The sequence below is a fragment of the Balaenoptera physalus genome (assembly GCF_965194825.1).
Source record: "Balaenoptera physalus genome assembly, chromosome: 6".
Lineage (NCBI taxonomy): Eukaryota > Metazoa > Chordata > Mammalia > Artiodactyla > Balaenopteridae > Balaenoptera > Balaenoptera physalus.
Window position 1 is genome coordinate 59,323,115 of NC_138885.1, and position 487,587 is coordinate 59,810,701.

Consider the following 487,587-nt stretch of genomic DNA (forward strand, 5'->3'; position numbering starts at 1 on the left):
TTGTTTTCAGATGAGAGCTCATTCCTAAGCTACCAATCTTTAATCTGTCACCAGAGTGATCTTTCTAAAACATGCATTTTACCCTTATTAAAATTTGTCAGTGGTTCTCAGTGACTTATCATCACTTCAGCAAGGTGTGCTGGTGCCTTTATGATCTGGCCTCTGCCTCTCCTCTCTTACCTTTCACTTGGTAACAACACAGACCTGGCTCTGCCACTTGCTGGCTGTTTGACATTGAACGTGTTACCTAACCAATCCAGTTTTTAGTTTCCCATCTGTTAATGGAGATTATAATACACGGTGAAAGAGGGTTGTTGTTAGAATTAAATGATCTCACACACACATGCGTGTGCACACACACGCATGCATGTAAAGTCACTTGTACAATAGCTGGTATAAAGTAGATTTTCCTTAAAAGCTGGAGGTTTTAGTAGTAATAGAAGTAGCAATAATAGTAATAATAGTATTATAGCTATTATTACATTAATAATACCCATCAGACAGATCCGTGCATCAGAGCTTGAACCATTAAATTGTTAAATAAATTTATAGTCCTTAAATAAATGTTAGTTCCCTCTACTTTACAGCCACAGCTTAATAAATGCTACTTCTCTCCTTCACAGCACATAAATAACTGGGTTTTAAATACCTTGATCTCCAGCCTGACGTATAATGAGTGTGACATTAAATAACCAAAATATCAATTTATATATTCCAAAGTATTTGCAGTCTTTTCTCTGAGGACAAGGAGTGGGGTGAGGTAGGGAGGGCTGAATATCAAAGAGGAACTAAGAAATTAAGGAGGAACAGAAGAGTGGAGTTTGAGAAAGCATGCCAGCTTGAGTTCTCTTTCTTTAACCTTCCCTTATGAAAATCACTGATTCACGGGTCAGAGAAAATATATCTCGTGGCCTGGGCTCCAAATGCGAGAGATTTTTTCAGTCTCAAGTACACATGGGAAATAGTGATTTCTGCATATGGCCTCATGCTCCAATTTAGGCCTCATAACTGTAAGTTGTGTTATGTCCTAATAAGATCTCTATCTCACTCACCTTTCAAAGTAGACCATGGCTTGTAGATTAATCGTAAGATAAAATTGGACTACGAGTTAAGAGGAGAATGAGGACTCTAAATCAGTTCTGAACTTCAGTGAGCATAAGAATCATTTGGACTACTTGTTAAAGTTGCAGATTTCTGGGTTCAACCTCTGGAGATCCTGGAAAAGTTGGTATAGGGCAAGGCGCAGGGAACTACATTTTAATCTAGCTCCTTAAATGAATTTGGTGGAGATGGCACATGGATTACAAGTAAAGACGTTTGCCCTGAAGGAAAAGAGTAGAGATTACTAGGAATATGAGATGGTCACTTTATACAATCAAGGCTGGCATGTAGCTCTGTTGTTCCCAGTAGGTAAGAAAAAGTGGAAGCACACTGGATCACGTGTATTTGATTTTATTTTGGGAAACAAAACCAAAAACAATTCTTAAAAGCTATGTATAAAAAGACATACTTTCTCTGAGAACTAAACTGAGGGAAGTTTTGTTATCATAAGGGACACTAGGTAACATGCTTAGCAGATGTCTTAAATTTAATTTCACAGAAGACCCATACAAGGTTTAATCAAATAAGGCTTCTACTGATGGCTAAAATTAGTTAAACTCAGTGAATTCCATTAAGATGGTGATGAGATAAGATGATTCAGAAACTATACTTTCAGATTATTTAATACAAGTATTGGACCTGGAGATCCCCCCAAAATGGATAGCCTACCTTTGAAATTACCTTAATAGAATTTTAGCAGTTTGGAAATTAAGGGGAAGTTCTTTATACCACAAATGAGGACGTGCTTGTTCAAAGAGTGTAATAGAAGCTTTACTCTGAAAAGGGTAGGTGTCACCAGCTGAGGAACTTTGGACAAAGTTGCTTTAATTTTATTTTTGTTAACTCATTTCTATTTTTACTATTAATAATTGTAATACTAATGCCAACAAATGTATTTTATAGAGATAAGTTTATTTATATTTCCTTTTGTGTTAGTTTATCCTAACAATTGATTTATCATTTAATATCTTTAAAGTCCAGTGTTCATTTAATTTTTGTCTTACTCCAGCTCCATTGTTTTTAACCATTATTTTGCCTCTTTAGTTTCTCCTTTAGCTATTTTTGGCCACTTATGCCATTTTCTTTCCTTTCAATCCATTTTATCCTCCTTTATGCTGACGTGATGTACCTGCTTCAGAATTTTCCAGATCAAAACCATTTCTGGCAGGCATTAGGCTGGAAAATTCTGGGACTCAGCTCTTTGTGCAAGGGCTGAAGCAAATCCAAAGCTGCTCACTGAGTAGCTCACAGATTTTGCCAGCAGGTCCCTGGCAGCGTTTCCCCATGGGGAAAGGGCAGCCTTCCATCTGGATGGGATCGCTGGTTGGCTCTCCAATGTCTGTAATAGCCCTATCCTACCAGCTGCTCATTTTGTTTTAAGTCTTGAGACTCTTATCAAGGAAATAACTTCACATGGTCAAATCACCAAGATGTTGTTAAGTGAAAAACTGGAAATTTGTCTAGGAAGCAAAACCATGCATCTACTTCTCTGTGTACTCCAGAGATTCTCCTGGAGCAAATTTGACCATTAGAAGACTAAATGGGGGTCTAGGTTAGGTTAACTTAATACCTGGGATTTCCTTCTTTGAGTTGTATTAAATTCATTTCTGCCTTACTCTAAAAAAGCCCAGGAGGCTCAGAGCTAAATGTACATTCTAAACCAGTAACTTCATTAATGCACAGTCTTTAACAGGTTTATCATCTACACTTTCTCCATTTTCCTTGTCTTCAACTGCCTAGTGCATGTGGATTTTGAAAAAATAATATACCACTTTACCTCACTTTTTAATAAAGAGATGGAATATAATAAATGAAAGTTAAATTTCTCTAAATACATGATTTAAAAGATTTATTTGTTCTTAATCATGAGTCTATGCTTCTTATAAACAAATCATTTTTCTCAAGGACTATACTTAATTTTACCATGAAAATAAATGTTAAACACTGAGCTTGGAAGTTCAGTATCCCAAAATTGAAAAGGATCTTTCAGGCCATCTCGTTTTCACCATTAGAGTTTACAGCAGTGGTCCTCAAAATTTAGCATCAGAATCACCTGTAGGGCTTTTATTAAAACACAGCTTGCCAGGCCCCACCCCAGAGGTGCTGATTCTGTAGATATGGGTGAAGCCCCAAATTCAGCGTTTCTAGTAAGTGCGCAGAGGATGCTGATGATGCTGGCCCAGGAATCACATTTTGACAACGACTGGCTTGTAGACTCCAGAAGTGCTTTTTTGTTTGTTTGTTTGTTTGTTTTGAAGTTAGAAACATATGTACCAGTCATACTGCTCTCATTTTTATGATTTCGCAACGATGACAGTCATAGCTTCTTCAGTCTCATTTGTTCATTTGTTTAATGTCCTGTGGTGTAATTCTTCTGAACCTGGAACCTTGAAATGATTTATGGCAGTATTTCACAGAAGCCTGCAATAGCTTCCTAACCATCTCCCTGCTTCCAGTCTGATTCCCACATAGCCTATTTTCACCCAGCAGTCAGAGTGATTTGGGAAAAGCAGAAAGCAAATAAGTTATTCCTCTGTGCAGGAGCCTATAGGAGCCACCCAGAGAAAAGGCCAAACTCCTTACAGTTGCCTCTCAGACCTTATGATATGGCGTTCCAGTTACCTAGCTGAACTCATCTTGTGCTCTCCTCCTTTCTCACTCCTCCCTAGCCATATTGGTTTCTGGCTGTCCTCTGCACCTACCAAACACACATATACTGTTCCTTCTCCCCCATGAGTGTTCTTTCCTCTAGTTGGCCTAACTTCCTCATTTCTTCAAGTCTTGGTCAAAAGTTTACCTTTTCAGAGAGACCTACTGTGCTTCCCCTCCAGCTGCTTATCCCACTTTATTGTTTCCAAAGCACTTATCACCTTATTATGTACTATGTAATTTACTTACTTATAATGTTTATTGTTCATTTTCTATGTCTCCTGGGTAGAACATAAGACTTACAGGGCCTGGAATATTTGCCTTTTTTGGTCCATTTTGTTCACCAATGAATCCCAAGTGCTTAGAACAGTGCATAGCCCATACTGGGTGCTCAACAGACATTTTCTGAATAAATGAATTATTTAATTTTAGTTTCTCAAAAAGATTTAAACTTTTTACTTAGACTTACTATTTAGAAGTTCAGCCTACAAGTACTCTTTAGAAAGTCTTGTATTCTATTTAAGGCAGCATATTTTATAACAGCAAAGTCTGGGAAAAAACGGAAATATCTACTAATAGGGGATTGGTTAGGTAAATAAAGTAACTCAGTTTTGTATCATACAGCCATGAAGATGATAACACATAAAAGAACAACAAAAGCTAAATTCTCTATAGGCACAATGTTTCTGAATTATGTAGTCCTATTTAATCTAGACCAAAATACATACATTCAGGTCCTGTTTACCTCAAAGATAATTGACTAAGTAAGTTAAGTTTACCAGATTCTCTTTAAAACAAAGCAAATTGAGGACTGAATGTTTTACTCAAAGAATTTCCCATTTCAAAATATCTTAGAGAAGTAATAGTGGTGATAATAGAGAACACTGACTAAGCACTTGCTCTGTGCCAGGCATTGATTAGCTCATTTTATCTTCACAATAACCCTATGAGATAATGGTGATTATTGTCCTCATTTTGTAGGTAAGGAAATAATAGGGTTCAGAGAGGATAAGTAACATGTCCAAGGTCACATGGCTAGTAAATCATGCCACCAAATCCAGTGTCTTTTTTTCTTTAGAAAAAGTAATAATCAGAGACTCTCTCTAAAAAATATTTTACTAACCTGCTTCTCCAGCTTCATCTTACATGTATGCTCCTCCGTAGTCAAACGGATCTAGTTGCCATTCCCTGAAAGCCCCCAGTCTCTGGCCTCTGGCTTTTAAAAACATCCCCTCTGCCTGAAATATCATTCACCTCCAAAGAAGACATACAGATGGCCAACAAACACATGAAAAGATGCTCAACATCACCAATTATTAGAGAAATGAAGATCAAAACTACAATGAGGTATCACCTCACACCAGTTAGAATGGCCATCATGAAAAAATCTACAAACAATAAATGCTGGAGAGGGTGTGGAGAAAAGGGAACCCTCTTGCACTGTTGGTGGGAATGTAAGTTGATACAACCACTATGGAGAACAGTATGGAGGTTCCTTAAACAACTAAAAATAGAACTACCATATGACCCATCAATCCCACTACTGGGCACATACCCTGAGAAAACCATAATTCAAAAAGACACATGCACTCCAATGTTCATTGCAACACTATTTATGGGTTGGCCAAAACATTCATTTGGGTTTTTCCATAAGGTGTTAAGGAAAAACCCGAATGAACTTTTTGGCCAACCCAATGCAATAGTCAGGATATGGAAGCAACCTAAATGTCCATCAACAGATGAATGGATAAAGAAGATGTGTTACATATATACAGTGGAATATTACTCAGCTGTAAAAAGGAACGAAATTGTATCATTGACAGAGACGTGGATGGACGTAGAGACTGTCATACAGAGTGAAATAAGTCAGAGAAAAACAAATATATATTAATGCATATATGTGGAATCTAGGAAAATGGTAAAGATGATCTTATTTGCAAAGCAGAAATAGAGACACAGACGTAGACAACAAATGTATGGATACCAAGGGGGAAGGGGGTGGGTGGGATGAATTGGGAGACTGGGATTGACATATATACACTACCATGTATAAAGTAGATAGCTATGGAGAACCTACTATATAGCACAGGGAACTCTACTCAGTGCTCTATGGTGACTTAAACGGGAAGGAAATCCAAAACAGAGGGAATATATGTATATGTATGGCTGATTCACTTTGCTGTACAGCAGAAACTGACACAGCAGTGTAAAGCAACTATACTCCAATTTAAAAAAAAAAAATCCTATCTATACTCCAAGGCTCATCATACCCAAATTCTGAGTCAGAAGTGATTTTGCCTTCCTCTGAACTCCAACAACATGCACATATTGCTTTAAAAATTCATATAATAATTATAATATTCTGGCTTCTGCTTTTATTAAGGATGTGTCTTATTACTTCTACATTTTAAATTCCTTGAGGATAAGGATTTTATTGCTTACCTACCATAGTGAGCAGGACATTATTAGATATCTGTTGAATATAATTACCTAAAACAAATTCTGCAAATACCCTGTCCAAGCCCTGGTCACATGTAAGAATTGAGCACTAAAAATGTCGCTAGTGCCAAATCAGAAATAATATTTTGGGTATATTGGCTTAAAAAAAAGCATTAGTGGGCTTCCCCAGTGGCGCAATGGTTAAGAATCCGCCTGCCAATGCAGGGGTCACGGGTTCGAGCCCTGATCTGGGAAGATCCCACATGCCGCGGAGCAACTAAGCCCGTGCGCCACAAGTACTGAGCCTGCACTCTAGAGCCCGCGAGCCACAACTACTGAAGCCCGCGCGCCTAGAGCCCGTGCTCCGCAACAAGAGAAGCCACTGCAATGAGAAGCCCACGCACTGCAATGAAGAGTAGCCCCCGCTCGCCGCAACAAAAAGAAAGCCTGTGCGCAGCAATGAAGACCCAACACAGCCAAAAATAAATAAATAAATAAATGTATTTGAAAAAAAAGCATTAGGAACATTAATTTCACTTGTTTCTTTGTCTTTTTTTATGTTAGCATCTAGAAATTTTCAAAGTACGTATGTGTCTCATTATATTTATATTGGCTAGTGCTTGTCTAGTGTATGCCTTTCCCCTATTCCTTCACCCTCCACCAAGTGATCAAACCCATAAACAAATGCGTGAATTAAGAAAGGGGGCAATCCCTTGTTGTGAGATGCTCTAAAAGGGAGGGGCAGGCTCTCTCTGGATTGATAATTTTCCTGTTTTACTTGGTCAGATTGTTGTTTTTGTTCTTAATTCCTAGGATTTTGGGCTGAGAAACAAAAGTGAGCATTGTGTGTGTGTGTGTGTTTGTGTGTGTGTGTGTAAAATGCATGCACGTGTTTCTGGAGCAGAAACCACATTTAAATCAGAATATAACCAGAATTATAGGAAGCTTTCTATTTTGAAGTAAATTGGCATCATGGAAAATAGAAAGCAAAGTTCTCAGCCCAATAAACAATCCTTGATCCATATTCCTATCGTAACATCAGTTTTGCTTCAGCCATAATAGAGAGCCCTCTGAGCTGCCCTCAGCCACGTCTCTCCTACTGCTTGCTGGTGACTTGTGCTTTAGCCAGTTTCTTTCCAAGCAACCACAGACTGTTTATTTACTGTAATCAAAATGACAGTGCACTGTTTTCACAACAGAGCGTTAAGAGTTGATTGCCTTTTTCACTTGGCAACCTGAGGGAACTTGAGGTACAACTTGCATTACTTCAAAATGGTGGTGCTTACTTCACATGTTACCTGCACTCCTTTGAGGCTTAAAGTACAGGGAATTGAGCTTTATCTAGCCTGGAGCAGGGAAGCTGTAAAATCTGCTCTCAGATTAGTGCTAGTGGTAAACTCCACTGGAGCACAGACTGATTTAGGTGGGGCTGCAGTTCGGCTGTCACGTGATTCTTCACCAGCCAGAATCCAGCCACCTGAGTGGCTTCTCTGTTAAGCATTTCCCCTAGCTAGATGGTTATAATGCTGTGGAGTCTGATTACCCTGAGGTGGTGCTGCAGAAGACAGTGTAACATAATGGAAAAGCATGCCCTGCCCCATCCTTTTAGAAACAGGGTTTAATGAAAAGATAAGGAAGAGAGGGAGGAAAACAGAAAGAGGGGAATGTACCTGCGATTCAGGTAACCTGTTTTCTAGGCTTATCTTTGACATCACTTGCTGTGACATATTGAACACTCAGTGTCTTTGTTGTTGAGTGTCCACATCCGTTATAGAGAGGGAGTGGGGGAAAGTGACTAGTTGATTTGTAGTGCCTCTTTTATCTCAGAAGCGCAGGGACTCTGCACTCCGTGTATTCCAACATTCATCCCTTCTGAGAGACAATGATCTAAGGGTATAGCAGTCGCCTTATACTCTGAACAAAAAGGGTCATTGAATATTGGACTAGTGATGTAACTGGAGTTGGCTGTGTTATACCTATTAAAGACTGCCTTCATATTCAGAATACTTCAGTGAACTGTGTGCTTGCTCAAATTTAAACTATGTTTTTTGATGAGTCAACAGTATGAATGGCTTGAGAAGAGCATAGCCAGAGAGTTGGTTTCTGAAAAGAACTATCCCTTGAATCCTTTCTAGCTTTAGATATTCAATTCTGTATACATTATTTCTTCATGAAATTGGTAATATCAAAAATCTTCTCATCTGAGAAATTCTATACAAATAATAATTTTTAAAAAAATGACAAAACTTGAAGTCTAGTTTTCAGTGAAATATGACCAGTCACTAAAGAAACTGAAAATATCGTCCCTAGGATCTGAATTCAGGACTCAGAGAGTCTATGTTTTTCCTTTAGCCATTTAGCACATCACTGGCACCAAAATAGAGCAGGGGCCTGTGTGTACTGCCCTGATTTAGGTGTAGATGTTGCCACTTATTGCACCGGGAACACACAGTGAAGGGTCTCTGCATGGAAAGGCAGGAGGGATGTTGTTCAGTGCTCAATTCTTTTGAGGCTAAAGGAAAGCCAGGATGCCACAGGTAAGAGAAAATTACATTTGATGCAAAACTTTATTTCTGACAGATTGCAGCAACCAATATGCTAATTAGAGAAAAGACAGGCATAGCCTATCTGGCCCTTCCCAGGATGGAGGATCTAGCAAGTAAGACCACGACTAGAGAGGGCAGCAATCATGAGGAGAAAAGTAAGAGCTGAATAGAGAAGATGCTAGGAAGGACAGAACTGGAATTTGTGGTATTTCTACAATGTTCCATGTGTGCAACCTGAACTAACTCCTCAAGGACATGGATAATTTAGGATTCTGATCAAATTGCCTGTGCAAAGTTGAGCACTGAATTCAGTTATTCTTCAAGTGTCTTTCCCCTTTTAAAAAAATTTAATAGACTTTATTTTTGTAGGGCATTTCTAGGTTTACCAAAAACTTGATTAGAAAGTTCACAGACATAGAAAGCAAACTTATAGTTACCAAAGGGGAAAGGGGAGGGAGGGATAAATTTAGGAGTTTGCAAACACAAAAAATAGATAAACTAACAAAGTCCTACTGTATAGCACAGGGAACTATATTCAATATCTTGTAATAATCTATAATGGAAAAGAATATGAAAAAAATATATGTATATATTCATACATATATATATATAAATGAGTTACTTTGCTCTACACCAGAAACTAACACAACACTGTAAATCAACTATACTTTAATTTTAAAAAATCATAGAAAGAATAAAATATCTATCAAATGTTGGAGAAAAAAAAGTTCAAAGAGTTTCCAAATCAAGTGTGCCTTTTTATGTCTTAGATATTTAGTTTTCAAATTTTTGTTCAGGAAGAAATTAAGAGAATAAATAGGAAATATTTTGTCATGCATAAAATTCCCCAAATTTAGCTTTCCTGAGGGATATGGATTGTTGGAAAAAATGAGTATTATTTTATGGTTAAATTGGTCTCACAGAGTGTTATTTGAAAAGTAGCACCATTATAGTACACTTAATGGATATTTAAAAGAAATGTGTCTTACAAAGACTCAGGATAATTTTGGGACAGAGTAAACAAATCTAACAAATGTATGAGAGAGCTCGCTATTGTGGTTTCCGTGGTGTATTTTAACTCTTGTGCTAATTTGCATAGATATCTGCATCATGATTTGGATGTGCTCCGCCACTTTTCATTTACGCCTAAGCATTACCTTTTCCCTTTGCAAAATATACTTAATGCTTTTGAATAACAAGTTGGAATTCTTTTCCCCAAAGAATCAAGTTAGTTCTCACAGTTTTCACTGTGTTGGTGGAGGGAATGCTTTAATCAACAGTAAATTTTTTGCTCTCTACACTGACTAAATTAAGGTGATCCTTCATCAAAAAACATTCTTTTTGGTTCAGGCTTTCATTCTTATTAGTATTTTACTGGTTTGTTACTTATATTTTCATTGTAGACTACCAAAGTACTTTGTGTATAAAGCTAGGATGTAATTTTTTTGAAAGTCAGTGATCCAATCCCAGTTTGAGAACCCAAACACCATTTCATAGACATCCATCATAAACTTAGCCTCAAACATAATATAGTATTCCTTCTGTTCACCGTGCAATCACCAGCCTCCTGATTCAAAATATGTATATTCTCATCCTGAGATTTAACAGATCTTTCATACATAGTGATAATTGTGGTGACCTGGTTGACAGAATGGTAGAGGTCATGAAGAAATCATAGTTCGGTAGTAATATTAAAGGACGTTTCTCCAGAGGAAAGACTTTAGGATATAATCTGCTCTGAAGGATGTAGAGGATTGTTTTAGTAGGGGCTACCACAGTCTCTCCCTAGTCGCAGAAAGGACTATGGGAAATCAACATGGAAAAGCAACTGTGGTGTTAACCCAGCAAATGTCTCCTTAAAGAGTTGAAAAGGCAGACTCATCTTAGTAATGGAATTCCTTTTTGGAAACTCAATTCATTATTAATTCCACTTAGCTATTAGGTTAATTCATTTCTCCCTCAGAAATGCCACTTTCTGAAAATACATTTTTAAGTGAATTTTGGCTTTAAAAAATTTGTTGGTTTACATATCTGCTTTTCCTCTAAGTCTGCCACAATTGAAGTTTCAATAATTACAAATCAATGTTTTGTTTCCAGCTGAATGACCTGGACATTCAAAGAGTATCTTTCAATGGACACTCTTATTTGATTTTAAGACAATTTTCAAAGGAGCAATTTATAAGGTACAAAATAAAAAGAGGGCAAATCTCTGGTTGTATAAATTGAAGTTAATGGATGCTTATTTCTGAGTGTGCACAATTGTTTATATTGTTAGTTTGCAAAATATACCATAACCAGCAGCTGGGTCAACTTTCAAGTAGAGGTAAGGGTAGGAAATTAACAATTTGAAATATAAAACTGCTTAAACATATAGAATAAATACCACCCTTTTCAACCAAGGGAGAAATGGACACGAATGTATTTTTTGCAATTTTAAGTATTTGCATAGTCTTTTTACTTAACACACGCCCACTTGTTAGAATTTTGAAATTATTCTGAAAGTCATTTCTCAGTTGTCTTTCACTTCTCTGGCCAAGCTTTCATTAGCTTCTCTTATTTTTCTCTGTCTTCCTTTAGTCAATTGCTTTTCAAACTTGGCTGCATTATTTGAACTATGCTTGCAGAGCTTTTAAACAAACATGGATACCCAGGCTTAGCCCCAGAGCATCTAATTGAATTGGCCTAAGGTGGAGCCAGCTTTGCTCTTTTTTTAAGCTTCCCAGGTGATTCCAATGTGCAGCCAGAGCTGTGGGCCACTCTGAATAAGCTCATCATGTTTTACCTCTTTCCGTTTTCTCTCAGATGTTTGCATATCTATTCCCCTTCAACTGTTTTTTTTTTCTCCTGTCATTTTTATTAGGAAGTTTAAAAAATCTGATTTCTTTCATTTTTTCATTTTGCTTTTTCTTTCTGATTTTCCATAACGGCCAAGAAGTTCTCATTCTAGGCACATGTATTTGATTTTTATTCTTATCTAATACTACCAAGTTTCATATCAATGAAAGAGAATGCAATATATTTGTGAATAATACTTTTGTCTGTTCTTCCAATGCTAATATAATAATATACTTTAATTTTTGCTATAGGTATATAAAGATTGATAATAGAGCCCAATAAAATTGTTGAAAAATAATATTAAGAATGGATTTACTTGAACTGTAATCAGTATTGGCTATGATTAAAGAAAGTTTAATAAGATATTTTAAAACTTTGAGACCATGTGGACTCAAGGACATATAACTATCCTATTAATAATATTTTTATCTTTTCATAGCTAAAGGACATATTTGCCCTACAAATTTCAATCATTTCAGAACAGTGCAGAAATGGGAATATCACATACCTCATCAAATAGCATATCAGTAACAAGATATCCACAGCAAGGGGAGCATTAATAGCAACAAAAAAGGGGAGAAAAAAGATCTATGAAGACAAAGTTCAGTGATGTAATTAGCAGCAGTTTAAACAGAAATATGGGAGGGAATATGTAGAACATTCAAGGATTTGAAATGAAAGAGATAGAAAAATGGTGGGCAGTTGGTTGAGCCTGGAGGAGCAGACAAGAAATCTGAGCGCCAGTGTAGCAGTTCCTCCAAATACAGTCAAGCCATTTCCTCTCCACGAAGTTTATTTTCCTTCATTGGTAAAACTTCTGGTTGGATTGGCAAAAGGAAAAAATACTTGGCCATATCCTGCCTGTAGGTATGCTTTGTTGAATCTATCCAGTATTGTAAATAATTTGAAATAGATGACAACATTTAACAAGAGGGAGGTTTCTCATAAAAATCTAGATTTTAAGCTTCATTGGAAAAATCATTTGATTCAACAGTCTCCTAGCCCCTCTTTAGAAAGCACATGGGCTATGGAGTTCCTTAGTCCCAGCCTGACTAGCTTTACTCATTTTTCTTACCTGCTTTGCGCATGTAGGAATTTGGGCTTATTTCTTGGAGAATTTATTCTTAAGGTTATGTCCAACCATGATATAAGTTCCATGAAAAGAAATTGCTTAGAATACTTTGTTTAGTCTACAGCCATACCACCCTGAATGCTCCTGATCTCATCAGAATACTTTGTTTGGGTACAGCAAAAGTAACCTATAAAGAGAAAAATAAATGTCACAAGCAAAAACATCAAGGACGAAGAGAAGCTAACAAACAGATCATCAGTTCTCAAATAGAGGCTTGAGCCCATAAAACGTGTCCTATTAATAAGCTCTGTGCAAGAATATTTGGGGTTCTGGTTCAGAAGCACAATGTCACTTAACAGCAAGAACTGGGATTTAATGAATTATTCCAGTTCAAGCTCTTGGAAAAAGAAAAGGACAAAATGTTCTGTACAACCCAAGTAAGAATAAAGTATCTTCTGAATATTAGGAGATTAAAATTCCCCAAAGTTAGCTTCTTGGCAGAAAATGGCCAAAGTTATTTAAAGAGTGACTTCCCATCTTTGAAATCACCCATTGAATAAAACAATATTAAACCACTGTTTAAAAATTTAAGGACCATCATTTCTTTCACTTTCCTCCACCTCAGAGCTTAATCACATGCAGGGCTCCCTATATGCAGTCTCCAAAAGGATGAAAACCTAATTCAGTTATTACAGAAATAACTCCAGACTTTTAAAAGGTTTCTCTGAACTAAAACAACCCCTGAGAATTCCCTAATACAACCACCTAGCATATGTTATATGCACTGTATTTGTGTTTAATATGTATATTTAATTTGTAAGCATGCTTATAAGTTAGTTTGCAGCTGTTCTCTATTCATATATCTTGGGCAGAAATTTCTTTAATATTCTCTCTATAAGGTCCTTTATCATTTCAAACCCTGGAAAAAAGAGGTGTAGTATTATTAAGAATCACTCAGTAAATACGTATTAAAACTTCTGTTATCCAGTTGAGTAGGTATGCATATAAATTTTAAAGAACTCTTCTATTGTGGCTAATCATATGTCTGAATGTAGATTCAAATTTCAGATATCCAAAGAGCTGATGCGCATCAGGCATTTCACAGAGCAAAGCAAATCTTTGCTTAGCAAGAGAGCAAGATTTTCTTCATTAACTTCTTTTCAAGTAAAATTAACAGAAAATTAACATTATTCTGCTCTTAAATCTATGCTTGTTATATCCCATTAAAATGCATCCAAAGAATGTGTTAACTTCACCCCAGTGTGAAAAATATTATCAGGTAAAGCTGAACTGAAAAGGCAGCTTCCTAATCAAAGATAAATATGTGAGCTTGCAACCCAAGGGACAATAAAATTGGCTTTTATCCTTCCCAAATTTTATAACTACCTCAAAGAACAATCTACCTCAAGAACTAGTCGTTTGGATACTAGGTTCTACGCTGAATTGCCATTAAAAGTGTTTATGGGTAAAATTTAAGTGGAAGTAAAGAGAATTTAGGATTGAAGTTAATAAAAATTTAAAAACAGATCCCCAGTACAGAAGTGTACTGTTAATATCTTAAATTATATTTCAGGAGTAGGTGGGTAAATTCATCCTCATAGTTTTGGAAAACTGGTAAGATAACCATTAATATTAAGGTGGAATGAATATTTTTAGATGACAAATTAAACATTAATTCCCAGCCTTCAGTGAGTTCACGGTGTTCCTATACATGAATGATGATGAGAAAAAAGTAATCTGCACAGCCACCCATGCAAAGAAATTTCACTATCTAGTCACATGTTCATTCCTTGGTGAAAAAAAGTATTTGTTTTTATATGCTTACGCTCATGGGTGCTTTCATTTAACCCCTAAAAATAAGGAATCAGAAGAGCTGGGAGTGAGCCAGAGTCAGGGAGATGGACTAGTTACAAATTCCAAGCAGAGCATTGTCTAATTGAGAAAACTTCCGCTCATGTCTTTAAGACTCTCAAACTCAAGGCCGTCTCAGATCTGTCTAATCATGAGCCCATTAAGTCATCTTGGCTGCCATGAAGATGAAACTGACAGCACAGTTATTTGAGTCAGTTTAAAGAGGCCCAGGGTGGTTGAAGGGAAGGCTTAGGAGGCCTGGGGTGCTGAAAGGACATCCCAGCTCTAGCTTCCCAAGATCCCAGTAGCACACAGCTGTCAAGAGCACGAAGCTGTATGTAGAGAAACCCTTTGGAGGGAAGCAGGGATTTTGCCGTATGTCAACAATTTCATCAGGCACAATTTGACTTTCCACCTTTCATTGGACCATCAATATGACTTAAACAGTAGACAGTTTGTGAGTTGATCGCATAGCCAACACATACAATCATTTCTGGGATTCAGGTTCTGTAATTTGATGGTCATAGTAGAAATTATTTGGCATATAAATGTGGTTCTTGGTGAAATCTAGATTTTCTCTGTGAATCTTCACAAAGCCTTTTGTCTAATAGGTGTATCTATTAAGGTACAAGTGAAATAAAGTCTTTTGCCCCTATTTTTGTTAAAAAGAAGCAAGCCTTTGAAGTGGGGTCCATGATAATATATCATTGGGCAAAAGAGTAGTCTTCTAGAAGGTATTATGAGAGTTCTATAAACAATCCAGGAAATGGCCAGATGTTAACACTAATTGATATTATTATAGGGAACACATTTTTTGTTGTTGTTGTTTCAGCAAGGGCATGCTTCCAGGATGAGAATTATTCCCTTTTCAACTACAGAATTTCTTGGCAGTTTCACTCTATTCTTCCTGTTGTGGTGGAAGATATATTACCATCACCAGTATTAAAATGATATCTGTTCCTTTTGTCAGGGGTTGGGGAACAGGGGAAGAGGGGAGGGTGGGCATTTAATCATGTCCCAGGATATATAATAAACACTGGACAGACAATATTTATTTACACAATCCTGCAACATAGGCATCATCATTCCTATTTTATAGGTGATATAATAGAGGCTCAGAAAGTTTCAATCTTTGTCAGATAATAGTGGAGCTAGGATTTATTCTGCCAGCCCTTTCTCTTAACCACTTCTCCATGTTGCTTTCTGGTTGTTTCCACCACAGAGAAGCTGGCCAAGGACCTTTAGAACCTCTCTATTTCTCTATCATGTTTAGCACACCATTAATGGTAACAAACAACTCAGTAAAAGTCAAAGACGCATCAGATTACAATTAAGCGGAGAAATAAATTGGTGAAAATCCAGATAAATTAGAATCATATAATTTTAAGAATGAAAAGTGTCCTTATATATACTTGATTCCAATTCCCATCTTTTACAGGTATCTCTTCTGAGGTGACAAAGCTTATTAGTAGCAGAACTTGCATCAGAAATCAAGACTTCCAGCTCAGTGTCCAACCTATTTTTCTCTATCACACAAATAAACTATAGTTATTATTCTTGACCTTACAAATGAAGTCACTATTAGTTCTTTAAAAGAATAAGATACCAAACTTATTTGATATGTCATTTAATCAAAACAGGTTTGATTTCTAGAAATTTTCAAAGAGCACATTTAGTGAAGAACTCTGTATACATTTGTTCTTCACATTGTGACTACATATACAGACAAAAATTAAGAGGTTCTTGCAACTATACCGATACAAATATTGCTAATAATCAGGGCCAAAATATAAGCATCCATTCATAAATGTAACCAGTTCAGAAAGACCAGCTCTGGTGTTTACACAGAACAAAGTTATATTCAGTCACCTGCAAAGAAACATGGAGTGTACAATATGCTCATGCCAATTAGCATCCATTTCTGGGAACCCTTTTCAAAGAAACAGTTTTCTCTATATCCTATGGTAGGAGATCTCCTGAAATACATAAAACCTAGGACTTTTCTCTGAGGCAACTGCTATTTTGTAACATTTTTAGGGGGAGTATTATTGCTACCCATGGTAAAATCTTAGGTGAGAAATCAATATTTTTCCATATCGTTAGAGATTACAGTTGCTTTTAAAGCTGAGGCCTCAAGTTCTGTTTTTAGGCTGATTTGACCAGTACTGACTAGAAACCCAGGTTGAAATCAGAGGTCTTTATTCCACACAGGGCACTCACTACTTGGACTGATTGTGATGAAATGTTTTCATGCAAATTCCTATAAGCACGTATGCCTTTATCTTTGTCCCCATATGCTACATTACACCACCTGTTGTATTTTTTAAAAAGCTTGATGATTTTTAAAACTCTTCTCTAAATTAATACCTATAGATTTTCTGCCAATAATTTCCTGTTCTAACTATGTGATTGCTAATTGAATAAAACATTTATGATTATTCTATAAAATATTTTAAAGAAAACTACAGAAAATACAGATTATAGATAAAGTAAATAATTGTTTTTTGTCCAAGTGGCTCTCCCTGATAATTAGTGATAATAATAATAACCAGGTATTAAATACACACAGAAAAAAATACAGAAATATGTGAAGCTTATGAGACAACTCATAGAAGGTACAATACCCTTTACATCAATAAATAGAATGGTAAATATTTAATATAAAATGTATATATTAAAATAAAGAAACAACACATACTGGAGCATATAGGGATCATTTTATTACTAGAAGGTTAAATCTCATTTTAATGATTGGTATTGGTGAGAATAGGTTATTTTAGAGACAAATGATAATGTTTTTCAAACAGCTATATACCTCTATATTGTTATCACTTCCTATATGCATGGCCTCTCTAAAGCTGTTTAAAAAAAAAGACCAAAGCACGAGAATGACAGTTCCAATTTCACTATACATTTATGTTTAAAAAATACTTGGCATACTGGACATTTAAATAGATAAGGTACAACCACAATATCAAGTAGGCTAGCTCTGTGTAATAAAAAAATATTTTCTCTGACTACAATGAATCATAAGCATCTACATGTTTCAAAAATACAAGCTCAGTAGTGCCTAGTCTGTACAATAAGTCACCATTTCTAGACAGAGGCTCTATTTCCTTTGAGATAAAGGAGTAGTAAGCAGTCTACACATCAGATGATGCCTTTGGTTCCTGTAATTTACATTAAAACAACATTAGGTTAAAAATAGAAGCATGAAGATAATTTTAAAATAAGAAAAATGATCTGGTGGCTAGATTCTATGGTTCAGATAATTAAATGTTTTGCCAGCTTACCTGATAAAACAGAGCCTTATGGATCACAGCATAACAAAGCCCGCATCCAAGATGGTTAGAGTATAATGAGCCTCCTGCAGTTGTTCAGATTTTTGGCCACAGAGGTTTACATATTAACTACAATTTTTTTTTCTTTGCTTTCTCTGTGGACAAGAAAACAAAGAGACCTTTCCAGAATCCTCTCTGCTTATGCCTCCGCTTCCTGTTCTGAGATTCACTCTGTGGTACCCAACATATATCAGAAAACAGCTTTGAGGAGAAAAAAAAAAAAAAAAAAAAAAAAGCCGACAGCGCTCAACATGGTACCGCCATCTACTGGCAGACACATAAAATTGAACGAAAGGAAAAACATCCCCATTATTCTTTATCATAAGGTAAAATGTAACCTATCCCCAGCATATGAGTATGTACAAAAATATCCTTTTGCATACTAAATTACTTGAGTATGCACATTTTCTAATATTGTATATTTTTCTAAATTTTATAAGTTTACAAAGTTGATTCAACCATAAATGACTACAATTAAAAACTCTCCAAATTTCTGTTTGAAAATTAGGTTTTTAGATTACCTTACACCTTACATGTAGAGTTTTGTAAAATCTCTCTTGTGGCCTGCTCTAGCCTTCTGAAAACTTTATCTTTGCACAGGATGAATTCTTTTTCTGAGTGAGTAATCTGACTCCTTAAAGAACAGTGTAAAACTGATAGTCATTTTGTATTGCTTTTTGGTAAAACATTTACGAGAAATAATATCTGGGAAAGTATTTTAAACTTAAGTGAGGCCTATGTAATTTAGATTTATGGATTATTTGGTCTGTATATGACACAAGGAACAGGTGAAATTCATCTTACATAAGATAATTCAATCAAAGGTTATATACTATTATATCTATGTAGTTAAAATACTTAAGAAAACATGGCTTATAAGGATATTGAAGCACACAATACATAAGCAAAATGAAAATGATTTTATCAGTTTATTAAAAGAGATTTCTTAACTATAAGTGCTATTCATTTCATTTAACTATTCAATTTACTTTAGAGAAAACAACTATAATTTTATTAGTTTATTATTAATTAATTAAATATGTTCATATTGATGGAGCACCTTAGTATATGTCAGGCACTATATTAGCTTTGAAAAGACAAAGATAAAAACACACAGTGCCTGTCATCAAGGAACTGATGTATAATGAAGAGAGAATATAGCGGATACCGTATTTTTATGCCATGTGCTCAAGGAGTGTTATTTACTTAGCTTTTAAATTCTAGCCCCCATTTTGCCTAATGGCAGAAAAATAAATGCTGTCAATTCCAGGCGGACTGAGTCACTTGAGGCTTTCTGCAGTGATTTCAGGTTTACACTCTTCTCACGGGGACTGATCTCAGTCCAGGAATACATATGGAGAAAAGCAGAGTTTGATCCCCAGCCTCCCACTTTTCTATGTGGGCATCCAGGGAGGTGTGGAATCCTGTCTGATCCCTGGGAATCATCACCCCTCCACACAGACATCTACCAATGTGCCTTCGTTCCTGTTTGGCCCCAGAAACACCATCAATTCAGTTTTGCATGGCAACATCCCCTCTTCATGACCATTAGTTACCTCAGGTTTTGTCAGCTCTTTCTCTCAGGTAACTTTTGTTCCTGTGCTTAGGGGAAGAGGGAAAACAAGCAAGTAGCGACTTCCCAGAGTCACTCTGGGCTGTAACTGGCTGACAAAAGTCCCATGTCCCAGGCACCCCACACGGCCATCTCTGTTCCACTGTTTCCATCCCATGGAGCGTAATGTGTTCTGTGGGCTTCAGACAAATGAGGCACAATCCCTGCTACATTAGAATATTTCAACTTCTTATCTTTCTGCCTTTTTAGCTACTACTGAGCAGGCAAGCTATGTAGGGGCTCCTTATTAGAGACCCCAGTTGGGTTGGGTTCCATTGCTTCTTCACAAGCTTCCGTTCCAGCGCCCAAAGAGCTTAGCTTGGCTCTCTTCCTTTTGTGCCAGTAGTAAACTGGATCCACAAGTTTTCCTCTGAAATCTTTCCTGTCTTATACATAATGTGTTAGTTTGCTTGGGCTGCTGTAAGTATCACACTGGGTAGCTCAGACCAACAGAAATTTATTGTCTCACAGTTCTGGAGGTTAGAACTCCTAAACTGAGGTGTCAGCAGGGTCATGCTCCTTCTGAAAACTGTAGGGATCCTCCCTTGTGTCTTTCAAGCTTCTGGTAGCCCAGACATTCCTTGTGACAGTATAACTCCAATCTCTGTCTCAGGTCTTTCCGTAGTGTTCTCCCTGCGTCTCATCACATTGTCTTCCCTCTGTGCACACCTGTCTCTGTGTCCAAATTTCTCCTTTTTATAATGACACAAGTCATTTTGGATTAGGGTTGACCCTAATGACTTCATTTTAACTTGCTCACCTATATAAAGACCTTATTTCCAAATAAGGGCATATTTTGAGTCACTGGAGATTAGGATTTCAACATATTTCTTTTCAGAATGTGTGTGGAAACAATTGAACTCATAACACTTAGATTAAGACCTTTTATTTTTTTTTTATTTATTTTTTTAAACATCTTTATTGGAGTATAATTGCTTTACAATGGTGTGTTAGTTTCTGCTTTATAACAAACTGAATCAGTTATACATATACATATGTCCCCATATCTCTTCCCGCTTGCGTCTCCCTCCCTCCCACCCCTCTAGGTGGTCACAAAGCACTGAGCTGATCTCCCTGTGCTATGCGGCTGCTTCCCGCTAGCTAGCTATTTTACATTTGGTAGTGTATATATGTCCGTGCCACTCTCTCACTTTGTCCCAGCTTACCCTTCCCCCTCCCTGTATCCTCAGTCCATTCTCTAGTAGGTCGGCCTCTTTATTCACGTCTTGCCCCTAGGTTCTTCATGACCATTTTTTTTTGTTTTTTAGATTCCATATATATGTGTTAGCATACGGTATTTGTTTTTCTCTTTCTGACTTACTTCACTCTGTATGACAGTCTCTAGATCCATCCACCTCACTACAAATAACTCAATTTCATTTCTTTTTATGGTTGAGTAATATTCCATTGTATATATGTGCCACATCTTCTTTATCCATTCATCTGTCGATGGACACTTAGGTTGCTTCCATGTCCTGGCTATTGTAAATAGAGCTTCAGTGAACATTGTGGTACATGACTCTGTTTGAATTATGGTTCTCTCAGGGTATATGCCCAGTAGTGGGATTGCTGGGTCATACGGTAGTTCTAGTTTTAGTTTTTTAAGGGACCTCCATACGGTTCTCCATAGTGGCTCTATAAATTTACATTCACACCAACAGTGCAAGAGGGTTCCCCTTTCTCCACCCTCTCTCCAGCATTTGTTGTTTGTAGATTTTTTGATGATGGCCATTCTGACCGGTGTGAGATGATATCTCGTAGTTTTGATTTGCATTTCTCTAATGATTAATGATGTTGAGCATTCTTTCATGTGTTTGTTGGCAATCTGTATATCTTCATTGGAGAAATGTCTATTTAGGTAATCTGCCCATTTTTGGATTGGGTTTTTTGTTTTTTTGATATTGAGCTGCATGAGCTGCTTGTAAATTTTGGAGATTAATCCTTTGTCAGTTGCTTCATTTGCAAATATTTTCTCCCATTCTGAGGGTTGTCTTTTCATCTTGTTTATGGTTTCCTTTGCTGTGCAAAAGCTTTGAAGTTTCATTAGGTCCCATTTGTTTATTCTTGTTTTTATTTCCCTTTTTGTAGGAGGTGGGTCAAAAAGGATCTTGCTGTGATTTATATCATAGAGTGTTCTGCCTATGTTTTCCTCTCAGAGTTTTATAGTGTCTGGTCTTACATTTAGGTCTTTAATTCATTTTGAGTTTATTTTTGTGCATGGTGTTAGGGAGTGTTCTAATTTCATTCTTTGACATGTAGCTGTCCAGTTTTCCCAGCACCACTTATTGAAGAGGCTGTCTTTTCTCCACTGTATATCCTTGCCTCCTTTATCAAAGATAAGGTGACCATATGTGCATGGGTTTATCTCTGGGCTTTCTGTTCTGTTCCATTGATCTATATTTCTGTTTTTCTGCCAGTACCATACTGTCTTGATTACTGTAGCTTTGTAGTATAGTCCAAAGTCAGGGAGCCTGATTCCTCCAGCTCCGTTTCCCTTCCTCAAGATTGCTTTGGCTATTTGGGGTCTTTTTTGTTGCCATACAAATTGTGCAATTTTTTTGTTCTAGTTCTGGGAAAAATGCCAGTGGTAGTTTGATAGGGACGGCATTGAATCTGTATATTGCTTTGGGTAGTATAGTCATTTTCACAATGTTGATTCTTCCAATCCAAGAACATGGTATATCTCTCCATCTGTTTGTATCATCTTTAATTTCCTTCATCAGTGTCTTATAGTTTTCTGCATGCAGGTCTTTTGTCTCCTTAGGTAGGTTTATTCCTAGGTATTTTATTCTTTTTGTTGCATGGTGAAGGGGAGTGTTTCCTTAATTTCTCTTTCAGGTTTTTCATCATTAGTGTATAGGAATGCAAGAGATTTCTGTGCATTAATTTTGTATCCTGCTACTCTACCACATTCATTGATTAGCTCTAGTAGTTTTCTGGTAGCATCTTTAGGATTCTCTATGTATAGTATCATGTCATCTGCAAACAGTGACAGCTTTACTTCTTCTTTTCCGATTTGGATTACTTTTATTTGTTTTTCTTCTCTGATTGCTGTGGCTAAAACTTCCAAAACTATGTTGCATAATGGTGAGAGTGGGCAACCTTGTCTTGTTCCTGATCTTAGTGGAAATGGTTTCAGCTTTTAACCATTGAGGCCAATGTTGGATGTGGGTTTGTCATATATGACCTTTATTATGTTGAGGTAAGTTCCCTCTATGCCTACTTTCTGGAGGGTTTTTATCATAAATGGGTGTTGAATTTTGTCGAAAGCTTTCTCTGCATCTATTGAGATGATCATATGGTTTTTCGCCTTCAGTTTGTTAACATGGTGTATCACCTTAATTGATTTGTGTATATTGAAGAATCCTTTCATTCCTGGGGTAAACCCCACTTGATCATGGTGTATGATCCTTTTAATGTGCTGTTGGATTCTGTTTGCTAGTATTTTGTTGAGGATTTTTGCATCTATGTTCATCAGTGATATTGGCGTGTAGTTTTCTTTCTTTGTGACATCTTTGTCTGGTTTTGGTATCAGGGTGATGGTGGCCTCGTAGAATGAGTTTGGGAGTGTTCCTTCCTCTGCTATATTTTGGAAGAGTTTGAGAAGGATAGGTGTGAGCTCTTCTCTAAATGTTTGATAGAATTCGCCTGTGAAGCCATCTGGTCCTGGGCTTTTGTTGGAAGATTTTTAATCACAGTTTCAATTTCAGTGCTTGTGATTGGTCTGTTCATATTTTCTATTTCTTCCTGGTTCAGTCTCAGAAGGTTGTGCATTTCTCAGAATTTTTCCATTTCTTCCAGGTTGTCCATTTTATTGGCATATAGTTGCTTGTAGTAATCTCTCATGATCCATTGTATTTCTGCAGTGTCAGTTGTTACTTCTCCTTTTTCATTTCTAATTCTATTGATTTGAGTCTTCTCCCTTTTTTTCTTGATGAGTCTGGCTAATGGTTTATCAATTTTGTTTATCTTCTCAAAGAACCAGCTTTTAGTTTTATTGATCTTTGCTATTGTTTCCTTCATTTCTTTTTCATTTATTTCTGATCTGATCTTTATGATTTCTTTCCTTCTGCTAACTTTGGGGTTTTTTTGTTCTTCTTTCTGTAATTGCTTTAGGTGTAAGGTTAGGTTGTTTATTTGCGATGTTTCTTCTTAAGGTAGGATTGTATTGCTATAAACTTCCCTCTTAGAAGTGCTTTTGCTGCATCCCATAGGTTTTGGGTCATCGTGTTTTCATTGTCATTTGTTTCTAGGTCTTTTTTGATTTCCTCTTTGATTTCTTCAGTGATCTCTTCGTTATTAAATAGTGTATTGTTTAGCCTCCATGTGTTTGTATTTTTTACAGATTTTTTCCTGTAATTGATATCTAGTCTCATAGCGTTGCGGTAGGAAAAGATACTTGATACGATTTCAAATTTCTGAAATTTACCAAGGCTTGATTTGTGACCCAAGATATGCTCTATCCTGGAGAATGTTCCGTGAGCACTTGAGGAGAAAGTGTATTCTATTGTTTTTGTATGGAATGTCCTATAAATATCAATTAAGTCCATCTTGTTTGTTTTTTTTTTTTAAAGCACAAACTTAGTGTTTTTTTTTTTTAAAGTATTTGTTTATTTATTTATTTATGGCTGTGTTGGGTCTTCATTTCTGTGCGAGGGCTTTCTCTAGTTGTGGCAAGTGGGGGCCATTCTTCATCACGGTGCGCGGGCCTCTCAATATCACGGCCTCTCTTGTTGCGGAGCACAGGCTCCAGACGTGCAGACTCAGTAATTGTGGCTCACGAGCCCAGCTGCTCCGCGGCACGTGGGATCTTCCCAGACCAGGGCTCGAACCCGTGTCCCCTGCATTGGCAGGCAGATTCTCAACCACTGCGCCACCAGGGAAGCCCAAGTCCATCTTGTTTAATGTATCATTTAAAGCTTTTGTTTCCTTATTTATTTTCATTTTGGATGATCTGTCCATTGTTGAAAGTGGGGTGTTAAAATCCCCTACTATGATTGTGTTACTGTTGATTTCCCCTTTTATGGCTGTTAGTAGTTGCCTTAGGTACTGAGGTGCTCCTTTGTTGGGTGTATAAATATTTACAATTGTTATATCTTCTTCTTGGATTGATCCCTTAATCATTATGTAGTGTCCTTCTTTGTCTCTTGTAATAGTCTTTGTTTTAAAGTCTATTCTGTCTGATATGAGAATTGCTACTCCAGCTTTCTTTTGAGTTCCATTTGCATGGAATATCTTTTTCCATCCCTTCACTTTCAGTCTGTATGTGTCCCTAGGTCTGAAGTGGGTCTCTTGTAGACAGCATAAACATGGGTGATTAAGACCTTTTAAATTTGAAACACAAGAATCTGATGATTCTTTTTTCTGTTTCCCATGACAATTCCACTTAGGGAATAATAGCCTTGATATCTGGCCAGAATTTTGGGGGAGGGCTGCAGGAAGAGCCTCTGGTAATAGTGAAGAAATTTAATAACAACAATAAAAAAAAAATTTATTTAGTACTATGTGCCAGATGTTGTTTTATGCATTTTGCATATATTCATTTAACCCTCACCCATAGAGGGTATTATTACTTGTATTTTACAGGTGAAACAATGAAATATCGAAGGAAGTAAAAGCACGTCAGTTAGTATTTCACATATCTTAACCACACAGGCAATTATAATCTAGTAAGATAACTGCTGTGATACAAATATGCACCAAGTGCTTGAGGAGCATAAAGGAAATGAACTTCTACTAATTTAGACCACTGCTACTCACAAATTCAGTGAAAATTCAAGACGATTTACCGTTTTGCTGTGTAAGTTTTCTGTCATAAGATATTTCTATTTTCTAGGAACTTTTACCTTTTTCTCTTGTCCCAGCCAAATTATCCCTTCACTAAATGCTCATTAACTCTGCCAGTCCTTAGCGCTCCATACTAATTTCTCCACTAGTAATGATACTTAGAAGTATATTCATTCTGATGCCCACTTTTGGGTATCCATATGCTCAAGAGAGTTCCTGGTAGTGTTTTCTGAGGAACTGATTTTTTTAGGTGATTCTAGGCTGTGTGTGTGTGTGTGCCTTAAAGTATAAACTATTCTTAGGACAGTGAGGGAAAATTATCATGGAATGAAATTGGGGGAAGAAAAAGAAAAGCAGTTAAGTTCTATAACAAATAAACAAATGGAATTATAACAAATTTAACAGAATTATGTAATTATAATAAGTATGAATTATACTAAATTTAACAGATAGAATTCATACATTATCATGGAAATATTTGTCTTATCTGATTCACATAGCCATTGCTAATATTTTTAATTGCTCCACTAGATCTGTCAATGAGTAACAATTATTATTCCAAATATCCAAACCTGATTTAGCAATTTTCTTTTAAAGTTTCCTAGATATCTCCCTCTCATTACCTTCCTCCCCTACCTTACTATTTGGAATGGTGGTTCCCTGGGCCTAGACCAAACATAAAAACTAGTAAATTTGAAAAGTCAAGACAATGCATGGAGCTAAGATAAATATGTGAATACTATATTTAATATCCTAGATGCATCTATGAAGTGAGAGTAGGATACTTTGGGGGAATAATAAAATATATAAAGAGCTCTCATAAATTATATATATCATAGATAAAGCAGGGGAAAATCATTCAACAGTTTGGAAGAAAATAAAGACATCTTTTAGAAAGTTGAACAAAACACAAAGATATAAAAATGTGATAGAAAAAAAAAAGTTAGAGTATCAGTCCCTAAAGTAAAATACCAAGTAGATATAGTACAAGACAAATTTCCAGAAATGAAAAGGCTCACCAAATGTTCACTTGAAAAAGAACACACATTGAGATGCATTATAAAATTTCAAAACATCAAAGATAAAAAGAACAAACAAGAATCAGATCACCATCAGACTTATTAACAATAACTGTTGGTAAGAAGCAAGGAAGAGAGGCCATCAAAACATGTAGGGATATAGTTTTATTCCCAGCCAAGCTGAAAAATCAAATAAATCTTGTATGAGAAGCAAAAAAAAGGTATTTCTGATTATGTAAACTCTGAAATTTTAACCCCTCTATATCCTTTTTTAATAAGTTATTTAAACATACACTCCAGCCAAGAAAGAAAAAAAAAGAGGGAGGGAAGAGAGGAAGGAAGGAAGGAAGGTCAAGGAAGAGGAAGACATGACATCCAGAAAACATCCATGAATCTGCCTAGTTGGGTAAGAATATCCTATCCCAGGATAACATTTTTGTGGAGGCTGAAAATGCTATTAGTCCACGTTGTAAGATGGAAACAAAGGAACATCCACAAAAGAAACCTAATTTAAGTATCCAACATAAATGGGATGATTAATTCCTTTTTGTTAGCCTGTTGATGTGATGGATTGCATTAACCGTTTTTTTTTAAATGCTTTTTTATTGTGGTAAAAGTCACATAATATAAAACATACTATTTTAACCATATTTAACCATACAGTTCAGCGGCACTAAGTGCATTCGCATTGTTGTGCAACTCTCACCATCATCCATCTCCCGAATTTTTCACTTTCCTAAACTGAAACTCTGTCCCCTTTAAACATTAACTCTCCATTCGCCCTCCCCCCCACCCCCCACCCCCCGGCCCCTGGCATCTACCGATGTACTTTGTGACTCCATGAATTTGACTATTCTGGGTACCCCATATAAGTGGAATCAAACAGTATTTGTCTGCACCTAATATATATTGGAATACATTTTGCATTAATTGATTTTTGAATGTTGAACCAATCTGGACCACATTTTAATGACTGGTTTGAACAAAGTGAGGAAAAGAAAGGATAATTATTGTGGCAATATACTTCATAGCAAAGAGAAAATAAATGAATATCCACGAAGAAACCTTTACCTTTTGTTTCTAAAGAAATTCTTTTATGTGGGCAGGGTTTATCATTTTAAATACAAAAAAGAAAAAGGAAAAGTGACCAGAAGGGTGATATCATTTTCTATAATTCTAAGCTTCATTGTGGTTTTTGGGCTTTCCTTCTGCAGATGGAATGACAGATGACCTTCAGGTCTTCAGGAAGTGGATCTTGAGGTTTAGGTGAAATAGATACTAGCTACAAATATAGGGCTTCTGGAACCTCAATGGTATCTGGCCATGCTTTGTAAACATATTATCTGTGCATATTAACTGTACATAAATCACAAAAATTCAGAGTAGAATAGAGCTGTAACCTCCAGTTAGGACCTTTGAGTTGGTCTCTGTTCCTTCAGCCTCTAGTTCCTCGAGATCTTTGGAAACACTGTGGGTGGAACTATAACTTTACTTGGCTCTAATTTGATATCATAAGCATCATAGCCAAATAATGCTTTTTCATAATATCTATAAACTTCATGAAAAAATTCACAGACACAAGCCTCATTTTCCTGTTTCCTAGACCATTATTTTCAAAACAGTGTTTAGAGGAACACTCTTGTCCTGCTGGTACTACTCTATACCCACCAGAATGGCTAAAATTTTAAGAGGCTGCTAATACTAGTGTATTATAGCAGTATATGATCCACAGTATATGAGTGTAAACTCTCATATACTGCTGATCAGAATGTAAATTATTGTAGATTTTTGGCTTGTGTTTCCCATGAGGTTTTGAGATAGCAGTCTATATATGTACAAGATTGTTTTAAGTTCCTGGTCTCTTAATTTCTAATGCATTTCCAATATCCTACATTTGTACTCTCCTCATGAATTCTGGTTTTGATATCATATTTATGTGTGGATGATTTCCTACCTTTACTTTATGTTTGCCTTTACTGATGAGCTTTCCCATTCATAATTTTCGTGATTCTAGTTGTGGCCTTTCTTTTCCACCTAGAGAAATTCCTTTAGGATTTGTTGTAAAGCTGGTTTGGTGGTGCTGAAGTCTGTTAGCTTTTTCTTGTCTGTAAAGCTTTTGATTTTCTCCTTCAAATCTGAATGCGAGCCTTGTTGGGTAGAGTATTCTCGGTTGTAGGTTTTTCCCTTTCATCACTTGAAATATATCATGCCACTCCCTTCTGGCCTGCAGAGTTTCTGCTGAAAAATCAGCTGATAACCTTATGGGCATTACCTTGTATGTTATTTGTTGCTTTTCCCTTGCTGCTTTTATTTATTTTTTATTTTTTTTAACATCTTTATTGGAGTATAATTGCTTTACAATGGTGTGTTCGTTTCTGCTTTATAACAAAGTGAATCAGTTATACATATACATATGTCCCCATATCTCTTCCCTCTTGCTCCCTTGCTGCTTTTAATATGTTTTCTTTGTCTTTAATTTTTGTCAGTTTGATTAATATGTGTATTGACATGTTCCTCCTTGGGTTTGTCTTGTATGGGACTCTATGCTTCCTGGACTTGAGTGTTTCTTTTCTCAGGTTAAGGAAGTTTTCGGCTATAATTTTGTAAAAATACGGAACACTTCACAAATTTGCATGTCATCCTTGCACAGGGGCCATGCTAATCTTCTCTGTATTGTTCCATTTTTAGTATATGTGCTGCCAAAGCAAGCACCAAAATGTAAATTAGTATAACCACTTTGAAAACCTATTTGGCATCATCAGCTAAAGCTGAGCATAAGCATACCCTGCGCACTAATGAGTTCTGCTCTTAGGTACATACTTGATAGACATGTGTGCAGGTATACAAGAATGTCTGTAGCAACATGAGCGAAAACAGTTCCAACAAGAAAGAATCCAAAGAGCCATCAATAGGAGAATGGATAAAAGAATTACGGTATGTTCTTGATCTATAATACTGTACAGAGATGAAAATGAAAGAACCACAGCAACTCTCTGAAACCTAATGAATTTCACAAATATAACATTGAGCAGAAAGACGGTAGACACACATAAACAAAACATTTTGATTCTTATTATTACATTTAAAAACAGGTAAAATGAACACTAATATTAGAAGTAAGAATAGTGAATCCTCTTGAGATAACGTAATCTTTGGCAAGGATGAGTTGAGACTGGGGCCATTCTGGAGGCTGGTAGATCCTGTTTTTTGACCTTGGTGGCAGTAACACAAGAATTCACTTCATAATAATTCATTGAGCCAGACATTTATGTGTGATATACTGAAATTAAAAAAAAAAGATACATCAAGTGTTTGACAGCTGTCATGTCTCAGGGGAAGAAGGGAATGAAGGGTAAATGTATGAATATTTCAGGATTTGCTCTGTATATTTCTGTTCTGTTTGAACTTTGTACAATTATATATGTGTGCATTAGTAGTGCAATTTAAAAATACATTTAAAATATTAAAAATACACTAAATGTGTACCTTCATACTGTTTATATTTATTTATTCCTCAGTTGTTCCCTTTTAAAGTTGAGTTTAGAATAGATCTTTCTGCTATTCAAAGAGATCCTGGAATATGTCTTTTTCCAAAAGGCCTTATTCATGCTGATACTCAGCTTCCATGCTTCTGTCTTTAGTCACCCTAATAGTAAAGTTACCTACCACTGTGCTTGCATTTATTTTTATTAATTATTATTATTTTATCAAAACGTAAATTAATTTACATTTTGTTTTCTGTCCCTTTACACCTCTGTAGTCCATTTTAGATCAGAATCTCCTGCTGATACATACTGACACAAACTCACTTTTGCCCAGTGCTTGATATATAAGGTGTTGTAAATTATACAAAGGAATAATTTCTTTGTTCTGAAAGAAAATAATGAAATACTTTCATCTGGTCCATCTTTTTTTCTTTATAATGTCTCTAAAAGTTGAGAAGTGTAGATACTTTTCACATCTTTTAGCTGAGAAAAATTGGTACAGAAAGACAAAAATTACATGGTGGTAAAAATTGGTCTAAAAAACAGGATTATTGTCAGTTTCAAGTCTACTCAGTAGACAATGTGATTTTATATCAAGGACTCAAATATTCCAGATATAACAGCTGTCAAAATATTACTTAGGTGTGCTTCAGTTCAGGAATATTAAAATATTTTTTATCTTTATTATAAAAGAATAATGCAGTAAAAAATTCTCCATTTCCAGGTGGTTTCCAAATATAGATTACCCTCCATGTTGTCGCTATACAGCTATGTAATTACAATTTTCTAAAAGTATCTTGGGCCACTATGCCATTTTAATTGCTATTCCCTCAGCTTGAAATTACTTTACATTATTGCTTTTTTCATACCCATTTTCCTTCCAACACCTGCCCAGTTGCTATTATTCTTGAAGACTCAGTTAGGATAATGAACTTGATATCCTGCTCTGCTCTCCCCATAAATGACTTATATACCCTCCTCTGCATTCCCCAGATTATATTATATGGTTGTACTATATTATGTCATATTATATGGTAGTATTTTTCATACTACACTATAAATTTTGGCTTATTTGTTTCCAATCATCCTCTTCAACACTCTCCTAAACAGACTATGAGTTCCTTGAGAGCAAGTACTCTACTTTTTTATATCCTTTTCTTTGTTACTTAACACAATGCCTGGCAGGGAGTAGGTATTCAATAAGTATCTGTTATGCATAGGATGGTATTGTGTCACTATGTATAAACTGGCATATCATTTACCTCTTTCATTTAGAAAGCCAGTAATGAGAAAAGCTTTGCCATCTAATAACAGAGTTAGAACAAGAACCTACTCTATTTTTAGAGGGTAAGCAAATTTACTTCACCTCACCAATAGTAATAACTTGTGGGAACCTATACTGAAGTGCAAAGTATTAACTATAACCTTTCAATATTACCTTTCATACTGTTATTCACATTGTCAGAAGTGAGAATGTGTCATCCATTCAGATGACTAAATATTCTTAAACGCTTGTAAATGCCCATTATTTACCAGGGGATTTCACTGGGAAAGGACAGATGTGAAGCAGATAAGGTCAGGTATTGGAGATACGCTCTGCTTCTCTCAGGAAAGATCACTGGATAATCTGTTTAACCATATGCACACATGCTTTCTGCTCTAGGGCTTTGTGACTAAGCAACAGACCTTTTTTTTCCTACACAAACTTTGTTAGTGTGACACTGTCAGACTATGGGATCCCCTAAGCTAAAGGGAAAAATACTTTGTTGTTTTTTCCATGAGACCTTAGCGTCTGTTGCTAATTATAAGCAAGTAGTTAGACAATTCTCTTATACAATTTCTAATTCTATCTTCTAAAATTTGGTACATGCGAGTAACTATGCCCCAATCTATGCAGGATTAGGTTAAGATAAGAAGAATTACATTTTTGATTTAATATACTATTTTTTTATTTTTTGAAAATATTTACTTGAACTTACATTAAATTTTTGCTGTTTAGCATTATTTAATGCTAACACAATAAGATAGGAAACATGCATAGACTATATGTCTAAGTCTAGAGGGTGTAATCCTTTATAAGCTTGTATTGTAAGATATATTTTTATTTAGTTTATCGATTTTAAGAGGTGAATTTAACTGAAAAAAAAACTCCTCACAGTTTGAAAGTTCACTTTATTAGTGGAGAAAAGAAACTAGAATTATTTTTTAGTCAAACTAATCACAGTTGAAATTATTGTGTTTACATTTCAGAAAATAACTAAGTTTACAAAGATAAATAGGTTAATGAAACTTTTCAATGTGCTGTGGGCAGAAAGAAGGGTCATTGAAAACAATGTGAAGGTCAGGGGGTGTGGGAGGAATTGGGAGATGCTGATGAAGGAGAAACTGCAAAGGAAGCAAGGGGCTGCATTCTTAAGGTACTCCATCTACTAGAAAGAAGCCAAGAGGAAAGGCAGGGAGAAAAAGGGCGTGTTATTGTTGTAAATCTGGGAGAAAGATGATGATATGCATAAGTCAATGGAAGTAGAGATAGATAAAAGTATACAGATTTGAAATATAGTATAAAACTTACATTGTATGTATGAATTTTAGTCTATATGCAGGTGTATGAAAACTTAGATTGATAGTAATTTCAACTTCAGTAATTACTAGGGCACCTCCACTCATCATATCAAAGTTCCAGACTCTTGTATAGGATCAAGGCAGAAGGTAGAGGTGAAGAGTTCAAGGATTCATTTATTCAACAATATTACTGAGCATCTACTGTTTGCCAGGAAATGTTCTTGGTGCTTGAAACATATCAATCAGTAAACAAAACGAAGATCTCCACTTTCATGAAGCTTATGTTTTTAGCGATGGAGAAAATACAGGCAATAAACAATGATCATAACAAATTAGTAAATTATAATATGTTAGAAGATGATTAGTGCTAAGTAAAGTAGTTAAAATTAAAACACAGCAGAAGGGATTAAAATGTTGATAGGGTGGTTGCTTGTAGTTTTGAGTTGGGTGTTTTCTCAGAGTCCCTTGTACATCCTCTTCTTTCTCTAGCCTGATGTTTACCTGGGTCAGGTTTCCCTCCTTTGGACTTAGAAGCAAACACCACAATATTCAAGGTGTGGGAATCTACTTTCCTGAGTGGCTGCTGAGTGGCTAGATGATGCAACCCAGAAATGCAGGGAGTTAGCTCTCCATGGCATCAACCTTGACTATATGAGTAAGTCTAATTGAGAGTCCACAACCTAGGCATTCAGGAAATACCACATTTCCTTACATTCTACAAACCTATTTAGATTTTGATGCCCCATCCCACTGAAGTGGCAGGAAATTCAAACTGTTATTTTCAGGACTTATTTCCTCCTTCCCCCATCACCAGAAGTGAAGTTTCCAAGGTCTTACCCAACATTATTAGTCTTCTATCCAAACAGTTTACTTCTCAGTTTTTCATTGGTTTGTCTATCTGTCCTTTCACCTCTCTGATATTTTTGCATACAAATATATAACCATAAAAATGTAATGGCTTATATTTAGTGGGCACAGTAATTGTTACTGTATTAAGTGCTTCACATGGATTTTTTTTCATTTGGTTCTCACAACTTCATGAGTTAAGCGTTGGTGTTGTCCTCATTTTAAAGATGTAGAAATTGAGGTTTCAAGAGGTCCAGTAACTTGACCAAGATCATATATCTGGTGAATTTAGGGTGGGAATGTCAGTGGTTACTGAGCTTTTATTCTTACAGTAGAGGATTTAGTGGAAGAGCTGATTTGCTCTCTTTTTAGCATTTGTTATGTGTAGACATGTAGCATGATTGTTAAATATCTTAGATCACCTAGTAGATTGTAAGTTTCATGAAAGCTTAAATATTTTGCTTATCCTTGTAATCTCTAAATTTTCTGATGTGGTCTCTTGTACACAATAGTTTATGTTTGAAATAACTATGAAAAAAATTGGACAAAACCATATAATAAATTACAGTAAAATATCTCAGAGAAATGTTTATCCCTTTGATAACAAAAGAGTCAATGCATTTTGTAATGCTGCAGCATTTCTAATCTGAGACCTAATTAAGCAACTTGAAAAAAAGTGCTAAAATTAAGAGCCACGGACAGCAGGAGTGCTCATATCAGAAATTTTTAATTGCTAAGTGTGGAGACAAATAATAAACAAAATGGTGGATACACACTTATGATTCTCAAAATTGACCCAAATGAAAAAGGGAGCAATGGTACAATTGTTGAGAGTACAAATCCCATAGGGAAATGCTGATTGTGATATAGTGTTTAAGTCTAGAGAATGGAAAAACAGAGAGGTAACTTTAAACATACAAAGTTTGGTTCTGTGTAAGAAAACTATAATTTACCATAGATCTACTCAGTTGTATGGATGTATCTAAACAATTTTTATCTTGCCCTTGATAAGTATCACTAAGCATCCTTTTAAAAAATTTTTTTATTGAGGTATAGTTGATACACAATATTATATGTTTCAAGTGTACAACATAGTGATTCACAATTTTTAAAGGTTATATTCCATTTATAGTTATTATAAAATTTTGGCTATATTCCCTGTATTGTACAATATATCCTTGTAGCTTATTTTTTTAAATTTCTTTATTTTATTTTTGGCTGCATTGGATCTTCGTTGCTGCACACGGGCTTTCTCTAGTTGTGGCGAGCGGGGGCTGCTCTTCGTTGCTGTGAGTGGACTTATTGCGGTGGCTTCTCTTGTTGCAGAGCACGGGCTCTAGGTGCATGGGATTCAGTAGTTGTGGCACGCGGCCTCAGTAGTTGTGGCCCACGGCCTCTAGAGCACAGGCTCAGTAGTTGTGGCACACGGGCTTAGTTGCTCCGCGGCATGTGGGATCTTCCCGGATCAGGGCTTAAACCTGTGTGTTCCCTGCATTGGCAGGCAGATTCTTAACCACTGTACCACCAGGGAAGCCCTGTAGCTTATTTTATACACAGTAGTTTGTACCTCTTAACCCCTCACCCCTATCTTGCCTCTCCCCCCTCCCTCTCCCCACTGGTAACCACAGGTTTCTCTCTATGTCTGTGAGTCTGTTTCTTTTTTGTAACATTCACCAGTTTGTTTTATTTATTTTAGATTCCACATATAAGTGATATCTTCCTCTGTTTGACTTATTTCACTTAGCATAATATCCTTCAAGTCCATCCACATTGTTGCAAATGGCAAAATTTCATTCATTTTTATGGCTGAATATTATCCCATTGTATATATATATGCCACATCTTCTTTATCCATTCATCTGTTGATAGACACTTAGGTTGCTTCCCTATCTTGGCAAGTGTAAATAATGCTGTTTTATTTTTAGTTTTTTGGGAACCTCTGTACTGTTTTCCACATTGGCTGCACCACTTTACATTCCCACCAACAGTGTTCCTTTTTCTCCACATCCTAGTCAAAAATTTGTTATTTGTGGTCTTTTTGATGTTAGCCATTCTGACAGGTGTGAAGTGATATCTCGTGATTTTGATTTGCGTTTCTCTGTTGATTAACAATGTTGAGCATCATTTCATGTGCTGTTGGCCTTCTGTATGTCTTCTTTGGAAAAATCTCTATTCAGGTCTTCTGACCATTTTTTATTCAGTTTGTTTGTTATTTTGCTGTTGAGTTGTAGGAGCTGTTTATATATTTTGGATATTAACCCCTTATCGGTCATATCATTTGCAAATATTTTCTCCCACATTAGTAGGTTGTCTTTGCATTTTGTTGGTGGTTTCCTTTGCTTTGCAAAAGCATTTAAGTTTAATTAGATGCCATTTATTTATTGTTGCTTTTATTTTCTTTGCTTTAGGAGACAGGTCCAAAAAATATTGCTACAATTTATATCGAAGAGTGTTCTACCTATGTTTTCTTCTAGGAGTTTTATAGTTTCTGGTCTTACGTTTAGGTCTTTAATCCATTTTGAGTTTATTTTTGTATATGGTGGTTAACTAACACTAAGTATCTTTTAAAGTCTTTTGGAGGGCAACTGCATTCTTATTTTTCTTGCAATAGGTTATCTCTAGCAACACAAGTTGTTGTTGTTGTTATCTCTATCTGGGAAAGAATAGTACCTTTACTTCCCTTGCAAAATGTTCCTCTAGCTAGAGATGTTAATTTGCCCCAAACTGGCAATGTGTAGTCTTGTAGCAAAATCTTTCCCTCTGCTACCCAGCAAAACAGGTGGCCTTGGCTTTGGTCCCTGTTGCTATGGGTCACTGCACACCTGGACCCATTTGTTCAGCTTCAAGTGGAGCAGGTGTGATGAGGGTGGGCTATCCTGTGGGACATACGTGGACTCCGCACAGTGCTTTGCTCCTGTGCCAGGCAGCCTTGCTGAGTGAGTGGGCTGGAACGGGCTATGGTAGGCTCAGGAGGGAGCCAAATAGAAGGGCTGATAATGCAAACACAGACTTCAGAATCTAAAATAATTCGTAGCAGTAAGTAGAGCCTGGCAGCCGTTCACACAGAAGTTAAATGCTGGTTAACACCATGGCAGGTGCTCTGCATGGGCTGGACAGTTGTAAGCACTTGGATAAATATTGGCTGTTGATTTATTCTCGCTGTTTCTAGAGTGTCAGTTTCCCAGCCTTCAGGTAGATACTACTAATTTACTTCATCTAGCCCCTTTATTTATTTATTTAATTTATATTTAAGAACACAACAGAGGAAGTCACAGTCATATTAATGCAAGGCTGCAAGTCCCTTGATCTGGGTAGGTTTGTAAACATAAATAAATAAAAGTGTACAGCCTGATTAGCTCTATCTCTTAGAGGTAGAAGCTTCAAGGTAAGAATTATGTCATTCATCTTGGTAACTGATTATTATGATGGATCAGAGACATGCTCAGTGTGTTTTATGTGAAAATCATGTAATATCACTGTTAAAGGAATATTGAGATGGGGAAACTCACCTTCAAAGTTCAAGGAATTATTTGTGACAGTAATTTAGATGTTTTAAAATACTGAAGTTTGAGTTATTCATTTGCTTAACAAGTGTTCATTGGAAAGTGGTTGGTGGGACACGAATAAGAATAAAACACAGTCCCCGGCCTCAAGGAGTTTATAGACTAGGGAGGGAAACTGACAACACAGCAGTTTCAACACGCTGCACATCTGCAGATGGATGTACACACGGGCTGTAGAACACCTGACTGAAACTGCTCGTCAGAGGAAAATTATTCCTCCATTTTTATGTGAAATAGAAAAAAACAGCTTCAAAAATGGGATAGCTGGGTTTACAATGTGTAAATATTTTGAAGTCACTCACCTCACACAGAATGGTCTCTGTGAAGTATATTAACGAGTGTTTCTAGAAAACTATTTCAGAAGAAATCATATGGCTATATTGACACCATGTGCATTTTAGAGCTCTCTGGATTTGTAAGTGGCAGAATCCCGATTCAAAAATACTCAAGACAAAAGGAGCAATAACAGGCTCACAGGTTAAAACTTGTGGGAGCTAGAGGTGCTTTGGACACATCTGGGTTCATGTCCTGAAATAATGGCATCTGGAAGCTTTCCCTCCATCTTTAGTTTTCTTCTGTGTGGCCTTCCTTCTTAGGCAGGCTGTCTGCACATGGTGTACTCCTGCAGGACTGGCTTCCATCCAACCAGGTTCAAGAATAGTGAGAATGAGAACATTTCATTACCAAGTGCATCAGCAAAAATCCCAGGATCAGCTCTGATGACCTTTGATTGGGTCAGGTGCCCAACCCTGAACAATCACAGAGACCAAGAGGATAAGTTGCTCCAAAAGGTCAAACTTGGGCCACGTGCCACCTTTAGAGAAGGGGATAGAGGCAGCTCACCCAAATCAGGTGGGCTGAGAGCAGGTGAGAGGTAGTTACCTGTGGAAAATTGGGGAGTTCTTATTAGAGGTGAGACTGGTTGTTAGGCAAATCAGCCACCAAAACCCATGGATTTCTGTTTAATTAAACTTTTTATTTTGAGATAATTGTAGACCCACATGTTTTTAAGTGTTAAACATTTAAAGATTAAAAAAAAATAATGTCTATTTGCTCAAACTTCCTAAGCTACTCTTTCAAAACCCTTTGTTTTAATAAGTTATTAAAGAAAATTTCCAATTTGCATTTGTAATCAACATCTCTATTTTAGAACAGGGGAAGAGCCCTAGGTTCCAGTCCTAGCTTTGCTAATAAAAATCTGTGTGGTATTAGGCAAAACACCTGAACTTTTTCAGGCTCCGTGTTCTCAACTGTAAATGTAGTAATTTTTGTGGCCTCACTTCCCTCACGGGATTGTTGGCAAGATAAAGAAAATGACAATATGGTTTTTAAACTGTAAAATATTACTACATTTCTTCATAAAATTTATTTTTGAAACACATATTTTTACTTGATTTTGTATAAAGATTTCTTTCCACTGTATTATTTCTATCTCCTATATACACATGAAAACTTTAGAAAAATTAATGTCTAACATGATAATTTAGCTTCCTATATTTTCCAGAAAATTAAGACTTGGATTTTTTCATACTTCTCTAGATTCTTCCAGTGGCTTTTTATTGCTTGTTTGTTAGTCATCTATAAGTTAGCCATATGTATTTGATTGTTTGGAAGCCTTTGAAATAAGGTAATCATTCTGTTTGTAGCTAAGTGGCTACTAAAATGCCTGAACAAATTAGATGCAACAGCTCTCATTCAGGGGCTTCAGAAATAAGTATCCTCATAGGCATTGTGACCATGTAAATACTGGGCCATCAATTTGTGTACAGACTATTCACAGTCAAATAATACATTGAACAGGCCTGGGCTCACAGAGTATGATATCAAAGGCAACTCTATATTTATCTTCACTGTTTTCAAAAAGGAATACAGTGGAAGAATTTCTTCCCCTGCTCATGGTTAAAATCTTGGACATGCTCAGTATTTTTTCCTGTCACTCTTAAGTAATACACAGTCTTATAGTCTCATTTTGTCACAAACTTAATCTCAATTTACTAGCTGTATAAATAACCCATTTAGAAAATAAAAATTTGAACTTGATTTAAACTTAAAATTTTCTCTTTCTGGTGGAAATCAAAATGCAGTCCTCTCTCTCCCCTCCTTAAGACTCTACCTCTCCTCCCCCAGCATGCCACTCTTGGGTCCTGACCCTTGCAGGATTAAAGATGGTAGGAGATGGAAAGTGGAAGAAGGAAAGTTCTTACTTGGCTGGTAAGGCTGTAAGACAGCTTCATCATCTTGACGTCTTAGGAACTGCCAAATGTTTAGAGGCAATTCTTCTTTCAAGAGTGATTCTTAGAGGGAGTATTTGACTACTCTTCCTTTCAAAGGACAATGCATTTTTATTCCCCTTGGAAAACGCTCCTCCCTTGACTCATGGTTTTCTGGAGACCCACTTCATCCAGGTTATTTGTCCACATCTTACTGCCTTTTCAGATGGACAACTGAAAAGGTTTAAAACTGGTTCCAGATTGACTCTGTCTTCCATGTGGAAACTCTTGCATTTTTCTGCCTAAAATTTACCAAAATTTCTGGAGATGGACTCCAATCCCAGTGCAGAAACCACCTCTCTTTTGTTTTGCAAAAGCAGCATGTTAGATTTTGTGTCCTATGCCTGATTAAATGCTGGGGACTTTTATTGAGCTCCATGGTTGATGCCTTTGAAAATCCTATTACTATACTTGAGGTGAAGATGGGGCTACCTCCACTCTTCTCTCTTGGTGGAAGGTGTTTTGGGGACTAATTAGTAGAAGTTTCAAAACAATTCCTCTTCAAAAATCCCCTCTAATTTCCACAGACCAGGTTTTGTCCCCTTGAGGTGGGTGCAGGGTTGTGAGAATCATGAAACTTCATTCAGGTATGCATGTCTGGAACCTTCTTTGGAATACAGCATTGCATTTATTAATTCTTGGTTCTGTGGTTGAAATTTCCAATTTAAATATTGTGATTCACCTACTATTTAATCCACACTCACACTCATTTCACCTCTCCAAATCCTTTGTAGTATGCTGTTGCATCTGTATAAGGCCCCACTGATTCATTTACTTTTCAACAACTCTGTAATCTACTGAATTTTCTACCAACAGAAATGATCAGGCACTACAATGATTTTGTCCTTGCTGGGTTCTTCTGTTTGAAGAGTATCCTTGTAGGTTAATTGAACTAGCATTGTTAATATCATCATTGACAAGCAACACGATGATAACTGTCAAAAATACAATTCAGGTTTTTTTCCTTTAAAATTGAGTGGCATGAACAATTCTTCTTCACTATTTAGAAATCTGTTCTGCAAATTCCAGCACTTTTGATAGTGACTTTAAGAACAACTGAAGATTAAGGAAGTAGTTTTACTTCTTAAATTAGTTGCTAATTATCAGTAACTGCGTGGTAAGAACCTTGAACAGCAAATAGGTAACTTGGCAAGCAAGAAACAGCCATAATAATAAACCAGAGTTCTCATCTCCTGAAGTATCACGCCCAGAATCTAGAGTCGGACATAACTAAAACCACATAATCAATTAAACTTTTGATCACCCCTAATGATCTAGACAGAAATGATCTGCCAGAAAAAAATATATCTTCTAATTATGATGGGTTGGTGATGTGGAGAAAGATGAATGATTCAAGGTATAAACAATCTCTGATTGAATACACATACACAATTTTAACTAGAGAGGAATACTTAAATAATCTCTAGAAACTTCAGTCCCACAGTTCTATACATCACTACACATAGCAAGCTAGCTGCTGAAGAAAAAAACATGAAAGACTCCATTGTATAGATCATAAATTCGGAGGAAATAAATGAGGTGACAAAGCAAGGTTGCCTGCCATGTCTCTTTTACAAGTTGGAAGCATTGCATTTAGGGAACATGTTATGTCTGTTGGACAACCTTCATGCCGTTTTTAATATGGAGGTCAATTGCAGGAAGCATTGACGGTATTTTCCTGAGGGTTTAATTCACAGGGTGTGTCCTAAGCATTAGCAAAAGCAAAGCCCAGGGTGTGGTAAGAGCAAATAAAATGAGATTGCCATTTAATAAAACAGACTTGTAATTGAGTACAAGAATTTCAAGTGCTAGAACTAAAACTGCTTTCTGAGAGCTATCATATACCTGATAATGTTTTCCCTGAGCACTGCAAATAAAAAGGTTTCTTTAATATAGTGCTATTCCATTTATGTTTTACGCAGACTTAGATCAATCACATTAATAATCAAAATCATTTGGAAAGAAAAGATGTTTGCTAAGCGAGCCTTAATTTATTGATTTATTCTTATGTAGGGGCCTTAGCTGCCTATGAAAAAGACTGCCCAGTTTTGTTTTGCCTGCCACGAAGCAGGCATTTTAGAAGCAGCGATGTAAAAATTAGTTGGGATTATTTGGCTTCAAGTGACAGAATATTCAACCATAATTGGCTTAAGCGGAAAGAGAGTTTATTGGCTTATAGGATTGGGAAGTCCAGCATATGCTATAGCTTCGGGCAAGCCTGCACCTGGAGATCAAATGAAATCATCTGGACCTGATCTCTCTTCCAGCTGTTGCCTTTTCTTTTCTCACTATTGGCTTTATTCATAGATATTCTCTCCTCTCTTATGCCAAGATGGCCTCTAGGAATTACATGTTTATATGCTCACAATTCTAGTCCAGTTCCAAAGCTTTGATATTTTGATCCGTTGGTTCTGATTGAGACTAATGTCCAATCTTGAACCAGGCTTGGTGGCCAGAGAAATACAGAAGCCAGTGGCAGTGACAGAGTTACCTGGACTACAGGTACCAACAGTTTGGTCAAGAAGGATCTCTAAAGAGAAATTGGGGTGTGAGTGTAAGCAGATGAGGAGAGTGTGCAGAGTTGCAAGTGCAGCAAGTATCCGCTATAGATTTTTCCCGCTGGTCACTTCTAGAAGAGGATAGTGAAGCAAAAGGAGAGTGTCTCGTGGTGACATCTAAAAGCCACTAAAATTGCTTTCCCCAGAAATGGTTCCTTTAAAGATTCTGTCTTGTAAGGAATATGTCTGTGGCAACTGAACACCCAAATAAGTGGACAACCCTTCTTTCTAGCCCAAATTCAGATAAATGTTTAGCTAACACTCACTCAAAGACAATCTCACTGTTGGGCAGTGTCTTCTTAAGTCTTGCTCTACCTCTGATTAAAAACAATAAAACTTAACTTGCAATTTTTAAGGTGTTTTCCTATTTATCATGTCATTTGAAATATCCCCCAAGAGTTTTATATTTCATTAGCTAAACTAAATTTCCTTTGCATAAAAGTGATACACAGAGAGTCAAAGAGAATGATCTCTACAGCGTTTTAGTTTAAAATTTATTCTGTCTAAGCAGCCAGAACTCTACATTTTTATTTTTCAGATACAGTTTTATTAAACCTGATTCACCTCATCCTAGACTTATATTTTTTATATCCAAGCCAGAGCTTTATATTTATCTCTATTAACCATTCTATTTTTGTAATATTTAACTTATTTTTCCAACATATTGAGATAGTTTGTGGTCTAATTTCTCATGTAATAAACTCATTATAGTCTCTACATTCTCCTCTCCTTATTTCTTTGCCCATCCCATCTTCCATGGCTTGGGGTTAAAGAGGAGCTTCAATGATTTCTTCATACTATGCCATAGTCCTCTCTACTCTGTTGGTTTCCCCAATGCCAGACTTGAGTGGCATGTACCCCAGCAATTTTGGAGCCAAGATTTATGATCCAGTTCTAAGTTGAAGATGGTGAGTGCAAACTGGGAAAGAACATAGGAAAAAGGCCTGTAAATATTTAACATCTGGGTACAGTGTGACAGAGGAAGGGAAACAAAGATATTAAGTTTGGATAAGAAGGGAAGAAGATTAAGGGTCATCTATATGTTGTGCTTGGCCTGTGTATTCTCTTAGTCTACTACCAGAGATAGTAAAAAAAAGAAAAAAAAAGTGATAAATTCCATGTTTAATCCTTGACTATTGCAATTTGAGGCTACTGCTACTATTCCTCAGAAATCAATTTCCCTGGGGTTACCAGTGTCCTAAAATTACCAAATACAAGGACTGTTCTTCCATTACTTGATGTCTCTGTATTGTTTTGTACTCCTGACTTCTCTTGCCACATAACTCTACTCACTGTTGTCTTTGGTGAGATCATTCATCTTAATGACGCTTCTTCTACTTTGGTAGTCTTTGGTTTCAGTCTTTAGTCATCCAAGCCAGAAACTGATAGACTAAACTTAGACCTCATGTATATTCATTTCCCAAAGCATTTAATTTAACTTTTAAACAACTTTATTGAGAAATAATTTGCATGTTATACAATTCACCCATTTAAAGTATACAATGCTATGGGTTTTAGTATATTAACAGAACTGTGCAAGTATCATCACTATCAGTTTTAGAACATTTAATCATCCCAACAAGAAATCCCATATTCATCAATAGTCACTTTCCATTTCCCCTAGCTCTTTACCCCTGCATCCCCAGCCCTAGGTAACCACTAATCTACTCTCTGTCTCTATTGATCTGCCTATTCTGGATGTTTCATATAATGCAGTCATACAGTATGTGGTCTTTTGTGACTGACTTCTTTCACTTGGCATAATGATTTCAAGATTCATCCATCCTGTAGCGTGTGTCAGTATTTCATTCATTTTAGTTGTCAAATACTATTTCCTTGTAGAGATAAACCACATTTTATTTATTTGTTTAACAGCTGATAGACTGGTTTGTTTCCACTTTTTGGCTATTCTGAATAATCTTGCTATGAGCATTCATGTACAATGTTTTGGGTGAATGTATTGCTTTTTTCTTCTCTTTAGCATATATCTAGGAGTAAAATTGCTGTGTCATATGGTAACTCTCTGTTTAACTTTTTGCGGAACTGCCAAATTGTTTTCCAAGATGGCTGAACCATTTTACATTCCCATCAACATGCAAAAGGTTACAATTTCTCCATATCCTCACCAACACTTGTCTTTTTTACCTGTTGCTATTGTTGTTATTATTATCACTGCCTTCCTAGTGAATGTGAAGTGATATCTCATTGTGGTTTTGATTTGCATATCCCTAATGATTAATGATGTTAAGCATCTTTTCCTGTACTTATTGTCCATTTGTATATTTTCTTTGAAGAAATGTCTATTGAAATCCTTTGCTGGTTTTTAAATTAGGTTATTTATTTTTTAGTTATTTACTTGTGAAAATTCTTTTCCTTTTTTTAACATCTTTATTGGAGTGTAATTGCTTTACAATGCTGTATTAGTTTCTGCTGTATAACAAAGTGAATCAGCTATATGTATACATATATCCCCATATCCCTTCCCTCTTACATCTCCCTCCCTCACTCCCTCTCCCACACCTCTAGGTGGTCACAAAGCCCTGAGCTGATCTCCCTGTGCAATGCAGCTGCTTCCCACTAGCTATCTGTTTTACATTTGGTAGTGTATATATGTCAATGCCACTCTCTCACTTCGTCCCAGCTTACCCTTCCCACTCCCCGTGTCCTCAAGTCCATTCTCTAGATCTGCGTCTTTATTCCTGTCCTGCCCCTAGGTTCTTCAGAAACATTTTCTTTTTTAGATTCCATATATATATGTTAGCATATGGTATTTTTCTCTTTATGACTTACTTCACTCTGTATGACAGACTCTAGGTCCATCCACCTCACTACAAATAACTCAATTTCATTTCTTTTTACAGCTGAGTAATATTCCATTGTATATATGTGCCACATCTTCTTTATCCATCAATCTCTCAATGGACACTTAGGTTGCTTCCATGTCCTGGCTATTGTAAATAGAGCTGCAATGAACATTGTGGTACATGACTACTTTTGAATTATGGTTCTCTCAGGGTATATGCCCAGTAGTGGGATTGCTGGGTCATATGGTAGTTCTATTTTTAGTTTTTTAAGGAACCTCTATACAGTTCTCCATAGGGGCTGTATCAATTTACATTCCCACCAACAGTGCAAGAGGGTTCCCTTTTCTCCACACCCTCTCCAGCATTTATAGTTTGTAGATTTTTTGATGATGGCCATTCTGACTGGTGTGAGGTGATACCTCATTGTAGTTTTGCTTTGCATTTCTCTAATGATTAGTGGTGAGCATCCTTTCATGTGTTTGTTGGCAATCTGTATATCTTCTTTGGAGAAATGTCTATTTAGGTAATCTGCCCATTTTTGGATTGGGTTGTTTGTTTTTTTGATATTGAGCTGCATGAGCTCCTTGTATATTTTGGAGATTATCCTTTGTCAGTTGCTTTGCTTGCAAATATTTTCTCCCATTCTGAGAGTTGTCTTTTCATCTTGTTTATGGTTCCCTTTGCTGTGCAAAAGCTTTTAAGTTTCATTAGGTCCCATTTGTTTGTTTTTATTTCCATTCCTCTAGGAGGTGGGTCAGAAAGGATCTTGCTGTGATTTATGTCATAGAGTGTTCTGCCTATGTTTTCCTCTAAGAGTTTTACAGTGTCTGGACTTACATTTAGGTCTTTAATCCATTTTGAGTTTATTTTTGTGTACGGTGTTTGGGAGTGTTCTAATTTCATTATTTAGCATGTTGCTGTCCAGTTTTCCCAGCACCATTTATTGAAGAGGCTGTCTTTTCTCCACTGTATATTCTTGCCTCCTTTATCAAAGATAAGGTGACCATATGTGCGTGGGTTTATCTCTGGGCTTTCTATCCTGTTCCATTGATCTATATTTCTGTTTTTCTGCCAGTACCATACTGTCTTGATTACTGTAGCTTTGTAGTACAGTTTGAAGTCGGGGAACCTGATTCCTCCAGCTCCGTTTTTCTTTCTCAAGATTGCTTTGGCTATTCGGGGTCTCTTGTGTTTCCATACAAATTGTGAAATTTTTTGTTTCTAGTTCTGTGAAAAATGCCATTGGTAGTTTAATAGGCATTACATTGAATCTGTAGATTGCTTTGGGTAGTATAGTCATTTTCACAATGTTGATTCTTCCAATCCAAGAACATGGTTTATCTCTCCATTTGTTTGTATCATCTTTAATTTCTTTCATCAGTGTCTTATAGTTTTCTGCATACAGGTCTTTTGTCTCCTTAGGTAAGTTTATTCCTAGGTATTTTACTCTTTTTGTTGCAATGATAAATGGGAGTGTTTCCTTAATTTCTCTTTCAGGTTTTTCATCATTAGTGTATAGAAATGCAGGGGATTTCTGTGCATTAATTTTGTACCCTGCTAGTTTACCAAATTCATTGATTAGCTCTAGTAGTTTTCTGATAGCATCTTTAGGATTCTCTATATATAGGATCATGTCATCTTCGAACAGTGACACTTTTACTTCTTCTTTTCTGCTTTGGATTCCTTTTCTTTCTTTTTCTTCTCTGATTTCTGTGGCTAAAACTTTCAAAACTATGTTGAATAATAGTGGTGAGAGTGGGCAACCTTGTCTTGTACCTGATCTTAGTGGAAATGGTTTCAGTTTTTCACCATTGAGAACGATGTTGGCTGTGGGTTTGTGATATATGGCCTTTATTATGTTGAGGTAAGTTCCCTCTATGCCTACTTTCTTGGAGAGTTTTTATCATAAATTGGTGTTGAATTTTGTCAAAAGCTTTTTCTGCATCTATTGAGATGATCATATGGTTTTTCTCCTTCAATTTGTTAATATGGTGTATCACATTAATTGATTTGTGTATATTGAAGAATCCTTGCATTTCTGGGATAAACCCCACTTGATCATGGTGTATGATTCTTTTAATGTGCTGTTGGATTCTGTTTGCTAGTATTTTGTTGAGGATTTTTGCATCTATGTTCATCAGTGATATTGGCCTGTAGTTTTCTTTTTCTGTGACATCTTTGTCTGGTTTTGGTATCAAGGTGATGGTGGCCTCGTGGAATGAGTTTGGGAGTGTTCCTCCCTCTGCTATTTTTTGGAAGAGTTTGAGAAGGATAGGTGTTAGCTCTTCTCTAGATCTTTGATAGAATGCACGTGTGAAGCCGTGTGGTACTGAGCTTTTGTTTGTTGGAAGATTTTTAATCACAGTTTCAATTTCAGTGCTTGTGATTGGTCTGTTTTTATTTTCTATTTCTTCCTGGTTCAGTCTCGGAAGGTTGTGCTTTTCTAAGAATTTGTCCATTTCTTCCAGGTTGTCCATTTTATTGGCATATAGTTGCTTGTGGTAATCTCTCATGATCCTTTGTATTTCTGCAGTGTCAGTCTTTACTTCTCCTTTTTCATTTCAAATTTGTTGATTTGAGTCTTTTCCCTCTTTTTCTTGATGAGTCTGGTTAATGGTTTATCAATTTTGTTTATCTTCTCTAACAACCATCTTTTCGTTTTATTGATCTTTTCTATTGTGTCCTTCATTTCTTTTTCATTTATTTCTGATCTGATTTTTATGATTTCTGCTAACTTTGGGGATTTTTTTGTTCTTCTTTCTCTAATTGCTTTAGATGTAAGGTTAGGTTGTTTATTTGAGATTTTTCTTGTTTGTTGAGGTTGGAATTTATTGCTATAAACTTTCCTCTTAGAACTGCTTTTGCTGCATCCCATAGGTTTTGGGTCTTTGTGTTTTCATTGTCATTTGTTTCTAGGTATTTTCTGATTTCCTCTGATTTCTTCAGTGAACTCTTGGTTATTTAGTTGCATATTGTTTAGCCTCCATGTGTTTGTATTTTTTACAGTTTTTTTCCTTTAATTGATATCTAGTCTCATAGCATTGTGGTCAGAAAAGATACTTGATACGATTTCAATTTTCTTAAATTTACCAATGCTTGATTTGTGACCACGATATATCTATCCTGGAGAATGTTCCATGAGCACTTGAGAAGAACGTGTATTCTGTTGTTTTTGTATGGAATGTCCTATTAATATCAATTAAGTCCACCTTGTTTAATGTATCATTTAAAGCTTGTGTTTCCTTATTTATTTTCATTTTGGATGATCTGTCCATTGTTGAAAGTGCGGTGTTAAAGTCCCCTACTATGATTGTGTTACTGTTGATTTCCCCTTTTATGGCTGTTAACCTTTGCCTTAGGTACTGAGGTGCTCCTATGTTGGGTGCATAAATATTTACAATTGTTATATCTTCTTCTTGGATTGATCCCTTGATCATTATATAGTGTCCTTCCTTGTCTCTTGTGATAGTCTTTATTTTAAAGTCTATTTTGTCTGATACGAGAATAGCTACTCCAGCTTTCTTTTGATTTCCATTTGCATAGAATATCTTTTTCCATCCCCTCACTTTCAGTCCCTATGTGTCCCTAGGTCTGAAGTGGGTCTCTTGTACACAGCATATATACGGGTCTTGTTTTTGTATCCATTCAGCTGGTCTATGTCTTTTGGTTGGAGCATTTTATCAATTTACATTTAAGGTAATTATCGATATGTATGTTCCTATTACCATTTTCTTAGTTGTTTTGGGTTTGTTTTTGTAGGTCTTTTCCTTCTCTTGTGTTTTCTGCCTAGAGAAGTTCCTTTAGCATTTGTTGTAAAGCTGGTTTTGTGGTGCTGAATTCTCTTAACTTTTTCTTGTCTGTAAAGGTTTTAATTTCTCTGTCGAATCTGAATGAGATCCTTGCTGGGTAGAGTAGTCTTGGTTGTAGGTTTTTCCCTTTCATCACTTTAAATATGTCCTGCCACTCCCTTGTGGCTTGTAGAGTTTCTGCTGAAATATCAGCTGTTAACCTTATGGGGGTTCCCTTGTATGTTATTTGTTGCTTTTCCCTTGCTGCTTTTAATATCTTTTCTTTGAACTTAATTTTTGTTAGTTTGATTTATATGTGTCTTGGTGTGTTTTTCCTAAGGGTTATCCTGTATGAGACGCTCTGTGCTTCCTGGGGTTGGGTGACTTTTTCCTTTCCCATATTAGGGAAGTTTTCAACTATAATCTCTTCAAATATTTTCTCAGTCCCTTTCTTTTTCTCTTCTTCTTCTGGGACCTGTATAATTTGAGTATTGGTTCATTTAATGTTGTCCCAGAGGTCTCTGAGACTCTCCTCAATTCTTTTTATTCTTTTTTCTTTATTCTGCTCTGCAGTAGTTATTTCCACTGTTTTATCTTCCAGGTCTCTTATCCGGTCTTCTGCCTCAGTTATTCTGCTATTGATTGCTTCTAGAGAATTTTAAATTTCATTTATTGTGTTGTTCATCATTGTTTGTTTCCTCATTAGTTCTTGTAGGTCCTTATTAAATGTTTCTTGTATTTTCTCCATTCCATTTCCAAGATTTTGCATCATCTTTACTATCATTACTCTGAATTCTTTTTCAGGTAGACTGCTTATTTCCTCTTCATTTTTTTGGTCTGGTGGGTTTTTATTTTGCTCCTTCATGTGCTGCGTATTCCTCTGTCTTCTCATTTTGCTTAACTTACTGTGTTTGTGGTCTCCTTTTCGCAGACTGCAGCTTCATAGTTCCCGTTGTTTTTGGTGTCTGCTCACAGTGGGTAAGGTTGGTTCAGTGGGTTGTGTAGGCTTCCTGGTGGAGGGTCTGGTGCCTGTGTTCTGGTGGATGAGGCTGGATCTTGTCTTTCTGGTGGGCAGGACCACGTCCAGTGGTGTGTTTTGGGGTGTCTGTGAACTTATTATGATTTTAGGCAGCCTCTCTGCTAATGGATGGGGTTGTATTCCTGTCTTGCTAGTTGCTTGGCATGGGTTGTCCAGCACTGGAGCTTGCTGGTCGTTGTGTGGAGCTGGGTCTTAGTGCTGAGATGGAGATCTCTGGGAGAGCTCTCGCCGATTGATATTATGTGGGACCAGGAGGTCTCTGGTGGTCCAGTGTCCTGAACTCAGCTCTCCCACCTCAGAAGCTAAGGCCTGACACCCGGCTGGAGCACCAAGTCCCTGTCAGCCACACGGCTCAGAAGAAAAGGGAGAAAAAAAGAAAGAAAAATAAAATAAAATAAATAAAGTTAATAAAATAAAAAATAAAAAAAAATTATTAAAATTTACAAAAGTAATAAAAAAAAAAAGAAGAGAGCAACCAAAGCAATAAATAAATCCACCAATGATAACAAGCTCTAAAAACTATACTAAAGTAAACATAAATATCAGAAACTAGTCTGTTGCAGACAGCAAATCCCAAGTCTATAAGTTGCTCCCAAAGCCCACTGCCTCAATTTTAGGATGATTCGTTGTCTATTCAGGTATTCCACAGATGCAGGGTACATTAAGTTGATTGTGGAGATTTAATCTGCTGCTCCTGATGCTGCACGGAGAAGTTTCCCTTTCTCTTCTTTGTTCACACAGCTCCTGGGGTTCAGCTTTGCATTTGGCCCCGCCTTTGCGTGTAGGTCGCTCTCTGACATCTGTTCTTCGGCCAGACAGGAGGGGGTTAAAGTAGCAGCTGATTAGAGGGCTCTGGCTCACTCAGGCCTGGAGGAAGGAAGGGTATGGAATGTGGGGCGAGCCTGCAGTGGCAGAAGCTAGCGTGATGTTGCAACAGCCTGAGGCATGCCATGTGTTCTCCTGGGGAAGTTGTCGCTGGATCACGGGACCCTGGCAGTGGTGCGCTGCACAGGCTCCCGGGAGGGGGTGTGGATAGTTACCTGTGCTTGCACACAGGATTCTTGGTGGCTGCAGCAGCGGCCTTAGCATTTCATGCCCATCTCTGGTGTCTGCGCTGATAGCCACAGCTCGCGCCCATCTCTGCAGCTTGTTCAGGTGGCGTTCTGAATCTCCTCTCCTGGCACACCCGGAAACAATGGTCTCTTGCCTCTTAGGCAGGTCCAGAGTTTTTCCCGAACTCCCTCCCGGCTAGCTGTGGTGCACTATCCCCCTTCAGGCTGTCTTCACGCAGCCAACCCCAGTCCCCTTCCTGGGATCTGACCTCAGAAACACGAGCCTCAGCTCCCAGCCCCTACCCGCCCTGGCGGGTGAGCAGAGAAACCTCTCAGGCTAGTGAGTGCTGGTTGGCACCTATCCTCTGTGTGGGAATCTCTCCGCTTTGCCCTCTGCGCCCCTGTTGCTTTGCTCTCCTCCATGGCTCCGAAGCTTCCCCCCTGCCCACCCACCGTTTCCACCAATGAAGGGGCTTCCTGGTGTGTGGAAACTTTTCTTCCTTCACAGCTCCCTCCCAGAGGTGCAGGTCCCATCCCTATTCTTTTGTCTGTTTTTTCTTTTTTCTTTTGCCCTACCCAGGTACGTGGAGAGTTTCTTGCCTTTTGGGAAGTCTGATGTCTTCTGCCAACGTTCAGTAGGTGTTCTGTAGGAGTTGTTCCACATGTAGATGTATTTTTGATGTATTTGTGGGGTGGAAGGTGATCTCCACATCTTTCTCCTCTGCCATCTTGAAGATCCTCCGTAAAAATTCTTTACTTATGCTAGATACAAATTCCTTATTAGATCTATGACTTTCAAATATTTTCCCCTGTTCTGTGGGTTATGTTTTCATTTTCTTGATGGTAGTCTTTGAAGGACAAAGGTTTTTAACTTTGATAAATTTGAATTTATTTGTATTCCTTTGTCATGTGTTTTTTTGTGTCATATCTAAGAAATTATTGCCTAACTCAAGGTAATGAAGGTTTACTTCTATGAGTTTTTCTAAGAGTTTTATAATTTTAGTTCTTAAATTTAGGTTTATAATGCATTTTGACTTAATTCTTCTATGTGGTGTATGGAAGGGGTCCAGCCTCATTCTTCTGTATGTGGATATCCAATAGACCCAGCATCATTTGTTGAAAAGACCAGTGAATTTTCTTGGCACCCTTATCTTGTTTTTAAATATTGTAAATTATAAACTTTTAATGTCTCTTTTCTATTTTTGTTTCCATTCTGTTGCCTCTGCCTTAGTTAAGACCTTATTAGTTCTCATTGGGATTACAGAATATATATAGTTTATTTGTGATTGTATGTATGTGTATGTAACTTCATCCATATATATCACCACGTTTTGTGTGTGGTTCCTAAATTTTTTATTCATGAAACAGACAACTTTATTCCATAAAGATTTATCTGTTAAAAAAGAAGACAATCTGAAGAACAATTATTCAGTTGTTCACAAACTGTGAGACTGAATTCTTAGAAACCATCTTCTATATTTGTTCTTTAGGAAACAAGTAAATGATTAGGAGAGGACTGAATATCTGAAATGAGGAAAGTGATCTTATTAAAGGGAAAGAGAGAATCTGGGATATGGAAATGAATTTGTATGAAGCAATGAAGTGTGAGGATGTGGCAAACTTTGATTTTCCTGTATGTATTTTGTTTTCGTTTTAAAGCATTAGATAGTCTTTTAAGTAATAGACAAGTACAGTTGACCCTTGAATAGCATGGGGTGGGGTGGGGGGCAGTAGGGGTGCCAATCCTCCCTGCAGTCAAAGCTTCCCACATAACTTTACAGTCGGTCCTCCTGCCTTCTGTATTCCCAATTCCACATTTGTGGATTCGACCAACCAGGGACTGTGTGGTACTGCAGTACATATTTGTTGAAAAATTCTGTTTCTAAGTGGACCCATGCAGTTCAAACCCGTGTTGTTCAAGGGTCAAGTGTAAATGAATCTGTTAATATTTCAGAAGGGTCTATTTGGGAATATTTAGGATATAGTCTTGCTGGAGGACTCAGCAATGAATAGATTTTGATCCCAGTTTTGCTAAAAATGTATTTCTTTCTCTAGCCAAAAATATAGTTAATGCGAATAGACTTTCTTTATCATAGTCTATGTATCATTTGTATAAATACCATAATAACATTTATAGAATGTCTACACTGTGCTAGGCGTACTACTTTTTTAATTTAGCTTAATAGTCACAATCTTACCAGGTAGTTACAGGTGGATATCACAGAGGAGCTAAATGATAGTAGAAAGGTTAAGTAAATATTTGAACTGAGATTTCACCCAAGGCTTGTCTTGCACCAAAGCCCACACTTTTCCTAGCCTAGGCATACATCAAAATATTGACCATATACTTGTTCTACCATTAAGTGTCAGAATCAATGCAAAAAATGCACTGTTTATAAAAAAGAGGCGATGTGGGCTGCGGTAGTCAGGACAGGTTCAGAAAAAGGTAACTGTGGAGTCGACCCTTAGGAGGAGGATGGAAGAGAAAAGATGAAAAGAAAGGATGAAAGAGAGATGGTGAAGGTGTTCTACCATAAAGAATAGCATGGCATAAGAAAATAGTCTCTTAAAACATTTGGTCTGAGCTTTATAAAAAATTTCTTTTTTGATTCATCTCTTTGGGACAAATGTTCTTGCCTGATTTAATAAAAATGGTATTTTCTCTGCAGATACCTTTGAGCCATACTCTGAGATGCAGAGATATTTCTTGTTGGAACCAGCTCTGCCAGCATGCTTGAATAAGCAGAATTATTCCTCTAAGCTATCTGAAATGGAGCTGAGACACCAATAAGCAAATCACAACACACAAGAATGGAAAAGACAAACACTTATTCCATCCAACTAGTGCTTACATTAATCTAATTAATTAAAGAATGAATTAGAACTATTTACTTGTGCTTGTTATAAAAGAGGAGCATTAAATCAGCTCTTTACCCTTGGAGACACACTGTGATTGTTGGCATTCATTCTGTTTTTAACCTCATTGCTTTCTTCTTTAAAAGCAATGGCTTACTATGTTTTCTCATGTTTCCTACTAGTTGAAGCAAGGCTAGTGCATAGCCAAAGAGGTTTTGTTCATTTCACTGATGACCAAACTCAAACAAAAGCAGGGTTTTAATATTGAAATTAATCATGAAATTTGCCATCAGACAACCTTATATGCATGCACGTAAGACAGCTATTCAAATGACAACAGCAACATGAGGGTCATCCTATACTTTTCTGAGGACTTTTTTCCGGGGATTTTGGTTTCCATTTGGATTTTACCTAATCAACTTTCCCCTTAAAAATTTCATAAACATGAGGTTTATTTCCAATTTTGTATCTATTTATTATGGGTTTCAGTGGAGATAAATCATTTTTATCGAATCAGTTCTAAAGAAGGATGCTTCAGGATTCCTTGAAATACATAAGAAGCTTAAGAATCTAGTCAAAATTGCTCATAAAATAGACTTTTGTTCAAGGTGTGATTCTGGCTTAGTTCTGGCTTTGACCTTGCAATGTCTGTCTGGAACGGACTTACTGAATTTATGAGTGGGACTTAACATGATCCTCTGTGTTCATAAGTGAGTCTCCAGCCTGTTCAAAGGACTAGAAAGCGTTAATAGTTTTATAAATGCGGAAATGAAAGAAATAGAGTATAGAAGTAACTTAAAATTGAAATCAGCTTAAAATGAAATTTAACTTATAAAAAATTGATTATGACATTGAGTGCTATAAAATTGAAAATGTTTGACTAGAAAAGAAATTCTTAGTAAGAAAACAAATATGCAGAGTAGTAGTTTAAATATAACATCAGGTTATGCTTAAATAAACATCAAGTTTATCTAAAATTCAGACTGGATGGAAGGCAAGAGAGAAAAGTGCTTTAACTGGTAATTTAAAATGTAGGTTATAGACATTTTTCCAAATTTATAAGCTATTTGACCAAGTGATAAATTCATACAGCATATGCTCTAACGGGCTGGGCAAAAAAAACAAAATAGGTTTTGGTGGAAAGCTGTATAAGTACACTGGTAAATATATTTTGTTCACCTGAGAAATCTTTCTTGATCTCCTTCTTGCTTCCAACCTGGGAAGATTTATTAGCTATATCATCTGTTATGCTTGCCTGTATTATGAAATGTATCCCACTCTGTGCTAATTTTGGTTTCAGTTTTCTCTCATCTATTAGAAGGTGAGCTACTTGAGGCAGAGATTTTGCCTTGTTCATCTTTGTGTCCCTAGCACCTAACATGGGGCCTGCTAATAAATGTTTGTCCAATTGAATGGGTCTACACAATGGTCTGGATATGCTCAGACATTTGGTATTACCTTTATTTAAAGAGACAGGGTAGGTCTGAATTTTTTGTCCTATCTTTTTAAGTCCACATGAATAACATACCTAGAGGTGCAAACGATGTGGAGGAGAGCCCAGGGAGCTATTTCTAGAAAGAAAGCGTTTCTCTGATCCTTTGCTTCTGCCCACAGTGTTAATAACACTTTGTTCAGCACCCACACTGTCAATTTCATTCCAGCTGGGACTCTTCTGATTAGCAGTCTGCCTTTGTGTTCCCAGAGACAGACTAAGAGGAGGGACCGAAATGACAAAATTAAATAAATATGATATTACTGTGTGACAGCACCTTACGTCAGTGCCAAGGGAGAAAAACAAAGAAGGTCAAAGGTTCTCTTGGGATTGTTATCCAGCACTGCCTACTGATAATTTCAAAGTAATTTTGTAGCAGTTTGTTGTTTCAGAACTAATTTCCCAACTTCATTTGATTGGTCTTTATATATAACAACCATGTGAATTTGGGTGATAGAGCTATAATACTGTATCTAAGACAAGGGAGAAGGGAGTGATGAATCTACTTTAGATGGTTGGCCAGGTCTGCACAGAACCTGAGCTTTACAAGATTAGTAGATTACCAGGCAGATGATGGAAAACAAAGAAAGTTCTCGGTGGAGGTAACAATGTGCAGGAGGGAACAGAGACATGAAAATGTATATTGTTATTGGGAATATCCAGTAATATAGAAGCTAATGGTACATGGCAGAGAAGAGGAGGAGGTAAGGCTGCAGAGGTAAGGCAGGCATAAATCACATCATAAAAAATCTTGCTTGCCATCCTTAGGGGCTGGAACTTCATCCCTGGACAGTAGTGAGCCACTGAACATTTTCTAGCAAGGGACAGTCATGATTAGTTCTGTGCTTAGTAAAAATTATTGAGAAACACAATTGCTTATGATTAGAACAGAGGCATGCAGTATTTTTCTGCTTCAAAATAATGCTGTTCACACTTGAGATCCAATCCCATAATTCTATTAGCAGCATGCTAACTGTAAATCTAACTTTCTTCCCTCTTAAGAAAGGCTATCTGAATGAAAGTTAATGGGACTCATACTATTATGGGGACAATCTCAGATTCACATTAAATTATATAAAAAAGTAACCATTTGCAACTTTTAGCCCATTATCATTATTAACAAATTAACCATAATACTCTTTACAATTAAAACACTGTGTCTGATCAGACAGTAGGAGGAAAGCAAAAGAGCAATCAGAGTGCTAGATGGAGAACCAGGAGAGAGACCTGGAATTATTGGCACATGGCAGAAAACCTGAGCTTTGTTGGTGTAACCACAACTGCCATTAAATTTGTCCCGACAGCAAATCTCCCACTCTTATATTTTAAGCCTTCTCTGCTGGTACTGTGTTCTAAACTCATAAGGCTGGATGACTCCTAGCTAACAAGTGTTAAAAATACAGACTGTAGTCTGTGGATAATTTTTTAATGTGTGGGTAAAGCATTTTTCTCCTTCAAAAAATTCAATTGAAGAAAGCCTTTTATGCTATTTCCAAGCACATACACAAATTTGAGAGATGTGAGATAAATTATCTGCAGTTATTCTGATTTGTGTTTTTCTTTCTTTTGGAATCTATGGATAAAAACTATTATGTTAGGTTCCACATCATTAGTTATTCCAATAGAACTTTAGAAGTGAGGATGGAGGATTAGAGTAGTAGTCTCCTCCAGAGATCTTTTTATCCCTTCAGGACAAGTGAGCTAGATTGGTCCCTGCTTTTGTAGCTGGAGGAGCTTGATAGGACAATGTTTCTGATTGTATGTTCTATAGAATACTATCCCCAGAGATGGTCCAAGGAAAAATGGGTTTTGTAGTCCAATGTTATGGCAAATTCTTATTAAAATCTCTGTTAAAGAATCATAATGCACATTACTGCTTTAAGTATCTTGAGAAATACTTTAGTAAAGAAATAATTTGTTTAATATTTTTAATCCAGTGTGATAGACTGCTAGTTTCCCCTCCCCCCCAAATATGTTCTTGCCTTTTGCCATAATAATAGAGTTTAACCTGGAAATGTGGCCACCCAACATCTTCCATTGAAATTAGACATGGCGATGCAATTGAGTTCTTGCCAGTGGATTGTAACTGAGGGGTATATGTACAACTTCTGCATTTGCTCATTCTCCACTTCCTCACTTCTTCCCATGGGCCAGAATGTGGACATGAGTGTCAACCAACCTCAACATGAGGATGAGGACAATACCCTAGGAGAGAACAGAACAGCAGAATGGGTCCCTGATGACCTTACAAAGTAAAGCCTGCTTTCATACTCTAGATTCTTATGGGAGAGACAATTTTCTGTCCTGTTTGAACCAGGGTATAACTTTGTTATACTATCTCAGCTTATACCTTATTATACTCAACATTAGTTAAACTATTTTTGACCCTAGAAACTACCTTCCCTTTTGTGGGGGAAATCTATTAACATCTTGAAAAACTAAAATTCTAGGAAACACACTTCAGGCAACACTGGACCATGCCAACGGATTCTTTGATTCTGATTTCTTAGTCAATACCACATGCTTTGAGGCATGTCTTGCTCTATGATTTTCCTCACCATTCTCTATTTCCCGATTGGCACTACTCTAATTGATGACCCAAGACCAAATTCCATCTATCTAATGGCTCTTCAGATCCTCCACTGGATCCTCTGGACCTGGCCAGGATACAAGGAATAAAAGAGTTTGTCAAGGATCACATGACAAGATTGAGGGGCCAGGCCTGCAAGCGATGAACATCACTCTTGCTTACTTTGTTTTGGTTTTAATCACATTGTGCTACAAACTGCCAGGGAACTGGGAATTGTAGCTTAGTTGTGTGTTAAAGAAGAAAATGAAACGGTTTGGTGAACACAGAGAATTGTCTCTGCTACCCTGGAGTTTGAAAAATGTCAGAGACTCACTGCCTAAATTCAACTCTTCGTAGTTGCATTCTCTTTTGGAAATACATAGAATGCTTCCACATGGAGCAGAGAAAAGAAATGAGACCACTTTTGCTATAATTCTCATGAGGAACTGCACATCCTTTCCATGGTGAAGGACTGTTTGGTTTAGTGGAAAGGAAACTGGTTGGGGGATGAGGTAGGTGAGAGGGATTCTAGTTCTCTCTTGAAGTGATGTCTTTGTTTAGTCATCTATCATTTCTGAAATGTAAATCTGAGTTATAAATTGGTTTCCTGATCTCTACAACAAGAGAGGTGTTTAGATATTTACCCTGGTAACAACGTCTTGTTATTTAAGAGCCAAAGTGGGTTATAGAAACCAGCTATTCCTACATCAGTATTAAAATCCATTTGACAACATTTCTGGCAGATGTTCAAATTCTGTGGAACTCAGAGAAATTCCTGTCTCCAAGAAGCTCTTTCCATTGTCACATAGCTATTATTAAGTTCTCTATTATACTGACCAAAAGCATAATGGTAAAAGCAGGTAGAACTTAGAGATTTGAGTCCTTCCTCTTCACCCGAGTTACTTGTGAATCTATTGACAATTCCTCTGCATTATTCACCTTTCCATATCACCTGCCTTCTTCATAATTGTTTAAATACTATATATCATCACTAGACTCTCTCATCTGCAAGTGTTTATTCCTCTTTTTGTCCACTCCTCTAATAACCCTGCCCACCATTCCTGGGGAACATAAAGAATCTGAGCATTTGATATCCTCTGACAACTTTATCTTCCTCATGTATAGGTTCACTTTGTATCTCCACATTCATATCTTTTACTTTTGGTTCACCATCCTCATCTGCTCCCTTTGTTCATGATAATGTGAATTCAATCTTTGCTATAAAAATGGTTTAATATGCTATATCTGACAATTTTGCCCCTTCATGTTCACAGCCATGTATGGAAACTTCTCCTCCTTGTTCAGTCCCTATTCTCCTTTAATCTAAGAAGGAGAAGGGTTAAATGTCTCCAAATATGCAGACATTTTTCTCCCAGGTCTTCTACAGACCTCAATGGGTGAAAAGGTAATGCTCAAGATGAGAATTTCACGCCACTTCTGGCAGTACAATGGGACCCTCTTGTGTACATGACCACAAAACATGGAGAGGGCTAGATGAAGTATTTGCTCTGAAAGATCCTGGTTAAATCAATATATCCTGGTCATTTCTAGGGTTTTCTAGTTACTGATGATGGGTTAACTGCTAATTTTCCCACTGTTTGTCACAATTACTGATCTCAAGAAGTCAGAGTTTCCTATAGCCTTGACTAGAACCAAAACCTTCCTTACCTAAAGATCCTCATGACTTCTGCTCTACAAGCTGGTTTGGAAGTACTGATGACTCCAATAGGCTAAGAGGATTTTACTCCCCCAGGAAAAACTCTTTCCATTCATGTTTTTCCAGGTAACTGGTCCTGCTTAAGTAGTAAGATCAACTAACTGATGAAATCTCCTTTGAAGCCTGAGAACTTTCCTTTGAGATCATTTTCTTGAACACAGCCTGTGTCACTAACTGACCCTAGCTGGTTTGAAGAACAGTTATGACATTACACCCACGCAGTTGCTGAGCATACCTGACTGGCCTATTCAAGGGCCTCTATACCCCTTCCTCCAACACTGACCTTACACTGTTTATCTTGGATTTTGGTGGTGCTGCTTGACTCCTTCAAAGGACATATTTAAACTACTACTCTGATTTTAATACTCCTTTCTACTTTAGCATCTCAGTGACTGACTACATGTCTAAAACAATGTTTGTCTTCCCAGAGAACTCTGTTTCCAGTTAACTTTTAGAACAAAGAGATACGCACTGCGGACAAATACAAGGAAAGAACATGCTGGCTGTCTACTGGGTTTATGTGCATTATCCAATGATGCAGGATGCTGGAGGAACACTATGTGTTGCTTAGGTGGCAAAGTTGTTAATTCTGTGGCGTTTAATTTCTAGGTGTTATTTCTATTCCTGACATCTCTTATCTTCTATGAGTCAGTGATTTGCCTGACTCAAGAAAGCACCTTCCCAGTGAACTACAATGTGATAGAGGTAACTTTAGAAGTAATTGATACATTACACTGTGATGAGCATGGGTCAAGGGAAAAGATGTGCAGTACATCTCTCATCTCCAGAAACTTACCAGAGAGTACTTATCCCCACTGTAAGGTGAACCTGGAAACACTCAGAAATTTCTCCAGACTTCACCATCTTCTGCCCACTCCATCCATAAAACAATTAGCATCTTTTAGGCCCCATCACTCTGAGTTCACTTTTCTTACTTGCCGTGCTGGAATTTTCTTATTTGACTCTGGTCCCTGTAACTTGTTGCAGTGTAGTAAATTCAGTAAGGGAGAGGGCCCTTTCTAGTAATTAAAGCTTCTCTTGCCTACCCTTCCCTAGTTCAGCCTTCATGCTTTATACAGATGAGTAGCAGGGCTGTCTGCCCAACAAAGCCCGCAGAATTCTAATCATCTCTGATCTCTCCACTCTGTCCCATCATCCATCCAAGTGAGTTCTTTCTAAACTTTGTTATTGGACTTAATTAATTGTAGTTCTCTACCTTGTGTTATTTGCCCCACTGAGAGGTGAATTTGTCAGAAAATAAAACTAAGAATTTATCAAATGCAGTTTTTAATAAAAAATTTACCCTGATAATTACCATTAGTAGTAGTAATAATAATGATAAGTTTGGGGGAAAAAAGCACTGTGAAATGGCTACTATAAGAACCACAAAGAAGGATTTGGAGCTTATGGTCAGTCTTCTGCCTATCAGGGGATTTTTGTAGGCACCAAGTAACTATGCTTTGGCTTAGGGTTTGGAGAGTGTCATCATGTCTAAATGGTTCTTCATCGTGTTGGCTGAGTTTTTGCTTCAGGACAAAAGCACACCTTCTGATTAGGGATGTCAGGACAACCTGATTATACTTTCCTACTGTCAGCAGGGAGCCACCCACCAGAATTTATGTATTTCTAGTATCAGTAACAGGATCATGTGAGGCTTTTAGCACATATGAAAACTTCTCGTTGTTCAGTGGATCATGGAAAGCTGCACTCTTTCAGAGAACTATCTTCTAGGAAGAGATGAGTCTTTTGCAGAATTCCAGGGGTCCTGTACTTCTCTTCTTTTACCACTCTGCCCTCTTCTCCTGCTCATTAATCACTTGATGATTTATTTTCTTTAATCATTCTTGCTTCTGTTTCTTTTCCTGTCTTTCTGTGTTAGTCCTTCCATCTATTATAAACCCATTACCGGCTCTAAAATACAATAGTAAGGAGAAACACAGCTGGAGATTATCCTTCTTTCCCACTTCCATCTTGCTTTTTTGGCTTGCGTAACTGATGAGACCTGGAGCTGAGAACAAAAAGCACATAAATTCTAAAGGTTGCTGGAATAATTTCCTCAGGGTTTCTATCTCCTGATTCTCAAGAAGGATTCAAATAGAACCCAAACATTGAAAATTGAGGTCTGACTTGGAGTTCAAGAAACATCTTTTGCCAGCTGAGAGATTTTTAGCTTTATTTCCTTCATCTTTATTAGGGAAAAAAAGAAAACCTAGTTCACAGGCCTGCTGTGGTAATTTAATGAGATAACCTATGCAAAGTGCTTGGCACACTGCTTGGCACATAAAAGTACTCAATAAACTTTAGCTATTGCTAAAATTATTTGTAATACCCCCTTTTTCAAAAGTTTATGGCAAATATTCTATCAGATTTTGTTTGTGGAAATTATATGCTTTTGCCAGCCTAATTTTTATCTCCCCTTTATTTCTTATCTATCATTTGATAACATACTAGTAAATGTCAATTCACACTAATTGGGATTAGTGTGATAAGCTACCCTTTTCATCAGTATTAGAAGTCTTTGAACATGGTGTGAAAAAATTTCTGCCTTTTCTAGCTTGAAGGTCTGTGATGCCCTAATGATAATGCTACAGGAGAAACATTAGATATGGAGCTCAACTTTTTAAAACTGTCCTGATTAAAACTATATAAAGTAAATTGTTTTTTTCAATAGTCTGCTTGGTTGCATTTCTTCAAAGTGGATATTTTACATGGGAAAAAGTGATGCAAGAAAAATATAAACAAATATTCTGTACAAACTAGACTCTTAGTCTTCCTTTACTTCCTGAATTGGACAGATGTTTAAAAAAATTGAGTGAGTGAGAAGTGGTAAAGAGTGACAAAATTAAATCTTAATCGATGTCTGCAACTTAACGGAGGTGAAATAAGACCTACCTACTGTATTAGGGTTTTTCCGAGATACAGAACATGTATGTGTATATATATAATATTATAACATATTATTAAAACAATATTATATATAGGAGCTACATAATATATCATACATAATACATATAATTATATAGTATAAGTATAATATATAAATATTTTATATACAATGTACTATTTATTTATTTATTTATTTATTTATTTTTATAACTTTTTTCTTTTTAATTTTATTTATGGCTGTGTTGGGTCTTCGTTTCTGTGCGAGGGCTTTCTCTAGTTGTGGCAAGCGGGGGCCACCCTTCATTGCGGTGCGCGGGCCTCTCACTATCGCGGTCTCTCTTGTTGCGGAGCACAGGCTCCAGACGCGCAGGCTCAGTAGTTGTGGCTCATGGGCCCAGTTGCTCCGCGGCATGTGGGATCTTCCCAGACCAGGGTTCAAACCCGTGTCCCCTGCATTGGCAGGCAGATTCTCAACCACTGCGCCACCAGGGAAGCCCTGTACTATATATTTAAATATAAAATATATAATATATAAATGTAAAAAATATTATACACACATGTAAAGCTAGAGACCCAGAAAAGCCAGTGAAGTACTTCAGTCTGAGTCCTAAGGCCTAAGAACCAAAGGAGCCAAAAGTGAAAATTTCAGTTGAGAGCAGAAAAAGATGAGAAAAGCTGTTTTAGCTCAAGCAGGGAGGCATTTTAAAAAAAGGGAGGAATTCCTTCTTCCTTCACCTTTTGTTCTATTTAGACTCTCAACAGATTGAATGTTGCCCACCCACTCTGAGGAGGACAATCTGCTCTACTGAGTCCACCAATTCAAATGCTAATTTCATCCAGAACCCTAACAGATACACCCATAAATAATGTTCAATCTGGGCTCCTTGTGGCCAGTTAAACTGACACATAAAATTAACCTTCACATTTGTTTTATCTTGTAAAATTTAAAGTAATTTTGAAAATCAAGCTACCAAAATAAAACTGTAGATTTTATGATTAAAGCAGTGCCAGAGAGATATATCATTAAGAAATTATGTGTTATTTCTTTGTTGTTGTTAGCCAAATGAACGTCAACTCAAGTTGATTTAAGAATATATATGTGTATGTATTCTCTCAGATAGATACAGATACACACACACACACACACACACACCCCAACACACACACATACACACCATGGGAAACATTGCTTATATTTTTACAACTTATTTTTAAGTAGCTAAAACTATTCTAGATGAGAATAAACATTTTTTAATAAAAAATAAAGTTATAATAGTCTTTTCAAAGTCAATTCAAGGTCTCCTTCAAAGTCTGGGAAAGCATGCTAACATGAAATGAGTTGTTCAATGATATTTTAGCAAGATTTTTTTTCAGAACTCATTGAAAATAATTCAAAAGCTTAGTGGTCTAATTTCAACATTTATGTAATTAACTCGATGTATTTATTGAATACCCACTATATTTCCCACTTTCTATTTAGATCCTGGATGATAGTTTAATCAAAGAACATGCTATTTACCTCATTGATTTCACACTCTGTGACAGACATATTCATAAGAACATAGAAATTCACACATAAATATAAATAACATTTCCATGATGTATTAATAAAAATGCATATTCTATGTCTAAGATATTCATTCATTATTTGGGCAGCTTTTATGTTCCAAGTACTGTTTTATCAACCAGGTTTATAGCAGTGAATGAAACAAACATCTCTGCCTTCATGGAGTTTACATTTTCCGTAGAAAAGGCAACAGTAAACAAAATGTATAGTATGTCAGCTGCAGGGAAAAATAAAAACAGAAGAGGGGTTAGGGTGTACTATTAGGAGTCAGGGCTAGCCTCACTGAGGAAGTGGCTCTGAGCCATGACCCAGAATGAGAGGGAGTGAGCTATGAGGAGCCCATGTAAGAGTATTCCAGGCAAGGAGATCAAAAGGTGGGAATTTCCTGAAGAAGGAGAATTGCTGCCATGTTTAACTGCAACGAAACCAGAAAGGTTGGAGTAGAGTGAGTGAAGGCAAGGGTAACTAGAAAATAAATCAGAGTAGTAAAGAGACCCATTAGACTGTCCTTGGCTTTATTCTGAGGGAGAATGGTCACCACTGGAAAATTTTGAGAAGAATGCATTGTACGACTTACAGTTTAGTAGGATTACTCTAGTTTCTGTGTTAAGAATAGATTGTAGCAAAGGCAAAAGAAGAGGTAGAGAAAGAAATAAGAAGAAATGCATAAATACAAAGTAGAAATGATGCTAGCTTACGTCAAGATAAACTAGTGAAGTAATGAGTTAGATTCTGGATACATTTTGAAGTTAACAGTACTCACAAACTGATAACATGTGGAGTATGAAAGTAAGAGTCAAAGGTGACATAAAGTTTTGGTCTAAGTAATTGAAAAGATGGAATTGCTATTAACTGGAGATGGAGAAGCTCATTTTTGACAAGTTAATAGGGCATGAAAATGATGAATGGCATTTGAATATACTAAGTCTGGAGTTCAGGAGCCAAGCTAGAACAATAATTTGGGAGCTGTCAAAGATTGTTTTCTGGAGCCTGTCAATGTCCAGAGCTAGGAAAGTGGAGGGAAAATCAGCAAAGGACAATGAAAAGAAGCAGCCATGTATAGGTGAACTACATTATAGGATGCTGCCAAGCAAAAGCAAGGGGAGAAAGTATTTCAAGAAGTAAGTAAGCAAATGTTTCAAATGCTTTTTAATACTATGATTGCAAATGCACCATTGGCTCGAACATGAAGAAATTGGATCTAATGCAAACAAACATTTAGTTAGTTCATGGTTTTTTTGCTTTGGCTGATCCTGGCTAGACTCAGCTGATCTTAGGCTGGATTTGCTAATTCACTTGCATCAGCTGCCAGGTCAGTTTGGGACTAGCTGTTTTTAGAAATTCACAACTGGGAAACTGTCTCTGCTCCATGTGGTCTCATGTCCTCTGCTAGGCAGGTGCAGACTTGTTCATATGGTGGTCAGAGAGGGCACCAAGAGAGGAAGCAGAAGTATGAAAGAAATTTTGAGGACTACACTAGAACAATGTCACTTTCATTACATTTTATTGCCAAATCATGAGGCCAGCTCAGATAAAAGATGAAAAAATTTTGGAGATTAATCCTTTGTCAGTTGCTTCATTTGCAATTATTTTCTCCCATTCTGAGGGTTGTCTTTTCGTCTTGTTTATGGTTTTCTTTGCTGTGCAAAAGCTTTTAAGTTTCATTAGGTCCCATTTGTTTATTTTTGTTTTTATTTCCATTTCTCTAGGAGGTGGGTCAAAAAGGATCTTGCTGTGATTTATGTAATAGAGTGTTCTGCCTATGTTTTCCTCTAAGAGTTTGATGGTCTGGCCTTACATTTAGGTCTTTAATCCATTTTGAGTTTATTTTTGTGTATGGTGTTAGGGAGTGTTCTAATTTCATTCTTTTACATGTAGCTGTCCAGTTTTCCCAGCACCACTTATTGAAGAAGCTGTCTTTTCTCCACTGTATATTCTTGCCTCCTTTATCAAAGATAAGGTGACCATATGTGCATGGGTTTATCTCTGGGCTTTCTCTCCTGTTCCATTGATCTATATTTCTGTTTTTCTGCCAGTACCATACTGTCTTGATTACCGTAGCTTTGTAGTATAGTATGAAGTCAGGGAGTCTGATTCCTCCAGCTCCGTTTTTCTTTCTCAAGATTGCTTTGGCTATTCGGGGTCTTTTGTGTTTCCATATAAATTGTGAAATTTTTTGTTCTAGTTCTGGGAAAAATGTCAGTGGTAGTTTGATAGGGATTGCATTGAATCTGTAGATTGCTTTGGGTAGTATAGTCATTTTCACAATGTTGATTCTTCCAATCCAAGAACATGGTATATCTCTCCATCTATTTGTACCATCTTTAATTTCTTTCATCAGTGTCTTACAATTTTCTGCATACAGGTCTTTTGTCTCCTTAGATAGGTTTATTCCTAGATATTTTATTCTTTTTGTTGCAATGGTAAATGGGACTGTTTCCTTAATTTCACTTTCAGATTTTTCATCATTAGTGTATAGGAATCCAAAAATGGGCAGAAGACCTAAATAGACATTTCTCCAAGGAAGATATCCAGATTGCCAACAAACATATGAAAGGATGCTCAACATCATTAATCATTAGAGAAATGCAAATCAAAACTACAATGAGATATCATCTCACACCGGTCAGAATGGCCATCATCAAAAAATCTACAAACAATAAATGCTGGAGAGGGTGTGGAGAAAAGGGAACCCTCTTGCACTGTTGGTGAGAATGTAAATTGATACAGCCATTATGGAGACCAGTATGGAGCTTACTTAAAAAACTAAAAATAGAACTACCATACGACCCAGCAATCCCACTACTGGGCATATACCCTGAGAAAACCATCATTTAAAAAGAGTCATGTACCAAAATGTTCACTGAAGCTCTATTTACAATAGCCAGGACATGGAAGCAACCTAAGTGTCCATCAACAGATGAATGGATAAAGAAGATGTGGCACATATATACAATGCAATATTACTCAGCCATAAAAAGAAATGAAATTGAGTTATTTGTAGTGAGGTGGATGGACCTAGAGTCTGTCATACAGAGTGAAGTAAGTCAGAAAGAGAAAAACAAATACCGTATGCTAACACATATATATGGAATCTAAAAAACAAACAAAAAAATGGTCATGAAGAACCTAGGGGCAAGACGGGAATAAAGAGGCCGACCTACTAGAGAATGGACTGAGGATACGGGGAGGAGGAAGGGTAAGCTGGGACAAAGTGAGAGAGTGGCATGGACATATATACACTACCAAATGTAAAATAGATAGCTAGTGGGAAGCAGCCGCATAGCACAGGGAGATCAGCTCGGTGCTTTGTGACCACCTAGAGGGGTTGGATAGGGAGCGTGGAAGGGAGGGAGACACAAGAGGGAAGAGATATGGGGATATATGTATATGTATAACTGATTCAGTTTGTTATAAAGCAGAAACTAACACACCATTGTAAAGCAATTATACTCCAATAAAGATGTTAAAAAAAAAAAGATGAAAAAATAGTCTCCATCTCTTAATGGTACTCACATTGCAAAAGACATGAACATGAGGAGGAGAAAAGGATTGTGACAATATTTACAATTGCCACAGTGACTTTTACAGAGCACACTAAAAGTGAAGAATGCAAATATATTTTATAATTTTTTAAAGGTATCACTTATTAATATTGAACTCCTAGTTTTGTGTTAGTCAAAACTGAAATTTTATGCTGGAAAGGAATACATGAAAAAAACTTTTAAGTAATTACCTATTTGCTGAGATAAATTGACTTTATGTCACATAATCTCATAGTCCTCACACTGGGGATATTGTGTCCCCAGGATCATGTGGTGGCATGCCTGGAGGTCCATAAAATCCCAAGATAAGTTAGATACATCTTCCTAAAGGGTAAAATTTACATTCAAAGTAATGGGAAAATAATTAATGTTTTAAGAAAAGTGTTTAAATGTTGCATAAATTATTATAAAGTTTCCATGATTTTAAAGATAAAGTGAAGCTTCAGTGATATTTCATGTTTGTGGCATCTCAGATTCTAATCTTATGAGTTCAATCCTTTTTGACCATTAGGGGTGCTTTGCTGAAAAATTTAAGAGAAATTATCATAACTTATGTGCCCTGAGGGTTTATAACAGCATCCTGTTTTTGCAGGAGACTTATGGGAGGAAATAGTTTGAGTGTACATATTTAAATAATTCGATCTGCCAAGTCACTTTAATTTTTTATTTGTACAATGTTATGTATTTTTAAAATAATACAAATATATCTTAATGATATTATAGAAATAGAAGTAAGGTAAAATTTAGAGAACCAGGTTTGTTCTTCTGACTTGCTTATTAATTAACTCTGAACAAATTACTGAAGAGTAGACTTAAGTAACTTCATCTATTCAATGTGAGAGCTTATGCTGGAACAATCTGCATAATATAACCTCATCAAGAATAAAATGAAATATTATGTGGAGGATACAAAGAAAGTGTGACTTATAATCATATTTTTATTGAATAGATTCATCTGCATTATGGCTTCTGGTCAATATGTATACTATATATTCTGTGGATAAAATATTACTTAGACATTTGTATCTTAGATACTGTCACTTATTCTGGATTATATAGGACTTTTAAAAATAAAATTTATATGAAATATTACAAAGACAACATTTCAGACCAGTTTAAGACCTAGAACCTTTGAGTGGAAATTAGTTTTCAGCACCTCGGACAGCGTCACAGTGTTTCTGCAGTAGCAGCGAATGAAAGGCTTTGGAATATCAAAGACTAGTAGGGAGAACTTTAGTTCATACATATGTCTTCAAATTTAAATGGTATTGTGAAAATGTTGAAGAAGGACGATCTATATGTTTATTTCAAAATTTAACAATTAACCAGGACTTCACAATTAACCATAGAAAAAATAAACAAATACATATTGAGCACATAATATGCTCAGTATAACTGATGTTATTTACTAAACGCATCCTTACAATAATTTAATTTTTCTCTTATCCTTCTAATAAGATATAACCACACACTATAGGATACTACAATTATCAAATTTCATATAGCATGTAATTTGATATTTGTATATTTTGAAATATCTTAAAAAGCTTGAGTCAACTAAAGATCTTCTAGTTTGTCTTTTATTAATTTCATTGTCCTGCGTTAACTTTAATCATTTAACACCCCCAAATAACATTAATAACAACAACATAATGCCGAATTTCTCTAGTAGCAAAAACTTATACATCTCCACAAAGTGGTGTTCAAGAAGTATAAATTTGACATCCAGAATTATTTTGTAGGAGATATATATTATTTTTGCAGATGGCAAATAAAGTTAAATAAATTTTTAGGTAAGCAGTAAATTTTTAATAATGCTATGACAAGGTTGCATTTAATTTAAGTACAATGTAAGTAAATTGAAGTAAATCCCAAAGTAGGACTACAAATTTTAAAAAAATCATACGCTAATCCTTCTGAAATGTTTACTTTACAATTAATTAAAGTAGTTGATTTCAAATACAGTGGAATTATGGGCTATAACCACATCAAACTTACTAGATGTGGCATTGCCAAGGGATCGTTAATGAAAATGATTCCACTTCTGGCCAGGAGATGGAGCTGTCATGTAAGATGCTGCCTTATATTTATTTATTTATTTTTTAAATTTAGCATGCTGCTTTCTAACAGACAGTGGGTACCACTGAGTATGTGTCAGAACAGAAAGCTAAGGCAGAAACAGAGAGGATGCTGCGGTCGTCCTTTCTTGTTTTTTCTCCTTCAGTGAGGATGGAACACGTGAGATTTTACTTTCTGCTCTAGTGGGAATTCTGAATAACTGCGTTGGAGAATATTATATTTAACACATATGTGGATTCTGATCTATGATTTACAATTCCCTTTATTTCAGGTAAGCCAACATGATTCTATCTTTGACCTTTCAATGAATTGTTATTTATGTTAATGCTAACATTTAAAATGTGTGCTTTGTGAGCTTGGATTTGGATCTAAGAGATTCAAAAGCTGTAATTCTGGCTGTTCTGCATCTTTAAATCTTCCTCGACTGAAATGAGCTCTGACTCTGACATGCTGTATTTTAATATTTCTTTGGCTTTCTGGCCTTTAGTGTCTATCTGTGGCTATATTTGTATACCTTTTGAAGGTAAAGCTTTCAAAGTGAAGGATAGATCTTCCTTTCACAAGGCAAATACTGCTCCTTAATGGGGTGAACAAATTGTAGAAATGTAATGAAGCAGATTAACATGGCAGTGGCTTTGCCAAAGCCCAGGGCTGAGCCTTCTGATAGCAGCCTCCGAGGCACGCCAACAACCTGAGCCCAAAGGCCTTCTGAACAATTCCTGCCAGTAATGATGGTACAGATTATTTATGCTTTTTTCCCTTTTAGGAAAAATATGTAAGTCATTTCTCCCACACGAGTGGAAGATTTATGTAATGTGCTTAGTAGACTTGGAATGATGGTACAGACCCTGCCCCCTCCCTCCAGTATGGATGTGAGGAGTAAACTGAAAACAAATTAATTGCTGAGAAAATGAATTTTTCTTAGATTGTGGTGGATTTGTGATGATAGGACTGTGGCCATTTAAAATAGTTGATGTTGTATAAGATGCTCACATTTAAAATTATTTTTCATCATGTGACATTAGCTGTGCTAAAGAGTGGAATGACTCAGGAGCTGGAAATTGCATGCAACAGCCTTGCTTTTCCGCAGCTTCTCATGCTTTCCCCTAAATTCTCTTTTTATTATTATAAAATTTACAGAAGAAAGCAATATAGAAATCCTGTATTTAAAAGTCCCAACTGTCATTTAGATGAATTTATAATGAAATTTAAAAATTATTTTGGTAAGATTCTTTTTAAATATCTCATTCCTTCCTCTTTCGAAAGAGCAGTGTGTCTGTATGGATGTGTGTGGTGCTGGTGGTGGAGGTGGCAGGTGGAGGGTGCAGAAGGATGTTTCTCTTACTCATCATTTTTTCTGTAAACTGGTAGTTGTGCTGTGTCAGAGGTTGTGAAAGCTATGGAGAATGATTTTACAGAATGGTTCAAACCACCGAGAAAAAAGAATTCATTCTTTGACATTTGGGATCTATAAAGAGATTTAAGTTCCATACGATTCTATATACATGAAAAAATTTTAGGAACACAGATTATTAACATTTATCTATCTCATTATTTAACTAAAAACACTTCTGGCTGAGAGATTAAGTGAAATTCCCAGAGCCACATAACTAGAATCAGAGGCAAGACTAGAATGCTGATTGACCGACAGTGTTCAATCTTTCATAGCAGTAACACAATTTACCTCTAGTGTGAACATATCCAAATGGCATATACCAGGTGTGCTGCTATTGACTGTGTGTATGTGTGTGTGTGTGTGTGTGTGTCTGGGCAAATTTTGTGCTCAATGGTATATTATATACAGTGTTCAATTTTCTCAGGGCTCTTGACAAGGCATCCAAGAAAACTAAAACAACTATGGAGATTCTCTGTTTCTTAGTATTCTTCTTTCCCCATTCGATGAGGTATGTTATTCTACTCTATGCCCATGAATGATGTGGATGGTCACATACTAGCTCCCAACTCTGTTCCTCCTACCTAATAGAACAGACTATAAATATGGTCGGCCGACCCCTACAAGAACATCCTCTCATGCCCTCGCCTTCCTTTGTTTTTAACCTCCTGTGCACAGGCTGCACCCTACTTCTTCAGTATCTTGAGGGGAAAAAAGAGATTAAAATGTGTCACTTTCACATACAACATTTACAGGGTACCACAGACCTACCAAGAACTGTCCATGGTATGGATTGAGATATAAACAAAGGTACATAGTTTATCTCATGGAGTTTAACATGGAAATGTGCATGTACAGATAGTACTATAGCTCAAAATATTATAAACATCAGAATGAAGAATGAAGAAGGGTGGGAAAGTGAATGGGACAGGTATATGAGCACCTATCTGGTGCCAGGCACTGTGTACATCCTGAGATTCAGAATAAGCCAACAGTCACAATTTCTGTCCATGAGGAACTTAGAGCCCAGAGAAAATGATGTTAAGGGGATATGATAGTTAAATTATATCTTCAAGAGTGAGTTGGGTATAATTAAATAAAAATATAAAGTTGTTCTTTCCAGGCACAAAGGTGAGGCAGGCAAATACAAAGAAATAGTGAACTATTAGACATTATATAGGGAAATTATAAAGAATGGTAAATAGTCCAATCTGTTGAAGCATGAGGGTGTTGTATTTTTTTCCCCTGGGGCAGCAAAAGTAAGAATAATGAATCTGGCTTTTGATGTTATGCTTTTACTTACTAACACATACTCTCACATACAGATGTTCTGGAAGAAGGTGAAAATTTTACATTCAAGTATCAGATTAGAAGGTAAAGATGGATATATGGATGTATGAAGCTGTGGCAAGAATTAGGTCACACATAAATGAACATCAATAGGGAATAAAAGTGGAGTGAAGATGACTGGGATATAGCTTTAAGAGTAGGTGGAGTAAAACAAGTTTAGAGAGGATATTAATTGATTGTAAAAAATAATGGGATAAATTAGAGTAATAACAGTGTCATAGGAGACAAAGCAGTTAAACTGACTACCAATAGCAAACCCATAAAGTGATTAATAAGAGAATAGGGTAGGAGCTGATGGACTTTGTTATTATTAGGTCATGGATGGATTTTAAAAGAAGAGATTTAGTAGATTCGCATAGACATGGGCTTGGACTGAGGACTAAATGGGAAACGAGAAAGCTGAAGAGTGATTTTAGATTTTAAGACATTCATCAGTGAAAGGAAATAAAGATAACATTTTTTAATCTTGAGGGGTAAGGTTCGATTTTAGTTAGGGTTAGAGAAACCTCAGCCCCTTCACAGAGTAAGGATATAAAGTCAGTAGAGAGAAAGTGAAGAAAGAAGAAACAAAAAAAATAAATAAAATTCCTACAGGAGACAAGACAGGGAAGGTTCAAGAATGTTTTTTTCTTTGAGACCAGAAGAAAGGGTAGGAGATGATATAAAGGAAAGCTAATATAGCTCACTTTAGGTGCCCTGTTCTTGGAAATTAAATCCTTGTCTGTAAGATAAAATATCTCTTCTATTTAAACCAGTTGGTTCCTCAGAAAAGGCTATTTGTGGCATATGGACTTTCTGGAAGAAATAAGTAATCCTCAGTATCAAAACACTTTCCATCAGAGAATATTTTAGTCACATTAATTCTTGATTTGGCAACTAATAACATTGTTTCACAGTAAGCTTATTGTACCTGCTTCAGTTATCTGTTTCTTAGTCGGAATGACCTGTTTAAAAACAGGTTCTATTTTGAACATGCATAAGATTAGACCAACACATATCTATTATACGTATCTAGTTAGTTTGATTAGTAAGGGCTGGTTTGCCAGCATCTGCATTAAATATTCAAGCTCTTGCCTTTTCCTTCCTCCATTTCATAAGCACTTTCACAAGGGTGTGTGTAAAGAGAAAAGAAAGTCAATTTAATTACGTTTCCTTCCCTTAGGGCGAACTAACCTCCTTTATAAAGAAGTTCTTTCTTTCTCCCTTTCTAATGACAGTTCCAAAATCCTCTCACATCTTTCCTAGAGCCCATCTCTTCTAGGCATTCCATTCTAATCACATGCCATGGGACAGGAATGTGAAGCCTTGAAGAAGGCACAGACATGATGAAGAATCCCATCCTTCACACTGAAGCCTCTGAAAGAGCTGCTTTCTCGGGTCAGATTAATCCAGTTCAGTTTAGAATTGCTTGGGTAGAATATTACTTCCTTGTTTTAAGACCTGACTCTATTGAATTATACGATGAGCCTGACAGGCCATAGTGAGAACAGAAGCAGACATTTAGGTGGCAGTACAGACACAGATGACTTACCTTCCCTCAGGGCTGACCTTGGGCAACACTGTAAAGCAGATTTCACCCCTGCCCCTCCGTGTTCTTTTCTTCCCTCCTGTCTTCTTCTTTCAGGGGTCACCTTTAGATATGTTCCTAACTACCCCATTCAGCTTCTAAGCTTTATAAATGAGAGTATCATAGTCTAGCCTCAAATTTGCAATTATTAAAATATTAAGACAGAATTAAATTTTATTTGTGTTTGCTTTTATTCTTTTGTTATTAAAAAAAATTGGGGTTATTATTGCCAGCTCTGGAACTCTTAACCCTTATCCATTTCAGAACTTGATGTTTATTTGTCTCCATATTTTCTTGACCAGCAGCATGGGCAGTTTGGGGGGCACAGATGGGATAATTGATGATTTGAAATGGGAACACTAATTCAAGTTCAATTCCATTAACACCCATTGTCATGGACAATGCTTGGCAGTAGAGGTTCTGAGGAAAGTGCTAACTATGCAGCAGCAAACCTAGTGTTACCAAACTCAGGTTGGGCTGCTTGTCGCTGAAGAATCCAATACTGAGAGACAAGTATTGGGTAAAATGAAAGGTAACTATTGAGGAAACCATCAATCCTGGGGAGAAGGTGGACTCTTGTCTCAAAAACCAATTCCCCAAATCCCCAGGTTTTGCTCAGAGATTATATAGGGAAAAGAGGAAAGGGTTACCTCCTGGGAAGGGGGTAATCTCTTATTTTTAGAGATGATTGTCTTGATCATGTGGTTCCAAGTAGCCATCATGTCTTGCTAGTGATCTGAGCCACAGATTTCTGGTCAGCTAGTCCTTCTGGTTCCAACCGGTCTGGGGTCTATGGGGTTGTGGTCAGCAAACAGTCAACTTCCACCTGGTGGGGTTTTCAGTATCTGCAAAACAGCTCATAGGACATGGCTCAGAATATTATCTCTAGCTCTTGAGGAAAAACTAAAGGTCCTTCCTTGACTTTGTTTAATGGCTAAACTGATATTATTTTGTCTTGCTTGACAGTTTTCCTTTCTTTCTGCATTTTCTTACTTCTCTGATTAAATTTATTCTTTGGCTGAAGTTTTTCTACAGGCAAGAGGCAGGTGTAAGACATCATAAGCGGGGGTGGTGGTCTGTCCCGGGAAGGCCCCATAGGGTCCTGCACAGTTACACTAGGTCATCACTTCTCAACTCAGTGTACTTTCAAGGGATTGAATTCTATCTTTGGTCTGTTGTTAATTCCTTTGAAAAATACTTATTTTATAATGTTGTAATTTTATAATAAGTCATAGGAAACACAAGGCAGGTCTTAGAATAATATTTTTCAGATTTCTGTTCTAAGCAAACATGCTAAAAGGTACACATCAAGATCTTCTAAAATTTCTATTGAAAAAAACTTTTCTAACAAAGTTCACAAATACTTTTTTTTTTTTTTTTTTTTTTTTTTATTTTTGGCTGTGTTGGGTCTTCGTTTCTGTGCGAGGGCCCTCTCTAGTTGCGGCGAGCGGGGGCCACTCTTCATCGCGGTGCGCGGGCCTCTCACTATCGCAGCCTCTCTTGCTGCGGAGCACAGGCTCCAGAACGCGCAGGCTCAGTAATTGTGGCTCACGGGCTTAGTTGCTCCGTGGCATGTGGGATCTTCCCAGACCAGGGCTCGAACCCGTGTCCCCTGCATTGGCAGGCAGACTCTCAACCACTGCGCCACCAGGGAAGCCCCACAAATACTTTTAATATCAACTTCATATCACTTTCAGATGCTTCCAATAGAAAAAAAAAAAAAAAGAAAAACCCACTACTTTTCCTATTTATATCACCTTTTGCTCTATAAATTATTAATGCAATTTGCTCAGTGTGCTTTAAATACTGATGATGGTTACAAACAAGTTTATTTCAAAGGGAAACCAATTTGGAAAATAATTCAAGTGATTTTAATATAAATTTTGTATTTTAAGATACTGTGGATTTGGATTTTGCCGGTACCTACTTCACATGTCTTATGTCTAGAATACAAGTTTAACATGATTTTCTCTAATGTTTAAATATAACAATGTAAGATTTATGAAAAAAATTATTTGCTATGTTGGGAAAAGTTCTTGCTTTAGGATTCAAAAAAGAAGAAAGGTCATCATTCCAATGAAGGCAACTAAGCTTTTAATCATCAAAATGTAATTTCATATTATACTGATTTTAAGAGCATTAGAATTTTATATACATTTCAATGATAATGATGAATACCATTAGCTATATAGTAGTGCCTACCGAAATATTATTTCTATGTAGGAAAAGATGGCCTGCATCAAGAACATGAAGTGAAATCATATTAAAACTCAAAAGTAAAAGCTGTTCGCTTATCTCCCTATAATATTTACACATTAGTGTGTTCTCTGCCTTATTGCATTTGGGTTTAGAGAAATTCGAGTGGGTGGAAGCAGAGGTGGAGGTGACTTTGCAAATCAAAAGTATAAATTTTTCCTGGTGATATTACATTAAACTATAAACTAGGAATGTATCACAAATGATTAACAATTCCATAACAATGGATATTTAGGGTTATTACCACTTTTTTTTTTTTTTTACTATTATAAAGAATGCTGCCCTGAACATCTGGATATATTTGTCTTTATCTACACATGAGTTTGTGTAGGTAGGTCAAACATCCTGTTTGACATTTCCGCCCCTTTGATCATATTGGGTTGGCCAAAAAGTTCATTTGGTTAGTGAATACATTGTTCAGTAAAGTTCTTGGTGAAAACAAAAAATGTGTCTTTTATTTTTTCTTAAAACCGCATGAATTTTTTGGCCAACCCAATAGTCCAAATAGTCAGCAGTCCACATTTCCACCACAAACATTGTAATAGCTGTAATCTACTTTCTTTTACAGAAGGTAGACCCACTATAAAATTTTGAAGAAAAGTAAATGGAAAAGTTCTAGCACTACAAGATGTTTCAGGCTCATCTTGTATATTCCCTGCCCTAGTCTTATAATCAGCCATATCTGTAAGGAGCACTGGTGCTTTTTATTGGAGGGTGGTATTGGAAACCAAGATCTGGGCACTGGGTGGATTCAACCTTTTTTACACAATTAGAGTAAACCGAAAATTGGAAAAACACCAAATGTTTTATAATAGAATTGTGGAAGTGGCTTCAAATTTGCTGGGAAGTTTGGTAATTCTTTTCATCTCTCTTTGATAAAGGCAAGTTCCTATAATTTATATGTCTCCAGTGAATCACCTGCTCTTTTCCAGGCAAAGATCTAGAGACTTGAGATACAATGGAGAACTACACAATACTTCTGTCATCAAATTCCAGTTGATAAAGAAAATAAATTATTTTAAAAAGTAAATGAACAAAGTAATTTCTGAGTAATAAATGCAATGAACAACAGTAAATAGAACAATATGAAAAAAGGACATGGTTGCAAGAGGGGAGGACAATTAGCTTTGGCTGGTTAAGGAAGGCATCACTGAGGAGGTGGCATTTGAGTTGAAATAAATTTTCAGCCAGGAGAAGATCCAGGGCTGTGTGTTTCAAAGAGAAGGAATTGTGAGTGCAAATACCCTAAGGAAAGAGAGGCCAAACCTTATAGGAATTTGTAAATTATTTTAAAGGTTTAATTATTATTTGAAGTGCAGCTAGAAGCCATCAGTAGGATTTAAGTAGAAACTGACATAATCTGATTTGTGTTTTTAAATGATCATTCTGGCTCTTTGTGGAGAATGGATTATAGGGAAACAGGAATGAAATTAGAGAAATCCTTCATGAGATAGTTTTCTCTCCAGGTGAGAGGCAATGCTGGGTTTAGACTAGCTGGTAGCAGTGGTGATGGAGATGTATGAGCAGAGTTCACGGAATCTTGTGAATATACATAGTGAACCTGACTCTGGGTGGTGGAGCTAGAGATGAAAGAGCCAGGGTTAAATTTTTCTGTGGGATTTCAGTGAGAGTGGAAGAAGCCTTCAGGGGAAATCCCCATTTCATGAGCAGTCCCAAGTCGACAAAAGACTCAAGGACTCAAACTTTTAGTTTCTTAAAACTATCGATGCAGCACTAATTGCACAGTTTCCGTTTTTGAGTGTGGTTTCAGTGAAACTTCTACTGGACCACAGTGTCCATTTCTTCCTCCCATTAAATTTAAACTAATTTGACTTTTCCTTTACCAGAAAGCGAATATATGCTCATTACAGTCCATTTAGAAAACACACATGAAAAAACTAACGGACATAAAATTTATTCCTACATTTTATACCATAAATATTTTTATTAGTTACTTGGTTAGTTCTTTTATAAACATGTGCTCATGCTGTACTCCCTTTTTAAAAAACTGCTTTTTGTTTTCTTTGTTCTTGTATGCAGTCATTTTTATGCCTGCATATTATTCTATCATAGGACAACACCAAATTTTTAGCAAAAATCCTGTTGTTGAGCACTTGGATTTTTTCAATATTCCATTGTGACAAATATTTCAACAAGCAGTATGTAAGCTAAAATTTTATATACATTTTTATTGTGTTCTTATGATAAATTTCTAGATCTTGAATTGCTTGATTAAATGATATGCACATTTTCAAGGTTCTATATGTGTAATTGCCACATAGAAAATTTGTGTGATTTACATTTTCCATAAGCGTTGCATACAAATGCCAATTTCTTTGTAAGCATGCTAATACTGCGTTGAAGCATTAATTTTTTTTCAAATTTGGTAGTTGAAAATATAATCCCTTTGCTAAATTGAGAGTGAAGTTAAAAATTTTGCCTGATTTTTTAAAAAATGAGACTTTGTGTCTTTCTTTTATGAATTGTTTTCTCATATCTGTCACCCAGTTCGTCTTTCTTTTTTTTTTTGGCCATACCGCATGGCTTGTGGGATTTTAGTTACCCAGCCAGGGATTGAACCCGGACCCTTGGCAGTGAGAGTGCGAAGTCCTAACCACTGGACTGTCAGGGAATTCCTGTCCAGTTTGTCTTATTGTGATGATATTTACTGATTTATATGAGGATTTTTAATGTGTTTTAACTACACCATTTAAAAACAAATTCTCTGTCATAGCAATAGTTTTCCAATTCATAGTGCCTTTTATTTATTTATTTTTATTGGGGTATAGTTGCTTTACAATGTTGTGTTTCTGCTGTACAATGAAGTGAATCGGCTGTATACATATATCTCCCTTCTCTTGGACCTCCCTCCCACCGCCACCCCACCCCCATCCCACCCTTCTAGGTCATCACAGAGCACCAAGCTGAGGTCCCTGAGCTATACAGCAGGTTCCCACTAGCTATCTGTTTTACACATGGTGGTGTATATATGTCAGTCCCAATCTTCCAGTTCATTCCCCTTTCCCCCTGTGTCCACATGTCCATTCTCTACATCTGAATCTCTATTCATGCCCTGCCAATAGCTTCATCTGTACCATTTTTTCTAGATTCCACATATATGCGTTAATATACAATATTTGTTTTTCTCTTTCTGGCTTACTTCACTCTGTATGACAGACTCTAGATCCATCCACATCTCTATAAATGACCCAATTTCATTCCTTTTTATGGCTGAGTAATATTCCATTGTATTTATGTACCACATCTTTATCCATTCATCTGTCGATGTACATTTAGGTTGCTTCCATGCCCTGGCTCTTGTAAATAGTGCTGCAATGAACATTGTGGTACATGTATCATTTTGAATTATGGTTTTTCTCAGGGTATATGCCCAGTAGTGGGATTCCTGGGTCGTATGGTAGTTCTATTTTTAGTGTTTTAAAGGGCATCCATACTGTTGTGCATAGTGGCTGTATCAATTTACAGTCCAACTAACAGTGCAAGAGGGTTCCCTTTTCTCCACACCGTCTCCAGCACTTACTGTTTGTAGATTTTTTTGATGGCCATTCTGACGGTGTGAGGTGATACCTCATTGTAGTTTTGATTTGCATTTCTCTAATAATTAGTGATGTTGAGCATCTTTTCATGTACCTCTTGGCCATCTGTATGTCTTCTTTGGACAAATGTCTATTTAGGTCTTCTGCCCATTTTTTAATTGGGTCCTTGTTTGTTTGCTCGTTTGTTTCTGATATTGAGCTGCATGAGCTCCTTGTATATTTTGGAGATTAATCCTTTGTCAGTTGCTTCATTTGCAAATATTTTCTCCCATTCTGAGGGTTGTCTTTTTGTCTTCTTTATGGTTTTCTTTGCTGTGCAGAAGCTTTTAAGTTCAATTAGGTCCCATTTGTTTATGGTTGTTTTTATTTTCATTACGCTATGAGGTGGATCAAAAAAGAGCTTACTGTGATTTATGTCAAAGAGTGTTCTTCCTATGTTTTCCTCTAAGAGTTTTTTAGTGTCCGGTCTTGCATTTAGGTCTTTAATCCATTTGGAGCTTACGTTTGTGTATGGTGTTAGGGAGTGTTCTAATTTCATTCTCTGACATGTAGCTGTCCAGTTTTCCCAGCACCACTTACTGAAGAGACTGTCTTTTCTCCATTGTATATTCTTGCCTCCTTTGTCACAGATTAGGTGACCATAGATGCGTGGGTTTATCTCTGGGCTTTCTATCCTGTACTATTGATCTATATTTCTGTTTTTGTGCCAGTACCATACTGTCTTGACTACTGCAGCTTTGTACTATAGTCTGAAGTCAGGGAGCCTGATTCCTCCAGCTCCATTTTTCTTTCTCAAGATTGCATTGGCTATTTGGGGTCTTTTGTGTTTCCATACAAACTGTGAAATTTTTTGTTCTAGTTCTGGGAAAAATGCCATTGGTAGTTTGATAGGGATTGCATTGAATCTGTAGATTGCTTTGGGTAGTATAGTCATTTTCACAATGTTGATTCTTCTGATCAAAGAACATGGTGTATCTCTCCATCTGCTTGTATCATCTTTGATTTCTTTCATCAGTCTCTTATAGTTTTCTGCATACAGGTCTTTTGTCTCCTTAGGTAGGTTTATTCCTAGGTGCTTTATTCTTTTTGTTGCAGTGGTAAATGGGATTGTTTCCTTAATTTCTCTTTCTGATCTTTCATTGTTAGTGTATAGGAATGCAAGATATTTCTGTGCATTAATTTTGTATCCTGCAACTTTACCAAATTCATTGATTAGCTCTAGTAGTTTTCTGGTAGCATCTTTAGGATCCTCTATGTACAGTATCATGTCATCTGCAAACAGTGACAGTTTTACTTCTTTTCCAATTTGAATTCCTTTTATTTCTTTTTATCTCTGATTGCTATGGCTAGGACTTCCAAAACCATGTTGAATAATAGTAGTGAAGGTGGGCATCCTTGTTTTATTCCTGATCTTAGAGAAAATGCTTTCAGTTTTTCACCATTGAGAATGTTTGCTGTGGGTTTGTTGTATATGACCTTTATTACGTTGAGGTAGGTTCCCTCTGTGCCTACTTTCTGGAGAGTTTTTATGATAAATGGCTGTTGAATTTTGTCAAAAGCTTTTTCTGCATCTATTGAGATGATCATATGGTTTTTATTCTGTAATTTGTTAATATGGTATATTACATTGATTGATTTGTGTATATTGAAGAATCCTTGCATCCCTGAGATAAAGGCCACTTGATCATGGTATATGATCCTTTTAATGTGTTGGATTCTGTTTGCTAGTATTTTGTTGAGGATTTTTGTGTCTGATGGGTCTGTAATTTTCTTTTTTTGTGATTTCTTTGTCTGGTTTTGGTATCAGGGTGATGGTGGCCTCATAGAATGAGCCTTGGAAGTGTTCCTTCCTCTGCAATTTTTGGAAGAGTTTGAGAAGGATAGGTGTTAGTTCTTCTCTAAATATTTGATAGAATTCACCTGTGAAGCCATCTGGTCCTGCACTTTTGTTTGTTGGAAGATTTTTCATCACAGTTTCAATTGCATTACTTGATAGGTCTGGTTATATTTTCTATTTCTTCCTGGTTCAGTCTTGGAAGGTTGTACCTTTTAAAGAATGTGTCCATTTCTTCCAGGTTGTCCTTTTTATTGGCATATGGCTACTTGTAGTAGTCTCTTATGATCCTTTGTATTTCTGCAGTGCCAGTTGTAATTTCTCCTTTTTCATTTGTAATTTTATTGATTTGAATCCTTTCCCTTTTTTTCTTGATGAGTCTGGCTAAAGGTTTATCAGTTTTGTTTATCTTCTCAAAGAACCAGCTTTTAGTTTCATTGATTTTTGCTATTGTATTTTTCATTTCTATTTCATTTATTTCTGCTCTGATTTTTATGATTTGTTTCCTTCTAAATTTGGATTTTGTTTGTTCTTCTTTCTCTAGTTGCTTAAGGTGTAAGTTTAGGTTATTTATTTGAGATTTTTCTTTTTTCTTGAGGTACGATTGACTTGCTATAAAATTCCCTCTTTGCACTAATTTTGCTGCATCCCATAGGTTTTGGGTCATCGTGTTTTCATTGTCATTTATTTCTATGTATTTTTTGATTTCCTCTTTGATTTTTTCAGTAATATTTTGGTTATTTAGTAGCGTATTGTTTAGCCTCCGTGTGTTCTTTAGTTCTTCTAGATCCTTGTTAAACATTTCTTGTATTTTGTCTGTCCATGCCTCCATTCTATTGCTGAGATTTTGGATCATCTTTACTATCATTACTCTGCATTCTTTTTCAGGTAGGTTGCCTATTTCCTCTTCATATATTTAGTCTTGTAGGTTTTTACCTTGCTCCTTTGCCTGTAACATATTTTTTTGTCATCTAATTTTTTTGATGGGTGGGGCTGTGTTCCTGTCTTGCTGGTTGTTTGACCTGAGGCATCCAGCACTGGAGTTTGCAGGGAGTTGGGTGAAGCCAGGTCATGGTGCTGAGATGAGGACCTCGTCTCACGGGGATTCCTCCCTTCCCCTGAGGTGTCCGAGGTCCTCCACCAGCACCTAGTAGGTGCCCTAGTTGTGAGGAGATGCGAACTCCATGTCCTCCTACTCTGCCATCTTGACTCCGCCCCCTGTAGTGTCTTTTAATATTTTATATATGCAGTAGTTATACATATGCTTTATTTATATATGTTATATATATATATATATACTTACTTATATTACACATTATTTATATATGCATAAAATTCTGATGCTCTCCCATAGTTGAGTAACAGAAAGACTACTCATCTGAAGGTTATATAAATAGTCAGCATTTTAAGTGTTTTATTTTTTTTAAGTTTTAGCTTATCTAGTTTCTTATGACAATAAATAGTGTGAGCTAGGGATCCAACTTTTTGTTCTTTCATAATCTTTATTTTTTTCTTTCAGTTTTATTGAGATATAATTGACATACAGCAAGTATAAGTTTAAGGTGTACAGCATAATGATTTGACTTACATACATCATTCATTGACTACCACAGTAAGTTTAAAGAACCTCTATCATCTCATATAGATACAAAATTAAAGAGTAGAAATAAAGTCTTTTCCTTGGGATTAAAATTCTTAGAATTTACTTTCTTAATAACTTTAATATATAAGGTACATCTGTGTTAATTATACTTATCAGGTTGTACATCACACTTCTAGTACTTATTTGTCTTATAACTGGAAGTTCGTACCTTTTGACTACCTTTATCCAATTTCCCTTCCCTCCACCCCCTGCCTCTGGTAACCACAAATCTGATCTCTTTTTCTCTGAGTTTTTTTGTTTGTTGTTTTGGTTGGTTTTGAAGTATAATTGACCTAGAACACTATTTTTGTTCCTGGTACACAACATAGTGATTTGTTTTTTGTGTATATTTCAGAATGATCACCATGATAAGTCTAGTTACCATCTGTCACCATACAAAGATATTACATAATTATTGACTATATTCCCCATGCTGTATGTTTCATACCTGTGACTCATTTATTTTGTAATTGAAAGTTTATACCTCTTAATCTCCCTTGCCTATTTCTCTCTTCCCCCCAGCCCCTCTGGCAACCACCTGTTTGTTTTCTGTATCTATGACTCTGTTTCTATTTAATTATGTTTGTTCAGTTGTTTTGTTTTTAAGATTTCACATATAAATGAAATCATACAGTATTTGTCTTTCTCTGACTTATTTCACTAAACATAAAACCCTCTAGGTCCATCCATGTTGTTGCAAACGGCAAGATTTCATTCTTTATATGGCTTAGTAATATATATATATATACACATATATATATATATATATATATATATATATATATATATATATATATATATATATATATATATATATATATAGCACATATTCTTTTTCCATTCATCTATTGACTGAAACCTAGGTTGCTTCCATGTTTTGGCTATTGTGAATAATGCTGTAGTGAACATAGGGGTGCACATATCTTTTCAAGTTAGTGTTTTTGTTTTCTTTGGATAGATTCCCAGGAATGAAATTGCTGGATCATATGGTAATTTTATTTTTAGTTATTTGAGGAACCTCCATACTGTTTGCTATAGTGGCTATACCAATTTAGATTCTCACCAGTGGTGCACAAGTGTTCCCTTTTCTTCACATCCTCACCAACACTTGTCATTTGTTGTCTTTTTGATAATAGCCCATCTAATAGGTATGAGATGACATCTTGTTTTGGCTTTGATTTGTATTTTCCTGTTGATTAGTGATGTTGAGCATCTTTTCATGTGCCTGTTGGCCATCTGTATGTCTTCTTTGGAAAAATGTCTATTCAGGTCCTCTGTCCACTTTTTAATTGGGTAGTTTGGGTTTTTTTGATTTTTAGTTGTATGAGTTCTTTGTATATTTTGATATTAACCTCCTACTGAATGTGTCATTTGCAAATATCTTCTTTCATTCAGCAAGTAGCCTTTTCATTTTGTTGATAGTTTTCTTCACTGTGGAACAGCTTTTTAGTCTTATGTTATGTCTCATTTGTTTATTTTTGCTTTTGTTTCCCTTGCCAGAGGAGACATACCCCTCCCCCAAATATTGCCAAGACTGATGTCAAAGAACATACTGACTATGTTTTCTTGTAAAAGTTTTATGGTTTCAAGTCCTACATTTAAGTCTTTAATCCATTTTGAGTTTGTTTTCATATATGGTGTGTGAAAGTAGTTCAGTTTTATTCCTTTTCAGGTAGCTGTCCAGTTTTCACAACACCAGTTTTTGAAGAGATTGTCTTTTCCCCCATTGTATATTCTTGTCTTCTTTATCATAGACTAATTTCTCATATAAGTGTAGGTTCATTCCTGGACTCTGTATTCTGTTCCATTGATCTATGTGTCTGTTTTTCTGCCAGTACCATACTGTTTTGATGATCGTAGCTTTGTAGTATAGTTTGAAAACAGGGCACATGATAATTCCAGCTTTGTTTTTCTTTCTCAGGAATGTTTTGACTATTTGGGGTCTTTTGTGTTTCCTACAAATTTTAGAATTATTTGTTCTAGTTCTGTTAAAAATAATATTGGTATTTTGATAAGGATTGCATTGAATCAATAGATCACCTTTGGGTAGTATGGTCATTTTAACAATATTAATTTTTTCAGTCCATGAGCATGGTGTATATTTCCAACTGTTTGTGCTGTCTTCAGTTTCTTTCATCAGTACTGAATGGTTTTCTGAGTACAGGTCTTTTACCTCCTTAGTTTTATTTCTAGGTGTTTTATTCTTTTTGATGTGATCATAAATGGGATTGTTTTCTTAATTTCTTTTTCTGATACTTTGTTGTTAGTGTATAGAAACACAACAGATTTCTGTGTATTAATTTTGTATCCTGCAGCTTTACTAAATTTATTAATAAGTTCCAGTAGTTTTTTGGTGACATCTTTAGGATTTTCTATGTATAGTATAATGTCATCTGCAAGCAGTGATAGTTTTACCTTTTCCTTTCCAATTTAGAGTCCATTTATTTTTTTCCTGTCCAATTGCTGTGGCTAGTGGTGAGAGTAGGCATCCTTGTCTTTTTCCTGATCTCAGAGGGAAATGCTTTCAACTTTTCATCCTTGAGTATGATGTTAGTTGTGCGCTAGTCATATATGGTCCTTATTATGTTGAGATATTTTCCCTCTATACCTACTTTGTTGAGAGATTTTATCATGGATGTTGAATTTTGTGAAAAGCTTTTTCTGCATCTATTGAGATGATCATATTATCTTTAGTCTCATTTGTTACTTTGGTGTATGACAATGATTGATTTGTGGATATTGGACCATCTCTGCATCCCTGGGATAAATCCCACTTGATATGGTGTATGGGGATCCTACTTTTTAAATTAATGATTAGTCAGTAGTTCCATGACAATCTTTTCCAGTAAGATAACTTTTATCTTTATTTTAAAAAGCCATTGTTATTATATGTTAGTTTTTAATATCTAGTCTTGAGCCTTGTGATGGGCATTTGATTCCATATCAATGACTAATTTATTTAATTTTACTTAAATATGAAACTTTACAATATATTTTAATATATAATGAGAATGGGTCCCCTGTTATACTTTTTTTTCTCAAATAGTCTTTGTAAGAAATCATCTTTTATATTACTATATTAATAAAGATTATAAAGTTTACTAGTACCCAGTGTTAGTAAGAGTGCAGAGAAATGAGCACTTTTTGGAAGAAAACTTGACAGTATTTACCAACATTTAAAAGATGCTTATCTTTTGATCCAACATTTCTACTTCTAAGAATTGGTTTTATAGATATTCTCACACATGGTATTCATTACAGCATTGTTTATAAAAAGCAAAACCTGGGGATGACCTAAATATCCATTAAGAGGAACACAGTTAATCAGTTGTAGTGCATCTATATAATAAGTATTCCATAGATATTAAAAATAATTTTAGACTTTCATATACTGATATGGAAAAATGGTCGACTGTAAAGTGAATGATCAATATTGTGCAGTGAAAAAAGCAGGTTCCATAACAGTATGTATGGCATTATCTCATCTGTGGAAAAAAAAGAAAGGGAAAGAAAAGGGTTGTAATTTCATATATATAGGTATATATTTACATATGTTTAGAACTATTTTGGATGACTATATAAGGTATTTTTTACAGTGGTTATTTTGAGGGAATACTTGTATGGGAAGATTGGTATGTAGGATATTTATTTTTACTTTATTTTCCTTTATTCAGTTTGCATTTTTAATAGTAATCATACATTTCTTTTGTAGGTTAAAAATACAAATAAAATATTCTTCACTATTTGCATCTGACAAGAAGATAATATTTCACCTTTGATGTATAAATGTTACAATTTATACAAAAGTATTTTTCATTGTGCCTCCGTACTGATTGGATATAGATTAATAATCTTTATCCTAAGTGAGGTTCTTCAGAGGTTTTTATGTTGTGTATGCTTTATTTTCTCTCTCTTTTTAGCATCATAAATCTATTCAAAACTAAAAGCCAAAACAGGATAAAATATTGACTCAAAATATTTCTACATGTGGATATACATCTTCTTAGGAGTTTGCACAAGTATAGAATCCTTTGAAAATAGGAAATTAGCTCCATCCTCACTGGCACTCTCTCCAGCATGACCTCTGCCTAAAATCTTGGTAATTTCAGTTTGCCTACAGATAGCCTTTCAACACATTATCTAGATGCAAACCTAATTACCAACTTAGGTCTGTAAGCTTCTTAAATTCCTTTCCTCCAATGGTTGTGTTCTTTACCCTTCCTCAGGGCCTCACCACTGTGGTTTTATCTTAGATCTCTTCTTTGCCAGTATCTATGACCTGCCTATAATCTCTACTGCATGCATCCTGTACCATTTATCTTTCTGGCTTGTTTCATCTTTAACCCCAGCTTGAACAATCCTTTAACCCAACCGGGACCCCAACTCATTGATCTTATTACACTTTCACTGTTCACTTATTTAATGTCCTCTTTCCTTTTATTAAGTAGATTAAATTCCATGGTCATTCATAATAATCTCTCCTTACATACACACGTAACAAACTCCCCCTCCCTCTTTTTATAATTGTCTGGCAAAATCCCCATCCTATTTATATCCAACTCTCCCCTTACTCCATGCTACACCCATGTAGCTGGACACAAGCACCCACTTCAAGGGGGCCCTTGATGCTGCCTAGCAATCATACCACAATTCCCTGGACCACTCACTGTCCCAGTTTCCTGGACTTGGATTTCATACCCTCTCTTCTCTCCTCAAACCACCAATGCTTCCTACTTCATCTTCACTCTCAGTTGACAACTTTTTTTCCCTACATTACTAAGAAATTTGAAACAATCAGAAGATATTTTTTCCTTCAAGACTTTCATCACTAAATGCACCTCCCTACCAAGTTCTGCACCCACATACTCTGACTTCCCACCTGTTCCCTTAAATCTGCTATTCCTGCTTCTACCTAAGATAATCCCTGCATCTGTGCACTAGATCCTATTCCTTCTTACACTACGCAAGGGCATCCCTTCAGCAATTTTTTTCTCTCTTCCCTACACCAGTAATTTTAGCTCCTTACTATATCATCATGCAAGCATTTCATTATTGCTCCTATACTAAAAAATTTTTCTTCATCAACTACTCTATTTCTGTCTTCCCCTTTGCAAAAATACTTATCAAAAGTGTTTCTGTATTCTGTGTCCATTTTTCTCCTCCCATTCCCTTCTAAATCCACTTTAGTCAAGTTTTCACTCTCACCATTTTACCCAACAATTCTTGATAGGAATCCAATAACCATCACATTGTCCAATAGTCCATTCTCAGTCTTTGTCTTAGTTGGTCACATCGCAGTATTGGACACAGTGCATCACTGCATTCCCCTTGATACACTTCTTTCCCTTGGATTCCAGGACAGCACACGATCTTGGTTCTTCCCGTCTCATTGTTGACTCCTCCACATCACTTTGCTTTTTACTCTGCCTTTCCAAAGTTCATTATTTGCGAGTATCCCTGATTCAGTCACTGATTCTCTCTTTTTCTCTATCTTCATCACTTTCTTGTGATTCATTGAGTCCCACAGCTTTAAACGCTCTGTGGATAATCATAACTTCCAAATGTTTACCTCCAGTTTTCTGCTGAACTAAAAACTTATGTGTCCCACTGCATATTTGACATATAGATTTGGATATTTCCTGGATATCTCAAAGTTAACATGCCCTAAACTACGTTTCTGAACTTCCCTCTCCTTGACCAACCTGCTCTACCACCAGCCTTCGCTATCTTACTTCTTAGGGAGGTAACGCCAGTCTTACTTATCCTCAGGTTAAAAACTTTACCCTAAAGTTTTTTAGGGTAAGTTACCTTTGAGTATTGAGTACTTACCTTTGAGTACTTATCTTTGAGTATTCTCTTTCTCTCATATCTCATATCCAGTCCCTAAGGAATTCCTGTTGATTTCATCTCCAGAATATATCCAGAGACTGACTACATCCTGGTATCTCCACTGCTACTACCCTGGTCCAAGCCATCACCATATCTCTCCTGGATTTCTGTCTTACTTTCTTCAAACTGGACTTTTTTTTTTTTTAAGATTTTTATTTTTATTTCTTATTTTATTTAATTTTTTTTTTACATCTTTATTGGAGTATAACTGCTTTACAATGTTGTGTTAGTTTCTGCTGTATAGCAAAGTGAGTCAGCTCTATGTATACATATATCCCCATATCCCCTCCCTCTTGCATCTCCCTCCCACCTTCCCTATCCCACCCCTCTAGGTGGTCACAAAGCACCGAGCTGATCTCCCTGTTCTATGCGACTGCTTCCCACTAGCTGTCCATTTTACATTTCGTAGTGTATATATGTCAATGCCACTCTCTCACTTTGTCCCGGCTTACCCTTCCCTCTCCCCGTGTCCTCAAGTCCATTCTCTACGTCTGCGTCTTTATTCCTGTCCTGCCCTTAGGTTCTTCAGAACCATTTTTTTTTCAAACTGGACTTTATTCTTCTACTCCTTCTCCTTCTATTCTCAACACAGCAGACAGGAGTAAGCTTATGCCACATCTCTGCTCAAAATCCTCTAAGTAATGCCAATTGCTCTCAGAGTAAAAACTACCTTATAATTTCTGATTGAATCTGATCTCCATTCCATTATTTTTCTGACCTCATCTCTAATTTCTCTTCCCCTTATTCACGTTTACTCTTTCTTGAATATTGCAGGAACACTCACATCTTTATGGAAGTTTATCTTGCTGGAAGGCTTTTGCCTCAGATATTTGCATGACTAACTCCCTCACCTGCTTCACATCTGTGCTCAAGTGGCATCTCTAAATGATGCCTATTCTGACTATACAATTTAATATCTCTTCTCCCTTCCCCTACTCCATTCTTCTGATCCTCCATACTCTGCTGCACTTTCTTTTTTTTTCACTTTTTGCTTTACTCTTTTTCCTTCATTTCCTTTCCTTGCTTCCTTTCCCTTCTTAAAACTTACAATTTCTAGCACACTGTATAATTTCTATCTCCTTTGTCAATAATGTAAGCTCCAAATGGGCAAAGATTATTATCTGTTTGGTGCACTAATTTATCACAAGTGCTCAGAATGGTTGCTGACATATAGAAGTAACAAAAATAGTAACTGTTGAGTAAATGAATGAACCTTAGAAACTTAAATTGTATTCCTTTAAGCATGCTAACAGGGTAGTGTGTTTCCTCTTTTACTTTTATTGAGCTGATTCACACAAATGCCCAGAACAATCTGCCTGATTTTTCATTCAGTATTTATGTCAATAAGAGTGAAATGTATATTAATGTTATAAAATCAGGCCTTCCAGGAGAGTAAACATACCATAAATACTGGCTGATGGACTTTTCCTGATTTATGTAACATTTAATATGTTTCTCATGGGGCTTTATTCTCTGCTTATTTGCCATTGTTCTAGATTGTGAGCTTCTCAAAGTCAGGAACTTAATCTTCATTTCCATCTCCCAAGCACCTAGTCCAGTGCCTAGCACATAAGACATTTTAAAAACATACTAGATTAATCATAGACCGAAAATACTCAAAATTTAATAATGATCCAGTGTATGCTATGTGTCCTGAACTTTCTTCACGTGGATTCCTTTAATTCTTGCAACAATCCTGAAGAGGGAAGTTTAAGTTTCATTTTTACAGATGAGGTAAAACTGTTGTTTGGCCCAGGACTCCATTCTTTCTCAACTATTGCAGTACCCTCACTGTGTAATCTTTAGTGACCATATCATAGAAAGTTAAATATATTCCCTTGTTTAGAGATGACTAGAAGTAATGGTTGCAATGTCAAATGTATTGGGAATGTTTTGTTTTTGTTTTCAGTGGAAACAAATCTTTAGCTTTGGATAACATATAGTTAATTTTATTTTGCTCGTTTAATAAGTTAGGAAAATTGACTTTATATTTTGTCCTTTTAATTCTGTAACTGTTACAAAATTATTTACTATCTTAATTTATATAAACCACCAGGATTTTTTCCCCATCTTATTGTGATATAATTGATATATAACATTGTGTAACTTTAAGTTATACAACATGTCGATTTGATACACACATATATTGCAAAATATTACTAATGTAGTGTTAGCTAACACCTCCATCATGCCACATAATTACCATTACTATTTTGTGGTGAGAACATTTAAGATGTACTCCCTTAACAATTTTTGACTATATAATACATTATTATTAACTGTAATTACAATGCAGTAATTAGATCCCCAGAACTTGTTCATCTTCTAAATGGAAGTTTATACTCTTTGACCAACATCTCTCCATTTTCTTCACCCTCCAGGCCCTGGTAACCACCATTCTACTCTCTGTTTCTAAGAATTTGGCTTTTTTAGATTCCACATATAAGTGATATCATACAGTATTTGTCTTTCTCTGTCTGACTTACTTCACTTAACAGAATGCCCCAAGCCATTCATGTTGTCACAGATGGCTGGGTTTCCTTCTTTCTCATGGCTGAATAATATTCAATTATATATATGATATATGCAACATCTCCTTTATCCATTCATTCACTAATGGACACTTAGGTTGTTTCTGTGTCTTGGCTATTGTGAACAATGCTGCAATAAACAAGAGAATGTGCATATCTCTACAATATTCTGTTTTCATGTCCTTGGATATATACCCAGAAGTGGGATTGCTAGATTATATGATAGTTCTATTTTTAGTTGTTTGAGGAACCTCCATACTGTTTTCTATTGTGGCTGCACCAATTTACATTCCCATGGATGGTGCATGAGGGTTCCTTTTCTCCACATCCTCACCTATACTTATCTCTTGTCTTTTTGATGATAACTATTCTAACAGGTGTGAGTGTTATCCCATTGTGGTTTTGATTTACATTTCCCTGATGATCAGTGATGTCAAGCACCTTTTCATGTACCTGTTGGCCATTTGGATGTCTTCCTTGGAAAAATTCCTATTCATGTCCTTTGACATTTTAAAGTCAGATTGTTTGATTTTTCGCTATTGAATTGTATGTGTTCTTTATATTATTTTGGATATTAACCCTTTATCCAATATATGGTTTGCAAATACTTTCTCTCATTCTGAAGGTTGCTGTTTCATTTTGTTGATTGTTTCTCATGCTATGCAGAAGATTTTTAGTTTGATGTAGTCCCACTTATTAATGTTTGCTTTTGTTACTTGTGCTTTTAGTGTCATACTGCCTAAAAATTGTTGCCAAGATGAATGTCAGAAGGATTTTTCCTATTTTTTCTAGGAATTTTACAGTTTCAGATCTTTTAAAAAATTTATTTATTTTATTTATTTATTTTTGGCTGCATTGGGTCTGTGGTGCTGCGCATGGGCTTTCTCTAGTTGCAGCAAGCAGGGGCTCCTCTTCATTGCGGTGTGCGGGCTTCTCATTACGGTGGCTTCTCTTGTTGCAGAACACGGGCTCTAGGCACACTGGCTTCAGTAGTTGTGGCTCGCAGGCTCTAGAGAGCAGGCTCGGTAGTTGTGGCTCACGGGCTTAGTTGCTCTGCGGCATGTGGAATATCCCCGGACCAGGGCTTGAACCTGTGTCCCGTGCATTGGAAGGCAGATTCTTAACCACTGCGCCACCAGGGAAGCCCACAGTTTCAGATCTTATGTTTAACTTTTCAGTCCATTTCAAGTTAATTTTTGTGTGTGGTGTAAGATAGGGGTTCAATATCTTCTGCATGTGACCATCCAGTTTTCCCAGCACCATTTATTGAAGAGACTATCCTTTTCTCATTGAGTGTTCTTGGCTTCTTTGTCAAATATTAGTTGGCCTTACATGTGAGAGTTTATTTCTGGGCTCTCAATTCTGTTACAGTGGTCTAGTGTGTATGTTTATGCCAGTGTCATACTGTTTTGACCATTGTAGCTTTGTAGTATAGTTTGAAATCAGGAGATGTAATTTTTCCAGCTTTATTCTTCTTTCTCAGGGTTGTTTTAGCTATTCTGGGTCTTTGGCATATGGTGCTTCCACAGAGGTACTTTTGTTTGTGGATATATGCCAAATTATTGCTGTTGTGGGAGAAGGGAAATACAAGGGACATCTTATGCTGACGTGATGCTGATGGGATTTCATTAAACCAGTAGGATTTAATTGAAATTACCCAGTTTAGCTCTCCTAAAGTGTCTTCATGCATGTATTCTAAATCTCAGCTTAGGTATTTGTTTTTGTTAAATGCCTAGTATATGTCTTTATTACTTTATTTATAGAAAATTCTAACATAAATATGCCAACTTGCTATTAGAAAATGTATGTTTTTCTACTTAATCATACTGAAAAATATTTCTACTGAATATATTTCTGTCCTCAATAACTTCCGGGTTTCCAGTGAAAAAAAAATTATAATATTCCATGCCTCAGAAGATATATGTGAACTTTTGTCTTAATTAGATCTAACTCAAATGTCACTTCCTTTATAATGCTCTCTCTGATGTTTTCACATACAGCGTCACATTTTCTTCTGTACTTCCATTGCATCCTTCAGCTATCTTTACACTTGTCATAATGTGGACTAGCCAGACATATGTGCACCTGGGTCATCTCTCATGTAAAATTGTTTACTGTTTAAGGACAGACATGTGTATTATTGATCTTCCTCACATCATGAGGGGTGCCTGCTATCAGCATGACTTGTTACTGATGATGGAAACCTTGATCACTTGGCTAAAGTTCAGCCAATAAATTTAATCTCTGGTTCCATGTAGTTCATCATTTTTCCATGAGCTTCTGCTTTCTCAGATTCCTGACCTTGGTTAAGTCTTCAGAAAAATTCTGGTCATTATTAAAGACCGGAAAGAGTTATAAATGAAACAAAATATGATTTAATAAATCAATATAATACATTTTACAACTCAAAACATTTTAAGAAGATTTGAGTTGATTTAGGCTATATTTCAGTAAATACCATCTTAGTTTTTGTGACAGTGTTTTTAGCAAATCAAGTGTTCTTTACAACAAGTAACAGAAAAAGACTAACAAAAATGTTAGCAAGGGGAAAAAAGGGAATGTATTGGCTAGGTATAGGGTTGTTCACAAACATAGCATAAGAAAGGACACATACTGGGATGTTCCAATATATAGATGGTAAGAATCAGTGGAACATTAGTAATTCTGGAAGGGGGTAACAGAAAACAAAATAGAACAAGCTATAACAATAATAAGAATAAAAGAAAAAAGCCAATGGGATGTGTATTTTTACATTTAGATTTTCAAAGAAAGCATGACATTTTGTCTCAGGAATTTTATGCAAAGTGCTGCATGTGTTGAAATATTTGGTGTCTTCCACCCCAGTGATTCTCTTACCTTGCATTGCATAAATTAATCCATGACCTCATAGCTTAGCAAATGAAAATTGATCTAGATTGAATAGAGAGATTAACTTCTCTAATGCATTTTTTGAGTTATAATATAAATTAATATGTTATTTTTACACTTAGTGGTTCCTGGAGAAAAGGGGGCAGATTAAAAGGAGAGAGAGAGAGACAACTTGAAAAGTCCATGGCTTCTAGCATGTGATTTTCAGTTCGTAAGCTAAGAACTTTCATAGCCTTTTATGGTACACTGTATAATGACTCCAAAGATATCCGTGTCCTAATCTCAGGATTCTATAAATGTTACCTTATATGGCAAAATGGATTGCAGATGTGATTAAATTAAGGATCCTGAGATGGGAAGATTATCCTGAATTTTCTGGATGGGCCCTAAATATAATCACAAGAGTTCTTATAAGACGGAGGCAAAGGGAGATTTGCATACAGAAGAAGTAGGAGATGTGGGAATAAGGTAGAGTTCATAGAACCAGGAATGTAGGTGGCCTCCAGGATCTAGAAAAACCTCTGGAGAAAGTGTGGCCCTCCCAACACCTTGGTGTCAGCCAGGTAAAACTCATATCTGACTTCTGACCTTTAGAGCAGTAAAGGTGTAAATTTATGTTGTTTCAAGCCACCAAGTTTGTGGTAATTTGTTACAGCAGCCATAGAAAACTAATACACTTTGTTATTAAGTATGAAATGACTAGGGCATTCAGTAAATTAGAATCCTTAATGCCAATAACCTGTATTTTTTTTCTATGTGAGTCAATTTTTGATGATTTAAAGGAGGGGAATACATCAAATATTACCAGTGAGCATCTGCTATTTATTCTTTAAGGGCTAATTTGAGAAGCATGTTGTCAACTTTATAGACAAAGGAAGACTAATTTTCAACTTTATCAATGGCTATCAGGTGAACTGAAGGCATAGGTTGGGTTATTCATATTCAACTTTCTTATTGTCAAGAAGTAAATTTGGGGCATTTGTGGTTTGCAGTGGCAAATAGACATGGTAATGATAAGTCATAGTCACACTTCTAAACAAAAAAGATGCCTTGAAAAATGATGATGGGATAGTTGCTGTGTTGGATACATATCATTTTTTCCTCTACTCTTCTAAACCATGCTTTGAGACCTGGGAGGTTCTTTGTTGTCACTGTTTCAAGAGGCACACTTGGCCTGTGGCTTCTGGCGGGGATGGCCGAAGATGGGCACCAGCAGGGATTGGAGAGTTGGAAGAAAATGAAGTTAGCGTGTTTATTTCTCACATATCTCCCTGTCAGATTGCCATGGTAGAATATGAAGGCCATAGCTCTTGCCAGGAGGCCCCTACTCTCTCTTGATTGCAGGAATCACTTCCTTCTCTTGCTTCCTACTGCCACTAGCCCTGGGGTGGTGACCATTGCTTTGTTGGTTTTCCTTAACCCTAACATGCCTTTGTGAATAGTCATTTTTTGTTTTAATCTCTTCAATTAAATTCTCTTATGCCATCTATTATTCTGTCAAGAACACAGGCATACCTCAGAGATATTGTGACTTCGGTTCCAGACCACCACAATAAAGTGAACATTGCCGTAAGGAAGTCACATGAATTTTTTGGTTTCCCAGTGCACTTAAAAGTTATGTTTACACTACATTGCATTCTACTAAGTGTACAATAGCATTATGTCTAAAAAATGTACATAACTTAATTAAAAGCTACTTTATTGCTGAAGAATGCTAACCATCATCTGAGCCTTCAGTGAGTCAAAATGTTTTTGCTGGTTTAGGTTTTGCCTCAGTATTAATGGCTGCTGACTGATCAGGGTGGTTGTTGCTGAAGGCTGGGGTGCCTGTGGCAATTTTTAAAAATAGAGATAAGTTTGCCACACTGATTGACTCTTCCTTTCACAGCTGACTTCTTTGTAGTAGGCAATGCTGTGTGATAGCTTTTTACTCACAGTAGAACTTCTTTCAAAATGGGAGTCAGTCCTTTCAAACCTTGTTGCTGCTTTATCAGTTAAGTTTATGTGATACTCTAAATCCTTTGTTGTCATTGCAACAGTCTTCATAACATCTTTACCAGGAGTAAATTCCATCTCAAGCAACCACTTTCTTTGCTCATCCGTAAGAAGCAACTCCTCGTCCACTAAAGTTTTATCATGAGACTGAAGCAATGCAGTCACATCTTCAAGCTCCACTTTTATTTCTAGTTCTCTGGCTATTTTCACCACGTCAGCAGTTACTTTCTCCACTGAAGTGTTGAATCCCTCCAAGTCATCATGTGGCGTGAAATCAACTTCTTCCAAACTCTTGGTTATGTTGATATTTTGGTCTCTTCCCATGAATCAGGAATGTTCTTAATGGCATCTAGAATAGTGAATCCTTTCCAGGTTTTCAATTTACTTTGCTCAGATCCATCAAAGGAATCACTGTCTATGGAAGCTGTAGCCTTACAAAATGTATTTCTTAAATAATATGACTTGAAAGTCTAAATTACTCCTTGAGCCATAGGCTGCAGAATGGATTTTGTGTTAGCAGGCATGAAAACAACATTAATCTCATTGTATATCTCCATCAGAGCTCCTGGGTCACCAGATACATTGTCAAAGAGCAGTAATATTTTGAAAATAATCTTTTTTGCTGAGCAGTAATTCTCAAAAGTGGACTTAAAATATTCAGTAAACCATGTTGTAAGCAGATACGCTGTCATCCAGGCTTTGTTGTTCCATTTCTGGAGCACAGACAGTAAATTTAGCATAATTTTTAAGGACCCTAGAATTTTTTAAATGGTGAATGAGCATTGGCTTAAAGTCATCAGCTGCATTAGCCCGTAACAAGAGAGTCAGCCTGTCCTTTGAAGCTTTGAAACCAGGCATTGACTTCTCTTCTCTAACTATGAAAGTCTTAGATGTCCTCTTCTTCCAATAGAAGGCTGTTTTGTCCACTTTGAAAATCTGTTGTTTAGTGTAGCCACCTTCATTAATATTCTTAGCTAGATCTTTGGGATAACTTTCTGCTTCACCTTGTAATTTGATGTTGTGATTATAGCTTCTTTCCTTAAACCTCATGAACCAACCTTTGCTAGCTTCAGACTTTTCTTTGGCAGCTTTCTCACCTCTCTCAGCCTTCATAGAATTGAAGAGAGTTAGGACCTTGCTCTGGATTAGGCTTTGGTTTAAGGGACTATTGTGACTGGTTTGATCTATTCAGACCACTAAAACTTTCATCGTATCAGAAATAAGGCTGTTTTACTTTCTTGTCATTTGTATATTCACTGAAAAAAAACTTTTTAATTTCCTTCAAGAACTTTTCTTCTGCATTTGCGACTTGGCTGGTTGGCACAAGAGGCCTAGCTTTTGGCCTGTCCTGGCTATCAACATGCCTTCCTCACTAAGCTTACTTATTTTTAGCTTTTGTTTAAAGTGAGAAACGTGATTCTTCCTTTCACTTGAACACTTAGAAGCCATTGTAGAGTTATTAACTGGCTTCATTTCAATATTGTTGTGTCTCAGGGAATCAGGAAGCCTGAGGAGAGGGAGAGAGACAGGGAACCGTTGATTGGTGGAGCAGTCAGAATACACACAACATTTATCGATTTAATTCATCATCCTATATGGGCGTGGTTCTTGGTGCCCCTAAAAAATTACAATAATAACATCAAAGATCTCTCATCACAGATCACCTTAACAAATATAATAATAAGGAGACAATTTGAAATATTGCAAGAATTACCAAAATGTGACACAGTGGCACAAAGTGCTGTTGGAAAAATGGTGTCAATAGACTTGTTCAACACAGGGTTGCCACAAACATTCAATTTTTGTAAAAAATGCAATATCTGTGAAGCTCAACACAGCAAAGCATAATAAAATGAGGTATGCTGTATTTACTATAATATAGGCACTAATGAAACAATTCACATAAATCAGATTATTTTATCCTCACAATGATCCTGTGAGTTAGGCACTATTATGACCACATTTAAAATATGAGGATTCTGAAACACATAGAGTTTAAATAACTTGATGGTCACATAGGTAAGAAATGTGTAAACCAAAATTGAATCTAGGAAATTTGACTCCATAGTTGAATTTAGATGTGGTAGTAAATTAATTAATATGCTTTAAAAGATAATCTCATATATTTGGTATCTATATAAATCCCATAAACAAGACTAAGTACAGAAAAAAATAGAATAAGTAGAAACAAGACAGGAGAATTTAGTTCATAGGTAATAAAACTAAACACATAAGATACAGAGATATGGATTTAGAAATAGTCTGAACATGCTCTGCATATCTGAATGCTTCAGGATGTTATTCAGTATCTTAATTTTGTTTAAGAATGGAACTGAGAAGGACAGCCTTTTTTACAGTGCACAAAGAAAACCTTTTATTAATATAAGTGTATCATGCAAATTAATTGAAATAATGTATTTGCTGTCTGATTATTTTTTCAGTGATCAAAAACAGATGAATTAAAGGTGAAAAAACTACTTAAGTCCCTAAATATTTGTAAATGTAAAATCAGTAAATGCATTTAACTTATTATCTCCCCAAATTCACACTCCCTGTCTATATATACATATACATTTATTTATTTTATTTTATTTTTATTTTTTTTGGCCATGGCATGTGACTTGCGCGATCTTAGTTCCCCAAGCGGGGATTGAACCTGTGCCCCCTGCAGTGGAAGCGCAGAGTCGTAACCACCAGACTGCCAAGAAATTCTCACTGTCTTTTTTAATTGACATTTTAATTTTTAAAGAAGCATCATGACTTTAAAACAAAAAGATGAAAACTTTATTTACTGGGAAATTCTTGCTGATCTTCGCATAGGGGTGTGTCAGAATTTATCGTTATTCCATCTACAGAAACTGGAAGAGAAGATGACAACTATTTTTTTTAAACCTTTCAGTGTCTCCTATCTACCTTTCCTAACCCTTATATTCAAAATTTTCTTCCCACTGATATCTAGTAGTAAAAACCTTTCTCCCATGAAGTTTCTGAAATTCTTCACGACGTGACATAGGCTCTGACAGTGCTGTCTGGTCCGCATAATACTTATCTGAGTGATTTGTGGTAATATCACTGATAGTCCACTTATAACCTATATCAAGGGTCAGCAAACTATGGCCTTTTATAGCCTCTTTTGTTTAAAACAGTTGGGAAATAAAGAAGAATATTTTGTGATATGTAAAAATGATATGAAATTTGAAGTTTAGTGTCCATTAATAAAATTTTATTGGAATGTCCATGCTTATTTCTTTATATATTTTCCATGGCTGTTTTTCATGCTACAAAGACAGAGTTGCATAGTTGCAGCAGAGACCACATGACCCACAAAGCCTGAAGCATTTACTAAATGGCCCTTGTAGGATCTGAGTTGCAGACCTCTTGGCCTATATACTCACATTGCCGTCCAATTGCAAAGTGTAGGTGTTTGATAGTATTTAAACTTCTGGATGAATGATCTTATACAGTGAAATGTGTTGGTACATCTGTATTACAGATATAACCTACTAATTTTACCATTTTTACAGTTGCTTCTTTTAGCCTAAGTATATAATTTTGTCTGTAAATAATTATGATAATTATATCTACTCTTTTCCAATACTTCTAATCAATGGTTGCTCTATTTAATTCTAAATATTGTTTTCTTCTAATTACTATTGGCAGATTATCCTGGCAAAAATTAATAGTGAAAATTTCTAGCTTCTTCCTTACTTTGAAATAGATATTTATAATATTTCATCACTAAAATATATTGACATTAGTATCCATAGTGATGTAATTTTATTGATGCAATTTTGATTTGAGACAGATAGACATTATCATGTAAGGATGTTTATTTCTCTGACAAAAAGAATTTATAATAATTTACAAGTAAATGTGAGACATTAAATGCCATTTTAGCATCTGGATATAGTTCATATTCTTTATTGATCCACTGACATAATATATTTCATGAATATATTCTCTTATATTATTTTTTAATTGCTATTTTTGATGTTGCTTTTTGGTGTGTTATTAAGTAGCTGATGAATTTTATTTAAGATTTTTATATCTGTATTCATTAGTGGTGTTGGTTGTAGATTGCATTTTTGGTAAAGTTTTACTATCAAGGTTATATTTGTTTCTTAAATCTTTTGAGTAATTTACTGTTTTTCTATGCTTTGAGTCAATTTAAAAATGTGGAAATAAAGTGTTTCTAGATAATGTCAATATTTATTTTCTAGAGGTTATCAGTAACTCTTCTGTAAAACAACACCTTAATTGTTATTTTAAAGTAGTTTTACATAGTTTTTCAATTAATTCCTTTACAATTTGCCTGGTCAAGTTTTCTACTTCTTATACTATTTTGACAATTTCATTTTCATACATGATAAACATTTCATAGAGGATTTTAACTATTTATAAATTTTAAAATAAGTTTTATAAGTTTAATGTACTGTAGTCAAGGAATGTGGGTTAGGTCCACAAATTCTACCTTCTAGAGTTCGATAAGGTCAGATATTTCGGCTTGTATAGTTGCTTGTTTGTTTTTTGTTGCTTTGTTGCTGTGCAACTGATCAGTTTAGGAAATTATAAAAAATTTTTCTCTGTACAGTACAAGGTTTGGTACCTAGTTATTAAAATAACAGTAATAATTATTTTATTTAAATCTTCAATGCCTTTATCTTGCTTTTATACTTGATCTCTCAAAAACTGAGAAATGAATTGATGTCTTCTACCATTGTGTTGAATTATGTTGAATTTCTAACAGTTCTGCAAAATAACGTACTACTATTAACTTTACAAATTTATGACTAGTATAACTTTATTGGAAGATTTACCTTTATAAATATAAAATTACCTTATTTATCCATTTAAGTTATTTTTGCCTTGAAATATATTTTGTCTCAAATAACATTGTAAAACCTACATTTTTGTTTGTATTTACCTGATATATTTTTGCCTATTTTTTAGTTTTAGTTTTGGCAATTTCTTCTATGCTTCTTTTAAATAAACAGCATCTGTCCAACTTTTGCTTTGTGATCTAATTTGGTACTTTTTGTTATTTAATATGAATAAACCAATTCACAATTTATTATCATAAGTTTTAGGTATATTTGGTCTTTCTTCTGATAACCTGTTTTGTGGTTTCTACTATTCTTCTTTATTATTTTTCCTGATTTGTCTATTGGACTGTATCAGCTATCATTTTTACTTTTTTCTTTTTTTCTCCCTCTTGTTTTTTTTCTAGTTGTTTGGAATGCATACATGGCCTTGTTTTCATTCCATTATTTTAAAAGAAATTGCCAGCGTCATGAATGAAACAGTATCTATTAGTTACTTCCCTGTATGATAAAAATATTAATTTTTCCTTCCCTGTACAACTATTTCCTAGTTTTTTTAAAAGGTAATCTGGTATTTTATACAAATTTACAGAAATGTTCTTAATAAGTGTATTGTTTTAGTTGACATGGATATACATATAATGATTTACATATAGCCCTATGGTTTAACTCTATGTCCTAACTGAGAGTTCTTTTATACACAATTTTGCCATTTTTTTTCACATCATCTTCTGTAGAGCTGAACTATATCTTAAAATCATCTTTTCATGAAGGATACATTGATGATATATTTCTTACCTCTCGATGTATGAGACTGTTTCTCATATAGGCATGACAATTTCAGTTGGTATACAAATATTTTCCTCTATAATAACTTGTTCTTTTATTTTCTGACATCTAATGTGGGGAAGATAAGATACAGCCAGAATTTTGCTAGTGTTTTTCCTCTTCTTGCAAATTAACCATTTTTTCCTACCAGAAATTTGAAAAATTTGTATCTGTATCTTTTAACCTTCTCTAGCCTAACAGAATATGTCTAAATTTGGGTTTATTTTCATTAATGTATGTGTTATTTGCTGGTCCCTTTTGATGTACAGACTCTTTTTGATATAAAATTTTCATTCTTTCTTGAGATTAGAAATTGTTGCAACTACCATGTTTGCTTTAGTTTCTCCTTCTGAATTGCTAGCTTTAATTATATCATCTTCTGGGCTTTTGTCTTATACATTTTTTATATTTTTAATAATCATTTCTATCTCGTTTTCTCCTCGCTCTTAAATCTGTGGAAATTTTTTGAGTTTGTCTTTTATTTAGTGGATTTAATTTTCAGCATTTTCTAACCTCTTGTTAATTGTTCATATTGTACTTATAAATTTAGCTATTTTTGTAAGTATCCTTGCAGTCTCCAATTGGACTCTCTTGTTGTTGGCTTTACTTTCATATTTAAATTGTCCTCTTAATTATGGCTAATATTCCATTGTATATATGTACCACATCTTCTTTATCCATTCATCTATTATTGGATATTTAGGTTGTTTCCATGTCCTGGCTATTGTAAATAGTGCTGCAATGAACATTGGGGTACATGTGTCCTTTTGAATTATGGTTTTCTCAGGGTATATGCCCAGTAGTGGGATTGCTGAGTCATATGGTAGTTCTATTTTTAGTTTTTTAAGGAAGCTCCATACTGTTCTCCATAGCGGCTGTATCAATTTACATTCCCACTAACAGCGCAAGAGGGTTCCCTTTTCTCCACACCCTCTCCAGCATTTATTGTTTGTAGATTTTTTGGTGATGGCCATTCTGACCGGTGTGAGGTGATACCTCATTGTAGTTTTTGATTTGCATTTCTCTAATGATTAGTGATGTTGAGCATCCTTTCATGTGTTTGTTGGCAATCTGTATATCTTCTTTGGAGAAATGTCTATTCATATCTTCTGCCCATTTTTAGATTGGGTTTTTTTTTTTTGATATTGAGCTGCATGAGCTGCTTGTATATTTTGGAGATTAATCCTTTGTCAGTTGCTTCATTTGCAAATATTTTCTCCCATTCTGAGGGTTGTCTTTTCGTCTTGTTTATGGTTTCCTTTGCTGTGCAAAAGCTTTTAAGTTTCATTAGGTCCCATTTGTTTATTTTTGTTTTTATCCCCTTTCTCTAGGAGGTGGGTCAAAAAGGATCTTGCTGTGATTTATGTCACAGAGTGTTTTTCCTAAGTTTTCCTCTAAGAGTTTTATAGTGCCCGGTCTTACATTTAGGTCTTTAATCCATTTTGAGTTTATTTTTGTGTATGGTGTTAAGAAGTGTTCTAATTTCATTCTTTGACATGTAGCTGTCCAGTTTTCCCAGCACCACTTATTGAAGAGGCTGTCTTTTCTCCATTGTACATTCTTGCCTCCTTTATCAAAGATAAGGTAACCATATGTGTGTGGGTTTATCTCTGGGCTTTCTATTCTGTTCCATTGATCTATATTTCTGTTTTTGTGCCTGTACCATACTGTCTTGATTACTGTAGCTTTGTAGTATAGTCTGAAGTCAGGGAACCTGATTCCTCCAGCTCCGTTTTTCTTTCTCAAGATTGCATTGGCTATTCAGGGTCTTCTGTGTTTCCATACAAATTGTGAAATTTTTTGTTCTAGTTCTGTGAAAAATGCCAGTGGTAGTTTGATAGGGATTGCATTGAATCTGTAGATTGCTTTGGGTAGTAGAGTCATTTTCACAATGTTGATTCTTCCAATCCAAGAACATGGTATATCTCTCCATCTATTTGTATCATCTTTAATTTCTTTCATCAGTGTCTTATAGTTTTCTGCATACAGTTCTTTTTTCTTCTTAGGTAGGTTTATTCCTAAGTATTTTATTCTTTTTGTTGCAATGGTAAATGGGAGTGTTTCCTTAATTTCACTTTCAGATTTTTCATCATTAGTGTGTAGGAATGCAAGAGATTTCTGTGCATTAATTTTGCATCCTGCTACTTTACCAAATTCATTGATTAGCTCTAGTAGTTTTCTGGTAGCATCTTTAGGATTCTCTATGTACAGTATCATGTCATCTGCAAACAGTGACAGTTTTACTTCTTTTCCAATTTCGATTCCTTTTATTTCTTTGTCTTCTCTGATTGTCATGGCTAAGACTTCCAAAACTGTGTTGAATAAGAGTGGCAAGAATGGGCATCCTTGTCTTGTTCCTGATCTTATTGGAATATTACTCAGCCATAAAAAGGAACGAACTTGGGTCATTTATAGAGATGTGGATGGACCTAGAGTCTGTCATACAGAGTGAAGTAAGCCAGAAAGAGAAAAATAAATATCGTATATTAACGCATATATGTGGAATCTTGAAAAATGATACAGATGAACCTATTTGCAGGGCAGGAATAGAGACGTAGACGTAGAGAATGGACATGTGGACACAGCAGGGGAAGGAGAACGTGGGGCGAATTGGGAGATTAGGTTTGACATAAATACACTACAATGTGTAAAATAGATAGCTAGTGGGAACCTACTGTATAGCACAGGGAGCTCAGCTCGATGCTCTGTGATGACCTATATGGGTGGGAGGGATGTCCAAGAGGGAGGGGATATAGGTTTACATATAGCTGATTTACTTCATCGTACAGCAGAAACTAACACAACATTGTAAAGCAATTTTACTCCAATAAAAAAAAAATTGTCCTCTTAATCTTAGAGTATATTTCAACATTAGCATATCGTCTTTTGTAGTAATTTTGTTTCATAAGGAGGTATCTGCACCGATTATTACAAACATACACCTTACTTTAAACAATCATATGTCTGGTGATTTTTCTCTGTTCATTCATCCTTACAGAGAAAATTCTATGCTGTATAATATTGGAATTTGTGATGGTTCTATCAAGTATTGTTGGTTTCCTCTAATTATCTAGAGATCCTTTAGGCCGAAGAGAAAGCTTTAAATTCCCAGTTGTTATAACTTTGCCATTTGAACGGCCCAGTGGCCCAAGGAAAACAAGAGCTAATCACAGCAGGGACTGTGTAGGCTTGGCAGCCAGGATCGAATCTTGGGAAATAAAGCATTATTTCCTGAATTCAGTTGTCTTCATGGGGAGCAGAATTCCTGTTATTTGTCTGGCGTGGCTGCCTGCATCTGTTGTAAACTGTGCAGAGATTTTGCCATCTAGTGAACATCCCAGAAATATTGGTGAAATCTGCAGTGTCCTATGATTGCTACAAAACCTACTCTTCCTCCAACCTTTGCCACAGGCTCCAGCAGTGATGATGCTGTTCTATGGGCACATTTTTCATTTATTTCTGAGTGAAAACTAATCTATCTTATGCCCGCAGTTCTGCATATGTTTGGCTTTCCTTCAGTCTGCTGCTGGTGGTCTATATCTAGAAAGACACTTATGGCATGTGCAGATCTGTCTTCCTAGTTTCCAGAAATGATACACATTTTCCCTCCTCAACTCGTCTCAGAGTATGCAACGCTCTTTTCACTTGCATCTGACATTTGAGAGGGTGGTGCATTGAAAGGAGAGGAATTCTGTGTCTGTGATTGAGAGACTGTTTCACCCAAAGTAAATGCCTTCAAAGCCTAAGATTAGTCATGAATAAAGGAAAGAGATATAATAGAAGTATTCACTGACTCTAATAAATATGTATAGTTTTATTTACTTAATAGAAAACAATTCCCATTTTTATCATTCAGTTCAAATAACTTTTGTTCCTTTTCTTTTTAAAAATCTCATAGCTTGTTTCTCTTCTTTAGAGATAACAAATCATTACCAGTGAAAAGAGGACTGGACTGGCCCAGATCTGATACTAACTACCTATACTCAAATTCTATAAACTTCAATTTTACCACCATTAAAGTGAAAAAAAAAATGGACTACATTCTCTCTGAAGTGCTCCATAGTTCTTCTAGTTCATATTAATAGAACCATTGATGATGACATATTTTAAAAACTATAGAGTTATAAGTGGACAAGGTTATTTCCTTGTTTAGAAGACAAGAGGTTCCTCTCACTCCACGTCTAGAATACTAGTAAAACAGAAGTTATGCAGTAGGTAAACAGAGTGCTGTAAATGATTTATACTTGGCTTTCCCCTACTAACTTTCTCGGTCCTATTGATTTTGTATCATTTGCAAAGATAAAGTATGCTTAATTACCTGAAGTAGGGGTACATCTATGAGGTGAGAGTGATTTGGGGGATACCTTATATGGACCTTTTTTTTTTGCTGCAAATTATCCTTAATAGAGAATATTGCTACGGTTCCTTCTTCACGTGCTTGAGCATCCCATCACTTTATCACTCTGCATCACTGCGTATGATGTTGAATGTGTTTTAGCTGTTTGAAAAAGAGAAAAGGTATGATCTTTCCATCTTACTAAAGTGTTGATTTGTAATAAATAGTAATTTACTATCACTAATACTGTTTCTTTGGGTATTGCTTAATCTGTACAATGAAAAGTGGCTTTTGAGTACTATAGTTATCTCTCAAATGGAATGGCTTCTATTTTTTTAAATTGATAATGAAAAATATTGCAAGTGAAAAAAAAAGTTGCAGTTCAAAGCCTTAAAGCCAACTAGTGTTTTATCCAGATGGCTATCCTGTTTGGAAATGGTAAAAATGTACAGACTATGGTTCACAAAATACTGAGGTCTGGATGTTTTGCTTTTCTGTGTGTATGTCTTTTATGTTCATCTCTAATAATGATTGGTACTCTTCTGGCATGCTCTTCCACCTTATCCCTTAGTGATGAAACTGCATTTTGTTGAATTTTTAAGTATTGGTGGCTTTTTTTTGTTTCATTATTGGCCTCTTTGGTGAAGCTTTAACTCAACTTTCCTTTAAATGAAAATTCCATTATTCACTTTTTATATTGATTCACGTTTAAAATATCAGAATATTCTTTCTTAATACTATTTTCATGTTCAGCCAGGCTAACAAAATTCAAATAAAGGAAAAGGTTATTTTTTTACTTTTTTGTTACATTTCTTTTTATTATAATAATTTTTTAAATATTTTATATTAGTAAAAGATAAACCTAATTTTTCAACTTCTTTTTCTGGAAGACTATTATTTTTTTCCTTATTATAGAAAAAACAGTCTATGATAATCTAATGAACTGTGGAAATATTCACTTACTCTTAAAAAACGTATGTATCTTATATTAATCATTCAAACTTCACTCCGTTTTTTTTCTCTTATGAAATAATCAGAAATATTCATTCTTCACAGTTCAATATCCAGCTGACTTGGATTTCTTCCTGCAAAAGATTCCTCACTAGTATCCTTGATTTTAATCTTCCTCTTTCTCCAGTATCTCAAAGCTGAATAATTTTTCTTTAATAAAACTTTCATTCTTTTTCCTCTATAAATTTGGGATGGCTTCACATGCAATTAGACTTTAAAGACGAAGATTAGTGAGGGCTGGGAAAACCAGAGAAGTTGTCTACCTCCTGTGCATCAAGTCCCCTGGACAAGAAACCTGGAGTCATTTTCAGCTTCTGCAGCTCTTCTCCACCAATGTGAAAACTTCAAGCTTTACTGAAGCAACCTCAGAAATGCTCAGATCATCTCCTCCTGATCCCATTGCTTCTGCCTCATTTTGACATTCATTGTCTTTCATCTGGCTCTTACAATAGGCTTTTTTTTTTAAATTTTTTTTTATTATTTATTTATTATGTTTATTTTTGGCTGTGTTGGGTCTTCGTTTCTGTGTGAGGGCTTTCTCCAGTTGCGGCGAGTGGGGGCCACTCTTCATCGCGGTGCGCGGGTCTCTCACTATCGCGGCCTCTCTTGTTGCGGAGCAGAGGCTCCAGACGCTCAGGCTCAGTAGTTGTGGCTCACGGGCCCAGTTGCTCCGCGGCATGTGGGATCTTCCCAGACCAGGGCTCGAACCCGTGTCCCCTGCATTGGCAGGCAGATTCTCAACCACTGCGCCACCAGGGAAGCCCTTACAATAGGCTTTTGTCTTACCTTGCGCCCTAAAAGGCTTCACACTCCAGACCTCTTCCACACTATCAGAATAATATCTAAGAAATAAACCTGGTTGGGTTGCTTTTCTGAATAATGTTCCCCAAGGATTCCTGTGCCCTTAGTATAAAGTCCAGATTGCTTAACTTGCACGTGAACTCCACCCCATGGACTTTATACTTCAGTCCATATACATCCAGTTCTACTGGATATAAAGCCTGGGGAGATGGCAGTGGTCACAGTCTGACCTGGTATAGTAGACCTAAAGTAAAATTTTGAAATCTTAACACTGTAGCAGGAAATAGAGCCATGGCTAACATTTTACAGTTTACATAGATGATTTTAGTCAGCGTGCATGGTTAAGAACTTGGACTCAGACATTAGGTTGCCCCAGTCCAAATTCTGGCTTTTCTAGTTACTCATCTGTTCTTGGGCAAGAAATAAACCTCTTTGGACTTCCTTGTGTGAAATAATTGTTCCTACCCTATAGGTTATTGTGAAGATTGAATTAAATAATACAGTGTACATGTAAAACATTTAGAACAGTACTTGTCCTTAGTAAGATTTCAACAAGTATTAGCTTTTTTTGACTAATTTTTTTAAATGTTAGTTATTATGATGTTCCATTGTGTTACGTTTCTGGAGAAGTCAGATAGTAAAGTTTTCCTAATTTTAAGCTTAAATTCATCTCACACAAGGACATCATATCCTCTTTTATTCAAATGGGGAAAAATGCTAATATAATAATGATACTATATATGTATGAATTATTACTTAAATTTATGTTTTTTTAAAAGTCTCCTCCATTTCTATATTTTTATTATTATATCTTATTTCTTTTGTGAACAACCAAAAAATCTGCTTCTTATCAGTGATAATTTAAATGACCTTAGTATTCTTTCCTGTATTTTCCAATCCAAATCTTTTCTTCTTTTTTTAAAATCAGTATCTGCACAAGACTTTACTCAAAAGATTGAGGTGATCAGATGAATTTGATCTTCTCTGTTGTCAATCTTAAGTTAACTGTATTTTCATCCATTTACTTGGACTTTTCCCCATACTTAATGTTATTCTTCTTGATTTCAAAGCTTAATGATTTATTCTTTGTTCTTGACCCTGTCCTATCCTCATATTCCAAGAGAAAGTCCCCTTAAGCAAGTACCCTCTCCATATCTTTAATTTCCTATTCTTCATTAACTCCTTTTGTTCTGCCTTCGAGCAAGCATAGCTCTCTCTTACATTGAAAAATGATGTGCTCTTTGGTTCTATTTTGTCCCTGTTTTTCTTCCCTTGAAAGTGAATTTCTTAAACAAGTTTTGTGTACCAATTTCCTTTATTTCTTTATAACCTACTTGTTGCTTATCTACTCTCACTACTGTACTAAAATTGTAATCTTACATGTGTATTAGTTTAGTATTTTCATATTAATATTTTATAATATTTAAGATATTTTATAATATACATTTTTCTTCTTAATATTTCATTTTCCTTCTTAAAAACTTCAGCAAATTGCACTGACCTTTGGCATTCTATTTGACACCTTCCCCGCTCTTGCCTCTAATATCCTTCCCTGATTAGATCTGCAATTTGATGTAGGCAAGAACTTCCACTTCAGTTCAATTGATCTTTTCATTTGCTATTGCCCTGACCTGTCTTGTTTTCTCTTGTAGGTCAGAGCCAAGCCCTGCTTAGGGCTGAGCCTTTGATTATGATTTCCCTTCCCATAGGAATGTCCTCTTCTTCTGGTACAGCTTTTAAAGCTTAGCCTAAGTTCCACCTCACCTATGAAGCTTTTGTTTATCACTTCAGCCCTCAATGCCTTTAACCTTTTATAAACAGTGAAGGATATAAAATGAAATCTTTTGGGGGGAGAGTCAAAATATGTAAGTTGCACTCTTGCATCTGTTGTGTATTTGCTGTGGCCAGTGATATAACTGACTAAAAACTTTAGCTTCTTCATCTATTAGATGAAGTTATTCATACCTCCCTGATCTACCTCCTAGGGTTGTTGTAAGTGATAAATATAACATATATACAAACATTTTGTTAAATTAAAAAAAATCTGTCACAAACAAATCAACTTGTTAGCTGTATTGTTTTTGTACATTTTTCTCTTATGCTGTTACTGGACTCAGTACTGTCATTTAAATTTCCATGTATTTATTTGGACTAAATTAGGTTTCAAATTCTTTGGGTGGGGCTGGGGGGGCAAGGAAGATTGACAGTGATATGATCAAAGACCAAAAAGAGCCAACTCCCAATTATCTTAGAGCTAATTATCTTAGATGCATAATTGGCTTGTACTTCCCTTTAAAGTGTGAATCCATGTCAGAGGAGCTTATATTCTTATCTCGACCACATGGAGAGAGTAAATTGAAGATACCTGATAGAAACACTCTATCAACTGAAAGAGGGTCAGCAAGAGAGTGAACAAAGATGGTTAGCTTGCCTCAGCTCACCCAGGTCTGGCTTGGTGTAGTCACACAGACTTACTGGAAAACAGGAGGTAGAAGAAAGGCAGTAGAGCTTGGGCTCATCCCATTTTCTTTAGTTGAAGTATAATTTGCATAAAATATGAATTAGCTTGAGTCTTGACAAATGTATTCCTTGTGTAACCACCATCTTGATCAAGATGTAGAACATCTCTATGCCCAGAACATCCCCAATGCCCTTTCCCGGTCAATTCCTTCTGCCTCCAGAGACAAACACTGTTCTGATTTCTATCACCATATCTTAGTTTTGCCTGCTCAAAAACTTTACATAAATGAAACTGTAAAGTATGTGGTGTTTTTTTCTTGGCTTCTTTCACGCAACACAATGTTTTTTTTAGATTCAGACATTTTGTTGCATATATAAGTAGTTCATAACATTTTGTCAAGTAGTACTCCATTGGATAAATACATCTTTATTTATTTTTCATTAACCTATTGATGGACATTTGAGTTGTTTCTGAGTTTTAGCTATTATGAAAAAGGTGCTATGAACATTCCTGTATAGGTTTTTTTTGCTTCTCTTGAGATTCTCAGCAGACTGGATAAAAAACAAGATCCAATGATATGCTGTTTTTAAGAGAGACACATTTTAAGTATAAAAATACAGACGGGTTGAAAGTAAAAGAATGGCAAAAGATATAGCATGTAAACACTAAGCAAAAGAAAGTTGAAATGTCTATATTAATATCAAATAAAGTAGACTTCAAGACAAGGAATATTAATACAGATAAAAATGGTCATTTCATTGAGATAAAAGGTCAGATTTGTAACGAGACATAGCATTCTTAAATGTGTATGACAAAATCATAACATTCTAAAACAGAAGAAAAAATTGACAGAACTAAAGTGAGAAATAGACAAATGCACAATTATTTTTAGAGATTTTAACAGTCTTCTTTCAGTAGTTGATAAAACAAGTAGAAAAAAACCTGTAAGGACATAGGAGACAAATAGTATTATCAATTATCAAACATGAGGCTCAAATTGACAGTTATAGAATATTACAATCAACTACAGAATATACATTCTTTTCAAGTGCACATGGAACTTTCACCAAAGATCATATGCTGGGCCATAAAATAAGTCTCAATCTATTTGATTATTTGGCTACAATGGAATTAAGTTAGAAACCAATAACAATAAGGCATCTAGAAAAAGTCCTTTTTTTTTTGAAAAATTAAGCAACTCACTTTTAAGTCAATCCATGAATCAAAGAAATCATAAGGAAAATTAGAAAGTGTTCTATACTGAATGACAGACTATAACATGTTAAAAGTCTGTGTGTTTATGTCTTTTAACTATAATGTTGTCTCAGGACCTGATTAATCAAATTTACATTTTCTTCAGAAGAATTGGGGAAGAGAATGGGCAGAAAAGCAGACTAAAGGCTTAGAATTATAGGGATCAACCCACCATCAGCCAGTGTTTTTATTTTACTACTGTTGTTATTGAGTCACTGTACCTTGGTTGAACTAATAGGTAATATCCTTTCAATGTCAATAAGAAGAATGCTAAATAAATGTTTTGGCAATTTCACCCTGATAAATCCCGTACTGGGATGTGTATGGTGCTTCCATTTCCATCCAATGAAACACTAGCAGAAATAGTCTGGATAACGTTAATATTAACAGATTATAACTAAAGAGTAAGTTAGATGGTGATTAAAGAGTTGAATAGACAACCAAGGAAAATTGAGAAATCTCTGTTCTGAGATCTGAGACAAAGCCATCTGTCTCTGATTTTAGTTCAATCCTTAATGAATATAAGTAGTCTGACTAAATGATCTCTTGGGAGGCCCCCTTCCAAACACAAAACCTATGATTTTAATTAGCATTGGTTATGGTGCCAATACAAGGAAAAGAATTTGCTCAGTGCCATAAAGAAAGTAGGGGTTTAATTCTAAATATAAATCATATCTTCTAATTTGCAAATTCTTTTATTTGGAAGAACATTTTCTCTATAGAACTCAAACCATTCTCTCTCTCTCTGTATCTTTTATGAGAAACCAAAAGAAAATTCAGTTTGCAATTTGTGATCATGATTCGAACTTTTTAAAAAATGTGTGTCATTTCTTGCCCTTTGATAATTTTCAAGTGATGAGGCTGCTTTTACAGACTGGTCCTTGCTTTTAATGATTTCAGTAGATTTTGGTTGGGAGTGAGAAAAATAAATGGGAAATGTCATTCATGAGTATGAGCCTGGAAATGAATATGTAGAAGGCAAATGATCACTTTACTGGGGAGAGGCGGTATGTTTTCCTGAGGCTTTTGCCCTTTTCCCCTTTTAAGCTTGCTATTTTTCCTGTTTTAGTTTGCAGATGAAACTGGTACAGCAATATGGTGGGAGGGAACTCATGTGACCTGACATATGTGGGCTTCTGCATCTATGTGCATGGATAGAGAGCTGTTCAAAATCTAACCATCTTATGAGTTCTAACCATACTTTTATAATTCACATACATGGAGTTATGTAGGGAAACTTTTAAACATAGAACGTAAGTGGTCATTTCTTTTTGTTTAAAATACCCTTTCTCCATTCATTTCTACAGGCAAATTTAATGTTTTAATAATATGAAGAAAAATAATAACATGAATAAACAATGTTATAGGGCTCTACAGTTCAAAAAGTGGTTTACTTTAAATAATCTGATTTCATCCCAACAACAACATTATGGATTTGATCAGGAAAGGAATTATCCTTGTTCTAAAGAGAGGGGGAAAAGAAAGAAGAAATAGAAATAAAGAAAGAGAGAGAGAGAGAAGGGAGGGAGGGAGAGAGGCAGGAAGGAGCCCTTAAGGCTTGAGGGAAGAGTGGCTAATTCTCTTTTTGTTCTCTCTAAAATGTATTAGGAGTGATTAGAAGCCAGGGAATATTCTAGTGAAGATAGCTGCCACCATGTTGAATAGACAAATGCATTAGCAGCACACTTTTCATACACAAAAACAAACAAAAAGTTTTGTAAGCAATACCTGTTTCACAGCTGTGATTTTAATTGGTGCTATATCTTTTAATTGGTCTATTTTAAAACTGCGTCACAGTCCCAAAAGAATATCCCTTTTCTAATCTTTTAAAATTTCAACAAATATTTCTAGGCATCAAGGATAGGCAACATTTTGCTTTGCCTGCTTCTCTGATGTTGAGCTGCTTCTAGCTGCTAAATTTGGCTCCTGTATACTCTGTATCTATCCATAAGGCGGTTCTTGGGTCCACTCTGCGGACGGCCATCCAGTTTAGAATTTTCTGAGCCACCGGGCATGGCTATCCTGCTTTTAACATCCCCCTTTTGTGCTCAGGCTGAGGACATTGAGTGGCAGTGAGCTTTCCTTCATTTCTGGTATGATTGTTGCTTCTCAGGTTCTGGCTTGGGCTCTGATCTTGACATTTATGTCACAGGTGTCCCCGGTGAAACTGCTGGGAAAGCAGATGGCGGGCCTAACTGAGGCTGGCAGCATCTGCTGCTGTACTCACTGTCCCTGCTACCTGCTCCACTTTCTCCTTCCTGTTGATACGTGTTGCTTTGCATGGTCATTTCATTCTTTCAATGTTATTTACCTTTCTTTAGACCTTTCCAAACCTGAATACCTTTCTGCAACTCTTTCGATGCGTTTGCTTTGCTTGCAACCCTGTCATCCAGGAAGGCTCATGACGTGGCTGGCTTCTGTGAGTCCTTCAGGGATTTTGCTTGAATGTTACTTCCTCAGCAAGACTTTCCTTGACCACTCTATTTCAAATTACAACACACCCTTCTTCTCCCTCACTCTCTACCCTGTCTTTTTTTTCTCTCTCTCTCTTTCCTACATTATCTTTTTCCATAGCAATTACCACCACCTGCTATATTCTGTAATTAATTTTCTTGTACATAATCTGTAGTTCTAGGATACATAAAATATAAGCTTCATGAGGGCAGAGATTTGTCTGTAAGCATCTGGAAGAATGCTGGTTTTTAGTGAGCGCTTAAAAATTTTTTTGTTAAATGATAAACTGGATTGTAAATTGCAAAAGATCAGACTTCTAGCTTTATATTTAGTCTTATTTATTCTGCTTCATACGGTGTTATTTGTAAGAACTTGAAGGGGTCCTAGAGTCTGTCATACAGAGTGAAGTAAGTCAGAAAGAGAAAAACAAATACCGTACGCTAACACATATGGAATCTAAAAAAAAAAAAGGTTCTGAAGAACCTAGGGGCAGGACAGGAATAAAGACGCAGACGTAGAGAATGGACTTGAGGACACGGGGAGGGGGAAGGGTAAGCTGGGACGAAGTGAGAGAGTGGCATGGACATATATACACTACAAAATGTAAAAGAGTTAGCTAGTGGGAAGCAGCCGCATAGCACAGGGAGATCAGCTTGGTGCTTTGTGACCACCTAGAGGGGTGGGATAGGGAGGGTGGGAGGGAGACGCAAGAGGGAGGGGATATGGGGATATATGTATACATATAGCTGATTCACTTTGTTATACAGCAGAAACTAATACAACATTGTAAAGCAATTACACGCCAATAAAGATGTTTAAAAAAAAAAAGAACTTGACGGGTATAGGAAAAAAATGGAATAAGTAGCATCTTCTGTGTGTGCTGGGTAATTTACTTATCTTCTTCAATCCTCACTATAATCCAAGTACTTTGTTCAAAGAACCACAGCTAGAAAGTAGGAGAGTAAGGATGCAAACTAGTTCTGTCTGGCTCCAAAGTTACTGCCTTTTCTTCAGAAGCCTGGTGTACACCAAATAATAGTAAGTCAGTTAGAGCTCCTCAAAATGAGTGATGTTGCATAAATCAAGTGTAACTAGAAGATGAGTGCCAAAAAAGTTTGGTGAGAAAAAAAAGAACCTTAAATTAGCTCCCTAGAGAATAAGCAACAACCCCAAAAGAAGGAAATCCCAAACTATCTAGAGCCATAACCCTCTTGGCTTAAGTGCCTGGACCTCCAAGGTAACTAATTTTTAAAAGGAAGACATGTATCTGGACACATATTTTCACATATTTGCTGAAAATATATTTTTTACAATGTGAACTCAACAAAGGCAAATAGATTCATTCTTTATCCTAAAAAGAGGCAAGAAAAACTTCTACCATTGCTTTTCAGTGTTTTCTTATTGCATTCCAAGAAGCAGTAATTGATTGTATTTTTAAAACAAGCCAGATTTTGTTAAGATTCTTTTTTACTGTGTCTTCTTTCTGACCTCTTTTGGTCTAGTTATGCAAATGCAAATTAAGTCTCATTTTTAATTCAGTTCCACATATTTATGGAGAAACCACATGATACAATAAGCACTGGAGAAGAAGGTGTGCTTAGCAGGTCCAGACAAGCTCCCTGCCCTCATGCTGCTCATTACCAAGCAGCGGCAACCACTGATCGGGGAGACAAAATATTTTATTACAATCTTCTGGATGTTGAGTTATCTCTAATCCAGAATTTATGTAAAAGACCATAATAATTAATTTAATTTTGTCTTCATTTTTTTACTTTAGTAAAAGATAATTTGGTGCTCTGCTTTTTAGGCAATCATACAATCTGGAGGTTGGAAATATTTTTGGAATTATATATTCCAATTATTTGCCCAGACAAGCATCCTTTCTACAGTATCAGCTTGAATATCTCTGGTAACTGAGAGTTACTTCTTATTAAAGAGTAGCTGTTTTGCTTTATGCAGGTCTAAGAATTTGAACATTATTACTTATATCGAAACAGTTTTTTTCCTATGACATTCACATGCATCTTAGATCTGTTCTCTTGAGTCACAAGAGCCTGTTGTACATCCAGGCCACCTTCAACATCACAGCTTGTTCAATACTGTCTCTCTGAGATCTTTTGTTATTCAGTTCTTTTATTGGGTATCTACTTTGTGCAAGGTATTGCTTTATGAACTTCAAGAGTTACAAAGAGGAGGACATCATACACTTACCTCAAGGCAGTTACATAAATACAACAAATAGTGTGTAAAAAACAAGTGTTATTTAGCTCGAAAAAGTGAAGGACATAACAGGATGGAAGGATGTGGAAGTATTTATGGAAAATGCAATATTTGAGATTTAAAACTGCTATTGGTCTGATCAGGGTGGATTGGTAATATAGTGAACGTCAGGTCGTGAAAACAGCATAAACAATTGCTTGGAAGTGAAGATACAGAGATCACAGTGCAAGTTTAGGAAAACTTGAACAAATTATTTTGTCTTTACAACAGGTAGGGGTAGGTGTAGGGGTTGACAGGATGTCAGACTGGAAAGAAAATTTGGAGCATCCTTTAAATGTCAGGCAGGGGAATTTGTACTTTGTGTGGATGGTAATGGAGAATCCTTGACGATACTTGGATGAGGATGACAAATGTAAGGCTCTAGTTTCATTAAAACTGACCTAGAAGTAGTAATTTAGGGACAAATTAAAGCAAAGGAAAATGTATGTAGAGGTATGCCTTAAGAGGTAAATACTGCACTGTTTTTCTACCATAAATATAGCAGAAATTCAGAAAATGAAGAAGAAATTTCTTAACGTTTTCCACAACAATGGCTCGTGAAGAATTAATAAGATTGTGAAAAGCAAATACATGAATGTTGAACTTTCTGGGCTGGTGAAATAAGCTAGAGAAACAGAAACAAACATATCTGTGTATATGTGCACATGTGTGTGGTGTGTGCATGTGTGATGGAGAGGAGAGGCAGTGACGAGAGTAGTCTGACTTTAGGTTAAGGGCACGTATTAGGAAAGGTGAGGTCAGCTCAAACTACAGAGGTGCCATAAATGTACACAGTCAAGTATAAAGTTCTATATAACTGAAACAACGACCACAAAATCAGAAATCTAGAATTAGTTGGTGTCATGACACATAAATTATCCCAAAAAGGAAAGAAAGTGTACTCAGTAAAAAGACCAAGAAAGCTCCTGAATAAATATAGGGTTACGACTGTTAATTCCTCAATGATTTACTGAACGGTTTATCTCAGGTGAGTACTATGCTGGACACTTGAAACCACAAACAAAAAGGGATAAGATAAGGAAGATGGGGTAATGGAGAGAGAAGCTTTACAGAAATAACTTTAATAAAAAGTTCAAATGACAAACAACAGCACTAAGGTATCTCTGAAAAAAGGAAAAGAAGCCAGCATTTACTAAGCATCTACTATGTTCCAGTCATAGTGCTTAGTTTGTTCTTATAAATTTATTTCATAAAACTCAAAATGAGCCGTCATGTCTACTGATTAAAACACTGAGGTTCAGAGAGTTTAAAGCTTATTCCAGCGCAAGTCAAGCAACCCCACAATAGCAAGATTATGAAGGGGAAACTGAGTTACCCTAGTGGGTCACCAGTTTGCTTAATAGCAGTGGGCTTAGTATACCCTACAAACATCTTAGCTATAGATGGGGATCCAGTGACTTAAAAAATCAGACTTATTTTACATTATCCTTTTCAACTTGTGTATCAGTGGTACATTTCTCACTCCTGAGGCAAAATGGGACAATGAAGTATATTTGAATTTGAAATCAGACACATGTGAGTTTAAATGCTGGCTCTGTGTGACCATGTCAGGTTACACAGCCTATGTAAGCCTGGATCACCATCACATTAGAAAAGTGACCACAATACTACTTCCTTCACAAAATATTAGAAGAATTAAATGTGGCAACTAATAGCAAGAACCAGGTAGAGTGCCAGAATTTAGGTCATGCTAACATGATGTGAAGAAACAAATCCATGGTCTCTTACGCGCTCATTCTCATTTCTAGTTCTCTGTCTCTCTGAGGCACACACATGCGTGCACACACACACACACACACACACAGGCATGCACAAATTTTGTATCTAGGACACTTTGGAATGTAGCTATCTTTTGAGTATTGTTTTTCATTTCAAAGACCTGCTCCCGGCCCTGCCTGATTGTTCTCTCCTGGGGAAGATGCCCAGACATTCAGATTTACTATCACACTTATAAGGTTAGAGGCCACTTTTTTCTCCCCTATAAAAAAGGATGAGGGCTGAGGGGGACAGTTTTAGGTAACAATCCTCAGTTAAACAGAAGGAAGGAAGAAAACAGCTGGAAATATTCAAGCCTTTGGAGAACATGGAAATGTCTCACTCTCATGGGGAGGACCACACCTTAGGAAATTTCCTTCCTTAGTTGACTCTTAAGATCCAGAAGTAGAATTCAACGATTCTAGTATGATCGATCCATCAAACACAAACTAGTATGTAATCAGATTAGAGGTGAACTTCCAGTTGATAAGTCATTTTGGCAGGGTTGAAGTATTTCACGGATGTGAACATGCATTTAATATATCTGAAGATAAAGAAAGGATGTAGAAACAAGTTGCCACCCTACCTGCAATAAAATGAAAATGCTTGTATAAAAATGGAGGCATATTTCATATATAATTTATTTTTTCCCAGGAAATTTGATGAAAGTGATTATTGTTACCTTGAATGATATTTCCCAGGGATCATGATAGCATTGGGGTACATCTCTGCTAAAAAAAAAAAAAATGTGTTTAAAAACATAGCAGTCATTTAAAGGAATATCTATACTTTTATAAAGAATATTGCTCAACAAATATCATATGATTATAAAATATTGAAAATAAGGTTTTTAAAAAGTGTTGTAACTAAAACTAGCATTTAAAGAAAAATGACATTTTGTCTGAACAGTACGTACTGAGCATATGTCTTTTATTTTCTGTTATGCTCTTTTTCTAATCTGTAGTGAGAAAACATGTAAGTCTGGTAGTTCAGAACTTTCTCACTCTTACGGAAATTGTTAGTTATGGAAATGAGCTAGTGGATCAAGGTTAAAGAAAAAAGGATATACAAAAACACAGTAAGTGACAATCAAAAAGTTCATGAGAAAATAGAGTCAAACCTATAGATTAAGGAAACTAGAAAATACAGAAAATAAATCTCCAGGTAATACTTAGCAAATCTTTCCTTAGCTTATGTTTCCAGTATTACTTTAATGTGCTGAAGAAAATTAAAAATTACAATTGTAAAATAGGATTAAAAGATCACTTTCAGAAAAAGATATTCCTTAGTCTTTCTCAGCTTTCTTAACTCTTAGGTACAAAATCCTCTAAGTTTTTTGAGCACTTATCCACAATCATCAACTATAATATAAACTATTTTATAGTTATTTCCTTATCCATAAAATGTAATAAGCCAATAATTTTCTTAGTATAAATTTAATTTTAGAGTACTTATTAATATAAATGTGACTCTTTGTGGAAAGGAATTGAGTCATATACTATTTATTATTTCTTTGTTTTGTTATTGCTCTTTCATATCACTGTAATACAACTTTTTGTAGATATCAGCATGTGTAATAATATCGTTAATTTTTCTTTTATATTTTAATTTAGAAAATTAATGTTCCTCTTTTACAAGTGAGACAAATTTTAAAAAAAGAAGACATCGAAAGGGAAACAGAAATGTCATTGGAATTTAGAAATCCAATTCTTAATATTCTTTCCAACCACTTAAAATAATATTGCTTGCCTTTCCCATTATTTATGGGTCTTCCAAATATAGGGTCTGGTCTTAAAAGTTGTAATACAAAATCTTCTGTCTGAAAAGTAGTACAACTGAATGAAATTTAAAAACCATGTAACATATGTCATTTAGCATTCTCATAAAATGTCAGCATGATGTTAACAAGGGTCAGGGCAAATGCAAGAAAAACTAATATGCGTGACTTCTGAAAACATCATCCTGGGAAATCAGAAACAAGAGACTATGATTCTTATCTATATTTTACAAAAGACATTTTGAGACGGAAAAAATAGTCAGGTGTTGTTCATCGTATGTCTTGGATGTTTTGGTAAAATATTTTGTGTTCACCATTTTAAATATCCTAAGACACATTCACTGGGTAGGATCAATGGGAGAGAAAGGGGTGACCCTTCAATTAATGTAAATGCACATATCTTGGTGTGTTCCTGATACTGAGTGATTCCGGAAAAAGACTTAAGAAGCATTGCATGATGGTTAGAACATGGATTCTGTAGCCAGAGAGCATGGGTTCAAATCCTGACTATACTTCCAGCTGTGAGAACTTATGCATCTTGCAAATTATTTAACTTCTTGGTACCCCAGTTTCCTTATGTTTTAAGTAAGGATGATCACAATATCTACTTCATCAGGTTGTTATAAGAATTAAATGGTTTTATAGTTCTTAAAATAGTGCCTGGCAAAAAATAAGCACTGTGTATGTTAATCTCGCCCCCTCCCCACAAAATGTTTGGCAAAACACTTTGTAAATTTTTACTCCTTAGTTTATTTTTTGAATTAGAATCTTTTGTATAACAAGTTAGCCTACTGTTGAGCACATCTGTAAAGTAAGACCAGAATATGTAGATACAGGCATACCTTGTTTTTTTTTAATTGCACTTTGATTTATTGTGCTTTTTACAAATTGAAAGTTTGCAGCCACCCTGTGTTGAGCAAGTCTATTATCACCATTTTTCCAACAGCCTTTAGTCACTTCCTGTCTCTGTGTCACACTTTGGTAATTCTCAAAATATTTCAAACATTTTAATTATTATTATATTTGTTATGGTGATCTATGATCAGTGGTCTTTGATGTTACTATTGCAAAAAGATTATGACTCACTGAAGGCTCAGATGCTTCGAATTTTTAGCATTTTTTGGCAATAAAGTAACTTTAAGGTCTGTACATTTTTTAGATATAATACTATTGCACACTTACACTGAAGTATAGTGTAAACACAACTTTTATATGCACTGGGAAACCAAAAAATTCCTGTAACTTACTTTATTGCAGTGGTCTGGAACCAAACCTGAAATATCTTTGAATTATGCTTGTGTTCATTTGATAAATGAAGTTAAAGCTCATCATAGAGATTTGTAAAGTATTTTATTACAGTAGGACAACTTACTTTGAGGAAGTAATCTTCTAAATATCGTGCCTGGTTTCTAAGTCTTTATGATGGTATACATGGAAGACAATGAAAATTTTCCTAATGAAAATGATAACACTAGAAAATATGCTATATATGTGTATATATATATATATATATATACTCTCTGCACTCTCCATATTTATACATATAAAGAGAGAGAGAGAGGAAGAGAGTTACTCTCTTGAGTATTGAGGCACTGCAAATATGACCACTGTGTGACTAGACTGCATGCTGGCTTGCTTGCTTGTTTTAGTTGACCAGCATCAATCCCCTTTTATTCCAGTAATAGCACCCAAGCTCTGCATTTGAGGAATGTTTCTGTGCCACCACCACAACCCTGACTGTTCATAGGTTTCAAGTAGGATTTCCTCCCTAGTCCAGGATGAGACATTGGCTTAGGAGAAGCCAATCAAAGCACAAAGCATGGCATCACCCTGGACAGACTGATTATTTCAGAATGAGCATGTGACCCAACTGAAGCCAGTGAGATGCGGTGAGAGTTTTTCTGGGTCTTTGTTCTGATTGGATTTAAATCTGGGAGATTGGGAGGCCAGAGATGCTATAGCATCTTACTACAATGAGGAACGAAAAGCTATCACCATAGAAGTCAGAGCCTAAGGATGCAGTATGACTAGGTGCTGGTAACATCAATTGGGCATGCCTATAGCTAGCCCTAAACAATAGACCTTGACAATGAATTCCCATGTTGCTTTCCTTTCTTTCTTTTTTTTTTCTCCCTTCCTCCCTTCCTCCTTTTCTTTTTCTTTCTTTCTTTCTTTCTTTCTTTCTTTCTTTCTTTCTTTCTTTCTTTCTTTCTTTCTTTCTTTCTTTCTTTCCTTTCTTTCTTCCTTCCTTCCTTCCTTCCTTCCTTCCTTCCTTCCTTCCTTCCTTTCTTTCTTTCTTTCTTTCTTTCTTTCTTTCTTTCTTTCTTTCTTTCTTTTTCTCTCTCTCTTTCTTTCTCTCTCTCTCTTTCCTTCTTTCTTTGTTTCTTTCTTTTCTTTCTTTCTTTCTTTCTTTCTTTCTTTCTTTCTTTCTTTCTTTCTTTTTTTCTTTCCTATCTTCCTCTTTCTTCCTTCCTCTTTCTTTCTTTCTCTTACCTAAGCCACTTTGGGTCATTCTTTTGCTTCTATAACCAAAACAGACATGCTAGAATGAATTTAAAAATTCTTTTTGGCTATATCTTATTCTTGCTTGTTTCAATCAAATACCTTTTCTAATGAAAATGGTGAAGCTAGAAAATATGTAAAAAATATATTGACTTAATAATTATGACTGTTTCTGATTATAATTGATGCCACTTACTGATTTTTATTTAATCTTTACTTTAGGATTTAGTTACATGAGCAGGTGTTTTTATTTTTTGTTTTTGTTTTGTTTATGGCTGAATAAAGCTCACAGATTTTGAGTTTGAATCCTGCCTGTGTGATCTTAGGTAACTTTTCCTAACCTCAGTGTAATTCCTTTCTTCAGTTTTCAAATAAGGATCATGAAAGCCTTTATCTGATGGGGTTACGGGGAGGATGAAATGATACAGTGCATGCAGACTCAGCCCGGTCAGTGACTGGCACATAGTTAGCCTGCAAATCTTAACTATGTTATTAATCTAAGTATTGGCATTTAGTATCTCACTGGCTTTCATTTTTTTTCTGGTTGCTTTTCAGCCACTTAAATTAGAGATAAAATAATATTGGTGTCCCATTAGTTTAGTTTTATTTCTAGGGAAAGTTAATTTAGATAGCGCAAAGGCCACCTCTTTGTTGAACTATCAAATCCCTTTATTGGAGTTCAGATACTCTGGGGCTGAGGCTAATGTTAAAGCTCATGTATGTAAGGCTTTCATTAATATAATTGCTGTTTTATGAGTTTTTATTTTTAACCCTTCTTTATTTACTTTCTTTTTACTTTGAATTATTTGTGTCGATTCAATTTGGCTTAGCAAATAAAAAGCATGAATGGAAGCATTATCAATTAACAAAATTAGTAATTCAAACCAGCTAAGTCTTAATATTCTGTTCTAAGAAAAGCTTGTAGAAGATTAGAGCTCCATTACTGAGAGCTTTGGGCTGCTTCAAACATGCTTGTGTGTGTACACTGAGGGTTTTCTCTTCACAGTTCCCCCGCCCTCTAGTGGTAGTTATAATAATGCCATTTTGTAGTCCCCGCACAGGAAATGCCTGTTCTTACTTCAGTTACCAGAATCCTTTCACAGGAAGTTAGGTGTGGTCTTTGAAGGAGAATTAAAAAAAAAATGAAAAAAAGAAAAAAAGCATGATGGAATTTTAGCTGCAGTCTTCTTGGTGCCAGCTTATCAATCCTAAACTCTGGGTGTAAAAGATTCTGCAGGGGTAATGTTTTAATATTCTTATTATGCTTATTCTCTGTGATGCTTCTTTACCTTTACAGTAGAATCCTTGGGGGAATCTGCAGAGGACCACTTTCATTTTGAAGCTGCTGTCTGCATGTTTTAGCATGTCTCTTCTATTAGAGCATCCAGGCATGGCAGGTTCCTCCCTTAAGTGTGCAGGGACCTTCTTCATGCCTATGCCTGTCACTAGGCATAAGGGTCTCTGGGGATGGGAGAGGAAAATGAGGGATGTATTGGAGGCACTGTGATACTGAGAGGGCAGTCTTCTAGCTGCTGGCTGAAAGGTCCTGGTCTACTTCAAAAAAAAAAATGTGGAAATGGTACAGTAACTTATGTTATTTTAGATTTCCCTGTTTGATCTAGCATATCTGCAGAAATGATCTGGATGTGAATGAATTTTACTTTTAGAAAATGCAACTCATATAATTAAATGGTAATTCTCATTCCTGCAGGGTAAGGGTTAAAATGGATTGATATTTTAAAAAGAAGGAAAAATAGATAAGCGATTGTATATGGATGGCATTCAGGAGTCAAGATTTTGGTTGTATTATTTCAAAAAACATAGAAACTCTTGCCACTGATTCAGAGAGAACGTTTGAAATGATTGGTGTGCTCTCTTGAGCTATATATGTTAGTCCAGTAAAATATGATTAGAATATAGTAAAACTCCATTTATGTTATCACAAAGACCAGCATAATAGGAGTTCATGTAAAAGATAAACTATCTTAAACTTATTATTTTTTTCAAGTCCAAATCTGCTTCGTGGATTCTTAAGAAATGGGCACTGTTTGAGAAAATGAGCTATCTCTACAGTATTTCCTAAGGTACTGCAAATTTATTAATTTAAGAAGCAATTACACTAGCTAGCAGCAGGTTGCTAAACCAGGGGGTCCAAGCTCCAGACTTCTTGACGTGGGTGACTTCCTGCCTGGTTTGGCAGGAGCTGGGTCCCTTCCTGTGCAGCTTCCGAGCAGTTCCAAATGCAATCCGGCATTCCCTGCTCCTTCCCGCTCCCTTGCTTTCAAGCAGTATCTACCTATGTTTCCACAGCCTGGCATTTCAGGATTTCCAGAGCTCTTTACCAGGTGCGTTGATTTTGAATAAGCTCTTTGAGGTGGAAAAGTAGGCCAAAGGGAACATGGAAAAAAATGGAGAGATACATGCAAGATCTTCGCACAGCCCAGGTTCTACAATTTTTGATCATTATTCATCTCTTGTTATGGATCTCGGGTATTTTTTTCAGAAGGGATGCTGAAAAAGATGGCTGCCAAAATATTCACACAAGTGAAACAGCAAGCACAAACCAGTATTCTCCATTTCTGAGCTCTGAGTTGGATATTTTCACTTAAAACATTTTGGGAGTGGGAGATTAGATTACCTCATAGACACCTACTGAATGTGAAAGATAGATCTCCATGCAAGCAGATGAATGCATGCAGGAGAATCCCCCGAATGCCAAGTGCAGCTTCCTTAGTAAAATATTACAGATAGCTTGGTTTATATATTTTATCTCAGTATCATGTAATTGGCCACAGTCACATTTTATCCTAATGACAGTTGCTTTTTTTTTTTCTCTCTCTCTCTCTCTCTCTCTCTCTCTCTCTCTCGTTTCCATAGCACTTTCTTATGCAAGGAGCTAAACAGTGATTAAAGGAGCAGGATGAAAAGATGGCACAATCAGTGCTGGTACCGCCAGGACCTGACAGCTTCCGCTTCTTTACCAGGGAATCCCTTGCTGCTATTGAACAACGCATTGCAGAAGAGAAAGCTAAGAGACCCAAACAAGAACGCAAGGATGAAGATGATGAAAATGGCCCAAAGCCAAATAGTGACTTGGAAGCAGGAAAATCCCTTCCATTTATTTATGGAGACATTCCTCCAGGGATGGTGTCAGAGCCCCTGGAGGACCTGGACCCCTACTATATCAATAAGAAAGTGAGTTCTTAGTCAAGTTGCCTTTATTTCCCCTACTTGCTAATTGCTTCCAGGCTAGTGCCAGGGATGTCAGGTGAAGAATGTCACGCCTCCTCCCCTCTGTCTGAAGTATCATTAGGGTACTAGGTGGGCCTGACCATGTAATGGCCCCATTACCCTAGAAGCCTTTTGGAAGCACTCATTTGAACCCATGTCCAGGACAGGCAGAGAACTGAAGGGGCATCCTGCAGTGGGGAAATGAGGAAGGGCAAAAGTCTGTTCACCTTACAGTGTGGTGAAACAGAAAGTTAAGACAAGGAGTATATTTTTTTATGCATTAAAAATAATATTTCCAGGAGTAGTATCCAAATTCCTCTTTACAATATCTAGCTCTACATAAGGTACTTTGATTTTCAGCAGGTTTATTCCTTCACACCATAAACTTTGCCCATTCCATGGCTCCCCCCAGAAGAAATAAAAGCAGGTGGCTTTTAAATGACCAAAAAAGAGTGTGATCAAACAACACCTCTGGAATACCCTGAAGTTCCTCTGAGAAAATTTTTATCTAACTGAAAAAGTAATCAAAGCCTCATTTTTGAGCTCTTTGTGAATTATAATTACAGTTTTAAAATACTGATATTAAAACTTGATAAGGATGCTAAGTATTCCTATGGCAGTGACTACAGATTTTCATTATGTTCTTTAAATCCTCATATCACTTACCAAATTTAGGAGAGTTTATAGGGCTCAGAAAGAGAAAGTTTGTAGCATCATGTCATATGTTGGTAATTAGTATATTATTATATTATTTTATAAGACAATATTTCTAAAAAATTTTCTCACTTTTTTCTTAAAATGGTCTTAATTTTAATACTAAGATTCTAAATTCTGTTTTATGTGTTTGTTTTCTTTTTCAGACGTTTATAGTATTGAATAAAGGGAAAGCAATCTCTCGATTCAGTGCCACCCCTGCCCTGTACATTTTAACTCCCTTCAACCCTATTAGAAAATTAGCTATTAAGATTTTGGTACATTCATATCCTTTTTTCAAATAGTCATTTAATATGATTTTGCTCTTTGACTTACTGAGTTGGGAATTTTTCAGAAATATGCGTGGTTGGCAATGTTATGTGCTCTTTCTTTTTTTTTCCCTCTTACTCAACAGTTAGCATTATTGCAAAATGGGATCATAGGTAAGTGAAACACTTTGCCCCATCTTCCAAGTATTTCTTCTTTCCCTGACTTACTACTTCCTTCTTTCTTCTTTCCTCCTCTGCTCCCTTCTGAATTGCCTACTACATCCAAGACTTCTTCATTAATTTTGACAGTATTACCAGGCTCTCCTTTTATAAGTCTTCAAATTTTACAAGGTTATTTATATAATGGGTAAATTCTGTGAGCTAATTTTCTTCACTGCTTTACATTTGGAAAATATATGCATAATCTGAATTATACAATTTTATATCTTTTTGATCTGAATTTTACTACTTTCTGCTTTTCATTTTAGCATTTGAAAGCTTTGAGTTAGTAAATGTTTATAATTGTGATGGAATACACATTAGTCTTTCAAATGTCACTTTTTTGGGTCACTTGTTCCTATGTTTTATTCAAGTCTCAGGTCCTGCTACAATGATCTCTTTCCCAAGGCTTAATTTCTATTTATCCATATACATCCTTATTTCATGCTTCATTCTCCTCATGAAGTATCTACTTCCTAGAGATGGGATTGATGACACCTTGGTGGGAGATGGTGATTTGATTTACTCCTGAAGGTTAAATAGAGTAGTTGTGAATGAGAAGTTTTATTCCAGGCCAGGGACAGTGATCTGGCTGACAGCCAGCCCTGGAAAAACCAGGGAAGCAAAGGTTTGCAAGACTGGCTGTGCTAGGCAGAGGCATTTACAGGAAGCGCACAGAAGCCTTGGGATGAGGAACTGATATATATCAGGAACCAGAGGTAAGGAAGGAGAAACTGAAAGTTAAGCAAAGTCTCAGGTAGGACAACTTTAAATTTTGTTTCCTAATTAGAAAGAGTCATTGCCTGCAATTTACAACATGGTCAGCCCAGGGCTTGGCTTTAAGGCTTACAAAGTAAAAACTTACTTCCTCTAGCAGGCCCAGAAAATACTTGAATTAGATACGGTAGGGAATTAGAAAAGATAAGGAATTCAAGAGATGGGATAAGCTTGGTACAGGGAAGTCATCTAATTTCTGGGTGGAGGGGCTGTAAAGCATGTCCCCAGACTTGCCTGGCATTGTGGCAAATGATGTCTTTAGAAGCGTGGCATTCTGGAATTCAGTTTCCTTTTAACCTCTAGGTCATTCCTTTTCCACCCCCCCCACAGTTTTGCATAGACATCAACATATTTTAATTTTATACTTTAATTTCATGTTTTAACATTTAATAATTTCTTCTCAGTTTTTTTTTAGCAATAATGATTCCTTACCTCTGTTTTTCAAGTAAGAGAACCCAGTTGTACAGGGAGAAAAAATGCTTTGAGTTAGCTTTAGGAATGAATAATAAATTTGAGATTTAGATTTGAGTCTCTTGAACTATAAATTATGGTCCATTATTATGTTTGAGTATTTATAATCTGGGCACTGAATAAATCTTTCCATAAACTATTTATTATATTTAAAAATAATTGTACATCCCTATGTAATCACAATTTATACATGAAATTATGTGGAAAATTCAGACTTAGCCCAATGCTCTGTTCATAGTAAATACTGAGAGAGTACATATTGAATAAATAAGTGACAAATGAGTCAAGAGGTTAAATAATTAGATGCAAAACAAGTGACAAAATGGAAGGTTTGAAGAGGTCAGAAAAATCTATTTTTCTTGAAACTGAACGATGAAATAAAATTAAGAAAGCCCAATGTTAAAGGAAAAGGCAGGATTTTTTGTTGTTTTTGTTGTTGTTTTAAAACTTTTGTGGGGAGATAGTATATTTTTTTGAAAATCTATAATCTCCACTCCAAAAAATTCTATATTAGGAGACCCAGGAACCCTAACTTAACGCCCTCTGGGAAAAGAGACTTCCAGTGGTAGAGGATGAGAGCAGTTTTAGAAGTTCTGATCAGAGACTCTGGGCATTGAGGACCGAGTTTATGGTGGGGGCTATTCAGGAATCAAGATACAATTTGAATTTGAAGGTTTGCACTTGCTTCCCAGAAAAAAAGAAAACCTCCAAGGGGCAAAGTTGTTAGGAGGCCTGCAGTGGTGCAAGTTGAAATGTGAAGGCAGTCAGGTAAATCTAAGATTTGCCAAACTGAACGGTTGACTCTCCCAGAACCTTACAAATGGCATATAGTTACAAATTTCTTCCAACGTAGAAAAAGTAGATTCTTAAAAATCTCTGATTGCCTGAATTAAAATATTATATTTCAGATATCTCACCTTGGAGTAGAGACATGAGAAAAGGCAGGTAGACTGATAGACACATTCTTCAGTCTTGTGGTGATAAGGCACATTTGCCTGGAGATCCTAGTAAACTTTGATGTAAATAATACTGTACAGTTTGCAGGTGATTTTCCCAGTGATTTTGTCTTATTCCTCACAACGCAAATCCTAAACTCATATCCTGGTTTTCTGACTTCAAGTGTCTTTTGCTATAAGATAAAAATGCTTGGGGTTGGTAATGGTGGGTTTTGGGCACAGTTAAGGGGTTGTTGTGTATTTATTATCATTAGTTTATAATCCAGAAAATGGCCATTCACAATCAAGAAATTTGTATTTTAAACCTAGATTGGTATCTCTATTTCCAACGAAAATCCTGACTTATTTCTTAAAGAGTTGTTATCTTCATTAGGAGCTGTTGCATATCAAATTAGCTTTGTTTCTTGATTTTGGCAGAAAAATCTTATGCTTACTATATTTTTGTCAGGGTATATTTTGAAAACTGAAAATACTGTTGATGTGCCCATTACCTTGTTTCAATAGTTAAATAAAATATGGTTATATTTTCTAGATAGTAAACAAGTAAAAAATAATCCATATTCCTAAAATTCCCTATCAGAATTTTCAATGTGTTGCATGTCAGTTTTTATTATTTTACTTTAATATGCACACTCTCCTTTACTTTGCATTTGTTACTCATTCATTTGTTCATTTGCAAATATTTATTAAGTATCTACTGTGTGGCAGGTGTTCTTCTAGACACTGGGATGCAACATAGAACCAAACCTAGTCCCTGCTCGCATGTGGTTACATTCATGTGTATGTGTGTGTTTGGGAGGAGAGAGGTAATAAAAATAAATCAGCTAGTGTCAGCTAGTGATAAGCGCTATTAAGAAAAATAAAGCAATGTAAAAAGAGAAGAGTGGCAAGGTCCTGTTTTAAATCATATGATCAGGGAAGTCCTCTCTGAAAAAATAGCATTTGAGTAGAGAACCAAAGGAAGTGAGGGAGTGAGACATGGAAATCTGAGGGGAAAAGGGAATAGCAAATATGAAGGCAAAGGATAAAAGTGGAAGTGTACCTGGTGTGCTCTAGAATCAGCCACGAGCCCAGAGTGCCTGGAGGAGAGTGGGAAAGGCAGAGAGTAGGAGAGGATGAGGTCAGTGAGAGTGAAGGTCGGGGCTGAAGTTGTAGGCCGTGGTGAAGACACCAAATTTATGCCGTATGAGATGGGGAGAGATGACTGGAGGGTTTTCAGCAGAAGAGTGTCATCACCTGACTCAAATTTGAGAAAGATCACTCTGGCTACTGCGTGGAGAATAGACTGCCTGGGGCGAAAGAATGAAAGCAAGAAGATAGATTGGGGGCTTACTGCCATTATGAAGGCAGGGGACGCCGGTGTCTTGGCCTTTGGTGGAAACAATGAGGGTAGCAAATGTCATCAAATTCAGATGTGTTTTTCAGAAGAGCTGACGGGATATGCTGAACAATTGGACGTGGGGTGTGAGGGAATGAGCAGAGCTAAGGAAGACTCCAAGTGTTTAGTCTGGTCAAGAAAGAAAAATGTAGTTACTTGAGCTTGGGACAACATTAGGTGGAGGGATATGCTGGGTAAAATCAGAAGCGTGGATTTGATTTTTTTTTGAGGGGTCTATTAGACATTCAGTGGAGGAGTTGAGAAGTTAAATGGAAATACAAGTCTGGAGTTCAGAAAAGGGTTGGGCTGGAGGTATAACTGAGAGATGTCAGTGTATGGATGGTATTTAAAGTGATGGCAAAAACCTGAAACACTCCAAATCACACAATAATGCAGAACTACCTATCATTCATAAGGGATAGGAAAATAAACAGCTTTTGGTTTCAGAAAACCTGGATTCAAACCCCACCTCTGAGTTTTATTTATTGGCTCCATGACCTTGGGCCAAGTTACTCCAACTGGTTTGAATCTCAGTTTCTCCATCTATAAAAATGCAATCGTTATTTATACATCAGTAATAATAACTACATAAGTACCTGACACCATGACTAGCACTTGGTAGGAACGTGATAACCGGTAGCTAGGACAGCTATTGTTGGTAGTAGTAGCTACAATTCTAGGAGCAGCTGCTGCAAGATTAGCAAAGGAACACTCTTATATTGTTTAAGGAATTCCACAAAGAATTCTGTACAAATCTCTACTGTCTTGAGGCTTGATTTTGCAAACAAAATGTTTATACAGCACCAGAGTTAGGAGCTGTTAGTCGACCAAAAAACATAATGTGGTCAGTTCCAGCCTTCTCATTTTGCAGATGAGTTCATTGAAGCCCACACATGTTTAGTCTTTTTCTAAGACTACATTTTATATAAGTGGCAGAGCTAAAACTTCAGGTTAGGCCTTTTGCAATTTCCATCTAACAGAAGAAAACTGATTTCTGAACCCTCAGGTATAAATAATGTACTGGGGGCATTGCCAGTATCTCTGTCTCTGTGTATTTCAAAGGTTATTTTCAGTGGCTCCAACTTACTATTTCATTAAATAGGAAGCAAGCTTTTTAGCTCATCCCAAAATTATATGGTATCTATGTAGAAATTAAAAAATCACGGTTTTCATCTATGTAGAAATCAAAACCCAAAAATTATATAGGTCTAAGGGAAAGGAGGGTGAACAGCTTATGATTTCTATTTTTCCTGCTTTCAATGCTCAAAAGTTATCACATAGTTAGGAATTTGTTAATAACAAAATTAAACAACTCAAGAGTTAACATTATGTGTGTGTCACATATATATGTGAACATTTAGTCAATATTTCTGCTATCTCACAAATATGCACCAATATGTAGAAAGAGGCCTGTCTTACTTTGCTTTGAAGTCTCCATTTTTATGTTAGAAAACCTCTTACATAAAACTATCTTCTACCTCTAGTTCATATATATTTTAAGTTGAAAATTCCTCTGCAACTTCTCTGGATATTATGTATTATTACAAAGCCCCTGGACAGAACAAACGATGTCTTCTCCTTAAGAATAACAAAGAAACGCCCTACATTTTTATGTTTAATGAACAAATAATTAATAGTAATAAAAATGATTGTATCCTCTAAGAAAAGTATTAGTACTCTTATCTGCATTTACACAAGAAAACTGAGCCTTAAAGAATTAACTTGCTGAAGCCCATGTGTTTGGTAAAGGATGCATCTGATCCCACAGTTCATCACTTTAAAACTCATGCTGCTTCATCCTACCTACATGGATATAGGGGTAGACATCTAGTTTCCATGTCAAAAGTTACATAAACCATTTTCAGTATAAACTTGGAAGTCTTTCCTCATAATACACACATAGGAAATATTTTAGACTTGCCAACTGACAAGTTAGTATCAGTCAAAAGGTTAACACATTTTCATTAATACCTGGTATAGAGAAATTAATAGATTTAAAAATCCTTTTTTTCCTGATATTATGTGAGGTTAATCTACCTCTATTTTATTTTATATACAAAGTCTCTTAAGGAAATACTATTCTAGGATTCATTGTTCTTTCGAAAAATGTACTTTAGTTGATGTCATGGAATATATATTTAGAAAATAAATATATGCATTTTGTTACTAGTTCTAACTCCTTGAAATCTGCCTTGACATGGAGTTTCTATACTTTTTCAATGTATGGTATCACCAATACCATGTCTACATTTTTTTTCATATTTGTATATTTGTTATCATTATCTGAAACCCTACTATTTCAGTCACTCACCAAACTCCAAGAATCTTAAAGATATGTGACTGATAAAATAAATTTATAGTCATTTTAAAAAGTAATGGATTTTGAAACTCTCTATTTAGAGATTATCTATTAAACTAAAAGCATAAAAACCTAACTCTAGTTATCTCTTATTTGGTTTAAAAGCAAAATAGTTTTATTTGCTTCCCTTTCTGAGCATCTGTCAGGATCTTTAACTTAAGCATATTTTTTATTATTAAAATGATAGTCATACAATGTGAAAAACACAAGTTTGAATGTAATGATTTATTAATTTTGACTTACTGGGTAATATTCACTCTTTCTATTATTTATTAATATTTGAATATATATTTTACATTATTATATATACTTAATTTTTATCATTATAAGGAGTAAATATTTTTAAGGGTCATAAAACCATGGCTCAGTCTGTTGTGTGACATAAATCTCATGAGGCTATTAATTTCCACTTTATATTTATCCAGTGTTCTCTCTTTCAAAAAAAGTGTAGAAACTTGTGAACTTGATATATGTGAAAACAAATTTCATGCTGTATTTCTGATCCATATTAATAAATATATCATTAAAAAGGGAAAATTTACTTCACTAAGTAATAAACAATCTTCCGAACTGACATCATTCAATAGCCAATGGACACTGCAAAATGGCAAGGGTATGGTGGTGAACAATATAGACATGGCCCTCATGAAGTTGACTGCCTAGTAGAAAAAAAAATCAGTGTTAAAATTAGTCATTGGAGGAATGGTATCAGGTGCTACAAGTATATATTACTGATAGACCTAATCAGGAAATGTGCTATTGTGCACAGCATTTTACTGAAAATAACTTTTAATCTGAGTGCTGGAAGTTGGAATTGGCTAGGTGAAGTAGAGAGCATGTCCAGGGAAAAGAGGTGATATTTGCTAAGATCCTGACTTGAACAAGAGCTTATTTAATTCCATGACCTAGAACAATTGTAATAATATTGGACTGGGGAGAGTGGAATGAAGAGTAAAGAAGTTGAAATTGGAGAAGTAGAGAGGAGTTAGACCTCCTATTGTAAGATATTTGATCGCCGTCCTAAGGTAGTGGAAAGCTATTGAAATTACATTTACAAAGGTCATTTGGTACAGTATGCAGAAAGGATTGAAAGGAGTCAAACATGGATTCAGAAAGACCAGTTTAGATGAAATTGCGGTAATCTAGATTAGATTTGATGGACACCTGGGCTGTGTAGTGATATGAGGATTGGGGAAAAAGTTCACTGAATCCAGGCATAGCAGGTAGAATTGACAATATATGGTGTTAAGTTGAATGTGGAGGTTTAGGGAAGAGAAAAATGCAAGATCGCTCCTAGGTTCCTGGATGGATCGTGAACCATTTTCTGTGAAACAGAGATGTCAAAGGGGCAGTATTTGAGAGGAGCAGAGGGATAGGATGAAAAGATTTTTAGTTTAGTTTTAGAACTGAAAAAATTGGAAGTGTCAATGAGATGAGTAAACATAAGTGCAGATGTAATATGTACAATTGGGTACCATGGACAGTTGAGTTCAGAAGAGAGGGCTAGTCTGGAGAGAAATACTTGAGATCAGTGGGCATGTAAATGTACTTGGAGCTATGTATGTTGATGAGCCTTACTAGGATAAATATAGCAGGAGAGGGAAAAATGGCTTGGATATCTGATGTCCTTTTCAAAAAGGGAAATATAACATTTCAAAGGATACAAAAAAATTGTCCGTGAGACATGAAAAATCAAGGGATTGGGACTTCATGAAAGCAAAAATAAGAGAACATAATGAAAGGGGGAAGAATCATGCTTGTCAAATGCTGCTGAGAGAGCAAGTCAAATAAGAACTCAAAATTATCCTTTTGTTTTCAGGGCAGAACATGAAGATGTTTGTCATATTTAGAAAGAAAACTGGTAGGCTAGGGATGTGATAGATAAATGAGGGAAAGTAAAGATAAACATCTCTTCCAAGAAGTTTGGCTGTGAAATGGAAAAGAGAAGTAGCTAGTAGTAAGTAGTTAGAGGATTGTGGGTTATAGGAAAGTATTTTCTTTTTTTCCTCCAAGATAAGAGAGACTTCAGCAAGTTAGTGCTGATAGGAAGAGGTGGATAGAGTGGGAAGTGTTAAAGATAAGAGAAGGAAGAGATTAGAGATTTCTGAAGTGTTCTGGAAAGGTGGAAGGTGTCCAGAGTATGAGTAGAGGGATTGAAAACTCCCCCCATTGAAACAAGAAGGAGGAAAGGATCTTAATACAGAGAGGTTTGTCAATTTGGGGGTGGGAAGTAAAGATATGGCATTCTGATCCTATCTCTTCTCTCAGTGAAGTAGGAAATAAGGTCATGGGTTTGAAATGGGGAGGGAAGGAAGAAGATTGGAGAACAGAGAAGAGTGGAGAATATTTGGAATTGTCTTTGCAGAGTAGGAGGTGCAGTGAAGTGGAGAAATATTTAGACTGTGTTGAGTGTGGGTGAGGCTGGGAACCATGTATTTTGAATGGCACCAACCGACCAAGGGGAGTCATTTTCTCCAGTAGAGCCTAGCAGCCTAACAGACACAGAGGATCCTCTAGTTTTATATACTAATAGCAAGTCATCTTTAATTTTGTCTTACTTTTTGTTTCTTTTTAGTAATAAAGGAAAAATGTTTCTTCTTTGAAATGGTGTTTTTCTGTGTTCTCTAGGTTGTAGTGCCCTCATGTGGCTGGTCCACATCATTCACTTATGACTGTTTTCATGTGGATGCATTTTAACAAGCTGAGAATTAAGCATGTGCCTTGCATCACTGCCAGTCAAAATGAAAAATCAATGATTGCTTTGACTAAAGTCAGTTGCGGGTGCAAAGAAGCTTCCTTTATAGATTAACACATAATGCATAACACAACATATAGATAACACAACACTATTCTATTTTACTACACTTAAAGTCGTGCTGATATTTTGCTATGTGTAAGTAATGTGAAGATTTATAATAAAAATAAAGAGTGAGAAGTGATATTAATAGCATTTATTCACTGGAATTTTTATAAAGTTTCTAAATCTATATTGATAAAGCTCTTGTTTTGCATAAGTACAGCTGAATCCTTCTTGTGCTTTTTATTAACTATGAAAGAAAGTTATTTCAAGTATTACTACTGAATGTTTTCTTAAGGAGCTTTTGTTGCTGTTTTTCAGTATAAAGGAGAGTGAACTGCATTGGCTATGTCTACACAGGCAAAGTGGGGTAGAGTGAAACAAACCACATTTTTGTTATAAGTAGTGTTCTCTATGATTTAGGAAATTAAGAAAGTAATTTATTGAGTATCTACCATGTACAAGGCACATTAAGTTGTAGGAGGTTTAATATATTTTAACTAATTTGATCCTGACAGCAATCCTGTGAAATGGTTATTCTTTCTCCCTTTTATAGCAAAGTGAACCAAGGCTTAGGGAAATTATTAAGTAATTTGGCCACAGTTACAAACCCAAGAAATGTCAGTACTAACACCAGCCATCTTCTCTTACTATTCAGAATTTAATGAGCAATCACTGTATATTATATACTCCACTTACGAAGAATTTTATTGAAGATATTCCACTCAGGTGACCCTTAGGATGGAGTTATAATGCATTCAGTTACAGTCGGCCCTCCCCATCCACGGGTTTCATATCCATGGGTTCTACATTCGCAGATTCAACCAACAGTAGGTGGTGTACAGTGTTCAGGATCCATGGTTCCTTGAATCTGAGGATGCAGAAACCACGGATACAGAGGGCCCACTATGGGACTTGAGCATCTGTGGATTCTGGTATCTGCTGCAGGTCCTGGAACCAATCCCCCATGCATACTGTGGGACGACTGTAATTACTGGAATTCTCTTGTTGAATTTTTGTCAGAGTCTTCATACATGCTGAGCTTGCACTTCAGTCATTGAGTCTGTCATTAAAGAAAGAAAAAAACTTAAATTGGTAAATTATTTACCAATGAGCTAATTTCTTTTCATTTAATCTTTTTCATTACTAAAATCACATAAGTAGCCTCCAAATAATTGATGGCTTGGTCTGACATGACTTGGTTATGGAGTTGTTAAAATTACAGAAATGGAAAAAGCAAACTCAATAATAAAATAATAAGGGCATAAAAGTTCTAAACTTCATGGTGGTGAAAGACATAATGGTGTATGAAAGTGAAATTTTCCACTGAATTTTGTCTTCCTTGACGGTGTTCTTCTACTTTATTCAATGTGCTCATTATGTGCACTATTCTTACCAACTGTGTATTTATGACCATGAGTAATCCTCCAGACTGGACAAAGAATGTGGAGTAAGTAGAAGATTTTTTAAAAAATCTTGCAATATTGTTGTCCCTTTATGTGCATTTAACATCTTGAGACCTCATCAGTTTCTTTAGCAAGTCTTACTAGCTACTACAAACCAGTTAGACAGTGATTCAAGTTCATTTCAACCACTGATTTTCTGTAGGACAAAGCTTGCACTGGCTCATTAAGTTGCTCCAATTACTGCACTGATTTGACTGCCAATATTTGTAGCTCTTTATCTTCCTTATGAGTCTCACACTCTTTCAAAGGTCATCAGTGATTACTAATATCTGATGATAAAAATTATACCCAGTTTGTATGTTCTTTTCCTCATGGCTATCACCTTTCTATGTTTTATTAGTATATATTTCATGGCTGTTAATGATGCACATTTTATTAAACAAAAAATCTTCATTTATTTTTGTTAATAACTATTTCCTTAAATTAGACCAAAACTAGTGTATTTCGGGTAATATCTTCATATAGAACCATATTATTTGGGCCTTCAAATGAATTAATGTAGCAAGTACAATACTCATTTATAGTCAATGAGAATGTCTTTCAGAATGTAATGTTTCTTCCTTAAGTACTACCTAAGGTCTACATTATAGGGAGACCAATATAGAACTATATGGAAGCCTCTAATTTGTATTTGTGGTTTTTCTCCTTTAAGACATGTACATGTAAATTACCTACTAGATCTTTAATGTGGGCTTGGCTATTTTCTCTCAGGTACACCTTTACAGGAATTTACACTTTTGAATCACTTATAAAAATACTTGCAAGGGGCTTTTGTTTAGAAGATTTCACATTTCTACGGGATCCATGGAATTGGTTGGATTTCACAGTCATTACTTTTGCGTAAGTATCTTAATACATTTTCTATCCGGGAAGAGTAAATCATTAGTGGGAGCCTACACTGTATTTCTCCTTGGTGGTTTCCCTTAACAGATCAAGCATTTTTCTTGGTTATTATGTGAATTTAGGATATTTTTCTTCCAATCAGATTGTGCACTTTGGAGAAATTAGGGACTATCATAGTAAATTACATGGCTTTGATTTCAATTAGTGCTGTAAAGCAATAAAATAAGTTACCCAAGTAACAGAGATTATGATTGATGACAATGCCATTTTTCTCTTAATTGGGAAATCTGATGACAACACTCACTGAAGTTGAAAGATCTTGATGAAAGACCAACTTAGACTTAGATTTCCCTAAATTCTGAATAACTCTGATTTAATTCTACAGGTATGTAACAGAATTTGTAAACCTAGGCAATGTTTCAGCTCTTCGAACTTTCAGAGTCTTGAGAGCTTTGAAAACTATTTCTGTAATTCCAGGTAAGAAGAAACTGGTATAAGGTGGTAGGCCCCTTATATCTCCAACTGTTTCTTGTGTTCTGTTATTGTGTTTGTGTGTGAACTCCCTATTACAGATATGTGACAGAGTTTGTGGACCTGGGCAATGTCTCAGCGTTGAGAACATTCAGAGTTCTCCGAGCACTGAAAACAATTTCAGTCATTCCAGGTGAGAGCTAGGTTAAACACCGAGGCTGACTTTAGCAGCATTGGTGCTACAATCACAGCTTTTGTGCGTAAGCCTTGTTGCTTCTCACCTATTGCAAATAAATTTGTAAAAAAGCAAGAATCAGTACATCATATTTTGGGTGGATTTGATTCTTTGCTTTTACTAGTTGCTTTCTTTAAAATGATCTGTTCTAAATCAGCCTTTGAGTTTAACAAGTTTTTGCATGAGGCATTTGCAGTAACAGGCTACGTGGTTTGCGTCCTCTAACATCAAGCTTTCTGCATAGAAGCTAAACTGTAAGGCATTCAAACTGCTGCAGATTTGACCAGTTAGGTCTAAAATTGGTAATTTTCTTAACTTCAGATAAATGAAAGAGCAAGGGATAGCATGAGTGCTGCATGGGGCTCATTTTTCAGATGTCTTCCTTTTTTAACCCATACTCAAGCTTGCAGAATTCACAAGTATATAACCTCGTAATTCAGTGGCTTCAAGATTTCTTACTACTTTATTCATATAGATTTTTATAAAATCAGTAAGAGGTTAGGGAGTAAGACATCTGCAAATAAAGGCAAAAATTTTATACAAGGTTGATGTTTAAGCATGAATAACAAAACCATTTCTTCTGCTCTAAGGAGTATTTGGAAATACACTTTTGGTTTATTTCCATTCACGGTTTTCTAATGAACATACAAATTCTGCTTTCATTCATTTTCACCAGCTAGCAGGCTTTTCATGAAAATGTTATTCAGTCACAAACATTAAACTAATATTGTTGGCATTCTGCATGACATCTTTATTTTCCAGGACAAGCTCATGATGCTTTGTCTGTGAAGTAGCTGTCGAATAGTATATTTAAATTCCTCCCTTTGATTTTATGTGTAGGCCTGAAGACCATCGTGGGCGCCCTAATCCAGTCGGTGAAGAAGCTCTCAGATGTAATGATCCTGACTGTGTTCTGTCTGAGCGTGTTTGCACTAATAGGATTACAGCTGTTTATGGGCAACCTGCGAAACAAATGTTTGCAATGGCCCCCAGATAATTCTTCCTTTGAAATAAACATCACTTCCTTCTTTAATAACTCATTGGATGGGAATGGTACCATTTTCAATAGGACAGTGAGCATGTTTAACTGGGATGAATATATTGAAGATAAAAGTAAGATATACTCTTTTAACCATTAAGCTGTTTAGTCCTTTAAATATTAAAATATATATATAGTGAAAATTGTCTCAATTTTGATGTGAACCAAATTACTTAGACCAATTTAAGATAGTATATATGATACAGAAATCAAATGGTATCTTACTCCTTTTTCCTTATCTTTCAATCAACGTGATAAAAGTTACCATTTGAAGATGTGTTCTTTTCCTAAACCAGTCTTGACAGCAATACAATATAATGCTTTATAAACAATAATATTTATTTGTTAGGGGTTGATCAGGAGTTTTCAGTCATCTTAATAAATAAATAAGTAGTTTGGACTATTCAATGTATTTTACTGAAATGGATTATTAAGAAGACTGAGGAAAAATAATCTGCCCCTATTTGGTTTGACTCAATATATGTATTGAGTGCATATGATGTATCTGGAAATGGAGAAACTAAGATGAAATCTGAATTTGTGTACTCATCAGAAAGTTAAGCAACCTCAGTCCAGCAAGTTACTTATTGATGAGAAAGTGTAAACTCAAAACCTACCTTTATAATATTCTTATTCCAGTTTATCTCTTTGGTATCAATCATTGTGTTAGAGTTGTTTATCAATACAGTTTGATTTTATTTTAGAGATGGACATCAGAGTATACTTATGATATGCTTTAGTATAATTTCTTATCATTGAAGCCAGCCCCTCTGTCATTGGAATGTCCAAGTCCCTCCCTCTCCTTATGCAATTAGCTAGCCAATTTCCATTGATCTCTTGATTATCCATACTCCATTGGGATACTTAGTCCGAGGTATCCTTCATGGTTTTTAGAACCATGTGAAATTTTATCACTTCTCACATTATATTAATGTTTTAAGAATTAGTATTCTCATGAAGATTTTTACTGAAGAGATTAAGGTTCTTTGGACAAGTGAATAAATAAAACAAATGATTTCATTATTTATGAAATTTCCCATTTATTAATGTTATAATAACAGCACAGTGACAATCTTTGCACATAAATCTTTTCTCTATTTCTGATTGTTTCCTTCAGATAGATTTCTATTAGTAGAATTTTGGGGGGTTAAAGGGTATGATGAGATTAAGGCTAGGGAGACATAGTGTCATATTGCTCTCCAAAGAGGTCAGACCACTATATACCTCCTACAGCAGTGGCCATCTTACTGAATTCTCATTAATATTGATTATTACCATATTTTAACATCTTCTGATGGAAGGAAAAGTGTATCCTCTTTTTAATTATTAATGTGGTAGAATCTATAATTGTTTATTAGTATCATTAGCAAGTTATATATTTAATGTAATGTGAATTATCTGTTGACATTTTTACCTGTTATTCTATCAGGTGATAGTATATTTTGGGAATTCATAAGATCTCTATAATTTATCAAGTATGTTAACATTTTGTCTTTTTTTGGCGAATATATTCTCCAGCTTGTTTTTTCTTCTTATTGTTTGTTTTTGGTCCCTAAGTGATTCTGATTTTTAGGCCATCAAGTCATCAAATTTGTTTTCTTTTTTTCTATATTTAAGATTATAAAATGCTTCTGGATTCAGAAATAATAAAAATTTTCACCTAGATATTCTGCATATAAAACAAACACCTGTATATTCTGCATATAAAACAGCCACCTGTATATTCTGCATATAAAACAGCCACCTGTATATTCTAGATTGAAAAGAAAACCTACATATTTTTATATTATATTAATGGACTTGTCTTTAAATCTTTAATCTCTAAACATCTAGAATGATTTTTTGATATATGTTATGAGGTAAGGATCTAAAATTTTTTGTGAAATTATGACCCAGATTGACCTACATAATATATTAGGGTATTCCTTGAATATAGGCTTTTAAGTATTCCTGAAAACTATAGTAAAATTTTTTTGTGGGGGTTATGTGTATGTTTTTTTAATGTATATGTGTCTGTGTGTTTTTGTATGTGAATATGTAAATATGTATGTTTATATATGTGTATGTTTCCTGAGATCATCTTTGCAACTTATTAAATTTATATATAAGGTATTCCTTAAGCATAAAAAATAGGTATACTTAGAAAATACATATCTCCAAAGAAGGAAGTTTATCTTGAAAGACAGTATTCAAGCCAAGACTCAAAGCAAACCACTTACTTACAGTATCATGGAAAGAGCAAACAGCTCAGTCCACTTTTCACAAGAAATTAAGTTAAAATTGGTAGGGAAAACAAAGGTCTGAATCTAGTTTGGGTCCAGGCAAAATGTAGTTGTAAAATAAAATGTTATTTCATGGCAGCATTTAGAAGCAACAAGGCTTTCCTATCGCTCACTTTTTGTGCCAAACAGCCTTAATTTGACAGCTATTTTTTGAATTATCCCAAGCAATTTGAGTTTATATTTGCAGTAAATGCTGATAGAGAATGCTATAATAGTTATTCCTTACCAAAAAATTTCTTTTTAAATCAATTTTCTAAATATTTGTTTAATCAAAAATGTTTTTTGATATTTGTTTAATATTCAATTATTATTAAAATATTTTCATTTAGCCTTATACATATTTATTATTTTATCAATTTCATTATGGTTTAAAAAAAGGTAAGCTTTGTTACCTAGGCACAATGGCTGAAGTGTTTTAAGGGTTTTTTTTTTAATGATTCTTTCTATTCTTCGCTCTTTTAAATAGGTCACTTCTATTTTTTGGAAGGGCAAAATGATGCTCTGCTTTGTGGCAACAGCTCAGATGCAGGGTAAGTGATGTTTTGTGTTGAGTCTCAGTCCACACTGCTCCGTCGGCCTTAATAACCTGCTACCTTCCACCCATCCAGCCCCTGCTTGCTCCTCATTCAAAGCCCTCCATAAATTCCACTTCACGCTGACTCTCAAAATAGCTGGGATAAGTGTGGATTCTCACCTCCTTCACACACTCACTCATACGCAACAATTATTTTTCCATACTAGGTCACAGCTAATCTTGCAAATTAGTTCAACGGAAAATATAGGGAAAAGCAGTACATATACATAAGAAGCTTAAGTTAATAGAATTCATAAGCATGTTCTTTTATAAGTGTGATATTCTATATAAGCTAATGTGGTCTCCATGGCATAAAATGTAAGATATCTGAAGATAATGTCAATATCTGAGGTGTGGTGAGTACATGTTTAGCATATTTTAGCAAAGCGGTTAACAGCATAGACTGGAGAGTTTACATGAATTCAAACCCAGACTTCACCATATAACGTCACCTCTCCTTGCCTTGATTTCCCCATGTGATAAATAGGAATAATTATAGGGTGGCTGTGAGAATTAAATGGATTAATGAATGTTTAGCTATTACAGCATTCAATAAGTACTTTTAATTATTATGATTGGCATCATGTGAATGCTTGTTATTAAGAAGTATTGTACCTGGAGCTAAAGCAAGGAGGAAAATTCAGAGAAATAGTTACCTTTCTCTAGTTGACAAGATTTTAGAATCATAGACAGAAATCTAATGTTCCTTCTGTGGAAGATGATATTGTGGACATTAGTAGCTAATACCTGTAGCAAAATTCCCAATGGTATCAGCATCAGGCTTTGCATTTGGCTCATGTGATAAAGATTGTGCTGCCTTTATCTCCAGATCTTAGTGATAAGTAAAACAGACTGATTTTAACTCTTTGTCTGTACTATACTAAATGTTTTACATATGATATCATATTCAATGATTGTAAGTTTGGGAGGCAGGTTCTGTTATTAGCCCTTTCTTACATATGAGGTTCTCCAAGACTAGCAAGTGTGGGAAACTTGCCCAAGGTCTCGCAGCCCAGAAGTGTCAGGCACAGTATTGAGGCCAGGTCAGCTTGATCATTAAGGTCATACTATGAAACCTTCACTCTGCAGACTCATTCATTCCTCTCAATGTGCCCCCACCATCTTTTCTTTAGCCCTCATGCCTACCTCCACATTCAACACACTTCTGCCTCTAGATGTCTTCAGTGAAAATCAAATTTTTCCCTGTAGACTTATTTTTCTGTTCATGTTCACAAATCCCAGAAGATAGTAATCATGATATGATTGCTTTTATGTGGAGACATGATAAATATAATAATGACAATCATGAATCACAGAGGAATCCACAAATAGACTTAGCAGATTCTGTTGTTACGTAAATCAGTCCACTTAAGTGCTGGGTTGAGCACTGACTAAAGTGAGAGAAATCTGCTTTCCCTGGTGTCTCATAAAATGGATATTGGCGTCTATAAAAACAGGAAAGCCAGCCATCCAACTTATAGTTACTGACTTCCTCTCTTTCCTTTAACCTAATAACAGCCAGTGTCCAGAAGGATACATCTGTGTGAAGGCTGGTAGAAACCCCAACTATGGCTACACAAGCTTCGACACCTTTAGCTGGGCTTTCTTGTCCTTATTCCGTCTTATGACTCAAGACTTCTGGGAAAACCTTTATCAACTGGTGAGAACAGATAAAATGATTCTTCTGGGAAGCATGAAATACTGAGATCAAGAGAATTGCTATAGTATACTTTATTACTTAGAGTGTGAGCTCATAACATCCTGTATAAAATTTAATAAAATATCTCTTCCATTTTTGCAGACATTACGTGCTGCTGGGAAAACATACATGATATTTTTTGTGCTAGTCATTTTCTTGGGCTCATTCTACCTTATAAATTTAATCCTGGCTGTGGTGGCCATGGCCTATGAGGAACAGAATCAGGCAACGCTGGAAGAGGCTGAACAGAAAGAAGCTGAATTTCAGCAGATGCTTGAACAATTAAAAAAGCAACAAGAAGAAGCTCAGGTATAGTAGCAAGCATCGAGCCTTTTTGTGTTTGTTTATCTCAGCTCTCTGACCACACTGTCGAGATCAGTCATTTAACGCACAAAATCAGCAGTGGTAATTGATATTCGAAACAAGTCATATGTATTTGGTAAGTGTTAGGAGCCTGTTTGGTTATTAGGAGATTATTATTTTATTTTGATGATTACTTACTGTCAATAGTAATGGCATCCAAACATGACGAATTATAATGACTTTGTTGACATTTTTTTCTCCCTTGTGACCCTTTATTCACTCAAGCTCACAAAGTAGTTATACCTAAATGCCTTCAGTCGAAGTATTTTCTTAATCTTCTGAGGAAGCAGAATTCAGTTATAATTGCTTCTTCGTTAGCGTTGCTAGAGGTGGGAAAGGTCAGAAAACCAGGATCAAACTGAGAAGATTATTTCATAGAGTCTGGAAGAAAGACAAAGACCTATTTAATATTTATTTTCTATTTCAAGTGTTTAAATGCAAGTTTGTGGATCGCATAAGGAAAACACTGGTACATAAACATACTAAATCATTATATTCTTTGCCTACTACTCTGTAAATCCTGTAATTTGGCCTGATGAGGCTTCAAAATAAGGCAAGAATTTCTCTAGTTATATTTGTTTGACTTAATGTCATTAATCCAATTGCCTATATTCGTCTTTTCTTGGATGTAGAGTACAGTTCCCTTTTAACACGGAAAATCCTAAATATCAATATGTAATAAAGATCAGATAAATAAAATATACTGGGCTAGCAGCAACAATACTGAGCACTTTATCTTTCCAATAACTGTACTGTTGAAATTTACAAATTCATTCAGATGCCATGATCTGGGATTTTCTTATATACAATCTATACTCTGCTTTTGTTGTGCATTTCTTAGTGAAATAATCATTTTAAGTCAAAGAGAAAAAAAGGTTTATTGAAACAAAATACTTAACTGGATTAAATTTAATAATTTAGACTGGCACTAAAAGTCATTGTCAAGTGGAAGCGTGATGGATCAGGCTAAAATAGGAAACCTTTAGTTCTTAAATTCTTTCCTTCTTATGATATTGTTTAAATCACAGAAGAAAATCATTATGATATTTGAGTATCTTATTCATCTTATTAGATAATTAGAAAGTGTAGTGTGAGGCTACAGGTTGAAGATCTTCATTGAAGTCACATGTATCATCTTCCCCTTTTCTGTTCATTTTAATTCTTTAATCGGTCTAACGACAATGCATTGTTTCCCAGATACATACTAGAATGGAGAATCATTTTTCAAAATCACATATTCATGATACCAAAGATAAAGTAAGCAGTAACATAGAGTTTTTCAAAGTGTATATGCAACTACCATCTCCCTTGAACCCTTCTAGGCAGCAGCTGCAGCAGCATCTGCTGAATCAAGAGACTTCAGTGGTGCTGGTGGGATAGGGGTTTTCTCAGAAAGTTCTTCAGTAGCATCAAAGTTGAGCTCCAAGAGTGAAAAAGAGCTGAAAAACAGACGGAAGAAAAAGAAACAGAAAGAACAGTCTGGAGAAGAAGAGAAGGAAGATGGGGTCCGCAAATCTGAATCTGAAGACAGCATAAGAAGAAAAGGTTTCCGTTTTTCCTTAGAAGGAAGCAGGCTGACATATGAAAAGAGGTTTTCCTCTCCACACCAGGTAAAAATATTAGATTATATAAATTGCGTTGTCATAACAAACACAATTTTTTTAAGATATGCCAGAATTTGGTTAGATAAAACTGCCTTCTTCCTGGATGGCACAATGCGTTCAGAATGGTGACGATCATTGAGTGTTTTGGTTATCACCTCAAGGAATTTGTGAGTTTTACAACTTTTTGGAATTCAGAAGAACATTTTTAGAGCATAGATCCCACTGGGCTTGGGAAAGCTTGTGATTCTGAGACTCCTCAGGGCAATTTTCTACATGAGGAATCATCAGCAGATTGTTACTGTCCCTTCTTAGCTGTGGTGCCTGGACCCAGTGAATTGTAGGTTTTCTGAGTGACAGGTTCCTGGAAGTGAAGAGTGGATTCTCTCAGACCATCTGTGCAGTTGTTCCCATGCACGTGCGAACTTCTTATGAGGAGTGTATTCTTCGTGTCCTTGTTTCAAGGGAAACCGAAGCAAAATTTTTCTAAAAATGTAATCAAAAATTTTAGGTAGACGTGCACTGAAGAAGATTTATGACGCTAAATAAGCAGTTGTGCTTAATTGCTCTTGATTATCTGTGTCTCATGTTTAAGGAGACTTGCATGAAAAGAATACCTTGACTCATATAGTGCAGAAAATGATATCTAGATGCTTCTGGCTTATGTACCAACACAAGCTGCTGAAACTTTGAAATTTAGGATCCTTAATTGTCTTTGAAATTACCAAGAGAATTACCAGAAATACAGCTTTTCAGTAGTGAAAGCTTAATATCCATACAGTTAACAGTCACCATTTGAACAACACCGATAGCAGTGATAATAGCTAACACCTACGTGGTGCATTGCTACTTGAAGCCACTCACTACAGCCCTAGGGTGGTACTATAATCTTCATCCCCAGTCTGCAGATGTGAAGACGGGGGAAGGCTGGTATTCTTCGGTGAGTGCCTGTTTTGTGCTTGGCATTCTTCTTATTCTACCATAATTAATGTTAACAGCCCTGCATAGTACTACTTTCACTATTCTTTAGGCTCAGTGAAGTTAAATAATTGCCCAATGTCATCTGGTTATTAAAGGTTGAAGCGGCATTCAGATTTGGCCTGACACTGATACCCTTGAACTTTCCACTGTATCAGGCTGACTAGAAAGAATATCTTAAAAAAAAAAATCTTTTTTTTCCCCTGGCGGTCCAGTGGTTAAGACTTCACCTTCCAATGCAGCGGGGTGCAGGTCCAATCCCTGGTCAGGGAACTAAGACACCGCATGCCATGTGGCATGGCCAAAAAATTTTTTAAAAATAATAATAATAATAAAAGAAATAAAAATATTTTTAAAAATCTTAAACTGTTGAGGAAATTTACTATTTGATTTCATTTAAAAGATACATATATTTAGGATTATACATGCTCTTTGTACATTTTTTAGTATACACAGTCTCACATAGCCTTATGTTTAATACATATAAATTTTTATGTCAGCCTGATTCACTCCAAGTCCAGGTAACATTATAAGATAGGATAAATTAAAGGCTTAGTGAGGTTGAATTCAAATTTGAAGTAGAATTTGTTTTTAAATAAATTTCAACATTTACTCACCCCTATTCATGTTGTTGTCACAATCATTATGATTACATTAGTGGAGATACTAATCTTAATAAATGTGAATTTTTAAAACATCTAATCCCCTTTTTAGAGCATTGTTTATTTTGAAGGAAAGGAAAAGGAAAAGGAGGGAGGGAGGAAAGAAGGAAAGTAAGTTACCTGAGGAAAAACTACCTAAATCTGAACTGCAAACCAACAGATACCACAGAGTTATTCCAATTTGCTTCATTTCAAGTCCGATAGAACTAATTCTAGGCAAAATAGTAAAGTCTGAAAATGTTAGGCTCTATCCCATCTGTTTCTGTAAATTTTGTCCAGAGACATAACATTTTCCCCATACTGTCTTCTTAAAACCTCTGCTTCCTAGTTGGGCATTATAGGTGATCACTCACACAACATGTAATATCTGGCTCAAATTGATATTCGTTTCTGAAGTGGTATGTGTATAAAAATAGAACTAAAGATTTTTATCTGATAAAGAAGTAGACAAACAAGTAACTAAGAAGATGGAGAGGGCAATGGAGAGGCACAGAGAGAGAGAGAGAGATAAAGGAAGAGAAAGAAGGGGAGGGATGCTGAAATCATATTAATCCCACTTTGCAAGACGCTGTAAGTAGTACTGAAAAATAGTGAACCAGGTTCTTAACCTGGGTACAGTGATGAAGGGTCCATAGCTTTTGTTAGATTTTTCAAGGGCCTAAGGCCCAAAAGTATTAAAAACTATTGTTTTGTAGTGACACGATAGGCAACTGTGTTGGTAACCATTTTTACTTTCATATTGAAAAAAATATAATGTATACTTTTACCATAGGATTATAATTTTCGCAGTAGAGTAGGTGGATTGTATGAAATATTTTTTAGACTTCAATATGACTTGTTAGTGTGGGAGAAGGGAAAGAAGAAAGTCAAGAGTGCAATCTCTAATGACGTCTCAAGACAACCTGAATATTTTATTTTGAAGCCTTTATAAGATACTGTTGACTTTCTGAAATTATTATTTCCCTCCATATTTGTGATAAACCAGGAGTTTTTAGAGATCCATTTGGTATGGCAGATTTTTTCTTACTGTCCATCCTCTATTTGTGGCATAGCATTTGATTGCTATGGATTTATGTAATCAATGTAAACAGTGGAAGTTGATGCTAACAGATGGGAAACAGTCATTTTTCATATAGCTGCCATATGTAAACTATGCTCTTGTGTGGCATAATTCACCTTTGAACTTTGAGAAACACTGTGTGCAATTTAATAACTTATTTCTCTCCAGCCCTTCTATTGGCTCTAATTGAGGGGAGTACTGGTAGTTAAAATAAAAACTCTTACTAAGAGTGGTACGTATACATAATTTCTACTTTATTTCTTATTGCCACGCATTTCTTGTCTGGCTTCTTTTTGAGGTAATGATAACCAGTAGGTCAGAAATTCTGTAACTGTTATGTCCTTATAGCTAATTCAAAGTCCCTTGTGAAAGGAGAGAAAGGAGACATGAAAGAAATTGGATAGTGTAGGAGAAGTTTAAAAAATACTTGTATTGGGGACTTCCCTGGTGGTCCAGTGGTTAAGACTCCACACTCCCAATGCACAGGGCCCGGGTTTGATCCCTGGTCAGGGATACTGTGTGCTGCAACTAAGACCTGGCACAGCCAAATAAATAAATAAATATTAAAAAAAATAATAATAATACTCATATGGAAACAATAAAAGAAAAGAATAATGAAGTTGATAACAGGATGAAAAAACATGGGTATAGGAAAAGAAGAAATAAGTTCTGCTGTGGGAGCAGATCAGTACTCTTAGATGTGTTTCTGTAAATAATGAATAAGATCATATAACATAAGATAGTGTTTAAAGATTATAGACATTTTATAGATGTTTATAGATATTATTGAGAAGATCATTCTTTAGCTGAAAATAAAATTAAATGTATACTTATTAGTCAGGGAATGTAAAAAATATATGGGTACAAAATAATAATTTTAGTTAGCTTTAAATCCTTTGGAGATAAAAAGATGAAACTAGTAATGGTTAAATGATAAAGTTGGTATTCTATTAATAATCATAGAAATCCAGCTTAAGCCAGCTTAAGCAAAAAAGAGGATTAAATTATATAAATGATATCAATGAGTAGCTTTAGGCACAGCTAGATCCAAAGGCTCAAAACATGTTATCAGGGCCAAGTATTACTCCACATCTCCAGGTTCCTCCAATATGCTGATAAGATGCCCACCATGGCTCCAAACTTACATTCAATATTTTTTAGCAACCTCAATCGAAAATGCACCTCTTTCCCAACAATTGTACAAGAGATTGGTGACTGTCAATGGACCATGCAGGGTCTCCTACCCATTTTCAAACCAGTCTCTATGGCCAGAGGCATGGAATACACTCATTGGCTAGACCTGGGCCATGGTCTTGCCTGGGGAGCAGTTCTTGGAGATAATTGGGGTACTGTCAACAGAAAAAGGACAAATGGGTATTGGACAAACAGAAACAAGTGCTCACTAGAGTGAGGTTGTAAAAATAGACTAGTAATAAACAGGAAATGATTCGTTGTGCTCAGTGGTACTATGTTTGAGAATCAAAGTAAACTGAATGATGGCAATGACATTGTAGCCATCTAGAAAATTGTCAAATGGTTGTGACCAGATACTTAGTGAAGACCAGGTTTTTGTAAATATGGTGCTCTTTAGATTTCTTGAGACAGAAGAGTGAAAATCAGGGAATGAATCATACAGTTCTTTCAGCTTGATTTGTTTAAATTATTCATGAGGACCGTTACGAAATATGCAAAGGGAAGGAGAGAAGTTGCTCCTTGTTCTATAATTAAACAGACCTACTAGCAAGATTGGTTTTATTTTCCTTGGTGGTGAGATCTGCATCCGGGTGTGGGCACTAGTGAACTCTTACTGGTGTAGTTTTGGCTTCAAAGGATCAAAACGTAGTTGTGTACTTAATTGCTTTCCACTGGATTGTTAAATAAGAATAGTTTCTAGAGAAGGGTCTGGCAAAGATTTCAGTTCTAGGTGCCAGAAATGAGACAAAACAGTCTTCAGGGGGGTACTTCTGACTATCTGAAGTCATGGGTAAAGTAGAAGAAAATGGTAGAAAATGAGAGCTCAGAAGATGAAAATGAAGGAAGGGAGGAAAAGGGAGAGCAAAACAAAAGACCTGAACCTAGTAGAAAGTGCCAGAACCCCACCAGCAGTTGCCACAGGAGCCCTTGATTCCACCTGTCCAATGCCTTACCTTTGGTGAGTCAACAGCTATGAAATGAAGAGTCCAGGCTCATATTGTTCAGGACACCAGCACTTAATTCTGTTCATCTGTTTTTTGTTTGTTTGTTTGTTTCCTTTCTTGTTATCGATAGTCTTTATTGAGCATCCGTGGCTCCCTTTTCTCTCCAAGACGCAACAGTAGGGCGAGCCTTTTCAGCTTCAGAGGTCGAGCCAAGGATATTGGCTCTGAGAATGACTTTGCCGATGACGAGCACAGCACCTTTGAAGACAACGACAGCAGAAGAGACTCTCTGTTTGTGCCGCACAGACACGGGGAGCGGCGCCCCAGCAACGTCAGCCAGGCCAGCCGCGCCTCCAGGGTGCTCCCCGTTCTGCCCATGAACGGGAAGATGCACAGTGCTGTGGATTGCAACGGCGTGGTCTCCCTGGTCGGGGGCCCTTCTGCCCTCACATCTCCTGCTGGACAGCTCCTGCCAGAGGTGAGGCCGGTGAAACCTGCAGCTGTTGGGGAGGGAGCTGTGGCTGGTTGCAGGCAGGAATGGGTTTCGATTTCCACACGTGTGTATTTTACTGAGTCTAACGTCCAAAGGCCAGGGGTCAGTTCAATCAAGTTATGAACTTGTTTTGCCAAATTGTTCAATTCAGACTTTTCTCAAATGAATTAAAAACGTAGGTTGGGTCTCATAGACTATAATTAGAAGTATTCCTTCATCATTATTACTACAGAATGAAACTTGCCAAAAAGTATAGCAACAATTTATCATGCATTATGATTAGTTAATATAAGCAAAGTAAATGCAAGAAATAATATAAATACTTATCTGAAGGATCTTGTTATCTCTGTTCCTTTAAAAGAAGAACTTAATACTTCCACTTGAAGTAGATAGTATTACTAAGTACATCTAAATCTTGCAATGCAACATTCTTCCTCTTGGCAGGTCAGAGTGCTGTAACATTTTTAGCACCCAGTCAAATGACCATTGTACATCTGTGTGGTAAAGAAGCCACTCGAAGTACCTGGTAAAGTCATGTGTTGTAATTGTTAGGGCAGATTTCAATTTTTATATTACCGTCATGAATTCTTTAATAAACATAGTGGCCCTAAATCATGCATATGAAAAAGGGTTTCAACTAAATACCAGATACTTACAGGGATATGTTATTGACATTTCCTTTGTAAAACATAGGTGCTTTTTAAGTTCGGTATTAAATAAGATTTCATTTGCCAATATAAAAATATTCTAGCAATGTCATTGGTTATACTTTATAGCTTACAGAATCATATTAAAATCTTCTCTGTATGATTCTTTTTTTACACAATTCTACTCATTATAGTTGGACGAGCTCTTTAAGCTATATTAAAATCATATGGAGTCAGCTTGCAGTCACCTAATAGAGGAGATTCTTACCTTGGATTATAGACATAGCCACTGATCTTCTTCACTTTTTTTTTTTTTTTTTTAACAAAGCAATCCCTCCAGGACATTCTTTTTTTTTAATTAATTAATTAATTTTTATTTTTGGCTGTGTTGGGTCTTCGTTTCTGTGCGAGGGCTTTCTCTAGTTGCGGCAAGTGGGGGCCACTCTTCATCACGGTGCGCGGGCCTCTCACTATCGCGGCCTCTCTTGTTGCGGAGCACGGGCTCCAGACGCACAGGCTCAGCAACTGTGGCTCATGGGCCCAGTTGTTCTATGGCATGTGGGATCTTCCCAGACCAGGGCTCGAACCCGCGTCCCCTGCATTGGCAGGCAGATTCTCAACCACTGCGCCACCAGGGAAGCCCCTCTTCTTCACTTTTTTCACATAGCCTCTCCCCACCACTTTCTCCCAGAGAAATGTCCAGGTATCCTGGAGTCAGATCAAATCATGAAAAAAGTAGAACTCTGTTGTGAAAGAAACTGGAAGAATGCAAAGGGAATGTCAACTTCTCTTAAAAAATAATCATGGCTAACTATGTACCAGACACTGTCCAGAACACTTTACATGCATTAATTCATTTAGTCCTCACAACAGCCCTTTATTGTAGTTACTAATATTATCCTCATTTTATAAGGAGGAAACAGGCCTGTGCATGGTGGAGCTAGGGTTTGACTCCAGGTATGCTGACTACTGAACCTACATTCTATCCGTATTGCAATATTACCTCCCATTAATTTTCTTAAATGGAAAAGAAGACATGGCCAAGGAAACAAAAACTTTCATTTTAACCCAGTGTATCTCAAAATATATTTCATCCTCAGACTACTTACATCAGAATTCCCTGGGATACTTTTCAAAGTGGAAATTCCTCATTTCCCCCTCCCTCCACCCCTGGGAACCGCCATTCTACTCTCTGCTTCTCTGAGTTTGATGACCACAGGGTCCAAAATTTCATCTATGCAAGATAAATAAATTCTGGATATGTTACTATATAGTATAGGACCTAGAGCTAACAATACTGAATTGTAAATTTAAAATTTGCTAAGAAGGTAGATCTTATGTTAAGTGTTCTTACCCCAAATAGCAACAACAACAATAATAAAAGGAGTGGAAGGAAATTTAGAAGGTGATGGAAATGTTTATGACCTGACGGTGGTGATGCTTCATGGGTGTATACTTATCCCCAAACTCATCAAGTTGCGTACCTGAAATATATACATCTTTTTACATGTCGATAATACCTCAATAAAGTGGTTTAAAGAAAGAAATGGAGATTTCTGGGCCCAGACTTACTCAGACCAAAAGGCCGAGGAGAGCAAGATCAGGGATTTCTTCTGCCTTGACAAGTATCTCACATGGTTCTTACACATAATAAAGTGTGAGTATCACTGATCTTGATAAAGGTTAATTGAACAAACAAAAATAAATCCACAACTTCTTTGCATAAATATAAAGAAAATGTCAGTCTGTCAGAAGATATTTAGCATTTATCAATAATTACCACAAAACTCCTGTCATATCAGAGAGGGTGGGATAAATCTCTGAAGGCAAATTGGGGCAGTTTGAAAGAAAGCCTAGTGTGATCTCTATTTCCTGCTGCCTTGTGTCCGTCCTTCAGTGCTGCAGTCAGGTGTGAGGCAGGGCACTGCAACATGAGCTGCAACATATGGTGCCACATGAGCTGAAGGTGCAGGCCAAAGAAGGGGCTTTGCAAGACTGCAGAGAGGAAAAGAGAACAGAAAATAAAGAGCTGCAGACAAATGCCACCCTCCAAAGCATACAATATCCTGCACTTTACACATAAATTCAACTGAAGCAATTTAACTTAAGAAAGAATTTCCTTGGTAATATCATTAGAGATTTTGGAATCTAGCACTAAAAATTAGACAGATATAGGATTACACATATAATTTTAAATAGAGCAGAAGCGACTAGATGACCTTTAAGTGACCCTATTTTTTCTTTTTCTTTCTTTCTTTCTTTCTTTCTTTCTTTCTTTCTTTCTTTCTTTCTTTCTTTCTTTCTTTCTTTCTTTCTTTCTTTCTTTCTTTCTTTCTTTCTTTTTAACATCTTTATTGGAGTATAATTGCTTTACAATGGTGTGTTAGTTTCTGCTTTATAACAAAGTGAATCAGTTATACATATACATATATCCCCTTATCTCTTCCCTCTTGCATCTGCCTCCCTCCCACCCTCCCTATCCCACCCCTCTAGGTGGTCACAAAGCACTGAGCTGATCTCCCTGTGCTATGCAACTGCTTCCCGCTAGCTATCTATTTTACATTTGGTAGTGTATATATGTCCATGCCACTCTCTCACTTTGTCGCAGCTTACCCTTCCCCCTCCCCATATCCTTAAGTCCATTCTCTAGTAGGTCTGTGTCTTTATTCCCGTCTTGCCCCTAGGTTCTTCATGACCATTATTTTTTTGGATTCCATATATATGTGTTAGCATACGGTATTTGTTTTTCTCTTTCTGATTTACTTCACTCTGTATGACAGACTCTAGGTCCATCCACCTCACTACAAATAACTCAATTTCGTTTCTTTTTATGGCTGAGTAATATTCCATTGTATATATGGGCCACATCTTCTTTATCCATTCATCTGTCAGAGGACACTTAGGTTGCTTCCATGTCCTGGCTATTGTAAATAGAGCTGCAATGAACATTGTGGTACATAACTCTTTTTTTTTGCTTATTTATTTATTTATGGCTGTGTTGGGTCTTCGTTTCTGTGCGAGGGCTTTCTCTAGTTGTGGCAAGCGGGGGCCACTCTTCATTGTGGTGCACGGGCCTCTCACTATCATGGCCTCTCTTATTGCGGAGCCCAGGCTCCAGACGCGCAGGCTCAGTAGTTGTGGCTCACGGGCTTAGTTGCTCCACGGCATGTGGGATCTTCCCAGACCAGGGCTCAAACCCGTGTCCCCTGCATTGGCAGGCAGATTCTCAACCACTGCGCCACCAGGGAAGCCCCACATGACTCTTTTTGAATTATGGTTTTTTCAGGGTATATGCCCAGTAGTGGGATTGCTGGGTTGTATGGTAGTTCTATTTTTAGTTGTTTAAGGAACCTCCATATGGTTCTCCATAGTGGCTCTGTCAATTTATATTCCCACCAACAGTGCAAGAGGGTTCCCCTTTCTCCACACCCTCTCCAGCATTTATTGTTTGTAGAGTTTTTGATGATGGCCACTCTGACCGGTGTGAGATGATATCTCATTGTAGTTTTGATTTGCATTTCTCTAATGATTAATGATGTTGAGCATTCTTTCATGTGTTTGTTGGCAATCTGTATATCTTCTTTGGAGAAATGTCTATTTAGGTCTTCTGCCCATGTTTGGATTGGGTTGTTTGTTTTTTTTGATATTGAGCTGCATGAGCTGCTTGTAAATTTTGGAGATTAATCCTTTGTCAGTTGCTTCGTTTGCAAATACTTTCTCCCATTCTGATGGTTGTCTTTTCGTCTTGTTTATGGTTTCCTTTGCTGTGCAAAAGCTTTTAAGTTTCATTAAGTCCCATTTGTTTATTTTTGTTCTTATTTCCATTTCTCTAGGAGGTGGGTCAAAAAGGATCTTGCTGTGATTTATGTCATAGAGTGTTCTGCCTATGTTTTCCTCTAAGAGTTTGATAGTGTCTGGCCTTACATTCAGGTCTTTAATCCATTACGAGTTTATTTTTGTGTATGGTGTTAAGGAGTGTTCTAATTTTGTACTTTTACATGTAGCTGTCCAGTTTTCCCAGCACCACTTATTGAAGAGGCTGTCTTTTCTCCACCGTATATCCTTGCCTCCTTTATCAAAGATAAGGTGACCATATGTGCGTGGGTTTATCTCTGAGCTTTCTATCCTGTTCCATTGATCTATATTTCTGTTTTTGTGCCAGTGCCATACTCTCTTGATTACTGTAGCTTTGTAGTATAGTCTGATTCCTATAAGTCAGGGAACCTGATTCCTCCAGCTCCGTTTTTCTTTCTCAAGGTTGCTTTGGTTATTCGGGGTCTTTTGTGTTTCCATACAAATTGTGCAATTTTTTGTTCTAGTTCTGTGAAAAATGCCAGTAGTAGTTTGATAGGGATTCCATTGAATCTGTAGATTGCTTTGGGTAGTATAGTCATTTTTACAATGTTGAGTCTTCCAGTCCAAGAACATGGTATATCTCTCCATCTATTTGTATCATCTTTAATTTCTTTCATCAGTGTCTTATAATTTTCTGCATACAGGTCTTTTGTCTCCTAAGGTAGGTTTATTCCTAGATATTTTATTCTTTTTGTTGCAATGGTAAATGGGAGTGTTTTCTTAATTTTGCTTTCAGATTTTTCATCATTAGTATACAGGAATGAGAGATTTCTGTGCATTAATTTTGTATCCTGCTACTTTACCAAATTCATAAGTGACCCTATTTTTTCCTTCCAACTTTGTCTTTCTCTGACAAGGCAAAATATTTTAAATTCTGAGAGACAACTTTTTAATTTAAAGAGCTTTAGTTTCAGAGAGGGGTTATTTCTTTTCTCATTAATTTTACTTTTCTTTCACAGTAAAATTAATTTTAGAGTGACCTAAATGAATGTTTATTCCCATTAATGACAATCCTATCAATTGAGTAGAAAGTCTGCTTTTGAATATGTATGCATTAGAGGCATGGAGTTTAATAAAATAATGTTAATTATTCATAGCACAATAAAGTAGATGAACAGGACTCATATTACTATTTTAGAAATAAGGAAAATCCTCAGAGAACTAAAAGTGACTTCTTATTTATTATTAGCACTCAGACCCACATTAGGAATGCTTGAGTTTTGCCCTTTTTTCCTGTGACCATTAACTTCATTGTTTGAGCTCCTGACATAGGAATAAATTTCTGCCCATATTGAAATTCTGGTGAGTTTATTTTGGAATAGAAACATATCAAGTCATTACAACATTGCTAAAAATCAAAGACCCCCCCCAATTTGATGTTTTGCCTTAAATTAGAGTTTCAATGCCAAGGATGGGTTGTGTTGTAAGTGTAAGACAAAGTTATAGATAGTTCTAAAAATTACTTTTATTATTAAGGATGTTGGGAAATGTTACCTGTCTATAATGAACGGAAGCATTTTAAAGTGGAATTCTCATTTTAGGAGAACATATTAGGGAAGCCTTTAAAGTTCTTTTCATGCATTAAACCACATGAATATATATAAATAAAGATCTAATAGCTCAACCTGTGAGTAAATCAAAGAGTGATATGCTTCAGTTTGAAGTCCTAGATAGGACTGGCTGAAATGCTAAAAGGTTATCTATCCTGTAACAGGCATGATCCCTCCAGCCCAAAGCTCCAAGTTGGAGGAATTAGAAAAGTCCATCTTGATCACAAACCCAGACATCCCTGAAAGCTGAGAATATGATGGGCTTTTAAACACTTCCCAAGAATGATGATTCCAGCAATGTCTTAATGAGCTGTTTACATCTGAGAAAGCATGGTGAATACTTAGTTAAGTAACACCTATTACAGGAACACTTTGGATTTTGCTACCCTTAAAAATAATAGTTATTTCATATAAATTTTATTTTTAGGGCACGACTACTGAAACGGAAATAAGAAAGAGACGGTCCAGTTCTTATCATGTTTCCATGGATCTGTTGGAAGATCCTACAGCAAAGCAAAGAGCAATGAGTATGGCTAGTATTTTGACCAACACCATGGAAGGTATGTCAAAAGTCTTACAGCACAATTACTTGGCAGTGCTCTGGTAATGATGAAAAAAACTCTCATAAATTCCTAGAAAATTCTTCCTGACTCGACACCAAATCATCATTATGTCTTTTACTAAATAAAAGTAAAATCCATGTCCAACACATGGATTCTGTTGTCTCATACAGAGTTTTACTTTTAGCCTCCAGGAATCTACTGCAAATTCGAGGTATACTTGGAATACCACTTTGGTAGATTAAGTTCTAAGTTGTTGAAGCTTGTTATGTGCATGACATAAAAAGGAATGTAATGATAGATGTTTATTTTTATGGTGATGCTAACCCATTTAAATTGTATTAACTGCTTGAGACTCAAGCTATAAACTCTTTTGATTTAACCAGTTGTATAAATGAAAAAATGAAAATTAGAGTTTGATATTAACCTCTTTGAAGCAAAGTTTTCAAAATTTTGTAAAACTACTTTTGCCTCTCTCTGATCAGATATTACAATATCTTAGCTTTCTCTTTAGTTGCAGATTATACGTGAGTAGTGAATAAATTGTTTAGAGGCCTGGATCTTATAATTCCAAAATAAAGACTTTGAGGACAGCTTGATTTGCGATCAATCATTGGCTCTGTGTGTTAGCTTGGGACTCTACACTTGTTTCTTCATCAGTAAAGTGTGGATAATGACGTTTAGATTAAGGTTGTTGTAAAGATTAAATAAGGCCTCATATATAAAGCACCTATGTATGTAGAAGCACCTGGCATGTAGAAGACAGTCAATAAATATTATTATTGGTTGTTTTATTGTTTTGTTAATTCACATGTTTGTGCCTTTCCATACTGTAAGTGAATTCAGACATTAACTATCAACTTCAGCTGCTTGGAAAATACTTTCATGTAAAATATATTCTGTCCTCCTCCCATGCTGTCCTTTCCCCTTTTCTCCTTTTCTCTTTTATAACCCCTCCCTTTTCTTCCCCTCCGAAGTGTGTGTGTGTGTGTGTGTGTGTGTGTGTGTGTGTGTGTGTGTGTAGATGTGTCACAGGAAAAAGAAAGATGGAGAATGAAGGAGAGAGCGCGAACACGTGCTCATGCCTTTCTTCCTGTTAGTTATAGTTTCTCTTGATACTGGATAGATTCTTGCAATAATTATTTTCCAGTCTGAATGCAAAGATCCCGTGATACTAATATCAGTACCAAAAGCCTAAAAGTCACAGCCAGGAAAATCTCACAGTGTAGATGGTCTTACATATCACAGCCATGTCAGTTACTGCAGGACCCAATTTTCATAATGTCCTAATGCAATATCAGAAATCTTTTCACTGATTTCTATGGAATATTAAACTCAGTACGTTCTTCCCCAACCTCGCCTGCGTTAGCTTGCACTCCCTCTTCCCCCCCAGCTGCCAGTAGCTTGCTCCTCCCTGTCCCTCCAGGTAAATCTTTTGAAGATTCTCTGGTCTTCTGCTCCTTGCCATAGCAAAACCACTGAGAGGAAGCTGCCAGTGGTTCTGCTACCGATGTCAGCAGCATGTCTGCTCCCTAAAGCAAGAAGTAGAGAAGGAGACAGGGTAAGTCTAAATTAACAGTCCTACTTTGAACTTCTGATAGCATTAAGTTTGGGCTAACTTAAGAAATTACTTAAAAAACATCAACCCACCACCACAAGATTGGACTTGTCCACTAATTAAGATATGGAGTTAAAAATGAGTGCACCCACATCGCCCTCCATGTAAATGTGTCTCATGGACTTGCTTAGAATGAAAAGGATGTCCTAGAGATAAGTGTAACTTAGGAAGCAGGAGACTGAGTGTTTGGTTTTAATATCTGCAGAGCTTTTAACTTTATATTTATGTGAGGAAAAATGGCTGAGTTTTCATTCTGTTTTTCATTGGTTGTATAGAATGCAAAGCCTACTTTTCTTTATTCGATTATATCTAAACATTTTGAATCTGGCATTAATCAAGGCTTGTTTTTAGCAGTACATAGCGTATACATGCAACTAGAGCTGTCTTTAATATAGTCCTTTTTTGTTCCTAATAACAAACAGTGGAAAGGTGTCTTAGGTTGACATAATCTGTTTATTTGGAGATCCTTCCTTCTAAGTCTAATCATGGTTTAGTTCACCTTTCCTTTTTGGAACCAGGCTTGTTGATCCAGGCTGGCAACTTCTGTTTTCCTTCTTTTGAACTACAGCTAAGTCTTCATTGTCCAGGCAATGAATGAATGGCCTCCTACTTAATGACACTGTAGGAGATAAGGAAAAATGAATTGTTTGCTTTTCAAGTTTTTTAAATGCAAAAGCCATATGGAAATGTTTCCAGGTCAAATTCTTGGGAAGGTGGTGGGAGGGTGAGGTACAAGCACTGAGGAATTGAGGGGAGCCAGCAAAAGATCTAAACTGGGCTGTAAATGATTTTCAGTGTGGATAACCCACCCAGGAATAATGGAGACGTGGCTGTAGTTCTCCCTGAGTGCTTTGTTTTGTTTCAAAGTGTGATATTCTTTTTTTTTTTTATTTTTTAGCATGAATAATTGAATGATTTTATTTTAGAATTTAACAACTCTGCTCCACTTTTTCGTGGTGTCAAGACGAGCAACACTGGCTGCATTTTGCCTTTTGAACTTTTCTCTGATTTACTTTTTTCCACACAGTTTCTATTTGCTTCTCTTTATCTGCTAAATTACAAGTAACATTTTAAGAAATACTTATTCTGACTGTACACAGGCAAAGAGCTTTTTTCAATTCTCTTTTGTTATTTACTGTAAGTAGTAAAGCCTTTTTACCTTCAGTATAAATATGTGTTTATTTGGGAGTCTTAAAAGCTTCTACAAAACAGTGCATAATAACTATATTTATATTTTTCTTCTGATTTACAATTCAACTATTGTTTACTGTTTAAAAAATTACATTTAAGAGAAAAGGAAATAAACTGGATACTTGAAGAATTTCAGTATATAAAGAGACAATTGAAGAATCTACCTCTCATGGAATTCTGTTAAAAATAATAAGGAAATTAATTTACTTTAGGGAAGTAGTAAACTTTATAATATTAGTAGTGAATGTTTATCAGCAAAGCAAAAATCACTACCTATGGTCATGTTTGTCCATTGCATAAACTCTCTTGAAAAGTTTAATTCTTATTAAACTGTACCAGGTTTGGAGGGATATTCCAGTTGCCACAGTAGTAATACTAAAGTGACCAACCAGAGTCATGCTATGGATGAACAAAGAATCTTTTCCTCTATTTTAGTGCTAATCGGTGATGGTCTCACATTTGGCAGGGCAGGTAACAGAGTGTGCAGCAATGATATTGGCAGAAAACAACAACTTCTGAATTCTTTTCTCACTCAGGAGTTGATTAAGAGAGAAATATACCAAAGGAAAAGAGCAGATAATTTCCCACTTCCTCATTCTCCCAAATTCTTTGCCAATATTTACTAAGTTTCAGTATTTTGAGTGTCACCTTATAGATCTGTGCATTTCTGTCTTTTCTCTCCTATTATTTAGTTGAAATTCTTTTTGAAATCATTGTATTTTTTTTAAATAAATGTATTTTTATATGAAATCTTATAAGTTTGGTGTGATAGTTATACATTTTAATATATTAAAATAAATGCATACCATTAAAATTTATGAATTCTACGTATGTTCTACCTAAGCTCCTCTTGTATTTTACCAGTAGTACATAAGTCCCATTTTGTGAAACAGTGAAGTTCTCAGTTTCTTAGGTTTGATATTTCCTCTTCTTTTGTGCCATCTAGTTAAATTAAGAAATACTGCTGAGTTTAATATACAGGCCTGTATCTAATTAGGCTTAACTAGAAACTTTTTAACTAAGACTGGTGACACTGACAAAACTATCTCATTAAAATACACAAAGAACATATCTAATCCAAGAAACTGAGATTCAGCATGACTGATAAAGGTTTTAAAGACATCTCCTGAGAGGTGTTCTTTGATAATATATGTCTTGCTCTATCTGGAACAGAGATGAGCTTTAAGTATACTTAACACAAGTCCTACCCATTAATTTCTGATAGCCTTAAAGATAATTATCAGACTGTTTAATATTGTAGATAGAATCTTGGAAACCATGTTTAACCAAGATAAATTTGGAAATTTACTAGCCTTTCTGTGCCCACACTTTTTATGACAGCTAATCCATTGTAAGTGCTTTCCTGCTCAACCATCAGATTAACCTATAATGCCTTTTAACAACTTTAGATTTTTTAAAAATCACTTTCAGTTTAAACCAAAGGCTGCTTAATAGGAAGGAAGCAGTTTTCATAAGTATTCTAACCTTTTTCTTCCAGAACTTGAAGAATCCAGACAGAAATGCCCACCCTGCTGGTATAAATTTGCTAACATGTGTTTGATTTGGGACTGCTGTAAGCCATGGTTAAAGGTGAAACATGTCGTCAACTTGGTTGTGATGGACCCTTTTGTTGACCTGGCCATCACCATCTGCATTGTCTTAAATACCCTCTTCATGGCCATGGAGCACTATCCCATGACGGAGCAGTTTAGCAGTGTGCTGTCAGTCGGGAACCTGGTAAGGCTCACTGAGGGTTACTCTACCCATTGAAAGAGTTCATGATTGCCTTAATGAATTTCACATATCACTCTCAAATTAAATATGAATTAATTGGTCGTATATACCTGGACAGCAAAAGTTCAGCATCACTTTTTTATAACAAAAATATATTGCTACAGTTTAGCAGTGGAAAAGATTCAAAGATTTTATGTATAGTTTGATTTAGAATTAAATATAAATTGCCCATTCATTACAAAGATTATTATGAATTATGGAGGATATTGATTTATGGTAAAATCCTGATGTGTTTCTCAGGTATTTAGAATAGATTCTTTCAGACATGTCTACATTTGCCAAACAAATTATAAAATATGCCAAGTCAGATAATTTTGAAATGTCATCTGTTCATAACTGAAGATGGATTTTTAAGAGAGGAAATATCATAGAGGTTATTATTTCTGTTTGAATTTGTCCTATAAATTTAAGAATTTATAAATGATTAATTTCTGCATACATTTTTACTTAAAATTTTGTATTAACATTCATGGATACATGGTAGAATGATAGAAATGAAAGTAAAGTGGTCTTTTACAGAGAAACAAAATGAATAAATTCAGGCAACAAAAATATATTAATATCAATATGAGGCTTATTAAGTTCTCATGAACCTCCCAACTTGATAAATGAACATATAAACAGGTTCTATATGATAGTAAATGATATATTCTGAAGTATAATACACAATATTTTTAGGCTCTGAAGTAACCACTATTTTTTTATTATAATCCAGATAGGTCTTAACTGATAAAGTTAACATATATATGCTGACCACTTATTTTGTACCAGGCATTGTATTAAATGGTTTATGTAAAATTCCTCTCTCTAGGTTCCCACAAAGTCAGTCCTTAGGTAGATACTATGAATGTCTGCATTTTACAGTGGGAGAAACTATACCAATGAGAAATTCACAGAGCAATGGAAGCTCTGAATACTATATCAGAGACTGTAAAAGATATTTCGGAGACTATTTTAAGCTGTGACCAAAAATCACAAAACTTTAGGAAAGAACAATAACATTACCTAGTCCAAATTTTTTCACATATATAGGAATCAATTCAACATTATCTATAAAAAGTGAGCAAGGGATCAAAGAAGCTTTATGGAGGTGGATATTAGGAAACAACTCAAATGGGCTTAAGCAAAAATAAAGATAATTCATTACTTCAAGTAACTAAAGTCCATTTGGGCATAGATCCACATTTTAATCTGGCTAGATTCAGGTTCTAAGTCAATGTCATTGGGAGTTAGCTTCTTGCCAACTTTTTCCCAGTATGTTTTTTCATCTCTGGCTGGGTATTCTATTGATGTCAATGGTCTACCAACTTTTATCCTGACACAGCTCTTTAAGCAGAAGGATTGTGCCTCCTAACTAGTGGTTCTAACAAAAGCCCAAGAATTGAATATCATTGGCCTGGTTGGAGTTACATGACCATTTCTAAATCAGTCAGTTAATATGATTCTAGGGTTAGAATGCCCTATTTGGCCAAACCAGAACCATGTCTTATCACTGGAGACAGAGTAAATGAATACAATTATGAAGAAGAAAATTAGGTCTACCATTATCAGAAGAAGAGAGAGTGGATGCTGGAAAGACATAAACAACAAATGGACAGTTCAAAATAGGACTTGTCTTATGTGTTAAGGAAGATAATGAAATAGTAGAAAATATATAGACAGGATTCACATTCTTCTCAAGTACATATGGAATATTCCCCAGCATAAGCAATAGGTAGGTCATAAAACAAGCCTCATTAAACTTAAAAAGATTGAAATCAAAGTACTTTTTCTCACAAAAATAGAATGAAATTAGAAATCAATAAACAGGAATTTGGAAAATTTATAAATATATGGAAATTAAAAGCATACTTGTAAATAACCGATAGGTTAAAAAAGAAATCACAAGAAAAATTAGAAAATACTTTGAGATGAATGAAAACGAAAACACACCAAACTGAAATAGTGCCTAGAGGGAAATTTATGCTGTAAATGCCTATAGTAAAAAAATAATACCTCAAATCCATAATCTATATTTTCATCTTAAGAAACTAGAAAAAAGAAGAGCAAACTAAATCTTAAGCTAGCAGAAGAAAGGAAATAATAAAGAATAGAGTGGAAATGAATGAAATAGAGAATAGGAAAACATCAGAAAAAAATCAACAAACCCAAAAGTTGATTTTTTGAAAAGAGCAAAAGAAATGACAAATTTTTAGCTATACTTACCAAGAAAAAAGAGAGAAGATTCAAATTACTAAAAGCAGGAATGAAGAGGGGACATCACTATTGATCTTACAGAAATAGAAAGGAGTATACAGAGTACTTTAAATAATTGTATGCCAACAAATTAGATAACCTAGAGGAAATGGACAAATTCCTAGAAAGTAACAAACCACTGAAACTGACTCAAGAAGAAATAGAAAATACAAAAAAACTTATAACAAGTAAAAATTGAATTAGTAATCAAAAAATGTTCCCACAAAGGAAAGCCTAGGCCCAGATAATTTCTTTGGTGAATTCTACCAAATATTTAAAGAATTAACACCAATCCTTCACAAATTATTCCAAAAAAAAAAAAAAAAAAAAAGAATAGAAGGAAATACTTCCCAAGAGTTTGGAATTTAAAGCTGACCAAGATGGAGAAATTGAACAAAGACTTTGGGCTTTCCTTTAAAACGCCAAAGGGGTTACACTTAAGGAGTAAAGGCTATGTCAGAGAACCAGAAGATTCAACTAGGACAAAGAGCAAACCAAAATAGCTGTGCCCTACTTAAGTATTAAACCAAACTACCGTAAGTTCAAAGTGGCCAACCTATAATTTAACTTCCTGCTAGGACAAAAATCAGTACTTTTTAGAGGAAAATAATTGAATCAAAACTCTCTACAACACATTATTCACATCACATAAAAAATTACATGATATGTGAAGAAATAAGAAACTGTAACTTTAGTTGAGAGAAAAAAATACTCAATAGAAATAGATCCAGAGATGGCTGAATTACTAAAATTAGCATTAAAGGACTTTAAGAGGACCTATTATAAATACATTTAACAAATTGAAGGAAAAAAATGGTCATCAAGAATAAACAGATGGAGAATATGAGCAGAAAAAATGGAAACTATATAAAAGAATTATCTAGACATTTTAGAACTGAAAAGTACAAATTCTAAAATGAAAAATTCACTGGATGAGTTTAAAAGAAAATTGCAGATGTCAGAAGAAAGTGTCAAACTTGAAGCAAACCAATAGAAATTATCCAATTTGAACAGCAGAGAAAAAACTTACAGGAAACATGAACTAAGTCACACTAATCTGCAGAATAACATCAAGTGGTCTAATATTTACATAAGGGAGACTCAGGACAAAAGAGAGAATGGAACAAAACAAATATTTGGAGAAATAATGGCCAAAATGTTCTCAAATTTGATGAAAGATATTAACTTGGACACCTTAATATTAAATTGTAAAATTTCAGTGAACATCAACAAGGATAAATATAAAATTAACTACATTAGGCACATCTTAGCCAAGCTGTGAAAACAAAAGAAACTTTTAGAAGCAACCAGAAGAAAAATACATATTATATACAAGGGATTAACATCTCGTCAGAAACAGTTCAGGCCATAAGAAAGTGGCCTGCTGAAAAAAAGAAAAAAAGAAGTTAAAACATTATTCTATGGTGAAACTATCTATCAAAAACTGGTGTGAAATAAAGAATTTTAATATAAACAAAACCTTAAAAAAGTTGTTACACCGGAATTATGCTGCAAGAAATACTAAAGGAAGTTCTTCAGGCTGAACGGGAAGAACGTATTAGATGGAAATTTGAGAATGATGGTCACTAGAAATGAATAAATGTGGGTAAATAGAAAATACTGGTTTTTTTCCCTTATCTTAATTTCTTGAAAAGACAGCTGATTATTTAAAGCAAGCGTTTATAGCACATGTAAGTATAAAATATATGAAAATATTAGCACATGTGATTGAGGCGGCCAAGATTTCTTGGAAAAGAGACAAAAAGTGCTATACATTATTTAAATATTTATAGACTATTCAAACAATAGAATTCTACTCAACAATAAAAGGAGGAAAAACTGGTAATACATGCATGGGTGAATTTCAACTTGAAGTATTCAAGAGATATTTGGAAAAGTTAGCAAGACTCTCATGTTACTGAGCTGGCCACCGAGGTAGAGAGTCATTCCATTTACTGAGTTAGCAAATATCAGAAGAGAAGCAAGGTTGTGCAGAGAAAGTGATGAAATGAATTTTGGACCTGTTGAATTTGAGGTACCTGTGAGACAGTTATCCAGTGGAGGTGTTGAATAAGGAAATAAGGATGTAGTTCTGGAATTCAGGAGATATGCCTGAATGGGAAAATAGATCTCAAAATGTAAATTTATTGTAAAAGGAAAATTAGATTAAGAAGGTTGAGGACAGAAAGACCTCTGAAGAAATCCAGTGTTGAATGATTTGTTGGAGGAAGAAAAGCAACTGAGAAGTATCCAGGGAGATGTGGATCACTGAAGCCAGGACAGAAACTATTTTAAGGAACAAGGAACAGACAACGTTGTGAAAAACTCCTAAAGAGGCAAGCAAGATAACTACTAAAAGTTCAATTGAATTGATCAATGGCAGTTTCGGTTATGTTAGTGAAATTGGTTAAAGCAGTTTGTGCTGACTGGCAGGTCAGGGGGTAAGTTAAAGAAATGGAACTAGTGAGTACAGACAAGTACACAAACTCTTAAAGAAGTTGGGCTATGAAGAGGACAGATGGTGGTAGCTAATGGGGGAAGTAGAATGCAAGGAGAGTTTCTTTTATGATGCTGGTGGTAGTTTTAAGGTGGAGAGGGACTGAGTATCTGTTGATACTTGTAAAATCCCAATAGGAAGCAGTCAGTAGCAGGAAGAGGTTGAAACTACAGGTTAATTGAGAAAGTGAATTCTTCAAGAAGTCCAAAGAAGATACATAATTGCAGCTGCAGAAATTAGAGCAAAGCAGGGACATGTCTTTAACTTTTAACAGGAAAAAAAAAGCAAAGTATGGTGTGAATGTAAGTAGTTTGGTAGATATAAAGAAACTGAGTGAGTTCAGGTTGACTGACTTCCATTACCTCTGAGATGCAGAAGTACTGAGAGTGGAGAATAAAGAAAAATGGTTGAAGACACGTGGAAAATTTAAAACAGTTGTAGAGAAAGAAAATGGAGAATAGAGAATGCTGCTTCTCTTTGGCCAGAAAAATAAATTTTTTTTTAAAAGCATCCTTAACATCTATAGGACTAGTGGTGACCTTGTTTATTACAGCCAGTATAAAGCCTTGTTAGCACCAGCCTTGCCTGCAGGGCCAAGGGAGGGAACCAAACTCTTAGGTAATTATTTGGTGAGTTTTTGGAGGGCTAGGGAGATCAGAGGCAGAGCCAGGTAGTTGACCACAAAGAGTTAGCTGAACCTTTCACTTAAGAATATAGAAATAAGAATATTAATTTTATTGTCTTAATTCTTATATTCTTTATCACTTGATGAACCTTAGATATAGTAAACAATTAAATATTGATTTGAATACAAACCATTTGAGGATACTAATTTCCTGGACCCAAGCCAATTTTTAAAACTCAGAATTGAATTGTGATTTGTTGGGACTAAATTAAATTGCTCAATAGTTATTTATGTTTTCAAGAGTCTTCACTTGTGTAATACACATTTCTCACTTAGGTCTTCACTGGGATCTTCACAGCAGAAATGTTTCTAAAGATAATTGCCATGGATCCATATTATTACTTTCAAGAAGGCTGGAATATTTTTGATGGTTTAATTGTGAGCCTTAGTTTAATGGAACTTGGTTTGGCAAACGTGGAAGGATTGTCAGTTCTCCGATCATTTCGACTGGTAAATTAACTGAGAGTAACCATAATGTTTTTATAAATAATTTAATTAGTAGTCACTCTTTTCTAGGAAAAAATTACAAGATTTCCCATAGCTTTAATATTATTTGACTATACTTCTAACAAAGCAGATGGTAATTTCTTCTTCCTCATAGTTTTAATGCGTAGATTAAGTTTATTCAAACGAACAGCCAATAGTTCTGTCCTTAGTAATTGAATGGCAAGGCTAATGGGGAGAGAGAAAATGGAGGTCATAGATAAACGCATATCAAATTAAACAACACAATATGTACCTCTCAGCTATATGGGGTTTACTTACCCATGATAAGGCTTGGTTGGGGCTTTGGGTGGGCTCATCTTTCTACCAGAGGCTAAGGGATTATGGAGTTGCCCACTTTGCCCCCGTAGAAGCCAAGACCCAGGACTGGGTAGAGTGTACAGGGAAAGAAGACAGAGCTCCTATACATCTGCGCCTTCAGCCAGGTCAGGAAGTCACCAAATCCACTCTCTGAGAAGAGTTGCCTGTGTTATACTTTAATTTTAAAGAAAGGGTCTTTCATTTGATCTTTATATTTCAAAGTTTATGGATCTTTTACAGATGAGACAAAATATCACTTGACACATTTCCATTTGAAGTTTGGTATGTTTATGTGTATTTGAGTTGGCTCTAACTTTTTGTGATTTATTTTGAAACAACAGAGGTTGTATATAGTTAGTAAAGACAGGTTCTTATAGGCAACTTATCTTAACAGTGATTAGTTTCAAGACTTTGTTGTGAAGTCTGTTTAGAAACTCCCTTACCACTTTCAAATTTGTGTTAAGATCCTTAGAGCTGTGATTTCCTTTCCTAGTCTTCATGGATAGCTGTAGATCTAATTTGAAGCTAGTAGGATGCAAAAAAAAAAACAAAACAAAAATTAGCAATGATTATATAACAAGTGTGGGCAACTACTTTTAAGAAGCTTAGTAAATCTTTGTGATAATGTGATGCAGTTTGGGGAGATAGAAGGCGCAATATCATCAGTGTCTTGCTTAGTATATCAGGCCCTTTTGCATTAATTATTCTCTGGGAATAAATTAAAATTTTTGGTTCTTATATCTGCTCCTTTGGGTCACTTAATTGCCATTAAATAATGCACTACTCTTGACCTGACATTTACTGAAGCATCGGAAATAAAATGCTGCTGCTATTTAATGGTAAATGGTACTCTAGAGGCTTCTAATACAACCAGTGTGTCAGGCACAGTAGTGGAGAGCCATTTCCACACTATAATGAGTTGATTAATTAAATCACTGAAGACATAAAGGTTGACAAAATACAGCTTTTTACTCAAGTCCAAGTATTTCTTCCTTGAATATAATAAATCTCCTTTAAAATACAGCCTAATATTACAGCAAGCTAAAGATATAGCAGTCCAGAGATTTAACGAAATTAGTTGGTTTTTCTCCTGTACCTTATATAAGTGTTAATGTTGTTTGCACTTGTGCATTTCAGCATTATATTTCAAGTACACTGAAAAATATATCCACTTCGGGCTTTTAAATAATGAGAGCCTCTACTTCTCTGAAAGAGTCTTTTCTAATTAATCACCACTAATCTTAGATATCTCAGTTCCTTACAGAAAAACAAAAAGAATAGTATAAATGCTTATGTAAGATTCAGGAATATTTGGTGAATCTTTTTCTTTGAATGCTGATGAAAAACTGTATAATTATTTTATTTACAATGTAAACTATTTCAAAATGAAAAATATCCCATGGTAACAAACTAATACATTTGCTAGATAAGACTTTGGCACATGAATAATCCATCATCTAAAATTGAGACACTGTAGATTTTTCCTATAAACAAATATGCAGATTCTTCAGAATGCAGAGCAGTAATGGCCTTCTTGCTTTTGTTTCCAGCTCAGAGTTTTCAAATTGGCAAAATCTTGGCCGACTCTGAACATGCTGATAAAGATCATTGGCAATTCTGTGGGAGCTCTGGGTAACCTCACCTTGGTGTTGGCCATCATCGTCTTCATTTTTGCCGTGGTCGGCATGCAGCTCTTTGGTAAGAGCTACAAAGAATGTGTCTGCAAGATTTCCAATGATTGTGAACTCCCGCGCTGGCACATGCATGACTTCTTCCACTCCTTCCTGATTGTGTTCCGAGTGCTGTGTGGAGAGTGGATAGAGACCATGTGGGACTGCATGGAGGTCGCCGGTCAAACCATGTGCCTTACTGTCTTCATGATGGTCATGGTCATTGGAAACCTGGTGGTATGTGGTAAAACATTTTTCTCATTTTCAGTAAAAGACAATGTAACCATGAAAAAGTATGTTCATCTGAGGAATGTTGTGAATTTTTTTAAATCAATTCTCAACTTTCATGATGGCAGGAGTCAGATATAGCTCAGACTATTGAAATCCACATGAACTCTTTTTAAATATTTCCTTATGCATTATTTTTATTTTTTCCAGTTTTATTGAGCTATAATTGACATGCAACGTAAACTCTTAAAATGTCTTTTGAACCAAAGCTGTTCTTCATCTCTGTACCTCTTATTGTTCAGGGAGAGGGCCATTTTTGGCTTTTATGTTTCAGTTCTCGTACTAAAGCATGGAAGTGCCATGAAGAACAGTCATTCATTTTATTTATAAGTACTAATAATAGTATCACTTGAAAATGTTTCAAATTTGGGTTCTCTACAAGTTGGAGTTAAAAAAAAAAAATAGTGTTAATCTCAGTCCGTTAAAAGCACATAAGGTAATTGTTGCCTAGAAACTACAGTATGAACAAGTAACACTGACTCAAGAATCACTTGTTTATCATATCTGTGTAAAATGAACCATGTCCAACACATCTCTGCTGAGTCCTGGAGGCATGGGAAAGATGATAGGGAGATATATATGGCATTGTGATATGACATTTACCTAAACAGGAGTAAAAATATGAGCTAGTAAGTGAAAAAACGTGAAAGTGAAGTATTATATGTCAAGTTCACAAGATGGAAACTTTGCTTTACAGTGGCAAGGATGATCAGGCAAGGCTTTGTCAAGGAGTTCAGACCTGAAATATCTTTACTGAGATGTAAGATTTAGCTTGGTAAGAAGAAAGGTAGACTGTCCCAAGCCAGGGAGCAGTGGACCCAGTGGTTGGGGAAGAAAGGACAGTAGATTCTCTAAGAAGGATCAGGCTCTTATACTTTAAATATAAAGTTATTATACTAAGGTGCTTGATTAGGCCCCAGTCCAGTGGAATAGTCGTAACCAATATTTTAAAGTATGCAATTTATAGACTTCATTTCCTTTCACATCAAAGTAACTTCCAATTCCCCAGAGGAAAAGAAAAGGGAGGGGGGGAAAAAAAGCAAAAGACTATCATTTATCTCTATTTATCCCAAGATTTCAGCCTCCTCAGTATTAGCTTAGATAATTCTGACCTCTTCTTAAAATAACAACAAACATGAACAGTGTACAATCCAGAAATATGAACAGTGGCCTAAAACAATAAACATTTATTAATTATTTCATAGTTTCTGTGGGTCTGAAATTTGGGGGCACCTTATCTGGGTGCTTCTGGCTCTGGGTCTGTCATAAGGTTGCTGTCAAGATGTTGGCAGGGAACTCAGTTATCTTGACTAAGACTGGAGGATCAACTTCTAAGAAGGCTCACTCTCATGGCTATTGGCAGGAGGTCCCAATTCCTCTTTGTTGACTGTTGGTAGAAGGCGTCAGTTTTTCTCCACATGTATCTCACCATAGGATTGTTGATTATTTCATGACATGGCAACTGGCTTCTCCCAGAGCAGGTGACACAAAACAAAGGGCAAGGAGAAAGCCCTCTTTATGTTCTAATCTTGAAGTCGCATACTGTCACTTCTGCCATATTGTATTCATTAGAAGCTAGTCACTAAAAAGAACTCACACTTAAGAAAAAGGGATTAGGCTTTCACTTTTGAAGGGAAGAGTATCAAATAATTTATATACATAAATATATATATATATATATATATATATATAGTGTGTGTGTGTGTGTGTGTGTGTGTGTGGCCATGCTGCGTGGCATGCAGGATCTTAGTTCCCCAACCAGGGATCAAACCCGTGCCCTCTGCAATGGAAGTGTGGAGTCCTAACCACTGGACTGCCAGGGAATTCCCCTGTAGATTTACTTTAAAGCCACCACAATTCCAAATACAACTTGCTTGCTTTCAGAAAAGTGCAATATTGCATAGAACAGAAAGAAATGGTCATAGGGTTAATAGAAAAGAAACAAAGAAAAGGTCATAGGTTTGATTTTAGATTTGATTTGATTTCATTTATATATTTGGCATACACTGGAAGAAAAGAATAAAAGGCAGAGAACAGAACCCTTTATGACAACAATGAGTGAGCAGATCAGACACAAGCAACAGGGAATTCATAGTGGGAGTAGTAGAAAGTAAGTTTGGGGCCAAACTGTGTAGAGTTTAATTTATGAAAAGGCTGACTTTGCATAACAAAATTGGAGTTCTTCTGTAGGCAATTCAGAGCTACAGATGGCTTTTTATCAGGAAAATGACAATGAGCAAGTGGGATTTTGGTAGAATTCATGTAGCCAGAAAACACAGAGTGAATTTAAAGAGAAGGAAACTCAACATATCACATGTCATCTATTAGTTTACTGAAATAAGACACATCTCTCTAACAGTACAGAGGATTCAAGTTGAAAAGAGAATTTCAGGAAGTATCCATACCTATGGATGACATTTAATATTAATTTGGATGGCTGTATATGCATAAAAAGATATAGCCTATAAAATAATAATTTCCATCTATTGGCATAAATTTAAATTCTGTACATTAAAAAAATTTTTTTTTATTTTTGGGTGCATTGGGTCTTTGTTGCTGTGCGCGGGCTTTCTCTAGCTGCGGCGAGCCGGGGCTACTCTTCGCTGCAGTGCGCGGGCTTCTCATTGCGGTGGCTTCTCTTGTTGCGGAGCATGGGCTCTAGGCACGCGGGCTTCAGTAATTGTGGCACGTGGGCTCAGTAGTTGTGGCTTGCAAGCTCTAGAGCGCAGGCTTAGTAGTTGTGGCGCACGGGCTTAGTTGCTCTGCGGCATGTGGGATCTTCCCAGACCAGGGCTCAAACCCGTGTTCCCTGCATTGGCAGGTGGATTCTCAACCCCTATGCCACCAGGGAAGCCCTAAATTCTGTACATTTTTTAAAAAATTAAAGAATCTCCCTTTTTTTTTTTTTTTGTTTTACTATAAGTTAAAACATATTCCTCCTTTTGTGATATCTTGGATATTTTTTCTGGAGTAACTAAGGTAGTAATAGTATCTGTCATGTTTACCACTATTAAGGAAATGTGTTCATATCACATTTGCTTAAATAAGACTGACTGAAACTGATGCAGTGCCTCCTACAATCCTTCCTTCTCATCCTCACCAGAAAGGGTCATGTCCCCCAGAGACAAGCTGACATAACCTCCTGTTAACACATGTAAACTTCTGTATGGTGCTCCACCACGAGAAGTGTGAGTAACCACTGCCTAGTCCACAGACAAGACAGAGGTTTGGCCACAGACTGCTTTTCCCCAGGCTGTTATTCTTGGTTTGCTAACACTATGGCCAGAAATCCTTTTATAGGTTCAAGGCAAGTGCTGCAGAAGGAAAATACGATTTTTTGAAGATTACCACTTCTAGAAGTAGCCACTGCAGTCTCGTCTATGTCTAAGAGAAGGTGGAGCATTAGCACACAAGAGGGATGTGAAAGTTTTGGGTTCTTCTCACCAGTTAAGAATCAGGATGGAGGGACTTCCCTGGCGGTCCAGTGGTTAGGACTCCACATTTCTACTGCAGGGAGCACGATCCCTGTTCGGGAACTAAGATCCTGCGTTCCCGCGGCACGGCCAAAAAAAAAGAATCAGGATGGAGACAGTATTGATATGTGCAATACATTCCAATCCTGAACCCCAAATGGAAATTATTATTCCAAGAGACTGGGGGACGTGTGAGTCATTTTCACTCAATGAGCTATCAGGTCTGCCCATGACCACGTGTGAGACAGGTTTCCAGGTTTCAGTCCCTGAGTAAGCTAGTTGAACTGTATTCCCTTAAATTGCCTTTGATCACAACCAACACCTTGGCCAGTTGTTATGCAGATCAATCCCCTGTGGTAACAAAGGAGCCCTAGAAAAAGAGATCAGCTTGGCTCACACAAACATTTCCAAGAAAAAAAGATAAATTGAAAGATAGTATAACAGAGGGTAGGTGGTATCATAGTATTAATAACAGTGATAATAACAGCTAAACTTTCTCAAGGGTTTACCATGTGCCAGTAGCTTTGTGAGAGCCACATGGAGTTTCTAATTGAATCCTTACAACAATCTTGTAAGCTTAGCACTGGGAAAATTGACAGAAACTGGATTCTTACCCAACATTATAATTCTAATGAGAAAAGGGAGCAGGCCATATAGATATAACAGTAAATGACACAAATAGGTACCTGTTCCAATGCTTTGAAGAGGAACTATAAGTTGGATCTCACTCTGGGAAGGCTGATTGATATTTGTCAAGAAAAAGTTCCTAATAGAAAAGTTCATTAATAAACCTTAGGAAATCAAATCTAGAAAAAAATTATGGTACCAAAATTCAGTTTTATAATGGATAAAACCCAAATGTAGCATTTAATTTTTTTCTCTTGCATCTGTTTTTTCATCCAAAAAGTAAGTTCAAGGCAAATCACAATAAAATATAACTTTATTGGTAAATTTCTGATATGAAGGAGCAGGTCTTAGTATGAATACTAGCAGACATGGTATAGCAATTGAAAGATGTCAATATAGACTCACAGAATTATGTGCAGTCCTTGTTGGGTCTTATAGGTTTTTACCTTTCTTACCACAATTGGTTAGACTAACTCGTACTGGTTAGACAAAGGAACTCTGAGCCTCATTAGCTTATTGGAAAGATAGGAATATAGCAAGAATGCAGCATCCTTTTCATTGGAGTTTTACTTAAAATTTTTCCTAGGATTCCTCTTCTGTACTATTTACTTTTAGTCTTTGGATCCCTTCAGGGCCATATCCTTCTTTTTTGTTCTGTATGCTTGAATAGTCAGGGACTCATGAACATTATCAATCAAATTCTGAAAATAATTATATTACTTGGTCTTGTGCCCATGAGAGTACTCTGTCCCTTAGTAAATTACCTCTTTTTGAGTGTACACGGTGGGGTTATGGTCACTAATCTTTTCACTCACTCATATCAGTGGGTCCTATTTTTGGAGGCCCAAGTTATAGACTAATTAGTGGTCTCTAACCATTTCTTTATAGTATTTCCAACCACTGTATAAATCTAGTGGCCATTATTTTCTGAACCAAAAACTGGGAACTTTGATCTAGCAGTAGGTATATATATTTTTTTAAATCGACAAGTTATCTAAAGTGCAAAAATTGGTACAAACACATAAAAATATAATTGTATTTAAATATATTGGAATCATCTTTGGCTTCAGGAATAAAACTATAATAAATTATCAGTGTCCTGGAAAACCCAAGTTACATGGGGAAAATACTTAACATCCCAATAAAAGGTTTTTTTCTTTTTCACTGTATAGTTATCTAGATAGCTAAAATTTTTAATTTGGAATTGAACTTAATATAGAAGTTTTATGCAACAGTGGTTTCAGTAATTTTGCAATGACTAAAAAGGAATTAGTGTTAATAGTATTATTTTGTGTTGGCCAGGTATTTATTTCATTTACCTTTTTTTTTTCTCAGGATAGTTTACCATAAACTAGAAAGAATACCTATCAGCAAAAAGTGAGGTGTAAGAACAGTTTTGGAAAATTTGTAGTTCGGAGCAATAGAAACAACGGAATGTTTTGATCACCAATTTTCCTATTGTGTTTTAGGTTCTGAACCTCTTCCTGGCCTTACTCTTGAGTTCATTCAGTTCTGACAATCTTGCCGCCACTGATGATGATAATGAAATGAATAATCTCCAGATTGCTGTGGGAAGGATGCAGAAAGGAATTGATTATGTTAAAAGAAAAATACGTGAATTTATTCAGAAAGCCTTTGTTAGAAAGCAGAAAGCTTTAGATGAAATTAAACCTCTTGAAGATCTAAATAACAAAAAAGACAGCTGTATTTCCAACCATACCACCATAGAAATAGGCAAAGACCTCAATTATCTCAAAGATGGAAATGGAACTACCAGTGGCATAGGCAGCAGTGTAGAAAAATATGTTGTGGATGAAAGTGATTACATGTCCTTTATAAACAACCCCAGCCTCACTGTGACTGTACCAATTGCTGTCGGAGAATCTGACTTTGAAAATTTAAATACTGAAGAATTCAGCAGCGAGTCAGATATGGAGGAAAGCAAAGAGGTAGGAATTTCTACGTCAGAAGTTATTTTGGTGTTATGTATGCTTTAAACTATCAGACTTTTAAAAATTATATTTTCTTTCTGTAAGAAAATAGGAAATATCTGTTGACACAATTTCTATGGCAAAATTGGCGATAGATAAATTGACAGTACCTTAATATATAACTAGACAAATGATATGTTCTCATTTTTTCAAATATTCACCATTTTGAATTATTGATAATATGAATATTCAGATTAATATGAATTTTTGAGGATTTTAAATAATTTTTGATTTGTGAACAGTGCCTCAGTTTATACACTTTCTTCCTTATAATTCTCCCACAATGGTGTTTTTTTGGTATGTACTAGAACAATACTTGGTGAGAGGGCAGTTCCAATTCTCATTTTGCTACATTCTTGGCTCTTATGGAATAATTTATAAACTGTGACCTTATTTAGTTTTCACAGGCATATTTATTAATGGAAGTATGATTGGGATATTGGCTTGATATTTACATATAGTTTCATGTTTCCTGAAGTAAATAATTTTTTAAAGGAAGTGAAGGTAGTGATGAAGAATCAGGTTGAAAATGTTTTTAACCCTACTGAACCCAGTACATGCTCTCTAAACAAACAAAAAGCCTTGATACGTTATAGAATGTAAAGTTCTAAATTTACCAACTACAGTTAAGAGTCTTGGTAGTTTAAAGAATTCTTTGATTTACTAGAAGAGTATAAATACCAGGATATGTTCTTGGTTTGTTTATAGGTTAATAAGCACAGAGTTGGGAATAAAGAGAAGAAGGAATTAAAACCTTAATGTTTAACTACACAAAAATGAAGACAGAATTCCCAACAATAAAGCTTGCATAAACAAATAAAAATAACAACGAAAAACAAAGATTCATTCTTTTTTGTCATTTGAAGTGATTGGCAGGGAACAAAAAGACCTCTATTATTATTCTCATCCTAAGAAAGATGATTTGGGGGAGTTTGAGATGCTAAAGGGTACAATTTAAGTAGTGCAACAAAGTCACAAAAATTAAGGATCAGTTAATAAAATTATGAGCAAAAATATATTTCTAAGAAAGCAACCTTAGATATTTCAATCAGTATTAGTATATTTATTCTATAAGATTACTGAAGAAGACGCTATTTCCGTTTTTCTTGTTTGTAAGATAGGTAGTATTGCTAATTCAGTGATTACATAGAAGTAGATGTTAAACGTGAAATTCAGAGAAAGTTTAAATATAGGTACTAAAGTTAGCATATAGGTAACAAGGCCATAGCTACTAGTTTCACAAAATAACAGATGAGATTAAAGGGGAAAATTTTACAACCTTATAGCCTGGGACAAATAATTGCTGTAATTAGTTGAACTCAATTGTTCACTAATAAGATCATTATTTTAAAACTGACTAATATCTTAAGATCTAGTTAATAAAATGTTGCATAAGCGTATTTGATTGGGCTATGCAGAAAGGGTGGGGACTAACTTCTGGCATTGTATATTACTAGAAACTAAAGTCAGCATTTGGAAGATAGAATTCGGTCATTAAATTTTAATATATATTCCCCTCTCATTATTTTGACATTATACCTAATAGCAAATATCTCCCTTACAGTACAGAAGTCAATTTTTATTTTTATCTAGTAAAAAATATATTAACTAAGAATGAATTATGGAGAATAAAATGTTGAAGCCATCAGTCAATTTAAACTTCCGGCTGAGTATCTTTTGAGGTATGGTTAACTCATCATCCAGTCTTCTTAATTTTCAGAAATTTTAAAGCCTCAGACTTCTCCAAAGGAGCATGTATTTTGCCTCATCTCAAACCATTGTGTTTGACATTAGAGAATTATCTAGTTAAGGTGGGGCTTATAGAAGGAAAAATCCAAACTCTCTTCCCAGTTTCTCTTGTTACCATTAAGCTTTTTCATCTGTTTTCTGTTTTAGTTAGGTACTCCAAAGTAATATATGTGAAGTCAATACTTTGGAATTGGAGGCAGAGAACTGATCTGCCAGTTGAAAGTAGACAGAATTATTTTATTGCTTTAGCTGTAGAGTCCTTTCAATACTTTCCCATCATAGTGATTGTTACTTGTGTGCTAAAATTTATTATTTGGTGAAATTTTTAATTATGGCTTTATATCAAACTTCCTAAATATAAGCTCATAAACAAATAAAGGACTAGAGCAATAGTCTAGGAAGGGACTATGTGCACATTTTAACTTTTTGGTATTTTACCTTGTAACTGTACACTAGAAAACAAAAGAGAACTGACATAATTATTCAAGAATTGCAAATATTCCCACCTCAGATATCTTTTTAGTGTTCTGCCTTCAAGTTTTGTCTGGTCATTTCCTTAACTGGTAGGTTTGAATTGTGCTGTTAAATATCACATGTGGAGTATTAATAAATGGAATAAGGCTAATTGACATTCTTTTCTAAATGATTTGAAAAATTAAAGGAAAAAAATGGAGCACCTTTTAATTTTTGGAATGCCTAATGAATTCCTTTTTATAGGGCAGACTAACCAAGTGGACCCAGAGGTTGTTTAGGTGTTTGAACTAAATCCTCTTCTATTTCATCTTTGCCAAATTTGTGTGATTCTTTGACAGCTTTCTGTAGATTCTCTAGAGTATATTATTTTAAATTCATATCTTAATTATATGTTTTAACTCGTTATTTTGACTATATATAATGTAATTCCTTTCATACTTTGTGATTTTGAATGATTGATTTTTCTTATAGAGTTTTAATAATGTTGAAGCCGCAATGATTATTTTTCAAAGTGAAATTTACTAGTGCAATATGGTGACCTTCACTGCTTACCGTTCTTACTTCTCACAGGGGTAAAATCAAGCTGGAGCCATCAAGAATGCAGCTCTGGTGTTTTTTAACCAGCCAGAGGCTCGTGCCACCACTTTTACCCAGGTTACCCAAGCAAGTTGTACATATATAAATATAATTAGTTTCTAAATGAATTTTGACTGGCCTGCATGTTACTCAGCTACATTCCTTGCCCGTCCATTGGCAGTAAAATAAAAACATGCACAGCTGCTTTTATGCTGAGTCATAAAGCATGGTCAGGCAAGTGTGGCAACCCTAACTTTTTTTTAAAAATGAGTTAGCTGCTAATTTTCTTACATAGATTTTTATAGAAATTACATTCAGTGAAAAGTAAAAGTGCATGCCTTTATGGATTATTTAATTACCATTTAACATTACAGAGTTTTGACCGTGCTAAGGGTCTAAAAGGAGAAATATAAGATACTCTTTGAAAAACTCTTGCAGAAAGCTTTCTCTCCCCTGCCCTTTTCTTAAATAAATAAAGCCCCAATGAGTGTACTTTGTTGGTATTTTTTTGTTCAGTGTCATATTAAATTTTTCTGAAGGGTAATCTGCAAATTAAAGCAATCCCTTATTCATGTACAAACTTCCTAAAGGATGTTTTAATGTGATTAGAATGTAAATGAATTGGAATGTTATGTTTTGGCTGCTACCAGCATGGGTACAATTTTTATCTGCTTCATTTCAGAGAAAATGTCATCTCTCTATTTAGCACTTTACCAAAAGTACTTTGTATTTAGAATACAATTCCCTTGGAGAATCTGTTGATATTTACCCCTAAAACTCTTGAGAATGAAAGAAAAGGAAATACATTTTCTACACCAAAAGAAAGGAAGGAAGGAAGGAAGGAGGGAAGGAAGGAAAGAAGGAAAGCAGTGTTATAGGTGGTATATTCATTCTGAAAAGAGATCTGGAATCCACTTTCTTCATCGTGTTGCTCCTCTGTACTTGGTGTTTTTGTCTCTCCTTTATTTCATCCAGACCTGCTGGGAAACTTTCTCTTGAAGAATATTATTTAAATATATCATGCACTGCAAATTCATATAGGGAGAGAATCAGTGTGAGCTTTTGCTCCTTTCGTGTTTATTAAATGAAGGGACCTCCTAGTCATGCAACTAAGGCAGTGAATGTAACACCTTTCTATGGGCTCCATTTGGAGGACCTTTCATTTCCTGATGTTGAAATCACAGTTTTGTGCTAAAATATGTTAACCAAATTGCTCGACCCAATTTAATTATTTTCAAGAAATGTTAATTAAATGCTATGTCACTTAGATACAGTTTCCTCTCCTTCTACCATTAAAATTGTAAAACAACCCTAACATAAGCATATTTGCCTCTTTGGAAGGAGCGATAATCATGCCATTTTGGGAACATTCTTTTGTATCTTGGAACAAAATATTCAGTCACTGGCACTCTACATTCATGAAAGATAATTCCTTATATATTGGAGGAATGAAACCCATATCATTGGTCATATAAAGTGAGACCCAAGGTAAAAAATGCTCACAACTAAACACAGATACATACTAAAAACATATACACAGGGACTAGAGAGAATTATTTTTTCCTATTATATATTACTTCTTCAGAAAAGTGTGAGATTTGACTCCTTAGGATAATGGCTTGTTTTTCCCAGTTTCTTAGAAAGAGGTAAGTTAGTTTTCTTATTCTCTGAGTGTCATTTTCCAAGTTCCTGTGTAGAGAGGTATATGAGGGAAAGTGACAATCAGGAATATCGTCTACCAGTATGTAAGAGATTTAGCTGGAGTAAGTGTGGTGGAACACAAACTAAGTAGAACTGATGCAAATGACTTCATTTATTCTCACCCTCACACTATTACACTTTCCAATTTCCTTGAATATGTCTCTGGCCAGAAAACATTGTCTGCTCCCTAAAAGAGTAGTATACTGAATTCCAACACAAGGGGTAGGAAGGGAGAGAAGGACGTGTAGAGGTGGTTTGGGTAAGCAGTGGTAGAGTGGTTTCAATAGAAACCCATCTATAATTTTATACTGGAGAATGTGTAGTCTTCAAGGGAAAGTTTTCCAGTGGGATAGTGATTAAAGGATAAAAAAAGCTCTAAATATCCTTAATGTAAGAACAAAATTGGCCAAACATGTGTCTTTGGGGTACTGGTAATATGCTGAGGGGTAGGTCAGCATGACATAAGGATTACTTTTGCCATCCCAAGAAATATTTAAGACCCTGCTATTTATGGATTATAGAATTTTATAATGTATCTATTATAAAGACAAAAATGATTATCTGATAATTTAGTACGATGATAATGATAGTTTTGATTTTGCCTTCTTCCTTATTAAGAAGAGCAGTTCCTTTCTAGTATTAATGTATCACTTTGGCCTTAGGCCTATCCCAAAGTAAGCATAACCATCACTTTCATTGTTTTGATGTTAAGATTTTTCATGTAAAATGACCTAGAGTTCTTTAAGTACAGATTAGGATCCATGTGGAACAAACGATTGCCATTTGTGGTGACCAAAATAGTTAGATATGGAATATTTGATTTAATCTATATTTGAATTATCTCTTTTTAAAAAAAATTCCAATTTCTTTTATTGACTAAGTTTAGAATATACATTTTCCCCAAAATATATACAATATTTACTAATTACATTTTCTCAAAAATATATCTTAACTTCATAATGAGAAAAAAAAAGTGTGCCTTTGAAAAACTTAACAAGAAGTGATGTTTTCCCTCCCTTTTTCTGTTGTGATTAATTATTTTCAAAAATACTTTTACTTTCTGAAAGAAGGACTATGAGTTTGGCATGTAAATGTTTAACAATAGTTTGGAAAGTAAAAGTTAGAAGTATAATGTTTAAAAATGCGAAGTGAAATACTGTGTGTCTTGAAATTTATTTATTACATCATTAAGCAAAATATGATTCCGTGCTGTTTAACTCCTATGATTATAATTCCCCAGCACTTAGAGGAATCCAGCAGATTTTCAATAGTAAGAGCCCTGTAACATGAAGTTTTCACTAAAAAAAAAGTTCAGCTAATATTTTCATCTGAAAATAAATGATTGTCAATGCCAGGCATAGCAAATAACAGTTTGTTATTCCTGTTTGATCTCTTGACTGTCCTGACATTGAGGGAACATCCATATTTTCTTAAAGGCTGAGTAAGGAAGGGCTGTTCTAACAACATCATTCAGTCCACTTGTCTTCCAGCAAATAAGCACAAATAATAAAAAAGGAACCTAAACATCTAAATTTTACCAAAGGGAAGAATGGAACTTGAAAATAAAAAAACCGGTTCTATTTCTAAGTAGTTAAGATATTGGTCTCTTACTCATGTGGCATTTTACAGTGAATGGTGCCTAGATTGGAGAATTTACAAATAATCTTTATTTGAAAATTCTTCTTTTAAGTATATGAGTACTAATAATTCCATAAAATGATGTGTATTTGATAATTCTAATTGGTGAATTTGCACTGTAGTTAGAATTAATCATAATTATGACCTTATCTGAAGCTGAAGAGTTTTATATTCTTAATTTGATTCCTTTGGTTTTTATTGGCTCTTTATACATTTTAACTGTTTTTGTCAACATATTTTATGATATTATGATATTTGCCTCTTATGTGATTTTAAGAAAGTCATTGAATTGATGTTATCAAGAAAGATTTTATAAATCAGAATTTCTTGCCTATATCTCAGGCTTATTGTTTAAAGTAAACTTTTGTTTATAAAATATCCCAACATATATTTAGCTTCACTCTACATTAATACATATAAAGATATGAATATAAGAAAGTAATACTAAGTTCATGGTCATGAAACATGGGAATCAACAGTATCCCAACACTATCTTGAACCTACGATGTTTAATTACATATCACATCTACTAAATGTTTTAAATTGATAAAGATTGGCTTAACTTATGGATCATTAAAGAAATTCTCTAGAGAATCCTAGCAAAGTGGGGTACAGAAGACCTAGAGTCCAGCTACTGACTCAGTATGACTTTTGACAAGATGATTAAAGCCACATTTCCTTCTCTAACTAGACACTGGATTGGCTGGTGTTGAGGATTAATGTGTACCCTAGATTTTTTATTTGTAAACCAAATAAAGTTATTCAAGTAATAAATGTGACAGGTAGATCCTGTGCTGTTCCACATCAGGGAGAAGATGGAGAAGGATGAGATATTGCCTTTCCTTAGAGAGGTTCCATTCTTTGCTGGGATTGTAGATCCATGTGCATAGAGTAGAAACAGGAAAAACATTGTCAAAATGAGTCAGTCTTAGTTTTCCTGACTCCAGAGTTAAAGTACAGTTTATTTCATAGTTTCACCATAGGTCTGGTTAATTGGAAGCCTGATGTTGAGACAGCACTTCAAATTCTAAGGGTTGTTGGTCATTACCTACACAATTTAGAATCTTGAAGGATTTGTGTTTCTCTGTACTTACATGAGAATATTATATGTATTCCCTTGAAAGTAAAAGTAAGTATTAGATAGGAGGTGTTAGAAGTAGTTAGTGGTAAAATAAAATAGTGCATGCATTGGTCATTCATTCATTTACCCAATGAACATCTATTAAACACAAACATTGTGATGGGTCCTAGGGATGCAGAGATGGCAAAAGCATGATCTTTGCTTCGAAAGATTGTCTGCTGAGATACATCTTCTAGAAAAGCAGAATACTTTTATGTTGTACTTTTGAAAAAGTAATGATTTGACCTTTAAATATATAAATGTTTGGCTTCAATTAAAAAGATATCTATTAATTCTATGTCAGTACTAAGGCACTGCACTAAATGAAAGGCATTGTAGTTGATGTTACAGAGATCCTCTAGAAACTTTTGAACCAAGATTCCCTGGAATATGTTGTCTGGTGACTTCTCCCAATCACTGTAAAGGACTAGCCTTCATTCTGTTATGAAGAAGTTCATTCATTCATTCATTTTTTAAAAAAAATTTGTTGAGTACCTGACGTGTAATATAGCCAGCACTGATGCAGGCTCTGATGCAGTCATTTGCCAATGTGAAGCGCCCTGAATATGGATTCTCATTTACCCCCAGGTCATCCCCCAATCTGTAATTGCAGTGTTATCCTTTTTCCTAAAAGGAATGTTTTCCATTTGTTATTGTGGGCTGTTTGTAGTTAGATTATATATGACCAAGCTTCACTTATTCTGATTACCTATGTCATGTTTCAATATCCAGTAAATGATAAGATCAGTATTTTCAGGTCCCTAATATGTAACAGCTTTATGTGAATCAGATGGATGGGATTGATAGGATAATTTAGCCATTTCTTAGTCAATTACATGTTTATAAACACAGCTACACTTATCAAAGAAAGAGTCTAATCAAAAGATGAAGGACAGGAAATTAGAAAAAGTCATATAATATTTCATTTTAAAACAAAATATATTCAAATTTTAACAGTAAAAATATTATAATTGAGTATCTGTCTAGTATTGTGATATACTTGGTGAGTAGAAAAAGAAATCAACAAACGTCAGGCACCTTATAATATATAATCCTTGATTTAAGTAGTTTGGTTAGATTTAAAAATAATCCTGAACAGGTTCTAATTGAGGAGACATATATAATATTTATGCTTCTATCATTGGTATTGTTAAATTACACACACAAAAACATTTTCAATCTTATCTATAGCTTATATAAATATTTTTACTTTATCAGCACCACTATGCCAAGGAAATATTTTATATAAAGAAAATTATTTTCAGGAAATAAAGGAACCAGCTTCCTCCGGAAATCCATAGAATCCTTAGCCCAAATATAATGTTTCCAGTACTGACTACACCATCTATTTTAGAGTGGGTTCAACATATTTCAATGTGCATTTTATCATATGCTTACCTCATCCCCTTTATAAAGTAGCTCCTATCAGCTCAGCCATTTCCTAATGTTATGCACTAATGGTAATAACATTGTAACAGGTCCGAGAATGCTGTGGCCCAAACTACTCTGATTCCATGTGGCACTCATACCTGGCCCTGTGTCATTCCTGCAGCATTTTAAGACCAGGTTAAAGACTGGATGCCTTCATTTATACTGATCCCATGAACGACCTGACCTGGCTAAAGTTTGTTGTATTTCAAGATTTAAAACAACTTCTTTCTATTATATTTTTCTTTTGGTGGTATTTGATTTAGCCTAAAGGAAAACAAAACAACAACCAAAGATTCATTTCTGCCTTTATTAACTGGAGAGGTAGGAGTGCCAGAGTAACAAGTAGTTTCCAAATGCACAATGAAACACAGGAGTGCATTGGCCAAAGAGAATGCAAAATATCAGCTCTTGCTATAAAGCTAACAATGTGCTGCTCTTTTCAGAATTAGAAAACTATAGAATATATTTAATAGCAACAAGTGGTATATGTTTTCATGTCAATGAAAAGTGGGTAAATTTAGATTGTTGCTGTTTATGTGCATTTGATCAACTCTTTTCTGCATTTGACATGAAAATACACTCATACAGCTTTTGTTGGTTGGGTCACAATTTTAGAATAAAACAAACTAGACCATTTGCAAACTAATTTACAAAAGCAAGATCACAGACCACAATACTACTCTGGCAGCTTACGTAAGCTCTCTGCATGATTTTATTTCAGAATCTCTCTCTATACAGGAGCTTAATCAAAAATTATTTAAGTTGTTAGCACCATATTTTTAAAGGAAAAAATTTTGTGGTGCTGTATCTAATCTTGTGACTCCCACCTCTACTAAAGCGGACTGGCATTATGTTTAAGATATTCTTAAATTACAGATCAAGGAAATGAATACAGAAGACTTAAGGGCACGCCTTTGAAATTTTTATATTGTAGATTAAAGAAAATTTTTTAAAAGCTTTTCTGTGGAATTGATTTTCAGAAGCTAAATGCAACTAGTTCATCTGAAGGCAGCACTGTTGACATAGGAGCTCCCGCTGAGGGAGAACAACCTGAGGTTGAACCGGAAGAATCTCTGGAACCTGAAGCCTGTTTTACGGAAGGTGAGGAAACAATGTGTGTACACTCATTAGACTTCTCTGATCTAGCCATCTATTCTCTCTCTCCCGGGCTCGCTCTAATCGTCCATATCTATCCAACAACTGTTCCTTTACTTGTCTGTTCATTGCTTTTTCTATATCAAAACAAAGATGATTTTTGAAAAGGTAAGATTTATGTAATCAGATATTCTATTTTTGTGAATCCTGTTCAACTTTAAGAAATGCTGTTAACCATCTGGGTTTTTTGCTGGCCTTCTAGAATCTTTGATAGGAGAGAAAGCCAAATCATACATCTCTCTCTTTAGCTTTTAAAAAAAAAGAAAAAAATTTTAAATCAAAGAAGTAATTTATTGTTTACTGTTTTGTTAGGTCATAATGGGTATGAATTGATTAATGTACATTTCAAACTGTCCATGAATAACAATTACCTGTATCTGTCAAGGTCAAATATTTTTTATTAGCTCTGAATGATACTAGATTGTAGATAATGAAATGCCAAAATATACTGAGTTATATAATACAGGGATCCATGCCATTGGAATAATACTAAGAGGATTTTGTGAAGAAAACTAAAATTATGTTATTTGAGGTATGCATCAGTTATCTCTTGAACAATAATGTTGTGTATCAAACCACCCAAAACTTCTTATCATATAACAAAAAAACGTATATTTTTGCTCACAAGCCCATGGCTGGCTAGGTGGTTTTGCTGATCTTGGTTAGGATTAGTCATACAGCTGAGGTCTTAGATGAGACTGCTGCCTGACTCAGCTCCATCCACACACTGGCCCAGGCTTGTTCTCATAGCGAAAGCAAAGGAGCAGGAGAGGAAGCCTAAATGCCAAGCACTTAATCCTCCACTTACATCAGGTTTGCTTCTGTCCTGTTCACCAAAGCAGAGTCGCCAATCCAGATTCAATGTGGGAATGCGCTACATACAAAGAGGCGTAAAAAATTAGTGCAATATTACAGAGTATGAAATTCCTTATATTTCTTATATAAATCACTATTGTAGGTACAGAACTTTTTCTCTAAAGTCCTAGGAATCACTTCATTCTTAACTCATTTTTTTAGTTAACAGCTATTTAACAATTCATACTATGTCTTAGACCCAAATTCAATAGTAATTGCTTAAACAAAAGTTTATTTTAATAATAATGACTGTAGTAATGTTATTTAATTACAACTAATTCTAAAAGTGTTTCATTCATTTTCATTTCATTTAAGAATGTTAAAGCTGTTTTAATTTAGACTTAAGCTAACTTTAAAAATATGTGATTATACAAATGTTAGAAATCAAAATTGATATCAATAGATTCAAGGCTTTTGCAGATGATTATGTTACATACACCTATTGCTTTTGGACTTAAATGCATTGGAGAAAACAAATATTTATATATTAATTGTCAATTTTTAAATTATTTCAGAGGAAGAGCTATTTGTTCAGCATAAGTTATGAGGGAAGCCACTTTTCTTCACTGTTTCCTCCAAAATTCTGCACACGTTTCAGTGACGTTGATTATGAAAAAAATTATGACTTTACGAAACATTTAAGTGGTATATCACAAAAATAATTTCTGTAGTATTAGTTATTACTCCTTCCCAGACAATTAGCTTATTTTCAGGGTCACAATATATGCATAATAATATTTATGGTAATATCAACATTTGTCTTTTGTGAAGTTAAAAAAAAGCATTTAAGTATGAAATGTCACCAACATAACATTATAGAAAACAGAAATAATACATAGACACCCACCAACCAACTTTAACAATTTGAATATTTTTGTCATGTTTGCTTCAGACTCTTTATTTTAGAATAAAACAGATACAGATTTGGCCCCTTTTGTACCCTTTCAGTATCCCATTCCCTTGCTTTCCTCTCAGAAGTGAATCAGTATCCCAAATTTGGCATTTATCCTTCCCACTAATGTTGGTCTTTTTATGTTAAACAGTGTTTTTTCATCCCATATCCTCTTTAGGGGAAAAAAAAACCCTTAAATCCAGTTCCATTTAATTCATTACAACAAATATTTTCAGGGCATGTAATTCTTCTTAATCCTTTGGGAGTCAAGAAATGTGAAAAAGATCTTGCCTCAAAGAAACAAGAAATACAATGCTATTTCTTTCTTTCTTGAGAAACAAATAACATTTAAGAGGACTTCATTAAATATTCATGAAACAAAGGATATGATGTGGCTGACATTATAAAGTAGCATCTGTTAAATATTTATGCATTAAAATATTAAGCTCCTTCAAAATGAGGTTTCCATTTTTCTATTCACTGAACAAGAGCTCTCTGTCATGGTTAAAACTCTATGTCATGACTCCTGTCTCACACCCCAGCGCCCCCATATACTGTGTGCTGCCAGGTCCTGTCAACTCAGCAGTATCTTTTGATTCCTGACCACTATCACTAGCATTACCCTTGCTTTCACTTTCTTTAATGTTAAGTTGATTGAATCTCATAGACTCTGGACTCCTTTTCCATCTTCTCTCTTCTAGTCATCCAATGCCTTGTGCAGGTAAAGATCATTCTAAATCAGTATTCTTATCAGGTAAATCTCCATAACTCCCAAATAAATCCTTCAATGTTTTCCCCATTAGATAGCACATAAAATCTAAGTTCTCTAACTGAATCATTCGGGTCCTTTTGAGATTGGCTTTAGAGTGTCTTTTCTAGTCTTGACTCCCAATTCTCAGCTTCATACAATTTCTAGACTTTTCCATCACCAAGGTTTATTAATATCACTTTTTCTGCATTCCTTTACCGCTCCATATACTAGACCTGATTCTTACACATCCTTCAAAGTCTAGCCCCAAATCCACTTTTTCTGTAAAGCTCAGTATTAGAAAAAAATTTTTTAACATCTTTATTGGAGTATAACTGTTTTACAATGGTGTGTTAACTTCTGCTGTATAACAAAGTGAATCAGCTATACGTATACATATATCCCCATATCTCCTCCCTCTTGCGTCTCCCTCCCACCCTCCCTATCCCACCCCTCTAGGTGGTCACAAAACACTGAGCTGATCTCCCTGCGCTATGCATCTGCTCCCCACTAGCTGTCTGTTTTACATTTGGTAGTGTATATATGTGCATGCCACTCTCTTACTTCATCCCAGCTTACCCTTTCCCCTCCCCGTGTCCTCAAGTCCGTTCTCTACATATGCGTCTTTATTCCTGTCCTGCCTCTAAGTTCTTCAGTACCTTTTTTTTTTTTTTAGATTCTATATATATGTGTTACAGTACAGTATTTGTTTTTCTCTTTCTGAGTTACTTCACTGGGTATGACAGATTCTAGGTCCATCCACCTCACTACAAATAACTCCATTTCATTTCTTTTTATGGCTGAGTAATATTCCATTGTATATATGTGCCACATCTTCTTTACCCATTCATCTGTCGATGGACACTTAGGTTGCTTCCATATCCTGGCTATTGTAAATAGAGCTGCAATGAACATTGTGCTACATGACTCTTTTTGAATTATGGTTTTCTCAGGGTATATGCCCAGTAGTGGGATTGCTGGGTCGTATGGTAGTTCTATTTTTAGTTCTTTAAGGACCCTCCATACTGTTCTCCATAGTGGCTGTATCAAATAACATTCCTACCAACAGTGCAGGAGGGTTCCCTTTTCTCCATACCCTCTCCAGAATTTATTGTTTGTAGATTTTTTGATGATGGTCATTCTGACCAGTGTGAGGTGATACCTTATTGAAGTTTTGATTTGCATTTCTCTAATGATTAGTGATGTTGAACATCCTTTCATGTGTCTGTTGACAATCTGTAAATCTTCTTTGGAGAAATGTCTATTTAGGTCTTCTTCCCATTTTTGGATTGGATTATTTGTTTTTTTGATATTGAGCTGCATGAGGTGCTTGTAAATTTTGGAGATTAATCCTTTGTCAGTTGCTTCATTTGCAAATATTTTCTCCCATTCTGAGGGTTGTCTTTTTGTCTTGTTTATGGTTTCCTTTGCTGTGCAAAAAAAGCTTTTAAGTTTCATTAAGTCCCAGTTGTTTATTTTTGTTTTTATTTCCATTTCTCTAGGAGGTAGGTCAAGAAGTATCTTGCTGTGATTTATGTCATAGAGTGTTCTGCCTATGTTTTCCTCTAAGAGTTTTACAGTGTCTGGCCTTACATTTAGGCCTTTAATCTATTTTGAGTTTATTTTTGCACATGGTGTTAGGGAGTGTTCTAATTTCATTCTTTGACATGTAGCTGTCCACTTTTCTCAGCACCACTTATTGAAGAGGCTGTCTTTTCTCCATTGTATATTCTTGCCTCCTTTATCAAAGGTAAGGTGGCCATATGTGCATGGGTTAATTTCTGGGCTTTCTATCCTGTTCCATTTATCTATATTTCTGTTTTTGTGCCAGTACCATACTGTCTTGATTATTGTAGCTTTGTAGTATAGTTTGAAGTCGGGGAGCCTGATTTCTCCAGCTCTGTTTTTCTTTCATAAGATTGCTTTTGCTATTTGGGGTCTTTTGTTTTTCCATACAAATTGTGAAACTATTTGTTCTAGTTCTGTGAAAAATGCCAGTGGTAGTTTGATAGGGATTGCGTTGAATCTGTAGATTGCTTTGGGTAGTATAGTCATTTTCACAATGTTGATTATTCCAATCCAAGAACATGGTATATCTCTCCATCTGTTTGTATCATCTTTAATTTCTTTCATCAGTGTCTTATAGTTTCCTGCATACAGGTCTTTTGTCTCCTTAGGTAGGTTTATTCCTAGGTATTTTATTCTTTTTGTTGCATGGTAAATGGGAGTGTTTCCATAATATCTCTTTCAGATTTTTCGTCATTAGTGTAAAGGAATGCAAGAGATTTCTGTGCATTAATTTTGTATCCTGCTACTTTAGCAAATTCATTGATTAGCTCTAGTAGTTTTCTGGTAGCATGTTTAGGATTCTCTATGTATAGGATCATGTCATCTGCAAACAGTGACAGTTGTACTTCTTCTTTTCCGCTTTGGATTCCTTTTATTTCTTTTTCATCTCTGATTGCTGTTTGAAAACTTCCAAAACTATGTTGAATAACAGTGGTGAGAGTGGGCAACCTTGTCTTGCTCCTGATCTTAGTGGAAATGCTTTCAGTTTTTCACCATTGAGAACGATGTTGGCTGTGGGTTTGTCATATATGGCCTTTATTATGTTGTGGTGAGTTCCCTCTATGCCTACTTTCTGGAGGGTTTTTATCATAAATGGGTGTTGAATTTTGTCAAAAGCTTTTTCTGCATCTATTGAGATGATCATATGGTTTTTCTCCTTCAATTCGTTAATATGGTTTATCACATTGATTGATTTGTGTATTTTGAAGAATCCTTGCATTCCTCGGATAAACTCCACTTGATCATGGTGTATGATCCTTTTAATGTGCTGTTGGTGTCTGTTGGCTAGTATTTTGTTGAGGATTTTTGCATCTATATTCACCAGTGATATTGGCCTGTAGTTTTCTTTTTCTGTGACGTCTTTGTCTGGTTTCGGTATCAGGGTGATGGTGGCCTTGTAGAATGTGTTTGAGAGTGTTCCTCCCTCTGCTATATTTTGGAAGAGTTTGAGAAGGATAGGTGTTAGCTCTTCTCTTAATGTTTGATAGAATTCGCCTGTGAATCCATCTGGTCCTGGGTTTTTGTTTGCTGGAAGTTTTTAAATCACAGTTTCAATTTCAGTGCTTGTGATTGGTCTGTTTATATTTTCTGCTTCTTCCTGGTTCAGTCTCGGAATGTTGTGCTTTTCTAAGAATTTGTCCATTTCTTCCAGGTTGTCCATTTTATTGGCATATAGTTGCTTGTAGTAATCTCTCATGATCCTTTGTATTTCTGCAGTGTCAGTTGTTACTTCTTCTTTTTCATTTCTAATTCTATTGAGTCTTCTCCCTTTTATTCTTGATGATTCTGGCTAATGGTTTATCGATTTTGTTTATCTTCTCAAAGAACCATCCTTGAGTTTTATTGATCTTTGCTATCGTTTCCTTCATTTCTTTTTCATTTATTTCTGATCTGATCTTTATGATTTCTTTCCTTCGCTAACTTTGGGGTTTTTTTTTTCTTCTTTCTCTAATTGCTTTAGGTGTAAGGTTAGGTTGTTTATTTGAGAGTTTTCTTGTTTCTTGAGGTAAGATCGTATTGCTATAAACTTTCCTCTTAGAACTTCTTTTGCTGCATCCCATAGGTTTTGGGTCATCGTGTTTTCATTGTGATTTGTTTCTAGGTATTTTTTAATTTCCTCCTTGATTTCTTCAGTGATCTCTTGGTTATTTAGTAGCATATTGTTTAGCCTCCATGTGTTTGTATTTTTTACAGATTTTTTCTGGTGACTGATATCTAGTCTCAAAGTGTTGTGGTCGGAAAAGGTACTCGATAAGATTTCAATTTTCTTAAATTTACCAAGGCTTGATTTGTGACCCAAGATATGATCTATCCTGGAGAATGTTCCATGAGCACTTGAGAAGAAAGTGTAGTCTGTTGATTTTTGATGGAATGTCCTACAAATATCAATTAAGTCCATCTTGTTTAATATATCATTTAAAGCTTGTGTTTCCGTATTTATTTTCTTTTTTCATGATCTGTCCATTGGTGAAAGAGGGGTGTTAAAGTCCCTTACTATTATTGTGTTACTGTCGATCTCCCCTTTTATGGCTGTTAGCATTTGCCTTATGTATTGAGGTTGTCCTATGTTGGGTGCATAAATATTTACAATTTTTGTATCTTCTTCTTGGATTGATCCCTTGATCATTATGTAGTGTCCTTTTTTGTCTCTTGTAATTGTCTTTATTTTAAAGTCTATTTTGTCTTATATGAGAATTGCTACTCCAGCTTTCTTTTGATTTCCATTTGCATCAAATATCTTTTTCCATCCCCTCACTTTCAGTCTGTATGTGTCCCTAGGTCTGAAGTGGGTCTCTTGTAGACAGCAGATATACAGGTTTTGTTTTTGTATCCATTCAGCCAGTCTTTGTCTTTTGGTTGGAGCATTTAATCCATTTACGTTTAAGGTAGTTATCGATATGTATGTTCCTATTACCATTTTCTTAATTGTTTTGGGTTTGTTATTGTAGGTCTTTTCCTTCTCTTGTGTTTCCTGCCTAGAGAAGTTTCTTTAGCATTTGTTGTAAAGCTGGTTTGGTGGTGCTGAATTCTGTTAGCTTTTGCTTGTCTCTAACGGTTTTAATTTCTCTGTCGAATCTGAATGATATCCTTGCTGGGTAGAGTAATCTTGGTTGTAGGTTTTTCCCTTTCTTCACTTTCAATATTTCCTGCCACTCCCTTCTGGCTTGCAGAGTTTCTGCTGAAAGATCAGCTGTTAACCTTATGGGGATTCCCTTGTAAAAAATATGGAATGCTTCATGAATTTGCCGGTCATCCTTGTGCAGGGGCCATGCTAATCTTCTCTGTATCATTCCAGTGTTTTATATGTGCTGCCAAAGTGAGCGCAGTATTAGAAATTAATCTGCTGGTAAACTCTCACAGTACCTCTTTTGCTTTCTACAACTGTAATATCTGTGGGCAAATCTCCCCTACTCAAAATACACACTCTTTTTAGAGCAAGGCTGTGTTTTACACATTCTAGTTTTATAATTTGTCCAATATAATTCCTTGAATAAACAGTTATTCAATAAATATTTGTTGACAAGCCTTTGATATAGTAGACTGCAGAGGTGTCTATTACATTATTGCTGATAATAGCTAGAGTTAAAGAAACATAAATATTCAATAATAGGTGGTGTGATGAATTGGGAGACTGGGATTGACATATATACACTAATATGTACAAAATGGATAACTAATAACAACCTGCTGTATAAAAAAATAAATTAAATAAAATACAAAAAAGATATTCAATAATAGTGGAATCTTTATATAAATTTTGGTTATGTCTGGTAATCTTATTTAGAGAAGCATGTGAAACCTTTCAAAATTCTATTTACTTGTAACAAAAAGGGAAATGTTTATATTATACCATTAAGTTAACTAGTTAGAAATCAAATATATATAAAGTCTGTATATGAGTGGAATCATACTCATAGGGTAAGGATAGGATGGAAATATCAACTTTTGGTGATTTTACTTCTTTCTGTTGTTCTATAATATGTTTTTATAATGCAATATAATTCATTATAATAGTCCCATAAACACTAAAAAATAGTTGTTGAATGAACGAGTAAAAAAAGTATAGATGATTTCTATTTCTACAAGTGAAAGCCATATTAAAAAATAAAGTTATTTACAATATATCAGGTAATAATGTAGATGAATCTCACACCAACACAAATATACATAATCAAAGAGTAATTTTTTTCTTCATTTACTTTGACATATTTTAGACTGTGTGCGGAAGTTTAAGTGTTGTCAGATAAGCATAGAAGAAGGCAAAGGGAAACTCTGGTGGAACTTGAGAAAAACTTGCTATAAGATAGTGGAGCATAACTGGTTCGAAACCTTCATTGTCTTCATGATTCTACTCAGCAGTGGGGCACTGGTAGGTGAAATATGATTTGCTCTTTTACTTTTACCTGAAATCCTTCACCTTTCCCCTTAATGAACCTCCTCTTACATGTTTTTACAAAAAGGTGTTTGTGAATATGAGAGACATTGTATGATATTTTTAGCACACTACTTAAATAGCAATTTTCATTGTTCTGGAATAGGCCTCAGATTGAATCAAATTTAGATCAGTATGATTTTTTGTGAATATTTAAGGAAGGATCTTTCTTTTACTCATCAGAACTAGTTCCTGTTAAGAATGAGTATGTAGACATGATATGGGATTATCAGCTAAATATCAAACTGTTTAACATAAGCTCCATTGCTGCATAAAACCCACCTGTCTTGTTCATGCTGATTCACTAGTGCCAATCACACTGAATGGCAAATAGTAAACTAACTTAATTACCAATGAGTAGCAAAGTGAAAGCATTACAAACTTATTTTATATCTGATTTCATTCCACAGAATGGTCAATTTGGTCAAAATATTGATTAACATAATGAAAGCAGTGTGTCCCGTTTTCCATTTGGTAATGTAAATGTGGTTACATTTCTTTTATTTGTTTATTTTTCTATTAGTTGCTAGTGTTTGGTGAGTTGATTTCAGTAGGAGGATCATGGCATTATATCTGGAGGCCTCAAAGCCCACCTCTGATTTGATTAAGGATCCTGCAGCCTGTCATGTACTTGGAGCAAAGAGGGTCAGCTCTGTGTTTTAATGCCAAGTAGAGAGGGAACTGTGACATCTTGTCAGTGACTAGTGCCCTTGCCGTAGCAGCTCACGGTTATCAATTACACCCAGTCAGAGCTCACCAAAGTGCACCAACATGCACAAAGGCTGGCTTCTGAGGGGCTTCTAGCTTCAGCTACAGATAGAGCTGAAAAGCATTTAGGCCCTTGTATTGAGCCCCACTTACAAGCCCAGATCCCCCTTTTCTCAAAAAAAAAAAAAAAAATTCTCCTTTCTCCTTGATCCAAACCACCAGGTTACCCTGATAGTTTTTCTTATAAGAGGACTGAATTAGATAAATGCTCTTTTCGTTCCAGAAGGCCTAGGGACTCCTGCAAATGAATTCCCCCTCCCTTTCCAAAGAGCTCTGCAAAATAGTGGCAAAGGGAGGTTCTAGATATACACCACACATATGCCCAGATTGAGCAAGAGAGATAGAGGAGAAAGCTAGAGATCATAATCCATTCCCCTTTCCCAGGCTAAGGGGGCTCCTTGCCTTACATTTGCTTTACTGAAGGGCTACAGTCCACAACTCTGCACTGAACAAAGCAGATCTGCTTGCAGATGATTTTCTGCCTCCTGCTATAGAGAGAAGCAGCTGGCAGTCTCAAAAATTTTAAGCTCTTTTGGGGTACCCTGATACCAAAATTTAAAAATTATTTGAATTAATTGGTTGATAAATGCTCAGTCAACAGTCATTTGCATATAGATAACTATAAAGCAAAGTGCAGCTCTGGGAAGCACAAAGTGTTCCACCCTTAAGCACTTGAGAAGAGGCTTGCAGCATGTTTTTCTCTAATAAAATACCAATTAGAGACAGTTTATGAAAATGAAATTCAGTGAAGCTTTTTCACTTACAGGCCTTTGAAGATATATATATTGAACAGCGAAAAACCATTAAGACCATGTTAGAATATGCTGACAAAGTTTTCACTTATATATTCATCCTGGAAATGCTTCTCAAGTGGGTTGCATACGGCTTTCAAATGTATTTTACCAATGCCTGGTGCTGGCTAGATTTCCTGATTGTCGATGTGAGTATTCTGCACATTCTTGTTTCATTCTGTTGGCATGTGAATGCTATGTGCTAGCAATGGTGCCTGGCACATAAAAGGCACTCAGTAAGTACTGCATGGCCCCAAATATAAATGATGGTTCCCATCTTCCCAATAAGAAAATGCCCCAAAACAATTTTTTTTGCTGGTTTAAATGTATATACTTTCAGAGATGAAACAGTCAAATGGAACTTATTGTATGTATTGATTTAGTTTAAATTAATATTTAAGATTCCAAGTTATACAAAATAATATATTAACATAGAAGTTTTGCTTTTAGCACTCTCACATTTCATACAATAACTGTATTTGAATTCTTCAAGGGCATCTTTGATGTTACTATATTCATCATCACCAGAGCCTGTTGCAAAGTGTTTGTCCCACAGGTGGATTACTAATTACAAAAAAATTTGAAAGTCCAAATAGCAAGAGACACTTCTTGATTTGTATGATGGTAGAAACAGATTGGCTATGGACCAATTATTTAAAAGTTTTGGGAAACCACGATGGTGTTGAAAATAAAGATGCAGTATCAGAATATGAAGCTTTAAAAATATGAATATGAGGTTATTCCCTGATTTTTGAGGGAAAAATTTGAGGAAGATCTCACCTTTTTTAATGCATATAGTATCTTAACTAAAAAAAAAATTTTAAATCACTTTCATTTAGTTTTGGAGATTTACTTCTTAAACCCCTTTTAAATTAATAGTCCATTTTGAAAGACTAGAAAGGAACTTAAAGGCCTTTTGTCTAGAAAAGACTAGGCGAGCCAGTGAGAATAGGGGACAGGAAACCTGTGGGGAGGGGACGGGGTGGTGCTCAGAGCTAACGGAGGAGGAGGACTCTGGAATTTTCAGGAAAGCACAATGTGTTAAGTAGTGTACTTTAAAGATAATATTCTGTTGATTATAATAATTCCTTGGCAATTAAAGATGTATTTTGAACTATAAAATTTACGTATGATGCTAGCAAAGGAAAAAATGGACGCTTTCATGGAGAAAATTATTTTTTACAACTTCAGGTGAAAAATATATCAACTTTTAATTTAGTAGGAGTTTTCTAATCACCAAACAGAGGAAAAAATTTGTAAGAGACAAAGAGAATTCTTTGAATTTAAGAGACAAAAATATCTTTTTTCCCTTGAATCTGCCTAAAGCAAATCTATTCTTAAATAACATATAGAACTACATGCAGAATTATATCAAAAGTTTACTGGCAATGAAATAAGACAATAACTAATACTTAAAACCACATATGTGTGGACATTACAAACAAAGGAAAAATATACCAAGACAATACCAGTTATTTTATTTGTATAATGAGATTATGGATGATACTTTTCTTTATTTTCTGTATGTGGCTATGATTTTTAATAAAAATATCTGGCATTTAATATATCTATGTGATAATAAAGGCATTAAGTCAACACTACCTAAATATAAAGAAATTCTTAAGAGAAATCTATTTAAAGTCTATAAGCTGCTACTCATATTACCCAGCATATCCTGATATTTACCTTCTTAGATTTAAGAAAACTATTATGATAATGTATTAAACTAATCGATACTTTGCTTTATGTCAAATATATTTATTGAGCATCTATTTTGTTATGGAAGAGACAAATATGAATGCCATTTTTCTGGGCCTATGGGAGCTTACAGACAACTAGTGAGGACAGATAGTATACAACGAGAAGATGACATCTATATTAAAAGTGCCGTCTGCTTCACTGAGGAAGGAGCAAAGGCTTCATGAGGGCAGTGCAGTGTGAGCTGGCTTTTGAGGGATGACATGTCAGCAGGTACAGATGAGGGGAAGGACACCAAAGCCTTAAAAACACTGATGCATGCCAAGCAGGGCTTGTTCACAAAACAAGTGAGGGAAAGCGTTCTGTAATTGGATGATAAGGTAAGAAAGGTAAGTTGGAGAAGAGGTTGAAGGACCTGAGATGCCATACAAAGAGATTTAGATATATGATTTAGTAGTGAAGCCACTAAAGAATTGTCTGTGGAAAGTGACAAGAAAAGCTCACTGTTTCAGGGAGAGAAATTTGGTGGAGGTGTCAGTGATGGAATAGAAGGAGATTACTATTTACAGGCCAAAGACCAATAAAGATCAAAAAGAGAAGAGGGTCTACAGGTATCTCCTTTTCATATTCAGCTACACAAGACATATTAAGTTGAATATTTTACTACTTCTTTAGCCAATAAATACTGCCCCGGTTCAGAATTTTTTTTCTTATGTCTAACTTTTATCTTTCCTCCTTTAATTTATGCCTATCTCTTTTTCATTTTGCCTTTAGAGAAGATAAAGTACTATAGGTCCTCTTGTTTTATATGTAGAAGATCTTCACAACAAGTGATAATTCAGTAACTATTTTTCAGTTATATGTGAAGAGGAGACTTACAAAGCCTAAAAGTTTAGATTTTAGGAAAAAGATAAAAACCACTTCAGAAATTTTTATAGATTAATTTTTTCTAAATTTAAAGGTTTTTCTATCTCAGATGACATGTGCAGAATTAGTTCAAATAAGTCAAGTTTTGTTTTAAAAATTTTCTCTGTGCTTCACTTATTTTTCTTAAAAAATGTATTTTTTAAATATACGCTAACACCATATTCTTAAAACCTATATTACACATCTGTTTTCATTTTTCTACTTTTGAAATTCAGGTGCACTTTAGGAGAAAATATCTTTTTTTAGTTTATATAGCTTTAATGATTTTTCTATGTATTTTCAAAGGAAATCAGACATTTCTGTGCCACCTATGACAGTGTTCTTTTCCTTTTTAGCTGAGATTTTAGAACTTCTATTAACTGCATTAGTCATCTGTGTAAATGACTAAAGAAAACATTGTTCTGACAATTTCTAATTAGTTATACTAAAATCTCAACTTTTTTTTTACTTAATTATTTTAATTTTCCCTAATTAATGATCTTATACCCTCACACTGACATTTACAGGAAGACTAAGCCACTGTTTAGAAACCTAGATCTTTCTGAATGTGTTTATATTCAGAGTCAATAGTGGTTTGCGTAGTTTACTTGCATACTTGTATTAAGTTTTAATTTCTCTTTCAGGTCTGCTCAGTAATATGAGGAATGATAAAGTTTTACAGATCTATAGATGAAAATTTCATTTCGGTGTCATTCTTTTTCTTGCTTTACATTTAATTTTTAAAAATTTTCTTGTCAAGAATCTTGAAAAAAAAACACATATAGCTTCTTCTTTTTCATAAGTTTATAGCAGTGGTTTTCAGAGTGTGGGCTCACAGGCCAGTATCATTAGCCTCACCTGGGAACTCGAAGAAATGCAAACTCTCAGGCCCCACCTCAAACCTTGGCCAGCGATTTGTGTTTACAGCAAGCTCTCCAGGTGATTCTGATACTCACTAAAGTTTGAGAACTACTGGTTTATTACATAGAGCAAGGTTGAATTGTGTAAACATTTTTGTTTGTAAATGAGAAAACTGTGTTGCTTTTTCTGTATAGGTCTCATTGGTTAGCTTAACTGCAAATGCTTTGGGTTACTCAGAACTTGGTGCCATCAAATCCCTCAGAACACTAAGAGCTCTGAGGCCATTGAGAGCCTTATCCCGGTTTGAAGGAATGAGGGTAAGACCAAATGCTTTAGAATTTGTTGGAATTAGAATTGAGAACAAACTGCTGCTTTGAACCTTAGACATGACAAATCCATGCTGAATTTGTGTCTTCTACATTCAGACTCACATAACCAATCAATCAGTAATATTTGTCAGACATCCATAAACTTGACATTGTTGGAGGCACTCACATTATGTGAACATAATGCCTGAATGGTTGCTTCTAATTAGAAACAATTAGATTGCTTCTAACTAGATTTTTTCACTCTGTGGGAAATTTCTAGCATGTTGTGTAGGCTTCTGATGTGAGTCAAGATTAGTTATGTTCCTTCCATTTATGAACGTGCACGAAATCCCACTCACTGTAATTTGAAACCACCACATCGTTCCCCATCATTTTTCTTGCCTGCTCCTTATGATGTATTTTGAGTCTTTTAAATTTCAAATCTGGCCTTTTAGCTTTCAAACGAAGGCTGAGATGGCTAAAAAGTAGGTCAGCTGTGGAAATCTAACACTCATTTAGAAAGGTGGTACAAAAGAACTCAGAGGAATTTGTGCTGCCATTTGTCATCCCCTGGGGCACAAAACCTGAGACCACATACCCTCAGCACTGAGGAAATGGTGATGCCCTGTCTCGGTACATTTAGCTATTCAAAAAAGAACTTTTAGATGCTTTTTTTGTGATATTTTAAAATAGCTACTTAGGACTTTCTCTGAATGTTGCAAAAACAACCAGAAACAGATGATGTGTGTAGGTGTGTGTTCTCCTATGTTTGTATGCACATGATTGCATAGAAAGGAATGGCTAGCTCTTAAATTCTTTTCACTTTACCAATTTAAAATCTACTGTTTTTGCAGTAGCTGTTTTAATTTTTAAAAAGAGAATCAAATTTTCAGTACTAGAATGATTTTCATATTTTCTATATCAAGTTTGCATATATAATGACCTAAATTCCTAGTCCTTCCATAGATCTGACTCTCTTTTCACTTCTTTTTCCATCTCATTTCTGTGCCAGGTTGTTGTCAATGCTCTTTTAGGAGCCATTCCATCCATAATGAATGTACTTCTGGTTTGTCTGATATTTTGGTTAATATTCAGTATCATGGGAGTGAATCTCTTTGCTGGCAAGTTTTATCACTGTATTAACTACACCACTGGAGAAATGTTTGATGTCAGCGTGGTCAACAACTACAGTGAGTGTAAGGCCCTCATAGAGAGCAACCAAACTGCCCGGTGGAAGAACGTGAAAGTCAATTTTGATAATGTGGGACTTGGGTATCTTTCTCTACTTCAAGTAGTAAGTAACCACCTTATTATTCACTGTGATGTATTATGAAAAGGAGCCCAAAATTCTTCTTTCTCAGTGTTTGCAAATACATACTTCCTCAAGACCATCTGCCTAGATTCTTCCTCAGTCATGGACGAACTGTCTTTTCTGCGCCATGTTGAAAACTGGACAGCTCTACAAAGTTTATAGTCTCTCAGACTAAGCCTTAGGTTCCCAGCACAGGTCTTTGTTACTGAGATTTCTGTGTAGGTTCCTACTGTTTTCCCCCATCCCTAATCTGAGCAAAGTAGAGGCAGTGGCCTGAGGGTGGGGTTGGAAAGGTGGTGGGGAGAGGGGTGGTAGATTTCTGTCCTCCTTCTCAGGTACCAGACAGTCTCTAAACCCTCGCCAAGTCTCCACCCACCCAACCTTCACCAACACCGTAACCAAATGTACCCTCACACGAACTCCTACCTTGATTCCCCTCTTCCTCCCTGCTGCTTGAATGCTTTCAGATAGGGAGATTGCTCTCTTGCAAATGAAAACCTTCCTATCAAGTCTATTATGTCTGCTATAATTTCATAAAAATCCATTCAACTTCTCAACTGACCACTCTAAGTCATGTCCACATGCTCCCTGAGATGATCCACCTGCACAATACCCAACACTAGATAAATATTGCAGGGTCCTGTGGCACTAAGGAACTGAAAAAAAATGTACAAGACTTGTCTTCAGGATGACTATGCCCACACATACACAAACACGCAAAACCAAAATATTTAAAAAAGTAAATTGCAATTAAATATAATGTTTGCTTCAGGTTATAATGCTACTTCTTATAGAATAACTGCCTCAAAATAGTATATTTAGCAATACTGAGGAGAGTTTCAAGAACACACCATCATGACTGATGGTTGGTGATAATACCACTTAGAAAGGGATAAGCAGAAAAGAAAGCATTAAGATCAAACAACACAGCATATTTTTTCGTTTGTCTGAAGGTAGTACTATATTTGTGAAATTATTTCATGTTATATTCTTTAGATACAGCAGAGTCAAAAGTTATTGATAGTTGCTTTTATGATAGCATATTGTTATAATCCATCATGATTTCATTATAGATGTTAAGGTTTCATAAAAAGATGTTATAGAAGAATACAAAGGAAGAGTTTTCAATGCATATGTTATAAAACTTTGCCCGAAGAGTTTAAATATTAATTCAAAGCTATTTTATATACCTGTTTTGAATGAATCTTTTATATACCTGTTTTGAATCAATCAATCTGATATTTAATCTCTTGTCTAGAATTATAATTTGTGAGGGAAAAAATTAAATGATGTGACTTTTTTTACAGGCCACATTTAAGGGATGGATGGATATCATGTATGCAGCTGTTGATTCACGAAATGTAAGTCTGTTTAGAGAGAAAATTGTTTAACTTAATCCAGTGAATATTTCTGCAGTGTTGTTATTTAATGATATTGTCAATAAAATGAAATCATAGGTTAATTTATAGATTACACCTATATTAGAAAAATAAAATATTCAACCTTACATTACACTTTCCAAACTTTGATTTAAATGTATTTCTCTACTCACTGTGAATTTTTTAACATATCTTTCCTAGTATCTAGCATGGTACCTGGCACTTAAAAATTTGTTGACTCTATTTGTAAAATGAGACATCTTATTTTTGGTTCTGATAGTTCTGGCCATGAATTAAAAGCCCTCACAGGCACTTTCTTCATCTGTCACAGATTTCTTCCAGCTTTTGATCTTTCCTCTGATAGGAAGGATCTGACTATTGGTAAAAAAAAGCAAACAGAAGACAAAATAAACATATAAAAAAACCTAATGGTGTTTCTCTCTGGGAAGTGAGATTTCTGTGGTAGAAAAAGGGGCTTTTATAATCTACCTTATACACATCAGCACTTTTGAAATTTTTTGTATAATCTCCATTAATTTCTCACTAACAATAAGGGAGAAAATCACATTTTGAAACAGAGATTGGCTTCTGATATATTGCCAGAGTATAGTAATTAAGCTCAAAATATTATATCCCTGACACCAAAAACCAGGTGGTAACTTAGAAAGAATTCCTGATTTTTTTTTCACCTTATTAAAAAAAAAAAAAAAGAATGAGAGAGCTTAACACCCTGCATTGTATCTATTACTATCAGGAATCCCAGTTATGGGGTTTTTTGAATAATAATTATAATTTATTATTTATTACCACTCCCTGTGCTGGCTTTCTTACATTATCTCATTTTCTGCAGTGGTTTCCTACCTATTTGATTAATTCATTTAAAATTCTCTCCGCCTTTCTTATCAATAACCTACATGACACACAACTTGCTTTCAGTTTCTTCCTTAATAACCTAGCATACACTATCTGCTATGTAACCCCTCAGCTTTCAATCACTTTACAAAAGATGGAGTCCAACTGGCCACTATAATTATGACAAGTTATTCGCTCTTACTCTCATTAATTAATAGAGAAATGCAAATTTAAACCAAAATTAGATACTACCTACAAACCTTCCTGATTGGCAATAATAAAAAGTTTGACAATACCAAGTGCTGCTAAGAATAAACAGCAGCAAGAACTCTAGTGTGCTGGTTGGGGGGAAATGGATAAATATTCCTTTAAAAAAGTTGAGCATTACCAACATTATTCATTAAAGTTCAAGATATTCTTTAACCCCACAATTCCATTTTTAGCAATATATTCTATAGAAACTTGTGTACATATATAAGAGAATCTCTGTATAAGAATGAGCATAACTTTTTTTGCATTAGTGAAAAACTGGAAACAACTCAAAAGTAGTAGAAATAGGCAAATAATTGAATATTAAACAGTATTGAAAATGATATATGAATCCAGTATACATAATAATGCAGATGAATCTTAAAATGTAACTGTTATAACAAATGTGTCTACTAGATAAAACGTAGACACAACTAACCTTGTTGTTCAAGAATGCATACTTAGGTTCTAACTCTAAAGAAAAAGCAAGGAAATAATTACCGTAAAAGTCAGGATAATGATTACCTCTAGCAGAGATGGTAGAATTTATGTTTGGGAAGGATACACCAAGGGTTTCTGACATCTTGGGTTGTAAAGTTCACTTTAAAAGAGTTTATTACATCTAACACTTATGTACTGTGCACCTTTGTGTTTGTATTGTATTTAATTTTAAGACATTTTAAAATATTTTATATCACTGTCCACTACACACATGCATAAATAAAATAGAAGTCTTATCAAAGAATAAGCAGTTTTACAATATTTCCAATATTTTCTATTTTACCCTATTTCATTAGAAAAAAAAATTTCATGTTGGCCATTACCCTCTAAATTGATTTCATGACACAATGGGTCATTACCTGCATTCATTGTCACCTGTGACTAGTTAACTGAGTTGGTTAGAACAATGTCCTGTGAGACCTGAACTACAGATTACAGCCAAAGCTTAAACCAACCATCATACATTTTTCATCAGAACTGTGCTGGATGAGAGAGGGTATCATTGTTACAAAAACAATGCCTAAGGCCTGCTGGATAGGATGAATCAATAGACTCATTTTCAGAATGGAAAGATCCTACTGATGTACCTATGTCCACACGTACAGTAATAATTCTAGTCTATCAACAGAAATATGTAATAGAAATCAAACCTTTACTCTTAGCTCTTACTATTGGCCAGGTGCTGTTCTAACACCTCTCATATACAATAGTAACATTTAACCTTCCCAACTACCATATGAGGAGTAGGTTCTATATTTTTCCATTTTACAGATGAAGAAGCTGAGTCAGAGAGGGTAAAATTTGAAAGTTTTTAACATAGAATAGTGTGACTACAACACCTCTTCTGTAGGAAGAGGAAATCCTCACTTTGCATGCCCCATTGGGGTCTTGAAACTGCATTGAAAGTGCATTCATAATCTAGGCATTTACTGGGTGAAATTAATTTTAATTATTCAGACTTTTCTATGAGTTGTTTCATTTTCTCAACTCAGTGAACTGTATTAGAGACTCTTCAATAGGTGTGTTAGATTTGATGTTTCATAAAATCTGTTTAATTTTTTTTTAATTTCCAGTGATAGAGACATGCTTTGAGAATCGAAAATTCACTGATGTCTTTTTTATGAAACATGGATTAGGTCTAATAGTTATCATTTTTCATATTTTGTAGGTAGAATTACAACCCAAGTATGAAGACAATCTGTACATGTATCTTTATTTTGTCATCTTTATTATTTTTGGTTCATTCTTTACTCTGAATCTTTTCATTGGTGTCATCATAGATAACTTCAACCAACAGAAAAAGAAGATAAGTATACTAAAACTTCATCCTTGCTCTAAAATGTGAACTAAACATATCACACTGTTTCCTTTTGGCTCCAAATGCAGTCAACAAAAAGAAAGAATATAAAATTCAGAAATTGTTTTGAGAGACTTAATCATCTATGAGTTTTTAAGTGATTGATAATTCAGATAGCACGTACTGATATTTCCAGTATAGAAATCTGACTAATATGGCATAATTTATGCATTGGATATATGCATCTCTAAAATACATATATTAATTAGTAGCATTAGAATAGAATGTGGAGCCATTTTTCACACAATTACTAAGATGAATTTTGTAGCTAGCAAAGAACGTGATTTTTACAAGTTTTTCTTTCATTTCTTTACTTTGGAGGTCAAGACATTTTTATGACAGAAGAACAGAAGAAATACTACAATGCAATGAAAAAACTGGGTTCAAAGAAACCACAAAAACCCATACCTCGACCTGCTGTAAGAACAACATACTTTCATCATTAATAAAATCTATGCTATCTATCACTTTTACAGCCCAAATTGCTAGATACTAATTTTTGTGCATTTGCAAAACAAAGTTTTTGCCTTAACAATGTGACTAGCTAGCCTAAATAGCCTAAGTATTTGTAATTTATATATACATACTATGTAGAAATTATGTAATATATTTTATATACAGACATAAAATACATATTAATAATAATGTTTAGACTTCTATGCCAATATTATTCCATAGGATTGATGTCATTGAGGAGCTTCTAATAACGCAGAGAAGAAAACATATTCATATATACATAGTGTGGGAATATTGAATGTTCTCAGAGTGCAGTGGGGACCAATTGGGATAATTGGTACCTCTTGGATATGCCCCATATTCTGTCCAATTCTGCAGATTGAATGGAATCATTAATGCAAAAAGTCACAGGTCTTGTTGTTTTTTCCTGGTTTTTAAGAAAAATCTATTTCCTCCTAGTATCTTGCCCCTAAATCAGATGACATCATTCTTTAAGACTTTTTATGGCTATTCCAATTGTATATTTGCCAATGGCTACTGGTTCTGTTTGGTTGCTGCAAGGAATTGTTGTCAGGAGAGTTCCTGAGTTTTTCTATGTTTCAGAAGTCCTCCCCCAAGGTATACATGGTACAAGGCAATCCAGTGTTCCCCAGGAATCATGACTCTATGACTCCATTAGTGGCGATGTAAAACTGGCCAAGCTAAAACTGGCCATGCCCATGTTTTGTTTGTAAGTTAGCCAAAAGCTCAAAGAAAGTGGATAGTTATATTGGACAAAACATTAGGAATGGACAATTTGAGCCTACTCTTTGAGAAATAATACAACTTGAATGGATGGGGAGTAAAGCAGAGTAATGCCCTATATAAGAAAATATATACTCCAAAGCCATGGAAATAAATATTGCAGTGGAGAATAGTGATATATTTGAAATAGTGAGTAGTAAACACAAGGTTTTCTGGGTTAAATGAGTCAAGGTTACCACTATGAGTCTGAAGAAATCGATCTTAATTAAGCCAAATGAAAATATAATATAGTTAAGTGAACAGCATAGTAATGTGAAGAAAAAGAATTTTAGAGACTGGCATGAGAAGATGTTAGAGACAAAATAATGCTGGGCCTCAGACAAGAAGATGAACCCTTATATACAAGAAGATGAGTCCACAATATGGGGTCATGCCAGTAGGACTGGAACATAGGAAATAAAGGAGCCAACAAGAAGACTCAGTGGGATGAGGCAGCTATAAAATATAGGAAAAAAGGAAGGACATGTAGATAATGAAGAATGTAAAACAGTTAATGTTTTGTAAAATTACTGATTGCACTAACAAAGTCTTATAAAGGCATTTGGAAAAATTAGGTCTTATGAATATGAGACAAAGATTTTAGAGTTGTCATTGTCAGACATAATTCAGTTGAGCTCTGAAGCTTAGATTCATTTTTGAAAGATAATTAGAATATATCAAAAAAAAAAAAAAAGACCCAAAAAGTGCTGAGCATGAAGCCTTGGGCACTTCACCATTATAGGAAGAGGTAAATCAGTGAAGGAGTGAGATTTATCAGTAGGCAACATATATATGTAGATAAACGATTGAGAAAGAAAGTTTTAAATGGCTGTTTAATTACATCAAATGACGTAGATTTACCTGGCAGGGACAGGGATGCACAGGAGACGACCAGTGCACTTAACTAGACTATTATTGGCAACAATTTGGCAAATTAAGAAATGATTTGGTAAAATCCATCCATTCAGTCGTTCATTAACAATGTACTATGCTAAACATTCAGATTTAAATATCGAACAATAAAGAGTCTATTTGGTAATCAAATAGTCACCCCAACAAATATAGAAATATCCAAGAAGGAAAGATCCATTTGGCTATGAGAGCTGATATGAAAGAGGGGACTGATGAATCAGGGAAGTTGGGGAAGGCTTCACTGAAGCATGAGCTGAGGCATGGAGAAGAATGAGGAAGTGTCAGTAGGCAATGTGGGAAGAGAAGAGGAATGTATATGTGAAGGCCCTGAGGTAGGAAGGCCAGTGAGCTGGAGTGCAGAGGGTGGGGCTTCATTTGGGACATGGGGAGAATGAAGAGGTTAGGATGGTCCACACTTTTCTGGGCTTCATAGGCCATGTTCAAGAGTAGTCTTTGTCCTTAAAGCAATGGGAAGCCATTGAAGGGGACCTGGGCCGTTTGGGTTTTGTGAATATCACTCAACCAGCACTGACAGAGGCAGTATGTGCATTGCAGACTCGTTTTGGAACTATTTCAGAGATGATAGGTAGAGTGGTGTAGAGATGAATAAAATGGATGGATTTGTAAGCTATCAAAGGACTGAAATTAAAAGGTTTATTAATTGAATATGAGAGGTGAAGAAGGAAGCAACAAAGATGACTTATGAGTTTCTGCCTTACACAACTGGATGAATAGTGGTGTCATGCAGAATATGAAGTAGGGACATGAATGGAGAAAAAATTGGGGATGCTAGTTTACAGAATTTTACAATCAAAAAGGGAGTCTGAAAGAGAATGAATGTTTAGAAGAAGTAGTAAAATAAAGTTTCTAAAGATTGAGAGATTAGGTTCATAGCAAAGCAGGAGTTCTGAAGAAGAAGAGATTGAAGAGAAAGGGAATAAATATAGAATAAAGTTGTGCAGGATGTGGCTCAAGAACAGTGTAGTCTAGGTTAGAGAGCAAAAGGGACTGAGTCCTCCAATGAATTTGGAGTAATATATAAAAAGTAGGTGTGGGAGACAAGATAATATGAAATGAAAAAGGAAGTAGAAGAGTTTCTTTACACCCGTTGACTTTGGTGTTCTCAAAAAAGAAGAATAGAGGGCAAGAGAATGGGAAATTTCTGAGAAGTTTGAAATTATCCTGGGACCAAGTGAGGGACAAAGGATTGCTAATCATTGTCAAGGGCCAAGGTAAAGTGAGAGAACATAAATCTTTGGTGAACAAGGCCTCCAAGGTTATATAGCTTCCTCCAGCATATTCTGGGATTTAAATTGGAGACAGTGATCTATAACTGGGAATTGGAGTTGTACGTTGAGGTAATCCACTGGAAAACTAAATGGACAGGGAATCTAAGGAGCTTTATATTGATCATGCTGATATGAAAATAAACACCAAGTTTCTGATTTTATGCAATTTTTATGCAATTTTGAATCTACTACACTGTAGATTCTACAGTGTGGATTCTATAGCATTCTGTAGGTGCTATATCTGTGGAAGAGAAAAAGGTTTTAATTAAATAAGAGCAATTGATGTCATAAAATGTCATCACTTTTATGACAAATGTAAGCACAAAGTTTTCTGAGATCACAGAGTGCTTAAAACTTAAAACTGAGTTAGAATTCACCAGACTGAGAAGGGCTGTCTGATAATACCCCTTGACAGAGGTGTTAGGACAGAGGAGACAGATAAACAAGATAAAATGATACGGTACAAGAGTGGTAGGAAATATCAGAAGGGTAGAAATAAGGGGACCATAACTAGCCTTGGAAAAGTAAACTTCAGTACACAAGAGCTAAGAACGAAGTGTTTAGAACTGGAATTAGATGCATTTATTAGGTTGAAGAAGGCCCTAGAAGGACAGACCCAGCTGAAACAATGTAAGTCCAACCCAGCAGCCTAAATATGTATTCAGAGAAAATAGCAAAATATAACAAACAGGTGGTGTTTGATGTCCCAGAATTTCAATAGGGAGTAATGGATGCTTCTACTAGGGAGAGGACAAAACACTAACATAGAGAATCCAGACCAATAAATGTGTCGATCTGGGAAAGCAGACTATGAGCGTAGAGGTAGCAGAACGTCTGTAGTTCTAGTTGAGAAGGTAGAGGACAACCTAGGAGAGGTAAGCCAAGGCCCAAGCTCTAGAGTGCCTCAATACCAAGCAGATAGGGGCAAAAAGGAAGAAAATAGGGTCCAGTCGGCTTAATTGGTTTACAAGATGAGGACTTAATTTCATAAACAAGACGTAAGGCCAGCTAGTGCTTGGAATAAGGTCCAAATTGAATAGGGCAGAGTTTGAACATTTGAATTGTGAACTGTAATTTTTTAAAGATAATTTTATTCTTATAAAAGAGTTACCTCACAAAATCCTCACCCTACTTTCCTTTATTTTAACCTCTTACATAACCATAGATTGGTTAGCAAAACTAAGAAATTAATCTTGGTGTAATACCATAAAATAAAATGTAGAATTTAACTGGATTTCACCAACTATTCCACTAATGTCCTTTTTCTTTCTTTCTTTCTTTCTTTATTTTTGGCTGTGTTGGGTCTTCGTTTCTGTGCGAGGGCTCTCTGTAGTTGCGGCAAGCGGGGGCCACTCTTCATCGCGGTGCACGGGCCTCTCACTGTCGTGGCCTCTCTTGTTGTGGAGCACAGGCTCCAGACGCGCAGGCTCAGTAGTTGTGGCTCACGGGCCCAGTTGCTCCACGGCATGTGGGATCTTCCCAGACCAGGGCTCGAACCCGTGTTCCCTGCATTGGCAGGCAGATTCTCAACCGCTGCGCCACCAGGGAGGCCCCATAATGTCCTTTTTCTTGAACTATAATTCTAAAAACATCTTCTCAACTGAACCTTGAGGTAGAATTAAGGTAGAATTTAAGACGCTTTGGCTTTGCTGTGGGTTGGGGGGCATATAAAGGGAGAAACTAGGGGGGAAAAGGACAGAAAAAGCAAGAGAAGTATTTATTTATTAGTTCTTCAAAGTTAATTTTGATGCTCACCCCCAACACAGGCAATAACAAAGATTCATTATAGTGGCAAATATTTACTAACTGTCCATTGTACACATGGTGATGTTCTGGGCACTGAGAACCTAGCAGGCGGTTCTTAACATAAAATCAGTTTATAAAATCTGGTATCATAAACAGTGTAAATAAAACAAATACATTTGGAAAGAGTTGGATATTCCAATATACAAATTTTCTTCCAAGTGTAAAACAAATATAGAGTGTTTTTTAATAAAAGCTACATTTTCATATTGCTATATTAAAATCAGATAACTTGAACTTGATTTTTTTTGTTTTCAGTTTCTAAGTGAACTTTACATACTCTTTGTTTCAGAACAAATTTCAAGGGATGGTCTTTGATTTTGTAACCAAACAAGTCTTTGATATCAGCATCATGATCCTCATCTGCCTCAACATGGTCACCATGATGGTGGAAACTGATGACCAGAGTCAAGAAATGACAAACATTCTGTACTGGATTAATCTGGTGTTTATTGTTCTGTTCACTGGAGAATGTGTGCTGAAACTAATCTCTCTTCGTTATTACTATTTCACCATCGGATGGAATATTTTTGATTTTGTGGTGGTCATTCTCTCCATCGTAGGTAAGAAGAGCTGCTTTTACTCAGTTAAGGAATTTAGTAGTGAAAATTTGTGTTTTAAAGCTTTAAAGTTTTTTTCACTAATCTTACTCATTCACCCCGAAGTTTCAAATAAAAGTCTAATTATTAGTCCATTCTCAGCTTGTCATTTCTCTAATTGCATGCTGTGTATGAAATGAGTGTAAAAAAAAGAATTTATATTTTGCAGGTTTCATTTATCATCTTGTCTCATTTCAGAAGAAAATAACTGCAACTTTGGCCTAATACTCCTGTACTCAGTCATACTCCTGTAGTATAGACAAGTATTGCTTTGAATAAACAATTCACACACACGTACACATATAAATCATTACAAGTAGTCAAATAGTCCATAAATAATTGTCCTTGATAATTGGAATATCATGTTGTGTGTTTATATATATTCACATTCATACAAGCTTCATGTTATCTTTGGGTTCAGATAGTTTTCTATGGTGTGTAATATTCTTTTTCACAAGCACACATTTTGTTCAAAAATTCAAAGCAAATTCATTTCATCAATACATATTAAGTGTGTGTGTAGGACATTAAATCAGGTGCTAGAAGTAAGGTTCTGCTTGTTTGAGGAAAGAGAACATATACATAGAGAGAAAAATAGTATTCCACTATTTATACACTTTCGCTGGTTAAATAGAAAGACAAGGTAGCATTCCATTTGATCCTGACGACTGTGATACGCAGGATAATACAGTGATTAAGGGATGAGACTCCTGGGTCATACAGACCTGACTGAGCGCTTCCCTATTTTCACTACTTACCAGCTCTGTGACCTATGGCAAGTTACCTCACCTTTCCAATCCTTAGTTTTCCAAGGAATATTTTTGTGAAGTGGTGTTGTGAAGATTAAATGAGATTATGAAAGTAAATGCACTTAGCACTGTGCCTAGCACAAAGAAAAGACTTAGTAAATGTTAAGCCTAACAACGACAACAAAAGTAGCTATTATCACCATTTAGCAATGCATAAAATCATTGCCAGGATTCAGTCCCAAGTATGTCTGTCTTGAAAGCCTGGATTGTCTCCAGTACGTTGTTCTGCCACCTCCCAAATAAAATGGATCAAAATCATCTCAGAAGAATAAGAACTCTCATATTCCTGATCCAAAAATCATATGCTTTATCCATTAAATCTTATACAAACACTAGAACTAGTATTTAAGAAACATAAATTTCTTAAATTTCTGTGCTTGGCTGCCATATACATTGTGTCCTTTATAGATGCTTTTCTTGAACCAGGAAAAATGACCATTAATACTTTCAGTTAGTATAAAGATGTTAATGTTATAACACTAAACATACCAGTTTCATTTTGCTAAACAAATATTGCAGATTGTGTGTATGTAAATGTGTGTGTGTGTGTGTGTGTGTGTGTGTGTGTGTACCCCTAATTCTCATGTCCACATTTTGTAAAACTAGTTAGTGCTTATCTTAGAAATGTAAATTTTCATCTGCTGCCATTAAGTATAACCTTATTTTTGTTTTATCTTGGCTTTCCATAGGTATGTTTCTGGCTGAGCTGATAGAGAAATATTTTGTGTCCCCGACCCTGTTCCGAGTGATCCGTCTTGCCAGGATTGGCCGAATCCTGCGTCTGATCAAAGGGGCCAAGGGGATCCGCACGCTGCTCTTTGCTTTGATGATGTCCCTTCCTGCGTTGTTTAACATCGGCCTCCTGCTCTTCCTGGTCATGTTCATCTACGCCATCTTTGGAATGTCCAACTTCGCCTATGTTAAGAGGGAGGTTGGAATTGATGACATGTTCAACTTCGAGACCTTTGGCAACAGCATGATCTGCCTGTTCCAGATTACCACCTCTGCTGGCTGGGATGGATTGCTAGCACCTATTCTTAATAGTGGACCTCCAGACTGTGACCCTGAAAAAGATCACCCTGGCAGCTCAGTTAAGGGAGATTGTGGGAACCCATCTGTGGGGATCTTCTTTTTTGTCAGTTACATCATCATATCATTCCTGGTCGTGGTGAACATGTATATCGCTGTCATCCTGGAGAACTTCAGTGTTGCTACTGAAGAAAGCGCAGAGCCCCTGAGTGAGGATGACTTTGAGATGTTCTATGAGGTCTGGGAGAAGTTTGATCCCGATGCCACCCAGTTCATAGAGTTCTCCAAGCTCTCTGATTTTGCGGCCGCCCTGGATCCTCCTCTTCTCATAGCAAAACCAAACAAAGTCCAGCTCATTGCTATGGATCTGCCCATGGTCAGTGGGGACAGGATCCACTGCCTCGACATTTTATTTGCCTTTACAAAGCGTGTTTTGGGTGAGAGTGGAGAGATGGATGCCCTTCGAATACAGATGGAAGAGAGATTCATGGCATCGAACCCCTCCAAAGTCTCCTATGAGCCCATTACAACCACTTTGAAACGCAAACAAGAGGAGGTGTCTGCTATTGTTATCCAGAGGGCTTATAGACGCTACCTCTTGAAGCAAAAAGTTAAGAAAGTTTCATGTATATATAAGAAGGACAAAGGTAAAGAAGGTGATGGAACACCCATCAAAGAAGATATCCTCATTGATAAACTAAATGAGAATTCAACTCCAGAGAAAACCGATGTGACACCTTCTACCACGTCTCCACCTTCCTATGACAGTGTGACCAAACCGGAAAAAGAAAAATTTGAAAAAGACAAATCAGAAAAGGAAGACAAAGGGAAAGATATCAGGGAAAGTAAAAAGTAAAAAGAAACAAAGAATATTCCATTTTGTGATCAATTGTTTACAGCCCGTGATGGTGATGTGTTTGTGTCAACAGGACTCCCACAGGAGGTCAATGCCAAACTGACTGTTTTTACAACTGTATACTTAAGGTCAGTGCCTATAACAAGACAGGGGCCTCTGGTCAGCAAACTGAGACTCAACAAACCAGAGAAACAACATCGACAGGAGGTTTCTGTGTTCACAACCAGCTGACACTGCTGAAGAGCAGAGAGTAATGGCTACTCAGACTCTAGGAACCAATTTAAAGGGGGGAGGGAAGTTACATTTTTATGTAAATTCAGCATGTGACACTTGATAACAGTAATTGTCACCACTGTTTATGTTCTAACTGCCACACCTGCCACATTTTTATGAAATGTATGCTGTGAATTTATCACTTTCTTTTTAATCCACAGGTTGTTTACTATTATATGTGACTATTTTTGTAAATGGGTTTATGTTTGGGGAGAGGGAGTAAAGGTAAGAAATTCTCTGTTTCTCTACTGTATAACTGGATATATTTTAAATGAAGGCATGCTGCACTTCTCATTCTCACATGAAAAGAAATCACATCACAAAAGGAAAGAGTTTACTTCTTGTGTCAGGATGTTTTTAGATTTTTGAGGTGCTTAAATAGCTATTCATGTTTTTAAGGTGTCTCATCCAGAAAAATTTTACTGTGCCTGTAAATGTTTCATAGAATTCACAAGCATTAAAAAGTTGTTTTATTTTTTCATAATCCATTACATGTACCTGTATATATGTATATATGTATATGTGCGTGTATATACATATATATGTATACACACACCACACACACACACACACACACACACACACACACACACACACACCATTACATAGTCATTCAGAGTCCTGGCAGCATGACTATAACATTTTTGATAAGTGTCCTTTGGCATAAAATAAAAATATCCTATCAGTCCTTTCTAAAACCTGAATTGACCAAAAAGCATCCCCCCCCGTCACTTTATAAAGTTGATTCTGCTTTTTCCTGCAGTATTGTTTAGCCATCTTCTGCTCTTGGTAAGGTTGACATAGTACATGTCAATTTAAAAAATAAAAGTCTGCTTTGTAAATAGTAATTTTACCCAGTGGTGCATGTTTGAGCAAACAAAAATGATGACTTAAGCACAGTATTTATTGCATCAAATACGTACCACAGTAAGTATAGTTTGCAAGCTTTCAACAGGTAATATGATGTAATTGGTTCCATTATAGTTTGAAGCTGTCACTGCTGCATGTTTATCTTGCCTCTGCTGCTGCATCTTATTCCTTCCACTGTCCAGAAGTCTAATATGGGAAGCCATATATGTCAGTGGTAAAGTGAAGCAAATTGCTCTATCAAGACCTCATTCTTCATGTCATTAAGCAATAGGTTGCAGCAAACAATAAAGAGCTTCTTGGTTTTTATCCTTCCAATCTTAATTGAATACTCTACGGTAAAAAGCCCGATGTACAAACATGTTGCAAGCTGCTTAATTCTGTTGAAAATATATGGTTAGAGTTTTCTAAGAAAATATAAATACTGTACAAAGTTCATTTTATTTTATTTTTCAGCTTTTTGTACATAAAATGAGAAATTAAAAGTATCTTCAGGTTGATGTCACAGTCACTACTGTTAGTTTCTGTTCCTAGCACTTTTAAATTAAAGCACTTCACAAAATAAGAAACAAAGACTAACATGCAATGTAGGTTCCTGCTTTTTTTTATTAGTACAGTAAACTTTGCACACATTTCAATGTGAAACAAATCTCAGACTGAGTCCAGCATTTATTTGCTTTCAAATAGTGATGCCTTATCATCAAAAGAGGCTTAAGTAACGATCAGTTGATATTCTTGGCATCGCTTGAATCAGATGTTTCCACCTAGTCCTTTTATTCAGTAAATCATCAGTCTTTTCCAGTGTTTGTTCACACAGGTAGATCTTATTCTTACTGACCCATATGGCATTAGAACTTTATCAGATATGATATGAGGTCCAAGCTTTTCTTTACAACAAAAATTATATAAGTGAAATTATATTACCAGTTACAGCAAAACATTTTGTGTTTCTTTCACAAGCAACATTAAATGTAGATTCTTTACACTAAAGCTATTGACTTGTAGTATGTTGGTGAAATGCATGCAGGAAAATGCTATTACCATAAAGAACGGTAAACCACATTACAATCAAGCCAAAAGAATAAAGTTTTTGTTTTTGTTTTTGTACTTAATTGTTCTGTCTTTGTTTCTATCTTTGAAATGCCATTTAAAGGTAAATTTCTATCATGTAAAATGATCTGTCAGAAAAAATGTAAAAATACACATTGAATATAATAATTCATCTTTAAATTTTTTCATTTAATGGAAATTAATTAAGAAGAGTGTACTGGATATCTAGTTTTAATATTGGCCCAAAACCTAGATATGGTATTGGATAGAGCAGTGGAAAATTACAAAAATTAATAAAAAATTGACTAGCATTTTAAGTTGTGCATCCTTTCTCCTTCCCGTCTACCTACTGCTTTGTTTTGTTTTGTTATTCTCTTTTCCATTTTGGTTCCTTCCCTATGTATTCTTGATGTACTTTCCATATACTTTTCCATCACTTCCTTGGGCTCTCAGTATTTTTGATTAAGGATATTCTCATTTTTTCTTTTCTGTTCACCAAATCTCTTGTTTATTATAGTCTGTAGACAACAGATCTGTACACTTAGGCCCCTAATAATCTGCTGCACTAGAAAAAGTTCATATAATATCTTCATATTCATTTCTATAATTTTGGAAGCAAAAATTCCAAGTGAGCTTAGATCTCACTCTTTATAATATATAAACAAAATTCCCCAAATGACACAGATTTGGTTTTTCCATTTAATAATGAGAAGTTTGAAATGTTTTTCAGTTCTGATTACCTATTAGAAAAACCTGAGAAGCTTTAATAAATGCCAATGTTTGAACCAAAAGCAGACCAATTGAATTCATATCTCTGGGGATGAAACTTAAGCATCCAATTTTTTTTTTTTAACATCTTTATTGGAGTAAAATTGCTTTACAATGGTGTGTTAGTTTCTGCTTTATAACAAAGTGAATCAGTTATACATATACATAAGTTCCAATATCTCTTCCCTCTTGCATCTCCCTCCCTCCCACCCTCCCTATCCCACCCCTCTAGGTGGTCACAAAGCCCAGAGCTGATCTCCCTGTGCTATGCGGTTGCTTCCCACTAGCTATCTGTTTTACGTTTGGTAGTGTATATATGTCCATGCCACTCTCTCACTTTGTCACATCTTACCCTTCCCCCTCCCCATATCCTCAAGTCCATTCTCTAGTAGGTCTGTGTCTTTATTCCCATCTTGCCACTAGGTTCTTCATGACCTTTTTTTTTCCCTTAGATTCCATATATATGTGTTAGCATACGGGATTTGTTCTTCTCTTTCTGACTTACTTCACCCTGTATGACAGACTCTAACTCCATCCACTTCACTACAAATAACTCCATTTCGTTTCTTTTTATGGCTGAGTAATATTCCATTGTATATATGTGCCACATCTTCTTTATCCATTCATCCGATGATGGACATTTAGGTTGCTTCCATGTCCTGGCTATTGTAAATAGAGCTGCAATGAACATTGTGGTACATGACTCTTTTTGAATTATGGTTTTCTCAGGGTATATGCCCAGTAGTGGGATTGCTGGGTCATATGGTAGTTCTACTTTTAGTTCTTTGAGGACCCTCCATACTGTTCTCCATAGTGGCTGTATCAATTTACATTCCCACCAACAGTGCAAGAGTGTTCCCTTTTCTCCACACCCTCTCCAGCATTTATTGTTTCTAGATTTTTTGGTGATGGCCATTCTGACCGGTGTGAGATGATATCTCATTGTAGTTTTGATTTGCATTTCTCTAATGATTAATGATGTTGAGCATTCTTTCATGTGTTTGTTAGCAATCTGTATATCTTCTTTGGAGAAATGTTTATTTAGGTCTTCTGCCCATTTTTGGATTGGGTTGTTTGTTTTTTTGTTATTGAGCTGCATGAGCTGCTTGTAAATCTTGGAGATTAATCCTGTGTCAGTTGCTTCATTTGCAAATATTTTTCTCCCATTCTGAGGGTTGTCTTTTGGTCTTGTTTATGGTTTCCTTTGCTGTGCAAAAGCTTTTAAGTTTCATTAAGTCCCATTTGTTTATTTTTGTTTTTATTTCCATTTCTCTAGGAGCTGGGTCAAAAATGATCTTGCTGTGATTTATGTCATAGAGTGTTCTGCCTATGTTTTCCTCTAAGAGTTTGATAGTGTCTGGCCTTACAATTAGGCCTTTAATCCATTTTGAGTTTATTTTTGTGTATGGTGTTAGGGAGTGTTCTAATTTCATACTGTTACATGTACCTGTCCAGTTTTCCTGGCACCACTTATTGAGGAGACTGTCTTTTCTCCACTATATATGCTTGCCTCCTTTATCAAAGATAAGGTGACCATATGTGCGTGGGTTTATCTCTGGGCTTTCTATCCTGTTCCATTGATCTATGTTTCTGTTTTTGTGCCAGTACCATACTGTCTTGATTACTGTAGCTTTGTAGTATAGTCTGAAGTCAGGGAGCCTGATTCCTCCAGCTCCATTTTTCGTTCTCAAGATTGCTTTGGCTATTCGGGGTCTTTTGTGTTTCCATACAAATTGTGAAATTTTTTGTTCTAGTTCTGTGAAAAATGCCAGTGGTAGTTTGATAGGGATTGCATTGAATCTGTAGATTTCTTTGGGTAGTAGAGTCATTTTCACAATGTTGATTCTTCCAATCCAGGAACATGGTATATCTCTCCATCGATTTGTATCATCTTTAATTTCTTTCATCAGTGTCTTATAATTTTCTGCATACAGGTCTTTTGTCTCCTTAGGTAGGTTTATTCCTAGATATTTTATTCTTTTTGTTGCAATGGTAAACGGGAGTGTTTTCTTAATTTCACTTTCAGATTTTTCATCATTAGTGTATAGAAATGCAAGAGATTTCTGTGCATTAATTTTGTATGTTGTCCCAGAGGTCTCTGAGACTGTCCTCAGTTCTTTTCATTCTTTTTTCTTTATCCTGCTCTGCAGTAGTTATTTCCACCATTTTATCTTCCAGGTCACTTATCCGTTCTTCTGCCTCAGTTATTCTGCTATTGATCCCTTCTAGAGTATTTTTAATTTCATTTATTGTGTTTTTCATCATTGCTTGCTTCCTCTTTAGTTCTTCTAGGTCCTTGTTAAATGTTTCTTGCATTTTGTCTATTCTACTTCCACGATTTTGGATCATCTTTACTATCATTATTCTGAATTCTTTTTCACGTGGACTGCCTATTTCCTCTTCATTGGTTAGGTCTAGTGTGTTTTTACCTTGCTCCTTCATCTGCTGTGTGTTTTTCTGTCTTCCCATTTTGCTTATCTTACTGTGTTTGGGGTCTCCTTTTCGCAGGCTGCAGGTTCGTAGTTCCTGTTGTTTTTGGTATCTGTCCCCAGTGGCTAAGGTTGGTCCAGTGGGTTGTGTAGGCTTCCTGGTGGAGGGGACTAGTGCCTGTGTTCTGGTGGATGAGGCTGGATCTTGTCTTTCTGGTGGGTAGGTCCATGTCTGGTGGTGTGTTTTGGGGTGTCTGTGGCCTTATTATGATTTTAGGCAGCCTCTCTGCTAATAGATGGGGCTGTGTTCCTGTCTTGCTAGTTGTTTGGCATAGCACTATAGCTTGCTGGTCATTGAGTGAAGCTGGGTCTTGGTGTTGAGATGGAGATCTCTGGGAGATTTTTGCCGTTTGGTATTACGTGGAGCTGGGAGGTCTCTTGTGAACCAGTGTCCTGAAGTTGGCTCTCCCACCTCAGAGGCACAGCCCTGATGCCTGGCTGGAGCACCAAGAGCCTTTCATCCACATGGCTCAGAATAAAAGGGAGAAAAAATAGAAAGAAAAAAAAGAAATAGGATAAAATAAAAGAAAGTAAGATAAAATAAAGTTATTAAAATAAAAAATAATTATTCAGAAAAAAAGAAAAAAAAATTTAAGTAAGAAAAAAAACAAAAAACGGACGGACCGAACCCTAGGACAAATGGTGAAAGCAAAGATATTCAGACAAAATCTCACACAGAAGCATACACATACACACTCACAAAAAGAGGAAAAGGGGAAAAAATAATATATCTTGCTCCCAAAGTCCACCTCCTCAGTTTGGGATGATTCATTGTCTATTCAGGTATTCCACAGATGCAGGTACATCAAGTTGTTTGTGGAGCTTTAATCCGCTGCTTCTGAGGCTGCTGGGAGAAATTTCCCTTTCTCTTCTTTGTTCGCACAGCTCTCGGGTTTCAGCTTTGGATTTGGACCCGCCTCTGCGTGTAGGTCGCCTGAGGGCGTCTATTCCCTGCCCAGACCGAACGGGGTTAAAGGAGCAGCTGCTTCGCGGGCTCTGGCTCACCCAGGCCGCGGGGAGGGAGGGGTACGGATGCGGAGCGAGCCTGCAGGCGGCAGAGGCCGGCGTGACGTTGCGCCTGCGTGACGTTGCCCCAGCGTGAGCTGCGCCGTGCGTTCTCCCGGGGAAGTTGTCGCTGGATCACGGGAGCCTGGCAGTGGCGGGCTGCACAGTCTCCTGGGAGGGGCGGTGTGGAGAGTGACCTGTGCTTGCACACAGGCTTCTTGGTGGCGGCAGCAGCAGCCTTAGCGTCTCATGCCTGTCTCTGGGGTCCGCACTGATAGCCGCGGCTCGCACCTGTCTCTGGAGCTCGTTTAGGCGGCGCTCTGAATCTTCTCTCCTCGCGCACCAGGAAACAAAGAGGCAAGAAAAAGTCTCTTGCCTCTTCAGCAGCTCCAGACCTTTTCCCGGACTCCCTCCCGGCTAGCTGTGGTGCACTAGCCCCTTCAGGCTGTGTTCACACTGCCAACCCCACTGCTCTCCCTGGGATCCGACCTCCAAAGCCCGAGCCTCAGCTCCCAGCCCCCGCCCGCCCCGGCGGGTAAGCAGACAAGCCTCTCGGGCTGGTGAGTGCTGCTCGGCGCCGAGCCTCTGTGCGGGAATCTCTTCGCTTTGCCCTCCGCACCCCTGTGGCTGTGCTCTCCTCCATGGCTCCGAAGCTTCCCCCCTCCACTACCCGCAGTCTCCGCCTGCGAAGGGGCTTCCTAGTGTGTGGAAACCTTTCCTCCTTCACAGCTCCCTCCCACTGGTGCAGGCCCCGTCCCTATTCTTTTGTCTCTGTTGTTTCTTTTTTCTTTTGCCCTACCCAATTACGTGGGGAGTTTCTTGCCTTTTGGGAGGTCTGACGTTTTCTGCCAGCGTTCAGTGGGTGTTCAGTAGGAGCAGTTCCACGTGTAGATGTATTTCTGATGTATCTGTGGGGAGGAAGGTGATCTCCGTGTCTTACTCTTCCGCCATCTTCTCCTCTCTCCAAGCATCTAATTTTTTTAAGGCTCCCCATTGATGCCGATTTATACTTAGGGTCGAGGACCAATGAGTTAGGATATCCTTGCTCAATATGAAAAAATGTTCTACAGAAAATGCACCTGTTCCCTTCAGGGCTTCATTGTATAAGTCATCATATACAAGTTCCCAATATGATGGCTTTGGGGGTGTTTATCTTGTAGTGAGAGAGGTGTTTATCTTTTTTAAAAATTTTATTGAAGTATAGTTGATTTACAATGTTGTGTTTAATTTTTACCATACAGCAAAGTGACTCAGTTATACATATATATTCTTTTTCATATTCTTTTTCATCATGGTTTATCACAGGATATTGAATATTGTTCCCTGTGCTATACAGTAAGAGAGAGGTGTTTACCTTTTTTTTTAAAGCTTTTTTTAAAAATTTTTTATTTATTTATTTATTTGGTTGTGCCGGGTCTTAGATGTAGCAGGCGGGCTCTTTAGTTGCGGCTCCAGGGCTCCTTAGTTGCAGCTCATGGGTTCCTTAGTTGTGGCATGCAAACTCTTAGTTGTGGCATGCATGTGGGATCTAGTTCCCTGATCAGGGATCAAACCCAGGCCCCCTGCATTGGGAGTGTGGAGTCTTACCCACTGCGCCACCAAGGAAGTCCCAAGAGGTGTTTATCTTGAAGTGTGACATTGACCCATTTGTATCAGGGGTTCTTTTCTAGGACTGTAGTTGGTGGAAAGGGAATTCTATCAGAATAGTTTAGAGATCTTCAAATTATACATACACACACATACAAAATGGCACCCCAACTATCCCTAGTGCATACGGGGTGGGGGTTTAGGAAACAGTATGGATTCATAGAAATAGTCCTCCAGATGCCCTGTTGGGTAAGAACCATTAAATCTGGACAATGGGAGGCAGCTTATATAAAACGTTCATTCGATTAGTCATTGTCAAGTCACATCTAAACAGGAAAGACTTCCATTCTTATCTTGGGCACCCCTCATCATCACTTGTTTTCCTAAGCTCTGGTATAATACAGATCAATGTACAAAGAGAAGGGAGGAGTGAAAAAAAGAAGGGAGAGGATGAAAAGGGAGAGGAGAAGGAAGAAGTGGGAAGAAAAATGGGAAAGTCGACGAAAGGAAGGGAGTATAAGAAATAGGAAGGGATGCTTCATAAATAATCCTCTGAAAAAAAGTCTTTTGTTGTTAATATGTACAGCAGTAGTGGGGGAAGAGGGAAGGAAGAGGTGTGGGTGAAAGAAATTTTGCTTAGTTGTCAATATGTCAGATCCACAATATAAATGTGCTTCTCTCTTTTTTTAAAAGAAAAAACACCTACGAAAAAGTTGAAGAGGACATTATGCAAGTAAATGTTATGATTGCATGAATCGTGAGTTTTATTTATTATTTATTTATTTATGTATTTATTTATTTATTTATTTATTTATGGCTGCGTTGGGTCTTCATTGCTGCACGTGGGCTTTCTTTAGTTGCGGTGAGCGGGGGCTACTCTTTGTTGCGGTTCACGGGCTTCTCATTGTGGTGGCTTCTCTTGTTGTGGAGCACGGGCTCTAGGCACACGGGCTTCAGTAGTTGTGGCGCATGGGATTTGTGCTCCGCGGCACGCTGGATCTTCCCGGACCAGGGCTGGAGCCCGTGTCCCCTGCATTGGCAGGCGGATTCTTAACCACTGCACCACCAGGGAAGTCCTTCATGAGTTTTTTTCTTTCATGTGAACTAAATAAATATTTGAGTGTCTACTACATATCAGCTTTATGATAGGAGCTGAGAGATCAAACATGAACTTAACTGTCCAAAGGAGGGTTGTAGCCAAAGGTGAAGAAACTTGAAAGTTTTGCTAAAGAGTCTGGAATTTATTCTGTTGGCAACGAGGAGTGATTGATTGCTCTAAGCAGTAGAATGAGCAGTGAAATCAAATACATCTGTACCTATTTAAGCTGTTAGTAATAAGGGTACCTTGCCTGTTTTTTGCTAATATTTTACAGAGATCTCATTTTCCCATCTCTTTTTTTTTTTAAAGGTGTCTGTGTTTTTATCTTTTTAGTACATATTTTTAAAAGAATATACCTAGTTTTTATTTTATAAAACCCAATTTGACATTTTCTATTAATAGCCTTTCTTAATCTACTCACATTTATTTTCGGTACAGATGTATTTTATTTTATTTTTATCACTATTTTATGCTTTCTATTTTTCAAGGTTTTTTCTTTGTTTCTTCCTTCTTTTCTTTGTCCTCTTTTGCATTAATTTTGTTATCATCATTTCCCCCCCATCTCTACTGTTGTGAAGATGCACATTATCTCCCTTCCTTCCTTCCTTCCTTCCTTCTTCCTTATTTCTTTTTATAAGTGATTACTTTTAAATTTTAACATGTATACTTAATTAGTGAAATATAATCAATAGTTGTACCCTTATCTGGAGCAATGAAGTTCCAAGACTGATTTCATATCATTGCTCACTTCTTGTGTTATTTTTGTCTACTATTTTAATTCTACCTTGTCTGGCACCCAATGAATTAAACAGTACTATTATTGTGGATTTATGTAGGCAGTGCTTATTTAGACTTATTTAGATGTTAATTCATTTCTTTCTTTAAATTTGCTTCTTTTGCTTACTTCATTTTGTGTTCTATTTCCTTCTTGAAATAGATGAGGAATTCTGTTAGCAAAGTTTGTAGATAGCAAACTCACTCAGGTTTTCTTTTCCTGAAAATGACTAGTCAGCCACATTTTAAATACATTAGCTTATATTATAATTATTTTTGATGTTTTTAAATTTTTTGCATCATTATAAAATTACTTTTATTAATCTGACTTAGAATTTATGCTAATGTAATTTGAAGATATTTATTAGTATCTTTAATTAAGACAATTTCAGGAAAACTCTTAGCTTTTAGCATTAGAAATATTTTCTCATCCCATACTTTTCTATTCTCTCCATCTGGAACTTTTGAGGATTACATGTTGAAATTTCTAAATCTTTCTCCCATGTCTCTTAATGTCTCTCTCTTAGTTTTAGTGCTTTTTCTGGATAATTTGTCAGATTTTTTGTATCAGGATAATGCTGTCGTCATAAAACAAGTTAGGAAGTGTTCATTCATTCCTGAAAGAATTTCTGTAAGAGTGGAATTATTTCTCACTTAAATATTGATAGAATTCACTAGTAAATCCATCTGTAACTTGAGTCTTCCTTGTGCAAACTTTTAAATTAAAGATATTAGTTTCTTTAACAGATATGGGGCTACTGAGATTTTTTTCCTTTTTTTTTTTTTACTTTTGATAAGTTGCGTTTTTCTAAGAATTTCCTCATCTAAGTTATTGCATTTATTGCATAAATTATTCAAATCACTCCCTTTTTCTGCTTCTAATGTCTGTGGCCTCTCTAGTCATATCCCTTTTTTCATTTCTGGTATTGAAAATTTGTATTTATCTCTTTTTCTTGATTAGCTTATCTAGGGATTTCCTCAATTTTATTAATGTATTCAAAAATACTAACTTTTGGCTTACTGATTTTCTCTACAGTTTTATAGTTTTCTGTTCCATTTATTTCTGCTCTTTTCAATTCCTCTACCATCATTTTCATTTTCTTTCCTTACCGGACTGACTAGACATTCATTATAACATTTAAGAGGTATGATGATAATGGTTAGCTTGTTTACTTTTGATCTGAGTATGGGGAAGATTTTAATAATTCACTATTAAGTATGCTGTTTGGTGTAGGTTTTTAAAATAGATATCCTTTATCATCTTAAAGAGGATCCTTTCAGTTCCTAATTTTCTAAGAATTTTTAAAACCATTTATAATACTGAATTTTATTAAATTTTTATTGCATTATATTTAGGTATTTATATTATTTTTCTCCTTTATTTTTATATTGCAGTAAATAACATTCATTGATTTTAGAATGTTAGATCTAATTATTTTCCTGGAATTGAATTCAATTTGGTCACTTGCATTATCAATTTCATATATTGCTGTGTTTCATTTTTTTCATATTTTGTTTCATATTCTTACATCTATTTTTGTGGAAGAGTTTGGCTTATAATTTTTCTTTCTTTTAATGTGCTGGTTAGATTTTGATTGTAAAGTTATGCTAACCTCTTAAAACAAGATGAAAAAGGTTTTCACTTTTTTGTTCTCTGGTAGAGATTAAGATTGGTATTAATTTTCCCTTAACTGTTTGGATAATTTACTAGTGAAGTCTTCTGGGCCTGAGTTGGTTTTGTGTACAAGTTTTTAGTTTTTTTCTTTAATAGAGAACCATTCAGATTTGCTGTTTCTTGTTTCAGTTTCTGTAGCAAATTTTTCAAGGAATTTGCCCATTTCAAATGAAATTTCAAATTTATTCACATAAAGTTGTTTATACCTTTGTTATCTTTTACAAATCTGTAGAATCTGTATTAATGACCCTTTTTTGATTCCTGATATTGGTATTTTGTGACTTTTTTCTTTTTGTTATTCAGTTTTTCAAAGAACCAACTTTTGGCTTTTGACATCTTTTCTACTGTATATCCTTTTCTATTTCATTGGGGTATTTTTTTTTTTGCATTTATATTTATAACTTACTTTCTTCTATTTCTATGATTTTTATTTTCCATTATTTTCTAAATTATTGAAATTGATTTGTAGCCTTTATTTTTTTTTTTTGGTAAATGCATTTAGGCTATATATTTCTCTCTAAGCATGACTTTAATAACATCTACAAATTTTGTTATATTTTATTTTGTTACCATTCAGTTAAAAATATTTTCTAAGTTGTATTGTGATTTTGTCTTATCTTATTGGAAGTTCAGAAGAGTACTGCTAAATTTCCACATACTTCAGGAATATCTAGATATATTTGTTTTGACTTCCAATTTAATTTCTGTTTATTCAGATAATATACGCTGAATAATTTTAACCATTTAACATTTGAGAGGAATTGCTTTTTAGCTCAGCATCTATCAAATGTAACATAAGTTTCATGTGTAGTTGAAAATGAAATGCATTATTCATTTATTAGATGCAGTGTTTTATATGTTTAAAAGATCAAGTTTATTGGCCTTCTCATTCAGAATACATCTTTACTGATTTCTTCTGTCTGTTTTTTCAATCATTTACCAAAAGGTAATGTAAAAAAAGGATATGTAAAGATCTCCGAATGTATTTATGAATTTGTTTGTTTCACTGTTAAGTCCTGTTAACTTCTGCTATATATTTTTTGATTTTTATTTGGTTATTTGATATTTATTAGCACCTAAAATTTATAATTGCTACATTTTTGTAGTAGATAGACCCTTTTATCATTATGAAATAGGCTACTTAACTTCTAGTAATAATAGTCATAATAATTGCTAGTAATAATCTCTAGTAATTGCCCTAAATTCACTTTGTCTGATATTACTATATCTACAGTGGCTTTCACTTAGATGGTGGTTGCATGGTATATGTTTTTTCATTGTTTTACCTTTAATGTTTCTGTAACTTCATATTTAGTATTGAATATGGATGTTTTATTTTGCATCCAGTCTGACAATCCTTATCTAACAATCTTTCACACACACACACACACACACACACACACACACACACACACACACAATACATTTGGATTTAAATTGATGACTTCTTTTGGATTCATTATTGGCATTTTTTTATATTTTATACATTTTGTTACTATATTGTTTTTAGCTACCCCACCAACTGCCACATGCTTCTGTGACTTATTAAATTCTAAAATAAATTAGGGGGGGACCTTCAAGATGGCAGAAGAGTAAGACATGGAGATCACCTTCCTCCCCACAAGAACATCAAAAATACATCTACATGTGGAACAACTCCTACAGAACACCTACTGAACGCTGGCAGAAGACCTCAGACCTCCCAAAAGGCAAGAAACTCCCCCACGTACCTGGGTAGGGAAAAAGAAAAAATAGAGACAAAAGAATAGGGACTGGACCTGCACCTCTGGGAAGGAGCTGTGGAGGAGGAAAAGTTTCCACACACTAGGAAACCCCTTTGCGGGCAGAGACATGGGCTGGGTGGGGGTTGGAATCTTTGGAGCTGTGGAGGAGAGCACAGCAACAGGGATGCAGAGGGCAAAGCGGAGAGATTTCCACACTGAGGATCGGTGCCAACTAGTACTCACCAGCCCGAGAGGCTTGTCTGCTCACCCGCTGGGGTGGGCGGGGGCTGGGAGCTGAGGCTCGGGCTTTGGAAGTCAGACCCCAGGGAGAGGACTGGGGTTGGCTGCGTGAACACAGCCTGAGGGGTCTAGTGCGCCACAGCTAGCTGGGAGGGAGTCCAGGAAAAAGTCTGGACCTGCTTAAGAGGCAAGAGACCATTGTTTCCTGGTGCGCGAGGAGAGGGGATTCAGATCACCATCTAAATGAGCTCCAGAGACAGGCATGAGCCGCGGCTATCAGCATGGACACCAGAGACAGGCATGAGATGCTAGCGCTGCTGCTGCGGCCAAGAAGCCTGTGTGCAAGCACAGGTCTCTATCCATACACCCACCCCGGAAGCCTGTGCAACACGCCACTGCCAGGGTTCCATGATCCAGGGACAACTTCCCCGGGAGAACACACAGCATGCCTCAGGCTGTTGCAATGTCACACCAGCCTCTGCTGCCACAGGTTTGCCTCGTATTCCAATTATAACTACCATACCCCTCCTTTCCCCTGGCCTGAGTGAGCCAGAGCCCCCTAATCAGCCACTGCTTTAACCCCCTCCTGTCTGGGCAGGAACAGAAGCCTGAGGGCAACCTACACACAGAGGTGGGGCCAAATCCAAAGGTGAACCCCAGGAGATGTGGGAACAAAGAAGAGAAAGGGAAATTTCTCCCAGCAGCCTCAGGAGCAGTGGATTGTATCCCCACAATCAACTTAATGTACCCTGAATCTGTGGAATACCTGAATAGACAATGAATCAACCCAAAATTGAGGTGGTGGACTTTGGGAGCAACGGTAGACTTGGGGTTTGCTGTCTGCAACTGACTAGTTTCTGATTTTTATGTTTATCTTAGTATAGTTTTTAGCGCTTGTTATCATTGGTAGATTTGTTTATTGGTTTGGTTGCTCTCTTTTTGTATTATTATTACTTTTTAAATTGTTATTTTAATAATTTTTTTATTCTTTTATTTTAAATAATTTTACTTAATTAATTAATTAATTTATTTGTTTATTTTTCTTTCTTTTTTTTCTCCTTTTTCTTCTGAGCCGTGTGGCTGACAGGGTCTTGGTGCTCCAGCTTAGTGTCAGGCCTGAGCCTCTGAGGTGAGAGAGCCGGGTTCAGGACACTGGACCACCAGAGACCTCCCGGCCCCATGTAATATCAACTGGTGAGAGCTCTCCCAGCGATATCTGTCTCAACGCTATGACTCACCTCCACTCAATGGCCAGCAAGCTCCAGTGCTGGATGCCCCAGGCCAAACAACTAGCAAGACAGCAACACAACCCCACCTATTAACAGAGAGGCTGCCTAAAATCAAATAAGTTCACAGACACCCCAAAACACACGGCCGGACGTGGCCCTGCCCACCAGAAAGACAAGATCCAGCCACATCCACCAGAACACAGGCACCAGTCCCCTCCACCAGGAAGCCTACACAACCCACTGATCCAATCTTACCCACTGGGGGCAGACACCAAAAACAATGGGAACTACAAACCTGCAGCCTTCAAAAAGGAGACACCAAACGCAGTCAGTTAAGCAAAATGAGAAGACAGAAATACGCAATAGATGAAGGAGCAAGGTAAAATCCCACCAGACCAAACAAATGAAGAGGAAATAGACAGTCTACCTGAAAAAGAATTCAGAGTAATGATAGTAAAGATGATCCTAAATCTTGGAAGTAGAATGGAGAAAATAAAAGAAACGTTTAACAAGGACCTAGAAGAACTAAAGAGCAAACAAACTATGATGAACAACACAATAAATGAAATTAAAAATTCTCTAGAAGGAACCAATAGCAGAATAACTGAGGCAGAAGAACAGATAAGTGACCTGGAAGATAAAATAGTGGAAATAACTTCCACAGAGCAGAATAAAGAAAAAAGAATGAAAAGAATTGAGGACAGTCTCAGAGACATCTGGGACAACATTAAATGCACCAACATTCAAATTTTAGGGGTCCCAGACGAAGAAGAGAAAAAGAAAGGGCCTGAGAAAATGTGTGAAGAGATTATAGTTGAAAACTTCCCTAACATGGGAAAGGAAATAGTCAAGTCCAGGAAGTGCAGAGAGTTCCATACAGGATAAATCCAAGGAGAAACATGCCAAGACACATATTAATCAAACTATCAAAAATTAAATACAAAGGAAAAATATTAAAAGCAGCAAGGGAAAAGCAACAAATAAGATACAAGGGAATCCCCATAAGGTTAACAGCAAATCTTTCAGCAGAAACTCTACAAGCCACAAGGGAGTGGCAGGACATATTTAATGTGATGAAAGGGAAAAACCTACAACCAAGATTACCCAGCAAGGATCTCATTCAGATTTGACAGAGAAATTTAAACTTTTACAGACAAGCAAAATTTAAGAGAATTCAGCACCACAAAACCAAGTTTAAAACAAATGCTAAAGGAACTTCTCCAGGCAGGAAACACAAGAGAAGGAAATGACCTACAAAAAAACCCCCAAAACAGTTAAGAAAATGGTAATAGGAACATATATATCGATAATTACCTTAAATGTAAATGGATTAAATGCTCCAACCAAAAGACATAGACTGGCTGAAGAGATACAAAAACGAGACCCGTATATATGCTATCTACAAGAGACCCACTTCAGACCTACGGACACAAACAGACTGAAAGTGAAAGGATGGAAAAAGATATTCCATGCAAATGTCAATCAAAAGAAAGCTGGAGTAGCAATTCTCATATCAGACAAAATGGACTTTAAAATAAAGACAATTACAAGGGGCAAAAAAGGACACTACATAATGATCAAGGGATCAATCCAAGAAGAAGCTATAACAATGGAAAATATTTATGTACCCAACATAAGAGAACCTCAATACATAAGGCAAATGCTAACAGCCATAAGAGGGGAAATCGACAGTAACACAGTAATAGTAGGGGACTTTAACACCTCAATTTCACCAATGGACAGATCATCCAAAATGAAAATAAATAAGGAAACACAAGCTTTAAATGACACATTAAATGAGATGGACTTAATTGACATTTATAGGACATTCCATCCAAAAACAACAGAATACACTTTCTTCTCAAGTGCTCGTGGAACATTCTCCAGGATATATCATATCTTGGGTCACAAATCAAGCCTTGGTAAATTTAAGGAAATTGAAATCATATCAAGTATCTTTTCCGACCACAACGCTATGAGACTAGATATCAATTACAGGAAAAGATCTGAAAAAACTACAAACACATGGAGGCTAAACAATACACTACTTAATAACGAAGTGATCACTGAAGAAATCAAAGGGGAAATCAAAAAATACCTAGAAACATATGACAGTGAAAACAAGACAACCCAAAGCCTATGGAATGCAGCAAAAGCAGTTCTAAGAGGGAAGTTTATAGCAATACAATCCTACCTCAGTAAACAAGAAAAATCTCAACCTAACCTTACACCCTAAGCAATTAGAGAAAGAAGAACAACAACAAAAAAAACGCCCAAAGTTAGCAGAAGGAAAGAAATCATAAAGAAAAGATCAGAAATGAATGAATAAGAAATGAAGGAAACAATAGCAAAGATCAATAAAACTAAAAGCTGGTTCTTTGAGAAGATAAAACAAATTGATAAACCACTAGCCAGACTCATGAAGAAAAAAAGAGAAAACTCAAATCAATAGAATTAGAAATGAAAAAGGAGAAGTAACAACTGACACTGCAGAAATACAAAGGACCATGAGCAGTTACTACAAGCAACTATATGCCAATAAAATGGACAACCTGGAAGAAATGGACAAATCTTAGAAAAACACAACCTTCTGAGACTGAACCAGGAAGAAATTGAAAATATACACAGACCAATCACAAGCACTGAAATTGAAACTGTGATTAAAAATCTTCCAGCAAACAAAAGCCCAGGACCTGATGGCTTCACAGGTGAACTCTATCAACCATTTAGAGAAGAGCTAACACCAATCCTTCTCAAACTCTTCCAAAATACAGCAGAGGGAGGAACACTCCCAAACTCATTGTACAAGGTCCCCATCATGCTGATACCAAAACCAAAGATGTCACCAAAAAAAAAAAAACTACAGACCAACATCTCTGATGAACATGGATGCAAAAATCCTCAACAAAATACTAGTAAACAGAATCCAACAGCACATTAAAAGGATCATACACCATGGTCAAGTGGGGTTTATCCCAGGAATGCAAGGATTCTTCAACATACACAAATCAATCAATGTGATAAACCGTATTAACAAACTGAAGGATAAAAACCACATGATAATCTCAACAGATGCCAAAAAAGCTTTCGACAAAATTCAACACCCATTTATGATAAAACTCTCCAGAACATAGGCATAGAGGGAAGTTACATCGACATAATAATGACCATATATGACAAACCCACAGCCAACATCATTCTCAGTGGTGAAAAACTGAAACCATTTCCTCTAAAATCAGGAACAAGACAAGGATGCCCACTCTCACCATTATTATTCAACATAATTTTGGAAGTTTTAGTGACAGCAGTCAGAGAAGAAAAAGAAATAAAAGGAATCCAAATCAGAAAAGAAGTAAAGCTGTCACTGTTTGCAGATGATATGATACAATACATAGAGAATCCTAAAGATGCTACCAGAAAACTACTAGAGCTAATCAATGAATTTCGTAAAGTAGCAGGATACAAAATTAATGCACAGAAATCTCTTGCATTCCTATACACTAATGATGAAAAATCTGAAAGAGAAATTAAGGAAACACTCCCATTTATCATTGCAACAAAAAGAAAAAAATGCCTAGGAATAAACCTACCTAAGGAGACAAAAGACTTTATGCAGAAAACTATAAGACACTGATGATAGAAATTAAAGCTGATACAAAGAGATGGAGAGATATACCATGTTCTTGGACTGGAAGAATCAACATTGTGAAAATGACTATACTACCCAAAGCAATCTACAGATTCAATGCAATCCCTATCAAACTACCAATAGCATTTTTCCCAGACTGGAAAGAAAAATTTCACAATTTGTATGGAAACACAAAAGATCCCAAATAGTGAAAGCAATCTTGAGAACGAAAAACAGAGCTGGAGGAATCAGGCTCCCTGACTTCAGACTATTCTACAAAGCTACAGTAATCAAGGCAGTATGGTACAGGCACAAAAACAGAAATATAGATCAATGGAGCAGGATAGAAATCCCAGAGATAAACCCACACACATATGGTCACCTTATCTTTGATAAAGGAGGCAAGCATATACAATGGAGAAAAGACAGCCTCTTCAATAAGTGGTGCTGGGAAAACTGGACAGCTACATGTAAAAGAATGAAATTAGAACACTTCTTAACACCATACACAAAAAATAAACTCAAAATGGATTAAAGGCCTAAATGTAAGGCCAGACACTATTAAACTCTTAGAGGAAAACTTAGGAAGAACACTCTTTGACATAAATCACAGCAAGATCCTTTTTGACCCACCTCCTACAGAAAGGGAAATAAAAACAAAAATGAACAAATGGAACCTAAAGAAACTTAAAAGCTTTTGCACATCAAAGGAAACCATAAACAAGATGAAAATACAACCCTCAGAATGGGAGAAATGTTTGCAAATGAAGCAACTGACAAAGGATTAATCTCCAAAATATACGAGCAGCTCATGCAGCTCAATATCAAAAAAACAAACAACCTAATCCAAAAATGGGCAGAAGATGTAAATAGACATTTCTCCATAGAAGATACACAGATTGCCAACAAACACATGAAAGGATGCTCAACATCACTAATCATTAGAGAAATGCAAATCAAAACCACAATGAGGTATCACCTCACACCGGTCAGAATGGCCATCATCAAAAAATCTCCAAACAGTAAATGCTGAAGAGGGTGTGGAGAAAAGGGACCCTCTTGCACTGTTGGTGGGAATGTAAATTGATACAGCCACTATGGAGAACAGTATGGAGCTTCCTTAAAAAACTAAAAATAGAACTACCATATGACTCAGCAATCCCACTACTGGGCATATACCCTGAGAAAACCATAATTCAAAAAGAGTCATGTACCACAGTGTTCATTGCAGCTCTATTTACAATAGCCAGGACAGGGAAGCAACCTAAGTGTCCATTGACAAATGAAAGGATAAAGAAGATGTGACACATATATGCAATGGAATATCACTCAGCCATAAAAAGAAACAAAACTGAGTGATTTGCAGTGAGGTGGATGGACCTGGAGTCTGTCATACAGAGTGAAGTAAGTCAGAAAGAGAAGAACAAATCCCGTATGCTAACACATATATGTGGAATCAAAAAAAAAAAAAGAAAAAAATGGTTCTGAAGAACCTAGGGGCAGGACAGGAATAAAGACACAGATGTAGAGAATGGACTTGAGGACACGGGGAGGGGGAAGCTTAAGCTGGGATGAAGTGAGAGAGTAGCATTGACATATATACACTACCAAATGTAAAACAGATAGCTAGTGGGAAGCAGCCGCATAGCACAGGGAGATAAGCTCGGTGCTTTGTGACCACCTAGAGGGGTGGGATAGGGAGGGTGGTGGGGAGTCACAAGAGGGAGGGGATATGGGGATATATGTGTACATACAGCTGATTCACTTTGTTATACAGCAGCAAATAACACAACATTTTAAAGCAATTATACTCCAATAAAGGTGTTAAAAAAATAAAATAGAATAAATTAGTACTTTTACCAGCCTCTATACTTTGCTAGGACATGAGAATACTTTTTTCTACTTCACCCCTGTCATCTGTTGTGCTATTATTGTCTTATATTTTCATTTTACCTATATTTAAACTCTGGAAGGCATTATTGTTACAGCCAATACTCACATAGATTTCCCAAAATATTAATGCTTTTTATTCCTTCTTGAATTTCCTTACTTATGAATCATTTGTCTTCTGCCTCAAAAAAACCTCCCTTTAGTATTTTCTTTACTGTGGGTCCACTCTTATTGAGTCTCTGAAGTTTAATTTGCCGAAAACTGTTTCTTTTTTATTTTTAATTTTGAAGGATATTTTCACTAGATATAGATTTGTAAGGTAATATTTTTTTTCTATTTTAGTATTTTGAGGGTGACATTACTTTCTGTAAAATGATAATTTACCCCCAAAACACCTAAAACCATGTCTCTCATACAAATTTTTAAAAAGTCCAAGATTTCATTTAACTCCTTAATTAATGAGAAAATCCATAAGAACCCAAACAGCAGGATCAAGTGAGGACTGACTTACAGAGATCTATGATCTCTATCTGACAACACTGATTTGCTTTGCTATGAACAGGAATCATTTGCTGGCCGCAGATGGATTTCACATGAACAGAGACACTGCAGTTTCTTGATTCAAATTCCCTCTTTTCCACATAGTGCCTCCAGATGTCTCTGATCCACTCTGTTTTTGGCTGTTTCATACTTTGCTTTCTACCTCTCCCATGCCAGAGCTCCAAAGAAATTCTGGATCCTCTTACCTGTTAGGAGCAGACCATGTGACATTGTAACCACTCTCTTGATTCTTCCTGTACCTACAGGACAGCACCACATTGCTCCCAGGATTTGCCAAACGGGGTCATCTCTGAACATCTTTCAAATTTCTTAGGCTGTGTCCTGAGAAGTGCAGAATATGCCCTCTGCTTGAGAGTCACTTAAATCTATCTTCAAATGGTAATGGTCTACCACCACCACCTCCAATATTAGTTTCAATTATGAGGTGGGAGAGAGAATCAGGTCACTCATATCTAATCCCCTTCCCTTAATTTTTTCTCTTCTTTTGCTCTACTGACCAGTAACAGGAAATGTTTTCCCTTTCCTGTGAGACAAGAACTTCCCTTATATAATAAACTATTCTTCCTATTCTAGAGCCTATACTTTATTCAATTCTCTGAACTTTGAATCTTAACATGCAAAAACTCAACATTACTATAAGTTTATAAATATCAAATTTGGAGGGGAGCAATGTTTTTTCCCCTCCAAATTGATGTAATTGATATCTGAATTCCTGTTATTTGAAACAAGAAAATATCATGTTTTTCAGATAGAAAGGATTCAAGAAAAGGAGAAAAACTTATTTAGAAGTCAAAATGCAACAGGAGATAACTCAAACATCTTGGTATACATAAATAATCATATATTTTAATTGATAAATCTTATAGCATATTGTTGAACTCAATATTCATGGGGTAAGAGGGATTATCACCACATATTCAGTTCTAGAAAGGCTTTCTGTAAAAGATTGGCATTATTAGAGGGAAATATAAGTAGCTATAACTATTGCCATTATTTTCGCCACTAACAAGCATTCTCTTGCAAAACATGCCAATATTTTAGGAAACCATATTCTGATGTGTCTTGGTTGGCCCTTTTTTTTTTTTTTTTCTTTCTGTGGTTCCTCAAAAAGTTAAACATGAACTTACCATATGACCCAACAATTCCACTCCAAGGTATTTAACCATGAGAAATGGAAATATATATTCACACAGAAACTTGTACACAAATGTTTATAACAGGATTACTCATAACAGAAAAACGTGGAAACAACCCAAATTTCATCATTGAATGAACAGGTAAACAAATTGTGGTATACACATACAATGAAATATTATTCTACAGTAAAAAGGAATGAAGTACTGATACAAACCTCGAAAACTAAATGCTAAATGCTAAATGAAAGAAACAAGACACAAAAGTTCGCATATTGTATGTTTCCCTTTATGTGATATATTCAGAATAAGCAAATCCATAGAGACAGAAAGCATAATAGAGCTTCCAAGGGGATGGGAGGGCAGAATAGGGAGTGATTACTCAATGGTTATGAGTTATTTATGGAGCGATTAAAAAGTTTTGAAACTAGCGAGAGCTGGTGGTTGCACAACATTGTGAGTACACGAAATACCACTGAATCATACACTTTAAAATGGTTATAGTATGTGAATTTCACCTCAAAGAAAATTTGTTTTTAAAAAAAGTTTACATTATTGCAACTCTATCCACTAGAGGACGCTGCTTCCATTGAGAAGCATGACTAGTTTTTGGTGGAGTAGAAGGAGTTAGCCTTGCAAAAACATTTTCTGCTTATTTTCCATCTATTTTAGGTGTTAAAAAAAAAAGTAGCAAATTTTTTCTAGGAAACATTCCTGGAAAAACTATGAATTTGCATTTGAATATACCTCTTCAAGAAAAAAAGGTTGTGAAACATGTGTATTAAGAAAATATTTCTTTCCTTGAGTATAGAAGACCTCTTGGTTCAAAAATTAAACCAACATGGATAAATTGTGAAACTAAAGAAAAGGTTAATGGAAAGCATTTCAGAGACTCATATAAAACTTAATGAACAAAGTGTCCAAGCATTCATATAAATACAAAGTTTCAAATACTTTTTCATTATTACTGTAAGTACTTGAGAGAGTCTTGAAAGTGTTTATCCATATTTTCATGAGCACAGTAACATTTAGTTATCCAACTCAGCTCATGTCTTAACTTCTTTCTCTGATTCATGAAATACTTCATCATGTATTAAAATTAATAAAGCTACATTTGTGGAAGTCATATCAGGAATAAAATAATTAGACCATAATCTCCCTGAGCTACTGTGGCTAGGGCTTTTAACAAAGTAACACAGGAAATGTCATGTATCCACATGTGTGGAATATTTATTTTCAGCTCCAAAACCACACAATAAGTTACTCTTCCTACAAAACGGAAGTCTTCCTGCCACCATACACAACAACTTCCAACTGCAGCAGGGAAAAATTAGCCCAAGAAAACAGAGTCCACAAAGTAAATCTGATCCAAAGGGCTCTGGTTAGTACCATACAATTATAGTATTGTACAGCCATTTTTGGGTTAATTTATAAAGTGGGCAGTCAGCCTTTTCCAAGGCATACTAACAGGAAGCAAAGACTTCCTCGGGAATCAGCTGATAAGCACTATAAAGACCATGCTCTGAGCAAAATCAGAATGATACTAAGTCCTCTATGAAACAAGAAGCAGGCATATCAGTATAGACAGTTTGGGACAAGACTCAATATGGGCCTGGCAAAAAAAAAAAATTCCCCAAATCCAGAAACATAAGCTTAATCATAGGCCTTTAGCAACATCTGGAAATATACCAGAATCTACTCTATAATCAATATATAAATCATATATAGATTTTCCTAAGGTGTTTCATTTCAGTCATTCTAAAAACCAACAAATGGAATATCTATTTGTCATCTCCACCAAACAACTTTCAGATATTTTTATGATAGCATATTGGTTTTCAATTGCTGAGTAATAAATAACCACAACATGGTGGTTCAGACATGTTTATTATCTCCCAGTTGCTATGGATCAGGAGTTTGGGGACCACTTACCTGGATCCTCTGCTTAGGACATCACAAGGCTGTAGTCAAGGTGTTGGCCAGGGCTGAGGTCTCACCTGTTGCCTGAGGTCCTCTTTAAAGCTCATGTGGTCATTGGTAGAATTCAGTTTCTTCTAGCAGTAGAACCCATGGTGGCTTGTTTCTTCAAGGCCAGTAGAAGAGAGTCTTTTCTGCTTCAAGTCTCTGAGTTCACTCTAATGACAGACACGTGTCATTTTACATTTGTCCAAACCCACAGAACGTAAAACACCAAGGGTGAACTATAATGTAAACTGTGGACTTGGGTGATGATGATGTGTCAATGTAGGTGAATCAGTTGTAACAAATGTACTACTCTGGTGGAGGACATTGATAATGAGGGAGGCTGTGCATGTGTAGGGGCAGGAGATATATGGGAAATCTCTGTCCTTTCCTCTCAATTTTTCTGTGAACCTAAAAGTGCTCTAAAATAATTAAGTCCTTTAAATAAATTTAAACCAGTTGGATACCTTCATTACATCTCCAAAATGTAAAATATTTTATGAGACACATATTAATAGTATACCCTATGATGAAACTCACCTGCTTTAGAGTTTAAAATTAGGTTGATAATGTATTGCTGATTCTTGCTTTTCATTGTTAAAAAATATAAGTCCAAATAGGCTACAGAGAATGGTTAAAAACTAACAATTGTATGCATTTCTGTTTGAAGTTATCACTGTGTTTAGTACTTAGTCATTGGGATAACAATTACTGATATCACCGAAGCACATGCCTCGCCCACCTGCCGTGTTTCTGTGGCCACGTGAGTCTCTCTGCCTCAGTTCCTGTTTTGCCCTCATGGGTAGCAGCACTCCCAATGGTTATTGCTCAGTCTCACTCTACTACTCTTCTTCTGGTCCCACTTTAGCTCAACACAGAGGAGTAATTCAAGTCTCCTGTTGTTACTCATTTCTTACGCCAAACTCACTGGTGAAAAGTGGCAGGGTACACATTCATACATGTAAATTGGCAGTGAGCCTGAACTTCAGAGTCTGAGATCGTGTCACCCCTGGGTAATCATCTGGGTTCACAGGCCATGTTCACTCAGCAGCTTAGAGGCAGAGTAGACCCAGTCCTGGGGAGAAGCTTGGCTTCCTGCTATGAACAAGTGAGAGGAGCTCTTCCAGTTAACTAATGGGAAACATGGAAATAATTTGTTCCCTAGACAATCTGGGTCTGACATTATGTCCGCTGGGTAGCCTTCCTAATGTCTCAGGATTAGAAGTCTGGCAATCCATCTCTCAGAGTCTGTGCTCTTGGCTGAAGAGTGGCAGCAATAGAGTCAGAGAAACCAGAGCCTTACAGCTTGAGAGATATCTTACCACCAGGTAGGTAATACTATACTAAGCAGAGAGACAGTGATGTTCACTATACCCAACAGAGAAGCAGGAAACTCTAACTATGAAGTAGCACAGAATAGAGCAGCAACAGTTGGGGACTGCCACGCGGAACAGTGGCAGTGCCAGCAGAAGTAAATATGAGCACGTATATGTATTTATACAAAACACAAATTTGTAAGCACATATGAAAATTAGGACCTCCTAGAAATATTTGTGAGGCTGGAGACCATGTAGAACAGAAAGAACAAAAACTAGAAATATTTGGGTAGCTAGGGTGACCAACCATCTAGTTTACTTGAGAATTTCCTGGTTTTAGCACTGAAAGTCCCATGTCCTGGGAAATCCCTCAGTCCCAGGAGAAGGGTTGGTCACCCTAGTTATAACTCTTACTGTGTTCCAATTTGTCCTATATTCTGATTACACCTGGGGAAATTTGGATCATACATTTTAAAATTATATATACATTTTATTATTTCCTTAAAAATTCTAGTAGTGAAATTGCTGGGCCAAAGATTGTAGTTAACTTTGTCATTTTTAAAAAAAAATTTTTTTAAATTTATTTTTGGCTGCGTTAGGTCTTTGTTGCTGCCCTCGGGCTTTCTCTAGTTGCAGCGAGAGACTCTTCGTTGTGGTGCGCGGGCCTCTCATTGCAGTGGCTTCTCTTGTTGCAGAGCATGGGCTCTAGGTGCGTGGGCTTCAGTAGTTGTGGCTCGCGGGCTCTAGAGCACAGCCTCAGTAGTTGTGGCGCACAGGCTTAGTTGCTCCGCAGCATGTGGGATCTTCCCGGACCAGGGCTCGAACCCATGTCCCTTGCATTGGCAGGTGGATTTCCAACCACCGCGCCACCAGGGAAGCCCAACTTCGTCATTTTTGACACACATTTTCAAGTTGCCCTTGAAAGAAAAAGAATAAACCTCCTACCAAATATTAAAGCATTATCAAAGCTATAGAAACTTAAATAGCTTGTACTGGCACAGGAATAGATATATCAATGCAATTATATTCATTCAAATCCAGAAATAGATTTAAATATGTATAGGATTTAAGATATGATAGATGATATTTCATATCAGTTGGGAAAATATGGATTATTTAATGCGTGTAGTTGGGCAGCTGTATAGTCATCTGAAAGAGAAGTGAATCCCAATCTCCCTCCTTATAACAAAATAAATTCTAAATTTACCAAAATTTAAATATTAAGATAAACACATAAAAATATAGAAAAACACGTCATTTTTTTTTATTATCCTTGAGTAGAAAATGACTTTCCAAGTATACAAAAATCCTCAAAGTCCAAAGCAAATGACTGATTCTCTTGAACATGTATAAATATATTTTAAAAGACATGCGTATTCAGGATAACATTCAATAAATAAATCGACAGGAAAAATAATAAAGTGGAACAATATTTTCAACACAAATGACAAAGAATTAATTTTTTAAAAAAAGAATTCACAGAAAACAAAATTCAAATAACCAATAAATATCTGATGTTTGGCATCACTAGTGCTTAAAAATGCAAATTAAAACAGCACATTTTTAACACATTATATTGGCAAAGATGGAAAGATTTGATAATATTCTGTCTAACATGGGTGTGGGAAAGCAGGCATTTTTTTTTACAAGGTTCTTGTAAATTGAAATAACATTTTGGGATGGCAATTTCACAATATTTATGACATTTTAAATTAACGTATCTCCTTTACCCAGCAAATCCATTGGTAGGTGTTTATCCTTTAAATATATTTACTCAAATTCACAATGATACAAGAAGAAGAATGTTTGCTTTTGCATTAGTTATAAGAGCAAAGAACTGAAAATAACTTAATGCTTGTCAGTAGAGTTCTGGTTAAATAATGTGACAACTACTTAATGTAATACAACGCAGCTGTTGATAGAATGAGGCAGATTTATATTAACAGAAATGGATAAAAAAAAAAAGAAATGGATAGTTGCTGTAAGAAAATAAAGTTAAAGAATAACATGTTTAGAATGAGTTTATTTGTATAAAAATGTATATACAAAAAGAAATATTCTGGAAGGATAAACATGAAACCGTTACCCATTACTTCTGGCAAATATCAATAGAAATAAGAGCTAGAGGTTGGGCTGGAAACTTTTATTTTATATTACACTCATCTGGATGATTTAGTTTTGGCTACAAGCATGGGTTTTTAATAATAGAATATTACTAATAGGATTTTTAAAGGACGTACCAACCTGTTCTTTCACTTGTTTGCCTACTTTCATGGTATCTTCCCAGTAAGAATGGGTATTTCCTGAATGACTTCATTCAGGTTGATCACAGTTGAATGTCAGGGAGACGAGGAAGCATATCAGCCTTTTGCAGTGTGTGATGTTCATTCTGTTTGCCCCACTTACATGAATTTTTTCTAAATTAAGTGAATACAAAGCTTCTGAGTATATCCCCTAGCCTTAGTTCTGGAACATGCCTCTTAAACTCATAAAAAACAAAAAAGATTCCTCCTACCCCCACCATCTCTCCCTTTTTACTAATCAGTAATCAAATCATTAACAAATGGCCCTGGATCAGTGGGTGGTGCTGTCTGTTGGTCAGAAACAGAAACTCAGACTACCTCACATTGTATAAGTTTAATAAAAGGATATGTGTGGAAATCAGGAAGGCAAGAACCCCACAGAAACTCAGGAAGAGTTGAATGGTTGAGATGCAGTGAAATTGAACGAAGTGAGGTAGAATTATCCACACAGCATTAGGGTTCATTTATTTGGTCACCTCATTAACCGAGCACATCCTTCTTGGGCAATGATGCAGACTTATCTCTGCTCCTACCAGCTCCCACCCAGCTCGTGCATCTCATTTGTAGCTTCTTCTTCTGCTTCATGTCTTCACTTCACTCATGGTTCTCATGGCCCTGCCTCAATATGGTCTCCTGGGTATCTTCTCGGCTTCTGTTCCCACATGGTCTTCTTCTGCAGATTCTCTCTCTGTTTCCTGGCTTAAATTCCAGAGAAGGAATCTAGCTCCCCTCATGACTTACCTGTGCTTAGAGATTTCTATTCCAGGCCACTTTGGATGGTTGCCTTTGAGATAGGAACCTGTCTTGTGCACATAAAGGATTGGAGAATATAGAACTGACTTACCATAGGTTGGGGCCAATGTGTAAAAGTGAGAGAATTATTCTGGATTCTTTGCCTAAATAGCTTTAAAAGATCTCTGCAAGGAACTGTGGAATTTACATAACAACAAGAAAATGATACCTCTGCTATTACTATTTAGACCTCTCCTTCAGCCATATAATCAGGTAAAAGCAATGAATCTTACCTGATAAAAAAATCATATCTAACAAAAAGTTGTCCAAAAAACATTAGACATTGTCAAGTCTAGAAAAAGATTATGTAATTTATCCTTCTGATTTTCTGGTTTATATATATTTTATAATATACACAATATACTAATACACTATTAGATTAGTAATTACTAAGTAGCCATATGTAATTAGGGATATGTTTAAAGATTAACTGATAGTGTTTATATTCAAAAAAGTTATAAGCTACCCACTTGGCTGTCAGCTTTATGAAGTCAGGGCTCCTTTCATTTATCCACATTTCTCACTTAGCACCTAGGATTTAACCATGTTGAGAAGCTCTTGTAAGCCAGACCAGATACTAGTTCGTTTATTGTATACCACAGTCCTGAGGATCCACGTTTTTTTTAAAAAGGGGTAAATCAGTATCGTAGTCAATGACTTCAGTAGAAGTAGTACTTGTGGATATAATGTGACAGAATCAGTGTGCCCATCCTGTACAAGGCACTGTGCCTGCCCAAGCAGTGTGCAAGGGCAGGAATCCCACCCCATGACTGAGAGCTGAGAGCTGGAATGGAATGAAGGGCTCTTGTCCAAGAAACATTCAAGCACCGCAGCAAAGGGATGCAAGGCTAAAGAGCTGAGAGGTAGCGCCTTGTCCTGGCATGGCCACACTGATCACAGGGATGTATAATTAGGCCTCTGGCTGTGTCACCATCCTGGGAGGTAACATATAGGCAAGTTAACAGGTCAGCAGAGACATTAAGTTGAGACACAGAAAAAGGTTTCAGGGAGGAGCCAGGAATCTGGAATCCTAGAGAAAAAATTGAGTCAGGAAAAAAATGGGTAGCTGTCTAACAGAGACCAGAGCAGATAGAGAATCCAGGGATGAAGCTAAATAGGCACTCAGCTAAATAACTGCATCAGGATGGCCCTTGTTAGTTTTGTTAAACCGCTAGTTTCTCAGAGACTTTTTCTTGGACCAACTGGAAACAGTTTATAAGTATGAGGTAGATTTTTAGAAACATGGTCAAGGGCCATTCTCCCTGTTAGAATCTTTTTAGATGCTATAGTCTCACCAAACAGAAGTAATTCAGGTATGGAACACATATGGAAATATATCCGGTAATAGAAAGAGATTTTTCTATTATTAAAAAGATAAAATTCTTAGGCTACTTTCAAAGATGCTTCATAAAATGTCCCCAAACTTCTGTCCATAGCTTAGCATTCATTTTTATGTTTCAAATACCTTGGAGTCAAGCCACACAGACCGGAAGTCTTTACTCATGCAAGACATTCATGTTCAAGTCTCTATATTTCAATGCCTATGTGTCGGTCCCTGTTGTATAGTGAAGAATTTAACTGATCTTTGTCTTCAGTTTCTGGGAAGTACCCTCTAAATCCTTGGAATTTCCCAAGTGATAAGGGTATTTTTGTTATTCACGGTGGTGGTCCCTGACACTTTATACTTGTGACCTACTAGTTACCTACTCATAGGGGGGCCCTAGAGAGTTTATGCTGAGATGACTCAGGACCAACCATGTAATTAGAGGGTTGGGGCTTTGAGCCACGTGACAGAAACCCAATATCCAGGGAGAGGAGGGTGGGTATAGATTTAGTTTGATCATGTGACCAGTGACTCACTCATTCATGCCTATGTAATGGCAACCCAGTACAAATTCTAGACACTGAAGCTTGGGTGAGTTCCCCTGGTTGGCAATACTCTGTTGACCTAAAAAACAAGCAAACAACACTTCCAAATACCATTTATTAAATATCTATTCTGTTCCAGACACTATACCAGATTACCGCAGTGACAAAAGCTGCCAGTGCCCTCTGCAGAGCGGAGGTGAAGACTTTGGGGTCCTCTGCTGTGAAAGTTGCAGAGTTCGCAGCTGTCACCGGAGCTGTTGAGCTCCTTGGGGACAAAGGCTGCCGGTGTCCTCTGTACAGCAGGTCACTGAGGATCTCGATGGCACCCGCCACGTGGTTGGTGTCGATACTGATTCTGAGAGCCCCTGACCTTCTTCTTTGTTTCCCGCTTTCTCCAGATGTTTCAGCCAAGCCAATCTCCTCAGCAATCCTTTCTGTGCCGTTATTCTCTCTTTTTCTTCCCTCCACTGAGTTGCTGTAGGATCTTAATTGAACTCTTGAGCCCTCCCAGGGCTATTTTTGTTCATGAATAGCAATCTGTTTTTATGGGAGGATGAAAACTAAGGATTTCCTACTCTGTCTGCTTGCTGAAGTCCTAGATCTGTCTCTAATCACACAGAGTATTTAAAAGACATGTACTTAAGGGTCAAGATTTAATAAAATTAATTTTTACTGCTTCATTAACATTCTTAAGTGAAACTGGCTTTTTCTCTTTCTTTTTCCCATGTGTTTGTGGCAGGAATAATAAAATTACTAGAAATGGAGGACAGTAGGGTGCCACGGATGGTATTTGTGCTAAAGCGCCAGCAGTTTTACCATTATTGCTTCTGCATCATCTATGCAAATGTCAACAAAGTGGGAAAGAAAGCAGATAATGTCTTAGTGTTATTATGCATTTTGATCTCACGGACCCACTGAAAGAGTACTGGGGGCCCCAGAGGGTCCATGGAACACACTTTGAAAACTGTTGATGAAATAGCACTCCCTGTTGCTTAGTGATGCTTCCACTAAAATATAAGCTTCTTGGAGTCAGGTTCACTCCTGTCTTGTTTGTCATTTTAGTTTCAAAGCCTAGAAAACTGCTCAGCATAAAATATTGCAAAGTAAATATGTATATAACAAACAATGAATTTAATGTTAGCCATATTTGAAGCTTGCACTCCACTGTTTTGCTTTCAGTGTTCCCCTAATAAATGTCTATCAGTTATTTTGGCTGATAAGACAAAACAAAACAAAACAAACAAACAAAAAAGCAGGCTCTATAAAGCTGGTCTCTTAAGAGGCTTACCCAGCATGTGATGATATCCTAAAAATTACATAGTCAAAAGAGATCGTCTTTAATTCCATAGTGGAACTGGTCTCGTGCCTGAACGCAGGAGAAGTGGCTTCTGATGCATGCTCTAGTAACTTCCCATCCTTGAGCCCTGCACGGAAGGTCAGCTTTTCCATGGCAACCTCTGTAACAAATGGTGCAAAACACATTCTTTCCTTTTTTTTCTTTCCTTGACAATAGCTTCCCTTAAAAAGGCAGTGGGGAGGGTAATTATAAAACATTTAATGTCCACTTGCCTTTTCAAGCACTTTAAAAAAAAAGTACTTGCTTCTTATTTCAATTATTAGTTGCTGTGAATAATAGAGTATTTTTCACCACAGCTCTGACTGTATTTGTTCCGTAAGGAACTTGTCTAATGGAGAGCATAACATCCCCATCAAAAGCCATGCTGCAAGGGCAAGTAAGTGCCTCCCCGCATTTGCACCTGCTGTTTTCTCTGCAGAGAACGTCCTCCCCCGCTAAAACCTTACCTGTCATTCAAGCCTTAACTCCAGTCTCACCTCTTCTCTATGGCCTTGTGGTCTTCCCCACATGCAAGTTATGTTTCCATCTGTTTCCCCCGTCATTTATACATATCCTACTGCAGCACTGATCACGATGAATTTTAGATCTTTACCAGCAGGAATGATGTAATCTTCAACTTTGGGTCCCCAGGACCTGGTACAGTGCCTGAAACAAAATAGATATTTAACAAATGGTTTTTGGGATTGTTGTTGTTGCTGTTTTTTAAGTCAATACTATTATCCCGTTGAGAGAATCTAAGCAAAGTTGTGTTATCTTCTGATTATCATACAGATACATCATGATACATGCTCCACTATGACATCATCACCTCAGAGAAACCAGATTTCATAAATGCTATATAAATCCTGGCAACATGTGGTCCAGTCCTGCCTTGAGTACATGCAAAAAAATAATAAAGCAGCAAGAAAAACAATAAGAAGCAGTTTAATTCTTCCGTGTTTTCCAGAAACTTCAAGGAAAGTGTGCTTTCATAAAGATAACAGCCCAACTCCTTGATACTGTGGCAAAGAGTGGTCCATGGACCACCAGCATTAGCTTCACTGGGAGCTTATTAGAAATGCCAAATCTCAGTTCCCAGTCCCAAAATATCCAGTTTAACAAAATCCCCAGGAGATTTGTATGCTTGTTAATGATTGAAAAGGACTGATCTAACTTCTTAAAAATCACCTTCATCCTTTTCTCTCATTTTCATTGTTTTCAAAGCAGCTGCTCCCATCTCTCTCATCTATGAGTGCTCTGTGATTCTAAATTTCTGCCAATGGGTAACAGAGATATTTCTAGAAAGTACAACAAATCCCACCTCATCCCCATCCTTCTACAGAGGAAGGAAGGACTGTGAAGATAAGAAGAAAAGGACCCTGGAAAGGATGAGGAACAATCAAATCTGAAGAAGGAAGGTGCTTGTAGGTGTGAGTGGTTTACTCTGGAACATCTATGGTTTGTTGTATAGTCAGTGAAAAATAGAACAGATTTTATTTTTATCTTTTTAAAAAGTGTACACTTTTTTAAAAAATTTATTTATTTTTGGCTGTGTTGTGTCTTCGTTTCTGTGCGAGGGCTTTCTCTAGTTGTGGCAAGCGGGGCCCACTCTTCATCGCAGTGTGCGGGCCTCTCACTCTCGCGGCCTCTCTTGTTGCGGAGCACAGGCTCCAGACGCGCAGGCTCAGTAGTTGTGGCTCACGGGCCCAGCTGCTCTGCGGCATGTGGGATCTTCCCAGACCAGGGCTCGAACCCGTGTCCCCTGCATTGGCAGGCAGACTCTCAACCACTGTGCCACCAGGGAAGCCCCACTTTTTAAAAAAAAATAAATTTATTTATTTATTAATTATATTTAGCTGTGTTGGGTCTTCGTTTCTGTGCGAGGGCTTTCTCTAGTTGTGGCAAGCGGGGGCCACTCTTCATCGCGATGCGCGGGCCTCTCACTGTCGCGGCCTCTCTTATTGCGGAGCACAAGCTCCAGACGCGCAGGCTCAGTAGTTGTGGCTCACGGGCTTAGTTGCTCCACGGCATGTGGGATCTTCCCAGACTAGGGCTCGAACCTGTGTCCCCTGTGTTGGCAGGCAGATTCTCAACCACTGCCCCACCAGGGAAGCCCAAAAAGTGTACACTCTTGAAGAAAACTACTTTCCTATTAGAATCCAGATTACTCTGCTCAGATTCAGCTTTTTGGAAACAGTATTAATTAAAATCAAAACTACTAAATCACCATTGGTGATGGTCATGTGAGTTCAGAAAAACATTGTAAAGTCTCTGATCTTTAAAGAGTAGAAGGATAAACCACTGATTTACTCTATTTTATTTCGGCTCACCTGTCTGTGATCTGTGATTTAGCAATTCAGAAGTGTCTCCTTAAGAAAAAAAAAATGTGTTTTCCCCTAAGCTTATTAAACTGTTGACTTGTGGTTCTAACTCATTACACTTAGCAAAAATATGAACTTCAATAAGAATCTGATACAGACGATCTAAGGAGCCTTAGATGTTGACTTTTCACAATGCAAGCTGTCTTTTTTTTTTTCATATATTCATAGCTTGTTGCTTTATATTAAAGGGATCCAGAATAAACCACTGTGGCATAAAAAATTATTTTGAGCTGAAGACCTTTGTGTTGCTGAAATCCCTTATCTGCCTAAAAGCAGAGCCTCCCCAAAAGAACCCAGCTGTCACAAATCACCTCCCGGGAGCAATGCTAATTTCTTCTTGGAGACCAGAAGTCAGTACTGCACCCAAGCAGACATTGTTACCAAACCATCCTATCTCCCATCTATTCTCCTAAAGCCCATTTATCTTTTAAAAAGTCATTTGTTTTTCCATAAGTGGCCTTTTTAATCCCCTTCTAAGGAGTCATTTGTTCTCCCAAAAGTACCACTCTGCTCCTCCCCACCCCCTCTTAAGATGGTATATAAGCCCCAAATTCGCCTCCTTAAGTCACATTTCTTTGTGAACTCCCGTTGTGTACACATTAATTAAATCTGGTTCCTTTCTTCTTGCTAATCTGTCACTTGTCAGTTTAATTGGAGGTCCCCAACACTTAACATAAGAGGGTAAAGTGTTTTGGATTGCCGACAGTGTTCAATCTTATCAAATTTGAGGCAATCTAAATTGGTATTAAAATGGCAGGCATACCCAGACCAGAATTAGTATGATTTAACCATTATATAACTATTTACTCATAAAAATTTTGGCAAATGTGAGGTGAATTCACTCCGCATAATCAATAGAACCATAGGAAGCGTGGATTAGCATCAGGGACACCAATAGTGCATCTACGTGACTCTGATTCTTTAACCATTCGGGGCTCACAAATTGGTGTCTTCTTCAGCCGCATGGTATTAAAAGAAACGGCGAATTTTGACTACCTTTATGAGAGGCATATACTCTGGTTTTATATCATTCCCGCTCCTCTGTAGTATTCGACATGTTTACGTCTTACATATTTTTAATAACTTCATAGCCCCTGAAGGCAGTTGAGCAAGTGTCTCCTGATTTTAACTAGATCGCTCAAGATAACTGTAAATATCCGCTAAATTCTGAATAATATCAACCTAAACAGAGAGCTAGGCCTAAATCCATATCGTTAAATTGCATTTCAGCAGATTTTTGTTACGGCAACATTATACAAAAACAACAATTCCCATTAACAGTAAAATAGTACTCGTATTGATTTCCTATATTAATAGTTCTAAAACTTTTGGGGGTAACACACTAATTAAGAATGTGATAAAGGCCATATACTTTCTCTCCAGCAAAATGTACTTGCTTTCCCTGTCCCCCAAATACTTCACAAGCAATTTTAAGTTGTTTATGGGTTTCCTAAAGCCCATTTGTAGAGTGCTTTTCCATTAAGTACTTAATATGGTGAAAACTAAGCAACTCGAGGTTAAAAACTGAGCTTCTGAACAAGCTACTACATTAAGTGCGTGTTAGTGTAATGGTGACGTTATCTCAGATCTCATATTGAATGTTTTAGGTTACAAACTCTTGGAGAAAAGACTATATCTATTATATTTCTTTCCCAATGCAAAGCATAATTCCACACCTGGTATTACTACTAATAATACTGCCTTCTTAATCTTTAATATTTGACAAGTATATTTGAAAGTTGCAGATAGGTTGGAAAGTTGATGTATAAGGGATCTGGAAAGCTTTATTATTTGCTGTTCATGGAAGAACAATGCATAGATTATTATTACAATACATTTTTATAAAAGATGTGACTTTATATTAATTTAGTTATCACTATTTTGAATGCATGGGCTTATCATTGGCAGTTATGCTACATTATGCTAAATCTATAGATATTTTATCATGCATGTTTCTACATGATTGCAGAGACCATCTCTCACAGGATACTATACCATCCATTTAGTATTTTTTTAATTTTATTTTTTTTATTGAAGTATAGTTAACTTACAATGTTGTGCCCATCTCTGCTGTACAGCAAAGTGACTCAGTTATACACATATAGACATTCTTTTTTTTAATATTCTTTTCCATTATGGTTTATCACGGGATATTGAATGTAGATCCCTGTGCTATACAGTAGGATCTTGTTGCTTATCCATCCTCTATATAATAGTTTACATCTGCTAATCCCAAACTCCCAATCCTTCCCTCCACTACCCTCCTCCCCTTTTAGTATTTTTGATAGTTGATTAACAAAAGAAAAGAAATGGCTGCAGCAGAAACTTGGATACATGTTACCAAACAACCACAAAACTGCTATCACATACAAAATCTGTCCTGCTCTTACTTCAAGAGCTGTGTTGATATTAAATGATTTATACTTGACATGTGTGATTTATAAAACCCCCATTAGGAAGAAGCAATTATTGCTGTATATCGAGATTCTGTTTCATTTCTTCTAACAATAAAAATTAGGCTGAGGCTACCTTGTTCTTTAAAAAGAATAAATTTAGAATATATAAAAAATCTTTGGATTCCAAGAAAAAATTAACATAAGAATTTTAATATGCTGGATTATTTTTACTCATTGTTAATCTCACTTAATAAGTGCATTCAATTGAATCCTGACTCCACAACTTAACAAACGCAAAATTTTTGAAAGTTGGCCATGCATTATATTGTAAAGAATTTTAAAAATTAAATTGAACACATTGGCTGGTGTACAGTAATTTTATTCAATATTAGTTCTATTCCCCCTCCCCTATTGATGTGATGGAGTAATGGCTTCATGTAAAATTTTCAGAGCATCAAAGTCTGATAGTCTTTTAGAACAATAGCTATGCAGTCTTTGTAAATGTATAAAATCAACACTGAAGTTTTTCTTCCAAATACTTAAATAAGCATGGAATTATTTCCTTTGTGGAGAAAGTATGACAAAGATTTGATAACATCTATCTGGGATTATTTTGGTTCACTTTTCTCTGAGGAATTAGTTGATTTTCAAACTTAAAAAAAATAAACAAGGGACAATTTGTTTAAACAACACCAAATCTTGGCTTCTCCTCACTTCTATCTCTTTCTATACATCCCTATCCACCAACAATTGTGATACTTAAAGGGGCTTCAATGAACTCCTAAGACTTTGCAGAGTACAGTTTGAAAATGATTACAATTTCTCTATACCTACACGTCTCTGCCAATAGAACAAAAAAATTAAAATAAAAAAAATTTTCCACCATGTTTATGTTTATAAGAAGTTTTATTTTCATACTTCCTATCTCAAATTTAACTGAAATTAACCCATTTAAAAAATATTCGATTAATATTGGCTTTTTAGTCATTAAGGTTTATATGGATCAGTCACTGCATTCAATTGATTATTTGTGTGTCAGATTGAGTAGTGTTGAAAGTAATGCTAAAACTCCACTAAAGAAATCTGGGAGAGGGCTTCCCTGGTGGCACAGTGGTTAAGAATCCATCTGTCAATGCAGGAGACACGGGTTCGAGCCCTGGTCTGGGAAGATCCCACATGCTGCAGAGCAACTAAGCCCGTGAGCCGCAACTACTGAGCCTGCACTCTAGAGCCTGCGAGACACAACTACTGAGCCCGCATGCCATAACTACTGAAGCCCACGTGCTTACAGCCCATGCTCCATAACAAGAGAAGCCACCGCAGTGAGAAGGCCACACACCGCAACGAAGAGTAGCCCCTGCTCACTGTGATGAGAGAAAGTCTGCATGCAGCAACGGAGACCCAATGCAGCCAAAAATAAATTAATTAAGTTAAAAACCAAAGAAATCCAGGAGGGTAATTAAAAGGTGAAAATTATCTAACAAATATTTATCAAGTATCTACCAAGTATAAGGTACCACAATAGGCTCCATGTAACATAGGGTATCTGCACTCACAGAATTTATATAATATAGTTGAAACTTAAATAAATAGCTTATATTATAATACAAAGAGTGTAAATGCCTTAAGTTATTAAATAGAATAAGAGTTCAGAAGACAGAAGAATGATTAAGGCTGCCAGAATGGTTGACCATTTAAGCAACATAGATCCTGAGGAATGATCAAAGCATAGATAAATAAAAAAATAAAAAAAAATAAATAAATTAAAAAAAAGCATAGATAAAGAAAATGTTAAGGAAAAGAATGTAATAGAACAAACGAACAGAATTGTCTAAAACACAGATATGAGGAAGCAAAAAGCATATATGGAAAATGGTGAGTATCTAGAATGGTTCTATAGGACAGCAGTTGTCAAATTGTGTTCCAGGAAACCTTACAGTCATGTAGAGGTAAATTAAGTGCCATGATAAAGGGGAGGAATGCTAAGTAATTGGATCTTCAGAGAGCCCTTCAACACCCAAAAAACTAGACCACCTCTATTTTTGTTTCTATATATATTGAGGTTCCATATATAATTCATTTTGAAAAAACTTTTCCTCTGCTGAAACAAAAAAATAGTCAGTGTTTTAGGATTGTTATTGAAAACTAAATTCAGCCAGCTTCAGGAAGATAAAGATGATTTATTATAAAGAAACTGGGCATTTCTCAGAAACCAAGAACAAAACTGTGGGCAAGAATTCAGCCTATTACTACAAGGGTAAGAATTAATAAAGCCTCAGAAAGGAACTTAAACCAGGAAATAGAAAAATATCAGGAGTTCAGAAAGCATGCTTTCTCTGTTTCTCAATTTTATTTCTCTCAGTGAACAGACTTCATTATTCTTTCTTCTGCAGAGAAGTTTTATTTGCTTCTTTGTCAACACGGTTGGCAGAAGCAGCCAGATCAAAGCTACCAAGTGCTTCCATGGTACGGGGACTGGCTGACTGGAGCTGTGATAGGTTAAAAGTCATGAAGATTAAAAAGAAGAAAAAAAAAAAGATAAACAGAGAATCTGTGACCTGTGGGACAATATCACTTGGCCAAATTTATGTGTAATTGATGTCCCACAAGGAGGGTGGTAGGAACAGAAAAAATATTTGAGGATATAATGGTTGAAGTTTTCCAAGTTTAATAAAACTTATAAAACAATAGTTCAAAGATGCTTAACAACACCAAACAGAATAAAAGAAAACCATATAAGGCATATTATAATCAAATTTTTGAAAACCAAGTCATAAAAAGAAAATCTTGGAAATAGCCAGAGAATAAAGACAAACTGAATACAAAAGTCAAAAGAAAAGAATGATGGCAGATTCTGGTCAGAAACACAATAAAGCAATATTTTAAATACTTAAAAAGGGAAAAAAATCCTTTCATCCTAGAATTCTATATTCAGCAAAACTATTTTTCAAAAATAAAGGTGAATTAAAAATCTTTTTAGAAAAACAAAAGCTTAGCGAATTCATCACCAGTATACCTTCACCACCAGAAATATTGAAAGGAGTTCATCAAGTACAAGGAAAATTATGTCAGAGGGAAATTTGAATCTTCACCATAAAATGAAGAACACCAGAAATGTTAAATATTTAGGTAAATATAAAAAATATATTTTCTCATTTTTAAGTTCTTTAAAAGATAATCAATGCAAAAATAACACACTGAAGGGTTTAAGCATATGTAGAAGTAAAAAATTTTACAAAAATAGAGAGAAATGGAAATAAACTAATTTTACATTTTTATACTAAACATAAAATGGTATAAAATGGTATATTACTTATAGAATATACATTAAAGAGGTATACTTTACCCCTTGCAACCTCTTAAATATAAAATAATAAGGTATTGCTAATAAACCAATATGGAGATAAAACAAAATTATAAAAATATTCTTCTATAAAAATATAAAGAAAGAAGAAAATGAGGAAAAAAGGAAAAGATACTTTAGACAAAACAAAGCAAAACAAAACAAAAAACAATGAAAGACTGACAATATCAAGTGTTGGTGAGAATAATAAGGCAACTCTCATACACTATTGTCGTACATATGAGTGTGCAAAATACCTTGGAGTCACTTTGGAAAGCAATTTAAGAATTTCTTTCGAGGTTAAATATACACTTACCATAAAATCCAGCAATTCCATTACTAGATATTTTTACTTGTGTGTGTACATTTATTGAAGCTTTATGCTTTTTTACTTTTTTGGCTGCGTTGGGTCTTCGTTCCTGCTCACGGGCTTTCTCTAGCTGCGGTGAGCTGGGGCTAATCTTCATTGCGGTGCATGGGCTTCTCATTGAGTGGCTTCTTTTGTTGCAGAGCACGGGCTCTGAGTGCTTGGGCCCAGTAGTTGTGGCTCGCGGGCTCTAGAGCACAAGCTCAGTAGTTGTGGTGCAGGGGTTTAGTTGCTCCGTGGCACGTGGGATCTTCCTGGCCCAAGGATTGAACCCATGTCCCCTGCATTAGCAGGCAGATTTTTAACCAATGTGCCACCAGGGAAGTCCTGAAGCTTTATTCTTAATAGCCCCAGCAGAAAACAACTCAAATTTCCACCAACTGGTGAATAACCAAATTGTGGTATATCCTGAGAATGGAATACCACTCAGCAATAAGAGAATGAACTAATGCATGCAACAACATGGATGAATCTCATAATCATTTATGCTAAGTGAAGCAGGCCAGAGACAGAAAGACTATCTACTGCATGATCCCCTTCATATAAAATTCTATAACGGGCAAAATTATAATGACAGAAAGCAGAGCAATAATCCCCCCCACTGGAGGTGGAGGGGAAGGGTGTGACTACAAGGAGGTACCATGGAATTCCCTGACCCCCAGAGGTTCACTGTCCTCTAAACTTTGGCCCATTAGTCTCGGCGGCCAGGAACAAAAGTCTTCCTCATCCCATTCAAAAATTATCAGCTTTATGATTTAATTTTCATTAAAGCCTCTCTGCCAAGAAGTATAAGGTTGGTTTTTTGATTAAAAAAGCTCAGTGCTTTGTGACCATCTAGAGGGATGGGATAGGGAGGATGGGAGGGAGACACAAGAGGGAAGAGATATGGAGATATATGTATATGTATAGCTGATTCACTTTGTTACAAACTAACACATCATTGTAAAGCAATTATACTCCAATAAAGATGTTAAAAAAAAAAAACTAGTCGAAACTGTTAAAGACCAAGGTTATTCTAAACTAGGTTTTTGATGATAAGCCACAAACAATCCCTTGAATACAGTGCATAGCTGAAAGAATAATACTGAATATAAGCCAAAGAGTGTGTGAATAAAGTATTCCAAAAAACTTAGTGACTAAAGACTGTATCCATGCCTGCTGTGGAAGACAGAATTCTAAGAAGGTCTCCATTATTAGCGTCTCCTTGGTGTACACATCCTACACAATCCCCTCCCCCTGAGTGTGGACAGGACTGGTCATGGCAGAGCGCTCCGGCAATTACGTTATCCATCAGTTCACTTTGAGTTAATAAAGATCGGAGTTATCGTTCCTGGATCTGATCTAACCAAGGTGAGCCCTTTAAAAAGAGGTGGTATCTAAGAGAGCCATTCTGCTGACCTTGAAGAATGAGCCACTATAAGTTCTATCAACACAAGGGAATGAATTCTATCAACAACCATATAAGCTTGGAAGAGGAGATTCCCGGGCCTCAGACGAGACTCCAGCTCTCGCTGACACCTTGATTGAGCAGAAAATACAGTAATGTGGTGCTGGGACTTTGGACACATAGACACTGAGATAATAAATGGAGGCTGTTTTAAGTTACTAAATCTGTGGTAATCTGTTACACAGCAATAGAAAATGAATACGCCTATCTAGAGTTGGTGCTGGAGTTTCATTCTGGTCATTATGACATAAACTCTCTCAAAGCATTTCTTTGTTGCCAGTGCTATTTGTCCCTCTGAAGTGGTGAGAATTTCCCACTACCCACGGTGCGCACCTTCAGCTAGTGTAGAGGAAACAGTCAAAGACCCAGTTGGGTGATATTCTTTCCCTTCAAGTAAAAAGATACATGGTGTACACTTTTATGTCTTTCCATCCACCTAGATTGTGCATTCCATCTGGGAGGAGCATGTGTTGTGAAATCTTTGTAACCATTTAAAAAGTATTTATAATGTATTTTGCTTTAAGTCTATTCAGTGTATAAAAAACAAAAGCAAATGACTTTTTTTTTCCTTGATGGCTCTTTCACCAGTTTCCCAAGGATGGTTAATATAATTTAGTTAAAATATTCATTTTATTTCTAGGACTTTCAAGATCCTGATTAATATCCATTCAACTATAACGCCAAAACCTTTTTTTGACACTAAACACTATTTACTCACAAAAAGAATAATAAATGTCAGTTACTTTTAGCCCAATAATTGCTTAATAATTACCAAAGTTTTTAACGTCTATAACAGGTAGCATTAAGACAATGCTTACAATACCCAGATAACTAATACCACTTCATTATCATCAGATGGTACATATTTCTAATTCATAGATGAGAAAAGGAAGAATTTCTAACTTATTGACTAGAGGTCAAAGGAAAAGTATTCTCTCTAATCCAGTTTCCAAAAGTCAGATCTGCAAACTTTTTAATCTGCATACTCAAGTCAGTAAGATACTTTCAAACAAGTATCCTCAGTTTATGGATGTTTATTTATTTATGTTATAAATAAATATATTTCTTTATTCCTTACATTACAAAGGATGCAACAGAATTTTTTAAACATGAACTGAGAAAGCCATAAACATTATTTTAATAACTATTTTAATATGAAGGGGAACAAAATGCTTTTTTTAAAAAAAATATATATTATGTTATAGGGGACAAAACTAATATTTCATATGCCTCATTATTTATAAAAATATTTTGGCCTAGCTTTATAATATAGAAATGTGCAGATATGAGTTTAAGTTCAGTTTACTTAGATACTTGGGTTTAGTAGCCCATCTTAGCTGACAAAAAAAAGGATGCAGATCCAGATAAAAAAACATGTCTTTTTTTTTTTACTTTTCTTCTCAAATCATCCCACTCATTTCTCTATGTTGTCCATTAAAGATTTTTGTTGAAATTCAAGCAAGCTTTAATCTTCCCTGAAGTCCAGCAGTTTTTCTTGTAAACTAATCAAGTGTTAATTATATCTTTAAATAATGGTTCAAAACCCACTGAACCTCTTTTGAAAATTTTTAATCAGGGTAGAAAATTTGTTTTCCATGTTTTTGAGTGTGCAGATTTTTAGCAACAAAATTATGTAATGATGGAAACATCCATTTTCAAAATGCTCTTTCCATAGCCTGCATTTATTTCAGAAAAGAGTTCTTTTTATTGATCAACTTCTTGGATCTTAGTAGATTATTCCTCTTAATTAGGTTGAGAAACAGCGTGCATTAAGAGTAGGAAATGTGTCAGCTGTTTCATTTTCAGGTGGCTTACTTGTGGTTGCATTACTTGCAATGTCCTCAATAAATCACAATTCTTTTTAAGCCACTAGTCCATTTTCTGAAGGCTTAGGCCAGTGAAAATCAGGGGGGAAAATCCATACATCCACCTAAATGAGTCCCAGTGAAATGCTTTGTGTTGTAATAATGTTTGAATGAGAATGTTTCTGTCAACCCCTCCTCCATTCTAAAGACCCACTTTCCCTACCACAGTAGGTGACCCATGACTGCCCCTGCTGGTGGGCTCACTGTGAGGGCCAGAGTATGAGTAAAGCCTAATGCCTTTCTTAGCTTTCAAATTAAAAAAAAATTTAAAAAAGTAAATAAAATAAAATATTTTTAGTTTTTTCTTTCCCCATCTTCAATAGACGTCTTGAACAATTCACTTTGAAGACTGATGTTGGTCATCAACTTCACCAAGTCCTGGTGATGCTTGATAAAATTTCAATTCCTGAGTCCCATCCAGGCCTACTGGGGCAAGGATGAGAGTTTTAAAACAAGCTTTACAGGTCACCACTTTACACAACAAAGTGACAACTTGTCTTGAATCAGTGATTCCCAAGCAAAGTAGAAAAACAGGCGGATATCAGAATTAACTTGGGATACTTGTTAAAAATATCCAGACACTGGATTCCATCCAAGAGCAACTAAAACCAAATCTCTAAGAGTAGGACCCGGACTTTTGTATTTTTCAAGTGATCTCTCATGCAGGACCCAGGACAGAAACCACTGCAGTCTGTATCACTGAAGTGAGCTTTGTAATAAGAACTGACATTTTTCTTAATCCTCTCAAGATTCAATTTGCTAACAAGCTTTAGAGTTCTTTGAGCTTCTTAGTTTAGATCTGTGGTTCTCAAAGTGAGGATCGCAGACCAGCGGCAACAGCATGACTTGGAAACTTTAGAAATACGAATTCTCAGACCCCATCCCAACCCACGGAATCAGAAACTTCGGGGTGGGGCTGAGCAGTCTGTGCTGCGAGGACCCCTGAATGTAATTCTGATGCACCCTTAAGTAGCACACTACTGGTTGAGGCCAAATCATGAAAATTACCTGTCCCATTGTTTGGTGGGGAGGGACTTTATAATAATTTCCTATTTAAAAACGGAATTAATTTCTTAAAAGTTGTGTTATTGACAATGAATAAAACCTCATGCATTCTCTCTATGTTTCCCTTAAGTTATGTGCTGCGGAGATTGGCAAGAATAGCACCATTTTAAATATTGTGTTGGGGGAGTCTGAGATCAGAATTGAGGAAATGTTTTAAGGTTAAGTTCTCACAAATACTTCCTCCCAAAGACCTTGTGCTGGTCTGTGATTTCCCAGCAGATGTTTTCCATTATACTGTTACTGGGTCATGACAGACTCTGCAAGGTTTGCAGTTGCCATGACAACCACGGTTTTTGGTCTGCAGAGAATAGTATACAGCTCAGAGGTGTATGTTTTTTCCTTAGTAATGAAAATGTTGATCCATCAAATGAATTGATTTAGTTGACAACTGTACATTTGATAAATCAGCAGTAAATCTGTGCAATCACATTTATTATACATGCTTTATTCAGTGGACTGTATGCTGTTTCCGCTAAATTTTCTAGACAAATAAAGAGCCTGTGGTAAACATATCAGTCTTTAAAACTATAAAAAGCTGGGAGAAATGTTTTCTTATTCTTATAAACCATACTTTTCATGTAGGAGAAAATGACTCTAAGGAAAAAAAGCCACAAATTTTGGTGATTCATAGTTACTGTTTTATACTCATTTTGAAACTATTTTCCCCTTGGTCATTCTACGAAATGAAAGCAAGTATTAATTTGCAAAGCAATGATAATTTAATAACATTGTAGACTTGAAAGCAATATATGTAGCATCTAATTGTTGGTAATTTCATTAGGGAACTTGTTATCTAGGGTATCATTAGGTTTTACATACACAAAAATGCTATGGCAAAACATTTTCAGAATTAAGGTCCTTTGAAAAATGAACCAATTATTTTTAAATTAAATCAGGAGACAGATTTTGGTTTTTTTTTCTACCAATATATGTCTGGACATGACAATTTTTCTCCCGATTATTATTCATAACATAATGAAAACCTGTTCTGGTTGGTTTATGACCTATATGAGAATGAAAATCTTTCAAACAGAGGTATTTTAAATTATGGTAATTACTTTCAGTTCTAGGTCTCATGAAGTCAGGGTCAAAGTATAATGTTCATTCAGTAAACTGTGAAATATAACTGCATTTCTTCTACTACAAAAGTAATTAGGGATGGGCTCTATTTTCTACTTGTTTTTGCAATACTTTAAAAGTTTTTGCCTTGAAATATTTTTGATTAAATATAATCATGTATATGCATTACATTGATAGGTAATTATTCCATTTTAATTGATTCTTTATTTTTTGATTTGGTTATAACTCAATGAAAATTTGAAAATATTTTCTTTTTTCTTTGCCCTGGAAAATAAAAAAGTCTTTATATTCTTTCATTGGCAACTTTCTCTGAAATATAGACCTTGAAATAATTATATTTGGTATTTTTCTTCTACCAGTTGTATCTTATTGCAATGCATCAGTGGTGTGCGTATTTTTATTCTTTCCTCCTTGTAGATTATGTGCTTCCTAAAGTTCAGTATTATTTCTTTGGTTTATCTTTGTATCCTTTGTAGTACCTACCACAAACATAGGTGCACAATAAATCCTTGTTATAATCAATTGAAATAAAATATTTTATCCTCCTGTAGATTTCAGTTGAATGAATGTCAATCTGGTATTGCTTTCTAGATTTCTGAAATTTCCAGATTCTAAAATTAATATTATTTTCATAATCTGAAAGGAAACTATGCTTTAAAATAACAACAAAAGTGAAATTCAGTAGCTACCTTTCTGCCTTGATGTTCCTCTCAGTTCTACATCACCTGGTAAACACAACAGTGGTGTTTGTATGTTTTTCTCACCCTCCAGCCCCTCTGAAATTATGGATAAAATTTTTGAAGTGATGAAGTCTGTTTATTCTAGAGAAATTATATATCCACACCCAATCAGGAAGTGGAAGAAAAGACACCCCTTTCTCCTCATCCTGTTCTATTCCTTTCCACCCACCTCTCATCCTCTCCTCTATGGGTTGGTCTTTTAGGAAAAGAAGAATCATAGGATTTCAGAGCTGAAAGGGACCTAAGAGACTATTAGGTTACAATCTCCAGTGCCCCCTGGAGCTGGGCAATGGGTGCAGTGGGCTTGCCAAGGACTGTGTTGTCTTGGAAAACACAAGCCCCGTCCAAAGGAGGTAGTGCATACTCAGCTCCAGGCGGTTATTGCCAAGAGAGAATGTAGGCCAGCTCTGCCAATTCCTTCAAGAAAATTCAAAAATGGATTTTTATATAAACATCCCAATATTAATTTTATTTTTTTAAACTTAAAAAGAAATTGAAGTATTGTTGACCTACAATATTGTATTAGTTTCAGGGGTACAACATAGTGATTCGATATTTTTGTAGATTACATACCATACAAGGTTTTTATAAAATATTGGCTATATTCCTTGTGCTGTACATTATATCCCTGTTGCTCATTTATTTTATAATTGGCAGTTTGTACCTCTTAATCCCCTTCACCTATTTTGTCCCTTCCCCCACCGCTTTCCCCTATGATAACCACTAGTTTGTTCTCTGTATCTGTGAGTCTGTTTCTGTTTTGTTATATCTGTTCCTTGTTTTGTTTTTCAGATTCCGCATATATGTGAAAACATACAGTATTTGTCTTTCTCTGTCTGACTTATTTCACTAAGCATAATACCCTCCAGGTCCATCCATGTTGTCACAAATGGCAAGATTTCATTCTTTTTTATGGCAAAGTAATATTCTATTTTATATATGTACATATACACCACATCTTCTTTATCCATTTATTTATTGATGGACACTAAGGTTGCTTCCATAGTTTGGTTATTATAAATAATGCTGCTATGAACATAGAAGTACATATATATCTTTTCAAATTACTGTTTTCACTTTTTGGATAAATATCCAGGACTGGAATTGCTAGATTGTATGGTTAGTTCTATTTTTAGGTTTTTGAGGAAACTTCATACTGTTTTCCACAGTGGCTGTACCAATATACATTGGTCCCCTTTTTTCCATAACCTCACCAAGACTTGTTATTTCTTGTCCTTTTGACAATAACCATTCTGACAGGTGGAAGGTAATATTTCACTGTGGTTTTGATTTGCATTTCCCTGATGATTAGTGATGTTGAGCATCTTTTCATGTGCCTGTTGGCCATCTGTATGTCTTCTTTGGAAAAATACCTATTCAGGTCCTCTGCCACTTATTAATTGGGTGGTTTCTTTGATATTGGGTTGTATGAGTTCTTTATATGTTTTGGATATTAACCCCGTATCAGACATATCATTTGTAAATATCTTCTTCCATTCAGTAGAAATGGAGGAAATTCCCTTTTGATTTTATTGATGGTTTCCTTTACTGTGAAAAAGCTTTGAAGTTTAATTAGGTCCCATTTGTTTATTTTTGCTTTTCTTGCCTTCGCTGATGAGACAGATCCAAATAAATATTGCTAAGACTGATGTCAAAGACTATACTGCCTATGTTTTTTTATTGAAATTTTATGGTTTCAGGTCTTACATTTAAGTCTTTAGTCCATTTTGGGTTTATATTTGTATATGGTGTGAGAAAATTTTCTGGTTTCTTTTTTTTACATGTAGCTGTCCAGTAACATCCTCTCTTTTAAATGCTGGCAACTGATGCACACAAAAAAAGTACTTTTTGTCCGATAAAACATATCCTCAGGCCAAAATTAGTCCATGAGCTACCAGGTCACAAAATGTGGTTAGACCAAACTCGTTTCATAGCTGAGGAAACTAAAGTTCAGACTAATATGAAAACTTGCCTTAAGACCATCCTGGATCTTAGACAGAAACTTCAGCTCATCAACCATAAGTGTTGGTGCCTTGATAGAGATATTTTCTAAACAAGTCAGGAAGGAAGTTTGCAAGCATGTACTCTGTGGGGATGGAGGGTCCGGAAACTGTTGTATATCTTTGATCATGGAAGCAAGAAGGCATTTGTTTTGTGGATTAGAAAGTGGCAACAAGGCTTTGTTTGAGTAGGTGATATGGCCCAACATCTGAGAGGCAAGGTAGAGTAATAATGCTTAATTTGTGTTCACTGCATTTTTTAAATAACTCCAAGTTCTTTTGTGCAGAATAACATAGCAGTCTCTGAATTTCAGTTAAAGTTTCGCTAATGCAAGGAAATTGATATAGTTTATATTACTTCTATTAGATTATTATTTTGATGAATGCTTTAGGATTTAGGATTTGTAATTTAGAGAAAGAGAAAATTATCTACCAAAATTGCAAGAATAATCTCTCTCCCTGCATTTATATTATTACATTGCATTTTGTTTTCTGCATTTAAAGTGTTTTTTCCCTAAAGTCTCAAGAAAATTCCAATAGACCATTGGTAAAATCAACCAGACCTTCCTTATGAAAAGTAAGGTTTCTATATCCTTAGATAAAATTTTGTCCACCGAAGAGATTTTATATTAAAATGGCCCATCATGCATTGCTCCTTGTCTCACAAACTACCCAAGATTGGAAACAGGATCAACCAGACCAGAAATGGTTAAAATCTGAAGATGAGAGTATGGCTGCAAAGATTAAGAAAGGCCTAAATCACAAAATACATCACAAAGCACACTTCAAATGTTTAATAAAAAGACTCTACATCAGTGTTCCTCAGCCCAGATCATCCAGGAAACTTAAAAAAAAAAAAACAAAAAAAAAACCAGTGCCCAACAAAGAATTATGATTGAATTGATCTGGGAGGTGAGCATACAGATATCTTATCCCAGTGCAGCTCCACTGAGATAAGTACCATCTCCAGTGGTACTGATACATGGTGGAAATAACAAGGGGTCCAGAAGTAGGTAAATTCTCCTCTAAGTGCTCATATCAGTCCTTGTCATGCATCCCAGGATGTCCAGCATCAGTAACTAAAGAGGAGGGACAAATCCATCTCAGTCCCATAGTGATGTGCTGACTACTGAAGAGGGAACCGAGAGCCTTAGTTAATTGCATCTTAAGTGCCAAAGCTGATTGAGTTCATGATTCCCTATCAGTGTCTATTTCCCTGGCCCACATGGCAGTTTCCAGATAAAGTGGCTTGTGTCAATAAGACTAAAGTCCTTTTAGTTCTCTGGGGACTCAAAGCAGTAGAGGAGATTAGGACATTGACAGAACGAAGCACCACTTGCTGGACATGCTCAGGGACAAGGTTGTAAAGTAGAGTCCACCTAACAGAAAATGTAAGAGCATTCCAGAGAGCACCAGAATTCTGCATAGAAGGCTGAACTCTGGCTGGCAGGGAGGAGAATAGTCATTTGAAACCTGTCTTAAAGTTACATTTGCAAAACAAATCACTTGTTTTACCTAGAACATATGTTTATTTGCAATACAAGAAGTTATAGAGTCATGAAAGGCTGATGGAGATTATGGATTTAACCAAATATCCCAGCCAGCCATCTATCTGTGATGTCTGTGATGGTTTAGTTTAAGAGCTGGCTGGTTGTCAAAGCAATTCTTAAACACAAGGGAAGGGGCAAAGAGGGAGGCTGAATGCTCTAGTATGGCCACTGGCACAGGCCTTAAAGTGATGGGTTTGGGAAAAACATCAATCCTCTGAATCACACTCAGTGGTGAGAAGTTCATTCCTGACCAGACTTGACCTCAGAGGGTTACAGCTCTTAGTGTTAGTTTATTTAAGTTCATCAACACAATCATCTCCCAAGGTGCTGGGTCAGTGTTGCTTCCGGCACATGCCATCTTATGGACTCAGAATCCTCACCTTCTACTTCTTCCTAAATGTCCACTCTGACAGTTAATATTTGGACCTTCAGAACATCGAAATTCTTATTATCCTTACCTACAGGATAGCTAGGACAAATTGCCATAAACTTGCTTCTGTTAAAAGATTCCTTAGTAATTTTCTGTGCCAATATTTAGAGTTGCCACTTATCACTTTAAGAAAGAGAGGAAATATGGATATATACATTTATTTCCGTTTAAGCTCTGAGTAATTCCCTAATTTACATTTAATCCTCTGAGAGCCTACAGATAGAGATTTACACAGTAGAGATAACCAACTTTTATAAATTTTAATATTTTAAGTTTTAATACTTAACGTCAAAAGGATATATCTAGTGAACACAAAACTTTAAATCGGTATTTCCGAAACTGTGTTCTGCAGACCTAGGGTTCTATGGTTTGTTAGCAGTTGCCCATACACTCATGTACCAATGTAAACACACACAGACACACACACACACACACACACACACACACACACACACACACACACACACAGAATTTACTAGATTGGGAAATGCTGTCTTAAGTAAATGCAAACTGGCTTAATTGCTCCAAAAATTCAAAAGCTTATGCCAATTAACTTTAGGGGGATATATTTTAACATGTTTTCAAAATTATTCAACCAATCAATCCACCTTGGAGGGTCATGTGATGAGATTAGTGTTTTTTAAAAAGAACTTCAGAAGAATGTGTTCTACATGATGTACTGAAAAGCCATGGATTTTGAAATCCCAGACAGTATTCAAATTCCAACTTTGTCACTTGTCCATCAGTGTGACTGTGGACAAGCTACTCAATTGATTTCTTGAGTAGGAATTGGATAAATAATATCTGCCTCATAAGATTGATCTGAGATTAAAAGATATGAATTCTGTAAATATCTTGGAATTATGGAAATACAGAAGTCCTCAATATATCAAGAAATCTGAATTCACTCCCTCCTCTCACTTCAGTCTCTTCTGATGGCCCTTCATGCACACGCATATGTATTTATATGATTCTAACCAAATTTCACATATAGATCTTGTTCTTACTTCACTTAATTATTTGCTATAAAGATGGGCCTGTATTAAGGTAGTCCATACAACTTAACAGGCCAGCTAGCATTCTATGGTATTAAACACTAGTTTCCTTGGACTATCGCTTATTGTTGGACATTTGAGTTATTTTCAAAGTTTCCTTTTCATAAACAGCTTTGCATGAACAACTTGGAAAAAATTACTTGTTTGCTTTTAGATTATTTTCTGGGAGTATATTCCCCAAAGTGCAATTACTAAGTCAAAGGAAAGAAAGCATTGTATAGCTTTTGTCACAAATGGCTCTGCAGAAATCTGAACCAATTTACAATGTCACTTAAAATATATGTGTACCTTTTTCACCCTAACCTGTCACCAATGGATCTTCACTGCTTTTGCTAGTTTAATGGGTACATACTGGTACCTTCAGTTTGCTTTAAGGCAATTTTATTTAATTTCCAGATTTTTGAGTATGATGGTTTACTGTCTATTTTTATGCAAGTGTGCAAGCTGTTTGTTCTACTCTTTTGATATTTATTGACTAGAATCTGAATCTGAATCTCCAGTGTTATAGGATCTTTAGCCAACCTTATGTTTTAGGGCAAATATCGATAACATATGATAACGCTTCTTTAGGATGACAAGCGAGCTTTGTCATGTGACTCCAACCCTTTGCTCTTTTACCACTTCCCAGCCCCATTCTACCCTCTGAATTTTGTACTTTAGTGGATCTCAATTTTTTTTAGTACAAGAATGATGCCACACAATATCTAGTGCTCAAATCTCAGCTTACGGTTGGCCAAGGTTGTTTAAGTTTCTCTAAAACCCAGAAGAGTCATGATCTCAAACTTATATCAATAATTTATCCCATGGAAAGCCTTTAAATCGGATCCTGATAATTTTTAAATTAAGGTGTAAAGGGACTAGACAATTATGTACGAGCATTACAGAGGACCATTTCATATAATGCCAAGCTCTGCCTGCAATATTTTTCTCACTTGACCACTATCTACCCTGTTCTTTAGGACGAATCCTGACTTTAGACAACAGTTTCCATCTCACTAATCTATAGCTTAGCATTCAGTCGCAGGTCGTGCTAGTCCAGTCTTGAACTTCAGTACTGATCACTAATTTATCTGTCTTGACCCAAGGATTAAGGTACTTGGTTTTGCCTCTGTGGGCACTCCACAGGGACAGTTGTCTGTTCTCCAAAACTCAAGCTTGTTGGTGATGGGAGAGTTGGTCTGTGACCTGCTGATTGACTGTAGACACTGACTTCCTGCCTGTCCTAAGCCTTAGCAAATATGGAGTCATCTTATTAACTACTAACAGATGAGAAGCTACGTGAATCATGATCCAAAGTCTGAAGCTCTACCATTGTTTTCCACAGAAAAGAGTGTGTGTTATTTACATGGCAAACTGAACAGCTCTCTCTTGCCAAGGTCGACAAAATGAGGAATCTCTTATATGCATATGCATGACTCAAATATTTCCTTCTCTATATTGAGGAAACATGCATGCTTTGTAAAAGAACAGTTACTGAGGACTGTGTACTGAAAGAAAAGAGGCAGGAGAGGGAGCCACAGAGGAGATTACCCGGCAATTGTCTGCAGAAACATTTCACTAGATGTCACCCCACTCTTGAGTCAGGATTAAGGTTTTTTTTTAGCAGAGCACAGTAGCAGGAAAGGCGCCTTCAGTTTCCTGGCAAAAAAATCTTATTTCTCCTCCAACCTAATGGAGTATCTGTGTGTTGAAATGATTCCAAGTCATACAAGGAACTTCTGGCTTTAACCAAATGATTTTTAATATCCGTGAAGTTTTGACATTTGAGTGATGATGTACTATGCTAACTTATTATGTAATTGTATATAGTGTATATTTACTCTATAGAAATTGTAAAATGCAAATAAGCAAAAGAAAAATGGAAAAAAACCTACATGACATGATCTTGCCTTCAAAAATAAAATTACAAACATTTTGATACATCCTTCTAAAATTCTTCTTATACACACACATACACAGGCACTAAAGAGTTGACTCATAAAGTACATATTATGAATTCTTTTCATGTCAATAAATACATTTGTTACTGTGAATATATAATCACTTAAATGGCATAATAGTATTCTATTATTTATTAAGTTCCATATAGTCGAACATTGATACTATAGGCTTGAGATCTAATATGTTGAAAAAAGAGGTGAGCCTTAATGTATTTTTCCCATGTTTTATATTAATGGGTATGACATTACCAAATCTTACTGAAACCATTTTAATATTTTCCTTTGAAATAATTGTCCAAACTTCAAAAAAAAAATCTTAGAGTAAGCCATCTTTATCCAAGTACTTGATATGAATATCTATATTTACCACTAAGTTTTCAATTCTAAGGAAGAAAAATGGTGACTTACTCAATGTGAGTATTCACTCCTATGAAGCCTGAAATGGCACAGGTTTCTTATCTGACTGTGTGTGGAGCTGGGGGGGATCAGCGGACACATATTGTGTACAAAATATTGTGTGTATGTCATTTACTGGCAAGAGACTTCATAGATTTCAAGGTTTTCAAAGATGTTAGTGATGTATTCTTGAGACCAAATGTTTCTGTGTTCTTATTCCTTACTGGGTTGGTTCATGCCATTTATTTAATTTCTCTGATCTCATTTTTCCACCTGTAAATTGGAGGTCATGATATCTACCTTGATGTGTCATTGGAATTAAATGAGATCATGCTTTTAAAGTTCCTGGTCCATAAAAGCACCAGGAGTTTATTTTCTGTTTTATAAATGAAACTTCCTCTTTTTCAGAAATATAATCCATGATTCTTCATGTCAGTTGAATGAATGAGTAAATAATACATGTTTAACTCTGTAAAATGATTAAACATATTTTATTGAACTGAACAATTATGAGGAAACCATGCTTCCTGCTAGTATTTCCATATGGCTTTTATCAATATACTTTTTTTTAACATCTTTATTGAAGTATAATTGCTTTACAATGTTGTGTTAGTTTCTGCTGCACAACAAAGTGTATCAGCTATATGCATACATACATCCCCATATCCCCCACCCTCTTGCATCTCCCTCCCTCCCACCCTCCCTATCCCACCCCTCTAGGTGGTCACAAAGCACCAAGCTGATCTTCCTGTGCTATGCGGCTCCTTCCCACTAGCTATCTATTTTACATTTGGTAGTGTATATATATCCATGCCACTCTCTCACTTTGTCCCAGTTTACCCTTCCCACTCCCCGTGTCCTCAAGTCCATTCTCTACGTCTGTGTCTTTATTCCTGTCCTGTCCCTAGGTTCATCGGAACCATTTTTTTTTTTTTTTTAGATTCCATATATATGTGTTAGCATACGGTATTTGTTTTTCTCTTTCTGACTTACTTCACTCTGTATGACAGTCTCTAGGTCCATCCACCTCACTACAAATAACTCAGTTTCGTTTCTTTTCATGGCTAAATGTCCATCGACAGATGAATGGGTAAAGAGGATGTGGTACATATATACAATGGAATATCAATATGCTTTTGATCTGTTTATTCTAAGCACTGTACATTCTTATAATTTTTGTCTTCCTCTGATTTTATTCCCTCTCTCTTTTAATTCTTTCCTACCTGGCAAACTAATGAAGTCATTAGGCCCAAAATGAAATAAATCCTTTTGGGTTATGAATATATGATTTCAGTTTCTGTTGATATCCACCATGTGCTTATGGAATACGTTGTTTGGCTTTTGAAAGAAAATAATGACGTGATGCTCCGACAGCTCACTCTCTACACACTTTCCATAACAGTCAAGTAGTAATAGGAAAGTGGTTGCTTTTCTTTGACAGAGCTGTTTAGATAGCCTGGTCAAGCCTTATAGCTTTGTCTGCATCTACCCAGCAAGTGAAGGAATAAAGCAAGAAAACTTCTATCCCTTCTCACTAGGATACACGCTCCCCACTCCCTCACACTATTTAAGTTTCCTCAAAAAGATACTGTGTTCAAGGAATGCTGTATCGATCCTTGTATTACCTTTATCAGAAATGGTTTCTTTCTCAGGCATATTACTAAATAGAAAACACCACTGATCTTGACTTAGCACAGAAACAAATATGTGTGCTTGGTATATGTGTGTACATGTACATGATTTTGTATACGTACAAAATTCAGTTCTTTGTTTCTCAGTCTCCCGCCCTATAAAAACAATAAGGAAAAAACCCAGCTAGGTGGGAATTGGTTAATCTTTATTTGCAAGCCTTGCACTTCTAATGCCAGACATTTTCTTTCTTTCTTTTTCTTTCTTTTTTCCCTAAGTGGGCTTGTCTGAATGATTCCAGAAGAAGTTAGTAGGTGGCGACTTTCAACTATGCTTTCTGTGCTAAACGTGTCTGCTTTTACCTTGGGTACTGTGCAAATTGTGCTCACGCTGTTTTACTCTTTAGGGCTGTACTTGCTCAAGCTGTGTTACTGTTCACTACTGCTGTAACATCAAGACCTAAACATTTTAAAAGAGAGGTCAAAATAAACACATTCTGTTCCTTTACTCAGTGGGTCTTCATAGACTGCTTAATATGGACCAGATACTGCTTGTGTGATTAAGTGTACACTTCTGTTATTAAGTTCTTCCTATTAGGTGTGTTTATTCTCATTTCTGGAAAAAGAAAATCTGTTTTCAGAATACAGTATTATATTCAATGTACACCTTATATTCAGTTTGCTGCCCATTGTAACTGATTCATGTGGTTTACTAGTTTTTGCCTTTCTGTGAACTTTGAAAAGAATGTAAGCATAGACTGTTTCATCAGTTCAAAGTTTAGGAGGATTTGTTTTAAGTTATTGAAGTAGTCGATACAATAACCCCTTTTACCGACTTACCCTCATTGAACAAATCTCCCATTTCCTATAAATCGAGATAAACTGATAGAAATAAAACTATACATTTGGTCTTGGACCCGAATGTAAGTCGATATGAAGTAGTGTGATTTATTCAATTATATTTTGGAACACCTTTTTACACATCTGGCACAGTGCTAAACAATGAAGACCTGATGAGGAATAAAAGTTTCTGCCTTTAATAGGATTTTTTTTTCTTTTGGCTGCACGGCATGTGGGATCTTATTTCCTGACCAGGGATTCAACCCGTGCCCCCTGCAGTGGAAGTGCAGAGTCTTAACCACTAGACTGCCAGAGAATTCCCTAGTTTCTGCCTTTAAGAAGTTTCCAGGGCTAAGCTACATGCTAACCTGTTTCCTTCCATCTGGTGGAAAAATGATAGAAACTTCCATGGGTTTTCCCTTTTATATACACCCAAGGGTCAGATTTCAAACTCAGAACTGAGTTATCAAGAGTTCCTTAAACTGAGTATCCATAAACTAAAATCGGCACACTACTAATATGTACTGAAGTCTCTATATCGATTTTTATTACATATCCTTTCAGCAAATATTTATTTTAAAAATATCTAGCATTTATTTACTAATGTTACATGCACTGTACTAAATATACGTATGTATAAATAAATACAAATATTGTATCTTTAAATATACACAAAAAAACCCTACAAAGAAGGTATTATTATTAAACCCATTATACAAAAGAAGAAACTAAAGCTTAGGGAGGTTTACATCATAGAGCCAGGACTGGAATCAGGGTCCGGATCTGGAGCCCATGCTTTAGTTACATTGTACTAGATGTTGGGGATTGAATGATGAGCAAATCAAACACCTCCCCTGACCTCATGGAGCTTACAGTCTAATTAGGGAGACAGATACTCACTAAATCATCATACAAATATATAAACACAAATAGTAACAGGCACTCGGAAGTGCAAATACAGGACATTAGAACAAAACTACCATGGGGAACAAGATATAATCTGACAGGGTGAGAGAAAACATCTCTGAATAAGTTAGATTTGAGCTCCTTTCTGAAGTATTAGCAAGCTTTAAATCGGTGCGTGTAATGGAAAAGCCGTTAGAGGTTAAGTAAAGTATTCATAGACAGAGGACAAGACTGTGAGGCAGAGGAAATTAAAGGAAATCCAAAATGGCTGAGACACCTCTAGCCAGGAGGAACTGGCATGAAATCTAATGAAATCTGTGAAGTATTAGAAGCCAGATTGTGCTGGACCATAGGCAATGTTAGGAATGTTTGTCCTTTTCCTGGGCGCTTTGAGAATCCGCTCAGTAATTTTAAGCTTCCAAAAGTTCTATTTACCTCAAAACACTTGGCAGTTTTGCAATCCTACTGCACATAAGCACAAAGACATATTTGAAACTTCTTCAGTTTTTGTGAAGATTTTGTTATAAGTATGTCGAGTTGTCTGAGATTTTTATTTGAAGTTATTTATTACTTTTAAATTTTAATTACTTTTAGCTTATCTTCATTACATATTTAGTTGGTTGTAAAATTTTTGGCTAACCTCATTCATCTGGAATGTCCAGTGTTTGCATTAGTAATATTTTTGGTCTATAATTTAAAAAATATTACCTGAAGGTTAATATATGTTATAGTATAAGCTTTTGTCTTAGTGCATTCAGACTAGTATAACCGAATACTACAGACTGGGTGGCTTATAGACAGCAACAAAAAATTATTTCCCACAGTTCTGGAGGCTGGGAAGTCCAAGATCAAGGCACGAGCAGATTCAGTGTCTGCTGAGAGCCTGCTTCCTGGTGCAAGGAACAAGAGAGCTCTCTGAGTTCTCTTTTATTAGGGAAATAATCCTATTCATAAGGGCTCCACCCTCATGACCTAATCACCTTTCAAAGGCCCCATCTACTGAATTAAATGGTTAAAATTTCAACATATGAATTTGGGGGAGACACAAACTTTCAATCCATAACAAACACGATGAGGCCTATCTATGGAAAATGTGTACGTTATTCCACTTCCCAGATTTTCTTAAAAGGAGGCACTTTATTGTTCTATGTGTGTGTTTTTTTTTTTCTACGTTGGAATCTGGGCATAAGTAGGATACTTGTTTTAACAAAAGTCTTTTTTTTTTTTTCCCAGTGAGTCAAATTCAAAAAATATTTGACAGCCATATATGCCCACCTTGCATGAATCAGGCATGAAACAAACCATTACCACACAAAAGAGCATTTCTATAATGGAGATGAGGACAGAGGGAAAACAGACTGCCCAAGTCTCCCTGAAAGAAATGGGAAAAGCTGTAAACCAGGCAATATTTGGTCTGAGGCTCTACAGCTAAGTGGAATTTTGCCATGTTTTTCAATGGAAGAGAGCAGAGGAAATAAAATGTATGGATGCATGGAAATGAGAGAATATTCCATAATTACAAAGTACTGATAAACTTGAAATTCCAGAAAACAAACAAAAGCCACAGCAAGTGATCAGCCAGGACAGGTATGCAGCTTGTGAGACACATGGAGGTGGAAGTGTCCAGTTTGCCAACTTTTGAAAAGAAATCTGTTTTTCACAGAGGTAGATTTTATGACCTATAACAACTGAGGACCCAAGACCAGCAGAGGACGCAGAGTCTGCCTTAAATCATGAAGCTGTTTCTTGGGAATGGTGAGTTATTTGACTTTCAAGTGAGAAAGTACATAAAAATATTGTGATGGATATTGTTGAAAGGGAATACACATTGTTGAGACTCCTCAAACTTTCTATTTTTATGGAAATTAGTAGTCAGGAAAAACACACCAAAAGGAGATGATCAATATGTATGTACAGAGATTTGGCTCTTGACAAACACCCATATGATAACGTCAGGTCTACTCAGCACATTAATGAAATTTGGCAAGAGTTATGAATTGTCTTAGCAACGTCCCCAGGAAATGAAGTTTGGCTGATGCAATGCCATCTTAGGAAAGGCCAGCTCTGCATATCATTAACATTTGTGTTGGTGGGTTCCCAAAAATGGATGTAGTTTGACCCCAAATGAGTGCTACAACAAAAGCCGCTGCTTGCTACAGGAGTGGGAAACCATGTGAGGGAAGCAAAAAATCAGACATTTCTTCAAGCACAAATGGCTGGTGTCAAAACTGGTTGCAATCGTGCTATGTTTGGCAGCTGCACCTGTGTGGTAACTAGGGAGCTATCTGGGTATGAATGTTTGTTTCACACATCAGAATTTAAAGTAGAGGATGGAATACACTGGGCAACATCTCATGAAAATGGAGTTTTTTCCTCCTTCCATAATTTGAGCTCGAAGCCTTAAAACAGGAGGAAACCATGACATAATAGTGTTTTCATCTGTAGAAAAATACATATTTTTCGATGCTAGTAATGGCGTTTAAAAGGGGAACATGCTTATTTGGTCACAGGCCACTCCGACATTATAACTCTCTTGGAATTTCCTTTTTAAGCAACCTTTCCTAGAGGCCCAGTATTGGCCTGAGACCAATTTACTCTTTGCCAAAAAAGTTATTTCTCAGGCCCAATTATCTAGGAAGCTCATAAAATGTATGCCTTGGCAGACTGAAGAAAAAAGATTTTTTTAATCAGGTTTTCCAGAGGAACTCTCAGAATTTCCAATCCAAGATCCTGTTTTGGTTGGAAGAAGGTACACAGATAGAAACATTAATAAAGAAAAATGAGGAGTGTTGTCTAACTATGGACAGATTTATTATATCAGGACCCTCCTAGTAGAAGTGAAGGGAATGGGAAAAGGAAGGAATCTAGAACTAAGAATCTCATAAAATGCCCATATTTAACATGCACAGTCATTTGGTAACCTACCTTAAGGAAAGGCCTAGAAGTTAAAGGCAGGGTAAAGACCCCTTTTTATAGTTGTTTGAACCAGATGAGTATGGCAAAAGCAAAGAGGACCAAGAGGTTAGTCTGGGATCCATGTCAGGTGGAGGGTCAGGAGACTGATAATGGCCTAGGACTTTGCTTATTTATACCCTGTTGCCATGATTTTAAGGTGTGTTTTTATCTTCACAACTAGCCAACAGTTACCCTTATTCCTGTTTTCTCTACGATTTCTCTGGTATATCTAGTTCTTTTATCTGAGAGACCTTTGAACATTTTAACTTCTGTTATTCCTCTTGAAGCGAGTGTATGTACCTTAATCCAGAAGAATTTTTCCTGAAATTCACAAAACAAAGGTAGGATGCTGAGACATTTTAAAGCTAATTATATATGCCTCTGAATGTTATTTGCTTCAAATATTTAGGTGACAAAAATATCATAAAATATTATTCATTTTTATCCTTTTATAAACTTACGTTTATTCTTAATCCTTTGCTTCAAATAAGTTCACAACTGCAGACTGATCTTTATCAGAAAATAATAATAACAATAACAAAAATAATAGCAATCACGTTGTTGCAGGAGAAGGGGGTGTGATCTCGGGTGAGTTCCTGGGAGGAGCTGCCAAGTGAGGGTCCCTGGCTTTGTGCAGGAAAGAATTAAAGAGCGAGCCGTAGTAAAGCGAAAGCGAGTTTATTTAGATAGATACACATTCCATAGGCAGAATGCAGTCTGTTTCGGAAGGCAAGAGTGGGAAATATGGGGTGGTTAGTTTTTATGGGCTGAGTATTTTCATATGCTAATGAGTGGGAGGAATATTCTAACTAGTTTGGAGAAGGGGCGGGGATTTCCAGGAATTGGGCCACCACCCAGTTTTTGGCCTTTTTTGGTCAGCCTTGGAACTGTCATGGTGCTTGTGGGTGTGTCATTTAGCATATGCTAATTTATTGCAATGAGTGCATAATGAGGGTCAGGGTCTAGGGAAGTCAAATCTTCCGCCATCTTGAGGCTAGTAGGTTCTAACCCGTTTTTGTCATGTCCTGTTTTTCTCAACGGCTGTGTCATTCTCTTAACGATTGTGCCCTGCCGCCTTCCCTCCTGTCTCAACGTTACAGCCTCCTCTTTGGTAAGATCAGAACTTAAAATCTTGATGTCATTTTTGTTCCTGCAAATGGAGACAGGGAGAAAAACTGGGAGAGTGAAAACACTTCAGAATTCTGTGTGTGTGTGAGTGGTAAGGAAATGCAGTGATTTCACCTGGACTGGTTTAAAATGAATAAAAAAGTTTAAACTGGATGAAAAAAATGGCCCTGGCATTCCATTCCCCCCATGGATTGCCCTAAGGAGTCAGTTTAGGGTCTGCTGAGTGTCAGAGCTGCTCTGTGAACCAGCTGCTGGATTCTATTACTTTAGGAAAGAGGAAAACCAAATGTTATTCTTCGAAATTTAAGGAAACATAGAACTACCTTTGAACTAATCAAGAACACTTTAAAAAACCCTATTAGGATTTTTAAGACCATTTTGAGAAACAGAAAATTCACCTGAAAATGTTTTACTGGCCAAGTCTCTCGAGGCACCTGCTACCATTTCAAATATTTGAATTCCATGGGAAACTTTGGCCAAACCTCACATTATCATATAACCATGGCAAGATTTTTCTTGTTCTTTTTGCTTTTTTGCAAATAAAACTCTTCTGTTTGCAATGTGCAGCTGTAGGTACTACATCTTTTCTTCCTGTATGAGTAGGACAAAACAAATGAACATATATCATTTATGAAACGTTATTAATTATTTTGCTACTTGTTTTCTTTTGCTTCCCAGAAATTCATATTTAAATAATATATTTTTAAGAAACCTTTAGAGGTAATGTGTTGGCCCTCATTTTTGTCTTTTAAATATATAAATAACCCTGAATTGGTACAATTTCTTCCTGTGATCATGCCAGATTTGTAATAAATATCTATGTACTGATAAGGAAAGAGTGCCTACCCAAACACTATCTGGGAGAAATGCCTCCCTGGGGGTTACAGCTGGGATCAACTTGGAGGGAATAAAATGACAAAGCATCTTTCATTTCCATCATTCCCTCTGAGATGACTACAGAAGAATAGGATGTATAGTCCTGTAGTACCCTTCACTAAGATTTACAGCAATTGTTCCTTTCTTTCAGATTGCTGTTACTTTCCTCAGTGTTACATGCTGTCATTAAATTCTCCACCCTCACTATTACAGCTTCCATTACCACCCACATGGCACTACGGCTTTATCCATGGGTGGCAGATGTTATCACCATATGTCATCCGATCAATTTTCCATTCAAGGGTAATGTAATGTTTGGGGGAAAGCCAACTCACACTTTAGTAAAGGCTTTCTCTGTAGTCTTCACCAGCCGTAAATGCAAGCATCCTTTCAACTTCTTGGCTCTGATACCTAACCAAAAAATCAGCAGGGATCTTAGAGATGCATTGCATATTTCCATGTTAGTTGGGCTCTCTCTCACTATCACCGGCCAAATTGTTTCCTATTAAGGAGTTTGGCACTATTTTGCTTTCCTCTACTTTTATTCTTCTCAGAACATTCAGAACAGAGAATCATTAGCTAGATGAATCCCAAAGGAGATAGTGGTTTCAGGTCTGGTTCACGAGGTTGTTACTTGTTTATTTCTAGGATCTTTATTTCACCTCTTTGTTCCAGAAGCTGGCATTGCTTATAGAGTTTGAAATGCTTATTCTATAAAATTCTAAAGGATAGCCAATACTAAGACAAGATCAATTTATCATTATTTATCATGATTTGTACATGCTCTCTCTCTTTCATTCCTTTTTGTTTTCTTCTTTCTTCTCAACATTTTCTCCCAACTCCATTCCTCTCTTGCTGTGGGTTTATACTTTTCCACATTTATTGAACACTTATTATTTGCCAATCACTGTGCTGTGCTCTGCATATTTAAATATTAAATAAAATACACTTCCTCCAAGTTTTTCAAATCTTAAAAATAAACCTTAAATTATTTTGAAACCAATCCAGTCTAAATCATGAATTTCCCATGCATGTTGGGTAATTAAAATGTGGAATGTTTGGGAGGAAAGGAAATGGAAACAATTACTTGTTTTTATTGATCATGAAATGATCTCCCTCTCAAGTGCTCAAGGTGCCTTACAATTTGGTGACGAAGTTCTCTTTACGTTATCCACAACCAATATTTTAAAGGCTTGGATTATGTCCTTTTTCCATTTTTGTCTTACATGTTTCAAGTTACCAAATCTCATGGTCAAACTCATTTGAAACCTATTAATTCCAATGATCACTTGACTTGCCTTTCTCCAGATATTTTCTGTTTATTTTACATCTTTCTTGATATGTGATAACCAGTAATTACTGTGGCATTTCAAGTGTAGAAAAACTGCAATTTTATATAAAATAAATGCACACTTCTTTTAAAAATTTCTCATTTATTACGCTTCTAGAAGGCAGGTAGTTTTGTGGGCATTTTTGGCAACAAGAACTAATTTCTTTAGGAACCAAAATGATATCAATCTCCTCCTGAGTTGCAGCGATGTTCAAACATCATCATATTTTAAATTTAAATTACTTGTTCTTAAATTATAACTTTATATCTACCCCTAATGAAAATCACCTACTACTACCTTATTGTTCATTAATGCTGACCTGTAAAGTTTTCATAGTTTTGTTTATTATGGAACTCTCCAGGAAATGTGGATGGAATCAGAACACAAGTTATTTTACTGTTCCTTAAGAACATTTTATTAATTTCACTTAATTGTTGTAAAACTAACAACCCTATTGGCAGTTGTTTTCAGCATGAATTCCTGAGGAAACAATGTTATCAATTTTATTTTTATCCAGAGCATCTTATCACTAAGCAAATTATTTATTTTTGATACATCATTTTTCACAGTCCTCTTCTATATTTTGTGATAGTTTTGGAAATATTTTTTAAAATTATCACTTACCCTCGTAAAAATTTAGACTCTTAAAGCTCTTTAACAAAGAGATCACAAGGCACATTTTTTTCTCACAAAAATATGTTGTCACCTTTGTTCCCATAGTTATTCCAGTTATTGCGATAATCCATGATCATCCTCTTTGTCATGCATTCTGCTGGGACACATCTCAAGGGTGCATCTCAAGGGCAGGAAGTACATCTGCTGTTTAATTTGGGTCTCTACACATTGCCTAATTCAACAATCCAGTTCTACGGTGTAGACCATACATGTATATATAAAAGATATAATTTGCCTCAATTAACGTAGGAGCTCCATAAAGTCAGAGACTTGGTCTTCTTTACTGTATTTTAATACCAAGGACAGTATTTTTCATGAAAAAAATAGTCAATAAATATTTGTGAATTCATACTTTTAGAATTACATTGTTAATATTCCACAAGCAGCTAATGAAGTTAGTTGCATCGGTCCCTAAGTTTTTTTATTAAATACTTCTGAGCATCTCTTACTCAGAGACCACACTGATGGTCTCCTGGCACCAGGATAATTTATAGCAACATGTAAAATACTTTGGCCAGTTGCACCAAATTTTACCCTTGAGTTCTTATAAGCATTTGGGTGATTGCCAACAAGTCTTGCTGATCTGTTTTTTCCGGTGGATCAGTTAGCTCTACGGTAGTCTTAGTACTCTTTATGACCTTTTGACTTGATGCTTCTAAATCTCAATTTCAAAAGGCAATTTAGGAATCCTTTGATGACTTCCTTAGTGAAGGTTGGAATGAAAAAAATGATTTTTTATATTTTTAATCCCTTGATATGTTTATGAGACCAGAGATATGAAATATTTCCACTGATCCTTCAGCTTACATTAATATATTTGAAGGTCTTTTATCTTTAACCATCTGGCTCCTTGCACGGGGCTTCTTGTTTCTGAACTACATAATTGTGGATGCATCTGGACTACCACTCCTCAAAATCGTCCCAATTCCTTTCTGATGCAGATGGACCCCAGCTCCCACATTAAGAAATGCTAACCTAGGGATTCCTCCAGCTATTCCTAGCAGTAGGACCACAGAAGCTTTGAAAGCATCCTCCGCAGGAGAGGACTTGAAGTGGGAATCAGGGATAATTTAACCTTCTCTTTATCTCCAGCAGAGCTACCCCAAATAACCGAGCACACAAAGTAAAATCAGTACACTTCTATCTAAAGTCAATTTTAATTGACAGCCACTCCCTTCCTAACAAGATTGACACCCCTAAAAACTTTCCATAGTTATTTCTGGACTACCAGTGATTTGCCCTCATTCCAGTTGTTCTTGGAGTTGAAGAATACTTTCTTGTCACTTCTCTTTTTTTTCTCCCTTTGGTCTTATTTCCATGAGGACACATTACTGATTTAAGAAATTGAATAGCAAAGCCTATAAATATCTCTACGATGGAGAAAACATTCATTGTTTAATTTATACCCCCACGGAAACTTTTTCACCTAGTGAAAGCTCAATTAATAGCACTTTTTATCATAAAGAGCCATGATCTGTATTATATTTTGTAAGAATTCAATCTGTATATGGTTTAAATTCTTCATCAGCCCTAGACCAACTTCCTTTAAGCTGTGGACAAATTTGCTTTGTTGCCTTAAAGAAGTCTAAGGATATTTTCCTCAGTTGTCCTTTTTATGCCTCTTAGTTCAGAAGTGAAATGATTTTGCCCAAGGTTATTAGAATAATATTGGAATTCAATTAGTCACTTTGAGACATGGCAACCGAATGGCTGATTCCTTTTTAATCTTTAACAAGTTCCATTATTCACATAGAGAAATTGATGCCAGTATTTAAGAAATATGAAGAAATGCAAGCCACATAACTTTGAAATATTTAAATATTCTAATACTCCGGATGAAATATCTTTTTCATACTGACTAGGCTCTGAAACTGGTTTTAAATGAAAACAGTGCCCAACAGAGGTTGAAATGCAAATAGTATTATGCATCAATATAAAGGGTCTTGATTCATTTTAATTTTATCTCTTTGCAAACTGAATGTGCATAATGTTATCTTGATGTTCAGTCTCAACCTCTTCTATCTACATATCAAAATGTACAGTAAGAAGATCATTTTTTTCACTGAAAATAAATCAGTGGGAACTGAAAAATAGGCGATGTACCTAAGCTTTACGTTATTTTTCTTTGATTTCAGGTGGGTAAGGCATTGATTAACCCTATTTTCCTACAGCCAAAGCAAGACATTTTTACTTCAGCCGAGTTCACCTGCAGATATTTTCCATAGTTTGGAGCTATTCTTTGAAATATCTTTCATCTCTTTATTCCTTTCCTCTCCATGTTCCTTTTTTCCTCTCCCTGCCTCTCTCCAGCTGCAAGGATTTGTCTCCTAAAAGAGTGGGGGTGGGAGGGAACGAGGGATGAAAGCAGACAGGGAGCATGAGCCAGAGAATGCCAGGATCTGGCTTTTGTTATTGGTTGGCTGCTGCCTGATGGGTAGACTAGGGAGGAGAGAACTCTTCAGTCTGTTCTGACGGAGCCGAAGTACAGAAACCATATTTACAGGTAAGAGCAAAAGAGAAGGAAAAAAATTCTTTTTCTTCAAAAGAGAATGCTTCTCAATTCCTACTGAGACAATTTTATGATGTAGAAATTAGTCTATAAGACATTTCCTTGAAAGTGTGTCCCTCTCATTACTTGAGGAAGCTTTGCAATGAGCTGTTCTCTCTCCCTGCAAAATCCTTAGCTGATAAAAACACCAGAGGCATGTCTTATCCTGGACAACTTTCTAGCAAGTGTTACAGAAGCAAAATTAATGGATAAGATGAGTCATCATGTGTCTTTTATTGTTTGTTTTTATTCAAGTGTATGTTATTGGAAATCAAAGGAAGGTTGAGGAAAGCTTGGTAAAATTCACAGGTCCTGAGAAAATGGAGCTTTCTCTGAATATACAGTATAAAATTTCACATGGTGTTTAATAGTTACAACACAAGAAATTGTTTAGGAAAATAATTTTTGCAGGTTGTAGACACTTTTAGCACTAATTTAGCATGAATGATTTATATGCATTTTCTTTTAACTCACTCCTCTTGATAAACCTCAAGCTATTGAGTAGTTATATCATTTTGTTTAATAAATTGTAAGCTCATATGATAATTAAACAACTGTCTTTATTTATCAACATGTATGGAGCCGTTTCCATTTTCAAAGCTTAGAAACCTGTTTGTGAAGGATTAAACACTGCTGTAAAAAATAGCATCTCATTAGGCAAGTTTCATTGGTAGTTTCCTTTATCAATCAAATATATCTAGATAAGAATTCCATCACAGTATTTATATTGTTGGTAATATCCCTAGGACAATATTTTTTAACAGCTCAAAAGTTAAGGTTTTACTTTACCAGTTGCTTCTCTCTCTTAATATTGTCTTTTATTTATAAGAGGGTAAATAATAAGGGTAAATGTATAAACTCAATGACACACTTACAGTAAAGACATGAAAAATAATTTTACTCCAAATCCATTTAATCTTACAGTAATTTTAGTTCATGAATATAGGTCAGTTAAGGATGGGGAAACTCATTAAAATGGAGCTCATTTTAAAAAAGGTTACTACTGACTTGAACACATTGACCATCAATTAATACTTGTTGATTATAATAATAAAATAAAAGTCATTCAATGATGTAAATGACTTGTTCATACCTTTTCATATATTTTAAAAATACTCCTTTTGAATGAGTCACAAACTAATAGGAACGAACGTGTACAATTTCTAAGGATTTTTTTGGTCTTGTGTTTGCTTTTTGTTTTTGTTTGAGAAATGAGATGGATTTTGTCTTTGAAGAACAGACAAAAACATAACAGTTCTTGCAAAATTGAAAAAAGAGGGGGAAAAAAACTACTGAATATTGGGTAAAGATTATCTAAATGAATGGAGAACTATCTTTAATTTCCTAAATGTGCTGAACATAGTTATGTTTACACACTTTTGTCATATTGACCCAAGCAAATACTCTTGCATGATTTATTTTGAACAATTTCTGGATTTCAAAAATCTTATGATACTAAAATATTGCCATGTTAATAATTATTCATGGATTCTTCTGATCTTGGTTTTCAAAACAAAATGATGGTAGAAATTAATCCATTCCTTAGACTGGAATTTAAGGTGATATGTAAGACCAGATATTCTTCTCCTGAAATGTGTTAAAGAAAATAAGTTAAGGCAGTTATATTTTTTGAAAATTATAAATTCCAAGTAAATCTACCTCCAAGAATGAAGGGGAATTGATGAAAATTAGAGAGCAGAGTTCCACATGGTTTTAAATTATTCTGTTTCCTTGGAAACCAGCTGCTGCAGATGCATTTTGCTTTCTTTGGCTAAAAATATCATCCTTTCAATAATTGGCAAGGGAAAGGTTCTGAATAAAACCAGAGTATATTGTTGCTGCTTTTTATAATTTCCTTAATGGCTCACATATTTTGGATGAAAAGTAGATAAACCCTTTCTCAATCAGCATTTCCTATCATCCATGGGCAGACGTCTGCTTGAGATAACTATGGTAGCTTTTACTGCAGAGACTACATGAAAAAGAGTGTGTGTGTGTGAGTGTGTGCACACGTGCACGCACTGGGGTGGAAGCAAGAGAAAAAAAAGTATGAAAGAAAACAGTTAAGAGGTTCCTGTCCAAGTGAAGGATGAAACAAGGCAAATGAGAACCATGTAAGGCCGCTCTGTGAGAGATGCCAAAGCAAGACCATTTGTTTTTCCTTTAGTGCAAACATTAAGATTCAAACATAGGTTTTTAATGGAGACAACTACATCCAACTTTGTCTCCTGTGCACAATACTTTCTTCCTTTTTTCTCTTTATGTTTGTAGTGGTTAGTAGGATACTGAGCAAGACAATAAATTAAGAAACATTTTTTTAATGTATTAGTCATTTTAGTCATAAAAAGAAAAGCTTGAGATATAGGTTCAGTCTATGGATAGTGAAGAGGATTAAATACATATTTTGACAGATTAAGAATGTTTTTACTTAATGTCCAGACTATCTTTTATTAATGTAGTCATTTCCTTACCTTTGTAATCTATCTAACATATAAAAAATTATATATTTCAACAACCTAAAACTGTTTTTTTATTAGTATTAAGGTAATATATTTGAAATTTAATAGAAATTATTATAAATACACATATGTACTTTTTGTTTTATTTGAAACCCTTTGCTTTTGTTTGGAAATAAAAATTCATTTTCTGTGGCTTTTCTTTATAAAAAATAAAAATCACTACTATCATCGTATTTTACTCTAGGCAATTTTTTAAATTAAAACATTTTCATTATAATTTTTTTTCTCTCGGCTATTTGGTGAGAGGGAAAATCAGCATAAAGCTGTTACATCTTTCCTATTTTATTATAATTCAGATGAGAGCCCTAACTCTATCTTCTCTTTACCATTTGTTTAAATGCTTTTGACATATAATATCTTATTTTCATAATATTAACCTTAGTGTATTAGATTTATTGTTAGCAATGGAGCAAATAAAGTACTACAAGCTTAAACCATGTTTTAATATATTTAATATCTAGGCAATACATTATTTAAAGTTAAATTAATTTGATATGTCAGTATGTTATTTGTCAAAAAGAGTTAGGATAATGGGAAGTATTTAGCTTTTATCAATTAACACGAGCAAAGCACTTCAATGGCAGCACTTTCATTGTAAACACAGATGACATTAAAGGGCTCGCTAACAGCAAATCAGATAGACTAGTAAATGGATTATGCAACCTGTATAAATAACTCATTGCAGGCATAATCAAAATTACCAAGTATGTTTCAAGTAATTACCAAGTATGTTCCTTAAAATGATGCAGTGCATGGACTTACCCTAACTACAGATAATTTTTAAGTACAGTTTGTTAGTAGTGGTTCTTTACTGTTTCATGCTTCTTTACTTGCTAAAAGCAGCTTGCCAGATTCGTAGGGGAGTTTACACAGGTCTCTTAAGTCTCACAAAATGTATTCAGGAAAATGAAATATTAATAGTTTCCTCTATAATATAGGTAGACAACTTTATAGCTATAATGAAAATATGCTGGTTTGGCAAATAACCCCACATTGCTGGAAACGGAAGGGTGGGATTTAAAAGAAATGGAAATTCCAGGTTAAGAGAGCTCGGGTCAGGTTTCACAATGTTCAAACTGTGCTATGTACTTAAGGTAATTCAAGCAAATGAAAAATCATGTTAACATTTGTACTATGGTAGGCCATAACGCAAATATATTCTTGATCAGAATTTATTTTTGACTTAGTATATACCGAATACCTGATAGTATAGTATAGGGCTTATATAGCTGTAGAAAGGGAGTTGGTCCAAAGCAGCATTATTACTCTTTAATTACCATTTTGTAAATCAAGGAGCAGGGAATGGATTTGCTTATCAAGCTAATGATCACATTTGGATGTTTCACATATCTCAGTGAACTCAGCTGGGCAAATCATTTGATTTCTTAGTCAACTGTTTAGATCTCAGTTGGTGACAGACTAAGTAGTTTGACCTGAAAATTGTTGAATGTGCATACTTTGAGAATACAGACTCAGTATAACTTTTCAAGCATTTAATTCATAAAATTATGATGACCTTGATAAATGTCAATGCTAATTCTAAGGATCACACTTTAACAAGAAAACTACTTGATGGGAGATCAACTTTGCCATCCATTCATTTTTAGTCTCATGGCCAAAAGATAGTAGCCATGTGATTTATTTCCAAAGAGTCTTTGTACTTTAGTGAGATCAAGAGCTTAGCACATCATCTTCCAATACAACAACAAAAGGTGGTGCACACAACACATTTCTATATTTCTCCTGACTCACATGCACATTTGTAACAATATTAAATCACCAGGTAAAAGTAGTTCTTATGTAAATTTTTATACCTTTAAACGATATTGACTACGAAGTCCTTTAGCAAACACTCATTTAATTTTCTTATTCCCTTTCAATATTTTAGTCTTCCATTATTCTAGAAGTGTGGAACTGGCCTATAGAGATAATCCCTTCCTTGACTGCTTATTTTACCTATGAACAAAGTAAGGCACAGAGAAGGATTCCCACAATAATTTTTTTAGTGGGAAACTGAGCATTATGTAAAATAAGAATAGCCAAACACTATGAGTTTGTATTAAATATAGGATATAATGCATTAAATACTGGATGGATGAAAAGCAGAGTTTAGGAGGACTTTGGAAGAAGGTGGAAAAACATGGTGTGGCCAGGCGGTCCCCAATGCGTAACAACACAGGAATTTTAGAGTTGCACAGAGCTCTTCACTTTGGTCCTGCTTTTGGTTTCCTGTCAGCCTGATCACTTTGTCTTACCGTCATAATCTCCTTGACTTTCTGTGAGTTTGCTGTCAGGGTCAAAAATGCATTTTAGTTTTGTTTTCTAGTAAGTGTTGTTGGAGTTAGCTGCTGTCATATTGTGGATATATCACAACATACTTAATAAATGAAACAAGTCATTTCCTAAACAGGACTCCTGAATGTATTTACAAAGATTTTCATTTCCTTTTCTATCTCAGGTTAGGCTAGCCAGGGAAAATCAACATTTGTCATCAGTCATTACCCAGGTAATACTGGTTTTGATGCTGTCAGCATATTAAGGCAGAAAGATTCTGGGAAAAGTTTTCAAAAGTTATTTTAAAAATTCTTGCTTCGCTATCTCAAAATTCCTTTTTGGTAGTTCATAAAACTCAAACCTTAGGTCGTTTGACTACTGGGATGTCTAAATCAGTAAGGGGCCCCAAGTGGACCCTCCCAACCTGCCCACTGAAGTCCCCTGGGACTGAGGGTCAAATGGGAAACTCTGCACTTAGGGACTCCATTGTAAGCTTCTATATTCAGAGATCTTCACACACTATGGGCAGGGCCATAGCTAGCAGCCTCAGGGCCACCTCAGTCCTATCCTGTGCTCCCTGCCTTTACTTCTTAGTGTGGTCCTTTCAGTCACTTCTCTGACCTCTCTATAACCTTTTATCAACTCAATTATAATTCTGTGGCAGGGGGTTTCCTTTGTCTTGTATCATCAACATCTACCGTAATGCCTGATACATTTTCTATATCAAAATTGTATCAAAATTGTTTTTCTGACTGCATAAATAAGTGAATAATCTTGTCAGATAGTCATCTTACCCTTTTCTTGCACCTTCCCCAGTGACAGACACTCATTACATGCTAAAGATAGTCCCTTTCTTTCATGTGCTTCTTTGTTAACACTCTTCAGTGTGATAATGTTCGTGTCACATAAATGTCATTAAGCCATGCAAAATTTTGTATTGCAGACTTTTTATTATGCAAACTCCTTTTGACCTCTCTGACTTTAACAGGGGATTTCATCTGTACGGAGTCCCCGTTTCATGACTCCCTGCACTGTGCTATTCCATTTTACTACTCTTCTATTTCTGATCACACACACACACACAGGCACACACACACAGATCATCATCATATAGTAAATCAGTGGACTAATTGTAAATTAATGTAATTAATTTTTATATTAACATGTAATATAAATGTTAAATAATGTCTGTGTAAGAAAATATAGTAATAAGTATTTTACCAATCTCTGATATATATATTCTTTCTCAATAAATCCCCACTTTCTTGAGTCAAAGTTATTCAGCAACATTTGATTAAAGTTTAAATTGTTCAGCAATATTTTTCTTCTGCTCCGGGTCCACTTTCTGCCATTTATCTTGTGTTGTGGTGAACAATTTTAAGTCATCATGTTTGGCAGATGAAAATGCTGAATCAGCTACAAAGAATCTAAGGGTGTGTACTAAGAGTTAATGGACCCATTTTACCGGGGTTTAATATGTCTGAAGGTAAAGGCAAGCAGATAATACGGGACAGGTGGAAGTCCCAGTCTGCCACAGCAAGGTAGAACTTACTGAAAAAAAAAGGAATGTCACGCCATGATGTAATGTCTGGAGAGTCTATAGGGAAAGAACAACTGCTAATAGCTAATATATCTTTAAATATGCTCATGTGTGTGGGGATTGTACTGTGGGTGTACATATATACCGCTTAAATGAAGGATTCAGTCAGCCAGTCAGCACATCTGCTTCTAGAAATGCATACTCTTGTACAAATTGGGTATTGTAACTTTGGCTAACCTATTAGTTCTTTAGATAGTTCAGCATAGTGATTGATGGAATGCATAATAAACTTTGCAGCTATGCAGTCTACAGTTCAACTCGCAGGCATGCTATCTTACTGCCTGTGTAAATGTGAACAAGTTACTTAAGCTATCTGAGCCTCAGTTTCCCTTTCTGTGAAATTCAGTTATTATCTACCTGGGTGATATTGTAAAGACTGATAGATCCATGTAGAACATTTTTCACTACAGAATTTAAGACATAGTCAGGAATTGTGTGCAATTTCAGTTGTTATTGTTAGTCATCCTTTTCTGTTAATAAACCAAGAATGGAAGGAGCAAAATAATCCCCAGGGTTTTTAATGGCTTCCTAAATACTATTCCTCATTAGGGGATTAAAAAATTCCTTTTTTTCCCCATATTAACTGCAGTTAACTCACTGGATATCAGCTGGCTAAATTAGTACTGTATGAGATAGTAAAATTGCAAAAACAATTTAAGCAGTAAGATACCATCAGGAGTCAAGGAAGAGTGTGATGATTAAAATATGATTTCAAGTGCCAAAATGGCCAGGTTCGGGTGCTGCCTGTAAGACTAATTAGCTTTATGACCTTGGCTCATCACCCAACCTCTCTGAGCTTCAGTTTTTAATCTGAAAATGACATTAATAATAATGCCTACCTCCTATGCATACAACAAAGATTAAATAAGTTGATATATGTCGGATTGCTTTTCTATTGCCTTGCAACAAATTACCACAAATTTAGCAATTGAAACAATGCCCACTTATTATCATATAGTACTGTAGGTCAGAAGTCCTGCAGAGTGTGGCTAAATTCTTAGCCACAAGGCTGAAATCAGGGTCAGCACAGCTGAATTCTTGTCTGGTCACTGTGGGGGGAAATCTATCTCAAAGCTCATACTTGTTGGCAGAATTCAGTTCCTTGTGCTTCTAGGACTAGGGTCCCTGTTTCCTCCTTGCTTCAGCTGGAGCCGCTCTCAGCTCCTAGAGGCTGCACACAGTCCTTGTCATGTGACCCCTTCCATCTTCAAAGTCAACCACAGAGAATCTCTCTTGTGTGGAATCCTTCTCACCCTTAATTTCTGTCCTCTAGATTTAAAGTTTTATGTGATTAATTCAGGCCCACCTGGACAATCTACCAGGTCACTGATTTGGGACCTCCATTATATATGCAAATTCCCTTTGCCATATAATGTGAACATAACGGAGTGATATTTCACCATATTCACAATCCTGGGGTTATACAAAGAGAGCACACCAGGAGGTGGGCAATCTTGTATACCACCTTAGAATCCAACATACTACATACGTAAAATGCCAGAACAGTGCCTGGCATATAGTTAGCATGATGTGTGTTAGCTTTTATTCTTACTGAATATATGAAAAATTTATAAAATTTAAAAAAAACAGCAATGTTGCAGTAATGACAAGGGTATAGTGAAATGACATCCTACTGCACCATTAAAGACATAAATTGGTAGAACCTTTCTGCCAGGTAATTTGGCAATGTGTACTGAAAGCCTGGTAATTCCACTTCTAGGAATTCATCCTAGAGATATAATCAGAGATGTACACAAAGATATATGAAAGAAAATGTTAATTATATGGAGATTTATAATAAATATTTCAAAAGAAGCCAAGCATCTCCCTTAGAATTGTAGTTAAATATTATTGCATAGCTATTCAATGAAATGCTATGTAGCCTTAAACACAAAAATGAAAATCAAATAAAAACAAGTGGTTTAGAAAATTATTTAATGAGAAGGGAACATGCTCATGTTATAAGTGGAGAAATTATAGGTTACAAAATTGCATATATAGTGTTAATCAATTAGTACTCCTTTCTGGAGTGTGAAGTGGCCTTTCGGCAAGACAGGTTCACTTGACAAGGGAGGGGACATACCCTGATGCTGTCTGTCTGGTCATGCCCATCCATCCAAAGAACAAGGGTATCCTCAAAAGAAGACTTTGTAGCATCTCCCCTAGATTTTTGTCCTGTTGCCATTTATTCCATGCCTTAAAGAGAAATGGCATGCTCTGGTCGCTCACTTCTAATTTATAGCCCCCCTCTATACTGAACTGACTAAATTACACTCTCAGCCAAGACTTTAGTGTATTGTTTTTGTTTTGTTTTAGCTATAATGCCAAGCATCTGGAATTCATAATACATACCAGTGGAGGACATAGAAATACCTACAGTGCACATTCTAACACTATAAAACAGCTACTACTAACCCCATTTAACAGGTGAGAAAACTTTGGCTCAGAGAAATTAAGTAACTCACTAAAGAACTATTTAAGGAAATGGTGAAACCAGGTTTTCAAGCAACTGGCTTCACCCTTTTCACCATACCAGTGACTCCTGGTAGTTCCTGGGACTCTATTACATTTAAAAAAATTTCCCCAGAAAATTTTAATGATTAGCCTAGTCTAAGTCCTACTGTAGGACACATCACCACTTTCCCTATACCTGAAGGCAAATTGGTGGTAACAGTGCATACTGCTTTTTTCTCCTAAGCTTTTTCCAGCTCCAGGCTCTCAGGTTCTAAATTTTAAATTAACGGATGTGTTTTTAATTGGGGGATCCAGATATCACCACAAGTTCAGATTAAAACAGTTCATCCCATTTCCCTCTCAACCCAAAGGGAGATGTACCAAATTTCATAATCTTTAAAACCAGCATTTCTCCATAGATACTACAACCCAGGTTAATTTCTTCTACCTCTTGATCTTCTGTGACTTAACTCTTTTTTTTTTTTTTCCTTTTGAACTACTTTTTTTTTTTTTAAACATCTTTATTGAAGTATAATTGCCTTACAATGGTGTGTTAGCTTCTGCTTTATAACAAAGTGAATCAGTTATACATATACAATATGTTCCCATTTCTCCTCCCTCTTGCATCTCCCTCCCTCCCACCCTCCCCATCCCACCCCTCTAGGTGGTCACAAAGCACTGAGCTGATCTCCCTGTGCTATGCGGCTGCTTCCCACTAGCTATCTATTTTACATTTGGTAGTGTATATATGTCCATGACACTCTCTTACCCTGTCACATCTCACCCCACCCCCTCCCCATATCCTCAAGTCCATTCTCTAGTAGGTCTGTGTCTTTATTCCCGTCTTGCCACTAGGTTCTTCATGGCCTTTTTTTTTTTTTTTTCCCTTAGATTCCGTATATATGTGTTAGCATACGGTATTTGTTTTTCTCTTTCTGACTTACTTCACTCTGTATGACAGACTCTAACTCCATCCACCTCATTACAAATACCTCCATTTCATTTCTTTTTATGGCTGAGTAATATTCCATTGTATATATGTGCCACATCTTCTTTATCCATTCATCTGTCGATGGACATTTAAGTTGCTTCCATGTCCTGGCTATTGTAAATAGAGCTGAAATGAACATTTTGGTACATGACTCTTTTTGACCTATGGTTTTCTCAGGGTATATGCCCAGTAGTGGGATTGCTGGGTCGTATGGTAGTTCTATTTGTAGTTTTTTAAGGAACCTCCATACTGTTCTCCATAGTGGCTGTATCAATTTACATTCCCACCAACAGTGCAAGAGTGTTCCCTTTCCTCCACACCCTCTCCAGCATTTATTGTTTCTAGATTTTTTGATGATGGCTATTCTGACCAGTGTGAGATGATATCTCATTGTAGTTTTGATTTGCATTTCTCTAATGATTAATGATGTTGAGCATTCTTTCATGTGTCTGTAGGCCATCTGTATACCTTCTTTGGAGAAATGTCTATTTAGGTCTTCTGCCCATTTTTGGATTGGGTTGTTCGTTTTTTTGTTATTGAGCTGCTTGTAAATCTTGGAGATTAATCCTTTGTCAGTTGCTTCATTTGCAAATATTTTCTCCCATTCTGATGGTTGTCTTTTGGTCTTGTTTATGGTTTCCTTTGCTGTGCAAAAGCTTTTAAGTTTCATTAGGTCCCATTTGTTTATTTGTGTTCTTATTTCCATTTCTCTGGGAGCTGGGTCAAAAAGAATCTTGCTGTGATGTATGTCATAGAGTGTTCTGCCTATGTTTTCCTCTAAGAGTTTGATAGTGTCTGCCCTTACACTTAGGTCTTTAATCCATTTTGAGTTTATTTTTGTGCATGGTGTCAGGGAGTGTTCTAATTTCATACTTTTACATGTACCTGTCCAATTTTCCCAGCACCACTTATTGAAGAGGCTGTCTTTTCTCCACTGTATATGCTTGCCTCCTTTATCAAAGATAAGGTGACCATATGTGGGTGGGTTTATCTCTGGGCTTTCTATCCTGTATTCCATTGATCTATATTTCTGTTTTTGTGCCAGTACCAAACTGTCTTGGTTACTGAAGCTTTGTAATATAGTCTGAAGTCAGGGAGCCTGATTCCCCCAGCTCCATTTTTCGTTCTCAAGATTGCTTTGGCTATTCGGGGTCTTTTGTGTTTCCATACAAATTGTGAAATTTTTTCTTCTAGTTCTGTGAAAAATGCCAGTGGTAGTTTGATAGGGATTGCATTGAATCTGTAGATTGCTTTGGATAGTAGAGTCATTTTCACAATGTTGATTCTTCCAATCCAGGAACATGGTATATCTCTCCATCGATTTGTATCATCTTTAATTTCTTTCATCAGTGTCTTATAATTTTCTGCATACAGGTCTTTTGTCTCCTTAGGTAGGTTTATTTCTAGATATTTTATTCTTTTTGTTGCAATGGTAAATGGGAGTGTTTTCTTAATTTCACTTTCAGATTTTTCGTCATTAGTGTATAGAAATGCAAGAGATTTCTGTGCATTAATTTTGTATCCTGCTACTTTACCAAATTCATTGATTAGCTCTAGGAGTTTTCTGGTAGCATCTTTAGGATTCTCTATGTATAGTATCATGTCATCTGCAAATAGTGACAGCTTTACTTCTTCTTTTCCGATTTGGATTCCTTTTATTTCTTTGTCTTCTCTGATTGCTGTGGCTAACACTTCCAAAACTATGTTGAATAATAGTGGTGAGAGTGGGCAACCTTGTCTTGTTCCTGATCTTAGTGGAAATGGTTTCAGTTTTTCACCATTGAGGACAATGTTGGCTGTGGGTTTGTCATATATGGCCTTTATTATGTTGAGGAAAGTTCCCTCTATGCCTACTTTCTGCAGGGCTTTCCTGGTGTTGAATTTTGTCGAAAGCTTTCTCTGCATCTATTGAGATGATCATATGGTTTTTCTCCTTCAATTTGTTAATATGGTGTATCACATTGATTGATTTGCGTATGTTGAAGAATCCTTGCATTCCTGGGATAAACCCCACTTGATCATGGTGTATGATCCTTTTAATGTGCTGTTGGATTCTGTTTGCTAGGATTTTTGCATCTATGTTCATCAGTGATATTGGCCTGTAGTTTTCTTTCTTCGTGACATCTTTGTCTGGTTTTGGTATCAGGGTGATGGTGGCCTCGTAGAATGAGTTTGGGAGTGTTCCTCCCTCTGCAATATTTTGGAAGAGTTTGAGAAGGATAGGTGTGAGCTCTTCTCTAAATGTTTGATAGAATTCGCCTGTGAAGCCATCTGGTCCTGGGCTTTTGTTTGTTGGAAGGTTTTTACTCACAGTTTCAATTTCAGTGCTTGTGATTGGTCTGTTCATATTTTTTATTTCTTCCTGGTTCAGTCTCGGCAGTTTGTGCATTTCTAAGAATCTGTCCATTTCTTCCAGGTTGTCCATTTTATTGGCATAGAGTTGCTTGTAGTAATCTCTCATGATCTTTTGTATTTCTGCAGTGTCAGTGGTTACTTCTCCTTTTTCATTTCTAATTCTATTGATTTGAGTCTTCTCCCTTTTTCTCTTGATGAGTCTGGCTAATGGTTTATCAATTTTGTTTATCTTCTCAAAGAACCAGCTTTTAGTTTTATTGATTTTTGCTATTGTTTCCTTCATTTCTTTTTCATTTATTTCTGACCTAATCTTTATGATTTCTTTCCTTCTGATGGCTTTGGGGTTTTTTTGTTCTTCTTTCTCTAATTCCTTTAGGTGCAAGGTTAGGTTGTTTATTCGAGATGTTTCCTGTTTCTTGAGGTAGGCTTGTATTGCTATAAACTTCCCTCTTAGCACTGCTTTTGCTGCGTCCCATAGGTTTTGGGTCGTCGTATCTCCATTGTCATTTGTTTCTAGGTATTTTTTGATTTCCCCTTTGATTTCTTCAGTGATCACTTCGTTATTAAGTAGTGTATTGTGTAGCCTCCATGTGTTTGTATTTTTTACAGATCTTTTCCTGTAATTGATATCTAGTCTCATAGTGTTGTGGTCGGAAAAGATACTTGATACGATTTCAATTTTCTTAAATTTACCAAGGCTTGATTTGTGACCCAAGATATGATCTATCCTGGAGAATGTTCCATGAGCACTTGAGAAAAATGTGTATTCTGTTGTTTTTGGGTGGAATGTCCTATAGATATGAATTAAGTCCATCTTGTTTAATGTATCATTTAAAGCTTGTGTTTCCTTATTTATTTTCATTTTGGATGATCAGTCCATTGGTGAAAGTGGGGTGTTAAAGTCCCCTACTATGATTGTGTTGCTGTCGATTTCCCCTTTTATGGCTGTTAGTATTTGCCTTATGTATTGAGGTGCTCCTATGTTGGGTGCATAAATATTTACAATTGTTATACCTTCCTCTTGGATCGATCCCTTGATCATTATATAGTGTCCTTCTTTGTCTCTTGTAATAGTCTTTATTTTAAAGTCTATTTTGTCTGATATGAGAATTGCTACTCCAGCTTTCTTTTGATTTCCATTTGCATGGAATATCTTTTTCCATCCCCTCACTTTCAGTCTGTATGTGTCTCTAGGTGTGAAGTGGGTCTCTTGTAGACAGCATATATATGGGTCTTGTTTTTGTATCCATTCAGCCAGCCTGTGTCTTTTGGTGGGAGCATTTAATCCATTTACATTCAAGGTAATTATCGATATCTATGTTCCTATTCCCATTTTCTTAAATGTTTTGGGTTTGTTATTGTAGGTGTTTTCCTTCTCTTGTTTTTCTTGCCTAGAGAAGTTCCTTTAGCATTTGTTGTAAAGCTGGTTTGGTAGTGCTGAACTCTCTCAGCTTTTGCTTGTCTGTAAAGGTTTTAATTTCTCCATCACATCTGAATGAGATCCTTGCTGGGTAGAGTAATCTTGGTTGTAGGTTTTTCTCCTTCATCACTTTAAGTATATCCTGCCACTCCCTTCTGGCTTGCAGAGTTTCTGCTGAAAGATCAGCTGTTAACCTTATGGGGATTCCCTTGTGTGTTATTTGTTGTTTTTCCCTTGCTGCTTTTAATATGTTTTCTTTATATTTAATTTTTGACAGTTTGATTAATATGTGTCTTGGCGTGTTTCTCCTTGGGTTTATCCTGTATGGGACTCTCTGTGCTTCCAGGACTTGATTAACTATTTCCTTTCCCATATTAGGGAAGTTTTCTACTATAATCTCTTCAAATATTTTCTCAGTCCCTTTCTTTTTCTCTTCTTCTTCTGGGACCCCTATAATTCGAATGTTGGTGCGTTTAATGTTGTCCCAGAGGTCTCTGAGACTGTCCTCAGTTCTTTTCATTCTTTTTTCTTTATCCTGCTCTGCAGTAGTTATTTCCACCATTTTATCTTCCAGGTCACTTATCCTTTCTTCTGCCTCAGTTATTCTGCTATCGATCCCGTGTAGAGTATTTTTAATTTCATTTATTGTGTTTTTCATCGTTGCTTGGCTCCTCTTTAGTTCTTCTACGTCCTTGTTAAATGTTTCTTGCATTTTGTCTATTCTATTTCCCAGATTTTGGATCATCCTTACTATCATTATTCTGAATTCTTTTTCAGGTAGACTACCTATTTCCTCTTCATTTGTTAAGTCTGGTGTGTTTTGACCCTGCTCCTTCATCTGCTGTGTGTTTTTCTTTCGTCTCATTTTGCTTATCTTACTGTGTTTGGGGTCTCCTTTTCACAGGCTGCAGGTTCGTAGTTCCCATTGTTTTTGGTATCTGTCCCCAGTGGCTAAGGTTGGTTCAGTGGGTTGTGTAGGCTTCCTGGTGGAGGGAACTAGTGCCTGAGTTCTGGTGGATGAGGCTGGATCTTGTCTTTCTGGTGGGCACGTCCACATCTGGTGGTGTATTTTGGGGTGTCTGTGGCCTTATTATGATTTTAGGCAGCCTCACTGCTAATGGATGGGGCTGTGTTCCTGTCTTGCTAGTTGTTTGGCATAGGGTGTTCAGCACTGTAGCTTGCTGGTCATTGAGTGATGCTGGGTCTTGATGTTGAGATGGAGATCTCTGAAAGATTTTTGCCGTTTGGTATTACGTGGAGCTGGGAGGTCTCTTATGGACCAGTGTCCTGAAGTTGGCTCTCCCACCTCAGAGGTACGGCCCTGATGCCTGGCTGGAGCACCAAGAGCCTTTCGTCCACACGGCTCAGAGTAAAAGGGAGAAAAAGTAGAAAGAAAGAAAGAAAGAGGCTATAATATAGTGAAGTAAAATAAAGCTATTATAAAGCAAAGCTATACAGACAAAATCTCACCCAGAAGCATACACATATACACTCACAAAAAAAGGAACAGGGGAAAAATTAATATATCCTGCTCCCAAAGTCCACCTCCTGAATTTGGGATGATTCGTTGTCTATTCAGGTATTCAACAGATGCATCACATCAAGTTGTTTGTGGAGTTTTAATCCGCTGCTTCTGAGGCTGCTGGGAGAGATTTCCCCTTCTCTTCTATGTTCGCACAGCTCCCGGGGTTCAGCTTTGGATTTGGACCCGCCTCTGCATGTAGGTCGCCTGAGGGTGTCTGTTCCCCGCCCAGACAGGACGGGGTTAAAGGAGCAGCTGCTTCGGGGGCTCTGGCTCAACCAGGCCGCGGGGAGGGAGCGGTACGGAGGAGGCGGGGCAAGCCTGCGGCGTCAGAGGCCGGCGTGACGTTGCACCAGCCTGAGGCGCGCAGTGCCTTCTCCCGGGGAAGTTGTCCCTGGAGCACGGGACCCTGGCAGTGGCGGGCTGCACAGGCTCCTGGGAGGGGCAGTGTGGAGAGTGACCTGTGCTCGCACACAGGATTTTTGGAGGCGGCCGCAGCAGCCCCAGCGTCTCACGCCCGTCTCTGGGGTCCGCGCTGATCGCCGCGGCTCGCGCCCTTCTCTGGAGTTCGTTTAGGCGGCGCTCTGAATCCCCTCTCCTTGCGCTCAGCGAAACAAAGAGGCAAGAAAAAGTCTCTTGCCTCTTCGGCAGCTGCAGACCTTTTCCCGGTCTCCCTCCCAGCCAGCTGTGGTACGCTAATCCCTTCAGGCTGTGTTCACGCCGCCAGCCCCAGTCCTCTCCCTGCGATCCGACCGAAGCTGAGGCTCAGCTCCCAGCCCCGCCCGCCCCAGCGGGGGAGCAGACAAGCCTCTCGGGCTGGTGAGTGCTGCTCGTTGCCGAGCCTCTGTGCGGGAATCTCTCCGCTTTGCCCTCCGCACCCCTGTGGCTGCGCTCTCCTCCGTGGCTCCGAAGCTTCCCCCCTCTGCCACCCGCAGTCTCCGCCCGCTAAGGGGCTTCCTAGTGTGTGGAAACCTTTCCTCCTTCACGGCTCCCTCCCACTGGTGCAGGTCCCGTCCCTATTCTTTTGTCTCTGTTATTTCTTTTTTCTTTTGCCCTACCCAAGTATGGGGGGAGTTTCTTGCCTTTTGGGAGGTCTGACGTTTTCTGCCAGCGTTCAGTGGGTGTTCTGTAGGAGCAGTTCCACGTGTAGATGTATTTCTACTGTATCTGTAGGAAGGAAGGTGATGTCCGTGTCTTACTCTTCCGCCATCTTCTCTCTCTGTGACTTAACTCTTGATAAATATCACTGCCCAGATCTCTCAAGTCACCAAATTGTCCATTTCTCTTTTGGAGATTTTCTTCCATTCTTTACAAACTCTTTCTCCCATGTCCTACTTTCCCTTCATATCCCCAGGGCCATTGAATCCCCAGGGCCATTTCACTTTTATTCACCTTTATTCTGCATCCGTCTCTAGATCCAACAATCTGTCTTCATTCTTGTTCTAGTCTTTGTCAATTAACCTTAGTAATCAACCCAAGCCCATGGTTGTATCCCAGCTCTATAGAAGTGTCCTTATAGTGGGAGAATAAGGGGAGCTTAAAAATATATATATGGTTGTGAAGGTTTACTATTTAGTATATTTAGGCTCTCTGGTGTCATATAATCATAAAATCAATCATTGGATACTTTATTCTGTAAAACTTGCCTAATAACAACAGATACTTAAGTTCTTGGGGGAGATCAATATAAACTCTGAACTACTATTTTTAGAAAAATAATTTCCATTTGTAGAAAGGGCAATGTACCCAACATTCATGGTAGTTCTGACCTCAAAATGACAAATTATATTTTTACCTTTAGATTCTTTTAGTGACCTGTCTCAATTCAGTTATTTCTCATTATATCATAAATTGAACATAAAAATTTTTAATTTATTTTCTTCTCCTACTCCTAAATGCTAGTAATCTTTTGTCTTTTGAGTATCTTGGTTTGTATAAAAACATTCAACTGTTGTTTTGAATATTTTAATTCAAAATATGACTCTGCTATTTGACTGATAAACAAAATTATGACTATTTTCATATTAGGAGCAGTATTAAGAAAATTGTATTATTTTATATACTTTTTGAAAGGAATTATTGGATATAGGATTAGTAAGAATACTATTAGATAGATAAAGAGAACCTAAGTCGACTCCATTTTTTTTTGGACCTAGGACACATAGGACCTCGTTAAGGGACCCTGAATTAGAATTCTAAAACTTTTGACTTTTAACAAATATCATAATCTTTTAGGTGCTAGAAAATATAAATCAAGTCATCCATACTTCTGTCTGCTTGCTAACAGTTTCATCCAGCCATGTACTCTCAAAAGAGCATTCTGTGTTATAGGGTGACAATACTGTTTAGGATTGCTCTCCCTGGACTATGTGGCTGGGACAAACTCAATCAAGGACATTCACAGTGACTCTGTTCTCCCTTCCCACCTATTGCTGCAGACATCTGAATGGGGGTAGCATCTTAATCTCTCTCACAATTTAACTTCTGCATGATCTCACTGTCTGTTGCCATGGAAATAATTGTAACATTGCAATTTTAGTACTACAGCCAGAGCACACTACAGTAGAATCAAACTGGCAGACACAAAGTAGGATGAATCTATTTTTCCTCTCTCTCTCTCCAAATATTTCTTATGCTTTTGGACATTTTTTCCCACCCTTTCTTTGTGTTTACTCAGCTAATTACACAGTTCATTCTCTCTTTAATGGCTCTGTGCAAGTTTCTTCAAGGTCACCAGAACTAAAAGTATAAATGTGAGCAAATCCACACAAATTATTTACATCGATTTCATACCAGTTAAGGAAAAACTTCCAAATAGCTTCCTATAATGATTAAACAGGGTACATCAACATTTTTAAAAATCCATCAACAGCTCTCAGTTTTTAGGAGGTTTTCTGCAATTCTTTTAAAATCTCCGTAAGTCGCTTGAAGATAAGAGAGACTCTTCAACCGATTGCTTTCAAACAAGGTCAACTCCAAGCCAGAATCCTATAACCCTTGCAGTAGCAAGTAGTAGTTATGGATTTTACTTTAAAAAAAGTCTTAAATGAGTAACTTTAGGGAGGGTGGTGGATAAAATAGATATTAACTCTTTGCCTCCATTTTTCCATCAATAAGTAAATCTTTGATAATGGTCACCATCCATATAATGCCTCTTCTCTACCAAATTAAAAGAAGTATTCCTTTAGAGTAATAAAGGAAACCTTCTTTTTCATTGTTAATTTTATTTGCCAAAGCAGTACCACAAAATGGTAGGATATATCAGAATTGGTCCTATTTAAAACCTAACAGGAAAGGTGGCTCCCACCATCATCAAATATTTGGTAAATCTAGAGACCAGAGATGGTTGTAGGTAAAATTAAGTAACCACATTACCTTGGGAAGCACTTTGACCTTCCTTCCCCTTCTAACTTCGTTCTAAATTCTTTCCCCGCCAAAGAAACCTCTTCAACCCTCCGACTGGTCAGGTTCTGATTTTAACTGTTCATCTGAGCTGCTAAGTCCTCCTTAATTCTAGGACTTTTCCATTCCCCATCAAATCTACCTTTCCTTTACCGTAGGCCCTCTTTTTTTGTGTGTTTTTTAATGAAATAATAGGCAAATGCGTGGTCTTTTTTTTTTTTGGCCACGCAGCGCGGCATGTGGTATCTTAGTTCCTCGACCAGGGATTGAACGCACGCGCCCTGCAGTGGAAGCACGGAGTCTTAACCACTGGACCACCAGGGAAGTCCAGAATGGGTGGTCCTTTTAAAGTACAAGTGAGATCTTACCATTCCACTACTTAAGCCCTTCATCTCATGTAGAGTAATATCCAAAGTCCTTATAGGCTCTACACAATCTAGCTCCCAATACCTGTCTAACCTCATTGCCTACTATGCCCAACCCAGGACCTAGGCACTCACCACTCCTTTGGCCTGGCCTGCTCTTCCCCCAGATGTCAAAATTGCTGGCTCCCTTACCTTCCTCACTGTAACATTAGCTCACCAAGTAATTAAAAATGCAATGTTCTCTATCAGCCAATCTCTTAGTCACTATACCACTTGACTATTTATCTTTCTTCATAGTATTTAACGCTACAGGACATATTATATATTTAATTTGCTTATCTGTTTATTATTTGTTTACCCCTTCCCCCATCAACACCCAGAAAGTGAGCATCGTTTGAGGAAGGAATTTATTTTCTGTGTTGTTACTTTATTGCTCTCTAGCGATAGTCACTATAATAGTCACTGGTTCATGCTAGAAGCTCAAGAGATGTTTATTGAATAAATAATAAGTGGCCCCTTAACAAAGTACAGAAAATGAATCTCTTTTCTATAGAATGGCACAAATATCTGAACGAAGACACAGATTCCCTTACTCAACAGTCTGAACTGGGATATATTAAAAGAACAAGACAACTGTTTTTTAGTGTTGAGGCTTTCAGGATACAATACGGTAGAGGATGTTCTTTCAGAAGTAAAACGATATGCCAGTTAAGGATACTAGGAAACAGAAAGTACAGAACAGAGGAAGTCAGTCAGCAGAAGGACCTGGAGCACATATGCCCCACAGAAGCATAGCTACCAAAACTGAGAGACTCCATGAGGTCACTGAGAGGCACAATGAAAGTGGCCAGACTTCTTAAGAAAGTCACGCCAATCAGACAGGTTCCTTATTACAGATAGGACTGCCATGCTGAGTTTTGATGGCTTAAGATACTGCCTCTCTTTGGTAACATGTATTGTGCAAGCGTCTTTTGTAAAATACGTTTGTTCCCCCAACTTATGTATCTCTAGTAAAGGCATTTCAGGTATTGTGTTGGGCTAGTGGGGGAGAGGATGTTTTGATTCCTTTGTCTGTTGACCCTTCCAAGTCACAGATCTGAACCATTCTTTGTTTATTTTATAGAGCCAATCCAAGAGGGGTTTTAAATTACAATGTAATCAAAAAACCACTCCTTTATAAGCAAAATTAATAAGGGAAAGGAGGATGGGGCATGTGAAAGCTAACAGTGTAAAGGATTGCTTCTGAATGTGAATGCGGCATTGGCCAGATTTTAGAGTGTGTTAAATTGGGAAAGCATGGTGCTGAAATGACCTGGACTGAGTAGTAGCTTCCCGCTTTGGCCTGGGTGTACATCTCCAGTTTGCCATAGTTCACACTGCTTACTACCCACTGTCTCTTTGGTTGTGAGACCATTTATTATTGTTCCTATGCTATCATTTTCCTTCGGGTAGAAAAGTATTTCTTGATACCTTTGTTACAAGTAACAGTAGACAAATGAGAAGACTGAGATGACTTCATGATTTTATTATATCTGACCCTCTTTATTCATTGAGGTTAACTGCCATTGTAAGAATTTGTGTTTGCAACTGCTGATTACCTTAAGAGTTACTTTATGGCTATGAAGAAATTATTACTCTCAGAGGTCTAATGACTCATCTAAATTGACATTAACAAATTTTAAAAAATGCATCAGGCTACCTCTGACTGGCTTTCACTGACCATGTTGATACAAGAGTGAAGAGACTTAAATTAATATTTTATCCAGCAAAAGATTTAGGACTGTGATTTACCCTCTATTAAATCTAGTCCACCAACCTCTGTGGTATAGGACTCAAGAATTCCCTGTAGCTCTGCTGAACTGACTGGAAACATTATAAGGCATCTAAATTCTGTAGGTATGGCCATTCCTAGCAACCAATTTGATTTTTGACGGACAAAGAGCCCCAGGAAAGTAGATGCCTTTGTACCTGAGAAAAAAGAAATCCCAAGCAACATAGACATGCCCTAATCAGTATGCTCCGGGTATGACAGCATGCAAGTGAGTGATCTATTTTGTTCTGAACCCCGGCTCTGTCAGTGACAGTACATGATATTTACCAGAACAAATCAAATAAATGTATTTGACTCCTGTATTTGACTCAAAACACTGAGCCATATTTCCTTATGCAGCCCTCTGAATTCACATCCTTAATTTTGACTTTTCTCATGAAATACTGTTGTCAGAATAAGAATGCAAATAGCAATGAATCAGTGTAGAACTGTTTTCAGTGCTTTCATACATTGTGTAAAGAATGATTTCTGCATGCATATGATACTCTGGTGGACGTGGTTCAAAAAATTACAACCCCCCAAAACAATTTGGAGACCTTGACTATGCAATCAGTGGTCAGATGTTTCAATGCTCCGTTGCTCCCGTTCCTGCTACAGGTACATGTGACAGCGCTGCAGCGATGAGTGGAATTTTAAAGGGGAAGTTGGAAGAAATTGACAGCTCCTCACCCTGCTCCTCTGTGCAGGAATCTGATGATGAAGTTTTCAGCTGTGACAGTGCTGCCGGTGTTGATAGTGTCTATCTGTCCACTTCTAATCATTTCGCTGGTGAGTATCTGAGGCTGTATTTCAGGTTGTACTCTAAATTGTGTTGTACATTCGATTCTTGGAGTTTTTATCTTTATCTGCTGGCTTATATCTGCCCCTAAGCTGTTTATCATAACAGACTTAATTTGCAAAACACGATACCATTTTGCTTAATTAAGTCTCAGTAGTTTACTCCTGTTTCTTTCTACAGAGTGAGTATGAGAGGCAGAAATGAGTCCAAACAAAGTTAAGCAAATAGCAATTGAAAATAATTTCCTATGTGTCTTCAGTTTTCTGAAATAGATTCATCTTTTCGAAATTAAATCATCTGAGCTCTTTTGAACGTCTAATACTAGTCAATGAGTTGTGGAATACTTGCAGTGCTGAGTACAAAACATTCACTTCCCAGGTGAGAAAACGGTGTTTGTTTTTAAAAGAATGCTGCTCTGAAATAAAAGCCTTGAAAACCCGAAAATTCGGTAGTTGTTTGGATATTGGTAAACCTCAGAACCAAGGCCAGGTTCATGCACTACAGTAAGTGCAGCTTTCTACACATATATACTTCTCCTAAGCAGTTCATGTGAACAACATCATTTAACTTAAGGTGATATGTTCAAACTTAAAATTGTAGCCATTTAAAGTTGCATTCCTTGTAACAGATGCTCATATGAAGACTTTGAAATAGGCAAATCCTTTCCAACATTTCCATGTCCACTCAACACCAGTCATTAGGAGACTGGTGATTTTCAAATTATGTTTTAGAAGAGTTAACATCCTTCAAAGCAAAACTAAACAAGGTCAATAAAAACCCCTAGGGCATTTGTGTTTGGGGATTTTTTAGCTCACCAAAACAGCCTTTTAAAATTCACACTGAAGTTTATACAATGTGGCTCTGTGATCCCTCTAATTCCATTTTTAACCTTCCTCTCCATTTTTAACCTTTGTCTCCCCAACCGCCAAGAATTCAAAAGTTTGTTTGGTATTCGTGAATTCTCCCTCATCACTGTTAGAAGGATTTAGAATAAAAATAGGTGTAACCTTATAAGAATGTTTAGCCTCTGTACTATTTATCTCTTGACTAAAGTAGAACTTATTTTTAATGAACTTGTAGAAAATATAAAAAAGTAAGGAGAAGGTAAAGGAGCACTTGGGAGAAGGGAGAAAACAATAGCTGTTTTGAGAACAAGATTCTCTAGTTACATAGGAAAGTTACTGTCAATCAATGGATTTGGGGGATAAGTTTTGTTTGAAATTTATCTATAGCCTTTTGCCTCTTCCTCTAAGTGACTGTAGCCTTGTGGTAGGCACACACCTTGCTGTCACCCATGGTGCCTAGAAGAGCGCTGAACATTGAATGATGCTTAGACTTCTTTATTGAGTGGACAGATTAATTTTCAGACAATTTTTACACTTTTTTGATAAATAAAAATTGTATATATTTAATGTGCACAACATGATGTTTTGACTTATGTATGCATTGTGAAATTATTACCACATTCAAGCTAATTAACATTTCCATCACCTCACAGTTACCTTTTTTTCTTTTTCGGCGGTGGTGGTGGTGAGAACATAAGATCTACTCTTTTGGCAAATTTCAAGAATGAAATACATTATTTTTATAATTTCAGACGATTTTTTTTTAAACTGGAGAGAATGAGTCTACTGGATGCCCTTATCCTTAAATTCAAGAGACTCAGGAACACTATTCAATTCCTTTTCTGTGTACCTTGAGAATGCTCCTTCTCCAAGCCCTAGAGCGCGGCAGGAGCTCCTAGTATTTCTCAACTGTTACCCCTTTAGCCACTCCCGAACAACACCATCAATCTAGACCCTGTTTCCCTGAGATCTTCCTACTCTAGTGCAGTGCAGCATTTTCCACACACCTGTGATTTTTTTTTAAACCTTCAGCATGCTTAAACCTCCTCCCTCTTGTCTATGCTTCTCCTAAAGTTACAAATTGACTCTCTCCTGGAAAAATCAATTGCAGGCCTTCTCTATGCAAGGTGCCTATTGATTTCTATAGCTTGTGAGCTCACAAAGTACCTATAATGTTCATTTAAACACCATCAGGTCTTACAATTGCAGATCAAAATACTTTCCAGATGAAAGTAATGTTCTAGTAGTGTACAGGGGTTTGAAAAATGATAGGTCAGGCACTTGTTATGAGCACCTGAACAGTTCCCTGGAGGGTAAAAGTTTGAGTGGAGCGTGGTTTTATTTTGATAAAATAAACTATTTGATAGCTATTTTGCTATCTGGTCATAACTTTCCTGCTTCATCACCATGGCACGAGTCTATGGAGGAGGAGATGTCTGTTGTGTACAGAGGAGACAGCAGGCTAGTGAAAGCAGCCGCGAAGTTTGATTAGCTCTCTCAGCTACTTTTCGTTGCAAGTATTCAAGGGTTTTGAGGGAAATATTTACCGATACTCCTCTGTAAGGAAACAGTGGTATGCATCATTGAGCACCTTGTAACTGAATGTGTGAGGATAACAACGATTTGGGATAAACGGTGGGGAGGAGGGGTAAAAAAAAATAGATGGAAATGTGACAGTAACAGGGGGATTTCCTGTTACTGTGGGTTGTTCTCAGCCTGATCTCCACTACAAAACCTTATTATTTTATAAAATTGGGCAAACTGAGGAAGAAAATGCATTTGAATTTTTTTAGAGGATCCAATGATCTTATATATGAGTAAGAAAAAAAATAGTAGAGTCAACCCTCATTTTGAATTCAAAGAATGTTAGAACTAGTAGAGCCTTTGAGAACATCTAGACTGACCCTTGTTTTACAGATGTGGAGACCACAGCCCAGGGAGAGTTACTTGACAAGAATCCAAATGTGAGCTAGTGGCAGAGAACTTTATTGTAGATCCCTAGAGGGTTGACCTTTCTACTAGACAGTGCTGCTCTCTGATGGGTCTGATATATCACTGACTACTAAGTAGAGGGACCCAAATCATCAAGTGAAAGACGTGGCTGTATCTTTTGTGCCAGCTCCTCTTAGAAACAGAATGAGCCCATCTTTCGGCATCTCATCTCTGTTGCCTTTTTCTTCAGTTGGTTTCTATTGAAAGTGTGCATATCTCCTGGCTGTAACACAATGCCAGTGATGAGTTTATGAATAAATTCAATGAGCATAAAGAAGTAGTGGACAGAGAATTCGATTTGAGTGTGAATGAACCATTTCTCTTCCTCCTGCTGTAAGTGACAGGGCTGACTGTTGAGATTTTGCTTGTGTGTCCCTGACATTGATGAAAATATCTTACAGCAAAAATGTTGTTTTACACTTACATGAATGAAATTGGTTTGTCTTGGTGACATAATGCTACTTGTGATAATGTGAAAATGTTACGATGAAAAGTAGGTGAGATGCAGTCTGTGGTGTGCATCTTCACTGGCAGCTAACAAATAGAAGGTTATTTCATTTACTTTAGAAGTAAAACCTTTGTATATTCCACTTCTGCCAGAAGGGTGAATGGTCATCCTAGATTCCCTGAAAAAAAAAAAAAAATAATGATACCCTTCCATCCCTTGAACTCCAGGACCCTACATTACTTTTACTTGTTCAATAATTCAAGACTTCAGAAACCCATTTAACTTGCATTTCAATGAGACTCAGTCACAGCTTCTGACTGAATGCAGTAATTATATTCCATTTTACTGGCTAGGTAAAGAATTGGCTTTTATGTTTGCTTGTTTGTTTTAAGCCCTGAAAAACTTAAATTTGGCTTTAAATGTAAAAGCACAATTAGACCGAGTTTCAAATAAAATTTTATATATTGATATCATAGTGAATCTAGAAAAACAACACATTGCTTGTGGTTTTAACTCTCAGTTAGGTACTATAAAAAACTAATTATAAAGATAGTTCTGGTGGTGTTAATGGTACTATTTTTTACATTATTCAAGGGATAAGGCCCTATTAGCATGAGATCCAAAATACTTTATAGAAAATCTTCCATTTTTCCACAGCTCTTATATACTCAGGATGTCTATAGATGGAACTGATCTTGTAACTGAATTTCATAAAGAGTACAAGAAGTAGAGCTGCTATTAAATATTAAAGACACCACCTTTACATTAGTGATCAGAATATTTTTACCTGACAATGTAATTTGTTCACAAATATTTCTTAGGGTATTTGCATTTTATAAACTTCTTGATAAGAATCATATCTTTATTTTGGGGTCATCTAGAAGTGGTCGTGGGCAATAAGGAGATGATTACCCAATTGCAAAATAGTGTGACTTGAAAAATGGATCCAAATGAACTTGGGTGATTAAAATTCTACTCAGCATTTTCAAAGTCCCATAATCTTTTGGCTTTGGTTTGAATACCAGAGGCTGACTGGCATTATACTTGTTGTTTATGATGGTGATGATAAAATCATAGTGCCTGAAGCAACTGTCCTTGTGTTTCTCAAAAGATTTTAAAATTCATCATGCAAATCAGGCAATCTGATGCTTTCTGACAGCTCGAGGGAAGTATACTTGTGTGCATGTGAATGCAAAAAAGAATTAAACCTGGTTCTGCTAAAAAAAAAAAAAAAAAAAGCCAGTTGGTGCTATTTCTGAATTGGCTGCAATATTTAACCATTTCACTCTGGAAAGTACTTGTTTGTACTCTGAAAATGTTCCTTCTTTTTTTGTCTGAAGAATTTGGGAATAAACCGGGAATGTTTTAGGGCCACAGAATTATTGTACCATATGTTTTATATGTTCGGCTACAGTGATCAGGCATGAACTAGAATAGTTAAGTGTCTGAAATTGACTGAATTCCACTGAGAATTAGATTAAGGTTAAAAGTACTTTTTTAAATGTAATGAAGAAAGAGCAGTCATAATAAATATAGCAAAACACAAATATTTGATTTTCAACCGAAGGTCAGCATATAAAAACTAGAAAGGCATTTTCTTTGAATGGTGTTTAATTTTCAGGTAGGACAGTATATATGTATATGTATAGCTGATTCACTTTGTTATAAATCAGAAACTAACACACCATTGTAAAGCAATTATACTCCAATAAAGATGTTTAAAAAAAAAAGAGAGAAAAAAATAAATAAAATTGAAATGGACACTCAATTTTTTGCATTTGGCTTTACCTCATCTCACAAATATTATAACAATGGAGCAGTAATGAAGATTGATTTATGTAATTTACAATTCTAGAAATTTGAATGAAATGTTATGAAACTCGCTTTACATAATGAACTATTAAATCACTTTAAGATCCTTAATGGATATCTGCAGTGGTCTTAGCATGGCAAAAAACAAAAACAAAAATAAAAACCTCAAACCAAATTCTAATAAAACGATTTCCAAAGTACTGTGAAAGCTGGTGAAGATTGCTGCACCAAGTGCTAAAAGCACTAGATATTTCTGGCTGAAATACAATAGTGGGTCCCATTAATTGTGATATTGTGGAGACTGAAATGCACTCAGTGCTATATATTTTTATGCCATGATTGAATGATAATGTTAGTGGATATAAAAATGTATATATTTTAGTTTTAAATCATATTAATAAAATTACTTTTAAATATTCACAATTAAGAATACTTAATATATTTCATTTTAAAATTTGCTCTGATGCCCACGATTTATGCATTTCAAAAAATGTATATATTTTGAATCTTAACAATGCCAGCATTTGGGGTATTTAGTTCCATCTTTGAGGAAACTTGTTTGGAAGAAATAAGGACTATTAATTTTAAACATAGTTAATTTTTCTAACTTTTTAGCCTGTTCTATTTCATAATTTCTCCAAAGATGTTGTCCCTTATCTTCTTGCTATGTCAGCTCTGACTTTCTGTTGTTTGCTGTTTCTATGACAACCATCATGTTGGCTTGAAGACAGTAGTACATATTTCAGATACATATACAATTCTAGACACACACACGCACACTTTTAGAATTTTTTATTTACCAAAAAAATTGATGATTAGGCTGACAATTATAGTGGTCATTAATCAGTACTAAAATTAAATGCTATGCTAACGTCATGGCTCCATAAGATATATATCATATATTTGACCTCGATTTTTTAAAAAATATGCATAAAGCTAGATGAGCTGCAAAAGAAAACTGAGGGAGTAAACTTAACTAAAATTTATGGACACTAATAAAGAAGCATATATATTTTAAAAGTCCCCTCAATATGAGATAAATATTTTGATGAAAAAAAGAATGAATGGAATTCAGGATAAACAACCTAAATAAGCATTGTTATTTTCAATAAAACAGCTCTTACATTTTTAGGATTCGCTAGCTTTGCAGCTAGAATATGGAAATGGTTGAAATTTATGATTACAATATTTTAAGTTCCTTGCTGGCAAGGGCTGTGTCTTATATTTCCCCCACATTACTTAATGTTAATAATCATAATAGCAAGCTTTATTAAACATTTTATCATTTGCCAGGCATTGTGCTAGATGTTTTAAACAAATTATTTTATTTGATTCTTATAACGCTAGGTCCTAAATAAATTTATTTTTGATTGGTATGTTCATGACTTTTTTCTAAAAAGTACATGTCTTAATTGATCAAATGATTTCTGTCATCTTAAACATGACGACATGAGTGAAGTGAAATAGGCTAACTAATTGTATAGAAATTAATTAAGATTGCTGGATACAATTAGGGTCTCCTTCAACAGGTACAGACCCATAGGAACAATGTTTTTATATCACATGTTCATGGTTTCCAATGTATGCATATAATATTGTCAGTATAAATGAAATCACTCTCCAAACTTCCTACATAGTTTTAAATTTATTAATAAGTCAGAATTCAATATTCTAAGATTAGAACATTGAAATATTTGGAATCAATGTATTTAACATTTATTTATTACTTTAAAAAGCTAAATATTTAAAAAATTTTAGCTTTAATTTTTGCAGTATTTTTTCTTATGGTGAAAAATTATAAAGAAACTATATGCTATGCAATTGTTTAAATAATCTATGGAAAACCCATATAATAGATTCCCATGTGGCCATTAAAAAGAGCTAAACAAATGTATCTATTGACATAAAAACATATTCACATTAATAAATAATTCACATTAATTGCAAAATTATATTGCAGTTTCATTCCATTTGTAAAATCTTACACATGAGGTATGAATGTAATAAGATCCAGAAACAAAATGAGAAACACATATTTTCTATAGAAAACCTTAAGTTTTCTCTGAATAGTGGCATTATGGGTAATTTTAATTATCTATGTATTTCTCAATATTTCACAAAATCTATATATTTTCTCAATTTATATTAATATATTTTAGCTTAACAGGATTTATTGTGTCCATTTATTACAATAGCTTTCTAGAATATTTCACTAATATAATTATTGCTGTTATGTGTTTATAAATTTTCCCCTAAAGTTGGAAATCATAGTTCAAAGGGTACATTTTAATTGCCCTCCAGAAAATTTTACCAGTTTATGTGCTCACTTCTAGTAATTGAAGTAACTGAGTGCCTTTTCCTCTAACATCTTGCCAACCTTAGTAGGCATTCTCTCACTCTCTCGGTGCATACTTATATACGTACATATGTACATATACACCTGGCCAATTTGATAGGCAAAAACTGATAATCTCTCTTTTTTTTTTAACATCTTTATTGGAGTATAACTGCTTTACAATGGTGTGTTAGTTTCTGCTTTATAACAAAGTGAATCAGCTATACATATACATATGTCCCCATATCTCCTCCCTCTTGTATCTCCCTCCCATCCTCCCTATCCCACCCCTCTAGGTGGTCACAAAGCACAGAGCAAAAGTGATATTCTCTTAATGCTTTAACTTGAATTTCTCTGAATAGTAGGAAGCTAATTATTTATATATTTATTTATTTGCCCTTTTTTGTGTGTATAAATTGTCTATTTTGGTTCTTTTTTTATTATGATTTTCTTTTTCATTGTTTTATATTGAGGATTTTTGATTAACATATATGCAATAGTATCATTCCTATTTTGTCATTGGTCTTTTAACTCTGTTTATGTTTGCCATAGAAATATGTCTTTGTGGTCAAATATATCATGGATTTGACTTTTAGGAGATGTTTGGGGAGACCTCAGCTCCAAAGATTAATTGTACACAAATAACCTCCTCTAGAACTTTCATAAATTTCCATTAAAAATTTAGATCATTAGACCAATTGAAAATTATGTTGGCGTACTCTGTGAAATAGATAAATTTCCAGTTTTCCTAAAATCATATACTGAATAATATAATATTTTCTATCAATTTGAAGTTCTGTTCTTATCTTGAACCAAATTCTTATTCAGTGTTTGTAGTAGGATCAGTGTCTGTAGTTTTCTTTCTATTTCATCACCTAGATGGTTATACCTAAACCAACAACACTGTTATATTATGACTCTGTAGTAAGTTTTATCTCACATAGGAGTTCCCAATATTCCCTAACCCACTGCCATGAAGAGAAACACAATACACTACCATACTCTTTAAAGACTCTATTAGTTATTCTCACATAATTATTATTTGAATTTTATAAGAATATTGTCAAGCTACCAAAAAAACCACTGCTATGCCATTGGATTTACATTAAATTTATAGGTTAATTTGGGCCATAAGGCAAATTGACACCTTATAATTCCATTCCAGGAATGTCAGATAATCTTTCCATATTTAACTGTCATTTTACCCACAGTAGAGTTTTATGCTTTTCTTCTTGCGGTGAATTTTTCTTGAGTCCCTAAGTTTTTAAAATATTTTCATACCTGTTATGAATGAGACTTTTCTGTATATGTTCTAACAGATTAATTTTTGGTACTAAGAAAGGCATAGGGTTTTTTTCTTTTAATGGAAATGTTTCCAGGTTTTCACCTTTAATTTGACTGTAGGATATCCTTTATCTTATATTAAGGAGGTATCCTTCCATTAAAGGTTTTTAATTAATAATGAACATAAAGTTACATCAAATTCTTCACTGGAATATATCAAGATAATCCTATTTTTCTTCAAACTTTTAATATGATGAAGTGAAAACTATTTTTTCTAATATAAAACTATTATTGCTTTTGACTCTGTTTTATCATAAAATATTCTTTAATTTCACATGAGAATATAATTTAGTCTGGAAATGTGGGTATATTAAGAGGTCCTTAAAAATGTTCAAGGTTATTTTAAAATCCACTTAAAAATATGTTTCATTGAGAGAGAACAAAGTTGAAGGTGTCACTCTTCCTTATTTCAAACTGTATTACAAAACTATAGTAATTAAAACAGTATGGTACTGGCATAAAAACAGACCGTAGATTGCTGGAACAAATTAAATACCCCTAAAATAAACTCAGGCATGTTTGACCAACTAATACTTTACAAGGGAGTCAAAAACACTCAATGAAGAAAGGAGAGTCTCTTCAATAAATGGTGTTGGAAAAACTGTACATTCATATAAAAATAATGAAACTGGACCCCTATCATACACCGTTCACAAAAATTAACTTGTAAAGGATTAAGGACTTAATTGTAAGGCTGAAAACTGCAAAACTCCTAAAGGAAAATATATGGGAAAATCTCCTTGACATTGTTCTTGGCAATGGGTTTCTGGAAATGACACTAAAAGCACAAGCAACGAAAGCAAAAATCAACAAGTAATACTACATCAAACTGAAAAGCTCTGCACAGCAAATAAAATAATCAACAAAATGAAAAAGCAATCTGTGGAATAGAGGAAGTATTTGCAAATAATATATCTCATAAGGAGTTAATATTCAAAATATATAAGGAATTCATGAAACTCAATAATAAATAAATTATCCATTAAAAAAAATGGGCAAAGGACCTGAATAGAATTTTTCCAAAGTAGACATATGATGACCAACAAGTTCATGAAAAGGTGCTCAACTTCAGTAATCATCAGGGAAATGCAGATCAAAACAGCAATGAGAAATTACCTCACACTTGTTAGAATAGCTACTATCAAAAAGACAAGAGATAACAAATGTTGGCAAGAATGTGGAGAATAGGGAACCCCTGTGCAGCCACTATGGAAAACAATATGAGGTTCCTCAAAAAATTAAAACCATATTCCCACATCTGGGCAAATGCCCAGAGGAAATAAAATCACTATCTCAAAGAGAAATATGCACCCCTTATGTTCATTGCAGCATTATTTACAGTAACCAACCTGTGTCCATTGATGGATGAATGAATATAGAAGTTGTGGTGTATATATGCAATGGATATTATTCAGCCATAAAAAGAAGAAAATCCTGCCATTTGTGACAACATGGATGGAATTTTGGGCATTAATGCTAAGTGAAATAAGTCAGACAGAGAAAAACAAATACTGTATGATCTCACTTATATGTGATATTAAAAAACAAACAAACTCATAGAAACAGAATAGACTGATGGTTTCCAGAGTCTGGAGGGTGGGGGAAACACTGAGACGTTGATCAAAGGCTACAAAAATAAATAAACACAATAAAATGTTTCAAAATGCATTTCAAATCCACACACACACACACACACACACACATATGGTAATATAAGAAAAAAATGGTGCAAAAAAGCGCTATACTTTTTTCCACTTAACTGGGGAGTAGTAAAAAGATAAAGTATAGATATTGCTTAATGTGGAAGAAGGAAAAGCTAGAAACACTAGTGTTTAGTACAAATAAATAGATATAGTGGTTTGCTGAGTCTTCTTTACCTATTTTGCAAATGGGTTAAAGGATAAATCATTCACTTTATTAAAAAAAAATCTTTCTTCAACATTGAGGTACGATAAAAGGGAACAAAATTGCTCTGTTCAGCATCCCACATATTGTAGCTGCAGATTAACTTTAAACACATTTTTGTTTCTTTGTGGCCAATTTTTGTTCTGATAGCCTCCATCTGGCATTGATCTGCATTCATTTTGTAGTCTGATTACCAGGCATGAATCAAAGAAATCAACTGGTTCCTCTATCTTAAAAGGCTGGGAGAAATTACCTTTTTAGATTTCTTTCTTTTTTTATTTTTTAGTATTTAAATTCTCTATGTACGATAAAAGAGAGAGAGAGAATTCATTCAGTATGATGGTAAAACAGGACCTGTCAACATAACCACATTGACTTTATTTTCCTTACTGGTAATAAATAACTATACCCGTTCTTTAATTGCATTTCTTTTACTGGTAATACTTGGCATTTGTCCTAGCACTTCTGTAAAATAGTCAGTTAATGGTCACGGTTATGGTAGTCAAAAGACTTTTTACTCAAGTGAAGAAGCCCTACACAATCTAGCTTAAACAAAAAAGAGCTATCTTAGTTCAAGTAACTGAGAAAGGCAAAAAGGGATCTGGAGGTCAAATACCAACCTCAGTGCTTCCTCCGACCCCCATGACATGGCTCTGTTCTCACTATGGGAGGGCCTCATTTTCTCCCACTGCATATGGGGTTATGGGTTTCCCTTAAGATCTATGGAAGATATGTGCCTACACATAGACATACACATCTTCCTAGCATTATTTTCTTTTTTTTTTTTTTGGATTTTAATGCTTTGATTGGTTTTTAAACATCTTTATTGGAGTATAATTGCTTTAGTTAGTTAGTTATAACTAGTTTAGTTAGTTAGTTAGTTTCTGCTGTATAACAAAGTGAATCAGCTATATGTATACATATATCCCCATATCCCCTCCCTCTTGCGTCTCCCTCCCACCCTCCATATTCCACCCCTCTAGGTGGTCACACAGCACCAAGCTGATCTTCCTGTGCTATGCTGCTGCTTCCCACTAGCTAACTCTTTTACATTTGGTAGTGTATATATGTCAATGCCACTCTCTCACTTCATCTCAGTTTACCCTTCCCCCTCCCTGTGTCCTCAAGTCCATTCTCTACATCTGCGTCTTTATTCCTGTCCTGCCCCTAGGTTCTTCAGAACTTTTTTTTTTTTTTTTTTTTTTAGATTCCATATATATGTGTTAGCATACGGTATTTATTTTTCTCTTTCTGACTTACTTCACTCTGTATGACAGTCTCTAGGTGCATCCACCTCACTACAAATAACTCAATTTCGTTTCTTTTTATGGCTGAGTAATATTCCATTGTATATATGGGCCACATCTTCTTTATCCATTCATCTGTCGGAGGACACTTAGGTTGCTTCCATATCCTGGCTATTGTAAATAGTGCTGCAATGAACATTGTGGTACATGACTCTTTGAATTACAGTTTTCTCAGGGTATATGCCCAGTAGTGGGATTGCTGGGTCGTATGGTAGTTCTATTTTTAGTTGTTTAAGGAACCTCCATACGGTTCTCCATAGTGGCTGTATCAATTTACATTCCCACCAACAGTGCAAGAGGGTTCCTTTTTCTCCACACCCTCTCCAGCATTTATTGTTTGTAGATTTTTTGATGATGGCCATTCTGACTGGTGTGAGGTGATACCTCATTGTAGTTTTGATTTGCATTTCTCTAATGATTAGTGATGTTGAGCATCCTTTCATGTGTTTGTTGACAATCTGTATATCTTCTTTGGAGAAATGTCTATTTAGGTCTTCTGCCCATTTTTGGATTGGTTTGTTTGTTTTTTTGCTATTGAGCTTCATGAGCTGCTTATAAATTTTGAATATTAATCCTTTGTCAGTTGCTTTGTTTGGAAATATTTTCTCCCATTCTGAGGGTTGTCTTTTCGTCTGGTTTATGGTTTCCTTTGCTGTGCAAAAGCTTTTAAGTTTCATTAGGTTCCATTTGTTTATTTTTGTTTTTATTCCCTTTCTCTAGGAGGTGGGTCAAAAAGGATCTTGCTGTGATTTATGTCATAGAGTGTTCTTCCTATGTTTTCCTCTAAGAGTTTTATAGTGTCTGGCCTTACAATTAGGCCTTTAATCAATTTTGAGTTTATTTTTGTGAATGGTGTTAGGGAGTGTTCTAATTTCATTCTTTGACATGTAGCTGTACAGTTTTCCCAGCACCACTTATTGAAGAGGCTGTCTTTTCTCCATTGTACGTTCTTGCCTGCTTTATCAAAGATAAGGTGACAATATGTGTGTGGGTTTACCTCTGGGCTTTCTATTCTGTTCCATTGATCTATATTTCTGTTTTTTTGCCAGTACCATACTGTCTTGATTACTGTAACTTTGTAGTATAGTCTGAAGTCAGGGAGCCTGATTCCTCCATCTCTGTTTTTCTTTCTCAAGAGTGTATTGGCTATTCGGGGTCTTTTGTTTTTCCCTACAAATTGTGACATTTTTTATTCTAGTTCGGGGAAGAATGCCATTGGTAGTTTGATAGGAATTGCACTGAATCTGTAGATTGCTTTGGGTAGTATTAGTAATTTTCACAATGTTGATTCTTCCAATCCAAGAGCATGGTATATCTCTCCATCTGTTTGTATCATCTTTATTTTCTTTCATCAGTGTCTTATAGTTTTCTGCATACAGGTCTTTTGTCTCCTTAGGTAGGTTTATTCCTAGGTATTTGATTCTTTTTGTTGCAATGATAAATGGGAGTGTTTCCTTAATTTCTCTTTCAGATATTTCATCATTAGTATATAGGAATGCAAGAGATTTCTGTGCATTAGTTTTGTATCCTGCTACTTTACCAAATTCATTGATTAGCTCTAGTAGTTTTCTGGTAGCATCTTTAGGATTCTCTTTGTATAGTATCATGTCATCTGCAAGCAGTGACAGTTTTACTTCTTCTTTTCCTATTTGGATTCCTTTTATTTCTTTTTCTTCTCTGATTGCTGTGGCTAAAGCTTCCAAAACTATGTTGAATAATAGTGGTGAGAGTGGGCATCCTTGTCTTGTTCCTGATTTTAGAGGATATTATTTCAGCTTTTCACCATTGAGAACAATGCTGGCTGTGGGTTTGTCATATATGGCCTTTATTATGTTGAGTTAAGTTCCCCCTATTCGTACTTTCTGGAGAGTTTTTATAATAAATGTGTGTTGAATTTTGTCAGAAGATTTTTCTGCATCTATTGAGATGATCACATGGTTTTTATCTTTCAGTTTGTTAATATGGTATATCACATTGCTTGATTTGCGTATATTGAAGAATCCTTGCATTCCTGGGATAACCCCACTTGAACATGGTGTAGGATCCTTTTAATGTGCTGTTGGAGTCTGTTTGCTAGTATTTTGTTGAGGATTTTTGCATCTATGTTCATCAGTGATATTGGCCTGTAGTTTTCTTTTTTTGTGACATCTTTTTCTGGTTTTGTTATCAGGGTGATGGTGGCCTCGTAGAATGAGTTTGGGAGTATTTCCTCCCTCTGCTGTATTTTGTAAGAGTTTGAGAAGGATAGGTGTTAGCTCTTCTCTAAATGCTTGATAAAATTCGCCTGTGAAGCCATCTGGTCCTGGGCTTTTGTTTGCTGGAAGATTTTTAATCACAGTTTCAATTTCAGTGCTTGTGATTGGTCTGTTTATATTTTCTATTTCTTCCTGGTTCAGTCTCGGAAGGTTGTGCTTTTCTAAGAATTTGTCCATTTTTTCCACGTTGTCCATTTTATTGGCATATAGTTTCTTGTAGTAATAGCTCATGATCCTTTGTATTTCTGCAGTGTCAGTTGTTATTTCTCCTTTTCCATTTCTGGTTCTGTTGATTTGAGTCTTCTCCCTTTTTTTCTTGATGAGCCTGGCTAATGGTTTATCAATTTTGTTTATCTTCTCAAGGAACCAGTTTTAGTTTTATTGATCTTTGCTATTGTTTCCTTAATTTATTTTTCATTTTTTTCTGACCTTCTGATCTTTATGATTTCTTTCCTTCTGCTAACTTTGGGGATTTTTTGTTCTTGTTTCTCTAATTGCCTTAGGTGTAAGGTTAGGTTGTTTTTTTGAGATTTTTCTTGTTTCTCGAGGTAGGAAGGTATTGCTATAAACTTCCCTCCTAGAACTGCTTTTGCTGCATCCCATAGGTTTTGGGCCATTGTGTTTTCATTGTCATTTGTTTCTAGGTATATTTTGATTTCCTCTTTGATTTCTTCAGTGATCTCTTGGTTATTTAGTAGCATATTGTTTAGCCTCCATGTGTTTGTATTTTTTACAGTTTTTTTCCTGTAATTGATATCTAGTCTCATAGCGTTGTGGTTGGAAAAGATACTTGATATGATTTCAGATTTCTTAGATTTACCAAGGCTTGATTTGTGACCCAAGATATGATCTATCCTGGAGAATGTTCCATGAGCACTTGAGAAGAAAGTGTATTCTACTGTTTTGGGATGGAATGTCCTATAAATATCAGTTAAGTCCATCTTGTTTAATGTGTCATTTAAAACTTGTGTTTCCATATTTATTTTCATTTTGGATGATCAGTCCATTGGTGAAAGTGGGGTGTTAAAGTCCCCTACTATTATTGTGTTACTGTCGATTTCCCCTTTTATGGCTGTTAGCATTTGCCTTATGTATTGAGGTGCTCCTATTTTGGATGCATAAATATTTACAGTTGTTATATCTTCTTCTTGGATTGATCCCTTGATCATTATGTAGTGTCCTTCTTTGTCTCTTTTCTTTATTATAAAGTCTATTTAGTCTGATATGAGAATTGCTACTCCAGCTTTCTTTTAATTTCCATTTGCATGGAATATCTTTTTCCATCCCTTCACTTTCAGTCTGTATGTGTCTCTAGGTCTGAAGTGGATCTCTTGTAGACAGCATATATACAGATCTTGTTTTTGTATGCATTCAGCGTTTTGGCTGTGTCTTTTGGTTGGAGAATTTAATCCATTTACAATTAAGGTAATTATTGATATGTATATTGCTATTACCATTTCTTAATTGTTTTGGGTTTGTTTTTGTAGGTCTTTTCCTTCTCTTGTGTTTCCTGCCTAGAGAAGTTCCTTTAGCATTTGTTGTAAAGCTGGTTTTGTGGGACTGAATTCTGTTAACTTTTGCTTGTCTGTAAAAGTTTTAATTTCTCCGTCGAATCTGAATGAGATCCTTGCTGGGCAGAGTAATCTTCGTTGTAGGTTTTTCCCTTTCATCACTTTAAATATGTCCTGCCACTCCCTTCCGGTATGCAGAGTTTCTGCTGAAAGATCAGCTGTTAACCTTATGGGGACTCCCCTGTATGTTATTTGTTGCTCTTCCCTTGCTGCTTTTAATATTTTTCCTTTGTATTTAATTTTTGATAGTTTGATTAATATGTGTCTTGGCTTGTTTCTCCTTGGATTTATCCTGTATGGGACTCTCGGCCCTTCCTAGACTTGATTGACTATTTCCTTTCCCATGTTAGGGAAATTTTCAACTATAATCTCTTTAAACATTTTCTCAGACCCTTTTGTTTTATCTTCTTCTTCTGGGACCCCTATTGAATGTTGGTGCATTTAATGTTGTCCCCGAGGTCTCTGAGACTGTGCTCAATTCATTTCATTCTTTTTTCTTTATTCTGCTCTGCAGTCGTTATTTCCACTATTTTATCTTCCAGGTCACTTATCTGTTCTTCTGTCTCAGTTATTCTGCTATTTATTTCTTCTAGAGAATTTTAAATTTCATTTGTTGTGTTGTTCATCATTGTTTGTTCGCTGTTTAGTTCTTCTAGGTCCTTGTTAAACGTTTCTTGTATTCTCTCCATTCTATTGCCAAGATTTTGGATCATCTTCTCTATCATTACTCTGAATTCTTTTTCAGGTAGACTGCCTATTTCCTCTTCATTTATTTGGTCTGGTGGGATTTTACCTTGCTCTTTCATCTGCTGCGTATTTCTCTGTCTTCTCGTTTTGCTTAACTGACTGCGTTTGGTGTCTCCTTTTTGAAGGCTGCAGGTTTGTAGTTCCCATTGTTTTTGGTGTCTGCCCCCAGTGGGTAAGGTTGGATCAGTGGGTTCTGTAGGCTTCCTGGTGGAGGGGACTGGTGCCTGTGTTCTGGTGGATGTGGCTGGATCTTGTCTTTCTGGTGGGCAGGGCCACGTCCGGCCGTGTGTTTTGGGGTGTCTGTGAACTTATTTGATTTTAGGCAGCCTCTCTGTTAATAGGTGGGGTTGTGCTGCTGTCTTGCTAGTTGTTTGGCCTGGGGCATCCAGCACTGGAGCTTGCTGGCCATTGAGTGGAGCTGGGTGTTAGCGTTGAGACAGATATCTCTGGCAGAGCTCTCACCAGTTGATATTACATGGGGCTGGGAGGTCTCTGGTGGTCCAATATCCTGAAATCGGCTCTCCCACCTCAGAGTCTCAGGCCTGACACTAAGCTGGAGCAACAAGACCCTGTCAGCCACACAGCTCAGAAGAAAAGGGAGGAAAAAAAATTAAAAATAAAATAATAGGACTTCCCTGGTGGTGCAATGGTTGAGAATCTGCCTGCTAATGCAGGGGACACGGGTTCGAGCCCTGGTCTGGGAAGATCCCACATGCCGCTGAGCAACTAGGCCCGTGAGCCACAACTACTGAGCCTGCACATCTGGAGCCTGTGCTCTGCAACAAGAGAGGCCACGATAGTGAGAGGCCCGCGCACTGCGATGAAGAGTGGACCCTGCTTGCCGCAACTAGAGAAAGCCCTCACACAGAAACAAAGACCCAACACAGCCAAAAATAAATAAATAAATAAATTAATTAATTAATTTTAAAAAGGAAAACTTAATAATAATAATAAATAAAATAAATTTAAAAAATTTTAATTATTAAATTTAAAAAATTAAAAAGTAATAAAAAAAGAAAAAAAAAGAGAGCAACAAAACCAATAAACAAATCCACCAATGATAATAAGTACTAAAAACTATACTAAGATAAACATAAAAATCAGATACAAGTCAGTCACAGACAGGAAACTCCAAGTCTACAGTTGCTCCTGAAGTCCACTGCCTCAATTTTGGGTTGATTCGTTGTCTATTCAGTTATCCCACAGATGCAGGGTACATGAAGTTGACTGTGGAGATTTAATCCACTGCTCCTGAGGCTGCTGGGAGAGATTTCCCTTTCTCTTCTTTCTTCGAACAGCTCCTGGGGTTCAGCTTTGTGTTCTTTTTTTTTTAATTATTAATTAATTAATTAATTAATTAATTTTTGGCTGTGTTGGGTCTTCGTTTCTGTGCGAGGGCTTTCTCTACTTGCGGCAAACGGGAGCCACTCTTCATCACGGTGCGCGGGCCTCTCACTATCGCGGCCTCTCTTGTTGTGGAGCACACGCTCCAGACACGCAGGCTTAGTAGTTGTGGCTCACGGGCCTAGTTGCTCCACGGCATGTGGGATCTTCCCAGACCAGGGCTGGAACCCATGTCCCCTGCATCGGCAGGCAGATTCTCAACCACTGTGCCACCAGGGAAACCCCAGTTTTGGTTTTGTCCCCACCTCTGCATGTAGGTTGCCCCCAGGCTTCTGTTCCTGCCCAGACAGGACGGGGTTAAAGCAGTGGCTGATTAAGGGGCTCTGGCTCACTCAGGCTGGGGGGAGGGAGGGGTACGGTAGTTATAATTGGAATGTGGGGCGAGCCTGCGGCAGCAGAGGCCAGTGTGACGTTGCAACAGCCTGAGGCACGCCGTGTGTTCTCCTGGGGAAGTTGTCCCTGGATCACTGGACCCTGGCAGTGTCTGGCTGCACAGGATCCTGGGGTCAAGGGTGTGGATAGTGACCTGTGCTTGCACATGGATTCTTGGTGGCTGCAGCAGCAGTGTTAGTGGTTCATGCCCATCTCTGGGGTCTGAGCTGATAGCCATGGCTCATACCCTTTTCTGGAGCTCATTTAGGCAGTGCTCTACCTTCTGTGGGCAGACAGGGAAGGAATCCCCTCTCCTCGCACACCACAAAACAATGGTATCTTGCCTCTTAGGCAGGTCCAGAGTTTTTCCCGGACTCCCTCCCAGCTAGCTGTGGCACACTAGCCCTCTTCAGGCTGTGTTTACACAGCCAACCTCAGTTCTCTCCCTGGGATCTGACCTCTGAAGCCCGAGCCTCAGCTCCCAGGCCCCACCCACACCTGCAGGTGAGCAGACAAGCCTCTCAGGCTGGTGAGTGCTGGTTGGCACTGATCCTCTGTGCAGAGATCTCTCCGCTTTGCCCTCTGCACCCCTGTTGCTGCACTCTCCTCCATGGCTCCCCCGCGTCCACCCTCCGTCTCCGCCAGTGAAGGGGCTTCCTAGTGCATGGAAACTTTTCCTCCTTCACAGCTCCCTCCCAGAGGTGCAGGTCCAGTCTCTATTCTTTTGTCTCTGTTTTTTCTTTTTTCTTTTGCCCTACCCAGGTATGTGGGGATTTTCTTGCCTTTCAGGAAGTCTGAGGTCTTCTGCCAGCGTTCATTAGGTGTTCTGTAACAGTTGTTCCACATGTAGATGTATTTTTGATGTATTTGTGGGGAGGAAGGTGATCTCCAAGTCTTACTACTCCGTCATCTTGAAGGTCCCCCCTCTAGCACTATATTCTTGAAGACAAGGAGCAGTCTCTTCCAACCCTCGCTCCAACAGCTCAGATGGTGAAATAGCTCATGTCTTTATGAGGATTGTCTTAGTGTGTCAACTATGTGCCCATTTGTGTTCAGTCTCTGCCCTTCCTCTGAAAATTGCATTTCCTCACTGCCTTGCCTACTGACTTCCCTACAAAATGCAAAATCAGAGTTCATATGCCCATTCAATAGATGAAGAAACTGATATTAAGTAATTTGCCCAAAGTCACAGAAGAAAGATGAAAACATCAAAAGATGTCAACCTCTTTGTTTTTTGGTACTCCAGAGCCTAAACACTTTTTATTACATTGTCATGCCACTAATATTTCTCTCGAACTGCATTGAATCTTCATTTCTCTACTCATATCTGTAAAATATCTTCACTCAGGGTTCAGTCATTATTCACTTTATGGTAAAATCACTTTATTATTAAGTCATCTATCATGAAGTCTATCAATAGATAGACTTCTGTAACAAAATTTCCTCATATGATGTCTAGATTTTTTTCTTTTCTTCATCCACACATACTTGACATTAGCCAATGTGCTCCTTGGTGTTACAAGCAGACCAATTTGGGGTCAGATTAAGTACATAATTATATATACCCCATTTCTGTCTGCCACTACATGCAATATTCCTGAAATGTGGAGAAAGTATATAAACGCATTAAGTAGTAATTAGGTGCTGGGCACTTTCTACAGGGAAATTTTGGTCAGGCTCCTTACATCTTACAGTGGCAGAGAAAAACATATTCTTATGTAACAAATATGTGTTTTTTTCTCATTTCTTTTAAGAGAATGGAAGTTTTCAGGGCAGTGCCAGCAACCCTTCAAGACTTTATTTGGGCATTCCCACCCTGCAGAATAGTAACTGTGTGGTTTCCATGCAGGAAAATCAAAACAATTAAAATAGATACTGTAGACTGCTTCATTAACTGAAAGTCGAGGGAACAAGTGCTGTAAAGATCTTCCTCTTTTATTTCTGACAGTGGATATTGCTTTTTCTTTTTTTAAGTTTAATTTCTATTTTCTGCAGCTGAACATGAAAGTACACTGACTAACACAGTCTGCAATTTAACTATGTTCCTAGGACCATCTGTAAGAATTTATACATTTCTTGGGAATCTGATCAATTCTAGCAACAATTCTCTATTTTCCTTGTGAAATTAAGGAGCCCTGCAATCAATTTTATATTTAAAAGTTGGTTTCTGCTTGAAAAAAAATGTGGACCCAATGTCCAAAAACTATTCTGTTCTTCAAAATTGGTTTCCTTGAATAATTCCCTTTTATGCAGACACACATGCATTTTTATGTGACGTCATAAATATCATATCACAGAATTTAATGTAAGGAAGATTAGTTCCTTCTCTCCTATTTATTTATTTAGTCATTTATTTATATCATTATAGACTCACAGATATTCATTTTATTCTTTGGGTTATAATCTAATACTGTCATTAATTTTTATTGCTTAAATTATTCCAACTTTGACCATAGAGAGTTCTTTCAGGTCAGTCCTTCTGTTCTTCTCACATGACATAGACTTCTCATGTGCCTATCCTTTTTTCTTTCCCTTTCTTACTTTTCATCACTGTAAGATGATTCAGATTCATCTTGTATTTACCCTGCCCCAATCCTAGAATTAGCCATTTCTCAAAGAGTTAGGTTTTTAACATGAGTCATTGGGTAAATTGTGGTGTCATTTACTAAAATGGGTAAGACTGGAGTAAGAGGAGGAAGCCTGGGATATGTTATCTTTCTCTTTCTTTCTCTCTTTCTCTCTCTTTCTTTCTTTCTTTCTTTCTTTCTCTTCCTTCCTTCCTTCCATTTTTTTATTATTTTTTGACATGTTAAAATTTGAAAAGCCTGTTAGCCATTTAAGTGGAGCTGTAGATTAGAGTAGGCAGTGTGTATAAAAATCTAAAATTCCAAGAAGAGGTTCAGGCTACATATCTAAATTTAAGAATCACAAATAAATGGTGGTATTTAAAGACATAGGACCAGATCTGCTTTCTTAGGAAAGAGTCAGATAGAAAACTCTCAGACCTCAATCCATGAGAGGATTTAGAGGTTAGGAAGAATGGAAGAAATCAGGCAGGAAGGTTGAGAAAGGGCAGCAAATGAGGTAGGAGAAAACCCTACTCTGTGCATGGTATCTTGCAAGCCAGGTAATATAGCTCACCAGCTCAAGACTGAACTGAAAATAGCTCAAGACTGAACTGAAAATCTGAGTCAAACTCTCTTGAGATATTGAAGATAAGGACTGAAAATTTACCATTGGATTTGGTAATATTCAAATTCACTGATGATCTTGATAAATGCTATTTCAGTGGAACTGTGAAAATGAAGTCTAATTTTGGGGAGTTCAATATAGAATTACATCTGAGAAATGGAGAATACCTTCTTTTGGGAAGTTGCTACAAAATGGAGTGGAGAAATAAGTGATAGAGAGATGGGGGACTGATAGAAAGGGAATTTATTTTTAAGTTTGGAGATATTACAACATATTTGCAGACAAAGGGAATAATAGAGTGAAATAGGGGGGAAATGATGATGCAGAAGAAAGAGGGGATCGTTAAAGTAGCAAAGATGTAGAATTGGTGAGAGCAAATTATAATCCAAAGCTTAAGAGAAGGAGATGACCTTAGGTGGGAGAAAGAACAGTTTCTCCATCATAACAGGATTGAAGGCTGACTATATGGGTACAAGTATCAAGAGTACATGGAATATAGTACGAAGAAGGAAAGAAGTTCCAGGCCCTGGAGTTCTTTCAATTTTCTTAGAAGCACTATCATAAACTGAGATGGAAAAGATGGGAAGAAATGTTGGACAGTTGAAAAGAAGTAAAGGTGCCTTTTCATGGTATCACAGAGTTGAGTTATGAATTAATAAGGGAAATGTGATATTAGATTGTCAGGCACGACTACTGGGGACCCACTTGCAATAGCCTACATTTTCTCTAGTCATTATCGTCCATTCAGCTACTAGAGGCAGGTTCATAGTAGAAGAGAGCTGAGTTTAACTAGCTGATTTTTTTTTTTTTTGTCACATTGATTTGAGGAAGAGAGAAAAAGTCCTTCCTGGTGAGTGTATATGCAAGGAAGAGACTACAATGATGAATAACGGACCCTAAATTCAGTAAGTGGGGAAATGTGAACATGAGTGGGACAACAGAAAAATGTGTAGAGGTCAAGAAAATTTTGTTGATGAAGTGTACGGTTTATTGGAGACTTTTCGTCACAAAGATTCTTTAAAGCTTCCCCATATCCTACTGATACATTGCTCTTGCAATGGTAGAATCTGAAACATCTTTTCAATCTCTTTTATGATAATCTGTCTAGTCAGGTTTGCACCTTTTCTTGGGTCAGTCTTGCTAATTTACAATTTTCTGGGAAATTATCTACTCCTTTAGGTTTTTCAAATTTTTACCTAAATTTTCACCCAAATTTTCTTCTAGTTCTTGCAAATTCCTAGTAATTATAGTTATGTCTTTTCCCATGTCTTTAAATAGAGATCTATCTCAACTATTTCAGAGAATTGTTTGCACACTTTGGAGCACAGCTGATTGAGTGGAAGAATCCCATGGTGACCACCTGATATATAAATAGCCTAACTAGGACTGATTTAATTTCTTTTGATAACTCTTGTCCCCACTTTTACTGAAATAGAATGACTAAGTGCTATCATCATTTTAGAAACTTTTTTGGTCATGTGGTACTCTTCATTATAGTTCAACACATATTAGGAAAAAATGGAAATTAATTATTTTGTTGTTTGTTAAAGAGTGGATTAAGGGCTGCATATATTTTGATAACTGCACTTTATCAGGTGTATGAAGGTACAAAATTGAAGCGGTATTGTTACTTAAGAAATCATTCTAAATAGAATCAATGGGATTGTCAGTGGCGTTTTATTCTCTTAAAAAAAATAGGGCCAAATTGTGCATGGCAGATTGGTCTTTCCTGCTAGATTCCTTTGCCCTAGGCCCTTTGCTTCTGTCAGGAAGTTGTCCTTCAGAGTGAAAGATGCTTTTGCTGGTTGCAGGCATATTAATTATGCAATACTGTATTTTGAGATGCAATTGCAAATATAACTAAACTATTGCCCTGAACTTACAAGTCGTATTATCGCCTTAGAAAACCTGAACAGCTAATTCACATTTCTTCATTTGTGTTCATAGACTATTTCCTTTTGACATACTGAAACTGTGAGATGAAGCAGGCTTCCAGACTTGCAGAAGTGATCAGCTTGGGGGTCTCAAACTCCGTGATCCTTGGAGGAACAAGTTTATTCTCAAAATCCCCACATTTGCAAGAAAGTTATTTTTTTAGAGATGGCAACAGTTAAGAATGCTTTAAACAAGTTATATTTCATTATATCTAACCACTGAATCATCCACTATAAACAACACAAGCTGATCTTATAGCTCAGTCAAGGCCACCACTGAGATGTGAACTTCAATGACCTCAGTCAAGTCTAGCATGGCTATTGATTAAAACATGCCAGCAAGAGCTTTGTGCCTCATTGACCTGCTAAAGGTGCCCTTTAGAGAAAATGTTGACAAACACAGGAGAGAGCCTTGACCCTCACTTGCCACTCTGAGTGGCTGCTGGGATTTGTAAGTTGATTTGCAGTAATGTACATGGGCAACCGGCAAGCCACAGGGCCTGGAACTAGGAGAGGTGGTGTTCACCTTTCCCTCCAGCCCTGTGACATTGCAGAAGTTTCTAAAAGTGAAAACTGGTTCTCAGGGTATTTCTCAATTGAACCCCAGGTATCAATAAAGACCAGATACAAACCATAAGTATTAGGTGCACATTTTAAAATGATAATATAGGTTTATGTCAATTTTGTTTTTTACAGAACTCATAATCAGAAACTGAGGCTCTTTAGATGAGCACAACAAAAGATTTGTGAGGACAAATGATGTTGCATTTACATTAGTATACATATCCCAAGTCTTCCATAAATGTCACCCTCCTTGAATATTTTTCATAGTACCTGAGATAGTTATATGTGTCCACAAATCAGTCCCAGATGTCACTTGTCACTGCTAAGGCCACCCATGGGACTGCAATCCCACTCAAATAGTGGTGTTGTGAGTACTGCAAGTATTCTAGTTTGTTCTAAAGCCAAGTAACCGTGAGTATCCGTGTAGATACACATAAAGTTTAAATGGAGAAAGAAGCTCCTGGAGACACAATTGTCCTGAGACAATTTTTTTCTTAAGGAGTTTTGATGTTTTAAGCTTGTTGAATGACATCAGCATAAGTTGTTCGCTCAGTCTATTTCTTCATTCAATAACCCATTTATAGTATTTCTACATTAGCTATTGTTATTGGCTACGATCAGTAATAGTTCATTTCTGGCTATTGTGGAAACACAATAAATGAACCACACTTCACAAGTTTCTCTACATCATGTTTAAGGAAAATTTTACACTTGTATATGGACATAATGATTTATCTTAACATATTAGAATGGAAAGATTATTAATCTTTAGGAAAAGTAATTATATATATTTTAGTCTGGAGAAATAAAAGCATGTAATTACTGCCAGGATTTTATCATCTCTTTAAAGTATTGCACTAATCATAATAAATATTCATTGTGATTTTCATCAACTATCTAGCTACAGTATTTTGGTTGATTTTCCTTTTTATTTTTGTGTCTTGACGATACGAATCTCCTGGAGACTAGAAAGTTATTTAAATCTAGTGTAATGCTGATTGATAAGATAAAATGCCTTTAATTTCTTATCCATAGTAACAGTTGTTGATTGAATAACAGGTAAATAAATGAATGAACATGTATGAATGATTAGAAATTTACTACATTTTTCTAAGATGGATATTCTTTCTGCACTAATTTATATACAGTACGATCATTCAGTTCTAAATTTAATGCCTTATTTATATTCCAAGATTCCTATTGATTTTCCTCTGTGTCACATTATATTTACACCCTATCGTCAGCTTTACTCTTTGAAAATATAACCTTATGTAACATATTGAAACATATTTTCTTTTTTAAGGAAAAAATAAGGAGATATCAACAGACTGAAAAGATGTTTTCAGAGGCGTAGATTCTTCAGGAAGATACTGGCGTTCATAAGATCTCAAGGTTAGCATACATTATTATTTTCATGCTTTTACAGGTCTGAGATATAACTGTGTCACTGGTCCGTGTTGTTATTGCTAATGTGTAATTGGATAATAAGGAAAAATGCTCTTATATAAAATACATATTTTTTAAAAGATCTTTTCAAAAGTTTTAGAAATTCGTTTATACCAGAAATGTATTATTTCATTCAATTTGGGATGGTTACAAGAAAATATTGTTTTTGTAGAGAATCCATTGGTTATTAAAATTTTCTTCACTTTTTTAAAGGGTAACACTGTTAGCATAAAAATAAATGTTAGGCATTCCTATAAAATTTTATTTTTGATTTCTTAAGGAATGTACACCTATTTAGCAAAGTTTTTATTTCTTTTGTATCTTTGGTTACAACATACACACATATATACATATAGTTTAGAAGGATAGCTGATCAGCAATTCTTCTAAAATTCTTAGAATCCCACTCCCCAACTTTCCCAAGTACAGTCAAAGAAATTTTACTCTTGTCGGAAAATGTGACCTCAATGAGATGACAGTTGATATGAATGAGCAAAAGGATATTTGAGGAACTTTTCTAAGTTGTTAGAATCATATGTCTAGAAAAGAAAAGCAAAATAAGCCTACTCTCATTAAACAGCTTTTTATAATAATAAACAAAAGTAAAATATTCATTTGGAAGTTTGAGTTACAACATAGGTGAAAATGGCTCATTCTAATGGGATAGCTTGAGAAAGTGAATGATTTCTGACTTCTTTATATTGTGGGACCCAATATGAAATATTCATGATTTTAAATGAAATGTATTAATGATTCTTATTTATTTATTTTTATTTGTTTTGTGTGTTTATTAATTTATCTTTATTGACATAACATTGGTTTATAATATTATGTAAGATGCATGTGTAAAACATTATATTTCTGCTTCTGTATACAACACAGCATGCTCACCATAAAAAATTTAGTTTCTGTCTGTTACCACAGAGTTGACCTTCCTTACCCATTCCCCACCCCTCCACCACCTCCCAGCCCCTTCCTCTCTGGTAACCACTACTCTGTTCTCTGTAATGACCTTTTTATTTTTATTGCCTTGGTCAGGCTTGTCTTCAATATCTACTTGTTTTCCTCACTCATCCAAGGATATATTCATTCAAAATTTATTTAGGACTTACTTACCATATGCAAGACAATGGCTGAGTGCTGCTTTGGTTGTTTCAAAATGAATAAGATATGGTTCTTGTTCTCGAGAATTGCCGAACCAATATGTTACTCGGAAATTAATTTTATTATTAACGCAAACAACACATAATTAAAAAGACAGGCTAGATTTAAAAGGGCATGTAATGAATTCTAAAGCACAATGGGAATTAGTTGGGGATTATTAATATTTTCACATTACGGCTTTTATTAGCCTACAGTACTGAGAGTTAATACCAATGGGAATGATGCTCCGTTACAACCCACACTCAAGTGACCTTTTATTAAAGTAGCTCTTCAAGTACACCACAAGTAAGCAATATGAGATTCTAAGAAAGAAAAGTCTCTTTTTTGCCACAACTGCAAATTTAATGTTGTAGAAAATAGTTATGCAAACACATGAAAAGAACAAAGGTGAGCATTGCCTGCTTGGTTTTTCTTATTCCTGTACAGGCAACTTTATTAAGCTCACCAGAGAATTAAATCATTTCCCCAATGACCTAGAAAGGCAAGTAGATTTGCAATGCTTGTAATGTAGGTTTGAATGCTATAAACCCCTAAGGAATCCATATGCAAATAGCTGGATAAGTAAAGAGATTTGCAATGGAGTGGGAGTCCAAACTCTGTTGGAAATAGAATCCCATAGCACTCTGTTTCTCACAAAAAGCTTTTAGAAAGGTCATGTCTTAAGAAGTTAAAGGAAGTCAAGCAATTAAAAATAGTAAACATCGTTTTGAAAAGTCGGTGAAGACACCCCTTTCTTAATTATTCCATTAGAGTGGTTAAATTAATTTATATAAGAACTACAATCATTCAACAAATATTTATCAATTGCCTGCTATGTGCATGGGGGCAACAGCAGTGAATAAAATACACCAATATCCTTGCCTTAGTGGAATTACATTCTAAAGGGTGGAAATATATAATCAATAAAAAACAAAGTTAATTATATGTTACATTAGATGGTGATGGTGCTATGGAGAAAAAGAAAACAGGTAAAGAACATAGAATGTAAGGAGGGGTAGAATTTTTAAAGAGCCTAATAACCTAGTACTACATAATTTGTACAAAGGAGATAGATGTCACTTTTCCCCACATCGTGCCAACTAAAAGCAAGTATAGTGAAGTATAGCATCTGACGGTAAGTTTTCTAAATCATCATTTGCTAAGGTAAATATTTTAATGTACGTAAAATAACTAGTATCTCAGTTTTGCTGGAAAGAAAAGACTTTTTAAAATGATAATACATTTACTACATGTACATGAAATACTGTCAAAGTGTTTGCAATAAAGAAATATACAACTGAACGTGGATTCATCCATTCACTTACTAAAGGATAAAGACTATAACTATCCATCTGTGTATGGGGGAAAATCAATCCATTTTTTAGAATTGAATAAATATTATAAACCTAATAGTTAAAGATCTCTTATGACAATACATATAGACGATTCATGGCGCTAGAAGACTCTATATAATTTTTCTTTTTTTTAAAGAGTAACACTTTTTAAAAAAATTTTTATTTATTTATTTATTTATTTATTTTTAGCTGTGTTGGGTCTTCGTTTCTGTGCGAGGGCTTTCTCTAGTTGCGGCAAGTGGGGACCACTCTTCATCGCGGTGCGCGGGCTTCTCACTATCGCGGCCTCTCTTGTTGCGGAGCACAGGCTCCAGATGCGCAGGCTCAGTAGTTGTGACTCACGGGCCTAGTTGCTCCATGGCATGTGGGATCTTCCCAGACCAGGGCTCGAACAGTGTCCCCTGCATGGCAGGCGGATTCTCAACCACTGCGCCACCAGGGAAGGCCAATTTTTTTATTGTTCTATCATCAGTCTTATTATCATTTTAGGAGAGTACTGAGTACTGGGATTGAAGACAGAAGGAAATTATTTAAACACCACCTCATTCACATAGTACACTAATTTTTTAAAAGACATATGTGTTTCGTTGTACATTTGATTTATTAGAAGAAGTGTGGAGATTTGGAAATTAAAGTAAATCAATCTATTTGTGATCTTCAACAAATGAGTCATCAGGTTTCTTTTGATGGTAATCTGGTTAATTTTCCTGTGAAACATTAAGTGCTGAGCACAAGATTCTGGAGTTGTTTACAGGCCAGATAACCCTGCCCATTTTTTGGAGTCTGCACTATAGATGAACCCATCACATAAATTGACATTATCTTAAAAGCCATTCAGTCTTGACTTTACTGGATAAATTTGAAAAGTTTAGCCAACTTGGGGTGCAGAAAAGTAGTTAAATCAGTTTTTTCGTTGTTAATAAGTCAATGTGAAAGGAATATCCAGCCATCCAAAAGAACAAAATTTAGATTAAGAGGTTTCAAAACCTATTAAGTATTATAATTCCTTTAATCTTCCAAAACACAGGTATTATAAATAGTATTATCATCTAAAGGAAATAAATGTCCAGTACTGAAGTAGTAAAAGAAGTACAAAGTAAAGGTCACGATTGTTTAGAAGACCTATCTTAATTAAACCAAGGCAGTGGGTATATATAACATGCTGTATTGTAGACAGAAAAGATGATCAGCTCTGTGAAGCTGACCAAATAGAGGCAACCAGCACAACAGTATTGTTTGTTTTGGGAAAACCAAAAGAAAAGAAAAAATAAGAGTTGCGGAGGACTAGTGGAAGATTATGGGAAAAACAAAGACTTCTTATGTAATGTCACTGTGTCAGAGATAGATTCCTCCCAAACCAACATTAATCTTTGCTAGATTCATCTAGAGACTTTGAAAGAAAGAACTAGAAACTCTCATTTAAGGGTAACTAAAACATGACTTTTCAAAAGCAAGTAGAAAATAGCAAATACTTTCCCTTAAATTCGCTCACTTTCATCTTCTGTATATGTGCTTTACAAAAGTTAAACCCAGGAATATTTTGCAGATTTGTACCACAAATCCAGTTCCCCATGGACTCTTCCAGATAATGACTCTTGCATCCTCTCACAAACCACCACACACAAATATACATCTTTGAATCTCACATCACCTGGCATGCCCATGTTCTGGGTTGTTCCTCCCTCTCCACCTTTCTTCAGTGGTTCTCCAAATGACTTCCTACCATTCTCCTTTTCCATCATTCTTATAAATGATCTGTCTAATCCAGGTTTCTCAACCTCAGCACTACTGACATTTTGATGGCATAATTTTTTGTTGAGGGGCTGTCCTGTGCACTGTAGGATGTTTAGCAGCCTCCCGGGCAGTAGTCTCCAGTAGTACTCCACCCTGCAAGTTGTGAAAACCTAAAATGTCTCCAGACATTGCCCAATGTCCCTTTGGGACAAAATTATCTCCAGATGAGAACCACTGATCAAATCCTAACCGTCACAACCTCAATAAGCATCCACTCCGTATCAACAACCTCCCAACCACCTACAGCATCTTGTTCTCCATCAAAACTCAACTGAGACACTTTAAATTCCAGCCCCCTTTGTTAAAGTGAAAACTCACTTCTGACCATCTGTATATGTTTTTAGTTCCCTTTTATTTGCTTACACCTGGCCTTGTATCTAAAATGTGTCTAACGGAAAAATGAGTGAGTATAGAATAAGTGAGAAAATTAGGGAAAAGGAAAAATAAGGTAAAAACATAAGATTGTCAGGAGTTGCAAATGAATAAACCCTTTTCCTCTCACTTTTTTTTTTCTTGAATTCATGGATATTTCCATGTTCCCCAAGTCTTACTTGGAATTTGGCTTGGACACCGGCAGCTCACCCTCCACATTTCTTAGCCTGTCCGTTTTACACTGTACATGCAAACCTGAATCCATAGGGGAAATCTCTTTTCTTACATACAGGCACATGAGTGCTACAGGAGCAAATTATACCACTCTGCAGATAGATGGTTTTCTAATCTGAGTCAGCCCCTAAGTAGCATTCACTAATCCTTTCACTCTGACTGTGGTCAACCACCATTTCAAAACCATATCACCCCACCCAAGCCATACAATCTCTCCCCTTCACTCTCAGTGCACCTGCTGTTTTGACAAGAAAATTAAGGTCATTGTGCGGAAACTACTTGTGCATCCTTGCAATTCCCTCCAGCACCAAACAGCAACATCTATCACCATTCTTTCTTTCCTCCAATCTTAAGGGGTCAGGAGTCGTTCCTGCTATTCAAGGCAAAGCGTGGATTTGATTTTATTCCCTATCACTGGTGCTGAGGCTTTTGCCATTAATTTCCCTTATGTCCTTTATCTTCAACTTTTTCTTCTTTGCTGGCCCTTTTTCTTCAACCTGTACATGCTCTTCAAACTTCTATCCAAAAAAGTAAATCAACAAATAAAAGCAAACTGACCTCTCCCTTCACTAGATTTCACTTGCTGCTACCATCCAATTTCTCTACTCCCCAGCTCATTCAAACTCTCCATAGCTGCGGTTATCTCCAACTTCCAAGGTTCAGTCAATCCTCAGCACAGTACGATCTGATTTCTAACCCCATTTAACAGAGCATGCTCTCTCTAAAGGCTCAGATGACCTGCAGCCCTTATCTTGACTGGTTCTCTCAGGGGTATTTGACACTGTTAACTTCATTTTTCTTCTTTCACTCCCTGGGCTGCTGTGACACCCCTCCCTGTTGGTTTGCCTCATACCTTGGAGACCCTTTTATAAAGTCCCCTTTCACAGGCTCTTCTTTCTCTGTTCTTTCACAAAGTCAGGAATCACAACTCAAATACCAATAGGCAACCATAGGTGATATAAATGAGTGAAGTCAGCTCACTGAAAACAAGAAACACTGCGAGGGCCAAACAACTTGCCCATGAAAGGTCCTGATATTTCACTCTTGCTCACATGATAGTGTTCCCTAGAGACCCACCCTCAGCTTACTGCTCATCCACCCTCCTGGCTCTCCCTGATCAAGCAAAGCCACTCTTAAGACTTTATGAGTGACATAGGCGGCAGTGACTCCAACCCTGTTCTTTGATTAAACTACAGAATTGCACATTACACACACACGTCTACAGGATATCAATGCCTAGTAAGGACAGACACAAAACCAAATCATCAGAGCAATGGAAATACAAAGTCCAAAAACAGACACTATATACATGTGATCATAACATGCAACAAAGAAATAATTATCAGTCAATGGGGGAGGCCTTCCAATGAAAGGCTGTTAACAACCCCAAGTACACATAATTAATTCGTGTCTGATAAAGAAGGCATTTTGAATGGGGAGAAGCAGGGAAGGACAATGCCTTACTTAGAAGAAGGTACTAGAACAATTCTTTAACTACGTGGGGAAAGATAAGGTGAGATCTATACATCATACTATATTGAAGTAAACTGCAGATAAAGATTTAAAATATTTTCAAAGATTTAAAATTACTTTAAATATTTTCAAATGTTTAAATTATTATTGAACATTCAGTAAATTCAATAGCTCACAGGTATTTATGTGCCTTGGGTTTAGGAAAGCACTTAAGCAATGCAAGAAAGCAAAAGAAAGGTGAAAAATCATTTATTCATTTTTATATTTACAAACAATAAAATTTACTCTTCTTGGTGTACAGTTTCATGAGATTTGACAATTGCATAGAGTCATGTAACCTTCACCACAATCAAGATACAGAACAGTTTCATCACCCCCAAAATTCCCTTGAGGTGCCCCTTGTAGGCTCCTCCCCACCCTAATCCCTGGCAACTGATCTGTTTTAGGTCACTATAGTTTTGCCTTTTCCAGAATGTCACATCAATGGAAACATACAGAATGTAATCTTTTGCATCCGGCCTCTTTCCCTTAGTTATAATACATTTGAGATAGATTTATGTTGTTGCATATTTCAATAGTTTTTTCCTTGTTATTACTAAGTAGTATTCCATTGTATAGATGTATCACAGTTTGTTTATCCATTAAAGGACATTTGGGTTGTTTAGATTTTGATGTTTTGAATAAAGCCGCTATAAGGATCCAAGTAGAATTTTTTGTGAGAAGCTAAGTTTTCGTTTATCATGGGTAACAGCTCTGGTGGGATTGTGTGTCACATGTTAAGTTTATAACTTTCTAAGACACTACAAAAACGTATTCCAAAATGGCTTATATCATCTTGCATTTCCATCAGTAATGTATGAACATTCACACTGCTCCACACATTTACCAGTATTTGGTATTGCCAGTTTTTATTTAATTTATTTTATTCTAGCCATTCTAATTGTTGTGGTTTTTAATTTGTATGTCCTTAATAAATAATAATATTGAGCATTTTTACTTGTGCTTATTCACCATCTATATACATATATACTTTTGTGAAGTGTTTGTTCAAATATTTTGTCCAATTTTTTTAAAAGTCTTAATTATTTAGAGCAGTTTTAGGTTCACAGCAAAATTGAGAGGAAGGTACAGAGATTTTCCATATATTCCCCACCCCATACACATGCATAGCTTCCCCCATTATCAACATCCTTCACCAGAGTGGTAGCTTTGTTATAACTGATGAACCTACATTGACACATCGCCCAAAGTCCATGGTTTACATTAGGTTTCATTCTTGGTGTTGTACATTGTATGGGTTTGGGTAAACGTATAGCGACATGTATCCATCACTGTAGTATAATACAAAATATTTTCACTACCCTCCGAGTCCTTTGTGCTCCACCTATTTATCTTTCCTTCCCACCCTCAATCCCTGGCAACCACTGATCTTTTACTGTCTGCATTGTTTTTGCCTTTTCCAGAATGTCATATAATTGGAAGAGTATAGTACATAGCCTTCTCAGGTTGTCTTCTTTCACTTGATAATATGCATTTAAGTTTCCTCCCTGTCTTTTTGTGGCTGAAAAGCCACATTTATTTTTAGCACTAAAAAATATTCCATTGTCTGGATGTACCACACTTTTTTATCCATTCACCTACTAAAGGATATCTAAGTTTTGGTAATTATGAATAAAGCTCCTAGAAACATTCAGTTGCAGATTTTTTCATGGACGTAAGTTTCCAACCCCTTTGGGTAAATAATTGTTAAGTCATATGGTAAGAGTATGTTTAGCTTTGTAAGAAACCGCCAAACTGTCTTCCAAAGTGCCTGTACCATTCTGCATTCCCAGGAGCAATGAAGAGTTCCTATTGCTCCACATCCTTGCCAGCATTTGGTATTGTCAGTGTTTTGGATTTTGGCCATTCTAATAGGTGTATAGTGGTATCTCATTTTTAAAATTTGCATTTTCCTGATGATACATGATGTGGAACATCTTTTCATATGCTATTTGCCATCTGTATATCTTTGGTGAGGTGTCCGTTCAGGTCTTTGCCCCATTTTTTAATCTTTTGTTTCTTATTGTTGAGTTTTAAGAGTTCTTTGTATATATATATATATTTTTTTTTTGCCTAATTTTTTTTTATTGAGTTGTTTTTTATTGTTTAGTTTTGAGAGTTCTTTATAAATATTCTGGATAAAATTCCTTTGGGAGATGTGGAATTTGCAAATATTTTCTCCTTTTGTGGCTCGTTTTTTGTATTCTTGACTTTTTTCTTTCACAGAGTAAGAGTTTTTAACTTTGATGAAGTGATATTTATGAATTTTTTTCTTATATTAATTAGGATTTTGGTGTTGTATCTAAGAGCTCTTTGCCTATCCCAAGGTCATAAAGATTTCACCTATTTTTCTTCTAAATATTTTATAATTTCATGTTTTACATTTAGGTATATGAACAATTTTGAGTAAATTTTTGTATAAGGTAAGAGACTGAGGTTCAATATTTTGCATACAGACATCCAACTGTTTCATCACTATTTTTCTTGAAGACTCTCTCTTCTTTAAATTGCCTCTGCACTTTTGTCAAAAATCAATCATATTTGTGTGGATCTATTTCTGGCCTCTCTATTTTGTCCCACTGATGTATGTATTTGTAATTTTTCCCATTATCACAGTCTTGATTCCTGTAGCTCTGTAGTAAGTCTTGAGATCAGATAGTGTGTGCCCTCTTCTTTTTCAAAATTGCTCTGTCCTATGCATTTTAAAATCAGCTTGTCAATATCTAAAAAAAAAAAAAAATTCATCTGGGGTTTTGATTGGAAATCATTGACATATATTTTTTAAATGCTCCAAATTAAACTTAAATTAAAAAATCTTGAATCTGTATATATAAGATACAGTCGATATTATTAAAATATGGAGAGTTGTTAGATATCATTAAGAAAATATAAACCTCATTAAGATAATTAGCAAGGCCTTGTGGGAACTTTTTACAAAAGATGTTCTGGTCAGCTCTAAATTTTAAAAATAATGTTAAAATAACAAGTAATCTAAAACATTTGATGTGTAATGGTCATATAAACATATAAAACTTTGGGAAATAATATAGCATACTGACAGAGAGCATCATTTTAAGGTCAGACTGAACTTTGAGTTCATTCTTTACTTATCTGTGAGGATTTAAGCAAACTTTCTAATGTTCAGATACTCTATCAATTAAGTAGAACAAGATAAAGTCTGGTACATTATAAACACAAAAGTGGATTATTATTGGTGAAGATGTGGAGAAATGAACTGTATCATACTGCAAAGGTGGACAAGTAAATTGGTTCAACTTTTCTTGAAGGCCATTTGTCATTATGTGTCAAATAATCGTACTCCTTAAATATTCTTAGGAGCTCCAAATATTTACAAACCTTAATGAAACAATCAATTATGAACACAAAACTATGTATACAAAGACGTTTATTAAGATAATATTTAGGGACATCCCTGGCGGTCCAGTGGTTAAGACTTCGCCTTCCAATGCAGGGGGTGCAGGTTCAATCCCTGGTCAGGGAGCTAAGATCCCACATGGCTTGTGGCCAAAAAACCAAAACAAAGATCAGAAGCAATATTGTAACAAATTCAATAAAGACTTTAAAAATGGTCCACATCAAAAAAATCTTTAAATATAATATTTAAAATAATGAAAATGGGAAACATCTGCATGTCTGAAAATAATGAAGTAATTAAATAAATTATTAAATATCCATGTAAAGTAATATCCTGAGATGGTTAAAATAAAGGTGTTCCACAGCATGTTTTATTATTATTGGTGACATCTGAAATATACCAATAAGTGAAAAAGTAGGCTATAAAACAGCTTTTACAGTATGATGTCATTTATGCTCTTAAATGATGTATATGCATGTAAGAAAGGATGATTATATAAATGCATATGTGTATGGGTGTATTCACATACACACATGTACATATAATAGAAGTGATTAGGTCTGTGTGGTTGGGTGTAAATTTAATTAATTGCTTTTTGGTGTTTTTCAGTAGTCTCCAAATTTCCTGAAAATACATCTTATTATTACAAAAATAAGATAATTTAAAATATGGAATATGAAGGGGTAGGAAATCATAAACTACATAAAAAAATAAATAGCCAACTACTTAAAACATTATTTATTTCATAAATGACAGTGAAGGGTGATTAACCTTATTATTTAAGGAAATTCACAAATTCATATGAACATCAATAGGACTCCAATAGAAAAATGGGCTAAAATAATAGAACAACATGCATAAAAATGAAATATAAGAAGCTGATAAACATATAAAAAACTTCATCTTTAACAGTACTCAAAGAAATGGGAATAAAGTGTTATAATTTTATGTCTATCAAACCAGCACAGATTTTTTTATTGCATATCTGTTTCACTGACATATACTGTTGACGGAAATACATTAGTAGCAAAATATATTAAACTTTCATATGCTTATGCTTTCTTATCTTAAACAATAAATTTCCAGACAAAAGCAAATATATCATAGCATTACATATAATTGTTTGAATCATTGAAAATAATAAGCGTGTTCTATAATAGGAGAATTGTTTTTAAAATTGTGGTACATCCAGAAGATATAATATAGACACATCCACTGAAATTTCATTTACAAGAAATTTTAATGACAAGAAAAATACTCGTAATATGTTAGACGAGAAAAATAGACATGAAAAAGTGGAGAAAATATAAATTAAATATATAAAAGGAGCATTAAAGTAAGCCAAAGACAGAGAAATTAAATAAAATATTTTAAATTATTGTATAATAAAGTAAATATTATAAATAGCATTTGAAAACAGATTTTTTTAAAAAAGTAGAATGGCAAGTGATTTGTATTTTTAATTTCTAAATGTTCATAGTTTTTTTTCTATTGAGGTATAGTTGATGTACAATGCTACATAAGTTTCAGGAGTACAACATAGTCATTCACAATTTTTAAAGGTTATTTTCCAATTTTAGTCACTATAAAATGTTGGCTATATTCCCTGTACAATATATCCTTGTAGCTTATTTATTTTATGCATAATATATCTATTAATCCCCTACCCCTATATTGCCCTTCCCTCCTTCCCTCTCCCCACTGGTAACCACTAGCTTGCTCTCTATATCTGTGAGTCTATTTCTTTTTTGTTATATTCACTAGTTTTTTTATTTTTTAGATTTTACATATAAGTGATACCTGTCTGATTTATTTCACCTAGCAAATGCCCTCCAAGTCCATCCATGTTGTTGTGAATGGCAAAATTTCATTCTTTCTTATGGCTGAAGTAGTATTCCATTGTATATATATACCACACTTTCTTTATACATTCATCTGTTGATGGACACTAAATGTTCATAATTTTCATGTAAATCTTAATTTTTAAAAATTTGCTTATCTCCTCTCTGTCTCAAACTTTTTCCTGCTACTGTGTTTACTATCTCATTTAAAAATAGCCTGTCATGTAAGTCAGGAAGCTTCTCACTCACCAGTCATTTCCAGAAAACCACGATCAAATTTGACTAAGTCTTTTCTTCATGCTACTTCTCATCCCCTCCTGAGAGCTGCACTGTCACTACCACCGCTTTAATTCTGCTGCTCTTCGTCTCTCAGCTGGATAAAGTGATAGCCTGTTGATGAGTTTCTCTGATTCCTCTTGTGTCCCTTCAAATCCATTCTCAATACAGCTCCCTGGAGGCTCAATCTAAAACAAATGTCTGACCATGACTTTCATTCACCCTCCTGCATTTCTTCAGCAATGTCCCATACATTGATAAGATCCAAGCCACTTGTCTCAAGTACCTGCTATTTGCATTCTTCTTTAGCATCTTCGCTCACCATGCTCAACCTTGATTCTACGTTTCATCATCCTGAACTCTTATACTCACCCCCTTGGTTCCATACCTTTGTGCCTTGACATAGACACTTGTTCTGGTTGGAATGCTCTTCTGTTCATCCTCTCCTTGCTTTTTATTGCTTCACTAATTCCTCTTTATACTGAAAGGATTAGATCTAGTGACTCCTCAAGCAGAAAAGTTTTTTTCAGAGCTTTTTCCATGTTCTAGCTCCTTATGTTTACTATCAGATTATTAACCGCTTTTTTTCAAATTATCTATTTACGTGTTATCCTCCCCTCAAGACCAGTGAGCTCCGAAGTATAACCTATGGGGTGAACAAGAAGATCTTTTGAGAAGCAAAGTAAAAATATTAGTGTCTCTGTTTCTGCTTGTTACTCATTTCTAATTTCTATGTTTAAGTATTCATATAATTGAGATAATATATTTGTACAATAGTACATTGTATTATATATAAATGCATATACATACATATATAGGATTGCAGTGCATGCAGAAACTTTTTTTTGCTGGTGAGAGTGTATGGTTTACCATGCTTGAAGGCCATTGCTCTGAAGTTTTGCAAGGGCAAGGAATATGCCTTTTTATCCATATTTTTATCCATATCCTTTTTATCCATATAGGGACTCTCTGTTGAACTTAACTGAAAGTAAGATTTTAACAAACTCTTATCCACATTTATGAAGTTGGTTGTGAAGTGATTAAAAATTTAGATTAAGGTGGAAAATCCTCTCTCTCTTGCTTACTAAACTTGATGTGTATGAGAGTTAGCGGGAATTTGAGAGAGAAAAATAGAAAGCAATAGGGAAAAAAATTCATATTAAAGTAACTTTCATTATTGCATATGGTTTTAAATCATGAGGAAATGAAGTTTTAACAGATGCATGCTTATAGTTTCCCAAAGGTACTTAAAATGCAACATTGTCTTAGACAAAAAGATCTATGAGAATTTATAAAAGGGAGCATAACTTTTCAAAGCTAATGAAATTTTGAGGACAGAGTGTGTTTGTGTATCCCAATTCTACAAGTTCAGAACTTGAAAGTCCTTTAAAAATTCCCTTTTCAAGGAGTTGCCCAGTTTACATATGCACTGGGATATCTACCAATCAGTATTAATACTAATTGATAGAAGGACCAGAAGTCTAAACCCGAGAGAAAAATTCCAGTCAAATGTTTGATTAGCTTATAGTGAATGACTCTCCTAATTTTAATAAAATCATAGTTCTAGTTTTCTGTAATTCCAGACAAAGAATGTAGGGAAAATGTAAAGGAAAGTCATCTTCCTGGTTTGTATAAGGACAAATGGTACACAAATGAATGAATAAAATATTTACAAGCTGTGTTTTGCTGTTGTTTTCAGGGAAAATTTGAAAACATATATCTAAATATAACATCAGATGTCGGAAAGGAAATTTTCTCTTCTAATTAGTTTTTAAAAAATCTTTATGAACATGATGAATAAGGAGGACCTCTTGGATTTTTTTTTTTCTTACAAAATGTTATAGCTCTATGTTTTCCTGCCCCTGCTTCATTTTAAGTAGAGCTGATTCTAATTTAGTTGGTTTTTTAGGTTTTTAACATCAAGCCAAAAATAAACACCTAAAAATTTGTGTTACTCTTGGACAATTCTGTTCCACTCTAAGGCATACATTTCCTGAAACAGTGTTATTTTTATCTCACTCATGATTACCTTTAAGGATCAAAAGAAATGAATATATGGTATGTGGTATTTCTCACATGGCCCCATATATTAAGAAAAAATAAAAACTAACAGATGGAACCTATTTCAGAACACCTAAAAAAATCCCTTAGTTTTAAAGTTCTTTTATTCTCCAAAATGATTTTTCAGAACAGGATAATATGGTATATCTTGAAGACAAACATTTAGGGAATTTTCTTCAACACAGGTTTGATTTCCAGTTGTCAACATCATATAACTAATTTCTTTTACAGCCAGCAGAGATGGTAGCTTCAGCCTTTCTGTTAAATATAAATGGGAAGTGTTGGAAAAATGGCTGCAATTTTATACTTAATTTTATCTCTAGGTATTCTACTTTCTAGATTTCTAAAGCAATACATACAGCATAAGTAACAGTCAGAAACACAAAAGTGTAATTATAATAACATGAGTGTTTCCAAACTCTCCTTTTAATCAGCATCACCCTTATGTGAGACTGATTGGGAAACTCATTCTGCTTTGAAATCTACTTTTTGATGCATCCCGTAACAATGCGAATCCCTTATTTAGCCACGTCTACTTGAAAATCAGTAAGGTTAAAGGGCATAACAAAGTGCTAACAGAGGCCAAGCTGCCTCATGCTCACATTATGTGCTCTATGTTGAAACTTCCAGAGGTTTATTGATGCAGTGGGACTAGAAAAATGAGAGCTGAACCAATTTTCTCCCTGGCCTTCACCCTTTCCCACAGACCACAAGATAACCACCGTTATCAAAAGGAAACTAAAATTTTCCTCTTCTGTTTTTTGTCAAACTAAAATAATGGGATTTCTTTTTTCTTCTCAAGGATGTTTCACTAGGTCAAATGAAAATCTTAGCAGAATATTGCTTATGTTCAGAACAAGTAGTGTATTTCCTTTTCTTTCCCTCTATTACTGATATATGAATAATGAGTGTTAAAATGAACATATTTAAATGTGAAAGCTTTACACCAAGTTGACAAGAATTTTTAAATTGTATTTATGAATGGGCCAAATATGACTATGTTTTTTATTGTTTTCAACGTGTCTATTATGAAGATTTATGTTGATGAAGTCAATACCACATAAAATGAATCCTAGATCTAGGAGACAATTAATTCTTCTCATAACTGTAAAACTTGAAAAAAAATGTAAAGAAAGAAAATACAGTAAAAATAACGTGTGTGGTGAAATGATCTTATCACAAATTGTATTGGTTTCTTTAGTAAAGAACTATCTATGCTTTAAAAGTAAAGAATTAAAACAAACATATTCCGTTAAGACAAGGGCTGAAAACTGGCAGCCTGAAAACTGAAGATATATATTTTCTGGCTATCAGAGTTGGCTTTTTAGAAAATTAAATTTGCGGAATTTCCACTACTTTCCATTTTCTTATTCTGTGCTATTTCACGTATTTTGTTATCTCTCTGGCCCTGAAGTCATCTGGGTTTGTAACCCCAGCTTTAAAAAATTGTTTTTGCATGATTTTAAAAACATTAGCAAGTGTGCAGAACAGATTCTCTTATTTACTATCAGTAGACATGTAAATTCTTTACAATGTTTTTTGAGGTTATTAGGCAATATTTACTAAAACATTAATTCCTTTGAATCTTCTATCTCGCTGAATTTATTCTACAGAAACACTCATATAGGTGCGTAAAAGATGTTCACTGATAAATTGATGAAGAGTGAAAGATAGGAAACCTTCCAAATACCTGTCAATAATGTATTAGTTTAATAAATTATAGTAAATATATAATGGAATATTATATAGATCTTTAATAAAAGAATGAGGTAGTTCTAATGCACGTGGATATGGAAATATATCAAGTAAATATTATTAAGTAAAAAAAGAGAGTGGCAAAATATTTTTGTGTTTGTGTGAATAATTATCTCATATTATTAAAATGATAATACATGACTATATTGCTAATGTATGCCAAACTGGTAATTGTAGCTATCTTTTATGGGGTGGGATCATGATGGGTTTCTTGTATTTTAAACCCATATTCCTGTAACATTTAAATAATTAGAGCAAGCATACATGACATATAATAAAAAGCTAAACTATAGACATCCAAAACACTGACGTTTTCTATAAAAAAATTATCAGTTAAGAAACAATTTTCCTATATTTATACCTTAGGCATAGCTTAAGAACAGTGGTATATAATATGGTCCAGATTGTAAACATTCATTTGATTATGTTTACAAGATTTTTGTTACTTTTTTTCTTATTTAAATGAATAGAATGCATTGTTAGAGATATGGATAAAATTGTTAAAATCTAACTCATTCTTAGGAAGAAGAAAAACAAATATTTAGGTACATATTTCTCATAGACTTAAGAAAAGAAGCATATGTGGAGCTTCATGAAAACTTTTATGCTGTGGACCAGGTCTATTCTCAATGCATGAGATATTTCTTCTTTGACTCACATTTTAAAATTCTATAATAACCTGTTTTGGAAGGAAAGAAAAAGCGTATTCCTCCTGCTGTTGAGATGAAAAATTTGTCATCTCTGTCTTAATCATGAACTAGGCAGTGGGTTACAAAATAAACTTGGCAAAATTTAGATGCCTTGTCCTTGTAGACCATTTGGTCTACAAATGGACAGATGATATACGAGATGACCTTCTTGTCATCAAGGATAGGATCAAGAATGAGGCAAGCTTGCATGCAGAAGAAGGAATTTGAGTGCTAGCCTTGGAAAATTTTATGTCTGATCTGATCACAATGACAGGTTTATTGCCAAGATGAGAGGGAATTAAAACCTGGCTGGCCTAAGGGGAACTTGAGAATAAAGAGAGGATCACAGTCTGGAAAATGAGATCATGGCTTGGACTACTGTCATCATTATCAATAGCAAACATATACTGAGAACCCACTAGATGAAAGGCATTGAATTACGTGTGGTGAGGCTGTCATTATAAAACCCACAGGAGAAGCTGACAGAATGATATATATTTACACAGTTGATTTAATGGTATAGTTAGTCATTCTTGACATCACCAGAATTGGTAACATTCGAAAGTTTCTGTTTCCCATGAAACTATGACTCTTCTCCTTATAAAAATGCACACAAAAGTTTACATGTGAAATCAGAGGTTCATTCATTCACAGATCCCTGATTTTCTTTCAAAATGATTTTCTGGGCTTCCCTGGTGGCGCAGTGGTTGAGAGTCTGCCTGCCAATGCAGGGGACACGGGTTCGGGCCCTGGTCTGGGAAGATCCCACATGCCGCGGAGCGACTGGGCCCGTGAGCCACAGTTACTGAGCCTGCGCATCTGGAGCCTGTGCTCCGCAACAGGAGAGGCCGCGATAGTGAGAGGCCCGCGCACCGCGATGAAGAGTGGCCCCCACTTGCTACAACTAGAGAAAGCCCTCGTACAGAAACTAAGACCCAACACAGCCATAAATAAATAAATAAATAAATAAAAATTAAAAAAAAAAATGATTTTCTTAGGTTAACACTAAAGATGGAAAAGACAATCTGGTTTTGAACTCCAGGGTAATGTGCACATTTGTGAACCAATAATATGCTCTCAAAATTCATTTTAGTTAGATATGCTGACACAAACTTTCTGCGCATTTGTCAGTTTAAATATAAAGTGTTGAATATTCTGGTTGCTTGACAAACAGTAGTAGTTTTGTTGTTGTTATTGTTTTAAAGTTAGTCCAGGACGTGCAGACTCAAAGTTTTAAAATGTAGATTCATTTGACCTCAAATTACTCTTGTTTATTTATTATTGATCATGATTAAACAGATTTCTTCAAAGTGAATCTGGGCATGCTTTTTACTTCTTCCCTAAGAATGAACTGACTAAGGTTTCCTCAACATCTCCATAAATTTCAGCTGAATACGATTTCACATGATTCCCCCCATCAATGAACATGTCAATATCCAATGACCACATGAAAACCATACTTTGTCATTTAAAGTATTGGTTTTGTCAGGCGTCGAATAGATAATAACTGTCTTTAAGGCTATATCATTCTGGGTGTTTACTGACCTCACCTTTACAAAATTACTCTTAGAATTTCTAGAGTGTGTGTTAAACGTGTTAAACCCTTCAATTCAACACACTAAACAGAAATGTGTATAAGATTGTGCTCTGCTTCTGCCACAGAGACACTGGCACAGACACAGATTCTGGTGGAATCTGCTCATTCTTCCAAAAGTGATATTTAGTCATGATCCACTATATCTAATTCTTTCCTGTGTGTCAGTCATAGGACACATTAAATGTTATATCACAGGAGAACAAGATTTTAAATTGTGTTTTCAATTAAATAGATGAATAAATAATATGCATTAATATTAATCAATATGTATTAATTAAGATCTGCAAAGAGACTATATGTTTCACTGGATATAGCCATTGTTTCCATATTGTATCAGATGTACGGTAGTCCCCAAAGGGAAATTGAGAAAAGGATCTATAGAACAAACAATCAAGCAGGAAATTCTGCCTTCCCTTTCCTCTCTCTATCTCAATGGGTTCTCCAAAAGAACTATCCACAGCAGTCCAGATTTCTACTTTTCACATCACTTTATTGTCTCTGTTGCCCCAGGACAGAAGATAAATCAATGTCTTCAAATGTCAGGAAAGAAGGATGGTGGATAACAAACTCGACTGTTACTGACACATTCAGTGCCATGCTGCTTTTTCGTGTTTATGGCAGAGGGACAAAACAAGGGGGAAAGAAGCTACTTACTGAGCGCCAGTGGGTTTACCAGCCGTGACCTCGTGAATACTGAGCTTTTGGGATTTGTTGACCACATGGTAAAGATACTCAGAGACTGAACAACAGGGGACCCAAAGGCCCTTTACATCAGAAACCTCACCTTAAATTTTTCAAATGACAATATCCCTGGATCCTAGACATATAATGAATGATATTTATCTGCTCTTTCACAAAAATGTTATATGAGGAGTAGCTGAAAGAGTTTTTGTCATCAGTGAATATCTTTTATCAGTATTATAAGTGTACATGCGAGAAAAAATTTATCATTAACTTTAAACTCATTTGTTATGAGTTATTAGCAATTGTTCAGAATGTAACATCTCCTCTCAAAGAGCTTATAATTTTTTTTCACATTTCATTTATGGTAACTCAACAAAATATTATATTACTCACTCAGTACTTCCTTTTCTTTCTGTATCCTTTTAATGTTTCCTCACTTCTTTTGCTTGCTTTTCCTTTTCTCCATCCTCCCCTTTCTATTTTCTTCTCTTCTTATTGATCTTAGAGTTTCCTTCCCTCACCTTAATTAAATTTATGACCTAGAACTGCTGTTTGCCTTCCTTTTTTCTTTTTGATTTGTTCAGTTCAGGAAACATTTATTATCTACCACGTGCACAGGCACTGAGAATCCTAAGTGAAGAAGAAATAGCTTCTGCCTTGAGGGAACTATGGAGCTTTTTTCCCTTTGGCTCCTGAGGAGGGGTAAGAAAAACAAAACTAGAATGTTTGTGGATAAAGGGGAAGACAAATCCAGCCTTTATCTTTAGCATTATTAGCAAGAACCAGCTCTGCTTCAGCCAGATCCCTTAGCAGTTCAGTAGTGACTACAATTCCTTAAAGGGGCAAAATCCTTCATTCTACACTATAGGAATGTCTATAAATAAAAATACCCCTGAGAGAAATCTAGTTAATTAAGCTCTTCCTATTTGAGATTCCCATGGTGCATTGTTTAATTTCTTTTATTATTATTATTATCATTATATACTATCCTGCCTCTAACTGTGCTATTTCCCCCAAAACAGTAGGAGAAAAGTGGGACAGGCCATTTTAAGGCCCTGGGATTCTAATTTCCAGCGATACCTTCATCCCTTTCCCTGGTATTCTTGCTTCTTTGAAGATTGTATTAGCTGCCTCTTCTTTCTCCTATCTCCATAAAGGAGTTAACTAATTCTGTGTTCTACACCACTTACCCACTGCCCCGACTTCCATTCCATCTCTTCCTCCGTAACTCTTGGGGAAGATGGGAGCGTGTCTAGTCTTCCACTACTTTCATATGATCTTAAAGAGCTATTTCATGGAATTGTTTTTGAAATGGATCATTGACATTTTCAATGACATCCTCCTTAGTATTTTGCCTTGACATTTCTCCCATTTTTTTCATAACCACCTCCAGGAATAGAAATAGTCTCTTGCTTCAGTTGAAGTGTCCCCCTCCCCTTCATTAAAGAATAATGAAATGGCTTCTCTTTCACTGAATCTTGACATATTTTCTGGAATGTGACAATACATTTGTGAATGCTGTTTTAGGGACACACACCTCATTTATGAAAGATCTAGCATCTGTTGCCATTGCTAGGTACCTGCCTTAGCCAATTCTCAAATAGCAAAAACAGTTATGTATAAATTTCTATCACTTCTTACTTCAAAATCACCCAAATATAATTAGAATTTTCCCCACATTTGGTGAAGAAATATTCTTAATGATGGATTTTAGGAAATATGAACTATCATAGGGTAGCAGGTTGGGAAAGTGAAGTGATATTTAAGCAACCAAGATAGGCTTAAATTTTCTTTGAGTTTTGTCCTTTATCTTTAAAATTCATGCAACTCTTTGCATGCAACTCCATGCTATATTTATGTTTATTGTAATACAGTGGGATGTTTTGATTATTTACAGCATTTTCTTTAAGTTTTTTCATTAAAACTGATATATCAGTATGCATTGTTTTTACCCTGTGGTTTTGTGTTAGGTCTACCCTGCCTCCCTTAATAGAGAAACAGGAATAGACAATAATTTGCTTTTTCCTTCCCCCTGCCCAACTAAGACACTGAATTTTTATGGTTAATCAACTTGATCTTCTTCCTTGTCATGTACAAACCCACTTTTCCCCTCACTCCTATGTGACGTTTCACCTGACATGATATAAAAGCCTCACTGATTTGTCCAATATTTGGTTATTTTTCCCAAATGAATGCGTATTTTTAACATTTTTACATAGATCCTTTTAGCTGTCTTTGAGAACTCCAAGAAGACAAAAGCTTTGTTTCTTAGTCTAATTTATAGTGTTACTTGTACAGCTAATGTATAACAAGATATTTAATAAATGCATTTTGATGATGATTTTTAAATTTCTTTTCCACAGCTTTCTTTATATAACCTTCTTGCTTGAATGAATGTGGATTTATATTTGCAATCAAGTGGTTACCTGCTAGAGATATGGCTAATAATAAGAAAGAAATCAGCAATAACAGTAGTGATTGTTGATATAAAAATGGCATACATTTAAAAAATTAATTTAATACATGCTTGGGCTTTTTTTGTTTTCATGTGAGACCGATTCTTGGTTAAGGGTGTCTGTTAGTGACTGTGCCAGAGCAAACTGTAAGGAAATTTCTTGACTTAAAACTAGAGGTACTGGGAATCAGAATAAATCCACAGGTGACGCCTAATTCTTGAACTTGAGAGATCTCCAGATTTGCTGGTAATATGCCAATAAACCCAAAAGATGAAATGCTAGAAGTAATTGACCTGTAGTCCATCCCGAATGAAACAACATGAAATTACAGTACTCTACGGCCCAAACCTCTAGCCTATTACTATTCCTGGAGAGCAGAGTGCATTGTCTCACTGAGGCAAGGTGCTGGCAGGCAACCAGTTCTCTCTCTCTTTTTGCTCTAAAATGCATTGAATAGGCTGTTGAACTTGTTTATATTATTTGCTTCAGTGGCTTGCCTTGGCAAATTACTCCCTGTCTTTATTGTTAAATTCAGTGTACTGGTAGTGTTTTAATTTTAGTTGGTAGCCCAGTGTTTAACATTTCCACTAGTGTAAACAATATTGGATAAGTTGATATTCTTTCTGAGAAAGAAGCTTATAAAATTTATCTCATCCTCTATTTGGAATTCTTTTACCCAATACCAAGAAAGCCTTTATTTTTGCATTTAAAGTTATGTTTATATTCTATGGGAAACATAATTAATACCTATGAACTTGTCCTTTGCTCTACTGCTGGGCAAGTCATTCTCTTCTTTAGCTCCTTCCAACGCTTAACTGTGAAGTCAGCTTCTCCTCATCATTCTCTGCTCACTAAGCCCTGGAGACACATGTAGACTTTCCCCTCCTATTCCACAAGACACCTCATTGATCTTTCCAGTTTTATTGCACCAGTTCTTTGTTTTCCACAGGAATCCCTGCTGGCTTGTCCCTACAGGATTCTGGCTGCATTCTGAATTACCTACGTAGTCTAAATCTCTAAAGCCTGAACTCTGGATTCTGGTAAATTAGAGGGAGAATTTAGCTGCCTGGCCTGTCTGGAAAGGATAATCCATTTCTGTGGTTGGTAGTTTGGTAGCCATTCTGTATTTATCTTTAACATAGTTTCTGTATAATTTGTATAATTTATGCATCTAGAAATAACATCACAGGAACATTTTGCATATATTTTAAAAAATCAAATATTTCTATATGGCAAGGTTTTCTCTGAAAAGCCGCCTTTCCAAAGAAAATGTTGCATTATAACATCTTGTATTGCTCTGACTGCTTGAATTTGGAGTCAGTATTTTATATTCCATCAAACATTCAACTTCTTTTACTTGAATATTCATCTGAAGGATCAGTTAATGTTCAGAGTTCAAATTTCGGCTCAGTCCCTGTCTAGAGCTTCTGGCTTCTTTCTACCTGATTACCTGCTATGTAATTACATCCTCTCTACCAAATGGATTTTTTTAGACCGTGAGAAAAGGTTGTCACGTTCTTTTACTTATTGTGTAATTCACATATTGGAGATTATAGACGTTCATAAAGGAAAAGCCCTTTTGCCTTATTCTCTACCTGATGACTTTTCACATAGCTTCTAGAATGCAGGCTCTCAGTGGAAATCTGTTCACCACTCCAATGTCCTTGCTGATAGTTTCCAAACATAGCTATCACAGCCTTGGAGCAGTGATTAGAATTTTCAAAGATATCTTTCAAATTGCCTGTTCCTTTCCAGAACTTCTGATAACTTCATCCCAACACTCCTGACACTTTAGTCCCTCCCCTGGAAAATTAGTTTGCTGAATGCAGAATATCGCTGATAGGACTGTTCTGTGCAAGTGAATGACGTGGAGAAAGTAAAAGTGTTGACTACCAGACCTTTGAAACTTAGATGAAGCTTTCTGGGAAAAAATAAAAAGCCCACACACACAAATTTTTGCATATACTTTCCTAGGACTCATGAATCTCTTAAAACTCCCTATTACCATTTGGTGTTGATCTTGTCAGCATTAGTGAAAAAAAAAAAATATATATATATATATATTATATGTGTATATATATAATATATGTGAGATTTATATTGTGAAATATATATAGTGAAATATAGTATATGTATATGCATGTAAGTATATATGTATATAAACATGTAATACTTAAACAAAAAGACTCAAGCAATTCATTATGTATCATTAACTCCTTTTTTCAGTTGTCAATATATTATGCATCTCTTCTCATATCAGCAGTTATCCAATGACCTCATAATTTTAATGACTGAATAGTATTACACCATAGGTATATCGGATTACATAGTAAATCCTCTATTTCTAAACAATGAGATTGCTTATATTTTTCCACTATTCATAGTGATCCTTAGAGTTAAGTGCTTAAATACATTTATGATTGTTGTCTCTGCATAAATTCTTAGAAATGAATTTTAGGACTTTTGATAAGAAATGCCAATCAGTGGACATTTATCTTGCATATTCTAATTCCAACTGATCATAGTATTCTCTCTTAGTAGTAAAGTTTTACGTTGGAATAAATATGATTTTTCAGGAATATTCATAATCTTCAAGATTTCTGGTGACAAGTCTTTATGGAGTATACAGGGTTAAATCTGAATGATATTTTTCTGAATTTACCAAGGATCTGTGCTTTTGTAAGCAGCAGTAGATTCTCAAACTCCTCTGAAACAGATCAAACAATTAGTTAGCTCTTACTAGTAGTTGAGATATGTTATGTGGTTGTGTTCTCTCCTGAACACGCCGAGGGTGACAGTTATCTGGCTTCCTGAATTGGCTGAAACATCAATCAACTCACATTTAATTTGAGACTTTGGGATTATCTACCTTTACTAGACCAGGTTGTTTCATCCATCTTCCTTAACTATGCCCAGTGTCTCCCTGGACTGCAGAGCTATAGCTGCCCTTGTCTCTAAGGCCTTCCTGGATTCTTATATTTGTTATTCTTTTTACTACTGGAATTTTTATCTAATTGGTTTGCTTTTTTTTTTAATAGAAGAAAATATTTGTAGCAAAGGGCATGCAACTTAAAAGTACATTTAGTTAGGAAAGATAGAAATAGAAGTTAGTTGAAATGATTTAAGTGAAATATTGTGAACATTTCAATTATATTTTAATCAGAATTTGAAACTGGTATGTGACTTTTACCACATCTCCATTATCATTTAGCTATAGCTTTAAAAGGTCAAATATGTTATTTTCTATCTGTTAAAAAAAAAGCTGGGCTTCCCTGGTGACGCAGTGGTTGAGAATCTGCCTGCCGATGCAGGGGACATGGGTTCGAGCCCTGTTCTGGGAAGATCCCACATGCCGCAGAGCAACTAGGCCCATGAGCCACAACTACTGAGCCTGTGCGTCTGGAGCCTGTGCTCCGCAACAAGAGAGGCCACGACAGTGAGAGGCCCGTGCACCGTGGTGAAGAGTGGCCCCCGCTTGCCGCAACTGGAGAAAGCCCTTGCACAGAAACAAAGACCAAACACAGCCAAAAATAAAAAATAAAATAAAATAAAATAAAAAAGCTGATTTACCACGGATAGAGGAGAAGACTTCTCAGTCATCAAGCTCAATTATTTTCTTCTTATTCAGGATTTGTTGATGTTCTAATGAAGGTAGAAGTTGATTAAAATAGTAGGATTTAACTTATTTTGAAGTTGCAATAAAATCAGTGGTTTTAAATCATTCATTCAATAAATATTGATTAACTTTCTATTTTATGTGCAAGACACTATTCTAGGGCCTTGAACACATCAACAAACAAGATGAAGATACCTTCCCTATAAGAATTTACTTCCTAACAACAGAAGATAGACAATTAGCAATTAATGCAATATTATGTTCTGTGTATATATCGTGTAATGTATATAATGTATATATCATATATATTATAATATAGATTCTGTATATATAATCTATAATGTAGATTCTGTATATGTAAACTATCCAGAATATCATATAGTAGGTTAGAAAGTGATAAGGAAAAAAGAAAAATAGAACTGGGGAAGTAAGATCTGAAGTGCAGAGTAGAAGGGTGGGCAGATTGTAGTATTAAATAAGGTGGACAGTTTACTGAGAGAAGGACAGAATTGGAAGAAGTGGAGGAGGTAGTCAAGGGTTACCAGGGGCAATAGTGATCCAGGCAGAGGGGACAACCAGAATGGGGGCCCTTAGGTGGGAGTGACTCCACTTAAAAGACAGCAGTGAGGCCAGGGATGGCATGAATGATTAAGAAGAATGACTAAGAAAAGAGTTGTAGGTGATAAATTCAAAGAAGTAAAGGGGTCTTGTTTACATAGACCCTTTTCACTAGTGAAAAACTTTATTACTCTGAGTAAATGGAAGAGCCCTTGAAAGGTTTTGGGAAGAAGGTGACATGATCTGACTTAGACATTTAAAAGGATCTGCCAGGCTGCTGTATTAAAAACTGTAAAAGAGAAAAAAGGCAGAAGGGAGACCTCTTAGGAAGTTTGGACCAGGGTGATAGCAGTGGAGGTGTAAGAAGTGGTCTAATTTTGGATGTTTTGTAGGTAGTTGCAATGGGACTTATTGACAGGTTGTGAAGTGCTAGAAAAAGAGAGAAGACAAACATAACAGAGCAACTGGGATCAAAATATGATCAGTGGAGATGGAGAAGGCCACGTATAACAGGACTGAATAGGGGAAATCAGAAGTTCAGGTGAGGATAAAAAGTTTAAAATATCCATTATACATTCAAGCGGAGATAGTGAGGATGCAGGTAGGTATTGCAGCGTGGAGTTAGGAGAACAGCCTGGACCAAATATATAGCTTCAGCAGGGAGATGATATGTAAAACCACGAGAGAGCATGAGATCACAAAGGCAGTAAATGTAAATAGAGAAAAGATCCAAAAACTGAGACCTGACCGTCTCCAATTTAATCAAGAGGTTGGGGAGAAGAGGACTACCAGAAAAGGAGACTGAGAAGGACTAAAATAGTGAAGTAGGAGAAAAGACAAAGGATGTGACATCATGGATCACAAGAATGTGCATCAAAGAGAAGGAAGTGATTGGTTGTGTCAATTGATTCTGATAGGCCAAGGAAAGGCAGATTGAGAATTGGCCATTGCATTTGACGATATGGAGATCACTGCTGGTCTTGATGAGAGCTGCTTTAGTGGGTCAGTGGAATTAAAGCCTGACTTAAGTGGATTTAAGAGAGAATGGGTGGAGAAGATTTAGTGTATGTGTAGATAGTTATTTCAAGAAGTTTTGCTACAAAGGGGAGCAAAGAAGGGGGGCAGTAACTGCATGGGAAATGGTGTTGGGAGAAGGTTGTCATTTTCTTAACTGGGAGAGACAACAGCATATTTATATGAGAAGGATCCAGTGGAGAGTGAACAATTAATGACGTGGCAGAAGGAGAGAATTGCTGGCTCAGTGTCCTTGAGTAAGCAAGACGGGGTAGGGTCTAATACAAAAGGGAGGTGAGCATATTGGGAAAATTTTAATATACTGTTTTTACACTACATGACAGTCTCATTATAAATAGTTCAAAGAGTACAAGATTCAGAGTAGAAGTGGGTGGCATGTGGATAGGTATCTGGGCTTACTGTCACTTATTTCTAGGTTATTAATTCTTAACCAGGGGCCATGAGGATAGTGACCATATCTATCTTATTTATTCTGTGTGCCTAGCGCCTAGGATGGGTTCTGGCACATTAAAGAGGTGCTTAATAAATATTTTCTAATTGACTGATTAGGTGGAGGAGATGTTTTATTTTCTGTATTTCTTACATTTAGCATAATTTACCCTTATTACTTTTTTCCTCGCAGTTTTATTGAGATATAATTGACATATAACACTGTATAAGTTTAAAATGTATACCCTTATTACTTTTTAAATTAAAAAATGAACATTATTAATCTTAAAGAAATGAATGGAACCAGTAATCTATAATTGGTGATTTCAAGTGAAAAGCAATATTTAAAAAATAAACTACCTTGGGCGACTTGCTAAATACTGTGTAATTCTGAACTGTTGACTGAAAAAAAAAAAATGCACAACAAGAGTTGTGAGTTGTTAAGTTTTATTTGGGGCAAAATGAGGACTATAGCCCAGGAGACAGCATCTCAGAGAGCTCTGAGGAACTGCTCCAGAGAAGTAAGGCGAAGGTCAGTGTTATATATGATTTTAGTGAAGGCGGTACATGCAGTGAAGCACACATGTCGGCAGAGGCTTGCTGCTAGTCACGAGGAGCAGATGTCTCCATTCATGATTTTAGTGCTTTTCTAGATATGAGGAGATGCAAGAATTTGGGCTCATAAAATCTTCTCCTGAAAATATCTAAATATCTGAAGGCCTGTTCTGCCAGTTTTTCCCAGAGCACAGAGTGCCTCATTCCTGATCTCCACCCTGAATTCCTTTTAGGGTGTGTTGACGGTCAGAGGTTGCAGCAGCTAGTGACTAAATCCTTGCAGAGGCAGATGGCAAATGCCAATTTTTAGATGGCAAAACCAAAATAAAAATAGTATGTATTGGATGCCAATAATGTGGTAGGGTTTTACATTTACGTAGTAAGATATTACAGCTAACCCCGTTTTATAGATGAGGAAACCAAAGCTTAGAGATGTTAAGTATCTTGACAGAAATCACAAGGTGAAGTGAAAGACATGGACTCAACCAAGGTCTGTCTGACTTCCTGCTCTTCCCTACTTCACAAATCTGTCTTTTGCAATGCTGGTAGCCTGCATAAAAATATTACCCAAAAACCTAATGCAACATTTTCTTTGTATCAGATTCATTCCAAGCAGTTTCTTCACCACATAAATTCAGAATTGTTTCCTAGCAGTATTATCTTGGCTTAAAATGTATTTTTAATCAGTAGCCTTTTAAGAAATGTAGAAGCACATTTGAACGAGTTCAGAGGATTTTCCTCAAATAACAAGGTGCAGCCGGATTGCTTTTTCTGATACGTACCTGTCTTTCCTCCCAGGGGAAGGTGGGAGAAGAGAAGGAGCTTACAGTATGGAAACCCATTTATAGTTTGAGACCCTGGAAAACATTACAAAGCAGAAAGTGAATTATTTGTCCTTTTGTCTAAGTTGGAATTCTAACTGACTTAAAGTACAGAATTTAATTCATTGGATAGGCATCTGGGATTACCTTAGCCATATTCTGATTTTTTAAAAATTTGAAGTATATTAGTAAGCACTGTGAAAATCTTTTCAAATAATATTAAATATATTAAGTAAAACTGAAAGTTTCTTCTTTGTCTCCCTTCTCCTAATGATAAGCATAGTCAAAGCTGACTGTGTCTTTTTTCAAGCCTTTTTCTGTGTACAGTAAAAACATGATCTCGGTGTTCTCTGCTTTGGAACATACGTAGGAATCACACTCACTTTTACATCTGCAGAGCATCCCATGTTATGAATGTCATTACTCATTTAACTATTTCTCTATGGAAGGACATTTGAAATTCTTTTCAATTTTTCACTGTTACAGATAGTGCTACAATAAGCACCTATGTATTTCCAGAGAATATGTTCCTAGACATAGAATTACTGGTCAAAAGCATTGGGCATTCAAACATTTTGACAGTGCCAAATTACTGGAAAAAAAAAGCTGCTCTGCAACGAAGTAGGCAAAAGCTTTCTATCATAGCCCTTTGCCAACACTGAATATCATCAGTCTTGAAATCTGCCGATTTGAGGTGTGTGTGTGTGTGTGCTTTATTGGTATCTCTGGATTTTAATTTGCATTGCCCTGATTATTAAAGAGGTTGAGCATCTTTTTATCTGTATATTGGCAGTTGGTCTTTCTTTTTTCTATTAAGTATCTGCATAGAATTCAAAATATGCCCAGTTTCTCAGTGATTTCTCCTTTTAGGTTTGACTGAAATACTCCAGAGACTACCCAAGTTTTACCCAGGAAATAAGAGTACATGTGCAGATCATTATTTTCAAAATGGAAAGTATATTTCTTTTTGTGGATTTTTTTCTTGACTATAAAAGTATGTCATGATAATGATAAGAAAAACAAGATCCAGGTGTGCAGAAAACCATTTTTAAAAAACTATTAAGAACACAATTAAGAAAAATGTTAAAACCTGTTACAATAACAACCCAGAGATACCCACGATCAACATTTGGGTGGATATATACACTTTATTTTGTAGCATACCATTTTACAAAAGTGATAAAAGATGTTAGTACACATTGTTTTTAAACAATTTAAAGTATTTTAAATTGTAATTTATTTTGCTTTTATTGTGAAAATAATGCACACTCATGGTAAAGCACACAAATACCTAGAAAAGTGTAATGTGGAACTCAAAACTTTCCGCTCAACCCTGCTCCTACACAAGCTAACTTTTCGGTTTGCTAAATCATGTCCTCAACAATTGCCTTATTATTTTTGTGTTCAGACCCATGGAGAAAGCCTACTTAAGCAATAATGAAGTGAAAATTCCCTCAAAATATGCACTGGTATTAATTAATCACAGAATTTTGCTTTTCCTGAAGTATCATGGACAAAATATAGCCATGGGGTAAGAAGACATGATTGGAGTCCCATTTCTGCTGTGTATTAATAGTCTGACATTAAGAACTACTTCACTCCTCCTCAGATGTAAACTGGGATTAGTAACGCATACCCTCCAAGATACTCTGAGGATTAAGTGACATTACTGCCTGACACATGACAAAGTGCCCAATAAATACGTTTGAATTTGAATTATCCAAACTATTCCATATAACTATATTTATCTTATAACTATTTATACAGGAAATAATGTTATTTTCACATCATTTCTTTATAACCAAAAGTCTTTGACTTACCACAAAGATGGCAAACAAGACTTTTAGTGTTGTGACATAAAACATAAGAGCTTCACTAGGTCATAACATTTATTATTTTCAAGCACAGGGCATCTAAATTGTTTGGAAATCATTACGTCCTAAAAATTGAGAAGTGTAAATATGAGCAAGCACATAAAACCTACTAGTAGCGTCATTTATTTTTTTAAACATCTTTATTGAAGTATAATTGCTTTACAATGGTGTGTTAGTTTCTGCTTTATAACAAAGTGAATCAGTTATACATATACATATGTTCCCATATCTCTTACCTCTTGCATCTCCCTCCCTCCCACCCTCCCCATCCCACCCCTCTAGGTGGTCACAAAGCACCGAGTTGATCTCCCTGTGCTATGCAGCTGCTTCCCACTAGCTATCTATTTTACATTTGGTAGTGTATATATGTCCATGACACTCTCCCACCCTGTCACATCTCACCCCTCCCCCTCCCCATATCCTGAAGTCCATTCTCTAGTAGGTCTGTGTCTTTATTCCCGTCTTGCCACTAGGTTCTTCATGGCCTTTTTTTTTTCCCCTTAGATTCCATATATATGTGTTAGCATACTGTATTTGTTTTTCTCTTTCTGACTTACTTCACTCTGTATGACAGACTCTAACTCCATCCACCTCATTACAAATACCTCCATTTCATTTCTTTTTATGGCTGAGTAATATTCCATTGTATATATGTGCCACATCTTCTTTATCCATTCATCTGATGATGGACACTTAGGTTGCTTCCATGTCCTGGCTATTGTAAATAGAGCTGCAATGACCATTTTTGTACATGACTCTTTTTGAACTATGGTTTTCTCAGGGTATATGCCCAGTAGTGGGATTGCTGGGTCGTATGGTAGTTTTATTTGTAGTTTTTTAAGGAACCTCCATACTGTTCTCCATAGTGGCTGTATCAATTTACATTCCCACCAACAGTGCAAGAGTGTTCCCTTTCCTCCACACCCTCTCCAGCATTTATTGTTTCTAGATTTTTTGATGATGGCCATTCTGACCGGTGTGAGATGATATCTCATTATAGTTTTGATTTGTATTTCTCTAATGATTAATGATGTTGAGCATTCTTTCATGTGTCTGTTGGCCATCTGTATATCTTCTTTGGAGAAATGTCTATTTAGGTCTTCTGCCCATTTTTGGATTGGGTTGTTTGTTTTTTTGTTATTGAGCTGCATGAGCTGCTTGTAAATCTTGGAGATTAATCCTTTGTCAGTTGCATTTTTTTTTTTACATGACATTTGAGTAGCATATTTAATCATGGTATCTCAATATTCCTGTGAAGAATCTACTGTGGACAGGATAGTCTTTAAATAGAAGGTTTAGACAGAATTATGTCAAAAATTAATACAACCCATATTCATGGCATTTTTCAAAACTACTCCTTTAGGAATTTCTATTCCAGCCTAAATAAAAAGGGAATTAGCTTTTAAAAATATTTTCCCACTACTTACTTTGCTATCCTTTCAACTTGTTTTGGTAATTGTTTTACTGAGGTTATATATATGTATATATATATATTTTACTGAGGATATATATATATATATATACACACACTGTGTATATATAGTAGTAAAGAGTTTTATGGCTTACTTAAGGGAAACTTCTTTTGAATTCTTGAATTCTTTGAATCTGGCTACTTAATCTGCTCTTAGTTATATTGAGATTGCCTGCAGGAATAATTTTGAGCTGGTGTTTCATATTGTGAAGATGATTCTATTTATAATCTGAGCTAATAGACACTGCATTTTTATGAAGTCTTCATCTCAGAGCCCTATTAAATCGGGGAAGTACCAGAAATGGTTGTCATTTTTTCAATGTAAAAATACCAGTATGAAAGAAGGCAAAATGTGCCTTTGATATTGTAGAATATTATTGTAAGTAAGGCCTTACTTTAGAGGGAAGTTCAATACATCAGTGAGCCTGCGGATGAATTATGATGTGATCCTGTGGGAAAAAGAAAAATCAAGGGGAACAGAGTGGACAATTTATTTTGAATAGAGTGGGAATGGTATTAACAGCTCAATTAAGTACCAATGGTTTAGAATTAGCTAAAAGTCATTGTCTTCCTGGGACAAATATATTCTAGCTTTTCTAACTTGCTTTATGTTTCACATAAATGCGAACTAAAATGTGTTTACATCTTTCCTGTTGACAACAGAGCAAGCCAAAAAAGGCTTCATTTGCTGAGTAGAAATGAAGATTCATCCATCTTTGCTTTCTAGAACACTGTCAGGGCACAAATCCTTTAAGTTTCTATATTTAGGCTAATGTAGATACATTTTCACTGGAGAAGTTTGGCCCAACTGTTCTGAATCTTCCACATTCCTCGCTGTCCTACTTTCTCTCTCCGTCTCCAGCACATGTTCACCAGCTATGTCTTAGGAGGCACCATCACTCCAGAGGTGAATAATGTTTTCTCATCAGTCACACTGGATTCAGGCCTCTGACAAGAACAGCTATTTGATAGAAAGACAGTGGTCAGCTTTTCCTCAAACATAGTTTCTCTGCATTTTTAGTTTTATCACGTAATCTCATTTTCTCCACCTCACCTCCTGAAGAAGACTCTTTTTTTTTTTTTAACCTCTGAAGTTGCTCTTTCAGATCCACCTTCTCTTACCTTTTTCTATCATCTGCTTCCAGAGCTAGACAGCTTTCACAGTCCCTTCCTGTGTTCTCATTCTTTGATTCCAAATCTGCCTGAGCTTTAAATGTAATTCCAAGGTCATTCCCCCACAGAGTGTTGAAGCTCCTGTTTCACACTTGCTAGAACAGGCTAATACCCCTAATCATTTCATCTCCACTCAGAACCCTAGGATAGGCACACTGTTACGTGTTCTCCCAACCCAAGTGTGAACTCTGTAAAAGGATGTTGAAACAGACATTTAAAAAGTTCCCACTAAGAGAAAATGAAGGATCCTTCACACCTTATTTCCATAATGCTTTATCTATTTCCCCCCAAATCTTTTAGTCTCCCCCAATACCCAAGTGAATGGTGGGAATTCCTGCTGTTTGTCTCTCTACGACTCAAGCTTTCTCTTTCTCTGTTATCCCTGAGTGCTAAATTACAAGTGGAGATAGAGAAATTACACATTAAAAACTCTCATGTGTATGCAGCAATGGCAGAAGTCAGTTTCAAAAACCCCTGCAGATCTTGATAATAACGATTTCTTTCTAATTCTCGTTGTTCATTGCTAAAATAGAAAGCTGGGAGCAGGACAAAATTGTATTCCCAGAGAAATCTAAACAGTAGCTCTTCATTACAAAGTAAAAATAATGTTCACTGATTTGCAAACTTTATGGGTATATCGTAAAATATTGGGTCACCACTCTGGATCTGGTAACAAAACAAAAATATGTAGATTATTCCAAAAAGAACAGCTCGGAACTCCAAGTTTAAGCTGTAATGTCAACCTGGTCTCAAATGAGACAGATACATGGAAAGAAATCTTCAGAGGGCTTTTTAAGAGTTGCCAAAGAAATACAGAAATTCAATAAATAGAAAAAGTGTGGAAAAGCATTCCCATTTATTTTCAGTGAAGAATCTAGCCTATTCTCATGACATAATGATAAACAACAAGAGAGCCTACGTCCTTGATTTGTGAAGACTTTATGAAGAACACTATCCTCCAGAATGCTGAGAACTCACATTACTGGGAAGGCCAGTGTTCTGACAAAATCTCTGACCGATTCTCTTGCCCTACATTTTTCATTTATAAGCATGTTGGGCAGAGCGGCTCAAATGGAAATTTAATTAAAAGAGAAAAAAGCTACCAGTTTTTCTTCAAATAGGTAAATCATGATTTTATGGAATTTCTGATTAATATCAGTGTATTATATACCAAAATCGTCTCATCACAGGAATTCTACTTCCTGGTGCCCTTAAGCCCATTCCCTTCAGACTCCTGCAGCCATCTCCAACGGTAATCTGGACAGAAAACCAAGCATCCGTTGTAGCATAATACTCATCCTGCATCAGCCAGTGTTAAGGTGAGATATGCTTTGGTGTTTGCAACATAGTTGTCAGCTATGGACTTGGTAGGATAATAAAAGTTAAAATTTATTGAGTTCACCATGGACTAGTACACTCATATCTTCTTTAATCCTCAGTAACCTGAAAGGTACAAATTATCATTATCTCTGTACACAGCCATCTACAACCCCCATATCACCCCCTCCTTCCCTGAAAATTTTAGCTTTTGTCTTACTGTTACTCTCCCTAACATCATACCTTCATAACCTAATTCTTGGTTATATCAATATCCATGTAAATAAGCCTTTCAGTGGTAGGTTTCTGACTACCTTCTCCAATAGCTTTATCTTTTACTTTCCTCCTGTGTACATACCATACAACTGTTCATAACCAATAATTGTAACCCTTCCATGATCTCCATTCTCTAACTACCTCCTACCTTACTTGCTTCCTCCCCCTAGTAATATGATTCTTATAATCCTTCAACCCCATTGGGACCTACCATGCATGGATCCCACCACCTTTCCACTCATCTCTTCCTTTCTTCCCAAAATAAACTAGATTCCATGGTCCATCATTGTAATCACTTCCTGAAATTTACCCTCAACTCCCTTTGCCCATCTCTCCTGCTTTACAATACATTCCTGGCATGACCCCACCTCAGGTTCAACCTTACTTTGCCTATTTCAGACCCATTTCCAGCTGAACAGGACTGAAGAAAAATGTACAACTATACTGATTTATTTCTATTTAAATTCATAACCACTAGTTTCAACTGAGTCTAGGTGGTGGTCACTAATCCTATCTTATTTTCCAGGTCCACTAAGTCCCTTCCTATCCAGAAGACATTCTTCTTCTTCTTATAACAAAACTCCAACACCTCCTCCCCCCGTCTTTCTGATGAGCTTATGATCTTGTTCACTATTTCACTGAGAAAATGGAAGCAGAAGAGAAATGTCGTAGGCTCTCCTCCATATTGCAACCTTCTATTTGTCACTATGGAGGAACTGTGTTGCTATCAAGGCCAGACACTCAACTTGTACACAAGATCTCATTCTTTGTTGCCTATCCAAAGATATTGCTCTGGTATTTACTCTTCTTTCCTGTATCATCAATATCTCCCTCTACTATATCATTTCTATCAGCTTGTAAGTATGCTTTTTTTTTCTTTAAAAGTGAAGTCTCTTTTCTCACACATCACCTTTCATCTATGCCTCATTTCTATCCACTCACTTAGCAAAACTCCTTGAAAGAGCTATTTACACTCTGTGGTCTGGCATTGCCCCTACCACTTCACCAAAGCTGCTCATCAAGGTCACAGTAGTGCCCTTTGAGTTTCTAAATATGATTGTAAATTCTCAGCCTTCCGCTTACCTGACCCATCACTAGCTTTGGAGAGAGTTGATTACTCCTTCCTGTGCGCCGCCCTATTTTATTTTATTTATTTTTTAAACTTTCTTTACTTTGCTGCCAAGAAACTACACTCCTCGTTTTCCTCTCGCCATGTTTGCTGGCTCTTCTCAGTTTCCTTTGTTGGTTATTCCTCATTTCCCCAGTCACTAAACATTGGGGTGCCCAGGACTCAGTCCTCAGACTCCCTCTCTCCTTTACCTGCAATCTAGAGGCTTTGCATATTATTTGTTCACTGGAAAATGTTTAGCTTTAGCTTAAAGTCCTTCCATAAATTTCAACTCATACATATAGATAGATAGATAGGTAGAACTACCTATTTGACTTCTCCACTTAAATATATAATAGACATCTCAAAGTTAATTTGACCTAACCTAAACTCCTATTCTTTTTAATTAATTAATTAATTAATTAATTTTTTGGCTGCGTTGGGTCTTTGTTGCTGCACATGGGCTTCCTCTAGTTGCGGCGAGTGGGGGCTACTCTTCGTTGCGATGCACCGCCTTCTCACTGCGGTGGCTTCTCTTGTTGTGGAGCACGGGCTCTAGGCACACAGGCTTCAGTAGTTGTGGCACACGGGCTCAGTAGTTGTGGCTTGCGGGCTCTAGAGTGCAGGCTCAGCAGTTGTGGCGCACGGGCTTAGTTGCTCCGCGGCATGTGGGATCTTCCCAGACCAGGGCTTGAACCCATGTCCCCTGCATTGGCAGGCGGATTCTTAACCACTGTGCCACCAGGGACGTCCCTAAACTCCTATTCTTATTTATCCCTTGGAAAACTTTTGCAGGCTTTCCCGGCATAAAGCACTAACGCCCTCCTTATAATTGCACAGGTGAGAATCCTTGGAGTCAAGGTTGTCTCCTCTCTTTTCCCTAACCCCAAATCAAGCAAGTCTTTTTTGACTCTACTCCAAAATATATTCAGAATAAACCATGTCTTATCACCTTCACCTGATTCAAGTCCCCATCATTTTTCATCTGGTTTATTGTTAACAGCTTCCTAACTGGCCCCTCTTTCTACCCTTACCCTCACACAGTGTGTTTTCAACACAGCAGCCAGAGTCATCTTTAACCTTATTCATATTGTTCACTTTTCTGCTCAAGACCCTCCAGTGACTTTCTGTTTCACTCACAGTCCTTACAAGGGGCTACAAATGACAGGACTATCTGCTGCTCTTCTTATGCTTCAATCACCTCACCCATGTCTCTGCCCTCGTCTCCTCCTCTCTCCCTCCCTTGCTCACTCTTTTCCAACATTTTCACCTCCTTGTTATTTCTGGAACAGGCCAGATCCTTTGTGTTTGCCATTTCTTTTTTTCTGGAATTCTCTTCACTGCAGATACTCTCATGGCTCACTTCCTCACCTCTTTCAGGTCTTTGCTCAAATATCACTTCTCAGTGAGGCTTTTCCTAATCACTCTCTAAAATTTGCCAACCTCCTCCTCCATCCTAACACTTCACTCCTTATCCCTTGTGCACTTACCACATGATACAGTGTATATTTTATTTAGTTATTTTCTTGTTACCTATTTATTTTCTTTCTCCCCTTCTTATCCTATGTCCACTAGAATGAAAGTTCCTCGAAGGTGAGAATTTTTTCTGTGCCTAGAAAAATGCCTGAAACATAGTCGATGTCCCAAAAGTATTTCTTCATGAATGGTTTCCGTTTTAAATAGGATGCTTAGAAAGTGTAAGCCCAAAACCATAGAGCAAGTAAGCTGTACTGCTGAGTCCGGAACCCAGGCACTCTGAGTCCCATGCCTTGCCAAGTACTCTTCACCTAGACCTGTTTACCAGATGCTGGAGTAGGAGCTGGAGTGGCAATGACTAATCATACCTTGCTTACTTATTAATGGTGAAGCTGGGATGGTTACAGGAGAGAAGTTGTACTTTCAATACAAATTGGAAAATAAAATGGAAACGATGAGAAAAGGCTCTTAGAGAAGTTTTATGAATTCAGAGGCTGAATCTTTTTTTTTTCATTCTAATTAAATTCATTTATTTATTTATTTTAAATTTTTTAATAGATCTTTATTGGAGTATAATTGCTTCACAATACTGTGTTAGTTTCTATTGCACAACCAAGCGAATCAGCCATACACATACACATGTCCCCATATCTCCTCCCTCTTGAGCCTCCCTCCCATCCTCCCTATCCCACCCCTCTAGGTCATCGCCAAGCACCGAGCTCACCTCCCTGTGCTATGCTGCTGCTTCCCACCAGCCAACTATGTTACATCTGGCAGTGTATATATGTCGATGCTACTCTCACTTCGCCCCAGCTTCACCCTCCCACCCCATGCCCAGAAGCTGAATCTTAACAGATGAGTAGGAATAGCCAGAGAAGAAAAGAAGAGGTATTTTAGGTGATAGAAATAGCATTGCAAAGACATGGAGGTATATAGTTGCATTTTATGTTCAGTGCCCTATTAGTGGGATGGAAAAAAAATACCATATAGGATTTGATAGAAGGTAAGACTGAGGCAGGAAGAAGAGTCCATATGGTGGAGGCTTTGGGACCATGCTAAGTATCCTGATAGTGAGTCATGCAGGAGTTTAGCAGGGCGGGGTGGGGTTCCTTGATTACACTTCTGTTTGCGATTGCCCACCCAATGCCAGGTGTATAGAGGGAGACCAGGGACTAGACCAGCACAGTGGTCCAGCTCAGTGAAAATGCCTGGGCAAAGACAGCAGTAGTAGGGATGCGGCCAAATGGGCAGAACTAAGACATATTTGGCGGAGGAGTCAGGGCTTAATTAAGTGGAATTAGGAATAAGGGTAGGAAAGCACTTAGAGTGATTCCAAGTTTCTTGGCTTCTGCAAAAGGGATGGTGTTGCTGGACTAAGACATGGAACATGTGAGAGAAGCAGGTCTGGTGGGGATGACTTCAGGTTCATTGTCTGACACAGTGACTTTGAGATGCCTCAGGGAAATCCAAGTGACGAAATGAGTCTGAAGTCTAAAGAGAGGTCAAGGCTGGAGATGCAGACATAGAGGTCATCTGCATAAAAGTGAAAATCAAACCCTGAGAATGGATCAGACCGCCAAGGCAAGAACGGGGAACAGGGAGCAGTGGGTGGAGAGTGCTGGGGAGCACCAGGTGGGAATGGCTGCCGGAAAGAGGGCTGGATGAAGAGGACCCTGCCATGGCAACCAAGGATCAAAAGTCGGAAAAGTGGAAGGTGCCCAGGAGAGTTTGATGCAAGTGACAGAAATAGAACACTTAAAAAGGGCTGAAAAATTTTAAAGGGAAAGTTTCTTCTGGGAAGGTCAGTTCTAAAGGAATGATGGAAGCAGATGCCTTATGGAAGAATAGATGAGAGATGACAAATTACAATAATTTTCCAAATTATTGGATATAAAGAGAGAAGTGGAGTAATATCAAGATGGCAGTGCAAGAAGTGCTTTGTTTCATTTTTCAAATGAAATGAGAAGGTGTGTTCTGGGTTGGTATTTATCCTATACACATTGAAATTATTCACTAGTTGCTTATGGCTCCTACTAGATCTGATAGGCAGATTTATCTATTCTGACTCCATGGTGAAATCTATTCCGATCTATTCAGAATCTAGAGTCATCAGTCAGTGTCCAGAGTCATTGTTAAATATTTTTTATATTCTCCTTAGTGTGATTATAGGCTAAAGGGAAGAAAGTAGAAAAGGAATGGCTGAAGATATGGAAAAATGGCAATTATTCATAGCAAAGGTTAGCAAACTATGGCTGAGAGCCAAATGTGACCTACTACTTCTTTTTGTATGACCCTCAAATAACGGTTTAACATTTTTTTTTTAATATTTTATTTATTTATTTATTTATTTATTTATGGCTGTGTTGGGTCTTCGTTTCTGTGCGAGGGCTTTCTCCAGTTGCGGCAAGTGGGGGCCACTCTTCATCGCGGCGCGCGGGCCTCTCACCATCGCGGCCTCCCCTGCTGCGGAGCACAGGCTCCAGACGCGCAGGCTCAGCAATTGTGGCTCACGGGCCCAGTCGCTCCGCGGCACGTGGGATCCTCCCAGACCAGGGCTCGAACCCCTGTCCCCTGCATTGGCAGGCAGACTCTCAACCACTGCGCCACCAGGGAAGCCCTAACATTTTTTAACGATTGAAAAAATAAAAAGAATATTTCATGACCCATAACAATTTCAGGAAATTCAAATTTCAGCGCCCATATATAAAATTTTATTGGAACACAGACACATCGATTTGTTTACATACTGTCTACAGCTGCTTTTGCATTGCAACAACAGAGTTGAATAGTTGTGACAGAGACCGTATGTCTTGCAAAAGCCTAAAATATTTATTATCTGGTTTATTACAGAAAAAACTTGACCATTGATTTATAGTACAATTCCTGAGAAGAGAGAGGGAGAAGATGGGATCAAGGGCACATGCAGAGGTATTGGCCTTGAACAGGAAAAAGGATGCTTCATCCTACAAAACGGGGAAAGGGTGATAGGATTGTGCAAATATAAACAGTTTTGTAGGGGCTGGAGGAGAAAGAGGAGGGGGCTTGTCCCCACCACATACACCCCACACTCTAAGTGAAATGTGTTAGCTGCCATCGATCATGACATTCTAGAGGACAAAAACTGTGTCGTATTCATCTCTGTCTTCCCCACAGCTTTCAGCACAGAACCTTTCTTTCAGCCACTCTCACTAAATATTTAATTGAATCCCAGGTGAAACTCTATTATAAGCGCATTCCTAGAAACCTCTGCCTTTAGGGCCTTGCATTTAATTCTCTTACTATCTGAGCCCACATTTATTAAAGTTTGATGTTATGTTTAGCGGTGTAAAGAAAATGGAAGCTGACTTCTTATTCAGTTAATTTCCAGTTTACTAAATGGAGTCCATATAGTCAGAAAGAGTTAATATTCTTATTAAAATTGACCTGTTTTCCCCTTTTTTCAGCCGGAATAGTTTTGTATATCAGTAAGGTGTTTTTAGAATAAATACTATACAAGTATAAGTTATTAATACAGATTTTTTTTAAAGCTACTAACAATGTAAAAAGAAAATAGGAACCACAGGAAAGTTTAAAAGTTAAGGGGGAAAAATTATTATAGAGTAGCATATATGACGACCCTTAGTTATTTTATTTAGCCAGCATGGTGAGTTTTAAGAGATTGAATTTTAACACGCTTGGGTATACACTATTCATTCACTGCCATTGTCACAGTTTCTACTGTCTTATACCTGCTCATACAAATATATTGCCAGCCCGGACCTGAAAAGTATTTAAATTTATAATTGCTGATGAAGAGTTATCTGAAAACACAGACAGTACAGATGACCAGCTTGAGGTTTATTTTCATCATGGCTTAAATATACACACAAGAATATTTACATGAATATATAGAAATTCACCCCAATCAGCCAAATCATCAGCTCTCTCTTGTTTACTTAAAAAGTAACAGCATGACAGTGGTAATCATATTACAATATATAAATATATCAAACCAACACGTTGTACACTTTAAACTTTCACAATGTTATGTGCCAATTATAAGTCAACAAATAAATAAGCACCAAAAAAAAAAAAAAGTAACAGCATGTTTGTGAAAGTGTCTATTTTACCTATTAATCTGTTGTGAATGTGAAAATTAATTTTGCAAACACTCAGTTATCTAATGTTCTTTAGCCCCCCAATAAATCTTTCCATCTCCAAAGGGAGCTATACATGTGACGACCTATAATGATATTCATCTTGGCATGATCGCCCTTATAATAATCTTCTAGTAAGGCATAGACTGCTGAAAAGAATACTCTGAAGTGACTGATGATAGTGTTATAATGCCCAGTGACAGAGAACATATCTATACATTCAAAGTAATAGTAACTAGGCACATTTACACACTCCCAGGCTGCCACCTCTAATCTAGAAACTTGTCTAACAGATGTAAAGTACAGCACAAACTTGCAGTAAAATGATGTGTCAGGAGCTTTGGGGGAGAAAAAGAGAGAGAGAGAGAGAGAGAGAGAGGGAGAGAGGACATGTGCAAAGGAAAAAAAAAAGCGAAATATTTTGCCTATTAATCAATTCATATGGGATATGAGAATTGGAAAATGGGAGTTTTTGTTTCTTCTTTCCAACTGCATTATTTTTCAACAAATACAAAATTTTGGTTCTTTGCCACTTTCTTCAATAAATCACTCTGGTACCAGAAAAAAATCCCCAAACAAAGCAGTGCGTGGTCTGTGAAGGTGACAGAAACAGCAATAAAAATAGTCCGTTTAACTGTTGATCTCTATTGATAGAGGTGTACCTTTAAGATCACTTGTTCTAAATGGTATCAGACTCCTCATAGGTAAAGGCTAGGAGAAACAGGATATGGTTGCAGCTGAACATGCTTTTCATTAAGTATCTTACTTTAGGCTTTCTATCTGAACAACATTTAAATGCATTAGACCAGGATAAATGTTAGGAAGCTGACATTAAAAAAAAAATGAACAAAACATAATTTATTAGCAGACTATTCTCTGGAAGGAGTCCCAGTTATTTACAAGTAAAGAAAAGGGATGTATAATAGAACTAATAGTTGTACTAATGAGCAAAATCAGGTTCTATTGTCACCATTTAGTTTTGACACATTAGAATTTAAGGGAATATAACTAAATTGAGATCTATAAGAATAGGAAAAATGTTAAATTTGCATTTTAAGCCATCTTTCTAGTCTCCTATTTGTCCCATATTATGGAATTACTCTGCATGTGATACTTTTTCAAACCTAATATCATTTTTTATTCATCCTTATCCAAGGACAAAAGGTTATAGTTAGGTCCTATTTCTTGTCTTAGAGAGCTCACAAACTATTATTTTATCTGGAAATTTCGTCCTTGTTAAATGATGGGATCAATGGACTTCTTCCCTAAAAATATATTTTTAATAAGAGTGTCAATTTTATATAGTATACATATACTCCCAGGAGCAGAGGAAGTTGCTTAGTGACTTCTGTAAAGCTTTTCTGAAAATGACCCATGGTACTGGTCTATGTAGTAAGAGAATCAGGAAGTTAGGACTGCTTTCTAGCACTCACCTCAACCATACTTTTCATAATACCTGTGAACAATCCTTATATGCCCATCACTTTCCTGCATCTTTATCTATCGTGTTATTCTATAGCCAACCCAAGCTGTATGCTATCTTTTCTCTCTACCCTTAAGCCATGTTGTTCTCACTGAGTGATTCCGTTCATGCCCCGCAGACTCTGCATCTCCTGTGACAGTGTCTACCCAAACCACCGGAAGCCTGGCTACCATGCTGAGCTTGAGTTATTCAAATCATTCTGTTTTTGATAAGAAGAAAAGCAACACAGTAATCAGGTGATAAAGTACTATTTAAAAGCAAAGCTCAAAATATCTGTGTATAATTTGGTTAACTACTTGATCAGATATGAAATGCAGGTCCGTATGGCAAACCAGACTTTTTCCCGTTATGCGCTTGGCTTGAAGATCTACTCTGTTAGTGATTTGTCTTTAATCTCTAAACTGTTTATTTCACTGGTGTTTGTGATATGGTTTGGCTCACTGAAGCTTAAACCTTTGAGGGGTAAAAAAATGCTATTATTTTTATATTTAGTTATAGCTGTCCACTTTCACACAGTGCGTTTAGGAACAGGAAACATCCCCTTAAACACTATCCATTTATCGAACATATAAAAGGAAAGACTTTAATTCCTTATAGTAGTTACGAAGGGCTACCACTTGTCAAATACATTTCTGCAGTTAAGTAATAAAAAGCCAGAGTGTTTGAGCGAAAAGTGTACTAGTCTAAGCTAAGAAAGTGGCTACTTGAAATATTTATGCCTTACTTTTCCCACCAGTAAAACTTCTTCCTTGCATGGCTACTTAAGGATGAAAAAAAAATATTTAAAACACCTCAGGAGAAAATTCAAGTACATCAAAAGATTGAATAAATTCAAGTTACCCAGCAAAACCCCCCCAAAGGCCATATGAAATTGGACTCATAAAGGGAGAATGGTTGAAATGTTTTTTTCTTCCTCTCCAAGAATGATTTCTTACTTTTCCAATTCAGTAATGATTCTTCTGTTTATTCTGTGCTCTTGACATTCAACAAAAAGTCATTTCAGTCTTGGCAATATATTCACCGAAACCGAAAATGAACTGTTCATTTGGGTTTCATTCTCTCTGCAAATATTATAAAATTACATTTATTCTCTCTTCTATAAATTTAACACCAATATTTATAAAATTCTTGCAATACAGGCCACATTATATTCTCTTTTGTCCTATGAAATTCTCCACAACTAAACTGAAATCTTACTATTTTCCATAGCACAGTATGTCCCTTGCCTCAAGAGGAAAGAATAGACAGTTGTGATAGACAAAAACTGAGTAAGAAATTTCTACTTTGTAAACCCTTTTTCCTTCTGGTCCATCTGCTGTAGATTTGATGCGGGAGGGTGTTCTCATCATCAATCAGTGTCTCAATAAGTATTTCTTATGTTAATGGCCATTAAAGTCTAGTGAACTTAATGCTGAAAAAATACAAATACAAAGCTCTTCTATATGTAGTATTAGTGTGTGGACATTTTAGTCTATCTAGCATACTTTTATTTAACACATGTCATGAATTGACAGAAAGCTTCTGTTTACAGAAACAGCATTCTTAAAATAGCTTACATATTGGCAGACATGTTGATCCAAAATGTGAAATGTTTGTGAAGGCCCATTAGCAAAGCCTGAATACCTCTTGATGTGCAAGTGTCTGTACTCTAAAAGAAACCTACCTCTGACTTCAAACAGACTATGTTAGACAAATAAGTACATGCAAAATCACAGGCACTGCTCTTGGACATGGGAAGAGTTGAAGCACATCTCTTCTGTATTTGGAAGAAAAGGAGGGAAGGGAGAAAAGTTGTTGGCAAAGAGGGTAATAATGATGATTGGTACTTGAGGAAAAGGTCCAAGACGTTTTATCAGTTGGAAGAATTTTTAACAAGGCTGAAAATGTGTTACCAGCTGTGGAACAGCTACCAGAGGAGAAAAATTGCAAGGTATCCTGTCTGATCCAAGTCTCATAACCCTGTTGTGACGGGTAGGAGGAGGAAGTGTGTGCAATATCTCCAGCTTTTCATTTGTTTTTTATTGAGACAAGCTCAGAAAACACAAACTGGAAGCTGGTGTTAAACAATAATTCTGTCCTCTGAATAACAACCTGCATGTTGCCAGCATTATCAAACATTATAAAGACAGCTATCTAAAAGCTTGTCTACACCTTATGTCTATATTCTAGAAACATTTTTGCAAGAACTTGTGCAACAGCATTGAGCATCTCCGGTGTGAAAGGCTTGTGGTAGGCACTAAAGATATAAACATGAATAATGTGGAGCCTTTATCTTTGAGATCCCAGTTTATTGGCATCTTTCTAGAAATGTAGACACATTAATACAGTATGATGTTATAACGTGGATACTAGAGTACTAAACAAAGACACGTGAAAGAGAGAGAAAGGAATGGCCTTTTCTCTCCGTGTGCAAAGGATATGGAGATAGGTTTTAAAGGGAGGGCAATTTTGAGCTAAGTCTTAAAGGGGAGGCAAGAGTTGATTGATGGAGGAAATAAGAGTATAAGAAATCAGAGGACCATCTCACAGTTAATACTGGCCTGTGGACCGAGAATGGGCTTCTAGTCCAGACTCTCCTATTTATAGCTAAAGATTTATGGGTCATTACAGATTAAAAGTTGCCCCTCAAATTGTTGCCTGGGAAACACTCTCCAACTATGTTATGATTGGTTCTTTTCCAGTATACAATTAATAACTATAACAAAACTGACAGTAGTATATTTAGGTTCAGAAGTTTCAGCATCATTTCTCTCTGGGATAGCAAGAAAGCAAGAGTTCCACTCCTGGACGTTTGCTTTGCAGGCACTCTCCAAGCATAAGGAAAATTTAGTATGAATATATCAATATTTTCCCAATTAGATGTTTTTACCTCAGGCTTTCCAATTTTTCTGCTGTTAAATTTCAACCGGAACTACATAATGCCCAGCTATAGATTTTTTTTTTTAATTCTCAAGGTCTTCTTCCAGTTTTAAACATGTATCTCTTACTTCTAGTGCCCTTACCATTTTTTGTGAAAATACAATCTCTCTCCTCCAGGCAAGTAAAATAATCTATCATAATGTAGGGCTCAGCAGCTGGGTCAGAAGTAGGGTTACTCTACTCACTGAGACCTTCTTGAGCCACCTCCAGTCACCCCTTCTCGTCCGCTGCCACCGAGAGAAGGCATGGGAGTAGATATGTGAATCTCTTTGCAGTACCTCAAAAGTGAATTTAGAAAAGCAGTGCAGTATGTAGTTGCCTAAAGAAAATGTTGAAAAGGAATCTGTTCATCAATCAAAAGAAATCACATCTTTAACAAACCTGGTAGACAGGATGGCATCGTGTCCAATCCAGCCTAAGGGTGGAGTGTGGAGGCAGAGTTCAATTTCCTTCATATCTAAAGGCTTAAACTTACAGCAGTTGAAATTGTTTGAACAATATCCTTATTTGAAGAACCTAGGGGCAAGACGGGAATAAAGATGCAGACCTACTAGAGAATGGACTTGAGGATACGGGGAGGGGGAAGGGTAAGCTGGGACAAAGTGAGAGAGTGGCATGGACATATATACACTACCAAACGTAAAATAGATAGCTAGTGGGAAGCAGCCGCACAGCACAGGGAGATCAGCTCGGTGCTTTGTGACCACCTAGAGGGGTGGGATAGGGGGGGTGGGAGGGAGGGAGGTGCAAGAGGGAAGAGATATGGGGACATATGTATATGTATAACTGATTCACTTTGTTATAAAGCAGAAACTAACACACCATTGTAAAGCTATTATACTACAATAAAGATGTTAAAAAATATATATATATATCCTTATTTTTAAATGCCTTTCTTACCATTAAATTAATTTAACATAATTAATTTTAATATAAAAGTTCTACTGTTATTAATTTTACATTGTATCAGTAACAGGAAACAGAACACTTGTAAAATATAGAAAAAGCCAAAGTCAAAAATCAAAATCACCTATTACCTAACGTCCAAAAGATAACTATTTTCTATGATTTTGATTCTACTTTTCTAATTATTTTATGCTTATATATACTTAAAATATTGAGCTCGTAGTGTGTATATTGCTTTAAACTCACACATAGTCCCTTAATTCCTTTAATTCCTCTCCAGTCTTCTTCTATACATATTAGTTGTAATCATGTTTCTTTGTATTTCTGGGAAATTTCTTCACTAATTATTATTTTTTAAACATATGTATTGTTTTTACATAGTCAAAATACTGATTTCAATGGCTATCTGATATTCTACTACATTGATAAATATATATTAAGTATATTTAGGTAATTTAAAGTTTTAATTATTGTGTGATTTCTTGAAATAGCTTTGCATTTAAAAACCTCATTCTTCTTGTAGCCCATTAAACCATAAATTTATTGCTGCCACCTGGTTCCACAGTGGCCATAGAATATAGTAAATTAAAGTAAAGGGAAAATGGAATAATGTAGCCACAGGTGTCCTAGGTCAAAGAAATACCGTATAAATAAAAGGTAATAAGCATATGTAGACAATCTTAAAGTCACCTCACTGTGAATGGCTGGGAAACAGTAGCAATATAATGCCCAATTTTGTCTCAGCCATCATAATTGCATGTTCCATAGATAACTATCAGTAATTAAAGAGGCAAAGATCCAAATCTTGCTTTGGCTTCGAAAGAGTAGCAAGAGCTGTGGTATCCCCAGTTGTCGGCTAAAGTTATCAGGAGTTATAGTATTCAGATAAAATGTATTTACCGTTCTCTCTATTCTTAATCCCACATAAGAAATTCTTAGAATATCTAGAGTTTAAATGAGACTGTGATCAAAACTTGTTTTTACTGTTTATTTACAAGGCAAATGGCCTTTCTTCAATGGCATGTTGATGTTCTATACTAAGACAAGTGTGACGAAGACAAGGTTCTTTAGCCTAACAACCGAATTAAATAACACCACCTTCCAATACGAAGAAACACATGTGCACTATGATCATATGTGTACGTAACAATCATATACCAGTATAATAAGGGTGTATAATTTCCTTCCCTCCAGAGATAAAAATTAGAGCCAAACATGCTTGGATCATGGTTTCATGTAATAGTGCTCTTTGACAAAAACAGACGTGAATAATGAATACTAAACAGGAAGCTGACTATATGAACAAGGAAGAAAATGCACGCCTCATTTCAAAGAAGCCAGTCACTAGCATTAATAGCAAGCCACGGGATTAAGCTCGTTAAAAAATTTGCCTAAAGGAGAAATCTAATTTGTTTCTTGTATTTCTTCATGTCGTGTGTTTAATATAAAGCATAGAGGTGGATTTTGTGATCTGGATCATGATTTTAATCTGCATAGAACACTTTAATATAGTTTCCTTATCTGAGTACCACAATTAAGTTCAATTGATGGTATTCCAGATTTGAAGTTTGATTGTGAAGTTGTTTTTCTTTCTTTACCTTTAATCAGGCCAGTGAGAGAAATTCTGTTCTCTTAAAAGTTAGCTGTGATGGAGGGAATTGTTTATCTAGGTAACCGATTTTGTCTATGAGCTCCTCTGCCAGGCACTGAGCACTCAGAGGTCAAGAAGGAACCTTTGTGTTCTTAGAACCATGTACTTTTGCCAGGTGCATGGTAGGCGTTCAATATTTACCACTGAGTGGCTCCATATCTGATATTCCTCTTGTATTTCTTTCTTTCTTTTCTAATGTATTATTATCTTTAATTAAGTACAAAGACTTTCCCAATCATGTCACCTAGAGATCATTTTATCCACTGCTCTGTCTGGCCTCCAGTCTCTTGTCTCTCTTCTCAGCAATGGTAAGGCAGATACCCCTTCCCTGGGGAAGAGAGATCCATGGTTTGTTGTTTTTGCCAATAACGAAAACGTTGGAGAGCCAGATGGCAAAGCTGTTGCCACTGGCATCTTTCACATGAACTATATCAAAAGAAACAGAATGTCTTTTCTGGTTGGTGATCACACCAATTCTTCCCAGGTTAGCATCTCCAGTCACCATGCTCAGGTTACCAGTGTCAAATTTGACAAAATCAGTAATCTTGCCAGTCTCCAAATCAATTTGAATGGTGTCATTTACCTTGACGAGGGGATCAAGGTAGCTGATGGTACGAGCACCATGGGTCACCAGATGAGGGATTCCTTTTGTGCCCACAAAGATCTTTCTCACTTTGCACAGCTTATACTTGGCCTCCTCAGGTGTAATATGATGAATAGCAAAGCGATCCTTGGTGTCATGGATCAGACGAAAATTCTCTCCAGTCTTGTCAATACTGTTGACATCCATAAAACCATCAGGGTAGGTTATATCAGTGCGAACCTTGCCATCAATCTTAATGAAACCCTGCATGCAGATCTTTACTTCTTCTTCTGTTAAGGCATACTTATGTCTGTTCCTTAGGAAAATGATTAGGGGGAGACATTCCTTCAGCTTGTGGGGACTTGTAGACGGACAAGGAGCAAACACACTAGTCAGTTTATCCAGCATCCAATGGTTTGGAGTTTCTACACAATTCAGGTGCTTCTTGGGACCACGAGCCATGGCAGCACTAGGCATGAAAGGAGTTCCTCTTATATTTCTATCCCTGGTTACTGGTACCATCATCCATACTGTCTCCCAAATTAAAAATCCTAGATTCAGGGTTCCCCCTTACTCCCACTTAAGTACCTGTTGATTTATTTCCTTAATTTCTTTCCTCTCCATCCCCAGGGCTGCCACTGTTTTCATTCAGAGCTTTATAACTTTTTTCTAGGATATTTCAACTGTCTCATTTGGTCTCCTTTCTTCTAGACCCTCTCTCTAATTCACTCTCCTGAGTTACCTCATAAAACACAGTTGTAGTCAAGCCACTTAAACATCCCCTATAAGTACAAATTGATTCGTAGTTGAACTCCAAACAACCCAGCATTACAAATGCACAATCCCATAACAAGATCAAATAACGTTACCATTTTCATAGTGAAATTTTTAGTTTCTTTCACATATACATTAGTCATGCCTCAGAATCTGTATATACTATAGCTCTTCTTCCCAGAATACTCTTTTCCTTTTCCACAAAAGAACGCCTACTCATCCCTTAAGATTTATTTTCCATGTCACCTCCTCTATGAAGCCCACTGTGACTACCTTAAGTAACGTGATACCAGTAGAGCCACACTGCATTAAAGCCATACTACCTGGATTTGGATACTGACTCTGTCACCTTGGCAAGTTACTTAACCAGTCTATGCCTTAGTTGTCTCATCAATGAAATGGAGATGGTAAAAGTAATTACCTCATAGGCTTGTTGCAATGGTTATGTGAGTCAATTAATACATGTAAAGTAAAACACTTCAGTCTTGGTTAAGTGTTTGATAACTGTTAGCTATTTTTGTATAGTTTATTCACTCTTGTCTTTATGTTCTTATATAATTTTCAGTTAGAGAATGTATCCCATTATGCTGTATCTATCTCTTTATATAGGTCCCTACCTCTAGATGGAAAACCACTTAGCTTGAAGACTGTGACTTATTCATCTCTTTAACCTGTCAGAGCACCAAACCAGATTCTGAGCATATAGTATTCAGTGAATGTAAAATGAATAAATGTGTGAGTGAATGAATGAATGAATGAATGAAAAAACTCAGGTAAATAATATGCCAAAACTGTTTCTGTATGTGTCTGTTACACAAATCAAAGTAGATTCAATCTATTAGCCAAGTATCTATAGACTTGTATTGGTGAAATAAAATATAGGAAACTCTTTATTGTGCCTTGAACCCCAAAACAGTGTCATAGCCCTTTTAGTTATGATGTAACCTTCCCATTGACATGGAAAAGCCACTGGTCCTATTAAATTATTATTTTTTTCTTTTTTACCTGCTCAGTTCACGTTTGCTTTTGCATATGCTGTTTGACTCCATATTTTTGGTCCCAGGTTAGACATCTAATTCATTAATAAGAAGAAATCATTATAATCAACTCTGATGGTCACTAAGAAATAAATGTATCCTTTGTGTTCTCAGAGAGGAGGTTTGCTTCATTTACTCTTTTCTCTTGATAAATGCTGTTTTCTAATGCCTTTGTGGTGATAAAGAGAATGAAGGGTGCGGGGGAAACCTAGATACTTTCTTCTCTGGGTCACTTTGCATAAAGACTTCTTTACAGCCATGTTCAGATGATTTATGTACATATTGTATATGCAGCAGCAGCAGTTATAGAGCTTTTCCTACCATTTAACCTGCATCATTCTTAGTGGCCGTTCACTGGCTGCTTAACTTAACATCTGTTACTTTGGTAGTCTAATATGAAGAAAGAATGAAGAATCAGAAAAATAAAACTCCAGTAGGCTTGTTTACTTCGATAGGTAATGGTGTGTGGTTTTGCGGGGTGGGGTGTGTTTTGTCTTAGTTTGCATTATCCAAAATTATCTATTTTTTTAATCTTTGCAGAATTAAGACATGTTTGTCTTTTCCCAACTTAGGAATCAGACAGCAGAAAGAAACATAAATGGTCTCCTCTATGTACTCTATTTAAGGAAGGTCTTGTTGTTTTATAGTCTTTTGCAGCTTCCCAAACACAACATTAACAATATTTGATATTAACAAATTTTCACAATATTTGAAAGTAGACACACTGAGACCAATACAAATCAAAATACCCGTACAATTACTAAATCTGTCTAACTAAACTAGTTAAATGCTCTCTAGTTGTCATATATAATTGGTAACTGAATCATAAAACCATTGACTTTTAAGGCTATAAATGAGATCAGAGCTTGGCTTATCCAACCAATATAAAATTCCTTCTTTTTGACGAATTCCTTTCTCCTCATTCCTCAATTGTCACCTTTAGTTCAGGCTTTCATCATATCTTCTTAACTCCTCTTCCTCAGCCTCTGTGCTGCCTTGGTGCTCTACGAGTCTAGACACGCCTCAACTGCCAAAGTTGCTTTCTTTATTCATCACTTTGACTATACTGCTTTTCCTATGCCTTGGTCACGTCCCAACATCTCATATGTTGCAAAAATCTCCTCACTTCAAGCTTCATTGCACTCCAAGAAGGGGCACCAGACTTCCTTTTCTCCTTCAACCTCCCAACACATGCCTAAATCTCCTGTCACCCAAAAAACTTCCTCAAAGTCCTCGCATTGTAGTTAGTAAAGCTCTTGCCCCTGTTTCTGGGCTTTTCCCAAAGTACCATTACTGGGAATTCCCTTTTCTCCTGGCTAGTGAGGCAATCTCTTCCCTATTAGTTCAGAAACCCCATTCCTGCAATACAATCTTCTTAGATAAATCAGTCCTTATGTGCTTTGGACACACCCTGAATTTTTTTTTTTTTTTTTTTTTTTTTTTGCTTCTTTCTCTGCCCTCCTAGATTGTATTTTCTTTTAATGCATCCATTAAATTCATCCATTTCACTGAATATATGTATCAGACAGTCCTTTCATGTACTTTTAGGTTTATTATGTTGTCTCTGTCATACACATGTAAATAGGTTCCAGTTATCAATTGCTGAGTAACTACCACAACACTTAGTGTCTAAAACAGCAACCATTTTATTACATCTTATGAATTCTGTGGGACAAGAATTTGAGAAAAACTCAGCTCAGTGATTCTCCACATAGTGACAACTAGGATCACTTCATGATATCCGTTTGGTGGATGGGTAGGTTTGGAGGGTCCAAGATGGCTTTACATACATGTTAGGCATCAGGAATGGCCAGAACCCTGGGCTCGGTTTGGACTGTTTGAACAAAGTGCCTATATGTGGCTTCTCCAAGGCAGTCTTAGGGTAATTAATCCTCTTACATGGCAACTCAAGGCTCCTGGAAGACTCAAGAGGCTCCAAGAGGCCCAAGTAGAAGCTTTCAAGTTTCTTAGGACCTAACCTTGGAATTTCTAAAACATCACCTCTGCAGCCTCTATTGGATTAAGCAAATCATTATGACTAGCTTAGAGTAAAGGCAAGTGAAATTAGATTCAACCTCTTGATGAGAAGGATAGCATAGGAATATGTAGCCATTATATGTAATATATAGATATAGAGATAGAGATTAGATATAGATATAGATATATGGATATGACATTTGATAAATGACTTTAATTATAGTAATGATTTTCTGATTTTAGGAAACAATATTGAAAAGAAATTGTATTGATTGTACCTATAATGCATGTTGTCAACAAAATATTCAAACTTTAGGAAACATTATCTCTACCACCCTCCCATAACTTGCTCAGCACTTTTTTTTTTTAACCTAGATAGACTACAATCTTCTTGGGTACAGTGTATATTTCATTTTTATATGCCTAGCAACTATCTCAGAGCTTGGTACACAGTAAACTCTCAATAAATGTTTGCTGAATTGAATTGAATTAGTCCTGGATTTTGAGGCTGACATGGCCAACTTAATGACTTCTCTGAACATACCGTAAAGAAGGATAAAGGTAGCAAGAAAATCCAGCCTTATCAAGGGTAAATCCAACAGGAGGTACTGATATATATATATTAATATATATATTATATATTAATATATATATGCCAACTAATACAGTTCTAGAAAATACAGGTGATGGTATCAATCTTTTCCATCTTCCTTCATGCAATAGAAATTTCAAGAGACCATCCATTTAGCATGTCTATGCCCAAATTACTGCATGAGCTAGATAGCAAACATTCTGGATTACTTCTGACAAGCTTTAGTTATTTTGGAGAAAAGGGGGGGGTAAACAAAATGATTCTATTATGCCTCTTTGTCATTAGAGAAAAGCCAAGCTAATAAGAGTCAATAATAAGAATTGACATATCTTTTTGAATTCACAGCTTTTAATATACAAAGTAAATTAAAACGTCCTTTTAATCTTGGATGGAATTTCCTTCTTTAAGCTGTGATCTTGTGTTTCTCTGTTAATTTCAAATTTAAAGAACTCTTGGCTGATGAAACTGTTGTATAAGCAGAGGCACTGTTGTTCATTGTGTAATGTGAGAATCAGAAACTCTGCTGCAATTCTCTTGTCATGTCGCTGACAGACTTCCAGAATTTTGATTGGAAGGATGGGTATACTTTATAATTTGTTTTAATCCTGAGGCAATTTTATGAGATTTGTTTCAAATTACTTACTAAATTCATTTCTATTTTTTTTCCGTATGTATTGGGAAAAAACTGCCTCTTGTTTCCAAAAGTCCTATCTACTTATTATATTTGTTTGTCTTGGCTATTAGGATAATGCATTTAAAAATTCTTTTAAATAATCATTAGAATTTTACATCATTTCTTCTCACTTTACTAATATTAGTGGACAATGCTTGAATAAAGCCAATTTAGGGAATTGAAGTATAAAAATATTGCTATATATTTCCATGACATGCTTTCCAAAAATTTTTCTGTTCCTGTTTTGCAGACTTGACAAATAAGGCATAAGATGATAGAATAACTCACCAAGGTCATTTAAGATAATAGTAGACCTGGGAAGCGTATTACTGTTTCATGATCATTTTGTCTCTTTCTAGGTCTTTCCAACTCTGTTGTCCACCTTTAAATACCTTTTTCAACATTAATGAATTTAATGAGCTTTTACATTTAATACATTGTTTACAGACTATAGTCTTTCCATTGGAGACATTATTTTACTAATTTGTTTTAATTGCTAGCTATTTCTATATCCCTTGTATTTATTTATAGTTCTTTCTTACTGTAAATTATTTCTTTACATACATTCATACAAAATTCACATATATGGATTTTTATTTCTAATTTCACACCCATTGCCCCTCCCTATCCCAAGAATTTGGAAGTAACAGTTTTCTACTGATTCTTTCCTTCCATTTGGCAACCATTTTATTTCACTGTTTTTGAAGTGATGCAGTAAGAGAAAAATGGCTGCCTTTTGTTTATTTCCTTGTACATTAACATGATGACATCATCAAAGATATTAGCTACAATGTACATATCTTTAAGAACCCAGAGGTACACTATAAGCCAGAAACACTCTGTTTTCCTTTTCCTCTTAATGCCCCAAGGTTTTGCAGCTTTAGCGTAGCTCTTGTGTGCAGGGGGAAAAAGGAACATGAGCATTTTGGAACAAATGCATTAAAATGGTGGCATTTAAAATATATCTGAATATTTTTTTCAATGTTAAGAAAAATCCATGAAAAGGCATTTATTTAAGTCATGAAACATTCTAAATAAATGCTACCACTACAAAAAATATTATAAAGAATGATGTTAAATCATTATATTTAGAGACTGGCTAAAATATTTAGCCACATGTGCCTATTCTGGCTTTAAATTATTTTTTAAAATTTCCATTGACACAAAAAATTTTGTTATAATTATTTCCAAAAAATAACTTCTCATTAATGGAAGGTTTAAGCAGGTATATAGATTTACTATTTTTAAGATTACTGTATTACTTACAAACACTATTAAAATGTACTATATATCTAACTGTACAGAAAATTTATTTTCTGATCTTCATTTATGATGCTTCTGACTTTTCTTTCTCTGCTCTTTGTTGCACATTGCATGTACTTGTCATAGGATTTCCATTGAGATTAACAAGCAACAAGCTTTCAGTTACAAATTCAATTTAGATTATTAAAGAGATAAGAAGTTTATTTTTTCATCAACTTCCAATTATTAAATAGCTTTTTCATTTGGAAATACACAATCCATTCTCAAATTTTGAGAAATAATTTTAGGTAATTATTTTAAAATATATTTCAGAAAGATAATCTGACTATACCTATGTGTGTGTATGTATATGTATTAATTCAATATTTATATAGCAGAAAATTCCTGTAAATGTTGAGTAGTCAGCTCTGAAACTACTTGTTAACACTGAAATCAGATAAGGTAAACCATATGCTTTATTGAGGTAAGCGGTCTAAAATAAGTTACTGAGATTTTAAGAATTAATAGAACCACATGTCCTTTAAATCTTTAAATTGGAATCTTCATTGTTCTTTTAAGTCAGCTGTTCTAGGGATGTGTCATATTTTGAGAAGATAAATTAATCATCTACCTCACTTATATACATCAATAAAAGAGACTCACCCTCTCATCTACTTTATCAAAAATAATTAGAACATCTATATTTTTATTCATATATTGTATCTTATTTTTATTTATATATTGTATCTATTAGTGATTGAGATTTTCATTGAGGAGATTTTTAGGGAAACAGCCACTTATCCTTTTAGAAAGCAACCTCCTCCAATAAAAAGAAACACCAGCAATCTAAAGGTTAAAACATACTGTCAAATCATTCAGTTAAGCAAGGCTCTTTAATAACATTTGTACAACAGTACTTTCAGAAAGCAGAAGGTAGGAAATAGCTCTTTGCTAGTTCCCCTTCCTTAAATTATTATCCAGCCTCCTATTGAAATAAAATCTAGTGAACTTCTTTTGAATGCCTGCTCAAACGCTTCCTATAATAAAAAAAAAAAAAATCTTGTGAAGGGATTTCCATAAGTTGTGCTGCATTAATGACTTAGAGCAGCTTCCTAATCTGTTATTCCTTCCTCCTAGCAGACCTCAGCTGATAAAAATATCCATACACACAGTGAAGTCAGTGGCATGCCTGGCTTTCTCAGACAAAACTCCCATGTGATCACATATAGGCAGCCTCAGTGAGGCTGATGCCGTGCGGCAAGCAGTAGGTAATGAGTCTTTGTGCAGAGGGAAGCTCTTGTCGCTGAACAATAAAGCATACGGTACCAGCAATAAAACACAGGGCTGGCAGATTTCAGAAGATTCCGCTGAACCAGGAAGAACAGTGCCTTCGGTGATGCTGACACACATTATAAAATGATAATCAATTTATTTTGGATTCTAATGAATAAAGAGTACAAGGACTAAGACTACAGCTATTTGAACAGGTCAGTGATTTTATAAATTACTCCAACACTTCCTTGTGTTTGATTGGATTTAAATTAGGATGGTCTGATGTGTGTTTTGCCTTAAACAAAAACTTTGCAAGATATTTACAGTGTGTAATATGAAGGATGCACTTGAATTGACCCAATTCAATTAAATGGCTGATGTAGTCAGATGTGATAAAGAAACGTTTATATGATTATAGTAAACTGTAAAGTTATTTATTCTATTTAAAAATTTATGGGTTAAAAATCATTCAATAATTTCTAATCTTCTATGATTCAGAAGGAACATAAAACAGAATACTACTAACAAATAGCTCAAATAAAAAGCTTCACATTTATTTTTCCGGTATTAAAAAATCCTGTATTGCAATAGTTTGTGTCTTATGATTTGGATGATATATCCTTCAAAATTTATTGATGTCTTTCAGTGCACTGCAAGAGGTTTAGTATATTTAATTATTTAAATAAAAAATTTTAAAACCAAGAAAATTTTGAAATGTTAATAATGCTATCTCCCAGAACAATGCATTTTATATTTAACTATAATATAGTATATATCTATAGTAATCTGTTGTGTGCCTTTTATTTTGCATGTTATATTTCTTTTGATAGATGGAAAATATTATTGCATTAAACCTTTTATTTCATAAATATTCTCTCATTAGTGGAGAAAACAAATTAGCTTAATTTAAAAAAGAAGAATTGATTAATTATGTGATGATGCATATTTCCATTGACTCACCATTTAGAAAAGAAGAATATGTGCCTTCATGGGTATTTATAAAAATATGTACACACATGACCTTCTGTATCTAGAAAATAACCACTTCCTAGGTTTATGAGCAAGAGAGTTTATGTTTTAAATACAGAGATTGCTGTGTGTAGAAAGACAAGGAAGAAATAACTCTAGCAAATAATAGCACAACACTGAACATCTCTGTCAAAGACAGACAAGCATTACTGCTGCATGAATCTTTACATTAAAACACATAGTTTAACGTTGCTCTGCATTTTTACTGCTGTATTGTTTTAAAGGCATCGTGGGACCTAAATTCTTTACAATTAATTTCTTGGACACCATTTAGGATGATCTTCTCTAAGGCACTAGGGTACATTTAACATTTTATAGAATTACCGGTGACTTCATGTATTTGTATAGTGACTCAAATAACTGTATGCCTGTAAGATGCTGTTTAAACCACAACAAAAAGAAATACCCTATGTCCCTGATTATGCGTGTACTATGTATTCCAAGGGAAAAAAATAGCTATGTTTCAAAAACAAGAGAAGTTAATGAAAATTTTAAATTGGCCTTCCACATGTATTTAAATGAAGTATTTGACTATTTGAGTTTCCTTGGTTACCACTGTCGCTGCTGACAGCTCCTTTTTGGTGGGGAGGGGGGAAAGCAGCACTCCAAAACAAAGAGTTAAAAAACACTTATCCATTAATAGACGCGGGGGGAGTGGGGAGGCGGGAGGGTGTGATGCGGGCAGCCCGGCGCGGTTGGTGCCCACTCCCAATCGCGTATTCCAGCTCTCGGGCGATTCAGGTATTCTGGCAGAACCGCAGTTCCACAATTCCTTACCCAGCATTCCGTTTCAGCTGCTGGAGGGCTGCCTGAGCCTTATGCAAATGAGACCAGCTCCGAGGCTTTGACTGCAGAAGCGAGAGGAGGGGGGCAGAAGGGAGTTCAGAGGTCACAGGGCTGGTGGAAAGCTGGATCAGTTGCCCGGAAAAAAAAAATGCACTGGGCTCCTCTGCAGCAGTGTTTTGCAGCAGTTACATGAAGTGTGCTTTATTTCTCAGAGTGAAGATCTAACAGCGTGTGTGCCGTAGTCGTTTAAAGTGCACGCAGGTACGGTGACAGATTTCATGATGCGCCTGATTTTATTTCTATAAAAGACACTGGTGAGGATTGGCTATTTTAACTCATTGTGGAAATGGGCAGGGTGTTCTCGATTTTCAGCTTCCCTTAACTAGTTTATTAAATCTTCTTAATGTTGTCTCAATTTGAAACGTAGGTGTTTTGTTCCAATGGAATAATGTCATGAGAGAAAAAATTGGTTTGGGGCTTCTAAATAATTCCATTTTGAGGAAAGTTTTTGATTGCAGAGAGGTGTCTGGGTTGAAACATCTAGCTGAATGTCAAGACTTTCAACTTTTAGAGGATTTTCACATTTTTAAGAAATGTATTTTAAATGAGGTATCGGGAATTAAATAATGGAGTTCTTTTGTTCATACCCCACATGATCTCATAAGGACAGTTTTAATAAGTTATATTTTCATTTCTTTTTAAGGGAGGGTTTCAGTTTTGAGATTCTTCTTTCTATATTTCATTGTTAAACATCTTATCAAAGAAATAATTTATTTGGGGGTCACATCCTTTAAATACTATAATTTTCATAATTGTTATTCATTTTCTTTGGAACTTTTTAGACAATGCTATTTTGAACTCAACATGTTCAACTTCCTATGACTTTTCCTTTCAGTTAAATCTGGATTGTGAAGTGATCCTCATAAATGTCACAGGCAGGACAAAAGTCTTCTTTTTCCATGCACTAAATTTCACACTTTTGTAAAATGTGTGATCACATCATAGAAAAGTCTGACCTGAACCAAACAAATGTGTACTCACTTTTATTGTTCATATTGCTTTTTTATTTCCAAAGCATATTTTTAAATAAACTTAAAACATCGTGATCAGACTGTTTATCTATATCATTAAAATTTTAAAATATATCAATTCAGCAGTTACAATGCTGATGGGAAAAAATGTTATTTTAATTTGCATCAAGTGTGCATCTGTCTACATTATAGGTTGTACGTGTATGAAAATAAATTGGAAAGATGAAGAGGCAAAATAATGTTTAGTCATGAAATAACTGCTTTATGCTTTCATATTTGCATAAGATATTTTTGAGTGAATTTTATGAAGCTTACGTACAACGAGCTAGTACATGTTTAGATAAACTTTCTTTTGCATTGAAAAGGGGGCGTTTATTTTATTATAATGATTAAGACTTGGCAGTTTGGCAACAATATCTTTTATTTTTAAAGGGGGGGTAGGGGGGAGCATGGAAGGCAGACCAAAACAGGAGGATGGCCATTTAAAACAGTGATTTAAAACAGTGAAAGACAATTACTTGAAATATTTATGAAATCACTTCATAGTAGTCATCCAGGGCCAGATTCTCACCCTTTCTCACTCTGTGGGGACACTGTGACATTTATCCAGGATCCCGAGATTAATTTCGGAAAAGAAATTCGTATTTTGGTATGAGTTTTTAAAAAACAAACTGCCATTTTCTTCTAAATTCTCTTTTGAAACTTTCAGTAATGACTGAAGCTTAAGGGGGTATATTTTAAATCAATTATTTCCTTTTTATGTTGAATGGAAAATGCTGTCCTCTGTCCTCTGGTCCAAACAACGTATTTGTTTACTTTTGTTTTATACACATGTATATAATTTGTTATGAAATACCTATGTTTACATATATTTATATATGTATATATTGTTATGCATACTATAAATTATATATATTTTGTATGTATACATACATACATATATTTCAAACAGCCAAATAAAATCTTCCTTGCGGTCAACCATATTTAATCCAACAATTTTGAAAAGCAAAAACTCTTTATTTCATTTTTAACTCAGATAGTGCCCATAGTTTATACCTCCCAACCTCTGCGTGTGTTCTAGGCAGGGCACAGGGAGGAGGAGAGAACTGGGCTTAAAATTCATTTAGCTTGTCCAATACTATTAACTTTGTAAATGCAACTGCCACCCGTGAGCACATTCTGAATATAGAAATAAAAACAGTGCAGGCAAAGAAGGAGAGCCTGTGAAGATTCTTGGAGAAAACGTGGTAATAGACAAATGTGAAATAAAGAGAATTGTTGTGCTTCCGTGAGCCACGAGAGAGCTATATATGTCCTGCAGCAAATTTATGGCTTTGAATATCCTGGAGAATTTATGTCTCTATGCAAATTCACTCAGAACTTTGAAGTCTTTTTTGCATTCGCTCGAGTCATACTGCTTCCATTCAAATCTCAGCAGCGTGTACCTAGTAAGTTCATGGTCTGGATAGTTGGGTGTATATAGAAAAATGCATTTGTGTAAATGCAATTCAACTTAAATTTAGAAAGTTAAAGAGTAAATAGAATAACGTAAAAACAAATCATTGAACGAAGTGCAGATAGTGTACTTGAAGAGATGATGTTACATCAGACTTCAAAGGAATCTTTAAGGATTTTTCAAAAATTAATTTCCTGCTTTCTGATTACCAGTCTGTCTTTGTCATCACTTGAAACTAGCGACCATATTGTAAGCTTGGAAAAGATGTTAGGGCAAACATGTTGTACTCAGTCTAGCAGTATGGAACATAGTCTAAAATCTACAAATAACTGTTGTCATCTCCAAATCGCATGTGTAGGTTTTAGGTTGTATTATCACTATATGTGTCCTCCTGAACTTCTGGTGCCTATGAAATAGAAAAAAGAAGAAAATAACTTATAACATAGAGCAGGAAAATGTTCAAAATAATTGAGTATTCAAAACAATCACATTTCTTCATTTTAACCTGGCATTTCTTAGGAAACAAAACATATGATTGCATTTTTATCGCCTATTCTAAAATTTAAATAGAATTGTATCAGTTTTATTGAAGAGTATAAGGACGATAAAATTGCAAAATGATTTTAAAGGTCTTATTTTTATTCCATATTATTAGACACATGGAAACATTATAGTAATACTTTGTCTAGGACAGTTGGAAAATAATCTGTACTAAATTAACCAATTTTCCAAATAGGTAAAGTTTATGACTTAAATGGCCAGTTTTTTTAAATGTGTTAATTGCTTTCATGGAAGCAAAGTATAGTACATGCCATTCTGCCTTATTGAGCAAAGTGGAAATCCATTTAGGCTTTTTTCTTCATGGCATAAGAATCATTATTTCCATCATTACATTGACTTATTGCAAATGATAACACTGTTCCCCAACTGTACACCAACACTAAATGGTGTTGCTATTATATGCTTTTTGCATATAGTTTTATATGCTTTTTATATACTTTATATGCTTTTTTATAAATTTACTCTTTCTTTTCTCATGTTAATATCTATTTTAATAGTTAACAATTACTCCTTACTGAGAGTAATTCGAAAATCAAGTTTATGCACTTTATTTTACATTAACTTCTAAATCATTAGACTTCAGTGCGCAAAGAGAGATAACATCCCTCTATACTTCTCCTATGTACTGAACTTCTGACAAATACATATATGTAGTATACTGAGCATAGAAAAATAGAAAATAGAATTTGTTTTCGTTTTCTTATGTTCAGGATATTGAAAATCATGTTTGAGCTCTAGATAAATGAGAAATTGGTCCTTGTTGCTACAATGAGAATCTGTCATAGTAAACCACCAACAGAAATTTGAAATTACTTTGTCTAATAAAGGAAATGAGGAATCTCTAACAGGTATACAAAGAAAACACACAGGCCAATTGTTTTGGTGGTGTTTGACTAAACATTGGTGTCATATACCTATTCTTGCCAATTTCAGGAGTTGTGTCTATTTCATTCTTAAATCCTGGGGCTTTGTGATACACCATCACCATGCTAGTTAGAAAGAGTTGTTACTCAGGCAATCTCTTATCTCCGTGCAAGCTTATGAATCCAATATTCATTCAGGAATGCATTTAGTCGTGTGTGTATGTGTGTGTGCATGTACGTACACGTGTGCACACCTACCATTCTCCCCAATCACATACAAGAAAAGTAAGACAACAGAGCCATCAATCCCCATTTCTTTTAAAATTCACTAGTATAATGCATGTGTAAAGATACACGAAGTGGCTAATACCATACCAGCTAATAGGTGGTCTCTTACACTTTGAAGATCTTTGAAAAGCTGAAGGAATATTGCTTCTCATTCTGTAAGAATTAGAATCGTCCAAAATATTGGGGAAAAGCTCATATTCTGGTCTTTTTTTGCCCATTAATATTTAAAAAAGGCCTAAGAACGCCTTAAACAAACCTGGGTAACTTTGTTTAATACAATAAAACGTTGTAAACTTAGGGCAATTCATGAACAATGAAAAACCGGGAAAATATTGTATATTGTTTTCTTGATAAGTAAGTGCTTTTATGATGTAGTTTATTGAGTGTGTGCGTTCAAGCTATATCATGGAGTGTGAAAAGACTGAATAGGACAGTGGTTTGGAGCTTACCTTCATGTTCCAACCCTGGTGTCACTTCTAAGACATGGTCTGCAACTACGATCCATGTGGCCTTGGACAGGGTACTTGAAAACTCTAAGCCTCATCTTCATCTGCAAAGTGGGGATAATTGTCTCTATATCAAAGGGTTTTCGTGGAAATGAAATGGCATGATGCATGCCTGGCACAAAAGAAGATCATTTTAAGTGATAACTAGTATTACTATTCTTCAACCTACAGGAGTTGGTTCCCTGGTGCTGATAAGACAAGTTCAGCTTAAGCCTATAGTTACAGATAATCTTGATAAAACATCTTAGATTTCAATGGATGAGGAAAAGACGTGTTTTCCCAAAATAGAAACCCACTAAGAGTTTATTGGAGGTCATACCTAGGAAGTACTAAGCAGCTGATATCTTATATTCAGATGGGACAAGTAGAGAAGGCAGTCGCCAAATTCAAACTATATGTGGCTTCATAGCTTAAATCTCACCAACCAGAAGCATAATAACCACAAAATCCTCACATAGGATGTAGTAATATGCGCTTTTCTGAGCTCTCTTGTTTTATATCATTTGTTGCTTTAAAATGTTTCATCTTTGGGCCTTTGCCTACTATTTTTTCTTTTCCATGTTGACTTTGTACAATTAAGGCATTAGTTGTTCATTCTGCTCACCGCAGTTCCTGTCTCATCCATAGACTATGGACCTTTCAATTACAGAGGGGAGCCTGGCTCATGTTAGGTGCCCAAGAAACGTTTGCTGAGCCCATGCTGTTGTGGAGCATGAGTCCAGTTCTACCTCATGACTTAAAAGTGCTAATCTGTTTGAATCATGAAACGATCTCTATTCATGGACTTACTGCTATTTTAAACTTCCTGTGTATCAGAATGATGTCTAGAAATATTGCATCAATTGATTTAGTCACAAGGTTTTTCAGAAGAAATTTAGAAAATATATCTACATTTTTTTACTCAAAAATTATTTTAATTTATTTAAATTTAGAAAATATATCTACATTTTTTTACTTAAAAATATTTTAATTATTTTTTACTTAAAAATTATTTTAATAGCATACCTAGAAGGGCTCTGTGATAACTATACATTGGTAGCAAGTGTTGGATAAATTGGTTGGGGGGGAATATCATGACTCTGCTTTTGTGAAACTTGTTTGAATGATGAAACTTTTCTAAATAGTGGGTTTCCAAGTTTTAAAGATTGTATGAGCTTGGTGTGATTTATTTCTATTGTGAACCGGTTTTAATTTATGCCAGTAGAACCTTCCTGAGACTTGGAAATCCAAGTATTTAATCTTACTCTCTAAATTATTTTTACTAATTGCTGCTTAATGTGATGTCAGCTGCAGGTTGAATAACTATTGTTTGCTGCCTTAGGTAGTAGAAATCTATATCTTGCCTAAGGTAGTAATCATTTTAAAGAACATCCGAAGTACTTTCTTCTACTTACTCTAATTTTTAAAATCTTCTTTATTTTTTTGCACAGTATCTTTGGCAGGATCCCAGTGCTTGGATGGGTATAGTCCTAAAGCTTGACCATATTTTATTCTGATGTCCACTTTAGAGTACTTTATGAGGGAAGTGTTTTTAAAGATCCTTTCACTTCAGACTATTCTAATGATTCTTCTGAAGGAAAAGGATGTCATATTTCTTACACACCTTTTGAGCTACACTGACTACTTTATTATTTAGTCAGAAACTTTCTAAAAGACTGAAGAGAAACTTCTTAAGTACTAAGGAGAAAAAAATACGTTATCTTCCAGTGCTGCAGTAATAATTCTAAATTCTTCCATGTCTGTGTGGTCTTTTTTTTTCCCTTAATGTGGTAAGTCTTGCCAATCTTCCAAGAAACTAGGCTAAGTACTCCTCTTTAGTCTTAATAGCAAGCACATCAAATAAATTTTTCGTTGGTACTTTTGTCGTTGGGGTAGGAAAAATAGGCTGACAACAGACACTTGATCAATTTTCAACAGTTTTAAAAGCCTTATCATGTTCTTGGTTGGGTCTCTGTGCTCTTGCTAACTGAAAACACGTCCTGAAAGTTAATGTTGGGGAAGGACTTTTGGCTTTCAGTTCACATGTATTCTGCTATATCATGTTGACAAAAAACAAGTAATGAACAATGTTTAGGGTTAAGAGGCATTAAAAACCAAGTTCTGGGTATCTTATATGGATACTAATCCCAATGACAGGTAATATGGAAAGCTTCTTGGGGTCTCCCCAGCCAGACATTCATAAAGAACCCCTTTACCATTAGTAAGTGGAGTAGCCTTCCATCCCTTTGTCAGCAGGGCATAAATCAATTTAGCCATTGCAGTTTGCACACAGTGAGGGAAGAGGACAGTTAGAGGCACCTACCTTTGATGGAGAATCCATGGGTAAATGACATGCATTTGTGCACTTTTTTCAGGGGTAAGCACTCATTTCTTTAATCAAATTCTCAAACTGCAAATCATCAAGCTGCAAAATTGTTGAAATCCAAAGCACATAAAGTAACTGAGACCTCTAACTCAAGGTCATGGGCAACTCTGGCACAAGGAATTCATACATAATTGGGGAACCCTACAATCATTTCTCCAACAAAAATATTCATTAGACAAGAGCGCTCCCAGCATTTTTGGCTTAAGCAGACACCTAGACAAGAGAAGTGTATTTGGCTAACTTGTACTTCTTGAATTGGCAAGCCACCAGTAGCATTTTTCACATTGGTGGTGCCCCATGGAAACACCTTGCAGGATTTTATGTTGTGAATTAATTGCCAAATCCCTATCTTCTTGGCGGCAGATAGGTTAATTCCTTGCCAAATGGGTTAAGGCAGAAATAGCCCTAGTATTGTGAAAGAAGTTATCCCTTTTTTTTTTTTTTTTTTAAGAGAAATGCATAAGCATTCTGAGACCTGTGGCGTGGTAAGTGTTCAAGGCATTGAAATCTGATGCCAACTTCTTAAGATAATGATTATCTTATTTAGCAGAAACTTTAGCCAATAGTCAGTGTTTGATTAACATAACAGTGTAAGGGTAGTAGCATTGTGAGTGTTAGGGCAGAACAAAGATTACTCAAATTCATGGTGTAAAAAATTTGAGGAGTAAAAGGATTGAATATAAATTAACTCGTTTACAATTGTATCCTGATAGTTAGGAACACATCTGGATAACTAATGATATCCCACCAGAAAATAAAAATAACACAGTATGATATTTTTTAGCTAAGCTCTCTTTTGTTGAGTATTGGAATAAAACCGACACACCATCAATTGAGCAACTGTCCTCTTCATCCTCTCTCTGGCCCTGTAGACAATCTGGTTGATGAAGTGTGACATTGTGAATAATCTTGCTTTTGCCAGCTCAACTTCTCCCACCTGCTATCACAGATGAGCCACACACCAGTATTTTCATCAACTTGTTTGCAGTACTTCTCATCTCATCATTTGAATTTGGTGAAGCAACCAGAAGAAACATCAAAATTGTTTTCCATTCTGCATGAAAGTAAAGAAGAATAAGCTTCTTTTTCTATGCAACTTAATCCTGGCACTGGTGTTTCCTGTTCAAAGTGAACAGCCTGAGCTTATCAAAGTCGTTGGGAGAGAACAGTCATGGTTTCTTAGCTTTTTGTGCTTGCTGGAAGAATTTAATGAAGATGTAAAATAGATGATTTTGTTCTTCGACAAATCATGAAGAAACGTCCTTCATGTCAGATTATAATGCAGTTAACATGCTGCTTTGATGTATGCCATATCACCAAGGCAGAAGGGTGTTTGTTAATGACCTTTGCAGTTAAAGGTTATTCTCATTTTGATCAACTACAAAACTAGCAAGCAAGCAATGCAAAGGATATACGCAGACTCCCAGGTAAAAGTGAACAGAGGGGCTCTAGACACCCGCTTTGTTCCTGAGAGAGGACCATGTAAAGCTCCCGGTTTAAGCAGCCTTAAGAGTTAAGGACCTGCCAGGTCAAATGAACCAGGAACTCACAGCTCACCACCCTTTCTTTTATCAGGCCAGGGAAGAGACAGCATCTCACCAAAAAGACCTCCTCATTACCATATAAGGAAATTCTTGCCATGCCAGAATTACTTCCTTTTAAATTCATTTTTTTCCCGTGTCAGTGATAGGCCATGCCTGCCCTAAGCCTATTAACCGTCTCCCACCCCCTCACCTTTTTTTCAATTGTTTGATAAACTCTTGATTCACCCTAATAACCTTACATATTTTATTTACTGGGTTTTGTCTGATTGGTAAAGGACAGGAATATTCACGTATGGTATTTCCAGTTGGTAGGTGGCATTTTTTTACGTAGATGTTTTGTTGATTTTATAGTCATTCTGCTTTCTCACCAAGAGCCAAGAGCACCAGTTAGGGTTGTTAGAAGAGATGCAGGCTGCCCAGTTAAATTTAAATTTCAGATAAGCAACAAATAATAAGTAAAATTATATCTCAAATGCTATTTATTTTTTATCTAAAATTCAAATTTAACTGGGTGTCCTGTTTTAATTTGCTGAATATTTTACTTTGCTAAATCTGGCAACCCTAAAATGATTCTTCTCCAAATCAGACAACTTGCTCTTCAGAACTAGGAGATTGATGATACTCTTAAGGCATTTTTCCTGTGGTCATTTCCCTATAATACAGAGCAAAACATTGGGAAATAGGGACAGAATGTAAAAAGAAAAAAGGATAAAACATTAGATGAATATAAATGGGATAGTAAGAACTCAATGAGTTACCTGGGAAAGCTATGAAATTTTTAAGCAGTCAAAAGAGAGCGATATGAACCAGATTCTAACAAATACCCAAAGTTTAGCTTCAGTAGTTCTTCCAGAGGCATTAAAATGTACATTTTTATCCAGTGTCTTACTTATCTTCACCCTGCAGCCTTCTGGTTTCCCACATTTTTTCCAGAAATATATTAAATAAAATAATTGTATTTACTTATAACCATAGAAAATCTAGTGTAGTTTATCAGTATCTTTTTGAGGAGAAATGGAAACATTTATACTTTTCTACTACTCTTTCTTTAAATGTGTCTAGAGACTTCTTACATCTAACACAAATATGAAATAAATAGTATATGATCATTAAGAATAACAGATACCCAAGATTACAAGATGTTTATTAGAGTTTTAAAATAGAGTAGTTCTTAATTGAATTTGGCAATAGAAAGGGCACTTAGGTGTAGGGAAAGAGGAATCCCAAACTGAGAAGCTGGCCAAGTGGTGAATTCATGGATGTTTTGCCGAAAACCTTACTTTTGGTTTTAAGGTTCGTAGGATTCGCTCGCAAGATAACCACTCTACACTCAGTTAAACAAGAATTTAGAGAGAGTTTATTGAATTAACAATTTACAGTATACTAATTAAGAAAAGACTTGTATAACTAACTAAGAAAGAATAGTAAAGGCAGAGGTTTATACATCACCGAGTTGGGGAAGCACCTACATCCACGTCCAAGCAGCGCTGGGAAGTCCCTTGAACAGCAATCTGGAGTCCCAGTTGGGAAGGTCCCAGGCGGTGGGTCCACCCCTCGGGTGAGACTTCAGTTTGCCACTCGAAGGAGCCCAACTTTTAACACCAGGCCGCAGGCTGATAACAATCAGCCTCCTTGCAAGTTTGCAGCTCTGGTTGTTGTCATAAATGCCTCGGTCTTAACTCATAAGTTTTGGAATGTTCTTGATCCCCAGGGGCTGGCCAGACCCTCGAGGTGAAAGAAGTCCCAGGACTTACTCTCTATCTTATCTAGGGGTTTATGATGGATTCTGACCTGGGTGTAGCTCAGCAGTTTGGCATGCAGTCGGCTTTAGCACCATTGTCCAGTCAGAGAGAGGCCTGGTGCCGCCTCTGAAGCCTGAACAAGACTACTTTACTAGCTTCCCCAACAATGGGCTGTATTAATAAGTGAAAAAATTAGATAAATCAGTGTTAGACAAGGAAAGAATATTGGCTTTGCAATGCAATTGAACTTACTGAAGCCTCTGAGTGAGGTTCTCTGAGGTGATAGCAAATTGGCTGGCTCCTTGCCCACTGGTCACGTAGTCGAACGGTCACAGGGCGGACACCTGACCCAAAATGGGCTAAAAGGTTGCTCATGCTTTGGAACATTAAACTTGAACTGTGAGACATAGAAGTTGCTGGGCTTAAACCTGGTAACTGTGGCGCTCTAAAAAACAAGATCATGGAATTTCTACAACCATAATCCCAGAAGCTGTCCTGATTCCTGCAGTTCCTCAATTTTTCATTTCAGCTCTATCTTAGATTGCATGAACTAGTTCAGTATTTTTCCAACAGATGTCTTTGTGCTTAAGTTAGCTAGAATTGGCTTTTGGGTTGCTTGCAAGCAAAAAAAAAAACAAAAAATTGTATGACGTTTTGAGGTCAATTTCATCTCATTTTAATTCTCATCTAATCAAATATGCCAGATATTTTGTTAGGAGAGATAGAGTGGTGAATGAGATGTACATGATTCTGCTTATGGAGCTTTTAGTCTATCAGAGAAAATAGACACTGACAAAATAATTAAAGTATGGAAATAGAAGGGTTTCATTCATTCATCAAACAAATATTTATTGAGCCTCTATTAGATATAAAGCATTGTTCTAGACCATTGGAACATCAGTACAGAGATCCCTGCCCTGGTATCTTCCAGCAGGGGACAAAAAAGAATTAGTAAACCTAAAAATACATAAATAAATAATATGGATTTAGGAGGTGGTAAGTGCTGTGGGAAAAGAAATCAAAAAGTAGATCGGAAAGAATCATGCATACATCAAAAGGCTTAGAGTCCAGAGAGAAAAAGCAGGTTGGAGAAACAATTATTATTAGCGCTGAAATATTGGCAAAAAGGCCAATGGCTCAAAAAGAAGATGAAGTTAGCCAGAGTTAGCCAGAGTATATTGTTAAGGACTTTATAAGCCATTTTGAGGATTTTGAACTTTATCCTAAGGTAATCCAAAGCCACTTAAGAGTTTTAAGCTGCTGAACATGATCACATTTGCAATTTAAATTTATCATTGTGCCTCCAACCTGGAAAGCCCATTGAAAGCAAACAGTAGTGGATGGGAGAGAATAATTAGGATGTGGCTGTGCTAGTCCAAATGAGAAATGGTGATACCCTTGATTAACATGTGTTTCTTGAATTGGAAAATGGTAGCTGTGTTTAAATGGCTGATAACGAGACTTAGATTCTCAGCTTATCATATTTAGGGTAAATTAATGCCTGTTCAGGTTTATCTTCTGTTCTTTGAGCTTTGATGCTGTTGGCCAATTTGAAATGTTGACCACTTTTTCACTGGCTTCATACCTACCAAGTTTAATTAGGCCTCGTCTTTGGGAACAAAAATATATTATTAAATGACTATTTAAGGAGCTATGGCAGCCACAGGACAAGCATTGATTCTGCTCACTTGCATCTCTACCTAGCTAGCCACCTATTGTCGTCCTCAAATTCTGAGAGAACCAATACAGGGTACAAGCAAACCAAGTATATACAACTCCTTTATTAACAGGGTCTTTTCCCTAAACTCTTGTATTCTTTTCTTTCCTAGTGAGCTAGCATAGATGCTGTAGGAGAAAACCACATGCTCCCTTTACCATTCCACTATTAGGTCTTGATCAAGGTTTATATACTTGTAAGCAATAGGTCATTTGGCCCTCATAATTCGTTATGGCATCTTGTTACGCTCACATAATATTTTTTAAAGGCCGTGAAACTAGACAGGTGTTACGCTTGGTTGCTGCACAAGCAATTTAGCACTTAACCAGTTTCATGGGTATAAGTTTAAGTTATGCCCACCTGTAATTATTTGAATGTTTAATTTCCAGCATAGATACTAATCCCACCTTAAACAGTCAGTTCCTTTGTCCCTTTGACCTGGGAATAGCTCAGGCTCTTTCAGTCTCAAAGAGGTAGACAGAAATTACAGCCAACCTTCAACTCCATTGCTTCAAGTCTTGCCAGTACAAATGTAATAACAAAGGGAAAAGAGACTTTTGAATTCCCTTATCATCCCTCCAAAAATTTCCCCTCTCATGCTTGAGGAAGTGAGAAAGGAAGAGAAGAGTACCACGTACCACATTTTGCCATGTTTGAATATAGTTCCCTTTGGTCCAGTTGGGTATCCTTGAGAAATCTGCCTTAAGGAAGCTGGGGGAGGTCAGATGGGAAAGTGGAGCTTAAGGACATGGTTTTTAACTGTTCCCATTGCAATACCTTATTATAAAAATGTACTTTTTAAACATGGGTTTCCATTTTGTATTATTTTGTGTCTTGGTGTCTCTCCCTCATAAATTACTTTGCATCTTGTTTGAAGTGAACAATTTTAAAATTTATATCCTGTCCTACTTTTATTTCAGGAACTTTACTTAAAATATCTGTTTTTCTCTCCACCCTCTCAGATATGCATGAACATCTTATGCATTTCACACTCTTTAAGATGGAGAAAATAATAAGCTAATCTGAATAGTGGTAAAATCAGTCAGAGTAGAGATTTTATTCTCAAAAGAATAGACAGTGTAGTATCTTCTTATTGCTATCAGTTATCTCTATTGTTAATATAAGTCATGAAAAAGACATAAATTAGTAAAACAAGGCAGTAGAACATGAATTTGGAGGTTATTCTCAATTCCATGCAGCCCAGCAAAGTGGATGCTTGCTCCTTGGGAGCAGGTAACACATTCTACTCCTTTTTGTATCCCCTACTCCATCCCAGGAGGCAAGCATATGCATACCAGTTACTAAACACGTGAATAGATGAGTAGAGTAAGTTGAAATTAATGATACTTAAGAGACATCTAATACTGTACTTATAGAATTCACACCAGTGATGAACCAAGAAGAAGATTTTGACTAGGAATTGAGTGCTGGGTTATTTAACTCTCTAGGGCTGGTGTGTGGACACACCCAAGGAAGGAAAAGTCCAAGGAAGGAGCTACTGGAGAACAGACTAGAAATTAGACAGCTGGCCCTCCAATTTGAGGATGTATCAGAATCACCTGGAGGGCTTCATAAAGCAGAGTCCTAGGCCCTACCCTCTGGGAGTTTCTGCTTCAGGAGATCTGGAATGAGGCTTGAGAATTTGCATTTCCCTCCCAGGTGATGCTTATGCTGCTAATCCTAGTAGCCGACTTTGAAAACTACTGAATTAAAATTTGGAAATCTGGCCCAGCTAAGGGGATCTGGTCAGGCTGCCTGCTCTGTGATCTGTGTAGAGAAGGGGTTATTACAGAGATTTCTGAGGGCAGTTGCCTAGATAATATAACTAAGAACTCAAAAGAGAGTTAAAATCAGCTGACATAATGAGATGGAAGATAGAATGCATGGCATCAATTTACCAATACTTTCAGCTAAGTTAAATTAATTTAACAATGTAAGACCATCACATATATCTAAGCTAATTTATATATGTTATTCCTGAAAATATTCTTACACTGCAAGGAAAGTTTATGCCCTTCAGCTGACTATGTATATGTCAAGGTAAATGGGGAAGGTGGAGAAAGGGCAGCTCAAGGAGAGGGGAAAACCCATTCATCCTAGAGAAAGGATTTAGGAGAAACCGTACCCACTCCCCACACCTCACTCTTCCCACCCAACTAGTGCTATGTCCCGACTAACGAGCCTTAGGAGGTTTCCGAAACAGTGGCAACAGCTTCAGCAACCAGGCGTCATAGGGACATACTTCACCCTATTGTAATATTTCAGTGGAAACTACCTAAAATTTAGACCTGATTTCATATAGTGCTCAGCTAATTAGGTTTCTGACATTTTAAAACTTGAGTATGAAGTCTTTGCGTATTTACATGTGTTCCTTCCAGCAATCATTTAGGACTTTGGGGAACATTGGCATTTATTTTCGATACAGAATTTTATGGACTTAGGTGGATTTTCTCAATTTGCCAACAAAAAGGAATAAAGGTATTGCATTAAAATGAACTATGTCTAAAAAAGTTGATACATGTTGGTAAGCAAATGGTCAAATGCTCATATTTAATTTAATGTTTGTTAATTTGAAAATGTTTTTAAAAAACTGCTTAGTGAACCTTTCAAGGGAAAGCTCAGCTCATGTATAAAAAGCCACATAAAAATGACTCCGGAGACCTTGGCTGCACATCCAGCGGTCAGATGTTTCAATGCTCCGTTGCTCCCGTTCCTGCTACAGGTACATGTGACAGCGCTGCAGCGATGAGTGGAATTTTAAAGAGGAAGTTTGAAGAAGTTGACAGCTCCTCACCCTGCTCCTCTGTGCGGGAATCAGATGATGAAGTTTCCAGCTGTGACAGTGCTGACAGTGGGGACAGCGTCAATCCATCCACTTCTAATCCTTTTCCCCGTGAGTATGGAAACTATACCTGAAACTGACTGTCTGCTTCTACAGTGAAAATAACTGTAGCATCTTGGTCATTTTTTAACTTTTATTACTAGTTTGTTTTTGTTTTTACAATTGAGCTAAAAACAAAACATGATTAAGTAAAAATGAAATATTTCTGAGGCATCAGTGGGTTCCTTTATTTAGAATGCTTTTGGAAGTGGGTGATTTGATAGTGTTAACCAACTGATTCAACGGAAAAAAATGCCATTTTATTATTATTACTTTTCAAAGGAAGCACCCTACTCCAACAGTAGATGGGGAAAGACAAGTCCAGGCACAAAAAGATGTATCCTCCCATAGCTGAAATGATATTCTAGGAGAAAAAAAAAGTGGGGAGGATGTATTTGGCAGTGGAAGGTCTAGGTTCAGAGGGAAAGAGCATAGCCAACCATGCGTTAAGAAATGAGAAAACAGCAAGACTCTCCCAAGTGTGCAAGTGCAGTTTATACCTCTTTTCCACTCATCCCTTTATTCTCTTATCCTTAAGAATAATATTTAAAACCCACAAAGAAAAAAAAGGTGTATGCTTTCTCTTTTTCCTTTTTCTGCCACACTGTAACATCACCCCTTCCTGTCAGACAAGGTGAGGTTTGAAGGACCGACAGGAAGATTTTGTAAGGAAATACAATCTACAAGCTAAAGGAGACTGACTATTAATAGCTAAATAATCTTGAATTTATATTTACAACAGGAAGATTTTAATATATCATGATAGATAACTAGTCTTAGTTTTTTTATTTTTCAGTTAAGTAGCTGATTTTATTAATATGTGATTCCATAACATAAAATTTATTTTGGAAATGTGACAACGCAGAAAGCCAAGAGAATTAACCATATTTTTAAGAGGTAATAAGGAACTCAGTAAAACTATTGAACATGAAACAAACATATAAAATCGACAGCATTCCTTTAAGCAAGCAAAATTAATAGAAAATGTAATGAAAGGGCAACTACACTTATTATAACAGAAAAAATCATCAAATATTCAGGGACAAGGTTATTGTGTGATGTAGGTGATCTTCAAATACATTTACATATATCATTATGATGCGAAATGAGCTTGGGTTTGATTCAAAAGTAGGTATTTGTTTACCTATTTGCCCTTAATAGTAAGGCCAAATATTAATTTCTTAATATTGAAAGAAATATTAAGATTAATATTGATCTTCTGTGAAGATCAAAGAGCAAGCGAGATAATACATATGAAGGAACTTTATAAAATGTCAAGTACTAAGCACATGTTATATTAAAAATTATTCTCATAGCTAACATTTACTGGGTACATGCTGTGATTCAGTAGTTTTATATACATTATTCCTACTCTTTATAGCAATCCTGGAAGTACCATTACCTTCAATTTACAGAGGAAATAACTGAGGATCAAAGAGGCTAAACATCTTGCCCAAGATCACACAGGATTAAAGCCTAGACATACATATACACACACACACATATATATATGTCCATATATTTATGTGTTCCACCCCATAGTCTTCACATTTTCCATTATCTCATTCTGCCCTTTAGTTATGTAATATTGGACATATCTTTAAAATGTGATTTATTGTGAGTTAGAAAAGAACACTGGAATTAATGAAGAGACAGGTTATGTTTCTGGATATAAAGGTAAATCTGTTAAAGCTTTCCACATTAATTTATGAATATAAAAGGATAATCTCAATAAAACCCTCAACTGGATTTTCTTAGAAGGTGATGGAATAATAAAAATCCATTTGGAAAAATAAGCTAATGAGAATAAAGGGATTTTTTTAAAAGAAGCCATAAATGTTGAAAAGCCACTCCAGATATCAAATAATAGCAGAAAATTACATAGTTTAACATTTTCAGTACCATGTTAGATCTCGGAAAATAGAGAAAAATCTCAACATAGTATAGATAAGAATTATATATATATATATATATATATATATATATACACACACGCATATATGTATATGAATAGGGCATTATAAAACAATGGGAAAGAGGAGTATTTAATAAATGGTTTTGGTATTAGAGTTTGAAAAAGAAAAATTTAGATATACATCTCACAACATTGCCAAAATACATTTCAGATAGATTAAGTAGACGAATATTTTTAAAAATCAAATCACGGGGGAAGTTTCATATTTGGTAGGATTGTTATCTGAGCGTTGAAGTAACATAAAAAAGTTACATTGCAAAATACTTAACATATTTATATAAAAATATTAAACATACCTGATCCCCAAAAAAACCCAAAGTAAAAGTAAAATAATCTATATTGGAAAAAAATTTTTTGCTGTTAATATGGTAAAGCATTACTGTCTGAATAGTGAATAAAAAAACACATAAATTTTTATATAAATTAAGATACACACCCGCAAACATAATCTACATGATATGAAATATGATTAGCAAATATTTTGAAGCATTTAACACCAGTAGTAATAACAACACAGATTAAAATAATACTAATGAGATTTCATTAGTATGAAATCATGGAAATTTCATCTCCTTGAAATTAGTGTTCCTCCCTCCAACAGAAAATACTAATACTAAGTGCTGGTGAAGGTCGCAGTACAAATTTTGCATACATCCATATTGCTGTTGATGGCAATGAAATTTATAAAAGTGTCTGTTTAGCACTTTGGAAATATAAGAGCCATAATGATATTCATATCTATAAGTCTGTACTTCAGAGAATTTATCTGAAGGGGGAAACGTCAAAAACATGGGGAAAAATGCATAACTGAAAATGCTGGTTGTTGAGGGAAATAACAAAAACTGGGAACTGGGGCAGGGAAGAGGAAGGTAACATGTCTAAGAGTGGGAAATTGATGCATTAAGTTATGGTAGCTTATACAATTAATTAATTTACATGATAAGTATGAAGACAGGAGATAATGTTAAGAAAAGCAGAACACAAAATTTTACCTACACTGTCAGGTAAAGTCTCTGTATCATAATGGCAAAGAATGGTAAGGTGCTTTAAAAACTGAAAATGATTTGATTTGTTGAAGTATTAGAATGATAGATTAATTTTCGTATTTATTAATTTTTATTTCAGTTAATATTTATACATCCCACAACAAAGAAATTTTAAATTTGAACTAAAATGATAACTGTAGTTCTGATTGTGTTTATGTAAGCAAATGGCATGATCAGCTAAATCATGCAATACTTCAGCTAACTAGTAAAGGGTTTTTATGAGTTATGTCCAACAGATGTTATTTTTCCTGTTGAAGAAAATAGACATATTTTGTGATGCCCAAGAATTTATTGAAATTTTCAACTCATCATTTATTATCAGTGGTAGTTGGCAATGGTTAGTTTACGAAATTACTGATTTAACTTTATATTAAATGAAATCTGGAGGAGATTTTTCATGATTTTTAAAGATAGTTAAATGATTGATTTAATAAAAAGTGCCTTTTTGATTTAATAGTCTGTTTAGTTCACCATATTCACATTATGGAGAAGGAGGAAAAGAAAAAGTGAGAGAAAAAAACCCCAAAAAATCAAAAAACAAAAATTCTCCCTCAAATATTTGCTGTATAAAAGATCTGAACGTGTTAACCAATGTAAAAGAAATAGTTTAAAAGATTTCTTGTTTCTAGAAATGTATTTCAGATTATTTGCTAGCCCCAAATTGATGCACAAATTTTTATAAAATGTTTTATTTATTTTTTCAGCTAAAGTACAGTGATCTTATCTGCATATGAATCTATGAACATACATTTTTAGAAATTTTGTTATTGATGAATCTTATTTCTTTAATATATTTTTCTACTTTCAAGAATAAAAGTAGTTACCTTAGAGTAAAAATGGATTTTTGATGACTGTCAAATTTGTGTAGTATTAGGAAACCAAATTTAGCTTCACACTGAGATCTTTTAAGATACAGTTATTTAAATCTCACTCATCATGAACTCATCTTTCAAGTTTAAAATGTCAGATGCACTCAGTGCTTTATAAGCATTAACATATTGCATAACATAACATTTTGTTATCATTGCAAATATAGGAATTGATAAAACTGTGTGGTACAAGTCAGCAGCTATGGTAGTAGAAAATTCCATCTATTCTAAGCTTTCTATAAGCTATTCAACTTGCAGCACATCACATTATGATATTAAAAGCTTCAAAATATAAATCAGTAAAAGCATTATGGCTTTTACCTTGGACTTTTGAGTTTTGCTAGGCAACTAGCATACTTACCAGCAATGAACCAAGGTCATATCTTATACTTCCCTTGAGATAGAAGTAGCTGGATTCTGTATTGCTGTGGAACGCTTTGCTTCATCAAATCCCTGTGGCTCTATAGCCAATCAGCCTGTACTTGAGTGCTGTCAAAAGGAGAGCTACAGAGAAGCTGGAATGATTTTTTTTTTCTACCCTCTCAAGGTTCCTGGCACTTCACACGAATAATGAGAAGCTGTATGATGAAAGGAACACATTTTTCCTGAAACAGAGTGTTTCTACAGATAAATATATAGTATTTAGGAGTGGAAATATCAAAAGACAAAATGATAGGTATTCTAAATTGCACATGAAAACAGGTAGTGGATGTCTTATATAGGGATAAGAGTTTCTAATTTACACTTTCACATTCTTGGGTTCATTTGATATCCTAAAATTGTTGTGTGATTAGGAGCCATTATTGTACCCACTTTATAAAAGTAGAAATTAACATTCAGAGATATATTATTAATTTATCCAATGGCTGAGATTTTAATCTGTTTTCCTCCCTCCTTCCCTCCTTTCTTTCTTACTTCCCTCTCTTTTCTCTCTGAATACACAGGACATAAATACGCTGCCATGTGCACCCAAGTCACAGTCTTCCTCCAATGTCATTTCCCTTGCAATGAGTGCACATTTCATAGTGGGATTAGAGATAAAAAATCAAAAGAAATCAGATCTTGACATGAAATTTTGTAGTGGAAGTATGACCAAAACATATCTATTCTCTTTACCAAGCAGTTAAAATGCATTGAAAATCTAGATTCAGTTTTGACAAATATAGTGTATCTTATGTTACAGTCTCTGTGGTAGGTGCTTTCAGACATGTCAAAATGATAGACTGCAAGTAATAAATACAACTCAGAGATACAGTGACAGATCATGTCTACTCAGCATTGTGATATTAATTTGAGAACTTACTATAGCAAAGACAAACATAGCAATCTATCCCTAGGTCAATGATTTTTCAAACAATGGAGGAGTGTTAAGGCAGAAACTGAACATAGAAATTTTAGAGAAGTCTTTGAGCAGGACTTAGGACCACATGACCCTCAAAAGCTCCTTACTACCCTGTAATAACATGGTTCTAAGAACAAGGATCAAAATAACGTCTTAAGTTAGAGCAGACACCAAGTGGGAAAAGATAAGCAGCGTAGGTCAAGGCACCTCTGATAAGCTATTAATTTAAGACATCTCCAGACACTGACTCTCTGCAGCTCCTTATGTTGGAAAAGAACCAAATAGCCTGGCCTTGTGAGATCAGACCTGGAACCAGTTGCAGATCTATTATACTAGGTCATGTCCCTATCTGAACACCAGACATGGACCAGTTGAGTCATTAAGTATTAAGTTTAGTTTAGTGGAAATGTGAGAGTTTAAGTAGTTGGGACAATTACGAGTGGAGGAAATAGATACGAGTTAGTGGTCCATTTGGAAAATACTCACTTGAATGTACTATAAAAGCCGTTGACTGATACAGTGGAATTGTTTTCAGATCATTTCATCTGAGAGATCTGAGAGATCCAGTATGATAAATCAGAAATAGTCAACAATTGCTGCCTCCTCTGACCTTACTTAGACCATCCTTCAGGTTGAAATGTCTTCTACTCTGCCTCTCAATCTCTAACTATAAAGTTCTGTACCTGCTACAAGGCTCATATCAAATATTTCTTTCTCCATGAACACTTTACCATGTCTCTCATGGTACTCATCCTCTTTGCTTGAATCTCCCGGTATTTCACCAACATTCAAAACCTTTGGCAATGGCTTTCTAACTTCTTTCCATCCCAGTATTGCCCACCAAACCATGATGTCAGTAGCCATGTGATGGCTCATTGAACCATTAGCCTCATGTTTCCTTGACCACCTCTATTCTGGAGTCTTCCATTCCATTCACGTCCTTTACCTCCACTCCATATAGCTGCTTACGTCCACAGCTTCACCCAGGATAGTTCTATAAACTAGTACAGCTGTATCACCGAAATACCAAATTTCAGTGTTCCAAACTCAGACCATAACCTGTTTTCCTTCCACTTCCTTTCTCCCCCTACCCACTTTTTTTTACCGCATCCTGTTTTCCCCCAACATAGCACCCACGTCTTGTCTTTACATATCTTTCCACTCTAGCCTTCACATTAGCTCCATTATTTCAGCTTTTTATTTTTTTATTTTTTTTGGAGACTTGGACTCTTAACCATTTTCCTCCCATATCCTTCACTCCATATTTCCTTTTTATTCGAAACATCCAAACACTTTAAGGAAGTTTTGGAGAAAATGACGAAACTGTATGTTTTCAAACTCAGCTGCCTGTTACTGACACAAAACACACTCCTAAGGTTCCCACGGTCGTTTTCTCTTCTATCTCAAAGAGCGGAGTCTGAGTCATCAGACTCATCAAGTGCCTCCACCTCCTACCTCATATTCAACAGATCACCTTGCCTTCACTGTGAATGCTACCTTCCTGTTTGTCCTCATCTGCATGTTCTTACATTCTATCTTTAAGCAGGGCCGTCAAAATGAGTTTTAAAAGAATGAGTGTAAGCTCATCAAAGGCAGGAACTCAGTCTTTGTATGCCTAGTATCTAGTAGGCACTTAATAAATATTGGATAACAGATTGAACTGAAGAGTCAGGTTTATATATATGTATACAACATACGTGTGTGTGTATATATATGTGTGTGTGTATATATATATATATATATATATATATATATATATACTGTTGAGTGAAATACACAAGTTGCAAATAAGACAGTACTTACATAATTAAAGCACACAGACAACACTCTATTTTATGGAAGTAAAAATATACATAGGAAGGGCTGATACACAACAACGTGAGGATTGGTTCCTCTAGAGAGAAAGGATATAAGAAGGGGTGGTGGCTGCTTTAGCTGTACTTTCTCACTTTCACTTAGATTGTAAAAGGAGCAATCTAAAATAAGTACGCAAAATATTAACATCCATTAAATATGGGTAGTAAGTACATGTTACGTCTGGAAGTTTCAAATATTTTATAATTTTTAGCAAGTTTTACATATCTTTCACTTGGGATAAAAGTCTACAGATCACCCCACTATCCCCATCCCCATTATATTCTTTCTCAGCACTCTTTTTTTTCTTTCATAGCACATACCACAATTTGCAATTATTTTATAGTGTATTTGTTTACTTTGCGTATCTGTTTTGTTTACCACTGTATTCCTAATAGGGAAAGGCAAAAGAGCCCTGCAGCACATTAGAAACTTCCAGGCCAAATTTGGTCGTTAAGTAGAACTAAATTTAATATATACATTCAGAGCCTTCCTCTTGTCCACAATGATAGCCAAGTGACGTTGTCAAATTTTTTCCTGAAATCCTTTCACATACCTTCATTGCCTATGTCCTAAAATGTAGGGAGCCATCTCTTCCCCAGCTGTCAGGCTCCAGGCTGCACAGTGATATCTAGAAAAATCACCATTGAAATTTGCTTCTTGTACTTATAAAATACACTATACACTGTTATACTGTATATACAGTAAATCCCACATAACATTTTTGTCTCTTCTGTGGTGTTAATATAGAACATTGTTTCTTTATTTGATTATCAGTGAAGTAGCTGCTTGTGTTTGGGAGCTATTGTAAAAAGAAAAATATTTAGGTCTGCTATGGCTTTGCTTTCCCTAGTGCATCAGGTGAATTTGTGAGAATGAGACTCTACTGCAAATTCCTTCAATTTGTTGTAACTGAAAAAGCCACAACCGAGGAGCCAGAAGATCCTCAGTCTGGTTTTAGTTGTTACAAGTAGCTCTGACCGTGATTATATCATGTTTTTTCATTTGCAAAATGTGAAAATAGATTGATTTTAAGGTATTTTAAATTGCATAAGATTCAGGTAATCCTTCTTCCCTCCAAATATAATAGGCCTCTGATAGTCTTTTTCGCTTGTGTTATTTATAGTATTGTATTTGAGGACATCTTTGTGTTTTCAGTGTTTATGCTTGTGTGCTATTAGTGTACCCATATATTCAGGTCCAAGCGAATATCCCATCTGGTGCTTTTAGTTTGTAGATTCCACCCTCCAAAAAGAAGACAATCATGTGAGTTATTTTAATTGATGACATTTTGGGCTGTCTTGATTAAACAGATAATGCACTCAAAGAATAGTACATTAGAACTGTAAAAAAGACAGTTTCATAAGGACTGAGTAAAATTAAGTGATGACGGTTGGAATAAGGAGTTGTGTATGTTGTTCTGTTGACAGTGAAATGTTGGAGAATAAATAGAATATTCATGTACTTACGATTTTAAAAATTATCTTCAAAGCTGTCTTTATCTGAAATGTATAAGTGAACACTCCAGAACATCTCATTACCACAAAGGAATATTCTAACTAAAAATTTCTAAAGAAAGATGCAAAAGAATGATGCATTGGAAGGAATGTTTTATCTGGAATATGTTTAAAATGCATAGTCATTTGAAGCCATGGAATGTTATTTATAAAACTAAATATCTACATTTGTCTCATTTATGTGCTAATTGTGTTTTAATGTTGGTAGGGTCAACCCTACTTGTCAACAGAATGTACAGGCATTTAAGCAGTATATTTTAAGAGGCTTTTCTGTCCTAAAATATCTTCTACCACATGATTGGAATTCCCACCATTAATGTTATCGCTTTGGGATGATTCCTTTGGAATGTCTATTAAAATCCACATATAGGTGGCCTATCTAGTCTATCTAGTAGCTAAAAATGTAATGTCTATACTCAAATTGCTTATATTCTCATCAAAGATTGTCTGCTCGGGGGCAAGTAATGTAATATCTCTGATGTTTAGTTTCCTCATCTATAAATACCAATAAAAAATAGTACCTACATTATAAGTTTAATGGTGGCTTAAATGGGCGATATAGGCAAAATGCTTTACATTGTACTTGATATTTAGTAAGTGCCCAAGAAGTGTTAGCTGTGATGATGATAATGGTTCCAATGAGGGACAACACAAATTTTATTAACAGTTATTTTGGAAAACTACCTATGCAGAGAATAGCTCTCCAGAGGAAAGGAGACGTATGATAGCTGTGGTTTTGGTAGGCTGGGAGAGAAGTCTGGAAAAGATCTAGATTAGAGATGCAAATCCAAATATCTTCAGAACCAGGCAAGTCATAGAACTGTGAGAAAGCATCCAGGTGTATGACATGAAGGTATGGCGGATCTAGAGTATACCTCCCTAAAAGGAGTTAGACTTAATGGTAACAATAATAACAATAAACCTGTCTAATCCAATGAAATTCTTCTTGAGGCTGTATTCAGTTTACTAACTACCTGTTTGCTACTCCTGGCCTAGGCATTGGAACATTATTCAGAGGATATCATGAGATTCAACACAACAGCTATGGAAGTAAGAATTTCCAAAGTATACTCTCCACTCTTGCTGGCATTAGTCCTAAAAAGTCATAAGGGTTCAGAATAATAGTCATAGCAGTACTAACTGCCATTTATTGAACTTTCATTAAACATTCAGTGCGAGGGACTGCACTTACATTTTATGTATGTTATCTTAATTAGCATAACCTATGAAGCATCTGATGCTGATTTTAAGTAGCTGCCCAGAATCACAAAGCTAATATGTAGTGAGGCCAGCTTTTAGTCTTTATGTCAGTGTGACTCTGGTACCTGTACTTCTGTATTATTATATCATATTGTTTCCCATAATTATTGTTGAAAACAGCATTAACAGACTTTCTCATTTGAGCATCACTTCTCAGACTTCTGAAAACATCTCCTAACTGTTTAGGAAATATAGTATAATCTCCTGCTAATTAATAAAATAACACATAGATTCCATTTCAAATGAGAGACACTCAGTAAATATTACATGGGTTGGGTTCAAAGTAAATAAGCTATATTGGCTGACTAACTCTTTCCTTTGTGTTTAAATTGCAGGGCAGATAGTCAGAATTTTGTCCTCTTAGGTTTTTCTGAAGCTGAAGCACTTAGTCTTTTTCTGAATGGCATTTTCTTTTTAGAGTAAAAGGAACAGGGAAGAAGAGTTGCTGATATTGTTATGACTGAGGGTATAAGGCTGGGCATTGTGGCACCTCCCAGCCAGGCCCACTTCCCCGCAGGAAGTGCTTCAGAGCTGCAGAGAAGAGGGTGTCTTGTCAGCTGCCTCCCCTTTGATTGACCACATCAGGCTTTAAAAATATCTATGAGCTCATTAGCATCAGCCCTTTGCAGAGCTCTCTTGTAGACCATCTTAATGGAAACGTGAGAGCTTTTATGAGTGCACTCTAAGATAGGATTTATGGGAAATAGTCACAGCAGGTGTTTGATGTCTTTTGGACTTATTCTCCCGAATTCTAGGTACCATCAGAACATCAAGAGAGTGTGACTTTTGTGTAAATACCAGGACAGAGAAATAAGTGTTGGCACAGGTATTTCTGGAAATTTTTCTATAACATTTATCAAGGACAATTTACTAGAAGAAATGGATAGTAACTTGAGGCTTAAAAGTCAGAGAGGGAAGGAAGGAGGGGAGAGGAAGGGAGGGAGAAAGAAGATAATGCAGTCGATTGTACTGCAAATGTATACTTATATACTCAGAATATGGGATTAGGAAAGGAAAAGGGTAGTAAGCAGGAAAAGCATCATAGGCTGGAGGCGTGTGCTTGGCTCAGGCCCGCAGCACAGACAGCAAACAAGTAATAAGTAAGAATATGCATTTAGCATGCAGTTAGCATCTCTTAAAGTTTCCAGTTAAGAAGCAGAATCCATTGCAACCTCGCAAGAAGGGTGGGTTTCCTTTCAAATGGTAAAAGAAATGTGAGATTTAAAAAAAATGATGTTTACTGCTATACTTTACATGCATTAATACTTTTAATGCCTATTACTTTTAATCCTAATTTTTCACATGAAGGAACTGGAGGTCAGAGAAGGTTAGTGACTTTTTTCAGGGTCCTATTTTTAATAAGCGGCAGAACCACATTCAGACCCTGGCCAGCTTCCTTCCAGTGCCTGCACTCTTAGCCATGCACCTTTCCCTTTCTACGGAAGCCTCAAAGGACCCGCTCAATGAAATCTTTTCCTTCTCTGATTTGCTTCTTAATCTAGGCTTGAATTTAACCCTTGCAGAAATCTATGTGGGTGTGATTTAATTGTCTAAGTATAAAATAAAATCATTAATTCAAGAAAGTCTTCATTGTACAGCTTTTATTAGTATTGCCTAAAAAGTAAAAACATTTATAATTTATCGTATATGCCCTTGCTTTTAATAAAGACTACCTTTATACTGTCTACGTAATACTTAAAAAACCACAAGATGCTTGCCAAAATATTAAATACAAATTTGCCACATGCAAAGATTTTTTAAATATTATTTTTGTGGTTATTCTTGGTAATCATTTAGTTCTCCAATTTTCAAAATTGTGTTTTGTATAGAGTAGCAAAATCAATTACCTTAGAATTCTTGAATAATAGAACTATGCATGTGTAAAGGAGTGTATGTCAGAGTACTATATAACCTGCATTCATTTGTCCAAAGTTTTGAGGACATATGGGTGAAAATATTGCTTGTAACTGTTAACCAAAATTTCAGAAACAGAGACCTGATTGAAATAAAGAGGAATTTATTTGGGGTTTGTTAAGACTGCAGTCTGGGAGACAACAGATTTAAGAAGCACTTGAATTGTGTTTGCTAGGACTACAAAACGGGGGAGGCTACAAGTTTCCATAAGTTGTTTGTCAATAATTAGGATTGGAACTGGCAAGAACTAAGGGTGCTTGTTAAGCAAGGATTGATTTGGGGTCTGAAATGATTACATAGTTGCAAAGGTGGAGGTGGGACTTTGAAACTACAAGGTTGCAGCTAGCAGCTGCTAGCAGATATTGTTTTGAAAATGGCTGGTGGTGTCCTTCAGTTTGATACAGTTTAGAGAAAATTCAAGTTCTCAGTGATGCAGGAATGTGTCTGAAACCACATCTACAATGGTAACCCGGCTCCATTTTGGATGCCTGAATCATAGTTACTCCATTTTGATTTTTAAATAATCTTAAAAATGTCACCATAATCATCAAAACAGTGAAATTCTAACAATACTGTTTTACACTGTTTTGATGGTTATCATAAGAGCTGTTTTGCTTTTGCTTGTATGTTTATTTTGTACTTTGAGTTATTCCCATAAATATTATATTGAAATAAAATTATATTTACTTGCCAGCCATGGTGGGGTTATTTACTCCACAGAAACTGGCAAATACCACACATCAGGGCTATCCATTTATTGTTTTGTAGATTGTGCAATGGAAAAGCGATGGAAAAAATGTGAAAAATGCAAATTAAAATTATATCATTTCTGTACCTTTTACATTGTGAATAAGCTGAATAAATATTCGTCTAGTCATCAAAAATTATTATTCTGCTTAGGAGAGAAGTCATTCATGTCATTGATGAATGAGTGAAGTTTCAACATGTTTTTGATATTTCATTTTCCTTTTACCCATTTACTTAAATGAAAATATCAATCAGTATTCATATCTAACTACACTCATCTATCAATTGCAACCAGAAGTTGGTGATAGATACAAAAATTAGGCAAAAGTCAATTAATAATTGATTCTGTGAGAATCAATTGATTAAATAGAATTACAATAAAGAATATTTATATTTTATTATTTGCAAATCATGGGCTATGCATTCTTTATATAAATAAATGTATTTTTGTGGAGAGCCAGTTGTTAACTACTTGGTTAGCTCTATGATTATTGTTAAACCCAGCAGTTTTTGCGCATTTAAAAATTTTTTTGCACTTTTCCTTTATCCTTTTGAATGCCCTGAGTATAAAATGTTAGTATTTCTTAACTGAGAAAATGGTATTTTGTTAATTTTCATAAATATTGACTCATTACAAATTCTTTTTATTTTTTTTTATTTTTTTATTTTTTATTTTTATTTTTTACAAATTCTTAAAACTGTAAGAAATAGAGGGGAAAGCCACTCATTACACTAAAATGAAAAAATAATATGGGTGATAATTTATAGATATTTAAATATTAAAAAAAAATAATCCGGCTTTTCTCTTATGTTTCTCAACCATTTCAGGTCTTTTTATGCTGTAAGCTTTTGTCTGATTTGTGGTCAGTTAGCTCAGTTAGAATTTGAGTGTGAATATCAGGCACAGTTCCAGACTGACAACTGCATCAGCTTCCTTCTCAGTGGAGGCACTGACACAGGCTACCCCCAATTCTGATCAGATAGCTACACTGTCTGTTCTCCAATTCTACAGAAATGGGCTAGAGGACAAACGAATGAAAATGTTCCACAGCAACAGAAAAACACAGTTCAAAGCGTGCGGTGCTCAATGATCTTTGTACACAGATCATAGTCACATATGATATACCAACAAAAATGTTCCATCTGTGAGTTTTCAACACAGTGGTGACAGGTCATTTGCCATGCTATCTTTAAGCAGATGCTTGAAAAACTAAGAGTGTCTTTTTTCCCCTCTTGGAAATTGAAGTGTGTTATCTTATTAACATAGCTCTTATTGTCATCAGTGTTAGCGAATATTTACTAACACACAAACAGTTCTTTCCTTTAATTGCACTCTGAAATTCACAAAGTTAGGTACCTTTGTTATTTAGGGGCAATAGCAGCAGAAAGACAGTATGAACCAAGAACTAAACAAATTGACATTTACACAGATTACACCATTTCATATAATTGTGAAGCCAGCATCAGGACATGTTTGCTATCCATTCACCTCCTTCCCCTGTCTACAACCCATGCAGAGAAAATTATATATGTGGAAGGATTATGGAGTGCTAGAAATAATAGCCTTCACAGGGATGGGAAATGCTCTGAGGTTAATTATAAAAGGTTTATTAGGAGACCCAAATTTTGAGTTGGGCTTAAAGAATGATTTGGTAATGTATTAGAGGTGGAAAAAGAAGTATATAGTAGGATTATGGTAGATTATCCTTATGAATGTTGTTATTTATGTGGTATGAGTTTGGGAGGCTGTTCAAAAGTGCTGTAATATGTTAGGAACACATTCCTTTTCATTTAGACCCACCCTTCACATTCTTTCTTTGGGGATGGTTAATATCAGGGCTTTAACGCCATAAAGCTGTCAATCACAGCCAGCGTAGTGAGTGACTTGGTTTCTAATAGAAGGTTTGTGGGGCTCCAGTAGTGTTCTACGTATCTGAATTAAAGAAGAGCTCCCATGAAATCAAGCAAAAGAGCAACAAAAAGAGAACTAGAGCCAAAGCTCTTCTAATTTATAATTTTACCTAAAATTATTCCTAAAAGAATGCAGAGCAGATGAGGGATTGTAGGAAAATCCCCTCTTCTGTGTCCTAATTTTCCACTTACTGAGTTGTGAAGTGAAAAATTACAAGGTATTTTTTTTCTACTTACCTAAACTCCTTTCAAGTCAGATTCACACAATCTGAAGATTACAACTGACCCTTTTGGCTACCACAAAATATTTCATTACATTAGGAGTGAGCTTAGGGAGTAAAGAGTGCTTCTTGGTGAGTTAGTTGGTTGGGGCCACATGTGATTTTCCCCCCATAGTGTACCTCATAGCTGCTGGCAAAATCAAGAAAGTGTCAAAAACACTGAGAGAACATATCTTTTAAAAACCATATGATCATCTCAATAGATGCAGAAAAAGCTTTTGACAAAATTCAACACCCATTTATGATAAAAACTCTCCAGAAAGTGGGCATAGAGGGAACCTACCTCAACATAATAAAGGCCATATAAGACAAACCCACAGCAAACATCATTCTCAATGGTGAAAAACTGAAAACATTTCCTCTAAGATCAGGAACAAGACAAGGATGTCCACTCTCGCCACTATTATTCAACATAGTTTTGGAAGTCCTAGCCATGGCAGTCAGAGAAGAAAAAGAAATAAAAGGGATCCAAATTGGAAAAGAAGTAAAACTGTCACTGTTTGCAGATGACATGATACTATACATAGAAAATCCTAAAGATGCCACCAGAAAACTACTAGAGTTAATCAATGGATTTGGTAAAGTTTCAGGATACTAAATTAATGCACAGAAATCTCTTGCATTCCTATACACTAACAATGAAAGATCAGAAAGAGAAATTAAGGAAACAATCCCATTTACCACTGCAACAAAAAGAATAAAATACCTAGGTATAAACCTACCTAAGAAGGCAAAAGACCTGTACTGAGAAAACTATAAGATACTGATGAAAGAAATCAAAGATGACACAACAGATGGAGAGATATACCACGTTCTTGGATTGGAAGAATCAATATTGTGAAAATGACTATACTACCCAAAGTAATCTACAGATTCAGTGCAATCCCTATCAAATTACCAATGGCATTTTTCACAGAATTAGAAGAAGAAAAATGTTTTAATTTGTATGGAAACACAAAAGACCCTGAATAGCCAAAGCAATCTTGAGACAGAAAAATAGAGCTGAAGGAATCAGGCTCCCTGACTTCAGACTATACTACAAAGCTGCAGTAGTCAAGAGAGTATGGTACTGGCACAAAAACAGAAATATAGATCAATGGAACAGGATAAAAAGCCCAGAGATAAACCCACACACCTATGGTCACCTAATCTATGACAAAGGAGGCAAGAATATACAATGGAGAAAAGACAGTCTCTTCAATAAGTGGTGCTGGGAAAACTGGACAGCTACATGTAAAAGAATGAAATTAGAACACTCCCTGACACCATACACAAAAATAAACTCAAAATGGATTAAAGACCTAAGTGTAAGGCCAGACACTATAAAATTCTTAGAGGAAAACATAGGAAGAACACTCAATGACATAAATCACAGCAAGATCCTTTTTTACCCACCTCCTAGAGAAAGGGAATAAAAACAAAAATAAACAAATGGAACCTAATGAAACTTAAAAGCTTTTGCACAGCAAAGGAAACTATAAACCAGACGAAAAGACAACCCTCAGAATGGGAGAAAATATTTGCAAACAAAGCAACTGACAAGGGATTAATCTCCAAAATATACAAACAGATCATGCAGCTCAATATCAAATAAACAAACAACCCTATCAAAAAATGGACAGAATACCTAAATAGACATTTTTCCAAGGAAGACATATAGATGGCCAAGAGGCACATGAAAAGATGCTCAACACCACTAATTATTAGAGAAATGCAAATCAAAACAACAATGAGGCATCACCTTACACCAGTCAGAAGGGCCATCATCAAAAAATCTACAAACAGTAAATGCTGGAGAAGGTGTGGAGAAAAGGGAACCCTCTTGCACTGTTGGTGGGAATGTAAATTGATACAACCACTATGGAGAACAGTATGGAGGTTCCTTAAAAAACTAAAACTAGAACTACAATATGACCCAGCAATCCCACTACTGGGCATATACCCTGAGAAAACCATAATTCAAAAAGACTCATGCACCCCAGTGTTCATTGCAGCACTATTTACAAAAGCCAGGATATGGAAGCAACCTAAATGTCCATCAACAGAGGAATGGCTAAAGAAGATGTGGTACATATACACAGTGGAATATTACTCAGCCATTAAAAGGAACGAAATTGGGTCATTTGTAGAGACACGGATGAACCTAGAGACTCTCATACAGAGTGAAGTAAGTCAGAAAGAGAAAAACAAATATCATATATTAACGCATATATGTGAAATCTAGAAAAATGGTGCAGATGAACCTGTCTCTATTCCTGCTTTCTTGCAAAGCAGAAACAGAGACACAGATGTAGAGAACAAACATATGGACACCAAGGGGGGGAAGGAGGCGTGAGATGAATTGGGAGATTGAGATTGACATGTATACACTGCTATGTATGGAATAGATAACTAGTGAGAGCCTGCTGTGTAGCATGGGGAACTCTACTCAGTGCTCTGTGGTGACCTAGATGGAATCCAGAAGGGAGAGGATATGTGTATACATATGGCTGATTCACTTTGCTGTACAGTAGAAAGTAGCACAACATTGTGAAGCAACTATACCCCAATAAGTTTTTTAAAAAATCAGTTATAAAGTTCTGTACACACAATGTAAAACATTGTCAAAAAGAGGAGAGTTGGAGGCTAAGAAATGCTTGCCTTGTATCCTAGAGTTTATTCACTGGCAAATATGCTGGTGTAGGTAATTTTGACCTGTGCTATTTCCCTACTCGCTCAATCTGATGAAGGTACTGAACTGCTTATACAACCACCTAAGTCAGAAGGATTTAGAAGTTCCAAGGAAAAAGAATTTAAAGAATTCTTTCAAACTTACTAGTGAAGTCATTCATTTGATTATTAATAAGACTAAACTTACTACTGTGGTTGGAGGAGTAGATGCTTAGTAAGAGCAAGGCTTGGAAATCAAAGAAAAATTCTCAGATGAAGGGCATGTATCTGAAGTGGGCACCCACAGGAAATGCAACCTTTTTTCTTCTCTTATTTTTAGAGATTTTATATATCACCTAAGCAAAAATATTTAATTGCAAAATTTTTAAAAAATAGAATTAAAGCAGCTTTGTATTCAGTTAATAATTACTTGATACATCATTTTCTATAAATTTTATTGGATAAACATATAAGGACTTTAAATTTTTAGTTTCTCTTTTTGATCAATTTGATCCAGCCAGAGCTTATAACCTTCTAAAAATTATCTAAGGTATCTGGTCATCTACTGTTCAAAAAAAGAAAAAAAGAATGAAATATTGTAAAGTTAATAAATATTTTTAATTTTCTTTTCTTTGTTTTTTTTTTGAAATCTATGCTGTTGTAGTTAAATAAAATATATACACTTAAACTGATTACAAGTCCAAAGTGGCTTTTTTGGTGTGTATTTCCCAATTAAAAGATAATGTGGGGAATGGTAATATTGTTATTAAAAGGGAGCCTCTGTGTTGAAAACATTGAAAAACCATTATTCTAGATCCTCAAATATGATTTATTCAGAAATAAGGGTATGTCCAATGGGGTTGATAAGGTAGACCATTCAGCACTTATTAGTATCGCATAATTGCCTTTGTCGCTTCCAAATAGATTACTCTGTTCAAATCAATACTACATAAATGTTTATTTTAAGAATTGTTTAGAAGGTTAATAAAGCAGAAGAGACATTTATTTAAATATTGCTATAGAATTTGCAAAATACTGCAAGCACACCCTTGATAAATTGTGACTCATTTTCCATTATAGTCTGTGATATATGTTCACAGTGGGTAGTATTGGTATCCCATAAATGTGGTGGCTGATATCTTACATTTGGTATTTGTAAGGTGCTTTTTCATTCAGTGAATGCTCACATATTTTCATAGAAGGAGTTTACCTGAAGGATATTACATTAGAATTCCTTTTCTACAACAAAATGTCAATGTTGCCTATGGCTTAAATGGCCTCAAGCTTTGTTTACCATCCCTTAATTTTATCTTCTCTTTCATATGTGTATGTGATATATATATATACATATATATATATAAAATGATTCATATATATGACATATAATGATTATATATTATATAATTATAATTGTATTATATATAATTATATATATATATTATATATATAGTATAATATATGTAATGATCAGTTCTTTAGCTGACCTCTTTCTAGTCTGCTTTTCTTCAAACTTACACTTTTAGGAGAGCAATGACCACTATATAGTAACCTCAGTTTTCTTACTTTACTTCCCCAATGTTTGAAAGAACATAAGGGTATGGTCCCGTTATGATACATCTTAAGCTGGACATCAGAAGCCAAACTAAACAAATACCGGTCCTTGGTAAGCAATTGTGGATCATTGTAGTCCTGGGTGTTATGCTGAGTCTTTTCCAACCACAGCTGTTCTTGGCAGCTTTTACTGCAGGCGTCCTACCAAAATATTTTTATTTGTGTTCTGCTTGCCTTCTTCAATCCTTTTTTTGAAATACCATTGATGCCAGCTCTTTTCTGGCTTTTCATCTCACTTTCCTCCCAGCAGGCAAAATTGTCCTCAAGTATTCTTTTATTCGATATGCTAAGAATGGAAGACACTAGGAAATAAAACATGGTTTGGCCCTCAAGGAACTCCCAGTTTTAGTGATGGGAAAAGAAGATGCAAGCAGTTTTCAGTAGAGCATAAAATGAGTCAGTAAAAGTAAGGAAAAGTGTGTGAAGCAGCACAGAGCAGAATATTTCTGTTGAAAGGGGTATGGACCAAGAAGGTCTTACAGATGAGGGGATATTTGAGCTGTTTTGTTTTTATTTAGTTGAGAATAATAACATTTCTTTATTAAAGAGAATTTACCATATGTTCTCATCAAATTCTCTATCTTTTCTTGTTCTTAATAGTTTGTACCATTGAAAAAATTAATCTATTTTAAATAGTCTCAACACATTTTGTCTTTATACATGCTTGAATGTGTGCACACGCGCACACACACACCCACACAGAATTTATCTTGCTTCCCCTATTGCCTTAGCCTCATTTACTCCTTGCCTCTTCTTCTTTTGACTTCTTATTTGATATTTCTACCTAGGTGTGCTATTAAATGTTCTCACAGGAGATTCGAATGTTTATTTTGCTCTTTGGAGACATCAGCTTTACCACGTAGGGAATTTTCTTCAGATCATTTAACATGTTCCCCGACTCTTACAGATCTTGAAGGGCAGGTAGAACTTCCCTCTTTGTGCTGGTCTTTCTATTGTATTCTGAAATGTCTCCTTTCTAATAGGCATCTTACTGTATATATTTCTGCCATATTTTCCACATTGAAAAATAATTTCTGAAGTTACTGTGGCAGTCAGAAAAGAGAGTATGTCTCAAATTGAATTCAAAAAGTTCTTTTTTCTTGCAAATCAATATTTTTAATTCTAGTAGCCTATTTCCCTTCTTTCATACGTGTATTTTCCACCATGTTATTATCCAGCTAAGTCTCCTTAATTCTCATATGGCTTTTTTTTTTTTTTTTTTTTTTTTTTTTTTTTTTTTTTTTAAATTTTATTTATGGCTGTGTTGGGTCTTCGTTTCTGTGCGAGGGCTTTCTCCAGTTGTGGCAAGTAGGGGCCACTCTTCATCGCGGTGCGCGGGCCTCTCATTATTGCGGCCCCTCTTGTTGCAGAGCACAGGCTCTAGACGCGCATGCTCAGCAATTGTGGCTCACAGGCCCAGTCGCTCCGCGGCATGTGGGATCTTCCCAGACCAGGGCTCGAACCCGTGTCCCCTGCATTGGCAGGCAGATTCTCAACCACTGCGCCACCAGGGAAGCCCTCATATGGCTTTTATAGATCTTTGATGGGTTAGTTCTGGGTCTGTATATTTTTGTAAGAGTCAAAATATGTATTTTAAAAATAGTATACTAAAGAGAGGCATATAGTTAAATAGCTATTCTTTAGTATCTATGTATTAGTTTGGCTGATGTAACAAAATAATAGCCGCTTTAGCTACATTATAGAATATAGCTTATGATTAAGGTTATTATGTAGCTTAAAGAAAATAAAGTTTATCTCTAAACATAAGGGTCTAAGCATAAGGAGCCCACTGCCCGTATGGCAGCTCCCTGGTTGTGGGAACTCAGGTTACTTCTATCTTGTTGACCTTTGATACTTCACATACAACTTCCAGGTTGGCTATTTGGTCTCCTGCCACCATGTTCATATTCTCACTCGTGGGTAGGGGGTAAGAAAAGAATGGTGGGGAGAAAGACACTTCTCTTAAAAACAAGACCCAGAAATTGCACATATGATTTTTACTCATACCCATGGGTCAGAACGTAGTCACTTCATGACCCCACTTAACTGCCAGGGAGGCTGGGTGACTAGCTTGAAAATATTAGCAGAGAAAAAGTCAAGATAGGGCTTCCCTGGTGGCACAGTGGTTGAGAATCTGCCTGCCAATGCAGGGGACACGGGTTCGAGCCCTGGTCTGGGAAGATCCCACATGCTGCGGAGCAACTAGGCCCGTGAGCCACAACTACTGAGCCTGCGCGTCTGGAGCCTGTGCTCCGCAACAAGAGAGGCCGTGATAGTGAGAGGCCCGCGCACCACGATGAAGAGTGGCCCCCACTTGCCACAACTAGAGAAAGCCCTCGCACAGAAACGAAGACCCAACACAGCCATAAATAAATAAATAAATAAATAAATAAATAAAGACTTTCTCTCTATTTCAAAAAAAAAAAAAGTCAAGATATTGGCGAAAGAACTACCAGTCTCTATGCTAATCTACACCTGTACATCCCACTTTCTTTTCCTCCAACCCAGACCTACTGTCTTTAAATCCACTTGTCACTCACTTTTCTGAAGAGTCTCCATGCCCAAGCCTTTTGACATAACCAGGCTTTTGTATGGTGTTTCATGTATTCGTTCTTTGACATCCCTGCCCAGCAGAGCCTTCAGCCGTCAGATATTGTGATGGTGTGCGGTCACTGATTGTCTCTCTCCCTCCCTTCTGATTCCCACTTTTGAGCCTCAGATTTCTCTTATAGGTGGCTGTTGTCTTGGCTTTTTGCCTCCTACCATTACTTTTTCTAACACTCTTCCTTTCCGTTTTGAGAGCAACCTCAAGTGAAGTGACTCTTCCTGTCTCCTTCTCTCCACAAAAGCAATGGTCTCCTTCTCTGGCTTTTCCCGGGATTCCACAGGAAGTCTGTCAGCCTCATTTTTCCACTCCTCTCTGGAGCTTCCTCTTGCCAATCCCCAACCCTTACAAACAATAGCAGAAGAGTCCTAGCTACCCGGCACTGTTACTCCAGCCCAGTTATCTTGTTTCTTCTTTCATCCTGGACCCTAAAGATGATTCAGGAAAGCCATCCTGGAATTTGGGGGGTGAGGGGAATAGTCTCTATTTTATATAATTTTGGCTTTCTAACAAAGAAATTTTATTAAATATTTTATTTATCTTAAGCTTTTCCATATGTATTCAGAAGCTAAAGGGTACAATAATCTTTATCAAAACTCAGGGCTGTATTGGGATTCTGAGTATATACGCCCCAGCCTGGTTCTGTGGGACCTCCTGAGGGAATGAACAAAGGCTTCCGTGCCAGCTCTGCAGAATCACATAGAGGGCTTCCATCAAGCCAGTCCTTTCTTCTTCCTAAAACGGCCTCCAAAGGCAGTCTTTTTTTTTTTTTTTTTTTCCTTTGATGTAAGCTCACCATTTTCTCACTTTCAGGGATTTAAATTACTACAAATGTTCTGGGGGTTCACCCTTTTTTTTTTTCTCCGTGTATTTTTTTTTCCATTGAGGTGAAATTCACATAAAATAAAATCATCATGTTAATGTATACATTCAATGTAGATACATTTTTATTTTTTATTTTTTTAATGAATTTATTCATTTTATTTATTTATTTTTGGCTGCGTTGGGTCTTTGTTGCTGTGTGCAGACTTTCTCTGGTTGTGGCGAGTGGGGGCTACTCTCCCTTGAGTGGGCTTCTCATTGCCGTGGCTTCTCTTGTTGTGGAGCACAGGCTCTAGGCATGCAGGCTTCAGTAGTTGTGGCACGCAGGTTCACTAGTTGTGGCACACGGGCTTAGTTGCTCCATGGCATGTGGGATCTTCCCGGACCAGGGCTCGAACCTGTGTCTCCTACACTGGCAGGTGGATTCTTAACCACTGTGCCACGAAGGAAACCCAGGATACATTTTTAACATTTCACCTTGATTTTCTCCCTTTTACCTTGAAGGGTTAAGGTACACCTTTCATTTTGTTTTTTTAATTTTTAATTTTTAAATAAAAATTGTATATATGTAAAGTATACGACATGATATTTTGATATACATATATAGTGAAATGATCACTATAGTGAAGCTAATTAACATTTCCATCTCCTCATATAGTTACCGTGTGTGTGTGTGTGTGTGTGTGTGTGTGTGTGTGTGTGTGGTTACAGCACCTAAAATCTACTCTTCTAACAAATTTCAGTCTACAATACAGTATTATTATTAAGTAGAGTCATCATGCTGTACGTTAGCTCTCCAGACTTATTCATCCTGTATCACTGCAACTTTGTGAAGGTTCATCCATTCCGAGGTACCGTAGTACCTACAGAGTCCCTTGCTGGCTAGCTGTTCTCATCCATTGTCAAACTGGTGCCTCATAAATTTCCCCTCAGAGGTCCTCCCTCTTCACAAATGCTGCCTGGTTTCCTCTTCTTAACTAAGAAGACTTCTTTCCATCCTACAGCCCTCAAGGAAAGCCAAACACACCAAGAGTCTCACCTTTCCCTCCCCAGCCTCTCCCTATTTCCTCCTCCTTCCTAACATCTCATTCCTTTGTTTATTCTGTCCACTCCAGTTGTCTCACCTACCATTCACTAGGAATCGCTTAGGTGCCAGACATTATACTTGTTAATCTCCACAACCCAGTGAGGTAGATGTTCTCATTTTACAAAGAGGAAACAGACAAGAGAGGTTACAAAGCTGGAAGAAGGTGGGAAACTAAATAGTGGCTGAGTCAGGATTGAAATCCCAGTCTGGCTCTGAAGGCAACACTGTGTCACGCTGCCATTCAGACATACTTGTCACGTTCTGTTTTTAAAGAAGTCACACAGAGTAATTGAAACAACGTGACAGTCCAAACATCCAATTTCAAATCCTGACTCCATCGTTTGGTTTGTGTCCTAGCCAAGTTACTAAGCTTCTGAGTTCATTTTCTCACCTGTAACATGGGGCCAATGATCCTTTCTTTTATTCAATAAATATTTACGGAGCACGTCCTATGTGCCGGCCACAGTTCTAGGCCATGAGGACACGGCGCTAAGACAGACTTTACTCTGCTCTCAAGGAACCAACATTTTAGTGGGAAGGCAGATAACGAATATACATATCATGTAGTTGTAAGCACTCTAAAGAAAAATAAAACAGGGAAGAGGAGAGAGTGAGACAAAAGAGGGGAAGAAAAGACCATTCCAAGAATGTGAAACTTAAGCAGAGACTCATAATAAGAAAGGGAGGGAGCAACGTGGGTATCAGTTATAAGAATATTCCAGGCAAAAGGAAAGGGCAAAGGACCAAAGGCAGGATTCAGTAGTAACTAAGTCAAAAGCTTGTTAATGATTAAGTTAATCCTTACGGTGTGTATGGATTGGTATATTTCAGGCACATAAATGTCATCTTTTCCCCTTCAAAGTTTGCATGTATTACCAACACTCGATATTTCCTGTCCAAATCATATGTGAGAGCTGCACACATCTAAAGACTTCCTGTTTTGCTCCACTGCTATGGTGTGCAGTTTCTTTGTGCCTGCTGCCTTTCACCACCTTTCACTGCCCCTGCTCTCTCCTCTTTGTACCCAGTGGCGAAGTGGCTTCGCCCCAGTGTGGACCAATCTCTCCCAGTGTGAAAGCTCTTGATTCTGCCATGCTTTTTAACATAAGATTAAAGTTACTTATATTTATCCCCAAACCAGAGAAAATCCCTACTCCTGCCTCTAGTTTTCCATACCCCCAGTCACATCCCATTTCCCCACAAACACAATGAACAGATTCTTTTTTTCTTTCTCCAGTGGCACTCCCCTCACCATTGTACAGGCTGCATCTCTGGCTTCCTTGTTTCTGGTGTGACATGTGTTGCTTATTCTGGCTTCAGGCTTTCATGCACTTTAGAGAAGAGGTTCTTCATGGCTTCCTTTGAACCCCTTCACCTCTTATTTGACTCTTCTCTTTTACTCCCTGCTGGTTATCTCAAATATTCTCTTAAAGACTCTTCTTCTCATCCAGTAGTTGACAACATTGAGACCTTGTGGGAGCCATTTAACTAGGCTGGATGTTCCCCTCGATCTTCTCCTTCTACCCTGAGAAGACCTCTACCGCTGATGTAAGCCTACCCATCTCCTCTCTTCAGCAGGTGCAATCATTTCCCTTTCATTTTCTTGATTTCTCTATTGTCCAAGCTGGGCTAGTTTGTTTTGCTTTCCATCACCTGAAATCCTCTGCCATTTCCCCTGCAAGACCTTTTGCACTAGCTGCTCTTTCTATGCTATGATAGCCACAGGTAGCTTCCCTGAGTTCTCTTCTCTTTCATTCTGGACCCTTGAAGTAGGCATAGCCTACCTTTACTGAGAAATGTTTTGTGGCAATCTGCTAGAAATAGCGTTTTCTCCCTCTTTTAAAAGAATTCACTGATAGTCTCTCCTTTTTGAAACCTCTTTTCTCCCTTCACATTGCACTGATTTCTTGAACCACATGCACACCATGCTTTTGGTGCCCTTTCTTGGAGCCATTGTAGAATTCTTGAAAAAGAGAATGGGTAGTTTTTAGCCTCAACCTGTTCAACTTGAAGAATACACATTAGAGTTTGATACGCATTAAAGTTTGAGAACATTTTCACAGATCACATGTGACCCTGCTAGAGGCATAGTCTGCTTCTTCAGGCCCTCACCAAGTTGTTCTCCTGACATTCCTCCCTCCTTCCTGCTTGGGGGCCCAGGGACAGATAGAGGACCACCGTGTGTGCTCACTATTTGCCTCCTGCTGACTCATTAAATAATATGCAACAACAGCAGATTCCATGACCCTGGAATGCTCCCATATCCATTTCACTTGGAGTAGCTATGCTTTCTCATTCCCCGGTTCGTACACCTCATTCACACAGGTAAAGCTCCCATGATTTTTCTCCAAAATGCTTTGAATTCGGGAGTGCGCTTATGATCTGTCTATCTCTGTGAAGTGGCTGAAGCATCATAAGGTCATTTGGTTACCTGTCAAGTCAGGAGAGAGGGCAGAGTCAGAGGTAGAGTGTAATCTTCTCCCTCCAGATGCCCGTGATTTAGTCTACCAAGTGAGAAATGAAGATATCTCTACATGTTTGATTCAGAAACCAAATCAGTAAACTCCAGAACCATCAAATTTCTGTGCTTGTGAAAACCTGAAGCATCAGTTGAGCATTAATCCTATTCAGTCACCCTCTCTTTCTTCCGTTTAAAAGTTTTCGTCTTTATTTATCTTCATTTTGCACTCTACCATTCATTGATTCCCTCTTTTAATCCCGGGCGCCCTGCCTGGTGTATTCAGCAAACTCTTCCTTCTCTCAGATCTAGAGGACACTAAGCTGATTTCCTGTGGTTCGGTTCTCAACCACTTAAAAGAAAGGATGCAGCTTTTTCTTTTGTATGCAGGTGAGTTTGATTGTTTAAAACAAGCTTTCTTTCAAAGAATCTCAACAGACTGTACAAAAGCTTAATCATCGTATCTGTATATAGACTAAAATAAGACCTGGGGGGCACCATCTGAGGGTTCCTGCTCTTTGATATTTGAAGAAATTTTTGAAAGCTCCTTTTTGTTTCCTTTTCTGCCTGAAAAATTAAATTCTAGTGAACAATGTATTAATCTTAATCATGCATACGTATTTTGGATTGGTCTTTTCTTTTTTTACTAAGACGGCATTTAGAATTGCAATTTTTATTTCTTCTACTGCTATATCTGACTCCTTTTCCTCCAGTGTTGATTCACCCTGCTTTGTTGCCTTTCTTGCTTTACCCCTTTGTAATGCCTCCTCCTTAATCACTTTGAAATCCACCATATTTTCTCCTGTTTGTTAGCCCACAATCTCCCCGGGGCATTAACTGGAGTGAGTGGTGGACACGTTTTGGGTACCCGTGAGAGCCTGACATGGAGCGATGTCCCTTCAGCTGGATGCCAACAATTTCTGCAGCCTGGGTTTCCAGTACCCTCTCCAAAACTGCTCTCACACTGCATCTCTTTTTTCCCAGATATCAGATGAAAGACAAGGTAGACATTTTATATTTACCCTGTACATGGATATCTCCCTCATGGTGAATTTCAACACCATTTCAGGAAACATTGACCTTGTACAGCTATCCTCTACTGGGAATTTTATCAGAAATTCTTTTATTTCTCTTATCATAAAATTGCTAATATTCAACATGTTCAAAGTCAGCTCCTCAGTTCTTCAAAGCTGGTGGAGCAAAGGCCTATTGCCCTCATTCATTCAACAAACATTTATTGAAAGCCTACCCCAGAACACACAGGAACATGTGGATGCCCCAGGGAGGCTAATCGTTTGTTCCACATTCTCTTACTAGGGCCAGGGTTTTCAATTATTTGTATACCTTTTTCATTATGTTCAAAATGAGAGATTTATTACCTGTGCTAAACATTTCATAACATTATAACTTAAATGTAATAGCCTTGCTGCTGCAATTTTCTGAACCAGATAACTTCTGAGGGGGCATATAAGAGGGTTTGAAATTTAAATGATAAAATAAATCACGTGTTCCTGGTAAACAGTAGTTATGCCATGCATCAGGCGCTTTCAGAATTTCATCTCCCGGTGACCGTGACTTCAGGCAACTGACTAGGGGCTGCAGGCAGCACGCGTGCAGGGACGTGGCTCATTCCTGTCCTTGCAAGGAGAAGCTTGGTGTGTGTGCCATGCATATCCTCAACAAAGATGAGTGGTGACAGTGAAGGCTTTTTATATACTTTGTTGTTAACGAGACCAATTTACAAGTTGCCAGTCTCCTTTGGAAATCCAGCTATACTGGCACATATATTTTATTTATTCCAGTGATATTCTAATATCCCGTTATGGACGCTTTAATAGGAACGCTTGGCAACTGCCCAGCTGTCCTGCCCTTAATATATCAGGGATATTAAGGAAAAGCTAGATGCACTCCATGCTCCGAAATACCTCAATCCAATAGAAGAAGCAGAATTGGAAACAGATAAGTTACACAAACTGGTAATTAGACAATCAGAATATGTCTTGTTTTAAATGATATTTTTACAGTAATAATCTATTTTATAATTCAGAGTTCAGCAAACTACAGCCATTGCAAGCCAAGCCTCTCCTGTCACCAGCTTTCATAAGTAAAGTTTTACTGGCATACAACCATCCTGGTCCATTTACATATTGCACATTGTCTGTGGCTGCCTTTGCACCGTAATGGCGAGTAGAGTAGTTGCAGGGGGTGGAATGCCCCACAAAACCAAAATGTTTACTATCTGGCCCTTTACAGAAAAAGGTTTGTTGACCCCTGCAATAAAATATGTATGAACCTATTTCAAAGTGTTGGGTTCAAATACTATTGGCATTTAAAGCATTTGACTCAAGAATTGTTTGCAATATTTTCACATTTTCTGTGCTGTGTGGCCAAACCTAGAAACAATAATGAAATATGACCATCCTCACACTAATGATGATAGAAAACCATTAAGCATTGTATAAGTGCTTAGAATACTGCCTAGGTACTAATTCTGAATTTAGTGAGAAAATGTTCTTTTTATTTTCTTATCTATGTCACAAGTCTGACATCCTATTAAGAAAAAAAAGAAAAAAGTGAAATAAGAAGAACCAAATGTTGTTTTCTCTCTCTTCAACAGTCTCTCCCTGCGATGGGAGTTTAGAGTCTTACATTTACATTTTTAAAATCTAAATCTAGGCAATCAACAAATCAAACCCATTTGTGTTTTAATAAATTCTCCAGCAGAATATTTCATTGTGATTCATAAAAAAACCTTGGATTAAATGAATATCTCCTCATGGGATAGTTCCAATAAATATCATTGTGGCATACCCCGTGATTTGCCCACATTTTTATTTTGCTTCTGTGTTTACCAGAATTTACACTCTCCAGTCTAGTTGAACCACATGGCCCAAGCGACTTAGCAGCTGTCAATTTCCATTTCCTATCTGCCGAGTAGAAGCCCTTTATCTTATCTGTAGGGCTGTGCCGAGAATTAATGATATAAAACCTGAAAAACACTGAGCACTGTGGTAGATGTGTGAAAAATGTTATTTTCCTTCCCTTTTTTTGATACATTCTGTGATATTTGACCATTCTTTCATGTCATACTTAATGCAAATGTTCCTGTCACCTTAAAAGTAGCAAAACGACCACCCAAGTGAACCAAATGCAGACGGAATGGTTGAAGCTGGTTTCTTGTCTCTGAAAGCCTTCATCTCCGTCGTTACCTGATAAATACCATTTCAAGTGATTGAAACCTAGGGATGCTCAACTCCAAAGGACTAATAATGCAATAATATTGTTAAAAAGAAGGCGGCCAGGACTGTCTTTTATTGTTTCTTTCTATCACTTAAATCACCTGTAACTATGTTGGACTATAGATCATTAACCTCCCAGAGTCAGCAGGTTTTGAGTTTCTACTTTTTTTTTTAATAAATGTATTTTATTTTATTTTTTTATTTTCGGCTGTGTTAGGTCTTTGTTGCTCTGTGCGGGCTTTCTCTAGTTGCGGCGAGCGGGGGCTACTCTTCATTGTGGTGCGCGGGCTTCTTATCACGGTGGCTTCTCTTGTTGCGAGCACAGGCTCTAGGCACACGGGCTTCAGTAGTTGTGGCACGCAGGCTCAGTAGTTGTGGCTCATGGGCTTTAGAGCGCAGGCTCAGTAGTTGTGGCTCACGGGCTTAGTTGCTCTGCAGCATGTGAGATCTTCCCAGACCAGGGCTCGAACACGCATCCCCTGCATTGGCAGGTGGATTCTTAACCACTGTGCCACCAGGGAAGTCCTTGAGTTTCTATCTTTAAGGAAGAATGTAATGGTCTATCATGAAGCCTCAGCTTTCTGGCATCAACTGTATTTTGATCTTGTTATTTTTCTAAGATTTCTTATGAAATTGACCGGGAAATATTTACTTTTTAATTACAAAAAGAAAGAAATCTCTTCTGATAATTGAAGCTTCTTTAGTCTTGCTTTATTCAACATTCTAATGCCTTTCTTTGTTTTCCACATAATAACTTCAATCCCCCAGATTACAAACTTTCCAAGACTCCCCACTGAGAACAGACTAAAATCCGGTCTCCTGATCACAAGATTCGAGTTTAAAACCAAGCTGGTCTATTCTATGATATGTTGGATTCTAGGGCTTGCATCTAGTCCCTCTGTTCATTTCTTCAGTGCTGAGAATAGTGCCTGGCACATAGTAAGGTGCTCAGTAAATATCTGTTAAATTTAACTAGTAACTGAAGCATAAACAGATCTGCAACCAGCCACTCTTTGTGGTTCCCTGAATGTGTTCTGCCCCTGGCAACCTTGGGGTTCTTTTCAGTACCATTGAAATGCTACCCACACTTTCAAGGCCCTGCTCCATAAAACCTTTCCGGACCCTTCAGTAGCCAAGATTAATTTCTCCATTGAGTTTTCATAGCATTCCCTACATCTGTTACAGTATTAAAGCAATTCGTTCATTCTACAAGTATTTATTTGTTGTGAAATATTATTTATAAAATATGTATTGAGCATCTATTCTGCAATGTTCCAGGCACTGAAGATACAGTGGTGAAAAGACTGATAAGGGCCTTGTAAGTCTATATTCTGATGGTCATGATGAAAACAGACAAATGTATCACATCAGGCAGTGATATGGACTCTGACAAAAAAATAAAGGAGGGAAAGGAATGGAGAATGATGGATGGGCCTCTCTGAGGAAAAGGCACGTGAGCAGAGACCTAGATTACACAAGGAAGTGTGCAAGGCCTCGTGCTAGAGGCTGAGAAGATAAAGACCGTGAAGCACGCTCCTTGCTCTCAACAACATGAAGAAACTTACCTGTTAGGTGATAATAATTGCACTCTAGTGTCTGGAAACAACGCCAACACAACCTGTAGACGAAAGCCATTCTAGCACCGATGTGGTTGCCTTGCTGTTTTCGGTGCTTCTGTGTTCCTTATTATATTGTCATTTTGTTTAGGAAGAAATCATGGGTTGTTCATCGTGGTGTCCGCCAGCATGCTTACAGTGCCTGGTGCCTTCCTGGCCCGGCAGACTGGTGGGTTTGGCCAGTGCAGTCCTGAGCAGAGCCTTCCCGGCGCTGAGGCTGGAACTGAGGGAGGAGCTTCCTGGAGCTCCCGCTGGGTGTTCTCCGCAGAAGGAGCTGATTGCTCTCCCCTATGAATTACTGTCCACACTGAGAAGCCCTCCGCAGCGGATCTGATGAGTGGGAGAGCTGCCAAAGCAGTGCCTCCAGGCTGGGCCCCCGGGGCACCCGTGAGGTCATCCTCTTGCTTTCTGTTTGAAAAGCTTACTGTGATCACAGTGGAGGTGAGTGGGTGGAACTGAGAGAAACTCTTACTCTTTTCTCTCTATATATAGATATCAAAAATGTACCCCAGGACCACACAGGGCAATTTGATTCATCCAGGTTGGTAAAAGCCTGCCTCTATTTTCCTCCCAGGAAAAGAAGGAATTTTAAATAGAAACTAAATTCCAAAGCCTTCAGAAACCCTAACCCTCATTCTCAGAGGCACATCTGAGACCTTACTCTCTGGGATAATTGTCGGCTTTAACAAGGAGGTTGGCGTTCATTGAAGCAGAAAGATAGAGAGCAAGTGAGAAAGTACAAGTGAGTGATTTGTACGCAGGTAGAAACATGGCATCATAGAATGTTGGTACACCCAGGACAAATAGCTATTTTGAATCCTTAGTCTTATTTATTATACTATTTACATATGAGACAGTATTATCTTGTCTGCACACAGTATCTCATTTAATGGTGAGACTAGTCGGGACTGGTCTAGATTTTGTGACAGATGACAGTAGTCATCTCGATGTTGTGGCCATGGTCCAGTGCAGTTCACCAGGATCGCAGATGAGAATGACATGATTCTGTACAATTGAAAATCTGTTTCAGAGTCATAGGTAATCATTGCATAACAAAATGTGTAACCTTGCTCCTCTCCCTGACTCTACTCTTCCTTGCTCCATACTCCTCTCTTTTCCTCCTGAATTGCTCCCCTGAGAGCTGCAAGGCACATCCTTTCGTTATGCAAAGCCATTTAGCTCCCTCCAGTTGCTGCTCCCAAACATTCAAACACAGCATGGGAGTGGCAGACTAAAGAGTAAAGAAACCTGGTTTTTGTTGTAACTCAGTTTACTGAATCTATGTAAACACATGACACTGTTTTAATAGTATTCCTATAGACATTAAGAAAAACAATGTCTTCCATTGGGTCAAATGAACTTCCTTGTCCTTATCAGCTGTGGCCAGTGGCACACTCGTTTTGTCAGCAGATTGGCAGTTTATGCAGAAACCCCTTAGAAATTGCCTGGGTTATAGGTGCTTAATATATGTTTCTTCAGTGAATGAATATGAATGCATGCTTGCATAATTGGGTGCATAAATTAGGAGCATATATGTGAGGAACTCCTTGAAGGAGTGAATAACATAAGAAGATGATCTGTGTGTTTTTAGAGATCTGTGTATGAGGAAAACCATTCTAACTTCATTGATAAGACATGTCTTGAGATGCTCTCTCAGTAATGTTGATGTATTTGCCTTACTCAAGTTCATCTCTCCCATTTAGTTCTCATAACTGACAGCATTGATGTACAAGACAGGACAGGTGATTACTGTTACCCTGTACAACCTTGGCTTCACTAGAATCAAATTAGCAAATCAACCAGATACTAATCACAAATGGATATATGACTATAAAAACATATATCTATATTACTTGTATTGGGTTGGCCAAAAAGTTCGTTTGGGTTTTCCGTAAGATGTTACGGACAAAGCCAAACAAACTTTTTGGCCAACCCAATATATGTAAGTCACATGTATATTTGAATTCTAGCAAAACTTAGACTCTATGGATACTTTTTCCACCCATTCCAAAATTGCATCATGCTAATTCTCCTACACTTGTATTATTTTTTAAATAATTAGAGAATTAAGCGTTAGTTGACTCATTACCTACAAATTCTTTTGGTTTTTACCAGTGCTGGAGCAGAGCAAACAGAGATGTGGTTTATGATTGGTAGATTGGGATTGAGGGCAGTGACTGGACAGTAGCGTTGACCCCTATGTAAGAAAATCAGCAGTCCTATTCACGATACCACAGGTATCATGGCATATTGTTCTGATCTAGACCAATTTTTTGTTTTTAGCTAAAATGTTTGATATGGTGAAAAGAAGTATGGCAGAAGATATTGTGGGATCAAGGAAATAGGCAGGTCACAGAGCTAAGATTCTAGGTAGATTCAACAAGACCATATAGCACGAACTCATAAAATAGCTTGGAATTGAAGGAATAAGACCAAGTCCTGAGTAGGAGGAAAGAACTAAAAGAGACCAGGGCTCTGGATAGGAAATCTTCAGTTCTAACAGGGAAATGGAATGTGAATTCAGAACCAAGAATGAGGCTGCTTTAAACTGTCTGGGTCTTTATATAGAGATCTGGCAGAAATGCTACTATCCAGTGGATGTCAGTATGCCCTGCAAGGAAGAACAGACTAATTGTATACCTGGCATGCTAATGGAGATGAAGTTATTAATATATTTCCAGGCTCATCCTCACTGGCTCCAAATTAGTACTCACAGCTGGTTGTGATGAGACAGGCAAGGAATGACACATTCATAACCATTATGGAGTAGTTTAGGCTCTTAAACATACTATATGGAATTCTATGTATAAGTACTTGTGCTTATATTTAATGGAATTTTGAAAACGTGAAACATATGGTCATAAGTGCTGGGGTATAAGATGACTCATTTATAGTAATGCCACTTCATGAATGCACTAAATTTTATTGTCTCATGTTCAGAAAGCTATAGAAGTGTTCTTAAAGTGCACAATGGAGAATTTACAGTCTAAGTTTTCAGCTTTTTGTGATGTTCATTGTAAAAGATTTGGAAAATTCAAAACAGCGTAAAGAAATGGATTTTTTAAAACTATAAGCCTATCACTCCAAAATGATCAATATTAGCATGGTGGTATATTTTCCCAGTATTTCTTTCGTGTATTATTATATAACTGCTATGTATTGTTAAACCTTTTTTTCTAATCTGCTACTGTTTTTTACTGAACACTATATCAGGCATTTTCTAGTATTATTAAAACATCTGCACAATCTTATTAATCTTGTTGGCTACAGAACTATCCCTTCATATGGATAGAGGCTTGTTTTAACTCAACCGTTTCCATAGTGTCGAGCACTTAGGGGTTTTCAGTTTGTCAGTATGCATAACTTGAACATGTTTGGGCATAAATAAGTTTTTAAATTTCTTAATTTTTTAAGATCAATTTCCAGATTCAGAATTATTTTTGTTCAAAACAAGATGAAGATTTTCTAAGGTTCTTGGTATACATTGAGAAACTGCTTTCTGAAAATGTTGCATAATTTATATACCAATCAGTAGTATAGAAAAGCGCTCATCTCTTTGTACTGTTGCCACAATTTAAGATTATTACAATTTTGTATTATTTGCTAATTAAATGGGATTTTGTTATTGTTTTGATTTTTACTTATTTGATTATTAGTGAGTTTGAACACTTTTTATATATTTTAATCATTTAAATATCATTTTTGTCACTTTTCTATTTATTAACTTTGCTCAGCCATCAATTGTTAGAAAATGGCCCATGAACAAAGAAGAAGTACAGCTGATTCTCATTATTCATGGTAGTTGTGTTCTATAAAGTTGCAGCAAACACCAAATTAGCAAATACTGAACCACTGCTCCTAGGAGAAATACAGGGCTAGGTTTCTAGGAGCCTCTGGTCATAACATTTTCATCCACCGATCAATACATACCTTGCTTAGTGTGTTTCTATTTCAAGACACCTTATTTAATATTTATTGTTGATTGATTAATGTTAAACTCATGGCCAAAAGCACTGTGACTCACGCCCGAACAAAGCTTATCTAACACGTGTATATTTTCTCTGGAAGGCACATCACAGCCTTGCACTTAGGAATACTAGAGAACATTTCAGCACTATGCTTTGGGGCCATTTTAAACAGCAAAATGACCAACAAGAAGCCCCAAAGTGCAAATCCTGTGGCGCTAAACCTACTACGTGAAGGATGCTGGTTTACACTAGGAGAGCTGAAACAGAGAGGCAGGCAGTCCCCTTGTTCAGTCTCAGCTGAGAACATGAGGCTACCCAAACTTTTCACTGCTCTGGGCATGTCTGTGAATGACCATGAAAGTGCCATGAGTATTGATTGGAGGTTACATGTAAGTTTCAGCAAGTAGGCAAATTCACAAATACAGAATCCATGAATAATGAGGATTGACTGTGTCTTCATATCTTAGTAATCTGGCCACAGATAAATGGTGATAAATATGGGTGAGTAAAGAAATGAATAGACGGATAAATGTAAATTAATTCATGTTGAAGGGAACAAGTAAAAAGAAAAGTGTTCTTTAAATCCTATAATTTTGAAGTATAGACAGGAGCTGCAATACCCACGGCAAGGAAAGAGCAAAACTGAGAATGGCAAAGCAGGTGTGCTTACACCTGAGGAGAAAGGGCAGAGCAGGGCAATGCAAAGGGCACCAGCGTGAAGCCAGACAGAGTTGAACGTGAGGCTTATTTGCTAGCTTGTGACCTTGGATGAGAACCACACCGAGCCTCCATTGTCTCCTCCACAAAATCAAGATTAAAATATCCTCCTTAGACTAAATGTCCCTTAGGGGTACCTTTTGTCTTTTATTCAGTTACAGCCCTAGGACTTTGCATAATTCCCAAAATATGTATGTCAGCTATGTCAGATATATATATATGTCAGATACTCAATGGCCAAAATGTACCAAAAATGAAAAGAAATATATTTAAAGTTCAGAATATTCTACATTTAAAGTACAGAATAAAGCATTTTCATTGTAAAACACTTGTCATACAGGACTAGTCCCTGCCGATGAATAGTTAACAAATGTCGATCACTCCATTTCAGATACTCTACTGCTCTATAGAAATGATTTATGTGAATTCAAATTATATGAATGATTTATTAATTTCTTTATTTTTACTTAACAAACATATAGTACTTACTATGCGCCAAGCTTTGTTTAATGCTTGACAAATGTTAATTTGTTTAATCCTTGTAACAACACTATGCAGTAGGTTTTATTATTAAAACTATTTTATACATGAGTCATAGAGGGAGTAAGTAACTTGTCCAAGATCACACAGCAAGTAAATGGCAGACCCAGGATTTGAACTAAGTGCTTTGGCTCCAGAGTTCATGTTTATAACCTCTACTTTGTCACAGCAGCCCTGGGAGATTCGAGGTAAGGAGACAGGGGTTAAGTAACTGACCTAAGTTAGCAATGAACCTGCTGGTGTGTCTGACTCCAAAGCCTTTGTCATTAGGATTTATAGCTCAAGGCCACTAGCATTCTGGTGATAAAACAGCAGAGGCTTACAATGGTTTACTACTTATGTTGCTTCTAACTGCTTCTAAAACACAAGCAACTTGCTTTCTCTCTTCCTGGTTTCTTAATAATGCAGCTAGATTATCATTGCCGTAATTCTAGATTTTTTCTGAGTCCTGAGAGCAGGTGTTCATGGAATATAAGGAGGAAGAAAAAAGAGTATTAGCCCGTTCCAGAACTAAAGAAGGGAGGCAGGATATAGTCAAGATTAACAGCTTGAGCTATGGATTGACACTGTCTGAATTCAGATCAGGCTGCCCCGCTACCGGCTGTGAGGTTTTGGGAAACCGCTTCACCTCTCCGGACCTCAGTTTCAGCTACAAAATTGAACAGCTCTACCTATTCAAACCATGCTTGTACTGGTGTGAGGATTCAATGAATTACTACCTATAAAGCAATAAGAAAGGTCCTTGGCACACGGTGAATATACAAATAAAACTTCAATAATAGAAGCAACACTTTAAAATTATCCAAATTTGTCTTTCACAGTTTCACCTCTTATGTACTAGTAAGTTTCCAAACTTTTTGATTACACACCCTTATCATTAAAATTGGCATAGATACAAATATCCTTACTTTATGTATAGATTATTGAAATGTGTAGCAATAGATTGTAGTAACAGATTGCATGAAATTTTAAACCAGATAACAGCAACAGTTCACCAAGTCCTGGTTTATCTCTGCCTAACAGGCCTAAGCTGCCCTGGGGCACCCTGGATCCTTGTACCCAGGCCTCCCCTCCCCAAAGAGTTCTTTGCTCAAAGCTACCTATGGCCTCCTCTAGTCTTTCTTAATTTCAACGACTTGGAAAAGAAAAAGGGGTAACTTCTTCTGTTGATGGAAAGTAATTATATCCATTACCATCTGGGAACAATAATAGTCCCTTAACTCTTCCAAGATTATTCACATACTCAAAAAACATCCTACGTTATCCCTACTGAATTCTTGATCAAAGGCCAGAAGTCTGGGGGTCAAGGCAGGGTCTACCTCAAATTGATTCTGCTTCTCACATTTTTCGTTTTGCCAACTCCCAGCACCAGCTCCCTTTGGTGAATGAATTGGTCTGTGGCAGGGGTTGGAGATGAGTATTTTGCTTGTGAAAGTCACTTAAAACTTGGACTTAGCAACATTGAAGATCATATATACATGAGAGGGGGGTCAGGGAACTGGTTAGTGGAAAATGCTGAGAACCAAGATTCCAAGTTTGAGTTCACTCCAGACAATAAAAGAAACATAGAAATCATTGAGAAGTGGTGCTCCTCAAGATAGAAGAGGCTGAATCCTGCTTTTATTAAACACAGTATACTCATTCTGCTCATTTTTTCTCTTCCATCCCCAGGAATATAAAATCCTAAAATGTAGAAGGAAAAGAAACCTTTTTACACCTTTGCTTCTCACTTACATAACCCGAACCTGAGGTCACATTTAGCTTTGGAAAAAATATTTCTTGTAACAACCCATATGTCATAAGAGTAGCATAGGAAAGGGAAAACATAGATCCCAAAAGGAGGACTGTTTCTATACCTCCAGAGAATATATATGGATACACACAGTTGGCCCCCCATATCCATGTATTCTGCATGTGTGGATTCAACCAATGAATGATCAAAAATATTCAGAAAAAAATTCCATAAAGTTTCAAAAAGAGAAACGTGAATTTGCCATGCTCTGGCAACTATTTACATAATATTTACATTGTATTTACAATAATCTACATAGCATTTACATTGTATTAGCTATTATAAGTAATCTTGAGATGATTTAAAGTATACAGGAGGATGTACATAGGTTATGTGCAAATATTATACTAATTTATATAAGGGACTTGAGTATCCATGGGGGTCCTAGAACCAATTTCCCATGGATACCGAGGGACACCTGTATTCCCTTACATGCCCATAGATGTGATAGCAAATCGTAACTGGTACCACTCCTGGGAGCTGCCAAAATCATTCCCAAGAACTTTGGACTGATTCTCTCCTTTGGCAAGATGTTTGCAAAGGGAAATATCTGTGAGCTATGAAGAGACCGAGAGGAACAATGCTATATTTTACAGGAATAAAAATACCTCATGAAGCATTCTCTAGGAAACTCTTTAGTTCATAGACTCTTTATAGGGAAAATTGTTTCTTTATGTGTTTTGAATATTGCTTTCACATACTAAGTAGTAAATAGTTATGATGTGGGTGCTTATGAAATTTTTATTTTGCAAGAATTACAGAGTTTAATAAAAGTAGAACCCTATCAATAAATTCCACTCATTCATTAAAAAACTATGTATTAAATATATCCCCACACTATTCTAGGTGCTTGGGATATATGAATGAACAAAATAAATAAAAAATCTGTTGGGAGACCCTTCTCTGTGGGTTTTTGCATTCCTACATGTCTTTCTGAGGATGCCAAGAATGCACTGCCCTGTCCCCTCTATACCTGGGCCATTTCTCAGTGTTGTGTTTGTAGCAAGCAACCCTGAAGGATGAGGTAATGTCTCCTTCCTTCCAAGACAAAGTGCAGGCTTGCTTACCGCTTACTAAAAAAAAAGTGGCTTCCCAAACTTATTATGCTTTCAATACAATGCAAACCTACTATGCATGTAGCATCTATTTGACCCCTCCACATTGCCCCCGTAGAATCTGGGGGACAAGGAGTACCAACAAGAACAAGAAGCTCATGCTGCTTGCTGTACTGTGAACAATGAAGTAGTTTGTTTCTGACCCAGAAACTCATGTTTTTGCCCCCATCTGCAAAACATTAACAAGATAACTCTTTAGTGTCAAGGTAAAATCGTCCCAGAGAAGACAAGTCTCTGCCTTCATTCAGTTTACATTCTAGCCCGTATTGTATCGATTCTATCTTGCTTTCATATTTCAATAAAAATTTAAATCCTCCTTGCTTGCTTCTGCAACTTTTCTCAGGAGTTCATCAACCATGGTTTTTACTTATGTTTAATCACCACTATCAACAAAAAGAGAAAAATTAGATGACTTAGAATATGGCTGTTATTATACAATTTCATAGTAAATTAATAAATCTTGTGCAATATGATATTTTAAGGTAAGTACTTTAAGGCAAAGATAACAATTTAAATACTAAGAGACAGAATTGTTTTGTAGATCTATCACTAATGAACTGCTAAAGGCATGAATTTCAATCCTGTTTTTGCCAGAGGTCAATACCAATTAGTGATATTTTATCAACAGGATTTCTCTTTCAAAACCGTTTTATAATATTCAGATAACTCTTTCCCCTACCAGCTACTTGCTTTTTAGAGAGGGGTTTACCAACTCATTATTAATGGATTATTTAGAGGTTTATTATGGTGCCAGGGTTTGTTTTTTATGTTAGGTCTAGTGAAGTGTAAAATATAGCATATTTCAAATGGTTTGTAATACAAAAGTTATGTGTACCCTCAAGCCATGAGGACAATGTGTCCCATCTTCAATATGTAATGTTTTTTATTGAAAGGTGTCTCTGGAAAATAAAGTGAATAGAAATTAGTGAGGAAGGAAGACGCTGACCATGAGGCTTTAGGGGAAAACTGTCAAATGTCATCTTATCATTTAAAATTAAGGAAAATATATTTAGGAAATGTATATGTTTACTTATTTAGCCCATAGTTCAGTTATTCATTCATCGAATTTAGTTACACAGATATTTATCGAGTGAGTCCTCAGTGCCCGGCTCTGTGCTGTACGCTGAGGGTTCCCCAGGGAGCAAAATGCAGTCGTTGCCCCCTAGGTCCTTACCAGGCAGTGGAGGAGAAACACACACTCATATTATCTGTACCAAGGCAGGGATGTTCTGGAAATGTGTAGAAAGAGCATTTACCTCATCTTAGGGATTCTATGAAAGTGTTCCTGAAGTTGACATTTGAGCTGAGTCTCAATTTCTTTTTCTAGTACTGTTAGATATTGGGTAGTAATTTTATGCCAGACGTGATACTTTAGAGATTTCCTTATTCGTAGTTTTAAAAAGTGTTAAAACAGACAATGGGGGGATTATGAGAACTTGAAGAATATGCTCAATCAAAAAATATGTATGTTTGTAGAAAAATCATAAAGGTTTTCTTGTCTTTTCTTTTCTTTTTTTTTTTGACGTTTACAAGCCTCCCAAATCACTCATTGACAACCAGGAAACAGAAGGTACCTCAGTAACCCCAGCTGCCCCCCTCCCAGCTGCCTTCCCAGCCTCTGCTTTAATCCCAACTCTGCAGCCCTGGATCTCTTTTTGAAATTTAGAATTTCTAACATATGGAGCCAATAATACAGCATTGATGAATTTCTTCCTTTTATGTTTTTAACGATTTGGATTTTTATTGGGGGTAAGTATAATAAAGGCTTTTTAGGCTTAAGGGTAAAAAAAAAAAAAAATGTGATTCCAGATTTCATCCTTCCTGGGAAAGTTCAAAGTTCAAGTGTACTATCTTTGACCCAGTGTTGTTCTCCAGAATGACTTGATCTTAGAAGAGTTTTGTTGCTCTTGTTGTTTTAGAGGATTTTGCTTTGTTTTGTTGTTATTGTTGTTCAGTGATGTTCTGACCTGGATTATCAAGATATGTGAGGCTTGATGGGGCTATATGGTTGGATCAGATGAGATACTGTGTGGGAAAGTCATTGAGCAGGTGGGAAGTGCTGTTTAATCCTTCTAACAGGAGAGGCTCACGGTGGTACTGAGAAAATGTAAAAAGCAGCAAAACAGGTTAGTAGAGGCAAAGAATAGCAAATGTCTCCTTCTGTCATTGTGTGAGCATTTTAATCAAATGGCCTGCCTCATGCAGCTTTATTTTGCGTTGAGATATTCTATATCCCCAAAATATTTCTCCGATGGTGGTAATGAATTGCATTGCCCTCTCCGTTGTAAGAGCGTGGGTATTCTGCTGTGGAGCCATATGGTTCCCATTTATTTTAATGTGTCTTTGACATCAGGAGAATTGCTGAGACAGCAGAGGAAAGTGCTTACAACTTGGACTGCAGCCAGAACTGCGAATATTTATGTTTAGTAATGACCACCTTTTTTTCCCAATTAAAGAAACGGTATGGTCTTAAGATGGTATCCATATTGAGATTTTAATAAAATGAGAGTTTAAGTTTATATATTTTGGAAATAGCTGTTACTTTAGTAGCAGAGAAATGTATTTCTTAAGCATGAAGTTTTAGGGTTTAATTGCACATATGAGAGATTAAAGGAACAAGCTGGGAAGTAGGTGGTACTTATTTTCTCACTGATAATAATAAAGAAACACACTTTTTGTTTGGTTTAACAGCAATACCAAGATAGTAGTCTGCATATGTAATGCTTTCCATCTGTGATTCCTAAGGCTTTTAACAAAGGTAATTATTTCTGATAATATTCCTGTGAGGTAGATAAACATAATTCTGAAAATACTAATGGAGAGACTGAGAAATGAAGGTGCCCATTAACCTAATCTGTATAATGGAGATCAGCAAGTTTAGAATTCAGATTTTGAATTAAGTAAATTATCTAACAATTTATTATTTTCCAGGTATCAGGATAGGATAATATTTTCTCTAATTCATTAGTAATACTGTATGCTTATAATAAAGAAGCATTCTTTAAAAATGAGAAGACAATAAAGACCACAGTAATAATGAATGTTCCACATGTAACTGTTAATATCAGCTCTGTAGAAATCTTAGGTTCCTTGGAAAATTTTAATGTTATCTAAAAGAATATACATAGTGTGAACAGAGAAAAGAGGTGATAATATTGATCACAATTCTGTGAAATTGTTCTCACTAGTAATAAGGTCAGATGGCCAGTTGAATATATGGAACAGGAAAGAAATTTCCCAGCTTCCAGTCTGTTTGGGGCAGAACTGAACAGAATGCAGGGCCCAGATTTAGCAAAACACTTTATTATTATACTGTCTTTCGAATATTTTGCTTAAGGATTTTAATGTGTAAACATTAAGTGATGTATCATATAAACACACAATTTATCATATAAAGACCAGAAGGAAGACTTCATGTCAAATATAGAATTAGAACTCCAAGATTCATGATGCCTAGTACTATTTGATGGATGAATTGATGAAAAAGGAAAATTAGAATGAAACTTGGTAGATCGCTCAGTTAGTGGTACTATTTTCATCTACGGTTTAATCTAAATTTGTTTTAGTTTAACAATTCACCATCCCCAGTATTAACTGTATTTGATGTTGATGGCTAGCGCTTTCTAAGTCACATCACATTTCAGTGGAACAGCAGTTTAATGTAAGCAGGAGAGGGTCAGTGCTAAGTCAACTATATATTAGGATTATATAAAAGAGAGAACATGATTTCTTTTTAAAATTTTTGTTCTTTCAATTTAAAAAAAATTTTATTGGAGTATAGTTGATTTACAATGTTGTATTAGTTTCAGGAATACAGCAAAGTGAATCAGTTATACATATACATATATCCATTCTTTTTCAGATTCTTTTTCCATATAGGTTATTACAGAATATTGAGTAGAGTTCCCTGTGCTATACACTAGGTCCTTACTAGTTTCTTCCAATTTTTTAATTTCAAGTTTATAACTCTAAACTGTTGTATTTATTCCTACTTGTCCTAACAAGTATGAGAACAAAATGACCCCCTCCCTATTTTTTTAGATTACTCACAAGAATTAGGGGGAAAGTGCAGGGGGCACATTTAATAAATAAAAATGTGTGAATGAAAAACAGCTAGTTCTGAGAAATGACCAACCACTCTTTGTGAGTTAATCATCTTAATTATTTATGACATCAAAACTGGAAGGTCAAAGTTTGCACTTAATTTTTATATGCAGCTTTCTGAATTTACATCAAAATCCTGGGCAATAAACCTTATTTTTTTTCAAGCTGAGGATTGCAAGTAGATGATTACACTATTAAACCACCCCTATAATGTCAAATTGCAGTGTGCTGAGTGGCCTGGGCTGTAGCTGTCAGGAGAGACTCAGGAGAGAGCTGGTTCCCTCCACGCAGATCTCGTGCTTGCTTGTGTGGACGTAGCTGACAGACTCAGTGGACGACGACGTGACATGCATGTTCATGATCCAAAACAAAGCTTTAGCCTCAAGGGTCATCCTTTTATATTATTTCTGTTCTTATTAATTTTTTTTTGCTTAAATGCATATACAATATTTTTACATATCTTGATAGAAAATGTATTATCACACAGTCTCATGTGAGAGGGTTTTTTGGGTTTTTTTTTGGAACGCCTTTATTTATTTATTTATTTATTTATTTATTTATTTATTTATTTATTTATTTTTGGCTGTGTTGGGTCTTCGTTTCTGTGCGAGGGCTTTCTCCAGTTGCAGCAAGCAGGGGCCACCCTTCATCGCGGTGCATGGGCCTCTCACTATCGCGGCCCTCTCACTATCGCGGCCTCTCTTGTTGCGGAGCACAGGCTCCAGACGCGCAGGCTCAGTAATTGTGGCTCACGGGCCTAGTTGCTCCGCGACATGTGGGATCTTCCCAGACCAGGGCTCGAACCTGTGTCCCCTGCATTGGCAGGCAGGTTCTCAACCACTGCGCCACCAGGGAAGCCCTGTGAAAGGGTTTTTTGTTTTGTTTTGTTTTTGTAAACTAAGGATTTAACCAAAAGGGTCTCATCTTGAATTATTTCACTCAGAAGCTGCAGTGCACAAAAGACATTATTAGTCTCAAAAGTAATCCATTGGTGAATATTTTCATCTTGTTATAGGATGGAAAATACTTACGGTTAAACTACCTAATCTTGTCTACAAATTATAAACCTAGTCCTCCTCTACAGAAGGACTGACGTCAGAATGAAGACGACTGGTTCTTATGTATGTCTATCATATTTTATATTCGCCAGTCTATTTGCTGCTTTACTAATACATAAATTGGTTGGTTGGTTCGAGATGGGGAAGAATGGCATTTAGGAGCTGGAGAGACAGATGTGCTACAATTTGAACAGCATTTAGAGCTATCATTCACACTATAGGAAACCAAATACAAATTGAGACTTGATATCTTGAGTATCACTTCAAGTCGGAGCTACTCTTCCTTGATTTTTGCTTTTGAATGCTGCTTTCATAGAAATAAAGTCAGTAGTAAAAGAAAAAAAAGCCCCTGGTTTGCTCTTTGATGGATTCTGACATTTTCTTACACTTACTGACTGTCTCAGTTCTGATGAAATTTTGGGAAATGCAAAGCACTTCAATTCCAAAATATTGGGAATACCCCAATATTGTCTCTAACATGTTCAGTGTTTGGGAAAATCTCTTTCTTTCCTCTGTGATTGTTTTTGCCTGTGTTATATCCTTCATAACTGAGTATAAAATAACATACTGAGTATAAAATACCATAACATTGATTTGGCCATCACTTAATGTTACATACTTAAGGTAATTTGGATTTTGTTCATGATTGGAAGGAAAATATTCCCAATTAGTCTTTATTTTCATTTTGCCTCTCATTTACCCATGCCTTAAGATATTTCCTTCTTATCAGTCTTTTGGAATTGCTCCCACTAAAATGATTTACTACGGCCCTAAGTACCTTACTTGAGCAAAGTAACAAAATAAACACAACTGGGGCAAATATATTTGAGAAACTTGAGAATGTGACTTAAAGGAATAAAAGGGGACAATTAGAACAAGGAGGGATTGCTTTTGATAGCAAAATTGCCTTCATTTTCAAAGGAACTACTCCTATGTTTCTTGGTTACTAGATCCATTTTCACTCCTTACTTGTGGTTAAGATTTGAGACCGTGTGTGTGACACCATGATCAAGAGGGGCCAACTTTGACCATCATGTCAAGCTGGAGAAGATGTGAGAATATGATCACAGGAAATTTGCAGAAGTCACTTGTGAAGATTGAGGACATTTTTTTTTAATCTTAATAATTTTAAACACTGGAAATTGATTTAATATCTAAGCTGTTATGCTAATTTCTATGCAAAATATTTTCTGATGAAACTGGATTTTCTGTTTGAAAGGTAGTTTTCGTGCATGATTTCATAACTGACTTGATCTTGATTTGTTCTTCAAAAGGTAAGAAACAACATGCATACTTTCAGAGCCCCTGACTAATTTGGTCTGTATGATGCAAAAACACAAGTTTTTATTGCCCAGGATTGACCAAGATCAACAAATTAATTTCAGCAATCTTACTTTGCTTCTACTAAATTTCCCCCAAATAAATGAAAAATAAACTCAAAATATTGACTTACAAATCACCTGGTATTTTCCTTTTGAGCATAGCGCATAGAAGTATACTATTAACTTCAGACCCAGATGGTAGAGTTAATATTTTCCACAATTTACCCCTTGTTTAGCATCAGACTGGACCATAAACTCTCAACCTCCACGTGCCAACTTTAGTGCCAAAATACATAGTACTCTTTACTGCTTTCTGCCTTTCCAGCTATACCAGGGCTTTGCTGATAGCTGTTGACACTAAAAGAGCCAGGTGTGCCTTAAGAGGGTAACTAGATTGCTGCTCAAGCAGTGGCCCCAGAGTGACTGCACTATGGCTTCCATTTTTTCTTAAGTTATTTTATTGAAGTGTAGTTGATTTACAATGCTGTGTTAATTTCTGCTGTACAACAAAGTGATTCAGTTATACATATATATATTCTTTTTCATATTCTTTCCCATTATGGTTTATCACAGGATATTGAATATAGTTCCCTGTGCTATACAGTAGGACCTTGTTGTTTATCCATTCTACATATAATACTTTGCATCTGCTAATCCCAAGTGGCTTCCATTTTTAATCCACTCTGATCATGAACTCTTTATTATAATGTATGGTACAACTTATTTTATTTTATCTACTTATATTCTGACCCTGCCATTGTGAATCAGTCAGTTTCTCAACTCTCTTCTTCACTCATTTTTAAAAGCATTTTTTAAGGTTGGGTAGCTTCTGCAGATGGCTAATGTCAGTTACTCTGTGCTCTTTATTCCTTTAATTTACAAGGGTCAATATTATCTCCATAATATGTGATTATTTTACAGCAACACCAGTATGCCCTGTTGTACCACCATAATGGTCGTCCCAAAAGCTGTGTCCTGGGCAGGATATATAGTACTGTTGCATTTAGACACTTCTGCTTCAGGATGGTAATGGTGAACGGGATAAAAGAAGAGGAGCTGAGAGGCAACAAAAAATTAGCATTGTGTATGAAAACACACTAGTTATTTTTCAGAGCAGTAATGAAAGCCACCTTCTCCCTCCTCTTTCTTCTTGCTCTTGACCTCACGGTAGTAAAATGAACCCTGAACTCTGTAGAGACACAAAGTTGAGTTCAATCATTCTGTAAAGGGCACAAATTACTAGGTAGGTATATCAGGGAGGTTTCGGATTCCCTAAGGCAGATGTGCTGAGTGAATGTAATCTGTTTTTCCCTGACTTGAAGAACACAGACTCTTTTTTGATAACTTCATTCTGTGATGTTAGTCAAATCAGGGCCTGGAGACAGGAGATAGCCCACAAGAGCCCATTCTAGGACTCCAATTCAATCATCAGAAGAGAGACGTGAGTGGCTCCTAAGTTTAGGAAAGCCACGCTTAAAATATCCTTCATAAGGCTGATCCTGTGGCATTTCAAAGCCTTCCTTTTAAATATATCCCATAGGCTTTTTGATCATTGTTTCTACAGTGCTACTTATAATTTGCAAGTGCTAAAACAAGTATAAGCACATGTTTGAATTATAAACCCTAGGGATAGGAAGAAGCACTAATCCTAGTGCACTTTGACAGTGTTAGAAGTGCCAAGAGCCCAGGTAAAGGGCTCCTGCTCTCTGCCACTATCGTCTTCTTCCAAGCCTTGGAAAAACATCTCTTAACTGTCTTTTGGGGAAAGTGTAATCTGGCTTTTTGTGAAAGGATGGTACAATAGATTCATCCAGAAGGTTGACGAATTTTTTTTTTTTAATAAATTAATTTTGGCTGCGTTGGGTCTTCGTTGCTGCACGCAGGCTTTCTCTAGTTGCGGCGAGCCGGGGCTACTCTTCAATTCGGTGCGCAGGCTTCTCATTGCGGTGGCTTCTCTTGTTGCGGAGCATGGGCTCTAGGTGTGCGGACTTCAGTAGTTGTGGCATGTGGGCTCAGTAGTTGTGGTGCCAGGCCTTACTTGCTCCGTGGTGTGTGGGATCTTCCTGGACCAGGGCTCGAACCCATGTCCCCTGCATTGGTAGGCAGATTCTTAACCACTGCGCCACCAGGGAAGTCCGTGAAGAATTCTTATAATCTAAAAATACAGGTACAAAATCTAAGTAAATTTTTTTAAAAGGAAATTTGTCTAGAGTACTATGAATTGTCTAAAAAATAAGTAATAAAATTATCAGAGGTGTTTATAGTAATTATTTTAAATGAGTACATTAAAATGTTTTTATTTCATTTGTAAATTATGGCCTTGAAAGATAATGTCTTCAGGGCATCATTTATATGATATTAAGAGTAAAATAGGTTGAAAGTTATCACCCAAAAAGCAGAGGCTCTAGCCTGCTGTAAGGTGGTGACGGATGAGGTTGTCAGATAGGGTAGCAGATTACTGGGCAGATTATTGAATTTTGCTTTCTACAGTGATCTTTTACATTTTGACAAATTCTTCTCTGTTTTGAGATGATTTAAACATACAGTTATGAAGCAGATCAGAGCTTCTAAATCTAAGTTGAAAATTGTCACTGCTGCCAGAAGTACAAGTATTTTGCCGTGAACGTGTACATAAATAAATGGGAAAACTACATACATGCGTGAAAGCGTTTGCTTCCTGGCAATCTCTTCTGGAGAAGTAAAGCAATAAAGAGGAGGGAAAGTTGGGAAAGCTAAATTCTTGCCCAAATGTCCTACTTCTCTTGCTCTGTAATCTTTTGAGTCTGTTTCTTCTGTCTGAGTTTCTCATCACTGCAAGTGGAAGTTCCATACAGGCAAGGATCACCATCTGTTTTTTTCACCAGTATGTCCAATCATTTAGAAAGTGCCTGGCATATAGTAGGCCCTTGGTTTATATTTATTGAATAAATAAATCCTTGAAATGAGATGTATCATAGCAGCCTCTCTGTATTTGGCTTGAAAGTTTTATGGGGGAAAAATGAGATAAATGAACTTGAACCCCCTTGAAAGAATATTCTTATATAAATCCAAAGTGATGCTGTATTCACTTTTCCTTCATTGCTTATACAGCCTTCCAAATAGACATCATCTTTGGTCTACAAATAACAAATTTTGGGAGGATGTGGAGAAAAGGGAACCCTTGTACACTTTTGGTGGGAATGTAAATTGGTGCAGCCACTGTGGAAAACAGTATGGAAGTTTCTCAAAAAAAAACCTAAAAATAGAACTACCATATGAACTGGGTATATATCCAAAAAAACCAAAAACACTAATTCGTAAAGATACATGCACCCCAATGTTTATAGCAGCTTTATTTATAATAGCCAAGGTATGGAAACATCCTAAGTATCCATCAACAGACGAATGGATAAAGAAGCTGTGGTATATATATATGATGGAATACTAGTCAGCCATAAAAAAGAACAAAATTTTGCCATTTGCAGCAACATGGATGGACTTGGAGGGCATTATGCTAAGTGAAATAAGTCAGACAGAGAAAGATAAATACCATATGATATCACTTGTATGTGGAATCTAAAAAATACAACAAATTAGTGAATATAATATAAAAGAAGCAGACTCACAAATATAGGGAACAAACCAGTGGTTACCAGTGGGGAAGGGGGGAGGGACGATAAAAGGATGGGAGAGTGGGAGGTATAAACTATTGAGTGTAAAATGGGTGCAAGGATGTATTGTACAACGCAGGGAATATAGCCAATATTTTGAAATAACTGTAAATGGGAAGAAACCTTTAAAAAGTGTATAAAAATAAAACATTTTTTTAAAAGAGATATACAACCCCCCCCCAAAAAAAATAATCTTTGGAGTCTGCAGCAGTTGACATCTACCAGAAGCAGTGTGACACCAAACCTCAGCCTTGTTCAGCTCCCTTAGCATGACCTCAGCTCTCTACTGTGAAATGATGGTTAAAAGACTGGGCTCTTGAATAATGAATCCCAGTTTCACCACTAGTTATATGACCTTGGCCATGTTATTTAACCTTTGGTGGATTGGTTTCCTCAAACGGAGACATGGGTAATTTCAACACAAGGAGTTATAAGGATAAGATGAGATAATTCATGTAAAGTTCTCCGCAAAGTCCATAAATGTTAGCTGATATATGTATTTTTTAATGTCCAAGGAGTCCATTGTTTCTTTCTGTCTGTTTCATTCATTTCTTTCTTCGTGAAAGAAATAACTCAAATTCTGCAAGACTGGGTTACTTCACTACAAAATAAAAAGACTGAGCTAGATGACGTCTAGCATGTTCCAACTCCAAAAGGTCAGGATTATAATGTGTAGCTCTCTTTCTCTCAAATACAGTGTGTATCTCAACCTTCCATGGTGCTCTGTGCATCTTGATTTCCCTGTAACTAGTAATAAAGGTTCTGATATATCTCATGACGTTTTCAATTTTCTCAGTGTATACTTGGATTAAAATCCCACTGTCTGTAATGTTGTTTACTGGAGTTTTCATCAAATGAAAGCTTGGTTAGATTTAGGTTATAAAAATACCTAAATGGTGCCTTTGAGCCTTTTTTCGTGTAAATTTTTACTGCTTATTGGAATTTTCTAAAATTTAGAAACAGACATTTTTTTCATGCCAGATGCCTTCCATATCAAAATAAGAGCCAAAGTGTTTGTAGTATGTGTCTTTTCTGATTATAGTATGCTACGGATCATGTGAAAACCATAAAAGTAAAACTTAAAAGGTTAGGGGAAATGAGAAATTAAATTGTGCCACTGATCCACAGACTACTGGCAACTTTCCTAAAAGTTTGCTTAGACTACCTTTATAGAAGGACTTGAAAGTCTACTCTGCCACAGCTGGAAGAAAATAGAGGAAAGGAAAGAGAAATCGGTGCCAACTCTGAGAGACCACATTTTTAGTGTCTCCCAGCCAGAAAAGGTTGACCATAGGATTGAAGATCATCGAGTGGCAATTTCTAATTCTTCGCCTCCTCTGAAGACTGCTGCCCTGGCTGTTCACTGAACTGTCTCTTTCCCTTTCAGCTTCCTCCATCCTTAAAAGGGAGAAGCGACTGAGGGCGAAGAATGTACATTTCAGCTGTGTCACCGTGTACTACTTCACCAGGAGGCAGGGCTTCACGAGCGTGCCCAGCCAAGGCGGCAGCACCCTGGGCATGTCCAGCCGTCACAACAGCGTGCGCCAGTACACCCTGGGCGAATTTGCCAGGGAGCAGGAGAGGCTCCACCGCGAGATGCTGAGAGAACACCTCAGGGAGGAAAAACTGAATTCTTTAAAGCTAAAGGTAAAACAACCTTAGACGCTCACTTTTTTTTTGCCAAACCCCCATCCTTACCTCACTTTGGTTGCATTAACCATTTTCATATTTAGATCCACAGATTAAACTGGGCATTTTCCACAACAGACTGTCTGCTGAGGCTTTTTTAAAGCAAAAACAGTATGGTCGCTTCACTGAAAGCAGTGCGGAAAACTTACCTGACATTGTTTACTTATTCATCCTATAAATATTTATTTAGATCCTAGACCCTGTGCTTGGGCTGGGGCTATGTAGTATGAAACATAGATGTGGTCCCTTTTCTCCTGGAACTTGCGTATCAATAGGAAAGACAAATATTAATCATGTAGACAAAATAAAATCACATCTTCGTGAAGTGCTATGAAGGGGAGTTGCAAGGTGCTATGAAAGTAAGTAACAGGGAATTGTTGTGGTCCGGAGGTCAAGGAAGGTTTCCTCAAGGAAGTGACGATTGAACTGAAATCTGCACAGATAGTTAGACAGGAAGGGTTGGCGAGAGTGGTTCAGGCAGCAGGGAGAGCTGGAGCTGCCTCGTGGCAGGAGGAATCACGGTGAGCACACAGAGGCTAGCATGGCTGGAGCAGAGATGAAGAGAGTAGAGTACCGTGAAGGGGGGTGGGAGGTGGTTGGGCTTTGTAAGTCTGGTTAAGGCACTTTTTTCCTCTTCATCCTGATGCCATCAGAAGTTGTACAGGAGTCTTAAGCATGGGGTTGGGGGTGGCAGGGTAATGTGATTCGGTTCATGCTATGATGTGAGGATGGTTTCGGGGCAGGGGCAAACACGTTGGGGGAGCTTATGGAGTCAGACCAGGTAAGAGGCTATTACAGTGGTCCAGGAGAGAGATGATGGTAGGTTAGATTAGACTGATGGTAGAGAAAGGAAGAGAGATGGACAGAGGGAGTAATTTAGGAAATAAAATCAACAGTCCTTGATGATGGGTTGGATTAGGAAGGGAAAGAGGGGGACTGTCAAGAATGACTCCTGAATTTCTGGCTTGCAAAACTGAATGGGTTGAGGGTGATATTACTTTTCTCAATAGCGGGGATATGACAAGGAATCCAGGAAGAGAAGCAGGTTCAGGCCTGGGGTTGGGGGAGGGGAGCAGTGCGGTGGTGGTTATATAATGAGATCGTTTTTTGGAGATACTGTTTTGAGAGGATTTTGAGTTATCAAAGTGATGTCTGGGAGAGGTCCAGGTGGAGATAACTATTGTTGTGCCACCTTAGAGATTAAGTGGAGAGAAACACAGCTCAGAAAACCTTTTCCTCAAGCGGAGACACTCTTTATGTTTGTATTGATCCATCAGCCTATCAATACGTAGAAAATGCTCTCCCATCATTATCTAATGAAAAAGGAAATCTTTCTTAGGAAATCCAGAGTGCTAAACATAAAGGATCACTGGTTAAATAGCAGAAGCACCATAAGCACATCTGTGTTACCTGTACCTTTAGTTTCCAGTATGAAGTCAGTTGGCAGAGGTGTGATGTGTGTTTCAAAACACCTTGTTTTTATGTATTTTGCAATGTTTGCATGTGCTGTGTTCCCAATTTACAAGAAGGCAGTTGCTTAAATGAAGCTAGACACAACCTAGCCTAAAGTGTGTCTCATATTTCCTTTGGTGGTATTTTTGACAGATTTCAATGAAAGTCTCTTAAGATTTTTTGGTAGCAAGACACTGTCACTGTTGTTCTCCATGATTGCTTTGCATGTAGCCTAATTTAATGATAATGCTCAGATTTGCTTCTGAAATCCACCCTCTGCCTTTCTAACCCTCTGCAAACCAACTCTAACCCCTACCCAAAGGGTGAAGTCATTCTCCAGATTCAAATATTGGCAGAACAATAGTGATGACTGCTATTCATTAAGGGATTTTTATTTGCCAGGCATTTTATAAACATTATTTAATTTAACCCTAACAAAACCCCACTGGTAGGTAAATTATGAGACCATGTGTACAGCCGAGGAAAAAGAAGCACAAAGATGTTAAGTAACTGACTCACTCAATAGAAAACTGGTTGTATTATCTTGTTCCTTACTATTCTAAAATTAATTGATTATTCCCTATAGGTGTTGGGAAAGACAATCTCTGTACCTATAGGGAGTCGTCCCTTTCTGGGGTTTGGTACTGTGTGCAGTGGTTTTTTAACAGCTGGGGGACTGTAATTCTACCTGCGAGAAGATTTATTGTGGTGACCTTTGAAGCACATTGTACGTGCGATGGCTATTAGGGGGAGCTACACACCTGCAGGGTCCTTCCTCCATACCAGGCAATGATATATTCTGATACTATAATTTGTATTCAGTTACTTCTACCCTTTTATTTTTAACAAGCTAAAGAAGAAGCAAAAAAGGGGCTTCTATTATTGATTCACTTTTGTCATTGTGCTTAGTTTTGGAAGTTGGAGAGGCATTCATCCGAGTGGGTGTCATGTCTTGGTTTGTCACTGATAACTGAAAACATGCAGCTTTCCCTTTTGGTGAAGATATAAACAAAAGGCATTTGGATATCATCGCTCCTTCCAAATGAATATCAAGCAAAGAGACAATGGGATTCTGAGGTGATCTGATCCAAGCCTCACTATACTGAAAATATTCAAAAACGCAGAAACACATGTCACATAAAACTAATGAAAGATCACAGCAATGTGGACTCACTGGCTAAAAAAATCTGGGGGGAATTAATGGAGGAAAACATATATTTTAATTGTGATTCCTCTGGTGTATTAACTTTTATGAGTTTTTAAATATCACTGACTATGCTTGTCTAAGGTTTAACTACCCAAAATCTAACATTAGCTATCCAAAAACATTACCTATCCAAAAATTTCACTCTGATACTTGAAATTTCACTTTTAATGTGCCGTTTGTTTTGAAATATACCTCTGGCATAAGCAACAAAATGTGACTAAATTGATTCCATTTTTTGGCTGGAGCAGCAAGAGAGGGTCAGTAGCAGAGAGAGGGGGTCCAAAGAGGAAAGGGAGGATTATTGAAGACAAACTTTGCCACTTCGGTTTTGCCTGGAGGTGGTCCTCTGTGGGTGACAGTGAACTGCCCATTGAGTAAGGAGAGAGAAGGCAGCATCTGACAAAAAACACTTTCCAAAGCTCTCAGTATCAAACTTTTTCCTAAGCCCTTCCTAGGAAACTCATTGGACTTGGAACTGGGTAGTCTCCTTCCTACTTACTTCAGAACCAACAGCCCCAGAAGAGTAAGGAGAAGTTTCTCTTTCCACTCTACCTGTGTGTCTTTCCAGGGTGTCTCTCTAGGTTCTAAATAGTGAGCCCACTTATACAACGGCACCTCCTCCCATGGGGCCTTCATAGTGAAAGATTAGTAAAAAGAACACAGGCACGCATCTTGATGTTTCTTTATGTTTCTTTGGAAACAAAATAGGATAGAAATTTAGCTCTTCGTTGTAAAATATCTTCTTATTTAGTGATTCATCTCTTAATCAAATTATGAGTTTGATATATTAAGAAATAATATATGCAATTAGATCTGTAGAACAAATCCAATTTTATTTTGGGGGTTCAAGTGTGTCTTTTTTGTTGTTGGCATTGGTGTTGTCCAAACATTGCCTAGAAACAATTAATAGAGAAAGCTTATTGAATAAAGTGCATGTTCCTAGAAGAAATAACTAGCTTTAGATTTCTAAATTACAGAGCACAGTACTTTTTCCCTGTCAAGTCCATTCAAACATGTCGTACTCTTCACAGTAATCAATGCAGTCATCTTAATACTATACTTTTTTCCGAATTAAGTACTTAGATTTCATCATCTGCACTACATTGTTGAACAATTACATTAGACTTTATTGTCTAATATATAGACTGGGTCTGTAAAATGCATTAGGCATCTATTTATATGTTTCAAAAGAGCCTTGGCATTCGAATCGCCTCTGGGGTTACATCTTAGTGGATTCTACTACCTCGGTGTAGGAAATGTACCTTAGTTTTCACAGCTTTCACTGGACTCTCTTTCTCAATGTTTTTTCAACCTTGATTGTTTTTCCTCTCCTTTCTAAGATCAAGGCTTTCTCTACTCTTGTACCAGTTCCAGAGGCTTTCCAAGGTTATACAGTTTCCTCATGTGTTCCTTGACTAATGCTTGGTTGTTTGCTGTCTTTCTTCATAAAAAAAGAGTTACCAGATGGTGACTCTCCCATTAAGGAGCAACGTTGAAAATATCTCCATCTAAATCTCCTTCACCCCAAACCTTAGATTTATGACTGTGTGTTATTCATTTAGAAATTTACCTGTACAATATTATAATTCTTCCTCTTCACCCCCAGCCCTGCCCCTTGTATCCTCTTAAGAGTCTTGTGATTTAACTAACCTACAAGTAAAGTTCTTAAATACCTAGGAGATAGGAGGGGTTACAGGTTTGTGAGAGGTGGTTGACACCGAATATCTCTAACCTATAGTTTCCAAATGTGGGGATGTGGTTTTAACTATTTCCTTACACTACAGTTCTTGTTAGACGGGTCAGAATCTGCTGATCTTGGTAGTTTTAAACTCCACTTATTCCTACAGACCTTCTTTGTCAGCCTCTGTAGAGATTACTCAGGAGCATACTTAGTGCCAGTGCTTCCAGAATGCATCCCTCAGTGGAGGCCTGCTCCAACACTGAATGCAAAACTTTGATTTCCATTTGCCATGTCACGTGTACAGCCTATTTTGACAAGAACAGAGAAGACACACCTAACCAAAGTGATGCGTCCTGAGAGACTGGGCTTCAGCCCTGAGCAAATGCAATATAATTAAGAATAGGTTCTTTCAAAATATTGCTGGTATTTTCATTTAAATGGAAAACTTAAGCATATGTAATCACACCTCTACATTCTTCCTGTACAGAAAACATTGATCTTCTCATGGAGGAGAAATCTGGTGAACTGATTCTCCTGATTAAAATATGGGGTTCATGCAGCGGTGTGCTGTAGCCAGCTTGTAAATATTCTTCACTAAAGAGGATTGTGCTCATCTCTTCCCCCTGGTAGCTCAAAATCACCCATGATGGGAGCATTCACACCGTGCGACTTGCCAAACACAAAACTAACAGCACAATTAGACAAACAAATTCAACAACAAATTAGAAACACCCCTCCCTTTTTTTTTCAGAGACCCGGTTGTTAAATATTTATCAGCACATTTTTGGATTCATTTAGCTTATTAGCGGCCGCTAAAAGAGGCAATGTTTGTCTGAACCAGAAGGGAGGATAAAGGAATGTATGAAAAATTTATATGTCTTATTGTTGATATTATCATCTTTTCTGGTGACTTTTGGGGTGATATGTAAACCAAAGACTCATTGTAAATTCAGGTTGTTGAAATACTTATTAGCTGACAAAACAACCAAACATTTCTGGTTCTTCAAGGACATGATTAATCTGGTTCCAATTTGCCACCTGCAATTAACAACTAATGAGCCAAAGAATTATACTACAAGATTTGACGGAATATCAAAATGATATGAATGTTTTACTTCAGTTTGCCAGAGACCTTAATGACCAGGTTATCTATCCAGCTTGTAGCATGTAACCAGGAATTCCTTTCATCAAATACATGTCATGTGTGTATTTACATATAAAAATGCAGATTTGTATATCCAGCCTCTTACTATACATCTCTGGCAACCCAAAGCACACTGCTTTTTTAAAAATTTTATTGTAGTATAGTTGATTATGGTTACCAAAGACGAAAAGTGAGGAGGGATAAATTAAGAGGTTGGGATTAACATAAATACACTACTATATATAAAAGCACACTGCTTTTTGAGAAAGCCAATTCCATTTTGCAGCTGTAAATTGTTAGAAAGCTCTTCTTTCTGTTGATCAAATTGCTATCATCTAATTATACCTTTTGACCCTAATTCTGGCCTCTGAGGACATAGAATAAATCTTGTCCCAGTTCTCCAAACTCCAAGTGTTTGAAAGTAGTGTTGATGGACACGCAAATATTTGATAATAGGCTATATGGATGGGCTCCATGTGTCTCTGTTCTATAAGATTAAACATCCCTAGTTCTCTTCACTAATCCTGCTGTTTTTCAGACACTTTATGGCCTTGGTTACCTTCTTCTGGATATAATGCTATTTATTAATGTCCACCTCAAAATATGGTACTTGATCTGGACGTTGTACTCCTAGTGGGATTTCAGTATGTTACAGTATGTTACATTAGTAACATACCTAGTTCAGTATGTTACATTACATTCTCCCAAGTTGTGGACACTCTATCCACAGTATACACTAAAGGTACAGTAGCTTTCTGGACCTTAATCAATTTTTTTGTTCATATTATGCTGGTGGTAAGTAAAACAACAACAACAAACAAAAAACAAGCAAGCAAACACACAAAACCCGGGTAAATCAGGTCTGCATCATCACATAAATTAAAACTTTTTAGCATCTCCTGGGCAAGAATCCTCTTTAGTGCTAGACATGGTGTACAGAGAGGGATCAATAAAGTTTTGTCTTTTATTTTAATGAACCTAATCTTGTCATCTGAAGATGCGATTAGCCTGCCTTTTAGTTATTCATCCAACATATTATTTAAAAACTATATTTAACAAGACAGGGCCAAGTTCAGGATACCCTCTCAGAGTAGTGACCCTCAAGAGGAAAAGAGGGAGACTTCCCTGTCACCACCCTACAGCGACCTCCCTGGAGATTCCTTGCCAGGTGGGTCACTGCTGCCGATAGGATGAACAGGTGCCACATCCCTTATTGGTGGTGCAAAGGAGCCGAGCATTGCTGTTCTTTGAAACATTTTCAATGTTTCAACTAACTAAAAATCCATGCTCAACCATACTCTTATTACTCATCTTGTATTCCATCCTTCCATGTACAGAACATAAGAAATTTTGTCAGAGAATCTCAAGACTAGATCACTGGTTTTCTAATTATGTTCCATGGGGTCAGGGCTCTGGGTGCCTCACTCTTGCTTTTGTCTGTTTTATATGTTAAGATTCTTCATGGGCTTTAATTTGACAAATGGACATTCTCTCCCTAGTGAGCCCAGGCAACAGTCACTGTTCCCTCTTTTCACATGTACAGACCATCTGTTTAAATCATCTTTTCTGGAATTTTATCTAGAATTAGCACTTTTTAAAATAATAATTCACTTGCATTTTGATTACCTTTTAATTCCTTTCCCTATGACTCTTCACAGTTATTTGACTGAGCAATCATAACGTTAAGCTTTTTCATTGCTCTAAAACATGAATAGCCTGGGCCTGGGTATTCTTACATAAAACAGCTGAGTACTCTTTCACTCTCTCCCACCTCTTGTTTTTACATGAAATCCTTCCTAGCTGTTTTCCCATTTCTTGTTTAAAGGTTTTTCTCCTTGATAGAGACTGTGGAACCAGAATAAGAAGTAAATAATTCTACTTTGTGTCTTTGTATCTCCCCTCCCATTTTATTTGTCAATCATTTCCTCCTTCCCACTGCTTCTATAACTTCTTCATATATTTGGTTGCACTTACCACACTGTATCATATCTGTTACATGGTCATCTCCCCAGCAGGCTAGAAGCTACTTAGATGGAAGCACTGTTATACATATGTAAACCCTGATACCTAGTACAGCGGCTGGCAGCATAGCATAGTGATTAAGGATATTCATTCATTCATTCAAAAATATTTATTAATCAATTAGTATGAGGTTGCAGTTAACACAGTGCTGGAGACAGAGTTATGAGCAAGACAGATATGGTCCTTGTTCTCAATGTATTCACAGTATAATGAGGGAGATATACATAAAACCAATTACCAACACTAATATATTACTACAAAATTAGGCAGCATACTATGCTGATTAAACGCAGGCCAGGGAAAATGAGTTAAAAGTCAGCTGAGGAAATCAAAAGTAACACATTATTTCAACAGTGGTAGCTGTCACTTGGACCAGCTTCTTTTGCTGGCATATCTATTAGAAAGAACACCTCCGCAAGCCCACAAAATATAAACTCTAAGGAAATGCTAACTGGTGAGAATGTCATATCTTCAGCTGGCTTCCTGTCTTCTTTTTTGAGCTCTTGTTCTCTGTATATGAGTCATAGTTTTTTTTTATTTCTGAATGAGGTAATTATAAGGAAGCTTGTCTGCTCTTTGCCTCCTGCCCTACCGTGCTGAGATCAGCTCTTAGAGCATGGCTGCAACCGTATCCTTTTCTTTTCTTCTATACAGGTTTCCTATTACTCTAAGAATTTTCACTCCAAACTGGTCTTGTGAGCCTGGCTCAAGCTTTGGAGTCAAATAGACCTGAGTTTGATTCTCAGTACAATCACTAATTATCTATGTAACTAGACTTTGGCAAATTATCTTCTCAAGGCTCCAGTTTTCTCCAAATACCGTATTCTAAGGCATATATATGGAATCCAAAAAAAAAAAAAAAAGAAATGGTACTGATGAACCTAGTTGCAGGGCAGGAATAAAGATGTAGACATAGAGAATGGACTTGAGGACACGGGGTGGGAGGGGGAAGCTGGGGCAAAGTGACAGTAGCATTGATATATATATCCTGCCGAATGTAAGATAGTTAGCTAGTGGGAAACAGCAGCATAGCACAGGAAGATCAGCTCGGTGCTTTGTGACCACCTAGAGGGGTGGGATAGGGAGGGTGGGAGGGAGGCTCAAGAGGGAGGGGACATGGGGACATATGTATGCATGTGGCTGATTCACTTTGGTGTACAATAGAAACGAACACAGTATCGTGAAGCAATTATACTCCAATAAAGATCAATTTAAAAAAAAAAGAAAAAAGCACTGTTGCAAAACAAAAACAAAAGCTCCAGTTTTCTCAACTGTAAAAATACTTCCTAAGGTTGTTTGCAAATCAGGTGAGATAATTTATATAAAGTATGGAGGGAGTTCAGTACCTGGTTTTCAATCTATGGTAGCTTGGGCCATTCATTATACATATCATCATCATTATAATAGGCAGGAATCAGTGTTTGTGGAATTGAATTATTCTTTCACATCCTTGTTTCCACTGTCATTGTTACATGTGTTAAGAACTTTGTAATAACCAGGAGACTTTATTACTAAGAACACCTTTTAACCACTGAAGGGAAGTGTTTTTATTTTTATGGGTTTTGTTTTGTTTTGTTTTTAGCATTATAGTCAATCCACATTTTCAGTATTGTTTCCCTCTCCATAATCGTTTTGCATTAAATTAGTTTCTTCAAGCACTTAATTCATCAAAAAGTTCATCTCGTAGGAATTTACAGGGGAATATATCCACTACATGCTATAGCCAAAAGAAAACACAAAAGATTGAATGCTGAGTTGATAATCCCTACCCGCCCCCACTCACTCACTCCCCCGCCTGACCTGGTACTTGATTCAGGATAGTCTGAGAATCACTCCGCTGATTCTGACAGTAATGTGTCATGTGTCCCATCCAGCAAATGTATTTAGACGGGCGAAGGTTTTACTCTGTTGCGCTTTGGGAACTGTTTACTCATACTTAACAGTACATATCAGACAGATTTGCAAAAGTAAGGCGTTTCAATTCTGTTTAAGAAAAGTTATGGTCCTTTCATTTGTAGAGTGAGTCTGGACAAGTTTACACAGAGGCTCAAGAACTAAGTCCTATCTTAAGTAGCATCATTGGGACAAAGCAAGTACACACACACACACACACACCTTAAGATACTTCCAATACAGTAAAAATAAATGCACATATATATGAGATAAATATAAAGTAAGGATCACTAAATCAAATTATGAGTTAAGTCATTACTTTTCACCTGTAAAATGGCTAAGGCAGGGGAAGGGAGATGCTACTTTCTGAAAACCTGATGTTTATTTACTTTTTTGTTCTTTGCTTATGGATCAAGACAGGAAGGGGCACCACACAAATTCAGCCTGTCTGGCTGATTTGCTAGCCAATGAATGCATCGTGCTCTGTCCCATCTCAGGCCTTTGAAGCTGTTGTTGGCTCAGTGGGGAATACCCTCTGCCTCCACCTGTTCAGCTAAGTGCTACTCCACCTTCAGATTCAAGCTCAGATGTGAAAGTCTACCCTCCTCACCCCATCACCAGCCCCACCTCAAGGTGGCCCTCCTACATGGTTTCAATGCCTTGTATTCAAGCTCAGCTAGGAAATCCTTATAAACTGGATTAAAATTCCTAGATTCCTCTTCTCTTTACTCTCATCCATTGATTTCAAGACCCATGTCTTGTGCACCAACACACTTAGAGCCTAATGTAAAATAAGCACAAAAGATTACTGAATATATATTAAATATATAAAAAGTATATCTGTATAATTATTAAGGCAGTTAAGAACTCAAGCTGTAGAGTTAAATATTTAGGATTCTGATGTGGTACACACCTCATTGCTTATGATCTTGGGCAAGTTATTTAGCATTCCTGTACCTCAGTTTCCCCATCAGTTAAATGGATAGAATGCTAATATCTACTTCATGAGATTTCTGTGATGCTCAATGAGTTAATGCAGGTAAAGTGCTTGCAGCAGTGACACACAGATTCAAAACTGTTGTTATTCATATTACTATTATCGTCTCACGTCTGATTCTCTCACCTTTCTTTCACCCCCACCTCCAATCTCTCTTTTTTCCTCTGTCTTTCTCTCTCTCTCTCTCTCTCACACACACACACACACACACACACACACACACACACACACACAAAAGCAGGCTTGAAGGTCAGGATCCTTTGGTGGTCTCCTTAAACCACATTTTTGGCAAGCTTTCTTTGAGCTCTTGGAAAGGCAGTGTTCTTTGGGAAAAGAACACTGAGCTAGAAATGGTCCAAATCCCAGGTTGGCTTCTAAGGAATCTACTTCAAAAGAGAGCATTCCTTTGAATGTGCTGGTTACTCTGTACGTATTTATTTTGTAAACAAAATAGCTTCTTAGACACATTGAGGTTTAATTCCACATTACAGTCCTTGTACTGCATTAGGTACCATTGGAAACTTGGAATCTATCTGTTTTACACAGGGAAAAGCATGCTAAAATAGGGGTCAGGGAATTAGGTTCTATAAGCATGTCTTGGAGAGGACACAATTAATCTGAGCCTCAGTAATGCATAAAATAAGGAGGCTGTATTTGATGAACTAACATCTGAAAATTCAATGATTCTATTTTGAGATAGGAAGAAGACATTTATAGGTATCACTCATGTCAAAGAGACAAAATGTACAAAATAAATATTCTTGCGAAGATGGGCCATGGGGTAAAGGAGTCAGCAAAAACAGATGAGGAAATCATGGAAGACTCCCTAGATTTTGTTGTACGAGATCTTGAAAGCATGATGAACATGAGTTGGTGGACAGAAATAGAGAACTCATTGACTTATTTCCCCGTTGCTCTAATATAGAAAAATGCATTTGAAAATAATATATGTAATACTCTGATTTAAAGGAGCATTTAAACTCGAAAGGTTTGGCCTGAGTTTTAAAGGAGCAAATGGGCATATCCTGGAGGAGAGGGCTGGGAAAGGACTTCCAAGGGGACAGCAGAGAATAGTATCTGTCAGTGGTTATGTAACCAAACCAGAAACTGTGAGGACAAAGAGATAAGCCAATTAACCAGGGTGAACTAGAATATTTCCAGTCTTCACTAGAAATGGCAGAGATGATATTGGATAGATGAGGAGAAAACCTTGCCAGATCACTTCAATGATAATGTGAGAATTTTTAAAAAATCTAAATTAGGTCCCTTGTGGGTTCTTGAACAAGAGTAAGAACAGTATGTAGCTAGCTCTGTATCAAGGACTTTTAGATTCTTAATTGAATTTTTATTTAAAAATGAAACTGTTTATTGTAATTTAAGTATGTGGGAATAAGAAATGCAGATTTTATTTCTAAGGGCTCTTATATTTGTTTTCTTATGAGTGAGGAATTGTTTTACTGTATTTTTTAAATTTTTATTGAAATATGGTTGATTTGCAGTGTGTTAGTTTCAGGTATACAGCAAAGTGGTTCAGTTTATATATATATATATACACACACACATACATATATATGTAACTGAATATATATATATATCTCTTCATATATATATGTATATATAGATATATCTTTTTCAGATTCTTTTCCATTATAGGTTATTACAAGATATTGAGTATAGTTCCCTGTGCTTTATAGTAGGTCCTTGTTGGTTATCTATTTTGTATATAGTAGTGTGTATATTTTAATCCCAGACTCCTAATTTATCCCTCCCCTCCCCTTTCCCCTTTGGTAATCATAAATTTCCTTTCTGTCTGTGAGTCTATTTCTGTTTTGTAAATACGTTCATTTGTATCATTTTTTTAGATACCACATATAAGCAGTTTCATATGATGTTTGTCTTTGTCTGACTTCACTTAGTATGATAATCTCTAGGTCTATCCACATTGCTGCAAATGGCATTATTTCATCCTTTTTTATGGCTGAGTAATATTTTATCACACATATGTGTATGTATATATATATGTGTGTGTGTTTATGTATATCTTCTTTATCAATTCATCTGTCGATGACACTTAGGTTGCTTCCATGTCTTGGCTGTTGTAAATAGTGCTGCTATGAACACTGGGGTGCATGTATCTTTTCGAATTAGAGTTTTCTCCAGATATATGCCCAAGAGTGGGATCATACAGTATTGGAATAAGCATCATCTGTAGTTTATTTGAGATACAGTTGTTCCTTTTTCCTTCTTAGATGCCAATTGGTTAGTCATGTTGCCTTAAAAAAGTCATGTTTTTAAATGTTTGCTGAAGTCTTATTTTTTGTTGACTTTTAGATTTCATGTATTATATGACAACAAACATTATTTTTTAAAAAATCAAACCCTGTTGATATGAAATGAAGTTTTTTGTTGTTTTTGTGATGTTACCCGTTACACAAGGGAGCATAAATATTATAGAACATGGATACTAAGTAGGAAGGATATATTGAAATGAATCACGCTAACCAAGTCCTGGGTATTCTGCATGTGCTTGTGGAATCAGAAGTTTGATGAGGTTCACATGGACAAGCCAAGAATTAATGAAAACATAATTTAAATGCCACAGAGTTGACAAGATGGGAAAGGTAACCCTCCCGTTGGTTAATGCAGCTTTACCTATCACAGAGGATTGAGTGTATGTTAGGCAATTACACACTTGAATTCCTTAGAAAATCAAATCTTTACAGATATAAAGATGCTTCTGTTAGCAAATAAGAATTAACAAAAATGCTAACAGAAACTAATCAAAGGAATATCCTATTAGTGGACATCACAGAAAAATGAAAACAGCTTAACCAATACATTTATAAAGAAATTCCAAGGAAGGAAATAAATTACAGATCACACCAAGAAACAAAACCAATAAAAAGAAAGGCCCAACTTTATAAGAACACAGATTTAAGCTCTGAAGTATAAAAAAAATACATAAATTAGTAGCTTTTGACAATGCATTTCAGGGATCCTTTGCAATATATTTTAATATATACTTGCTACTGTGTTGTTTCCTCTACCTGAGGGCAAAGATCAGTCTTCTGTTTGTTTTTCAATACATTCAGAGTTGTCCACATTGGGATTTTTGGTCAGTAATAAATATTCTTATCTAAATATAGGACTTTTTCCTAGGAAGATAAGAAAATGATGTCTGGTGTCACCAGGGTATTTTAACTGTGCATTAACTGAATTGTTATTAAGATCAAAAAGCATAGTCATAATTACAGTTACTGAAGTTCATGAAGTAATACATATAAAAGTTAAAGAATCAAAATAGCTTCCCTATCTGTAACTTCCTTGAATAATCTCTTACTGAGTTTCTTCATTTATTCCTGTGCCGCTTCCCAGAATATAGTTCTTGCTCATATTCAGAGAAAATGTCTCTTTCTAAATGCTTTTTTACGAAGAAAACATATTACGTGGTGATATGGCAGTGGGAAGTGAAATACTGACTCAGGGTTTCCCGACGGATGAAATTAATTTAGAAAAGAAATATACACAGAAGCAGAAAAGTTATGGGTATGAGACACAGTCGTCCACAGGTGCTATTATGCGGAAGGTGTTGCTCTGGGCAGTTTCCTATGAACTCCTTCAAGGGAGGAGTTCATTGTTTGGGTTGCCTGTTGGCAAGAGCCTGCCACACTGCCCTCTGCTCCTTGTCTTACTGAGAGCACAGTGACCTGACTAAGTGTGTCATATCAAGCCCTCGTTCATGGAGCATTCTGTAGGGAAACCGTGTTTGTAATCCCAACAGCACAGGACAGCAAAACTTTACTTCCTAGTACATGGTTTCTCTGGAGCCCGAAAGACAGGGTTGTTATTTCAAGGACATGTTTGCTTATTTAGGTGGAAGTAGCTTCCACTAAGATGCTATCACCTCTGAACAAGGACACACTTATTCCAACATCAAATCTGCCCATCACAAACTGAGTCTAAAGATAGCTTTCACTGATGGGCATCTGTAACCTTTGGCCTTTTTCACATCGTGCAGGCTGAAAGCTCCAGCAACTATACCTCCTAACATTAAGAGGTTAAGAGTTCCAATTAACAAGTCTTGTGTCCATTTAAAAGCCTATCATTTTGATACATTCATTTTCCTTCCTGTAATTTCTCTAAAGAGAAAAGTAAAAGGAAATGATTTGACTCACAAACATTTTTTTCATCCCTATGAATCATTTATTTTGTAACGGGAAGTTTATATCTCTTAATCTCCCACACCTATCCAGAAACACTTATGGATTATGGGGACATAATGTTATTATATAATAGCTTCATTCTTACCAAGTGCAGAAGTAGGAATTTTAGACCCTGTCCCTGCTAAGTCTCTTTTTTGCGACTTTGTATTTCTAGATGACTAAGAATGGCACCGTGGAATCTGAAGAAGCTAGCACTCTTACAGTGGATGACATTTCTGATGATGATATTGATTTAGACAACACCGAGGTAGACGAGTACTTCTTTCTCCAACCCCTGCCAACAAAAAAACGGAGAGCACTGCTGCGGGCCTCTGGGGTGAAAAAGATTGATGTGGAGGAAAAGCATGAGCTACGAGCCATCCGCCTATCTCGAGAGGACTGTGGCTGTGACTGCCGGGTGTTCTGTGATCCAGAAACGTGTACCTGCAGCCTGGCAGGCATTAAGTGTCAGGTAAGGATTGGGATTTCAGGGAATCCGAAGACATGACATTATACACCAACCCCTAAAGAGGCAATTGTGTTCCATGTCATGAAGTTTCCCACACGTGGAAGAAAATTCTGGGGTAAGGCAAGACACATGATTCAAGAAGAGAGAAATACTAATTCAGTGACATTTAGGGGTATATGTAATATTCATATATATATATGGTATAGTGTGAAAGGCAATCCAAGCTGCAGTTGTCAGTTGAAATTGTTTGCTCTTAGATTCATTTATTATGCGAGCTTATTTTGGCTTCTTACAAGCATTCAGGGAGATCATGACATCCCTAACATTTAAAGTTTGTATTCTCTGATCCATCCATGGGGTATAAAATGATGATTGGTTAGAGGTAGTGTAGATTAGTGGAAAAATTACTAGACTGGGACTTAAGAAAACTGAGTTCTCCTCCTGGCTCTGCTTTTCGCCACGATGTGAAATTGGCAAGTCAGGTAAACTTACTGGCTTCGGTTTTCCCACCTCTAAAATGAATGGGCTGGACTAGATCAGGGGTTGGGAAACGATAACTCACAGGTCAAACCTAGCCTGCCACCCTGGTTTTGTAAGTAAAGTTTTATTGAAGCACAGCCATGTTTTTTGTGTGTGTGTTTACATGTTGCCTATAACTGCTTTCATAGTTCTACAGCAGAGGTGAGTCGTTGTCGCAGAGACTGTATGGCCCACAAAGCCTAAAATAATTATTCTCTGGCCTTTTTACAAAAAAAGAGTTTACCAACCCCTGAACTAGATGCTTCTCAGGTCCCTATCCATATATATCATTGGTACGCCATGATTAGTTAGGGGTTGTTATTTTATGCAGGAACTCAACTTTTTCAATAAGAGCCTCTCAGGCAGACAAAAGGAGAGAACAGTTCTTATCGGTTGAACAGCTGCTTGAGGTGGATTCGCAGCAAAGGGAATCACAGGTAAGAAAGGAGCTATAGATTCTGGCTCGACATCCGCTACTACTTTCTGTGGGGGCCAGGATGTCTGTACTAGAATCCACTTCCTCCTCTCTTGCCTGGGAAATACCCCATGCTTGGATAAGGTGGAAAGAAGGGCAAGTTCTTTCTGGTTGCCTGTGCTCTGGTCTGCATAAAGGTGGAGTCTAAGCCAGCAGATATCTTAGGAGTTCCTTAGATTGCCCAGAATTCCACTCATCACCTGAGTGATGAACCTAATCGCTCTATCTACAGAGTTCAGACACTCAAATAATCACGGGATATTGACTAAATGAACATCTCCTTCTCTCCAGAAGCTTGTAGCCTAAGGGAGGGGTAGGGAAGGCTGGGGAGCCAGCAACTAAACAGAAATCCACCAGTCACCATCATGAATGTGCGTACGCGTCGCAGCCTGCAGGGCATACGTGCATCACCTACCAAGGATCCAAAAGAATGAGAAGGTACACCAATGAGAGTGAATTATCACGCTGCTTGATACTAAGGTGGTGTCAATCTGGACACCTCAGGCAGAGAAGTTCATTTTATAACAAGCAAAGAAAAACTCCGGGCTAGAATGAGGAATGTCATGTAATTTAGACTAAAAATAGCAGGTGGGGATGAGGGCAGTAAGTTTGTTTGAAACTGAGCCTGTGAGCTGGCATGCAGCAGAAAAAAAGGGAACTTGGGGAAAGGACAGAAGCACTGAAAAACTGGGAGCAAAATTAATGGGATGGAGAGAAGAGGGAAAGGGAGAATGGCGACAGAGGTAAAGAAAGCACAGGAGGGATAAATGAACTAAAACTACACACCATAACTCACTTTTATTTTGAGTATGGGTTTAAAATTAGGTTAACTCTTATGTTCTAAGCCTTCACTTCCCTTTTTGTTTCTGTTTGCAGTTTGATTGTCGTTTGTTCTGGCGTAAGTGGGTTTAAGTCATCCCAGATTCAAAGGCTTTGCCCTGAGGTACTGGATTTTTATTTGATTTGTAAGAGTTCCAGGGGGCTAATCTGTCTTCTTCCCTCCAAGGTGGATCGAATGTCTTTCCCATGTGGCTGCACTAAAGAAGGATGTAGTAACACAGCAGGTAGAATTGAATTTAATCCTATCCGTGTCCGGACTCACTTTTTGCACACAATAATGAAACTTGAACTGGAGAAAAACCGAGAGCAGCAAATCCCCACGCTGAACGGCTGCCACGGGGAGATAAGTGCCCACAGTAGCTCCATGGGCCCTGTGGCTCACTCGGTCGAATATTCCCTCGCAGACAATTTTGAGATTGAAACGGAACCCCAGGCTGCAGTGCTGCACCTGCAGTCGGCGGAGGAATTAGATTGCCCAGGAGAGGAGGAGGAGGAGGACGAGGAGGAGGACGGCAGCAGCTTCTGCAGCGGAGTCACAGACTCCAGCACACAAAGCTTGGCCCCCAGCGAGTCAGAGGAGGAGGAGGAGGAAGAGGAGGAGGACGAGGAGGAAGAGGAGGAGGACGACGAGAAAGCGGACAGTTTCGTGGAAGGTTTGGGTCCCCATGCCGAAGGGGGGGTCCCTCTTCCTTCCGTCCTTTGCTATTCCGACGGCACCGCCGTTCACGAAAGCCACGCGAAAAACGCTCCCTTTTATGCCAACTCTTCAACCCTCTATTACCAAATAGACAGCCACATTCCAGGAACTCCCAGCCAGATCTCCGAGAACTATTCGGAAAGAGAGACTGTCAAAAGCGGTACCCTCTCGCTGGTGCCTTACACCATGACCCCGGAGCAATTCGTAGACTATGCCCGCCAAGCGGAAGAGGCGTACGGCGCCTCCCACTACCCAGCTGCCAACCCCTCTGTCATCGTGTGCTGCTCCTCTTCGGAAAATGACAGCGGTGTGCCCTGCAATAGCTTATATCCCGAACACAGGTCCAATCATCCTCAAGTGGAACTTCACTCATACTTGAAAGGCCCCTGCCAGGAAGGGTTTGGCTCTACACTGAATGGGGACAGTCACATTTCAGAGCATCCTGCTGAAGATTGTTTGAGCCTTGCAGAAAAGAGCAGATTGCACGAAGAGTGCATCAAATCGCCCGTGGTGGAGACCGTCCCTGTTTAGTAGCTTAAGTTATTCTTGGACCGACTCTTCTCCTATTTAAAGCACTGTATTTAATTGGATTTGCTGGGCTCATCGTGGTTTCAGCTGAGGACCAAGGAAACTTGGACCGTGGTGAATCTTCCAGACTGTATTTTGTTTTCTCCCTTCTAGCTACGTGACTGTGCCGTGGCACAAATGCAGTCTCCGTGAGGATTTTAAACGATTTCAGACTGTTTTGATAGAAAATGCTAATTTTAAAAAAGCATATCTCACAGTTGCCTACCTGTTAAACTGTGTGAAACCTGCCAAGCTGTGTAGATCAGAGCTCCAAGTTTTGGATTATCGGGCCTGTGCAAGATTGTTAACTAAGACTGGGAAATAATAAGATTTAGAGTCCTAATTTTCGATATATCTGAAGATGATGGTGACTTTTTAATGTAAAAGTAATTATTGTAAGAAAAAGATTTAATCGTTCCATGCGTATTTTATTTATGGTAGTTAGAAGTCATGTTTTGATGAACACGAACAGCAGCATGTTCTTTTAAACTGAAGACACATAGTATCACCGAGCATGCCCACGTGGATTGCCTCTGGAATCCATTCACATTTTTATGATCGTGTCTGATCAAATTTGCAAATACTTTCTTAAGGGTGAGATAGGCCTATTTTTGCTATTTTGGACAAATAAATGAGTCTATATGTGCAGGTCCTTACACAGTTTTCTCTAAAGTTAACAGTTAGGACAATCCTCTGGTGAGGGTCTAGTTCATTGCCCTCCCTCAGTTGACTCCAGAGATGGAGGTAGAAGGAATTGCCTTTCTTTTTTAAACAGCATCATCTTGGTTCTTAGCTTGGACAGCACCTTCAAACTCTACTCCCCTGCATCAAAATGCACTTTAGTGCCCCTTCATGGTACCTTGTGAGGGGTGGGGACTAAGAACTCTTTGAGATGAAAAATTTAAAAAAACATTTTTTAATCTGTAACTATTATAAGGTTCATATAATTAAATAGAGGAATCACCCAATGATACTTTATGAAGGAAAAATGACCTGTTTTCCTTCACCACTCTCAAGACGTAACTCGGTAAAAGCAGAGGAGGCTGAGAAAACACGGAAGAGACAGAACCTCAGCAACCAGCCTTTTTCTACAGCGTGATCAATCCATCTCTACACAATGAGCGTATAATGAAATTTCCATTTAGCGACTAGCTGATTGAAGGGGGGGCCTCTACCCAAATACTCAAACTAGGCCTTACTTTTCTGAAGCATTTTGATTTCTCTTGCCTGGGACAATTAGCAGAACAGTCCAGATCGCATTGAATACTTTCTAATTACCTCATGTTCTCTTATTAAAGGGGACAGATAGAAATAAAACATGCACTCCCCACCTTTAGATTATCTGCGCTTGGTTCGTCGGAGGACTTCTAAGATCCCGTTTTCCTGGAAATTAATTTAGGTAACTAAATAGTGTGTTCTACTTTTTTTTTTTTCCAATGCAATATGACTATGCTAAATCTGTTTCCTATTTTTGACCTTCTATTATATCATTTCACATTTTATGCCTCTTTGAAATGTGGACATGCCTTGCTATTCAGTGACTGCATCGCTACTTATTTTTTATGTCTTTTAGACTCGGATGTTTGGAAATATGGATATAAATATATTGTAGATCTGAAGTCCTTAAAGAATACTATTTTATTTCGTTGGACTTAAAAAATGTTTGATCTAGAGAAAGTCCTCCAATGGAAAAGTTTCTACTAAGACTTGATTTGGGGAAAACATGTTTACTTGGCAGCTCTTCCACTGTGCAGTTGGTTCCTGCCCCTACTCTGCCCCACCACTGGGCCAAACTAGAACCATTAGTATTAACAGTACAGCAGCTTTGGGTTGGTCCTTATGGAGGTAGCAGTAATGAGGGCAGGGATGTTCCTTTTGAATGACAAGCACTTTGGGCTAATCAGATTGGGGTTTTGCTCAAATCTTGATAGTATATCCCATGTTGTCTACAAAGTTACAGTTTTTAGTGCTCGATCTCCAAATTTTCCCCCCTACTATATAATCGAAAGAGCACAGGCCCAAAGAGAAAATGACAAGAGGCTATTGTTCCTTCATTTGAGCACGTGAAAGAATCATGTGTGCCATATTGGCTGGGCCATTAACAAGCCTTTGAAGCAGCTACATGTGAAGTATTCAGCTTATTCTTGGAACACAGTGTGGCAGAGTGGGGCAGAGGTGACTCTGGCTGGGCAGAGTGGAAGGGTAGAATGCCAGTCCAGATTCTGAAACGATAGATATTTAATTTAGTTCAGCTTTATTTTCACAAGAAGGTTGACACCTACTTGTTTATGTTTGGTTGGGTCTCTGTTTTGTAGCTTCATTTCCAAAAAAGACGTTTAACCTAGAAACGGGCAAACAAACAAACAAAAACAGAGCTTTTGCCCCTATCTGTCCAACTGGGGTGGAAAGTCACTGCTACACAGAAGGATTAACCTTCCAGCCACAACAGCTTCTATTCCAAATGTTCATATACATAACCTAACCCCTAAACAGCTCCCACAAACTACACACACAGATTACCTATTAAATCACCCCGGGACGTTGCACATGCATGCACACACACACACACACACACACACACACACACGTATACACACACACACACACATAATAGGTGTATACCACACATCGGAGAATGACAGATTTTAGGCAATGGCCAGTAATGAGTACTGAATTTTTCCCACCCTAGCATCTGGTTGGGTTTTATGATCTAAAAATGTGGTTTAAAAATAAAGATAATTTTTAAAGCTATAGTTTAAAAATATTGGTTCAAAGTTGCAAATAATACTAATGAGAGAACCATTTCATTGTTACTTCCTTTCCCAGAAAAGCTGAGAGAGCAATATGTGCCAGTGGACTTTTTTTTTCCATTAATAGACCTTCTATTCAACAAAAAATGCCCACATGCCAGGAAAGCGCTACAGTTTTTCTAAGCTTTTTTAAATGGGGATCAAGCTGGATGCAGCCAGTGGATTCTTCAGATCTTTATACCAAGACACAGTAACCTGACCTGCAGCTGTTGTATTGCCCCCGTAGTATAGCTAACCAAATTATAGTCCTTTTTGACACACAGCTTTTTAGTCATTCACTGTCAATGGCAAAGCTTCGTGCTTTGGTCCCTGTTGTTTTAGCACCAGCCCTCTACCTTTTATTAGGGCTTAATTCCCAGTTTATAATCCAGGCCAAATTGATTTGCAAGTCAAGTGGCTGCAGCAGCTTGCATTTCCTTTGTCATTCTAGGTTTCCTCTGGGAGAAAGAAGTCAATGAAAGAGATTTACTTAAGTTTTTCCCATTTCTTGATCATTGATTATAAAGACATTAGTAAAACTCCATTTGTCTCATGTCTTTTGGTTAATTGAAGAATATGGTTACTTTCTGAAAGCCAGTCTTTTCTTTGTGATGAAACTATATTTTTCCCAGAGTGCCAATCACATATAAAATGTGAAATTAATACTTACTAATTAAATTTTATTATTAAAATCTTCACAATCATATATGGCCCAGAAATACCTCCCCCAATAAAAGCTGAATTACAGAAACACTGGCTGCAAATTAATCAAGAAAAAAGAAGATTATAAGTGTTTGTGCTCTTTAAATTTTTATACTCCAACAGATGACTTCTAGGCAAAATTCTGGTTTAGTTATCATTAAAAAGGAAAATATATGATTTATTTTCTATAAACTTATATATCACTGATTCTTTGTTTAAACTTCTGAGATTGTTGTACAAGTTAAAATCCTTTGGTCTTGATATTTAGAATGTATTAATTCTTTCTTTTAACAAATATTTATCGAACACCTACTATGTTAGAGGAACTGTCCCAGGTGGTTAAAAAAGAGGGGGGAAAACACCACAAATTCTAAGGGATTATGATAATGATGAAAAATGGAATGAAATAATCAAGCCCCATTCTAATCCTTTTAATCTGTGATTTTATAAAGTGATATTAGAAATAATGACATCAATTCTTGTCTAATTACATTCAAACGGCGACTAAAGAGAGAACTTCTTTTGCCTAAATTAATGGAACTCACTGGATCCTCCTTCTTCCCTCTCTCCCCATCTGAAATTTATGAATTAAATCTGGACTCAGCTAGAAGAACTGTAATCCAATGAAAAAGAGATTGTCAGATAATTGCTCCTTCCCTGTGAGACCTATGTAAGTGATGCTAAATTTATACCAACAAACTCCTACCCAGCAGTTTCAAAGGCAGGTTGACTCACACATAACCCAGGAAACATTTCAGGAAACCTTTGAAACAACAATGTAGAACACCATCACTCTTACTTCTGTTTATAAACAGCCTATCGAAATAGCTAAACCTGAGTTCCTGGTTCCAAAGGCATTGCCTTGCAGCTTGCAGAAAACAGATTGGTCATTCAGTGCCCTCACTTTTAGCCAGGGATACAAACCATTGAATTAGCAGGTAGAAAACTGACATCCTCAGAAGTTGAGACAGGCTTTCTAAAAGGTGCCATGAGCCTTCCATTTCTCCAAATACAGACTTAATCTTTCTCTTTAAAATGGCATCTGCTCCTTGTCTCCAAGACAGTTTAGAGTATATTATTGTAGTCAGTGTATGAAATACCAACCTTAAATGGGAAGTACCTTCATGTTTTCTTAGGCAAGACTTAACTGTAATTCAAAACCGGAACAAATCTATGTATTCTTACCACAACCAACACCAAAAGCTCAAAGTCTTGATCACTCTTAGTTCTAACACAAATTTGCAACTACTGATTACATTATTCTTTCTGAGATCCGCTAACTTGAGCGACTTAAATGCCTAAGCCAAATGCCACAGCTTTGCACAGACAGCGCAACTCATCAGATGTTTTCTGTAGCATTAAAGAATGTAATTGACAATTTAACTGAATATCAGCGATTTGAAAACTCACTAGAATTATAGACGTGTTGGGGGGTTGAGGATGGAATATAAGCTTAATAAGTGGTGGTGTCTCCTAGGAACCATAAGGTTTCAACAAACTAGAATTTTATTATACTGGAAAGACTAGATTCATAAATGGCAGCCCAAAACCTAGAAAGGTCAATTACAATGTGGACACTCACAGCCCAGTTGGTCTTCACATCTGTGACCTACTATCCCCATCAATTTCACCTTCCGATCTAAAGATCATTTGATGCTTTAAGAAAATAAAAACACAGAGCTCCAGCATGCTAAAGAAACTATTTTAAAGATTTAAACACATTTTATATTAATAAGACTGATAGACTCTTGTCAAAAGTAATGAATATGGAAATAAAAGAGCTCTTTAATATTTTACCTGCCAAATCTGTATATTCAATATGACTGTTTAAAACAGTCACTTCTAAGTTTTATTTCAACTCCTCTCATAGAAAGGGGAGCATGAGGTTCCCCTCCCCCTTTCTAACCAATGCAAGTGTTTTGGTTTTTTTCTTTCTTATCAGAAATTCAAATTCAAAAGCTTGATATGACCTGGGTTTTACCTGGTGAGCAGTCCTAGTGTTAGTCTGTGTGCTGTCTGGATAGTAAGTGTAATAATGCCTTGATTTCCGTATCCTGACAGTGGTGATTCAGACAGAATGATGGGAAGCAGGAAGGTCTATACAACCAGATTCAAAGCCTAAACCAGTTCGTCTTTTATATGCAATTTTTGTAATCTAACGTATAGCCTGGGATTTTAGTAAATACAGGTACTTGTTACATTCATGGAAAATGAATCTCAAAGATTTAAGTCAGGTTGTTGACTACTTTCTTTCACTTGTGATAAATATACCACTATACAGGGTAATTGTTTTCACTTGATACTCTACACTTGCTTATAATTCAAGAAAAGCCAACTCTGGTGTGTCGTTTTATTTCATCTCATAAAAGTTTCTGGCAGAAGTGAAGTTTCAAAAGAGTATGATAGAATGTACTTTGGACAATATTTGTATTCAACATGCTAATGGTGGCATTCCTTTCTTTGCATTTCTTGTTACCATGGTGATAGTCAAGTCAGTTCAATGACTCTCATTTTAGTGACATGTGTGAGGCCACTTAAATATTTTTAAGATAATGTATATTGATTAGAAGCATTTAAGAAAAGACAAATTTATGGTAGAAATTAGCCTTGCCTTTGTCTAAGTTAATTTATGTGACCTTGTTTGAATGGTTTTAGTTGCAATTTTGGAATACTTCTTTGCTAGGTATTCCTCTCCTTTCGCTTGTGGCTTTCTCCCAATATTTTTATCTGGCTTAGCAGTATCTTAAAAGTTATTTATTAATGAGTATTAGGAAGGAAATTGATTTAGAAAATATCTCTTTAAAAATTGTCTAGGAGCTTCTATCACCAGAGATCTTCATCAAGCCCTCCTGCCACACTGGGTAAGACCCAAAACGACCTTGTCAGGGATGTGGCCTCCTAATATGGTTTTGCTGTTGTCTCTAAATAGGGAACCTATAAAAAATACGGTTGAGGGGCTTCCCTGGTGGCGCAGTGGTTAAGAATCCGCCTGCCAATGCCAGGGACACGGGTTCAAGCCCTGGTCTGGGAAAATCCCACATGGCGCAGAGCAACTAAGCCCGTGCACCACAACTACTGAGCCTGCACTCTAGAGCCCGTGAGCCACAACTACTGAGCCCACGTGCCACAACTACTGAAGCCCGCACGCCTAGAGCCTGTGCTCCGCAACAAGAGAAGCCACCGCAGTGAGAAGCCCACGCACCACAATGAAGAGTGGCCCCTGCTGGCTGCAACTAGAGAAAGCCCGCGTGCAGCAACGAACACCCAACGCAGCCAAAAATAAACAAATAAATTTATTTAAAAAAAATATAAGGTTGAAATTTCTAACTTTGTAGCATAATTTGTCCAATTTTGTTTTGCTTTTCCTTTTTATGTTGGCCACCAAGCTTTCCTCCTTAGCCATATATAAAGTGCCCATCTTTTAAAAAAAATTCAAAGATCTATATACCATTTTGAGATGACACTTAAATATGAAAGAGAAAGAAGAAATAAAATAAAATCCAAATCTGAATTCTCCTAAAGAGGAAAAATCTAAATACTTAAACCTAGAAAATAAATTGCCTGAGATTAGTTGGTTTTGTTTTTAATTTAGTGTTGATCCTTGGATGGTTTAATGATACCCAAATTATATCTGAATATAATTGATTTTAAATTTTAGTAGTTGGCAAAGTCATTTCCTTTGTACCATAATCAAATAGGGTCCACTGCCAAAGGTTACTGTCTGAATCTTGATTCATTAGGCACTAGTCATGCCAAACGGGTATCTCAGAATAGTTTCATCTTTTCAAAGATACTCACAATGGCCAACTGTGTGTGAATAATGGAAAGTTTGAGATTCTTCTGTATTCTTCAAATTTTATAGCCCTGAGACTAGAAGAGATCTCCAGAGGTCATCTGGCTCATCCATCTACCTCCAGGGAGGACAGTCACTCAGGCATGCTCTACAGGATAGATACCCATCTATTCTTAACATCTCTAGGGAAGGCAGTTTCCTTGGCAACACAATTCAGTCCTCCTAGGTTTTTCTCACAGTACGAAAATATCTTGGCCAGTCTTTGTGAGTTAGGCACCTGGCAACAGTTGTGGTGATTTGGGCCATTGTACTGGGAGACTCGGAAAGTTAGGTTTCCCCTACCTTTGATGTTTGTTACATTTGATGATTCCATAAGTCTCCTAAGAAATCAGAGTTTTAAAAATAAAGATGTGGGTATTGGGACAGTGTTCAGTAACGTGACCTGCTCTCAACGAATATGGCTGTAGTTTTTGTTTGTTTGTTCGTTTTTATTTTCTCTTTTGTTTTACCATTGCTGTGACGTCAGGGAAAGTGACTGTTTCAGATCCCCGGTGACAGACATCAGCACTAGGATCAAGTGACTCCACTTTTTAACTGTTCAATTTTCTGAGAAGTTACAATTACAAAAAGTGAGCATTTCCTAACTGCTTGCTTCTAAATAAGTACCTTCTTATTCATCTTTCTATACCCTAAAAATGACAAATGAGAATCTCAAGTTTTTCCACTTTCTCTGGGGAGGTGACTGGTTGTGGAGAGTCTGGTGTGGAATGAAACGACTCCAGAGAATTACTCAGCTACCATTTGATCCCAGCCTTTGTCCCCATGTTGTTAAAACAGTGGCTGCTTGCCTTCTCAGGGATCAGCAAAATGATTTAAAAATGTGTCATCTTGACAAGGCCTGAAAACGAAAGGAAGCCGGGAGGGTGGTGATTTTTTCCTGATTACATCACTTGACCCAAGCATCCACTGCAGAGAGCTTCTTCTGTTTGTTCAGAGTTGCCTCCAACTCAGAGTCAGAACTAACCGGAAAATGAAGAACGCCCTCAGAAATCGATGTTTCCTTTCTCCATGGGACTTTTTCCAATCTAGGTACAGCTGCTTATGTCCCCCAACTCAGATGCTCTTGTGAAATGACAGCCACATCAGTGCGTGGTTGCTCTCCACAAATAACATTAGGGGAAATAACCTTTTTTGCTTTTAAAAAAAAAAAAAAGCTATAGAATGCTTATGTAAAGAATGTTGAATCATTTGGCCCATGTTTTAACTGACTCTAGACACCTCTTTGGAAATAAGTCCGAGGCGTAGTTTGTGAAACATGTTTCAAAAGTGTTTGATGTAAAATAAACGCTAGACATTTACAGTACAGAAATAGTTAAAAAAAAAAAAACAAAAAAAAACCCTGTAGATTACAACTCCGTTCCTGAGAACCTCAGCCTTTATTGTGTCTTAGTAAAGTTGATCTGCTTTCATTTTAGTTTATTGCATTTCTGGTGTAATAGCCTCTTAAGATAGAACTATTAATACATATGTACTGGTTAATGCCTGTTAATGCAGAAAATGGCACTTTGTTATTTCAATGTGTTTCCCTCAATGTCACAGGGTATAACAATTTGATAGGAAAAGGTCATTTGACATTGGTCAAAAATGCATTCTCCCCATTTAAAATGTATATTATAATTGGTTGCATAGACAAATGTCACCTTTTGCAGTATCTTTATCTCGATCATAGTCTTAGACATCAACTGTGTGCCCACTTTCCAGCTGCCATAGAAATTTGGTACATCTGCAAATTCTGGTGAAATCTAGTGAGCTGAATGTAATGGTAGATCAAATGATCCAAAGCACTTGGGTGTTATCTTTCAGTCTCCATTGAACCATTCGGACATTGGGAATGGTTTTTACACAAGGGAAGTCTTTTGAGAGTATTTGTGGGGGGTTTTTGTTTTGTTTTGTGTCTTTTGGATTTCGCTGGCCAAAAAAAAGTAATCTAAAACCAGTGAAATCAATCCACCGTAACATTTTCAACATTGTGATTGGTTTTACCTTTTAGTTGATTCCTATTATGAGTTTTACTCAATTTCAACAGTACTTCAATAGATATTTTATTACTGTTATGTTCAATCTAATCATTTAGAAAGGTTGAAAGGGAAGAAAATCAAACTACAATTCATACATACCTTCACTTTACACTAAGTTGTCATGTTGTACGTCACGTAGTTTCTAGATTGATTTCTCTTGTGTATAAGTTACAACATCAAAGATGCCAAAGGGTATATAAAATAAGCTACAATAATATTCAACAGAACTTAACCTGGACCTTATGTTGTAATAATTTATTCATATTAGCTGTAGTCTTCTGTATTTATATTTTCAGTATTTATTATGAATGACATGGAAATTCGTGTATTTATTGTGGCTTTTTATTGCAGTGTGTATATATATATATCTATTACAAATAAGCATTTTTAAGTCTGATCCTTAAGTTTCTTTTATTAGTGGCACTTGTATTATGCTGTACTTTTTATTATATATTGTACAATATCTTGTCCATTTGTTTGCAGCAGAGTAAAACCGGTTTCTAAGTTGTATCTACTGTTGCATTTTTGTTGCATTTTGTGTAAATCCTTTGTTTTTACCTTCTGAGCCATCACACACACACGAGAATACCTCCCTCCCCTGGTGCAAAAGATACATTCCTGAAAAGTTGTGTGTGAAGCCAGTTCCTGTGAAATGGCTCATTACCTTATCATCTCAAAGATGTGCTAACTTTATTATGATTGATCTCTAAGTGGAGATGCTTAATAAAATTTTTCCTCAACTCTTCAACCTGTCATCAAGTAATGACATGTAAACAAATATGAGGGCCAGAGAGGAACATCCTATCCCAAGGAAACTGGGGAGGATATTTTTACCAAGACAAATCCAATCTTTTGCAAGTAGTATCCTGCAATTCACCTGTTTAGTAGTATTTGTGTTTTGTTTTGCTTAAAGCAGAATCTGTGTGATTCGGGGTTTAGAATATATATGTACACATAAGTACATATATATGCCTATCTATTTGATAATGCTGACTTACGGTAACCAAACTTCTTTTTATTGGCAGTAGAATGAAGAGAAAAGAAAATGGATCCTTCCTAATCTCCTACTATGTGCAGGTCCCTGTCTTCAAACAACTTGTTTTTCTTACATTGGGACACTGGTCTATATTTTTGAAAGTTAAATAATAATATGTGATTGTGTGATCATCCCCAAAGGCAAATTTGATCGTGTTGCTCACTTAAAAAATCTTCTGTACTCTTCCTTCCTCATTGCCAACAAGACAAAACCCAAACTCTTTGGAATGCCCCCACGAGATCACCTAAGATCTGGGTACAGCACACCTCTCCAGCCACTTTGCTCATCAGGCTCTCTCTTTGCTTCCCTTGCCCGCAGACAGACCGCTTAGACTTTGCCTACTACCCTATTTTTTCTCTGCCTCCCTTTTTGCCCAGAGTATACACTCCACACCCCATCCTGACAGCACAATTATAATGACTTCTTATTTTTCAAGAGAAAACACAAATGCCCCTTCCTTTATGTTGCCTTTCTGATTTTCCTGAAGATTGATTACCTGCTCTTTTATGCCTAGTGCAGACGTTTATTAGCGCCCCTCCCTTCAAGTCTCACTGCACTTATTTAGCTACCTAATCCCTCTACAGGACTCCCTGAGAACAGAAAATGTGTCTTCTTACTCGCCATGTCCTTGGCATCCAGCATAGCGCCCAGAACATAGTAGATGTTTAAAGTATGTTTACTGACGTATGTGCAGTACAAAACTGAGTGGTACATTTGTAGGAGTTCAGATGAAGGAAGGATGGGTGGCTGAAGGTGTGGAGACGGTGTCAGATTCAGGAGGAGGAAGAAATTCAGCTGGTAGGGGACATTCTAGATTCCACGATGTGGAACAGCTTGAGGAAGGGCTGAGTCAGGACCAAATCACCCACTTCTGTGTAGGGTAGAAGGACGTTCCTAAGAGCAGATGATTTACACTCAGGAACAAATGAGCATCAGATGAGGAAAATGGATTCAGATATTGCAAAGCTCTGAAGACCAGTCTGGAGAATCTGACTTGTATCCTTAGGGAAACAGGGAAATCTTGAAAGGATTAGAAGAGGAAGTTCAACCAAATAAGAGTGATGTTTAGCAGAGTGGAATCAGTGTGGTTGCAGGACACAGACAATTTGGGAAGATGGGAACACCAGAGTACAAATCGTCCTTGTAGCTATTGCAGTCATTACTCATTCAGAAAATCATTGTCAAGGACCTACTCTATTTAGGACACTTTGCTAGATTACAAGGGGGCAGCGCTGAGCAAGACAGGCAGATCCCCTCCAGACAAGCAAAGATAGGGGTCCTGATGATGATGACAAAGAAAACGTTGGTTATTTGAAAGCCTACTTAGGTGTGAGAGATTAAGAACAGCAAAAAGATCATGAGCTTAAAATACGATGGGTGGAGTACAGGGAAGGACTTAAGAGAATGGATATATCGTTAACAGAAATGACGATGTTACAAGGAGGAAGAGGTGTGTTCATTTTGGACATTGAATTGTGGCTGGAATACTCGGTGAACATACCAAATGGACAGAAGGAAATATGAATCTAGAGCTTAGGTAAAGATGTGAGATTGGGAATGAATGGGTGTTTTAAGAGGAAACCAGGGAGAGAGAATGAGAAATGTACAGAGGAGAGGACTGAACCTTTCAAAGGCTGGGGTTGCAGGTTGTGCTCTCTGGCAGCGGTGCTGAGATGGAGTTTAGCAAGCAGGACTTTCCTTAGGGACCAATACTCATGGAAGCTGGAGGAGGACGCAGGTGAGGAAGAGGGAGAACTCAAGCTACAGAACAGATGCAACAAAGCCCCGGCCAGCCATTCCCACCTGGGTGCTCTGGAGCATAAAGGGCGCCTCCAAGCCTGGGGGCTGAAAATGGCTGGGCTTTTATAGCCACCCCACAGTCAGGCACTGGCTGTGGTCCCCTGGGATGGGAGTGCTCTGGGGCGAGTTGGTACTCTGGAATAGGAGAAATGCCCGGAAAGAGCCGAAAGCTGGAGGCTGTTTGCTAGGGGCACTCTCAGAAGCTGGGAAAGTCCTTCCTTGAAGGGGAATACTTGAAGGTGGCACAGCGCTGTGTCTTCCACAGTCCGTAACTCAGACCCACTTCTTCATTTGAATTTCAGGGAGCAGGGCCTCCAAGATTCAGGAATACTTAGAAGAGCTTCATTAATAGAATAAACTACAGCTCTTGCCACTGCAGTTGGCCTTAGAACCACCACTGATATTCGTCACCTCCCCGGTTCACTATAATTTCTACATTCTCCTCATCTTCAGCAACCACTTCTGCTAATCTCAGTGGCTTACTTGGTGGTATGACTCAGACGCAAGAGGTGTCTTAGTGCACTGATATTCCTTCCTGCTCCCATTGTGTAATAGTAGACCCATCTCTTCCTGATGATCAAGATGGCGACTCTTCTCCCTGCCCAAAATGCCTGGGGAGCAGCTTACATTCTATGGGAATCTTTAGTCCCCTGATAAAAGTGTGCCTCCTTTGGGAACTAGGGCCTTTAACCCAGCAGAGCCTATAGAGTTGTGGAATAGGATGCACAGTTTTCCCCAGTGGGTCATGTTAAGTGGGGCCACTTCTGCTTTCACCCCATGGAAGGAACACTTGGGTTCCTAGACCCATGTGTTCTTTCTCCTGGGGATGTAGTAGTATATAAAGGTTTTTGATCCAATGTATATACTGCATCCTGAAGCATGGTACCCCATCATATAGAGCAGCGGTCACCAACCTTTTTGGCACCAGGGACCTGTTACATGGAAGACAATTTTTCCACTGTTGGGGGGTGAGGCGGGGTCCGAGGGGGTGTTCAGGCGGTAATGCGAGCGATGGGGAACAGTGGATGAAGCTTCGCTCGCTCGCCCGCCGCTCACCTCCCACTGTGCAGCCCTGTTCCTAACAGGCCACAGGCCGGTAGTGGCCTGCGACCCGGCGGTTGGGGACCCCTGCTATAGAGTATCACCTCCAAACTTGTACTCCAATTGCACCTTTAGCAGGTCAGTCAACACTCTGTCAGGCTGGCAGCTACTGAGTCCATGATATGACCAGTGGATCTCGTGGTCATGGGCCCACTCCATACCTCCTTTCCTATAAGTTAGTTCACGGCTCTGGTATGATGTGAAATGGGACCCCATATGGGCAGATCATATATACTGTAAGCCTTGCAGCTAAGAAAGGCAAAACCAGACTTAGAATATATATATTTTTTAATTAAAAGCAAACAGACAGCAACAATAGCAAAAAGCAACCTTTTGTCCCTTCAGGATGTAAGAAAGTCCAATGTAATCAATTTGCCAGCAGGTGTCTGGTTAGATTTCGGAAGAACAGTGCCATATCGAGGGCCCAGCATGAGTCTCTGTTGCTGGCATTCTATAGATGTGACAGTAGTTGTAGCTTCATCAACCTTGGTAAATTGGAGGCCATGCTCACGGGCCCAGCCTCCCTATCTCCCACTGCCACCCAATTCATGTGCCTATCACGGCAGCACTGGAGTAGCCGATGGCTGAGGCTGGCTGCCGTCAGCTGGCCGAGTTCTTCTGCCTACACCAGTACTATCCACAACAAATATAATGTGATCCGCAAGGGTGTGTTGCACATGTAATTTTACAGTTTCTGGTAGCCACATTAAAAATAGTAAAAAAACACAAAAGATGAAATTAATTTCAAAATATTCTATTTAACCTAATATATAAAACATTATCATTTCAACATGTAATCAATCAAAAAAACATTGTTTTACATTCTTCTTTTTTTGTACTCCTAAGTCTTTTAAAATCCGGTATGTATTTTCACTGAGGGCATGATTCAGTTTGGACGAGCCGCATGTGGATAGTGGACAAAGTCTTGGGCAGCACAGATCCATCCTGCTGTTTAGTGGCGCTTCTGCGATACTACGATCTTCACACCATGCGCCCACTCCCATAGGTCCCCCCGCGTGATCCTACCCCAGACCTCCTTTTCCCTGATTTTCCGATCTCTCTCCCTTCAGGCCCCTGACCAGTCGGCCAGGCCATTCACTTTTGTTCATGATCCACATATTCTAACAGCGCCGTTTCTCCTTCCACACCAGGAGGACAACCAGGTGCACCGCTGATGCTCTGCCCGGATCTTCCCCGGCTGCTGTCTTTCAAAACTACCCCTGAGTGAGGCTGCAGAGCAGCTGCCATCCATTTTCGGCTTACATTGCATCCACCCTCCAAACAGAATTCAACTCTTTGTCCTCCTCCATCAGCTGGCCATAAGGAGTCCTCCACATGGGGTGAGGGTGAGCTGAGGGAGAGGCGCTGGCACAGCGGTGCTGGATGACACGGAAGATGGGGCTACCTGTTCGTGCAGCTTCCTGTGCCTTCCGGTCTGGTCTGTGCTTAATCCCAGATTTTCTACTTTGATCTTACCGTGGATTTGCTGCTAGCCCTGCTTTATCTTTTGACTTAGTGGCTTTGTTGGAAACCAGCTCCGGAGACATGGTTCCAGAGGCATGGTCACTTGGCGTCCCCTAGTCAGGTACTTCTTCTCGACAAGGCCTCAGTAATATATTGAGTTGTTTTACAAAAGGCATATAAATTACTGCTACAAATGGCAATGCCTTGACCCCTGGGCCTGGGTTGTGATTCTACAACTGGCACTTGCCCTAATCTCCACACCACCTCTTTTGCCATCACTGGTACCTCTGTTGTCATAGCGTCTGCTGGGCTTTGTGCCCTGCAACCAAGACTTGCTACATAGACCTCATCTGCTCTATGTTCACTCCAAGCTGGCAGTTTGTCACGTTGCCCAGTTTATGATCAGAGCAGTATTCCCGGATGTGCGATATGCTGTCTTCAGAACCTGAAGAGTCTTGCCAGGTATTGTACTTCCCTCTTCATGGTGGGAAGTGCAATAATTTATCTCTACTGTGAAGATGTCCTGGAATGCCCCAGACCACAGGATCCCCAAAGATTATACTGATGTGGCAGGCTTCTGAATCTTCAAAGGGTTTATCTCCTGTCCTTTAGAGCTCCTGTGTTTTACCAAGGCCTTCAGCATTCATGCTGACCATTTATTCCTTATCTGGCCTGATTAGCGTAATAGCATAAATGGGGTGGTATTCTGCAGGATATCCAGAGAGTCAAGATTTCTTTGTACTGTATTATGACAGGGTACAAAACTAAATACATATTGTCACCCGTTCCATGTGAATGCAAATAATTTCAATCCTCTTTTCTAATTGGAATAGAAAGGAATACATTTGCCAAATCAATGGTCTCACCCATGTACCTGAGGTTGGTTAGCCTTCTCTAGCAAAGATATTACATCTGGCACAGCAACTGCAATTGCGGTTACCACTTGGTTGAATTTGCAGTAATATACTCTCATTCTCCAGGACCCATCTGCATTCTGCAGGGGCTCAGGTGACTTAAATGGAGATGTGATGGGACCTCCATCCCTGCATCCTTAGGTCTTTAAGGGTACCACTAATTTCCACTCTCCTCCCTGGAATGCAAACTTGTTTTTTAATTTTACCTTGATTAGGGGGAGGGGGCAGGAATGGTTTCAGAGATTTCCTCTTGGCCTTCTTCACTATTATAGCCTTTATCCCACAAGCCAAAGGTCCTATGTGGGGATTGCATACATACCAAATATGCCAATCTCAATTATGTAGTCGGAGACAGGGGAACCGGCCACTGGATGGGTCTACAGACCCAGTGGACTTAAGCCAGACCTTAACCAGGACACTGTTTATTTCCTGGTTCTTATAGGTCCCCTCTTGAACAGGGGGCTCATAGTGAGGCTTCAGTTCTCCAGGTCATTGTCAAGTCTAATCCAAAGTCAAATAGTCCTTAAATATTTGGATATTCCCCTTTCCCTGGTGCACAGGCATCTAAGTAAATGGTTGTAGGTCCCTTTTCAGGAGGACTGGAGGAAGCATTACCATGTATACTTGTATGATATAGCTGGGTCCTTCCTCCTAGGGATCTGGCCTCCTCTTGGGTCAATCAGCCTGAGTCTGAAAACTAACCCAGGTCTAGAAAATGGGCAAGAGATATTTGATCTTTTATTGGGGTGATTGCCTTCAGGCTCCTAGTCATCCATCCTAATTTCTTGTGATGGTATAAACTGAGTAGTACTCGTGTTGGCTGCCCATCTATTTTTTGTCGCGTTATACCAGTTTCTATGAACCATTTCCATAGCTCTCTGTGTCAGGACCCTTCACTGCCACTCTGACTCTGCCACTAATTATGATAATTGCAACCTCTCTGCTTTTAGCAGTTATGTGCCACTACCTGTCCTCTATTGTTTGAGAGTTCTACCATCCCCTTTGGACTGCCACCTTGGGCCAGGAAGTATCTGTGCTCCATATATAATATCATCAGTGATGGGGTCCACATTACTAGCCAAGTGGCAAGTGCAGCACCAAAATTCCATCATACTGATTGCCTTTTTTGGACCATTTCTGGTACAAATGTCAGATTGGGTTTTCTAGAAATAGATCCTAAAATGGAGATTGACATGCAGATATTTATTAGGTATCAACAACTGTGGAAGCAAGGAGGTGGAAACAATTAAATAGAGGAATAAGTTGAACTGAGATGCAGCCTCAGAACAACTCACAGGGAGTTCCAGAGCCAATATGGCCCATTGGCGCTGTCCCCTGATGAGCCAAGAATGTCAGGTCTTTAAGCCCGCCGTGATCAGTCACGGCATGTGAGTACCCCAGGTTGCTCATGCTTTTAAGCAAGGCATCTCTCTGTAGCTGAGGCCATCCCTGAAAGAGAAATAACAAGTCAGCCCTGAAATGAATTGGGTTGGGACATCCCCATGTCCATCACAGATTTAGGATTCAAAAGAAGGAAGTGAAGATGTGTAAGACTTAAGAGATAAATGTAAAGTCTTGAACTAAGGTTTAAAAAACATGAACGGATATATTTACCTGCACAAGATTTGTCCTTCATGATAGATTCCCCTCCTCCCCCCACGGAGTGCTGACTTCAATTCTGGTTACTGCAGTTTAAGAAGAATATCCACTTCCTGAATTGTGTTCCTGAATTGTAAAGAGGCTAAGAACTACAACAAAACAGACCTAGTTAAAGAACTGATGTTTACTCTAAACAGAAGTTTTCTTCAGATACTTAAAGACTCTGGAAATTATTGCCTGTGGAAATAATCGCTAAAAGTCTAGAAAGGCAGAAGTTTTCATAATATAGGGAGAATAATTTTAATAATTAAAACCAAGTAATAGAGCAGTGCAGGTGTAAGTCAGCCAGATGAAGGAGGGAAGGGGCATTTCCAATCAAAGTAGCTATCTCAGGCAACTGCGCAAAGTTCAGGTTCACCAAATATAAGACCACAAGAGAGACAAAAAGGGAGAATGAACACGAAGTCAATGGCAGATCATCAAGGTCTTTGTATGTCATACTTAGGACTTTGTCTATTAAGCAGTGGCAAGTTTTAT

At 36.4% G+C, this 487,587-nt stretch overlaps 3 protein-coding genes and 1 pseudogene across 34 annotated transcripts in view; 2 read left to right on the top strand and 2 right to left on the bottom strand.

Moving 5' to 3' along the window:
• The window catches only part of SCN3A (sodium voltage-gated channel alpha subunit 3), a 118,572-nt gene extending 97,072 nt beyond the window's left edge, over positions 1 to 21,500 (bottom strand). For 13 of the 16 annotated variants that reach the window (XM_082464859.1, XM_082464848.1, XM_082464850.1 and 10 more), the window contains exon 1: positions 12,646 to 21,500. The gene's annotated coding sequence lies outside the window, so the exon portion shown is untranslated. The remainder of the gene's footprint in view (positions 1 to 12,645) is intronic. The other 3 variants (XM_082464856.1, XM_082464854.1, XM_082464855.1) reach the window with 3 other exon arrangements.
• Positions 21,501 to 54,905: 33,405 nt separating this feature from the next.
• Positions 54,906 to 216,995, top strand: LOC309662305 (sodium channel protein type 2 subunit alpha). Of its 9 annotated transcripts, XM_082464835.1 has the most exons (28): positions 121,505 to 121,620; positions 122,314 to 122,417; positions 124,969 to 125,286; positions 126,183 to 126,300; positions 136,601 to 136,691; positions 137,419 to 137,547; positions 138,123 to 138,214; positions 139,097 to 139,369; positions 142,044 to 142,107; positions 143,670 to 143,811; positions 143,953 to 144,159; positions 145,536 to 145,823; positions 150,783 to 151,130; positions 157,625 to 157,757; positions 162,065 to 162,303; positions 168,054 to 168,227; positions 170,132 to 170,488; positions 176,109 to 176,588; positions 186,300 to 186,420; positions 194,753 to 194,907; positions 196,505 to 196,678; positions 200,189 to 200,311; positions 201,315 to 201,596; positions 202,922 to 202,975; positions 205,764 to 205,901; positions 206,267 to 206,371; positions 211,488 to 211,758; positions 213,293 to 216,995. In XM_082464835.1, exons 3-28 carry the CDS (start codon positions 125,020 to 125,022, stop codon positions 214,486 to 214,488), a joined length of 6,021 nt encoding a protein of 2,006 aa, XP_082320961.1. In that variant the 5' UTR covers positions 121,505 to 121,620; positions 122,314 to 122,417; positions 124,969 to 125,019; the 3' UTR covers positions 214,489 to 216,995. The 9 variants fall into 9 exon arrangements, with proteins under 9 accessions (XP_082320963.1, XP_082320964.1, XP_082320961.1 ...); XM_082464837.1 differs by lacking the exons at positions 121,505 to 121,620; positions 122,314 to 122,417 and adding an exon at positions 54,906 to 69,201; XM_082464838.1 differs by lacking the exons at positions 121,505 to 121,620; positions 122,314 to 122,417 and adding an exon at positions 120,167 to 121,478.
• A 4,436-nt stretch (positions 216,996 to 221,431) lies between these two features.
• Positions 221,432 to 478,427, top strand: CSRNP3 (cysteine and serine rich nuclear protein 3; the record flags this gene model as incomplete). 8 transcript variants are annotated; one of them, XM_082465029.1, is made up of 7 exons in its annotated part: positions 221,432 to 223,284; positions 302,331 to 302,501; positions 327,842 to 327,930; positions 400,693 to 400,863; positions 451,308 to 451,567; positions 466,383 to 466,679; positions 468,677 to 478,427. In XM_082465029.1, the coding sequence occupies 4 exons, from the start codon at positions 400,716 to 400,718 to the stop codon at positions 469,736 to 469,738; spliced, it is 1,767 nt and encodes a 588-aa protein (XP_082321155.1). In that variant the 3' UTR covers positions 469,739 to 478,427. The 8 variants fall into 8 exon arrangements, 6 of the variants coding, with proteins under 6 accessions (XP_082321155.1, XP_082321153.1, XP_082321154.1 ...); XM_082465028.1 differs by lacking the exon at positions 221,432 to 223,284 and adding an exon at positions 273,140 to 273,242; XM_082465030.1 differs by lacking the exons at positions 221,432 to 223,284; positions 302,331 to 302,501 and adding an exon at positions 319,253 to 324,945.
• On the bottom strand, positions 369,811 to 377,051 carry LOC309662384 (small ribosomal subunit protein eS4 pseudogene; annotated as a pseudogene). Its single transcript has one exon. The product of its transcript is annotated as a small ribosomal subunit protein eS4 pseudogene (transcript).
• Positions 478,428 to 487,587: the final 9,160 nt, after the last annotated feature.

Bases quoted from the DNA above. Each gene is read 5' to 3' on its own strand.
- LOC309662305 (XM_082464837.1), top strand. From the start codon at position 125,020: ATGGCACAATCAGTGCTGGTACCGCCAGGACCTGACAGCTTCCGCTTC. The intron at 126,301-136,600 runs CATATCCTTTTT...GGTGTTCTTCTA, and splicing joins TATTAAGATTTTGGTACATT to CTTTATTCAATGTGCTCATT. The intron at 143,812-143,952 runs GTGAGAACAGAT...CCATTTTTGCAG, and splicing joins GGGAAAACCTTTATCAACTG to ACATTACGTGCTGCTGGGAA.